At 40.9% G+C, this 576,716-nt stretch overlaps 5 protein-coding genes, 2 long non-coding RNA genes, 1 other non-coding gene and 1 pseudogene across 44 annotated transcripts; 2 read left to right on the top strand and 7 right to left on the bottom strand.

Moving 5' to 3' along the window:
- Positions 1-19,498: 19,498 nt before the first annotated feature.
- Positions 19,499-70,209, bottom strand: Slc15a1 (solute carrier family 15 member 1). Of its 3 annotated transcripts, XM_074043092.1 has the most exons (24): positions 70,001-70,209; positions 69,448-69,550; positions 52,884-52,900; positions 52,415-52,496; positions 52,175-52,316; positions 51,197-51,316; positions 48,861-48,960; positions 48,552-48,642; positions 46,526-46,609; positions 44,144-44,226; positions 41,264-41,350; positions 40,640-40,729; positions 36,749-36,793; positions 36,593-36,625; positions 36,421-36,509; positions 35,889-35,970; positions 33,870-33,989; positions 32,812-32,958; positions 31,822-31,871; positions 23,783-23,890; positions 23,563-23,671; positions 22,641-22,784; positions 21,225-21,332; positions 19,499-20,364 (listed from the first exon to the last, which is right to left on the bottom strand). In XM_074043092.1, the coding sequence occupies exons 2-24, from the start codon at positions 69,470-69,472 to the stop codon at positions 20,173-20,175; spliced, it is 2,148 nt and encodes a 715-aa protein (XP_073899193.1). In that variant the 5' UTR covers positions 69,473-69,550; positions 70,001-70,209; the 3' UTR covers positions 19,499-20,172. The 3 variants fall into 3 exon arrangements, with proteins under 3 accessions (XP_073899193.1, XP_073899196.1, XP_073899194.1); XM_074043095.1 differs by lacking the exon at positions 69,448-69,550; XM_074043093.1 differs by lacking the exon at positions 70,001-70,209 and having other exon boundaries at positions 68,981-69,697.
- On the bottom strand, positions 21,925-21,998 carry Trnaa-agc (transfer RNA alanine (anticodon AGC)). The gene has a single exon. It is a non-coding gene; the product is annotated as a tRNA-Ala (tRNA).
- LOC141411430 (uncharacterized) lies at positions 68,737-88,038 on the top strand. 3 transcript variants are annotated; one of them, XR_012436161.1, is made up of 5 exons: positions 68,737-69,589; positions 76,626-76,674; positions 77,174-77,262; positions 85,343-85,708; positions 85,816-88,038. It is a non-coding gene; the product is annotated as an uncharacterized lncRNA (long non-coding RNA). The 3 variants fall into 3 exon arrangements; XR_012436160.1 differs by lacking the exon at positions 76,626-76,674 and having other exon boundaries at positions 68,743-69,589; XR_012436159.1 differs by lacking the exons at positions 76,626-76,674; positions 77,174-77,262 and having other exon boundaries at positions 68,989-69,589.
- A 14,190-nt stretch (positions 88,039-102,228) lies between these two features.
- Positions 102,229-362,228, bottom strand: Dock9 (dedicator of cytokinesis 9). Of its 30 annotated transcripts, none has more exons than XM_074043061.1 (55): positions 362,063-362,228; positions 247,035-247,151; positions 230,620-230,709; positions 227,825-227,907; positions 225,774-225,843; positions 224,151-224,246; positions 223,146-223,280; positions 217,326-217,500; positions 216,426-216,493; positions 206,986-207,060; positions 205,610-205,750; positions 204,910-205,110; positions 204,405-204,527; positions 201,553-201,635; positions 200,974-201,096; positions 195,575-195,654; positions 195,301-195,488; positions 195,142-195,207; positions 193,943-194,035; positions 191,932-192,055; positions 191,462-191,583; positions 190,162-190,248; positions 189,685-189,774; positions 187,901-188,016; positions 187,560-187,629; positions 186,657-186,782; positions 185,227-185,298; positions 175,006-175,152; positions 174,734-174,817; positions 173,976-174,087; positions 170,211-170,389; positions 169,908-170,021; positions 167,985-168,102; positions 163,511-163,644; positions 161,276-161,390; positions 157,376-157,442; positions 156,066-156,113; positions 153,463-153,599; positions 145,938-146,053; positions 140,064-140,201; positions 139,771-139,953; positions 138,140-138,253; positions 137,805-138,020; positions 135,439-135,496; positions 134,528-134,605; positions 132,819-132,925; positions 120,240-120,362; positions 119,490-119,603; positions 118,824-118,859; positions 117,809-117,955; positions 113,862-114,072; positions 108,924-109,114; positions 105,998-106,098; positions 105,396-105,534; positions 102,229-103,496 (listed from the first exon to the last, which is right to left on the bottom strand). In XM_074043061.1, exons 1-55 carry the CDS (start codon positions 362,189-362,191, stop codon positions 103,374-103,376), a joined length of 6,393 nt encoding a protein of 2,130 aa, XP_073899162.1. In that variant the 5' UTR covers positions 362,192-362,228; the 3' UTR covers positions 102,229-103,373. The 30 variants fall into 30 exon arrangements, with proteins under 30 accessions (XP_073899162.1, XP_073899169.1, XP_073899187.1 ...); XM_074043068.1 differs by having other exon boundaries at positions 153,463-153,530; XM_074043086.1 differs by lacking the exon at positions 362,063-362,228 and adding an exon at positions 358,264-359,061.
- Positions 362,229-410,339: 48,111 nt separating this feature from the next.
- On the bottom strand, positions 410,340-413,448 carry LOC141411580 (uncharacterized). Its single transcript, XR_012436419.1, has 3 exons — positions 413,130-413,448; positions 411,311-411,375; positions 410,340-410,655 (listed from the first exon to the last, which is right to left on the bottom strand). It is a non-coding gene; the product is annotated as an uncharacterized lncRNA (long non-coding RNA).
- A 24,700-nt stretch (positions 413,449-438,148) lies between these two features.
- Ubac2 (UBA domain containing 2) lies at positions 438,149-576,479 on the top strand. Of its 2 annotated transcripts, XM_074043058.1 has the most exons (9): positions 438,149-438,304; positions 459,257-459,384; positions 463,009-463,128; positions 464,125-464,234; positions 522,046-522,169; positions 525,607-525,654; positions 540,628-540,873; positions 564,394-564,516; positions 575,310-576,479. In XM_074043058.1, exons 1-9 carry the CDS (start codon positions 438,274-438,276, stop codon positions 575,415-575,417), a joined length of 1,038 nt encoding a protein of 345 aa, XP_073899159.1. In that variant the 5' UTR covers positions 438,149-438,273; the 3' UTR covers positions 575,418-576,479. The 2 variants fall into 2 exon arrangements, with proteins under 2 accessions (XP_073899159.1, XP_073899160.1); XM_074043059.1 differs by lacking the exon at positions 463,009-463,128.
- Positions 469,710-474,126, bottom strand: Gpr18 (G protein-coupled receptor 18). Its single transcript, XM_020165395.2, has 2 exons — positions 473,872-474,126; positions 469,710-470,868 (listed from the first exon to the last, which is right to left on the bottom strand). The coding sequence occupies exon 2, from the start codon at positions 470,835-470,837 to the stop codon at positions 469,842-469,844; it is 996 nt and encodes a 331-aa protein (XP_020020984.1). The 5' UTR covers positions 470,838-470,868; positions 473,872-474,126; the 3' UTR covers positions 469,710-469,841.
- Positions 502,533-515,987, bottom strand: Gpr183 (G protein-coupled receptor 183). Of its 3 annotated transcripts, XM_074043057.1 has the most exons (3): positions 515,857-515,896; positions 512,913-514,170; positions 502,533-504,675 (listed from the first exon to the last, which is right to left on the bottom strand). In XM_074043057.1, the coding sequence occupies exon 3, from the start codon at positions 504,643-504,645 to the stop codon at positions 503,572-503,574; it is 1,074 nt and encodes a 357-aa protein (XP_073899158.1). In that variant the 5' UTR covers positions 504,646-504,675; positions 512,913-514,170; positions 515,857-515,896; the 3' UTR covers positions 502,533-503,571. The 3 variants fall into 3 exon arrangements, with proteins under 3 accessions (XP_073899158.1, XP_020020982.1, XP_020020981.1); XM_020165393.2 differs by lacking the exon at positions 512,913-514,170 and having other exon boundaries at positions 515,861-515,987; XM_020165392.2 differs by lacking the exon at positions 512,913-514,170 and having other exon boundaries at positions 515,857-515,974.
- LOC109687494 (HAUS augmin-like complex subunit 1 pseudogene) lies at positions 561,826-564,017 on the bottom strand (annotated as a pseudogene).
- Positions 576,480-576,716: the final 237 nt, after the last annotated feature.

Below are 576,716 nucleotides of genomic sequence, written 5' to 3'. Positions count from 1 at the left end.
GGGGAAGACCCACTTCCCATGTGAGTTGTAAACAACACGCAGGCCTGAGAAAGTGGGTGCAGTGTCACCTTTCCCAGTGCGCTTGGAAAGGGGAAAGCTTGTAGCAGAGGCTCAAGCACAGGAGAACTCCGAGTAAACAAAGCCTGCAGGGCCAGGTGAGGGCTAAGCTCACCCCAGAGATCTGAATAAATAAAGCCTCCAGCAACAGCAGGATGACAGCAGCAGGCAGGCGAGCCACAGCCTCAGATAGCCATTCACAGAACTGTCTCCACACTTTTTTTTTTCCTCCCTACCTTTGAAGAGAAAACAACTGAACTACACCTGCATGCTGAAAAACTTACTGAAACTGTATTGCATTTGAACTTGGGACACTTTGTGGGTTTTTTTTTTCTTGTTTTGTGCAGTTTAGTTCTATTTTATGTTGCCCCTTTGATGGGACAACTACAGAACAACATCTGAGGCACCATCTCCAGGATTGGAGGCTGAGGGATGAACACCAAAATTATTAAGACTGAAACTTCATTGCATTTGAACTTGGAGGTTTTTTGGTTTTTTAAAATTTTGTTTATTTATTTTTTATTTTATATTTTATTTTATTTTACTTTATATATATACATTTTTCTTTCAATACTTATTTTTTATTTTTATTCTTATCTTTATTCTTTTTATTTTTTATTTTCAATCCTCTGTCTCTCTAATGCCTTTTGAGCTTACGGTTGATTAGTACAGTGTCTCTCCCTGTTTATATCTTTGAAACTTTTTTTGTTTGTTTCTTTGTTTTCTTTTTTTTCTACTTGGTTATTTGTTTTTCCCTTTTCCTTTAACTTCTTTGCTTTCCATCCCCTCTCACCCTTCCATTCTAAATATCAGTAGTGCTTTTACTACAAGCCAGGTAATACTTAATTGTACACAGTACAGGGACAATAACAACACTAAGGGCAATGACAGGAAGACAGAAAAAACAAGGAAACCAGTTTCCCCACAGCAAAAAATTAGTACAGGAACCAGAGGGAAATGAAGAAAACAGATACTCAGATCCAGACTCCAACAAAATGAAGATAAACTATGCCAAAGGACCCAATGAAGCCCACAAGAATAATTTAAAAGAAGACATACTACAAGTACTCAATGAGAATTTTATAGAGATGATACTGGATAGGGTCAACTGAAATGTACAGGAGACACTCAAGAAATTCCAAGACAACAAAAATAGAGAATTTGAAAAAGCAAAAGAAGAAATAAAGGAAACCATAGAAGCACTGCATAAACACCAAAGTGAAACAGAGAACACGATTAATAAATGGATAAATGAACTCAGGACAAAAATAGACAACATTAAAGAGGAAACCACCCAGGATATGGAAAACCTCAGAAAAAAGAATGAAACAGAATTGCAAAACAAAAAGGAAGGCCAATCCAGCAGAATAGAACAAACAGAAGACAGAATCTCAGAACTCGAAGATGAAATGGTAATTAAAGGAAAAACTGAAGAACTATTAATTAAACAACTCAAGACCTGTGAAAAGAAAATGCAAGAAATCACCAACTCCATCAAAAGACCAAACTTGAGAATCATGGGCATCAAAGAAGGAGAAGAGGTGCAAGCAAAGGGAATGTGTAATATATTCAACAAAATAATAATGGAAAATTTCCCAAATCTAGAGAAAGCTATTCCCATACAGATACAAGAGGCCTCCAGGACAACAAACAGACCAGATCAAAATAGAACTATCCCACGATATATCATTAAAACAACATGTTCAGAAACTAAGGAAAGAATATTGAAGGCTGTAAGAGAGAAAAAACAAGTAACATACAAAGGTAAACCCATCAAAACCACAGCAGACTTCTCAACAGAAACATTAAAAGCAAGAAGAGCATGGTGTGAGATCTTCCAGGCACTGAATGAAAATAACTTCAACCCCAGGATACTCTACCCAGCAAAACTATCATTCAAAATAGATGGAGCAATAAAAGTCTTCCATGATAAGCAGAAACTAAAACAATATGTAACCACAAAGCCACTACTACAAAAGATTCTTCAAGGGATTCTGCACACAGAAAGTGAAACCCAACGTAACCATGAAAAGACAGGCAGCACCAAACCACAGGAAAAGAAAAAGCAAGACAGTAGAGAGTAACCTCAACTTAGGTACACATAATCAAACCTTCAAACAACTAAGACAACTAAATGACAGGAATCACCACACACCTATCAGTACTAACACTTAATGTTAATGGACTTAATTCACCAATCAAAAGGCACCGCTTGACGAAATGGATTAAAAAGGAAGATCCAACAATTTGTTGCTTACAGGAGACCCGTCTCACTGACAGAAATAAGCATAGGCTTAGAATGAAAGGCTGGAAGAAGATTTACCAAGACATATGGCCTCCGAAAACAGGCAGGAGTAGCAATACCTGTCTCTGACAAAGTAGACTTCAAACCTACATTGATCAAATGAGATAAAGAAGGACATTCCATACTAATAAAAGGGGAAATAGACCAAAAGGAACTAATAATTATCAACCTATATGCACCCAATGTCAACGCACCCAATTTCATCAAACATACCCTGAAAGACCTAAAAGCATATATAAACGCCAACACAGTGGTTGTGGGAGACTTTAACACCCCATTATCATCAATAGAGAGGTCATCCAAACAAAAACTCAATAAAGAAATCCAAGATCTAAAATATACAATAGATGAAATGGACCTACTTGATGTCTACAGAACATTTCATCCAACTTCTACACAATACACATTCTTCTCAGCAGCCCATGGAACCTTCTCCAAAATAGATCATATCCTAGGGCACAAAGCAAGTCTCAGCAAATATAAGAAAATAGAAATTATACCGTGCATACTATCTGATCACAATGCAGTAAAAGTAGAACTCAACAACAAAAGTAAGGGCAAAAAACATGCAAACAGCTGGAAACTGAATAACTCATTACTTAATGAAGAATGGATCATTGATGAAATAAAAGAGGAAATTAAAAAGTTCCTGGAAGTCAATGAAAATGAAAACACAACCTACCAGAACCTATGGGACACAGCTAAGGCAGTCTTGAGAGGAAAGTTTATAGCCATGAGTGCATATATTAAAAAGATTGAAAGATCCCAAATCAATGACCTAATGATACATCTCAAACTCCTAGAAAAACAAGAACAAGCAAATCCCAAAACAAATAGGAGAGAAATAATAAAAATAAGAGCTGAAATCAATGAAATAGAAACCAAAAAAACCATACAAAGAATTAATGTAACAAAAAGTTGGTTCTTTGAAAAAATAAACAAGATCGATAGACCCCTGGCAAACCTGACTAAAATGAGGAGAGAAAAAACCCAAATTAGTAGAATTAGGAATGCAAAAGGGGAGATAACAACAAACACCATGGAAGTCCAGGAAATCATCAGAGACTACTTTGAGAACCTATATTCAAATAAATTTGAAAATCTTAAAGAAATGGACAGATTTCTAGACACATATGATCATCCAAAACTGAACCAAGAGGAAATTAATCACCTGAATAGATCTGTAACACAAAATGAAATTGAAGCAGCAATTAAGAGTCTCCCCAAAAAGAAAAGTCCAGGACCTGATGGATTCTCTGCTGAATTCTATCAGACCTTTAAAGAAGAACTGATACCAACCCTCCTTAAACTGTTCCACGAAATAGAAAGGGAAGGAAAACTGCCAAACACATTTTATGAAGCCAGTATTACACTTATCCCAACACCAGGCAAAGACACCTCCAAAAAGGAGAACTATAGGCCAATCTCCTTAATGAACATTGATGCAAAAATCCTCAATAAAATAATGGCAAACCGAATTCAACAACACATCAAAAAGATTATTCACCATGACCAAGTAGGCTTCATCCCAGGGATGCTGGGGTGGTTCAACATACGAAAATCAATAAACGTAATAAACCACATTAACAGAAGCAAAGACAAAAACCACTTGATCATCTCAATAGATGCAGAAAAAGCCTTTGATAAGATCCAATACCATTTCATGATCAAAGCTCTAAGAAAACTAGGAATAGAAGGAAAGTACCTCAACATTATAAAAGCTATATATGACAAACCTACAGCCAGCATTATACTTAATGGAGAAAAACTGAAACCATTCCCTCTAAAATCAGGAACCAGACAAGGATGCCCACTATCTCCACTCCTATTCAACATAGTAGTGGAATTCCTAGCCAGAGCAATTAGGCAAGAAGAAGGAATAAAAGGAATACAAATAAGTAAAGAAACTGTCAAAATATCCCTATTTGCAGATGACATGATCCTATACCTTAAAGACCCAAAAAACTCTACTCAGAAGCTTCTAGACATCATCAATAGCTACAGCAAGGTAGCAGGATATAAAATCAACATAGAAAAATCATTAGCATTTCTATACACTAACAGCGAGCAAACGGAAAAAGAATGTATGAAAACAATTCCATTTACAATAGCCTCAAACAAAATCAAATACCTAGGTGTAAACCTAACAAAAGATGTGAAAGACCTCTACAAGGAAAACTATACACTTCTGAAGAAAGAGATTGAGGAAGTCTATAGAAAGTGGAGAGATCTCCCATGCTCATGGATTGGTAGAATCAACATAGTAAAAATGTCGATACTCCCAAAAGTAATCTACATGTTTAATGTAATTCCCATCAAAATTCCAATGACACTCATTAAAGAGACTGAAAAATCTACCGTGAAATTTATATGGAAACACAAGAGGCCACGAATAGCCAAGGCAATACTCAGTCAAAAGAACAATGCTGGAGGTATCACAATACCTGACTTCAAACTATATTACAAATCAATAGCAATAAAAACAGCATGGTACTGGCACAAAAACAGACATGAAGACCAGTGAAACAGAATAGAGGACCCAGATATGAAGCCACACAAGTATAACCAGCTTGTCTTTGACAAAGGAGCTAAAAATATACGATGGAGAAATAGCAGCCTCTTCAACAAAAACTGCTGGGAAAACTGGTTAGCAGTCTGCAAAAAACTGAAACTAGATCCATGTATATCACCCTATACCAACATTAACTCAAAATGGATCAATGATCTTAATATCAGACCACAAACTCTAAAGCTGGTACAGGAAAGAGTAGGAAATACTCTGGAGTTAGTAGGTATAGGTAAGAACTTTCTCAACGAAACCCCAGCAGCACAGCAACTAAGAGATAGCATAGATAAATGGGACCTCATAAAACTAAAAAGCTTCTGCTCATCAAAAGAAATGGTCTCCAAACTGAAGAGATCACCCTCAGAATGGGAGAAAATATTTGCCAGCTACACATCAAAGGACTGATAACCAGAATATATAGGGAACTTAAAAAACTAAATTCTCCCAAAACTAATGAACCAATAAAGAAATGGGCAAGTGAACTAAACAGAACTTTCTCAAAAGAAGAAATTCAAATGGCCAAAAAACACATGAAAAAATGCTCACCATCTCTAGCAATAAAGGAAATGCAAATTAAAACCACACTAAGATTCCTCCTCACCCCTGTTAGAACAGCCTTCATTAGCAACACCACCAACAACAGGTGTTGGCGAGGATGCGGGGAAAAAGGAACCCTCTTACACTGTTGGTGGGAATGTAAACTAGTACAACCACTCTGGAAAAAAATTTGGAGGCTACTTAAAAAGCTAGACATTGATCTACCATTTGATCCAGCAATACCACTCTTGGAGATATACCCAAAAGACTGTGACACAGGTTACTCCAGAGGCACCTGCACACCCATGTTTACTGCGGCACTATTCACAATAGCCAAGTTATGGAAACAGCCAAGATGCCCCACCACTGACGAATGGATTGAGAAAATGTGGTATCTAGACACAATGGAATTTTATGCAGCCATGAAGAAGAAGGAATGTTATCATTCGCTGGTAAATGGATGGATTTGGAGAACATCATTCTGAGTGAGGTTAGCCTGGCCCAAAAGACCAAAAATCGTATGTTCTCCCTCATATGTGGACATTAGATCAAGGGCAAACACAACAAGGGGATTGGACTATGAGCACATGATAAAAGCGAGAGCACACAAGGGAGGGGTGAGGATAGATAAGACACCTAAAAAATTAGCTAGCATTTGTTGCCCTTAACGCAGAGAAACTAAAGCAGATACCTTAAAAGCAACTGAGGCCAATAGGAAAAGGGGACCAGGAACTAGAGAAAAGGTTAGATTAAAAAGAATTAACCTAGAAGGTAACACACATGCACAGAAATCAATGTGAGTCAATGCCCTGTATAGCTATCCCTATCTCAACCAGCAAAACCCCTTGTTCCTTCCTATTATTGCTTATACTCTCTCTACAACAAAATTAGAGATAAGGGCAAAATAGTTTCTGCTGGGTATTGAGGGGGTTGGGGGAAGAGGGAGGAGGCAAAATGGGTGGTAAGGGAGGGGGTGGGGGCAAGGGGGAGAAATGGCCCAAGCCTTGTATGCACATATGAATAATAAAAAGATTAAAATTTAAAAAAATTAAAGAAAACACACACACAAAACAAGGGCGGAGGATGTAGATCAGTGGTAGAGCTCTTACCTAGAGTGCAAGGCCCTGGATTTGATTCCCAGAACCACCAAAAAATTTCATGTGAAAATGCCTTTGTAGCAATATTCTGATATTTCACCAACTATCTAACTATAAAAACCTTGGGATAGCTACTAAGCTGACGGCTAAAATTAGCTCTCACACCTGTGAAACTGTCACCAGTGGTCTTAGTCCTCATCCCTGTTAGCCTTATTTGCATCCAGTCATTACTCTGATAGCTCAGAGTATCACGGGACAATTTCTAACTATCATTTGTATGTCTATTAGTTCTTTCAAAAACAAGGACCTTCAGAGAAAGCTAAGCTCTCCCTTTACTGTTTCCCGTAGTCCCACACGTACAATTACGACTTCATGTATGTAATTCCATATTGCTTTCTTTTTTTTCTTTTTGTTGGGTAGGACTGGGGTTTGAACTCAGGGTTTTTCCCTTGCAAAACAGGAACTCTGATGCTTGAGCCACACCTCCAGCTCATTTTGCTCTGATTATGTTGGAGATGGGGTCTGAAGAACTATTTCCACAGACTGGCCTTAAACCACAATCCTTCTCATCTCAGCCTCCCAAATAGCTAGGATTACAGGTGTGAGTCATCAGCTCCCAGCCATATGACTTTATTTTTTAAATATTTAACTCTTCGCTTCATTGGGAACTTATTCTGAGTACAGTGTGCCATATGGCTCCACTTAAGTTTTCCCCAGATAACCCCCTTACTTTCTTATCACCATTTGTTCAACGGTCCATGTTTTCTCTCACTGGTTTGATATGACAGCTTTACCAAATTCAACATGTCCATATAACTCGATTCTATTCTTATCTTCATATTCTATTCCATTCATGTTTTCTTTTCAGGCACCCACAGTCACTGTTTTAATTGTAACTTAATGTACAATATGGTACATTGTCTGTCAGGAGACCATTGTCTTTGGGTCTCCTTTTTTGTCCCACTTGTGAACTGAAGAACCTTTACTCCCAACTGTTTTCCAAGGATATCTGTGAAGCAAACAGCCTTGGAAAGTAGAGATAGTGTCTCCCTGAAGCAAAGGGCAGGCACAAGTATGCCCATTAACAAGGATTTGGAAGCCAGGCATGGTGGTGCACGCCTATAATCCCAGCACTTGGGAAGAAGCAAGTGAACCGTGAGTTTGAGGCCAGCTTGGGCTACCTAGTGAGATCTTATCACAGAAACAACAAAAGAGATAGATTTGATTTTTGTAACCTCAGGGTTCCTCCCAGTTAATGCAAGCCACAGTAGTGTCTGCAGGTGTCTTCTACTAGTACCGTGAAACTGTGGTGAGGTAACTCAGCCTTCAAGAAGAAGGAAATCCTGGACTTTTCACAGCCCCCCAGCTTCTCTTACGAGAAGTCCTTCCTTCCTCGATGTTCACTTCTAGACTTCTCATGGTCTGCTCACATGTTCATTTGTTCACGTAAACTTAGAATTATCTAACCAAACTCTGATTAATCAACCAAACAATGAAAACTTCTACTATGTTTATCTGCAGTGTGTTGGCTTTACAAATCAATTTAGGGAGAATCCAGGTCTTCATTTTTTAAAAAATTTATTTTATTTTATTTTTTATTCATATGACAATGTTTGGGTCATTTCTCCCCCCTCCCCCCACACGTCTTCATTATTTATTGCTCCTTTTTTTCCACTCTCAGGGTCAGGTTTGTAACCCATGTCCTGATCCATTTACAGCCCTTCTTAAAAATCTCAGATTTTACTTCAGAAGAGGGGTGAGAAGAACCCTGTGAGACCTTAGGGTGAAAAGCAAAGTGCCCAAAAGTGACCTGTCACTTAACAGAGCCTGAGCTCCACCTGTATAGAGGGGTGACAGAACCAGTCGCAGGGGGTGTTGGGCAGGTGTGGAGGGACTCGGTCATGGCAGCCGTGTTTACGATAGTGAACTTTCATCTCACTGGTCTTAAAAACCACACATTCCAACCATTTCAATATGAGTAAATCTGTATGGTGAGGAAACTTGGAAAACTTCTTACAATATGGAAATATGATTTATTCAACATCTATTGAGCTTGGATTAATTAATTTGACTAATATAGTTATTATCATCTATAAATAAAGTCCTCTCCCTCAAATTTACCTTTTAATTGAAAACACTTTTCCATTTCTCTTGGAGGCCATTTCTTCCTCATTTTTACAATGGAATGACAATGAAAGCCCTGCTTGTTCAGAAAGCGATGGTAATTGATGGCTTTGTTCTGTATCAGAACGATTATGATAATTCTGGGTCCCCTGACCTTGGAAATGTTTGGTTCATAGATTAAAACCGATAGAAAGTGCTGCAGTCTTCAGAGTTTTACTGGAATTTAGCGATTTGCTTTATTCTAAGGTGTATTTTTCAATTCTCAATATTTCATTTGAATATCGAAAGTCTTACATTTTTAGGTCATAATAAAGTACCTGAATGATTTCCACCATTATATGCTAACTTTTTTTTTCTTTTAAGCCTCCATCTAAAATGCAAGAGGAGCCGGAGCTGTTAAGAACAAGTCACTTAGCACTGTCGCCTTGTCTGGAGGCAAGAACAATGGCCAGGTGAGGCCTGCACAGGCCTCATGGAGAAGCTGGTGGGGTTTGAGGCATGGTCTCCCCGGTCTAACAGGCTGAGAAGACAATTCCTACCATGGCTCCTTAAGACAGATCTGGCTGGGGAAACCAGCAGCTAGTTAACACCATGCAATGGCGTTAATGGCTAATCTGGAGAGCTGGAATGAGACCTTACTGTTCTGAGGGACTGGGGAGAGACAGAAGAAGGCCATTAACATCAGGTGGTATCCATGCAGGTATCTGTGCCTCCCCCCCTTAGTACTGCCCTCCTTCCTTCCTCTCACATCTTTTCAACACTCTCTGCCAGTTTGGAGTACCAGAAACTTCTGTATTCTGAATTCTGCAGAAGCAGACAAGGGGAAATTCCGTAGTGTCTGCATAGCCCACGTTCGTTGGCACCTTACCTTTGAGAAGGCTCATCCTCCATCTTCTTGGTTGTCTAAAAGGGTGGCAGTGACACCACATTCTCTGCCAGGTCCTTCCCTGGACTGGGTACTTCCCATGGCCCTTCAGGTCCTCTCCAGCTTGCCCTGCTCTTGGGGCACACACCTTTTGCTCTCTGGTTTTGAGGTAGGTTCAGTTAAGGGGAGGCAGGGGGTGAGGAAGGGAGGAAGGTCAGGTGCTGACTCCCTTTCAGGCTACCTTGTGGAATAGCTGCCTCCCTCTCGTGAACACCACCACCTTGACCTTGCCTACTGCTCCAGCTGTTCTCACTCTTTCTCGGTGACCACTCCCTCCCTCTGTCCCGATGACCAGCACTGGGAGGGTCTCCACAGATCCCGGCGATTAATTGCCATCATTTTTCTGCTGGGACCTGAGATCCCGGCCTAGGGCAGCTATGACACAGTGACATAAAGCAGGTGGCTTGGAGCAGCAGAAACTTATTCTCTTACAATTTTGGAGGCTTGCAGTCCAAAGTCAAAGTGTCAGCACTTGACACTGAGCATTTCTCTAAATGCTCAGAAGAGACTGTTCCAGGCATTTCTTGTAACTTCTGGTGTTCCTATAATCCTTGTCGCCTCTCATCTTGTAGCTGCACCTCTACAGTTTTTGCCTTTGTCACCACACGGCCTTCTTACTTTCTGTGTGCACATCTGTCTCTGTGTCTCTTTCCATTTTATAAGGACACCAGTCACATTGGATTAGGGCCATCCTACTCCACTGTGACCTCATCTTAACTTGATTACATCTGTGAAACCCTGTTTACAAATAAGGCACAGGGTTAGTACTGTGACACTTTTTTGGGGGGAGGGATACAATTCAACTCACAATGGAGCCAGACGATAAGTGCCTCAAGTGGGTTTTGCTCTTCCTCCAGAACCTGCTGTCCCCAGCCTCCCAGCAGTTCCTCTTTCTACCTCACCATCTCCCAGGCTCTCTCATACTTGGCTTCCCATTCCCTTATACATGGTCCCCATGGAAGTGCTTTCTGTCCCGGTGCACTGCCACCTCTCTAGTTTAGGATACAACTCTTCTCTGCCTCATCCCAATCTCCTAAGTACCCACCTGCCAGGTCCGAGCCAACTGAGCATGGCCTTCTCTGTTCACAACTCTTAGTTCGCAACAGTGGTTGGCACACGATATAAGCTCTCCCTGCCAGAATAAAGGGAAGGGATTGTGTGGATGGAAGTCTCAGTGTCTGTCTGTCTTTCATCACACAGAGCTGATTAAGGAAGAACTGCTATTCGGCGGTACTGCCGAAAGAGAGAGAGAGACAGACAGAGAGACAGAGAGAGACAGAGAGAGTTTGAAAGAAAGAGAGAATGAATGAAAGATGGAAAGAACGGTGTTACAGACGACTCTACAGAACAGATGGGCCAATCAGCCATGAGGCTGTCTTGCTTTGGGCTCCCCATGATTGAGCCAAAAAGTGTCCACATTGTCTGGGGTTTCTGATACATCCAAAGTCTAACCAAATGAGGGCCTGTTCTTGTTTCTGAATGATTGAGCAGATGGAAAAAGTTTTCAATGAAACAAATTAGAAAAATAATTTCCTGGATGGAATGTGGCCAGACTTGAACTTGAGGCACCTGGTTGTCAGTGCTGAGGAGAGTGACAGGGACAATTCCATTTTTTCCTGGGTTCCTAGGAGTTCACTCTGGCTAGGTCTCAGTGGACTCAGCAACCTGGCCCCAGGATGGCAATAGTAGGTGGTGAGCCAGAGTCCAAATGTCTCCTACGGTATGCTTCTGGTTGGGAAGAGCAGCCAACAAACTACCTGGGTTTAAAAAACCCACATCTTTCCAAGAATGCTGAACTAACTGTTGGAGAGAGTAAAAATAGAAAGTATGCTCAATAAAAAGAAAGCTACATTAGTGACACAGGAGTGAGGCAGGGGGTTAGAAAACCTGATGGCTGAGAACAATACCTTGGATGTTGGGAAAAAAAATCACACACTGCTGGGTGTGGTGGTATATGCCTGTCATCACCGCTACTCAGGAGGTAGAGATAGGGTTTGAGCCTAGCCCTAGCAAAAACATGAGACTTTACCTGAAAAACAAACTAGAAAAGCAAAAGGACTGGGGTTGTGGCTCAGTGGTAGAGTGCTGGCCTCATAAGCAGAAGCCCTGAGTTCGATTTCCAGAATTGCAAAACAAAATCACATCCGAGCCTGCTGACATTAACAGGACAGTTCATGACATACTGTCGAGTATTGCTGAAGCCTGCAAAAATGTCAGCCCCAGTGTGACCATCTAAGGCCAAGAACTCCCATGGGGGAGTTGACACATAGCTCAGTCTCTGGAAGGTAATAACATGTGGCCTGATTTTCCAGGGTTGACAACCCTCATGTCAGCAGACTCCAATAAAAGTGTGAGGTCTTGGGACGCCCAGCTCCGCAGTTCTTTCTCCAGCCTGCCCACCCTCCCTCTGCTGGAGCAGTTTTGCTTCGCTCTCATTTTGCTTTGCATTAATATACCTGCTCCAAAATCCAAAAGCGTTTCAGATAAGGGATACCCAGTGTGTACCAGAATCCGAGAGACAACCTTACAGGCTTCTGCAGAGGACATGTTCCCATATGAAAGGTCAGTACTGGGAGTGATTGGCTTAATTCCCGGGCCTCACGCTTGCCAGGCAGGTGCTCTCCTACTTGAGTTGAGCTATGCGCCCGGCCCTTTTTGCTTTCACTTTTTCAGATGTCTCTTGCTTTTCCCCAAGCCTTGGACCTAGATCCTCCCCATCTCTGCCTCCTGAGTAGCTGGGACTATAGGTGTGAGCCATCACACTCCAGCTTTTCAGTAGCAACATGAAAAGCTGAAACACAACGGAGTGATGATTTCAAAATTCCCATGGATGATGACCTCCACCTAGAATTCTGTACCCAGCCAAATCAAATGAGAGGGGAGACTTCAACGGTTTATTTCTCAGGAAGCCACTATGGCAAAGTGTGTGTGTGGTGGGGGGTGGATAAATCAAGAAAGAAGATAACACAGGATGCAGGACCCAGGAGGTGATAAAGTAGAGAAGTGAAGGAAGCCCCAAGGCAGTTTTAAAGAATTTCTCTGGAATTCTGCTGTCCAATGAACTTCCCAGATTGGTGTCCAGTAGAAGAAGGTTCCAGAGCAAACATCTTCAAAAGACTGAAGAGCACAGGTCTCTTATCATTCCTGACCAAAACATCATTCCTCATTACTCATTACTGTTTTTGCTTAATAGCTTTATCAACACCAGGCCTTATATTCTGTACTTACTAGTGTATCTGGGCCACATCAGTGCCTGGAAAATAGCCATGTATGTTGAATGCAAAAATAAACTGATAAGGATAGAAGTAAAATGCAGACCCTGGCATGGGGGGCGAGAGAGGGTCTTGCGATTGTCAATCCATTTCCTGGTTGGGTTTCAACTCAGTAAAGACAGTTGCTGCTGCCTGGCGCCCCCTGGTGCCATCCTGAGGAACAGCAACCCTTGCTGGAATCTCTTGAATCCAAACAGACTAGCCCAGTCCATCGTGACCAGTCCCAAGACGAAACTTCTAGAATTATACTCATTATCTGAGGAGGCCTTCTGATGTGTATGCACAAAAGTCTCTAATAAGATATATCTGACACTATAGTCTTTTGTTGTCACATTTCCCCACGCGTGTACTCCTCTGCCATCTTGTGGCCGATGTGGGGAACGTCTAGATAAGTGACCATGGCCTCAGTCAAAAGTTAGGGATAGCTTGGTTTGCCCAGAGACACCTGTGCTCATGTGATCAGACCCTGGGGCTGCCCAGCTCCTCAGGCCCCCATTTTTTAGAAGCAGGAAGCCACTAAGCTGGCTGCTTCATTTGGTGGCTTCTGCAGTGGGACAGCAGAGATAAACACATATGGGCCACCTTCCCAGGACCACCTTCCCAGAGCCCAACACTACCTGACCTTTGTCCTCCTGTTACACACAGCCCTTACTGTTAACCCAGTCATGTCTGGACACCAAGGATTTCATCTGGGTGCTCACTAAATGCCTGTGAAACTCATCGAGGCAGGGCTGGATTGATTTTGTGCCCACAGTATGGCAAACAGCATTTATTATGTACGAGGTGCTTACTAAGTATTTGTTACTGAGGAGATGAAATAATTGCTACCATTTCTACGTGCCAAGTTCAAACACTTTACTTATACCGCCTCAGTAAAGAAAAGTCACCAGCTCATCCCAGCTTGCCTAGGACTGTCCTTCAGTCCTGGGATGAGGACATTGGTCCCTTTGTGTTATATTTTTCAACATCTCTCTAAGGTCAACACCACCATATTCCCACAGTTCAGATGAGAAAACTGAGGCTCATACTGTAATAACATTATCACACAGCTCATGAGAGGCAAAATGGGGACTTGAGTTGGATTCGACAATCTGCACAGTGACCACGCTTTCTGCAGTCTGGAGAAAAAGTGCAGGGCTCTGTGGACCTGCCTCCTTCGTCAGGCTGCAGTAGGTGCCTCGGTCCCTATCAGGGTCTTCTCTGGTCCCATGATTGTGAAGGTGTGAAGGGGACTAGAAATGTCCTCAAGTCCCTTCCGAAGAAATATGACTAGAATGGAGGCATGGCTCAAGTGGTACCATGCTACCTAGCAAGTGCAAGTTCCTGAGTTCAAGCCCTAGTACAGCCCAAACCAAGAAGAAACATGGCAGGCAAATGCCAGAATTATGAAGGTAGAGAGAAAGAGTGTGTGCACTAGAACATTGCTCTTTAGTGATCAGTCCTTGATCCTTCATGTGTGGACTGGAAGCTTACACCTACACCAGGTAACCAAAAGGCAAGTGGAGACTAGACTTGGTCTTCTCCTTCCTAACTGTGACTCCTGTTTCTGGTACAGATTGTTCTAGTCTCTTCTCTTTTCATCGGAACAAACATTGACTCTCTGCTTCTCCCAAGTCCAAATGTGGACACTCCCAGAATTCAAGAGAACAGTCACCTTACAAGGCCACAACAAGGCTTGGCTTATCCCTGCCACTTTCAGAGCTGCTGGATCTTGCACACGTTACTTAGCCACAGTGTGCCTAAGTCTTCTTGTTCACAGCATGGAGACACAGGGGACTCTGGGGACACTTACCCTGAGGGCTCAGAGTGCTATGAGATAAAACACTCGAAGCCCTTAGGACAGGACAGGCTGAAAGTACAATGTCTTCCTCTTGTCTTTCACATTCAAGTCCATCAGAGTTGGCTCCATCTATCTCCAGTGTTCCCAGCACCCCTCCTGGGTCACCTGGGAGACTGAAGGTCACCTGGGAGAAGGTCACCTGGGAGACTGCTCCTGCAACTGGCCTCTTTCCTTTGACTTTTTTTTTTTTTTTGGCAGTATGAGGTTTGAACTCAGGGCCTTGTGCTGGCTAGGCAGGCACTCTTACCACTTGACTCAACCCTGCTCGAGTTTTTTTAATCCATAGTACCTGACACCTTTCCCCACACTACATCATTTCCCATCGTTTCCTTATTGATCAGATTACTGTTTATGGCTCATGGACCACTGCCACAGTGTTTCTGATCAGCCCAGGGCGGGTGATCAGTGACCAAGAGTTAAACAGCACCAAGAAACAGATTCAGCACCTGGGTCAAACACCACCCAGCAACCTTGGGCAGCAGGCACTGTCTGCTTTACACATGATGATCTTGGTCCCTGTGTGGCCTGCCCCAAGGTCTCAGAATTAAAATGGGAGGAGTCAGGCTCTCACCAAGGTCCAGCTTTCTAGCACTGACCCAGCTAAGAGACAAGAGAGATTATCCAGATGCCTGGCTGTCCTTCCCCCCCAGCTCTTTCACTGTCACCCCTTCTCTTCCCACCTGCAGGCAATTTGCTTCTAAGTTAATTTTTCTTGCCCAGACCTCTACTTGCTTGGGGTACCTGCAGGTCTTCCTTGCAGGAAGCCCTCACGCCTCCAATTCTTATCTGCAAGGTCCTGGCCTTGCTCTGGGGCCACTGATTCCAAACCTCCCTTAATTTCATTAGTGGCTTCATTTGCTTCTCTTGTTTCACCTTTTCTGTGAGCTCTTCAGGGAACACACACACACACACACACACACACACACACACACACACACACACACAGAGAGACGATCTCCCTCACTCTCTAGATCACTCATAGTCGCTCTCCTGAGGTGTTCACTGTAGGCCCTTAGTATATAATTATTGGACACACGTGGGTGGTGGCTTTTAGAAGTGGGACCTGACATGAATTATTTCCAGGTTTGTAAACTGAGCCAAGAACCCAAGAAAGACTGATGACTGGAGTTCTATCTTACTGAAGGTCAGTCTTTTTAGTGAAGTCAGTGTTACTTGAAGTCTTGTCTTACTGGAAATGAAACTCAGGGCTGCTGGAGACTGAGAAGTCATCTCTGCCCAGAGGCACAACTTGGGGAAGGGGCTCTTGGTTCCCCTGCTGCCCACTGTATAGCTGGGAATGTATGTGTCAGTCCAAGTTCCTAGACCCCCGACCTGTGTCCCCTTCCCTGTCTGTCCTGTGGTGATGGAGACCATGGGGGCTTGGGAGCAACCTGTGAAATGAGGAGCACACTAGACTCGGCACAGGACAGGCCAGCTCCCACGCACAGGCATGTCATACACTTATGTCCTCTGATGCCCAGCAAGCAGGCAGCTCTTAGGGCTCCACTGGCCTCAGAACACTGAGCCCTAAAACACCCATGATTCCTGTGCCAGACAGCAGAATAAGCCTACCAGATTCAGTTCCTGTTCCCCAGAATCTGTAAGCTCACTATGGAGCCAAGGAATTTCATTAGAACAAGCCAGACACGACATCGAATGAAAATCCACATGACTCCAAACGGCCAAAGGTCAGCAGGATGCTGGAAGGCTGGACCAAAGCCCAACATCTCCCCCGACAGTGGATGATGGTGGTCGTGGTCTTGCTAAAAAGCCGGGGAGCCCCAGAGGCCACGTCTCTCCCTGTTTGCAGCCTTTGACCGGGTTGACACAGGACTGTCTCTGGAACGCCTACAGTGCTGGACATTACAGAAAGGAGGCTTTGGAAGGAGAATTGCTTTTTTGTTTCTCCCATCCTCGGGTCTCTAGGAGGAGGGGAATGGGAGCGAGAGTTTAATGGGTACAATTTCAGTTCCGCAGGATGAGGAGTCCTGAAGACAGAGACGTGAATAATGTCACTGACCTATTGTACACTTAAAAATGATCCTTTTTCTCTTCTGTGTATCTGACCACCATTTAAAGAATAAATAGACGAAAGAGCCCAAACATTTCCTGTTGTCATGTGCTGGAGGCCTGCGACCTGATGGCCTCCCTTTCTTCTCCAGCACTGTCACCGGCCACTTTCCTCTTGTGGTCTTGTCCTCCTCACCCAGCTGCTGTCCCTCCGGTTGCCACACGGCCCTCTGCATGGAGAGCTCAGAGCTAGTCACCAGCCTTGTTGGAGAAGTCACCAGCTGGGACCTCCCTTGATGATGGGGATGTTTACCAGTTAGGCCCATCAGGAGTGGGGATATGGTGCCTTCAGAAGGGTACCTGTTCCACACGAGCCCCATTTTCCTGGACTGTCCTTGGAGTCAGGACTCCCAGCCTCACCTCTCTACACATGGCCCCTCTGGGAGTCCATCCTGGGACTCAGGTGGATGGTGGTCTCTGAGGCCCCCCAGCATCCTCTTTGCCTTGCCCTAGTGTTCCACTTTCATGGCCTCAGCTGTCACAGGTTTGCTTTCTGTTATGTGAAAGGAGACATGACAGCCTAATGGTAAGAGGTCTTATTCTTGGCTCAGACCTACTTGGGTTCAAGTCCTGGCTCAGCCAGTTGCTGGCTATAGGGTCTTGGGCAAACTACCCTTCAGTTTCCCTATCTCTAAAATGAAGGTCATAAAACCTTCCCCTTTGTTGTTAGAAGGATGAAGATCAAAGTATGCCATGCCATGGATTAAACACTGGAGGAGAGAGGCAGCTGGTGAGTGTCTGTGCTCTGGAGCAGACCGTGGGGTCCCTGGGAAGGCTACCTCCTTCCCTGCGCCTGCTTTCCCTTCTGTGGAATAAGAATAACCCACGTGGTGGTGCTGTGGCTGGACTGCATGCGTGGACACGTAATTCAGGAGAGTGTTGAGCATGCTATGTTCCCATACCTGATGTTCTGTACATGTCAAGAACTATTGTTTACAATTAAAAAACAAGAATACAAAAAATTCGGGCTGGGGTGTGTGACTTAAGTGGTATAGTACCTGTCTAGCAAGTGTGAGGCTCCTGAGTTCAAACCCCAGTACTGTCAAAAAAAAAAAAAAGTGTTTTCTAGAATGTACAATAAAATCGATGACTAAAAGTCATCAAAAGTCAAACTTGAACATACATTTGCTGAAGTACTTTTATACAGTCTAAAGGAGACTTTGAAGTAAAATAAATATGTTAATACCTTGAGATACATAACGTCCATAATGTAGAAAAAAAAAGTTGGATCACGTGGAAGCAGAACAAAACAAAATGACATGAAAAAGATCCATAGGTTTGCTGTAACCACTTTAGAAAATTTTGTAGATTTTGTGTATAAGCTATGGAATTTGTTCCACCGGCTTCCCTCCTCAACCCATGTACCATTCCTACCACCAGCCAGTGGACTCTGATCAGTGGGAACGCAGCTCAGCATGGAGTTTAGAGAAAGATGTAAAGTCAGGAGAAGAGGGCAGAAGAGCAGAAGTTATTGATATAGCCTCATGTGTTCCCCTTGGCCACCCCTGTCCCATGGCAATTGCCATTATCCAAGGTCCTGTGAATAGATCATCCATGCAAGCATCTGTGTCTTGGAAGGAGTAGTTAAACAAGAGCCAGAGGCAGAATGACTCTGAACAGTAACCCTCATGGCAAGGTGCCCAAGCTCCCCTCTGAGCCCCCTCATGTCCATCAAAAGCTGAAGAAGATCCTTTAGGGGTTATTCCCCCATCAAAGGTACACGAGGAAAATTGGGGATATGAACTGCCAGAGAGATAGAGTTAGTGTCTCCTTGTATCTAGTCTTTCTTGCTTGAGTTTGTTATTAGGCTCATTAAAATCATGCTCTGATTAAATTCCAATTATTTGTTCAGTTCTCTCTTTCATCTCACTTCTCATAGCCCCAAGATGTTTAAAATATTTATCTAACAAATAGAAGACTACCATGTTCTGGAGACAGGTGAACAAGATACACACAGAGCTTTCAGTCTAGGGCAAGCTAGACTGTTACTGTACACGGAGCTCTGGGAATGTTCTGGTGTGTTATGGGAGCTCAGAGCAGGACAACAAACTAATGTGGCTGGAAGGGGTGACAGCAGAACTCTGCAGAAAGTGGAAAATGAGGAGAAGAGAGTGGGGTGATAGGCAGAGAATGTGTCAGGATCTGATTTTCTTGTCCTTTGACCTGAGAATGAGAACGAAGATGTTCAATATTGGTTAGATCAGAGTATGTGGAGAGACATCAATGTGTCCCCACGGTCCCTCGTTAAGGGATGAAGACTTGATTCTCAGGCTGAGAAGGTGTTGAGTAAGATTTGACAGTCACCCTGCGTTTCTCACTCCGTGAATCAATACACCCTCTCCATGCAACAACAAGCTTGAGCATGACCCAGACTGTCCCTCTTCATCTGGGAGCCTGTGTCAATCTTCAGAGCTGTTGACAAGTTTGTCTAGATTATCACTTGTTTGCGTGGGAATGCCAAAGTTAAATCATTCTGGTTCTGATAGTTGGGATGATTATATAGGATGAACTAGGCATTGAAGGTTTACAATGTTTTGGAGAATTGTTACTTCAATTAGAAAGACGCTCATCCATATTGAGGAAAACAGTTTGACATGTTCACTCCTGTGCTCATAGAAAGATACTAGTAGAAAAGATACAGACTATTTTCCCAGGAAAAAATAGGACCAAGAAGAAACAAACCTTGATGTTTCATGTCCCTGGAATTTACCTAAAGAACATTTTTTATTGCTTTTATTAACGTCTGATGAAATTTTAATGAGCATATATTACTTGTATAACCAGATAGCATGTGAAAGATTTCTTACCCTACTGAAAGACAAACGAACACTAATTCTTAAGAACAGGATTTATTTCATACCAGTGAAACCTCAAAAATCACTACTGGTCTTCATTTGAGCAGTCTTTTTAGTTATACATAATTTACAAAGAGGTAGGGACTAGGGAAATAAAATAATCCCCCCCCCCAAAAAAGGTTAAGTTATAAGTTCATACTTGCTGGTACTTAGGAATACCATTATAAAACCTGTATTTAGTGTAAGTACACTTTGGGCACTGTGAACATTGTGTTCATAAGAGTGTTAGGACAGAAACAACACGGAACCCTTTCAAAATTAAGTTCTTCCAAACTAAGTGCATTTGTATGGAAGGAGAGGAGTTAAATGCAAGGTATGCTGTCAATGTTAAGTGTGTGTGTATATTTGTTTTAAATAAGACTTAAAAAGACTTTCTCTAGAGTTTTAGATTCATTGCTGGCCGCTGAGAAGATTGATTTCTTGGTTTGGGTCACAATTCTGAAGTGTTCCCCATTGCGGGCACATAGAGTGTCCTGCTTCCTAGGGACAGAGGTCCGGTCCCTCCTTCCCTTGCTTCTTGACCTTCACATCTTTGTCTGTGAGACAGGCTCCAAATTAGAATACAGGTTACTCTCTCCTGCCTTCTTTTTCTTTTCATCCTCATCAAACTGAGCTTCAATCTCTGCTGGGTTGACGTAAGTGTAGAATTGAGCCATGATGGCAAATATTACACAGACGACCAGAAGCAATGCTGCAAATAGTATATACTCAGCCCACTACGAAGGGATCAGCGTTGGAGCAAGAAAAAAACAAAGACAAGTCATATTAATATGTATGCATATTTTCTCACTATGACTAGGTGGAAGATGCTTTGAAATTAGGTTGTTACAGAAATCTGGCAGGCAATAAATACAGAGATAGACTGGCTAGCTTTTCTCAAATGCCTGGGTAACAGGTAACATTTTTCTAACAGCATCAGGGTACAGAAAAACAAGACTATGAGAAGATGAGAAAAAAAATTCCTGAAACATCCAAGCCTTAAAATACATGGTAGGGGCCTGAGGATGGGGACCAAGAGAACGCCAAACTGTATCCAACAGGAAAAAGAATGTGCTGAGGTTCACCAAGCTAAGACCTGTATCATCCCTTGCAGACACTCACCCACCCCCAGCATTAGCATACGCTTTGGTGGGTCTTGATGCAGAAGTAATGAAAATGTTGAGGTAAAGACAAATATCAGGTGTTCCTGATGTGCTGTAGTGCTTGGGAAAAGCCCTCATTTTGTTTTAGCTGGAAAATGATTTTAACTTCAGGTATGATGGATGTTTCTAGATATCACATCTTGATTTAGGGCTCTTAAGCTACACTCACTGAAGTTAAGAAAGATGCTTCCTTTGATAGCAGCACATCCTAGGGTGTACATACTAGAACTCAGTCTGCTCACTTAACTTGTCAGTTTCCAACTGCGTGATACACTTTGCTATGAAGCTATTGGTAACAGCCCTGTGTGGTTGCGCTGGCAACTGGATCTGGTCATTAGCCAATGACCACTTGTTTCTAGACATCGGGGAGGGTTGTGGCAATGACCATTCATGGGTAGGAGAGAGGCACCTCCAATCTCCTTTCCGCCCCGTACCTGTTTACTGATCTGGCCTGCTCCTGCCACAATAAGCACGATGATGTTACCAAAAGCCACCGTCAGCAGCCACCCTGCTTGAAGCACTGACTTCATGTTGGATGGAGCCTGAGGAAGCAAAGCAAAGTGAATGAGCGTCCAGATCTCTGCCTCGGAGCAGGGCATAGCTCTCCCCTCACTTCTCCAGACAGTCTACCCTGAGAGTGTGCAGTAAAGGCCAAGTTCATTTAAATATGAAAGAGGAGTCACTTGGGTAACAGGAACCCAAAGCAGGCATCTCTGTGCTTCACTCTTCACACTTTTGCCTACAAGTGGTTCACTTAGTCCACCCTGTTTCTCAAAAGAGTTTCCAAGCAAAGCCATCCATTGTGTATTCTTTACCATATGGAGATGGCTCTCTGGGCTGCAGGCTAGCTCTTCTGTGCCTTCCCTACCTCAAACTCTTGTCACCTGGACTATGATCAACCCTTTAGACTGTGCAGTCATCACAGAAAGAAATTATCCAGCTCATCATGACTGTCTTTACTACAATAAAAGAAGGCACTAGAGATTGTGGGGCACAATAACTGTAATTCTAGTTTTGACAAAATAGTTCAGAAATTAGGCTCTAATTTGGATGTCAACATTTGCCTCATTCATCTACTATACTTTAAAGCAATACATATTTTTTTAAGCTTGCTGGTGTCTTTTATTTGTTTTTTGGCAATACTGGGGTTTGAACTCAGGGCCTCATGCTTGCTAGGCAGGTGCTCTTACCACCTGAGCCACTCTGCCATTCCTATACTTGTTCTTAAAGCTAGGACTTATTTAATGTGGTTACTGGGAGCTACAAAGAGACCCCAATGGAACCTTAAATATGACAAGAACACAGACCCATGAATGAGCACTTTTATGAGTAGCTGGTGGCATTAGTTGCTATGAAATGCACGATCTATACTGTGACCCTGGTAGCTAGCGTGACCGTGGGCGTCCAGACACACGTGGATAGGAGCACTCACAATGCTAACACCGCAGGATTCGTACTCAGTAAAGATCTTGAACTCAGAGACCTTGTACTGTGAGAGATACCATAACACTTTCCAGAATTTTTTTTTTTTTGGTGAGATTGGGGTTTGGACTCAGGGCTTGGTGCTTGAAAGCAGATGCTCTATTGCTTGCACCACACTTCCAGTTCATTTTGCTCTGGTTATTTTGGAGATGGGGTCTTAGGAACTATTTGCCTAAGCTGGCCTCAAATTGCGATCCTCTTGATTTCAGCCTCCCAAGGAGCTAGAATTACAGATGTGAACCACTGGTGCCTGCTAGAATTTTTTAAAGCTATAAAAGTATAGCTATCCCAGATTTAGATCAAGTTCTAGCAGCATTTTCTGAAGGCAGGGGATAGCGCAGGGGTGATAAACACAATGAACAAGAAACCTGGGAATATGAGAACTCCAGTCCCGTGATAGAGAAGACCACCTCGCCACAGGTGAGAAGGAAATACTGTGGGATTTGCAGAGCCATGCTAACAGTGTTCGGTGGAATGTCTTCAAAGTGCTTCACTTCTAGGCAGCCATTTCCCTAAACCGTTAAGGCAAAAGGAGGAAGTTGAAATCGAAGTGGAGAGAACTTCTAGAATAACAATTGTTCAAACAGGCAAATTGAGTTTGACCTTTTGGGTGACTTCAGGTACTTACTTACGAAGTACACATTTAAAATCTAATGTTAAATGTAACAGTGCCTTTGTACTTGTGAGGGGATGGCCTTGGTTCAGAGTTGAAAACTTTCACTAGTAGTTTCCTTTTCTTTCTTTTTTCTTTTTTTGACAGGATCTCGGCTATGTAACCCACACGAGTCTTGACCTTGTGATCCTCCTGCCTTAGCCCTCTAAGTGCTGGGATAACAGGCATACTCCACCATACCCACCTGGTAGTTTCCTTTTAAATAAGAGTGGATTGGAAGTTCAGTTTGTTTAAAACATAGCCATGTCTTTGAACTATAAGTTTCTATTTTTTCTTTTTTTTGGTGATACTGGGGTTTGAACTCAGGGCTTCATGCTTGCTAGGCAGGTGCTCTACCACTTGAGCCACTCTGCCAGCTGAACTGTAAGTTCCTAAGTCCATGTTAATAGTCTGTAAAGAAGCAAACGCTCCTGGTCAACATGAACTTTTAGTCAGTATCAATCAGCCTGCTGAGTTTTATTCTACTCTCACTGTAAGTCAATAGTAAATTAAAGAATTAGCAGTAAGCCGTGGGATCTAATGCTTCTCTAGTTAAATCCTGAGCACGTCCCAGGTGTGTGTGAGGAGTCACGTGAACACTCTGAGGCTAAGGTCTGATTCGAGGGACCCTTACTAACCTCCCTTCGGACTACATAGGTGTAAGCACTGCCAAAGTCAAGGTTGGAAGATTGGAAGTCACGTGGACACTCTTGTGCAATCTCCGTTGAGTTTATTGTAAAGCTTTTTCTAGTAAAAGAAAGAATTACAGAGGTTAACACTTTTGGTATTAAAAGCCTCAGTGGAGTTTTTAAGTTAAAATCTTTGAATTTTGGAGCAGCATCCCGGAGAGGTACTTACGTGCCGGAAGGGAAGAACTGGTACTCGGTGGCATCACGACTGGCGATGTTTTCATACACTTTCCCACTCATTTCCACGCTCATCGTCCCCATCAAAGTGTTTACAAATCTGAAACAGAAAGCCATCTGCCTTATGACTGAACTGTGGAATGACTTAGGCCACAGTTGCGCCTGGTTGTTGGGATCTTTTCCCCTTTTCGAGGGCACTGAAGATGCTTACAGAAAATCCCTAGTCTAAAAGCAGAAAGTCAGCAACCTTAGGTGTGCCTTGCCTCCCCACTCATGAAAACCTCCCCGGAAGAAGTCATTTAGTACAGGATTTATGCATGACATGCACTGTTCTAAGTACATTGTAAGTGCAACCTGATTACTGATACTAAGAAGGCACTGAGCCAGGTATGGATCCCTTCCTCTTCGGAAGGCAGCGTGCCTTTGTGGTCCTTGCTCCAAAGTTTCAGTGTCAAAGAGGTAAAGGCCCCAAACCAGAAGTTGTGCAGCTGCTAGAAGACAGCTCCAAGCAGGGGTGAGGAGGAAGGCCTGTCATTTTTGTTACCTCCAAGAGCCGGGGCAGGGAAGGGCTTTAAGGATTGCAGAGGAAGAAGTGCTAACCCAGCGAGAAGAGACAGTGTTAAGGAACTTCCCTTAGATGGTAGAGACCTGTTTGGCTCTGGAGTGACAGGGACCAGTGCCTGTTAGAATGCAGCAAGAATTGGACACCCAATATGCCTGGGCCCTAGATCCCCAGACTTCCACTTTGGCAAGCCCTCCAGGCCTACCTAAGCCTCGCATGGAACTGGGTGAACTTCTTGCCTGCCTAGGACCCACAGGTGGCTAACAGCAAGAAGAGATGGTGAGGGGTTGCTTGTTAGTGTTTCGGGCTACACTAGTGGTACCCTTGGGATGAGAAGGGTACAGCCCAAAATAAGAATGGTTGACTTTTTGTACTAAGTAGGTGAGTGAAGGCTTATAGAGATTATCCAATTTAGAGAACAGAAGTAATAACAGTGTATACCTAAGTCCGGGAAAGAACAATTTAAACTTTAATATGTGGCCTAAAATATGTGCTCATGTTTCATCAACTTTGTGCTGTTTTTTTGATATAGAAGTTTATATGTATAATATACATATTAACTATTATATATAATTTATTAAAAATACCATATTCATACATGGTACAGGCTCAAAATATTATTAAATGTGATCAACAGTTTAAAGACCACCTCCCTAGAGGAACTTCCTACATCTGAACAAAGAAACAGGCAAGAATGGATTGTAGCTTTGTTTTGGAAAAATGGGACTAATCTAAATTTCCTTGACCAGGAAAATAATTGGTAAATAAGTTGTGGTGCACCAATGGAATGGAATAGTGGATTATGGCAAATTGAGCAAGAGAAGCATAGGCAATATGGCAAAATATTGCAATTATATGCTTTGTCATCTTGTTTACAATATTGCAGAATGACAAATACACAGGGCAATAACTTATATCAAGTTTAAAAACATACCAAACAACACATTGTTTATAGATATATGGAATAAGTAACCACATGTAATGTTCAAAACACATGAGAAAGAATAATGTCAAATTCTCAACCAATTCTTTTTGGTGGGACTGGGATTTGAACTCAGGGCTTTGCACTTGCAAAGCAGGCATTCTATCATTTGAGCCACACCTCCAGTCCATTTTTGCTATGGTTATTTTTGGAGACAGGCGTCTCAGCCTCCCAAGTAGCTAGGATTACAGATGTGAGCCACTGGCGCCTGGCCCAAACCATTTTCGACTAAACATACTGCCATTTTATTTCAAAAGTTCTATGTATGGTAATCATTTAAATCTTGTAACTAACTGATACCCTGTGATCAAAAGGAATCCACTTGCTTAAAATTTTGTATGTTAACTCACATATTACTCAGAAGTCTGACTTTCTGAAATTCTTGAAGTTTTTCTGTTTATTAATTACTTCTGCCCAGCACCGGTGGCTCACGCCTGTAATCCTAGCTACTCAGGAGGCAGAGATCAAGAGGACCGTGGTTCAAAGCCAGCCAGGGCAAATAGTTTGAGAGACCCTATTTTGAAAAAACCCTTCACAAAAAAGGGCTGGTGGAGTAGCTCAAGGTGAAAGCCCTGAGTTCAGATCCCAGCACTACAAAAAAAAAATGACTTCTGACACTTGTTTTCAAGAACTTCCTCTTTTTTAATATGTTGTTGCTAGGTATTATTGAAATGATAAACTCTTTGATCCTTCAGGATTTGCTGTTGGCAGTTAACAGGGATAATTTTGTGATTATCTTTTCACTTTTTTGTGTGTGTATGGTACTGGGGATCTAACTCAGGGCCTTGTGGTGTACGTACCCCCTGAGCCATGTCCCCAAGACCCCAAACTAGCTTTTACCACAGACACCACATGGATGGGTGGGAGTAGTGCGTTGCTAATCTCATTTGTCTCTCTTCTTCTCCAAGATTTTATCAGACTTTTTTTAATTAAGTTTTTTTAAACCCCAGAACAAGAAAGGGTAGCACAAATTGCCCAGGGTTCCTCAAGTTAGGGCACATTTCTGAAGCAATCAGAACAGTGGAAACCACTTTCCAAGGCAAAAAGGAACCTCAGAGGTGCTTCCAGCTTACACGCATACACAAAGGCCAAGAAAGGAGAGGTGAAGATCACAGCACTTTCCTTCCAGGTGAACCAGGGATGAGTATGCATGGCAGATGGGCAGGACAGAGGGACAATCCCCAAGATCTAAAGGAAGGTGTTGCAGCCTCCTCAACAAAAACTGCTGGGAAAACTGGCTAGCAGTCTGCAAAAAACTGAAACTAGATCCATGTATATCACCCTATACCAAGATTAACTCAAAATGGATCAATCATCTTAATATCAGACCCCAAACTCTAAAGTTGGTACAGGAAAGAGTAGGAAATACTCTGGAGTTAGTAGGTATAGGTAAGAACTTTCTCAACGGAACCCCAGCAGCACAGCAACTAAGAGATAGCTAGATAAATGGGACCTCATAAAGCTAAAAAGCTTCTGTTCATCAAAAGAAATGGTCTCTAAACTGAAGAGAACACCCACAGAGTGGGAGAAAATATTTGCCAGCTACACATCAGACAAAGGACTGATAACCAGAATATATAGGGAACTTAAAAAACTAAATTCTCCCAAAACTAATGAACAAATAAGGAAATGGGCAAGTGAACTAAACAGAACTTTCTCAAAAGAAGAAATTCAAATGGCCAAAAAACACATGAAAAAATGCTCACCATCCCTAGTAATAAAGGAAATGCAAATTAAAACCACACTAAGATTCCACCTCACCCCTGTTAGAATAGCCATCATTAGCAACACCACCAACAACAGGTGTTGGCGAGGATGTGGGGAAAAAGGAACCCTCTTACACTGCTGGTGGGAATGTAAACTAGTACAACCACTCTGGAAAAAAATTTGGAGGCTACTTAAAAAGCTAGACATTGATCTACCATTTGATCCAGTAATACCACTCTTGGGGATATACCCAAAAGACTGTGATACAGGTTACTCCAGAGGCACCTGCACACCCATGTTTATTGCGGCACTATTCACAATAGTCAAGTTATGGAAACAGCCAAGATGCCCCACCACTGACGAGTGGATTAAGAAAATGTGGTATCTATACACAATGGAATTTTATGCAGCCATGAAGAAGAACGAATGTTATCATTCGCTGGTAAATGGATGGATTTGGAGAACATCATTCTGAGTGAGGTTAGCCTGGCCCAAAAGACCAAAAATCGTATGTTCTCCCTCATATGTGGACATTAGATCAAGGGCAAACACAACAAGGGGATTGGACTTTGAGCACATGATAAAAGCGAGAGCACACAAGGGAGGGGTGAGGATAGGTAAGACACCTAAAAAACTAGCTAGCATTTGTTGCCCTTAATGCAGAGAAACTAAAGCAGATACCTTAAAAGCAACTGAGGCCAATAGGAGAAGGGGACCAGGAACTAGAGAAAAGGTGAGATCAAAAAGAATTAACCTAGAAGGTAACACACACGCACAGGAAATCAATGTGAGTCAATGCCCTGTACAGCTATCCTTATCTCAACCAGCAAAAACCCTTGTTCCTTCCTATTATTGCTTATACTCTCTCTTCAACAAAATTAGAGATAAAGGCAAAACAGTTTCTGCTGGGTATTGAGGGGGTGGGGGGGAGAGGGAGGGGGCGGAGTGGGTGGTAAGGGGGGAGAAATGACTCAAGCCTTGTATGCACATATGAATAATAAAAAAAATAAATAAAATGAAGGAAGGTGTTATGGGATGAAATGTATCCTTCCAAATCCACATCTTGGAACCTCAGAATGTGATTTTATGTGGAGAAACAGTCTTAAAAAGGCCAAATGAGTCCAGTAAGATGGACTTCAATCCAATATGGCTGACTTCCTCATAGGAAGAGAACAGGACACAGACACACTCATCAGGAAGACAGAATGAGGGAGGACCCAGAGAGAAGGTGGCCATCTACAAGTCAAGGAGAGAGGCCTTAGAAGAAGCCAGTCCTGTCAGCACCTTCATCTTGGGTTTCCAGCTATGGGAACTGTGAGAACAAATTTCTGTTAAATAAGCCACCCAGTCTGTGGCACTTTGTCATTGCAACCCTAGCAATCTTGTAAGAAGGGAACAAAGAAAATGAGGAGAGGTGCAAAAGACCAAATGGCCTTGTACTGGCTACATGAATAAACTCATGGTCATTCTTAGTTACTCTGCACAGAAATTTGGTGATGCCAGAGAAAGAAAATAGAAGTTTGATGAAAAGTTGAATCATTAAAAAGACTGGTCAATGAATTTTTTTGGGGGGGATGGGGCAGCACGGTACATGCCAGCAGGTCAGAAGCCAATAGAGAAAAGGCTCCAAAACTCTAGCAAACACTGGCATCTGGCCAATGAACCCTGTGTGAGAAGAGAAAAACGCATTTCAGGCTTGCACAGATTTTTAATTTACCTCAGCTTCTCTTGTTGAGGTATTTGGTGTAGGCTTTAGGAAGACAAGAACAGAGTCTGAGAAAGATGACACAGAACCCAAGGAAGAAAGACATTCGGCTGCCCGACAGTGGAAAAGTCTCTGAGGACAGTGGCTGAGAGGGACTGCAGAGCAGTTGGCCTGAGGTCATAGAGAGCACTCAATGGTTGGTTTTCAGAAAGGATCCTGGATTTCCTCCAGACAGTGTCACTAAGAGCTGCGGACTTAGGAATTGGCCAAAGGCTAGTGCTCTCATTGACACAAGGCCAACTGGGTTACAGAAAAACAAACCTGTGCATGAAAGCCTTGGTCGAATCAAAACCACCAAGACAGGGCACCCCTGACCTGCTAGGGACTATAATAGGATTCCAGTTCACCTTGACTTTCAGAAGATTTTCGTTTTCAAGGAGATAACATTTCTTCTCTTCCAAACTCATCTCACTTTGCTGATACCGTGAGTAGTATTTATATGGTCCTATTATAAATCCTGTTTATGGATCTGTGTTTTAGACTAACCTAGTGCATGGAAACAGCAAAGATAAGCAGAGCCAATATTAATGGCAGGAAGCAGAGTAGAGGTGAGGAGAGATGAAGGCAAAGGTTAATTGCTTCACCGTTCAGATCCGTAAATTAATAGCCACGTCCTAGTAATGTACTTCAGTCTCCATGACTTGTGATTTACTACTCAGCACTAGTAAAAGCTTCAGTCAGATACTGTGAAAGTCACTGGAATACAAGACCTTCCCTTATTTTCCTGCCAATTCACTCTCACGAAATTGGTGACTAGTCAGTGGGCTTCCTGGGCATTTAACACGGCCTAGGTTCCTAGGTACTGTCACAGTCAGATCCCTCCCAAACACCACGTGCCTGCGGCCACCCTTCCTCCTTTCCCAACCCCAGCAACCACTGATCTGTCCGTGTCTGTGCAGGTTTTTTTCCCAGCCTGCCATGTGAGTGGAATTTTATAACGCCATATGTAGTTTTTGATACTTGCTTCTTTCACAGCACAATGCATTTGAACTTCATTTAATGTTGGGCATTTTTGCTGAGTAGTATGCCAGTGTGTGGTTGTACTACTTTCTCACGTGGAGGGACATTTGATTGATTTCCAGTCTTTGGTGACTAAGAATAGACCTTCTATAAACATTTGTGCATAATTCTTTTTTTTTTTTTTGAGAAGGTCTTACTATGTAGCCCAGGCTGGCCTTGAACTCTCAACCCACCTGCTTTGGCCTCCCACACCAGCCATGCACCATGACAAGTAGCTCTGGCCTACCTGGCTATGTATAGATTTTTATGCGAACATAGTTAGCATTTCTCTAGGGTCAGTAGCTAGGAGAGGAAGGGCTGGCTTGTAGGGTTAAGTGTGTGTTTTCCTTTATTAGAAACTGCCAAACTACTTTTCAGGGCTGGGAGAGTGGCTCAAGTGGTAGAGCGCCTGCCTAGCAAGCGTGAGGCCCTGAGTTCAAACCCCAGAACCACCAAGAAGGGAGATACTGTTTCCATAATGGCTGTACTAATTTACACCCCGCCAGCAGTGTAGAAAGGTTTATTTCCTCCACGTTCTTGCCAGTATTGTTTTGATATTACCCATTCTGATGAGGGTGAGATGGAAGCCTGATGTAATTTTGATTGGCATTTCCCCAACGGATAAAGATATTGAGCAGTTTTTCATATATTTATTGGCCAATGATACTTTTTCTTGGTGGTGGTACTTGGGTTTGAACTCAGGACTTTGCACTTGTGAGGCAGGCGCTCTGCCACTTGAGCCACGCCTCTAGCCTGGTACTTCTTTTGAGAAGGGTTCGCTTCAATCATTTCCATTTGTTGAATGGATTACTTGCTGTTTGTTGCTGATTTTTTTGAGATCGTTATGTATTTTGGTTATTAATCCTCTGTCAGATGTATAGGTGCCAAAGAATTTCTCCTCATCTGGAGGCTGTTCCTTCACTCTGTTGATTGCTTCCTTGCTGTACAGAAGCTTTTTAATTTAATATAATTCTGACGATCAATTCTTGTTTCTGTTTCCTGAGCTGCAGGAGTCCTATTCAGGAACTGTTTGCCTGCACTAATATCCTGAAGTGTTTTGAGAGCATTTTATAATTCTGGATACAAGCTCTTTCTCAGATATGTAGTTTATGAATTGTGCTTTTGGTGTCATTATCTAAGAAACCAAAGTTCAAGGAGTTTTAAATGATTCTTTTTTTTGCTTCCTTTTTGATTTTTTTTGAGACAGGGTCTGGCTATGAAGCCCATTCTGTTCTGTAAGTTGCTGTGTATAAAACCCAGGCTGACCTTAAATACACCATCTTCTTGACTCAAAAAAATCCCCAAATGCTGGGATTACAGGTGTCTGCCACCATCCTCAGTTTAAATGTTTTTAAAATAACTTTATAGTTTTACATTTACATGTAAATCTATAATCGGGGTTGAGTTTATTTTCATATAAGATGTGTAAGAGCTGGATACAGTGGCTCATGCCTGTAGTTGTAACTACTCAGGAAGTAGATATCAGGAAGATCATGGTTTCAGGCCAGCATGAGAAGGGTGGGGAAGTTGGCAAGATCCCATCTCAACTAATAAAATCTGGCATGGTGGCACCTGCCTGTCATTCCAGTTTTGCAGGAAGCATAAATAGGATCCAGGCCAGCCTGAGTATAAGCGTGGGACCTTATCCCAGAAATAACTAAAGCAAAAAGGGCTGGTGGAGGGGCAGGGCTCAGGAGGTAGACTGTCTGCCTGGCAAGTGTGAGATGCTGAGTTCAAATCCCACTGGTGCCAAAAATATATATATTTTCCTCTTTATTTCATTAAGATGATAATTTATATTGGTTAATTATTTTTTTAATACTGAACCAGCCTTACGTTCTTAGCACAAACCCCATCTCTCATTTTATAACCTTGATACAGCTGGACTTTATTTGGGTATGCATTACTTCCATCAGAAGCTGATATAATTTAAGTTTTATGTATTTATTTATTTTCTAATTTTAAAGCATTTTTATTAGCATATATTAATAACAAGTTTTAAAGAAATATTCATACCTGATTCCATTTTCTCCTTTCTCTGGCTTCTTGTTAAGTCCATCCTTTACCTGAGAGAGAAAATAGTGATATGAAAACATTTCTAATATCTAGTTCATTACAGTAAGTTCACTTTAGCCTTTCAGCCTTTGAGGACAGGAATGTTGGCCCTTGCCCTAGAACTAAGGGCACGATTGTCACATCTGAGAAGCCTGTTTCTTCAGGAGCTTTTCCTCCAGGCAATATGAGTCTCTGTAATGTTTTTTGGTGGGACTGGGGTCTGAACTCAGGGCCTCGTGCTTGCTAGGCGCTCTACCACTTGAGCCACTCCACCAGCCCTGAGCCTGTACTGTTCTTGGTCCTAGATTGCCAGTGGTTCCAAGGGCTCCTACTCCACAGCAATTCCCCTAGCCACTCACCGGTTCCCTAATTAAGCAAATGACCACTCAGATTGCCCTGACAGAACGTCCTCAGTGAATTCATTTCGCTCAGCCACCCCTGCCTGGCTTCCTTATGTTCTGAATGGTGTATTTAAATGTCTAGGTGTCTACATTTTGTCACATGTTTTGTATGTATTTTATTGCTTGTATTTAATACTCTTGCTAAATTTTTTCAGAGACTGCTCTACTTCAGTGCAAAAATTTTAAAGTAATATAATTAAAGATATATTTAAAACCTTACCTCCAAAAGTCTCTGAGAATACACCTATGTACTCTGTGTGATTTACACCCAGTCTCATGCATACATAAGCATGCTCACACGCATGGGAGTACATGTGCTCGTGTACACACACATTATACATTGCTAGTTATTTTTAAAAAATTTTAATCAATGCTAATTCTTTCCATCCACCAAATTTTACTGGAAGTCAAATGACCTATGTTCATGAAGAAAGGAAAAATTGGGGATTATCCAATTAACACTACATAGAAGTAAAACAAGTCACACCAATAAGAAGCCATGTGTCCTGAAGGACAGTAGCAAGGTCAGCTGTAGGTGTTGTCTACTTACCACCCGGTAGCCACTGGGGGCCCACACTAGAAGGGTGTGGCGATGGCCCTGCTCGAACTCGTGACTCACTTCAGTGACAGATGACCCAGGAGAAGAGATGTTTATACTTCTCAATCTGTCTATCTCAATGGTCAAAAAGTCATCTGTCTATAGATGGGGGAAGGAATCACAGTTAATACCGGAGGCTGGTTCTACACTGTGCTTTTGGATGCTGTGACGGCAAGTTATTTGACATTCCACATTTCCAAAATCATGTGCACACATCAAAAATGCTTCGTGGGGAACTGGCACATATTCATCTCAGTCTCCCACCCACTCTCGTGAAGCTACAGGAATTCTACTTTTCATCAAGCCTTTCAATTTTATTTTGCTTTATGGAAATAGATCTTATGGAAATTATTCCTATGATTGGACAAAGAACAGCAGCAAGGGAAAAGCAGCTGCTTGGGTAAAAATCAGTGCTAAGCTGCCCCAAGCATCAGGAGTCAGACTTTTTGAACCCTCTTCAAGTTCCTTGTTTGGGAAGATCTAAAGTCAAGGTTCCAGCCACAAATGGGAATGACAGCAGTGAACCAAAATCTTTGGGTTAGAACCCAGGCATCAGAATCTTCAAAGCTCCCCAGGGGATTTCCATAGGGACTGAAGGTTAAGAAGGACTAGTCCAGAACAGTGACCATTACAGCAGGGTTTTTTGACCTTGGAGCTGTGGACAACATTTGGTCAGGTAATTCTTTGTTGTGGAGGGAAGTCTGTCGGCGCCTGTGCCTTCTGCATAGGAGACACCAATGGCACACTCCTAGATGCAACAACACAACCAGGACACTGGCCCTCCCTGCTGTTTGACATGTGATGACCTGTAGCAGTAGCAGCACATAGATATGCGACATCTCTGACCTATTGATTAAAGCTTGCGTTCCCACAGGCCGCCAGGTGACCTGGACTTAGGGTCCAGTGGGAGGCTCACATTGGAGCCAGCATGACAAGACACTCCCGGGCTGGAGCACCTCTCAATGCTATGGTATCAGGCCAGCAAGATGGGAGGTCGTACTTCTACTTACTTGAGACCACTGGTCAATTGTCACTGTCTCTTCAGGAAAATATACGGTCATGCTGCTATTTCCTATATTCAAGACTTGAATTTGGACTTGATTTCCTTGGGGGAAGACCGGGAGAGTTTTCTGAGCGAAGAAAAGAAAATTGAAAGTGAGGACTTCAGTATGACACTGAAGGTCATTGTCATCTTGGCTCTGGAGCACTTTTTCTCCAGCCATCCAAAGCTGAGTGGTTGGCGAGTGACAAACACTCCCATTAAGGCTACTGGTGATGTAACTTACCTCATGGTCACCAGAGAAAAGGTTACACAGCAATCGAGAGAGAAAGAGCCCCTCCAGGTCAACGGAGCTAGGTTATGAAGTCATGTCCTTCCCTGGAAGCCCCCTTCTCGTCTCTGAGCATGAATCTTTAACCATCTCACAAATGTTTTATGTCTTTGTGCCTCTGCACAGGTGCTACCATTCTTGTCTGTTTTCTACAATGCTCCTTCAAATTTGGGGCCACTGGAGCAATCCAAGTCTACTGTAACCCACAATTCACTTCCACCAAGCCAGCTATTCACAGGAGGGAGCCAGTGCACCATGCTCATGACAGCATTGCTCACAGGACCCAAGAAGTGGAAGCAACGCAAGAGTCCATCAACACATAACGTGGTGTCTGCATAAAATGGAATATTACTCAGCCTTGAAAAGGAAGGGAATCCTGTTACCTGTGGTAACATGTTCATCCATGTGGATGAACCTTGAGGACATTATGGTGAGTAAAACAAGCCAATCACAGGACACATTTTCCATGAATCCACTTGCATGACGTATCTGGAGTAGTCAAATTCTTAGAGACAGCAAGTAGAATGGGGTTGCCAGTGGCTGGGAGTTACTGTGTAATGGTACAGAGGTTCGGGTGGGGAAGGTAAGAAGTTCTGGAGGTCAACCGTGGTGATGGCCACACACCACTGAACTGGACGCCTTAAAATGGTTAAGATGGCCAATTTTATGTTATGTATATTTACCACAATTAAAAAATTTAGTGGCAAGGTCCTGGGTTCAAAAAAAATTAAAGAAATTGAAAGAGAAACGTGGAGGAGACATGGAGACATACATACACCAAGACAGTTGTGTGTGTGTGTGTGTGTGTGTGTGTGTGTCTGAGAGAGAGAGAGAGAGAGAGAGAGAGAGAGAGAGAAGCACTTGCCTCACTCTAGTTTTTACACCACACAATGCCTGATCTCAGGCTAATGGCATCAGCAGGCACAGCTGTGCAGGTTAGCCTAGGAACTAACCATTACTTGAATCTTAAATGTGTTTTACACTTTTTTTTTGGTGATCCTAGGGTTTGAACTCAGAGCCTCGTGCTTGATAGGCAGGCTCTGCCACACCATCAGTCTTTTTCTTTCTTTCTTTCTTTTTTTTGCTTTAGTTATTTTTCAGGTAGAGTTTCATGGTTTTTTGCCCAGCTGATCTTGGACCACAGTCTTCCTATCTATGCCTCCTTCATATCTGGGACCACAGATGTGACCACCACACCTGGCTTGTTCATGGAGATGGGGGCTCACTAACTTTTTGCCCTGAACCACAATCCTCCTTATCTCTGCCTCCCCAGAAGTTGTATCACAGGCTTGAGCCACGATCTCGAGAATTTATAAGTTTTTATAGTGCTGCTTGTTTGTGAATGGTGAACTTCTCTTAACCAGAGATCTTCAAAGATTTCAGCTTGCAAAAGAACAAGTTGCAGAAGCGTATCCCACTGCCCCTGCATCACCAGTGGGAGCTATGCATGCAACCTCCCCTTCTAATGAAGCCCACCCACTCACCCTCTTCCCTGTGGAGAGACCATCAGAGTGCACCAACACTAACTGAAGGGACGATTTTGACCATTTCCTCCACATCCGTAGCTCCAGGGCCTCATCCTGCATAGAGGGAGAGCCCCGGGCTTCCAAAAATCCTCTCAGTCCTGGAGAAAGAAGATTCTGAGCGAGCCCCTTAAACCCACAGGGAAAGGGAGCTGGAGACTCAGCGAAAACTCACATCAATTTCCACCTGCACAATTCCAGCAGCCACAAAGGCCATGGAAGCCAGGAACATTCCAACTGTCATCTTCTTCAGGGAGCTGATGGGGACAAGAAGAAAGTGACCCTTAGCCCCTTACAGGATGAGCTATGGACACACACCTCCCCCCTCATCCCCCCAAACAAACAAAACTAACTTCCCGACAGAGACCCATGAGCTGGGAAATGTCTCTCCCTGTTATTCACGACTATGAACGAGAAAAAGGAGGACCAGAGAATATAGCTTCTCATTTACATTTTTGCATTTAATTTCTAGAAACTATGGTTCAGGAAATCCTCCATAGGAGAGTGGAATTTGAGGCTTTTTCAAGCTGCTGTAATAGTATTTTTATTCTAAAGGATATTTCCAGAAACTTTGGCATACAAGCATCTCTTTAATCCATTTTCTTAAAAACTCCATCATCTAGGGGGTGGTGTGGGGGGGGGTCACAGACCGACTACAGCCCTGGACCAACAGTGCCTCAATCAACCCAAACCATCTGGCCACCTACGTGAAATTGAGGCCACATTTTGCAATCAGAGGGTATGCCACAGCGTCTACGATGGGGACCATGATTACGATCAAGATGGCGTTCACAGTCTGCAGGTAAAGCAGAGAGAAGACGTTTGTGCCATGTCAAGGTGGGCATGGGCGTCCCAAAGCCACATCAATATTTTTCCTACCTGCATCTGATCCGGCTGAATTTCAATAGCTCCCTAGAAAGAGAAGAAAAATCTCACTGAAAAGTGTCAAGAAAAGAAAGGAGAAGACAGACAAAGGGACTAAAACAGAGTAGTAGGGAGCAGGGAAGGTGAGTCAGCCAGATGTCCCAAACTTACAAATCTCCCAGTCATGGTTGTTGCTTGCAGTGTCCATCTGGAGCCCTTAAAGATAAATACACCCATGGCTTTATTAGGGAACATGCTTTTAATTTTTTACAAGCCACTGTTGATGAGTTTCTAAACCAGGAGAGAGGCCTGACATGTCATGGGATGCAAAGCTGTCTTAAACATCAACTTGGCCTCCCAAGTCCGTTACCATACGAGGGAGAAAGAAAGCAGTGCGTTTCTGTGGATCAAGGAGACCCAGTGTACAGAGCCCCAGCCTCTCGGGAGGAGGCCCAACGTCCTGCTCTGAGATGGGCTGTCCTTAGGAGAGGCAAAGGCACATTGCTGAGCTGTTAGGACGCACGACACCTGCAGGGTGAATGCAGGGAGAATGCAGCCGTGTGCACTGAGCCCAGCCCACATTTGCTGGCCTCCGGGACCAGCACACCATGATTGTGGGGAGTCATCTTTGACAGTCTAGGGGGGGTTAAATGGACCTATCAAGAGAGAGGCTTACAGGTCACATGTTTTCTCTCATATGTGGAATATAGGTCCAGTACAAATACAGGCAATATTATGAAAAACGTCACGTTAAGGGGAAGTCACTAACCAGAGAGGGAGGGTAAAAGAAGGAAGTTAAGAAGGTGAATATGGTTGGTGTACTCTCTATACAAGAATGAATATAGAATTTTTAAACCTGTTAAAACTACCATAAGAAGGGGACTAAGGTAGAAAGGAGAAAAATAGAGGGGATGAACCAATTTGGGTTATAATATATATACATGGAAATGTCACAAGGAAACTCCCTGTGTAGCTCTCTTAAACAAACAAAAATGTCTTTTTAAAACAAAACAAAACAAAAACAGAGAACAGGAAGGCAAAACAGGTCCTGTCTGGGGGTTTGGTACCAATGGGAGAGGGGAGGACATAAGGAAGGGTGTGGGAGGGTGAAGATGGTAGAAATATTGGGTACTCATGTATGAAAATGGAAAAATGAGATCTGTAGAAACTATTCCAGGAATGGGGGGAGGAGATAAAGGAGAATGACGGAGGGGGTGAATTCAACTATGATATAATGTAAGAACTTTTTTTGTTTGTTCGTTCTTGGCAGTCCTGGGGTTTGAACTCAAGGCCTTGAGTTCAAGGCCTCACACTTGCTAGGCAGGCATTCTGCCTATTGAGCCCTGCCTCCAGCCCTGTAAGAACTTCTGTAAATGTCACAATGTATTCCCAATACAACAATAATATGATAAAATTTTTTTTTAAAGAGTGGAGGCTTTACATCTGGGCAGCCTAGTTATATCAATCTATTTTATAGTGGAGGATGACTATAAATTTGCATGGAAGGCGAGGCACAATGTTCCCACATGAATCTGTCAGTTCCTCTGGGAGGACGTCATCGGAAGCCAGGGGATCTGTCCCTGTCTGAGTTTTTAGTGTACACCAGTCTCTGAGTACTGTATGTAAAATCTCCAGTTTGATCCGCAATGTGGTTATGACTTATACACAGACGTTAAGAGTTCTTAGCCACCCAGGTGATGGGTGTATTTGTAGTGCATGTCTGAGTCCAGTAAGCTCCTAGCCAACAGGCAAGGCTGCTTCCCTGGTCTTTCTGAGGTTTAAATCTCATGTTTACAAATAAAGAGATTAACGTGTATGTCAAATGCTCTTCAAGGGACGATTTACCCGAGCAACAATTCTCCCTATGCAACAATAACACATGTGCTCATAATTATTTTTAGGAAATTATTATTATTATTTTTTTTTTTGGCAGCACTGGAGTTTGAACTCAGGTTTTTACTCTTGCTAGGCAGGCATTCTTACCACTTGAGATACTCTGCCAGCCCTAGGAAATTATTATTTGTTTTTGGTGGTACTGGGCTTTGAACTTGGGGCCTCATGCTTGCTAGGCAGGTGCTCTATCACTTGAGCCACTCTGTCAGCCCTAAGGAATTGACCTTATGCCAGTTTAGTTTATTTATTTATTTATTTATTTTGGTGGGGACTGGGTTTTGAACTCAGGGCTTCATGTTTGCAAAGCAGATACTCTACTGCTTGAGCCACACCTCTAGTCCCCACACATTTTGTTTTCTTTTATTTATATGTGCATACAATGTTTGGGTCATTTCTCCCCCCTTCCCCCTGCCTCCTTACCTCCTTACTTCCTCCCTTTCCCCCAGCCCCCTCACTACCCAGCAGAAACTATTTTGCCCTTATCTCTAATTTTGTTGAAGAGAGAGTATATAAGCCATAATAGGAAGGAACAAGGGCTTTTGCTAGTTGAGATAAGGATAGCTATACAGGGAGCTGACTCACATTCATTTCCTGTGCGTGTGTGTTACCTTCTAGGTTAATTCTTTTTGATCTCACCTTTTCTCTAGTTCCTGGTCCCCTTTTCCTATTGGCCTCAGTTGCTTTTAAGGTATCTGCTTTAGTTTCTCTGCGTTAAGGGCAACAAATGCTAGCTAATTTTTTAGGTGTCTTACCTATCCTCATATCTCCCTTGTGTGTTCTCGCTTTTATCATGTGCTCAAAGTCCAATTCCCTTGTTGTGTTTGCCTTTGACCTAATGTCCACATATGAGGGAGAACATATGATTTTTGATCTTTTGGGCCAGGCTAACCTCACTCAGAATGATGTTCTCCAATTCCATCCATTTACCAGCGAATGATAACACTTCGTTCTTCTTCATGGCTGCATAAAATTCCATTGTGTATAGATACCACATTTTCTTAATCCATTCGTCAGTGGTGGGGCATCTTGGCTGTTTCCATAACTTGGCTATTGTGAATAGTGCTGCAATAAACATGGGTGTGCAGGTGCCTCTGGAATAACCTGTATCACAGTCTTTTGGGTATATCCCCAAGAGTAGTATTGCTGGATCAAATGGTAGATCAATGTCTAGCTTTTTAAGTAGCCTCCAAATTTTTTTCCAGAGTGGTTGTACTAGTCTACATTCCCACCAACAGTGTAAGAGGGTTCCTTTTTCCCCGCATCCTCGCCAACACCTGTTGTTAGTGGTGTTGCTGATGATGGCTGTTCTAACAGCGGTGAGGTGGAATCTTAGCGCCCCACACGCTTTTTAAACTTCAGTTGAGTCCTAAGCATCACACACTGAGTGTTTGACGTCAGGGTGCAAGAATTCTGTATGTGTCTTACAGCTGTGAGGGAAAGAGTGAGGTGGCAAGTCACCCGTCTTGTCTGAGAGGAATGACTTTGGTGTATTGACATTGTCTTAAATATTAATAACACAAGACAGGACTGTATAACAGTACAGTGTGGGGGGTATTAGTGGGAGGGGGAGGGGGAAAGAAGGAGATTAAGGTATGGTTAACGGACTTCATATACTTACATAACATAGAACAAAGAAAGTGCTTGCAAGTGCTTTAAGTGGGGGTGGGGAGGAAGTTGAGGGGAGTGGGGGGTGATCTAAACAATGTACAATATAAACCTGTTTGGAATTGTCACTATGAATCCCCCCTGTACAATGAATATATCCTAATAAAAATTTATATAAAAATACACATGAAAAAAGACATCAAGCTCCTCTCAGTTCAGATATCCCACGATCCCATCAAAGGCCATCTACCTTTTGACCCCGCTGGGTCAGTAAGGACAACAAACCTGCCTTCAGTTTTGATTGGCAGGAGTCCTGGGTGCTCTGATGAACTCTTCCCCAAGGTTACCCTACTTACCACACCTCTTTTTCCTCATTGGTTTGCAACAGAAATGTGCAAAGAAGCTTGTAGAATTTCTTCTTACCCAATAAACTCAGTGTGCTCTAACAAATAAGTGAAATACACAAATGCAACTTTTTTTCCTAAGGAGCTGACTGCTCATGATGGCTTGCTACATGGTAATGTCCCCAAATGTTTGCTAATCGAAGATTTGCAGAAACCTTACCTGCTGATCAAACAAGGCCCAGAACATGGGGAGTGGAATATATAGGAACATCACCCTGGTCACCATCTTGATTTGAGAGATGAGCCGCTCCTGCAGGAAGAGATGAGTCAGCCAGCCTGGAGTCACTACAGGACTCCGGCCTGCTGCCTTCCACTGTGGAAATCTTTAGATTCAGGGACAAACTGGGAGATTAACGGTCCCAAAGAACACCACCAAAGGCTCCTTTAGAAAACTGAAAATTTCTAAGCTGTTGAAAATATGAGCAAAAACATCTTTCTAGGAGGTCAATTACTCTAATTTGCAAAATGTAAATTCCACTGGATGTAAATCCCTCCACCAACACCACCACCGCTTAGCTCTTCTATATTCAAGTGGAAGTTATATAATCATAATTACATAATGGCAGATTACACCAAACAAAAACCAGTCTATTTTGCTCTGGTTATTTTGGAGATGGGGATCTCTTGAACTACTTGCCCAGGCTAGCCTTGAACCATGATCCTGCTGATCTCAGCCTCCCTACTAGCTAGGATTACAGGCATGAACCACTGTGCCCGGCTGCGTTGTTATTTTACATATCCCTTCTGGAGGAAACAGGACATGGTAGCAAGCCCGGTTACTTACATCGTATCTCTCTTTAGCCCAGTCCAGCCAGTGCTCCCTCTTGGGAAATTCCTTACTCCGATGCCTAAACCTGTTTTTGACGGCAAACTGAAGGAAGAAAGAAAAATGAAATTTCAAAACAGAACCAGCTACTTCATCAGGGAAAGGCATTTCCATTAAATACCCTTTAATGAAAATTACGTGTGAAAAACAAAATTTTCATTTGTGTATGCTCGCATAACGAGCGTGCTGACAGGCATAACCAATGCATTTGACTGCAGTCCGGTCCAATTTTGATGTCTGAACTAGGGTAAACAGAGCCACACTGTCACCACTTCACTCTTTAGGTCCTCTAGAAAACCGTGTCCAATGGAAACAAAGCAAGGCAAGTTTGCAATTCAAGTTTCGCAGTAGGCAAATTAACAAGTAAAAGTGAACAGGTGAAATTCATTTTTGTTTTGTTTTGTTGAGGCTGTGTCTCACTATGTAGCCCAGACTAGCCTTGAACTCATGATCCTCCTTGCTTCCACCTTCTGAGAACTGGGATTATAGACATACACCATCACACCCAGTCCTGGGATTCATTTTAAACATATTTTATTTCACTTACTAAATCCCCAATATAAGCTAAATATGTACTCTATTAAAATTAATGCAGATTTTTACATTCTCTTTCTCATACTGAGTCTTCAAAATCCATGGATTATATTTCATTTATGTCTTTGGTTGCTAGCTTTTTATCAGAAATATATGATTTATATTTAGATTTTGTAATGTTTCTGCTTGAAGAATTAGGCTTACACACTAGATTGTTCCAAATATATTGAAAAATTTTCCAATGACTGACTTGAGCATTGTTTTAAAAAGTTTAAGATTGAAAACCCACTACAACAGAAATAATTTATAAGGAAATAAAAGTGGAGTGGGGGTGTGGCTGCTGGGGCGATTGCCTACCATGTGGAGGACCTGAGTTCCGTCCCTGGCACCAAAAAATAAAAGCTAAGGTTGAACATATTTTAACAGAGGTGACACTGATCAGAAAAATATGTTGACTCACTCATCCTAAAACAAGAGGCCACAAGGATTCATTATTAGTGTTGTTTGGGAGAAGTGGTTTGGAAAAGCAAAGTGCACTTGGAACGACATAGCAACAAGAGGACATAATGGGGTGGCAGCTGGGGACGTGTGTGGGACCATAAGGCAATGACTCCTCAATGTCATTGGTTGACTTTAGGTACCAGTCAACACAGTTCTTATGACCAATGTAGCTTGAGGTTGATCTTACAGCTTGAACTCAGCTGTCAATTGCTTGCTAAGAAAGGATTTTGATAGATGGTTGGTAAGGTCCCGTATTTTTCTTTGGAGGAAACTTTTTGCAATTTTTTTTCCCTCTTGACCTGGGCTGGTTTACTGCTCCTCAGGCAACCTGGTGGTCCCCACTCCTGGGAGGTCACCATATTGATGCCAAACTTAGGGCAGACACCTGATCAGCATGGCAGCCTGCAGCCCAGAACTTCTGGACTCAAGTGATCCTCCTGCCTCAGCCTCCCGAGTAGTTACTACCGGTGTGCACCACCACGCCCAGACCATCATTTTGTTTCTTTGGGGTTTGAACTCAGGGCCTCACACTTGCTGGGCAGGCATTCTTGCTGCTTGAGCCACTCTGCTGATCCTTAGAGAAAACTTTTTGGTGGGACTAGATGTAGGAAAGCTGCACTGAGGGAATGTTTTGTGACCAGGAGAGGTACAAGCGACATATACCATGTGATCTAATGCCATAGGCCAGGTAAAGAGACAACTGGGGACTGAAAGTCATCTGAAGGCTGCATTTCAGCCAAGAGATTATTCATATATTAAAGATAATAAATGGTACTCTTCCCCTGGTTATGTGACTATAAAAAAGAGAAAAATTATTGGATTCCACGGTCTCAGACTCCCGTCATCCTTTACTTCCTGCCTACACGAGCCTGCACTGATGCACCTCAGGCAGATGCATACGGAAATTAAACCAAACTCTATTCCTGTTGTCAGGTGTTCTTTGAAAACAAGACTGCTGCTGGCTCCCTATGATGCCAGAGGCGGACTGTGATTCAATTATCATTTCTCTATTTTTAGTAATTGTGTGGACTTAAATTTTTGCTGATATAAATAGTATAATGATATTCTCAGTAGGTGAATCTGTTCATTGTAAAAATTATTTTTTAGCTTTATTTTCTAAGTCATTTCTGACTCTCAGTGCTTGAGAACATTTTTTTTTTTTTGGCAGACACCAGTCCTTTCGCTTCTAGTTTCTTTTTCAGATCAGGTCTCACACTTTTGCCCAGGCTGGGACCATGCTTCTCCTATCTCCACTTCCTGAGTAGCTAGGATTACAGGTATGAGCCACCATGATGTGCTTTTTCATGGTGCTGGGGTTTGAACTCAGGGCCTCACAATTGCTAGGCAGGTGCTCTACCACTTGAGCCACTCTGCCAGTTCGTGCTTGTTTTGAGATGGGGATCTCACTAACTTTTGTCTGGGCTGGCCTTGAACTGCAATCGTGAGTACCCTTGACATACAATGTCAAACTCAGTCTCCCCATTTTTGTGTCACTGCCCCCTGAAAAAGCATCAAGCCTTGCCTGCTAATTTGATAGATGAAGAGTCGCTTTGATTTTCTTGTCTTTGACCCTTGACCTTTAGCTCAAAAGTCATTTCTATTTCTTTCTTTTTACACCCTGTTCGTGTGCTTTTCCACCTGGTGAGTTTTATAAGAAGTTAATAGTTTAAATTAAAATTCATCAAAATAGTTGAGAAGATTGAAAATGTGTTGAAAGGAAAGTCAAAGTTTCACTGAAATTTAGTTGAAAGGCGATTCTGGGGTGACCCAGTGTCATTGAGAGAACGTTCCAGAAGTACTTACGCCAATGCACTTGACCACTTTTGCCATGATGTTGCCCTGTGGCTGGAACTTCTTGTACATTCCACTGCCAGCGATAAATACAACTGGACGGGGTGGAAGGAGATGCGTTACTGTGGCACTGACCGGAGCCACCTGCAGCCCGAGAGCTGGGTTTTCACTTGGGTTATAACCTCACTTGGAAATCACTTGATCATCTTCAGAATAACCGAACTACTTACCGCAGTCGAGGAAGCGCTTTGGGTCCTAACCATCACTGACGCTTGGCTATAAGATTATGTTTGTGCTCTGATATGCAACCACGAAAGCCTAGCACCACCGAGCAGCTTCTCAGAACCCGTACCCGGCTCGACACCCTGCACAGCTATCTAAGCTGGAATTCCAGCTATTCAGGACACAGAGACAGGAGGATCTCAGTTTGAGGTTGGTCCAGACAAAAAATGAGTGAGACTCTATCTTAAAAACAAGCCAGTCATACTTGTGCAAACCTGTGGTTCCAGCTGTGTGGGAGGCACAGACAGGCGGACACCAGGCTGGCCTGGGCAAAAGTGAGAGAGAGAACCTGTCTGAAAAATGAACTGAAAGCTAAAGGACTAGGGGTGGCTTAAGAGGTAAACACTTGCGTAGCAAGCATGAGGCCCTGAGTTTGGTCCCCAGTGTCTCCAAACCAAACAGAACACATACGAAACACCCAAGGGGACACAGGGTGAAAGTGTGTTCACATCTCAGATTAATACATTTTTTGGCAAAGACAATAAACATAGCTTTAATAGGGTACAGTGGCAAAAAATTTATTCTTATCATTCTTCCTTTTTTAAGTATTCAGGAAAGAAGAGTTACTCCATTAAAACTTTAATCATATGTGGCAGAATTTTTCCTGTGGTCACTGTGCAGAGGCATGCTTACAATGAATTGCATGTGTAATTAGGCAGAAGCAGATTCTCAGTGAGGCTGTTCTTCCTTGGGGTATCCTAGCAAAAGGCATATTATGAAAATAACCTAGAAAATAGTGCTTTTGCAAGAGGCTCCAAAAACATAGTCCCCATGGAACGACTCCTGATTATCCAATACCAAAATTCAGTAACTAGAAAGTACCAAGAGATTGCTTGAATTCTACTTGCTCTCCTCAATTAAGAAGGCCTGAGGTTTTGACGGGAGCTAACGCTCAAGCAACTCTGCAGGTGTGTGCCTGTCTTACCGGTGTCCTTAATGGAAGACAGGCAAGGCGTTCACCTGTGTTCCTACCCAGCGCCAACCTTCCTCCTCACAGACATGGATGGCAAAGCTGTCCAATGGATTGAGGCTTCCTTCCTTTTACCAACTATTTTAATTGTTAAGCTTTTGATAAACTGAAGCCTGATTCAAGCATAGAAGTTTCTAGAGGTGATGTTGGTGTATACATTAAGAACATGTATACGTGTTCTCAATTCTTCCATAGAAAAATTCTTCCATAGAATGAATTCCATTCATGACTCATAAGGACTAATGGAGAATTTACCTAGAGTGCTTAATACAGTGTCTGGTATAAACAAGCCCTTTCCAAATGCTGTCTCCTGCCCAGAAGCCTAAATGAGGAGAATCTGTGAGGGGAACCTGGCACTTTTTGCAAGTTATGGAAGAAAAGAGGAGACTGGGCTCTCACATGAATGTGACAATAAAGAAAAATTACTACCATAGGAGTAAAAGAGGTGAAAACTAGGCCAACTGAATCCCAGCAAGCTATGAAAACAAAAAGTGGAGAAAGCTATGCCATCGCCAAGGCCCTCTCCTTAGAGGAGAAGAGGCCCTGCAGACTTACGATGGCCATTGGCTGTGTCCCTCTTGTATTATTACCATCTTTAAGTCAGACCACACCATGGGGCTCCTCCTATTTCCTAAAAGCCAGTGCCAATAATGAGCAAATCGACGCATCTATGTACACCTATGTTCCTTCCAGAGGGAAGGGGTCTAATAGGAACATTTTGGGTGATAAATTACAGAAATATAGATGTTCACTGGAAGTGTTTCACTGGCAATTGAACCAGGTCACCATTTTTTTTCAAGCAAGCTGTAGATAAGCACACATTGACAAGAACAGATTTTTAACCATGTGTGCAACTGGTCTAGAAGATTCTATCATCTTCACTTCCATCTGCCTAAATGGAACCAAACCTTTCAATATCCCACTCAGTTGGTTCACTTTCCTGGAAGCCCTTTTCTGAACCTCTTCCCTCTGAAATGGCAGGTCAACAATTCTCCCTTGGAGCCAACATGCTGGATCTGACGGCAAACCTTCACTCTACTTTCTGTTACCTTGGTACCTGGGTTCTAAACTATTAGTCATATAACTAATATAGGGCCTGGCGTAGTCATAGGCTTGTGTTAATTTGGCTAATTTTTACTTACTTAGGGATACAGCCATGAGAGCAGCAGGAACCCCAAAGGCCAGTGGGTAACAAGCTTGTTGACTGTGAATTCCACATTGTTGAACTGGGGAGAAATGACAAGATTAAAATGCACTGTCATTGGTGATGCACACATAGTTCCCATTTCTAAAAGTCCCTCACCGATCACTAGGCATTGCTTCAACTTAATGTTCTAGATGTTTCCATTTGCCTTAACGATGTCATCACCAGCTGAGCAAGGAATCATTGTAGTAGAAAGAGAAGGATAGAGACAAGTTCCGATTTCAGACCCTAACACCTGCGACCTCGGGTAGGTCCAAATCAGTTCTGTGGATTAGCTAAGTTAGGGAGACAAATATGACCTGGATACAATGACTTGAATACATGGGACACAATAAATTAAAGCAAAAATGCCCTGGAAAGTCAGTATTGTATGATCCTGCATTTCTGCTAGCTAGGTAACAGATGACCTAGGGCAGAGGTTGACAAAATTTTATGTGAAGGACCAGATAGTAAGTATGTTATACTCTGGGGATCATTTTGTGTCTGTCATAGCTCATCAACTGTCTTTGTAAGGAGAAAGCAGTTAGACCTAAATGAACGGTTGTGTTCAGTGTTTCTGGATTTGGCCCATCAGTCACAGTGTGTTACCCTGTGACAGAGGGCTATTTTAGGTCTGAAATCCTAAGATTGGTAAGGAAAACCATTAAGGTAGGCTGGGGAGATGGTTTAAGTGGTAGAGTACCTACCTAGCAAGCATGAGGTCCTAAGTTCAAACCCTAGAACCACAAAGAAGAAGAAGGAGGAAGGAAGGAAAGAAAGAAAAAGAAGGAAGAAAAAGAAAAAAGAAAGAAAGAAAACAAACCATTAAGGCAACAGAGATTATTGGAAATCCTTTCAGTGGGGTGCAGGAGCCTCCAAGAATGATCTGACCCTACAGGAATGTTGTCTTTGACAAACTATTTCATAATTCCACACATAAAGACATTAACTAGTAGGAAAGTGATAGTCATTCAAGTGATTTCTATTCATAGCAATGCAAAAATAATTCCCACCTCCCTTAAAAGAGCAAAAACTGCCAGGTGTTTTAGATTGTTCATGCTTGTAATCCCAGCTACTTGGGAGGCAGAGATAGGAGGATCTCGGTCCAAGGCCAGTCCTAAGGCAAAAGCATAAGACACTGTCTGAAAAATAACTAAAGCAAAAAGGGCTGGGGGGATAGCTCAAGCAACAGACACCTGCCCAGCCAGTGTAAGGCCCTGAGTTCAAGCCTCAGTACAGCTAAAAGAAAAAAACAGAATAGAATCTGTTCAATTTGTATACAAAACAAGTCAAAATGGTGTTTAAGTGTCTGTCATCTTCAAACTAGTCTTCTAAGCAGAAACACACAAATTCCTACAGAATATTCCGTAATTTAATCTGGGTCAACTGTCGGCACCATGGTTTTGTTACTTTGTTCTAGATAATACCAAGTATCCCTCTCTACATGGGAAATTCACTAATTCTCAATGGCACATGAGCAGCACAAAGATGGTTGTTGAGAGAGTTATTGCTATCAGTCTCTGCTGTCAGCATCTGTCTCTGGGTATTTCTTTCAAAAAATACCCACGATGACAAGAAAGCAAAGGACAGCATCTTGCCCGCTGAAGTCTTCCAAATGTACTGAGACATCCCTGGGGAGCAAAGCTTGAAGCCTGAATTGAACAACCACGTTGTTCCCAACACCCATCTCCACTCCTGTCTTTCACCATGAATAAGGACTGTGTGATTCTAAAAACTGATGCCTGTGCAAAGGGTGTTTCAGACTCTTGAGCGTTCCCTGGAATAAGATCAGACAAGGGGGTAAAACATGAAAGGAAAGTAGCTCATCTTCTAGACCTCTATGGATGTCTCAGCACATGTGATAGCCGAACTGTTGAGGAAGAGGAGACACAAAGCAAAAACGAGACAAGGGCTTAGCCTTTTACTGACTTTGTTCTTCACAGGTTAAAGAGGGAAAATGGAAGTCCCTTTCAGACATTCCTTACCTCTGAGGATAGGAGTGATGATTGTAGATAGCAAACTTCCAGCATTTATGGCCAAATAAAAGATGGAAAAAAATCTGTTTCTTCGTTTTTCCTGTCATGGAAAGGACAGTTAGGCATCACCTGTCTGTGGGCTAGATATGGTGGGAGCAGGTGGAGCGCATGTCAGATCTCACTTGTGACTTAGTTCCAGGTGGCATCTTACTTTCAAGTGTACTTGACAAGAATAGATGAGCAGGGTTAGGGTCCATGGAGTTTGAGTCTTGGATGGCTGCATGTCATTGTGTGGATCCTGGAGAGACATGCTCTTACCTGGCCCTCTTCAAACTGATCACCACCAAATGCTGACACACAGGGCTTGATTCCTCCTGTTCCGAGAGCTATCAGGACCAGGCCGATCATGGACAGCACCCTGGGGAAAGGTGTGGGTTAGGGCCAAGGTGGTTGAGTCCCCAGAAGCAGAAGCCTGTGCCTAACTTCTCTTAGACTAGGCACAGGGTTGAACACAGGAAAGGGCTTAACCTTGCTATGAAGATGGTTCACGGGACTGCGGCCTAAGAGCTGGATGAGAACTTGGACCCCAGGGTCTTTAGAAAGCTGAAAGCAATGGCATGACATCTGGATGGGACTTATGTGTGAAGTTCCTCTGTGGTCTTATCATTTCCGGTAAAAGAAGGGGAAAGTGCAATGTTACTTAAGGTGCTGGAGTGGAGCTCGGCAGGAGAATGCGTGCAGGCCCTGGTTCAGTCCCCAGCGTGTAAGTGCACATGCAGGAGAAAATGTCCATCGAACAAATAGAGGCCTTGTGTCTAGTACAGTCAAAATGGACTCAACTAGCTACTCATGCAAAGCAGAATAACATATTATGTGGTAGGATATTAATTTGTTTATGAAGTACAGAAGACTGGAGCAAAATAGAGCCAAAGATTCATGGTTATGACCGGGGGATGGAACTAAGAGTTATTTTATCTTAACTTACTTTTGTATTTTCCAGATTATTGGGTGGAATAGCATTTACCAGCCTTCATTTTGTATCTTTATTACATTTACAGCTTGGTACTACAAACGTCAAGTTTTACAAGCCTTTATCTAATAACTTTTTGATTGCTAATGTTACTTAAAGATACTAGAAATATTATAAAACAGGTTACAGTCAAGGCAGAGATCACACAGAGAAAGAATTCTTTAAAAATCAGACTTCCTGCACCAATCTTCCTGTGCTCGCTAGCCAAAGCTCCTTTTAATATGACTTGCGTTTGAAGTCACCCACTCAAAGCATTTTAAAGGCAGCAAAAACCTGGTCAATTGAACACTGTGTACCATTCACTCTTGTTAGGATTGTAGGCATGTTCCCACACCCACTCCAGGAAATAAAAATAGGCAGTTTTGAACAGCCGTCCCTCACCAGACTGTGCCCTGGGTGCTCTTCTTGGATTAACCTGCAGTTGAGGTGGGTGCTACTATGAGTGAGGAAACTGAGGCACATACTTGCTCAAGATCACATAACTTGACCCAGCCAGTATTAAAACCTGGCCTATCCCCAAGTCCTTATGTCTATTTTTTTTTCTTTTTTGATGGTACTGGGGTCTGAATCAGGACTTTATGATTGCCAGGCAAGTGCTTACTTCTTAAGCCAGGCCTCTAGCCCTATTGCTCTGGTTTTTTAGAGAAAGGGTTTGCTTTGTTTGGGCCAACTGGACACCTATGTTACACTTCCCACTGTACCTGGAATGACAGGTGAACACCATTGCATCAGCTATTGGTTAAGATGAGGGTCTCATGAACTTTTTGCTTAGGCTGGCCTGGAACCAATATCTTCCCAATGTCAGCCTCCTAAGAAGCTAGGATTGCAGGCTACTGGCACCCGGCTCTAAGTCCACATTCATAAGAAGACAGTTTGCCCAAGGTCACCTTGCTGTTCTGTGGGAGATGCTGGCCTTCTGAGCTGCCTGATGTGCTCATAGATGCTCTGCTCACCCACGTGGCTTCATGGGTACCATGGGTAAAGCATCAACAACCCTCATCTGGACAGAAATCTGATCAACCAGGAAGCTAGACCCATGAGTAATGTGAATAGAAACTTGATTTTCAGCCACATTTACCAGCTCATGGTCTACTCCTAGATCAAGGAGCCGAATGAAGCACAAACAGAAGACGAAATCAATCCTTACAATAAGCCACCAGGCCAGAATGCAGGGAAGGGGAGTTAACCCAGTGAGGAGCACTTGTCCATACCACTGGCCATCAAGAGTCCAGAATAGGTAGCCAGGACAAAGGTTTTTGCAACTGTATTACTGAAAAATAAGCAGATGTAGGCTACAGAGGAGAAAGCAATGGTCCCAAGGCATAAAGAACCTGAAGGTGTTGAGGAGCAAGTCTACAGGAGATGTCCTTTTAGGCAAGCCCAAGATGATGCCACAGACCATCCACCCAGTGGGATGTCATGACAAGATAGCCAAGTCAAAGCGAGCAACCAGCAGGATGGTGTGAAGACCCAACTCTGAGTCCATTAAACAACCTCCTCTGTGCCACTGTTGAGGGAGAGAGAGAAGCCTCCATGCTCTCATGGGGACATTCAAGGAACAAGATAAAGTATCAGAGTACCAAATGAGCAACTGGGGCGGGGGGCAGCAGAAACATCGACTCACACGTGCACAGAAATGCTGTCGGGGGTTCCGTCATGGTTGTGGTCTGTGAGGTCATGAATGGAGCTCACTGAGATGACTGCTTGGCCGATGGTGTAGACAATGGATAGTGATATAATTGTCCTGTGTTTAAAGGGATGACCAGAATGCTAGTTAATTGCACAAGAGCTGTCTGTCCATCCTCCCTCCTGCAAAACTTGTAAGAGCCCAGTCAGGAATATATTCATTTCTCAATAGTGGTTGAAACTGGTAACCCTCAGAAGGGTGCAACATTTGAGTGCAGAGCAAAGTTCCAGCTAGAGACCAGAAGGGGGGAAGACCCTCTTTATCTGTCAGCTATTTGAAAGACTTCTTTCACTCCCCACCTACAGGAATTAGTATTTACAACTTTAAACAGAAGAGTTACTAAGCTTGTGATTGGTACCGATAGTTGGCCAAGAGTGGACCACTGGTTACATTTATAGAGTTCTTGGGAGAGAGTGAATCATCTTGCTTCTATGTTCTTCTTTTAGCCAGAAGAGCCTCTACTTCTTTCTCCATTAAGTTCTGGGATGCTCTTCCTGATAATGTCCCATTGGAGGTGCTCTGGGAGCTCTTTCTGCAGGGCCTTGCCTACCTTGAGCTGCAAATCCTTTCTATCCACTAAGCAGCCTGAGCCCCCCCAGCAGCCAGAATGTGTGTCGGGCAATATCTTTGTTTTCCCAGCTCTGAACCCTGTGCCTCAGACATCATTAATGACAGACAAGATTCCTGCCCCTATTTCACGATGGGGCAAAGATATATTTAGCTGGAGGACAAAAAAAAAAAAAACCTATTTGCATTCATGGTAATAAGTACCAGGCGCTGGGTTGGCTCTGGGGATGTGGTATCGAGCAGAAGCAAGGCCACAAATGCTCCCCGAAAAGTTTGTGCTCCTTGATTCTGCGTTCCCAGATTCTACCATCCTGCATTTACATTTTGGCTTGTTTGTTAATCACTCACTTGAATTTCCCCAGCCATGAGTCAGCGATGAGAGCTCCGAGAATTGGTGTCAGGTAGCATAGGGCAACAAACGTGTGGTAGATGGCCGTAGACAGATTGTCATCCCAGCCAATGAAGTTTCTGAAGTACAGAACCAGGATTGCTTTTTGCACAGGGCAGGTGGAGGAGAGGGGAGAAACAGAGTTAGGACTCAGTGTGGCAGCTCCCACTCTCCCAAAGGGTGAGAAGGACCTAGGTTACCTCGCATTCCATAATAGGAAAATCGTTCACAGAACTCATTCACCAAGATGAAGAAGATGCTCAAGGGGTAACCAAAGCAACTCTGGGGAAAGAGAAACAGTGTGGGGTCAAAATACACATCTCACGGGTCCATGTTCACAAACCACTACCCACGGCATGGAGAAGGCAATGCTTACTTAGCAACTTCCCACTAGGCATTTAGGGGTAGTATCTTGAATTCTGTAATTTTTATTCCCTTCCATTACACTAGTCATTGCACACAGAGATGGCAATGAAATAAAGTGTCCAGTCTTACTATTATTCTAAGAAAGACGTGCACAGCATTTCACACACAAGCTCGGGTTCTTCCCTTCGTTGATGCTAGACACACACGCACACTTAAGTGAATGAAGCATAGATTTGAACACTTAGGATGAAAACCTTGTAAAATTTACCAAAAGAAGACATGAGAAGGAAAAAGGATACTCACCAGTGACTTGGACATTCCTAAAAGAAAAACAAAATCCAATATTAAAGTCAAGTCACTCCAATACTTTTGGCTGTGTCTCAGCTCAGACCTTCTGACTTCTCGTGACAGCCACGATCCCAGCTTCTCATGGGTTGGGGGTCTTGGTCTTGCATTTTGTTTTAATTAACGCCTCAGGCAATTCTCATGTGCAGTCAGAAGTGAGAACTAGAGCTGTAAGAATCCTGTCCCAACCATTTCCTCTGAAAACACTTCAAAGGCTGCTTCAGGATAAAATTCATTTTAGTACGTTCTTCCCTACCTCACAAGGTCACTGGGGTTTTTTTTTTTTCTTTTATTATTCATATGTGCATACAAGGCTTGGTTCATCTCTCCCCCCTGCCCCCACCCCCTCCCTTACCACCCACTCCGCCCCTTCCCTCTCCCCCCCACCCCCTCAATACCCAGCAGAAACTATTTTGCCCTTATTTCTAATTTTGTTGTAGAGAGAGTATAAGCAATAACAGGAAGGGACAAGGGCTTTTGCTGGTTGAGATAAGGATAGCTATACAGGGCATTGACTCACATTGATTTCCTGAGCGTGTGTGTTACCTTCTAGGTTAATTCTTTTTGATCTAACCTTTTCTCTAGTTTCTCATTGAGATATAAAATCCTTTCGGATGCCTAAGACACAGTAAGGACTCAGCACTGTGTCATGTTCCCTGATTTTGCCTTCCTTCTGGTCCTCTCCCCATGCACAGAGAGAGGGCATCGATGACATCCAACTGTCCACTGAATATGCTATGCACTCTCCCAAAGTCCTCAACACCTAAGACAGCAACTCCCTTACCAGGTATCCCCAGCCCTTCTAACACACCCCTTCCTATTCATGCTTTAGCCTTGCCACCAAGATTTCCTTCACATAGCACACAGAACTTCATACTTTTCATTTCCTCACCTCGTGGAGTCCTTCAAGTGGACACCATGTGCGATCCATCATAACAACACCTCTGAGTTCCACCTCTTCTATAATCCCTACCCCTCCCTCGCAGTGCTAGTGTTAGAAGAAAGAAGAAGAGAAAGAAGAAAAAGCATGAGTCCAATGGACTCTACCCCCTCGATCTGAGAACTCTCAGCCCCACGACCTCAGAAGTGGCAGAAGACTCCTGTTCTTCTGTTCCCTCCCCTGAACTTGGACAAGAGCTGACCTGAACCCTTGTCTCGAGTCTTCACACCTCTTTGCCCTGTTCCCTACACCCCCACACTGCCATCACTGCCATGCTCTTTACCATGGGGGTCTCCTTCCCCTCCCCAGCTCCCACTGATTTCATCTTAGAGTTCTTGCCACCAGAGCTCCTGGGCATGTCCTGCCTGTATTAGGGACAGTGGGTCTCAAACTTGGGTGTGCCTCAGAATCACCAAGGACTGTCTGTCCAGACAGCCAGGCCCTGCCTCCAAGCTGCTGACTCCAGAGGTCTAGGGTAGACATTTGACTCTGCCTATCCAACAAGCCTCCAGTTGTGGCTGCTGGTTCAGGCCCAGGCAGCGCTCTTTGAAAACCACTGCACTGAAGAATTGCAGATAAGCCCTAAATCCGGGCACTGCCCACGTGTTGCATACTGAGCGGAGCTGCTGTTTGGAAAGCAGCTGGGTTGGAACCCACACTGGTCTCTGTGACTTGTGTTTGAGAAGACTGACTTCCACTGGTCCCCAGGATTTGCATTTCTAGAAACTTCCAAGATGAGGTCAATGGTGCAAGTCCAGGGACTCCACTTTGAGAAACACATGCAGGCTGTGATGTCCTGTTGCCTGATGGCTCTCCGTCAGTCAGTATCTTCACTTCTCTGACTCTGAGCACCAGAAAGATCAGTGTCCCGAGAAGAAACTGAATGCAGAAGCTGGCCAGTGAGCCAAGGTATCTACCATAGCTGCCCGCCTGGTCCCTGTCCCCGTTCCCCATTCGGGGCCTTCCTCTCAGATTTGCTGTCTTGCATTTTCGTTATGTATAAGCCCAGACAACAAACCAACCACAGCTCTGCCTGAGGAATCCCTTCTTGGCCCAGACCAAGTCCTGCACTCCAGTCCTGGGCCCCCAGTCCTACACCCACTCACCTCCTGGGCAGGAGCACCCTTTCCTGTTCCTGGCAGGCTGTGCTGTGACGATTGCCACTTGTCCAGCTCAGAGTGGCTCTAGGGCTTCACACCGGATGGGTTTGCATTTTGCTCACTTCAGAGCATTTTAGATGCTATTTTAGTCCTTGCTTTACCGGGGGAAGTTCCCTCTCCTGATCTCAGAGGGCCCCAGTTCCCAACTCTTCCTGCTATTGAAGTCCTGGGTGGAGATGCTTTGACACCACCAAACTGGTTCCCCCCAGTGAGACCTCCTGGAGGGAAGGAGCTGCTTGAAGGGGCAGCACATGAAAAATAGGTCATGGAGTAAGACCCAGATTGAGTCTCAGTTCTGCTACTTGCTAGCTGTGGCCTTGGCCAAGCCCGTCCTTCTGGCAGCCCAACAATCAAATGAAGAGAACCCGCCTGCCTTGTAGGGCAACTGTGAGAATGCACATGAAGCCCTCTCCACTGCTTCATGCATCAGTAAGTGGGAGACACTGCCATCGCAGAATTCTCAGCTCCTTGCATGGCACTCTCCACAAAGTGGAAGTTAAATGTTTGTTGAATAAGTCTCCAAAGAGTCAGCTGCTCAGTCATTAAGTACAGCATTCAGACTTTGGTTGTCATTCGCCAGTTCCATTTACCCTTCTAGGCCCAGTAGCCTCTGTCAGTCCCTTGGGGCTGACTGGCATGGACTACATGAATGTCCCCTCAACTTCCATTGAGTTTGGCCAATGGGGAGCCCTGGGCAGATTAAAGAGAGCGAGGAAAAGTCAGGTGTTCATTTTTCTGGTGCCCTCCCTACCAGGTTATGTCAGAGTGGCTGTGTCCTCAAGTAACAGTTACTGCTTCTCTGGGATCAGCCCCTGCACTACTCCATGACTCTCTTATCTTCTCAGTTTTGGTAACTTCCCTCCCCTCATCCTGGAGGCCTACAGGTAGTCACAGGGAGACCTGCTCTACCATTTATCGTTCCTCGTCCCCCACCCTTACCTAACAGTCTTTCTGCTCATAAGTCCTCCTATTTTGAGAAAGCCATCTGATTCCTCATGGGACTGTGGCAGTACAATGCACCAGCTGCCATCTCTTCCTGCTGTCATCTTTTACCACCTGACAGGGAGGAGTCCCATTCACCAGTGAAGAAAAAAGGACAGAGTGGGCAAAGCAGGCTGCCTGTACCCCTCAGAGAACAATCGTTGTGGTTGTGTTTTCAAAGACACGGCAGAAACCTACATTGCTTTGCCTTCCTCAACTTCAGAGAACGTGGTTCACCATTCCCCCAGAAGACACAGCGAGGTGAGACCTGCACACAGGCCCACGACGTTCTCGAGGTGGTCCTCCCATGGCATAGTGGGAAGGCAGGCTGCAAACCTAAACTCCACAGAGACCGTGGACCTTCATCACAACGAGGCCTTTCCCATGGTCTTCAGAACACTGGGCCACAGGGAAAGATTTAATGTCTTTAGAGACCTATTTTTCCTAAATATTATCTAGCACCTATTATCTTCTAAATAATATTTACATCAAACATAAATAGGGTTATGGACAATAAACCAAAACATTCCCCTCATCACATCCAAACTCCATCCTGGAAAAGACAATTTTTGAGCTCACTCGAGTATAAATCTAATTATCTAATAGCACCTGGTCATCACAGGCAGCATTTGCATTCTGGAAGGCATGCAATCCCAAGAACTGCTTTTATTATTGCTGGCCAGAGGTTGCTAAGCTTTTCTTTCATGGAATCCAGAGCTATCTGCTGGCTGGATGCCACGGTCAGCATTTCTTATCTGCATGTACCTCTATCAACAGGATTGCTATCACAGAAAAGCCAAGTGCAGACTCAGAGTTCATGGGAGACTTGGGTCTGAACTCAACTTTCAACCAGGACCAGATTCTGTTTACTTTGGTACAATTATGTTTGCAGTTGGTATCCTGGTAGTAAATCCAGTCAGCATATTCAAGTGATAAAATGTTTCTAGAGTAGTCTTTGAGCACTTGGATTTAAGTACTGACTAGGGCCACAGATAGAATTCAGACTTCAGCACATGAAATCACTGACCAACTGATGGTTCTTATTGTTATTCAAAGCCTAGTAGGAGGTTTACCTTTCTTTTGTTTGAGGAATTTAACAAAAATAAGTTTATATCATACATTACTATGATTACTGACTTAAGGGTATGTTGGGGGGAGACAGAAAAAACAGGATATAACAGACTCCACTGATCTGCACTTCTTAATAAAATGTCCCCACTGATACGAACATTTCCTACTGTTTATACAAAGCTTTTTTCATATTTTGAACCATTTAAGGATAGACTCTCTAATGTTTTATTACTTAGAAAATGAATGCAGTCTTGAGCAGCTACTTGACGGGAGTACATTCTGAGAACTGCAGTGTTGAGTGATTTCGTCATTGTGGGAACATCATGGAGTCTGCCTATACAAACGTAGATGGTAGAACCCATCACACCTAGAATGTGCTTCAATCTTACTGGAATATGTGGTCCCTTATCATAAAAACACCACTGTGTGCACATGACTGAACTCCCTCAGCCACATATGGGGCACAGAGAGTGCATTTCTAGTAAGAGTCAGAAGGAATGAGGCAATTTGCTGAGGTCTAAGAGAGGAGCTGTCACCCTTAGGCAGAGAGAAAACTGTTTCCTGTCGCTTCCAAGTGTCATACTGAGGGAATAACATACGTCTTGCATGATGTCTTAGGGATGGTATTTCTGACGTTGAATGATGTGCTGGTCAGAATAGTATCCCACAGAGATGCCCACACTGAATCTCTAGACGCTTGTGGAGTGTTCCCTTCCAGGGTAAAAGGGGCTTTACAGATGTGGTTAAGGACCTTGAGATGCAGAGTTTATGCTGAGAGGACACAATAGAATCACAAGTGTCCTGCAAAGAGTCAGAGGAGAAGGGGGATAATTGCAATGGCAAAAGTTGGAGGGGACCATGAGCTAAGGAATGTTGGCAACCCATAGAAGCCAGAAAGGGCCAGAAATAGATTCTCCCCTAGAGCCTTTAGCATGTTGTCTCATTTAACACCTAAATGAGAGTGACAAAAATCTGTCTGACTTCTAACTTCCAGAACTATAAGGTCGCATCATTTTAAGCCACTGAATTTGTGATGTTTTATCACAGCACTAATGGGGAACTACCGTAAAGAGCTTGCCTCGAGCCCTGTAACCATAGCCAGGGATTTACATAGAACCAAGACTCCATTTTTTAACCAAATTTTATTTGCTGGCAAAAATGTTCCTTGTATGACTACTTTTCTAAGTTACCTTTTTCTACCTGGGTTTAGAAGTTCATAGCTGACCCCTGCCTTCCTGGTTGGCTGTGGCAGGATCCCAGCTATGTATGGAGACCTCCCAGGTGCACAATGTCCTCTGAAGAACACAGCTTGGCCTTACCAAGGCAGAAGTGGCTTTGAGTTCAGATGAGAATGAAGTCAGTGTCGTCCTGCCACAAGCAGGTGGGAAGACATGACTCTCTGGAATCAGGAGTTAGAGATCCTTCCTAGCCACGTGGCTATGTTCAAAGTACCTCCCACTTTTTTTTTTTTTTTGGTGGTGCTGAGGTTTGAACTCAGGGCCTCACATTTGCTAGGCAGGCTCTCTACCACTTGAGCCACTCCATCAACTGTTTTATGTTGGGTATTTTTGAGATAGAGTCTCATGAACTATTTACTCAACTAGTTTCCAACTGAGATCCTCCTAATCTCTGCCTCCTAGGTAGCTAGGATTACAGGAGTGAGCCACTGGTTCCTGGCTAGTAATTTTTTTTATGGTAGTGGGGTTTGAACTCAGGGCCTCACGCTTGCTAGGCAGGCACTCTACCACTTGAGCCATTCATTCCATCAACACCTTCATCCACTTTCTTTGTAAGCTGAAGAACAAGACGAATCTACCCAAGGAAAATGAGGTTTGTTGTCTACTGGATCTCATGAAGACACTGGGTAGATTTTTCTCCAAGCACAAATGCAGAATGGATGGACTTCAGTTAACATACGGACAAGAATTTACTGTGGGAAGCCCTGGCACGAGGGAGGAGGTGGCATTCAAGAAGAGGCAGCCCTCTAGGGTTGCTCGCCTTGTCCATTGCAGTAGGGCTGCAGGAATGAGGATCTGTGGCTCCAGCATGAGCCACCATGACAAGCCTTGTGTTTTTAGCTGACCTGTGACCCAAGTGGACATTGCAGATGACAACACAGGGGTTGCTGTAGGGAGTGAAGAACCTGTTGCTCCAAGCATCTCTAGAGGGAAAATGAAGAGGTGAGCCTGGTGCAAGCAGGTGCATCTTAAGTGTCTGTTCCCGCACAGTGACCCCCATCCTTGACCTGGCACAAACACTTAGCTCCATGTCATCCTTCACTAGGACAGCTATGACAAGCCGATGCTTTGTCTCCCCTTCTCTGCTGTCCCCACATGAAACTGCTCATGTTCAAATCTTATCAGCTGCCTCTGACCCCCTGGAAGGTAAAGCCCACCTCCGCAGTCTTGGTACCTCTGAGGCCTTTTGGACCCACCTTCAAGTCCATCCTCTTCCATCCATGTTCAAGTGCAGGGCTTGTCCCCAGTCTCCCTGGGTGCTGGGCCCTTTTGTAACTCCTCATACTCATGGTGGCCGGCAGCTGTGCATCCTCCCCCCAATTCAGCTTCTGGAATCTTCTTCCTGCTCAGTCTTTTCAATGGACTGTGACACAGCAAGTTGTGCTAACTTGTGAAAACTGTCACAGAACCTCATGCATCACGTGACCTCTCTTTAAGGACATAAAGCGTTGGCCACTTCAAGAGAAGCCGTGTAGCCTGTGTGCACACAGGCTTAGCTGTGAGGAGGGGAGGCGAGGACAGTGGGGACAGATATCAGGAAAACTTGCGTCAAGCAATGAAGGTGCTCTTCTTTCTTTAAGTGGACTCTTTCACCTTTATGGCCGGGTGGGCTGTAGCAGATGTTCTGCGTCTGTCACCCAAGGGCTTATCCTTGCAGTGGCTCTTTGCTTGACGTGATGGTTTTTCCTCCTTGAATCTGAATGCGTTGCCATATTGCCCACCCTTGGGGTCACTGCTGTCCATGTGGCACCTCAGTGCGTTAGGAAAGTGGGATCTTTAGGCCAGATGCTGCCTGGACCCATGACTTGACAACTGTCTCAAAAGAGGTGTCCCTGGCGACTGTGCTACCTGGCAGATGGGGCAGCTTTGTCAGTCCCTCCTGCTGGGGTCTCCATGCAGGGGCTGCTATGTACTGTGAGGGTTTCTTCACTCGTGCTCCATGGACGCAGCCTTTTCCATGGCTGCTTTCTTTCCCATCAAGGGGAGATGTTAGTTCTCTCATTCATCAAGAAACAGCTGCGTCGTGCTGATGTTCCACCTCCAGAGTGTCACTTTCACTGAACACTTTTTTGATTATGTTGGGGTTGGAACTCAGGCCTTTGTACTTGCAAGGCAGGCTCTCTACTGCTCGAGTCACACCTCTAGCCCTTTGTGCTCAGTTAATTTGGAGATAGGGTCTTGCTTTTTGCCCAGGCCAGCCTGGACTCGGTCTCCTATTTTATGCAGCTATTGGTTGAGAAGGTGTCTTGTGAACTTTTTGCCAGGTTGGCCAGGAACCGCAGTCCTCCTGATCTCAGGCTCCCAAGTAGCTAAGATCACAGGTGTGAGCCAGAAGTATTGGCTCTCCGCTTTCCAGTACTCCGAGCAAGTGTGTTATCATTCCTTTGAGAACGAAGCAAGTCATCAAAACCCTAATGGCATGAAGCCACTATAGTAATACAGGGAAAACGTGCTAATGAGAGAGTGGGTTTTACTAAGTGACTCTGGCACGATGTCACTGAAGGGGATCAGCTCATCCCCAGGGACCTCAGATGTGTTCACACAAGCCACTAGGCAAAGGCCTGACCCTGGCTGCTCTGAGTCCTGGCAGACACCTTGTGGACCTCCTGGACTATGGAGATGAGAGCCCTGGGAGAAGCCTCATCCCCACTTGCGTGGGGCAGGCAGGGACTTTCTGCCCCATTCCTCAGGAGACAGACAGGACACAAAACTGCTTAGCTGCTGACTGACATTGGCTCCTCAGCAACAGGGCACCTCACAACTCACAGCACTGTCACCAGCCCCTGATGTTTCCGAGCCATCTCTGGGGCAGGGACCAGGGAAGTTGGCACCTGGGCTGTTCTTCTTGAACTTTCTGTGCGAGTGATAAGCTGGTTGTTTCACTGCTGTCCGTCAGTCGGATTGTGCTTTGTCTCATGTGTACTTGACAGTCATGGCCCACCTTTCATTAAAACACTCCTTCCCTCAGCTTGGGTGTCCTCAGCTCTGGCTTGGGGAGCAGCTGTTGGTCAGTGGACTTCCAGACAAAGGGCCTCACACTGACTGGCTTAAAACAGCAGAGACTTAGTGATTCACAGTTCTTGAGGTAAGAAATCTGAGATGTAGGTGTTGGTTGGAGAAGGAGAATGATCCAGGCCTTTCTCCCAGCTTCTGGTGGTTTGTTGGCCATCTTTGGTGTTCCTTGACCCATAGAAACATCCCTCTACCTCTGCCTTCTCTTCACATGGCATCCTCCCTGTGTGGGTGTCGTTTAAATTTCTTTCTCTTTTTTTAAGCAGTACTGGGATTTGAACTCAATGCCTCATGCTTTCTGGGCAGGTTCTGTACTACTTAAGCCACACCTCCAGCCCTTTTTGTTTTCATTATTTTTCACATAGAGTCTCACTTTCTTCTTTTTCCTTGGCTGGCCTGGATCTTGATTCTCCAACTTACGTTTCCTGAGTAATTGAGATGACAGCCACGAGCTAACACGTCCATATTTTTTGATGAGATAGGGTTTTGCTAACTTTTTGCCCAGGTTTGGCCTCGAACCTCAATCCTCCCTAACTCTGCCTCCCGAATGGCTGGGATTACAGGCATGAGCCATGTACCTGATCCAAATTTCCTCCTTTTATGAGGATAGTAGTCATATTGAACTAGGGACCCACCCTACTCCACTGTGACTTCATCCTAATTAATTACATTTACAACAACCCTGTTCCCCAAAGGAGTCACATTCTGAGGTACTGGGTTTCAACATATGCATTTTGGGGATACACAGTTCCAACTGTAACAGTCAAAAGTCATCTGCAGTGTAACACTTGTTGCTTTAAGTTACATCCTTCTGTCCTTTAAAAAGGTTTCTCCACACAACTGTTCAAAACCATAGGCTTCATCAACTGCTCAAAATCAAGGCCACCCACTTATGGTTTTATAAACTTAAGACCCTAAGCTCTTGTTGCCAAAACCACAGACAAGAATCTCTGAGCACCATTCCTTCCCCTTTCAGAAAGACATTACCTCTGTGTGGGCGCCAGGATCCAGGCACCTTTGGCCATACTCAGAGATCATTTAGTCGCAACCTGTCCCATGGCAGGAAAAAGTCAGCCAGGCCAGACAGTACCCCAGAGTTAATATGTAGCAAAACAGGAAGACCTTGGCAATAGTCCTAAGTCCTGTCAGGTAGGAGCATGGGGCAGATGCTCAGTGAGATGATTTTCTCGGGCCTTCTCATGGTAACCCTTGCTCTCCAAGTTAGTATCTTCATCTACACCTGGATGTTTTTATTCTAGAAGCACACCCCTCATTCAGAGCTTAGGGATAAACTTCCTTTAAATGCACATAAGCTGAGAGTGAACAGACAGAGTGAGAGGAGAGGAGGCCCCTAGAAGCAGACAGAGGGAGGAACACAATAGGAGGTGGCTATCAAGCCTCCTGAATGACATCTTCCTTCACATCAAGTTACAGACACTCAACAGGCAACAGAAACCAGCATGTCAGCAGTAATGCTGTATTTGGATCCATATTGATCCACACTCAATACAATCGTGTATATTGTCACAGGAGAAAATAGTGTCACGTAAGTGCTGTTAAATTAAAATGAACCAATCTCCAGGTCTTTTAGGGGATTTGTTCTGGAGACTGTGAAGTTGGACACTAACTTTTACACCAAACATTTCTTACCCTTACATGGTAAGGCAGGACTAGAAAAGTGCTTTTCAGTCATAGTGTGTATAAAGTTAGGCTACAAGACTGCACGGAATGTGAGTTCTTTGCTGAGTTGAATTTTAGGTTGTATATGCCTTCTTGCTGATATGAAAACAGAAGAAAGTTCTGGAAGTGAAATGTTGATAAAGTAGCACGTTTGTTTAAAATTTATTAGCTGTTATCTAACAACCCTCCATAGAGTGTTAGATGGCTTTTTTATGCTTATCCTATAATTTTGGAATGAGCAAACATTGAAGAAATACTACATCAGAAATAAAAAGATAAAAAAAGTTAAATGCTGTGCACAGATTGCCTAAAACATTACCCACAGATTCGTGGCAGCATAGCACACAATCAACAGAGGACAGCCGTAGTTTTGGGATATAATTTGAGGTAAATTAGTTTGAGTGTTTCTGAGTTCACATATGTTATATTATGGGAAGGATTTCCTCAGTATCTCTTTTGTTCTAAATGTGTTGTTTAGAATTGATTTGAACTGTGACCAGAAACGCATCTGACTTGCTTGGGGAGTCCCTCACTGGTCACGCAATGCTACATCCAAGCTAAGGCTCAGACCTTGATGGGTTCCACACCAAGACTATTTCTACCTAAACCCAGACACAGTGACGTACAAGTTTCGGAGAGAGCATTTTCTCTGTGCAATGTGTTGATTAGCACTGCCCCCAAAGCCATGTCCCTCCCAGAATCTTAGAGTATGACCTCATTTGGACACAGGGTCACTGCAGATGTAATGTGGTTAAGGTGAGGTCAGACTGGAGTAGGGCAGACCCTTTATCCAATGTGAGTGATGTCTTTCTAAGAGAGAAAAGAACATGGGAGGAAGACGGCCATGTGACCATTGATGGAAACAGATTGGAGTGACGAGTCTATGAGCCAAGAATGCCCAGGACTGCCAGTGTCAACAGAAGCTAAGAGAAAGCCCTGGGTCAGGTTCACCCTGAGAGCTCCCAGACAGGGTGTGTTCCTGGAGACACCTTGATTTCGGACTCCTAGCTTCCAGACGCGCGAGAGAATATACTTCTGTTGTTTTGAAACACCCAGTTTGTGCCACTTCTCTTACAACAGCTACAGCACGTGAGTTCATATGTCTAGGCTGAATGGAGAAAAGGTTTATTTCTCTCAGAACATCTCAATGTAAGAACTTACCTCTAATACATCTCAAGAGCGCTTATGATAACCCTTGCTACTCCAGGTGGACTGCAGAAATTTTAAACCCCTTAGTTTAAGAACCTTGAATGGGGCCTTTTGATCTAAGTACATTTTGTGAATTTTCTAGTCTGAGGTCTGATTCTGGAACCAACATTTCCTGTCTGGCCCATGCTCATTGTCACCTCTGCCCACATAACACTTTTCAACACTAAGGAGAGGTTCTTCCAGTGGCCCACTGGGGAGCTGCCCCTGGGTTCCAGTCTAGGAACTAGACTTTCCTCCTTCTGCAGTGTTGGGGGGAGATCCTGTCCCTCTTCTCAGCAGTGGCACTTTCCAGCTGCTGAGATGTCCTTTCAATCTGCCCTGCCTGCTGATGGCAGCTGGCTTGTAAACCAAGGGACAAAGTTACAACACTGATTCTCTGATTCCTCATGCTGCAACCTCAGTATCACTAAATAATCCTCACTCATCTCCTGACAATATTGCTTTTATTCCCTCCTTGTCACCATGGAGGAATGCACAGATGTTCCTCGGGCCTCACCCTTGTTTTTATTTCCCTATCAGCTCACCTGGCATTCTCACCTACTTTCTCTCCTGCAAGGGACAGAACCAGACGCAACTGTGTCCAAGAGTTTCCTTCTGCCCTGAGACATGGGGACCCTGATGAAGTCCCGGCCTCTGTGTGTGGTTCCATAATCCATGTCAGTCCTTGTCATTAGCTATTTAATCCTGGAGAACAGGATAAAACTTTCCTGGGAGGGGACTAGCCTATGAGAAAGCCCTCAGTGTTCTCTGTTCTTCATGCATTGGTTCAGTAAGTCAAAGGGCAGCAGGAATAATATTTATCAAAAAAGCCAAGTAAATGGGAAAGAACTGTACTCCGGAGAGTCTGTGGAGGTGTGAAGGAGAAGCAGAGATTTAACATGGACATGGCAAATCCTCACTCCTACTTCCCCTCAACCACAATTCAGGGGGAAAAAGTGTTATTTACGGGCATTGATTCCAGTCCCAGGACACGAGTTTCTCCCAGGCAGGATTGGTATCCACTGTCAGGAGAGAACTAAGCTCCTGCACTGATCAGTACCACAGGCCCACCCTGCGGCCCTGGCTGGGCCACACTTCCTCCTCACTACCACTCTTTTGTATTCTCCCTGCACTCTTAAGACAGCACCTACAGATTAATTCTCAAATTCTTCCACGAATTTGCCAGAGCTTCATCATCCTGGATTTGGACCCAGGGGGCAAGGCTGTCATTTTTAGGACACAGTAAAAACATTTTGACATAGGCAAGGCTCAAGAAGAGGAGAGCTCTGTCACTTAGGATGACTGAGGATCTGTCACTTTGGATGACTTAGCATCATTTCAAGCCATGGTTCCAGAACCAGCAGCACCAGTGTGGGGCATTTACCAAATGTCCATTCTGAAGCCTCTCCCATGTCCTGTGGCCCAGAGGCTGTGGGGGTGGGGACCAGCAACTGGAGAGTAAGTGCTCACCCAGGTGAGTCTGGTGCATGGCTAACATTCAAAAACCACTGGTTTAGTACCATCAACCTGGAAGAATCCAGTGTTAGAAATTCTTCTTGCTGCTGTCTGGAAGGAAGAGGTTTTCCCAAAGGCTCCCTTCCATTGGCAGCAACATTTGTACCTAGCTGCACACATCTGGCTTGTAGCAGGACTACCAGCTGCTCTGGCACTTCAGAGCTGCTCTTTGGTTGACCCAAGATCTTCTGGGAAAAGGAGAGAAGATTTTGGATGACTGAGTGTGAGGGACCTTTGAGGCTAGCTTGTCATTGTACACTCAGGTAAGAAGCTGACCTGGAAAAACTCATGAGAACCACACACAAGACCAGCCACAAGATGAGATCTGGGAACAGGCATGGGAGAAGGTGTCCTCTACCAAGGGAGTGAATTTCTTAAGCAATTCAGAGGCCTTGGCAGGAGCTTGCTTTGTAGAACTTGACCTTATACCTAACTTTCAGAGTCAAATATATAGCAAGTGACAGAGTAAGATCTATGGATTTTTTTCAGGACAAAGTCATTTCTAAGAGCATCAAATTCAGTGTAGCCTCTTGCTAAGTTTGGGATAGGGAGCTGGGGCTGAGGGAGATGATGAGACAGAGACTAAATATTCAGAGTCATCAGTGAAAGTGTCCCCAGCCCTGAGAAGGCCTCCAGGGCTGCTCCTTCCTCCCTGAGGCTTCTCTGCAGCTAGTGAGAAGTTCTCCGGCATTTGGAGACCTCATCTCACCAGACAGCCCTGGGGCAAACAGTCTCCTCTGCACCTGTGGCTCCAAAGCACATAGGTACCTTTAAGGCAAGGGTCAATAAACACAGCTCAGGATGAATCCAGCCAGTCTGTCTTCCTATGGCTAGGATTGGTTCCTATGCTTTAAAATGATTGAAAAAAATGAAGACTATTTTGTGGCACATGAAAGTTATGGAAAATTTGACCATAAACACGGCGGCATTGGGACCCCTCCCCCTATTTGTTTACGTATGGCCTGTGCCTGCTCCCCTACTCCAAGACCAGAGTTGAGAAGTCACCCCAGGGACCGGGTGGCCCTCAAAGCCGGGAGTATCTACTCCCTGGCTCTCTCCAGGTGAGGTTGTTGACTGCTGCAATAAAAAGGGGGCTGGGATTTGCGATGCCAACTGGACAGGACAGCGATCTAGCCATCTGTTACCATGCCCCAAACAGCTACTTATTCTGTTCCGGGTAGACTGTTACCTCTTGACTTACTAAGTAAAGAACACCTTAATGGTACAGTGCTAGGCCCCATGCTGCCCCTTGCTTTCCTCGTCATTCATAACCTCTGGGCCCTGAGTCCCAGGGAGAGGGAGGGGACATAGTGTGAACACTTGTCCCAAGTACTCAAGTCAGCACTTTGGGCCCAGGTCCCTCTAAGAACCACTTCCTATTCTTTTTGCCTCATTCGCTAAGTATTGCAAGTGTCACCTTCAGTCACCCAGCATCTGGAAAGGTCTTGACACAAACTAAGGCAAGTCCCCACAATTTTTTTTATCTTAAAAAACATTTCTTGGGGGCTGGTGGAGTGTCTCAAGTGGTAGAGTGACTGCCTAGCAAGTGTGAAGCCCTGAGCCCCAAATTTTTTTCATTTTGTCTCAATATAAATTGTTGCTCTTCACATGCTATGCCAGTCTCAGATGCAAAAAACAAAACAAACAAAAAATCAAAAAGCAAAAAACACTTGAGGACCAATTTGCAAAGAAAAAGCCTGGAGTCACTTGGAACTGTGTGTCAAAAGCAGACTCTGCCTTTGTTTACCAATAACCAGGTGGCTGCCTTTGACCACTGTTCTGGTCCTGATTTGAACTGATTGTTAAAAGAGCTACATAGCTCACAGAATTCTAACTCAACAGAGATGCTTCTCAGGTAATTGGCATCTGAAGTTTAACTTCAGAATATCTCCCAGAAAACTTACACGGAGTGACAAGTGAATGAGGGTGGGACCCAGCGCGCCAGCAAGGGCCCCCTGAGAATCTGAGCTGGGCACACGCTCTGACATCCTCCATCCTTGAAAGAGTCTTTCTGGAACAAGCACAGTTAGCCATAATTAAAGGTCCAAAATGTGAACCACTCATGGCTTTCTACTTCAAAACAGCTACACGGTGTGGTGCAGCAGGAAGCAAGGCCTCAAGGGCCTTACTTTACGGGGGCAAGAATGCAGGGATGGAGGACTGGAATACAACACAGCAGGCCAAGCTAAGGGCTCCTTCTCACCACATGGCCACACTGTCTAAACCACCGTAGACTGGTCCATCCACAGCAGGACTTTGGAGGACCCACTCCATTGGAGGAGTCACTCCACGGTGTCCCATCTTCCAGGACAAAAGGATTGGGGCTGGCTGTCCATTCAAGAGCAGAGCCTATTCTGAAGCAGGGCAGAAGTTGCCTCTGAGCCCATTGGCTGATTCCCTGGTAGTCCTGACTGCTCAAGAATCAGGCACTAGAGGTGCAAGCCTGTAATCTCAGCACTCAGGAGGCTGAGGCAGGAGGCTCATGGGTTGGAGGCCAACCTGGGCTACATTGGTGGACCCTATCAAGAGAGGAGAGAGGAGAGGGGAAAGGGGAGAGGGGAAAGGGGAGAGGGGAAAGGAGAGAGGAGAGAGGGGAGAGGAGAGAGGAGAGAAAGGAGGGAGGAAAGATGAGGGAGAGGGAGAGAGAGAGAGATTGATTATGAGAAGTCTCCTCTTAAAGTCTGAGGACAGTGACAGAACCTGTAGAGGGACCATTAGAGATGGCTCTACTTCCTCTTGGAACAGGGATTCCTGCAGAACTCCTGGGTCCCGTTCCAGGCAGGGGTGACCACAGGGCGCCCCCTGGACAGATGAAGGGTCTGCTGACCCTGCAGTGGCCAGCCTTACCCCTCCCTGCCATCACCTGCATAACAGTCCAGCTTCAAGGCCACAGCCAGCCGGGAGGTGGGAACACGAGGACCAGAGAGTTCCCAGCAGGCGGGCGGATCAAGGGTTCTGCGTTTATTCTCGAAGCTTCAGGGTCCCTCCGGGACCTCCCTTTGGGGCCACCAGGAGGGACATCGGGCGCCGGGCAGCCTCGGGACCCAGCAAACCTCCGAGTTGTCCCATTTCCCGCCGCGCCAGCCGTCTGGCTCCCAGCGCCTCTGCCAGCTGCCAGTGACATCGGGGTCCGGAGTCCCGGGTCCCGTATCGCCTCCTCGCAGTGCCCCGACGGCGCCCCACCAAGCGCGCCCCGGGCCTCCCTCGGGGCTGCCAGGGCAGAAGTGTCCCCTCCCCGGGCGACCCCGCCCCAGCCGGTCGCACACGTACCCATGGTGGCGGCTCCGCGGCTCCCTGCGACTGGCGAGTAGGAGTCCGGCTCCTCTGACTTTGTTTCCAGGCCCTGCCCAGCTCCCCGAGCACCTGGAGGTGCGCGAGGCGGGGCCCGCCGGGCTCCACCCTTGGAGGTGGCCAATGTCGCTGAGCTCCGCGGGGGGACACCTGTCCGTGACTGTGCCCCGCGGTGCCGCCCTGGGCCCAGGGATCCCCAGGCCAGGGTCACCTGCAGGGCTTGTTAAAATGCAAATTGCCAGGCCCCGCCCCCGGACTTGGTGGCTCAGGCTCAGGGTGGGGACAGGAGAAGTTCGTTTTTAACAAAGCTAGGTGATGTCCGTGCCGCTGGGTCGCCGACCACACGTTGGAAGCCACTGCGCAGAAACGCGCACTTGTGTGTGGGAAGCAAAACCGGTGCAACGGCCCGCAGGGGTGTAGACGGGTGTGCGTGTGTGTGGCTTTACCTGGAGTATGGACCCTTGAAACCATTTCTGGAAGATTCTGCACTTCCAGAGAAAATTCAACAATAGCGATGATTTTTCTGCTTCTGACTTGAGGACGTTCGTGCTTAGCAAACACAGAGGAACAATCAAAGGGGAAATGAAGGTGAGTTTCTGTGTTTTGTTTTGTTTTTAATGGTGGTGAAATACACCTAACATAAAATTTACCTTCTTCTGTTAAGTGTGGCTACCAGCATGAAGTACTTTTGCACTTTTGGGTAACCATCACCACCCCCATCTCAGGGCGCTTCTGTTTTCCCAAACTGAAATTCTGTCCCCACTGCATCCCCTCCCCCAGCCCCTGTCATCCACCACTCTACTTTCTATCTCATGACTCTGAGTCCTGCAGGAGCTTCATGTAAGAGGGTTGGTACGGCATCTGTCCTTTTGTGACTGGCTTCTTTGACTTAGCATGTCCTCCGGGTTCATCCATGCTGCAGCATGTGGTCAGACCTCCCTTTGTAAGGCTGAAGAATATCCCCTTGTCTGGATACACAACTCACTTTTATCCACTCACCTGTCTCTGTCCTCCTCTGAGCCTCAGGAACTCCCCAGCTGGGAGGTGGTGGTGTGTGGGCTACCTAAGCACAGGTGGCTCTTCCCCAAAAGTGGCTACACCTGCTCTTCTGGAGCTTTCTTCACTGGGCGAGGGAGGAAGAACTGTCTCCCTCCCTTGCTTAATTGATCCGCACAGGGAAGCAGCTGGTGTTGCCTAAGGGCTGGGGGCTGGGGGTGAAGGGACCACATCAGGCAGGAGGTGTGGCACTGACGCAAGGGAAGAACCACGTCCTCTGGAAGGACTGCCCTGTCCAGCCAGGCGGAACGGAGGCATGAAGCTCCTGATAGTTCCTTGGGTCAGTTTCCTCTGTGGGCAGACTTTCTGTGGTTGAGTTCATGAACTTGGTGTCCCCAGCCTCTGGAAAAGCACTCTTGGTCCAGACCAGTGGTTCTCAGTGTGGTCTACCACCTGCGACTCCGGAGAACTTGGGAGAAATGCAGGTTCTGGGCCCCAGCCCAGGTCCACAGAATCAGAAGCTCTGGGGGCTTCTGGGGGCTGCTGACATTGCAGCACTTGTGAGGTGAATTCTATTTGTCCCACACTCTTATTTAATCCTTCACTCAAGCATTGCTTACCACCTCCAAGTTCAAGCTACTGTGCTAGTGACCAGTGAACTGAAACAGCACAGAGACAGCCCAGAGGCCACAGCTCTTACATTCTTCCTTGTCCTTTAAGCATGACAAGAACGGGCATGATACTTGGGACACAGAAACGAGGAACAAAACCCAAGGGGACAGAAGAGACAAGCTCTGTGGATTCCAAACAGAGCAGCCAATCCGCTACAGTGCCAGGAAGGTGTGCACTTGGAGTCAGGTTCCCCTCCCTGGGCTGCTCTTTGGTACACAGTGGGGACATAGGAACCTCTGTATCCTCAGCCTTGGAGAGTCACTATGTGTCAGGCGCCTTTCCTCACTCAGTTTTTTAACCCTCAGTTCTCCATGGTTTTGCCTCCTGGGGCTCGTGTAACAAATTACCACAAACTTGGCAGCCAGAAGTCTGGAAGCAAGGTGCAGGTGGCTCTCTCTCTCCCGAGGCTCTAGGGGAGAATGCTTTCTTGTCTCTTCCAGCTCTGGGGGCTCCAGGTGATCCCCCGGCTTATGGCTGCCTCACTCCAATCTCTGCCTTCACACAGCCTCCTTCTCTGTGTCCTCTCTGCTTCTCTTCTAGAGCCACTTGTCACAGGATGTAGGACTCTAACACAGGACAAGTGCATCTCAAGATGCTTAGTTTTACTCCATGTACAAAGATCCTGTTTCCAAATAAGGCCACATTCACAGGTGCCAGCTGGGCATAACTCTGGGGAAGGTCACCATGGTACCCACTATACTCTCCAAAGAGCCCCAAGCCTAGAACTGGGATGTCTGGAATTGACAAGACAGACCTTTCAGTTCCATCCCAGAGGGAGATTGAATAGAACCGAATAGAAAGCAACTGACTCTGACGAGGCTGATGGTTGAGAGACGTTAGGAAAACACAGGAAAAACAAACAAACAGACAAACAAACAACCATTCATTTGAGAAGGGGGAGGTTCTGAGACCTGGAATGGGAAGGAGGGAGGAATGTGAGGTACAAGGATATGAGGGTCATTTGGAAAACAGGAGAAGGAGAGGGAGGACCTGCATCCAGCTCAAGTTCATTCAGTGCGACTTTGGAGCCTAGACTTGGCAGGAGAAATGTTCAAGCCTTGGTCTATCAAACCCAATGTGCTCAGAATATTAAGCAGCTGAAACCCAGGAACTTGGAATGGTTCTTTGAAGACCAAATTATAGCACCTGTTTATACCAAGATGACTGCTAAGAGACACATTAACTTTCCCAAACTCACTTAAATCATCACTCATTTGGCAGGTTTTGCTTTAAAATGTAGTTATCAATCTTAATTACCTCCAGGGCTGGGAGTAATAATTATTTATCGCATACACTTACGGTGTGCAGGCCTAAATGCAGCACACTCATCATCCCAAAGGTGCGTCCTGTATTCAGGGAGCATTTTTTTCTTTTTAACTTTTTGGTTATGGCAAGTTTCAAAGGTGTATGAAAACGGAGAAGACTATGATGAGCCCTGGTTGTCCCCAGCTGGCTTAGCTCAGCTGGCACCAGCATTGCGCCAGTCTTGTCTCCGTGGAAGTTACCCCCATCGGCTATGGAGGAGAAAACCATATCGAGGGTGGTCAATTACCCGAGGTCCTGCAGCAGGATTTGGCACTTCTGCTCCTTAGCTATCAAGGTTTTCAAATTCTCCCCTTCCACCAAAGTTATGAATATTGTCACTCACTCAGATTCTTGACGCTGTCTGCTCTGGCTTTAATGTCCACACCCAAAGCATGCATTGCAAACAGTCCCCCGAGCAACAGTACGGAGAGGCACACACTATCTTACCTCAAATTGAGAAAGAAACCGATGAGAAATCAAACTATTTTTCTATAAGACTATGTAGCATTTTTTGGGAAAGGGCAGACTAAAGGCCACAAAATAATATGTTGAGAGACCAAATAAGAATGAAAGAACAGATTTGCTATTCTCAAATAAAGCTGATTTACTGAAGGCCCTTGCAAAGCAACTACAAAACAAGCGTCTTTCATATGAAATAACAGGAGCAGTCCCACATTGTCCACCAGGCAACAGCAGGTGCTGATGCTCTTGACGGTGTAGAAAATCTCTGCTTCAGAAAGTGCCGGAAAAACTGAGTTTGGAAAACGTTGCTCCAGTAATGAATATAAAGTTCCTAAAAAAGGAAAAGACACCCTTATCATCTCTAAGCTGCTCACTTCGTTGCCTTTTCACAAAATAAACTCATTAGTTAATTGCTTTGAGAAGTTGTTCCAAATTGTGAGGCAAGGAATTAGCAGTCCCTCCTGGATTAGTCATTTCTGTGCCAGTGATAGTGCCATTTAGCATCTGACAGAAGAGACCCAGATCCTTACAACTGCCCTGTTCGGGGACCTCAGGTTGAATCACCCATGCTGGGACTTGTCAGGTGTGTTTCTCTGACGACCTGCTTCCGCCCAGTTCTGCAGACTTAAAATGGTGTCTTAGGGGATCACTGTGACAAATAGACATTTTGAACATCTGATTCACTACCGCAATCATTCGACCTTGTTTTCTAGAATGAAAAAGGTGATAACATCTCTCTAAATGCTGGGGCTAGCAGAGATTTAGAAAATTCAGGAATTTCTAGAATTCAAGCTTAATATATCCTTCTAATTTTATATACTACCACTCAAATCAATATTAAATAACTGGACAAAATAAAAGATCAATTTTTTTGTGTGATACTGGGGTTTGAAGTCAGGGCCTGGCACTCTACCATGTGAGCTTGAGCCATGCCCCCAGCTCTTTTGCTTTTAGGTTATTTTTCAGATAGGGTCTTGAGTTTTTGCCTAGAGCTGGCCTCTAATTCTCCTTCCTGTGCCTTCCAACTAGCTTGGGTTATAGATGTGAGCTATATATCTGACTTCGTTATTGAGATGAGGTCTCAGTAACTTTTGCCTTGGTGGGCTTCAAACCACAATCCTTACACAGTTCACCTCCTGTGAACCACCATGCCTGGCGAGGATAATTGTTTTGAGGAAAAGAATTAGTTTCCCATTGGTGCTGCTGTAATAAAAATCACACACTTAATGAGTTGATACCTAGTCACCCAAAAAACCCTTTGGGAATGTCAATGAATGTTAGAAATTGATAGCTGATTGGATGAGTAACCAAAAGACACTGCATCTGGCTCCCAAATATTTATTACAAAGAGAAATATAGTAACTATGGCTGAGAAACCCAACAGATACCACCTTGACCAAGTGACCAGGATCAGCATCAAGGACAAGACACAGGAACATCACATCCCTAACAGGATGCTCTGAGAAGGGCACAACATTGGTCTAGAGAATTCCTGCCAAAAATGTGTAATTTTATCAGAAGAAAGCACCAGGCAAACCCAAACAGCGTGACATGCCACGCAAGAACCAACTCCCCAAATGTGATGCTTTTGAGAAACGGTGACAGACCAAGGAGCCATTCCAGATATAGACACAGACCTGTAACATAAATGCCACATGGGAGCCTGGGGCAGAGAAGGGGCATCAGTGGGGAAATCACTGGCATTTCAGAAGGTCTGTAGCTTTGGCTAGTTGTATTGTCATTGTTAATTTCTTGGATGTGATCATTGTCCTATGGTGACATAAGGTGTCAACACTGGAGGAAGCTGAAGGTGTCATGGAAGATTTATATTCTGTTACTGCATCTAAAATCATTGTAAAGTGAAAATTCTAAAGATACCACATCTAAATCACATTTATTGTCATAGATGGGAATAATTAAAATATTCTTACCATAAAATAAATTCTATATACATTTTTAATAAAGTATCTGTCAGGAATATTAGTGACACAGATGAAACGTTCAGATATAAATTTATTGTAATCGTTCACAAATGTTAAAAGTTAAACTATGTTGATGATAGAAGAATTATTCCATATAAAAGTCTTCCTGGTGCTAGGCACCAGTGGCTCATGCCTGGAATCCTTACTAGTTACTCGGGAGGCTGAGATTGGGAAGATTGTGGTTGGAGATTAGCCTGGGCAAAAATTTAGTAAGACCCCATCTCAGCCCAGTAGCTAGGCATGGCAGTACACGCCTGTCATCCCAGCTACTGTGGGACACATAAATAGGAGGACTGTGGTCCAGACCGGCTTGGGCAAAAGAGAGAATTTATGCCAATAATCAAAGCAAAAAGGGCTGAAGGAGACCGGAGATGACCACATGTATCTTTCCCCACGTTCCCTTTAGGGACTCCAGGTTGGTGGCTTGCTATTAGTCAGGGGTGGTGGATTTAGACCATGGAGATCAGCAAGTGGTTCTTTTTGGCCCCCTCCCCAGGGTTGATTGTTAAATACATAGCAGGACCTCATTGGCTGGGTCCACTTCAGGGATATGTGGGCAGGGTTTTCCATTCCCATTTTCCTAATGGCTAATGATAATGGATCCCTTGTATGTGTCCTTTGGGGAAATGCCTATTGGAACCTCTTGCCCTTTTTCTGTTGTTGTCATACTGGGATTTGAACTCAGGGCCTTGTGCTTGCTAGGCAGATGCTCTACCACTTGAGCCATACTGCCAGGCCAGCTTTTGACTATTTTTAAATTGGTCAAAAGACTTTGATTAGATTATACGACTGATTAAATATAAGTCCATTATTAAGTGAATGATTTGCAAATAATTCCCTCTAGTCTGTTGCTTTGTCTTTCAACTCTCTTCATGGTGACTTTTGAAAACACAAGTTTTAAATTTTGATGTCTACTTTATCAAATTGCTTAATAGATCATGCTTTTGTTGTCATAGCTAAGGAAACTTTTGCTATTCCAAGATGCATTTACAGTGTATTCTTCTGGAAACTTTATATGATTCCTACATTTGGGCTTATGCTCCATTTGAGTTAATTTCAGGCTGTGGGGAAGGCGTAGGTGTAAGTTCATTTCTGACATGTTGGACATTCCAGTGCTATTTGTGGAAATTTCCCTGGAGCTTTTGTAATAAAATCAACTGCCCCTGAATATAAGGGGTTATTTTTGAGCTCAATATGTCTGCTGTCATGCTAACACCACCTCTATTGATTACTGTAGCTTTGCGGTAAGTTTTGATATCTATATCTGGCAGTGTAAATCCTCCAACTTTGTTCATTTCCAAGATTGTTTTGGCTATGGTTGGCCCTTTGTCTTTCCATATATGTTTTAGGGTGGAAGGAGGGAGAAAGAGGGCCAGTTGCCAAACATATCATAAGTGCCACACATCAGATTATACATCAGATTATCCTCAGATCACACGTTTTTCTATTTTCTTTACATGTTTCAAAAAGTAAAATCTATTATTCTTCCTAAATTCTACAAGTGTATATAAAGACTTGCTCTACTCAGGATTGCTCCCTAATGTCTGCTCAGAAAATAGTTGTGAACACTTATCACTTGAAAAAGAAAGTGGAATGAATGGTATGAACCTAAAAGGGGTGCAAAGCACTTACTCACAGAGCTGAATCAGCTTCCAGAAGGTGCAAGTCTGCCAACCAGACAGGGAGAAAATGGCAGACCATGAAGACCCAGGGCTGTAAATGAGTAACGCTGACAGGTAGTGTTATTTTATAACAAGGGTCACGATACATGTTTCCCTCTAATGATTACACAAACCCTGCAACTACAACAATTATTTATTAAGAATGCTTATAAAAACCGTGTTCTTTTAAAAATCTATGTTCTGCCAAAACATCCCTGAGCTTTCAGGGCTGACTGGAAGTTCTTCCATGTGACAAAAAGGGACACCCATTCTACCAACACTCAGCCTGGCAGTAGGAGGGCTGACTGGAAAAGGAACATGAGGTGGACCTATCTTTCTTTTTCCTTCTGTGTCATCACTTTCTGGATAAGTCACTGGCTGACACAGGCCATTGGCACAATTCAGAAGGGAAATGACAGGATTCCTTGGTTGACTGTGTTTCTTACAACATGGAAGAAGTTCTACTTGGGATAGAAATGTGGCCTTTCCTGCTGACCAGTCAGAGGCCTTTACTTACCTGTACTGGCTTCTCCCCCCTGTTCACAGACATGGTCCAGTGTCCCGTCAGACTTCACCTACAAAGTACAGATTCAAGGTAAAACGATTAAGAGTTCCAGGATGGTGACAACAGAGCCTTCGTGAAGGACAGAGCCCCTCTGTCCACGTGATGTGTGACTGCACAGGTTGCTATCCATACTGCCCCTCAGATTTTATTTGCTTTCTCAAAAAGTATTTAGGTTGTTCCGGGGGTAACGGTTCAGTTTAAGTTCTTTTCTGCCCTCCCAGTCCTAACTTTTGCTAACATCACTGTTGGTGACACGCTAATGTCCCCCAACCTTAGGAGGCAGACGTAACTGAGATTGAGGTCTCAGTTTTGTTGCTTATTTTGTGTGACAAAGTAATTTGGACAAGGTTAAGGATAACTGTTTTTAGCTTCAGTTTCTTCTCATGTCTCATAATACTTAACTCCTGATGTCAGCGGAGATTAAGGGAAAAGAGCTCAAGTGGCCCGCTGAGCACTGCTGAAAGTGGAGCAAATTTTCTTATGGACAGAGAGTGATCTGCACAGCCTTCCCTCTTACCTGTCCCCTCAGGAAACAGTGGAGGAGAAATGGCCTGAGAGCAGCAGGCCTGAAAATCTGCGGCTAACTCGCTCCATCACACAGTAGCTGTGTGACCTTGGGTAAGTCACTTCCTTTTTCATGCACAGGTTCCCCAGCCTTAAATGTAATAATAGAAATCACAGAAAGGTTTTAATGAGGTGGCATATATGAAAGTGCTCTGTAATAAAATACAGATGGGAAAAACACAGATGTCATAAGATACAAATGTTAGACATTACCTAAGAGACTGTCGAATGTGTTGAAGTGAAAGAAGTTTCTTCAGAGAGAAACTTTGCCCGGTCTTTTGTTTTCATTATTCTCAATTACTTTGTTTTAGGTGCATCTTTTGGTAGCAGCATAGCACTGAAATTTGTTTTGGGAATCAATCTGAAAGGTTTTTTTGTTTGTTTTTAATGGCTCATTTATAGATGTTTGATTTTAGTTCTATCTGTATTTTACCTTATATGATATATTTTCATAGTTTTAAAAGTTTCTTATTTTATGGTCATTTTCCTTGCATTTTTAACAGCTTTTTTGAGATGTCACTTATATTCTACAAGCTTTGCCTGTGCAGTTCTATGGCTTTTAATTCTTCATGTTTTGGGGCTTAGTTTTTCCTGATATTGGGGAAGATCTGAATTCTTATGCTGTTGGTCATCTTATAATTATAACCTTAGTAACACCCCTCGCCATCTATTTATATACTTTCTGTCCCCTGCTGTGTGAAAATGATAACACTGACAGGCTTCGCTTCCTTTTTTGCCCCTTTCCTCTTCCTCGTCACTCATCTTACTGGAGCCTCTTTTTTTGGTGTTTGTGTAATGCTGATCCACTTACTCAAACAGCTGGTTCCCACGTCTGCAGCTTCTGCATCTGCAGATTCAACCACATATTGAAAATGTTAGAAGAAAATGCATCCGTACAAATTGTTATTATTCCCCTAGGCAATCCAGCTTCTTACCTAGCATTTGCATTGCGTCAGGTGTTAGAAGTATCCAGAGATATTTGATGCACTTGGGAGGAAGTGTGTATGTCATGTGCAAACATTCTGTCATTGTATATAAAGGACCTTAACATCCTCAGATTTTGGTACCTGTAGGGAGTCCCGAGACCAATGCCCGCAGATACAGAAGGGTGACTGTACTTCTGTGCCCCATTATCAGCTGCAAGTGGCACTTTTGACTCCCAGCTAGCACTGATGAAGCAACCAACAAGTGTGCTCTGCTGTGCCCCCTCCCTTTCTCTAAGGAGTTTATCACTTGTGCCATTTCGAACCTCTCAAGGCATAAAACATTTACATTCTAATCTGCCACTTTTCTCACACTCATCTTAGTCTTAATTTTTCTCTTAAACACATTCTGTTCTCACTGTTAGTCCTTTTGGCATAATTTCCAGTTATCCTTTGGTGAATAACTTTCATCCACTCATTGTTTTCATGGGAAAAATGATTCCTGAGAAATATGCCACCAGCAGGATGAACAGTGTCACTTTGGTGGGGAAACAATAGAACCATAAAATAGATTTTTCCTTTCAATTTGAGAGTCTGTGAGTAGAAAGGGAAAATGGCTTCCGTTACCTTAAGGTGACACTGATCTCAGAAAGCAAGAAGGCCAATGTACTAGCCATCACCCAATAAACTTGACTCTTGGTTTTATTGAGTCAAATTGTCCTGAGTAGAGAGGAATTCTCAGTGTGGAAGTTTCTTATCTGTACAACAGGCTAATGCTCATTTCTCATGGCCGGAGATTGTGTTCTAAGATCTAAATGAGTTATGGTCAGTGGAGAGGGAGCAGAAACAGATAAGATAGGCGCTAGCCCTTCTTTCTCAGTTCTATTTAGAAAGCAATGTTTGCTTTCCGCAGGAAGCATGTTGGGAAATTCTCTTATAATCATATAAGGAGGTTCTTTAAATCCAGTGACGGAGGGAAGCTAACATCCTTTTTAAAGATAAGCGTGACCCTGTGTTATCAGCAAAATGGAGGGGACAATTTTTTAAAGTTATCTTTCCCTCCTCTGAATGTAAAAGTAATACATTTTCATTACAGACTGGGAAAAATTTTGAAAAATGTAAAGAAAAAATGTAGAGGGCTGAGGATGTAGTTCAGGGGTAGAGGTAGAGCATTTGCCTAGCATGTGCAAGGCCCTAGGTTCCATCCCCAACACCATACACACACACACACACACACACACACACTATAGATAGCTGGGGTTAATATTTCATTGTACTTTTTTGCAGTTTTTTCACACATAAAGCAATAAACTTACCAGCATTAGACATTACCGTACATGCTTTGTAACATCCTATTTTTATGCTACCTTATGTTATGAGCACATTCCCATATCACTAAGTTGTCTTAACATTATTTTTTGATGACTGCAAGTATTTCTTTGTACGTGAATCCCATACTTAACACATTTCCTTGTGTTTGGACCTTTAGGTTGGTTCCTAGTTCCAAACTACTTAACTCTGTAACATATATTCTCGTACAGAAGTAGTTGTGTCTCCAGCCATTTCCAGAGTATAACTTCCTAGAAATAGGAATGTCTTGGTCAAAGGGTATGAAAACAATTTAAAGCTCTCTTCCTGCACAGTGCTAAACTGCCTTCAAGAGATGCTTTTCTTGCATTCAGTGTAGGAAAGCAATGTGCCAAAGGTATTGAACATGAAAAAGAAATCACACACGTAAGAAGAACATGGAATGCCATCCCTATGTTAGGGGCTCTGTTTCCAAGATTGCCAGGAATGGCAGCTGACGGGAGCTACCTGTGTAGCATCATCTAAGCAGGAGGCCCTTGGCCCACCACACTCAGGTGGGACAGCCTCACACCTCAGCAAGAATCCCTGTGGTAGATGAGGCCCTGCTGCCACCTTCCTTCCTCTCCCTTTACCCCTTCTCATCCTGACATCTGATCCTGCACTGACGTGCCCCCACCTCCACAGGGGTGCAGCTGTGCAGTGTGTTACAGCTGTTTGTGCAAAGCACACAGCCACAGCACGCATGTCCTCACATCAAACCATAGGCTGCGCCCTTCGGCCCACTGGTGAACTCGACCATCATAGTTTGCTGTAGTAATGTACAACCTGGATGAGGAAGGGAAACTCAGGGTCAGAGGGCCACAGTAATCCCCTGTACCTGGTGGCCTGGGGAAGGTGTTGCTACAGAGAGGGCAAGTGGAGAAAGGCCACACACTGGACTGGAAGGAGAGCTGTAAGTACATAGTGACCCGGTGACTTCATGTCTTGAACTGTCACTGTCTTCTGTACACAAGATGATGATCTTCAGGATCCGTGAGAGGGAGAGACATGAGTTGAATGCAGGGTGGACAGCAAGCCCTCTTTTTAAGAGGTATTTTTAACAGCTGGGTGACTCCAGCCTGCCCAGAAACCCAAGTGTAGAATTTAAATGAACTTGAGCAACCACTCTTGGAAGAGTTGAGCTTCCTTGCCTGGCTTTTTGCCAACCGTGTTTCTCCAGCTCTAAGAGGCCAGCTTTGGAGGGCAGCACCACGGATACCAAGGAGACAAATGCTGTCAGCTGGGCGATGACATGAGGCTGCCCCATTGTCCATCAGAGGAGGCATCCTGACTGTGGATTTAAGGGGAGATGGCCTTAGAATCAGTGAGTGATGACTCATTGCATTGTCAGATACTCTCAGGGATCTTGGACTGTCACTGGGCAAGCACTAGGTAAAATGGGGCAAATAGAGAATTCTTCCAGTGTCCACCAAGATCAAGGGGACAGGCAGAGTCTAGCACTTCGCACAGGTGTGAATGTATGCACAGGTGAGCTGTGTAGACATTGGTCTTCTCAGTGACTTGCCTCGTAGACAGCTGTGCACTCAGAGATGGGCCAGCAGAAGGGTGCCGGATACCTTCTAGAGTCTAGAGAACAGCTTGGAACATTTGTCATCAACTCCCAACTCATAACCCACCTACAGTCCTTCCACACTTTGGAGATGCATTCTGCTCTCTTCCAGGGTGAGCTGGGATACAAGCTTGCACCATAGTGCGTGCAATGGCTACCCCCCAGGGGCATTAGCTTTTCCAATCACACACCCACTGAGTATCCAAGACGTGTGACCGACCATGCACGAGAAGCCCTTCCTTTCTCTTGTGGAATATATGGTTTTAGGGAACAGGCTGTGCATGCTACTGAATAACTTGACTGGTTCAGAGTGGCACATGAAGAGGAAGATGGGCACGGCACCCCCAACCGCCTGGGATCTTAAGGACCTGGGCCCCCACATCATCTCTACCACTTACTGGTTTTGGGATCTTGGATTCCCAGCTTTGTGTAGGGGGGATCTCTAGGTCTCAGTTTCCTCATCTGAAAAATGGATCTTACAACAGAACTTATATCTAGAATAATTGTGAGACTACAGTCATTGTCCTCAACTCTAAATCTATTCAGGTTCCCATTATGATTTCTTCCTTGATCTATGAGTTATTAGGAATGGGCCTTACAGTTTCTAACATAGGCTTTTTAACCATCTTTTAAAAAATAAACTTTGTTTATTAGGAATAGTTTTAGATTTACAGAAAAATGACAAAGGTACTACAGAGACTTCCTATAAATCCCATACTCAATTTCCCATTATTAACATCTTACACTAGTTTGGTGCTTTCGTTATAACTAATAAGCCATTATAGGTATATTAGTATTAATTAAAGCCCAGGAAAGTTGCTAATAAACACCATCCCCAGAATTCACAGTTGCTACTATGTGTTACCTAAAATGTTCAGTTAAGACAGGTGAAGAGACAGACCAGTGTGGCTTTGGGCTTGGGAGACAACGGCCAACACAAAGTGACTGAATGGATGCAGGAAATGGATTTAGCAGAAAAATACGGTACAGTTCTAATTGTGTTCAAAGAATTAAAGGGAACCAGGTTTAGCAAGTTAAAGGAAAATGTGCTGAGAGTGACTTACCAAGCAGGAACAGCAGTAAAGAAATTAAAACTGTAAACGAACCAAGTGGGAATTCCATAGTTGAGAAGAACAGTAACCAAGATGAAATTCACGAGATGGGGCCAAGAATGGATCTGAGAGGCAAAGAGTCACTGAACCTGGAGACTGGCCAGTAGAAATTCTCTGGGATAAAGAATACAGGAAATGAGGGAAGAGATATAAACAGAGCTTTGGAGGCCCATGGAACAACACTGAGTGTCCCAACATATGTTTAATGGGCATCTGAGAGAGAGAGAGAAAGAAAGTGGAGCACCTGCCTAGCAAGTGCAAAGCCCTGAATTCAAACTCCAGCACTGAAAAAAAAAGAATTACAGAGAAGGTCTCCCTGCCCACCTTACAACTAGGCAGTTTAAACAAAAAGGTTAAGTCCTATAACAATACAAACTACTGAAATTGACTCAGGAAGAAATAGAAAGTCTAAGTAGACCTATAAAAAATATGGACATTAAATTAGTCATCAAAAATTTCCCTAAAAAAAAAAAGCCTATGCTCAAAAGACCTTGTGGGTAAATCTCCCAAACACTTGAAGAAGAATTAATGCAGAAAAAAAATAAGAGGAAATCCTAACTTGTTGTATGAAGTCAGCATCTCCCTCAAAGCTAGATAAAGACATCACAAGAGAAAAAAATGGTAGGCCGATATTCCATACGAATATAGACATTTCGTCAACAAAATATTGAGGCTTGCAAAATATCAAAAGAATTACATGTCATGACCAAATGGAATTCATCCCAGAAACGTAGGGTTGAACATATGGAAATCAATTTAACATACCATATTAGTAGAATAAAGGACAAATTCACCTTGTATTTTCGGTGGACACAGAAAAGGCGTTGGACAAAATGCACATGCTTTCATGTTAAAAACACTGGACAATTAAATTAGGAATGAAAAGGAACTTCTTCACTGTGGGCCCCTTTCTCCCTGAGATCAGAGACAAGACACTCCTATTCACCCTGCATCGGCAAGTCCCGCGTGAGGTGTATCCCGAGAGACCTGGAAGGCCACAAGCTTGAATATCGACATTCACAGGACCATTGCTCACAACAGCCAAAAAGTGAGCGCCCCAGACATCCACCAACTGATCTCGGACAAGCAAGAAAACTCTGTCATCCAGTGGAATACGATTCGGCCACAAAGGGACGGAGACGGCCATGTGCTATGTGATGAACCCCAAGACCATGCTCAGTGTGTGAAGCCACACAAAGGGCCACACGCAGAGAAACACCCAGATGGGCAAATCCATAGACAGAAAATGAATTCATGGCTGCCAGAGGCTGGGGGAGGCAGTGGGAGTGATGCCTAATGGTTACAGCCTTGTTTTGGGAATGATGAAGGTGTCTTGTGATCAGATAGTGGCGAGTGATGTACAACTTGTGAAAATGCTAAAACTGACTGAACTGTACACTTTATAGGGTATTATAGGGCTGGAGGTGTGGCTCAAGTGGTAGAATACTTGCTTAGCAAGCTTGAGGCCCTGAGTTCAAACCCCCGCATTGCAAATAAACAAATAAATTTAAAAGAGGTTACTTTTGTAGCTGTATCTCAATTTTTTTTTTTTTTTTGAGACAAGGTCTTGCTGGGTAGCCCAGGCTGTCCTGGAACTCATGACCCTCTTGCTTCAGTCTTCCAAGTGCTTGGGTGACAGACATACACTACCACAGCCAGCCCATAGTTTTAAAAAATTTATGAGTTTGAAAAATTGTCCTGGAGGCTTTAACCAAATCATAAGCAAACAGCTTGAGAGATTTTCACACAAGTGAGCACCTAGCCCTTAACTAAATAAAATCGACAACACTCCAGAGCTTTAAAACATACCTGCACCCTCCCAGTCTACCCTTACCCCAAGGGTAATTCCGAAGACGAGCGTTGCCTGTATCTGAGCTTTGTATAAATGGGCTCACACAGCATGTATCACTCTCTTTCTGTGTGTCTTCGTTTATTCAAATTACGATATGAGATTCGTGCATGTGCTGCATACTTCTAGTGTGTCATTTCCATCGTGGGATCGTGTACCACAGTTCACTTGTTCGCCCAGCTATGCATGGACATTTTGGGTTGTGTCTAGCTGCAGTTGTGGGGTTGTGAACATTTTGGTACACGTCTTTTTACACATGTGCATACAGTACTTCCTCTGGATTTATTCTGCAGAATGCTAGGTTGTTAGATTATGGTGCGTGACTACTTTTATCAGACAGTGCCAAGGGTTTCCCTCTGTGTTTGTAACAATTTACACCTGGTGTAAAAGTCAGTCATAGAATCGTGATGAAGAGAATTCTCTTAGGGAAATGATGACTACTTCAGTGTGTCACCAGAGGTGTGGCCGTGGCCTTAGCTGTTGGCTGCCTAGTGGGGAAGACAAGGGAAATGGTAATTGTTTAAACTGTTTTATAAATGTAAACAACAAAAGCCCAAAAGGAAGCTGAGTTGGTTCCTCTGGTACAGGCTGGCTTTTCTGATGCCGGAATGAGAGAGGCCCCTGAAGTCATTGAGCCCTGCTGGGCACATGGTCCCTGACCACAGTCCCCAGAGAGAATGCAGCGCCAATTATGTTCTGGAAGATACAGTGAGAATAGAAAGATCCCTTTACACCCTAGGGCCGGAAGTGAGCACCTGGAGAGGGACAGCCACAGGTGTGTGAGGCCCAGCTCTGGTGCGTGGTGCCCAGGTGTTCCTGAGCGTCTGAGCCACTGCAACCCACCTGGAGCTGTGAGCCAGCATCCCAGGCTTATTCTAGAAAACCAAAGACGTAACAAACACATGGCCTCAGTTGTGTCGAGAGGGGCAGGGCCCGTGGCCATAGATTTTACCAAAGCGGACAAGCAGCAGAAGAAGTACAGACAGACAGAGCCCCTCCCGACCTCTGGGATGCACCTCTGATGATGAAGACAGGGTTCCAAAAGTTTCTGCAGGAACAGAACTCTCTTTTGCTACCTGTGTGACCCTAGAGTTCATCTCTGGCTATATCTAGTTGGGCCCCCAGGGTTTGGCGACGCTTGTCTTGGTCTCAGACCATGTCAGGAATAAGAGTGGCCAGGAGGGGTCAGATGGCAGCTGTATCTGGAGCCCTGGTGGTGAGTTAGGAATAGAAGAGCTGTTGGAAATGAAATGACCTTGGCATCCCCTGACCTTGTCATGGGAAATGTGCCAGGAAATGAGCTGTTCAACCACCTATGTCCCATGTTTTCCAGGCAAGGAGATGGAGAACAAGTTATCAGGTGTCCCACCAAACACAGGTGTGAAAAAGGTGGCCAGACTCACAGCCTGAAGGACCGCACTCACCAACGCACACTGGCGCAGTCAGCCCTAACCTCCTCATGGGGAGACATCTTTCTAAAGCCTCTGCAGCAGCAGTAGTCGAGGTTGGTTTTTAGTCCATCCGGGGTCAAGCACCACGACAGGTAGTTTCACAGACTGTCACACAATCTGCTCGCTCCATCCTACAGGAGAGCATGTAATTGTGACAATGTGGGACAGCATGGGGGTGCCTCGGAAGAGGACCCTGTCTGCACCCATGGCCTCCCAGCTGCACTGAGGTGCGTCACGCACAGTGGCAGGTGAGTGTCCAGCGTGGTACGTTTTAGAAGGTTTGGCCTAAGCTTCTGGGATAACTGGAAGAAGCACAGAGGACATTCACAGTTGTATCTTAATGTTGGAACACTAGGTACTCCAAAAGAAATCCTCTGGACGTGGAGCTTTCTTGAGGTCGCCATGTCATCCAGGTGTTTGTCTGTGGAGTTGAACTAGGACCCTTTGGATTTGAAGACAGAGCGCCTGGTCCAGGCCCGAGTGACTCCGCCATCAGCAGCCTCCAGATCCACTTTGTGGAGCTTTGAACCCTTCTGTTCTGTAACTCATAGGTTTGTCAACATTTCTCTTGTGGTAGCATTTTGGTGGCCCAATGCAGGATGTTCTGATGATATATTTAAGTAATGTAAAATATTTGGCATGTGAAAATCTCATCTCAGGCACAAAGCAGGGCTATTCACCTGATAATCAGTTTGCAGAATGAGAAATATCTAGAAGCCTAAGGGTACACAGAGGCATCCGTTACTCTAAAGCAACAAGCGCCCTAGAACAGAGAGGATGGAGTCTGAATGACCACAGTGTCTTTTTGGGTGTCCATTACAACTAGATGACTGAAATTACTCAGGTCAAATGACTTAGTGATCATGATGGATTTAACCCCCAGCCTCCCAGCAGCCCACCGCTGCTCTGCTACTGAAGCTCATGTTTAGAGCTTGGAGCTGGTCATGGCTCCCTCTCTTCCCGTCTCTCCACCATAACAAAGCCTCCTGGAGATGTTTAGTGGCTGCAGGATAAATCCCAAACTTTGAATGTGGCACATAGATCCTTCACACCCCAACATCAGCTTCAATTCCAGTACCAAGTCCTGTCATCCCAGACTCTACTCCTGAAGTTACCCCCAAATGACCATGTTGTTTAGATCTTAGAACTACACCCAGGCTGCAACCGCTGCCAGAAATACCCTCCTCTATTCGGAAATGTCTTTGTCAAGTTGACCTAAGTCTCCAGGGTGCTGGGTGTGTTAGTTTGGTCCAAATGCTGAACCAAAGTCATGGGGGCCTCCCCAAAATGCAGCACAGGACATGGTCTATGTTAGTGTAACCAGGAGAAGGACTTGGGGACTAGGTGGGTGGCTCCATTTCACTGTGACCCAGGGCAGTAAGCAGGAAGAAGTGCCCCCCAGAATGAACTGATTTTAAGAGTGGCTCCTCTGACCTTGAGCACCTTCCTAAGTGATTGCTAAATGTGAACACAGTGTCTGTCACTGTCCTGGACAACAGGATGTGTTTCAAGGTGTCCAGCACTGTGTGCTGCTCAAATAGAAGGATATAATGAGCTCAATTCAAAGTCACACACAGTCTATGATGGTCTAGAAGGTTGCCTGACTTTTTACTGGCCTGTGTGTTAGTTATTCATGAAAAGCAAACAGACAGCCACACACAGTACCCTGTGCCATTGTGGCTTGTGAGGGGGCACCCAGCATAGCCTGGAGACAGCGCTCAGGAGAAGCAAGAGGCAAGAGTCTTGAGGCAGCCAGGTGGGGGGATGGGGGACAGAGGCCTTGGGACAGAAGGGCTGGGGGTGGGGGGAGCTTCTGTATGGCATGATGGCATGGGGATGGGAGGGAGCCAAGAGCCTCGCTGACGTTTGCGCTGGGGCTTAAGGTCATTATCAGGAGGTCAGCTTTAATAAAACCCAACACTGCACAGTCTTTCTCCTGCTAAGGCCCCCGAGAGAGGCGATGGGGCGTTGCTAGACTCTCAAGAACGTGACAGCGAGCCTCCAGACCTTGGAAGAGAGGAGGCAGCGAGGTCTGGAAGGACACTGCTGCAGCTGGGACAGCCGGCCGCATCTTCAGGAGGGGGAATTGCAGAGCCCTTCTCCTCTGCCTAGAGACACAGGTGGAACAGAATGGAAGGAAGGCGACGGAGTCTTCTGTATCCCAGGTCTCCCACTCTTCATCTTATTAGTCTGGACGCTTTGGGCTGCAGGTCACTGAGCACCTGGAGTAAAACCAGCTTAGCAGTGAGCACGTCTACTATTGGAACTCAGTGTCCCTTGGCCCCCTGGCCCTGCGGTCATCTGGGATGACTTCCTCTGTGGTCTGGTATTGGGGTGACTGTGGTGACTACAGATGAAGAGCAGCTTTTCTAGAATCCCCCACTCCCCCACCCTCCTCAGAGCTGACCCTTTCCCAGAGTCCCTACTCTGGGATGCAGAAGTAGCAGCAAAGGCAGTCATGACCCTTGACCCCGGCCTGGCCAGGGCCCACCTGCGCCTGCTTCACATGGGAGGAGAGTTACCTGAAGCTCACTGAATGCCGCTGGCAGGGACTGAGGAGGGGGAGGAAGAGGGGAGGAGGAGGGGGGTGTGAGGAAGGGAAGAGGAGGGAGAATATGGGAAAAGGGGGGAGCGGGAAGAGGGGGTGGAGGGGAGGAGGAGAAGAGCAGGGGGGGGAGGAGGAGAGGGAAGAGGAGGAGGAAGGGGGGAAGGGGGGAAGAGGGGGGAGGCGGAGGCCCTGTTGCACCGCCTCTCCTGGTGGGGTGGGGGCTGGGAAGGAGAGATGCCAGACGAGAAGTTGGGAAGGTCAAGGAGGACCCATTGTCTTGAGTCTTGGGCACAGACTGCAGGTCGCTGGCAGGTGGGTGATGGTCCCCATCAGCTGTGGGCCTCCCAGGCATAGGCCAGGCCTGCAGGGACAGGCGCTGGGGTCCTGTTGCAGTGCCTGGTGGAGTTGCTCTGGTCCAGTCACCCTTCAGCAGGCAGCCCCTTGGCCATGTGGGAGCTGGCGGTTGAGGACTCCATTCCTTTTGAGCTCCTAGGGAGGAGTTTGCATCCTGCCTTAGTCTCACCACCACTTAAGCTCCTCTCTGGCGATCGTTTCACCAACTGATTAAAGACTGACTTGCTTTTCCCATTGGCAAGTGAAAAGTCAAACAACTTCCTTCCCCTGTGAGGGGGAAAGTCACACATGGAGATCTTGATTTATGTGTGTCGTCATCTGAGCCCCACCACTGCCTCTGTGTTCTGTCCCCTGCCTGGCTCTGATTTCTTCTCTCCACCTGCCTTACAATCTGCCTAAGAATTATTTATGGGACAATGTGAAAAAAATCTATTAGTTAAAAATATTAGTGAGGAAAGGTCTCTCCTGTGCTTTTCATCCCCGTGGAAGCCGCACAGAGCCTCTGGTGTTTGTCCTGACTCAGGAGATGTGGTCTTGCTATGAATTGTCCTTGACCCTCCTCCTCCTGGCCATAATTCACTGTGAAGCGGGGGAGGAACAAGACACACACAGGACACTTGGGCCAGGTGCTCTGTCAACACAGGATGGAGTGCCACCCTGGGCTTTCTGCTGCCTCTCCAAGGGAGGGCACCAACAGCAGGTGGGTGGCTCAGGGTCAAGTCCAAGCTCATGCTGGCTGGTCACAGAGGTTGTCATCCCAGAAGTGGCATGCTGCCCCTGGGCACAAGCGGGAAAGTCAAGCCTGGGCCGATGACTTTCAAACAGGGAACATCCTGAGGCAGTCCTCAGGCCCAAGAGTGTACCATGGGCGGCACACCATTGTCCTCTCACCAGCCTCCGGCCACCTTCTGACAGTGGGAATGACACTCAGGGCTCACACCGCAGGGAGCCTCATTCTTCTGGACTCCAGCTTCAGTGACCTAAATGTCTTGTGAAAGTGGCTGGCCCACCTTCTTTGAATGGTGAATGTGTGTGTTTTGTTGAAAAAAATGGAAAAATAGTCCAAAACTTTTCCAAGTGGTTTTCCATAGGAGAAGTGAAGAATGAAGGGGACACACATAGAAATGAGACCTCTTTAAATGTCCCCCTTTCCCAGGAATAATTGACTGTGGAGCCTTGGGGACATTTTCCCCGTATGATGGAAGGACTCTTACCCCTGTCCCTGTCCACTCCTGGATCTGTCTACTCTATTAGCCCGACAGGTGTCCAGAGGTGTCTGGTCTTTCCTTGTTGCCAGGCTCTGTGCTGGGCAGAGGAGGCACTGAGTGGAGGCATGCCTCCTCTTTGCTCTGTGCACCTGGGCAACTTATTTTGACCCTCAGGACATAGTCTCCACAGAGGTCCTGACCAAGAGCTGGAAGGGAGCTTCAAAACATTGGCACACACAACTGAAAGGTCTGTAGAGTCTTCTTGTCTTGAGATGAAAGGTTGTCCCATCTTTAAGCACTCTGCAGGGAATGTGTGGGATCCCATTAAGTCAGGCATTACTTGAAATAAACATCTTGAAACTGTGAAAAGAGCTGGCCATTTAGACGAAGCTTCTGTCAACCATCGAGCTAGATGGGACACTTGACTTTTGCTGTCAGCCTGTCCTGGTGTACCACACGAGTAGCTTCCAGTGCCTGCTCGAGATGTGGGACCTGGGCCTGTGCATTGCCTTTTCTTCCTCTTGGTTTCCTCATCTGGGAAGTGGGGCTAATGGTGGTGATTCCCCACACCTCTAAATTGACCAGCTCACGCTTACAAAGCAGTTAGACTGGCACCTGCTCCCCAGTAAGTGAGCAGTGTTGTGCTCTTTCCTCTGTTCTGTCACCGTTTCCCCAGCTCCTAGCCCTGGCTGGAAGAGTCGAGCCACAAAGCAGCCAGAGAGGGCTAGCTCTTCGGGGGGGAGGGTGCACCCCAGAGGATGGAGGAACAGCCCCCTGGAGAGTGCTGTGATCAGGCCCCAGGCCAGACCAGGCCCCAGGCCAATGTCACTTATGTGCAGAGGTGCAGAACCCTGAGAGTTCCAGGTAGGCTGAAGAAACAGTGACATGTTCACTGGGTCACAGTGGGAACAAAGGAACTTCATGGATTCCCAGGAGGTTTCTGAAGTCACAACCTCAGTGACAGTGGATGGCAGGATCCTGTGGCACAAAAATGGTACAAATGACACATATTATGAACAAGACAGGCAAGGCTCCTTAATTGGGACGTTAAGTGAAGCCGGCAAGTCAAACTTTGAAGGGAGCAGCACTGACCTTATGAAAGGGCTGAAGGGCTTTCAGTGCTTGAGCTGCCAAGAAAACATGAAGTCTGGGAGAAAAAACAAATCCATTCCCACGGGCAATAGTTCACTTAACCCTGGGTGATGGCCTTGGACAAAGCATTTCTCAGGTGATCAATGTGTATACACGCAGAGCAGAGCAGACTCGAAGGTTCCAGCAGCAAAGGGGAAGACAGAGATAGGAATACAGACGCCTGGTGTCTTGTTCCATTTTAGCCATCAGATATCTTTAGGCTCAAGAGAGGGCTCAGTGATTGTAGCAAAAATGGTCTTCGAGTTTCTGCAAACTGTTACCATAATCCACACATCAGTGTTCATTGCAGTTCTTTCTATTAGTGGGAAACCAATAATGTATTGCTCATTCATGTGACCCCTGAAACTAGTGATTTTTGTTAACTGAGAGCAAGCAAAGCTAGAGAGCTTATTTAGTTTTCTTTGGGAACAATTCTTCCCCTTGTTTTTGTTTGTCATTTATGTGGCTACCTCAAACCCCACTTGTTATGTTAATTGAGTTACAAGGGGTTTCTGTCTAGTGTTTTATGGCAAAGCTGTTAAGAGATTACAAGGATGAGGCAGAGGAAGACACATATCCTGCTTTTAACGGGAGACAGGTTAAACAGTTTATTTGCCTCTTGACCCCTTGTGGTGGTCCTAACCTGTTTCATCAGGACAGAACAAAAGTGACCTTTCCTAAGGGCCTACTGTATGCCAGGTCCTGCACGTACTTTAAGCAACATATCTCTGAGATTGGCTTTTCCAGAGAGCAGAAGTCATCTGTCCCAAGTCACGTCCTAATAAGTGGCCAAGCTAGGAAGTGAGTGCACAGACCTATCTGGTTCAATGCCCTTGTCAAGCTGAGAAGCTCTTACCAGATCTCCTTGGACTTGGGAAAGCAGAAATACAGCAGTTGATGAGGCCAATAGGAGAAGGGGACCAGGAACTAGAGAAAAGGTGAGATCAAGAAGAATTAACCTAGAAGGTAACACACACGCACAGGAAATGAATGTGAGTCAATGCCCTGTATAGCTATCCTTATCTCAACCAGCAAAAACCCTTGTTCCTTCCTGTTATTGCTTATACTCTCTCTACAACAAAATTAGAAATAAGGGCAAAATAGTCTCTGCCGGGTATCAAGGGGGTGGGGGAGAGGGAGGGGGTGGTGTGGGTGGTAAGGGAGGGGGTGGGGGCAGGGGGGAGAAATGACCCAAACACTGTATGCACATATGAATAAAAAAAAAATACAGCAGTTGAGTGTAAAGCCTAATTTTCTTACACATGCCTCAGTTTTACATGGCGATATCATCAATTGGGCCCAGAAAGTCTTCACGTGAAGATTCAAGTTCAAACCCATTTTCCAGTAGAGTTATCAGCAGGTAGGCAGATATCACTGTTGGGAGTCTGGAGAAGTCTGCACCTGTTTGGAGAGAGAAATTTGGGAAAATAGTCATCAAGAAAATAAGATAGCAGGTGAAAGATGTTTAAGTGGCTTGGAATGAGGTTTTCACTAGGCCAGGGTCTCCTACCATTTGCAAAATAGAGGCCATTTTGCAGTGGGAATTGGCAGTGACTGTCCATTCTCTGGACAGTTGTCCAGAGCCTGTCCCCAGGAGGCTCACTCAGGCAAGCTGGGAGAAGATGGCAGCAGGGATGGCTTGCTCAATTTTTATTTTAAGGAAAACGAGCTCGGCGTCCAGGAGAGGTTGAAGAGCTGGAAATTCTAGATGCTTCTACACAGAGTTTATCTGCAGCAAAAAATTCTTCAGTTGAGGCAAGCCAAACATGAGGGTCAAGAAACAATGAGAGAGTCAAAAGACACATGGAAAATACTGGAATGGAGTCAATGGAAATGTTGATAGCTGTTATTGGAAGGGACCAGGTTGGGTGGACTATGGATTTTTTATTCTCAAATTTTTCAGTATTCTATACACTTTCTACTAGAAGCAAATATTGCTTTTATAATTACAAAGACAAATAAAGACTTTTTATAAAGAGAAGAAAAGTTTATTGGGTTTGCCTAGCACCTGAAATTTTGCCTAGAAGGGATTATGGTAATAAATTCATGTATTCTAAGCTAAACAAGTCTAGGAAGTCAGAAATGTCTAGAAATGCAGGTGGCTTGAGTGTAGAACCTGGGTGAATTCTGTTCTACCTGTTTACAATGTGCACATTGAAATAAAATGACCATTTTAAATGTTGGATGATGTTTAAAAGAGGGCACTGGCTTAACAAGTGTACAAGTTCCCCCGCTACTTTTCAAAGTATTCTACTTTTTCTTCCTTAGCTGCCAGGATGCTAGGGACTAAATTTTGGGCTTTTTTTTTTTTTTAATTTTGGGCTTAATTCATGTTGTTTACTGTAAGTAAATCATCTTCTTACTCTTTTATTTTCTTACTTACTCCTATTATTTTATGCTTGCTTAGGTGACTTTATGTAGTGTTTTTATCACAAGCCCTCTGATCCTTTTGGGTAGTGGATGAAGACATAAACTATGGTATTTCAGAGAAAAACTGCGAGGAGGAACAGGAAGTCAATACTCAGAGATGGTGATGGGATTCTGCCTTGATGCACTTGAACTTGAACCCAGTCCTTCAGACTCTTCACCCAGGCCTTCTTTCACTATGCCAAGCTAAGCAGTGGGCATTAGGGTCGTCTGTGACCTCTCATCTGGAATGAGGAAAGGAAGGGCTGTATTATTACCTTCCACTCCTCGTCACTCCCCCATGTGGGAAGGTGGACAGTGACACAAACTGTTGTCCCTCCTCTCCTCTGAAGCATGTTGTTAAGAACCAGTCAAACAAGCCAGCCGAAGCCAATGGGACCAGTTCCTATTTCTCAATCTTGGTTTCAGAGCAAGGATTAATTCCTCCAGAGACTTGCTGTCCTCATTCTGGTCCTGTTTGGTGATGCTTCTGTTCAATCCTTTGTTCTCTTGGGAGTCTCTCCACCTGTCCCTGGGGAAGCCTTGTCCCTCTCAGCCCTCATTGCTGGCAATCTGCTCAGGCTGTCATCAAAAGGTACCACAGATGTGTGGCTTAAACAACAGAAAGTAACAGTCTCATGTTCTGGGGGCCAGAAGTCCAACTCAGAGGATTGGTGGGGCGGGAAAGACTGGCTCCAGGCCGCTTTCACTTGTTATGGCTGTGTTCTACCCATGTCTTCACAATGTCTTCCCTCTGTGTCCAAATCTCCCCTTCTGATGAGGACCTCAGTCTGATGGCATTAGGACCACCCTAATAATCTCAGGTCAATTACCACTGTAAACACTAATTCACACAGTCACATTCTGAAGGATTAGGACTTCAACCTATGAATTTTTGGGATACAATTCAGCCCAGGAGGCTGAAGACAACAGCTTGAAATACCTAGGCCGGCCAGTGAACACTCCCCTTTCTTTTTTTGGTGGTGGTACTGGGTATTCAGGGTTTGCTAGGCAGGCACTCTACCACTTGAGCCATGTCCCCATGCCCTGAACACCCCCTCTTGAGCCAGCAGGTGATCACACCCCCAGGTCAGAAAAATCCCTACTAGAATCCCAGCTCCCCCACTTACTGTGTGGCTTTTGGCAATTTCCTCCATCTCTCTGGGTTTGTCTTCAAATGAAACCACTTCCTACCCAACAGAGTAACAATGCCTGAAAAGTGCTGACTCAACAAGAAGCCCTGACTGCACAGACGATGGGCTTTGTAGAGAGAGCTGTCCCAAGGCTGTTCCGCCTCTGAGCTGACAGATCAAGTCACACAAGTTTGCCCAGGACCATCTTTGGGCCTCCTCACTGAGTGACACATTTGGAGCTCAACTCAATGTCTTGTGCCCAAAGACACCCATGGTTGGCTCCTCAACTTCTCCCAGGCCCGGCTTTGGGCATTGGTTTCAGTGCAAGGCTGCCCAATTTCTAAGGTCTAGTGATTCGGTCTCATTTCTTTGCCTGTGACGTCCTTTATAAGGTAAATCTCAGGTGCCTTTTGCAAGCACACCTGGAGGTATCGCCTCCTCTCCCTCAGCTCAACTAGTGGGACCACATTCCAGACAGATTTTATTTATTTTGTTTTTTTGTTTTTTTTTTTTGGTACTGGGATTGAACCCAGGGCCTTGCACATGCTAGGCAAGCGCTCTACCACTGAGCTACATCCCAGCCCTCCAGACGGATTTTAGATGATACAGACTTGAAGGGCCTGTTGTACTCACTGCTCTAGATTCTTCCAAACAAGAAGACGACATCCTCTTGAGGTGGTTCAAGTCACACATGGGACAAGAAAGGCACAAGCTCAAGGCTTTCACACTGACTCTTTTGCTCAGTGTTTGTGCAGCATGGCAAACTCAGACTCTACCTGGCCAGCAGACTGATCTGTGACAAGCTACCTCACGACCAGGGCGAAACCTGACCCATTAGGTGGGCGACGCTTTTTCTCTTCAGTGGCAGCATCAGGCCCAGGGTAGTGAGTAGATGGCTGCCAGGTGGAGGTGCCCACTGCTTCTGTTACCAGCTGTGGTCCTGGACCAGTTCTGCCATGGGAGATCGAGTCTGGTACGGTGCTAAGGAGCTTTTCTGTGGGACACTAGTACTGGGATATGCTGAAGAAACACGAGTGCCCCCAGCAACTCACTTGGGGAACTACTCCTTTAGCAGAGCCCTTTAATGGAAGCGTCTGGGCTCAGAAAACACAGCACTGCAAACACACTGCACACTGAGATTGAGAGCACTTGGGGAATAGCAAATGCAGAAAGGGCTTCCTCTGAGGTCCCCTTATCTGCCTAAAGCCCACCTGCCACAGGGGCACAATGGCCTTCCATCTTCCTCCTGACATATTACTCACCAAGGGGGAGACTGAAAGTCACGTCACACACCCAGGGTTCAGGGCGCTTCCTCCCAGGCACTGTCTCTCTCTGGGGACATTCTCTCCTGTAAAAATCACTGACTCTTCTTCTACCAGTGTCTCCAGCCCCACCTCCATCTCCCCAGTGGAGATGGTGCGACCCCTCGATGTCCCGTTGCTCCTTTTGGGTTCATATTTTGTTGTGGCTCCCCAGCACAGCACGCGAGCATGGTTATAAATTTGCATCCTGCTCTCTGTTCGTCTTTCCTTAGTTTTTTTTTTTTTCAGAAAAATCTACTGACCCTTCATAGCTAAACTAGCCTATGGAAGTTGGTCCTGGATCCCAGGGCCAACTGCCAAACTTTAACTGATTAGACCAAGGACACCTGCCCCGCTTAATGTTCTGTTCTGTTTCTCCCCCCCCCCCACCGCTCATGACACCTACTAAAGTCCCACGGCCTTTGGAACCAAGAATGTGCCATAAGACATGTTCAGGAATGTTCATGGCCAAAAGAATTATGTTTTAAATTTTAATCATTTATTTTTTAACATGGGACTTTGAACTCAGGGCCCCACGCTTAGTAGGCAGCTGCTGCACCCCTGGAGCCTCTGCCCCTGCGCTCTGCTTTTCGTTGTTTCTCGGAGAGGGCTTTGTGTTTTTGCAGGCAGCTGGCCTCGCATCACAATCCTACTCACGTTTGCCATGTTGCTGGGATTACAGACCTGAGCTGCTGTGCGTGACTCCAAAGGATTCTTGGGCAAGAATTAACAGAGTTTTCTCCTCATCCCTCATTTGGGCTGAATGTGGGTTAAAAACCAGTAACATCTACCTAGGGCTTCCCACGAGCCAGTCATGTTCCACCTCAGGACTACCCGGTACTGTGGTCTATCATTTGTCCCCATTTACAGAAGAGAAGGCGGAGGGAAAGGAAAGCCACCAAACAGTATCCTCAAGCTATCCCAGGCAGATTCTATACATTGTAAATGAACTGTATTTGGAATAATTGTCACAGAACTTCCAAGAATCAACTCTAACCCAATGCATAGTTTTAAAGGAGACAAAATGACTGGCTTTGCTCTTGCCATCGTGGTTTTTGAGAACGGTGTGGCAATCCTGCCATCCCCAAAGGGGGACTGTTCTGCATCTGCTCCCAGTCTTCTACATTTTAGCCCCTCCGGTGACTAAGGCCAAATTATTTCAACTTATGATCTGCTTACTGAGACACGGTCCCGTAGCATCTACCTATATATTGCTAAAAACTAGTTACCATGTTGTATGACTGACTGTGCCCTTGACACGGCCCCAGGTGTCCTCACTACCTCTCTTGATACGTGGTGTGAGAAGATGCCTTCCCTCACCTTGACCATTTTCTGCCTAGATCTGGAACCAGCCACTCTCCACGGCTGCCCTGCTTCCTTATGGTAGGAAGGGACACACTTCAGGCACTAGGGATGCATTGTTTGTAAACTGTTCCAGAGTACCAAGTTAGGAAATATGTAAGTGTATTTAAGATAAACTATATCATGAGATCAAATTGTTATTTCCTTATCAAATTGAGAAGTAAAGGATTTTCATTTAATTCCTTTATAAGTCCATCTTTTTTTTTCCTCCCATGTCAAAACCTGGTTTCCTATAGTTACCAACATAATCATTTACTTTCTTTGGCAATAAGCATGCAATACTCTCAGACCACCAATTCAACCTCACAAACACAATACTTCCTTAAATTAAACAATTACTGGAAAGTTTCTGCGTGTAGCTCATTTATTTATCTAGTTAGTAGTTCTCATGTGCTGGGAATCAAACCCAGGGCTTTGCACATGTCAGGCAAGCCCTCTACCACTGAGCTACTGAAGCAGGGACGAGGGCCAAAAAACAGAAGCAAGCAAGTCTGTGTTCTGATAATGTGGCAGGGGGAGGGGACGGCATAGCAGGGAGATAAAACTTAAAGAATCTAAACGTGAAGAAGGTCATGTAGCACTGGGGTGAAGGAGACAACAGAGTTGCATGCAACCATATTTGGGTTAAACCTTGCTCTTTGCTTCTGTAACCTGCTTGCAAGGGTATATAAGGTGAGACCCCTTTGTGGTGGGGGCTCAGCCTTTGGTATGAATCTGCTGAGCCACTGCCGGCTTCCTGAAATAAATAAAATAAATGAAATAAAATATTGCTTCCTAAAAAGCCGTGGTGTCCTGTGTCTCTGTTTGAGATTCCTGTAACATTACAGCTCTAGACCTCAATCATTTATTTATTTATTGTCACCATTTTTTGTTCTTAGGGTATACCCCTTTAAGAATGCACAGCAAAATTCCTGTATTTTAAAGTTGTTTGAAATAATTCCTTCCTGTGTTTATGCCACCAATTTGCTATATGGTTAGGTGTATTTATTTCATTTTCCTTTCAATATTTAGGAATTAAAATTTCATTTTAACAAATATGTAAATCCTTTTTTTTTTTTATAAAGAGGTTTCTTTAGCTCAGGGTCAAAGTTCAACATCAGGGGACCCCATTCAGCCTCTGATGAGGGGTCCATGGCTGCACCAAACTTGGTGGAGGCATCATGGGGTGGAGGCATCATGGGGTCGCACATCCTGGAGGATGGAGGAAGCAGAGATTGGATTGTTCTTCTCATTCTTTTTATATCCCACTCTTATGGAACTAACTCAGTCTGCAAGACTAAGGTTAATCCCTCCAGGGGTCAGTTCCTCCAAAGACTGAAGTACCTCCCACTGGGTCCCACCTCTTAAAGGTTCTACTACCTCCCAACACCACTGCGCTGGGGACCGAGTTCCAGCACATGAACCTTTGAGGAACATTCTCAACCACAGCCATCTGAAATCCAAATCTAGGACGTCTCCCCATGGACTTTTGTTTCAGAAAGCCCAGCTAAAATTACCAGACTTGTGTGCTGTTCACATACGGGGCTTAGTTTCTCTGTTAAGAAATTTCTTGTGCCAAATAATGCAGTTGGTACTGCGTGGAGAAGTCAGTCTTAGCCCACGCTCTGGCTACTGCTTAATGCTGCATTTTGCTGCAGAGGTAGCTTCGTCACTTTAAAGGAACACTTCAAGAGATGCCATTTCAAATTTTTGCTCCTGTGGATTTCTGCATTGACAGTCAATGTGCCCACTTTTAACATATTTGTTAAGATACTAGTAATGGCTTCTAAGAAAGTAGGAGAGTGTTTCCCATAGTCTTCCCTATGGACACCTGTCATGAGATGCTTCTTGGGAAAAGAAAAAGTTCTGTGGTCAAATATACTTGGACGATGCTGTTTTTTTCAAGAGTTCCGACATACATCAGTATATCAAAGGCTCTGAGTAGACATGCAGTCGAAAATGAATCTTGTTCAGCCCAACATATCCACAAACTGTTTTCCTACAAACAGTAGCCTACTGCATTCAATTAAATGCAAAATTCACTTTAGGAAATGCCAAGCTACAGTTGGTTATTTTAGTTCTGTAGGTAGTGAAGAGGGTCTGGACGGTAGAACTTCAGTGGATTTGTATTCTGTGTGTATGGTAACTCAACACTTTTTTTTTTTGACAATTAAGATTTTGTGATGACATTAAAATAACTGTCATATTCAGCAATGTTCTTTTCAAAAATGATTTTTAAGTACCCTTGCTTATAGTTACACATTAATTTTCCATATTTTTATTTGGCTGATTTTACTGTAAAGTCCCTTTCTTTTCCTTTTAATGTATTTAACTCTCACTGAACACTTTCCAGGTGCAGAGTACCATATTAGCATCAGAGCAATAGATGTCATCCCTGCCTTTGGAGGGTCCACAGTCAGAGACAACTGAGCAGTAGAGATGGAGTTCAGTGCCAGCTTCTTGAGCAACAGTCCTGGAAGTCACCTAGGAGAGACTGTCAGGATAGCTGCAGAAATCCCCCAGGATGTGGTTTTTTTGAGTTGGATCTAAAAGGATGAATAGGAGTTGATCCAGTGCAGTGGATCATGTCCGTTATTAATTTTGGAGGGGCTCAGTCCATGATCTCTTTGCCTTGTGCTTGGGAAGAACATGATGGCAGCTGAGGATGTGGTGGAAGAGAACTGTATCTTACATAAAATGACATAGTTTATTTTGTGTTTGCAGTACTGAGGCTTGAACTCAGGGCCTACACCTTGAGCCACTCCACTAGCTGTTTTTTGTGATGGCTTTTTTTTTTGTTTTTTGAATAGAGCTTCACAAACTGTTTGTCTGGGTTAACTTAGAATTGTGATCCTCCTGATCTCTGCCTCTTAAGTAGCTAGGATTACGGGCATGAGCCATCAGCACCCAGCTAAAATGACATAGTTTTTGCATATAACCTATGTACATTCTTACACATACAACAAATATTCCCTTTTCCCACTATAGGTTAACAATTTCTAAGCCTTTAAAAAAAATCTATAGTTAATGACATAATATTGTATATTTAAAAGTTTAAGAGGATAGATCTCATGATAGTCATTCCTACCATGAAAAAAAAAAGGACACAAAGAAGTTTTGGAGGTGACAGGTTTATTATGTTTAATATCTTAATTGTGTTGATGATATCATGGGTGTATGTATACATCTGAACTTGTCAAATTATATACGTTAAATAGTAAATGAGTAGTATTTTGGTATATGAATCATATCCCAATAAAGCTGTTAGAAACTTTTATATGCTGAAGACCACTGTAGTGGTATACAGAGATACTATGTTTTGAAGTTATATAGTGTTCCACTGTGGATGTGCCATAGTTACACAAATGATCTCCTCTTGATGGAAATCAATTTTCTTGTGTGTTGTTTCTCTTCCAAGGAATTCTGTCATGATTAAACAGTTCCCTATGGTTACTTTCTCTCATCCATGAGTTATCTTTCAAGCTTGCATATCCACTCTCAGCAACTTTATTCCAAGCAAAAGGCTGGCTCTACCTACATACATTACTTAATTAGTTCTCAGGTGGCTAATATCCCTGACAAAGTACTAACTACAATTTTAATTCCAAGTCACTTCAAAAACAATGACCCTGAGTGCCTGCATAGCAAGCAGGAGGCTATGAGTTCAAACCCCAGTTACCACCAAGAACAAAACCAAAAATCCCCAAAAAACAATACCTCCAAAAGGAAGTGGGGAGTTGCTATCACGTAGGCACTTTCTGTGTGGGATGATTCCATTGTGAGACAGTGACAGGAGCACAATGTTCAACGTATCCAATGCCACTGAACTGTGCACTTAAAATGGTTAAAACGGTGAATTTTATGTTCTGTGTATTTTCCTCAATTAAAAAGGAAAAGAGGGATCTATGTGAAACACCTTAAAATTTACTAATAGGGATATTTTTCCTAAGAAACTGCTATATTATGTGTAATCTTACACAGAAATTAAAATTTTATACATGAACTAAGTGAAGTTTTTGGTTGACTAAATGTTTTCTCTGCACAGTCGATCGATGTCCTCACCCTTCTCCACTGTTCCTTCCTCCACTGTTGCAGTAAGTGAAGGCTGGCCACCCTTCCAAGCACACTTACCTCCTCTGGCTTTCCTCAACTAGATCAAGGCTTCCATTTTTATCACCTTAATCCTTAAGAAATGGTTCCTTTCTCCAGAGTTGTAATGAGTGAGAGTTGGCCATCTTCCAAACTTAGTCTTATCTTTCACGGACTCTTCTTCTAGAGACTTTTACTTATCTTATTACAGGATGACCTGAATTTTATGGCTCCTAACTGAGGTGTACGTGACTAGGGAATCCAGCTCAGTGGCAGATTTTTCAACCTATCCTAATGAGGCTTGAGTCAGTGTTTATTACCCTAGGCTGAGATGTCAGAGACCTGGGCAAGCCTACACTGAGACTTTTCTGAAGCTCTAAGTCTGAATGGCCTAACATATGGGCCCTTGCCCCTGGGAAACAGTGAAGTCCTTTCACTATCTTTTCTTCAAGACCTCTTCACCTTACCATTGATAAATAGAGGTTTCAGACACCATGAGATCCTTGGCTTTTGGTGCTCAAGAGATACATGGCATCACAAGCTACCTTGCCTTAATAGGTCATGTAAAAAGTCTTTACAACTCAAGTAGAAAAAACCAGTTTTATTCCTTGTAGAAAGTACCCTCCTCCTTCCATCACTGGAACTATATGGCATGGAGTGACAATGAGTTGACTCATTTGCCTGCACCACTGGGCACATCAGAGGCAGGACCAGCACCTATGATCTGAGCCATCGCTATTTCTCAGTCCAGTGTTTGGGACAATGTGTGGCACTGTGTGTGTGTGTGTGTGTGTGTCTACACGCGTGTGCCACTCATGGCTGCCTATTCATTGCTGGGATAAGTAACCACCTTAACCTCAGATTATTCACCTCAAAAGCAAGTAAGGGAGACAATAAAGACTGAAGCCTTAATATAGTTAAGAGTGACAAGGTGACTTCAGGCACCTGGAAATAACTGGGACAATTCAGAGCCAGACAGTGGGACAAGAAAGCATTCACCCAAGTGCTCTGGAGTAAGACCCTTAGACCTGCCTGTTGAAATCTGGGTCACTGACAGTTCCACAAAAGCAGAGAAGCTGCTGTTACAATTCCCATGCACCCAACCTCAGTTCCAACAAGTACCAATATTTTGTCAATCTTGTTTTATGTTTATCTTTTTTTTCTTTTCCTCCAATATTTTAAAGAAAATTTCTGATACCATGTTTTTTCACCTCAAAGTATTTCAGTATAGGATTATCCAAAAATAAATACCCAGTGTCCATTACCAGAAAATCAGCAATGTTATTTTTAATACAGAGGTGGTACAGAATGTTTAATTACAGCAGGGCAGTGATTCCAGTTAAATAAAATTAAAAACCTTTATTTTCCCAAATATAAAATTACTAAATTAATGTCTTAAAAGAAAATATAACATGGTAAGAGCTTTAATGTATACCACCCCCAAAGTTTTTATGATTTATCAATCACATATTCTACCATTTTGGCAAAAGGATGACATTTTTGACAGTTTATAAACCTTAATATAGCAAAGACTGTATACATCTTCATATTGCACTTTTTATGTACAAGAATAAAACAGTAAAGTCAGTGTATTGCATGTACTATACGAACAGCACAAATTTGTCACAAACTTAATGACTGCATAAGCAGATGTATTAAAAATGTAGAAATGTAATACATGTATGTACACGATGCCGAGGCTGTATTAACAAACAGTGTGTACACAGTGATAGCTGTACTACGCTTTACTGTTTAGCGGAACTGTTTGTTAGTACAGGCCTTTGGTTCTAAACTGTTGACTAGCTTTAGGCTTCACATAGTTCCTTAAGCTTTCCTATGTTTTAAATGCAAGGGATAAGTATAAAAGCAGTCATCTCCTCATCCACTGGTACAAAAATTACAACAGTCAGATCCCTTAGGTCATCGAAAACTAGTCACAAAAATAGTTCTTATATTCAACCTGAATGTGCCACAGGAAAAAAATAGTATTTTCAAGATTTTCCAGCATAGCCTGGAGGCAGAAGGTCCTCCAGCCCCAGTTTCAGTGCTGCTGTCCCTGCTAGGTACATTCTGGAACACTTTTTTTTGTCTTTAGGACATTTTTTTTTTTTTAACTACTACTCTGTAATGAAGAACAAAATTTAACTTCAGCTTAACAGTGTCCACCACTTACCTCTGTTAAGATGCAAGGAAAACTCTGGATATTGCCAGTGAGACTTAAAAAAATATGTGCCCCCTCTTTCAACTCCTATAGAAAATTTGCTGTGAAATCTCACAGTCCTTCTTCTCTCCCATTCCCCATGGCTTCTCCCTGTGCTCGGTCTCCCCAGTAATTAGCTTTGGGAATCATCCTGAGTTTACAAATGACAAAGCAAGTCCCCACTTTGGTCCATGAGGCAAATTCACACAACTGAGGACGAGCTGGTCAACCCGTGAACCATTGTGCTTGTTGGAGTTCCGCTAATGGCATTGAAGATGTGAAGGGAATTCGGCAAAACACTGGTCTTCTCCTCCAGGGGGCAAATCTTGAGGTACAGAAACACAGTGTTACCAAAGCATAACGGCCCAAACATTATTCAAAAAACAGTGCCTTTCAGGTAACATACACAACTTGTTACCAATGTCACTCCATCACTGTGACTAATGCTGCACCCAGCTGGGCTTGACTTTGGCAGTTTGCAGGAAGAGACTGTTTCTGCTTATCTAGTAAATGACCATCCCAGATCCAATTGTAAGGACTTCAAGAACAACGTGGTTTGTTTCCTTTAAAAGTTAGTGAATGGACAGCCTTCCTAGCCTCACCAGATCGCAAGGCGACCTGAGGTCTCTCTTAGAATTTGATTGGGACATGTCCTCACCTCATCCCTTAAAACAGCCTTTTGAAATGAGTTTGAAGCATTTGATTCCTGTCGCCTTTTCTTAAGGTCTTACAGATTACCATCCTGAGTAAGAGAAGGATTCTCTCTCACCTGACCCTAAATAAGGATCGATTTATAGCCAGGAAGGAATCCAGGTATAGGACCTGACCTCTTCTCAGATGGAGATAAGAAAAGACCCACACAGAGGGTCTTCTGGAAACACCAAAAGCAACCACTCCAGATCACAAGTCTTTCGCTTGAGGGTTCAAAGGGGTTTAGTGTTCATAGTTGTTGACAAAATAGGAAGTTTAAAGTACAATGGAAAGCAAGTCAGTGCAGCTCATGTCGTACAATCCAATAGTTTCAGGCCAGAATTCCTTCCTACTTTCATGTAATTTAGTGCTGAATGCTGGCAACCGCTGAAGTTCTCTGTTCTATAAGAATCTGAAGGTTCCATGGAAAAGACCTTAAGTTTTCTTCATAAATTTGTTTCCATGATACCTTCCCTTTCTGTTTAATTATTCACACACTCATTTCTTTAATCATTGCAATTTTTTCTACTTTTTTTTAGTGTTCAAAAGAGACTTCTTTCCTTTGTACATGCATTGTCCAATGTTTGAAGTTGCTCAAATTCAGTAATAACTTTGAGTCAGTTTAGGTAAGTTAGTTTATCAGAAAAATAAAATTTAAATATGACATTACCATCCCATCTGAGCATGTTAGCATGGGGGAGGAAAAAAAAAAAGCAAGTAAGTTAAAGCTCAAATATTGCAGTTAGTTTCTCGAAGTGGAAATTTCCTAACTAAATCATCATGTGATAACTGATACAAAGGACCCTGGGCTTCCGTTCTGTAAGATCAAAGACAATGATGCAGGGAAAGACAAAACCAGACATGTGTGAGCAAGGTGCTCTCACTAATGGAAGACCAGGACAGCGACTGAAGGAGCATGGGTGCTACTCTTTGACATTCACTTGGTACCCTGGTCAGACATCTCCTCGATGACCACTGGGCCCACACAGAGAAGTCACATAGGAAGGAGACAAGAGCAATGGAGTTGGGAAAGATGCCCACAATGGCAAGGAACATAGAAAACCAGTCATGACCGATCTACTGAAGCACTCAGGTCAACTGTAAATAGGCAGAAATGGAATAAGTTTCTTTTTAAATGACAAAAAATACTTAATACAGCAGATACTGCCTTCAGGCAGGGTGGTAAGCCCTGTTCTATCAAAAGATTGACAGAATAAAGTTGTAAGAATAGAGTTAAGAATGATTTCTTTTGGCTAGCTTGGGGTGGGGAGAGGCCAAGCTTATGAAATGTAGCGCCTTTATCTAACAGCAATGATGAGTTGGGGCTGCTCTGCCCGGTTGCTTTAGATAGCTTCCCAAATGACCTGTGGCTACAGCAGCAGGAAAATGGAATATTATATTTTTATTCAAATATTAAAATTCTGGGAGAATACTGGCAGGCTTAGCTCAACATAGAATGCGTTTGACACCCCAAAGAATCCACATTCCCTAAATGAGAAGAACTCAAAGGTGCTACAGCCAGTGTGGTACTTACCTGCTCATGCATGATTTCAGAAAGCTCCTTTGCCATTTCCCTGTAGTTGGCCTTCATTTCTTCCTGATACTCCAACTGGTCTTCTTTAATCAGACGTTCATTGACTGCTAAGGCCTGACCACAAGCTTCCACAAATTGCCTGAAATGGGATAGAGGAGGAAGATAAAAACAGAAGACAAAGAATAAGTCTATCTCTTTCCTGAATGAGTATAGTTTGGATCTGTAATGCTCCTCCTCAAAGCTCCCGTCTTGAAGGTGACACTACTGATAGGTGGAGGCATTTCAGTGTGGGGGCATTTAGGTCATTAGGGATATGCCCTTTTAGGAGGTTGTAGGACTCTTACTCACTCTTTTGCTTCCCAGCCATGATGTGATTTTGCTTTGCTACACACTCCCATCATAACGTGCTACCTTGTCACAGGCCCAAAACAACTGGGCAAATTCATCACGCATTGAAATCTCCAATTTCCCAAACTGTGAGCCAAAATAAATCTTTTCTAAGTTAATTATCTCAGGTGTCTGTTATAGTAACAGAAAGCTTACTAACATGGAGAGAAATGATCAACCCATAAAGAGAAAAAGACATGTTCAGTGGGCTTTACCTGAAAACTTCCTTCAGCAACTTCACTTTATTGTCAGGATATCTTTTTGTGTTTGTGTCATCTAAGAAGGCTCGAGCATATGCTAGTGGACCAGCATTGACCTAAATAAAGAGCAAGGATTTTAAATTATCTTAGGAAGGAAATTACCATTATCGTTTATTTAGCTTTAGTTGGTATACACTAAAAATGCTGTTAGAGTGAGTTAGTCATGACCCCTGTCTTTCAGGAACTTACAAGCCAGAGGAAACCATAAATAAAGCTTACATTGTTGTAAGTCACTTGATTCCATCATCCTGGCCTTCTTTAGGGCACTTGTAACGATGGCTCATTTTATGTAAGAAGGGATCTTAAGGACCCATTCAAGCTTGAACATCCAATATTCGAAACACCAGAGCCCAAGTCTCCCAACTCCATGACAATGACTCTTACTGCCAGGGTTTTAGCCACTGAAATTTGTGCTACACTTCACTGAACTAACAGGTCCATCTGGTGAATTCAGTGGAAAATGGGAAAATAGTTCTAGTCAGTTTTTAAAATCAATTGTTCTTGTGCTGTGCACTGTAGACAGCCACAGGAAACTGACCTCTCATCCTCAGATGAAATAACCACTTGAGCTGTGCTGGAAACCAAAGATTATGAACATTTCGCAAGCTGGGGAGTGAACCAGAACCCTGCATCTCTCTCTCAATTAGTTAAGAAGAGTTCTCTGAAGTTGGTAAGTCAGGAAGTATAGGAATAAGGAGAGGAAAAAGGCTGGACATCCTGGGATGGAAAGGAGAATGCTCCAGGTACCTCAGAGAGCTTGGTCTATGTGACCACTGCATAATTTTTCCTGGAAGGTCTGGTGGGCTTGGAAACCACAGAGGTAGGGAGAACTATGTTGATGTCTATATGAGGCTGTGAACCATGGTGTGCAGGACCTGAGTATAGTGTCAGGAGAACTGAATCATGGGATTTTATGTCAGAAATGGGGAGACCAGAAGGTAGAAGCCACAGTGGTCAGAAATGGGACCTTTGAGACAGGACAACTAGCTAACCCACTGTGATGACTGAATATAGAAGGTAAGACTTAGCACTGGGCTATTCATGTGTGAGAACCAAGCTAACAAGCAGGCAACACAAAGACTGGTAGTCTAAAATGACACAAGGTGGTCAATTAAAAAAAGATGCTAAGAGGAAAGCTGATGAAACTATATAAGACCTAATATAACAAGATCTCGGTGCACAGTGCCAGAAGTCACGCAGACAACTCTGTCTTGGAAAGCAGCAACCCCAGTGAGTCTCTTGGTGAATGAGTTGCAGAAATACACAAATGAGATAACAGAGTTAATTTCCTCTGGCCCCAACTTTGTTGTTACCTGGGTGGGCACACACACAAGCTTTATCTATTCATTTCAACATGGAATTCTTTGGTTTGTAAAATGATTGGGTATTTTATCAAACTTGAAGGTCACTGTCAAATGGCAAGGCATGTTTTGCCTCTCTAAAGCTAACCTGTCCAGCCCCACTCTTTGCTGGTGCCCACACCCTTTTGCTGGTGCCCACACCCTTCTGCTGGTCTTTGATGGAGGCTGAATGTTCCCAGGTCGAGTTACTGAGTGATGTTTTTAGTTACAGAAAATTGTGGTCTCTGGCCTGGTTGTGTAATCACTTTGCTGGAATATTTATATTCACTTGCTCAACTATTTTGGCACATACTTTTTCAGGATATAAGGGTGGTGACTAGAAACATCTGCAAATACTTTTGTGGTCAATGACATTTAGAAAAATTGTAGGCAACAACTCGTGGTTCTTCAAGTGTGGATATGATGAAAATACTGACAATGAACAGAAAACCCTGACTCCATATAGCACAGTCTCCATGTAACTTCCATAAACATACTCCATTTGAAAGAGAAAAGAAAACAATGATATAGGGTACACAGAGAAACACATATGTGCTTGAATTACTTATATACAAAACTACCCATAAAAGCAAGAGGCTTGCTGGTCACTGGAATAACCTAGAAAAACAGCGTGAGATAAGCAAGATAATTTTCTTTTTGTGGTGCTGGGGATTGAACCCAGGGTCTTGAGCATATTAAGGCAAGTGCTCTACCACTGAGCTACATCCCCAGCCCTAGTAAGATAACTTCAAAAAACCTTTGAGCTATAATAGACAAACCCAAAAGTACATGTATCATAAGCATATCCTTGATGAATTTTCACCAACTGAGTGTATTTGTTTATCAGTATCTAGATCAAAGATGGTCTTTTCAATAAATAGTACACATCACTTGGACAGCCCTGTGGAGACAAAGTGAACTGATCCTTACCATATGCCACACACATAATCAGTTCTGCACGATTGCACAGAGCTGAGTGTGAATGCTGAACAAAGGGGGAAAACACAGAGAACATCTTTGAAGTCTTGGAATAGGCACAGAATTCCTTAAAAGGATACAAAATGCTACCAGTAAAGGAAAAATTAAGATTGGGCTATATTAAAATGAAAAGTTTCTGTTAATCAAAATACCATTAAGAGAGTAAAACTTAACCATACTTTTTTCAGATATAATTTTCATAGAAAGCAGAAACAAATAGTTTTATAGGAAAACCTACTCCTACTTACCCTCCTTATTTTAGAAGAGTCTTGATGCTTCCAATTAGGCACCCAGAATGTGTCAAATTACTGAAAAATTAGATTAGGGAACCATGGAGAGCAGTCTCTTGTCCCTAGCAGACAGTTTAGTGAGACCCACATGTCACAGGAGTGGTGGGGGTGGGACATTTAAGGTTTCTGCTCTCTCTGACAGCAAAAGAAACTACAGACACCGGGGAGGGTTATGGGGATCGCCTGGCAAGCCAGAGAACTAAACTGGACCTTGCAATTTGCAAAATCCAAGGAAGGCTTTCCCTGCCTTTAGGCAAGCTCTGCCTGGCTCACCTGGACGCTTACGCTGCCCTGGAGTTTGAGCTGCAGTTTGATCATGTCCACTTCGGCCGAGGAGCACAGCTGCCGGAGCTCAGCTACCTTCTTACTCATCTCGTCAATGGCCACTTCAATGGGATTCAGGTCGGTGTGGTGCTGGTACATAACTGGAATTCGCTTCTTCACGTAAGGGAAGCAGTGGATTGCTGCAGAGGACCAAGGCCCAAAATTATCTCACAGCCTGCAAGATCTGGAGTATGGCTGAGGTAGAAAGAATTATTGTTCCCATGTTACAGGAAAAGAACCTAAAGCTTGCCAAAGCCACATGCTAGTCCTCTGTGATCTGCAATATTGTCTTCCTTTGTAATGTGCGTGTTTACTGGCAGGCTGTATCATAATGTGACAAGTCATGGCACTACCACCTTTGAAAATACCATTTTGTTATTCCTTGCTCAATTTTCTTATCCATAGATGTCCTGACTTCCTTGTAAATTGTGAGATCTGAATGAGTTAGATATGGATAGCTTTGAAAACATAAGAAAGACTCAACCGTTTTGAGACACTACATAGCAGATTAAGTCCAGAAAACTGTTCCATTAAAAACAACTTTGAGAAAATTCCTTTTTCTCCAAAGAACTGTGACTCACATGTTAAATTTGTATAAATCTGAGAAATCAATGAAAAATAACAAGTGAGAATGCATTTTCAAGCAAAGTGTTTCATGAACCAGAAATTCACAAACTCTTAGAAGTACACTAATAAAAGGTGTTTTTGAAACAGCAATTAGAAATGTTAATAGAACATTCACTGTTCCTTAAACATTTTTCACAAAAAAGGTGATTAATTTTATTTGCACTTATCAAAATAAGAACTGAACATACTGACACCAAAGAGTTAGCTTAAAAAATGAACAAAAAGACAGCAAGTTCTAATTTGGGTATTTTCTTGTTTCTTTATATAGTATGTGAATATCTGTAAAATTATTGCTTAATGTACAACTGCTAACAGACATTTACATATGCATGTAAAAGCTTCTTTTTTTAACAAGCAAAAGTAAGATGAAAGTGGTTATGTTAGAATTCCTTATTCTCCAGTAAGTTTGTTCAGCAAAGATTTATCAGAAAATGAGAGAAAGGGCTAGCTCTTGTAAAACAGAGCTCTGATGGGCCAACAATGCCTGGACAGAGCTGGAAAAGTATGTGACACAGAGCAACCTTACTGTTCACATTCTCTCCTCAAAGTGCATTATCAGTTGAAGGTCAAGAGTTCTTGTCTTGGGTTTCTCTTGTGTCCTTGAGGATACACAGTTTTTTAAGGCAGCACTAGGATTGCTAATTCCTCTTTGAACAAGGGCTTCTGGTATATTATAACATGAACTGGACATTACTGCCTACAGCCAGGAAAGTGGTGTTCTGACTACAGGTATCCTTGCATTTGGATAGACTGATGTGCCATACAGAGGAATGCTGTAACATTTCTACAGTAAGGAAAAAGCACCTGTGGAAATGTTTCATAAGGCCAATGATCCCGTCACATCACATGCATGTCATGGTATTTTTGAGAGCCATGGTGTGGTAGTGCCATTATTTCAGAGAGAAAACCCAACCCAGGGATCATGCTTGTGAGGTGTCTGTGGATTACACTGTTCTTACTCCATGTCAAAATCCTGAGCTACTGCGTCTTGGGATGGGAACTGGAGACTTCAAGAGAGGTATAGTAATACTACTCAGAGAAAACACGACGTCTGTGCCTGAGCCTACCAGGTCCCCATGATTTGGGACTCTCCCCCGAACAAGTGTCGCCTTGCCTCTGCAAGAGCATAGGCACCCAGGCCACTTCTCACCTGCTTCAAAACTTGACTCAAATGTCACTTCTTCAATGAGGCTTACACTGGTCACCCCATTAAATTGCAACCCTCCCCCTTAGCCTCACATTCCCAACCTCCTGTGCTTTCGTTCAGAACATATGGTAGGTTCTAACACAGACGTATTTCCTCTGTGTTGCCTGTCTGTTGCCTCTTGTTGGGATGGAAACTGCACAAAACCACAGACCTTTGGTGACTATGCCAGGCTGTAGCACAGCCAGGGCTCAATAGGTGTTGTGGAGTCAATAAATGTGTCACTGCCACAAAGACCACATGGGAGAGCAAACAGGCCCTGGAAGGTGGGCAGCCAGGTGACCACTGGAGCAAGCCACTACATTACTGATAAAAGGTCCGCAGTAGTGAAGGAAGAGGAGGAAAACAAATGGATATGTGTGGTAACAGGAGGGGAGTAGGTGGAGTGGAGTCAGGGCACAATGTGGAAGACTTTGGAACTGGGAAGAAACTCCTTGGCAGAAGTCCCAGGAAAAAAGGAAAATTTCTGAGTCAGGCTCAGAAATTTCCCTGGGGGAAGCTAGATGCTGATCATAAGGTTTTTCAAATGCTGACACGATGGCAGTCACCTGACTGAGACACTAGGTGTCCTTTGTTAGGTGCAGAGGGCAGGGATGGCCAGGCCTTTCCTACAACCTATAAGGCCAAAGGTCTTGAAAGAGGTATGTAGGGGATTAATAACTTAAGGGAAAACGCTCCAGATTAAAGTCTTTTGAAGGCCCTAAGTCTGTGTATCTTTACAGGGTGATACAGAATTCACATGTTTTCCGTGGCCTTTTTGTCATCCTTTCTCTAACTCTTTTCTCTGCCCAGTAACTGTCACTGCAATATCTTGAGCTATCTCAGGGCATAACCTGTACCTTTTACTGTGTGCTTTGCTGTACACAGTACAGCATCAACCCCAAAAGGCAAGGAGCTCAATAGTGGATGAGATCTAGCAAAAGGAAGTATGTTCTTTCCTTTCTTTGTTACAATTCACAAAACCACTTAACACAAGGAGCTAAAGGTACAGACAGATTCAGCAACCTGCCCAGGTTCATACAGCAAGGTTGTGTTCCAGGTCTGCAGGAGTCCCAGGCTAGGCTCCCTGTTGTCCACCACTTTCTCAGTTCTAAAGCGTGGAAAGTGGTTCTTCTGAGAACCGACAAGGCTTGGTCTCTTCTGCCTATCTCTGCATGTCAGTTACTCTTTGTCCCCTTGGTTCTGACAGATACAGACAGCGCTTTGCTCACCTCCTTTATCTAATCTAAAGTAGTTCTCTAAAAATAACCCTGAAGGATATTTGCCAGGAAAAACATCCTATATTATGAATCAGTATGCACCTACGTTCGTCATAAGTCAGCTTTTCTCAAATCTGAGCATGCATCAGAATCCTTGTTGTGCTGTTGAGCAGAACAGCACAGCTGGGTCCCACTCCTGGGTTCTGATTCAGCAGGTTTAGGGCTGGGACATGGGAATTTGCACTTCCAACAAGTTCCTAGGGACTGTTGATGCTGCTGGTCCTGGGGAAGACCTTGATAACCAGTGATTAAAAGAACCAAAAGCGAAATAACCAGCACTGCATAGATGAACACTGTAAACTGGTAATTTCCATAAAACAGTCCATCTAGAAATACAGTTATAAGAATTTAAGATAAGAGGTGAGCATTAGAAAAACAATGGATTTACACATGGGGAAGGAGCTAATGTTTGTGAGGACAATATGGTTTGTGCTTTACCTATGCTATCCTAAAAGCAGGACTAGGGACATCAGAAGAATAGAGGATCGTTTTTAGGTTTTTGTTTTTGTTATTCTGAGACTGGGGTTTGAACTCATGGCTGCACACTTGCAAAGGTAGCAATCTTCTGCTTGAGTCACATCTTCAATCCATTTTGCTCTAGTAATTTTAGAGATGGGGACTCATGAACTATTTGCTCAGGCTGGCCTTGAACCTCGATCTTCCTGATCTCAGCCTTCCAGGTCGGTAGTATTACAGGGTGAGCTACCAGTGCCAAGCTTAGGGTTTTTTTTTTTTTTTTTTTAAATTTTTATCTCATTTATCTCATAGGGAGAAAATGAAATATGCTGTACTAAAGTTTTTTCTCACTTTAGTAATAGCTTTACCTAGATATCAATCATACAGTTCACTCGAAGTATAAATTCACAGGTGAGAGTTGAGGACCACCTGAAATGTGGTGTCTTACTGGTGCTTTCATTTACCATGATGATCACTTGCACAGTACTCCCAGATAGAAAATGCCAGCACAAACTGCTAGATAAGCCAGTGGGTGCTTTTCTGGCTCTACTTAATGAAGGCTGCCCTTCAGAACTGTGCCCAAGTGATGGGTATGGACATGCCTGGCATCCTGAACCGACCTCTCACTGAGCTGGCCTTTTGCTGAATGAATGAAGGAACAACATTTTCTGTCAAGAAACTGGTTCATTTTAGGTTATGCCAATTATGTTGCTGACCCCTAAGAACACTTGAGCCAATCTTCCCCAAAGAATGTAAAAGTCATCCCCAAAGTGACTCAACAACTTGTCAGGGACTGGGGATGATGCAGAATGAACTCTACCAGATTAACTAAAACTGCCACAGTTGAAAGGAAGCTTCTGAATGCGGCAAGCGTCCTGGGACTGGAGATGCTCAAGCCAATGCAATGCAGGTCTGCTGTCAGCAACCTGGGGTGGGGAGGCACCCAGTCCATGCTCATTTATTCACTCAGCCTAAAATTACTGAGTAGGTCCATGCAGTAGAGGCTGTGAGAGAGTCAAGGTCTGAGTGTGGGATTCCTAACTGAGGACCACAGCCTGGAGGGGGCCATGTGGGGTTCAGAAAGGGTTCCTAAACTACCAGGATACCAGGAACTGCATGCAAAAGCATCTGGTCAGATAAAAGCCTGCTGTCTTCCTCAGACTCTAACAAGGGCAGGTGACCTTACACTGGACATGAGCTTCTGGTCTGGAGGAAGAAAGTGTAAACAGATAAATGGAAAAATGTCACGCTGAACTGAAATGGGAGTGGGGGCAGCTTATGAAGGAACCAGAGGGTTGAATTCCTACAGGGAGCACTTGGTTGAGGTCAGGGAGACCATACCTGTCAGGATGGTGCGCCGTTTGCACTGCTCTTCCACCCCGCCCTGCCTTTTCCCCGTCTGGGTAAAGGGCATCTCAAACATGAAGCGCCGGATGTTGTGTGATCTTTCAAACTCTGTCTTCCTCTCTTGCAATTCTTTCTCATCAAAGAATGGGATCACATGAGTTACCTGGATGTAGGCATATTTGGAATCTAGATCCTTAGGGTTGACCTTGAAACAAATAAGCAACAGCGAAGATGGGTGCTATGTGGAGGAACTCCTCAAACCTCAGCCATTTGTATTTTCCAACCTTTTATTAGTAAATATTTTCAAAAAATTTAGAAAGGATGAAAAAGATAGTATATCCACATACCTACGACTAAGATCAACATTGTAATAGCCTGCTATATTTATTTCAACACCTACATGTACGTATACATGTATGAACACATATTTAAACACATAAATGTAGACTCTTTTATTAACTGAATTATTTCAAAGTAAGTGATAAATATCATGTCATTTCAGCCAGTTCTTCCTAAAAAATGAGGACATTCTCAATAACCCCAATGCATAATGACACTCAACAATATTAATGATAATTCCCCAATAATATTCAATGTTCAGTCCCTATTGTACTTTCCTAAAATGAGTCTAGAATGCTACTTACACTACAATTGTGTAAGTTTTTGTTTGAATTAGAATCTAATTAATGATCATACTTTACTTTCAGTTCTCTCTTTATTCTTAAAAAAATTTTTTTTAGCAGTACTATGGTTTGAACTAAGGGCCTTGCACTTGCTAGGCAAGTGCTCTACCACTCGAGCCATGCCTTCATCCCTTTTTGCTTTTTTACGTTATTTTTCAGGTAGGATCTGACATTTTGCCTAAGGTTGATCAAGGACCACAATCCTCCTACCTATGCCTCCTGCACAGCTGGGACTTCAGGTGTTGCTATGTGCTCAGCTTCTTTGTTGAGAAGGGGGTCTCATTAACTTTTTGCTTGGGCTGGCCTTCACCCACAATCCTCTGGATGTCTGCCTCTGGAGTAGCTGGGATTAGACATGAGCCACTGGACCTGTCCTGGGATATTGTTTTCTGAGCCTCCACACTTCCAACAAAGGTCTCATCTCCTTATTTCTTAATTAATCTAGTACTTGCCACTATCTCTTTTTTATAATGTTAATATGTGTGAAGAAACTCTGCTAGTTTTCTTGTTCCATGATCCCTAGTCTAGGTTTTCCTGGCTCTTTTTAAAACTCAATTTTTATATATTTGGTTTAGGCAGAAAAATGTTTATTTTAGGAATAATAATTGAAAGTTAGGTCCCTGAATTATCACAATCTGTATTCTCATCAGATTAGATGCAAAGAGCAGCAGATTAATTAATTTAACACGGGTAAAGATTAATCTGAGACCAATTTAACAGTAAGTTTAGTTCCTGATTAACTCAGCACATAAACACGTTTACCACTACACTGTGAGAGCTGCTAGCATGCCCTTATCTGTGACATGATGGAAAGTTAAGTATAGGCATTTTCCATAGAGGAAGAAAGGCTAATTTATTAGAGCGACAAATCAGTTTTACAAACTGTAATTGCATTTAACCTTCTAGAAGGTTATGGACAAGGAAGAAATGACAGTAAAGAGAACTTAGAATGAAGGTGGGTAAATGAATGAGATAAGATGATTTTGCTGTTCTAACAAACATGTTCGTGAAGAAAAATGAAAAATATTGATGTGAAAGTGCCTTAAATTCAGAAGACTAGAAAACACATAAAGCCAAAGAAAGTTATTTGTATTTTAGAAAAAGTCATTGGGCCAATCACTGTAATTGTATTTGAACCTACTAAGCTTGACTTCTTTAGCAGAAATGACTTAAAGGTAGTGGGAACGGAGACTTCTTGCTTGGTTTTTGCATTATTTCCCTGCTCTTCGTGTTCAAAGCCATATGCGATACCAAGAGCAGGAATGGAGCATTGGTGGAGGGGAGGGGGGGGGTCCCATAACTCTTTCATTTGCTGTACAAAGGGCTGCACAGTAAAAGAGGAAGAAGAATGATTGAGAACCCAGGCAAAAAGATTAAAGGCACCACTCGATCTAGTTTTTTGTTTTAGAAAAAAAGGCCAACTGGAACTAAGTAATGTGGTCTACAGAGTAATGGGTCTTAATATGGCTGTGTTGAGTTTCTGCCTAAAACTTGGGTTGATCCCTTTTTCTTTGTGCAACTCTGTTAAAATGACTTCACGAATTAACCCATAAGGACCCAGGAAGGATGACAGAAGATAGTAGTGGATGAGAGATTTTAATGACTTTTTCTTTTCTTTTTTTGGACATAACAGGGCTTTGCTTTCTAGGTAGGTGCTCCACCACTTGAGCCACGCCTCTAGCTTAATGAAGTTTTGGAAGACAGGTGTGTGGAAGTGTGAAAATGTGCCATTTGACAAGGCAGAGTGGAGAGAGTGCTAACCCTTGGTTCCACAGATGGGGAACACACAGAAGTCAAGAGCATCCCTCAGAGCCCATGGAGGGTCAATACTTGATGTCCCTAGGAGTAGGGTGACCATGTGAGGTGTGGGGAGGAAAATAATGCAAGTGGCCCAAAGTCTCTATCTGGGCTGGAAACTCTGGGTTCCCTTTACTAGTCTCCACCCTACAGACAGCAGAGGTCAGCCACTGGCAAAACTCATCTGGAAAGGTTCAAAGTAGGCAAGCTGGTGTCAGCAAAAAGCAGGGACAACGTATAGCATGGAACCAGGGTGGCTAAGCCAGAGGCTGCAGTATCTTCTCTGCTGTATCTGGAACCAGCAGTCAGATGTTTACCTGTCTTCGTTGTCCCCTAACCAACTCCCTACCCATGTGGGCAGGAAACTGGAGGACACCTCTCTGGGGAAAATGAAGGGCCAAAGAAACAGACTCTAGACTCTGAGCTCTCTGAAAGAGGGCTTAGGGAAACAAAACAAAACATAGGACTACTGACCACTCCAAAATGGTGTCCTTAGAAAGAGACAGGGCTTTATCACTGCTGGAGAGCTGAGGAGAGAGTTTTTTTTGAGCCTGTAGCTCAGGCTGGCCTTGAACTCAAGAACCTTTTGCCTCAGCCTCCTGAGTGCTGGGATTACTGGTATTTGCTACCACACCCAGCAATAGAGCATTATGAAAGCAAAGAACAGGAGCGCTAACTGTGCCTGAGGTTGGGGAAGCAGAGGGACACCTGGCTTCCTGGAGATATTCTGAACAGGGTAGCACACATAACTGTACAGGCCAACTGTATATGTTCATCAGTGGTCCTCCTGAGAGCCAAACACCAGAGGATAGCCTCTCTAAACAGGAAGTAGATCTCCTTCTCACAGTCATGCTGTCTAGTGAGTTAATTCCTTGGTCTGCCCCTGTCCATCCATCTAACCACCAGAGATGCAGAGTCAAGTCATGTACACTGTGCTAAGTGCAAGGGAAAGGAACAGTATGGAACAGAATCTTGGAGAATTCTTTCAGAGTTCCTAAATGTTGGGACTAAAAACAGAATATCCCTTCAGATTTTAATTATTTTGTAAAAGAAGATATTCTCTCTCTTTTCTGCTTTTTGTTTTTGTTGAGACAGGGTCTTTCTATGTAGCCCATGCTAGTCTGAAATTCACTGTGTAGCCCAGGCTGGCCTTGAACTCATGATCCTCCTGCCTTATTCTCCGGAGTGCTGGGATTACAGACATGTGCTACCATGCCTAGCAAAAGAAGATACTTTTAAAGTTCTGCAGTGAAGATTTAATTAATATCAAGCATGTAATGGAAAACACAAAAAAGTATTAAGAGGGAGAAATACACCTGCCACTGAAGGCCACCCATCCTTAATGTTTTCCTGGGCTTTCTTTTCTATACACATTTATGAATACATAATACATAACCAACCACATGTAACCTGTCAGAACAATATTACATTGCTATACAACTTATCTGAACATGGTCATACCTTGCCAGAATCCTGTATCATTTTGACATTTTCAGAACCAAATTTATCTGAGTAGAGTTTAAGGAGTCTCTGAGAAATTTCTGACAGAGGTGTGAGTTTGGGTTCTTTGTAAATATACTCCTTTCCATCTTCATCTTCGAAGAATCCCTGGGATGCAAAGCATAGTGAGACCTGTCCCTGACTGTAAGCCCAAGGCTTACCACCCAGGAAGGGTTCTTTGGTTACAAGGGTAAAAAACAAACCAATCAACTGAAAAAAACAAGGAATGAGTCTAAAATAAAATCCTACTTAAACATGCTGTCCAAATAGGAAGGAAAATGGTAAGAATGTGGAGTCTGGGTGCAAAGATAAAGGAACACAGAACTACAAACTTATTTGAGAATGTTGTCAGTAAGTGTTGAGTGAAATGAGAGGTTTGGGATTCGAGACTGTGCTCTCTCAGGGCAGTCTAATGATGAGAGTCAAGCCTGTTTCACATTCCCAGGGAGCAGAACTCACTAAAAAAGGGGCAGCAGCCTGCCATCGTCAGGCCTAAGAAACATACGCCCATCTCTTCCCCTGACCTCTCCCATCTACACATGATCTTATAGCATGGCTTACAGCATTTGGATCTGGAGTAGGTCGAGCCAAAATTATATAAAGTTTGAGTAAATTCTGCTTTGCTTTACTGATGGGAAAAAATATCAATGGCCTGCAGCACCATATCAGAAAATAGTCTCATTATTACCAGTCATTGTTTAGCACCAATCATATTTGACTGCAAGGCTTAGAATTACATGGGAAGTGAAAAAGGTTGAAAACTAAAAAAGTCAAGACTGGGGGTTAATATTTGAAATAAAATCTTAAAAAGTTTCTCATCTAAAATAAAAGAGAGAAAATGGTACAAAAAGACACAATGAATGTAAAAAAAAAAAAGTAGGCTAACACAAGACAAAAAACATCCACATCAAACTAGGAGTTTAGGTGCAGTAATCTCACTGCATGACTTGCTTTTTTAGGCATTTACTGTAATTACCTCCACATCTGTTTCACTGTCTGTAAACTGGTATTGCTATAAAGTTATAAAAGACAATAACAGAATAAATTGAAGGTTATATAATGCTCACAGAAAACCACATACCCTAAATAAATGGATTATAATTTACACCATTTAATAATGTTAGAGCTTAAAAGTTAAAATTGAAATTAAACTGAGACAAACCCTCTCATATAGGGTTTCTGGAGTATTATGATGATAAATACACTCACAGAGATGTTATATTACAAAAGATAGAGATGCACAGGCATAAAGGAAACCAGGTTTAGATTTTGGTTTAAAACATGCAATACAGATGTACAAGGAAACAGATGACATATTTCTGTAAATGGAGAGAATGTTAATTTTCTTTGTGGCGTTTGTAATTGGACAATATACATACAGACTTGGAAAGGAAACTTGCAAACCACAGTGAAGTACCAAAGATGCCGCTAAGAATGTCTTATGGAGGAAGAACTTACCGCTGCCTTAAGAGAGTAATAAGAAAAGACAGGAAGAAAGAAAAAAGGTGAAAGTTTACTATGGAGGAAGATAAGAAACAGACTAAATATGACAAATTTATCAAATCAGCATTTATAAGCAGAACATTTATAAGATACTACTTGAAGGACTTAGGGCAGTCTGCAGAATGGAGAGGAAGCTCACCTGTCCGAAGAAGGCTACCCGGAAGTAGGTCCCCAGAAGCCTGCGGCCTGAGTGCATGACCTCGGTCACTTTGCTGTAGGCCCGGTGCAGCGTGTCATACAAATGGGCTAGCCTCTGGAAAGCAGAAGAGAATCCATTTTTTTCCCACTTGTAAATAGTAGAATCAATTTTAAAGAAACAATTAAATGTGATAATATAGGTGAAAACTTTTTTAATTTGAGTAAAAAAAAATTCAGAATATATTTTGACTGTATAACTTGTAATGAACACTTACAAATTGCGATGTTTCCTACTAAGGGGCCAAATTGTTTATGAGGGCCCATCAAATTTCCACACTGTAGTAAGAAAGTTCGATTTTCAGGTTTACATGAGATGTCGGAGAAGTCCTCTGATGCTGTTTTTAGGCTCTGCTTTTCCCACTCCACTGGATATGTTAGCACATTGCACACAGGTGGAGCAAGGAAGAGCTCTGACAGAAACAGTACCTCTGATCACAATGCTCTGCTTCTGACTTTTCAAAAGCAGGGCGCTGGGGCTGAAACCTTGCAGTTCGAGGTGTGGGGGTGTCAGTGTAGAGGCGGGGCCCAGGTTTATGTAGTGCCTGATGACCACCTCTGGCAAAATGTGGAAGGTCAGAGAACACCTGCTCATCACTGAACCCAGGCCTGCTTGCTCCCTCTGCAGGTAAGCAGGTCTGGGACATGCCATACCATTGCTATTGCAGACAGGGAAAAACAAAAAGCCAGATACCTCAAAATCCCTTCGCTTCTCATAAATGGGAATGATGAGTTTATAGATGTCAGCGATCAGCTCGTAGCGTTCTGCCTTCCAAAGTCCATCTGCACACTGCTCAAGCAGCTCCATCAGCACATCCTGATCAAAGAGAAAGGCCACAGCCAGAGAAGAGCATCATGACGAGCACAGTGGAGTGCATGCCCAGTGGGACTGCATGAGGTAAAGTTTCAAAACAGACAATACTTTTTATGCACTAACTCCATGGTTCTAATAATCACCACCATGTTCTTTTCTAGGAAACTGTTTTCCCAATCATATTTACAAGCAAAAATGAAAGAGGAGTCACTGTGCACAAAAGTGTAATAGTAACTAGCACAGAAAAACACACTGACACAGGTTCATATAGGTTCTCAATTTTTGTTCTTCATTCTCTTTTTAGAAATACAATTTAGAAATTTCTGTTACTTTTTTGAGGAACAATGCTAATGTTGGCACAAGGAAGTTACTAAGCATGACTTTAACCCCAATTAAACGAGGTAAAGGAATATAGTGAAGGAGCATGCTGGGCCCTGTGCCTGCTTCACCAACATCCTTTCTTTGGAAATTTCTTTCTAACAAAGTTCTGTCTTCATTAGAGCTGTTGGACTTTGGAGGAAGGTAAGAATGGCTCAAGAATTGGGGCACGTGGCTCAAATTTATATTGATCAGCATGACCAATTTCCTGCCCAAGGTCATTGGTTAATCCTGGGTAGACATGTGACCTAAGCGCCAATCAGGGTGAGTTTTAGGATCCCATCTTGGAATGCTGGGACAGAAATATTCCCACCAGACAGGATCCAAGAGAGATAGCATGGAGCTTGACTGGGGCTGGCATTCTTCTCATGGCTGTGGAAGGGATGTCTGCCTTATAAACAGAGTGAAGAGACCCCTTTGCCCTTGCAGCAACTGTGCCACTGACAGCTTTCTTAAAGGTCTGTATGAAGCCAGCATGTTTGTGTCCTCTGTAATTCTACGAGGGCAAACCCTGTCTTTTCATCATTAGCCTAATGTTTCATCACAGGCCCAACGTCTTCTTACAAAGAAAATAAACATCTTAAAAGTGATCGTGATTCAATTTACCTGAAAATACTAAGCAAGGTCACTTAACTCCTGTGTCATATTTATAACACAGAAATTATAAAAGTGTTATTTGTGTGACTGAACTTTATACCAGGGCTTATAAACAGGCATGTCAGTTATCTCAAGCTTTTATTTAGGCCTCATTAAATCTAGACGTGTGTAGTAACCAGCAGTATAGCTGTAGGCAAAGAAGAAATCAGGAAACTTCCTAATACCATCCCTTTTCTTTTGCATTTGTATTATGAAGCTGTACACCTTTCTTACTTTTGTTTAAAAATTTTTCCCATGGAGAGTCACAATTTTTTTATTTTGTTCATGCCCTTTTGTTTTAAAAAGGCTAGATAAAAAAGTATGAAATGAAACTTGTATGATTTTACTGCCATATTTGTAAAATGCATCATAGGTCTAATCTTAATTGGTGCTTGTTAAGATCAATAAACATTTACTCATCAAAATGCTCCGAAAACAGTAATACTCACAGGCCACTTAAACCTCTTTCATTACTTTTTTGCATTAATTTTTAAAAACTCTTTTTTTCTACTGGGCTACATAATGCTCCGTAGTGCCAAATACATGCTAGAACACACCACACTCCAGTGGGAATTTACTAAGCGTTTCCATCTCAGTGCAGTAGAGGCTGAATTCTGAGAAAACCCAATTTCCAATGGGGATGAAAATACTGTACAACTGAGGGGTTTTTTTGTTGTGGTTCTGGGGTTTGAACTCAGGGCCTTCATGCTTGCTAGACAGGAGCTCTACCACTTAAGCCACTCCGTGAGCCCTAAGTATTCTTCTGATAATGAAACAGTCAAGGGCATGGAATTTCTCCCATTTAAAACTATTTTTAAGTTTAACTTTCAGATTAATATCTTGACCCCTTTTATTCTAACTACTGGGCCTTTTCAAAGGAAAATGTAAAATGTAGTTTTTTGTAAAAAGCTACAATTGGTTTTACCAGCATGCATCGGTCACACTGGAGACATAATGCACAATGATGATATCTATTTATTTTAATCAGATTAGAGAGACCTAGAGGTTCTTTTGTTTTGGGTCAGGCAGTGGCTCAAATCTGTAATCCTAGCTATTTGGGAGGTGGAGAGCATAGTTTGAGGCCAGCCCAGGCAAAAAAGTTTACAAGATCCCATCTCAACCAATGGCTGGGTGTGGTGGCACAGGTCTGTCACCCCAGCCATGCAAGGAAGCACAAATAAGAGGATGGTGGTTCAGGTCTACTTAGTCACAAAGTGAGACTCTATCTCAAAAATAATCAATGCAAGCTGGGCACAGTGGTTCACACCTATAATCCTAGCTACTCAGGAGGCAGACTGGGAGGATTGTGGTTCAAGGACAGCCTGGGCAAAAAGTTCTTGAGACCCCATCTCAACCAAAGAACTGGGTGTGGTGGCATGTACCACATCCCAGCTACATGGGAAGCATAAATAGGAAGATCACAGTACAGGCTGTCCCAGGCAAAAATTTAAGTGCCTATCCCAAAAATAACTAAAAGAAAATAGGGCTGGTGGATTGGCTCAAGTGGTAGAGTGCCTGCCTTGCAAATGTGAGGGCCTGAGTTCAAACCCCAGTAATGCCCAAAAGATTCTTTTTTTAAATCAATATTAATTATACAAAGGGGTTTCACTATGGCATTTCCATTTGTGCACATATTGTACTTTGATCAAATTCACCCCTCCATTACTCTTTCCTATACCCTGTCTCCCCTCCCACCCCTTTACAGTTTCCAGTGGGTCTTGTTTTGCTTTTTCAATACATAGGTATAATATACTTTGAACATATTCACCTCCATCACAATCTTCTTTTCCTCTCCTCTTCCCAACCAGGTTCCTTCCTCCAAAGACCCACTTTTAAATTCATGTCTATTTAAAAAATTCAGTGTAGATTCCACATAGGACAGAAAACATGGCCTGACTTATTTCATTTTACAGGATAATCTCTAGTTCCATCTATAGACCTATAAATAACATAATTTCATTCTTCTTTATGGCTGAATAATGCTCCACTGGGAATATATGTCATGCTTGCTTTATCCATTCATTGGTTGTTAGGTATGTAGGCTGTTTCTATAGCTTGGCTATTTGTGAATAGTACTGCAATAAAGATGGGTGGCGGATGTCTTTATTGTTTGTTGGCCTACATTCCTTTGGATACAGCCCAAGAGTGGTACAGAAGGATCATGTGCTAGCGCTATTTTTAGTTTTTGAGGAGACTCCACATGGGCTAAACTAATTTACATTCCCACCAATGGTGTGCAGGGTTCCTTCCCCCACATCCTTGCCGACATTTGCTATTGTTTGTTTTTCTTGATGACATCCATTCTGACTGGAGTGAGAGGGAATCTCAGTGTGGGGTTTTTTTTTTTTTTGAGATCTAATTATTTTTTATTAACATGTATTAACTGTATAAAGGTGGTTTATTATATTTCCAAACATGCCTGTATGTACTTTGAATAAATTCACCCCCTCTATAATCTTTATCATAATTCCCCCTTCCTCCCTATTTTAAACAATTTCAGCGGGTTTCATTACTCCATTTTCACACATGCATATGAAGTACTCACCCTCTCTTTTCACCCTCCCCGCCCCCTGCTGGTTTCCACCCCAAACAGTCCCTTTGTTTTACAGTCATGTCATTCTTTTTATTTTTTTTTTTTCAGGTCTAGACTCCTCAGTGTTACTTTCATTTGCATTTCCTTTATAGCTAAGGGTGTTGAACATTTCTTCATCGATTTATTGGTCATTTGTACTTCTTCCAAAAACTATCTGATCAATTCATTTGCTCATTTATTAATTGGACCTTTTTTTTTTTTTTGAGGTACTAGGGTTTAAACTCAGGGCCTCATGCTTGGTAGTCAGGTGCTCTACCACTTGAGCCACACTCCAGGCCTTTTTTTTTTTTTTTGCTTTAGTTATTTTTCAGATAGGGTATCATGTTTTGTCTGGGGCCCAGTTCAGACTTCGATCCCCTACCTAAGTCTCCCAACACACCTGGTATTGCAGACATAACCACCATGCCAAGTTTGTTTGTTGAGACAGAGTCTTGCTAACTTTTTGCCTGGGCTGGCCTGGAACCATGATCCTTCTGATCTCCACCTCCCAAGCAGCTGAGATTTGTAGGTATGTGCCACTGTGTCTGGCCCTGGGTGTCTGGGTTTTTTTTGAGCTTTTTATATATTCTGGTTATTGATCTCATTAGATGAATAGCTGGCAAAGATTTTCTCCTGCTGTGTAGGTTGTCGTCACTCTAGTAATTGTTTCCTTTGATGTGTGGAAGCTTTTTAATTTGATGCAATCCCATTTGTCAATTCTTGCTCTTATTTCCTTGAGCTTTTGGAGCCCTTTTCAGAAAGTTGTGAGACTGAAAGACTCTTACTCTCATGCATTAGCAATTTCATAACAAATGAAAATTGTTCTCAAGAATTGAAAAGTTAGTAAACATGCACCATCATTTCCACATTACTGCTTCTTTTCACTCATCCATTTAATCATTTGTTCAAACATTTCCACGATCTACCATGTGTACATCACCATGTTTGACATTTTGGTTATAAAACCAAATCTATATAAGTAAAATCAAGTCTCTATGACCTATAAAAACTGCTTAATAGATTTTTACTAAATGTGGCAGTTATGTTTTTGATGGTATTATGGTTTGAATAGAAAATGCTCCCCACACGCTCATGTGTCGAAATTTGGTCCCCAGCTGGTAGCTCTATTTTGGGAAGTGGTAGAAACATCAGGAGGTAGGGCCTAGCTAGAGGAAGCAGGCATGCCTTTGAAGGGTATCTTGCCACTGGCCCCGTTCTATCTCTGCATCCTGGCCACCATTAGGTCAGCGGTCCTGCCTACCATGCTCTTCCACCAGGATATTCTGCCTCACCATGGCCCAAAAACAACACACCCAACTGACCATGGATTCATACCTCAAATCCATGAGTCAAAATAAATCTTTCCTCCTTTAACATTGTTTTTCTCAGGCTTTTGTCACAGCAATGAAAAGCTAATACAGATGGTCTATTAAGCTATGTGATATAAATGAAATTTACTTTGAAGAGGGGGCCCTCAAAGACACCCACAATCACTCTCAGAGCAGGCAGAACTGATGTACTAGGCCTCATAAGCACCAACTTGTAAGGGCTGCCACCTGTATGTTGAAAAACCAAAGACAGAAGAAAACACAGTGATTTCAAGTATGTGTCCTTACTGCAAGTCATAAGGGTAGACACTCTGAACTGGTAGCAACAGGAACTGGTTTATTTAACAGTAGTCAGTGAATACCTGGGTGGGTACTGAGGCCACTATCCTGCTGTCACAGACTCAGCACTTCCTGCTCTCCTAGAGCTCAGAGTCTAGGAGACGGATCTATAAAGCGATTACACAAGACGGCAGTAAGTGCACTGATAAAGAAATTGTAGGGAGTCAGGAATGCAGAGAGGAGTATATCCATCCAAAGATGAGGGAAAGAAGAGGCATGCAAAGCTGGAGAAAGTGAGGACTCAGTGAGTCTTAAAGGATGACCTGGAGTTTACAGAAGCAAGGGAGAGGGGTGGGGGTGAGAAGGAAACCGCCCCGGCAAAGGCAAGGGAACAAAGACAGCACCATACATGAGGACTCTACAAGCAGTATGAAGGGGTGGAGAAAAAAGTCTGAATCAGAGAATGGAAAGACAGGTGGCTGGGGAAGTGGGAAGGATTAAATGTACACCAAACTGGTACACTTGCAGGTTCTATATAAAATACATGTTAATTAAACAATGATCATTTCAAGAAGATATTATTTGATGATAAAATGGCAGTCTGTCTATGTTAAGGTATGTGTGTGCAACAACCTTTCAGATACATTCTAAATAACCCTAGATCTTGTCACTTCATAGATATATATTAAGTAGACATCATGGGTACTCTCCTGAATCAAATATTCCAAACTGGTAGATTAAGATTTGAGTATTATTTTTAATCTGGCTTAGTCAAATTAGAAACAGGAGGTTTACTAACTTCAAAACCTGAATTCAAGTAGTGTTTGTGTGATGCATACGTATTTTTTATGTATGGTATGATATAGATAACTGAGTTCATTATGGAAAAATCTGTTATATTTGGTACAGAAAGATGGACTTTTACCAGGGAGATTTCCCATAATGATTGGGGAATGGAAGAGTTTGATAAAGTAAATGGAGCTCAGTAAATATTAAGAAAAAAGTATCATCAAAACAATTCTTTTTTTTTTATTATCATTGACTTACCATTTTTTTTCCTTTATTAAAAAACAATTCTTGATATTTATCAAGAATTAGGAAATAGTACATCACCAACTTTTGTTCTCTTCAAAACATTATTTTATCCTCTTTTCTGATTTAGGTGGCACTCAAGATCTGTAGCTTCCCTCAAACCAAGTATCATGAACTAGTGTAAAGAAATGGTAATATATTCTATAAAAAGCAGAGTTAGTATAGATTTTCTCAGTAACTAATTAAAATGGCTTTTATTTAAAAAAACCTAAGTCCCCCTTTCATAAAAATAGTGTGGATACTGAATATCAAAGCATAATTTAGCAAGGTAAATTATTAAATTTATATCAACTATATGCCAGATATTTACAACTGTAAATTAGGAAGAATTCTTTGAATAGATGTAATAGTACACAGAGAGACCATGTGAATACAAAGTTTATGAAATCATTAAAAACTAAGACATACAACTACACATTGGAGCAGATCCATTAATAATCTCAGTAGAAATTCTACTTATTTACTTTGAATTCTCAGTAATCACTATACCTGGAAACCAGAATCAACCCAGAAAATGGTTAGACAGTGATAACCTTTAAAGGCAGCCATGCAGAATGCCTGATGGTTTTACCACCTTGTTTAAACACCAAGATATTTTCTCTAAATTGTTGACATATGCAAAGACTTCTATTCATTCAGAAAGCATACTTAAAGATCTCAATGCAACAAATTCGTAAGCCTTTGAGGAAGCTTTTAAAAATGTAATTAGCTAGTTCCATTTTTAAGGGTGTTACACTGATGCAATTGAGGGCACTGAGCATCTGTCTGTGGAAGTAACACTAACACTGTGTGTGAGATCTGCACAAAAGTGCCCATATGAAAATGTGTTTGTGCAGGGTATTTAAAATTTTTCATTTAGATGTCATTTGTTCCATCTTAGGACTAATTCAATTTGATCAGCCTTACCTATAAAGCAAGATTCTGTCTCCACTAACTGCTATTCGGAAGTAACTAAACCTGTGAACTGGCTTAGGCTATGGTACAGGATCACACCATCACAGCTTAACCCACAGCTGTCAGGTGAGTGCAGTTTGAATCATAATAATCACCTGGGAAGTGTGCTGAAGTACTGACCCCTGGGCCGTACATCCATCCAATCTTCATAATAGGAGCCTAAGTAATTTCCAAGCACACTGATGTCCAAGGCTACTGCACTAGGACAAACTCGCAGGCAGACTCCTCAACTCGTATGTCCCTCAGCTTCCACAAGGCACAAAAGTACTTTGTGGACAAATAACATGTCAGTATAAAAATTTCTTGGTCAAAAAAAACTCAATTTCCAATTTGCATTCTTAGGGACTATGGCGTAGGCGTCCCTCCTAGGAGGAAGAAAGCACCTGAAGCTATGGTAGGGACTCCATCTTGCTCACCCTTGTTATTCTAGCCCCTGGCTCAGTGCCAAGAAGGCCCTATGTGTATTTCAAAACGAAGTAGGGCAACATGTTCTGGTACAAGGCAACAGTAGAACAATCACCCAAATGTCTATTCACTACTGCCACTGTTTGGGAGAATCACTATACTAGTGAGGAAACCCTATACAGATTTCATGGTTGTAAGAACATTCATTAGTCAAGGAAAAGGGGATGGGTAGATGACTATAAGGATACATCACCAAACTTGGGTGAGGTGCAAATAGTGATCACTGAATGTCTTGATTTCTCTAGCTCCTGGGATCGTCTATACGTACATTTTGTGTTTGTTATTCTATGGATGTACACTCAGTGTTTGCTACTGAACAGAAACAATTTTGGCTAACAGAAGCCAGACACTTGCCAGGTTAAGCTCATATAATGTTTACTATTCCCCATGGCGACTCTGCAGTGATGAAACTTTTTGCTCTGTAAAACAACATTTAGTGGGCTGCATGCAGTCAATTCTCCTTATCTGAGAAGGGCTCCATTCTATAAAGTCACATGAAGACTCAACAGTGAATGGTGGCCCACTTCCTAGAGAAAGTGCAGGGTTAGGCTCCTGCAAGCCTCTGGTTACATTTTCATCAACCAATCAACATATAACTTTGTTTTCTGTGTAAAGACACCTAATATAACATGTATTGTTGATTCAGTAACATTAAGTTCATGCCCAGTGCACTAAAACTCATGCTTGAATGAAGATTATATAACACATGTAAGGCACATCACAGTGTTCTTCCACTTAGAACCCTAGGCAGCACTTCAGCACTACACTTGGACCATTTTATACAGCAAAATCACCAACAAAAAACCATAACCATAAAAATGGCACTAAATAGACCATGAAAGTTATTTCTGTTCACAATAAAATTGTTGAAACAAGAAGGCACAGTACTATGAATACTGATTTGAGCTTACAAAAAATGTCAGTGAGCAGGTGAATAACAGCATCAAAGCTGTTCCTGTTTTCCTATTTAGAGTCCCTCCTGACCCATCGGGATGGCTGGACTGCCTATCTTCTGCTTCCTGGATGAGTAGGGCTAATGGCAGGCCCTAGTGGGAGATTTGCAAGGCAGGGGAAGGTGGTAGGTCCTCATACTCTCCCTCTATGCCGAGACACTAAAGTCCACAGGTCCTGTCAGATGGCCTCTCCATGTATTTTTCTCTTTGTTCTTCTGTTTATTTTTTTTTTTTTCCTAGTACTGGGGTTTGTACTCAGTGCTCTACCACTTCAGTCATGCCCCCAGTCCCTCTTCCACTTATTTCTCTGTCTCTCTTTTTCTCCCTCTGCTGTTACCCTCTTAGGTTAAGGGGTAAGACACAGGAGTTGCTAACCTAGGGGATACTGAAATTCTTTGTTGGTTTTCCTAAATACTCTCTTAACTTTTAAAAACAGTCCTTTTATTAGACTTTCTTCACTTTCCCAAACGTGCCACCTGTGTCCCTCCAGACCTCTGGTTTTGCATCAGTTAACATGGGAGAGGCTTCAAAACTACATGGGCACCATAGGGAATTCAAACTCCAATTTACACAGGCTCAAACATTTGAGAAAAAACTGTAATTAGGAACTGGTTGTTTCTCTTTATTTCATCAAAAGTGCCTGGGAGGGAAGGCAGAATTGGTACCAATAAAAACCTGAGGCCTGCTTCTAAGACAAATAAAAAAATCTTTCTAGGAGAGCATCTAAAACATTTAATTATATCTACCAATGCAGATTAGAGGACTGAAGGTGTGGCTCAAGTAGGAGAGCACCTGCTCTGCAGGAGTGAAGCCCTGAGTTCAAATCCCTATCCCACCAAGAAGAAACAACAACAAAAACAGATTAGAAAGGCAATGACTTTTTTTAATAGTACTGGGACTTGAACTCAGGGCCCGGTGCTTCCCAGGCAGATGCTCAATGGAGCCTCCAACCTGATTTTTATTATGTTGTTACACACTTATTTCCCATCAGGTCCTCTCCTCTCTGGCAGAGATTGTCATCTTGCTTTTTTCTTAAGACATCCAGGTAGCCAACATGGGAATGTACGTGGCAGTTTCTGTTTTTCTGACTCTTAGAACAAGGTCTTCTTCTCCTCCCTGTCAATTTCAGTCTTGATGTGCAGGACTCCTGTAGGAGTTTATAACACTGCTGTTCACATCCTATCCATTACAGATTGTCATGTACTATGGACCTTGTTAAAGATTTACCAATTTTATGCTTCAAGGACAGGGTGGTACATCCATACTCTGAAAACAGCTGACAAAGTGGTCCTTGTCACATGCTTAGTTCTTATTCAGAAGGAGCGCTACTGATACATTTCCCCAACAATGTCTGCATTTTACTTTAGGCTGATTTTTTTAGGTTCTCATAACTACTCCAGCCTGTTACTTGGACAGAGGAGTACATCACCTTTATTTTCAGGGTAAATTACTGGAAAATGTTTATTTTCAAATCTTTAATTGTTCTTGGCATTATTGCTTTCCTTATCTAATTCCAAACAAAATGCTGCACTCCAGAAGTCTGACTTGGCACAGGGCATAAAGATGATTTCTGTAAAGAAAGCCTTTCTTCAGAGAAAATCCAACTGTTAACCTTGAAGGAAAGAGTTCAAAACCAAGTCCCTTCCATGATGGGTTTCACACTTGAGAGCAAAACGTAAGAGCATTACCATTTGCCCAGGCATTTCAAGGTGGGAAGACAGAAGAACTGTTAACACCAGGTAATAACCAACTTTCTTTCTCCCTCAGGAAAATTAGAAAACTTTAATGTGTTTAATATTATTTTAATATTTAAACTTCATGAAATGCATTCAATATATTACCCTCTTTTTTCATGCTCAGTTTTTAATTTTGAGGGCCATTTGACACTAGACAATTTACAACAGAAGTTCTTAAACTGTTTGAAGCTTAACACCTTTTCTAAACTTAAAATTTATTGAAGACTCCAAAGAACTTTTGTTTATGTGGATATTGTGTCTCAATAGTTACAATATTAGAGACTAAAACATTGAAAGATTTGTTAATCAAAATAAACCTATCATATGTCAACAAAAATAACATCTTTTAATGGAAAAAGGTATTTTCTAAAAGAGAGAGAAAAAAGAGGAATAGCATTATTTTACTTTTTTTTTTTCTTGTTTTTGGGACTGGGATTTGCACTTGCAAAGCAGGTGCTCTACCATTTGAGCCACACCTCCAGTCCATTTTGCTCTGGTTATTTTGGAGATAAAGTCTTGTAAACTATTTGCCCAGGCTGGCCTTGAAATGTGATCCTCCTGATCTCAACCCTCGAAGTAGCTAGATTATAGGCATGACCTACTGGTACCCAGCTGTCACTTTACTTTTTTCACTTCTCTTTAATGTCTCACTTTACAGGCAAAACCTGCATTCTCCTACAATCTACGTTCAATTTGTCTGATGTGTTATGGGGGTTGATGTATACAAAGAAAATCCAGCATCACCAGACATCAGTAAAGACCTGGAAGACTTCATGAAAGGGTTCCAGAACCATACTTTGAGAACCAAATGATTATAAATCCAGTCCACAGACTGGCTCACATCATGGGAGATGTTTGCTCATGGTCCCTCCTTACTGGCATGAAAATGTTTAAAAGCTGCAATACTGACTTGTGTGCCACCATATCAATGTCCCCAAGTTAAGATAAAACAATTAAGATGTAAGTGAAATATATGCACCCCTTTCTCTCCAAATGAAGAATTGGTTAACCTTATTTTTCCTTAAATGATGAGCTCCCTTGCCTCTTTCATTCTGCCCTGGCTTGGGTAGGGAAGGGGAGGCAGGCATTCCCAGAAAGAATATAGAAAATGCAGGCAGAAAGCCAGCATTTATTCATATTCCTAACTTTATTTAAAAATTGTTTAGTTAACAGATAAGTGGCAGCATGGCTATCCTGTTTTGGCAAGAAACTTGCAGAAATTGCTACAGTTATCTAAAATCATGCTTTCTAGTCTCCATGGGGATGGGATAGGGTGATTCTGTTTTCTAGCAACTCAGAATCTGGACCATAGCAACCAAGCAGAAGCAGGACCTGAAACAGGCTCTGGCCATGAGCTTAGTCTAGCCTCTCCTGGCTTTGTGCATCTGGCCCTGGAGGAGAGGTCCAGAGTTGGAGACACTAATTAAAATTACAGTCAGATTAAAATAACAATAAAAGTCGTAAGTCAGAGAAAGTGTTTGAAAGACTGAGAAACTTTATGGTAGATATACCAGCCCTGTTGCTAGAAGTGCTCAAGCACTCTACTATAAACTGGCCCCTCAATCCCTCTCTGCAGAGAAAGGAGACTTTGCTGAGAAGGGAGAATGGCAGAGCTTTGGCTATTATGTTTCAGTTGCCTGAAAATCATCTTAATTGGGGCTCAGGGTGGAGACAGTGGCTGCAGGGAGAAAAGCTCTGAGTTGATGCAGACTTATCACCAGACTCCAAGATAACTGACTACAGTCACTATCATTTGTATCTTCATGGTACTGGAGTTTGAACTCCAGGGCCTTGCACTTGCTATGCAGGCTTTCTAATACTTGAGCCATGCCTCCAGCCCTCAGTCACCACCACTTAACAACAAGTAAGACCTGAGAAATGGTCCCTAGGTAAGTTGTCAATGTACGAACATCATGAGGAGTTCTTAAACTTAGATGACTATGATGTCACTAGGTGATACAATTCTATGAGGCCACCATTGTATATGTAATGTAGTCTGTAGCTGGCTAAAATGTCATATGTGGAGCACGAGTGTCCTTGAAAGCCACTTGAGCCCCAGCACTCACCTCATTGAAGTGGACATCCTGCATCCCCACGTCTTCCATCATGGAGGCCTCCTCGTCGATGTTTGGGGTAATGACCCTGAAGGCTGTGCATCCCTGTCTGAACATGCCTAGGAGATGAGAAAGCAGAGGGAAGAGAGCTGTTAATCTGAGTGTGGCAGAACCTCGAAGGTCTTTCCTGCACTGTGTTTCTGTGTTGAAAACGGAAAGTGATTTTAAAATCTCCGTGTCAGGTCAGTGTCCACATGAGGGGCTGGGGACCAATATGTGCTTTTCTCCACTCAGTTCCACATATCTCACCTTCACCTCCCTCACCTTGTTTCTCAATCCTTTTCAAATTTTTTACTCATGTTTATTAAAACATATTCAATATTTAAATAAACTATCAACCAAGAAATAGTTATTGAGTCAAGTTAATAGGAAGACAATAACAAGTAAACAAGAAATTTGATTTGGTAAGATGAACCCTGCTCAGATACCAAGAAAAATAAAGTCAATGAAAGAGAAATATGTGACTCAAAATAACTGTTTCCTTCAAGCAGCTGGTCATTTTACCCATTCAGGCTGGATACAACCCATCACTCAGATGAGAACTTTCCTTCTGAACGCATATAAAAATGAGACATAACAGCTTGTCACTGCCTTAGCTGGTTTCCACATCAGATTCCTGGAGGGAAAAGAGAAGCCTTTCTCTAGGAAGCAGACAGCACGAATACTTCTGGGACCCACACATCTGATTCTCTAAGTTGGAAGTAAAGATCAATGTCTATGATAGGAATAAATTCTTTGAGCAGTAATAGCCCATTTGGGGCTTTTCCTCATGTTGGAGTCACTGAAAAGCAGTTTTAAGCCAGCTGGACTATGATACCTATGCAAAATGCTCAAGTGAAGAGGGGCTTCAAATGTTCTGCTACTCTGTTTTACTCTTCACAATAAAACAAAAGTGAGCCAGGCACCATGGCACATGTCTACAATCCCAGCTCAGATACCAGGAAGCTGAGGCAGGAGAATTTCAAGTTCAAAGCCAGTCTGAGCTACATAGTTAAGACCCTGTCTCAAAAATCCAAGGGCTGAGGCTGTATCTAACTGGTAGAGCACATGCCAAGTACATACAAGGCCCCAAGCTCAACCTCCAGCACTGCGAAAAACAAAACAAAACAAAACAAAAAAAGGGAAGTCAAAACTTGAATCGAGACCTCTCATATTTCATGAAGAAAAAAAAAAAAAAAGAAACAGAGAATTTTGAAATCATGCTTTGAAAAAGTAGAACCTAAAGTTATACACATCTGCTGCACATTAGTCTAGGTTTTCAGCCACTCCCAGGTTACCTAGCATTTCCACCACAGTCTTAGGGCTGCCTTGCTTTGATTTGGTTATATGGAAACCAAAGACTTCCCAGTGAAAAGCATTAATCTAGGAACTTGAGGATACAACAACACACCCAAAATAAAGTAGTAAAAGCCAACCAGCAATGTTTAGGCTACAGAGTACATTTAAATATACCACTTCACTCCAATGGAACAATCAAATGGTGGCCAAAGTACTTTCTTCTCATTGCCATAGAAACAGAGTCCAGCAACCTGGAGAACCCAGGAAAAGAAGGGAAGGAAGGACAGTGCAGTTTATTCATGCAGAGTAGAAGCTGAAACAGTGCATGACATGTGAACAAAGCAGATGGGGATGCTTGGGAGCTGGGCGACCCTCAGGCTCACCTCCCCGGTTCCTCCTCTGGCAGGAACTATGGCTGTAGGGAAATAGAGGTGGCTCCCGCTGGAGTGCAAGTTCAGCTTCTAAATATGAGGAAATGTATCACCTGATAAAAAGCCTCGTTCGGCAGGAAATACTAAGCCCTTTTTCAATTTCTTTCTCCCTCTGGCTGTGATGTATGACAAACCCAGACTCCCTCAAATTGAATTCAAAATAGTCACCTGTACCAGAAGTAGACCTTTTGTGGCCTTGGCATCTGTGACTTTAAAATGATTCTCACTTTGTAAAAATACTCCTTGTTAGGCCAGATCTGGTGCTGCTATTCTCCACTATGACATGTGCAGCTGACCAGCTTTTCTAAGAATCTCAATATTCTACAAACGAATGTCACCCATGGGGCTGTACTGATTTGGAAGTGGAAATGAGCAAGTGGGGTTTAACCAGAGGAAGCATGAGAGAATTCATGCTTCCTTCCTCCCACTAGGAAGTGTGGTTGCCTCCTCACACATAAAGCAAATCGGGCTGTGTTCCAGAAAATCTGTCTACTACCTTCCTGCCACAACTGTTTTTTGATTGATAAAGAGTTACAGTGGGAATTATCTTAACGGAAAATAAAATCTTTTCAGCTCTGGATTGGCTAGTCAGGGACACACCGATCAAAGCTCATGAACTGGTTTTTGCAGAATGAGTCAGCAGTAAGAGGCTGTATGGCAACATGCCATTTACTTTTCTTCTTAATACTGACGTTTCTGCTGTACCCAAGTCAAGCAAATGTCAAGTCAGGGAATAAAATAATGAACATGCTTTGTACTCCCACACATCTCCCACCTCCAAATCTGCCTAAATGGCTCTCAGCTGTCTTTGTTGATTTGTACAGTTTTATACTCATTCAAAAAATACAGAAATCATTCTTTACCTTTCCGTGTGAGATATTCTGCCACCAAGGCTGTGACGTGGACATAGCACATTGCTGCCTGAAATAAAAGACATGCCTCAGAATCAGCATTTATAATAGCACATGTAATGAAGGTATGTGCTTTTATTAGGTCTGAAGGCACCAACCAGCAATTAGAATAGCCAACATCTCACCTTTGAAAAAAGGGGAGCCACTGATAAAAGCTGAAAATTTAAAACTGAGAAGTGAGACAAATGGCAGTAAATTTGCTATTCTGTTTCTACTTACAATCATTACATTTTAACATAAAAGATAAAGCCAGGATTTTTTTCTTACCATACCTAAGGTTTCAAAATCATTTCTCTTAAAGCAAAAAGAGGATTGTTTGAAGAAAAAGCATGCTTCTTAGATTCTGAGAGAATGACTCAAATTCCAGGTGCTAACATAACTTAAAAAAAGTGAGGCTGCAATTTTTTCCAAACACACAATTCTAATTATAAATTTTGGGCAGGTGGTGTAGCTTAGTAGTACAGCATGTGCTTAGCATGGCCTTGGCTCAACACTATAAAATCTTAAAATGAGAGGAAAAAGTAAATTCTTTTCACCAAGTTGCCAAGTTGTTATAAAATCAAAGCCAGCTGTTGGAAGTGAAGGCGTGGCAAGGTTCTAATGCATGAGGCCCACACTACATGGTGTCCTTACCTAGCCCACACATATCTTCAGAGGCTGCTTGACGTACGTGTGTGTAAATGTGTATCGGCAGCACAGCAAGCACTCTGCCTGTGCAAAGTGTGTGGAGGAAAGTCTGTCAGGGTGTTAGACTCACTACACTGTCTAATCCTAAGAGGTGGTGCTCACACTAACATAGTTTATCCCTCTCTACAGTGTACAGTAAGAAAGTAAACACACAGCACAGCCATGCAAATATGTGATGGTTTACTGCACAAGTGCACAATACCAGACCTGGTGTGAGCAACAAAAATCCTTATAAATAAGCTGCCTTATTCCCTAATCTACAGAGGGTACTGGACTGGATATTGTCTTCTCAAAATTCCTGATCTTCCTGGGACTTCAGACTGTGATGTTAGGTCTGTTGTAGATGGGAGTTAAAATGAAGTCATGCTAGTATTGGGTGAGCCTAAATTCAGGGCTATCATAAAAAAGGAAAAACACAGGAATACAGACATAAGGGAGGATGCCATGTAAGAAACGATGCGTCTACGGGTCAATGGACAACAGGGAATACCAGCAACACAAAGACCCACAAGAAAAGCAAGAAATGGATTCTCCCCTGGGATGTTCAGAAAGCAAGCACTACTGATACCCTGATTTTGAACTTCAGCCTCAAAAACTGAGAAAATAAATTTCTGTTGTTTTAAGCTACCCAGTTTGTAGTATTTTGTTATGGCAGCCCAAGAAAGCTGATGCAGAGGGACAACTGAGGCTCAGTGAATTGTTCCTTCTTTTTAAAAGATATCTGGCCCATACAAGTCATTTTACAAAGTCTTAAATTCTAAGAACTGAATTCTGAGAATAGTACAAAAAGCTATTATTACTACTATTTATTTTTCATAATGGCCAAAGCGTAGTTTTGGTTAAATTTATAGCCAAATGGAATTGTCATGATATATGTACCTTTTAGCATACTGGACTCCTTAAGTAGTAAAAATAGTTACATAAATTTTTCCGACTTGGAATATAGTTTTGATAATTGAAATAATTATGGAAGTTTCAAAGTCCAAGTGTGCTTGCTTTGGCAATACTGGTATCATACTTAAATGTCTCAGGCACAAATTCTGTGTTCTAAATACAGAACCTGTGGATAGTCTATTGTTTCCCTTAATTTCCCATGTTACAAGCAAAGTCACCAAGTCATAGAGGGGTTAAAAAAAAGCAGCTCAAAGTCAGAGTTGGGAAATGTGAGATCTTAGATTCAAAGTCTGTCTCTGGAGCTCAACATCCAACTCCCAGCCATGCTCTGTATAGATGGGAACACTTGAATCTGTACTGAATTCACAAAAGAAGAAAGTGATGCCCTATCATTACTCCAGTAACAGGAAAAATCAGTTTTATCATAAAATAGCTAACATTTAGAACTACAAAGGAATTCTGATGTGGAAACTGGTGTGTAATTTAAGAAGCAGGCAATTATCTAGGTATGTAGACATATCCCCTTACAATCTGTTTTAAATTATCAAAATGTTCAGGTAACTATGAACTCAACTTGAGTCTATTTCTCATATTAAAGCTTGGTTTAAAGTACCACACAGTTTTAATTGGCTTCTTTTGGCTAATGGCACAATTTCCCTCAAACTGGCTTCTGTAATTGAATAGGGTGTAACTGGTTTTCTCAAAAACCCAGATAAGAGGTTGACAGAGCTACTCACCTCTGAGAGATCCCCATTTTTGACGTGGATCCTGGCCATGCTGTCAAGCCATGTCTTCCTGAGCTCAGGGGTGCTAGCATAGGACTTAGCCAGGCTGTACTGGAGATCCACCAGCATCTCTGGGTCATTTTCATGCTCCTTCATCTGGGCTGTGGCCATCAGGACTGTGCGTATCCTCTTGGTCAAGTCCTTCACATCAGAGGAGAAGCTGGTGTGCTAAGCCAAGGGACAGAGAAGGAAGGACACATGACTTTCACCACTTTCTGCCTGACACATGCACAGTGCATGATGAGGCAGTCTAAGGGGTGAAAGGTAAAAGGAGGTGGGCCACTCACCTTGATGAGCCGGTCACTGTTGGCACAGTTGTTGATGATGGACAAAGACTGCTGGAATCTGGTCCCCCCAATGCCAACAACGTCTGCAATCAGCTGGCTGACGGAAATGATGACCTTAGGGACACAGAAACATGACCGAATCAGTTCACACTCAGACGACATTCCAGGCTCACTTTGTGCTCAGTTAGGATGTGCATGAGGCCAGTGCAAAGCTGGGATGCTTGGAGCTGGGACCATGCCAGTGTGGAAAAAATGTCTCAGTCTTTTTTGCCACTTCAAAAATTACTCCAGAATGTGATTTTGTTTTCCTGATGAATTTCATGTGCAAGAAAATGCTAATCAGGAGAGTATAGAAGAATATGAAACAGATAACCCCTTCACCTGAATAGCTGAGAAAAAGAAAGATTTTATTATTTACCTCCCCAGGTTTTATTTTGAGCTCATAGGTATTCACTAGGTGACTAGTCACATGCAGTTTTACCAGAACATGTTCATGTTAACTGTGTAATAGGGAGTTTGCCCTTTCTTGAGTCTGTGAATAGCACTGCCTTGACCCAGTTGCTTAAGCTCAAAATGGAGACCATCCTTCCCTCATCAGACCCAGGTAGAGTCAGTCACTAAGTTTTGTCAACTCAATGCCTCCTTGCTTTCAATCTCATCATCCTCATACAGGATACCATCCTCTCTGTCCTAGAATTGACAACAGTCTTCTCTAGCTAACGTCTAGACTCCCACAATCTTTTCTTAATACTAGAGTCCAGGAGATTCCTCCAAATATGCAATAATTTAGACATGCAACAATGTGTGCTACTGAACTTATCACCTGTATTTTAAATTCTACACTGAGGAACTTCTCCAGTTCCCCAGGTGGGTGATTGTCATCCATGGCCTGGACATATTCACTACTGCTACCCTCTCTTCATCCTTCAGGTCCTCTGAAAAGCCTCCCGTCTTCAGGATCTCTAGTCAGACACTCCTTCTGGTACACTCAAGTTCCTCTATAGGGCACTGGCTACATCACACTGTAAGGGCTTTGGGTTTTTCTGGCACCTCAATCTGACTGTACACTTTATAGGGCCAGGAGAGCATTCTCTACTGTCATGAAACCTAGCATGCAGTATGTGGATAATGAATTCTGCTTCAAAAAAGGAAAAAATGCATAGATGGAGAAGGAACCCCTACTAGGTGTTCTCAGAAAAAGCATTTAAAAAATACAAAGGACTTGTCATTACCTTGGCTGGTTCTCAGAACAGAGAATTTAGGATGTTTTAACTCTGGAGAGACATCAGGTGTGTTCGGAAATAAAAGGCAGAAAAGAACTACTTTGGGCTTTTGTTTCATACCGAGGATGTTTACCATTCAGCATCCTCACATAGGATCTGCCATTTCTTGATTCAACGAAATTTCAGTTAGTCCAAAATTGATTCAATATTTAAATCAAGTTACCAACAGAAATACATCTGGGCCAAGGTCTTATAGTATAGAGCATGAAAGAAACCACACCATTAAATGTGACTTCTCAATTTTGCAATACTTATGATGAGCTAAGTTGGTACATGTGACACTCAGTCTCTTGCTAAAATAGGATTCTACCAAGTAACTTATGTACTGGAAAGCTAAACCACACTCACTTGCAAGTGTGTCCGGACAAAGGACTTCTTCCCGGTGTAGTCGAAGTTGTTCCTCATCAGAAAGTAGAGCAGCTGGGATGCCTCGGTTCGGATGGAGCTCAGCTTGGAGTTACAGCACTTGAGAATCTCATAGCACAGAGCAGCACACATGTCTGCTCTCCCTTCATAGAATGTTGAGGGGAACTAGACAGGACACAAGGCAGACATAGCACAGCAAGGTTAGCGCTCAGTAATGTTCCTTTCAACTTTGGGTAGAAGGGAAACTTGTGACCAGCACCAATGGAGCAACTTACCTTATAAATTAATGACCTTAAGGCAGTGAAGACATTTCTTAAAGCCGTTTCAGACTGATGTTTTTGAAGAAAACACAGGTAGACATCAAAAACCTTTTTCATGAGAGGATTATGTCCATGGTCGGCCAAGAGCTGGTTCTTAAAATACACATTGAGAGCACATAAGACATACCTGGCATCTTTAGAAGGTTTCATACAATTTTCAGGCTCAAATATCATATTTTCCAAGCATTAAGACAACTTATAATTTAAACAAATTCTACTATGAGTCCTCTAGGAAAGCAGAGTGCTCCTGTAAAACAAATAAATCTGTGAACAGTACAGTTCATAGGAGTACTGCTGCTTAGTATGGACTGAGTTTCTACTTATTTACTTATTATTACTATACATCAGCAGCTGATATAGAACTAATTTTTGTAAGATCTTGATTCAACAGAGGAGTGTCATTACAGTTGTTAGACAATTAATGGGCAAGAAAGAATTCAAAAGTAAGCAACGTAAAGAAGGTCCTCTAAAAGTAAGGTCCTTCCCCAGCCAGTCTTCCCAGGCATTCTGCTAAACTATTGATAATCAGACGGCTTGGTAGAGTGAGACATGTACAGGCTTTTGTCAGGCGCCACTTAACATGTGCATGGATTTTCACAGGTAAACTGAACCTCAGCATTCTCACCTGTAAAACAGCAACTCTAAAACTGACCTTGCATAGCTACTGTGAAGAACTGAGGTCATATACTTTGGTCTAGCTCAGTAAATAGGTGGCTGGCAGGACTTACCACCCAGGGCTACATTTCATGGATTTTATCAGACAAAACAAGAGGCCGGATACAGTGGTTCATGCTTGTCATCTCAGCTACTTGGGAGGCGAAGATCAGGAGAATCATGCTCGGGGCCAGCTTGGGCAAAAACTTGATGATACCCCATACTAAGCCGGGTGTGATAGCATGTACCTGTGTCCCAGCTATGTGGGAAGCTGTAGGTAGGAGGATCTGAGGCCAGCCCAGGCAAAAATGCAAGGCTCTATCTGAAAAATAACTAAGCAAAAAATGGCTGTGGTGTGGCTCAAGTGGTAGAGGGACTACTTTAGCAAACATGATGCTGAATTCAACCCTTAGTATGACCAAAAGAAAAAAAAGAGCATCACAATTAATTGCTGCCAATCATTCTTCAAACTTCTTTCATCTCAGCAGAAAATCCACACTCATGTAGCTCCCATCAGCTGCTAAATGCACACGGCAGCTGCAGGTGCAGCCCAGCAAAAAGTCAGCATGGAGCTTAATGTCCAGATAGGGGCTGAACCAGAGAGTGCAATCTTTAAATAAGGCGAGACCGGCTGAACGAAGGTGTGTGTTTGGGAAGGATATGCGAATGCATTTTGCTCAAGGAGGCAAAAATGATTGTAATAAAAAATGTCAAGAGACTGGTATCTCTAGCCAAATGAACAGATAATTTATGTTTAAATAATTTTGATATACAGCAAATTATGGTTGGAGTCAGAGTCTCAAAGCAAAATTTACCTCATCTTATTGTTGGAGAGAAAATCTGACTCAAGGGAAAAATTATTTTTTTCGGTGCAGTGAGTGTGGATGAATCACAGCTGGTAGAACACCTGGAATTCAGTGATCTTCATATCATGAAATACTGGAGCACCAAACTGAATTACATCATGTAAAAAAGGAACAATTTAAAGAGCAGAAAATGTGACTAATTAAATGAATATAGAATTCTCAACTATGAATGACTGTGACACACACACACACACACGCACATGCACGAGAAACTGCTTACAAGTTTTCCTGGCAGCGAGCACTATGTACCTAGGAATCACAGTTTGGGCCTTGCTTTTCATGATACATTTACTGCCCTAATGATGGCTGGGTTAAGGGGTGGAGGGTCTGCAAAGGAGCTTTCACTTCGTGAGCACTCTGCTGGAGCTACCCAGGAGAGGTGGAATCACAAGAGGTGATCACAAAAATTGCTAAGACCCAGTAGTTCTGCTGTCTGACTAGGTCCTTGTCTCCAGGTTCTTACTATTTGTGGTAACTTTCTCCTCCTTCTACTGTCTGGTCAAGGCTTTTGCTTCCCATTTCAGGATTTAGTCCTCTTTAGCAAGAATGAAATAAAAGCTCATTTACATTAAGATGCAAATATTCTTTCATTTAAAGGGGTAAAGAATTTTTATCCTGGACACAACCCTACTTTACCAGTTATCTTCCTTTATTTTCCAATCAGACTTCCCTTTTTTCTGTGTTTCTCTGCTGCTTTCTCATCAACCAGAGTATGACACACACTAAATGCAAACATACCTTTGAACATTGAGAAAGGCCCACAGGGGGAAAAAAAAAACCAAATTCCCATTAACTTCTCCACTCAGAAATAACCTCAGGTAATCATGTACTAATCGTTTTCATTGTTAGAGGATGCAAAATTTTCATTTATGAAATGAAACGAGACACTCAAATAACACACAGGCATGACTTATTTCTAGCAATGAAGTGGAGATTAATGCTCCAGGGACCATCTATAACAGGTTCAAGTTTGACTGCTGTAACAGTCTCAGGGTGCTTACAGGAAAGGGCCGTCCAGGGACCAAATGCTCAGTATCAAGGATTCCTAAAGACTCAGGAACAAAGAGGAAAACAAACTTTAAATCTTGGGTCAAAAGGAGACACATGAAACAAAGTTACTTAAGACAGCAAAGTCTTCTCCAAGCACATGGTATTTATTTTTCTATAGAAATTACTTAGAGAAAAGAGTTACCTCAGTTCCAGCAGCCTGCTGGTCACTACGATGACCCAAGTCTCATGCGACTACATCAGCCTTGGGTGCTTAAACCAGAGCACAAATGGCCCCTGAGGCAGGTCTCCATGTGCACCTTGCTCTTTTAGTTCCTAGTGCTCCCTATGGTTATGTACTTGCTCTCACTGTGCAGTTCAAATTTTAAAAAAAGACACTAAGTATAATTGCTAAAAATAAGTTTTCAGATTAAATTTGTGAAAATGTTTAAAATATTAGAAAGTATTAAAAGGTCTACCTAGGTTTGAGATTAATAGATATTGTAAGACAACCACAGAAAAATCACATTTTTCTGCAGGTAACTACCTCAGTTTACTCTTTAGGTACTGAGTAAGATAAAATATTAAAGTGCCCAAGTGTAGTTGGTACCTGGTAAGTTCTTGGTAACTTTCTTTTCTCTGTATGAAAGGTAATTACAATACTTTGATATTCACTCATCTATCTCTTACACTTAAACACACACACACACACACCACTCCCTGACCTTTGGATAAGCAAAATTGTATAGTGATCATGGGCGAATTTCCTAACCTGTCCTGCCTCAGTTTCCTCATCTGTAAAGTGGGAGTAATGAGATCTACAGGCAGGGCTATTGTGAAGATTAATGCCTAAGATGCAGAAGGCACTCAATAAATAGCAGCAAGCTAATATAATAATAACCAGAATTCAGGGCTCAAATATCTTCAAACATTTAATCTTATTAAGAAATTTGGATTGTCTCTGACAACTCACTAGACATGGTCAATTAAAAGAGTCAGTATGACAGGGCTCCATCTGTGGAAGATCTGTTCCTTGCACAGAATAAGGTCAACTAACTTACTTTTTTCTTTTTGGTTGAACTGAGGTTTGAACTCAGGACTTCACATTTGTAAAATAGGTGTTCTACCACTTGAACCACACCTCTAGTCCGTTTTGCTGTGGTTATTTTGGAGATGGGGTCTTGAGGGGTCCTGAACCGTGATCCTCTCAGATCACTCTGCCTCCCAAGTACCCAGCTCTAACTCCCTCTTACAGTCCTTGAGACGCTCTGACAGGTGCTTCCACTGTGCAAATAATGGGCCAAGGAAGCTCCCAGTGGCTGCTGTGCCATTGGCCTCAGGTGCCAGTGACTCTGAGGCAGGTAAGCCTGACGTGCCATATGGCCTGACATCTGGCGATGCCAAAGACTGCACCTACAACATCTTCCACTTCAGGTGGAGTGCTGAGCTTTACACAGAGGGCATACAAAGGCTGGCAGTGCTCACCCTGTTCCAATGTCTTGGCAATCAGGACAGAGGCAGGGGGCCCTGTGAAACCAGTGCTTGATGCAAAACTAGAGGGAGCCTGAGCTCCTACTATGTTCCAGCCCCAGGGTGGATGTTTTCAGAGATTTCACATTTGCACCTCCACCTTATACAGTAGGCATAGCTGTCATGTTTTAGGTAAGGAAATCAGGACTGAAAGCAGACCCAGTCCAAGGCTGAAAAGCTGGCAAAGGATAGAGGTGGAATTTGACTTCTGCTGTCTCCAAGTGTACCAGAGCCCGATATGCACCAGCAATGTGCAAAGGCCCTTTCTAGGGACATCTCACTCAAAACTCACAATGGCCCCGTGCGCCGGACCTATTTTCCAATCTTACAGATCAGAGTACTAGGTCTGGTTACATCAAGTATTTTCCCCAAAGGCATTCATTCAGCTCATAAAGTCATGACCAGCTTTCATCAACAATCATCAGATGACACTTCTTTCTTGGGATTCAGAACCTACTTGGTGACCAGACATTTGGAGACCTGGAACCCTGACAAATATCTTTCTTGAACATTAGGCAAGCAATGGCAAGGAGGCTAGCTGAGAGCTGCAGGCTACCCAGTGAGAAACTGTCACCATTCTCAGGTGCCACCCAGGATGCACGTGTGCAGCCCATGTGCCTGCTCTGCATACTTCCTGCTGGTGTGCATGGTGGGGCCCAGGCAGGGTAGAGAGACATAGCACCACAACTACCCTGGGCTAAAGGATTTGTGCTCAGCACTGACACATGTGTGCATGGCCAAACATTCACATTCAGAACCTTAACTACTTTTGTATAACAGACTTTGACAAGAAAACTACCCAAAAGAAAACAGAGGTTCCAAAACTTTTTTGATGTTTCTAGTATAGCTATTATTCTCAAGCTATGGAATTTGGGTCTCACGCCCAAATTCTGCCACCCCAGACTCTTTCCACCAAGGTTTGTGTTTTCTCATCCCTCAATTAGGCTCCTAGTAACAATGCTTTTTGAGAGACATAGCAGTGTGGCTGCTGAGGTGAATAAAGGTATGCGAGGTATGCTATAATAAAGTGACATGATATCAGGGTCACTCTTTTTACTTTCCCTAGTAAAGAAATGTGTAAGTAAGTAGTTGGGATAAGTAAAACAGAAAATGTCTTTGGTTGTATTTCCTAAATACCCTTGGAATTAAACATACTTCCAGTATTCATAGCATTTTCATACAAACTCATACTAACCCTTTCTATGCTAGAAATTGAAGTAATCATTAAGTGACAGAAAAAGTTAGATTCCTAAGCAAGTGAATGACTTCAAGAACCCAATTCCAACTATTTGAATTGTTATTTGCTAAAACTTAAAAACAAGACAAAAAAATCTTTCATTTCTTATCCCTGATTTATTTCCTTTTGTAACAAATAAAAAATTGAAAAAGATTAATGAGTTTGCATTGATTGTTCCTCTCTGTACACATCTAATTTTAACTGCTGTAACATCTGCATATATTTAAAGACAACTGGCAGAAACGCCTGAAGAGGTTTGCATATCATTATGATATGCAGGAGATATGCTTTCCTCTAGCTGGAAGTTAACTGCCTCCACAGACCATTTCTGCCATTTCCAAATGCGTGGTCCAGTTAAGCTTTTGTGTATTACAAGGAATTCAAGCCATCTACTCTGAAAAAGTTTTATTAAATGATTTTAAGGATTTACAGCAGCAAAAACAGTTAAAGTATATATAACACCGCCCCACCCCCATATGTTTGTGCAGGCTGAGCTTAATAAACCGAATGGATTTAACAGGTAAACTCTGACCATGAACACTGTTTAATACAAACCTTGAATGCCAGTGTAAACAGGGAAAGGGTGTCCAGGGCCGTAAGACAAACCTCAGTAGCAATGTTGGCTTCCAGGAGGGACTGGTGAAGAACGTCTGCATCTGAATGGCCATAGCCTGTATGAATTACAACACAGATTATTGCCCAGCACTTCACAAAGCAACGCTGGCAGCTGGGAGAGTCACAGTCAACTTTTGATTATCTACAGGAAGTCCCCTTCTGGGGCCTTGTTTCTCTGTTTATCTTCGTTTTCTGGGGGGAAGGAGTAGTATAAGTAATGTTCCCATTAATTATGAATCTTTGTCAATTGTGGAGGGGCAATGACAACAGCAAACATTTATTGTGTGCTTGACATGTAACAGCCACGATTCTAGGAACTTCACATGTACTATCTCATTTAATCCTTCAGTAGCTATGAAGTATGCACCTTATTAAATCCTTTTTTGCAGATAAGGAAACAGAGGCACAGAAAGGCTAAATTACTCATCATATGGGTAGTAAACAGAGAAGCCAGGCCTGGCACAAGACAGGCAATGGTCAATTCAGCCACTTGACTGAGCTGTCAGAATGGTGGCAGTGCTGAGAAAGAGTGAGATTTCCCAAGCTTCCCACATAGACAGAGGCAGCAAAACAGCACAGGGGTTAAGAAAATAAACTTGACATCAGGTTTCTGGTTGCTGAATCCAACTCCACCAGTTACTAGCTGTGTGACACTGGGCAAGTTACTTTATACCTGAGTTTCCTCATCTGTAGAATGGAGTAATGGTATCTACCTCAAAGGGTGGGGTATCTACCTCAAAGGGTGGCGGTGAGGATTAAATCAGTTAATATATGTGAAGTTCTTAGGATGGTGCCTGGTACACAGTGAGCACTATAAAAGTGTCAAATCAGTTACATCAAGATCTGTATTACTAGCTAGAATCACGAATGATAACCAAGAGTTGACTGCACTGTGAATAGTTTTCTACTTTCTTTAATAAAAAGCACAAAAGCCAAAATGTTTGAAAGAAATGTTTAAGAAAAGCAAAAGACTTGAAGACTCTAGCCTAATCATACATAATTTAAATACAAACTGAAATCTTCTATAGGGGCTGCAAAATGAGTTTAGTTCTGATATAAATGCAGTTTGACATACAATTTGAGATATTAAATTATGACATGGTTTGCATTAGCAGAAATACAAACAGGGATGCAAAGATGTTACAGTATTGATCTAGATTACACAGAAAGATGGCAACATAGTAAAACATGATGTAATGTCTTTCTCTAAGGAGTGAAAAGAAGTCAACACTTACTAACTGATAATTTTCTGAATACTCCAGAGAGGAGGACATTTGCATATAGATCAGGAAAATGCAGTACAGAAAACCTAGGAACTTTTTTGAGACCACTAACGGGGAAAAAAACCAGAAGCTACACTCCAAATTTTATCCAGGTTATTGTATCAAAGTACACATTAGCCAGAAAAAAGAAACTGGCATGACATCACTCTGACTTAAATAACTGTTAGAGTTATGGAATAGTCTTTTAAAGGCCACAAAAAGATCTTTAAAGCTAAAAAAGTGCTTTTATCCAATGTGGCTTTTACAAAGGAGTTCTGAGGGCTGCACTACTTTTACTCTGTGGCAGAGCCAATGTCTCTCTGTAGTGAGGAGATACAATGCACTTAGAACTGTGCTAGTTCTATTTACGTTTCTTTTTCATTTTTGGATAAGAACTCTCCTAGAGAAAAGAAGGACATTTAAGATACTAATATTAACTGTGATGGCTTTAAATGAGCCAAGGCATTACTTAGATCAGTGAGGTTTGGTAGGATACAGAGATACTGAAAGAGGAAAATAAACAGAGTGATCACTACTATTAAAGTGATGGCAAGAGGGGACCAAAAAACCAAAAACAAACAAAAAACACAATACCTGTTATTAGTCCAACCAAAATTTTCACACAGGTCAAAGGGACATTTTATAGAGGGCTGCCATTTGCCCCAAATGAGCATTAGTCTGGGTTAGATTCTAACAAGGAACTTGGATTAGTGATTATTCACATTTCTTTCTCTGCACAAAACTATCCTTTTCTCTCTCTAGGAAAGCTATTGGTTAAGTGTATCCAGTGAACCATTACAAATGCAACGGCCAGCACTCAGGAATTCTCACAGGATTTACCTACTCCTAGCTGAAAGTCTGGAATTAGAATTTGGGTACATATTGTTTAAAAAACATATGTAACCAATGTGCTATGCTAATTAAGTTATTATGTAATTATATATACACATATGAAAATGCAGAGATGACATAATTTCTCTAAGTTCTTACATCATCCATAAGCCATAATACCATCTATGGACTCTTTAAGATTCAGACTCATGTAGAAAATCAGTCTGCTTTTCTCTGAGTCATACAGGAATCTAAAAGAAATGGTTCTTCTTGCCACAATTTGTCATATTGTGCTTTTCCTTAAACTGTTAAAAAATGAGAATTCCTGAGCTGGTGTTATTTTTAAAAATCCATTAAAAAAATAGCAGCACAGAAAGACTGTTTTCCAGAGACTGGAAACAGTTTGTCTCAAGGCAAAGCTTTGGAACAAAGCTGTGTATGAGGGAAGACTGTAACTGTGCTACAGAACATAGAAAAATAAAACTGAACTGGTAAATCCAATAACATGCTTTTAAGACAGAGAAATTTTGTTAAATAAAAGATTAGTAATTTCTTGGAAGCAGATTCTAACCCCAGCAGATAAGGAGTGTAACAATGTTGATTTCCACTACGGGGCAGCAGTGCCATAGAACACTGCAGTGATTTCCTCCACCCCTACTGGTCAGGGATGGGGGCAGCCTGGCATGCATGCTGTGGGCTGTTGGGAGTCCTTAACTTTTATGGCTAAAATTTACACAATTTTCATTTCCACTGTCACTCTGACAAAAAAGACTTATTTTTAAAAAGCAAAATATTTTGAACACTCCAGTAAAAAAATGAGATCTCCCCTGTGTCATCTGCTGTGTTTAGATTTAATTAACCTTACTCTATTTCATAAATTCATCCTACCTGAATAGCTCAACTTAACAATGCTGACCACACCTGTAAACTTTTCCTTCCTCCCCACTGACATGGCATCAGAGGTGATGCAGGGGGGCAGGGCAAAAGTCTCTATCTTTTCTGATAGTCAAAGGACCTTTGGAATAAAGAAGTCAGACCCATAGTCTCATAAGATGTGCTTCCATTCTGATAGCTGTCTTTCCTTTATAAAACAAAAAAAAAATTTTTTTTTTCAGTGCTGGAGTTTGAATCATGGTTTCATGCTTGCTAGGAATGTGCTCTACCACTTGAGCCATACCTCTAGCCTATGGACCACAATTTAAATGTAGAAAAAGTAATGTTTCATGAAAAAATGCAAATACTGAGTGACAAGAAATATTCTTGTTGAAAAAATTATCCAAATGTGGAAGACCCACTCTCTTTGACATTAACTCATGGTGTATGGCTTTATCAAGTATAAACATTTATGCACTGACAGCTACACGTTTTATTAGTCATTTCCATCCCATTTTTATTACTAAAAATTATTTTCCTCACAGCTGGGCACAGAGAAGAGTGTGATTTGCTACCTGCCCCCTTATTCACACCCAAAGAAAACAAATATGTTCAAAATGATTTGTGGCCATAGTCTTTAAGATAGGAGTTTACACTTTGGGAAGAGGTAGCATGCTATAAGCTTTCTCTTCCCCCTGGAATAACGAAGTTTAATGTGTAGCTATGTCTGAAAATGGTACCTAGTATGAGATATAGATGCAGAACCAAAAACATTTGGTCCAGGCACATGATGCACTCTAAAGTTCTCTTTAAAGACATTTAAATAACTGATGTTAAATGGGCTCGTATCTAACTTTCTCAGTTCTGAGACCCCATCAACTGCAATAAGACCAATTAATGATAAGACTACCATAGTAGACATAATATTAAGCTATATCCTGATTTCAGAAATACTAGAAAATGTACAAAAATGTCTCAGAATCAAAGAAATGGGAGTTTACAAACATTATCCTGAGTGTACTTGTTTAAAGCAGTCAAGTACACTTTACTCAATTTTAATGATATATTATGCACACTTAAAAACTTTAGAAGTTAATTTTAATTCAGAGATGCGTGTATTCTTGGTATTTTTCTTATTAATTCATATCACATGCAAATGCATACTGATATGCATTTAACCATCATTCATTCAGTCTCTTATTTGTGCTTCATAGGTACCAAAGAATTTCAGAGCTACATGGGGCCTCAAGAGCCAGGTTGTCCAATTCCTCACACAAAGTTCCAAGACCAGGACAATAACCCCCACCAGGGCCTCACCCATTCTGTTTTCTCACCCCAGCTGCAAGTGCCCACACCAACTTACGGACAGCTCAGCAGATGCCATGCCTGAGAAGTTCAGTTAGAAAATACTTTCTGACCTGAAACTGAATTCTCTTCTACTTGACCCAATGATCTTAAATTGCCTCGTACATGGGGTTACATGAGTTATAAATATTCTTCATAAATTCCTACCTCTTGGTTGGCTTTCCCTCCTATCATAATGGTGGGAAATATGAATTATCATGAAAATTAATACATTCCTAGAACAACCTATAACATCGATGCAAATACAAAGTGTTTATATATATTAATCTGTATCATATATATACAAATATATTTGTGAATGTATCACTTATTTGCAACCACTTTTCACTTAATTTCCTCCTCGTTGGTGTGTATATGTTTTATACTCTCAATCACTCTCAACTTGTCCTTTGGCACAAATCTCTTCTGATATACAATGAATTCAAATTACAGAAAATAGGTCAACGCCTAAGTGTTTTAAAGATTTACTGTTGATATACCTGGGCAATGACCCAAACAACAAACTGGTTCTTTAAATCTGTTTTCAAATAACTGAGAGTGTTTGGCCACAGGAGGATTTACCATTTTCATGATTTTTCTATCAAAATTGAAGAGTTAAAATTAAGTCCCTGCTAGGGTTACATATGGTGTCTTTTCCCACATCCCACTCTCCGCGGGTGTTGGGGACGGCATAGGATGCTGCAGATGGTCAGACCTACAGAGAACTGATTCTCACAGGCCTCTGCTGCTCCCTGCTGGCCAAGCTGAGGTCTGACAACGCATAAAGAAATAGAGGAAATAGATAAAGCAGATGTACAGGGACTTTTCTTAATTTTATTCTTTTCAGGAATAAATTCCCTTTACAGTCTTGGGTATCTCTGGCAGACCTCTCACATATTGGGTCTACATTATATTGGTTGGCCCAACAGAAGGTATTGTATTTATTGTTAAATAAGATTTTTTGAAAGAGACATATATGGACACAAATTTCCGATAGAACTAGGTACAGATGTACACAAACAAGTGTGTGTGTGTACACACACACATATAGGCATGTTCACACATATACATGTGTATACATAATCCAATATACATTTCCTTCTCATGATTTTTGGTCAAGTTCCACGTGGAGCTTGAAAGGTGGCAGAAGAAAAGGCTGAAGCCACCAAACACTAACCAGAATTAGACATGGAAAGGAAGACTGAGTTCTAGGAGAAGATACGATAATTTAGGAGACATTAGAAACAACTCAGGCTGAGGAAGAATTGTAGAAACACATGTGAAGGCTGAAGGAGTCAGCAAAACACTATTTTCTGGCACGACAGGAGAAAATGTAACCAAAGACATGTGCCACTAGAAACTGATGGAAGCAAAAACGAGATGGAAGAGGAGGGAGGCAGGAAGACAGGATACTCTGTGGGTAGCAGGAAGAGAGAATGGAAACCAACCATGCCAACAATGTGGCTTTTGGCAGCAGTGTGCAGCCAGCTGTCTCTCCCCGTGATTCAAGCCACCACCACAAGGCCTATTTGCAGGAGGAGCGTCTGCATTTTGGAGCAGATTAAGGTTGGTCCTTTTATTGTTTGTTTTCAGTTTCCTAAACAATTATCTTAGGAGGTAGGGCCTCGGTCTGCTTATGATTTTTTTAAATGCTTCAAGTTTAAGCATTTATTTCAACTGATAGTGAATTAATCTGTGTTACAGAAAAGATCTGGGCAAAGGGAGTCCAGCATATCCCTGGCAACAGAACTCCTTTTGTAGGAAATGTTAGAAATAAAACTCCTGGTTTTGTTTGATTTGACCTTTATCTGCAGAACTAGGGAAAGTCCCCAACAGAGAGGAGATTCAATTATCAAGTACTGTAGCCTTAAATGTGTCACTGAATATACATTCTATAGCTACATGGAAAACTCAGAACTAGCATTTTATGACTATCAGTTCAGTGTGTGGCAGACTGACATAATACTGATTTAAATTAAGCACAGATATTTACAGAGAGGCTGTACCTGCTATGTTTAGCTTTGTTAGGATGAAAATGTGGGAAGCTGCTGTATTTGAATTCAACAGCAGTCCTACTTTAAACTATTACCAGTCCAAGGTGCTGGGAATAGTGTCTTTACTGCAGTAAGAAAAAGGTATGAGAATCGCAGTGATGAAGTCCTATGATTAGAAATGATGGAAAGACATTAATAATCATGTATTAAAGACAGTACTTGGAATGACAATGACTATTAACTAGATAAAACAACTAGCCATGTCACGCTTGGAGAAGAGACGGATTAATTCAGAGAATGCAACTAACAGAAATGAGGCTTATTATGGATGGTCATATTAATTTTTCATGTGCTAACGGCTGATATCTTTAAGGATTTCTGCTTTGAGAAACCCTGAAGTAGAAGAAATGCACAAATTTCTACAAACAGCACATCTGCCACATGCCCCCTGGTGATAGACAAAAGTAAATTAAAAATATGCTACCACGTATTGTCAGGATTCCTATTGTGAAGTTAGGAAAGCCCCAAAGTTAGGAAGGCAAGATGAACAAAAAGGTCTCGGTTTGCAAGTACAGCAGCTTTATAAGCAGACTTCAACCTGATTAAATCTTACCATTGTCTACAGAAATTCCAAGCACACTTGATATCTTTCTCACACTGAAAACACAGAAAAAGTCACTTTGTTATTGGAGGCTTTTCCACACCCTCACAAATTGATTCACGGGCTTTGTTGTCATAGCAGTGTAAGGATTAACACACACTCAGAGCCAGAATGTCAGAATGTGGACACGCTTGATCAATTACATGCACAGGATCTAGAGGGGCAAAAGCAACCTGTCCTAGGTGTTCTCTGGAGGTACAGGAGAAGTCACTGAGAAACTGGTTACTGTCAATGGATCCAAACACTGGAGAGTGTCTGGCCATCAAGGCGGCCGAGTTTGTTTGGGGACTTTTAGGATAGGTGCCGTAGTTGACCGTATTCCACATTATGTCACTCCCTAGTGCTCGGGAGCCTCCTCCAAGAAGGGGGCTGTGCCATGAGCTCTTCATCCTATTTGCTGTGAGCTGGAAGAAAAATCAAGTTGGTGATGTGAAATGGTGTGGCTGGGGCTCTTGCCTCTGAGACGGCTGGCGGTTACGATGGTATGTCATGGGACTTACTGTGGTTAAAAGTGATAGAGTTATCCAGGCTGCCCAGCTGCTGCAATCTGGCATGCATCATTCCTGTTCTGTTACGGGAAACAGGCAATGTCTGAGATTTTCGATCATGAACTATGGGTCCCAACCCCTCCTGGTTCCTGCAACATGAGTGAAATGGGATAGAAGCAAAAGTTAGATGTGTTACTCCGCAGCAAAACGGGAGCATTAGTGAAGCCATGACAAGGCACAGGGGAACAGGGCCACACACTGACCGAGCGCAGCCAAGCAGCCAGAGACACAAACAGGCGGCAGATCTTACAGGGTTCATGGCAAAGCACCTGACGATGAAGAAGCAAAAATCAAGCCAAAGCAGAGAGCTTCTTGGTTTTAGAAAGTACTCAGGAGATGTGGCTTTTAAAACAGTGAGCATCGCTCCAGTGTGGTGCCATGGGTCAGCGTTCTAACAACTCTCAAAACATCACCAACCTTTGTGGGTTGTATATGTTATGAAAGAACAAAAACTATTACTCTAATTTTTTAAAATGCACTGGCAGAAACAGTAAACAAACATGCCATGGGAGGGTTACATGAGGCAGTTTTAACACCATGATTCTTACCCAAGCAGGAAGGAGAAGAGCCACACACTTTGTTAAACTTGTCAGCAGTCAAGTAGAGAAAACAGAAGAGTGATCTGGGTTAGCAATCAAACAGCTGACTTCCTACTGTGTACCATCACCAGAGCAGATGGAAAATGAGACCAGTGCTGGAATGACACCTGTTCCCCGTTCTGGAGCCAACTGTGCCCCTCACTGTGTTACCGTGTGTAGGAGAACAGTGACATGCATGGACTATCATTGACAGCATGCTGCTGGGTGATTTCCAAGTGAAAGGAGAAGGCACAGTATTTGTACAACTGGACCATGGGAATGGCAAACACTGACAACGTTCACATCACGGTTCATGATCTCTGTCACATGCAGCAGAAACCATGGTGATTTTTTTTTTTTTGATAAAGCAGGACATATCTTTCCATACAGCATGGAATAAAGTAACACCATCTCCACTCCCATCTTCCTCTGCCCATCTATTTTTAAAGCAGCCCATATTATATGCAAATATATACAGGGGATGATAAAGTTAGAAGATTTTTTTTAAAGTTAAATTTATATCCACTGAAAAAAATTAACCACTTCACAAAACCCAATTCTAAAATATTTTTTCAGGACAACAATCTTCAGCTTCCCACATTCACCATTTTAAGCTCTGAGGCATTTTAATTCTGTTTGGTACAACTTTCTCCAGATGTCATCTTGAGATGTAAGTGATGGTAACTGCAAAGAGGGTGTGAAGCTCACCCAGCACAGTGCTTTTCTGTTACAAAATATACTACTTGCCCATCTTCATGGGACAAAGTCATAAAGAATGAAAGTCAAGGTATGAGATATTACTTATACAAAGGCTCCTTGTATATACTTGCATTTAATATTCAAAACCAAAAATTACTGTTGTGACAAAAATAAAAGTTAAGATTAAGGAACTTTAAACTACCACATTTAAATTAAAAATAGAAAATATTAACAGGAGGAAAGGACAAAATAATCTCTCTAAATTTGCTCCTGTTTAAGAGAACACAAACTTATATTTTTTAACATAAAATACAATTCTGAAAATTTCTCTACGCGTCCCCAAAAGAGGACAATGTTAACATACAAGGCAAATCTTCACATTCAAATAGAAAGTTTGTTAATTTCCGCCCGATTTCATTACTATAAAACAGAATTATAGGTAAGAGGAATCTCAATTACAACTGAACTTGCAAGATTTTCTTAAAATTAAATTGTTGAAACCAATCAAAAAATATGACACTTAGCCCGGAAACCCCCTTATATACACTGACAGAACAGATCACAACACAGACATATTCAGTGGCTACAAGGCATGAGTAAGTATGGGTGACAGGACTTGTGTGAGAAAATGCCCCCAGAGAGGATGCTATCTGGTCACACAGCAGGAAGGAGCTCCTAGATCTCCTGGAACCTGGAAAAGTATGGTCCAGGACAGGGCAGTGGGGGTTATGACATTCAACAAAGACTTATAGCTAGACAAGAACACAGGGCACTTATTAATTAGTCAGAGTAACAGAAGAAAAACCTCCATTTTAGAAATTTGTGGAAATCCATGAATGGGCTAAAAACAAAAAATGAGAGTGGTAAGAAGAGAAATCAGTATCTTTGTAGTTTGGGAGCAGGAAAAGTGAAAGTGACCTTTGAAGATGAAACAGGAAGTGAAATCACTAAGGAAAAATACATAGATGAAAAGGAATGAGGAGAAAAGAAAGAGGAGACAGACACAGTGTTGGCGAGAATTTGGAAGGAGACACAGTCCACTAAACACAGTCTTTCCAAGAGAGGTGCACATGACAAAATGAGACAGAAGGAATGCAGTAAAGCTGACAAAAAGACATGACCAGATTCTATGGTGGCAATTCAAGGCCTGCCAACCATCTTCATGGCTGCTTACATGAATCCCACCTGCCAATCACTGCAGACCATTATTCCTACACATTGGGATCCAAGCAACACAGAAAATGATACGACATTTCAAACTAGGACACCCAACAGTACCTGGCTATATATCGCTTCCCCATGTACTGGAACTGGTGCAAGCAGACTCTGTAGACAGGATGAAAAATTATTGGAGAATGTGATGATAAAATTATTTTCCCTACAGTTTTATTTAAGCCCATTAACAATAATGAATTTGTAAACGTGTCTATTACTAGCCTCTTACTTCTGGCTTTCAGGAGTTCTCTGGAAGGTCCCTCTAGGTCCAGAGAACATGATTAACTTATAAGGAAGCCCCATACCGTGTGGCTGTCAACACTGTGGTAGCTGGCAGAGTACCGAAGAACAGAATGACGGGTCAGGGCTGGCAGATTTACTCCAAAGCAGCTTGCCTGAGAATGTGTTGGAGACCAGACACTGTTCTGATTTGTTTATTCATCCTCATTCAAGCCTACATAAGGAACTCTCTCTTGATTCAAATGTATAGATTAGTCCTTTACAGACATCAAGTGTGCAGATTTTTAATTTTAATATATCCACAATACTGATTATTTTTTTAAAACTTGTGCAATTAATAAGAGGTAGTTAAAACAATGAATTCTCTGGTGCCGAATCTCGGTTCACCACATGACAACCCCCTGTTTAAGTCAACAGAGTGTGCAGCCACGAAACCATGAACAGGGCTCCTGCTGGACACCAGGCCTCAGCCTTTCACTTAACAGCCCTGAGACGTACAAAGCTCTGAAACCAGGTTTCCTCTCAAATTTATGCAAAGATATTTCGCACCAAACCACGACCCAAGCCAATAGACATGAAGCTATTTAGAGTTATGATTTACCCAAATACTGCCAACAATAATGGAAGTGCGGAGTTTCTTTTTAATTGCAGACATAACAACGTGTTTGGTTGTGGATGTTGACTGAGATGCTGTGGGATATTGTGACATAAACTCTGTATCTGAAATTTACCTCTAACTTACAAATACTTTCTAAAAATAAAGAGCTTAAAAGAAATCAGAAACTTACACTGAAGAGATAAAATGAGATAATACAGGTACCCTACTCACTTGAGAGAAGCAGTATCTACCCAATTCAGTGAAGAAAATTTTGTATTACTTTATTACAATGGCTTATACACATAAGTATCTCACCTATAACAATTGCATCTCTGCAATAACTTAAGGGTGGTCACTGTTCACTGGCTCAAAAGCCCCCAAACTAGGTGCTGGAGTCAGGTGCAGGATAGAGAGATTAAGGAGTGACAGAGGATATGACATACACTATTTCCTGGCTCAAGTACATAGTGCTCATCACATCTCTTAATTATCTGGGAAGAACTAAGAGGTAATGATTAAAGACAGAACTACTCACTCAGATAGTGTAAAAAAATCCATAAGTTCAGATGTTGAAGCCTTGTTCCAATATGTAAACAAAGCATCTAGAAAACAAACATTTATTTGGTTAGAATCACAATACATAATCAGGTACATTATGGAGAATGACCTACTACAACAATGGGAATAGACTCCAGAATATAGTCCTCCAACACTGCCCCATTTTATAATTGATCAAAGGGCAAAGCATAGTGACCTGGATAACATGCACAGAGTTTTTCAAGAAGCTGCATTTGAGCACGTGAACTTTAATTTCATCACATATTATCTAGTGCTATATTATGGGACAAGGTTTATTTAGCTTATACATAATAAGCTCTTTTTAAAATTTCTTTTATTCATATGTACATACAATGTTTGGGTCATTTCTCCCCTCTTCCTTTCCCCCGCCCCCTCCCTCTCCTCCTCACCCCCTCGCTATCAGGCAGAAACTATTTTGCCTTTATCTCTAATTTTGTTGAAGAGAGAGTATAAGCAATAATAGGAAGGACCAAGGGTTTTTGCTAGTTGAGATAAGGATAGCTATACAGGGAGTTTACTCGCATTGCTTTCCTGTACAATATGCTCTTAAGTAGACTAGAAAATTCTAAGAATACAAGTGGGCATACAAAGTTGGGCTCTCACATTTCATACTATAGAATTCCCTTCGCAGGGAATTTGTTGATAATTTCTGTATACTACACACGCTGTTTTGTCTATGAGTTTTAATTGAACAATACAGCTTGGATCTATCTCAAAGTTTTCCAACCTGCATAATATTTTTCTCTATGGATGTATCATGATTGGGTTCACCAATCCCCTACTGAGAGAGACATTTATTGCTTTTTTCCTAACCTTTTTCAATTACAATTATTATTATTATTATTATTATTTTTTACTTTTCATGACTTTATTCATCAGTTTGGACCACCTGAGGTCATGTGGCTCAAGTCTTCTCATTGTGGAGAGTTGAATCTCTAACTTCTTGGATTATTGCAATAAGGAGGAAACACCACATAAGGCAATGCCGAAAAGCCTAAATCATTATGCTTTTTTCTTTTTTCTTGTTAAAATAGCTTTTTTTTTTTTATTATTCATATGTGCATACAAGGCTTGGTTCATTTCTCCCCCCTGCCCCCACCCCCTCCCTTACCACCCAGTCCACCCCCTCCCTCTCCCCCCACCAAATACCCAGCAGAAACTATTTTGCCCTTATTTCTAATTTTGTTGTAGAGAGAGTATAAGCAATAATAGGAAGGAACAAGGGTTTTTGCTGGTTGAGATAAGGATAGCTATACAGGGCATTGACTCACATTGATTTCCTGTGTGTGGGTGTTACCTTCTAGGTTAATTCTTCTTGAACTAACCTTTTCTCTAGTACCTGTTCCCCTTTTCCTATTGGCCTCAGTTGCTTTTAAGGTATCTGCTTTAGTTTCTCTGCGTTGAGGGCAACAAATGCTAGCTAACTTTTTTTTTTCACTTGTAGTTTCCAACTACATCTCTAGGACAAATTCTTATAAGTGAGGTAAGATCAAATTGTATGTACATTTAAATCTCTGTTATGAACCTTCATCTATTTGGTATTGCACAGAGTGCTATCATTTGATGAAAACATTTTTGTTCTTATATTTTACATTGAGTTTGAAAAAGCGGTGAAGAGATTACTCTTGAGAAAAAGTGTTGTGTTTAGAGCCTGAGATGAATAGAGAGGGTGGCTGCAGAGAGGCTTTCACTCCACACTTGTCAGGACCAGTGGCAGGGAAGACATGGGATATACAGCAGGAATCTGTTCTGTGCCAGGCACCATGGGGGGATGCTCTCTGAGTCCCCACTGCATACAGAAGAGAGTTCCCATTTACAGATGCACCCACAGAGGCTCAGAGAACTTAAGCAGTTCTCCCATTTATCTGCCTAATGAATCATAGGAAAAATAGAAATCAGGGTGTATTGGGGAGCTTCTTTGGGTTGGGGGGAGTGAGTGGTTTGAGCTCAGAATCCAGATGAATAAACTCATTTCATGAGGCTGGTCCTCCTGGTAGGGTGAGCCTTGGAGGAGCAATATGAATGCCACAGACTTACCATGCAGGCATTCATGTTACCCCCAGCACACCCTCGACACCACAGCTAGGGTGCAGCACTGTCACTGCTGATCCTTGCTCTGGACTCTGGCTACTGGCTAAGCCCTACAGCTCTATACGGATGGAGGAGGCACAAGGGAGGAGACACAGAAAGTCATGGGATCAGCATGGAAGTATTCCTTAAATACAGAATAAGTAAAAAAGAAAGAATAGCTACACAGCAACACAACTGATGCTGGTTGTCCGGTAAACTCCCTCTGGGAAATTTCCCCCCCTTTCCTATACCACACACAAAAATCAATATGAGGTAAATTTTTAGATCTAAATATGAAAATTTAAATACAGACTTCAAAGAAAGTAAGGGGATAGAAGATGTCTAAAATGGCACATGCATATACAGGTTCTAATAATAAAGGGAAAAACTGATAACTTGAAGGCAATTGGGGAATAAAAATGTATTCTAAAATTGTTTTCAAGAGGAAGTTGTGTTTGAAAATACATTTATGACCTGCTGTAGGGTTGAATTTGAAAGAAAAGTTCCACTTGGACGCAAAAACTCTGGCATATTTGCCTTCAAAAGCAGTTATATTCTAACTATATAACAAATTCAATATTTATAATTTGAAAAATTTGAAAAGTGCTTTAAGCCAAGGAATAAAGGACTATAATGTTAGCTAAAAGTCACTACCATGAAGCAAAATTTAGAACTTCTGACTCAAATGAGATGAATTTCAACTTTATAACCCAAATATCAGAATAAATACCCTGCATTTTTGTATTTGATCATTATTCAAGGAAAATCTTGCATGTCTCTCTTTTTTGCAATTTTAAGTAACATCTAACAGAAGAATAAACTTGAGGACACGAAGGTCATTCCAAGCATCTGTGTTATGAAGCTGGCAGTTAACGCTGGTGTGATGGAAGCTCCATATTTTAAAAAGCCCACTGTTGGGAGGAGAAGGAGGGGGGGGCAGGGGAGAGAAATGGCCCAAACAATATATGCACATATGAATAAATGAATAAAGAAAAAAAAAAGCCCACTGTCACAGGCAGGACGCTTAGTGACCACAATTACAGCCAGCAGATAAGGTATAAGTGGCCTCTCCGGTTCTCGAAAGATGGCATTTTGTTTTCAGAAGAGTTCGTCTTAGCTCAATGACCTTAAGGAAGCTCATTATGTACTTTTAAATTGTCACAGGAAAAGTAAGGCCACGTTTTTGATCAAGATAAGAATTATGATGTACTAAGACATAACTTCATGGCTATAAATCCTGTCACTAGAATGAAACTATCCTGTCATACATGCTTATAAACTTTATGTGGTACAGAGAAAGCATTAATAGTTCTGCTCATTTGCGTTAAAAGGTTCTTGTCACACTTAATCAGAAACAGTCTACTAGGACATCACCATTTCCATTAGAAAAATAAAATAATACCTCCCCCTGCAGGTGAGATCAGGAATACCATACACACATTAATTTCTAGATTGAAGAAACACTTCGGTTCCTGGACAACATGTTTTCTAATTCAAGAGATTAATATAGTTACACAAGTTGCCAGTAAGTTTGTTTGAACAAAAACAAAAATCTATTTCATTTATCTGTTTCTGTTAATATAGTAGGTACAGTTTCAACATATATTAAAAAAAAAGTCCCATTAACAGTTTAGAATTCATTTTCTAGAATAAAATAATTAACAAAAGTATTTTTCACAAAAAAGAAAAAAATTCTTTCAAAGTCTTATAAAATTTTTCAACTAATACAATTTAAAAAATAAAATTCTGAAACAAGGAAAGCAAAGCAAGCGTATTTTTTACTTACCGTCGGACATACTTTTCAAAATGTACAGGAAACACATTAGTAGGCTCTTTATCTCAGACTGGTCAAGTTTGTCACAGCGAACCACAGAATTTCCCAAAGCACTACTTTGTTGATGCTTAAAAGAAAATACAGATAATTTTTTTACTTGATCATAGAGAGAAAAATTCAATTTGCTTGTTTCCCTTGGAAGACAAAGGTTCATAGTTGAGTGGAATCATACAAACTGGAAAGTATGAGTGAGCTATAATACGGCACCATTAAATGGAGCACATGACCACCACAGGCCTCCCGAGAGCTGTCTCCTTTGTACACTGTCCTAGGGCACAGGCTTTTCCCACTGAACAGCCACAGTTTTAGTTATGCCAAGTGAAACTCATGCAGAAAAGCATGTGTGCTGGGATCAAACATGGAAGGGAAGACTCAGGAGATACCTCAGAGCTGCCTATCCCCTCAGGGGACCAGCAAATTGCTATGACAGCAGGAAAGCCTGAGGTGCTGCTCTACCTAACACAAAAGCTTGGAGCCAAAGTGTTATTCAGGGGACACGCATGGCATGTCACGGGCACTGCTGGAGGAAAACACCTGGCAGGTGCCCAACAGGACAAACAGGAACACCTCAGCACAGCACTGCCAAAGACCCTAAACTGATGAGGTCACCCCATCATCAGCTTAGCTCAACACTGCAAATGTCAGAAAGTTTGTGGGGGGAAGGGGGAGGGGCTGTTTTACCACTAAGCAGCAGGTTCACATGAAACAAAACAAAAACAGAATAAGACTCTCATCTTGTAATTAAAAACAGAGGAGATTAAAAAAACCTCCAAGTTATATTTCCAACTGAAATCAGGAACATTTTTTTGTCAAATGCCAAAGCAAAAATGTCAGTGAAAAAAGTTTCATTTAAAGTGTCGATGGCCAACTGAAAACTATATATAATAAGCAGGCTTAATCAATGAGCTATGTGAACATTTTTATTCAAGGAAGAAATGCAGGTACAGGTGCTTAGTGGCAAAACTGGCTGGGCTGTAGCATCTTGCCCGCCTGCTGAGTAAGAGCCCCGAGAACTCAGTACTTCTGGCAGATGGAGGGAGGGTGTAACATGCAACGTTTCCTCTGGCAAAGGTGGAATTGTTAGCAGGGAAAAATCCATCGTGACCCGGTGTTTCCTGGCTGACTGGCAGCTCTCCTCCTCCTCTCCAGAACTGCGCACGACACAAGCGGAGTGCCTTCTGAGCAGCTTTTCCCTCTACACACGAAGGCATGTTGAGTCAAGGGAAAAGTTCAACACATCATGACATGCACTCACACTGAAATGTCTGACCCTCAATGACCCTCGACACAACTGTGTCTACAGATAGTCATGTCAGTGCCAGCAAGATAACCAGCCTGAGCTGAGAAAGGATGTTTTCCTGTAATTTGAAATAACTTACGGGGACAGTGCCCAAGGCGATACCAATCTACCATGGTCAGGGTTTAACTCTGAGCCTTATCCTTTCCCACAAATTCTAAACAGTGTGAGCCTTCAGTAATTTTAAGAAGGTAAAGTATGAGGAAAGAAGTGTTGATTGGATGTGGGGCACAGTGTGAGTAGAGTGATTTCAAATCAGGTCAATGCTTGAATCACAGAAATGATCAATTAAAATTTTCTGGAGCTGGCTTTGGACCTACTAGGCATTGACATGGACAGCCAGGTTGTAAATGATATTCCCCAGCATAAACACTGTCCAACCTTCCAGAATCATTTGCTCAAAGTGCTCCATTATAAATGCTACCTTGACCAGAGATCCTAGAAAGGAATCAGAGACTTTCGAGGGGCTGGGGATATTCCTGCATAGTACAGGGCTTTTTTAGTGTGCACAAAGCCCTGGGTTCGATCCTCAGCACTGCAGGGGGAAAAGAGAGACAGACAGGGAGACAGCAAGAGGCTTTCAGGGAATGGACCCCAACCTTAGATAAAGTTCTTATTATCTACCCCAGGCTAATTGAATTGTTTTTAAAAAAACAAAAGGACAAGCTGTGAGTGGTGGTGCATGCCAGCAATCCTAGCACTTGGGGCAGAAGCAGGAGGACTGGGAGTTTGAGGCTGGGCCTATGTAGTGAGACTATCTCAAAAAACAAGACAAATCAACAAACAAGCAAAAAAAGGTTATATTTAACAGACACTAGAACATGAAGTATGTTCTTTGTACTAAATCCATTAGTTATACTAAACACATGTGTTACATGACAAGAAATTACCTTGTCCAAGGAATTGCTCTTCTCACTATTCCTTTCTGGAAGGCTATTGCCCGAATCTGTGCTTATGAGAGACCCTCTGGAGTCAGCATTTCTCACACTGTTGATGTTTGGTGTTGAAGTGGTATATGGAGAAGCTAAATGGAAATAAAGGCAAGACCAAACAGAACCAAATAAAGGTAAGTGCTAAATTTTAAAGGAAATTGCATTTTATGACACTTATCTTTTTAGTTAGGAAGTTGGCTCAAAAGTAGTATTTAATTGTCACCTTTAAAGAACCAGGTCATATAAAACAAGATAAAAATAATCTGTAACATTCAGAATAAATGTCAATTCACTTATTAGAAACCACTTTTGATTGCTCATAGTACCTGAGAATACATTATTTAACCAGGGGATAGAATGCAGACAAAAAAAACTATTCAATCAAAAAATTAAGACATATAAAAAAATCCAGAATATGAACTGTATGCTAACACATTTCAGCAAACTCTGCAGATGTAATAGGACATTTTGAGTTTTCAAGGAAAACAGTGATACTTGATGCTGGCTGGTAAAACTACAGTTTCAAAGTGGATCATGCTATATTCTTTTCGATATATCACATCTTTGTGCAGCGGGATATTTGGTGGCTGCTATGATAAAAAAGCAAGCACTGGAACAGGAAGTGAGGAATAGAGGTAGACAATTTGATTCCAAAGTATAAGACCCTGGGGTATCAGGCACGCATAACCCATCAGTGACACTTGTGTTTATTAAAAATGAAAATGGTATTTTTCTTTAAATTTATGTGTATTATTTTTTGACATGCCTACTAAGTTGTTAGGACATTAAGTATTTAGTAACTTACTTGGTTTTAAGTACTGAATAAACAGAACTGACAATAGATAAGTAAGTTTTAATGAACAGAACTCTTGGTTTTGATTTGAGGACACCATGAAAAAAATTATTGTGAAATAAGGTTCATTCTTGCTCTGTGTGAACTGAAAATATTTGGGAATCTCTGCTATGAACAATCACTAGTAGAAAGGAAATCCAACTTGGGAATAAAACTTGTGATGTCTGTGAATAAACAGCATTTGAAGGGAGAAACCAGCCTCTACATTGGCACATGGGATTTTAGGGCAGTAGTAGACTTGTTGCTTAGACAAGATTTAAACAGGTTACATAATTAAAAATGGCTCTTTGGACTTGTGTGTTCTGTGCTGAACCAACATCCAACAGCGCAAAGTCCTGCCTCGTTTTGCAAATGGTATGAGGAGACTTTTGTCACTGTGCTCGGCAGCTTTAAGCACAGCCTCCCAGATTCGAGCCAAAAATGCCATTACTGGTATCTCACAACAAGCCAGTCATTTTCAGATTCCAATATGCAAATTAGCTGGCATGCACTGAGATACTTGTACATCAAAAATAAATAAATAAATAACAATCAATATAGCCCATCCCTGAACTGCACCAAAAATATTTTTGTAAGTCACTCAGTTTTCCCACTTTTGAATTTCATGGCTAATGGCATAAATTCATCATTTCTCAGGCAGTATCAAGATGGCCTTTAATTTTAGAAAGAAGACCTGTGGTAAAGGTTGAAAATCCTTTTCCTTCCCAAACACTTACTGTAAGCCATAGACTGCATGTTGTCACAGAAACAGGTGAAAACCCTATGCAAAAACTACAACCCTTTTTCTACAGAGAGAAAAGAAACACGTACTATGACCAAATTATAATTATAATTCTCCTAACATAATTGTACTTCATGGTTAAGATGGAGCACAGAACTCAGGAGAAAGAGCTCCTCAATAAAGTAAACTTAGACCCTAAATCCTCAGATTCTTAACTGTCCAAAGGGACAGTCCTAATTTAATGGGACAGATTTTTAGATGCAAACGCAATAAGTCAAAATCAACACACCTGGGGGGAGGTGTGTGTGTGCATGCGTGTGTGCAAGTATGCATGCGGTTTGTGTGGGTGTGTGTGGTGTATGCGTGCACGTGTGTGCACGTGTGGGTGTGTACGTGTGTGTGCAGGTGTGTGTGCGTGGGTGTGTTTGTCTATTTTTAATGTTCTGGCCCAGGAATTAAAGACCTCAGACAACATATGGGTAAAATGAGAACTTTAGTTTATTCCTCTCCTCTTTGTATCAATAGCCCAATGTACTGAGTAGGTAGAAAAAGGAACCCTAGGCCTGAGAAGGCTTGCATTTTAAAATGAATGAACCTCAGAGCAGTTGTTGCCCAGGCAATGAATCAGTTTTAGAAATTTTCACGCATTATGCTCCAAAGGCATTTAAGCAATTGGTGAGGGCATATTCTCAATGTGTGTGGAAATAGGATTTCTTCTAGACAGAGACACAGGGAGAAAGCCTGCTCCTGAGGGATAAGCACCAGAAGCAAAGTCAACTGGAGACTCCCTGACAAATCGAAGAAGAGTTGCTTCAGCTGCGAGAAAAAGCACATTCAGTTCAAAGGTGGGCTTCTGTGGAAGGCACTCCGAAAAAGGAACAAGGACTGATGCATTCAAGATGGGAGGAAATAGGCTGAGCATGCCTGAGGCCCCAGGTTCAATTCCCAACACTGCCAGAAAGAAAGACTAAAAAGGGTGGCTGTCAGAGAAGCTCAAGTGGTAGAGTGCCTGCCTACCAAGTGTGAGGCCCAAAAAAACTGTACTGCCAAAAAAACAAAAACAAAACCAAAAAACAAAACAAAACAAAAAAACCTTTAAAAAGATGGGAGGAAACACAGATAAATTCTGAGTATATATAGCCTGTTGTGTCCAATTCCTACCAAGTAGATTTGGATCTTGAATCAGTCTCAAGCCCTTTTTCATAATTATACCATGAATGCAGAACAACTGAAGTCCATCTCTGCCATTTGGGTCATGCTAAGAATACCCAATGGCTCACCTCCAAGTTTCCAAGGAATCCCAAATCCTAACAAGGTAAACTCAGAACTGGAGAGAGTCGAATGAATCCAAACACCTCATTATGATTTGATCATTTCCACAAAGTTATGAATGCCTCTCTTGCGATCCTGTAAGAGTACTGGTCACAGAGGACACAGTATTAACATTTTCAACACACCACTATGCTTAAGGATTCACCTTTATTTGGCTTCTGAGAGTGTATTACGAAACATGACAGTCAAATAATAATGCTTAGTGTTGACCATGTCAAGCACTGTACTCATTGCATTAACTCTATTTCTGACGATTCTGTTTTGGAGGGTGCAGGACAGACACCTTGCCCATGGCAACTAGTCAGTGCAGAAGTCGACATGTCTGACGTAAGCTAGTGGTGTGAACTGCTACAGACAAAATGCTCTGAAGAAGGTCACCTCCCTGTTCCCAGAGCAGCGGCTTGGCGTGTGGGCCGAGCAGGACAGAGACAAAGTGAAGGCCCCGGAAAAGAAGCAAATGAAAACTTGCAACAGTAACCAACATTTGCTGAGTGTTTACTGTGTGCCAGGCTCTTCTGCCAGCAATTTGAATGAATTATTTTTTCATCTAAGTGAGGAAAGTATAAGTATGAAAATATACATAAATATAAATAAAATTAGAAATTGGGATTAGTAGGGTAGGATGAATTTAAGGTATTGGTATGGGCTTTCCATTTTTTTATTCTATCCCATTTTATTACCTAAAATGTCAATATTAATAGTGATACAGAAGGTAAGAACATATATTCAGAATGAACAAGAGTCCTGTGAATAATGTAAGAGACGTACATTTTTCTGCCCCGTGAATCTGTACCCATTTGTATTAATGATCAGTTTAACCAACAGCCACACTAAGATGCTTCATTTATTCAAAGTGTGGTAAGGAAAGGGAAAATAAAGAGAGATGATGACTGTAAATACCTATGACAATTCTTTCATATATATATATATATATATATATATATATATATATATATATAAAATCTTCATGAAGTTGTGATGCAGTCAGAATATAAATAGGTACAATTTCTCTGGCTTTTTTTTAATGGAGAAACTAAACTATTTGACTCTTGATATATGTCATCTACTTTCTTCCTCATGGAAGTTGTTCTTCTATTATTTCATATAGAAAAAGAAGATTTTGGAAAACTGATTTTTAGGATTGAATCCTAAATCCTAAACTGCTACCTCCTTCAGAACTATGAGGACTATAACATTTCTTCTAAATTGCCAACACTACAAGTACATCCTCCCTCCACCCCAACACCTGCAAAGATATTTCTTTCTAAAAGCACAAACAACCCAATTAAAATTTAAAATGGCAAATCAACTTCAATGATTAAATGTAGTATGTTCAATATTCACAAGAATTTTAGAATCTTCATTATATGACTGAAGGATTTCAGTCATGAAATACCACCCAGGAAAAGAATATTCAAGGCACAAATAGTCTTTCAAGTCCTAATTCACAAGGGTGACACATTTATGAACTATAAGATTAAAGATTAAGGACACTGGAGGGAGGCTGATAAGAGCGCTGACATTACCAATGCCAGAGATGGCTCCTAAGAGGTCTTTGTGCAGGCTGTGGTCCAGAGTGTTTCCCTTCTGTGGCGTCACAAGTTGGTTCCCAGCTGACAAGGCAAGGGGTTCATCCTTCATAATCTGTTGAAGGCAGAGAGAAGAAACAATCAAATATGATCAAACAAGGCTCATCAACTGTCTATGAAATACAAGGGAAGTACTGCAGAAATGAGACAGAACAACCTGACACATACACTGGTCCTTAGTGGGAGAAGCATGCTCACATGGAGGCATTATTGATTGTATCGGTGGGAGCACATGTACACCTATACAATAGGTGTGGGGTGCACGTAGGACAGAAAAAGTTTACACTCTTTGGAACAACAAGAAAAATCTAGCAGGACTCCAGTGGCTCATGCCTGTAATAACAGCTGCACAGAAGGCAGAGATCAGGAGGACTGAGGTTCAAAGCCAGCCAGGCAAATGAGTTTGTTGGACCCTATCTCGAAAAAGCTCATCACAAAAAAAGGGCTGGTAGAGTGGGTCAAGGTGTAGACTCTGAGTTTAAGCTCCAGTACCAGAGGAAAAAAAAAAGAAAGAAAAATATAAACATGGATGATCTTAGTATAAAATTATTTAGGAAACATATGTGGGGGTAAAGAGATACAATGAATTACTGTTAGAAAAAGAGCCTAAAATGTGCTTGGAAACTCCCCAGTGCAAGCTGGTATGACAAAGTGTCAAGATTAATGATGCAGTCAGTTCACAGGGAAAGGGAGCTGACAATCTCTTTAAATTATTAGCAGATAAGCCCTCTGTGGCCAAGAAAGAGCTTTAGGAAAAGAAAGAATACAAGTTTCAGTTTGTAAAACTTTAATAAACTTAAATAATTAGGAATTATTATGGCTTAATAATGAAAAAAATCTTTTGCAACTGAAATGTGATAAGAAATATGACAATGCTAATGCTTTGAAAAGGGTAAATTGCAAGATGATTTCAGGAATTTTTTTTTAAAATAAGATGACAAAACTAGATGTACTGAACACTGCGTAAAAACTAATCTCAACTAAAATGTTTAATTTCTGAAGTCACCCTTCAGTCAACTCTTTAAGTGACTACACAAAGATAATATAAATAAAGGTCATCAGTTCTTGGCAGAGGGGGCCTCATGTCACCTCTCCCCAGACATACAGTCTAATGAGGAACTGGAGCTCAGAAATGTCTTTTCTAAGACTGTGCATTGTGGTACTATTAGAACTGGGGCCAGTATGGGCTCTAAGGGACACAGGTTAGGACCGTGCCCTTTTTTGCTTCCGTACACCACATACATTTTTGTTGAGTACATGGAATTGGGTCACTTAGGAGAGTAAGAGTTGAAGGTTTACTAAGTAACCTGATCTTAGCCAAAAATGTAATTTACAAAGAGTACATTGGATTATTATGGTGTTATTGGCAAAATTAAGGGAGGTTATATATTGGATTGGATAGTGGTTCCTCTGCCCCTGCTCAATTCATGTCCACTTGGAACCTCAGATTTATTCTTATTTGGAAATGTCATTTTTCCAGATATAACGAAGCTGTAAGTTGAGAGGAGGTCATTTTTGGTAGGTTCTAAATCCAACCACTGGTGTCCTTATAAGGAAAAGAAGAGAGCATACAAAGAAACAGACAAACACCAGGAAGAACACCATGTCAAGAGAAAGGCAGAGGTTGGAATGATGCAGCCAGAAGCCAAAAGAGAGCATGAAGGACAGCCAGCAACCACCAGAAGCTAGGAGAAGCAAGGGACAATTCTTTCCCTAGAGCATCTGACGGCACCTTGATTTTGGACTCTTGACTGTGAGAGAGAAAACTTCTGCTGTTCTAAGACACCCAGTTTGTGATAAGCTGTTACAGCGTCCTAAAATACAGTTCAGGCTGTGTTCATGTTAACTCTGCTTACGTACACTGCCCAGGTTCACAGGGAAGGGTGACACATCTCTCACATTGATCCGCTGAACATTTTCAATAAGCAGGCCAAACAGTGGCAGGTACAGAGTGGCTATCCTTGCCTGATGACTCTGAAACAAAAACATGCATGGTGAGTTTCTCCTACAGCTCTGGAACTTGTTTTCTGGATATTTCCTATACAGACAGATATTTGATTCTATTCCCAAAACAGAGGAAAGTCTTTTCTGACTGGTTACTTTCTTTGTGCCATCAAAGAAACCTTCATCAAAACATGCTTCCTCCCCTTGGGGATCACTCACCCTTGAGGCATATCTGTCATCAAAAGAATGCTTCATCAGCAGGTTCTTGAGCACACCGATGGCAATCACACGGACCTCCCGGAACTCCTGGAGGGCAGTGCCTACCTCTCTCAGTAACAGTCCCACCAAGAAGTGATTCCTGCAGAACTCATCTGTTAACGAGTAATCAAGCTGGAGATCTGAAACGAGGACAGAACTACTTCAGTTGGAGAGGATCCAGTGCTTTCTGAATAGCAAACTTAGCCCACCTTGGCATTCAGCCCACCCTGTCTGTTAACACAGGATTAGACTTGGCTTCAAATAGAAAAGGATTGATTCTAAAATGCTGCTCTATTTAACATATCAGACTCTTATATGAAAACCAAACTTAAATACAAGTAATTGCACTGGATTTTCATTTTGAAATAGCATCCCATATAATTAAATGAGTGAATAGACTTCAGACCAATTTTTAGAATATAGACCAGCATATCTTATATTACAAATGTAATTTTGTTATTGACAAAGTTTAAAAATAAAGCTATTGTACTAATTAACCAAACTATAGAAGAATAATTTGTGCATAACATGTAATTAAAGAAAGAATAAGGGCTGGGCATAGTGGTACATGCCTGTAATCCCAGCTACTCAAGAGACAGGAGGATCACAGTTAGAGGCATGCAGGGGTAAAGCTAGCAAGATCCTTTCTCAAAAACAAGCTGGGCACCAGGTGCAGTGGCTCAAGCCTGTAACCCTAACTACTTAGGAGGGAGAGATCAGAGGGACTGCAATATGAGCCAGTAGGGGTAAAAAAGTTAGACACCCCCATCTCAACCAAGAGCTGGGTGTGGTGGCATACACCTGTGATCCCAGCTATGGCAGAAAGCATAAATAAGAGGATCACAGTCAGGACAGCCTGGGCATAAAGCAAGATCCAATGTCAAAAGTAACCAATGCAAAAGGGGCTATGAGTGTATCTGAAGTGGTAGAGCACCTGCCTAGAAAGCACAACCCCCAGATCACCAAAAAAAAAAAAAGAAAGAAAAAAATATACATGCTTTATTAAAATGCCATTTTCTTCCTGAGTTCAGTAACCCATTTCCTGGTCATCAATTCCTATATAGCCCCAATAAAACCCACTGTGTTTCAAATTAACAAATTAGAATATAACCTATTTATTCTGCTGTAACTGAATGAAGAACTTATTTACGTCAGTATTTTCTAAAATATTCTAATACTTCTGCATGTGTAAAAGCAAATAAAAATAAACATAAACTAAAACTGAAATAAACAAAGCACCAAACCAAACTCGTAATTTATCAGCAAGCTGAATGACAAAACTGAAAGCTCTTCTGGAAAAGACAGAAGCAGACATGAATGGTACCAGGGAGGGTAAATGGGAGCAGCTAACATTATCCTGAAGCTGCAAGAGGCTGAAGGTAGGATTGAATGGAGATACTGACATCTTTATTAAAAGAGATTCTACAGGCCCCTCCTTTGACTTTAATTGTATATCCAGTCACTTATAAATCTACCCAAAATACTGACCTAAGTCCTGTGAAACCCTTGAGTACAGGGGAAGAATATTCATTTTTCCAGAATAATCGCATTCAAGTGCTTATGCTTATTAAACCCAATCTATCCAAACTATAGTTCACAGTTTGAGTTCACATAAATCTTTTAGAAGAACACAACTTATGTTTTAACTATGCATTCGCTTGTAGATCTGTGCTGTGTGCACATGCATATGCATGAAAGTTTGTGGGCAGGAGAGAGAAAGTAAGGTGAAGCAAGTGAGAAGGAAGAGAAAAAGGAGAATGCTAAAAAATATTTATTCCTATTTGTGCAGCAAGGCAAATTATCTGTGTAAGACCCCCGCCCACCTGACTAGGGCAGCCCCACTTACTACCAAATACCTTGGAAGTCCACCAAGCACTTGTCTGAGTCTATTTGGCACCTATTTGCAGGATTTCCATTTCACTCAGTTTTACAGGACAAACAACTTGGCCCTGCTGGGTCACCGGGCAAGAGGAGCATTAGCATATGTTTCCTGCTCAACCACTGGACATCAGGAGCTGCCCTTAGCACCCAGACATGGGAAAGGGAAAAAGAGCCCAACACTTAGTACAGGTGCTGAGGGATGGCGGGTGTACTGAGATTTTGATGGGGGCATGGCTCAAGTGGTAGAGCACAGGCCTAGCAGGCAGGTATCACAAACAATATAAAAATATAAAAAGATATGGATGCAGAGCAGGGGAGAGCAACTAATCCCACAAGAGGAAGCAGGAAAGGGCAAGGAGCCCCTGGGAGGCCCCATAGATGTGTGGCATGACTGCTGGGGTAGGAAAAGGAAGAGTTGCGGGGAGGAAGCTATGTGAAGTTGAGAAGCATCAGAGGTAGGCATGCAATATTTAAAAAGCCTGGAGGAAGCAGGCATGCTGAAAATGTGAGGAACAGCGGGGCAAGAGACCAGAGAGATGGGGGATGGCGTTAGACTCAGTATGCTGAATGCTTGGCTGTTCTCTCAGCCCGGGAAGCTTTCTCCATACTTACCTGGCTACCCTAGCTCAACTGTCATCACTTTTCATATCCCCTTTCTGAGCTTTTTTTGTTCTCTCTTTAGTATTTATCAGTCTCTACTATTCTGTATATCTCATAAACAAGTCAAGGATTTTCTTCCAGGTTGTCCACAACTGTATCCTAAAGCTAGACATAGCTGATGCTAAGTATTTGCTGAATGTATGAATGCCAACTCTAGGGCCATGGTCCCCCTTCTTGCTCCTTACAAGGAAGTACAAATCTGTTTTGGGGGGAAGATGTGTCTTTAAATAAATGTCTCTGTGTGTTTCTCTGGATTTCAGAGGCATCATTAATGGTTTGGTGGTCTCTTTTCACTTTTTCTCTTCTAGCACAAATAAACCTGGATACATTCAAGGCACTAAACTCAATAAATATTACTTGACAGACCTAACAAACTAATTTGTTTAACTCAACATTCTCAGTAAAAAGCTCTCTTTCAACTTAAAGAGCATACAGAACTGTTATAAAGACTCAACATATAAACATAAAAAGCATGTGAAAAGCAACACTGTTTTGATTTAAGTTACTGCTATCAGTATGGACAAGGGCTATGAAAATGGCAGAAAGCATTTTGGGAATGAAGTAGAGCTTTTTTCCTTGTTCTTAAAGAAACATCCCAAAGAACCTAGAAACCCTGGGAGCAATGCCTCTTTGGGATGTTACAACAATGTCTTAGTTACAATGAAAACAAATTTGTCAGTTTATCATGAGTTTAAAAATTGATCAAAGTACAGAGAAATGCCCAAATGAAGAGCGTATGTAAGCACTTCAGCAATCACTTGCATTCTTTTCTCTTTTAGAGGAGGAAATGCAAGAAAGCAAGCATCACATCCCAACCTACCTACAGGAGTGTCATTGGACTCCACAGTTGGTGAAAGAATAGCTAATTCATAAGAAGAAAGGAAAAGTGAAACAAATAAAAGTAAACTACAGTGAATAGAATGGATTTCTACTGCTTAAGCAGAGGATTTTTTAAAGAAAAGCCACAGTGGCATGGCCTGTAGTGTGATAAATCTGCTGAAAAGTAAGTTTCTATATGACATTTTTTGACTTTTTGAAATAGAAATTTAACAAGAAAAAAGTTAACTCACCAATAAAAAAAACCCCAAGAAATTCTAGTATAATATTTGCACCAATTCTCTTACTTAATAAAAATGAATGGCTCTTGTTGTGAAAAGACTAATAATACATGCAAAGATATATTACCTTGGTATCTTTGAATCCTGCCTTTTCCAAATGGCATCGGTAAGTTCAAAGGAATATAGTGTTCATGATTGCACACCACACGGAGAAATTCAAACTTGTATTCAAAGAGGGTCTGAAGGAAAAAACATGTTTAGTAATAAATTAAAACTTCAGTGGATACTTAACACAGATTTGTAAAAAGCCTATGAGAAACAACACACCCAGTCCTGGAGGTCTATCTCTTAAACCCTCTGGAAACTGCATGCTGTATTTCAGTTTACAGATTGTAGAACGGCTACAGGGATTTGTTTGAAAACATTTCATTAAACAATGTCTCAGCTATTCTTTAGAACATGTATTGTTTATGCTCCTCCTACTTCAAGAAAAGATTTCAAGGAACTTATAATTACAGACACAGAGTTGATACAATTAAAAAAAATTAGTAAAGCTTAAAAAAAGAAAAATGACCAATAATTCCACTAGAGGAAGGTATCATGACTACTTCTCTTATCTTATTAAATAAACTGTGATTTGCAACAGACATACTTTTAGTTCTGCAGTTCAGATATTGTTTCAGGTGTTTAAGAGCAAACCAATGGGTGTATTTACTTCTTATTCTGGAGTACCATGCCCCAATAGTTCACATATGTTAACACAGTTAGTGCCACCATTTCCAAGAGGAGTGAGCTGGGTTTCTGGAACTGAAAGAACATTCTGAGAACTGAGAGCAGGTGGACTTCCAGTGAAACACAAAGAACTGCATGCAACAGCCACGCTACCTTGGGGTCTCCAGGAGCAAAGCAGCTGATGTAGTTGTTTATCTGTTTGAAGACAAAGCCCCTGTCCATGAAGGTGAAACATCTCTGTGGAGGAAAACAACCCATAAGGGTCAGTGTTTCAGGCCCAAACCTTTTGGAAACTTGGGTTCAAGGCAGTATTTGTTGTTAATAACCTTATTAACAAGTGAAGTACCCCCTCTAGTCTCTGCTACGCAGCTACTTAAAAAGCACTTTGAGCCGTAGCTGACACCCTCTCTCTTGGAGGCCCTCACCTTGATGAAGACAGCAAGGCTATGATTGGCATTCTTAGATGCCTCTGGGTTATCCCGAAACTTCTGAGTGATGTGTGGCATCAGCATATTCACCACAGTCTCCACTGCATGATGATAGGATGCAGGAAACCTCTGGTTCCGCAGTACCTAAAAGTATTCAAAGCAAACATTTATTATTTTTTAAGTTATGACCTTTTTTAGGGGAAATATATGATTTCCATTTTTTAAAACCCAGAGTTCTAATCTTATTTATGCGCCATTAGATAAAACGAGCTACTCTTCTTTTCCTCAAAGTACTACAGCAGTGTTCAAATACCTCAAATAAGAACCTCAAATAAGTACCAAGGGTTCCATTTCAACATGGTAAAGACCACCTTGGAGGTGTTTATAAAAATGGAGATTCAGTCTCCACTCCCACTGATTCTGATCTAAGAACTTGGCAGGGAAAAGGAGAAGGAACCTTCATTTTTACTAAACATCTTTGGTGATTCTGGTGCTTGCACCTCTCAGAGACCTTTTTAGAAAGCACTGGCCTAAAGTCTGCATATTTTTAGTTTGAATACTTGGAGCTTAAGTCTCTCTTTAGGCCAGTTTAAACTGCCTGGCAGCAGTCTGCTTCAAGTTAACTTTTTATAATACTCTTTCCCTATCACTAAAGCTTGTCTAAAAAAATTACTGACTACCTAGCAATTAGCACACATCTACCACTGTATATCTTCTACATGTCGGGCGCTTGCACTACATCTTTCTACGTACTTTTTCATTCGATTATTCTAAGATCACTAAGACTTTAGTCCTCATTAGAGGGCCAAGAGGTCAATGTGTCCTCAGTCATACAAACTAAAATGTTTCAGAGTCAGATCTACCCTGAGTCCAAAGGCTCCTCCTCCGACCTCCTAAACAGATCAATTTCCCTAGTCTGAAATGGAAAGAGTGCTGAACTAAATGCTCCATTACATTTATCCATGCCTGCATTAATCCTAATAGCCACAAGAGGGGAGTATTGTCATCTTCATTTTATAGATGAGGAAACTGAAGGTTAGCGTTCACAGAGTACAACCTGATCTTATTAGCCTTCTTTTCTTTCCCTTCTGGTAACTGAGTCCCTGTGTTATACAGGAGCACATGACTGCCCAGCTCTAGACTACATTTCCCAGTGTAACTTGCAGGTAGATGTGGGTCGCATGCCTAAGTTTTATGAAATGGCCTACAAGAAGAAGTGACAGGAGCCTTCTCCAGTCCATAGTCCATGGAGCTGCTGGCTTTCAATGTACTTTTCTTTCCTGTGCTGGAACTGTATAGTGGTGGTAAGCCAAATTCTCTACAATGTGGATGAGGGTGACACCCTAGGCTGGAGAATTGGGTACAAGGAGGTTAAGTCCCTGAATGACCTTGGGGAACAAGCTGTCTCTTCTCTCCAAACTGCCTACCAACTCACAGTTTTCCAAAATAGAGAACAGAACTTTCTGTCTTACATAAGCCACTATTATTCTGGCCTGTTTTAGAGCTCTCAAACCAGGAACCCATCAAATTGGTAGTCGTTTATAAAACTGGATTCAGGACCTGGATATTTCTGACATGACAGCCTGCATTATTTTGTGCACTAAACTGCAGAACCTATTATGACAATTCAAAATACTAGCTTTATAATAATTTAAATTCTCAAGTCAATAGCAAGAAAATCTTTGCAAACATGCATAGAATCAAGAATCCATTAAAGTAACATCAAGTTATAAGATACAAGTTTATCTATTTTAAAAAATGGAACAGCTAGTTTTGAAATTTTAAAGGGATTTTGTTCTCTATGTGCAACCAATAACTCTTATGTTCTGAGGTTTAGAGCATTACAGATAATCAGCTTACAGGAGCCCTGGAAAAGCCAACTAGCCCTAATGCATACTGCTAGCTACCCAAACTGGCCACTTCTGAAGAAGTGCTATCCCAAGTGATGCCTGTGGCCTTCAGAATAGGCCTGACTCAATGGCTGCTAAAACCATGAAAACTGGATGAAGAACTCCATCACGGATGGACTGAGACTAGGTAAGCCTATTAATCAATCTTATCATTAAAATTAGAACAACCACACACATATGCTCCTGATATCACGAAGGAGTACCAGCTATCAAGTATCCTTCCAGAAAGAAAAAAATGAAACCGAAATCAAACCAAGGCTCTAAATATGACTACAAGTTTACAGGGAATACAGGGGACAGAGAGCCACACCAGATCAAACTGTGAGGTTATGATCAGTCAAATTTAAAATGTGGCAATTCTGCAGGACAAATGACCCACTTTCTTCAACAAATATAGTGCATTTAAAAACAAATGGAGAGAGAACAGTTTGAGAATTTTAAAAAGCTAAGAGACGCATCAATTAAGTGCAATTTATGGACTTTATTTAGATTCTGACTCAGTCAAACCAACTGTAATATGACATTTTGGGGACACCTGGAGAAAACTGAATATAGATTGGGTGTTAGGTGATAATAAAAAAATGCTGCTAAGTTTTCTTGATATAATAGTATTATAGTTTTACCTTTAAAAAGACTTGTTAGAGATGACACAGTAAGGGTTTCAGAGATAAAATAATAAAATGTTAGGGAATTATGTTTAAAAACTTATAGGAAAAAAGTGTGAGAATGGCAGAATGCTGACAATGTTGAAGCTGAAGTGTTGATAATGTGAGATTCAGTCCACTATTCCTGCTACTTCTGTATTTGTTAGAATATCTCTACAGTAAGTTTTTATTTTAAAAAAGTGCTAAGTAATGATGGGTAATTTACATACCAACCCATCATTAATGCTGTTTGGTGATTTGGAAATTATAACTCAGGCCTTGGAAGGTCAAAAAAGCAGCTCTCCCAGCAGTGACAAATGGCTGCGGCCACCCTAATTTGACCATAAAACAAACTTCAGCCTTTTTACAAGGTGAGGCACACGTGTAATGGTAATAAAGAGGTAGGTAATTAGAAGCTTTCATGGAGACTGCTATAAACTGAAATGGAAGGAAAAGATCTGTGGTAATGGCTGGTAAGCAGAGCATGTAAGAGTAGCTTAGAGGAGAGGACACTGAGACACCAAGACTTCTTAGCTAAACACCTTCTAATTCCTGGCCATGGCCTGCTGTGGTGTCTCTTGCCAGGGCTGGCAGAGTGATCCCCCCGGCCTAGCTACCATCATCTGCTCCTCTGACAGATGCTTCCAGTCAGGGTCTGCTGCTCAGCCCCTACCCTTACAAGTCCAGCCTCGTCCAGCCTGTCTGCTGTGTGCCCTGTTCCATGCCCTGTGTGAGCTGGACACCATGTGCCACCCTGTTGCCTAAGCAACTCCCACTACCCATCTCCTCAAATGAATGGGACATTCCTGAAGAACTACACCCAGCCTAGCTACAAATGCCCCTGTAAGTGCTGCTATTAAAGCCAGAGGCTTTGCCTACAGTGATTATCTACCCCAAATTCTACAGGTCATCTGTGTACCCAAAGCAGCTGCTGCCCAAGCCATTGCTCCATGAGCAAGGACTTTGGAGTGGTCTTCCTTACTGGCTTCTTCAACTCTCTAGTAGGGTTTTGGGTAATTTTACTGCTCTCTGGGGCACAATAAATAAGACTTTTATGAATGAACTTCATTCATTTTTTTTCCTGACTTAGCAAAACAACAACAAAATAGTAAGGCTGGCCAGAAATCTGCCAATAGCATTTAATAACAATCTTGTTATTTCCCCTTATCAGAATCCCAACATTACTACCTCTCTTGTTCATTTTCTTCTGCAATATCTTTTCTTCCTCCAAGCTCATAATTTTCATTCATGAAAGTTAGTCTCCTCTCTAGACTTCACATTTACTTCGCTCTGTACCCATCTCAGATCTCCAACTACAGGGAATGTGCTGAATGATGGACCCTCCACTGTGCTCTGAAATGTATCTAGCCACCCTTGCCTTGTGTAGGCTGTTCCCAAGGAATGATCGAGGAGGCAGGGATGCTAAGGCAGGCTTGTTGCTGGGGGACATGGGACTCTGATGACTGACTTTGGCTTGGGGACCTTCCAGTAGCCTTGCTCACTTCTTTTAAAACTGTCTTGCAATCAAAATGTGGCCTTCCTTCTCTTTCTCCTTAACTTTAAAACAGATCAGCACTGCCCTGTGATGACTCTACCACTGCTTCATAGACTACCTTTCATTTTCCCTCATTGTCATTCCCCAATACATCTCTTCCAGGGCTAATCTGATCTAACACAGATCAGACTAGGATTAGACGAACACAATCCTTTTCCCTAGAGAAAAGCTTAGGCTTACAGTTTCAGTGTTCTGGTGCTCACAAACCTACTTCTCTAGTTCTGGCTGTTCTTTTCCTTGACCATATCTGAGTTTCTATGCTAGAGTTCCACACCTGGAAGTCTGTTTGACTGTGCCACTGCCCCCATGGCAACAACTGCTGGTTGCCTCCCACTGTCTGTTTTCTCTCTCATGGTAATAGAATCTCAGCTTTAACTGGATACATGAATACTCAGAATAAAGACTATCTCCGCTAGCATCCCTTGCCGGTAGGTATGGTCATATGAGTAAGGCTGGCTAATAAGGTAGCATTGGCAGTGATGTGTAGCTTCAGGGTCATATCCTTCAAGAGAAAAGATGGATTTTCTTCCTACTACTGGCTACCCTGTTGGTGCGAGTGGTGACCTAAGTTAGGTCAAGAGAAGAAGCAGCAATCCAGGGGCACTATGAATAAGATGTAAGAAGTCCAGGCCCCTGATAACTTATAGACGAATCCCCATGTGAGCTTGGACTTTCATGGGAGAAGAAATACACTTTTTTTTCGTTTAAGTCACCATTATTATCTGTCAGCAGCTAAACCTACACAGCTTAAAGCTTAAGATACTCTAAGCACTACTCATCACCTCTTATCTCCCTTCGTAAACTAAGTCCCCTGCTCTACTGCCTATCTCAAAGTTCTCTTACTGAGTATCTAGGTAGGTTTGTTTCTTCCATCCAAATCTGACATACAATGTTCTGTTGCTTGAGTTAGGTTTATTGAAGCAGAATTTACATATAATAAAATCCAGACTTTTAAAGTAGAAAATCTGGCAAATCTTCACAAGTAGATATAGTTGTGCAACCACCATAATAAAGATGGTCCATTTCTGTCATTCTCCCCAACCCCCATCCCCTATGCCTAGCCCATTACAATGACTGCTCTGTTTTCTGTCTTGTTAGTTTTTCCTTTTCTAGAATGTTATATAAGTGAACTCATCCACTATGTCGTCTTTTGTATTTGACTTCTTTCAGTTAATAATACTTTTGAGATTCATCTAAGAATGAATATTTTGTTCCTTTTTTATTACTAAATGGTATTCCATTACCTGGAGTTACCACAATTTGTCTACTCAATTGCCAGCTGAGTACATTGGTTCCAGTTTTTGATAATTATAAATAAAGCTGCTATGAACATTTGTGTACAGGTCTTTGTGTGGGTATGTACTTTCCTTTTTCTTTAGTAAACACCTACAAGGGAACTGCTCGGTTGAATTAATGGTTCTGTCTTAATCTCTCTTATTCAGTCATAACACTATTCATCCTGGTCCCCAATCCCACCTCATTTCTCCTAATGCTACAATCTTCATCAGCATCACCATAAAATGCCATTTCATACTACTAAAGGTAAAGAGCTAAAAGAAACAAATGTAAAAAATGACAGATGCATGAATCTGTTCCATTGTTCTGTTAAATCTCAGTAAGTAGGTAAACTCACTGATATAAGAATTTCTAAACCACTCTGCTAACATTTGCACCTTTTAAAAATATATATCTCGTCTCTCTTACTGAATGACCTATTCTGAATCTCTACAATCTCTTTAGAGACTACAGCTGCTGGCTTCTAAGCTCTCAATAACCTGACCCTTGTTTCTGAGCTCGTCTTGTTTTATATTCTTCCCCTCCATCTCAATTTAACCAATCTAAGCTCTGTCCTGGAGGTTTTACCTGCACCTGACCTGTTTCTTCTGTCAAAACTCATTCTCCTTTGTCTAAATGTGGCAGCCTTTGAAGTCCAGGTGAAGTTCCATCACATTAACTTCTTATCATTCTTGCCCTTTGCATATACACCTTCCTGTACTCTGCTGTTACTATCCCAAGCTAAATGTTCCCTTTTTCAATGACCCTGTCAGTTTCAGAGATGAAGACTGGCCTTCTATTTGTATTTCTTCTCTGTGCTCTGCACCTAACAAGTGTTCAAAAGACTTATTCTTGGATGGAAGCATGGATATTATACTCTGCTGTCACACAGGTACAGATGTAGTCATGTTTGGTTTAGGAGAAAGTCCAAACAGCCCACTTAGGAGATGAACTATTCTATCTTTTTTGATGGGGGTTTTCTGGGGTTTGAACTCAGGGCCTTGTGATTGCTAGGCAGGAGTTCTACCACCTATGCCATATTTCCAACTCTTTTTTGCTTTAGTTATTTATTTTTCTTTTTTTGATAACTTTTTGCCTGGACTGGCCTTGAACTGTGATCCTCCTAATTTCTGCCTCCTAAATAGCTGGGATTACAGGCACGCACCACCATGCCTAGACCAAACTATACCATCTTTCTTAAGCTTTTCAAATAAAAGCTCTTTCCTACTCAAATAAGCTAGAAAATAGTTGAGGGCTAAGCAGTAGCACTTAAGGATATATATTCATACCACTCTATGATGATGTCCCAATATTCTTTTGTGAATTACATCTGTGGAATGCCAGGAATCAGGCTTGATACAGTGATGGAAGAAAGGACACTGGAAGTAAGTCTGATGAAATTATAGTTACTAAATAAAAATGTTGGAAAGAAATATTCAAAAAATGTTGACCATGGAAGCAGAGAGCTGGAGGAGAACTTCCTGAGACCTCAATGACCTACGTTTCCTCAAAAACCACTTAGTGTAAATTCCAAACACCTGTCACCTATAATGCACTAGACTCTGGCTCAGTTATATGTAATCAATCTAAAGAGTGCAGGTCCACCTGTTAAAGTAAGGAAATTGCTCGTTTCAGATGCTATTTCAGAGAGGCTCTAATTCATATCCTTCCTCAAGTGAATGTTACCAAATGTAGTTGATTGACTGGGACTACAGGTGAACATAGGTAGCACTTCCACTTTCAGCCATAGTACAGCACTAGAAATAAGCAAAACAGTATGTGACTTTATCCCTTCATATAAATATGAATTTGACAGTCATCCAACCATCCCCAGGAACTACAATAAAGGCATCAGCTCAACATACACTATGTCTCCAAATGCCAATCAGTGCTAGACAGAGAACTTGAAGTCACAGTGAAAGCATTCTCTATCTGGCTCCTATACCAGTGCAGGGCTCAGGGACCCCATGGGATGAGCATACCTAGTCATGAATCTTCAGACTAAAATATAACAACTCGGATTTGATCTGAGCTTTGGAAATCACCAATGGCATATGAACTTGTTCCCTGAATTAAGAGCCCTGGAGTAGGGGGCCAGGACATACAATTCATAAGACGTAAATTCTTGATAAATACAAGACAAACATAAAAACAACTAATTAAAACATACAAGCTCATTACTCCTAAGACACAAGGCAAACGTCATGAGGTCTTTGAAAATGTCAAAGGAGTTCCTGGATGGGTTGTGTGACACAGTGACAGAGACCAGGAGCCGCTTGCTCTAAAGGTGAAAATTCGAGGCTTTCCAAAGGGGTAAGGAGGTACTTTGGAGTCTCTTCCAGAATAAACTATGCTGTGGCTAAGCTTCCTCCTTTTGGATGCCAGGGCTCTCTTTTAGGCCCAGCCGGATAACAATTTTAAAAATGATCTCTAAAAACCCTCTGAACACCGTTTTAGGACTAAAATACAATTCAGTTATGGAAAGGCTGTGCACGGTAGTATTTGAGTGGTTGGGATAAAGTTCCAAAGACAAATAAACCATTTCCCAGAGCACAGGTGTTGGGTGAACACGCCGTAAGGCTGGAAATGGCAGAGCACCCGGGAGCAGCTGACTGCAACGCTAATGGGAATACTTGGCTCCACTCAGTCATGACCAGAGCAGGTCACTTTGTGGGTTAGTCTTTATCTCTCTGTGCTTCTGTCTTTATCTCTGTGAGACAGGGGAGGAGGTGGACCAGAAGATACCATCAGGTCATTCCCACCCCTAAAGTGCTACAGTTTAATTTAGCATCTTGAGAACACACATTTGCCATTAAATTCCTAACACAGCTCACACAGTACTGATGTTAGATTTTGAATATAGTTCTTGTGAGTGTTCTCAGGAGCAATCATTTCCTCCTGGGCCATCTCTCATGTGGTCTTCACTGTAGTCCTAAACAGAAAGTGGTAACTGTAGTTCCCTGAATGTGTGGTCCCAGCTCCTCACATCACAGTTCTTTTCTTGGCCTAGTCCTTCAGAACTAGCAAACTCCTATTTACTCATTAGAACCCATCCTGACCCACTGCTCCTCCAGGTAGTCTCTATGTTTTCATAGTGAACTGAGCACTCTGATCCCACCTCTAATGAAGTAGCCACTGAGCTCCTTGAGACTACAACACAAAGTAGGGCCTCAATGAATATTCACTGAAATATCCCAGTAGGGGACCCTATTTGGAAATAGGGTCTTTAAAGAGATCATTAGGGTAGGCCTTAATCCAGTATAACTGGTGTCTTCGTAAGAAGTCAGGACCCAGACCTACACAGAAGGCAGACTTCTAAAAGCAGAGAAGAGGCCTGAAGAGACCAATCCCATGGACACCTTGACCTAGGAATTTTCAGCATCTCCACTATGAGAAAGTAATTTTTTATTGTTTAAGCAACCTAGTCTTTGGTACTGTATTATGGCAATTCTAGAAAACTAATATAGGCTATAATCCTATTCTGTGTACTACAACACTTTTTAACAGAAAGTAGTATATTCAAATGGTGTGCGCACACATGCACTTAGCTGCATACTACTAAGTAGACAATCTGCTCATTTTTCCTTGGCAGACTGTTCTGGCATGATTTAGATGGTACATTTCTTTGTGGAAGACAGGGCCCACTTCCATTTGGCATCTCCCCATGCATTAAAAGTCAGAATCCTTAAATGGGGGGAAAAAGCAGGGTGGGGGGAGACTGCCTGGTCAGGCACAGCACCTGCTCTACTGGAGGAAAAGTACAGCTTCAGAACCAACAGCCTTTGTCCAACAAAATCTAGCAGCCTGTCCAAGCTTCCTCTGAGTGTCCAGACCACTTATGCAGAAGGCCTAGGTCTTGATTCACTGACCCTCCTTCCCTAGGTCTTCTTTCTCCTACTCATGAGAACCTCACCACAGCACAAGCATTCCAGGTGAGAGTGTGGAGTCCTGCAATCTCCTGCCAACCTATGCTTGCCACCAGACTCGCACACAGCTACAATGCAGTCACAGTGGCGATTCCAAGGATACACACCACAGAAGTCTCAGAAGCAGCTCTTCTAATCATTGAACTGAGAAAGTGACATTGCCAGTTGTGCTTACACTGGAACTTTATTTTAAAAATCTATCTACTTTGAGTTTTGGACAACCAGAGGGCCAATTGTATCAGACCCTGACAGGCACCAGTCATAGGGAAGACCACTCATCTCAGGGACAGGCCCCCTGAGAACAAAGGAACAGCATGAGACAGAGGGAACCAGGGGGCAGGGCCACAGAGGCACACACATTTAGGCACTACAAAAAGGAAGTATTGAGGGACAGGAAATTTGAGATTGCACATTTGCTCCAAAGAGATGGATTATCTCAGAGTCCATTAACTGGTTCTAGAAGACAATCCATCTAAGCCTTAGAGAAATGCCTAAAATAATCAAGACACTTAATAAACACTAGGCAATAACACTTAACACTTTCTCCATTTCAACACAACTGAGGATTTCTAGCCAATCAAAGGAAAAGACACACTTTTCTTTGGATTCTGTACCACAGTGGTTCTGTGACAAAGGCTTTGGATCCAAAACCTGGGTCCCTCCACTGATGAGCAATGTAATCTTGGGCAGGTAACTCAATACTCTGGCCTCAGCTTCTGCATCTACAAAATGGGCAAGGCTAGTATTTCCCCCGTAGGGTTGTTATAAAGTGAAAACTTTTTATAACTTGTAAAGCACTTTGAACCATCCCATGTCTGGCACATGGAAATCATCATAAATGCTACCTATGCACACAATGGAAGAGGTAATCCCCCTAAGAACATGAGCTTCTACATGGATTAACATACCTTAACTTTGGAGTTTTCTATCAAATGCTCAGCCATGGATTTTATCAGCACATCAAAGAAAAACCAAGAATACTAAAAGAAAAAAACAAAACAAAACAGAACCCAGTAAGAAAAGCAAATTAGTAAGTAAGAGGTGAACTCTCTTAGGCTGACAATGCAGGTGTGACTTAAAGCATAGCTGAACCTTTTGGCAAACCAAAGAAGTGGGTGGTCATGTCTTCTACTTGCACATGGTCAACAATAGGGTGCTATCTGCTGGAAACTGGCTGCCTGTCCAGCAAGAGGTACTGCTGGACTATCTGTGCAGTCTTTCCTCTTTGCTCATCTCTTCCTTGGTGACATCTGCCTTTAAATCAATGTCCCCTACTGATTAGAATATATTGACATACTCAAGAGCCAATGTGACTGTGAAAATAGCTGTTCTTTATAGCTCCTATCTGAAGACAGAATAGGCAAAGCTGGAATTGGAGAACAATTCTGTTACCCTTTTTAAGAGGAGTACAAATGTACAAAAGAAGGGTGAACTGACCAGGTTATGGAGCTTGTATTTTCATTAATTTGTTTTTATAAAAATAATTAAAATATTTTTCACTTGAACTTGTGAACTCAAGAGATTCCCTGCTTCAGGATCCTGAGTAGTTGAGACTACAGGCATGTACCACCATGTCCATTCATTCATCCATTTGGTTGTAGTGGAGGTTGAACTCAGGGCCTAACACTTGGAAGGCAGGAGCTCCACCACCTGAGACACTCTGCCAGCCTTTTCCGCATTGGTTATTTTTGAGATACAGTCTTTATGTCCCAGCCAGGCCTGGACCACCATCCTATTTGTGCTTCCTCACATAGCTTGTGTGCCACCATGTCTAGTCACTGGTTGAGATGAGGTCTCATGAACTTTTTTTCTGGGCTGGCTTCGAACCATAATTCTCCCTATCACTGCCTCCCAAGTAGCTAGGATTACAGGTTGACCCACTGCATATGGCCTGAATTTATTTTTTAACATATATATAAAAACATGAAAGTTGTATATATTATTAGGGCAACATGTAATGTTTTGATACACGTACACATTGTGTAATGTTTAAATCAGGTTAAACATATCTATACCAAACATTTTTCATCTCTTTATGGTGAAACTTTCAAAGTTCTTCTAGAAAGAAAGATATTGTACATTACTGTTTTCTATAGCTGCCTTACTGTGCAACAACACACAAGAACTTCTTGCTCCTATCTAACTGCAACTTAGTACCCAGTGATCAATCCTTCCCCATCCCTCCCAGCTCATTAATATTTTGTCATTGGTGGTGGTGGTGGTGATGATTCTTGGGGGTAGAACTCAGGAACTCACACATGCTAGGCAAACATTCTGTCACTGAGCTACAACCCCCTCCCCTTGTTAATCAGTTTTAACACTGGCCATACTGACATACCTTGAGTAGTTTGTTGCTGGTAAGGAAATCAGCAGAAGGCTTGAGAATGGTGGTCATGGATTTGGTCAGTTCTTCATGTACTGTCTTGTACTCAGAAGCAATGTATGGTTCAGCCTTATAAGCATACTTTGAAGAAAAGAGAAAGAGACGTAACTGCATTGGTTCTCCAGGTTGGGTTGAAAGCTTGAGAGTCTCCAAAGAATACAGAGATCAGGGTCCAAGGTACGATTTCATGGGTGGGAGAGGAAGGGATGGAAACAAATGTGGGAAGTGTGATTGTTAACGTGACAAAAAGAGGGAGCCCAGGATGTCTTCAGGGAACCCATCAAAATAGCAAATCATCAGTGGTTATCTAGCCCACAACTCCATCTACAACATGGACTCTTTAAGGAATGTGTCACACGACACTGGCAATTGATACCCTGAAGAATCTAGTTTCTTTTTTAAATCATCACATAGCTATAATTCACAAGGGGTCTTAGAACATAAGTAATTTTTTACAACAACAACTGTCACTGTGTATTTAACACTGTACATGGAGAACCTGTTGAGATTTGTCCTAATGGCATCTCTTGCTGTTCTACATAGTATCTTATTTGATTGGGGCCAGAGCTAACCTTCCTGTCTTGGGGGAAGCCATTTTTTTCTGTGAATCTTAGATGGAAAAAAGAAAAATAAAGATTACTAATTCTACCAGGGACCTGGGCAACAGCAAATTTAAAATTCTTTAAACTTCCCTATCATTTGAGCCACAGTAGTTCAAAGGATGAAATTAAGTAAATAAAGGAGTGGCTGTCTCTTTTTGTACTTCCTTGTTCAGGCTTGTAAAAAATAAGTCCTTAGAAGGAAAATTGGAGAGCCACAGATGTAAGTGATTGGAACATTTTTTTTTTTTTTACATACCTTAACATATGACCTCAAGTGGCTCTCCAATCCTTCCTCATGGCACTGGGCAACCACATGAATAATGACCCTACACACCACAGGAATGAATAAAGCAATGAATAGTAATGTGAAAATGGAAACATTTCATTATTATCACTGCACTAGTAGAACAATGAGGATGCTACTGGCACTTAGGAAACAAGGAGACAAGGAATTACGACGGGGTTCCTATGATGGGGTCAAAGACATTTCTTCAATATACTGTTCAGCGCATGCTAGCATCCCAGACGTGCATGGCTGTGCTCCAGGTGTGGCCAGAGTGGAAGGGAAGTAGAGTATCTATCCGTCCACTCCCTTACCGAGTCACATTAACCGCAACTTCCTCCTGGGTGGCTCTGGTGAGGACTCGGAACAGCTGGTTTAGGATGGTGGGCAGGAAGGCAATCATCACGTGACCTTCCATTGCATGCAGACTCTACACAGAGAATGATGAAGCACACGTTATCTTTGTATTTTATTTATTTTGAGATGGAGTCTTGCTATATTGCTCAAGTTGGCCTGGAACTACTGGGTTCAAGTGATCCTCCTATCTCAAGCTTCCAAGTAGCTGGGACCATAGGCACATGCCACCATGCTCAGCTACATTATCTTTTTAAATGTCAACCAACTAAAGGCAACTTCCACTTAATTTCAATTTAGGATGGAAGAACTCCTAAAACAAATGGAAATGGACAGAATGGCCCCCAAAAAGGTCTGTTTCAATCCTCAGAAACAGTGAATATGGGGAGAGGGAGAAGGTGGGGGGCAGGGGGGAGGAATGGCCCAAACAATGTATGCACATGTGAATAAATGAATAAAAAAATTAAAAAAAAACAGTGAGTATGTTACATGGCACATACTCACTAATTCAACCAACTACTAATTGGTTGGCTTTAAGTTAGGGATTATCCATGAAGACCAATGCAATCACAAAGGTCCTTAAAATTGGAGGAGGGATGCAGAAGAGTTAGGGAGCTATGACCAAGGAAAAGTGGTCAGAGATGCTATGCCATTATCACTGAGATGGAGGAGGAGCCATGAGTCATTACGTTTAAAAAACTTTATGGTGTATCTCTTTAATATATCAATGTTTTTCCTTGTCAAAGAAAACGCTACCCTGTTTGTCACATTTCTTGTTTTGTACCATGCCTAGAAGGTCCTTTAGCTAGTTCCCTTTTTTGAGATGTTTGCCTACAATCACATTCTGGATGAAAGTCCCTACACAAAACCTACCCTGCTCTTACTATTCACTGACTTCAGGAAACTGCATCACTCCTGCACAAAGCTGGGACCAGGTAGGCCTATTATCTTTGATTCATCTACCTTGCTTGCAGTAACAAAGTATACATTATCTCCTACAATGAACTAGAAGTTCCTTAAGGGTAAGAACTGCTATAATTTGAGAGTGTATTCCTGAAAAAAACATGTGTTGGAAATTTAATCCGTAATGTAACGCTGTCAGGAGGTGGGTGATTAGTCCATTAGGGCTCTTGCCTTTATGAATGGATTAAAGTTGTTACTGCTAGAATGGTTCTTTATGGTGGAAGTGGGTTCCTTCTAAAAGGAAGAGTGTCTCTCTCCCTGGTCTCAACCCTTCTCTTGTCCTCTGCTTTCTGCTATGGGATGACACAGCAAGAAGGCCCTCACTAGATGCTGGCACCTTAGTCTTGGACTTCCAAGTACCCAGAACTGTGAGGAAGTAAATTTCTGTTCTTTATAAATAACCCAGCATCAGGAATTGTGGTGCAGGAGCACAAAACAGACTAAGACAAGGACTGCTTCTTCTGTGCCCATCACTGTGCTCAGCATCCAGTAACATCAACAGAGGGCTGTATCATGCGAGTGGCTTTACATGCCTGAGAATAAATGTGTTTTTGAGGTCCCGCTTTGTGAAGATCTGTGGGACTAGCACAAGGGCGGTGCTATTTCTAAGTCCATTTCTCATCACTATTGAAAACCACACAAAACCAGTGACGTGACAGCATTCAGATAAGAAAAGCCTTAGAGAAGTTCCCAAGAGGCAGAAACAATGCTCACCACCAAATGGAAAACCCAACCTACACCAAACTCATTAAGAAAGAGCTACTAAGAAAGTCATCTATACCTTAAGGTATTTTACAAGTTCATTCCCTAAGGCTTGGGCTCCAGATTCAGTTTTCTGGCAGTACTGGAAAAAATTATGTAAATGCTGATCCTAGCAGTAGGAGAGAAAGAGAAAGTCTATTAGCATATACACTATAGAAATAGGAGCATTTGCTTCTTGTAGCAAGCATGCATGTTTTTTAAGATTATGAAATTGATCACATAAAATGACATCAAAAAAACCTTCCAACAATTTGTGTATAATTAATACACACAAATAAAATATTAATGATAACAAAGATCCTCCAACAACACAGGAAAATTGTTGGAAAATGTTACTTGTACTAGTCATTTATATCAGTATACCTGCTATGCATTTTCTTTAAATAAAGACCTATAGAGTAAAATATCCATATTACATATTAGTATTCCATTTCCAAAAGAATTGCAAACTTAGTCACAGAATAATCACCGTTGATTTTAATGTACTAGCTCGTACCTGAGTATACACTGTAGAAACTAGATGAGTTGAAACTTTCAACAGTGGCTTGCCTCCATCTACCCATTTAATTTCTGGACCATAGTGCTGAAAAAAATATGGAAGGAAAAATAAACTCCAAAAGATTAGCTACCTTAGCTATCAAGTCTTTTAATAATAAGCATAATGGGGGTATTGACGAGGGAGGAACTGAAGGCTCAAAGGGCTTGAATGACTTGATAGCTGTGCCTGGCCACAGCAGGAGTGCAGCTGATACTCATTTCTGCCCATTTTCTTCCCCAAGTACAATGCTCTTCTTACTGGGTTTTCTAAGTCATCTTTTCTGTTTAGTTGCAGCTGTGTGAGCAACTGTCCATTTGATAGAGAATGAATCCCATTTTACCAGTATCTTAACCAGACTCAAGTTAAGAATTCTGAAAGAGATGGTAGAATGTACCAGATAAAGCAAACAGGGCATATGTACTCCTGGGATAGGCCAAGGGTCAATCTTCTGTGTTTATTTTAACTTCTGAAGCCTCTAATTTTTGATCAGGTTCAGACTAGAAATTATAACTGAAAATTGTATGATTTGCCCTTCTTTTTCATTTTTTTTGCTCTTCTTTTGCAGTACTTTTAATTATTTGTCCATAACATGGACCCAAAATTGGCATTATTTAAGCACTGAGAAAAATTAAAAGAGCAGACTTATCTAAACATGTCATAAAACTGAAGTCTGTAAAATTTAAGATGGTTAAAAACAGTGCAAAGCCAACAAACCATTTTGAGAAATCTGAGAAAAATTAGGCTTTCAAGAGTCAGAGGTTTCCTAATGTGGTGAGAGATTTGCTCACTAGATTTTATATTAAGCCTAACACTTTACATGACCCTAAGAACTCTTCTCTATGTGAGCATGACTAGCTTTGCAGAGACAGACTCCTACCGTATCCACTTATCTCCAAGTCTCTACGCCCTGAAGAGGCTCTGCTAGTCCAGGGCTTATAAAATGTCCGAACTACAATTCTGACACTGTGGTAATGGGGCTGGTGGAGTGGCTCAAGTGGTAAGAGTGTTTGACTGGCAAGCGTGAGGTCCTGAGTTCAAACCTCAGTGCCGCCAAAAAAAAAAAAAAAAAAGTACTGACACTGTGGTAAGCATAAACAGCAATGGTTTCTAATTGCCTATGTTTACTTGAAAATGAATAACAAAAAACCAAAATGTCGTAAATGGCAAAAAATGTTAGGTTTTTTTTTAAAATTGTTTTTTAGTTGTTCATGAATGTTTTCTATAGGAATCAAGATAAACCAATCTTAAAATCCTATACCCTGCCCATGCCAAGCTCTTGGTAGCCAAGGTAGCCAGATGGAAGATTAGCTGACACAGGGATGTGCTGCTCGTTCGTCACCACCCTTCCGTCTTTCAAGAGAGGAAGCCAGGAGTATCCAACTGTTGAAATCAAAGAATAAAAAAATCCACCATAAATATATGAAAACTTCTAAAAGAAAGCCATTGTAAAACCACCTGATTTTTAAGAACTGTTATTATCAATCAGAGTGAGAAATTTAAAAGGCTTAAATATGGTCTCTGCAGAACATTTTTTACAATGCACTTTGGTCTTTTGGGGGTCAGAATTCTAAAAACTTACATATACAACCCAGACATGCTATTTTCATGCTACCTACAAATTTCATCTAAAAACCCTTTTGCAAAAGGATGCAAATTCAGAATCAAACTACATTTTATAAGTATAATGTGCAAATTAACAAAAATCAAAGGAATGATGAAATTCCCCACCTTGTGTTTCAATAACATCCTTCTTCTTCGTGCTCCCCTTGCTTGAGTTATCACAGCTGACGTGGAAGAATGTGAACAACAAGTGGTGCTTTTCATGTAGCTGGGTGGGCAATTCCATTTTAATCTGTAAGGTGGATAAAAGCATCTTTCTAACATTCTAAAACATCAAAAATTCTTCATCGAAGCAGATATGTACAAATGTGCATTTGTTCGCCAAATTGTTACTAGTATTTGGATTTAAAGACACCTGAGCTATAAACTGTGTTGAGGGAGAAATGGATCCTGAATTCATTGGCTGGAAACAAAAGAAAGGTTGATGGGTATTCTGAATCTAAATAGATTTTAGATTCCAAATCTAAAATAACTGGAAAGCAGTAACCACTATACAAATTAACACAGCCACAGCATCTGAAAACCCTGGGTAGAATATTTCAAAGCAGGATTCGTGCTAGAAACAAAAGAAAGGTTGATGGGTATTCTGAATCTAAATAGATTTTAGATTCCAAATCTAAAATAACTGGAAAGCAGTAACCACTATACAAATTAACACAGCCACAGCATCTGAAAACCCTGGGTAGAATATTTCAAAGCAGGATTCGTGCTAGAAACAAAAGAAAGGTTGATGGGTATTCTGAATCTAAATAGATTTTAGATTCCAAATCTAAAATAACTGGAAAGCAGTAACCACTATACAAATTAACACAGCCACAGCATCTGAAAACCCTGGGTAGAATATTTCAAAGCAGGATTCGTGCTAGAAACAAAAGAAAGGTTGATGGGTATTCTGAATCTAAATAGATTTTAGATTCCAAATCTAACATAACTGGAAAGCAGTAACCACTATACAAATTAACACAGCCACAGCATCTGAAAACCTTGGGTAGAATATTTAAAGCAGGATTCGTACAGCAGTTTATTAAACCTCAGTGGACCCTTGAACACATAAGTTTGAACTACATGGGTCCGCTTACATGTAGAATTTTGGTCGTGTGTTTTGATGCTGGGGATTAATACAGTGACTTACACAAGCTAAGCACACAGTCTACCACTGAGCCACACTCAGGCCCTATGTGAAAAAAAATCACAAACCACATAGCCAAGACATATTGAAAGAAATTAATAAAAAGGTAGGTATGTCATTAATGCATATATGAAGATAACTGTCTATCTTATCATTCAGTACCACAAAATATATACAAAATCTACTGTAAAAAGTTAAAAATTATCAAAACTTCTGTATGCACTTACAAAGCAAACCTGGCCCCATTTGTAAATGAGAAATGTAAGCAAATATAAAGATATCATATTAAATCATAACTACCTAAAATTAACTGTAGAGCATACTATAGTAATTCCATAGCCAATTCACTATTGCAGTGAGCTCAAGTGTGTATCTGTCTAAAACTCTGGGAGATGGTATCAACTCTGAGTGGACTCTCTCCAGTAAATTATAAATGGCAATAAAAAGTGGTATCTCATGGTTCTCACATGTTTTTCCCCCACATATAATACATATAAAACAGGTGCTGACTATTGTGTTATTGGTAAGGAAGTCAAAAGCAGGCTATTAGTAAAGTTTTGGGGGAGTCAAAAGTTATACATGGATTTCTAACTGCTGGGGAGCACATCAGTTGTTTAAGAGTCAACTGTACATTATAATTTTATATAAGAAAATCCAATGATAAACAGGAAGACAGACTCTCAGGTCCAACAAATACAACTATACTCAAGTATGAATTGGAAAGGAAACATGTCATAATATTAATTGTGAAAGTATGACTTTTTCTTTTCTATATTACTTACATTTTCTAAGTTATTATTTTTAATAATAAAGATATTACTTAAATAATTAGGAAAGATATATAAAATAAAATTTTCAACATTTAGTTCTATTGCTATAATTTCAGTATGGTAGGCAGTTTCTTTTTAATTTTACTATACTAAGTAAATAACTTGAAGTTTCCCTGAAAAGTATCAAACTGGATTTTTCCCTCGAAAAGTTATCACTTACCTCATCATAAAATTCTGGGTTTTGGTGATGGTGTAAAACTGAAGCAAAGGCGCTTCTGGTGAACACTGGGCCGCCAGGTCTGCCATAAATGCACTAAAATAACAATTAGCAGGGGCAAACACCATGGTTTAATTAGTGGAGTAAGAAATTAAACTGAGATGTTGTAAGGGAAGTGGTGCTCCTACAGCAGACTTCTGACTCTGAAACTCTAGGCCTTACTTCAGGGTCCAGGCCACCTGCTGGTGCATCACCAGCCTGTTTGCCCACTGCCCTGACCACTCCTCCATGCCTGTATGACATCTTACTTGTCACTTTCCTACGTATGCTTACATAATTCACCTATCCGAATAACTGTGGTTTCTAGGCACACCAAGCAAACTCTCATGCATCCTTTAAGAAATTGTTGACTTCTTCCTCCATATGTCCTCTCAGCATTTTTCTATGATACCCATTCAATTTTGTCCAGAAAACAATTTGAGTACCTCTGTGTGCCAGGAGACTTTTCTCTATGATTCTGTTTCTCACTAAACTGTAAATTCCTTGAGGGTGAATATTATAATTCTCTTTTCATCTTTCTCTCCTTCCCTTTTGCATTTTCAACATAGTAAACAATTTGAGCTCTAGAGCTAAACTACCTGGATTTAAATCTCAGTTCTACTAATGCATGACCTTGAAAAATTTATTAGTTTTAGTCTATTCATCTAAAAAATATGGATCTGATCAGTACTTCACTCAAATGACTGTTCCAAGAATCAAGAGCTAAGCACACCTATGAGCTCTCCCTGGAGTATGAGCAGCATTCAGTACATGTTGCCTAGGATGCACTGCTGTCATTACTGCCACACCACAAGACCCACTTAATATAGGTCATCTGTTGTTGATCTGTCATCATTTCCATCATGAATATTACTCAAATCATATTTCTTAGCTCCCACACAATGGTTGCCTCATAGGTGCACAGTAAGTGTTTACTGAATTGAATATGTATAAGAAATTTCATCCCTAAGGAGAATAACAAAACAGTCAATTATGGGCAACAACTTAAAATTCAGCATATGTGGTACATAGTATAACATTGTATATTTTTGGTCTGTGGCAATTAAACTGTGCCACATTTCTTTAGTTGTCTAGTATCGCATAGGTACACTTTTAAAATGGAAAAATCAGAACATGCAGGTGAATATCATAAGAAAACAAACCTTCAGGGGCTGAGAATCTTCCTCATCTGAATCTTTGAATTCAATGCAAATAGCAATATTTCTGGCCTGCAGGAATATTTAAAAGAAAAAGGAATAAGAAAAACAACTCTCCCAGAGGACAGTACAATATTAAGGCTGAAACCTCGGTCTCGCACTCACCTTGGCAAAAGACTTCTGACTGTCATATTTCAAGTACTTAGGATACACGTAAAGATGATTGTTGTAGACAGTGTAAGGCTGCGTGTGTTTCGGTATGCAGGGCACAAATTCCTCTATTTCAAATGTAACTGGAGTTTTAGGACAGGTTTCAAATTGCTTCATGGGAATATATGATGAATTAACATAATCTGAAAAGATATTCAAAGCAATCCAAACTCAGGGAAAAACCAACTAAACCAAAGTTTTGTCTCTATTACACCAAACTTATACTTACTAGGGTAGTCTGAAGAAACATTATCAATTGTAATGTCTAGATTGCCTAAAATCACTGGAAGCTTAGCCATCTTCTCAGGTCTACAAACAAAAGAAGAGAAAAATCAACCAGTTAGGTCAGTTGTAAAACCTAAATTCTAGAGTGGCACTTCCAAGAGAAGAGAATGCCAATAATGCAAGCGGCAAACACAATTTTAACCTTCTAGTAGCCACGTGAAAAAAACTATAAAAAGAAACATGTAATAATTTTAATACTACATTTAATCCAACAGATCCACAATACTATTTTTGTATATAATTAGTACAACAATACACAAACTAAGTTTTCAAAACCAGATGTGGATTTTGCAAGCATATTATCAATTCAGACTTTCTATATTTCAAGCATTTAACAGCCATACATGGCTATTAGCTGTACTGTGCATAGGTCTAGATGAAGAATATCAGCAAAATAGTGATGGTCAAAGTATTCCTATATCACTCCAGACTCACCATAAATACATGACTTATTTAGAATCAACATTCAGAACCAGAAATCATCTTAAGCTCTAATAGCTAGCAAGATGGTGAAACAGGGCAGGTACTCGATGAAACTATCATCTGTAGTTGGTCTGACTCAATCCATACAGGAATCTTGTTAGATGCTCCCGACAAGTGCTGCTACTGTGCCAAGGAAACTTGCAACACGGCCATTTTGGCACAAGCTGCTCTTCCTCACAGCATGGTGAAATTTGCTTTTCTGAAGCTTCTGCTCATCGAGGGGCTTGGTTATGAGCCCCTTTCAATCACCTGCAGCTACCAATTTTCCATTCTCAGCACTCTTGCACATTCCACCAATGCCACTGCCCTCGAATGTGGCAAATAGATCAGACACAATAGGGTCTGAACATCTGGCGTGGAGTTCCTGTCTGGTTTGGGCAACAACTCATCTACTAATGCAGCCCAAATGCCATTATTTTTGGTAGCTATGCCACCCTAGGGACCCACATTAAATTTGTAATCACCTAAAATCCCTAAATCTATTTTCACCTGCTTTACCATCATGTTACATTTCTCTGCTCTGTATTTATAGGATTATGTTCTTGGATCTCACAATGGGAATTTATTTTTGTCTTGAAGAAATTTCATTTGTTTACATTTGAGCCATTTTGAGTTAACTAAAGTCCTTCTAAATCCAGGCTCTAACATCTAGTATTATTAGATATTCCTAAGAGCTTTATGTTCTGAAGACACTTAATCAGCATGGTATATTTTCGTAAACATCATCAATGAAGATATTATATTGCACGGAATATTGCCAAGAACAGGCTCCTTCTCAAATCCCCAGAGGACCATTTCCAGCTGGACATTAGCCCATTAATTGCCCTTCCTGAAATCTGGTTACTCCAACAACTGAACAAGTACACACTCGCATGTGCATCACTTTTCTGATTTGTTCACGGGCTGTCATAGCATGCACCCATGGTAAACACATTCTGCCAAGGGCTCTGCAGCCTTGCAAACCAACTTAAAAGAGAGAGGAAATGTAGCTAGGGTAGACCAGTTCAATACCACAGATCTATTCCTAAAAAACAGAATGCCACCACAAGGCTCTTCAGAAGCCACCTGTTCAATCATTTCTTTTATAGCACTGCCAAGGACCATAAAGCTCAATGGCCAAAAGACACAGCATTTGCTTTTGAACCCATTTTTAAAAAGTTCCTATATCCTGTTTGTGAGATTCCTCTTACATTACTATTGTCTACTAAGCAGTCTCACAGGTAACTTCTCAGTATATCTTAAGTCTTATTCATGTGAATTAGGGCTTCCTTAAAAATGGTAACTTCTTATTTCCTTATGACCAAAGACTAGGTTGAGTTGACTCATCTTGGCTTGGCCCATCCCCATCATTAAGTTGCAGAATCTCTTTCTCTCAGGGTCTCTCATTTCCACTTGTCTTTTGTTTCCACTTGAATTTAAATGAATGTGAGTTTAAAGGAGAGACATAATGGTCAGGAAGGCAAGTCGATGATTTTTCACACTTTCTACCTTCAGTTATAAAGATTTATGGCCAAGAAGTCTCCAGATACAGCACAGCATTACCCTGTTATTTCCTGACTGTGCCCACTGCATGAGATGTTTCACATGCACAAGACCCTTCTTTTTAGTAGGAAAAGGATCAGTAGTGTTTCCTCCACAGTCACTTCCTGAGAGATTTCCATTGCTTCCCAAGCACTGTGAACTCCCACAAAGATACTCTCCATATAAGGCTCTTTAGGGGAATCGACCCTCAGATGCATGGATTTTATGCACTGTAAGTTGTCCTGACATATAGTGCCTTGCTCCACCTCTTCATTTGAACAATTTAACCACAACTATGTTCCACAAAATCTCAGAAAAACCTATTAAACTGTATCTGCTTCTAGGAGCTACAAATACTGTTTATTATAAATAATACTTTTAAATGTAAATAACCAGGAGTGATGTCTCTCACCTCCTCCTAGGTATTTCCATCTAGGAATACAATATGTTCAACATTTTTAAAAAAAAAAATCATTTTAACATCATTCACATATAAATTTCTAAGAGAGGTGGACTTCTAAGTAAACAAATTTTAATTAAACAATCTTAACTAGAAATCTTTCTGTAATGTGTTATGTACTTCTGTTCCTACTCATTTCTTATTCTGCTTCCTCTCTACTCAGAGCTTTTACTAGCATTGTTGGTTCGAAAGAAGCATTATTTCCACACATTTCCAAGCACAGGTCTGAGCTTATTCTACACCACATTAGCCCTGTCAAAGCTCTTTTACTAGCTTTAAGTTTTTAAAAATATAATACTAAATTTATTTCAAAGACTTATGATTTTTGTTGAACCTGGTTTATTAAAAATCAAAACCTCATACACAACAAAGTTCTGCCTTTTAAATATGCTTTCCCAAAAGGGTGGGGTGTTTGTTACAGAGGTGAATTCTCTCATTATTGAGATCATATTTGGTTATCTTGTTTGGAATACTAAAAAAATTTCTACATTTTATACAAAATTTATAAAATAATACTTAAAACATGAACATCCATCTTCAAATTGCATCAAGTAAATGTGTACTTTTTTCTTAGGAAAAGAGTTCTTACATATTCCTTCTGACTCAACAACTTCATAAACCAGCAGTCATCCTGTGCTCCCAGATTGGGGTCTTTCCCTATGTATTTCTGCTCCTGGATTGCTCCATTATGATTAATTGGCAATACATGTGAACATGTATTGTACTTATATACAATTCTTTAACTATAAAAACAGTTTTTATTTAGTCTTCCAAGAATGGTAGCAAACACACAGGGATCAAGATGAATTTTCTGAGCAAGCCCCGTAAGCACTACTGTCAGACGGCATTTGCAACCAGGGTACCTTTGTAGTCCAGGAACCCAAAGAAGCTAACCCAATAGCATCCTCATCTGCCCTAATTCAATGACCCAAGTGATTGGGGCAAAGGTTCACTGAGAATTAAACCAGTGGCTATGTACTCTGCTTTGCTGAACTGGCAAATTGTATTGGCACAGGGGAGAAAAAATCAGCTTAGTGACAGCAAATCGAGGTTCTCATTAAAGTCTCAAATGTTGAGGCAGTTAAAAACTGTATAATCACATAATCAAGGGGACCTTGAGAATCCTCAGTTTCAAAGAGTAACACTGATCCATCTAAGACTTTTTTCCCTTTCTACCTTTTAAAACCTCTTGACATGATATTTCACATTACTAAAGGTTGAAGTGGACTGTTGACATGAAGATATTTAGACTCTTATTAAGAACACAGTTTTTGGAACTTTTTGAGCCTGATTCTTTGACTCTTGTCCCTTCTACCCATGAAGATAGAGAAGAAAAAGGTAAAAATGAAGCAAAAGAAAGCTACATAGCCACTTTTGATTTTTAAGGCAAACTAGTAATATTGTTATTTTGATAAGTTTTTTTTAAATAAAAAAAGAAGACTGAAAGGTAACTATATGCATTAAAAAATAGTACCTAGCTCTTGACCATTTCTTTCATTTTAGTGTTTTTCTGAGCGACCTCGCTCTTTCTCATTTAGAGAAAAACTTGAAAACTCATCTCCCCAGCAAACGAAATCAGTTTCATTGGTTCAGAAATGGACTCATTAGGATGGACCTATATCACACTTAAGGTCACACTTAAGTTCTACCTACTACCTCAGGTCACACTTAAGTTCTACCTACTACCATCTGTGTGACACTGGAACACTGCTTAATCTCTCTCTTTGACTCACTGTTACAGACTGAAATGTGTCCACCAAAAAGACATGGCCAAGTTCCTGGTGAACGTGACCTCATTTGCAACTAGACCTGTTCAGATATAAATAGCTGACTCACCCTGATCCAGTATGACTGGAGTTCTTATTGAAGGAAATGTACATAGAGACAGATGGAAAGATGATTATGTGAAGACAAAGGCAGAGACTGGAGTGATGCTTGCCACTGGAAGGGGCAAGAAGGGATCCTCCTCTAGACTTCAAGGGGTATGGCCCTGCCAACACCTGAATTTCAGGCTTCTAGCCCTCAGCACTGTAAATAAATTTCTGTTATTTTAAGCCACCTAGTTTGTAGTAACAGAAGTTCTAGGAAATATGGGAAAAGCCTTTAGAGCCATGCTTGCAAAAAGTAAGTACTTTTATACATAAAAACAACATAATGAAACCCACTAAAATGTTTTGAAAGGAGGGGGAGGATGATGGGCGGATTAAGTAAGAATAATATAGAGGAGGGTGAATTTGATCAAAGTACATTATATACGTGTATGGAAATATGACAATGAGACTCTTTTGTACAATTAATTTGTGCTAATTAAAAAATCCATAAAATTTTTTAAAAGTACTAATATAGTAATTATTATGTTTCCCCAACCCTCCCCCTGATTTGCTTAATAGTACCATGAGTCAATCCATCCTACAATTCAGGAACCTAGGAACTGTTTACCTTAGATGACTATCCACCTCTCCCTGCTTTCACTCTAAGACCCAATCAGGAAACCAAGACCCAGCAACTGTGCCTTTCTGACATGGCTTGAACTAGCCCCTTCTTTGTATTTCCTCCTGCAGGGGCTTTAATGCACCCTTTCAAAAGTCTTGATAGGGTCCCTCAACTGTCTCCTTTCTCCTTGGGCATATCTCTATCCTCAATTCACCCAAAAGCTCTACCCAAAACATCCTGTACCAAAGTCAAATTGACAAGGTGACATTGCTGCTGCTGAAGCTTCTCTTTCCTTCTTAGGACTTGAGAAAACATGCCACATCCACTCCCAATACTCCTATAGTATCTAAGTTAAATAATTTATATGACCACTCCCTGCCCTCTCCCTGCCCACCACATAACTTCTATTTTTCAGGTGTGGAAACAAGTAACATCTTAAAACTCACTTCCGAAAGTCTGCAAGTAACTTGAGCATGTCATCATTTGAGAGCTTATTGCTGTCTTGCCTGTAGACGGCAGAAAATCTGGCATTTTTGTCAAGGTTTCCAGCTGTATCCTTAAATAGCGTCCTGAAATAGCAAAACAACATTTCTAAACTGGGTTTCCAAAAGACCAAAATAAATCCATCATTTAACTCTGGTTTCTATGCATAGACTAATTATTATTCCATTGGCTGTAGCTAACAGAAATTTCATTATCTAAAAATGCAGAAAAAATTACTGAGGATGAATACAACTAACTCAATTTGCACAGAAAACCAGTTCCAGCCAACAGGCTTGCCTTAGGAAACAGCATAAACATTCAAATGAGGAAGAAGTAAAGACCATAGACAGAGGCCACTGCAGACCTCCTGTTGCTACCCACTTTTGAGCCATGCCTCCAGCATGGCTCTCAATTTTACACATTCAAATCTTACTCTCAATTTTACACATTCAAATCTTCTTTGACTCTGGATAACAAAAAGAATAGGTCTATCTGCCTATTCATCTATTCATCTCTAATAGTTACAAAAGGTGTCCCCTTACCTTGCTGCCCAAGCAAATGGCATTCTGTACTGTCCTAGCCTTTGGCATGCCTGCTTAGCATTTTTCAGTACCTTCTGAGCAACCTGAAGACAGAGAACAAAGCTATGAGATACTGCATCCTACTGACAGGAGAGTTATGAGTTGAAGAGCCACCATCACACATTCATTAAACGAGCTCTCACCACAGAATCAGATTCATGGAAAAGTACAAATTAGTGTAGTAAACACTGCTAGCTTCACACTTGGGGCAGACTTCTTTATTTATTAAAATATATCCTCTATCAGTGATACTCTAAAAATACAGAATGAGCACTATTTGCAAAATGCATATATTTCCTTTTGTTTCTGCAGGTAACAAACATGATATTTCATAGACTTTCATGTTTCTTTTTTAACTAAGGGCTACATTAATTATGAGCCCACTGAATTATGAGTAGATACTAATATTTGGTATTCATGCTGAAATATATCATGTTACCAGAATTTAAATGAGAACACCAATGAACACACTAAGCTTTTATAACTCCTAATGTGCACTAGTTTGTGTGGGTTCCCACGATTTGGGGGGGAATATTTAGTATGAAGACATTAACAGTCACTGACTTAAGTTAGGCTAGGGTTTTCAATTGCTATTTTTGCTATCTAAGTATAAATTATTGCTACTTTCACTTCCTAATGAAGTGGTTTGTTATGGGTTGACTGATTAATCTCACAGTGCACAATAAACCACACTTGTCTTTGGCTAAAGACACATGTATGTCAGGTCAATTACTAATCAACTAGACCTCCATTACTAAAGCACCTAACACTCAATTTCCTCATTTGTTTATATTAGGACAGTGCATTGTTATCATGCAAAGTCTGAATGATTCAGAGTGGTGAGTTGTAGAGTCTTTCATTACTTGAGTAACATAACCTTGAGCTGCCTGGTACATGGCAGGCAAAAAAACCCATGTTGATGTGTTTAAGTCTTGGAAGTATGCTACAAACACACTGGGGAGTAGATCTTATCTGAGGTCTTCACTGATGATTAATAAAAAACATAAAAGAGCTTCATATCCAAGGTTTTACAGACTTGGTTTAAAGAAATAAAACAGCTTCTCAGCTTTTATCAGTCAAAAAGGATAAGTGTTTGAAGCAATGCATCCAGAAAATGGGCTTTTACTTGACTGTAGCTGTAATAAATATTGTCTACATGCATGTCTTATTCATGGTTCCTCGAGCACTGTCTTCTACATTATTGGTTTGATCCTTACACTGTCCCTGTGAGGAAGGTAGGAGCATATAGTAACAACATCCTGCACCCACAGATAGGACATTTGGAACCTAAAGAAATGATATGATTTGTGACTTTTAGAACCTGTTCTTCAATAACCATCTTGCATCTTGGTGGACACACTTGTGATGTATGGGTGGCAACAGGGATGAAGAGAACAAGCTCTGAATCAACTTAGTCAATCTCAGAGCTTCTGTCTACTCCTACTGCTGACCAGTCCTTGTCAATACATCTGGTCATTTCTCATATGACCGTTTAAAACAGTTCTTTAAAAAAAAAAAGAAGAAAAAGAAATGTCAGGCGCCAGTGGCTCACACCTGTAATCCTAGCTACTTGAGAGGCTGAGACTGGGAGGACAGCAGGTTGAGGACAACCTGGGCAAAAAGTTCAAAGGACCCCATCTCAACTAATGGCTAGGTATGGTGTTTCATGCCTGTCATACCAGCTATGTGGGAGGCTGAGATCAGGAGAAGCATGGTTCTAGGCCAGCCTGGACAAAAAGTGAGACTCTAGCTCCAAAATAACCAGAGAGAAAAAGGGTTGTAGGCTTGGCTTAAGTGGTAGAGTGCCTGCCTACCAGGTGCAAGGCCCTGAGATCAAATCCTATTACCAACAAAAATAAATAAATAAATAGATAAGATAACTTTAAAATATTGCAAATGGCAGGAACAGGCACCCAATGAATAGCTTAGTGTAGCCAGGTGGCATGATACACTGCAAAGTGATAGCAAATACCCTTTGGCCACTCTAGCTGTGAGACATGTAGCAGGCAACTAAAGCTTTTTAGGCGTCAGATTTCTGAATAATCAAAAGAGGTCTTAGACTAAATGATTTCAAATATTTAATAATTCTATGCTATGTCCACACCTAGGCACTTCCCAAGTGATGTACACTACTTTGAAAATACAGCAAGCATACATCTTGTATGTTTCCCTAAGGTCACATTGCCTCTGCCACTGTGACCCTGTGCACTCTAATAAAAACCAAGTGGACCTGAACTACTGTGACTGGGGAAGACCATCTGAGCCAAAAGCATATCCAAATGCTAGCTTCATATGTAAGTGTAAATGAACCAAAATATAATTCCAGAACCCAAGAGACACACCAAGTAGTGGAATGAACGATGTTTACTATAATATATGAACTTTTTAAATGATAGAAAGTTTATTAGCAAGTTGGTAACTCCTTGCAAACTATCTTAGGATGTCAGACTAGACTAGGGAAATGAAGTAGCTTATTTAAATGTGCGCTTTCATTAAAAATGAGACACAAAGGGGCTTGGGGTGCAGGAAAGTGGCAGAGTGCATGCTTAGCATGTATGACACTCTTGGTTCAATACCCTTCATGCACGTGTGTGCACGTACACACACTCAGCACAAAACTAGACTCATAAGTTAAATGAGAGAGTAGATACATGTATGCATGATTTAGCCTATAAAGGTGGTTTAGACTATACATGTTTCTGACTCTAAATATGGTTTACCTTTCATTTCATTAAGCATTTTTAGTTTGACATAAAGGCTTTTTTTCAGGTTTTTTTTTTTTAATCATGACAAAGCATAAAAGCCATTCATACCTTAGAAGAGTCTGAACTTTTCATATACGGCTCAGCGCAATGCGTTATGCTGCCCTGGAGGACTTTTTCAATTCTGGCCACAAGAAATATATCTGGATGGGGACATGTGACTGAAAATATTCCCTAGAAGATGAACAGTTTTCTTCAGTTAATAAAATTCACAGCTGCACTGAACAATTCCCATGACCATAAATGTGGCAAACACAGTGAAGCAGTACAACTCGCAGGCAGCCTCAGTGCCAAACAGATGAGCTAGTCAACTCTGCTCAGAAAGGATCTTTGGTGGAGGAGGCAATTAGAGAAAGCTTACAAAAAGGACTGAGAAATCAAAACCAAGTTTCCCTCAGTTTGCTCTTACTGTCTAATTACATATACTGTCCATATAATCAACAGTCTAAATTACCCCAGTTGTGCATCACAAGGTTTCATTTTGGCATTTTCAATGTATTTATACAGTGCATGTGAGGTAAGTCTGGGCAGTATGCATGCTGGGCCTGCTCCCCACCTGCTTTGGATACTGCATGATGGCTGCATGAAGGACATCCTGACGGGCAGGTGGGCTCTGCTTGCCATTCATCAGAGTTGGGGATGTGGGAGCCAGCATCTGTCGTACTGAGCAATGATTCAGGTCCACATGGAAATCAGCAGAAATCTTTCGGTTGTATTTTATGTCAAACAGGGACAGAGTTACAAAAAAAGGCTCTACCTGAACAAAACAAAGAATGCAGGTCATCACTATACCTCAAAAGGTTGCAGCAAAAAAGAATGCTGCTATCAAAGCAGAAATAATAAGACCTATTTATGATTGTTACAATAAATTACCGCTAGAGATAAATAGTGCTGTCCTTAGCCACACAGAGAATTAGGTTATAAAACATTTTAGGATGTAAACTACATTATTTTACCTTCATGTGCTTTGCTATTTAATGTAGGCTCCACAAAAACAGACGGTTGCTCTCCCTCAGGCTTCTAAGATGAAATCCATTTCCTGGAACACTGAGCATAAACCTACCATCTTATCCATAGTCACAAACATCCTGGCCCTGCAGGCTGAGCAACCCTCCAAATACATCCTAATCTAAACAACTGCACTGTTTTGGTACTAGGAATTAAGATTCTACTTAATTTGCACTGGAATAGGAAACCTGTTGCTTCTAAACTCTTCAAACATTAAATGAACCTCTATTCTTAAAAAGGAAAATTACATTCGTAGTGGGTCCTTCTTCATTTTCAGCAACACAACATTGCAAATTGAAAGATAAATCATTGCACTTGACAAGAATCCTTTTTCCAAACTTCTCTTCAAATGGCTTCACTTCTGGCTCAACTGATGCGAAATCAAGTCTCTTTAAAAGAAAATGTAAATATAAATATATTATGCACACAGTTAGAAAAATAACCTCATAAATGTATCCAAATGAAACTGCCTAAAATATGAACATGCTGTATGCACTCATTACTCACAACAGTGTTACTATTTTATGATAGACCTACTTAATGGGTGACTATGCAGGGCTTAAAATTATGGTTATAGGGCTGGAGCCATGGCTCAAGCAGTCCAAGTACCCCCCAAAATTATTGTTACAAACAACTTAAGTGTTCATTAATATTTGTGTATGGATACATAAAATGTGATGTATATATATATGCATGCATATACAATGGAGTATCAATCAGCCATAAAGAAGCAAAACATAAAAGGACAAATACTGTATGATTCAATACATGAGGTTCCTAAAACAGGCAAATTCATAGAGACGAAAAGTAGGAAAGAGGTTATCAGGAGCTTGGTGGTAAAGGAAGAATGGGGAATTTTATTTGACAGAAAATTTCAGTTTGGAAAAATGGAAAAGTTCTGGAAATAGGTAGTGGTCATGTTTATACAATGAGAATGGACTTAATGCCACTGATCTGTGTATTAAAAATGGTTAGAATTTTATGTTCTATATATTTGAGTAGAAACACACACACACGCACACGTGTGCACACCTACATGTGTACATGGTTGCGGGCTCTGTGAAAGAAACATAGAAAAGCACTTATCATTAAAGTCAAATGAGAAAAGAAGTTCTACAAAAAGGAACACAGACAAAGAGAGAAAATGTTTGGGATGAGACACACCAAAACCTGCGTTCCTTTCAAGCAGCAGTGAGGTGCCTGCTGTCGTGGGAGGCCTTAAGGGCACTTGCCACATTGAGTTTGGACTTCGCTGGGCCATGGATGTGGGCTGCACGCACTGACAGGTTTGTATCTAGGACTGAGCCTGGCCTAGTTGGGCACTCTCACTGCCTCCTGGGTGTTGGCAGTGATACTTGCTATTTCTAGTGGTAATTGTAACAGGTAAATCAGATGATCCTGTGGATTTGAGAATGCTCATGGGTAAATCTCTCTCAATATTCAATAATGTACCAAAGGTTGAATATTCACAGTAGTTATGCTATGGTGGTGAGAACATAGTTTTTATTTTTCTTCTTTTCCCCAAATTTTCTGTACTGTTATACCTACTTGACAATCCAAAACAAATAAGGCAAATAAATAAACAAGAACCAAATATTTTTTCCTCCCCATCAATGCATCTTACCTGGGCATCTGGGTCCAAATAAAAAAGTTTAACTCTGCTTTCACTTTTCAGTTTGATTTCTGCTTCTCTGGCACTCTGATAACAAGATAAATATAAATTACATTTGACAAAATTCCTTTTTTTTTTTTTTAAACAGAGGTACTCAAATATGTTTGAGATATGCTCCATCCTGAAGACCCATCCTGTTAGACAATCCTGTCTCATCTTTGAGAGGCAGGTGTAGGTCAGCAAACAGGTATAGACTGTGGAATATGCAGCATACAATGTAAATGCCCTGTCCTTATAAAACTGATAACAACTTGTAAAGTCAAAAACAATCCATAGAAAGCAAAAAAGAATAATTAAGCATCAAACTGTTAAAGATGTTTTATAGAGTAATGAAATATGGGACAGGTCTTGAACAAAGGGACAGAATTTAGCCAGGAGGAAAATGGGAACATTCCAGCCTGACTAGAAAGGATGCACAGAAAGACAGACCCTGAGTATGGAAATGAGCCCTTCTCATAGCAGGAAGTTTGAGTAGGGTCCAGTTTAAAAGGGAGGATATAAAGAGGGGAAGAGGAGGGAATACATTTTGAATGGTGGGGGAGAGATAACTGCTACAGATCTTGAACAAGATGCTAATTCATTCAATAAACACTCACTGAGCACTCACCATGGGCCAGGCACTGGAGAAAGGAACATAGATGAGCAAATTCCTACCCTGGGGACACACTGGGTAAACGGAATAAGAATGACAAAAGAAAGCTTAAAGTAAGTGGAAGCTTTCCTGGCCTAGAGGATGGTAGTCAGGAAAGACCACTCAGAGGAAAGCCCATCTTGAAGGACTAGCACATTCTGGGGGGGGGGGGGGGCCACTGTGTGTGCAAAGGGACAAACTACAAATAAGCAATGATCAAGTCATTCACTACAACTGAATGGTTGGGCATGGTGGGAAAAAGTAAAGAGACTTGTATGCTAAGGACACAGAACGCAAAATATCCTGCAACAGTTAAAGAAGAAATAACATAATGACACCTGTATTATATAGGAGCATCACGTTGGAGGGTTGAAACAATGAATTAAACACAGTAAGACTAGGAGGTCGTGGTATCTTTCTTGAGTTGTGACCACATTCCCAGTCTCACAACAGGGGCCATAAAAACATCTCACATTTCCATCTTGGGTAGCCTGCTGATTGGTGACTCTATTAACTGAAATAGAGAATTTAAGAAAAAAAGAGCAAGTCTGTGGAAAAGATGCTAAACAAAGTGGAGTGTGGAGATGCCTGTGGAATTTCCAACTGGAAACATCCAGCAGACAGCAAGAGGCATGAGGAGAAGCACAAGACAGAAAGGAAGGCTGGAGAACATCAGCATGCAGGTGGGAATAGAAGTCCGGGGGGTGGTGGAGGTTCCCTGGGGGAGAATGTGGAGATAAGTCTCAGGGCTGAATCCTAGGCACTCCAACACTGAAGGGACGGACAGGAGGGAAACCACAGCAAGCAAGTGACGCAGAGTGGCTAAGTTGGAGGAGGAAGTATGGGATTTGTGGAAAAAAAGAGGCTTCTAAAATATTCACAAATACAAGTAATCTCTATTCTCATTATTTATCATGGTTGGTCCCTCTAAATCCATAGCTTATTCTTCTTGGTAGTCAGAATTCTCTGCTATACTCTCAAACCCACAGTTAAGTTTATGGAGTCAGAGTAAGATGTTCAGTCTTATTTGGTACCTCCCCCAAAGGTAAGAGTCACATCTTAGCGCCTGACAATGAGGGCATTGACAGCCGTAGTGGAGAAGGTATCTTGTTGTATCTGTAGGTTAGTTTAGCTGTTAACTACCTGTGCAAGCTACTTAGCCTCCCTAGACTTCATTTTCATTTCTGAGTGAAAATGTTGAACAAGATGATGGCAAAGTCTCTTGCTCCAACAAGGTTTTTTTTTGGGGGGGGTGGGGTGGGACTGGGGTTTGAATTCAGGGCTTGATGCTTATAAAGCAGGCATCCCACTGCTTGAACCACACCTCCAGCATTTTGCTCTGGTTATTTTGGAGATGGAGTCTCACAAACTATTTTTCCAGGCTTGCCTTGAGCTTGATCCTCCCGATCACAGCATTCCAAGTAGCTAGGACTACAGGTATGAGCCATCAGCGCACAGCAACAAAGTTCATCTTGATGCTATCTATGAGAGCAAAGGCTTCTAGTGGTGAAGGGGCATTCCCACAAATGTCATTCACGTTTTCGGGGTAAATTATGTGCCTAGTTGAGGAAGGCTCTCGCCATATGGAAGGTGAGATCACTTCAATTCACTCCATGTTGCTGATCGCTTTTCCTAATTTTTCACATCAAAAGAGATAGAATATACACAAGAGGAATGGATTTAACTAAACTCAGAGTGTGCTGTACACTGCATACTGCCTGTGATATTTCCTAACAAACTGTCAGCCCTAGGTGTGATAAGCCACCACCAACAGTAATGTATGGTACTTCTGAATCAGCTGTTGAGTACTTCAACAAAGGCAAACACTGTGATCTCAGAAACTACTGTAAAGCAATGGGCTCTTAATATAGACACAAGTCCTGGTGCCTTTTCTGAAAGACACCTGTTGTCTCATGTTGACCATGCTGGGAGATGAGAAATTAGTACAGCAAGAAAAACTGCTATGAGCGCCATTTAATTAGAGAACAAACAGGGAATTAGACATACTAAAAACAAGCAAAGCAACTGATAGCCAAAATGTGTCTACAAAACATCCTGAGATTGCTGCTAATACCAATGAATATATTCTTCACACAGAGATTCTCTAATGGGAAAGAAGGGACAAATTTGGATGCAACAGTCTAAAAACTATAATTTAGAGGTAGATAAAAGGCAAATTCAGCTTCTTAAAATTCCTCTGATCCTTCCCAAGGCTTGGGATGGTGCACCAAACAGAGAGAAAGCCCAGCAGATAGTTACTAAGGAAACTGCTAAGTAAGACACAGGAGGACAGAACACATGACTCAGCAAGGGTAGAACTTCACAGTGGCCAGATGGTAATAAGCATCTGAAGTAACAGTGATGATGGAAGCTGATACTTACTGATTATAGCTAACATCTATATGTCAGATGTCAACATTAATGCCCATTTGAAATTTATACTACCTAGGGCTGGGGTGTAGCTCAGTGGTAGAACACTTGCCCAAAATGCATGAGAATCTGACTTCAATTCCCAGCACCACAAAAACCAACCAACCAACCAAACACAAACTCAGATACAACTGATAGAGCCTACAAGGGCAGTTACTGTTATCAGCTCATTAAAAGACACTAAGGCTTGGGGGTGAAGTGCTCTGACTAAAGTCTCACAACAGTAAATCAAAGCTTGGGCTCTGACCTAGGCTGTCCAGCTTCAGAGCACACACGACCTTTCACTATCTATCACACAAGGTAAAAGAAAAAAAAAAAACTAGAAAGAAGAAAATAAATAGGAAGATTAGAGAGAAAGAAGAAACTCAAAGGGTAATAAATATATGAAAATAAGGAAAATGTCACTACTAAGCAGCAAAACATAAATTAAAGCACAATAAAATATCATTTTTCACTCTGACAGCAATGCAGAGAAACAGGAATGTGAATCGCAATAACCTTTTGGGAAATATTTAAAGCACTTGAAACAAAATAACCTTTTACCCAGAAATCCCAGTTTGGGACAATTCTCCTAGTAAAATAAGAGTGTAGGTATTTAATATCATTATGTTTACTGTGCAATTTGTGAAGTCTGAAAACAGAAAACAATCCAAATGTTGATTAACAGAGATAAGGCTGAATTAATTATTCAATATCCACAGCTGAAATATTATGCAGCTGACTTTATGACTGCAAACTTGCTATGCAAATGAGTAAACTAGATCCTCTACTGACCCACAGAGGACCTTATGAAATATTTTTAAGTGACAGAACAATTTTCAAAATAATGCATAAATCACAAACAAAATTTTAGAATATAACTAAAAACCCCTACATATGTGTGTACGAATTCTGTGAGCAATCGGTTGGGTGAAAACAGAATCACAAGTGTTCTCAGCGATGTGAGAATGGAGGATGAAGGAAAAAGATGCACTTTTCTTTATACAGTGCTAGGGAATTTCACTTATAGCAAGCATACTTTAAAAATTACTTTTGAAGGTAATTTTAATTAAAATTTTAATAAGACAATAAATTAAATAGTTGTATTTGAGAACTCTATAAAGTGACAAAAACCAGCTCAATTCTTAAAATAGCCCGTGCTCCAATCCATATTGTGGTTATAGAAAGAACTGACTAAGTTGTCCTCAAACATATTGCTGCCACCATCCTGTCCATAGCCATTTTCTATTTTGGGTTCATGGGAGAGAAAAGGAGAATGAGAGCGGAATGGACAGGAAAACAGACAATGGCAGAGCTAATCTATGTAGAAACTAGAACTTGCCTAGATGTCAAAGAAGAAAATGACTGGACTAAAACAGACTATTCCCTTGCCCCATCTTGTAAACTCTAAATGACACACCTAACCATGTTTTCTTCTTTGTCTTAAGTAGTTACGGGACAAACATTGAAGAGTTTCCAGAAAGAGCATACTCTGTCTTAAGTTTATTTGTGAGCAGATAAAACAATAAAAATCAAAGACTGGCAAAACAGCATCTTATTCTGAGGGTGAGATATCAGAAAAATATTGTTTGACTGTTGGATCATTTAAATAGAATGAATTGGAATAGGAAGACTTGCAAAATATTTTGAGGTTGGAAAACATTCTTTTAAATTTAAAGGGCTATCATAATACATTTCCACAATTTCTAAAGTATCCAACTTAATAGGACCATTACCTCTCATGTCACAAAGCTAAGATACAGCATTATAGAACAAGGAGGCCCAGAAATGGAACTTCAGTTGATCTCACAAATACAACCACTGTCAATTCCTTTGTATTATAATACAATGACATCAATTTCTGGATTGGGGCATGCAGAAGGAAGTATTTATTAAAGATTTGATTTTAAAAATCAGGAAAGATGTCTGTGAGACCGTTTTGGTTCTAAAGAGTTCTGTTGCTTGGTCTGTAACCTTTACTCAAACTCAATGACACTATAAAGATTGAGACATCATGCTTTGTCCTGTATTCAATCATGGAAGGTTTACCTAGAGAGATAAGTTCATACACTCAAAAAGTTGGTAAGGAAATAGGATATGAGCAATTTTGGAGTAACATGAAACTGTCTCTTTTTCAGAACCACATGCGGAGACTAAATTAAGAGTGAGCCACTGTTCTTTGTGTACAGAAACAAAGTTCCAAAATGGAAGAGATGGGAGGGGGACCATGAGGGTTTCTTCATACTACATTCATATATGTTCCAGTGTGACTTAATATAAGTGTAACCAGGTCTGTAACCTGATCATGTTACTCCCTGACTTGTTTTTGTTTTCAGCATTGCTTCTTTTTTAAAACTGTTTTTTTAATTTATTTTTTATTCATTTATTCATATGTGCATACATTGTTTGGGCCATTTCTCCCCCCTGCTCCTCACCCCCTCCCTCTCCCCCCAGCTTCCAGGCAGAACCTGTTCTGCCCTTTTCTCCAATTTTGTTGAAGAGAAGACATAAGCAATAATAAGAAAGACAAAGCATTTTTGGTAGTTGACATAAGGATAGCTAAACAGAGAGATTCCTAGCATTGCTTCCATGCACAAGTGTATTACAACCTGAATTGATTCATCTCTGCCCGACCTCTTGACTACTTCCCAGTCACCCTCCCATATTGACCTCTGTCAGTTTAAGATTACTATATTAGCCCCTCTGCAGTGGGCACATCAAACACTTTCAAGTTTTGGGTTTCCTACCTTTCTGTATTTCTCTTGTATGTGTTCTCCCCTTAGCGTGTGACCCATGTCTAATAATATTACTGCATTTGTTTTAGGTCTAAAGTCCGCATACGAGGGAGAACATATAATTTTTGGTCTTCTGAGCCTGGCTAACTTCACTCAGAAGTTCTCCAGTTCCATCCATTTACTTGTGAATGATAAGATTTCATTCTTCTTCATGGCTGAGTAAAATTCCATTGTGGACAAATACCACATTTTCTTAATCCATTCATTAGTAGTGGGGCATCTTGGCTATTTCCATAGCTTGGCTATTGTGAATAGCACTGTAATAAACATACTCCCTGACTTTCTAAACGAGATCAATTTAACTAACCCATGTATACAGACTGTTTATAAGACTGGTGCTATATATCTTGTTATACTCACAACAAAATTGTTTGGTTCCATACTAGACAATAGGAGGAAAAGTACAAGTTTTAGAGTAGCTACAGCATGCCTCCTGATAGGAAAACAACAATGATGTTCAGTACTAAATGTACAAAACATAAGCTCCAAGAACACACAAAATATCCTGAAAACCTAAGTTCCATTTTACTCACACCATATTGAAACATCAGTTATTTTTGCACTAAAATAACTTCCTGTCAATGATATCCTGTTTGGCTGTGTCTCAGTCACAGTGGAAAACAAAAGCAGGGGCGACAGGATGAGTGAGGCAGAAAGAGCAGAAAGAGGAGCTGATGAGAGAGGAGGGTCATTCAATTACACCTTCAATTGCCTTCTGCCAACACCCATTGTCTTCTAGGCTTTTCTCTGTAATCTTATCTGTGGCCCAGCCTCCCACTTGACCCTTTCTTGTACTTTCCTTTCCTGGTATTAACCTCTTTATCTCTTCTTCCCCTGGCTAATCTCTTCCTGGATGCGTAGCTGTGTGCTTCCCCTCTCTCTTCCCTCATGCCCCTACCCTACCCCATACACACTTCAATCTCCGAGTCTCCAACCATGGAATCCATTGATCACAAAAACAGGATGACCAGTCATCAGTCTATTCCTATGCTTTCTCAACAGGCACAAAAACCCACATTCTAGATGCACTACAGGGGGATGATAAACAGCTGGGATCCAGATAGACTGTGAAGGGACCAGCATGGGCCCACACACTGCACACCACTGATCAGGTCAGTAAGAGGCACGGGTAACAGATATCCACTTCCAACAACCTGGTGGCAGCATGCTGGGTAAATGACAACGCATCTTAATTTTCTTCATTGTTTTTCCCTTTGAAAAACTACCTTAGGCCCTTTTCTACCTTCTTAAATAAAAATATTTATGAAACATCTGAGAGCTGAGGGAAAAACACAATAAAGACCCTTATGCTGCTGCATTTGTCAGGCTTTGACCATGACCCAAAGTAAGAAATATGTTTTACATGACAATGCAACATACACACACATACTTTATGTATATATTATATATAAATGTGTATATATATGTATACATAATTTATATAAATTACAATTCAATAAAAAAAAGGACAGAAATTAAAACAAGATGAAAAGTAAAAAATGGGCACTGAAACCAATTAAATTGATTTTACCAAATAAAATGGCTTCAGCTAACTTGGTTTTAAATCCCAGTTTGAAAATAATTTTGAGTATGTTAAATTAAAAAATAAAAACATCAGTGTTTGTATACATGTGTGTGTAAAAATATATACATCTCTCTAGGTCTGAGGATCAAGCAATACTGAATGAATTATGTTGGGCAGGTAATGAGAGAAGAAAAGAGAGCACAACTCCGACAGTGTCTTCACAGGAAAAATATGGATTTCTAATTAATCAAAATTAGGCTCGAATAATATGCCATTTCTCTTAGGTATCCATTCTTTTCACACAGTTAGTGTAGAAAGTTACTTTCTGAACTCTAGGTTGTATCATATACATTATCTGCTTCAATAAACTAAAACCCAATTCGGTTTAAACATTTTGATTTGAAAAATTTGAACCCCCAAACATCCAGACAAAAAAGAAAAAAGCAAATCTCAATGCAAAGTATGATACACAGAGTTTTCCAACATGACAAGGCAGGGGATGTAGCTCAGTGGTAGAGCACTTGCCTAGTTAAACTAGGAAAGGCCTTGGGTTTGATCCCCAGCAGCACAAAAAAATAAAAATAAAAATCCTAACATAAAAACAAAAACACATAAGCCAAGATGCTTCCCAGACTAGGAGGTTATAATGGTGGCTCTAAAGTTAGCTTTAATAGGCAGGTGCTAAAAAGATCTGTGGAAACAGTCAAGTCCTAAAGAAAAACAACACTCTAAGTCCTACCCCGGGAAAAGATATTTTTGTTTGACAACAGCCATGTTGTCTCAAAATAAAGGTCAATGATGAATGCTTCTCTGTTTATAATCCTATATAGATAAACCATGTTCCTATTATAGTGTTTAAGATGTGGGTGTTTAGGGTCACTATTTCACTGTATTATAAAAAAAAATTGAAAAGCAGTAACAGAGCAAGAATATAAAGGGCTAGAGAAGACAAAGACATTTCTCTCTTTTAAAAAAGAATCATTCATAGATACACACAAGAAGAAAAGTACAAGGAATACATTGTAGTATTGTTCATAGTAGAAAAAATGGAAATAATAGAACAGCTAAAAGAAAATGTTTATATGGTGCAATAAAAGGGATGAACCAGATCTATATCCTAAGCTAGAATACGACTCTCAAGGCTGAATTAAACATTCTTCTAAAACAAGGAGAGAATAAAATGTATAGTATGTTAGCATTTATGTAACATTGTCAAACATACACCACACATATTACTATAATAAACGCATTTGTAAAGACATAAAAATGAAATGGAAGTCAAATTTATAATAGTGGCTGTCTCTGGATGGATTGTAAGGAAGAGAACAGGAATAAGTGTTTAAAAAGTACTTTAACAATCACTGATTTCTTTTTAAAAAAAAATTCAGGTGCTAAAAAGACAATGTAACAGCAGATGTAGCAATATGGTTGTTTTGCTTTCCTTGTCCTTTTCTGGTACCTTTCAGTTTCTCAAAATGGTAAAACCAGGAATAGCCTGTTTTTTTTGTTTTGTCGTTGTTGTTTTCTTTAAGAGTAACCCAGGAAAAAGCTCTAATTTCAGTATATGTGCTGTTGAAGCAAGCACTAGGAACCAGTTCTGTAAGGTAGGTAACCCGCCTTAGCCTAGTGACAAGATCACCACGTCTGCTCTCTTTGGAATCATGGCAGTAAGCTGCTAAGAGGGAGTTACTCTTTGTAAACACAGTGCCAGATTATACTGAGAACACTCACTTAGGAATTTTGGCTATTTCTTCAATACATGTAATGCAGTATTAAATATTATGAGGGGGAAAACACTTAAAGAATAACTTTTTTTTAAAAAAAGAATATTTTATAGGGTGCTTTCTGGAAAACTGACTGAAGTCCCATTCAGTCAGCAATATATTTCACACCACTTCATATTCAGATCAGAAAATAGTGGTAATCACAACATAACTTACTATTTTAAGAGATTTCATTCTAGGTAAACTCATAAAACAAGAAACATTTCAGTAGCATTCAATGAAGAGCAAAAGCTTTAACGTAAAGTTACCTTGGCAAGTTCAGGCAGGTAGCTATCGAAACTGGAGCCAGAGCCTTCCAGTTTGCTTTGTTCATCATCTAAAATGGTAAAACAAATTTCCCAAGTTATGTGTAATTGAAAGTATTTTATTTAAAGCAGCAGGAGGAAGACTGTTTCTTTTACATGTACCCTGGATGCCTTGGTTCTTAACTCTGGAAGCACATTAGAAACACCTGGGGTCTTTGAAAAATTGACAGCCAGGCCCAGTGATAAGAGGCAGAAATGTCAACATACAGTGCGTCAGATTTGAGCTAAAAGGAGCTGATGCTGGCTGTGAGCATCAGCCCCCCACTCAGTCAAACCCAATTAGAATCTTTTGCAGGACCAAGGAAACAGGAATTTTTTTTTCTTTTTCTTATAAACTCCCAACCACTTCTGGGGGTCAGCCGGGGATGAGAATCACCTGAGGGCTTGAACTATAACATGAGTTGCCAAAAACTGCAAAACTTTTCAATTTAATATGAAGCTCCTGCCCATCCTAACTTTGTCTTGAAATTTTCAAAAGATATTATGAATGGTAATAATAACAACTCTAATATCTTAAGAGTGGAGTCTATGATAGGGACTTGAGCTACATTTTAAAATTCATTCTTCCAGTTCATTATTATCTCCACTTTATAGGCAAGTAAATGAGGCTCAGAAAACCTAACTAGTTTGTCCAAGTTCACACAGCTGAAAAGTAGTACTGTTAGGACTCACATCCAAGTCTTTGTCTCTGCTTCCTCCGTGTGACTCTTTCCAGTTTGTGATTTCACAAATTCTAATGTGACACAATCCTTGCTCACAGGCTGTCTGTCCCACCTACCTGTGCAGTACTTCTCTTCCTACATCCCCACTGTGGAGTCGTTGGCCCAAGGTGTGCATGCCTACCTTCATGAGAGTCTCCGTTTCGCTTTTCTTGCATTGCAGCTTCAAAGTTGAGCTGAAGAATCTTGTTTAGAACTGTGATCCATTCTTCCATTTCTACCTCACTGTCTGCTGCCAAAAGGTAACTACTTTTGTCTTGCATCTTGAGCTCAAAAGCAAAACGCCTGACTTTGTTGTTCTGAAATGGAAAAGGGGTGAAAAGATACATTTGGAACTGCCTGACAATAATTTGCCTTATTTGCTGGCAGGTGCTATCTCATTGGTTTCCCCATCAAGCTATTTAAAACTGGAAACTCCCCCACCATCAACTCCCGTCACTGCTTTCTCGGCTTTATTTCTCTGGAGTTTTATTTTTTCATCAGACTCATTCATTTTCTTAAACATTAATCTTAGTTTTTGTGTGTCCCTTGGAATAAATTGGAAGTTCTTCAAGAGCAGAGAGTTCCCATTCTTTCTGTCCAAAGCTACAGGTTTAATCTTTAGAACACTGTCTGGTACAAATGAGCACTTGAAAAATATTTGTTGACTTACTTTTCTGAAACTTTCTAATCATTTATGAATCCCAAAAGGAATGTGAACTGCTTGCATAGCCATTTCACGTGTCCAGTATAAACACCTGTCCACATGCATTACAAGATGGAGGATGAACATGCACTGGACCAGGGTTTGTCAACCTCAGTATAGCTGACACACAGATGGAACATTTTTTGTTGTGAGAGGCTATCCTGCAGATTGTACTATGTTTAGGCAAATGTCTCTTGGAGAGTAAAATTGGCTCAGGTTGACCACACTAGATAGATTCACCTCTGAAGAACACGGAACAAGAATAGGCTGAATGATGAGAAATTACAAATTTCCTCCAGACTCAGGGAGGCAGAATGGCTCCCCTATATCCACTGAAACTCCAGCTGGTTACCCACAGCCCCCATGCAAGCTTCTCAGCATAGATGTCAGGTACAGGGTGACCCTTTCAAAGGTCTCTGTGCGTTTTTTTTGCAGCACTGTTCCTGAAATGTGAAGTTAAGTGCTGCTGTTGGCAAAGCCACACAAACTACTGTGCAGAATGTCTGCTGTGGGCTCAGTAATTGCCACTTAAATGCAAAGGCAATAATAAAAAAAGGAATCAAAGGCCAGAAATGAAATGAGTTGTCTCTCCCCAGTCCCCAGCTCCTCACCCATGACCCAGAAAATAGAATGCTTTTTTTCAAACCTGATCCTTACATAGGTCAACCAGTTATCTCAATGAGGCAATAGGACTTTTTAAGACACAAGTGACTGTGGCTAAGATTGCTTTCCTTTTCAGTTTCTTTGTGTGCTTGTGTGTGTGTTTTTACTCTTTTTTTTTTTTTTTTTTGAGATACTGGTGTTTGAACTCAGGGTCTTGGGCTTACTTTTCTTCCTTATGATGGCTTTCATTTCGTTTTTAATTTATTCATTTTTTTAAAAGGTCACTTGCTCATATATATATATATATATATATTAATTTTTTAAATATAAAGCTTTAAATTTTTTTCCTTAAAACCTTTTATTATACAAAGCATATTTTATACACACACACATACACACATATCTCAGACTGGGGTTTGAACTCAGGGCCTTGCACTTGCCAGGCAAGTGCTCTGCCACTTGAGCCATACCTGTAGCCCTTCTCCTCCTCTTGCTCCCCCCTCTCTCCTCCTTCTCCTCCTCCTCCTTCCTGTTTTGGTTTTGTTTCTTTGTATGAATGTTTATATATATATTTTTAAATTTTATATATATATAAATTTTAAAGTTTATATATATATTTTTAAATTTTCTTAGTATATGCATATACATTCTTCTTAAAAAATTTAAAAATTATTTCCTTAAGTTTTTGTTTACATATTGTGTGTGTCTGTGTGTAAATATACATATATAAAAATATATATGTGTATATATGTATACATATAAACATTTTTTGCTTTAGTTATTTTTCAGATAGGGAGAGGCTCAAGTTCTTGCCAACCCTGCATAGGAATTACAGTTCCACAGGACTGTATGTGTATATGTTTGTTTTTTGAGATAGTCTCTCTATCTCTCTCTCTTTCTCTGTGTCTGTCTGTTTGTATCTGTTTCTCTCTCTCTTTGGCAATACTGGGGTTGGAATTCAGAGCCTGGTGCTTGCTAGGCAAGCTTTCTACCTACAATACAGAAAATTAAAAAGTTAAAAGTGGAGGGAATAACATTAGCCTTCTTTGTGAGTTCCAGTTTCTTCATCAGCAATATAAGTAAAATCAACTTCAAGGGTTCTAAAAAACTTTTAGGGCTTAAGAGTCTACATTATACTTCTTTCGAGTCTATCTAAAATGTTTTAGTTTACGCATTTTTTTCAATTCACAGTACTAATCAAATAAACTTTTTACAACATCCAAAAGTAATAACTGAAAAAAAAAAAACATTTAAGTCACAACTTTTGGTTTTCAGTTAACAAAACAGATGTGGATAAAAACAAATTATTTTAATCTTTTGAAGCTTTACATACAAGTAATTAAATGAAAAAAATATCATTGGCCACATCTGAAGAAAGAATTTCAAGGAAGAGACTTTGATTGACATTAGAACCTTAGATTGTGAAATGTTCCCCTGAGAGCAGATGATCACTCAGGACTGCTGCACTTACGAACATCTGGACACTGTGCTAAAGACATGCAACAAAACTCTCTTAGAGGACAAAAATAATTACTACCTCAAAATGAGGTTGCCAAATATATTTATTTTCCTTTAAACTTTTTAAAGTGAGTGCCAGAAAATTCAGCTAAAAAGTCATAAGCTTCTACTTGTTAAATCACTGTCATTAATAAGTCACTTTCGCACTCTTACTTTGCACTATCAGTGTACATACTCTAACATAATTCAGTTATTTGCACTGGCAGCTTTCACCTGATGTTGGGCTGCTAGCTAAGAAACATCCATGTGCCTATTAGCTATCAAGTGAAAATAATTTTCAGTAAATATGATGTGGTGCTACAGTCTTGATCTAGGGTCCACATACACTTTTATGTTCTGTACCATCTAAGGGGAGAGGTTCAACACAATGGTTTTATTAGTTTTCAGTAATTAAAGATATGAAGACTTGACTAAAAAGTCTCTATTCCTATTGTTTTGAAAATCCAGATGCTCTGGCAACACTGAGAACACTGAGCTGCTTCTATCATCTTGCAACCTCAGCTGCAGCTGAAGCAGGTGCCCCCTTTAAACAAAGCACGTGCGCTACAGTTTGTCAGAGTCCCCAGTACTCCCTATTGCTTTACAACCAGGCCTCTTCTGTCACTTTCTCTAGCTGCTAGGCCCCTGCAGACATCTGATTTGGGACCCGAACTTCTATTTCTGGCCAGAATGAAGTAACAGGATCCGGACTTACTTTCCAGCCATAATTATCAGAAAAGTGGACCAAAACAGATGAAAAATCTATTCTCAGATAAGAGCCAGCAGGCAATGCTGGCCTGGGATCCCTGGTAGAGGAAGTCATTTCACCCTTTTGCCTTGAGGCAGCATCCCTACTGGGGCACAAGGAAGGGAAACTCAAACAGGGTCTTTCCCTTTTGCTGAGTTGAAGATAGTGACAAGAACTGAGGAAGGCCAAGGTCTGTTGCCTATATATTTTCTATTTGTATGTGCTACCTTAACAACAAAAAAACATCAAAATCAAGACCTAACAACCTAAATTCCAAAACCAATGAGAAAACAAGAGATAAAGAGAAGATCACGAAGAACAGGGAACAAGAAGTACAGCAGACACCCCAACAACAACAGCACCTAGAAGACAATACAATGCCCTTGAAGTTCCAAGGTAAAATTACCACCACATACAGTTTCTCAGGAAGCTACTAGAGAGTGTCTCCTCCAAATAAGAAACCAGAACAAGGAGAAAGACTCAGGAACCAGGAAGCAGGGACTCCTACACAGTGAGGAAAGCAAAGGAACTCTCGAGGATGGCTGCTGTGCAAGGCAGAGAAGCAATTCATCTAGAATGGAGCGGAAGGAGGGTGACAGGAGCCAAAATCCTATCTACCAGCAAGGAAGTTATTCAGTAACGTCCAAAACCAAGGAGTAAAGAAAGAGCAGTGAACACTCTACGTAGCTATATGAAGACAAACTCCAGAACAAACAGTGAAAAAAGGTGAAAATGATCGTTTCCAGGGAGTGAATGAAGTAGGGGTGATTTAGGAAGTGAGGCACTTTTAGCACTGTCCTTCAGCACTGTTTCAATTAGATGGATGTATTCCTTGGAGGGAAATGCAAATACAAAACTAAATATTTACCTGTGGTCCAACCAGACAGCTATGTCCCTGACTTCTTCATACTAGCCTCATTAAACAACTTCCTCATAGAATCAAGCTTCAGGCAATGTCCTCAGCCACCATGAAGTCATTTTAAGGGAGGAGTCACTGGTAAGAGTGGCCATATCTACTGTTAGGAGTTGTCAGGGAGACTGTTCATTAGTCACAAAGTCCTCTGTCTGAGGGCCCCTAAAAGAAATGCTGAATGATCATTATTCTGGGATTTCTTGGGCAGCTGCATGCTAATTAGACTGTCTGTATCTTATGTGCATTGTTTAATTGTGAAGCAGAGCGGGTCTCCATGTTTAGAAAGTGTACAGTCTAGTTGGTGGCCCACCCATAGCTGCACTACTTTATCTCACCTTTACCCCAACACCTTGTTCTTTTGCTTTCACTTTTACTTACATTTATGCTTCCCTGTGTTTTACATCTTGTAAACTGTTACCTTAAATATTCCTAGAGAATTGCAAGATAAAGGATAGATGGATGGATGGATGGCTAGATAGATGGCTAGCTGGCTGGCTGGATAGATGGATGGATGGACAGATTGGTGTGAAAACAGGCAACTGAGTTTCAGGCACAATTCAAAAATGTAAGGAAGGATGAAGACCAAACTAGTAACAGATGTATGGGAAAGGGAGAGATGGGAAAAATGGAGAAGATCTTTCATTTTATCTTCAGTGTCTGAATTTTTACAATAAGAATGCATTCTTGTACTATGTATAATTAAAGACAATTTTTAAGTATAACTGCAACAACACTAAGAAAAATATCCAGTATAGGCTAAATGATTATTATTTGTCAGTACTGTCCTAAGCTCATTACATGTATTAGTAAAAGTCCCAGTAACCACATTTGGTACTCTCAGTACCTATTTCACAAACCAGGAAGTTGAGGCACAGAGAGGTTAAATACCATCTCCCACATTACAGAGGTTAAGTGATAGAGCAGGGATCTAAACTCAGTCTACACTAAAACTGCAATCTGTTGACTGGTGTGCCACACTGTAATTGGTGCTATGATGAAGTGGTAAAAGTCATCACCAAGATGCTAAGAACCGTTCTAAGCATTTCCATGAGTTACTCATCCAGCCCTCTCATTTGCCCTTCTAGAGGAATACTATCATTACCCAAATTTTGCAGATGAGGAAACTTTAAGCTGGTAGCCTTTCCAAGGACACACAGCTAAAAAGTGGCCATGGTAGGTGTTTTTTGTTCTTTCTTTTTTTTTTTTTAGGAAATTAATTTTTTGAAATAGGGTCTCACTATGTAGCCCAGGCTGGCCTCAAACTCATGATCCTCCTACCTCAACCTCCGAATTCATACAATGAAATGGTCATACCCACCACAGTATACCTACCATCTTCCAAAATGATGAAAAAGAAGTCTTCATTTACTTTAAAGTTAGATACATTTCTACCATGAATATTGTCATTTTGGGGAGTTTTACCTTAAATCTGCTTCTTTATACATAACAAAACATTACAGATAACAAAACCTGATGATAAAACTCTTTTCACACTTACCTGAACCACACCCATGCAGGAATCCAGAAATATTGATCCTTTTGGTTCCTTGGAGATCTTTTCATCTTTATAAAAATTCAGGTTATAGGATCCATCACCAAGTTGAATCAGGTGGAAAAACCGTCTCTTAAATGACTGAGAGAAAAATACACACACGGCTAGTTTTCTAAAATGAAGAGTCACAGTTTCTCCCAATAACCCACAACTACACACATCTGCAAAACCCATTTCGGTTTTCTGCAAGCAAATCTGATTGTAGCCAAGGCTCCAGGTAACTGGACTGGTTGAGGACGCCCCATCTTTAGATCATTTCCCATCTAACATCCCATTGCATTTCTATTCTGAGAAAGTGGTTCACTCAACACCCATGGGTCATTTTTCCCACCCACAGAATTTGAGACTTTACATAACCACCTAAGAGCAGCATGGGGTGTTCCAATTTGGGATGCTGCAATGGAAGGAAAGAAACTTTCCCTCCAATCCCCAGGAGTTCTTGCTCATACAAAATAGAAACCTTTCTCTGCCTTGTGACACTGAGTGATTTTCCAGCCCTGGGATTATCACAATCGGCCTGTCCCCTAATTTGACTTTTGTTTCCCTGTTCAAGTTACCTCCCTTTTACTGTTTCTTTTCTCTTTACTGTTAATACTGGTCTTTGCTCCCAAACAGCTTCTTAATCTATTCTCACTTTTCTCTTTGCAACCCTCTTCCTGTGTAACCATTTCTTTCTAGTCCTCCACTTTTGCTTTCCATATCTCTGTCACAGTACACCTCCACCCGAGTGCTTAGGTTCAGCATGAAACGCAGCGCCCCCATGTCACTGCAACAGTGATGGTCTCTTCCAGCCAGTGGTGAAAATGGACAAGACTGCAGTAGTGGCGGTGCTAGCACCAGGGACAATGTCCCTTTTGTGGGGAAGAACAATGCCCATTCATCCTGAGCACTATTCTCAAGACAACAGCAAGGATTTCATGTGAGGGAAAGCAGGGCAATGAGCCTCCTTACCCTCATGGTCACGCTGATGGCGCTGTTCATGTTGCCTTTGTACAGCCACCCATGCTTGGTGATCCCACCCTTCTGAGAACCAAGGGAAGCTGCATCCTAGGAGAGAAGGAAAATGCCCCACAATCAGTCTCCCACTATTACCTGTGTTATGTGCTGTGTTTGGTTAATGGGAAACTCATTCCATTTGTGTCAAGCTGGCCAATTATCCCTTCACTGGGGCAATCATTGACATTAACTCCTATAAATCACATTAAAGTCTGCTTTAGCATTAACAGAGAAATCAGCCTACATTTCTGAAAACCCCATTCCATTAAAGGCAAAGCTAGCTCCAGTTCAAAATTTTATTTTTAAAGCGTTTAATAAGCCACAAGGACACAGTACACTTGACCACTTAGTTGTGAGATCTCTCCTGGTTTCATGAAAAATATTTTCAAATTACACTCCCTTATAGTTGGAGGACAAAAGCAAATTCTTGGAAAACGTCCCAGAAACTTAGTTCAGAGAAAGGTGAATAAAGAGAGGAAATATGAGACAATGCAGAAAAAGAGATAAAATAATGAGGCAAAGGAAAAGAAGAGGGAAAGAGGTGAGAATATAAGCAGAAATAGAGGAAGAAGGAGAAGAGAAACAGGTAGAGAAGTCAAGAAAAGTGTTGCTTCAGATTACACACAGTGAGATCTGGGTTTAAGGAGGTGGTATCTGTATGGATCATAAACAGACAGAATATACACACACAATCTAGCAAATCTTTTGTAACCAAAAAGTCAATTGCAGAAGGACCCATCTTAAGCTGTGTTTTGGACCATCTCAATATTAATATTGGTGATTTTGTTATTATTGGAGCTAGTAGAAATAATTTACCCGTCAAGGATCTTCTAGGTTACTGGGTGTGTCTACACCCATAACTTCAGTTGGTCCTGCTGTCCCTATTAATCAGCATCAAGTTCTTAATACCTTGCTCATTTTGGATGACCACTTACTTTTTTCAGAATTATCTTTAAAGTGATTTCTAAAACAATTTGTTATATGAATACGGTTAAAGCGCACAGGTAGGTAGTGTTATGGCTCAGTTGACAACTAAATAAAAATACTTAGTGGGAGAAAGAAAAATGCAGTGGTGCATAGCTCTGTCTTTTTATAAGGTTTCTCTGGCTCAGTGGACTACTCATTGAAATGCCTTACTCTCTTTGACCATAATCTTTTCTCCCAGAGTAAGGGGAGTGAGCGCACTAAGTCAGACTTCAATATAGGCAATCGTTGAAGAAACAGCCATTTAAAATCTACTGGCTTGCAATTTAACATATCCTGTTGAAAAAAAATACCTAAATTTAATTCTAAGTAATCTTGATATCTTTTAACAACGTAGCCAAATCTGATCCAAGTCTTTGAAAATGATCTCGGAACAAATAAACACAACCCAAAGAACATGAGATGCTAAGCAGTCAAGTTCAAACAGAGACCTTATGCCAATCAATCCAATAAGACATTAAAAAAGTTCTTCCCCTGATTCATGAAACATTCCACTTCCTGTGTTTGGCTAAAGCTTGATAATTTTTCTAATAAGCTTCAAAGCCTGCAAAGTCAACGTTTAAAGTGAAAAGAAACAGCAAGCGAGCGTCCCACCTCATCTTTGTCGACCTCCTCATCAACTTCATACACATGAGCTGGAAGTTTATCCAACTTGGCCACTTTGCTTTAAAAACAAGAAAGAAAACTTGTTGTATAACTGGCTAATCAATAGAGTCTGCATTTCTTCCTCCATCAGAGGAACCAGCCTTTAATAATCCCAACGATGGCCTACTCAGATAAGGACTAGCACACACTTTACAACTTGCTTTCAAGTGGGTGAGCCAAGAGACTTAAAAGAGTCAGAAAGCTGTATGGAGAAGACAGCCTACCCTGCTGGGGAGTTAGCAGATATATTAGAAACTGGAAAGTGGATTATCCATCCGTAAGTAGAGAACTGGTCGAATAACTTTTAGCACAAGGTTGATGAGAAAACAAAGGACTGTGTTTAAAGTGATTAATGAGGGTGCAGTGGCCGTCATTTCTCAGATGGTTCCAGGGCCGTGCTGCTACTGCACATGCGTCATCTCCTCAACCCTACAGATGGGGACTGTAGTGAAGAAAACCTAACTAATAGTCAAGGAAGCTGAGATTTAGAGGGCAGTTAACCTAGGCAGAAGACCACCTGTGTTCTCAACCAGTTAAGATCCTCCCTCACTCATCATGTATTTGGAAATCCTCATTAATGTCAAAATGTAAAATCTACCAGCAGGAAGTCTATCATATAATAGTACCCTATATGCCAATGTGTGTTATTCACACATTGAATAAGACAGTCAATGAAGACGGATTAATCCAATCAAATGGGAGCTATTTTAAAAGTCTCCAAGTGAGTGTTGGGCAAATACAGAACTAAAGAGCCTGCCCATCTGGAGAAGATAATGCTAGGAGGGACTGTTCTCTCTGGGCTAAGGTTTAAAAGAGGCAATCAGGAAGTTGGCTGGACACTCTTAAGGAGTGGCTGAGCCACACAAGAAGGAAAAACAAACAGCGAGGCTCACTGAGAACAGTATAAAAGGTTCAAACTCAGACGCAACAAACACAAGGAAACATATGCATTGGGTCTCAAGGAAGATTTTCATTGGTAATGGTTCCTTTTAAAACACAGTCTAGGGCTGGGCGGAGGGGGTGTAGCTCAGTGGTATAACACTTACTCAGCAAGCACCAGGTCCTGGGTTTAATCCCCAGCACCACAAGGTTCAAAAAAAAAAAAATCACACCACTATTTGCTTTCAATTTTCATGATCAACTATATTTCAATTTGCCAACTGCATCATTTTGAGATGCACTGTTTTATAACAGCTTCTTCAGGCAAAACCCACTTACTTTTGGTTCACTTTACCAAGAATCTATCTAAACACTCTTACTTTTGGTATACTCTAAACTGCATTAACGCTTCAAAGATGGTGAGGAATTTATCTGCAAAAGTACTTGTTCTATGATTTACTTTTTTAAAACAAAATTTATTCAATATAGAATACTCTTTAAGAGTCTCTTCTTTCAAAATACTCTTTTTAAGACAAAATTGGACCAGGTTCCGTGGCTCACGCCTGTAATCCCAGCTACTTGGTAGGCAGAGACAGGAGGACTGTAGTTCCAGGCCAGCTTAGGCAAAAATAGTCAGAGAGACCCCATCTCAAAAACAAGTCAGGCATAGTAATGCATGCCTAAAATACTAGCTACAAGGGTGGCCAAAGTAGGAAGATTGTGGTACAAGACCGGAAAAACCATGAGACTCTATCTGAAAAAAACACTAAAAGCAAAAGGACTGGGTGCATGGCTCAAGTGGTAGAGCACTGCTTAGAAAGCCCAAGGTTCTCCACACAAAAAAAGTAAAGACATATTTTTCAACACATTTATATTTTCTTTGTTTTCTATTTCCCAGTGAAAAATTTCACCTATTGATGTTCTATCAGTGGGACTCTCAATAGAACCCCAGGACATAATTAAACCATTCAAGTTTAACACCTGCCAACACCAGAAGTGCTCCTGTAGTCACGGCCCTGAAGGCTTCGCCAATCATACACCCAAACCCGGGAGAGCCCTAACTGCGGCCGGAGTCACATCCCTCCCAGCACTGCAAGCGCCAAGACTTTCCCCACACTCACTTGGGAAGCTGTCGAAACTCTCCGGAGTAATCTTCATATTTATACGTCACAAGATGCCAATCGCAGTTGTAGGTTTTGATGCACTATTGGGGGGAGGGGTTTAAAAAATAGTATGAGAGGAAAACAGAAAGGTAGGCAATGACTCCTGGAGAACATTCTGGAAGGTTCTGGAAGGCAGATCAAAAAAAAAGCTTCGCTATCAACCAGCTAATGCTGGAAACTCCACCACCAGTCTCCTGTGAAACCGAACACTTGGAGCCACTGGAGGGAGTGGTATCACTCTGAATTGTCATCACTAATAATCTTAGGAGACAAACTTCCCCATACCTGCCGAGTACATTTACACAGCAATGTACTGTTTCTGACTTAAAAGTACTGCAGAAGAAGCAGGCCTGTCTCCTCATCCAGCACATGAAAGTGAAGAGAAAGTATGGTATTTAACTAATATGAAAACCAGCTCTGCTAGTTAATATCATATAAATTTGCCCTTTTTATTTATGTCCCAGCCTTCGCCTGAAGGCCTTCTGAAGCAAACTCCACTGTAGCCACAAACTCATGAAAATCCTACTGAGGCAAGACTGTGTTAGGGAAAGCTGGATACACACAGAGAATAAATGACTTAATACTGCATTTCAAAATGACCATGCCCTGGACAGCTTGGATAGCCCTCACCTGGCCTGGGGTCCACCCATGCCACGCCCCACTCATTAATTATTGGATGGGAATCACCTGGTTCCTCCCTTCCCATAGGTTAGCATAGGTTTTTAAGGCACCTGGAGAAGAGAAGCAGGCTCTCTTGGCCTCCAGATTCCACCTGGGCCCACCATGCTTCCCTTTGTATTTCCTTCCCTAACTTTAATAAACTCCATTCACACCCACGTGTCCTGCCATGGATTCTTCCACATGGACGAAAAGAATCTGGAAGTCTTCTGATCACAGACTGCACCGCTGCTGTGAACACTATCACCAACAACAGCCAGGGCTTGCTCTGTGCCAGGTTCTAGGAAAAGCACTTAAAAGGGTGCAAAAGAAAGGTAGAGTGTTTTATATAATTTTGGGAGGTGGAGTAAGTAGCAAAGAAGGGCTAAGTACAGGAGCTGAGCGATTTTTCAATTTTTTTACTATGCAGTCACAACATTTAAAAGTCTCTTTATATTCTTATAAGTGCTGTTTAAAATTTCTCATAACATTTTCACATCTAGAACTTCAGACATTCATAATCAAAATTACATTCCAAAAACATGGAATATGACTTCAAACTCATCTTCAGTTTGGAATTTCCCCCACCGTCCCTAGGTCCACTGGCCCAGCTGAGGCAGGCCTGGCTCTGTGACAGGCCCCTGTTCGCTGCATCTGGCCACGGTGGTGGTACATCAAGCACTGCAACTAAGACATCAAGGTCCTGCAGGACCTTCACATCCTGTAGGACAGTGAAACCATCCCAAAGTACAGAATGTACCTATCCCATTTAAAGCTAAGGACATAAGCATAGACTTGTAGATCACAAATGCATCTAGGTTTTTTAACACCTTAGGCAAAAATTGGAACGATAATTATAATGTCTAAATATTTAAAATTATAAGGAATTGAAAAAAATAGTCAAACAGATTAAGCCTCCAGGTGATTCATTTAACAGGCCATTGTTGACTGCCTACATAGCAGGCACTGGCTAACCTCCAAGGCAGAGGTACTGAATAAAGCAGCAATTCCCATGCCACAGGGGCTCTAGAAAGGCTAGGAGATAACGGTTCGAGCAGAAATCCTATCCAGAGAATCGCACCGCCAAAGGCAAGGCAGGGATATGACTGAGTGACTGCATGATTAATCTTTCAAACTTAGGAAATTCAGTAACATTTGGAAGTTACACTGAAAAGTTTATGAAGGCTTTTCTTTTAGCCAGTAGATCATTCTCTTCTGACTACAGAGTGGACAGGAAGTGATGTTGCACTCCACCCAAGTGGAAGGGACCCAAAGGGTTTGGTTATATTGGCTCCAGCAGCATAGGATGAAGCAGTTATTGCTCAACCTGCAGGGATTAAAGAACTCAGTGGAGAGTTATCCCTCAAAACTATTTTTTAAGACAGTCGGGAGAACTGAGTAATAATTTTGCTGCATGCTTTAAAACATAAGTCAATAAACTTTTTGCAAAAGGCCGGATAGTAAATATTTCCAGCTTTGTAGGTCATGCTATCTCTGTGGCAGCTCAGTTGTATTATGACTGCAGCTATGGACAATATGCAAACACATGGGCATGGCTACATTACAATAAAAGTTCTTTTACAAAAATACGCTGCAGTACAGATTTTGCCTGCAGTCATAGTTTGCCTGTCTCCTGCTTTTAAATAAAGGTATTTATGACTACAGAAACCTATCTGACTGTATTTGTCTGGAATTAGAAGAAAAGGACATTAGAGGGGAGGTTACCTTTTCAGAAGGACAGGACAACACATTTAAAAATTTTAAACATGTAAGTATCAACTAGAAAAAGTGGGCAAAACTTAATTTTTAAATGAAGAGCACTTTAACAAACAAAATTAAAGAACCTAATTAGTTTGTCCTATCTAAAAAATAGCTGGGAGAAAGAACTGCCCTCAAGGGAAACAAAAAACAAGCAACTGAGTTGCAATTGTGGACATTTCTATCCATTTTAAGACTTTGAAAAGTTCAAGTATCCTATTCTAACTCACATTATAAACATATAATTATCTCTTTGAGACTTTCTTAAAAATACTGAAATTTAAAGAAAACGGGTTAATGAAAAATGTCTTTAAAACTAATGCAGAAAAAGGCCTTACCTCTGTAACAAACAAGCTCTGTGCTTCCTCCTCTGCATTCGCGGGAACCGTGGAGCACACATACCGACCTTGCCGCCTCAGGATGGCTGTCTGTGAACAGAAACAAGAGGAAAAGACTTGCTTAAGATGGAAAGCCAGGTCTCCTGTGCAGCTGGGTGCCTGCTGCAGGCAACAACACCGTCCTGGCCCTTCAATTTCTACCAGCAGGTAGGTGCAACTGCCTCCTGAGGCAGACACAACAGACTCCATTTGTCATCCTAAAGATCCAAAGCCAGGGTAACAGTAGTGGCTTCCTTCTGGATCAGGGACCCCATGATTCTCCAAAGGCAGGGTAGAGGTCCCTTTCATAGTTACCAAAACCTCACCCCCAGGTGCTAGAGCTAGTACCACTGTATAGCTTTTCCTTGCCCAAATTGGCTTTTGTGGCAAGTGTTGCAAAATATCCATCACATGCAGCATGCTCAAGTATGCAGCCCAGTGGCAGCACGAACGTTCACACAGCTGTACACCTGTGCGCCCTCCTATCTCTTAACTGTTAGCTACACCTGCTCTCGCCCCCGCCACACCACCAGGGCCTAACTGCAAGGATAACTACCACATACAAGGTCCTCAGTCAATGACTGTTAAATGAATCTACAGACAGCGAATGCTCTACCTTCTCCCATAAACATCAGAACTGTAACTGTTTCATGAGGCTTCAATGCTTATTGCAAATCATAAAATGGCTTTAGGGAACCACACATCTGCTCCAATAACTGCACTTTAGGTTCTAGGAAGGGATGTTCTAGATTTTTTTTCTCCCATGGACCATATTCCTTAGGTACTATGAACCAACATAGTCATAAAAACAGCATATGTGAAAATATTTTGCAAACAGAATCTAGCCTGTTGGCTCTTCGATTGACTAAGCTGTGATTTCATGGCATGTCTTGGCTGTTTTATGGAGGTACTGGGGGTTGAACTCAGGGCCTCACACTAGTTAAGCAGGTGCTCTACCTCTTACCACTTAAGCCACACCACCAGCCATTTTCGCATTGGTTATTTTTGCAATAGGGTCACACTTTATGACCAGGCCAGCCCAGACTATGATACTCCTAACTGTGCTTCCCAGCATAGCTGGGATGACAGGCATGCCTCATAGTACCCAGCCAATGACTGAGATGGGGGTCTCCCAAACTTTTTGCCCTGGTAGGCCTTGAACCACGATCTTCCTGATCTCTGCCTCCCAAGTAGCCAGGATTACAGGCTTGAGCTTCCACACTGGGTCTGTTCCCTTCTTTCTTTGGTTAGAGCCAGATTTGGTTAAAATCTTGATTCTCTTTTCCCCTCTAAAGTAAGTAGAGAATTTCAAATACTCAATTTTATCAATTTTATTTCCTGCCTGATTTATCTGTGTTGTAACTGTTTCACCTATTTTTACTCTTTTCTTGTACTGTGTCCATCTTTGAAAGAAATCTTAAGCCTATTTTTAGAATATGGTCCCTATTCTAAAGAAACTGAAGGAACTCTATTCTCCACCACAATCCTCTGCAGGTGAATTATTCATTCACTCAGCTTCCAGCAGGGCTTTCACGACCCTGGATCTTGGCTTCTTAGTGAAAATTACAAATAAATGGTGACCTTTATTACATGTCTGTTCTCATGAAATGCCACAGAAATGCCCACAAACATGGAAAAGAGACGCAAGTTATAAAGTAACATGTTGATTACAGAGACTATCAAATGATCATGAACCAGGTGTGACACTAGCAAAGGGGGTCTGTTTATGAAATTCTGTATACTTCAAAAAAAGGATACATGCTATGTCCTCACTTATTCTATACGTATCTTGAGTTATCTGGGTCTTTTTAGATTTTTCAAAACTAATTATACTTTTAAAACAGTCAGGAAATAAATGGCTCTTCGCAAGAAATGGAACTGTTGTCAGTGCCCATGACTTACACCTATAATCCTAGCTACCTGGAGACAGAGATCAAGAGGATCACAGTTTGAAGCCAGTTGGCAAATAGTTTGGGAGAGCCTTTCTCGAAAAAGCCCAACACAAAAAAGAGCTGGAGGAGTGACTCAAGTGATAGAATGCCTGCCTGCCTAGCAAGCATGAAGCCCTGAATTCAAATCCCAGTACTGCCACACACACACACACACACACACACACACACACAAAAAGAAAGAAAGAAAAGAAATAGAACTATAAGGGTCATTTCCAGTTTGTTTTTTATAACACTAGGAAGAAAAAAATTTTTTAAATAAATTTTTACTAAGATATATTCATGATACATGGGGAGAAAAAAATGTTTTACATTTTCCCAGTAGAAAAAAAAATTTCCTAGTAGAGTTATCAACTCAAGAAGCTTTAAAGTATGTGATTTTTTTCCCCAAACATCCCCTCTAAGGTGAGAAAATTAATAGTAAATAGATCTTTTTGATTCTCAAGCATGTAAGTGTCATGTTCTCACTTGAGAAAGAAAGCAACTTTAAACCATTAAATAGACTTGAGTTTTCACAGCATAGTGTTTCTCTTTTTAACTTAGGGTTACACACCAATCATTACTAACTTCTTTTTTTCTTTTTTGTAGTACTAGGGTTGAACTAAAGGCTTCAAGCCTGCTAGGCAGGAGCTCTACTGCTTGAACCATACCTCCAGCCCATTTTGCTGTTAGTGGGGAGCTAGTGTCTTGCTTTTCACCCAGGCCAGCATGGACCACGATCTTCCTATTTTTCATCATCACTGAGATGACAGGTATACGCCATAACACTCAGCTACATAGTGTTTCACCAATGTTTTTGCTGGGCTGGCCTGGAACCATGATTCTCCTGATCTCAGCCTCCCAAGTAGCTAGGATTACAGGCATGAGCCAACAGTACCAGGCTTCACTGATCAATTTACTAACTTTGATTCTCACAAAGCACAATTTTCTGACAACTTCATTCAAAGAAACAAAATTAGACATGCTTCTTTAATACATTTAGATCAAGTACTACTTTTTGCATGTATTTCTTTTTTGTCATGTTGGTACTGGGGTAATGTGCATTGCTTAAACGACATAAAATCAGCTCTGTTTTAGACAATCTTACAAGATGGCTGCTACCCCTTCCATACATTCATGCTGCTCCTCACATCAAAAGATACAGTCTGTTTCCCTACCCCTCGAATCTGGGCTGGCTTTGACCAATAAAGCAAGGTGGAAGAGACATTGTGTCAGTTCCAAACCAAGCCTTTACGAAAATGCAGCTTACACTTTCTCTGTCTTAAAAGCCAATCTTCATATAAAAAGTTTTGCTGTCTTGAGATCACCATGGTGAGAAATAGTACAAAGTAGTCATATGGAAAGGCCACATATACTGAGAAAGATGTTTCACTGTCCCAGGTGAGATACCACATGAGTGAAGAAGCCATCTTCGACATGCCAGACCCCACAAAACCACCCTGCTGAATTCACTAGAATTTGAAATTGTGATAATAAATTATTGCTTTGATTTACTAGGATTTGGGATGACTTGGTATTTAACATGGATAACTGAAAATAAGGTTGTAAGAGACTAGACATCTCCAAATTACAGTACTGAAGAATGCTGCCATTTTCATGGAACTAAAACTCAAATATGTAGGTTAGCTGAACAGAGCACTGAGGAGATATATTAAGGCAGCAATCTGATTTCCACAATCACCCTTCTATTCAGTCAGGCCCTGCAAGAGGTCAAGGAAGACAGAGAAACATGTCAGCTGGATCCAGAGCATAGACTGATGTATCTTTTTCTGAAAAATGTTCTACTAATTATTTAAGGGCTCAGCATAAATACTTCTTTACTCATCCATCTGAACCATTACTGGGTCCCTACCTTCCACCAGACACTGAACTAGTGGCTAAAGACACAGAGTTTAATAAAATGTCGTGCTATTCTTATCAAGCATACTGTCTGATGAAAGAGGATGATAGGAAATAATTATTAGACATGGTAAGTGCTCTAGGATACAGAGAAAAGAGCACAGAGGTACAGGATGGTGTGAGAGAAAAGAGCAGGGGAGTCCAAATTAAACTGGCCAAAAGGAGGACATGAACAGAAGGCATGCTGAGGGAAAGACGCTTAAGCTAAATTGTAAAGGATGAGTACAAGTCACATCCAAAACAAAAGGAACAGATATTTGGAGATAAGCTTACTCTGGTGAAATTAAAGGAGCAAAACCAAGACATAATGAGATTAACTCTTTGTTTTAAAAATCCTAGAACTACTGCACTTGAGGCGGAGGCAGGAGGATAATGAGTCTGAAGCTAGCTTGGGCTACACAGTGTGTTCAAGGCTAGACTGGACTATACATACAAGACCCTGACTCAACAAAAATCAAACACAAAATTCCTAGAACTCTAACTGACTTCAAATTAATCATCACTAAACCACCAACCTGGTCGATGCGGGGGGGGGGGGGGGGGGGGGTGGGGGGGGTGGAAAAAACAGACCAAAGAAAGAACAAGGCTTGAATGGCTGGAGCAATTCTCTATCACAATTTGTAAGGAAAAGGTGGCTATCAGTTACACTCCCTGGGGACTAGGGAACGTGGCACCAGTGAGGCCAATGGCTGACGAGGTCTCTCCATTCACGGCCTTTGAGCCACTTGTTCAGACTTCCCTACGGGGCAAACATGCATAGTCAATGAAGATATTCTGATCTTCTTTTTCATTTAACGTTCTTCAATGCATGTAAATAAATGGTTTGTTCTCTTGTGATGACAAGTCAGTTCTGCTGAGTATGACCAACTCTGGTCATACTGACCAAATCCAGTCTGTGGACTTGCAAAGCTAAGATCTGATCCTTTACTTTGGTGTCCTTAAAACCACAACTCTGAGATCTGTCCAGAAAGCTGACTTCATTACCTAAAACTTTCCCACAGTTAGTTACCTGCCCTTTCCTCTACCAGATTTCAAATCCCTTTGAGGGCGGTAGAAATATATATATATATTTGTATCTCTGTGCTAAGGACTTGACAAATGTTCCAAGAATGAATGAATAAAATATCAATAGAAATAGAAATAGGAACTTACCCAATAACCATCCATTACTTGCATATAAGTTCTTTCTTTTTTACTATTATTACAAAAGAGTTGTTTAGTCCATTATAGAAATTGACAAGGGAAAATTATAAGTGAATGTTGTGTTTTAATTTCTCTATGGATTTTTATGTATTTCTTGAAAGTCACATTCAGATAATATTATACTTTATGACAAACCAATTCACATTAAATTTCTATAGTTTTATTTATCTGGCTTGTAACAAAGTCAAAGTCAAAACCAGGAGATTTATACTCAACAAGCACTGAAGTCCTTCTCAGCAATGAACTAAACTTTCTTTTTCATGACTATGGGATTCTTTTCCACTTTTCTATCAATTAAAATTATATTTCTGCTAGAAGATGGGTCTGTATCTTCTTTACATAAGCCAATATCAAAGTGGGTATTCAAAGAATACCAGTCTCATTCCAATGTTTGAAATAAATTCTAGTCATCCTTCAGTAACTTTGGGGGAGTTGTTCCAGGGCCCTGCACAGATACCAAAATCCAAGTACATTCAGGTCTTTTATGTAAAAGGTACAGTATTTACACAGGACCTATCCACATCCTCCTATACTGTTTCAACATTGTAGATTATCTATAATGGCTAATACAATATACATACTATGTAAATAGTTTCTCTGCTGTTATTTAGGGAATAATGACAAAGAAGAAAAGTTTGTACATGTTCAATACAGACAATTTGTTTCCCAAATATTTTCAGCCTGCAGTTGTTTTAATTTGCAGATGTGAACCCAAAGAATGGAGAGCCAACTGTATTTCTATTCTATTAAGAAAACTTTAAATTTGAAGGAAGTGCAAAAATATTTCACTATAAAGTGTGATAGGCACCTGAAAAATTAAACCTATGCATAGCTAACATCTCAAACAACCAGAGATAGAAATCTCAAAGCACAAAACACAATTTATGAATAAAAGCCTTTCAGCTACCATAATAAATTATTTCCAGTCAGAAGTCCTAGTTACCTTGCCCAGGGATAGACAGGTGTCTAATAAGGCATGCCACAGATCCCAAGAGTCACAGAGAACAGAAAGGGGCAAAGTGCTCTCCCAAATCCACAGACACCAGGCAAATCTTCATGGGACTTTTTTTTTTTTTTTTTGAGTGTTTGATGTTTTATTACTTTTGTTATTACCACTAAGCTCACTCAGTTAATAAGACAGGCAAATTGTATATTATGCAGTTGATTTATTAAATACTACACATGAGGGTTTTAAAAACCAGAATGGAGTGAAAAAAATGCAGCACTGCCCCCCCAGACCCAAATAAGAAGAGTGAAACTTACAAGTGTGGTTTGAAATTGAGAAAAATCAAATAGATCCTTTTTACTTTAAGAACTTCTTTTTTCTCTTGAATAAAATGATTCCCTCCACACTCTAGGGTCACTTTGATGGCTCTGAGCCACATGGAATTGCTAATCCTGGAATGCAGAGCACGGACCACCTGGGGGAGGAGGGGAGACACACACAAAGGGGCCAGGTTCCCCACCTGGGCCAACCAAGGAACTTCCTGGCAGTTCTCTGCCCTCCCTCCACTCTCACTTCTCTGTTCTGAGACCTGCTCAACATTGTTTCTTCAGCTTAACCTTAGAGTACCTCTCTACCAACTCAATTCAGAACCCCAAACAGGGTTGGGGCTCTATCTCCCACCCATGACCTTGACCCTGTGGAAGCTCATGTCCAACCACAAGAAATATGAAGCAAATCATTTCATTGACCTTGCTGAGGAAGAATTTGAGAAGCAGCATTGGAAAGAGTTTTCAATGGAGAGCCAAGAAACTTGAGGCCCCATCCCAGCTCGGCAATCTCAGGGTTGGGGGGTGGGGAAGGCTGGACTTCCCACAGCCGTAAAACAGTCTTCTAGGATCTCTCGGTTTCCTTTGTGCATTAAAAAAAAGCTCACAGTGCTGTGAACACAGGATCCTCTCAAATGGCTTATCTGTGTGTTAGGAGTTGCTTTGTGAGAAATCAAAACATAAAAGGCATCCACAAAAAAGAAGAGGAATACTATATTTGCTTTGACTTATATTACCCAATTAATGTTTTTTATGCAAGGAATTGCTGGAACAAAAGAAGGTAAGAATCACTATATAGATTTAAATAAACACAAGAACATGAACAAAGGCATGCTTTTGTATCATCTCCTTATTTTTCTAACCCCCTCTATTCACACACCAGTGGATTTTTAGTAATCACTTTACTATGGGCGTTAAAACTATAAAAAAAAAAATTCCTATTCCTGGTGGGAAGTATGTATATCCACTGAGTACTTAAAATGTTCTATTTCATAGGATTTTAATTAGAAGCCTGAAACAAAAGACCCACCCTTCCCCTGGGACCCTAGAACAATGACCTTACAAAGAGAAGTGGGTGGGCTGTAACCTGAGCCTGCTGCAAGAATGGTGACAAAGTCTCCCTCTTTCTTCTGTTCCAGAAGCTGGGAGTATCCTCCCTGAGTCAGAAAAGGACAGCCATATAGGGAACCCAGAAGGGAAATGTGGTTTTGGAGCAGGAAGAGATGGGGAGTGCTAAGCAGACAACCCACAGGACAGGACAGGACAGGACAGGACAGGATGGGCCTTAGCTCAGCACCCTGCTGAGACACTGAGTCAGAGAAGGGAAGGCCCTTCTCTAGAGGAGTGAGAAAGGACCTGCAACAGTGGAGAGGGTCTTACCTCTAAGATGGCTGTCCCTGAGGACTGAGACCTGCAGTCAGAAGGAAGAGGGCCTGGGGCCCACAATGACCAGAGAAGCTCACCCAGGCCTCAGAGTATCAAGTCCAATCTATCCTTCAGCTAAACCGTGGATGGTCTTTGCTAAGCAGTCAATACCTCCCCTCTTAGGTGAAGCGTTCCATATTTGTGTTTATTTTTGTGTTTGTTTTCATTTACTGAGCAGAACCATCCTGGCAACTCTTTTTGGGGTGGGGGGGGTAACGGGAGACACAGCCAAAAAAGGGCTGCCGAGGAGGTTCAGGTAACAGTGGGCTCTTCAGGCTGGTGTCCCTTCACGAAATGATAAACTCTACTGTGAATTTTTACTGTGTTCAGCTAGGCCAAAGGGATACACCATCCATGTCAATGTTTTAAAGTCATCTCCAATTTCAAACCACTCCCTATTAGATGGATGAGTCTAGGCCTGAGCCAAATTGGATGGTGCCTCATGTGTCTGTAGAGTTCTGTCCCTTTGATGTCTGCTGGAAAGTCCACTTGGCTGCATTGGTCTGTACATTACATGTTTTAGATTCAGTGCAGTATTAAACTGAACCATTAGACAACTCTGGGAAATTTGCTGCAAAACTTATTGAGCACAGAAGTGATGGAGCCTTTCCAAATATCTGGCAGAGACATTTGTTTCATAGCGCATGACTTTCTGTGCAGGAGGATTCCGCACCACGCTAGCCTGGCAACTAAAATTTACACAGGGCGTTCCCATGTTTTACCTCACAGCTCATGTCTTGGCAGTTAACTCACGGTGTCTATTGACATCAGACAATTCCATTTTCAGGGAAGAAGTTGCCTGAAGATTCTTAATGTTTTATTCAATCACAATTAAGTAACAAAGCATGGAACACGACAAGACTATGGAGAAGGAATTCCATTTATGTTTCTAGAGGAATTTAACAAAACACCCAAGGAACAACTTAACACATCACAAGGGACGAGTTTTGACATGGGCAGGGGAAAGAACATTTCTCGTGGACTATCTAAACCTACTGTCACCTGACAAAGATGCTACCTGACAAAGATGCTATCAATCTACTTTCTTGGGAATGGGAGATGTTTCTTCTAACTGCTCTGTTTCATCAGCTCCTGCATGGCCCCCACGTTTCCACCTTTAAGTCTTTGTTCACTCAGCAGTACCACCCCTTCACCCTGTGTGATATCAAGGACTTTCCCTATGGTATACACTACCAGTTTAGGGCACTTTCTTATAAACTACGGTGTGGCAACCCAGGTGTTATGGCCACCTTCCTCATCCCTCTTACAATTCTCTGCACAGTTGCCAGTCAGCTTCTTAAAACTCTTACCTGAGCATCAGGCCTCAGCTTCAATTCTTTCAATGAATGCTCACTGCTGCCTCAGCATTACTGAAGACCTTTCATGGACAATCATGTAGACTTTTCTGGACTCTTGTTTAGCCTTTCTCTAACCCTCAGCAACATGAATTGTTTCTGATTCTCTAACATGCTGACTGTGGAGTTGAGCACACTGACTTCAGTGCTCTCACAGCACTGCCCTCAATGAGCACACAGGCTTGTGTTGCTGAAATTACTAGGAGACATTTCTGCATCTCCTTTCAGACTTGAGAATATGGCTAGCTATTCATCTTGCCTCTCTTAACACTCAGCATGACACCTAACACAAGATAAATGACTGTTGAGTAAATGGGCAGTCAGGGTTAGAAATGGGGATTGAACTATTTAGTTGTGAGATCATGAAGGGTTCCAAAAGAGATGGTGCTATGGTTTGGACAGGGTTTGAGTGTATCCCTCAAAGGTTCGTGTGCTGGAAGTTTGGTCCTTGGTGTGGCAATGCTGGGAGGAAGTGAAACTTTTTATCCCTCACTGGTGATATTTATTCAATTCTGTCAATTATAAAACTTTACTTACATGCTTTCTGATCTATTTTGACTGTGAACTAAATTTTATTTTTTAAAAAAAGAAGAAAAGGGGAAAGGGGGGAAAGAACTGACATGAAGAATTAGATAAACAGTGACGAACCACTGGATTCATCTAATACCTTCATTCTATGTAAGAGAATAAAATCTTAGATTTACTTCATTTATATAACTAATAGTTTATATGTGTGTTCTAGTCCATCTAGTTATTTATGTACTTAACCTCAACATCTCCTCTTGGTCCTGTTTCCTAAGCACTGTATAAAGTAGAATCATGTCACAGTATCCACTACATTTAAAAAAAAAAAAGCTACTTTCCTTAGCAAGGTAAGGAAAAAAATAAAGAAAATAATGAAATGCTTTGTAAACATACAAATCAAGATGATGGCCTTTTACTGTAATTGTTTTAGCAGGAGGCATCACAGTTTATCTGAGATATTCCACTCCTAAGAGCAATGCCATGTGGCATTCTGTAGGACTGTCCCAGTCCCCCAACACAACATGATCAGTCACAACACAGCTGTCCATGGTTAATGGGCCTCCCTGGTCTGTAACAGAGTGTGGGGCTCCAGAGGGACACCCTTGGATCAGTGAGCAAGATGGAGCCCCTCAGCTGGGGTACCATATTGGCTGAATCTCACTAGGGAACAACAGGACTCATGGCCAGAGTCCCCTCCTGTCTTATATGGCAGGATTGCACATATACCAAGTTAACCAGGGCTCCTCATTGTATTTTTACAGTTGCTGATCTGAACTCTGGCATAGAGGTTGTTTTTAGAAGCAATTTTAATCCTCACCAAACACTTATCCCTTCAATTTAGAAAAATTACCCTGGATTGTCACCGACCATGCTGATATTCCTTAAATTTGGTGAGCTAAAGCAAGAGGGCTTTATACAAATTATAGAACAAATAAAATGGTCAAGGTAATAATGATTACAAATGTCCCCAAATCACTCTTTTCCTGGTGTTTTGTATTTGTTTTGCAGTGCTGGGATCAAACGCAGGGCCTGAGGCATGCTAGGCTAGCAATTCTATCACTGAGCTACTGGGTTTCTGGTTCTTGTCCTATCTTTCTGTCTCTGCTCCCCTCCCTTCTTCCTGAGTGTGGGTGCTCCTCCATGTTTCCATTCCCATGGATGACTGTCTCAGATTTCAGTGGGTGGGTCCAGATCTTCTTTAACCCTCTTCTCTTTTAAGCTGGACTTTCCCATTTCCAGGCTAGCATCTGGACACCCCACTGAGCTCTCAAACTTATATTCCCAGAACAGATTCCCACAGGATTGATTTGCTTCATGACACTGGAAGTTGATTTAAACCTCCTGCTTATTATTAATGTATGCTTTTATCTCCTCCTCTACATTTTGAGTATTAATGTAAGTTAAATAAATATATTCTTCAACTCAGTTGATCAGTGCTATCTGAAAAGTAAACTTTTCTTTTGAAGGAATATTTGATAATAAAAAAATTATTGGTCACTTTTCTTAAAGGCCATTACTCAAACTCAAATTAAAATTCTCATCTTCTGAAGGTCTGGCCAATGTTATTTAGGTCCAATCATAGACATGAAACTAACATCCCAGAAACCCCAATGTTCGCAGAAAGTTACATCACTGGCCACTGAACTCCGACTAACAAAAATTTCGAGGAATTATAAAAAGAATACTTTTCAACAAAAAGCCAAAAACAAAGTACCAAGCATTTTTTGGCAGCATATACTAAAAAAGCAAGGACAAAACACGGTAAAAAAAAAAAAATTTCCTTTCAAAGGGACAGATGGGAAATGAGATCAGGAACTTCCAGGCCTTTGTAAGTGTTGGGCTTGGCTTCCTCTCCAGGTCAGTGGTTTGTAGATCATTATCGTCCTCATGTAAGTAGAAGAGGAAAAGGACCAGAGGAAAACTAAAATCAGGATGTTATTGAAAGGGAAATGGAGTAACCACATTTTCCTCCACGATGCTGAGAACCCTCTAGGATTCTCCTGTATCTAAACATTTCCAAAGGGAAAATTTCAAGGACAGTCCATTATGAGTAATCTTTGGTCTGTATTTCCATCTTTCACAATAATGTCTCTTGCTAAAATGTGGATACTGACAATACACCATGAATATCAGCAGGAAATGTGCCTGCAATATCACTCCTCACTCAGAATTTGCAGTTGTAAGGGTGACAACAGTTTCACATCTATATATGGCACAGAAATCCTGTAACTGCATACTCTTCGTTTAAAAGAAAACTGCAGTATAACTGGGCATGTTGGTGCATGCCTGTAATCCCAGCACTCGGGAGGCTAAGGCAGGAGGATTGTGAGTTCAAGGCCAGGTGGGGCTACATACCAAGACCCTGTCTCCAAAGACAAAAACCAAAAGCAAACAATTCTCTGGTAAAATATACAAACATAAATTTTACCACCTTAACCATTTTTAAGTGTATAGTTCAGTGACATTAACTGCACTCTGATTGTTTTCCAACCACCAACACCACCCATCCATAAAACTCCTCCTACCTCCCAAAGTGAATCAACAATTCCCCATGTCTCCTGCCCCACCTGCTGGCAATCACCATTCTGTTTCTTGTTTCTATGAATTTGGTTCTTCTAAGTACCTCATGCACGTGCAATCTTACAATATTTGTCTTTTTGTGACTGGATTATTACACTCAGCATAATATCCTAAAGACTCACTCACTGTGTTGTAACATGATAGGAGTTCCTTCCTTTTTTAAGGCTGGGAAAGGCCATGCATGTAAACAGCACATTTCGTCTATTCATTCATCCAGGGTTGGACATTTGGGTGGCTTTCACCTTTTGGTTACTGTGACTAAGGCTGCCATGAACATTTTGTACCAGTATCTCTTCAGATCTTTGCTTTCAAGTCTTTCAGGTATATACCCAGAAGTGGAATACAACATATTTCACACTAACACTATCGCTTTATACACCAGATACCAAAGTTTAACTTTTATTAAATGTGAATGGCATCCATAAATTGCTTCCCAATATTCTTTTTTTTTTTTACCATTTATCACCTTTTTCATGATTTATCACCTTACAAAATTGTACCAACATTAATAAGCTACAAAACAAATCAGAATGTAGGAGTTTCAAAGCCAGAGGCAGATTTGGTGTATTGATCATGATGGCTAAGTATGTCATCATCAATAACAGCATCTGGTAAAGTACTTCAAGAGAACCACAACTGGAAATCAGTGGTCAGCTCCCACCTGAGTTCTGTCTCTGACACAGAATTAATTTGTCATCTTCAATGTGACAAGTCAGCTTATATTTCAAGATACAAAATATTCTGATCTAAAAGTTATCCTCTCTGTCTATACTGACTGTCAAAAGTTTTCCTATAATTTTGCTCATGAAAAAGTAAGTTCTCAAACTTATGCCTAATAAATTTTGGCAAGGCGACAAAAGGTTCATTAGCCATCAGAAAGTACACTTCTTTAAGACAGTACTTCACCTCCATGTTTTAATTTAAGCAACTACCTAATATTCACCCAAATCAAATCAATGATCCAGTAAGTATTTGAAAAATCTAGTTACCACCACTTCCACATGTGTCAAATGGTATTCACTTTTATGTCATTAATCAAAACCTCCTAATATCCACAACAATTTTACTAATTTGAAATGCAGTAACATACATCCACCCCTAATATCCACTGTGCCAGAGATTTTGAGGAGGTGGAGGTGGAGGAGTAGGAGGGTAGGACAGAGACACATAAACCTGATGCCTGAGCCCTCCTCAGGACCACAGCAGAGGGGTGACACTTGAACACAAAAAGTGTAAACAGCAGCTGGTGAAAGACCAAGACAACGCACTTCAGCATTTGTGTACCCGATGTAGACAGTATGTGCTAGAAGAATTAAGAGAATGGATGGAGGGTGGGTCTCTGTAGACTTAAATAAGTCTCTAGGACATGGGATTTCAAATGGCCCATAAGGATGACAAGATACTACTGGCAAAGAGAACCATGAAGCCAAGATAGAGATAGTTAGATCCCAAAGTCCAGGATTTGACTCTGAAGAAGAATACTGTGTAATGTAGTCTGTCCCTGGCAATGGCAGACAATGCTAAGTATAGCTTGAGAACCATTCTTCTGATTGTTTTTCTCTTTTTTGGTGATACTGGGATTTGAATTCAGAGCCTGTGCTTTCCAGGTAGGTTCTCTACCACTTGAGACATGTCCCCCACCCATTTTTGCTTTTGTTATTTTTCTAGCAGGGTCTTGCTTTTACTCCTGGGCCAGCCTGGACCTGGTCCTCCTATTTATACTTCCCGCATAGCTGGGGTGACAGGTGTGCACCACCATGCCCAGCTTTTGTTGGTTAAGAGGGGGTCTCATGGACTTTTTGTGCCACCTGGCCTGGATCCAAAATCCTCCTGATCACCACTTCCCAAGTAACTAGGATTATAGGGGTGAGTCATTGCACCCAGGTGAGTTTTTCAAATACACATCTATTTTATGTCTCTCAAAATGTATTTTTTTTTTTTGGTGGGGGAGGTTGTTTACTTTTTTTTCGTTTCCCTTAAGATGAGTCTCAGTCTGGCCTTGAACTCATGATCCCACTTAAGCAAGTACACCTGACCAAGAAATCATTACTCCATACAACTTATTTTCCAGAGAGCTTTCAGATATCCTCAGGGCTCCACATGAATATATGCCTACTTGTGAAAGGTACAAAAGCATCATCAAAATTAGCATTTTAAATACGTGTTTCAGAAATATATGCCAACTTCTATTATTTTAATAGCTAATTGCTATTGCCTAAGAGTATTATTGCACTCAGCATGCACTTTGCTCATGACCTAACCTACTTGTCATCCTTTTTCTGTACGAAATAGGATATATTCCCCTGATCCAATTTGTTCACTCTGCCTCTAGCAATACAATGGAAATGCTGCCTAAGAAGGAATCTGTGTTAACATTTTACTCATATAAATATCGTCACCAAGACAACTTAGCACATGTAACCAGCCTCACCTGATGACAAAGTGGAGTTCATAAGAAAACAAAAAATAGTGCCCAAACTAGGGCGGGTCACAGTTCCTGTGATGGGAACCAAAGCTGAAATCCAAGCTCCTTAATCTTTGAAAAAATTTCCCTCAAACAGAAAATAACACTTGCTCATTCATCCTTAGCCAGCAAAAATGTCAAAGTTCTTTGCCTTTCCTAGAATATCCAGTATCATAGAAGTAGTTACAGGCAAGAGGGACAAAAGAATTTTTCAAAGTTTCAATCATCAGATCCTATAACTATTTAAATATCCAGGCTTTGAGTATTTTTCTTAAGTAATTTTACCTTGGCCCTGCAAATACAACATTGCATCTTTAGTTGCAAAACTAAAAATAAATAAAAAAGGAAAGAAAACAGAAAAAAAGGAAACTTTGTTACTTAATTGATACCAAGAAGAACACACACTTCATGCTCAGAGAAACTTGAGATAACCTTTTGCTTCCTCAGAATACTACAGGAAAAATTCAAGGATTATAATTTCACAAATACTAATAACATAGGAGTGCATAAAACCATACAGAGTGGGTCATGTTCTGGAAATGGGATTAGAAAAAAAGTGAGGGCCCTTCACTATCAATTATTTCAACAGTTTCCTATTTTATTTATTTTTTAAGTTTGTAATTTTTTAAAGTTAAGTAAAAAGAATCAATGAAACTTTAAATACCCCCCACACGCACACTCATGCACCCATGCACACATACACACACAAACAACAAGGCAGCTCAAACTTGGATGGTAACAGCATCAGATAGAGAAGTGTCCAGGTCACGGCACAGAGGTAGAGAAGAAGGAAGTGCCACGATTAGATCCCAGGAGAACAAGGGCAGTAACCAGAACTTCCAAGCATATCAAAGTAGCCCAGGGTTGCTGGACACCTATTACCACTGAAATTCCTGGACGAAGACGGTTATTCTGCTCCTCAGTAGCCTCAAAGCTTCCTGTTGGTTGCTTAGCCACAGGCTGTGAGCTGAAGGACTTCAAGCATCAACCCAGATAGTAGTGCATAGCAGAGCAGCACTTGTGTTACTCTAGACAGACAGACTTCATGACATTACTACTGGCCCCTAAGCCTGTCTCTGGAAGCCCAGAGTTCAGGGCTTCTCATGGCAGGCTCTCAAAGTGCCATCCTAAAAGGACGGATGCATGACAAAGCTCTACTGCCCCACAGCAAAGCCCATTCTTCAAACTCCAATACACTGGTCAAAAAATCTGAATCCAGGCTGGGGTGTACAGCTCAGTGGTAGAGCACTTGCCCAGTGTGAACAAAGCCGGGTTCCATTCCTAGCACCACATACACACAAAAAAAGTTAAACCTAAATTCAAAGCAATCTCACAGGATGCAGGGGACACCTGTGCCCACTAATCAACCCAGACATCAGCAGTTTCATTCACACACACCTAGTTACTTTTGCAAATTATTAATATATAAATATTAAAATAGATTATATATAATTACATGTTACCTAATTATAATTACAAATTATATAACATATCAATATATTATAGTGTTTTATTTATGAACCAAATAAAGGAAGTATATGAATTCATAAAGGAAGTATATGATGACATAACTTTTCTCTTAAATGACTTCTTCTATCCATCTTTTAAAAACCATAGAACAACTAACCAAACAATAAATCACTAGCTAGGAGAATTTATAAAGATCAAATGCATGGTTCTGTCAATAGAGACACGGTCACCTACCTGAAAGTCATCATAAGGGAAGAGTAGCATTTCCCTCAAACAATCGTTCAGGATCTGGGTCTTCTTCTGAACGATGACATTTTCATAGTCTAGTGGCTCAATTAGCTTTGGCTTTGCCTGCAAGACCAAAAGAAAATCACTGAACTACCCTTATAAATAAATGTACTTTCTTAATATTAAAGAGCTTCATACATTCTATGCCACGTGTTTTCCAGCTTTTCTACAGTAACGTTTCTTTTGTTACTGGAAAGAAACAGAAGAGAAAAAAGTTGTTTTCAAAAGGAAAAGACCCTTCCCACTGTACCTTGTCTACATAGAATGATGTTTGTTCAGTTTTTACAAATGAAAATTCTTAAGCCTCTCCCCAGAGCTGAATCATAAACTCCAAGAAGGGGACCGGTTACTTGTGTTTGAACAAAGTCTCCTTGGATGCTGCAGAACACCCCAGGTCAAATGATGCCCCAGAACTGTGTTAGGATTTTTACAACCAGAGAGGAACAAGGAGGAAACCAGTGTTGGGCTTCTTAACCTCCACAACATTACAGACATGGTGGAGATCTGGGTCTGCTCCCCCTAGAATGCATGCATACTGTTTTCTAAAATTGTATGTGCAGTTCTGGAAGAATGGCTGTAGTTCTCTGAAGAATGGCAATGTGGAACTGAGGTTAAAAAGATCTGTACTAATAGGAGAGGCAGGCTTGCAAACATTTAAATAAAGGTAGGGAGAGGAGCCAGGGAAGTTAAAGATGGAGTGAGGGCAGGAGGCTGAACCAATTGCCATTTGTGAGCTGTGACATCTCCTCACTTCACTAAGGAAGGGATGCTTCAAGAGTGTGAAGAAGAATGAGAAGCAACAGGTGGGCAAAGGACTGAGCTCCCTAACCTGACATGGGCTTAGGCCCATGTCTCTAAGCCCTGGGCCTGGTAAGCAGACAATGCTGTTTCTGATATGAGCCTGCTTCTGTCATTCCCACTGCTGGGACAACACATTCCTCCCACTTCTACACCTGTTACAATCCTTCAGCCCTCAAACCAGAGGTCTACAAACATTATTGTAGAAGCAGAATCCCCTCTGAAAGCAAATCTTACACACATAGTAAACATGGCCAAAAAGTAGAAGCAGCATTGCTCTAACTCCAGGGTCCACAGTACTCCACTGCCTCAACCCAGCAAGCCCTTCACCTGCTCAGTTTGAGCAGTCCTAGGGATGCAGCTCAATGGGCCTTGGTGTGCAGTAACCTGTGAACAGCTCATCTGCTCCACTCTCAATGCCTTGGGGCAGGGCTGGGTCTTGTTATCTCCATGCCCCTCAGCATCCAGCCCAGGACCCCAGGACATCTTTACCATGAGGTTAATACAGCTTAAGGGCCCTTGCTTGGGGACAGCTTTCTCTCCAGGGACGCTGTATAGTTCAATACTGCAGAGCCCCTTGGCTTCCAGGACACACTCACTTGTCCACCCAATTTCATGGAATAGAGTTGCAAGTCAAGAGATTACAGACACATCCTGTTGTACTTAGCCACAGCACTACTTGAGAGCATAAAAGATTAGCTAAGTGCCAATATTTTTTAAAATGTGAAGCTGGGTGCTGTAATCTCACGCCTGCAATCCCAGCTACTCAGGAGGCAGAGATCAAGAGGATCAGAGTTCGAAGCCAGCCTGTGCAAATAGTTCATGAGACCCTATCTCGAAAATACCCATCACAAAAATGGCGAAGTGGCTCAAGGTGAAGGCCCTGGGTTCAAGCCCCAGTACTGCAAAAAAAAAAAAAAGTGGGAAGGTCCCATTGCTAGTATCATGTAATTTAACGATAATGCAACTACATTCTCTTTTTAAAAAGCAATTAATAGCTGAGCACAGGCATCTTATGCCTGTAATCCTAACTACTTGAAAGGCTGAGCTCAGAAGAATCACAGTTCAAGGCTAGGCCAAGCAAAAAAGAGCTAGCCAGACCGCCAACCCATGCTGAGCTACTGAGCTGGGTGTAGTATCTATCATGCACCCATCATCCCAGCAATGGCCGGAAGCATAAAGTAAGAAGTTGGTGGTCCAGGCTGCCCTGGGCAAAAAGCAAGAACTTATCTCCAAAATAACCAGAGCAAAAAAGGGCTGGAGGTGTGACTCAAGAGGTGGGGTACCTGTCTAGTAAGTACAAAGCCCCAAACCCCTATACCGCCAAAAAAAAAAAGATATTGATATATTTTATAAATTACCTTTTCACATATGCAAAAAAAAGAAAGGTTAACTGCAAATGCCCCAAATCATATAGCTCACGTAAGACACTTAATAGAGGTTTTCCTTATCCTAAAAGTTCCTATGCCATCACCAAATGTTATGAAGGTAGAAGAAACTATTTGCAACTTCAATGGTGCCATATGAATCTTGACTAATCATGCCAAGGGAAAGACTGATCTGTCTTTGCAATGAAGAATGATTCTATGAAATCACGATCAATGATGAAAAATATGAAGCCAAAAAATATAAGGAAGAAGGCATCTTAGAGGTATGACCAGAAGTTCATTGATAAAATGTGTTGCTTTCATGGATTGCTGGTTTTTTGACTTGGGTTAAAATGTGTAAATTCTAAATAAATATTCCTTTCATTACTGTTTTTATTTCCAAACTTTGCATGAGTTTTCTTAGAGAAGGCCTCTAGAACTGTATACACTTTGTCTCTCACAAAACCTAGGTCTGCCCTGATAGGTAGGGCCATATGTGCCACAAGGACTCTGATCACACTGAAGACAGGACAGGACGGTGACTGGGGGCTGACCCACTCAGTCACTAGGGACTGTTGTTGAATCAGCTGAGTTAATGCGCATCAAAGGCAGAACTCAGCAACCTGTGGGCATGGACTTATTATTATGAAATATATTGCTTGCATGACATTTCTTTCTTTGAAAACTGTTGAGTTAATGCTTCACATACATTCAGTTACACTAATCTGTTTACAAAAACTTTCCTCTACTGTTTAGGAACATATGAAATGAAACAGACGACAATGGCAGGGGCATTCACAAAGAAAAAAAAACAAAAGCCCTAACATACAGAAAACCATAATCGAAATGACACTGGTATTCAGGGGCTGAGCCCACAGAAAATATTAATAGATGCTTACATTATAATCTCAACTGAGCACTGATGCAGTTTGTGTCAGGAAGGATTGAGAAGAGAGCAAGAGTTGGGGGTAGGGCCGAGGTGCACAGAGCAGCACTTTGGGCCCACTCCTATTAGGGCAGCCCACAATAGCAGCAGGGTCTAGAATTCAGGAGCAGAGCCCTGCTCCAGGGGATGATGTAGCACTAGGCCACAAGACAGAAGGAGGCAAGCTCTGCTACAGAATGGGGGAGTCCAGGGCCCTCAAAGGGTTCCTCACAAAGAATCAAACCTCAGCTTCCAGGAAAGTGACGGGAGAAATGGCCTGGAGCAAGGGTCCTATGAATGGCAGGGAGACTAAGCTCCTCCTTCTCAAGGACAACATGGGCCTGGGTTAGCCACTGACACCAACCAGGCCATCCCCCAGCTACTCCGTGTGGCAGCTGGCAGTGCAGAAACCTCCAGTGATCACACCTGCCTTCTGCTCTCAAGAATGCCAACAAAAGCAATGGCATCACGCCCTGCCACTAACTGATCTTCTGAACATTCTGAATGCTCCCTCCCACACCCTGTGCTGCTTTGGGTCAGCAAATTCAGGAATTTTATGCAGACTAAAACTCCAGATGGAAAGGCAATCAGAAGCAGAGAATCCTCTCAGCACAGGAAAATGAGATTCCTCTAGAATCCAGCAGACCTGGAGAGTATTTGCCCACAAAAATCAGTTCAATTTTGGTCAGCCGTGTGTAAGACTTTGAAAACCACAGGAAGAAATAAGCTCAAAGGGATAGAGAGCAATCCCACTACACTTACCTCAGCCACAAGAACATCCGGTGAACTTTCTAGACATTTCTTGCCTCTGTGTCTTGGTTATTGAATGCTAGCACAAGCTGAAATCCTAAACACCACTTCTCGAAATAGCAAACTAAGGAAATGGCAACTCCTGAAACATTCTATTTTAGGAAATGAGAAATTAACCATTCTTGCTTATAAAGAATTTAGGACTTCCTTGATTTTTCTGCATGACAGTAAGAGCTATTTAATGGGCCCGGACAAAAATTCTTCAAGGAACTTGGTTCATTTTCAGAGTGCTTTTCAATTTTGCCAACAGGACATCAGTACTGCCACAGAGATGGGATATCACAGATCATAATATGAAGGAGCAGGATTTTGAAGCCAGGTGCTAACAAGCGTGGGCCTCACAAGCCTTCCTACACTGTCCTCTTATATGACTTTCTCTATAAGCTCCCACTAAGAACTTCTGGGAATTGTTGGATTTGGAGGAAGAATCTTTGTTTCCTATAATTAGGGTGGCCACAGGAAATCAACAGCTGCCCCTCTTCCTCCTACACAAATGGTACTAGCAGTTATGTGCTCCTTTTCTTCACAGGAGTCTGTCCGTATGCACTGTGTCAGGTCTTTGGGACACAGATAAAAAAGATGCAGCCTCCGCCACAAAGACCTCACAGTCAGAGGACATAGATGTGAAAAAGAACAGAACAAGTGACAGCAGTAGGGACTCTGACTCACTAGAACAAACCTGACCTCTCCCCAGCTAGATTATAAATTCCATGAGGGCAAACACTTGTGTTTGATATGCTGCTTTCTCCAGCACCTAGAACTATATCTGGCAATAGTGTGCTCCTCAGTCACTAACTGTGCAGGCTGAGTGAGGAGCCCAACAAGGTGAGTGCTTCCTAAAGGAGGCTTCTGGAGGTGGACAAGTGAGTCAGGTTCAGGATGGACTGAGGATTCTCTGCAGAGGAAAAGGAGATTCCAGACAGCACGCACATGGATGCAGCTAGATTTTGTGGGGCCTGAACTCATAAAATCAGAGTGGAGAGAGGTTAAAAATACAAAATAATGGACATAAAGCTGCTGGATGGGATCCAGACACTTCAGCTCCATCAGTTACCCTTGAGCATGGAGTTAGGAAAGCAGCAAGTCATTTAGAACAGCTAGGCCAGAGCTGCAAATGGGGGCAGAGGTCTCAACAGGCCAGGATATGGGGCTCCAGTCTCTGTGGGTGCTTCAGGACCCCTGGAAACCCAATGTGATGGAGAACACTTGGTTTATGAGGATGCCTTTCTGAAAGGATACGGTAGCCTATAGGCTGCTGCCTGAGGTGAGCAGCAGGACTTCAAATGGACATATTTGAGAAACAACTGGTGGTCAACAAGGTCCCTCTGAATGGGTGGACAATGGGGTCCCTGCTCTACCTTTGTCCATGCAGGTCTCAGTCCCTCCTCAAAAATGTACATAAATATTTGAAGGGTATTCACTTGAGGGGATTCTAATGATTAGCTCACTTAGGGGACCCACCCCTAAACTATAGCCTATCCTCCAGAGTGATGGAGCCAGAATGGGAGGTAGGCCACAGTGAGAAAGGCACTTAGGAAGCCAGCAAACAGAAGGAGCACAGAGAGGAGAGATATGCAACTAAGTTTGAACCATCCTCCAGCCAAAGGAAAGCAACCTCCCATCACCTAATAATAGACCTGTTCCTCTGCTCTCAACCCAGGACATTAAAACTGGGAGACTATCAGGTGTGGTGGTGGACACCTGTAATCTCAGCACTCACAAAGTTGAGGCAGGAGGATCATAAGTTTGAGACCAACCTAGGTTACACAGTAAGGTCCTATCTCAAAACCAAAACTCTGGGAGACCACTACAGTCAGGATATAATCCCATTCTCATACAGTACAGGTTCTTCTCTGTATTGCTCACTAGTGTCGGAGGGAGAGACAGTCTAGAAGCAGTTTGGAAGCACACTTTTTTAAAAGGTACAAGAGTCTGGCAACATTAGCACCTCAAGCTAAGCAATCTGAACCTGAGATCACAAGGCTCAGCCCTCTCATTTTACAGACAGGAACTAGAACTAAGGAGCATGGGAGGGAAGGGATGATCCTGGCACCCAAAGCCTGGGCCCAGGCTCTTCCCTCTACCCCTATTAAAAACAGTGCCTAAAACTACTTTGCACTTTCACTGACAATCTGCATAGATGGACGATATAAACACAAGAGGAAAGTGAGAACTTATCTGGGCTTAGGTTTAGAAGTGCGCTCTCCTGTGAGCCTTACAGTACCACGTGAATGACGTAGAGACATTGAGAAGCACGCAAGGCATGCCCAACTCAAACGTGTAAATACGATTCTCATGCTGCAATGCGCTATTGTCCTCAGCACAGACTAACGCCAACAATGACACACTTGTGAAGCCAGTTTTTCATATTCTAAGCACTAATAAGATGCTGAATTACCCTTTTATACAGCACTTTTTAAAAAAAGCACTCAAATTAGAAAGCTTGTCACTGAATGAAGATTTTATTAATAAGGCATGTCCCTATTAGGAAAACTTGGACACTTCAAAATCAATCAGTTTGATAGAAGGAAGAGTCTGGGTTTTATGTATGTCATTTTTATAAGCAACCATTGCTTTCCAAAATTATTATTCTGCCATTACAATGCATAGAACTAAGGACTCCATGAGAAACCATCTAATCAACAGCATGTGGAAACTGTGTGAGAGAAGCATTGCCATGGAAAATGGGTAATAATGAAGATAGTAACAATATTAATACCAGTTACCTAAAACCCACACAACTGCTCCCATTCAGCCAGTACGTCAACAGGGATGCTGCTGAGAATATTAATAAGGACAGGGATCTGGGAGGCTAAGTCCACGCCCAAGCCCTTGGAGTCACAGGAGGACAGTGCTGAAGGAATGGGCACAGCTTTCCTGTAAACACAGTGTACAAAGCATCTCCCTTCTCTTCTGACCCAGGGCTGTGGCCAAAGTTTGGCCAAGACAAGGGTAAGGAGAACAGAGAGCCCTAGGGAAGCCCGGCGTGTCTCTCATACTCATTCTCCTGGCCTCTAATTCCACCTGCATTTTTTCACAAGTGGGAAGCAATAATGAAAGCAAAAAAGGAAAAGATGTACCATGCGGCAGTATAAATAATTCTATCTGAAATCTATACTACAGACTCTTTTCTAGACTTTTCCCCCCTTTTTAGTATTATGACCTGAAATTTTTAATTCTTCTAGATTGATGGAGGCTATTTTTGAAACTGTGAAATGAAGAGGTCAAGTAATTAAACTAAAAGGCTTTAAACGCCAGATTTAGTCAGATATCAAAAGAACTTACTAAAAGCTACTTATTTTAAGATACTGGAGCAAGAGATAGGATGATTCACAAAAAGAGTTTGGTTTGGGGTAGGTACTAGGAGTCAGAATTTAAATCCCTGTCCTCAACACGTTGGGTACTGTTGGAGATGGTACATGGAGGCTCATTTTATCAGTCCAGTGGGTCTTAAAGCTCGGTCCCAGAACGATGGCATAAGTGGTACTTGGAACCCAGGGCCCCTGCATAGGTTGCTCTGGGGTGGCCACCCTCCAGATGATTCTGACACCTACTCAGTTTGACAACCACTCTACTAGTTCATCTACTTTTGAGTACATTTGAGACTTTCCTATGAAAAAGTACTTTTAAAAAAATTCTTGCTCCATTGCTTATTGGCAATGTGGCTTGGGGCAAGTTGCTTCGAGAATCTCTAATTATCCCTATCTGCATCTGGAAATGGGAAACTAGAAACTTCTATTCTCATCATCATGAGTTACCGAAGGGTTTCAATACATCAAGAGCAGTATAGTATAGGAACACACCATGTGGAGGTTACAAGGACCATATATAGCTGTGTACTGTGCTGTACCGTGCAGATGTAGTCAAACTTTAGCCCCTGTGAAACGCATTCCTTTGCCAGACTGCACTCATCTTATCTCATTAAACCTCCCCAAAACTCTGTAAGTGGCATCATCACCATTTCTCAGATGAGGAAACCAAAGCTTAGCGGAGTTAGATGATTCAATGAAGGTCACACCAATAGTGACCCTTGGGGTCACACCCCAAGCCCAGGACCTTCTCCATCACACAAGAGCAGTAAGCCTGACAGAATTCAGGGTTTCTAGAACCAGAAGCACCTGCTCCATTCCTAGTTCCTCCTACTCTACAATGAGATGCTTGTACTCCACACTGCCAGAGATGACAGAAGTGTATGGCTTTCTGTCCAGCTCTCAGCTGCCGGGCTGCAGGATCTCAACACAGCAGAAATAAAGGGCAGTCTCTGCTGAGTGACACTTCATCTTCCACCTCAAGAACTAGGTCTGAATGTCTGGACATACACTGAAGCCATGAGGTCGCATGCAGTCTACATTACCATCAAGTATTTCAGAGCACAATCTCTGCAAGGAAAACTTAGCCTTATACTAACCTCACATTCTTGACTCCTACAGATTCACAGGTACCTTACCTCATCCAATGACTCACTCCCCATGAGGATGACCTATCTTGAAGCTCTTAAGTTAGAAAACATGTACATTTATAGATTTGCAATGTTCAGTGGGGTGGCTCCTGGCTGCATGTGATACTGGGCACTTAAAGTGTGGCTATTCTGAATTAAGATGTGCTTGCTGGCATAAGCTAGAGGCTCGGTGTCAATGACTTAGTATGATTAAATGAATATAAAATACCCTGATGCTTTTGTAAGGATTAATGGTATTTTGGAAATATTTGGATAAAATTACATCATTAAAATGAATTACATCTATTCCTTTAACATGACTACTAGAAAAATTTTCAGTTTTAAAATTCTGTAGCTCATGTAATATTTGTATTATCACTATCATAGATAGACTTATGAAACTTTATATACAGGTAATTTTTCTAAACTTCATGCAGAGACACAGGACAGTCTACATTTTACTTGGAGAGATGAGATTTTTTGAAAAACTGCCACAGTAGAGCTGACCCACCCAGGTCTGGTCTTATCTAGTAAAGTAGGCACACTTGAGGCGCAGTGTTTCTGAAAGGCCCCACCTTTTTGAACTCTTCCTCTCCTAGGAAGACTGTTCTCTCTCCTATATCTTGTAGATCTCCACTGCCTGTTCCAGATATGATCAATTACTGGGAGGCATAGTGTCACACAGTAATCACACCAGGTGGATGCTAACCCCCAGACATGGCATTATGTTTCAGGTATGGCTTTCAGGAAGAAGTGGTACTGATAACAGAGAAGCAGAGAAAGGGATCTCACTTGGGGCACATAAGTTTATTCAACTGTACTCAGGTCCTTTCACAAAATGTTAGCCAGCACTTTGACAGAAGCAGAGTTAAGGGGCACAGCATTCACATCATACACAAATCCAGCAGGTCCCTCCAGTCATGTTGCTTTTTACTTTTTAGCTACTCAACACATCTGGATATTGGTAGCTACACTTCCAAAGGTGGCAGAGGAAAATGATCCTGGAGGAGGGAGGTGAGTTAAGAAAGAGTACTGGAGGGGGTAAAGTTGATCAAAGTACATTATGGGCATGTATGGGAATACCACAACAAAACCCCTTTGAGCAATTAATTAATGCTAGTAAAAAATTTTAGATTAAAAAAATTATACTCAGATCTGGCTTCCTCTAGAAGCCATTTGTCAAAACATACCCCAAAGAGTGACTAGAATGATGCTGAGAAGCAAAAAAGGACAGGGGCACTTTGACATAAGGTGCTTCCTGACTTATTTCAGAAGCTGCAGCAGAGATGGCTGGCAGGCAAGTTCAGGCCAACCTTTCTCTGCAAGGCAAGTAAGCCATGCCTCACCTTCTCTGCAAAGGCAAGCCAGGGAAAGGCATCAAGCAGGGAATGAACGTTAACCACTTCAACTTTTTACAGAATGGAGTAAGAAAAGCTGACCAAGCCATCCCAAGACATGGAGATGAGAGGTGGGGAGGGAGCTACCACTCCTACCTTCATCTGAACAGTTCGCTTAGTGAGTGTTAGATTCCTGGCACCACTGGCTGCTGCCTTTCCCTTGGGAGGAAACTCTCTACACATTGCAAGGAGGTCCAGAAACAGAACTACAGGGCCAGATGCTGCCAGGAAGCTGCAGGACTCTCAGAGCCTTCCCCTGGAAAGTGGCACATATGCTTGTCAGGAAAGGGAGTGCTGAAAACGTGCAGTCTCAAAACATCATTCTCAGAAAGGCTTCGAACTAGCTATAGCACATTACAGGGCATTCAAAACTTCTAGAAAGCTGAGGAAAACAGTAATTTTGGCTCTAAAATTATCCTCATAGTCAGTCCTATGCTATATGTGTTTCTCCTGTGCAGCGTTACAGGTTCTCTGCCCTATCATTCATCTCCAAGTGACCAAGCCAGTCACTGTTCATAAGGAGATATCCCATGATGCATTTTGTGAAAGGACCCAAATGATTTTAAATAAACTAAGCTTAAAACTTGAAGCTAAAACTCCAGGGTTAGGCTGGTGGAGTGGCTCAAGTGGTAGAGCACCTGTCTGGGAAGCGTGAGGCTCTGAGTTCAAGCCCCAATGCCACCAAAAACAAAACAAAAAAGTAATGAACTTAATAAAACTCCAGTGTCTTAAGCCTCCACCATAGGCTATTCTGGGATCACAGATACTAACACTGAAGCACAGAGACTGAGCCCCAGAGATACCCGAGAGACCATCTTCCACCTGCTGCAGTGAGGGGTGGGGGAGGCGGGTGGTGAACCACAGAGATGGAGAGGAACACTTCTGTTGAGCAAGTAGCAGCCTCTACAGGGACCACAGTGCCCATTTTACTATCAGGGAACAAACATTCAGGATTTTCCTGGCTCATGCTGTAAATTAATAATAAAGAAAACTAGGAAGGAAAACATGCTCCTGATTCTCAGATGTTCCATCCATTTATGCTCCTGTGTAATGCACCATGGAACACTGACTCCTCAGGCCAACTCCACTTTGTTCATGTTTTCAGCCTTGTTAGGCCTGGCTGTCATTCCCCTTATGTAACGCAACCTCTGTCATTCTGTCACTTGTAAATCGGCCTTTCTCTAACATTTAAGTTTTTTTAAGAGCAGTGTGTGTGTTTTACTATTTATATTCATCTTTCCATTCTAATGCCAAGTGAATATATACTGGGGGTGGGAGAGGGGTACTGGGGTTTGAACTCAAGGCTTTTCACTTGCTAGGCAGGCACTCTACCACTTGAGCAATGCCACCAACCTTTATTTTTCAGTTAGGATCTCCCATTTTTGCCTGGGCCCAGCCTCAGTCAGTGATCTTCCCATCTATGCCTCCTGCATACCCGAGATTATAGACACACGCCACCATGCCCAGCTTGCTTACTGAAACTGGGGGAGGGCGGGGAGCATGTCTTGCTAACTTTTTTGCCCAGGCTGACCTCAAACCTTGATCTACCCAATCTCCACCTCCTGAGTAGCTGGGATTACGGGCATGTACCACCACACGCACCCCTAATATATTCACTTTTGTTAATAAGGTTATATAGCTATCCAGGTATGGATCTTAAAAACCTGACCAGAAGTCTACAAACCTGGCTCTGCCATTTACTAAATGTGAAACTTTGAGCAAGTTACCCAACCTCCCTGTGTTCAGTTTCCTCATCTGTAAAAAGAGGAAAAATGATAGCACCTAACCCCACAGTGGGAGCTCCTTTGCAAGCCAGGTACATTAGGCTCACACACTCCTCAAAGCCCCTTCCACTAACCACTCCACAAAACAGGTGTGCAGAAGCGGGTGCCTCACTCATGCCAGCTGTTAATGGTCAGGAGTCCCTATGCCTACTGCAAAGCCTGCTGCACCTGCTTCCGGTGCTAAAACAATCTCAGAGCTTGTCCTTCCTGGTGCTGGTGCTGTGGGGAATGCTGTCTCCCTAAGGGTGTGGAAAAGAGTAACACTCACCATGCCTAAGAACGACCCCTTCTTCCTCGGCCTGGCTACCTGCGGGAGAGGGGAGCCTGAGACCTACAACAGGCTATCTACGAAGCCTGGCAAGTCTTGGGGCTCATACATGTGGCTGAATGAACTCACGAATAAACAAACCAGGGGGAAACACAAGTGTAGGAGGGAAGGCAGCTCTGTCACGTGGGGAGATCTCACCACACAAAGCTTGCAGGAACATTTTCCTATGCCTTCCAGTATTTTAAAAACAAAGAAACTGGGGATGGCAATGTAGCTCAATGGTAGAGCACTTGCCTAGCATGCATGAGGCCCTAGGTTCAATCCCCAGAACAGCAAAAACAAAGAAACTACTTTTCAAATAACATCAGCACAATATCACTACTTTTTTCTAAAGCAGTTTATACAGATTCAGAAAAGTGCAGAAGCGCTTTCTAGGCGTAACTTAATTAACTCGATCACATGACCTAAAAAGTCTTACAGGGCGCTGATGTCATCATCGCCCCTATTATTATACTCTGAACTTGTGTCTCCCTTCCCTTCATCTGCTGTCTCTGGGGAAGCAGAACTCTAGGGACAGAAGAGCACTCTGGTCTCCTTCCATCTCTCTGGGAGAGGAGTTCTCAGCTAACGCACTGAGTTGCAGCCAGAAGCCAAGTTCTTGCTGGTCTTCTCCAGCCCGGCACACGGGCCACTGCCTCATGTAGCTGCTACAGTGATCATATGTTCATTCAAACGTTAAGGTAAGGGCCCAGGTTCAGCTTCTAATGCTCAAACATCCCATAAAAATATGAAAATCCAAAAGATGTCTCTGAAAAAATACTTCTAAAAACAAAAAGTGTCATGAGTACCCTCCCAACTATACCTTACATGTGAAAAGTCTACTCATTCCTATCTTCCCATCTTCCAGCCCTCAAAATCCACAAAATAAGACCTATGCAGTCCTTACCTGCCTCACAAAAGCAACCCAACAAAGGAGCTGCACAAAATGACCTAGAATTCCACCAGTTTGACTCTGAGGGCACGCCCTTTTCCTCTAAACAGCTGGACAATAGCAGTTAGAACAAATTATTTCCAGGAACCCCTTTGAGTTTGAGGTCAGAAATAGGTATTCAAATGTAATCAGGGTAACTAACATGTAGACATCAAGATATCCTGATTGTTCCCATTAGTCATCCACAGCACACAAAGTCATTGTTCAATGTGTTTAGCAGTGAGCAGAGGTGGGAACAGGGAAGTTTCACCATGCATCTCCTCCTCCACTTACTGTCACAACACAGGGGACAATACTCACCTATGTTGTTACCTGTAAGCTGAACCCCACAGCGCCTGAAACTTTGTAATGTTCAAATGCACACTTGCTTAAAAACACTGACTTTCACCAGGTGCCAAAGGCTTGAACCTGTAATTCTAGCTACTTGGGAGCAGAAGGTTGAGAGGATCGAGGCCAACCCAGGCAATCAGTTAGTGAGACCCCCATCTCCAAAATAATCATAGCAAAATGGGCTGGAGGTATGGCTCAGGTGGTAGAGCGCCTGCTTTGCAAGTGCAAAATCCTGCGTTCAAACCTAAGTGCCTTTAAAAAAAAAAAGAAAGAAAAAAAAAACCCTGTCTTTCAAAAAACTGAACAAGCAGCAACTGCTCAGGGAAACCTTAAATGTTGCCTGGGCAGAGGAAAAAGCAACAATATTGCCAAACTTAAGAACAAGAGGGAACTTCTAATTGAAAATTTATAGGACAAGTACTGTTTCTGGCTTACATAAATGCTTTAAGGTATATTTACTAGTATATTCACTATGATTTATAACTAATTCAATCAGTAACAAATTGAATAACTACTAAGTTACAGTACAGACACAAAAAGGAGTACTATATAACCATTAAAAATGATGACATAAATCCACATATGGTTTCTGATGTATTCTGGGACAAAACTATATGGTTTCTAATGTGTTCTGGGAACCTATTTTACTCATTTATTTCCCAAAAATAGAGACATAGTTATGTTTTTACTTTCACAGGAGAAAGTCTAGAATTATGCAGAATAAATTATGAGTCAGATCACCTTTGGAGGTAAGAATACAGGCACTTTGTTCCATGTCTAAATGACTTACATTTTTCATCATGAGCATTAATCATCTTTATCCTTTGCAAATTATGTAATAGTTTCTCCCAGAGACTCCTTATGTGCCTAAAAATCAGCAAAACTCAACCTCAAAATGCTACTTCCTGAATAAAGTACATTTCAGTATCTCTGCAGAGTCCACTCAAATCATAGACCTGGGGATCCTCACCAGGCCAGGGGCACTGACATTACCCTAGTAAACAGCACCTCAACCAGCAGATCTCAAGGCAGTGTTTGTCTGCACACTTTAGAAAATCGTCCCGAGAAACAAACTGTACTCCAAGCAGCCAGGGAGTTCTCGTTTCTGTGAGCAGCACAGTCACAGGTAAGGAGATCCGCCCTGGGCAGGCCCTGCTTAAATAGCCTGGCTTCTCCTACCCATATTAGCTCTTATCTTGCTTGCACTGCTGGAAGAAGAGAAACACCGCTGATAAGAAAAGCTTCCTGCTGTATCACTGTTCCCTTCTCGCTACTCACACCCCACAGGTGCAGAGAGCTGAAGCCTCCAAGCCCTGTGAGCGACCCTCCAGATCTCTCTCCACAGTGCATTCAATCCTCTAAGCAAATATTTCGACACATCTGGGGAATCACTGAAGAAGATTCTCAAGAATATTCACAAGGGAACCAAAACCACACAACTTCCTCCAGGAAGGTGTAAGCTCCATCAGCTGGGAACACTGAGTGGTTCAATCTATGTAGCATGTCAGCAGCCGAGCCACTCGGTGCATGAGTGAGCTGTCAGATGAGCAGAAAGGTGCCCAAGATAAGGAACGACATTTCCAAATAATACACACAAAGTAAAGAAAAAGAAACCTAAATCTCTAAGTTGAAAATCTTATTTTACTGACTTTCTCAGTCCGTAATTTTGAGGGCAACACAATCAAAAGAAGGCAGTCTCACTTGTCACATAGGAAAGAAATCAAATCGAATCAATCAAATCAGATCACATTTGTTATGGGAAAATTTAAATTCAGATTCTTACAGATAGTAATTGAAATTTAAGTAAATTACTAACCAAACACTTGATAGTAATAGCAGCTGAAACCCCACATTAAAATCTCCCTGTCTAAAGCACTGCGTATTGGTTTACAATCCCTCTCACAGGTCATGTGAGAGGCTCGACTGTCTCCTCTGAAGTACATGTCGGTGGTTTTTGCAGCTTGCTTAAAAAATTATGTCTTTTTATTGTACTAAAGAAATTCCAAGAGAGCAGCACAGCCTACTCATTGATAACAACACGACCATTTTTCACATTCCTCCCTTACAAAGCCTACCCAGGCACTTGACTTTGCCCAAACTGCTAAGAGTTCAGCTAATGTTAAGAAGATAAACTTTTCTGTCAGTTGGCTCACAGTTTAGACTCTTTCATACTTTGTTCAAGGCAAACATGATAAAATGAGTGAAAGAGAACACATGTAATTTCAAGTTACATCTCTTAAAATCCCCATTGGCACCTGCTTCCTTTTCTCAGTAATATATAGAGGTAATGTAGAAAAGGGTTTAATTTTGCAAAGTACATTTTTTTTCAACCCTATTATAGCTGCAGCTAAAATGTGCCTCCAGGGTTTATGTTTGGAAACACCGCAGCTAGGTGGAACTTAAGTTTGAGCAAAACAATTATTCTATACAAAGAAACCTCCTGGAAACCAAGCTCACCCACAAAATGTCAAAATTTCCCTTCTCACAAGAAGAATCAAAGTGGAAACCTAAGCCCATCTACGGGGTGGGGTGGCAGGAGGGGGAAATCACAAGACACGGGCAGAGCACGATTTAAAGCCAAACAGAGGCAAGAGGCACCAAGCTCCTACACACACAATAACAGGCCTACATGGGGATAAACCCTCTTACCAGCACAGGGCCTGGGCTTTCTGCTTCCACTTCTCCCTGAGCTGCATCCTTGTACTGCAGGGGGGACTCGATCACCAGCTCCTTTTTGACACTTCTACTGCTTGTCCTGTATTTCTCAGCCTGCATTCTCAGCCCAAAGCACAAGTCAGAACGTCTTCAACAAGAGCAGCTGCAATTCCCTGGCCACGCAAGGCGCACACATGCCAGTGGCCCAAGGAAGGAAAAGAGACTGGCTTCCCAGGCACAAGGGGTCAGCTGCACTGGCTGGCTCGGCAAAGCCTGTGGGGTGGGACAGTGTGACAGCGAAGGCCAGCCTCCAGGGGTGTTACTACTGCGGGGAAAGTGGGAGGCTCCTGCTTGCTGGCCAAGGGAAAACAAACCCCAAACTGAACAATGCACAGTGTACGGCCTCTCCGATAAAGACCAGCCTCATTGTGTCTGTTTCACACAGCATGCGTCAAGTCAATCCTAATCCAAATAGTGCAGTGTTTAGAAGAAAGCCAGCCACAGTTAGACTCCTTCAAAACCACTTCCAAGCTGATGCTCATGGAATGTAAGCCTCACCTGGGTCGCCTGGCCGCTATAAAAGTCTTACAATTGCTGAATGCTTTCATTTATATTGTTATGGCTAAACACCAAATGCGTGGCTGATGATCAAAGCAGAAGAAGCGACCAGCAAGGGGGTTCCCATGGGGTGCCAGAGGAGAAAAAGAGTTTCTCCCTGCATGGCAGACTGCTCAGGCAAAACTTAATGAACCTACTATTTTATGGCAGAAAAATGACACTATGCTTAGTAAATTAACATTCCATTTAATAAAAGCATTTGCTGTAAGCATTTCCTTAACTACACCAACACGTGCGTGTCACTATCCCACGATTCAATGGTGACAGCATTCAAAATGTGTTCTCCTAAAATCTGCCATTTTTATTATTTCCTCATATTAATGGTGGAGTGATTTTTTTAAAACTCAGCTCCTTGGTAGGGAAGAACCTAACCATGGTACATTGTAAGTATACAGAGAAATGTCACAATGAAACCCCTGTACAACTAATACATGCTAATAAAAATGCTTTTAAAAATAATCTCCTAGGAAAATCAAAACAGAGGTATTAAGGGATTTATTGAAAAGCTACATGAAAAATGAGTATTAAGGATAGGCTCAGACATTGCTCTGCACTTCCCGGGGTGCTTCAGAGCTCTCCTGTTAAGTCCCTCTGCTTATCCCCTTGAAGCTGGGAAAAATTTAGTAACAGGAATGAGGAGAGGAATCTAGTTGTCACACAGCAACAATAGGTGCCATGGGCACAGAACACCCAAGGAAGTATGTAAACTAGCCTATGAAGTCCAGGTACAAGTCTGCACTTCCCAAAGTAACTGAGGTTGGCGGGGCTCTGGGGAGGCTGAGAGGCCACCCCATGCCCAGTGACCTCATCCTCCCAGCAGCACCTGCTACAGCCACTTCATTTCAACAGCTAAGCCAGAGTCTCTGCCATTTAACACTGGGACTCCTTCTCAGTGTGGTATTAATGATGTAATGAATCATGAGAGATCAACGAGCCCATCAAAAATGCTGGCTAATAATTTTTTGAATACCAAATTTCTAGACCTTGAGTGAACTTTCAAAATAAATAAAGGCTCTCTAACCAAAGTTACGTTCCAAAATAATAAGATCTATGAATTTAAAAATCTTTGTAAAGTTACAAGAGAATAAAAAAAAACACAGTCTGAATTACATATATGTAGAAGTGACATGACAGCCAAAGCAAAATTTAGAAATACCCTAGACGTCAAAGAGGTGAAAAAGGATGACGCCACAAGCACGAAACGGAAACGGGGCCTGACTGATGTACGGCCTGACCAACAACTGCAAGCCTTTCTGAGATGGCTCACAGACTTCTAAGTCACCCAGCTCTTCCTACATTCCCCTCTTCATCAAGCTACTAGAGTTTCTGGACTTTAAGAAGAGAAACTCCACCCTATTTGGGGGTATTCTGTAAGGAACTTATAAGGTTATTTATTTGAAAAACACTGCATCCCAAACCCTGCAAAGATACTAACTTATTTAGTCTTTATAACTTTATGCAACATAGTCAGTCCCGTTTTACAGGTGGGGAAACTGATGCACAGAGTTTAAATATGTGCAGAAGGCTACATGGCAGAGAGTGGGAACTCAGATCCAGCGTACATTTGTAATCACAATACTGTGCTGAACCAGTTTATTCTAACTGCTGAAACTGCTAAAAAGCACAATATGGATCCCCAGCCAGCAACTACTGATAATGCTGGCTAATAACAGCATCTGGGTTTAATCCCATCTAGGAACTCCAGTGAAGTAGTAAGAGGGTCTTTAAATGGTTTTTAAGTGCTGGTACATAGTAGATGTTCATTTAGTGGTAACTGCTGTTGTTGATGTTGCCATTGATATTCTGACCTAAAGAAATAACCCTTAAGTTCACGACCATGACTATAAAAGCCTAAAAATGACAATGCTACTAATTGTGTTGCTGCAACACATCACAAAGCATTCCAGCAATGAAAATAACCATTCTTCCCTTTGGGCTGCTTGATTCTGACAGGTGCCTTCAAACATTCATCTGGAACACACATGTTCACATGCCATGAGCCAGACTTATTCTTCTGGAAGGTTTTCTGTATTTTTTTTAATTTAGCAATGACTTTATTTTGTAATCAAGGAAAAAACTTTTAATTACCTTCTAGGCAGCCAGGACAAAAAGGCAAACATGATCAGTTCCATAATTTACTTGTATAAAGCAAGTAAATCTGTAAAAAGTTTCTCACAGGTATTTATGTAAAGGGTCCTGATTAGTGTAGTAGATAAAGGTTCTCCACTTGCTTATAGGAACTGCACCAGCAAAATTCACACAGCTGTTCTTACCCACCTGAGATAATTGCAGTTAATCCTTGGGTGAAGTAAGGCAATTCCAAGAGCAAGACAGTCCTCGCTGTCTATCACCCTCAGGTGGGCCCAACTTATGAAAGAAGGTAGTTCTGAGGCTTAGAAGGAATGGAGATACTACAGTCAGTCATCTCATTAGAGACCTTCTGAAGCCATTCAAAGTGCTGCTGTTCTGTATTGCTCATTTAGGACACATCAACTGCTTTAGAAATCTGTCAAGGACAGCTGCATGATACAACTCCTCAGACTCTAAACCTCTGATTAGGATGTGGTTTCTCTAAAATGCTAATGAGAATGATGTCTGAGAACATGACAATGACATCTGGTTAGCACAGCCACTAGAGGAAATGCCATTTCAGGACAGGAAATAAGGTGGCTAAATTTTCCTTTATAACATTTCTAAGAGCAAAGTAAATATTGAGCCTCTGGATCCAACCTCCACAAACATCACTGAGCGCTTGCTAGCTACTAATCTCAGGTGCTCTCACACTGTAATCAATTTAACCCTTATAATACCAACACATCTATGGCTGGGGGCATGGCTCAAGTGTTAGAGAACCTGCCTAGTAAGCATGAGGCCTTGAGTTCAAACCCCCAGTACAGGAGGGAAAAAAAACACCATCTAGTAACATGTACTAAGGGTGTTGAGGTGTTGAGTTGTACTGCAGAAACAGACCAGAGTAAGCCCGGGGCGGGGGGGGGGGGGGGGGGGGGAGGATGTAGGAACACTTCCAAAACAGGATGGACTGATGCTTCTGTGTATGGGTTTCAGTTCTCAAGTTTTAACATACATACACATTATTATGCAGGTTGAGTACTCAAAACCATGAAAACTGTAAAGGAAATTTAAGGAATTTCTGAAGGCAAATTTTGATTCTAAGGTATGCTACCTTTAGACCCTATGACCCCATTTCCTCTTCCAACTATAAGTGTTTCCATCACACTCTAAGATGCTGAAGACCCCTGCTGGTGCCCCTCATTCAGGTTCAACACCACCTTCCCCAGAAAACCACCCTGATCCTCCCAGACCAGATAAATTCACTCCTTTTCTGGGCACCACTTTCACCTCTATAAGGAGCTTTGCATAGTCTACCTTATTTACATTTGTTCCCATCAAACTTCAGTGAAACTGAATATTCACTGAGGGCAGGGGCAGCATCTCAACCACCCTGGAGTATCCAGTCTCTGCAGACTGAACACACTCACTCACTGCTGAACTGAATGGCCACGCTGGCATTGGGTCACTGGTCATCAGTAACCCTAAAGTGAAAAGAAGTGTTTGTAAAAATATGCACATATTTTCATTTGTTAATGGCCTGAAATAAGGCAGCAGCTTTTTACTGATAAATCAAAACTCAATGGATAATTGACTAAAAATTAATATGTTCCTGTCTCCCAGATAAGCAAATGTCATCCTGCAAAACTTACTAGATATTTTTTAAACAAAGGTGCACTTCAAAACAGCACAATTAAATCTTTAAGAAGAACAAATAAAATTGTTTTTAGCACTGAATCTATATAAAATTTGAAATTGTATCTACTGTAGCTAATAACCACTAAGGAATAAATGTACAAGGAATAAATAATCAATTATCTTACCTAAAGGAATTTTTTTATGCTCTTCATTAGGGGCTATTGAAAGGATATCTAAAATATAAATAGCTCTGAAGGCAAAGGAAAACTAACACTAGCTTGCATTTGTTTCCATCTCTACTCCCAAGTGATCATTAGTTTTTCTTGTTCTGAGTAATCAGAAGTAGAAACACAAATAAGAAAAACTGCAAAAGGGAGATGACTAAAGATTTTCCACAGTATTGTCACTGGTCAGCTTGCTGGCCAGAGGAAAGGAAAGGTGTCAGAAAAATGATCTGCCCTTTTGTGGAAAACAAAAACACAGTGGCACGAGAAGCAGCCAAATAGAAAGCAGAACAGCATGGGGGCAGCAGGTTCGGGGAGCAAAACAGTAAATGGTAAACCACAGCAGGGGACAGAACTCAACAAGAGGATGGAATAGATGGGTGGGACGGGCAAAGGTGCAGGTGGATTTCAAAGTCAGACCTCGTGAGGGCTCTTGGGAGAGCCCTCAATGCAATGAATAATACATTCTGATATAAACTCTGGGGCTCACTTCAGTTATTTCTTATCATTAGAGATTTAATCAGATTATCACAAAGATGTAATCCACATTACCTTCTCAACTAATATTTCTTAGCCTGGAATCCAAGACTGAATTTGGGGGAAGGTACTTGGTAAACCCTCTAAAATTACCCACAGAACTATTCTGTGCCTGAAATTTCCTGAGGAGAGGCTCACAGAGCTCACAGAATTCTCACAGATGGAGGAATTCTCACAGATGGAGGAAACATAAGCCTCATCAAGTGACAGGTTCAAATTCTCCTTAAGCAGGGATAACAACCACGAGACTGCAATTCAGAGTCTCACAGGTTGCCTGAAGGCTAGGTCAGCAAAGGGGTCACATGGAGCTTGAGGGCCAGTGGGCACCTCAAGGCCATATTCACAGCTGCAAAACAGGGCAAACAACACAACCAGCAACCATCGTTTTCTAAGATCTTTAATGATACTGAGACGAAAATACAGACTGTGACTACATGCCTCTGGTATGTGGGACTATTCACTTTTTCTAAGTTGTCTACATTTTACAAGTCTTCTTCAAAAGCACTTACACGCCTTTAGTCAGAAATAAATGACCAAGATTAGGAGATAATGGTATAGAGAAAGCTCACACTGGGGTTCTAGCCCCCAATATATCACTCAAGAGCTGTGTAACAGAAAGTCACTTCACCTCTCTGAGCTCCATAAGCTTCACTGTGCAATGTAAAATGAAGGGCTTATACCAAAGGATCTTTCTAGCTCTGCATATCGCCAACAGTCACTATTGGAACTTCCCTTCTTGATGACATTTGGATGAAAATACACTACCCAAAGGAATGTTGAGTATTAAAAAAAATCACCCAAAAGAAAGACAAAGAGTAAAATATGGCTATTTTTTAAATGCATCTGATTCTCATCTCCAACAGAGCAGGGAAGAGCCTACAGAAGAATTACCTGTGAAGACAGTCATGGAGGAGGCCACAAGTTCTCAGTAAGCACACAGATAGGACGGGGGCAGACCCTGAAGAAGTCCTTGTTTCCAGATGAGGGGGGATAGTGGATATGTGTCCCAGGAGTGTAGAGAAAGCTTTGCCTGCAGACACAGAAAACTAATGACAGCCCCACCCCCACCCCCACCCATATAACAGCCTCCTTCCCTTTCCCTTGCTTTTATTTTTCTATGACCGTCACCAGCTTAAACTTTTCTTATTTGTTTAATGCCTGTCTCACCTTCTCCCCCAAAAGCTGCTCTGTAGGGGCAGTAATTTTGCCTGTTGTGTTCACTGTTCTATCCCAGGTCCTACAGCAGGGTAGGTGCTAAAAATGCAATTATCAATGAATTTACTGAAGACGGGCTTCCCCTTGGACTGGAAATAGAGCTCTTAAGCTCTGGACACCAAGAGTTTTTCTGTAAATTATAGTGATAATGATAATTTGTCCAGCAGTATCAATAATTTATTTTAGAGATGGAAACTTACAGAGCCAAGAAAAACATAATGTGCCTGGGATCTTTCTCAGGAAACTGCACTCCCAGTGTGGTGTGCAGCCTTGACCATGCTTGGAGTCATGTCCAGTGTTTTGCTTTTTTGTGGGTTTGTTTGTTTTTTTAATCTCCCCCTTGCCTTTGTCCCCAGTGCCTGGCACAGTGCTACGTATACAGTAGGCAATGCCTAAATGTTTGCTTATAGAATAAATGATGAATCTGCTTTACCTTTGTAGGATTTATCACAGACCCAAAACTCACAGGAGTTCATGAAAGCTAGAATTTTCCAGCTTTCCTCACTACACCCCACGTCATAAACATTGAGGTAAAGGGCTAGGAAATGTATTCTTGGTGTGAAAACTAATGAAAAACTTTTTTTAAATACTCAAGATTTTCTTACTAAATAAAATGTATCATTCAAGTATCACTGGAAGACAAATGTTCATTCTTATACTTTTCCCCACATCCTCCTTCCTAAGCACGCTAATGAAAAACACAAATTACCACCTTCCAAGTTTATTGGTTTTATAAACTCTTTATTTGTATGTGTTAAGTTCACCTAAGTCAAGGGTTTACAACACAGAAAGCTTGCAGACCTGGTGACTTATACATGATAAAGATGGGAGGAGCTGGCAGGAATCACGACTCTGGTCACTCCCAGGAGCTGCATATGACAGCAGTCAGTTATCACACAGGGGAAGCAGAAGCTCTAGGCAAACCCTGAACACCTACTTCTGCAAAATGAAAGGGGAAAGTCCACCAGGAGGAAACTTTGCTAAGGGGATTAAGTACCTCAGTACTTCTGGCTCCATTGAGCTTGCACTTAGGAGACAATGGTCACATGCAATAACACCAGTTTCCTGACAATAACTGGGAAGTCCCCTCATTAAACAGCAGCAGGCTACATCCCTTCCATGAGCTATCACCAGCAGCAAAGATGATGTATCCCTTTTCATCCTGCTGCCTACACGAGGGCCTGCCATTTCCTCTACACTCACGGCAACTGTATGTGAACCACCAAGGAATAGAAAACACAGCCAATCCAGGTACCAGTGGCTCACACCTGTAAATCTTAGCTAGTAACGAGGCAGAGATCAGGAGTTGCCATTTGAAGCCAGTCTGGACAAATAGTTCCTGAGACTCTATCTTGAAAAAACCCATCACAAAAAAGGGCTGGGGGAGTGGCACAGGTGTAGGCAGAGTTCAAACCCCAGTACAGCAAAAAGGAAAAGCCAGTGTTAAGGGGGCTCATGAGTTCTTAGTCCTGGACAACACTCCTACCTCTGTGGTTGTAAATACATGTAAGAAAATTAAATGACTTTCATCACAGGTAGGCTGCAAATAAATGTAACTAGAGTTGAAAATACATACACCCTAGATAGTGAGGGTGAAGGTCAAAGAAGGCCATCAAAGCTTCTCTTCTCTTTGCTGCCAAATCAAAACACACATCACATCACACAGAAATGGTGATGGGCGGGTGGGTGGAGGATGGATCTGCAACCATCTTTAGTCCTTTATTTAAAGCTGCTGAACAGCTAATTTAACTGATTAAATGTGACAATGAATATGCAATTAGCTTGATTTAATCATTCCACAATGTAAACGTGTATCAACACATCATATAGTAATACACAACTATTATTTGTCAATTAAAATAGATTTAAAAATAAATATAAATGCAACACAATGGGCTTCATTTTTTCCTTCTCACACAAGGGGGAAAAAAACTTTTTTCTTCTTCTTCCCCCGCCCCGTAGAGCTGGGGATGGAACCCAGGTCCCCATGTATGTTGGGCAAGTTCTCTACCACTAAGCTCCACCCCCAGCCTAGAAAAAACTTTTCCAGGAAAATGTGGTTTAAAAAAGACAGTAAGATGATTAATCAAACTCTGAAAACTGGAAAGTCAGTGTGTAAATATTCCACTGGCCCTTTTACAAAGAAGGGACAGGTCTTAAAGCCCTTCTGCCATTTCAAAAGTAGCTAAATGCGGAATAAATGAGGCTTCCGATGTTATACAAAGCCTTTAGGGTCTCTCCAGGCACATTTTTCCACTCACGCTTTGCCAAGACCTAAAGTGGGAAGTCGATACTTACCATTTTATTGTAACTGGCAGGGGTGAGCAAAGAAAGTATTTACTAAGCCCCTAGGCACTCCACATACATTCTTATTTAATTTAGTCCAATTTATCCTTTGCAATACAACACTATGACTGTTTACAGACACCCATACTCTTATAAATTAAATAACTTATACGTTCACATAGTTCTATGTTTTGGAGTTATGTTCCCAAATTAATCTTATACCTGGTAATTAAGTACACAGAATGCTTTTTACTTCAAATATAATTTTTATCTTCTTTCTAGGCATATATTGCCTGAAGAGAGCCACAAAGAATGCTAGAGAATTTTCTAAGGCCTGAAAACATTAGAAGATAACAGGATATCAAAACCAAAAGGAAATTTAAGGTTAATTATTATATCTTAAATATGGAATAAACGGCTTTTATTTTCCTTTCTGTTTATTTATATTTTCTGACTTTCCTTTATAAGCATGAATTATTTTAAACACTTTTTAAAAATTATTTCAAAGCCATTTAAGCCAGGTATAGTGGTGCATATCTGTAATTCCAGCACTTGGGAAGTAGAAGGAAGGATTACGAGTTTGAGGCCAGCCTTGGGCTACGTAGTGAGCTCCAGGGCAACCTGGGCTATACAGAGACCCTGTCTCAAGAAATAAAAGGGGCTGGCGGAGTGGATCAATGGGTAGAGCACCTGCATAGGGAGCTCGAGGCCCTAAGTTCAAACCTCAGTACCACAAAAGAAAAAACTGCACAAATCAGTTTAGATATATTGTAAGCACTTTTGTAAATATCACAACATACCCCCAGTACAACAATAATATGCTAATAAAAATTTAAAAATTTTTTTAAACTAACAACAAAAAGCCATTTATAGCATTTGGGAAGTACTTTAAAATAACATCCACGAACATGGCTGGTGCTTACATGGCATTTCCTCTAGGGCCTGGACTAGAGTCTGGCAAGGAAAGCACTCACTTTAGGAACAAAATTTACAAGAGTACTAAAAAAACTCAGTAATCAAAATAATAATACTATATGAAACACCTAAGTAAAAAATCAAAATTAGTACCCAAAGAAGCCACAACAAACAAATCAAACTTGAAATAAAGACAGGATCAAAGTAACTGGCTTGTTTCTTTTGCCAGGGATCCCAGCTGCCTCACTCTAGATCAGCTGCTGGCTCTACCTACTCCTCTGATGATCCTGACACCCCTTTTTAATTTTACAAATGAGAACACTGAGGCCCAGAAGGTAAAGAACAAGTTGAATCAGTCAAGAGCGCCTATGTGACAAAACCACTTTAATTATTAGGAAGCAATTTTTACTTTCCTTGACCATAAAGATAAAATCAACCTACTTTTTGTAAAACGTTTTTATTAGTATATGATTGTTATATAGGTGGTTTCACTGTAATATTTCCATATATACATATATTGCACCCCGGTTTGGTTCATCCCCTCCATTATTCTCCCTCTTCCGTGCTCCCCTTCTTAAAATGACTTTGATAGGTTTCAATGTTCCGTATTCATACATGTACAAAACGTACCTCAACCATGTTCACCTCCTTTCCCCTCTACATTTCCCCTCCCTTCCATTCGTGCCCTCCTCTCAACATAACCTATTCTACATTCCTGTCCTTCAATGTTTTAAGTGTCTGCTCATTGTTCAGAGGGATTTTGTCCTGGATTTTACTTGTAAATACACTGTACTTGACTCATCCAATCCCCTCTATTACTCCTACTTTTAAAGCTCCAACAAATGAGTAGATCTTCAGACAGCATCTACAACTGGAAAGGCTTAAATCTTGAGCTCAACATACATGCTTCTCCCTTAGGAGGTACATAATACTTCTGACAATGTGGCAAAGGACCAAAACCCCACTTGATGGAAACCATTTTATGTTCTTGTCTACAAGAACAGGCAGAAAGTAGGGAACAGAGTAAGGCAAAAAGGCCATGCAGAAACAAGGGAAGAGACTTTCCAATTAACTCCACAAAGGAAAGAAAGTCAGGAAGGAACAGAATAAACTGAGATTTTGCTCCCAGGGCAAGGCATATCCATCAACCCTCAGGACAGACCTGGCCATGGACCCTCGTTTCCCTTCCTCATCCACTCCCTACCATGAACCTTTGCACAGATGACTCTGGTTGTTATCTCCTAGTGCCTCACCTTCCTGTTTCCAGAAATGCCAGCTGTCAATGTGGAATGTATCCCCACCTCCTCCTGAACTCAACCTGTCAAATACCTGCTCACTTTGAAAGGTTTTGCTTGAAAGTCCCTAAATACTCAGACATAAAGAATGTTTTCCTGCTCTGCACTCCAGCTAAAATGAGGTGAAGCAAGAGCCCTGTCTTACAGGGTTTGCCAAAGCTGGCTGTGCATCAAGCTGTTTGGTTAATTATTATTAATTATATTGATTCCAGGAACCCACTCAAACCTTCTGAACTTGGATCTTGAGTTGATGCCCAAGGATCTTCATTTTCCACAGCATCTCAGGTAATACTATGCTGCAGGTTTTTGCTCTCTGTGTTTCAGAATCATTGTTCTTAATATAATAGCTTAAGGTTATAAAGGAATAAACAACAGCCACAATGCAGATCTGATACAAGAAAACATGGATGGTTCCCAGAAATACGTGGGCCCAGGTGTGACACAGATGATGGTATTTGGCTAAAAGCAGAAGATGGAGATTGAAGCAGAAGTTTACTGTTACCACTGCCTTCCCTGGGTGGAATACCCGTAGCTTTATTCAAATGTCATGGGAGATTTTCATTCATGATTGACGGATCATTTTCTATGTAGCCAGCCTTACTGAAAAAAGAAAACTCTGGGGAAGGGTCTTCTACCAGAATCACCAGTCCTCCTCCTCTTCCTCTTCCATTCTTTCCCCCACCTCCAAGATGAAACACCTTTCATTCTGAAACCTGTAAGAAAGGACCTACAGAACGGTACAAGCTTCATACACTTCTCAAATGTTGCTAATGGCGTGATCACACGAAACATTGTTTAGCAGCATACTTTCCTAAAGACCATCTAACAGAACCAACTCTAGCGTTTTGTTCCCCACAATCCCAGTAAAAACACCTTTCTTGCTTATAGGCAGAGTTACAAACTTTAACTCAAGTTCAAGGTTGTCACTGGTGCTAAGAGGAATGAAACAATCTGTTTAGAGAAAAGTAAAGTTCACTTCTAAGGATTTCCTCTCGCCCCCACCATATGAGGAATAAAATGCCAAATTCACTGCACTAAGACCAGCAATGAAAAAATGTGCCAATATTACAGGTTTAATGTACTATCAGTTTCCTTTCAAATACAATCTGCTCCTCAGACTACCCATTGTACAGATATAACTTTCATGAACTTATCTATTCCCAGATGCAAGACTTGAAGAAAAGGCAGTAACGTAAAAATTTTAAAAGCACAGATTTTGGGGGTAACATTTTTTTCTTTTTGGGTTTGGGTTTTTGTTGTTGTTGTTTTTGAGACAGCGTCTCAATATGTAGCTCAAACTGGTATTGAACTTTTTTTCTTCCTGCCTCTGCCTCTGAGTACTGGGCTCACATACATGTGCCGCCTTGTCCAGATAGCATTTTTAAAATTAAGATCAACACTCATTTTGAAGTAAGTGCAGCACATACCACCATATGAAGTCACTGATTTGGGGTAAAACACAGAATTTCTGGATTTACTAGAATAGAGCTAAAGTAATCAAAGCTGTTAGCAGATTTGGCTCCCCCAGAGTCATATGCCACCTCCTAGTCACCACTTATCTCAGGAACAGACATTCACAAAATGAAGACCCCAGACCATTAGCTCATCAAGTTCTTTTCTCCTCAAACTCTATGCAATTCGGTGACACATTAGTGCCACAGTTATTTGGCTCACTTTTTCCTTTTAGCATGACACTAATTTAGCCACCCTCTGTGATTTATTTAGTACTTTTCACAAAAGAGAGCTCCTTAGAAATGTTTACCAAAGTAGTGAAAAGAACCAAAAGGAATGCTCTTCTGGATTTACCAGTAATGCATTCGTGTGCTAAATCCCTTACTACTCAACCACTCAGTGAGCAATTCTTTCCCAGGGAGCATTGTGCAAGAAGGAGACAAAAGCATGCAACCTAGTAGGGAGGAGGTGTCTTAAAGAAATGCAAACAAGCAATTTCAGAACCAGCTGTGGCCAGAACTGGCTAGACCTGCACTGTCCAGCATGGTAGCCACCAGCCACATGGGGCTGCTCAATATTATGGTCAATCCTAGAGGTTCTATACTCCCTGAATTTGAAAGACCATGTATGACAAAAATGATGTAAAATATCTTATTAATAGTTTTTATTAAAGTTGAAAACATTTTGAATTTACATTTAACCAAATATATTACTAAGGTTAACACCTTTCTTTTCATGTATTTCTTTTTCTTTTCTCCTTCCTTCTTTCCCTTCCTTCCCTTCCTTCCTTCCTTCCTTTCTTTCTTGTGGTACTGAGCATTGAACTCAAAAGGACTGGGCTACACCTCCAGTCCTTTCTGCTTTTAGATTTTTTTTTTTTTTTTAACAGTATGTCGTGCTTTTGGTAGGAGCCTGTCTTGGACCTCAACTCTCCTACCTGAGTAGCTGGAATTACAGATATGCACCAGCACACCTGGCTCTTCTTTTTATGTTTTAAAATGCATCTACTAGGAAATATAAAATTACACATATAAATACATGTACAATTACATATGTAAAGTTACATATATAAACATATTGTGTTTGGACAATTCTAGTCTAGCTTGTACCCAAATATATTACTTTTTCCTAGGCAGAGATTAAAAAAAAAAAAAAGCACATTTTCCAGTTTCCTTGGCAGTTAGGTTGAAATTATATAATTAGGCTCCAGCCCAAGAAAATGTGGAAAGTAGGTCTAGGTATGGTCCTAAAACATGCTGCTCAATTACCCTTGAACTCTCTCCACCTGAAGGTCCACTGACACAGAGAACGTAAAGGCCTCCAAGGAGGGCCTGGCAACAAAGCAGCCACAAGTTAAGGAACTTAGGCTCCAGAATCATCACAAGCAGGACCACCAGACGGGATCGTCACAGGTGGGAAATAAACATTCCCGGTGTGAAGCTACTGCAATTTGGTTTCAGCAGTCAGCCCACCTTGCCTAATGACTACACTATGAAAAAATGCCACAACAGGAGGGATGACTGGACTTACCTGTTCAAAAGTTGTCAGGAGAAGGCTTCAGAGACAAGGTGTCATTTGAATGGTATCTAAAAGTGGTGGTTTCCAAACTCCATAGTGTCAGGATCACTGAGAGAGCTTGTTAAAACACAGACTGCTGGGCCCCTTTCTAATCCTCTCAGGTGATCCAGCCAAGGAGGTCTGTGTGGGGTGTTGGCTCCCCAAGGGCACCCAGGCCTCCCCGGGGCTCTCTTCTGAGCTCCCATCAGCCTCCCTCTCAGACCCCCCAATTTGATAGGTCTGCTTCATAGGCGTGGAATGCAGGTGGGCAGCTGAGTTCCAACAAGCTCCTAGGGCTGCTGATGCTGCTGGTCCTTTCAAGACTTCAATGTGTTAGAGCACCTGAAAAGCAAAGTCGTAAAGCATAGGCAAGAGTGTGAGTAATGAAGAGAATAAAAGGCACTCAAGGGAAAGGAAACTACCTGTCCAGAACAGTGTGGAGGGTTGGAAGAGCATGGTGTGCCTGGGGCACAGAAAGACCTGAGTGCTGCAGCACCCAAGGCAAGGTGAGGAAAGGACTGCAGAGAGGAAAAAGAAAGAGACTTGTATGCTGCAGTCAAAGCAGAGCCTTCCTTTCCACAGCATATGTAGTGATAAAAAAGTAATTATTTGAAAGTAAATCCTTCCATTTATCTACAAAATTTCTGGGAAAATGATAGGGATTCAGTATGGCAACCGGACCATTATACACCAAGAATGAAACTACAAAATCCTAATTCCTAAATGAACCACCCCTTTATTATCATATTGTTATGTGACCTTATAAACAACTTCTCTGCTGTGTAACTGCTGCACCTGCATCCTAAATAGAGTAATACTTGCCTCCCATTGCAAGAAGCCTTTGGGAGATTAGATGCAAATTTAAATTAAAAAGTGTTCCTAGGAAAAGGTATATAATTTACATGCAAAGAGTGTCTATTAACTAAACCTGATAAGATACAAATGGCCAATTGTCTTGGGAAGAAGCAACCAAAACTGACAAAGCATGATGAGGAAAGGCTCCACTGAGGAAACAGTGACTGTGAGGAGGAACATGCTATAGTAGGAACACCTACCGTTCAATACCTACCTACCTTTAGTGCTGGGCACCCTCCTTTCTACCACTCAGGACACAACAAAACAATAATAAGAAACTAAACAAAAACATTTCCCAATCCACCAAACTGGATTAAAAGCCAGAAGTTTGTGCCCTCTGAGTAGGTGAAAAATGCAGCAGTGTGAGGTAACCTCTAAGACTACTGTGACCAACATTCTATAAAATCTTATGACTATTCCAGAGTTCTACCCCTACCACAAACGTCTGTACCTACAGGCAACATAACAACTCCATGGCAAAAAGAGACCAGTAAGTACAAGATTCTGAAAAAGGCCTGCATCCAAAGGCACTCTGGGGATGAGATTTTAGTACTTGTTTTGTATTGAAAAATGCTAAGAAGAAGAGTTTTGTTTGAGTTAAATGTATCCCTTTCTCTGTATAGAAAACCAATAGTTCCTTCATGATTAGAAGGAAAAAGGTAATTAAAAGTTGTTTTTAAAAGTTTAAGTTTTCTCTAACTACAGTTAGAATTCTATAACTAGTACATAGAATTTGCTTATGTTGGAAAATCAAGGGAATGAGTAGGCTTTATCACAAAAAGCAAAAAGAGGGAGCATGGGGGAGAAATGGCCCAACAATGTATGCACATATGAATAAATGAATTAAAAAAAATAAAGCAAAAGATTCTGACACTACTTTCAAAACTATAACTCCATATCATCAAGTTGCAATATGAGATTTATTCATACAAAACCTTTTTTGAAAAGTTTTGAAGAAGTTTTCTGTGTATTACCAATTTAATGTCATCAGGACTTTGTCATAGGTTTCTAACATTTATTTTGCTGAGCAATAATACTAAAACACAAAACCCAATTAAACAAAACCAAGTAACACTAACCATTACCACTGTTTCGTGACAGAAAGGTATTCACACACACACACACACACACACACACACAACTAGGACTGGCAATCTTAGAATTTTTTTAAGTTTTCAAGTTAAACTAAAATTTTAAGAATTCTTCATTATATTTTTCTCATAAATATGTTTATGTTATTTACATATAGTCATATGTATGAATGCATATAACATTGTATATACATCTATACATTTATAATTACATCCTTGATCAAAATCAATTAATTCATTGTTTTCATTCCTTCCACTTAATTGTGCTCCTGATATGTCTTGTTTTCTGCATATAGTGGTGATTCCTCTTCCCTTTTCTTTCTACCTTTTCTTTTTCAGTCCTTCCTTCCTTCTTGTCTTTCTTTCTTTTGCATGACTGGAAAAAACAAATAGGAATATGCATAGCAAAAATGTGGGCCCCCTGTATATGGCAACTATTTTTTTGTGTCAAAAATACATAATTATTACATTTTAGAGGACCACATTCTAGAACCTCAACAATATTATACACTGAGATTTACATTTCTGCTCACTCTAAATTGTAAACCAGTAAAAAACTATACTAATGAGGTAGAGCTATTACCATTACACAAATAAGGAGGTTGTGTAAAAGACCTAAGTGGTCTGAAGAAATGCTCAGCATCAAAATAAGCAATAAGCAGCTCACAACACAATAAGCAGCTCACAACACAATGACTAGTTTATTTACAACTGTGATAAGTGCAATGGAAAAAGGTAGAAGATGCTTAACTACTCTGAAATCAAATAAGCTCTGAGGAAGACAGAAGTATAGCTAAAAGAGTAAGAATGAAATAATAAGTTAGTGTAAGTTGCAGGGTTGAGAGACAGCATGTGCAAAGATCCTGAAGCACAGAAAAGTCTGCAAAGATCTCAGTGCAAAGGTCCAGGGGGGAACAGCACACAATGAGTACTGTGGTATAAGAAGAATGCAGCTCATATGGGGTCTTGTTGGCTGTACTAGCTATATTAAGGATTGTATGTTTCAACCTGAGCTACATGGAACGCTGTTAACTAGCTTTAAGTAGACAAAGCATATGGCCACACGTGTGTATGGATAAGATACAGGGCACACACACACACACACAACCACCATGCAAGTGTGGGCAGGTGGTGGCTAAAATAATGAAGTGAATGACATCACCTAGAAGGAAGATTCTAGATGGTGGCCAAGGTCAGAGTCCTCAGTAACCCAGGTGCTACTGGCAATTACTGCTAACCTTCCTTCTCACACCAGGCCCATGGTGCAAACCAGAGAGGACAATGACAAGGGGTCACACATCTTTTTTCCAGATTCTGGGTACTTACAAGATGAACTGTTAACAGCAATTCACCAATAGCTGACTTGTGATGCGCCTTTTAAAACTATCTTGAGCTAAGAGTAATACTAATATTACATAGCTACTTAACTCTTCACACATTCATTTCATATTCAACCTGGACTATGCCTTCTAGCTCCTTGTATTACCATACAGTCCAATAATAATTTCAAAATCAAAGAATTTCTGACCTGGAGGAGGAGATAATTTAATCCTTCATCTTCCTTTGCCTTGTTTACATGTTGCTATAGTAATGACTTGGAATTAAATTGCTCTGTCACTGGTATAGCAAACAGCATAGCTTTCCACAAAAAAAAAGAAAGAAAGAAAGAAAAGGTTCACATATGCAAAGCCCAATCTGCACTAATTTCTCAGTCATCTCAATGGAGGGAAAACAAGAAAAGGATGCATGCTCCCCTTACTCAATCACTGCACAAGAAAAAACAAAAAGTCCCCTGGATGTATGGTCAGTGTATACCACAGACCAGCATGGGGCACTTATTCTAGAACATACTGCCTCATAGAGGTGCCTGCCTGTGCCACTCAAGGGTCCATACAGCAAAGGAACTTCAGGAAATGTAGAGAGATCGCCTAGCATTAGGCCCTTTGTAGATCGTTTCACAACCTACACTTGTTACTAGGCATGAATTCCCACCCCTAGGTCCAAATATTACCATCTGAAGACGCAGGGTGTAAAAGAACTCACTAATTTGGCTCAAAAATTTCTAAATGAAGCCTTCTAGTCCTACTGAGACCCTCACCTCAGAGGAGCTTTTCCTTAAAATCTCTGTAAAGACGACCTCTTTCAAGGGCTCCGATAACATGTCTGGAGTTGACCACTAAATTCCTACTGACCACACCTGAAATCAAAGCAGATCAGTAATGATGTGAAATAACATCTGTCTTTAAAACCATCCACTTGTCAGACATCCTTCCATCATTTTCTGAAGACTTTTCTCCCTGACTGTGCGCATTAGACTATTTTCCAGGGATCTGCCATGTACAGCCTTCACCCATTTCTTCATGGGACTCTTTTCTCATCTCTGTACATGACTGAGTCACAGCTCATCAGGACAAGACATCCAAGTCCTGGGTGGTCAAAAATAACTCCAGTTGCCTCCTGATTTTGTGCATATTTGTTGTATAATAGAAAACATTTCCATGCTTTCATGGGAGAAGCAGGCTGCTTTCAAATCTCAGTTAGGGAGAGGTCTGCCCTGCCTAAGTGTGGTATTGGTCCAGCTCCACCTTTTACCAGCACCACAAATCCCTGCTGACCCCAAGACCTAAGGCAGAAGCCATTCAGCCTTTTTTTTTTTTTTTTTGCTTAAAAGTTTCCTTCTTTTTTTTTTTTTTATTCATATGTGCATACAATGTTTGGGTGCCGTTCAGCTTTTCCAAGATGTGCTGCAAACCCTGAAAACATCACCAGGGTGGTGGTAAAAGTGACACTATAGTACACAACCAAACATTCTCTCTGCTTTCCTTCTGTACTTGGTGGACCTCTATGAGTGAGTCACTGATGAGAACAGCTGATATGGGACTTTGGAAGCCTTTAGGGTAAGGATGTAGGAACCTGGTAGGTATCATAAGAGAAAAACCAAACAGGATGCAACAAGGCCTGGACACCACACACCTCTATATACATATCTCATCTCACAAAATTAAATGGAAGCCCCCTGAAGGTAGGAGTCACGTCACTCTTCATTGGTTCAGACTGTGCTTAACCTCTGGGTACCAACTAAGGCTCATCATTTATCTAGGCAGAAGACCAACAGAAAACGCCTGTCACCAATTACATGATGAGCACTTGAAAGCCCTCTTTAACCTCAAATGCACTTACAACATTCCTGGCCATGGTTTCCATCTGAATCATGCTAGCAGAGACATAAGACATGCTGCCAAAACTCTTAAAAATTTACCACCCAAAAGACTTGGTAAAATCCATTAAGACCTATGGTAACAGAAACAATGGTCATAGTCAGTACCTCCTCCTTCTAGATCAATCTCCTAACTCCCCCACCCAAACAAGTTCTCCCATCTATCTCCAACTGCTTAAACTCGAGGCATCCAAATTCTTCTTGATCGTTCAGCTTGCTGTCCACTATCATTCTCCATATGGTATAGACTATCCATTAAGGTAGACAATCCATTGTCATCTAGATTGGCCTATAGATCTGAGCAACTGATTCATCTTAATGATGCTTCACTTTGGGCTGTTATCAAAATTAGTAACAATCCCAAACACACAGTGAGTAGGTAGTAGAGTAACGTGACCATCATGTCCCTGGGGTAGAAGAAAGGGAAACAAGTTTAGAATCATAATTTTGCTATGTAAATCACCTAACCACAGATACAAGGGTAAACAGAAAGTCAAAGGTATGTATGAACTCCATGATAAAAAGACGAAACCCAAACTCAAAGAGCAGGCTAATGAACTTCAGGCATGCATATTTTGGAAATGAAAACCCAGTGTGGCCATTCCCTGAGTTGGTTCAACAGTCTGTCTAACTAGCCTTGTTCTTCACATGCTTAAAGGGTAGATGTGCGGCCCAGAACATGGGTCATGGGAGCAGCTCATGAATATGAATGCGCGCGCACACACACACACACACACACACACACACAGAGAGAAAATGATCAAAGAGAGGATATCAAAACAACTATTTACAGGGGAAAAATAATTTTAAGTTGATTTTTTTAAATGCATTTCCTAGTAGAAGTAACTATTAAATAACGAATTCTGTTTGCTTCAAGATCATCTGGCCTTCACTGAATTCTTGAATTGCCTGTTTTGAGCCAGATCCTACATGTCTGGGGTGCAGGACAGACAACACAACAGCCTTAAAACTTGTCCTGGGGGTTCTTTTCTAATGTTTATTTTTTAACAGAAAGACGATGATTAGAATTTATAAAAATGAGTAAGGTTTCACATTTTGGTTGTACTGGAGGTTCTTTTTTACAATTAAGACCACTCCTGCATACTTTGCCTTTGGACGGTATCCAGAATTTTTCAGATAAACATGTATCTGTACAAAGTATCAGAGTTTCCACTTGTTTTACAACACTGGTCACAAGAGAGTCTGATTTGGACAGCAGCCTATATCCTCTGTAATACACACCCCAGATGAAGAGAGGACTGGATACTAAGAGTGAAAACGAAAGTGAACGAAAACTCAGCATGCCTCTCTCAAACCAAAGGTCCCAGACCATCAACACACCCCTGTTTGTTATTTGGCAAAGAACTGATGAAATCCCACTCAAGACAAAAGAACCCAAAACAAGACAATGCCCATTTTAGGGGAGTGGCTAAAACACTTTTGGCCCTGCCTGCTTTCACACCCAATCCCCAAATCAGATCTATAAATGCAGGACAGTCCAGTGTATCCAAGCTCTCTGGAAGAGAACATTTAGTTATAAACAGTGGTACTGGGGTTTGAACTCAAGGCTTTGTACTTGCTATGCCGGTGCTCTACCACTTGAGTGCCTCTACAGCACTTTTTGCTCTGGTTATTTTGGAAATAGGGTCTTACCTTTTGCCCAACCTGGCCTGGACTACTATGCAACTAGTTACAGTTCCTAGCATCATTGCTGGGGTGACAAGCGTACACCACCCCATATCCAGATTTTTCCACTGAGATGGGGTCTCACATCAGATGGGGGCTGATCTCAGCCTCCTTTATAGCTTAGGATGACAGACAACTCCACCATGCCCAGCTATAGTTTGAAATGGCATCTATCTCATGAACTTTGGCCCAAGCTGGCCCTGAACCACAAGACTCCTGATCTCAGTCTCCCAAGAAGCTAGGATTACAGGTATGAGCCACTAATGGCCAGCTTGAATAGATCTTTTAATAGCCCTTCTCTGGATTTTCTCTTGCTGCTGTTATGTCCTTCAGAAGATGGCATACTCAGTTCTGAACACAGAACCCAGAATACCAGCAAGTTGTGGCTTTGACTTAAAAGGTCTCAGGACATTAGGTCCAGCAATGCCATCTGCAGGTACGTCTGGGTCACAAGAACAGCAGTCCACCTCACCAACGTAAGATGCCAGATTCCCAGACTCATCTTCCTGGGACTGTGGTAGAATAGTGGCTTGCAGGTGTAAGACACAGCAAGGAAGGTCAATCACTAAAAATCCCATGCCTTCCCCAACTAAACTTCTGGAATTTGCTCCAGAAAACCCAACACAGAAAACCATCACCTACTTGGAAAAAAAGAAAAATGAGATACAGGCATCATTCTGTCCTTTAATCAAAATAAAACCCTAAAGTCATACAAGGAGAATTTCTGGCACACAGACTCCATTCATTCTGCAGTTTGGAACTGAATGACAAACTGCTCCAAAGCCTCCCAGAACCATCTCCAGTGCCACCCTTAGTTAACAAACTCCCTTCTAAAATGCAAATCCCTTTGGCAGATATCAGTCTGTTCGCTATTTATACCACAGTGTGACTTTTAAAATCAGATAAGAACCTAACATCTAGCTGAGATCATTCACACATACAAACTGTTAAGTTCTGACAGTGAAAAGAGAGGAGTGGGAAAGAGCACCCAGGGTGGGTGGTGGCCACCCAGAGGATGAAGCACATAAAGGGGTTTCTGAATGCCAGGGTACAGCAGGAGAGTACAAAGGAGGAGGTAAGTGGGCCTCCAAAGTTCCTTTTCCCAAATGTCTTCTTACCCTGTTGGATGTTGGCAGTGCCCTCCCTGCAAGGAAGGGCTTTCCGATGTTCAAACTCCAGGATTCTCTTCTTCACTCCCACCTTACTGCTACAGAACTCACTTAAGTGTTACTGGCACATTACCACATGTACTGCCTTTCATTTACTGGCTAGGATGAAAACAAAGTGGATTTCAAAAGTTTTGTTCTAGGTGAGAGGCTTTAGGTAAAGGAAAAGCTGGAAATGCTACATTCCCTGCATGCAGGGCTCCCGATTCCTGCTGGTATTCTAAATGAAGAGTGTGTTCTATCCTCTTTCCAGCATGGCAGTGAGAACAGATTAGAAGCCTCAGCCCATACAAGCCTTTCATGGCTTTCCCTTTCAATTCTCTTGTGTGTTAGGAAGAGAAAGCAGGATGCCCTTTCCAGGAGAAAGATCAGAAGGTGCCATGGCACCAAGGGCCTTTGGAGATGTCAACTAAGGAGCCCTTGGATTGACCAGAGCTGATTCTCACAGTCTAAACAAGACGACGACCAGCCAATGGTTGAGGAAGGAGAACCTGGGCCTTTCTGACATTAAGCAAGACACCGCATCTCAGCATCAGAGGGAGTGAGACCTGGGAGCCTCAGATGTGTGCCAGGAGGCAGGGGCAGGCTGCGGAGAAGCTACAGAACCCTCCTTGCAGATGCTCTTCCCAAGGTCCTGTTCCTCACTTGGTATCCATCATTTTCTATAGTTTTCTTAGGGCAGGACTCCAACTTGGAAAACTGTCAGGGCCCTACAAAAGGTGGATCTGTCGCTAGCCTACAGGTTCCTCGGGCCTTCAAACTCACCAAGACCAAAAGCAACTCATAAGCTCTCTCTACTAATACTGACCACACTCAAATCTGCCTTTCTTCTGTGCCTACATCTGATGACCTCCTAGGTCAGAGGATTGGGCACTGCCACGCCTTGCTTCTTCATCCACTTCCAGCGTGCCACAGTCAAGTAAATTTTAGTTCCAGAAAGCGTCCTGACCTTCTCTTTGACCCTTTTCTTCAACCCTCAGTGGTAGGGCATAGGCAGATAGTTCAGAGCTTTCACCCTGCCTCCGTGAGCCCAGTCACTCCCTTTCTGATTGTGATCCCATTCTGAGGTGAAAGAAGGGACTAAACTTCCCTGGGTGGCCCTTCAGGCTTTTTAAAACAGGAATCTGACCATGTCTTTCCTTGTTTAAAACTTTCACTGTCAGGGCTGTAATTCTAGCATTGGGAAGGTTGAGACAGGATATTCCTGGGCTATAGAGCCAGATCCTGTCGCAAAAAATAAATTAATTAAAAAAAAACCCTCAGTATATGGCTCTACCAAAATACTGGAACAAAGTCCCAAGAAGACTTACTATGACCTGGTACTTGCTTAGCTCTTCAGCCTCATTGGTCTCCTTTATACGCCCAAAGTTGTCTTCCAGCCTGATAAGGACCCTCCAATATTGTAGAATTACTAGCAGCTTCAAGACCTCAGATCTCCTTCCCTGGCACTCATCTAAAAATGGCCCTCTCCTGTCCCTTTACTCAGCTAAATTCTTCTATCTGAAGTCTCTTACAGGTTCTCCTGGCACCTAGCAAACGTCTATCCCAGCCAAGACCCTACTTGGAGCGCTACAACAACTACTTTGTGACAAGTCCTTGTGGTTTATTCAATCATACCATTCTGTATGGTAAGTATCCAAAGGGTATTTGAGAACTGAAGAAATGACGGGGACATGGAACCAAGGACAAAGTTTGAGGGTTCTCTTCCAATTGCCCTTCAAAAACCAAACACAAAGAAACAAGCATCTGTAAAACTGACCCACTGATAATGTTGTTACGTATTTCATAAACCTAGATGACACAAAGAGAATATCAAACAAGTGTAAAGGTAAAACTAGACTACAGGACTGCCACCATGCTCACATCTAAGAATCCTTTGCAAAGGCAGGACCTCCTCAAGAAGAGAAGAGAAAGCATCAGTCAGCAAGCAGCTCAAATCATCTCTCTGCACAGGTTCACAAGTCACATCTACCTAAGTCTTCTAGGATGTGTTTTTCCTTGGTTGGGAAACAAATGTTGCTTGGAGTGCATCCTCAGGAAAGGTCTTTGATTGCCAATTGACATTTGAAAAATGGTAAAGTACCGCTTTAGCCAATATTCTAGTACTAAACTGACAACACAACTACACAGACTCAGACATACAGCACACATATATGTACACACTCATGCACATACAATCATGTGAACTTTCTCACACACACAACCAAACCTTCACATACATGGATAAAATCTAGGTTAAAGGGGACATTAATTGCCTTTAGAATTTACTCTTCATTTTTATAAAGATATAGATTGACTCTCTGGTAGCACCTTTGATCCTATCTTGCTGAGCTCCTTTTGTTAGAAAAGACCGGATATGCAAAAAAATGGAAAACCAAATCAAGGTTTACTGGAGGATGCAGCTGCCAGAATGGAATTTTTCTTTCATCAAAATGCAGCACAGAATCCATATAAAGACAAGTCTGACCTGCTTCAGGAAAGGATCTTTCTCAAGGAAAGAAATTCGCAAAATACCCTTAACTCTACACTCAAACTTTAACCCTTAGTTCTAATCTCAGACAAGATATGCTTCATAAGACTACGTGATTCAGCTATTGATGCAGTATAGCCTGTTTACTCAATTTTTAAGATGTAGATTTTGACTTTTTTGTTCAAATTTACTTCCATTTTTGTCCTGAATTGCAACTAAACTGGCAGATGGATAAGAACTTTGCTTCTGTAATATCCATGGAGTTGTACTAAAGCCAAGCCTGGTACATAAAAGGATATAAAACATAATAATCACAGTCCAATGAGTAAGGATTAAGACTTGAAAAAAATGAGTACTAGAGGTGAACAGGAAATCAAATTAGGACCTCGACTAAACTTTATAACCAAGCAAATTCAGTCCATCAAATCAGGGCTCAGCAAACTTTCCGTAAGGACCAACCAGCCAGTAAATATTTTAAATCAATGAGTAAATATTATAGGTCTCTGTCATAATGACTCAACTCTGCCACTGTTAAAGCATGCACAGACAATACCTGAATAAACAAGCATGGCTATGTTCCAATAAAACTTTATTTACAAACTAGTGGCAAACCAGATATGCACCATAAGCTATAAATTGCTGACTCCTGAGCAAAAAAGTCAAGTAGTAAATAAACAAAACAAATTCCAAAATAAAATGCTGGTCAATATCTGATCTCAGATAGGCAAGAATTTCTATGTATAAAAGTCACAGAAAAACCTCAGAGGAAAAGATGGGCTATTTGTACATATACATATACATTTGAACTTCTGTTAGTAAAACAGGTACTGCAGAGAAGTTTCAAAGTAACTGACAACATAGAGAAAAGTTTGAAATGACTCTACCGAAGGATTTAGAGTTTAAGAAGCCCTCTCTTGTACCTCTCACTCTGGCAGAAATGATGCTCGCGGTGACATACATAAAGGGAGCACGAAGACTAATGCTGCCGCAAAGGCAATGCAGATCCATCACCAAGCAATACAACAGTATGCTTCCAAGGGCTTCAGAACATCCCTTCCTGCCTCAATACACTCACTCTTATACGTCCAGCCTGTAAGAATACAGAACTACACAAATATTCTGGGGTAAAGATGTCCTCTTAACTTGTAACAACCGAAATGCTTAACAATAGAGAAACATTTGAATAAATTCTAGTACATATGTTATAATGGACATGTTACGCACATATTAAATCGGTTTTAGCAGAACATCCAGGGTATAAGAAAATGCTCATAATAATTTGGGAATGGTGGTACACAGCTGTGGTTCAGCTATGTGAGAAGCCATAGGTAGAAGGATCATAGTCTGAGGCTGGACCAGGACAAAAAAGCAAGACCCTACCTAAAAAATAAATAAAGGAAAACAAAGGGTTGAAGGCATGGCTCAAGTGGTAGAGCTCCTGCCTAGCAAACACAAGGCCCAGAGCAAACTCTAGAACAGCCAAAAAAAAAAAGAAAATGCTCATAATAAAATGGTAAGTGAAAACGGCATCAAAAGCTATGAAATGTTATCTCATTTTTAATATTTGCACATGCAGAGAAAAATACTAGAAAACATAGTACACGCTAAGCAGTACTGATTTCTGGGCCATGGGGCCAGAAACATAAATTACTACTCTATTGTAAAGTAAGACTTGATCAAAGCTGTAATAGCTTTACTTGTATGTTTCTACTCAGTATTTCTGCTGCTCTTTTCCTCTAAATGTCCATGAAATAGCCATTCCAACTCTAAAAGGGCAAAGACCTCCCAGAATTAAACACATTCCAGCCCTACAATGAAACACTTCAGAATTCTCCAAGGATATTTAAGAATGCTAGTGGTCTTACTTCCAGGAACAGAGGCAAAATTGGTGCTAACTTCAGCCCCAGTAAGACTGTGTTACTTGTCTAAATGTACAGCAATCTCAGTCACTGTACTCTGTTTAACAGATAAGCCCCCCATCAGCATCTTAATAAATTGCAAAAATTAAACCTAACTGCTCAGTATCACAAAGGAAGAACACCAACTTTCTTGTCTTGACTTTGAGAATTTCAAATCTTACTAGAGGACAATCTATAATATATACCAAAATTCTTTTTAAAAAGTAAGTAAATATGCTTTAGCTGGACATGGTGGTTCACACCTGTAATCCCAGATACTTGGGAGGGAGAGTAAGGACAACAAGTTAAAACACAAGTTAAAAGACATGGTGGTTCACACCTGTAATCCCAGATACTTGGGAGGGAGAGTAAGGACAACAAGTTAAAAAACAAGTTAAAAAACATATAAAAACCCACTGAAGTGCTGGGGACATAGTTCAAGTGGAGAACACTTGCCTAGCATTCTCAAGGTCCTACGTTTAATCTCCAGTATCAGGAGGAAAAAAATAAAAGGAAATATACTTCAACTTAACCATTCCGGGTCTAGAAATATGCTAAGACAGCAATCTGACAGGTATTTAAAGTGCATGTGCAAAGGTATTTATTATGGCATTTACAATCAGAAAAAAAATGGAATACAGGTGCATAGGTTAAATAAAATATGCTAGATCCACAAAATGAGCTCATTTATTGTAGTGAAGTACTTATCGACATGGAAAGATATTTGTGATGCATTGTGGAGTCTCTTCAAGGCAAAATATAAGACAATATACCATAATGGCATTCTTGTTACACTTATAGATTAGTCAGCTTGAGTTGCCATAAAAAAAAAAAAAATACCACAAGAGTATGTGGTTTAAACAACAGAAAATTACTTTCTCACAGTTCTGAGAATTCGAAGTCTGAGATCAGGGTGCCAGCAAGATCAGGTTCTGGTGAGGGTCCTCTCTGCTCCTCACATAGAGGGATGGAAAGAGAACACAAGCACCACACACACGCAAGAGCACTCTTCCTCTGCTTTTTATCTGGTTGGTTGGTTTTGGGTTTTTTGGTTTTTTTTTTGGTGGTACTCAGGGCTTCACATTTGCTAGGCAAGTACTCTACCACTTGAGCCACTCCACCAGACCTTTTTCGTGATGGGTTTTTTCAAGATAGGGTCTCATGAACAATTTGCTCAGACTGGCTCGGAACTGAAATCCTCCTGAGTAGCTAGGATTACAGGCATGAACCAATAGTGCCTGGCTGTCTTCTTTTTTTTTTGGAGACAGAGTCTCTCCATATAGCACAGGCTGGCCTGGAACACACGATCCTCCTACCTCAGCCTCCCAAATGCTGGAATTATGGGTATGCTATTCTTCCTCTTTTTATAAGGCCACAGTCCAATCAGATTGAGCCCTATTCTTATGACCTATTTAACTTTAATTACCTCCTAAAGATCCTATCTCCAAATACAGTCACCTTGGAGGTTAGAGCTTCAACATATGAATCTGGCAAGGGAAAGGGACGTAATTCAACCCATAGCAACTTCTTACATATTTTTATGAACAGATTTATACATGGCGAAACTCTGAAAGGTTTTGCCTCAACATGTTTAAATTGGTGGTTTATCTCTCTGTAGCAGACATAAGACTGCTTAGCTTCTACAATAAATGTCTTTTGTTTATTTAATAAATATAAAATAAGTGAAACCCACTGACAAATAAGATAGTAGATTTTAACAAAGCCTTGGGGAAAGGGCCTATCCCTTCCTGTGCTAGTTCATGTACGCGACACTCACAAAAAGCAGTAATATCAGAGCAGGGTGGCCGCAGTTACGACACAGGAAATGCATCGAGGAATCAGAGCAGACTGTTCATTGAAAATATCAGCCTAATTTATTGTTGTGATCTCAACAGACAACAAACCCACTGGGCATCATTAGGGAGGATATTAAAAGTAAAGTGGAAAACATAACCTACCCAAAGCCATGGGTCCTGAAGCCAGAGCTGGAACCAAAGAGAGCCGCAGGCTCTAGTGCCTGGCACCAAAGGCAGCCAAACAGGCTCCTACCTTCCTTACTCCTCAAGACAAATGGAACAGAGCAGGAAGACATGAAAGAACACCCTAAATAATCAAAATCCAGCCTTTACTTTCCCAAAACTGCCTCAAGCTGACAGGCATTATAACATTTTTCATTTACCACTTATCACTGATTATACCAGTACATCCTACCCCCATCCCACCCATCCCTACCCTAAACACACACAGAGATACATGCAAGCAAGACTGGGGTCCTTACGGGCCAGAGCACAAATTGCTTTCAACCCTGTTCCCTGCACAGCGCACATATTCAATAAATGGTTGTTAAATTAGTGAACGATAAATCAAAGCATTTTCTTAGCCAATAGGTTTTCTTAATTAGGAAGGATCACTTAGCCTGGGAAGACTATTCTATATGCTAACAAAGGCTGAGGACATGATGAAGACATTTCGCAAATTTGTAAGACTACAGCCATGAAAATCTTCAAAGCTTTAATGTGGTAAGATGAAAAAAAAGAGTTTTAATTAATTTACAATAAGCAAAAATTAGAATTGCACATTTCAACAAGTCATAAAAGAAACTGAAGACAAGGAAGTCTGTTTTCTCCCCTGTGACTTCAAGTAGTTTGCTTTCATTATTGCTCTTTGGTAAGCAGGTGACAGGGCCCTAGCTATTATCAAGGTTATAACTGAACAACTTCTGGTTTAATTATAGTCAACGAAAACAGAACATGCCACAAATAATCCAATAGGTCTTCAATTCCTCCACAGTCACATTTAGTGAGTAGAATATGACACTGCCAGCTCTGAGGAAAACAGGTCAAGTTCTACTTGATCAGGCTAAGCTTATCACAAACCTTCCCTGACAAGGGAAAATGGAATTTATAATGCTTTGTTTCAGCTCAAGTGTCCCATCCTTATGGAATATCCAGGACTGAGTCATCTTACCCTCAGATAACATCTGTGCATCCTACATATCAGCCTCCCCGCACATGGGATGTGAGTATTCCCATCATTTCTGTATGCTTAGAACAAAGAAGAATCAAGATTATTTCCTGAACAAGCTGAACTAATATATTCAATTACTGAGAAAAGAAAAAAAAATCCTTAGGAAAAATCTATACTGAGTCTTACCCCTCAAGTGTGGCAGAATTCTAGTTAAAATTGAAGTGTGATATATTTGAAATTCAATTATTCCACAACTGCCAGATAAGTCCATTTCCTGGTGTGCCACCCACCACAGAGCTGATTCATCTGTTTAAAATAAATGGAATCTTCCAGAAGAAAACTACACAGCCCCCCCAGCCTCACAAAACTAATGTCTATACTCAAGACTAAGTGTTTTGCATATATACATACATACATAATAAGATTAAAAGGTATTTTAATAAGCAGATAAGAAAAAGCATGCTGTGGTAAAATAATGATTCAGGAAAATAACTTTAGTGGCAATATAAAAAATACTTTTGGTATTCTCAACTACTTGGGAAACTGAGGCAGGAATATCACGTGAGCCTAGTGTACAAGCCCAGCCTGGGCAGCACAGCAAGACCCCATCTCAAAAAGAAAATAATTTCAAAAGAGCCTATGTAACTGTTGGAATTGAATCCTATGTGTGGAGCTAAGCTTTCTTTTAATAGTTAATTGAACACTTGTGTATATTCAGTTACAACAACCCACATATAGATAGATAGACAGACAGACAGACAGATAGATAGATAAGATAGAATAGATATTTTAAAGCAGTTGCTCAGGAAAAGTACCAGTCAGAATATGGAGAGAAGAAATTTCTTCCAGAGCTCCCCATAAAGAGAATACTATGAAATGGGAATACTGGCAATCATACAATAGGTTACAATCAGTATTTATGTCCCAGACAATGTCCTAAGATACTCATTCATTTAGGAACCCTATGAAGTAAGTGCTACCATTATATGTATTCAGCAGATAAGGAAACTGGTTAAGTAAATTGGCCAAAGTCAAATAGCTAGTAAGTTGTGAGCTTCAAACAACAAAGGCTGGCTGCAGAGTCCACACTCTTAAGCACTCTACTACAGTATAGTGCTCTGAAAGCAAGTGAACAATGTCCTCAACATCCTCATAGTGAGTTTCACTTTCACGGAATTTTCTTATTATGTGCTTAACACAGGCCAAGAGAAGAACAGAAAGTTTAGTTCAGGGGGAAGAAATTCCACAGAGACCAAAACAACGGAGTCCAGGCACGTGGCTCTCTGATGGGTAGGTAGATGTTTGGAGTGCTGAAGCTCATTAGGCTGCCCTTCATGAATAGCATATTCCTTCCACCAAGGTTGGGTGTGCACTGAGTGGCTATAGCGAGGCTGTGTCCTCTGAGGGCAGCTGAAGCACAGATCTTGTCTGCTGACACTTCAGAGAACGCCACAAGCTGGAGTGACCACTGACATCTCCCAACCAAGGACTTACATCTGCCTGAAGAGTACATCAGACTTTCTTTGCACTGAGGTGGCCCAAGGGAGTGAAAATGGGCAGGGCTCCCTTATGAGTGGGTTTGGGTGGCTCAAACCAAAGGACAACAGGGTTCCCAGATGCCTATGCCATGGAATAGAATACAGAGGTAGTCCAAATAATACCCAAAGACAGTATAATTGAATGTAAATCATAACCATAGCAAGCCATGAAGCATTCAGCTTTGAACCACTCCTTCCCCCAAAGAAAAGGGAACAGTAAGGCATCCTCAGTGACCAGAGCAAGGTGAAGAATGTGGAAGAAAAGAAAAGAATCAACTGGTGGAGAGGAGGAAGCTTGGATTGTTGGGCAGTGCAGGAAACCAATCTGGAAGCCACCGTAAGGACTCTGCATTTGACTCTGAGCTACTAAACGGCCCTGCGACTTTCCTTTTCAAAGACTGTCTCTGCCTGTTGTATGGAGAGGAAGCCATTGGGGGCAAGGATCGAAGCAAATAAACAGTTGGGACCTTTCCTTCCAGCAGCATCTTGGCATAGGCACACACAGCCTGTTGGTGTCAACAAGGGTGATGGGCATCTCAGTCAATGTAGTATACAGGAGCAGTGTGTCAGAAAACCAGGCCCGGGGCTCTGACAAAGCCCCTGGCAGGTTATTATTCTCTTGTGCAATAAAAGGAAAGGAAAACCAGGTGCAGTCTCTTACTCAGGTTAATTAAAGACAAGTCTATGGCCTACAGGAGTACAAGCCTGTAGCATGGGAGGAGTATTGCCATTACAGACCCAAGTAGATTCTAGAGCACCAGAGCACCACAATGAGCCAAGCCTTCTAATCTGAAGCCATTATTCTCCAAAGCATATTCCAAAATATATCAGAGCTTAAAATATTTAGCAGTTAATGTAGCACCACTTAAATTCCATACCAAATATAACACTGACTTCCAAATTGCATCTGATGCCTCAAATATTGCTCTGCTTTCTTCCTCCCAAGTATCTTGAGTGCTAATATCACATAAGCCTCTTGATAAAATGCATCCTCTGTCTGGGCTCCTAAAGTCTGAAACAACCAGATCTGACTGGAGGTGCATATGGTACGCCAACACCCCCCCCCCGTCAGGCTCAGATGGCAGCTTCACAACCAGGAAGGGCTTCTGCCTTTCTGCATGCCTCACCCTACCGAGTAGCTGCCAGCAAGACTCACACAGAGAGACACTCACACATATTTGTCCCCACTCATTTTGACAAAAACTGTAAGAACAGAAGGAAAAAATGACAAGGCATCCTGAGGAGGAGGAGACCAATATGTGCAGTCCTCACAAGCCTGGTATTGATGAGAAGGTCATCAAGAGACACACCCATCTGTGGCCTGACACCTCTTGGAATCTCGTAAAAGGACAAAAACACAGAAGTGTCAGGTCAAACTCAGTTTCCTTTTACTCTCATGAGCCTTCACCAAAAAACATTACAGTTGGTTTTTAAGAAAACAAATATATTAATATTTGTTTCACATCTATCACAGTTTTCTTTCATGCTCCCTTTAAAATTATCCCCCCATATCAAAGGACTGACCACAAGCCATTAGTAAGAAAAATCTAGCCAAGTAAAAGACTAAGATATAAAGAGACTAAATAATTCACTATTGCTGGGAGAGGGTCCACATACAAGACATCCTGAATACACACTTTGCCAAGCATTATTTCTGGGACTATACCAACAGCATGAAAGCTTGTAAAGCTACCTTAGAAAACTAGTCTGCAATAAAGTACCTCACTCCAGCTCTTCTCTCTGTATTTAGCTTTGATTAATACATGGCATTCTCACAGATACAAATAAGCACCTCAAAATTTAAATATAAGGCCGCTAATTATTCATTTATACCTACAGACTACATATAACATACAAGCATATCAAAATATCTAGCATATCTAGCACTATCAAACTACTTGTTAATGAAGAGAGGTAGCATTTACCAGACAGGAGGAGATCAATAGTTCTGAATCTTCTTTCGTCCAGTTGTATGCTGTATATTCAAGGGCATTATTCTCTCCTTGCTGTTTGCACATGTAAGCACAGTTTCTTTCAAAAACGGTGCGGATGCCTTTGAACAGAATCACACTAGTAGTGCAACCCATCCCCAAGGTGTAGCTGTTCGGATTTCTAGCAATCACTACTCTGTTTCCACATCATCTTCCTTGGCTCTTCAGACACAGGATCCCACTGTACCATCTTCATGACAAGCAGTTACCGGCACCGGAACAGAAGGGAAGCTCCGAGCTGTCACACTAGAATCTGCTCCTGCCCAGCAGCCTGACAAAAAATCCAGGCTCCCAGTATAGAATAGGAGAGGTGGGTGGTACAAAAACAAGATGACACACCTCAGATGCACCAAGACCTTGAAAGTATTGCTTTTCTAGCAATTGCTTCACTGTTAATACAAAGAATAAAATGCAGAAGACCTACATGGGGTTATGAGAAAACTGCCGGCTCCTGTGATTTGCTTGGGTTGTTCTGAATCCCAAAACCTGCCCAAAATGAAAAAGACAGTGCCAGACAGCTACACTGCTGCAGATGCTGCTGGAAGGCACAAAGAATGCTCATCAGCTGCAAGAAATCACTCCCAGAATGCTTAGCCTAGCATCTATACTAGCAAACATCTCTTTCCTTGACCTAAATATGCTGTTTGTTTAATTCTGCACCAACAAGGAACAGAGATACAAAGGGAAAAAAGTCTAAAAACGAGTGAAAATGAAGATGACTGCTGCTATGGAAACACATGTAAGCGCACTTCAAACAACCTTTCTGCATGTAGGGTAGCAGCCTGCTGACAGCAATCCACAAGGGAACACAGCACTGCTTTGTGGATCTTGACTTCTGCATACCTCCACTCGCAGCTAGGAAGAGTCACCAAGTTTGCACTGCTTAAAGGGATTCCCCAATCTCTGATACCCACAGATGCAAATGAGAACATGGATGGAGATTTACCATCTAGCTGGACATGTGCCTTTGAAGCAGCACTCCACTATGCCTGGAAAATACGTGTTGAAGTCTCATGGTTACTATTTTTGGTGCATAACTAATTCACTACAGACTAAAGTAAGTGACAATCTATAGTCTCACGTGAATCTTTGGGTAGGACTAATGAGGAAGTTTGTTACTGATATCACACTAAGTTGACTCTTGCCATTTTCCTTCCTAAAAAGTGAAAGGCTAACACATATGTGTGTGTGTCTATACATACATGAACATGTACACACACAGGAAATCTCTCTCACTCATCTCACAACACGCATCAGAAAATAGTTGTCATTCTTTTAAGAGCTGATCTAACATTATTCCTTACCTCACAAGGCAACAGATAGTTTGTTCCCATCTATAGATTTCCAAGTTAGATTGAGTTAGAACCATTGAGTAACTGGGGGAAGTAAGAGAAACCAATGTAATTGTAGTAAAAGCAGACTTGTAGTGAACACTATCCAGTGTTCTGAAAATGCCTGTTACATATATGGCTAGTTTAGCTACTGAGTCCCACCAAAAAGCAAAAATCTAGGCTTACTCTCTCTCCTGTGTTCTTATGCAGAGTGTATAACAGCCACACAACATCAGTTACTGGCCACATGCACACAATAACGACTCTGCAGCACGTAGACCACTCCAATCCCAAATGGTGACTCTGTTAAGAGAAAGCTGTAAGATTTGAGATTATGCCCACTGTCTGACATCAGAAGGTCCAAGCCGTCACGAGATATTGCAGTACCGGCAAATAAACAACACAGAAACTCCTCTATACAGGCACTTATTACTGGAGGCTATAAAACATTAAACATGTGGGTTAAATTGTCTGTCTTGAGAATTCAGAAAAGTCATCAATTAACCTAACTTCTCTACTGGGCATTTAGTATAAATGATGCCAGAAATTTCAAAGTAATTTGTTGTTACTACCTATTTTAGTCCTCCTCACTGCAGAAGTCAGAGAATATTATTTGTCATACAAAAGATTATGTTTAAACTTTGCAAAGGATAATTATATGCAAGCAAATTTGAAGCTACTAGCATATTCTATGGGACTTACTAAAACAAACAAACAAAAAACTAAATTATAGCCTGGCATGATGGTACATGCCTGTAATTTTAGGATTTGGGAAGGCAGGGGGATCTTGAGTTTGAACTCAACCCTTAGGCTACAATGAGTCCCTATCTCAAAAGAAAAATAAAACAAAATAGTATGTAATGGCTTTAAATATTCTTACCACCAAAAATAAAAATTACTGAGGTGATAGATGTATTAACTAACTTGACTGTGGTAATTATTTCACCATACAAAATTGTCACATTATATACTTCATACATTTTTTATTTATCAATCATATCTCAGCAAAACTTAACAAAGAATGGGAGAGAATGGAACAATTTTGTATCGTTCAGAGGGAAAAGAAGTGTTTCTCAGAGGTGCATTAATAAGCATTTAAGCCACTTGAATCAATTTTAATTATTTTCCAACTAACAAATCAGTGGGCAAGAAAGATAACAGAAAATATGTAGAGCAAAGGATTTAATATGGTCAAAAAAATGGATTTCATGCTAACAGAAGCATGACATGACGACCAATTCAATATGTATATTCAGTGATTTGGTTTTACTAATTTTTCTGCATCACAGTGATCCTGGGTTGATATTACCACAAATTTCATCAAAGAATGTGAAGAGATGGACGGTATCTATTGAAACTAGCGCAGCAACCTATGGATCCAATTTCAATTTGGAGATCACATTTACTGTCACATCTTTGAACATCACTTCTAATTTACACAGCTCCTAAGACTGGATGTCTATTTTGACTCCCTTTTGAAATCTAGGTCCCTATCCTCCCCTCCTGCTAATACTGCAACCTGACTCTCCCACTCACCCACAGATGGTCCAAATCAATTACTATTTAAGATGACAAAATTGTATGGCATTTCCACACAATGGAATATCATTCAGCCATACACAAAATACCAATGCAAGATACAACATGAATGGATCTGAAAAGGATTATGCTAAGTCAAGAATGCCAGTCACAAAAGAACTCACATAGAATGATTCCATTTAAATGAAATGTCCAAACAGTCAAACTCATAGAGATAGAAAATAAAATCAATACTTACCTAGAGCTAGGGAGACAGAATGGCGGTGACTGCTAATGGGACCAAAGTTGTTCTAGGGGGTAATGACAATATTTCTAACACATTATACCATCTATGCAAGACCTATAATCTATAATCATACTAATAAAACTAGTAAACCAAACACACTAAAAGAGTGACTTTCAAGATATGTGAATGTAATTAACAGTTTAATTCCATTTTTGGTGTTTGATGTGGACACCTTTTAAGCCTCACCACTCTTCCCCACATCTGGTCACACTGATAAATTCACAGTGGCTCCTTCTTTTGACATGAGCAGGAAATTCAAACGCTTCATAGGAATCCTCACCTCCAAACCTCTCCCAAAACCCAATGCCAGTCTCCTTTCCCTGCCCTCTCAAGCCCTCCTCAGACCTACTTGGACATTGCCTTGCTCTCCCCAGAAAGTCTCATTTTACTAGTAAAACATAAAAACCTTTTCATGTATTCTAGGGATATGTGATGTCATTAGCCTGGACACAGGAAACATTTCAGTGAGTATGGTTGGAGGTATCCACCCTGTTTCTGCAAAGTGGCCAAGAAAATAGATTATGTCTTAATAAAGCTGCTATTAAAATGGGGGAGGGGAGAAGAATGACACCAATGATACCCTCCCTGCTCACTCTTAAGTCTCAGATCCAAATCAGATTATAGGACAGAATACAACCAAGCAATTGCTATAAACATAGCAAGTACCTATTATTTTATACTTCCCAAAAGATCTGTTTAATGCAAAACCATCACCTTGCTTGAAGGACTTAACAATTCCTGAATGATGCCTTGGTCCCACTGCTCAGGAATACACTAGCCACATGACGCAAGAGATCCAGGGCTCCCCTCAGGGTGTGCATTTTAGGTCTGGGAAAGCCTGTATAAGCAGTAAGTCCAGATCGAGATCTGCTGGCCTACTCAGTGGTCACAAGAAATGCAGCCATGCAGCCTGAGACCAAACCAACAGGTCCCCAGCTCAAGACCTGGAACTGACCCATCTGGAGCTATTCCTCCTATCTCTGGCTTCCTCCTTGCCAACTGTCTTTCTGTTTTAAATGTCTGCTAAAAGTCAAATCAGTTTGTCCTTAGTGGATTTACTTATTACTCTCCCAGAGAAAATGTGGATAAAGAAAAATCTGAAGTGACACTGAGAAAGTTTCAAACTGAAATGAATCTGGCATTTCAAACAGAGGTAAGTGTTCTACCTAGGTAAGACCTTGGGTCTACCTCAGAGTCCAAGAAGAAAATGGAATTCTCTCCATTCTACAGAGGATAAAATGAAGATCTCACAGGATGATAATATGCCGTACATGATAAAGCCACATTGCACAAACCTAACTAGGAATCTGGGTAGAATTCAACCTAATATAGTGATACAGTGAATTCTGCTGAGCAAAGAAACATGTAGGCTGGCCTTCCACTGCCTTATTTATTTAATATTCAATCAATAACACCAAATATGAGTATATGACACAGGACTTAGTTATACCCTTTTTTGTACAAAATTAAAATTTTTTCCTAAGTGCTGGAAATCAAATTCAAGGCCTGGTGCAGGTAGGCAAGTGCTCTAGCTCTGAGCTACTCATCAGCTCCCTCCAAAAATTTTTCTTCCCTGAAATTAAGGCTAAAATTGGGGCAATTCCTCTAAAATGACAAGCCCTGAGAATCCAGCACACTCACAGAGTGACCATGTGAAAACAAGTGGACACAACCAACCTGGCTCCGAGGACAAAGGACAAAGGGGAGAGGTCTTCTAAAGATGGCCAGGGTCACTCAAAACAAATGAGACAATCTTTCTTTTTTTGGCAGGAGACCAAGTTAAACAACTTTTAAAATAAAACAGATCTCCAAAAGGAAGAAAAGTTTGGGTTAAGAAGACCATCTTATTTGTCACTAGGAATGTAAAATGGTGCAGCCTCCTGTGGAAAACAGTGTGGTAACTCTTAAAAAAATTAAACAGAATTACCACATGATCCAGAAATTCCATCTCCTGGGATATACACAAAATAAACAAAGTAAGAACTTAAAGAGATGTGTACACCATGTTCACTGCAGCATTATTCACAATAGTCAAAGACAGAAACAACCCAAGTGTTCAGTGGAGGATGAATGCATAAACAAAACATGGGCTACACATACATACAGTATTCAGCCTTAACCCTGAAAGAATTCTGATATATGTTGTAACATGGATGAAACTTGAAGACACTGTGTGTGACACAGAAGACAAATATTGCATACTTCTATTTACGTGAGATACCTAGAATAGTCAAATTCATAGAGACAGAAAATAGAAAGGCAGCAGTCAGGGCTGGAAGAGAGGAAATGGGAGTTATTATTTAATGTGTACAGTTGCACATGGGGAAAATGGAAAATGTCTTTGGAGATGGATGGTCACACAACAATGTGAATGTCCTCAACGTCACTAAGCTGTACAATTAGAAATGTCTAAGAAGTGGACTTTTACTTTTATATACCTTACCACAATCAAAGAAAACAGAAAAAAAGGAAGGAAGGAAGGAAGGAAGGAGGGGAGGGAAGAAAGAGGGGAGGGAGGAAGGAGGGGAGGGAGGAAGGAGGGGAGGGAGGAAGGAGGGGAGGGAGGAAGGAGGGGAGGGAGGAAGGAGGGGAGGGAAGAAGAAGGGGAGGGAAGAAGAAGGGGAGGGAGGAAGGAAAGAAGGACTTTTACTGGGCACTGCTTTCCTATCACTTCTGGAAACAGGTGAGGTGCAAGAACAACCCAGGAGAGTCACTAGTCTTTTCCCCCTCAATCCCTCAGCCCCTCACAAAGAGCAGATAAGCAGGAGGAACAGACTTTACACTGTTTATTTTCTGTTTCCTCATTCCACTTCATACTGACCTCCTAGGAAAAGCCCTTTGAACTACCTACCGTACTATCATAGAAGAAAGATAGCTGGGGATTTAAATGTCTGCTTCATAGACAATTTCCACTATGCTTATTGAGAGCTATAAATACAGAAGAAATCAACAGTTATATGGGTCGATTGACCCCTCAGCTCTGAACTGCAAGCAGTGGCCAAACTTCAATTATTGTTATAGGAGATCATGAAGCAAAATCACATCTTCTGAGGGAGCTCAATTCTTTGACGAGAAACCAATAAACACATAAATGCTGATCCTGTCAAAGTAACTCACTGATTGGCCTTCTTACCTGCCTCCCTGAACACATCTGGAGGGGAAGCTCCAAATGAAGGGAGGCTGAGCTCAAGAAGGACCACGGTGAGTGTAGGACACACCAAGGGTCCAGCCGTAAGTGAGACTAAATGAAGAACAGGAAGCAAAGCAAATGCACACGAGTGTAATGAAATCACAACTGTGACCTCATCTTGGCCCCTACCAGCCTCTTCAAAGGAAATTCTATTTTAGGCATGCATCTGAAAAAATCACTGAACAGCAAAGGATACTGAACGTAAACAATGAAAGAGGTGCACAGAATCAAGCACGTACGAATGTGCGCCTAAAACAGCTCATGTTTTTCAAAGACAGAGTTATAGCTATGGAAAAGTTGTACTCACATGGGAAGAGACAGACGAAAAGTCAAATCTACATACTTCAATTATTTCTATATTACATCTTACTAGCTGTCTTTCCCTGTCATTGTGGTAGTATAGAAATATTGCCTCAACATGAATAAAAATTCTTTGATGGAAAAAAGAAAAACAAAAAGCACTCATAAGATTTTTTTGAGTTTGACATTTTTTAAATTACTACAATTTAGTCACTTTTTCTGTTAGATTAATCAAAAGACAGTAAGAATTACCTCTGTAAAGTATGGGAGAATTTTTTTAAACTTTTCAAACTAGTCCTATGTTTTTGAAAAAGTAGGTGAAAAGCACAAAATAAAATATGTACCCCTCTGTCCAGGAGCCTAGTCATGTCACATGGAAAGAGATGTGTTTATATCTCTGCTTAGAGATACTCATAAAACCTCATTCTTGAGGGGCATAGTGATACACACTATAATCCCAGCACTCAGGAGACTGAAGCAGAAAGATGATGAGTTTGAGGCCAGCCTGGGCTACATAGCAAGACTGTCTCAAAAAACACAAAGAAACAAAAAAACAAAACAACAGCAACAAAAAAACCCTCATTCTTTATCTGACTCTGTTTTAATTTCTTTTACAAAGACCACATAATTCAGAACCTTCATAAGATTCTCTTTTATATACTTCCAGTTGAGTTATTGCTTAATGATGGCTATGTTTTAGAAGACTACTACTTCAATCAAACATTCCTTGGTATGTAAGTAGATTCAATTATGTCAGAAAAGTAGGGTAATTGTAGGAGAAAACACCCTCTGTAAGAACTGGACAGATTACAGATACTGCCATCCCTCCTTGACAATTAACAACAGACAGGAATATTACTTAGCCATAAACAAAAATTGATTTATGACGTTTCCTGGAAAATGGACAGAACTGGAGATCATCATATTGAGTGAGATAAAACAAGCTCAAAAAGCCAAACACCAGATGCTCTCACTCATTTGTGGAACCTAGATCTAAACAATGACAATGATGATACTAATGGGACATGAATGAGAAAGGAGGACAGTCTGAGTGGGATCAACGGGAAAGAGGAAAGGGTACTGAGGGGCAAGGACTGAAGTACACTACATGTACGTGTTCAAAGACAGCACAATGAAATCCACCAACACTGTATAAAAAAGGGAAGGGGGAGAAATACAAATATAATGGAGGGATGAACTTGTTCAAAGTACACTGTACACATGTGTGGATTTACTACAATGAAACCCCCATGCATTACTAACATATACTAATTCAAAACATAATTTTTAAAAGCAGAACCAAAAAAGATGGCTAATAAACAAGTGAAAAGTCACTGAGGAAATGCAAATCAAAGCCACAAGGAAATGCCACTTCAGAACCAACAGATGGCTACAACAGAAGACAGATATTAAGTACTGGTGATCATGTGGAGGAACTGGACCCCTCACACACTGCTGGTGGAAATGCAACACAATTTCCCACACTGGGAGACAGTCTGACAGCTCTTTAAATGGTTAACACAGAGTTACCTACCACCTGGCCCAGCAATTCCACTCCTAGCTAGAGATCTAAGATACGTCCACACAATGTTCTTTTCAGTACAATTCACAGCAGACAAAAGCAGGAAACCCAAATGCCCATCAACGCTGACTAGGTAAATAAAATGTGGTATAAAAATAGAATATAATCCAGCAACAAAAAGAAATGAAGTACGGGTAGATGCGAACACAGATGACTCTCAAAAACATGATGCTAGTGGAAGAAGTCAGCCATGAAGGACCACATATCGTGTCAGTTCAAATAGACAAATCTATGGAGGCAAAAAGTAGATTAGTGGTTAATCTAGAGCTAGGAGCCTGGGCAGGGTGGAGTTGGGGGGGTGACAGGTAACAGCTCCAGCATTTAGTTTTGAGTAATAAAAACCAAATTGTCCTAACACAATGATGGGCATATAACCCTGGATACACTGAAAAATCACTGAATTGTATACTTCATTTTCAATAGGGAGGGACAGTACCAAGATTTGAACTGAGGACCTCTGGGCAAGCCCTCTCCCATTTAAGCCATGTCTCCAGCCCTTTATGCAGTTTGTTTTTGACAGGATCTCTCCCACTTTTACCCAAGTTTGCCTCAGACTGTGATCTTCCTACCTATGACTCCCAAGTAGCTAGGACTATAGGCACGTACCACTATGCCCAGCCCTGAACTACACACAATAAATGGGTGAATTAAATGGTATGTGGACCCTATTCTGATAAAATGGTTTTTTTTTTGTTTTATACTAAGGATATATCTGGGGTACACCCTCACAAAGCTGTATTTCTCTTCAAGGTTCACTATGCTTGATACAGTTATCTTTCCAAAACATATCACTACCTCTAACACAGAAAATTCCCAAAAGCATTCCTGGGACTGTATATGCAGAAGAGAGTACAGAATAGAATGGTAATATGATTTCCTTACCAGGGCCAGTTAAAGCTATTGTGCTTAAATTTTACAGAACACTTTTTTTTTTCATTTTTCTTTTATTATTCATATGTGCATACAAGGCTTGGGTCATTTCTCCCCCCTGCCCCCACCCCCTCCCTTACCACCCACTCCACCCCCTCCCGTTCCCCCTCAATACCCAGCAGAAACTATTTTGCCCTTATCTCTAATTTTGTTGTAGAGAGAGTATAAGCAATAATAGGAAGGAACAAGGGGTTTTGCTGGTTGAGATAAGGATAGCTATACAGGGCATTGACTCACATTGATTTCCTGTGCGTGGGTGTTACCTTCTAGGTTAATTCTTTTTGATCTAACCTTTTCTCTAGTTCCTGGTCCCCTTTTCCTATTGGCCTCAGTTGCTTTAAGGTATCTGCTTTAGTTTCTCTGCATTAAGGGCAACAAATGCTAGCTAGTTTTTTAGGTGTCTTACCTATCCTCACCCCTCCCTTGTGTGCTCTCGCTTTTATCATGTGCTCATAGTCCAATTCCCTTGTTGTGTTTGCCCTTGATCTAATGTCCACATATGAGGGAGAACATACGATTTTTGGTCTTTTGGGCCAGGCTAACCTCACTCAGAATGATGTTCTCCAATTCCATCCATTTACCAGCGAATGATAACATTTCGTTCTTCTTCATGGCTGCATAAAATTCCATTGTGTATAGATACCACATTTTCTTAATCCATTCGTCAGTGCTGGGACATCTTGGCTGTTTCCATAACTTGGCTATTGTGAATAGTGCCGCAATAAACATGGATGTGCAGGTGCCTCTGGAGTAACAGTCTTTTGGGTACAGAACACTTAACAGAAACCTTTTGTCTGGTCAATAACTTTGGCTCATTTATTATGTAAGACAAGGTCTGAGCCTGATGGCCAAGCCATCCATCCCAATTCATTCAAAGAAATTTATTTTGCAAATAGTTTCTGCTGGGTATTGAGGGGGTGGGGGGACAGGGAGGGGGCGGAGTGGGTGGTAAGGGAGGGGGTGGGGGCAGGGGGGAGAAATGACCCAAGCCTTGTATGCACATATGAATAATAAAAGAAAAAAAAGAAATTTATTTTGCAGATATTTTCCCACAAAATTTTCACCTCTGCTTTAACCACAGGCTCTCAAGATCTAAGGAAAAATTGCCATTTGGAGAAAAAGTAAGAGGAGGGATGGAAAGCGATTAATAGTCAGAAAATTGACTGCATTGGGGCCGGTCTGGATCAGTGTGAGAAAGGTACATTTTAAATGTTGAATTTAAACATAAACACTATATAAAGAACACGGTGCTGGATACACCTTTGTTTATGAATATGCCACAGGGGAACCAATTCCTGCTACATGCCAGATACTGAGCACCAAATTTAGTCACATGGTCTCCCTGCATCTCCTGAACACTTAGAGAAGAAAGTTTATAGGTCATCCCTTCACAATGACCATCCTTTGACCTTGTTCCAAAGAAGTAAGAATTTTGCAGAAACCCATCCTCATGGTTCGGGCCCACTGAAGGACTTTAGACAACACTGACACCATGTGGAGTAGGAATGAGAAATCAACCCTAATTAAATCACTGAGTCAGGAATAAAGAAGCCCAAGTTGAAATCATCTCTTTATGCCAGTAGCTTTCTAAGTATTGTCACAATGGATCACATTAAGAAATGCATTTTAAATTCTAAGACAGTAAATGTGGGCAAGATTATATATACCTTTACAACATGTGCTACACAGCGTCTGTATTCTGCAACAGTTTACCAGAGGGAAAAGAAGGCGAGAGAGAATAAATGGTCAGCCTACTAACATGTTTTCAAGACCACTAATTCAACCCAGTGTGTGTACCAGTTAAGAAGCATCTGTTAGCACTTGGATACATCACCTGTGACAGCTGGCCCACTGAATACAGCAGTTGTGAGAAAACATTCTGAAAGAGTCTTGTCTCACGTGATGCAGGATTTGTTTGGAATCAGCTGTCTTCCCCAAGCCAAAGACATTGGTGTAAGTGGCCCTTGTCACTACCACCCTAATAACCTGTCAAAGAATTTTTGCTTCCCATCTCTGCTGGTATAGAGGTTCTGGTTTTAAAAGAAAGAATGCTTCCATTAAAGGGAGACAACAATGTTTTCAGTGACTTGGAAAATGAAACTGTCACTTGGTCATCTGGGACTCCTAAGTGACTAAATCAAGAGGCAAAAGAAGTTACTCGGCCACCTGAGATAAGAGGAAACTGGCTGTTGCTTCCAAAGGATCACGAAGGATGATGGCTTCCTTCCTCAGGGTATCTCTTAGTACTTCCATCTCTAATAATAAAAGTTATGTGGAAACTACAGCAATCCAAACAAGACAAGAATGCTGACAATTCAGACCTTCAAAAGACCTTCAGGTAAAAACCATAGTCAGCTGAGGGAATGGCTATGGGCAAAGAAAGCATGGAATGAACATGAGGAGAAGAAGACAGAAGTGTGAATGACTGCCAGGCAGACAGCATGTGCATGTACTTCTTCCTTGGCAGATTCTCCTCTCCTTCCTCTGTAGCATTTTATACAAGCCCTGTTGACTCTGAACTCTACAACTTAGGCTTTGTGTAACAAACACAATGTTGAAGCAGAACTAAGACTAAATTTAAAGACTAATTTACAAAGACCAGAAATGGATAATATGACAAGTTCCCAGAGAGTTAGGATGACCAATGAGACTTAGTGACACCACATTTTGGGGAGTTGGTGAGAATGTCTTCATTCCCATGTGAAGGGCACTTATGTTCCATTAGGCGAAAGCAGAGTAGGTTTTGTGATGTGGAAGATCAAATGTGTTTAGAGGGTGGGTCTGTATGCTGAGAATTCAAAGGGGTGGGCTGTGCCAGTTAAGAAGCTATTGTCTCTCAGCTCCCAGCCCCACCCTTCCAAACTCAGTCTTGTGATGCTGGCTGGGACTCTAAAACTCACATTTCTGTTTGACCAGTTGGGCCCCTATCGGGCTCAGCCACCAGGAGACACCAGGATAGGCTTGCTCCTTCCCTGATGCTTTCTGCTGGCTTTCAGCACCCAGCATCACCCCAGCAACCATTCTCCCACAAGCAGTAGTTCCTTCTTATATAATTGTTCAATCAGGTTTGTAGGTTTTCAGCACTTACAGAACCAGCCTCATTTCACTCCCTCAGAAACACCAACACCAGGTATCCTGCACCCGCACTTAAGTCTGGGTTTCAGATTTGTGGGGCCTCACCTCCAAACAAAGATTTAATAATATAATCTCATCCCTGTGTCTCCCAGGCCTCAGTGGTTGCTTCCTCCAGCCACTACCTATATGATATCCTAATGTTTGCTTTTTTATCTTTATACTTAATAACGTCTCTCTAGAGTTAACTCTGTTTAGATAATTGGATTGATCTGTGTTTTCTAGGTGGACCAAGACTACCATACTACACTAGGTTATAAACATAGTTTTAGAAAACTAAGATCGCCAAAGAAGAAATGAGGATAAGCAATAAGCACATGGAAAGGTGTCCCACATTAGTCATGAGGCAAATGCAAATTAAAACTGTAATGACATCCTACTACACAGCTATAAAGATGGCTACAGCTTCAAAAGACTGGCCATACTGAGTGTTGGCAAGGATGTAGAACCCTCACATCCTGGTCCAGTTACTGTGGGAAACAGTTTGACAGTGCCTCAAAATGTGAAACAGAGTTACCATATGATCTAGCAATTCCATTCTTTGGCTATCTACCCAAGAAAAAAATGAAAACACATGTCCACACAAAGACTTGTATACAAATGTTTACAGCAGCACTACTCGTGATAGCTAAGGTAGAAAAAACTCAAGCATCTAAGTGGTAAATGAATAAATAAAATGTCTTTTATGGAACCAAAAGAATGGAATACTATTCAGCAATAAAAAGAATGATAGTAATAATACATGTTATAGCATGGAAGAATCTCAAAAATTCTACAGTAAGTGAAAGAAGCCAGATGCAAAAACTACATGTTGAATGTTTGGAAAAGGCAAACCTATAGAGACAGAAAGTAGATGAGTGGCTAACTAGATCTGGGGGTAGGGACTGAGACTAACTGCTAATGGGCAAGAGATTTCTTTTGAGAGTAGCAGAAAGGTTTTAAAATTAGATCATGGCAATGATTGCAGAAGTCTGCAAATTTACTAAAATTCATTAAACTATATATTTAAAAATTAGAATAAATTTTAGGGTTTATAAATATGTCTCAATAAAACTATTTTTGGGTTTTGTTATTTGGAGGGTTTTTGGTGGTATAAGATTTGAACTCAGGGCCTCACACTTGCTAGACAGGTGCTCTACCACTTGAGCCACACCCCAGCCCTTTTCTGCGTTAGCTGTTTTTCAGGTAGGGTCTTATGTTTTGGCCAAGGGCAGGCCTCAGACAGAGATCGATCCTCCCACCTGCACCTCCCAAGTAGCTGGAATCGCAGGTACATGGCACTCACGCCAGCTTCTTCACTAAAATAGGGTCTTGGTAAGTTTTTTGTTCTGGCTGACCTTGAATAACAAGCCTTCTAATCTCTGCCTTCCCAAGTACATAGGATTATAGGTGTGAGCCTCTGTGCCCAGCTAATAAGGTTGTAAAGTAAAAGATACTAGTCTATGTTGAAGGCAAATAAAATAAATCATAATATAAAACCACAGTCCTGGCTGGGCGCTGGTGGCTCACGCCTGCAATCCTAGCTATCTTGGGAGGCTGAGATCAGGACTGTGGTTCAAGGCCAGCCCAGGCAAATAGTTAACAAGACCCAAGACCCCATCTTAAAAATAACCAGAAAAAATGGACTGGAGTTGTGGCACAAGTGGTAGAGCAACTGCTTTGTAAGCATGAAGAATGAGTTCAAACCCCAGTCTCACCACATACACACACACAAAAAAAAAAAAACCCCATAATGCACTGATCTATAAAATGGAACGTGTCTGCACATACATATAACTGCATGTGATGAACACAGCATGCCTAAGATCTAAATGTTTAAAAATAAGTTTGATGTGAGGCATAAAAGAAAAGCCTAGACTGAATGAAAGATGGCTTACTACTTCCAAACAGAACAGATGGGGTACACTAGCATTCAGATCTAGCTGACATCATTAAAGAGAAAGACATCTGGAACTTGAGAGAATTCTCTCTCATATAGAGACTTTTTTTTTCCTTTAGGAATGCCTTTTAACAGAGACTTTGTCAGGGAAGACAAACTGATGATGCCTCACTGCAAAACAGCAAAAGCCTGACTAATCACTGGTATCAAATACATCATGTACATCACTGGAATTGTGCTTGATCCTGAAAACAAACTTGAACTCAAGTAGCATGACAATGTAAAAGGACCTCTGAAGATAGAACCACTCCCTCCACTAGACTGAAAAGTCAAAGACAGGCAAACACTTCTTTTTAAATGGCTAACCCAATTTTTTAATTCATTTGTTGATTCCTTGATGATGAAAAAATGTCTATGCTTGATACAAAGAGTACTAACAAGAAAAATTTATTTTGAAAAGGCTCTTCCCAAAATATCCATGTAAAAATCTCCTAGAGGATTATTAAAAGCATACATTATATAATAATAAATATCTTCTTTCCATAATTGATATTTATTGTTACTTTAAAATTAATTTCTGGTGTTTTTAATGATATAAAATTATTTTCTGCAATAAAATCCCAATTTGTAACTTCGTGCCTGAAGAAAATGTGAATTTAACAGCTATCACTTCAAATGTTATCCAGGAGTTAATTAGGCCATGAGAGACTCTCCCATTACAGATGACATGAGCAAGGCTCAGAGAAGAAAACTGAACTTGGCCAAAGTCACACCACAGGCATGTGGGGTATGAACTACGGTTCTCTGCTTCCAAAGTTCCTGTGCTTTCTGCATGCTTTCTGCATGGCACATTAAATCCTGATAACAATGATGATGATTAAGAGCAGGAATTCAAAAGCATAAAGTATTTGTACATGTAAGTTCTGAAGGAAAATATGACCTTGTAGCTCTTTATTTACTCATATTAGTTCCTTCAAACAGATACAACTCTCCAAAAAATACTTATGACTGCAATGAAGATAAACTGAAGGCGTGACTCAAGTGGTAGAGCTTGTCTAGCAATCACAAGGCCCTTAAGTTCAAACCCACATATCACTCTCTCACACACACACACACACACACACACACACACACACACACACACACAAATACAAATTGATCTGGCTCTCTATTTTGAGACCAAATGCTAGGATCAAGTCTTTTTCACCAACTGAAAGTAGAGGTATAAACCACAGAGCCAAAAGTGTATCAATGAAAATGTTCAGTAAGTGTCAAGTGTTGCTTTTATCATCTCGGGCTCCCTATGGAAATGTCTGAAATAACAAAGATGGTTCATACATGACCAATGTAAAGCTTTGCCTTAAGGGCCTGCTTCATGTTCTACTCAGAACATAAACCTCTCACTTCCATGGAAGGTGAGGAACTACTCCTCCTGTTCCTCATGAGAACCACAGTAAATCAGGGGCTGATGTCACAGCTACCTGCTTAGGACCCTATAAAACACACCTCTGCTGGGAGGGAAGATTGGATTCCTAACTTCCACAAATAAACTCAGGCCATTTCTGGGAAGACAAGCTTCTTAATTTCATAATAACTAAGCGACTAATTAAACCTATTATGAACCAAAGAAATATCTTGATGATTCAGTATTTCCTGGAAAAAACTAATGATGCATTTCCTTCTTTTAAGTAAGCACTCACCAATGTGGGTCACTGGCTGGAAGGCACCAGGAAATCATGGTTTACCTTACCACTTTGCTAAGTGGCTTCAGTCCAAGAAGTGCCAATGAAATGATATACTGTTAAAAAAGATTCTAAAAATCCACCCAAGAGTAAAACAGGAGGAAATTTGATCAGAGTATAATACATGCACGTATGGAAATACCACAAAGAAATCCCTTTAGAATCCACTCAAATATGTGAACCCCTAAAGCTCTTCTAGTTGGAAAAGATACAACTGGGGCTAGCAACTTTTCATCAACCAAAAGAGGAAATACTATAGATTTATTAGTTTATAATAATAGTCATTAGTTTATATGCTGTAAGTTAAATGAACTTGGTATTCTGTTGTCTTTTTCCACTGAAAATACCAAATATGTATAACTTAAAAGGAATTCTGAAAAGTCTGTTTCCAAATATCACAAACTCTTTTGTACTTAGCAACCAGCAAGACTGTCAACCTAAGTAAGTCTTTAATTCAGCAGATGTTTATTTAATTAAAAAATAACAGAAATTAGGAATGGTGAAAATACACATTTCCACAGAAAGCTCACAGCTACCTAAAAATGAAACTTTACATTTCACTTCATTAAACATTTCATAGCATATTTCAGTAACGTAAGCGATCACTGGTTTCTGAAAACAAATGTGCCAGCCACCGTTAACGACTAATTCTTTGCTATGAAAGCTGAAAATCTGAAGACAAAGGCTGCTTTAGCGTATCTGAGCGTATGCAACAGATGTAAGTACATACGGCCATCTTCCTATCCACTGAGAACTAAAGGCTGAAAAACGTTTTGTATTTTCAGTTCCCTAGAGATCATTTCATTCAGCAAGGCCCAGGAGTAGAGAAAACAAAGACGAATGTTCCACCTTGGTTCTAAAACAGAAAATCTACATATGGAAGACAGACTTAGACTGTCCCTGGAAGGGACAACCAAGACCAACATGTTAAAATTCACTAATAACCAGAGCTGTCCTAAAGGAGCATAGGCTGTTTGGGAGGTGTTCATGCACGAGTAAGAACACCAGTGGGTGACAGACATATCACAGTGGCAACTGAACTAATGCTACCAAGGCCCCTCTGGTCCCGCAGTGTAATGGATTCTCCACTTTATGGGCACTGGCTGTGCATGCAATTTCCTTCAGATGAAATGGGAGCTACAGAGTCTTTTGTCATGCCGGTGACCTGAAGGAATGGCACGGATAAGCCATAGCTAATGTGTACAGGGAACAAGTACACATTGCCAAGTACAGCAGGTTACAAGTGAGAACGGTGAGACTGTTAAGAATGACAGGAGCAAAGTCAGAGTACTACTGAGTGCCTGCAGTAGGATCTAGTCCCACATCCACAGACCTCCAGATTAGCACGCTTGCTACTCTACATGCTTCCCCGTCAGGCCCCCAAGAACCTCCTGTATTTTTTGCACACTGATGTGCTGAATAAATAAAAGTTTTATAGTCATAGAAGAAAAAAACAGAACAAAATGCCTAGCCAACCTCAGGGGTCTGCAATATGCCTCTGATGTGAAGACCCAACTTTTTTCTTTAAACCTCTAGTCATGATAGATATTCAAACCAGGTGCTCCATCTAGTGGATGAATGGAAGATCCTCAGAATGAGGGAAATTTAAAGACAACACTATTCAACTCATACAACCCTGAAGTATTCATATGTCATGCCATACCTCACAGCCAAAACAGCAGCAATAAAAAAGGGATTCTAAAGACTGCAAGTTCTGAATTCCACACCTCAAATCCCATAGCCAAAAGAATGGGGGAGGAAGGGAGAAGACAGGAAGAGAAAGAGAGAATAAAGATTACAAGCCTCCAAGAGTCAGGGATGAATTTATTTCAACTGGTTAAATAAACTCATATTCCAACTTTGTTTCCTCCCACGTAATAGTCAGCAAAGCAGTCATTTCACAACAAAGCAAAAGCTCTCCAGGGGCACACACCCTGCAGGTGTGACTCACACCTGACTCTGAAGCTTATGGAGATGTCACAGCACTTGATATGCTGCCTTTACTAATCTTCATCTTGAAGCTGAAGCAGATCTTCCTCTCAAAGAGAAGAATGTGTGAAAGGAAACACTGAAGCTAAGAAGTCAGCCAATGTCCCTGGCTCTGCCACTTTCCGACTGTTCTAATCTTGTGTGAGTCCTTAAACTTCTGCCTTGGTTCCTCATTTGTAGAACATGGACAGTGATACATTCCTCACAAGATGCTCTGAGGAAGAAGCAGTAACAGATGGAATACACCTAACATAACTCTGGAAAGTATGGAATGACTAAGAGGCAACAAGTGGACCTAACTAGCCTCACCCCTCCAACTTATGGACCCTTTCTCTGTCTTCATCTCTAAATCTCTATTTTTAAAAGGTGATTAAGATGACAAGGCAAGTTGCCAGAAGACATGGAGGTGCATAATAATAAGGAACAATAGAGCAACTGTCATTCGTTCAGCACAACCAAACAGGCAATATAAAGATGGATGCAGGAGCTGAAGTGAAGCAATGGGGAGGCCTTGTAAGCCATCCATCAGTCAGTGGAGAGCCACCAGGTTACCCACACCGATCTGTCAAATTCCCACAGTGCTCCAAAACTTTTTAGTCAACCCATTTCCTAATGAATGAAGTAAAATACTCTTAACAAGATGGGCTTCTGCATCTGTGCTCCTGTCTACTGCCTCAGTTTCCTGCTCAGCATGTCAACTTTCACGTATGGATTCACCCAAGACCTATGCTTTACAGCTGAAGAAAGATCAAATTCAGTAACATCATTTATGAACCTGATGCTGTGTCATGACTCTCAAACTTGAGAGAGCAGACTTAATTTAGCAGTAAATGTCCTTCACTCCAATTAAACTCTAAGTACAATGCAATAACAAAATATAAACAAACATGTCAGGAATCACAGCCTGTCTCCCTTACCCTAAAATCTATCTTCCCCGTCTGACGTAGTAATAGAAGTGCTCGTGCTGCTGACTCCCCACCTGAAGACACATTCTCAGCCTCTTTTATGCTAAGGGGTGCATGCACAGCTAAGTTCCAGCTACGTGATGTGGGCAGAAGTGATGGTGTGGACCCAGTCATTCTACTAGATGTTTACCCCAAGACAAACTTAAGCCTACTTCCACACAAAAACCTGTCCACAAATATTCACATAACTGTATGATAACCAAAAGCCAGACACATGACTGATAAACTGTGGTATAAGTGGACACATCAACAAAAGAGAATGAACTTCAGTAGACCCTTGGTATCTGCAGGTGCGTGGTTCCAAGGAGACACCATTGGGGAAAACCCACAAATGCTCAGATGCTTAGAGTTCAGTCCTGTACCATGGATGCTTGATTCACTTTCCCATACCACCACCCAACATCTGCTAAAGACATGTTGCCTTTCAACAAACCTAAAATTTTTGCTTTATCAATTAAATGAAGCACATTTGCCTCTACTTAGCTTTTCAGGAGGCAGAGTTTCACAGAATGAAGGGAAGGAAACGCTCCGTCTATCACACAAAGATTTAAACACATCTGACAATAACTCGGGACTGACTGAGAGCTTCTCCACATCCGCTGGACTGTGTAATATATACACAGCAATTTAAAATTTGTTTTTGGAATTTCTGTTAATTTTTTATTTATTCATTTTCTGATAACACTTGATCAAAACTGTGAAATAAATCTGCAGATAATGCAGGTTTACTTTACTGGCATCTAAAACAACATGGACAGATTTCAAAATTATGCTGAATAAAAAGGTGCAAGATCAAAAAGGCAGGGTTCATACTGTATAGCTCCACTTTTATAAAAACTAATTACAGTAGCGAAAGGTGGATCTCCGGTTACCTCAGGCTGAGTGAAAGGAGTAGGAGGGAAGGATTTACAAGGGCACAGATATGCTCATCACCTTGAACATGGTTTCAAGTATGTGCTGTGTCAGAACAGACTGTGCATTTTACATACATCCAGCCTCATGCATGTCAATTATCCACGACAAAGCTTTTAGGGGGAAAGGGTCTTTATGGAAGCATTTTCACACAACAGACTTTCAGATGAACACTGGCTTGTTTTAGCTTACATCTGTTCAGACTCTAGTTGTCAAACTATCTTAGTCTTCACAGTGAACTGGTAATAATTATTAAGCTGAAAAACTGGATTTATGCCTTTTTTGACTCAAAATAAAACTGGCTTCTGAAAAGAAGAAAGAAGAACTTGCATTCATACTCTGTCCCTTGAAAAACTAGAGGATTTCAGTTTTCCCACGTGCCATTTTTGGCATCTCCCAAGGGAAGCACATTTACACTCAGCACATTCACATGTTTATTCTTTAAAGGGAGATTAAGCAGGGCCAGGGTTCAGCTCGGCAGTGGAGCAATTGCCTAGCATATGGGAGGCCCTAGGTCCATCCCCAGAGCCACAAAACACTTTTTTTTAAAGTAAATTAAGAAAGGAAAGGATAAGTACTCCCTAGAAGTCACTGAGCATTAGTCGATGAAAAAAGATTCTTCTAATTCCTCCTTTATGAGACCTTTTCAAAAACCCAATGAGAAACTTACAATAATAGCTGATGGATGTCTTAGAAACTAAGCGTATTTGCAGCATGGCATTAATAATTATTCTACATCATCCTCTGAATGAATGTAAAACATAAAAAATTAACTTTCTAATCTGTTCTATGTATATTCACATGCTTTGTAGGGAATTTATAAACAAAAATCTGTGCTGTTGCATTTTACTATGTCCAGCATGAAGTACAAAAGCTTTTAGGAAACATTTCATACATTAATTTTAATGCACTTTTTTCTTAAAGGAACATCTGCTTGGAAAATAGATCCAGTAAATAAAATACTTTACTTTTCAAAGTTAAAAAATTATTTCATACATAACAATTACGTTAAGAAATTCTCCAATACATAAGAAAGGAGTCTTAAAAGTCATAACAATCTAGCCCACAAAATAAATCCCATAATTTATGGGTGTTAAAATGGCTCTACAATCTAACTTTTAAATGACATTACTGCCAATCATGACTCATGAGAATAACAAAATGTTCTTCATTTCTTAACACGTAAAAGTTATTTTTAACTACTCTCAAATGAAACTGTGGGAAAATGTCACCAAGACCAAAAACATGGTAGGAAGTTATATTTGCCATACTGACTATCAATACTATAGTAAAGCAGAGTTCACTCTCTGCCAAATGATGCTCTGGGGTTGTCACTCCTTCAACAAGCACCATGCTTACCGTCAACAGAGTGGAGAAGGAACTCATTCCCAGGAGGCTCTCCAGTTAGCGAAGTCTTCTACACAAGTGGTCAGGATGAGCCCATTCTTGATAACAGACTCTGAGTGCTTCTCTTTACTCAAACTTCAGTCCTGCAACCTTTCAGGAGCTGAGCACCACCATCCTTGATCACCAATGTTGTCAGGACCATCTCTGGGAGTTACACCTTTCTGAGTACTGAGAGATCGGAGTCAGACAGCTAAACTCAAGGAGTTCCATTCTACTCCTTACTGGCATGAAATCCTACACAAGTTACTCTTAAATGGGAATAATAATGGCATCCACCTTTAGCACATTAACTACTACATAAATATGAGGAATAACTATACGGTACTGCTATGGACTGAATGCTGTGTCCTCTCAAAATTCATATATTAAAATCTAACCCCCAACATGATGGTATTTGGAGAGGGGAAATTGGAAAGTAACTAGATGAAGAGGGTGGAGTCCTTATGACCACATTAGTGCCCTTAAAGAGGGGACAGGAGAGTGCTTGTTTTATCCATCTCCCTCTCCCTTCCTCCGTGCCTCCCTCCCTCTCCCTTCTGTCCCATGGGAGGGTACAATGAGAAGGGGCCATCTGTAAGCCAGGAAGTGGGCCCTAAAAAGACACTTGATCTGCAGGTGCTTGATCTTGATTTCCAGCCACAGTAATGATGATATGCATATGTGGAGAAACACCACAAATGTCTGTTTAAGCCTCCCAGCCTAAGGAATTTTTATTACAGCAGTCCAAACTAAGTCACTTATTTTAATATTCCACTCTGAAGGAACAACAGTCAGCATGGAAGTACATACTTGTAAGCCCAACACTCAGGAAGGTGGATTCGAGGCCAGCCTGGGCTACATAGTGAGACCTATCTCAAAAAAAAAGGAACAATAATCTATGAGTATTATTTGGATCTGAGTGAAAAGTGAAAAACCCAAAGATATCATACTCAGAAATGTGTAAGTTTCAGGAATATGTGCACATGGAGATTGTGTAAATAAAACATTCTACAGAGATTTAGCAGCAGCATAAATCTTTCATTGATCCTGCAGAATTCAAGCAATCACTCAACAAACATTTACAGAGAGCTCCTACTCTGCTTCAGAAGAAAAAGAAGATCCACAGAGGCAAGGTCTGCCCAGTTCCAAAGGAACCCATGACAAACAGGGTCAGGGGAGATAAGGGTGTGGGAGGCAGGGAGGACACAAATCCTAACAGTGTGGCTGATCAACCCCTTCCTGACTCCTGCTCCACCCAGGATGCCTAAAAAATGCCTAAGCGAGACTGTCTCCCCTGAATGAACAATGTAACCAAAGATGCCTTTATCCCTCTAACACAAACAAGATGGAAACCAGTTTAGTAGCCCATACAGGTGTTCAGAGAATTGGTTTGCTGCCTGCTAGTCATTCTATGAACACCCAGGGTGGCCCCTGTAGAATCCTTTGTCCAGACAGAGGTGTCTAAGAGTCACCGATCAACAGTGTAAGGTTATGGAGAGGAGGGGCAGCACTCCCCCCATGTGTGGGCAGAAAGGAGTACAAGAAGCATTAAGACAGACAGCAGGCAGAACAGGCCATGTTCTGCTCCCACTCTGATAGAGAGAGAGCACACAAACAGGCAAGGAAATGTATTTTCCCCAATTCCTTTTTTTTTTTTTTGTACTGGAGTATGAACTCAGGGCCTCAAGCTTGCTAGGCAGGTGCTCCACCACTTGAGCTATGTCCCCATCACTTTTTACTTCAATTATTTTTCAGATAGGGTCTTGAGTTTTTGCCTGGGCTATCTTAGACTGTGATCCTTCTATTTATGCTTCCTATGTAGCTAGGATGACAGGCATGTGCCACCAAGCCCAACTATTGGTTGAGATGGGGTCTTGTGAACTTTTTGCCCTGACTGGCCTTAAACCATGATCCTCCCAATCTCTGCCTCCCAAACAGCTGGGATTAGAAGCATGAGCACCTGGTACCTCAATTCTTGACACACCTCTGAACTTTTTTCTTTGAGACAAGGTCTCACTCTATAACCCAGGATGGTTTGAAACTCACAATCTTCCTGCCTCAGCCTCCCAGGTATTAGGATTACAGGTGTTCACCCCATACTATCCTCTGTACTTTACAAATGTCCTATAACAAACTAAGAATGACTATATTTCTAAAATGATCATTTCCCAAAAGCGAACACCTAGTACAGGCCACTGTATACCTGTGGTATACTTTCTATGCACCAGGATATAGATGGTGTGTAATGGGTTGGATGGTGTCCCCCAAAAAGATATACCCAAATCCTAACCCCCGATTTTTTTTATGTGACCTTATTTGAAAACAGGGTTTTTGTAGTTATAATGAAAGATGAAGAGAGAAGACCATACCCAGGTGGGTCCTGAATCCAACAAGTTGTCCTTACAAGAGACAAAAGGTAAGATCTAGACACAGAGGAGATGACCACGTGAAAACAGATGGAGAAATCGGAGCGATGCAGCCACAAGCCAAGGACAGCCAGCAGAAGCTGGAAGAAGAAGGATTCTCCCCTTGAGTCCAGAGGGAGCATGGCTCTGACAGATTTTTGGACTTCTGGCCTCTGGAACTCTGAGAAAATAATTTTTATTATTTTGCATACAGGGACTGATTTGATTAATACAGGAAACTGTGTGGTTATAAGAATTTTCTGGAGGCTTTTTATAGGCAGCCATGGTGAATCAGGCACCTTTTTTTCTGTTATAGCCAATAATTTTTACAAGATGCAAAGTAAGCACTACCTCCTTTCTACAAATAGTCACCAATGCATCAAAAGTTAGCAACAAGATGTGATGCGGCTACATTTCCTGCAACTCCTCCACATGTGGTCTTCTCCTACACCTCAGTGCCTCCCACCCAACAAATGTGTAGGCTGAGGACACTGTGCCACCTTCCCCTTCCTGCTTGACAAAATGGTCCTTCCCAGACTCCGAAATAGAAACCATGTGCCCCAATGGACTCGGGTGTCTGGGAAGATGGAGTTGCTATCGGCTGACACAGGGGAGATGTAGGGGACAGTGACTGAGCTTGGGACATGTACTGGAGGTGACTAAGGGACATCTGGGATAGGGAGCCAGTAATCCTGTTGAAAGAGAAAGGAACTTGAAAATACTTTTAAATCTGATTGAAACACATTGTCACAAATGAGTTACTATTCCCTAGGCATTTGCATAGTTAGGTACTTTACATTCAACTGTAGAACAAAAGAGTTGTCATATAAATGGACCAAAGACAGCTTGTGGGCCTAGACTCTACTGCAGACTGTGACCAGTTAGTTCAAAAGCCCCCTGGCATCAAATTCAAACCTTTACACATCCAGTCACATCAAATATAGTCAAACCAGCACATTTACAGCCATTTAGTGTCCTTTACATACCCTGTGAATCCTTCATCTGACAGCATCACCCACTGACTAGATGGAACCGTAAAAGGCCCCGAGCTACTATGGCCTTTCTGTACTCTAACCCAGAGACTCATCAACTAGCCATGGTGGGCCCTCGCCCACCGCCCCCTCTTATTGTCAGCCCCTTCCTTCGCTGTAAGCCTCTGCAGCCTCAGCTCATGAGGGACACCCCTCATGCAGCCCTGTCCCAGTGCTGTCCAATGATCGTATCTTTTTCCTTAGTCAGCTGCAAATCTCATGAACCCCCTAGAGTCACCTCAACAATCCTTTAGGTAAAAGGAAGAAACTGGGGAAGATACTTTGGGTCTTTTTTTGTTTTGGAAATAAAAATTCCCTTGAGCTAACCCTGAGACAGCTGTCCCTGAGTAGGCAGCTTCAGGCTGACCTAGGTGGGCTGTCTCTCTGCCCATGTCTTGGAGGGCTCCTTCTTGCCATCCCTGCCCCAGACCAACAGTTCTACACAGGCTCTCTCCCCCACCTACAGAAGGGACAGCCTGTCCTGTTCCTCCATAGTTCCTCCATAGTCTCGCATCCTAGAACATCAGCCCTCTGGCTTTCCATCACATACCATGTAGGGCCCAGAAGCAAGGGACTTAAGGGCCTTCAGGTATCGGGGAGAAGGGAAGACAGAACACCAGGTATACCAGCTGGACCCAAGAAAAAAGATGAGGCGTAAGAGCAGAGCTGCCAAGATGTCTATATTCCTTATCTATTAAGAGTAAGGGAAAGGAGCAAGGACAGCCCAGAAGGATTATGGGATTGAAAGTAGTTCATGGTAATAATGGAGGAAACCAATTCCTTCACCCTGGATCATCGTATCAATTGCCCTTCCACCCTTGGCCTATCCTCTCTTCGAAACCCTCCGTTACTGCATTTAGGTGACTTCTGTGTTTGTTCATCCCTGCCCCACTGCCTTCTACATGCACCATTACTGTAGCTGGAACAATATTGGTGTGACCATCCCTCCGTGGGCCTCAGAAGAGCACCGCATGTACTGCCTGGCGCCAGAAGCCTCCAATAAATGTTTGCTGAATGAATGACTGTGAGCCACTCACTTACCATTTATATTTAATTACCGTGTAACCCAATTGTGATCCTTATTTATATGACAGATTAACTCTGCTATAAAGTTATCTGCTAACAATAGCTCAGGGAGGTTCGGGCATGGCTTGCTGTCACAAAGCATGTTCAACCGCTCATGCAACATTGCTGAATTTTCACAACTGGAAAGCCAGGCCGACCTTGATTATTCACTGCCCTGATTTTATTAAGCAAATTGATCTTAAGCACAGACACTGAGAGAAGCCACCAGTCAGCCTCCTGTAATTGATTTTGTTGGAATCACTGAACAAGAACCTGCAGGCAATTCAGCAGCAGACAGTGGGTCTTATTTATGTTTGTTCCCTCAGCAGCCAGCAGGATGCCTGGTATACAGCAGGGCATCAATAAGTGCTTATTGTGAAGTTTCCTGCAGCACCAGATGCTTCCTATAGCTGAGGTATCTGAATCTCTATAGAGATGGTAAACCTCCCCCAACCCAGCTAAAAGTCCCAGCGGGACTCACACCATTTAAAAGCACCATACACAGCAAGTAAAAAGGAACAATAGACTATTATTTATGAAAACCAAGATTGCTTCCTAGCTCTGACTTTAAAGTGATACAGACTAACACTATCATAAACGTACAAATTTCCATTTGGAATGCAAAAGCTTAGACCAAAAAGCAACTGAGTTAACTTAAAGGACATACTTTGGGCCCCCATAGAAAATCATTTCCATATTGACAATGGGTTGACGGTAATGGCAATCATTCTCCCCAAACTATAATACAGTGTTTAAACTAGGAATAAAAGTAAAACCAAAAGGACTATCATCTGAGCACAGACACAACTGCTTACCTCCATTCCTCCCTAACTACGTTCTCAGGAGCAGGACCAGATTTTACCATCATGAAAGCAAAAGGCAAGGAACTCCATCATGATTCCAGCTCATAAAAATGTCCCACAAACCACGCAGTAGTATCCAGGCAGAGAGATCTCCCTCCAGAGACTCTGAGCTCACTATGAGCACATGAACAAAAGGGAACCCTGTACACTCTTGGTAGGAATGTACATTACTAGAGCCATTATGGAAAACTGTATGGAGGTTCTTCAAGAAAACTAAAAATAAGCCGGGTATGGTGGTACACACCTACATTCCCTGCACTTGGAAGACTGAGGCAAGAAGATTGTGAGTTTGAGGCCAGCCTGGGATATATAGCAAGAGCCTGTCTCAAAAAAAATTAAAAATATAACTACAGTATGATCCATTGCTACATACCCCTATTAGGTAGGTAGGTAGGTCGGTCTACATATCCACCCACAGAAGAGGAACTCAGCATTATTCACAATAGCCAAGATGTGGTACCAACCTAAGCATCCATGGATGGATAAAGAAAGATAAAGCAGTGCATGTACATAATTGAACACTATTAAGAGTCAAAAAAGAAAGAACTCTCATCATATGCAATAGCACAGATAAAACTGGAGGACATTATTCAGTGAAATAAACCAGGCACAGGACAAATACCACATGATCTCACTTATATACAGAATCTAAAAAATTAGAACTTGCAGAAGTACAGAGTAGAAGGTGGTTACCAGGGGCTGGGGAGATACTGGTCAAAGAAAAAATTTCAGTTAGATAGAAGTCAGTTCAAGACATATATATTATACATGGTAACTCGAGTAAATAACAACATCTATCTTGAAAATAGTTAAGAGAGGAGATTTTAAGCCCTCTCCACAGTGTGAAATATATGAAGTAATCACTAATTATTAGCTGAACTGAACCATTCCACAATGTATATGCATTTCAAAGCACGCACATCATAAATGTATATACTTTCGTCAATTAAAAATACATTACCTCAAAGAGATGCCTGTGTTAATGGTGTGTTAAGCACCATTTTTTTAAACACTGTAATGTCTGTCACTAACTGAACAACCAGGAAATATTAAAGCAAAGACAGGAAAGGCAGGAGCTCTAGTCCCAACTCGGAACCACCACAGACTCAGCAACAGCATGGGGCAAAACCAGCTGAGTGACTTCTGTCACCTGGTATTTCTTCACTGCCAAGGGGGTGGGCACCAACAGGTTTTGCTGTTGGACAAATGCCCGTCCTGGCCTCCATGGCCATAGCACATTACATAACTAAGGCCTCAGCCTTGGTCTTGTCACTTCCCTAACTGAGATTGACAGAGGAAGTAGTTTGTTGGTTTTGAGGTTTTCCAAAAGAGGAAGGACTCTACACCCACTGTGCTAACCGCTGACCCCAGAAAACAACAATTAAAGGGTTGCCCAACTTTTGGGACTTGTCTTGGCAGCAAACACCCCATTGAACTTGGCTGCTTATTAGTAGGTGTACCTGACAGGAAAGTCAAGTGCTCACAGATGGGGAGTCTGAAAGAGCTACTGTGAATCACTACTGTGTTATCAAGTACACACACACACACACACACACACACACACACATACCCCTTCAAAACCTGTTTTATTTCAAGTATTTTCTCAGATACAGATAATTTAATCTACCATTTATTTATTTACTCATTTATTTATTTTTAATTTATTTGTGGTACTAGGGTTTGAACTCGAGGCTTCATGTTTATCAGGCAGGCGTTCCACCACTTGAGTCACATCTCTAGCCCTCTACCACTTATTTTCAAAATTTCACTATTGTATCCAGTTCCTGACCCCTTAACTCTCGTGAAGATATCATCAGAAATATCTCATGCTTAACTTTACTGATGCATTAAAGATACAGAGTATACTTACTGCTGGGTATGTTTCTGAAAGGTCCCTCTTTAGGTTATACTCCAAGACAAAACTCCACCATGAAATGTTCTCTCATAAGGATAATTATGAAGAGACAGCAAAAGTTGGTTGAGATAAGCTTAATCTCTTATATCCCTAATAATTAGTGGACAAAATACTTATTTAAAACAATGCCAATTAGCCTCTAAAATCTCTGCCTTTCTTGCTGGCTCCAATGGATATACATACAGGGAGTAAGAAAAGAAAATGAGCCAAGCCTATTACTAAACTCTTCCCAAGATGACATGTTAATTAAAATACATTCCAACTGATCCTAGAAGTAAAATAGGACCTATTTCCCACTCCATGCCATCCCCCAAAAAAGATACACTCTTGATTCTATAGAAAATACAAACTTTCCAGCCAGGTGTGGTGGCGCAAGTCTATAATCCCAGCTATTTAGGAGGTAGAGGAAGGGGGATTGGGAGTTGAAGTACAGCCCACACAAAGTTAATGAGATCCTATCTCAAAACCAAAATAAAAATGAAAAGGGCTGGGGGTGTAGCTCAAGTAATAGAGTGAAAAAATAAAGAGGACAGGGAGAAGGAGAAAGGAAAGGAACTACAACCTTTCCTATGGGACCAGTGACAAATGGTTATGCAAATTCAGGCTTTCCCAGATGGGTAAGAGAAAACCAGGCTGAGAAATAAGGGGCTGGATAATGACCCCACCACCACCCAAGCCCACGGGTTTCAAAGGAGCATTTTTATTATGGTACGTTCCCTGAATTAAACAACAGGAACTAGAATTAGGAAATTATTTTTCTACTTTTAAGCCTTTTTTGGGTCTAAGGATACCTTCATTGTTTTTCACTCTTGGGCTGTTGACTAAAAGTAATCAAACAAAAAATTAAACATGAACTCCACAGACTTTTTCTTAGAATTAGTGGTTCTAAGAAGCACCTGATGCAAGCAACCACCTTTCCTGAAAAGCATCCCTGGATACAAACTCAACATTCTGCTATCTTCCTTATTTTTTTTCTCCTTTTAGACAGTACTGGGGTTTGAACTTAGGGCCTCATCCTTGCTAGGCAAGTGCTCTGCCATTGGAGCCACTCTCCCAGCCCTCTTTGCTTTTAGTATATTTTTAGGTAGAGTCACCTGCTTTTGCAGGAGTCAGCCTGGGATGGTGGTGCTCCTACCTCCACCTCCCAAAAAGCTGGGACCACAGCCATACCCCATTATGCCTGGCTTTTGTTTCCTTTGTTTGTCTTTGTTTTTGAGACAGGGTCTCACTAACTTTTTGCTAGCATGGTCTCAAACCATGATCCTCCTATTCTGCCTCCTGACTATACAGGCCTATATTACCAGGCCCGGCCCTCTCTCTTTTGTAACTCAGTTCTTGCTTTCCTGTACTATACACAACAGCGAGCTCCTACTAGACAAATAATCAATGAGCTCCCACAGAGTGTCAACCTCAGTCAGGGAGAAGCAGCGGGGCCACAACAGCAGTGAAACCATTAATCAATGATGGTCAATGACAGTCCTTGCTAGTAACATATTCCATTGTGCTTCAAGGTTCTGGAAAATCTTCACAGTGTTAAAACATAGTTGTTTTCCATTTCTTGGAGGGAAAGTTGTTTTCCATTTCTTTTAGGGTTTTTGTTTTATTTGTCTGTTTTCTCCTGGCTCAGGGCCCCAAATTTCAAGTTTGACAGAAAGAAGCAAACCTGGAGACAGCCTGTGAGTGAGGATACACTAGGCTTCCCCAGTTAAAAATTCCTCACTCCTCACTGCTATCTGATCTGTGCTCTAGAAAAAAAAAAAAAAGAGTAACAGAGACTGTAATAATGCATGTTTCCTATTTTTCAAAGTAAAATATGCACACAACTAAAAGCACACAAGTAAGCAAGGACTTTGCAGGAAAGCACATGTGGCCCAGCTCACTACTCTCTCCCAGCCCCTGCTCCCACAGCCAAGGCCTTTTGAGGATTTGGGTGCTGTTTCTGGTAGACGCCCCTCCCCATTTCCTAGATTTATCATTTCCAATCAACTTTCTGCTGTGACAGATGAGAAAAGCTTCACACAACCTTCCCATCCTCACTATGCCACCTATTTTTTGCTCCCTGCAGTCTTTTTGTAAGCTTAAGAAGTAATGTAACTGTAACTTTATGACTCCGTCATTAACAGCTTTGTTTTTATTTTTTTTAATTGTTCATACATTTATTCATATGTGTAAACATTGGGGTACCTCTCCCCCTGCCTCCGACCTCCCCCTCCCCCAACCTCCTTGCTTCCAGGAAGAACCTGTTCTGCCCTCTTCTCCAATTTCGTTTAAGGGAAAACATAAGAGATAATAAGAAAGACATACAGTTTTTGCTAGCTTGAGCTAAAGACAGCTACAGAGAGATCCCTAGTATTGCTTCCATGCACTTCTGTATTACAACCCAAATTGGTTCATCTCTACCAGATCTCTTCATTACTTCCCAGTAACCGTCCCATAGTGGCCTCTGCCTGTTTAAGATTACTTTATTAGCTCCTCTACAGTGAGCACATCAACCACATTCAAGTTTTAGGTTTCCTTCCCTTTCCTATTCCTTCCATGCGTGTTCTCCCCTTAGCGTGTGACCCATGTCCAATAATATTACTGCATTTGTTTTAGGTCTATAGTTGGCATGTGAGGGAGAACATACAATTTTTGACCTGAGCCTAGCTAACTTCACTTAAGATGATGTTCTCCAGTTCTATGCATTTACTTGCTAATAACAAAATTTCATTCTTCTTTGTGGCTGAGTAAAATTCCATTGTGTATAAATACCACATTTTCTTAATCAATTCATCGCTAGTGGGGCACCTTGGCTGTTTCCATAGCTTGGCTATTGTGAATAGAGCTGCAATAAACATGGGTGTGCAGGTGCCTTTGTAATAACCTGTGTCACATTCCTTTGGGTATATCCCTGCAGTGGTATTGCTGGATCATATGCAGATCTATGTTTAGTTTTTTAAGAAGCCTCCATATTGTTTTCCAAAGTGGTTGTTCTAGCTTACATTCCCACCAGCAGTGTATGAGGGCTCACTTTTTCCCCCACATCCTCATAAACATTTGTTGTTGGTGGTGTTTTTGATGATAGCTATTCCAACAGGAGTGAGGTAGAACCTCAGTGTGGTTTTGATTTGCATTTCCTTTTTGGCCAGGGATGGTGAACATTTTTTCATGTGTTTTCTGGCCATTTGGATTTCTTTCTTTAAAAAAGTTCTGTTTAGTTCAGTTGCCTATTTCTTTATCAGTTCATTGATTTTGGGGGAGTTTAGTTTTTCGAGCTCCTGACAGCTTCTTTTGACTTCCTACCTGATAATGTAAATGTTTTAGTGAATTAGAAGCCCTAAAACTTAGCTTTGCCACTGACAGCAGCTGATAAATGGTATGGCTCAGAATGGAAAAAAAATGAATAGTGAAAAGTACATGTTAGCACTGTATAGACTCAAGATCAATCACTATGTTCCCCACAAACACCAGCAATATCACCACCGGCTACCTGTACTCAATCCTCCTTTTACTTAAGAATTTTCCAGGTAAAACACTGCTGTGAAGCACAAACTCATTAAACGGGACCATGAGTTCATCTAAATATGCGCACAGTGCCTCTGAACTCATGGACCCCCTCCACCACCAACAACCTCATCCTTGCCTCCCAACCTCAGAACATGGGCTGAGGGGAGGTGGCAGGTTATCCTGAAGACTGGCCACAGGCTGGGTTCATCAGCCTGGCGTGGCTATGGAGTAGTAAGGACACACTAGAAAAAGATTAATCTGTACGGCAGGAGCCTAAATTTTTCAAAGTGTGACACGTAACTGTTCTGTTGATAATGAACCCTAACACATAAAATTCAATTTCATTAGGAAATGACTGATCTTTCCTGATAACCAATGAAATGAACTCTCTAGGTCAACATCTTTAGCACACCTGAAAATACAGGAAACAATAATGCTATGGGGGGGAGAGTCAATTTAATATGTGAATATATTTTAAATAACCTATGAAGTTTACAGAGGACGCATAGGTTTAAAATGTAAGATGGCATCTGCTGCGTGTTGGATTCTCTAAAATTTCAAACAGTAGACAGCAAGTAGTAACACATCAAAAATTGAAAGACACTTGTGATGTGTGCTTTATATATATGCCATAGTGCAAAAAAGGCACTTCACTTCATAGGTAATCAAGGACCTATGGTTCATTCCTTTATTTTAGGCCTGAAGGAGAAAAGCAAACAAAACCATGCTCCTCGCAGTGATACACTGGCAGAAGTATCAGAGAGACAAGAAACCCAAATCAGCTACTAGCAGTATGTCCATGAGTCATGCATTCTCCCACTCATTCAATGAAGGTAACTGCAGCATGCAGCAGCCACCTCAAGTGCCTCAGCCCTTGCACCCAGCACCTGGAACACAGCAGTCCAACCACTCGAAGGCACCTTTTGCTCTAATGTCATATATGTGACCTCCCCAAATGCTGGTAACCCTTTGACCCAAGGTACTGGACGTTCAAATCCAAAGGTCAAAACTTTTCAGATGCCAGTGCATAAGGCTGAACACAATCAGCTTATCTCCCAGAAGGGAACAAGAATGCTGGAGGGCCAAATCAGAGACTTCTTTCTCCATCACAGCCAGGTCCCCTGCACACCTGTGCACACCTGTGTAAGGTGCCCTCCATCTTGAAATATAGTCCCTCCACTGTCACCACTGTGTCCACTGAAGCAACAGGATGGCTGTGGAAGGCTGAAGGAAAACCTCACTGGCATTCCCAGCTGCCATGTCCCAAAGCTCAATACTTCCCTTGCCAGCAACGAGCGCCACTTAACTGTGGGCTCTCCTGGCTCCTTCTCCAAGTCCCCAAGTCTGAAACTCAGCTACTGCTCTTTAGTTTGCTGGTGGCCACACAAGGTCACAACCACACACAACCTACTTCCATGTCCTGAAGCAGACAGAAACTAAGGACACACATGTTCACCCAGGACTTGGGGCCAAGTTCCTTAAGACTCTTCATCTCCCCATTCTCCTCAACCTCCTAACAGAACCCTGAGGTCTACACCCTTCATACCAAAGAAAATATCACTCACACAAGAAAAGTATTTATTTCAACACTCAGAACTTCAAGCTAGCAGAATGCTTTGCAGGTTATTTGCTGTCCCCAAGGAAATGAAGGAAAGCAGAAATGTGAATGATGAGTTCAGTCCACAGAGGACTCTGCTGGGGGACCTGGTCCTTCACACCTCCAACCACACTCTCCCTTTTCACCTGCCACCACCTCAACCCTCACACACAACTGGTCCCAGATGCTCAGGTTAACCCCCTCAGAACTCACAAATATAAACTGTTTCCAATTCAGAGATAAATAACATGTTTTACTCTACCAGTGACTAAAAAAAAATAGGAACTCACAACCTGCTGAGTTTCCTCACAATAAATTTGCCCACAATAAAACCAAGAATCACAGAAAGTACCTCATAGGAAAAAGAAAACAAGCTGGCTTTTTGAAAATAGAGAAGAAATTCAAGAAGCTACAAAGGCCACAATGATATTCAGCCAAGTACCATTACTGCTTAGAGAGTCAAAACATCGTAAGTCATTAGCTCTCAACATGACCATTTTTCTCCATGGAAATGCTTGACTCCCAACAGACTTGGAGCTTCTAGTGGGGATGACAAACCCACAAACCCACAGCTCCACAGCCTGTGCAGAAACAAACCCAGGGACCCACAAGGGGTGGCAGAAGAGCAACAGACATGGGAATATGTGCCATTTAGCAACACCGTCCTCCTCCTGCACAGGACCCCCAGCCCTGGGCCACCACCCACAGCCTGGCCATGGAGAAGGACAGAAGCCTCTGGTGGTGAGCAGATGCCAACACACAGCTTGCTCGGCTCCTTCTCTCCCGATTCCTTGAAGAATCTGTAGTCAGCGTTCAAAACATTCTGCTGTCCTAAACAATTTCAGAGCATCTGTTTCTCCACTCTTGCCACTGTTTGAGGAAGAAAAACTACAGATTTTATTGTAATATTTTTACTCAAGAGGGCTTTCATTAAGAACAATACTAAAGGGAATGAAACCACTTGTCATCTGTAAGAAGCTTCACAAGCTCAGTGCCTACCACACACCAAACTTGGCCGGACATTCCATACACTCTCCTTTCTTCACCCTGGGTTAGAGCACAAAGCTAGAGATAGGTGGAAAGCTGTCCTCATCCTTGAGTACCCATTATTGCCAGCCATCAACCAAGGTTCATCAACCTTATTAAGTCACACTTCACTTCTATTTCTACTTCTCATTTCTAGTCTCCATCCTATCTCAAATGAGAGTATTCCAATGGACAATTTAATTAGAAAATCTCATGGAAAAATTAATTCACACTAAGGCATCAGTGAGTTAAGACATTATTGCTCCCAGAGGTATGTAGTCAATAAAAGGAGACCATAAGAAGACAGCTGTGCTTATCACAAATGAATTTCTTTAAAAAAGAAAAAGAAAGAAAGAAAAACTTCTCCTGTTAAATTGAAAATTTGTGTCCTTTGACCAACATTCCAATGTCCCCACATTCCAGTATCTGGCAAGCACAATTTTACTCTTTCTGAGTTTGTCTTTTGCACATTCCACATATAAGCGAGATCATGTGCATTTTTTTGTTCTGTCTGTGCCTGGCTTACTTCACATACCCCACTGTCCTCCAGGTTTATCCATGCTGCTGCAAACCTGGAACCTAGACTTTCCTTCTTTTTTGAGTCTGAATGGAAATACATACACACATCATATTTTCTTATTCATTCATCTGTCAATGGACATCTAGGTTGATTCCTTGTTTGGTTATTGTCCATAGTGTGCTATAAACATGGGAGTACAGTTATCTCTTTGACAAACCGATTCCACAGCCTATATATCTGTATCAGTACTGGCATTTGGACCATGTGGTAGTTCCATTGTTAATTTTGTGAGCACCTCCATACTCTTTCAATAAGGATGTACTAACAGATGTTCCCACCAATGTGGGCAAAGTCTCTCTGCTCTCCCCATCCTCACCAACACGATTCTTCCTATTTTTGATAACAGCCATTCATTCCAACAGGTGTGAGGTGATATTTCACTGAAGTTTTAGTTTGTATTTTCTTTTTTATTTTATTTTATTATTCATATGTGCATACAAGGCTTGGGTCATTTCTCCCCCCTACTCCCACCCCCTCCCTTACCACCCACTCCGCCCACTCCCTCTCCCCCCAACCCCCTCAATACCCAGCAGAAACTATTTTGCTCTTATTTCTAATTTTGTTGTAGACAGAGTATAAGCAATAATAGAAAGGTACAAGGGTTTTTGCTGGTTGAGATAAGGATAGCTATACAGGGCATTGACTCACATTGATTTCCTGTGCGTGGGTGTTACCTTCTAGGTTAATTCTTTTTGATCTCACCTTTTCTCTAGTTCCTGGTCCCCTTTTCCTATTGGCCTCTGTTGCTTTTAAGGTATCTGCTTTAGTTTCTCTGCATTAAGGGCAACAAATGCTAGCTAATTTTTTAGGTGTCTTACCTATTCTCACCTCTCCCTTGTGTGCTCTCGCTTTTATCATGTGCTCAAAGTCCAATCCCATTGTTGTGTTTGCCCTTGATCTAATGTCCACATATGAGGGAGAACATACGATTTTTGGTCTTTTGGGCCAGGCTAACCTCACTCAGAATGATGTTCTCCAATTCCATCCACTTACCAGCGAATGATAACATTTCGTTCTTCTTCATGGCTGCATAAAATTCCATTGTGTATAGATACCACATTTTCTTAATCCATTTGTCAGTGGTGGGGCATCTTGGCTGTTTCCATAACTTGGCTATTGTGAATAGTGCCGCAATAAACATGAGTGTGCAGGTGCCTCTGGAGTAACCTGTGTCACAGTCTTTTGGGTATATCCCCAGGAGTGGTATTGCTGGATCAAATGGTAGATCAATGTTTAGCTTTTTGAGTAGCCTCCAAATTTTTTTCCAGAGTGGTTGTACTAGTTTACATTCCCACCAACAGTGTAAGATGTATTTTCCTCTGGTTGCTGATGTTGGGCATTTTTTCATATATCTGTTGGCCATTTGTACGTCTTCTTTTGAGAAATGTCTACTTAGATCCTTTGCGCATTTTTAACTGGGTTGTTTGCTTTCTTACCATTGAATTGTTTGTGTTCTTTAAATAGTTTGGGTATTAATCTCTTATAAGATTTACGATTACAAATATATCATTCCATTCTATGGTTTTCTTTTCACTCTATTGATACAAATTAATCTCTAACAGTAGATATTTTAGGCCTCTCTAAGGATTCTACAGAGGTTCTTCCCATTACTCCTTCAATCTGCTTCCAGTATCCTTCGTCTTGAACATCTCCTGGAGCCCTGTTCTTAAACAATCCTAAAACTTCCACCTCTGAGCAATTCCCTGTCTACTATGGCATCAATCCTAGCCCCCTCCCCCAGTTGCTATGTCACATTCCTACTGTCCTTTTCTATTGCAATTAGGTAAGAATGTGCATAGTAACTTAAACCACACAGATTTCAAAGACTTTGTTAAAGGAGAAAGATAAAAAACTTCACAAGCCTATAAAAACCTGCAGGAGAGCTAGGAAGATAAATTTTGTCATTCCTATGTTGCTCAGAACTGATACAAATTTCCAAAATATCACACGATGCTTTAAGAAAAAACTCAAAATATAAATGTAATTATTCAAATGTTACATAACTTAATTAAATGTAAATGCATTAAATTATTTAAATTGTTTTCAAAACTATTCTTTCCGTAAGTCACTGGAACCAAGAAAATCACCTGGTTTTGTTCAAGGCCCACAGCAAGAACTTTCTGAGACAAAGAAAAGCTCTGCAACTCAAATACTACACAAGGAATAAAGAAACCAAAACAGGGCCCCATGTTTAAGTGAGCACTAGAGGGTTCTGCTTCCTGTCACGCCTGGAGTGAGGATCAGTGACTGTAACTAAGAGACCTCAGCCTGATACCTGGTCCCAAGTGATAGCAGAAGTGTGGCCTGGGCCCATAAGATAGCACAAACTCAGAGGGTTATTACACCAGTAGTGAAGAACCTCTACTCCTCTCACCCTCCTGCTCCCAAAAAAACACCAGGCAACTTTGGGAACATAGTTAATTCTGCACTAAAAAACCACAAAACAGATGAGGGTGAGAAAGCAGGGATACCGCATCTCAAAGATTACATGTCAAACACAATAAGCAAGAAAGGGGGATAAGGGATAAGCCAAAGCCAAAATTTAGAGTCAATTTCCATACAGCTCATCTGTAACCTTCTTCCTTTTCCACAGAAGAAGACAGTGTGATGCCTTGCCACGTCCCCAAGGACACGGCTCTTCTGGTGGCTTGCTCTCAAGTCTAGTTCATGAGGATTGTCCAAGACTATTTATAAATTACCAACATTAGTGCTCTCATCTGGAGAGAGAAGCTCCTGTTCTAGAGTAATTATAACCAGAAACATTCCCTCTCACTCACTGAGACCCTTAGAGTGGGTTCATTCTTGGTCTAGCTGAAAATTTGAGAAGTGAGCACAAAAAGCCCAATACAACCTAAACCTCTAGCCCAAGACAGCTCCACTTTAAATCTTAATTCATCCTTAAAACCCGGTCCAGACACTGAGTTCACAATAACACCAATACTACAAAGGTGATAAAGCAGGTTTACAGAATAGCTGAGGAAAGCACACAAGGACACATGAATCAGTAGAGTTCCTATGATAAACCTGACTGGGTTTTGTTTGTAAATTGTCTTGTTTGACAGGGTCGGAGGGCAGGCAACAGGGAAGGCACAGGCACAGAACAGCTCATTTCTTTTATTGCTATTGCTTTACCCTAGGCAGAAAGCACAGTGGTTTAATGAGACACCCGTCTCTTTTTACACTTGCTATTTATGTTCTCTCTCCTCTGCTGGGAGACTCTTAACTACACCAGCATCACCCGCGAAGCAAGTGCTATCACAGATACCCCATCTTGAAATGAAGGGATGAGGCTGAAGGACAGAGGAGGGAAAGATCAAATCACCATTCACCTGAACTTGCCTTCACTATGCATCATTTTAAAACCATGTCCCACAGAGAAGAAAAAAGATACCTCAGCAAGATACAACATTGTTTACTTTTCTCACCCAGGATACAAAGCAGGGAAAGGTTCTCATCTGTTTTCATACAAAGGTTCTGCTATGAAAATTACTTGAATGGACATATGAATAAATGAGTGATGGAGTAAATGAAAGAATGACCCTAATTTGGAGTTCAGTGACTTAACTGATTTTCAACATACACAAACACATGTCCAGGCTGGAGGAGGAATGACTCCCTCCCAGGTATATATTCAAAGAAACTGAAAGCAGGAACCTGACACTTACAGGATACCTGATGCATCGTTATTCCCAATAGCCAAAAGTTAGAAACAACCAGAAGGGTCTGTGGACAAATGAGTAGACACACAAAACATGGTATCTACATAATATGGATTATTATTCAGTTTTAAAAAGGAAGAAATTCTGACACATAAACCTTGAAGATATGACAGTGAATGAAATAAGCCAGTCAGAAAAGCACAAATACCATGATTCCATTTATACGAGGTTCTTAGAGTAGTCAAATTCACAGAGACAGACAGTAGAATAGTGGCTGCCACAGGCTAGGAAAACATGCAATGGCAGTTTGTGTTTAATGCATGTAGAGTTCAGTTATCCAAGAGAAAGAATCCTGTGGATGACAGTAGTGATGGTTGTACAACAGTACAAATGTACTTATTGCCACTGAACTGTACACTTAAGATGCTTAAGTTGGTAAATCTTGTTTTACATATTTTACCACAATTTTAAAAATAAAAATGGCTAAAATAGGGATTGGGCACAGTGGTTTATGCTTATAATCCCAAATACATGGGAGGCAGAGATTAAGAGGATTGCAGTTTGATGCCAACCTGGACAAAAAGATTAGCAAGACCCTATCTTAAAATAAACTGGGCATGGTGCCTCACCCTGTTATTTGAGCTATATAAGAGGCATAAGAGGGTAACAGTTCAAAGCCAGCCTGAACAAAAACACAAGGTCTTATCTGAAAAATAACACAAAGCAAAAAGGGCTGGAGGCATGGCTCAAGCAGTAGAGTATTTGCCTAACAAGCACAAGACTCTGAGTTCAAAACCCTAGTACTATCAAAAAAATATAGAGATTAAAATAGTGAAGCTTATATATATTTTGTCACAATAAAAATGACATAGCAAAAAATACTGAGTTGTACACTTTAAAGGGGTGAATTATAGATATATGAACTGTATCTAAAGAAAACTGGTTTAAGAAACAGAAGGAGGAGGTGAGGCACTGCTCACTGTGTACCTGGAAGGATCACCCCCGCACAGAGGGGTCTGTCTCAGTCACTCACTTCTGAGACCCTCCCATCCTCCCTCTTCCTGATCCCAAGCCACACAGAGCCAGGCTAGAAGAGAAGCATGAACCCCTCCTTCTCCCCACAGTCTCTTCAACTATTTTGCAGCCTAGCAGACAGAGGCTACACAAGAACTGGAGTGTTGGATGTATGGATGGAAGAAAATGAACTTCCCAAGAAAATCATAATTATATTAAACTACTTTCAAAGGTTCTTACTAGTGCTACAGTGGAAGTTTGAAAGGATAAAGCATTAAATACTGCTTCACATAAGATAAGTACACAAATAAACACAAGACTGGATAAAAAACAAGCCCTAAAAGTACCAAGAAGAGTTGGAATTTTATAAGGGAGAAGAAAACATATCTGGGTGACACCTTTTTTTGTGTGTGCAGTACTGGGATTTGAACTCAGAGCCTCACACTTGCTAGACAGGTGCTCTACCACTTGCCCCACTCCGCCAGCCCTGTTTTGTATAGAGTTTTTTGAGAAGGGGACTCAAGAACTATTTGCTTCGGGCTGTCTTGAAACCGTTATCCTCTTCCTTTCTGCCTCCTGAGTGGCTAGGATTAAAGGCATGAGCCATGGGCACCCAGCTCACGCCTTTTCAGTGTGTTTTTAAGATGGTGACAATAATTTGCCCAGTATAAACAACTGGGGGAGCTGGGTAAAGGCTACAGTGGGACTCCTCGTACTATTCTTGCCTTTTTGTGTAAATCTGAAATTAAAGTTCTAGTAAACAGAATGGGAAAAAATGACAATGTGCCCTCTGTGAGCAGGAGGAGTCCATTGGAAACCAACACTGAAGGAATTTTCTAGCAACTTACAGAAACAAAATCTGTGTCCCCATGCAGAAGCAAGAAAGCGGGAGTGAGCGAGGAACAGGAAGGAAGGAGGGAGCCAGGCAGCAGGAATGTCTGTGTTGGCTGGGGATGCTCAGGCCCTGCACCTAGTGAGAAGCTGGCTGGCTTACCTGTGGAGGGAGAGGTGGATGGGAGGCACCAGCAGAGAAGAGCAGCATGCCAAGCACTGCATCATCAGCTGCCATCAGTCAAAAACACAAGGCAGAGCAGCACAGGAGGCACAAGGGACTCAGACGGGGGTGTGAATGGAAAATCACATGCAATTATATGTGACATGTATCTGACGGATTATATTAATTATGATGATGCACAAGTCTTAACTTTTCTCTAGGCTCCTAACGGTGCTGCCTCGTCAGTCTGGAGTGAAGACAGACACCAAATTCAGTCCAGGCAGCTCCTAATGCATACTGAGAGCCTGCAGCGACAGACCAGGATCCAAGGTCTGTTATAAATTCCTAGCTTAAAGCATCTGGGCTTTTTCTGAAATCAGCCACTCTCTCCAAAAGCATGGACCGAACCAAATCTCACTCAGCTGCTCCAGCATCACGGAACACAGCGTCTTAATAACAAAGAGCCTCTGAGGCTGAGTGAAAGAGAACCTGGTCTGGTTACTGTATGCTATACAAAATATTCTGAAGAGGACAAATTTAAATTCTAGGTCTTCTTTCAGTGCACTGAACACCCATTGCTTCCTTGGAGTTTTTATTCTTGTAAAGAGAACACCAATATATTTTTGGGCCATTTTTAGAATTTGTTAAAATTCTAAAATTTTGAAAATTTTAAAATTCTAAATTTTGAAAATTTAACTGAGATGTTTTTACCACACAAACTAATAATGACAGGCAATTCAGTCACCCTAGGTGCCCAATTATTTTCTTGTTTGACGCTGTGTGGCAAGTTGTTTTAGCACTAATCTTCTAAAACAAAAAAATCTTCACAGAAAATATCCTCAAAGTAAGATTTTAATATTAAATATTCAAAGTTACAAAGATGCATTATAATATCTTTATAAAAACAATCAATATAATTTTATATATTTTAACTGGGGGGAGATGCTATGTCTGTAATGATTCAACTAGGTGTGGCCCAGGCTTTGCTGAGAAGAAAGAAGCCAGCTCCCAATCATCCAGGACACAGAAATGTGCGATCCAAAAGTCACTTCTGAGTATATTTATGATTGTGGGCAACAACCTCCCCCGAATTCCATTGTTCTAAGCAAAAATAAGTTTCGGGGGCAAACATCTATTGAGGTGGCTGCCTGGCATCTCCCTTTCTCAAAACATACCCTTTTTCTGAGACGCCCTTCATCCTTGGCCTCCTGCCTGGTGGTGGGGATCACTCATGCAGAACAGACTGGAAGGCTGTTCAGGGCAGGACAGGACAGGTCAGGGGCCAAGGAACAGCCCCTGCTATAAGGAAAGGGCGGGACCCTGCAGGGTCCTGTACAGCAGTGGGGCTCCCAGAAGCCATATGTCGCAAACAACCCCACAACCTGGGTCACAAGGAAGGGTTCAAAGGGTGAACATTAGTACCAGTGTGGATTTCCTCAGTGAGCGGCAAGAGCTGGGCCACTTCCCCCATATAGGCTGGAAGCCGAGAATGAATCTCTGGTAGCAATAAGACCCCAAAGCTTAAGGAGAGCAGGAAAGATAAGAGAGGCAGGGTTTTTTTGTTGTTGTTGTTTTGTTTTCCTTGTGTCCCAGGGCCTCACAAGCACTCTACCACTTGAACACACCTAATCCTTTTGTTTTTATTTTGTTTTTTGGGGGACAGAGTCTTGCTATGTACTACAGGCAGACCTTAAACTCATGACCCTCCTGCCTCCGCCTCCCAAGTAGCTGGGACTATAGGGGTACAGTACTACATGTAGCTAAGGGAGGAAAGTCTCTGGGCAAGGAAAACCCTTGATACATACACTCAAGCTGGACTCCTGCCCAAGTTCTGAGAGACACTCTGGGTCTTTGTAACACACAGTTCTTTCCTTGCTTAAATTACTTGGCTTGAGTTTCTGTCTCTTGTAACTAAGAGTCTAAATTAAAACATATAAATCTTAACATACACACCAGAAAAAATAAGAAATGTTCTTAAAATATTAAGAAACAACACATTCGGCCTGAAATCTTACAGCACAAAATAGATAACCGTAACATAAGGGGAAAAAATGATATTTTAAATCCTAATTTTTAAAAAGTTACCCTGTGGCTCAGGTAAGAAAAATCCTGGCTGAGCTAATGACCGGGCTCTCCTTTTACCCACTTCCTCTGCTAAGCTGCTTCTTACACTGGGGTGACTCTGAGTATGGAGGGCTTCCACATCTTGCTGTTGCACAATATTCCCCAAATAATATTTACATGAGCACTTAAAAGTTCCCATAACACTAATGTGTTATCTTAAATAAAGAAAAAGTAACTGCAACTTGAAAAATAAAGGGAAAGGGCTGGAGATGTGGCTCAAGTGGTAAGAGCGCTTGCCTAGGAAACATGAAGCCCTAAGTGCAAACCCCAGTGCCGCCAAAAAAAAAAAAAAAGACTCTCCAGGGGGTCTTCATGGAAGACCCTTCCCCCACTCTTTCTTGGCATGCAACCGTAACCTACAACTTCTGTCTCTCCACCCTGGGCACTTTCTCCTAGAAAAATAAAAGTTAAAAGTGCAAAATATACATTTGTAAGTGGAATGGCTTCAAAGCTCTTTGAAACGCTGTCTATCCACTCCTTACAAAACAGCGATTTTGAAACCATATATAAGCAGTTCCGGAGTTCCACACTGTACAACACACTAAAAGATCAGCAGCCACTCTAAGAGAGAAAACTAATTACCAGACATGTAACTGAGTTTGAAGATACTGTCATTCACACTGATTTTTCTTATACTGATAATACACTACAATTTTGTTATGCTGAAAACTGATAAGACCGAGAATCCTGAGACAATTATACAACTTTTATTAGACAACATTTTAAAAGACAAAAGACTGTGCCAAAACAGGAAGGGAGGGGGGAATTACTAACAAGTATTTATACAATTTCTCTCTCAAAGTTGAATATGACCAGCAAACCAAGAAAACTATGAAATGCCTCAACTTCAAAATCCTGGGCTTTGGTAATTCAGGCCCACAGCATAACAGTACTTGACATCTTGACAAAATGATGCCAGGGCCATGGAATACTGCATAGCGCTCCACCAGGTCCAGTGAAGAACCAGAAGGTCCTATGCTTGTTAGTGAGGCCTAGGATCCTCCTCCCTGGCCAGCAATCTGTGCCCCATAAACCTGAGCCACTCGCCAAGGGTCAGCTCCCACACTCCCCATCACAAAATGAAGGCCCTGGAAACACCTGCTGTGTTCAAATGAAGTCACCTACAGAGTGGGGCAGAGCCCAGAAAAGCAGGCTAGAAGGCTCTGCCAGTCAGCACTACAAGGACTCTACCACTTGGAGGACGCATGGGCCTTATGTGGCAGCCACACACCAGCCATATTCTGTGAACCTCTCTGCACCACTGGTGGCTCATACCAGTCACCACTTTGTTAGTAAATACAACACACACTTTGCATCTCTTACTCAACCTCTCAGAAGCTGATGATACCCCAGACCTACTCCTTGCTTTAGAAACACTTAGTCCTTAGCCTCCCTAACACCCTACCCTCCAAAAAGACTCCTCGCTGACCTAGACCCAGACTCCTATGAGGGCTACTCTTCCCTTACTGGGCCTATAAATGAAAATAAAAGCACTTCTAATCTCTTCTAATTTCCTCTACACAATGGAAATCTCATACACTACTATGCTTTCAAGGTATGTGCACAATAGGCCTCAAATTTTAGGTATATCCACCATAATCAGATTCTTGGCTCATTATGTCTGGGAGGAACCTAAGAGTTTTGCATTTTTAACAAGCCTGATGAGATTTCAGTTGCTGAACAATCAGCTACCTACTCAACACCTCTATATGCCTGGTACAGGAACATTTTGGTGGTCCTGATGTGGATATGCTGAGGTCGCTTTTCTTTTTCTTTCCTACCCTGCTTGTTCCTCCACCCATGGCTTAAGATGGACACTTTGTCCTCAATTCCTCGCTACCACGTCCAATCGACCACCACTGAGTTTTTGGGATTTTTGTTGTTTTCTTTTGCTTCTCGAGCTTGTCTACTTCCTATCATTCCCACACCCATTTCCCTAGATGAAACTAGAGTCTCCCACCTATATTACTCAAACCATAGCAGAATGGAAGTGCTGGGTCATAGAACAGCTATAGATTTAACTCTCTGAAAACTGCCAAACTCTTTTCCAAAGAGGCCACACCATTTTACACTCTCACTAGCAACAGATGGTTCACATCTCTCCACATCCTTACCAGCACGACAATGACAGATGAGGGTTACTGCCTGTCTTTATACTGCAGCCATCCTGGTGGACGTGGAGTGGTATCTTCTGGGATTTGATTTTCACTTCCCTAAATGACTAATGATGGTGAGCTTCTTTCACATGCTTGTTGGTTATTTGTGTATTTTCTTTAGAAAAATGTTTGTTTAGATTCTTTTAATTTGGGTGTCTTTTTATTAATGAGTTATAAGAGGTCTTTATACCTTCTAGATGCAAGTCCCTTATCAGATATGTGACTTACAAATATGTTCTCCCATCCTGTGGGGTGTCTTTTTACTTTCTTGATAGAGTTCTTAGAAGCATAAAAGTTTTTCATTTTGATGACAGCCAACGTATTTATTTTTCTTTTGTTACTTGTACTTTTAGTGACTAAGAAACTGCTGTCTAATCTGAAGTCATGAAGATTTACACTTACGTAACTTTTAAGAGATTTGGGGCTCACAGTTGTATATGATTAATTTTTAGTTACCTTTCATATATGGAATAATAAAAGGATCCAACCTCATTCCTTTGTATCTAGTTGTTCTAGAACCATTAAATGAGAGATTATTCTACCTCCAAGGAAGGTCTTGACATTCTTGTCAAAAAAATCACCTAACCATTTTATTTATTTCTGGACTCTCAGTTCTATTCCACTGATCTATAAATGTATCCTTACACAAATACCACATTATTTTATTATTGTAGTTTTGTACTAAGTTTTAAAATCAGAAGTGTAAGTCCTTCAACTTGGTTAGTTTTTTTTTTTTTTCCCCAAGATCATCATTGCTATTCTGGCTTCCTTGCATTTCCATATGAATTTCAGAATTAGCTTATCAATATTTGAAAAAAAAAAGAGTGAGAATTTTGATAGAAATTGTGTTAAACCTGCAGATAAATTTGGAGAACACTGCCACATTAGCAATATTTAGTCTGCTAATCAATGAACACAGACTGTCTATAGCTTTCCATTCATTTACTGTTCTCCAATGTCTTTCCGTCCATCCTTCTTTCCTTCCTTCTCTCTCCCTCCCTCCTTTCCTTCCTTTCAGTGCTGGGGATTGAACCCAGGGCCCCGAACATGCTAGGCAGGTGTTCTGCCACTGAGCTACATCCCCAACCCCAATTCTTTAATTTCTTACAATAAATTTTGGTATACAAATCTTACCTTTTTTTTTTTGGTGGTACTGGGGTATGAACTTAGGGCCTACACCTTGACCCACTCCATGAGATCTTTTTTGTGAAGGGATTTTTTTTCAAGATAGGGTCTTGTGAACTATTTGCCAGGACTGGCTTCAAATGGTGATCCTCCTGATCTCTGCCTCCTGAGTAGTTTGGATTACAGGCAAGAGTCACTGGTGCCCAGATTCTCTTACATTTCTTTTGTTAAATTTATTCCTATTTTATTTTTTGATGCCATTACAAATGTCACTGTTTTCTTAATTTCATTTCCAGTTTGTGATTGTATATTGATTTTATGTCCTGCATCTCTGCTGAACTCCTAAATTCACACTTCTTAAGATGTCCTACACAGCTCTTCATGTTGGGCTGCCATTACCTGTTTGGAGCCCTCTCTCATATGGGACTACAGGTTTGGGCCATACTGACCAGTTCTGAGCTCCCATTTGATTCCATGCATCTTTTTCTTCCCTCAGGCCTTTGAGCATCTGCTCCCTATGGCCAGAATAAAATAACCCCTTTAATAAGCTCATTTCTCCTTATCTTTCGGATCTCAGCCTGTTACTCCCTCTAGTCCTGAACAAGTGCCCCTCCCAGGTCATCAAAAGACACCCCTCATGTCTCTTTTTAAACTCTTATTCCACTATGCTGGAACTGTCTGATTGCCTACTTATGTCCTGACCAAACTATTAGGTCTCTGAGGTCAGAGACTCTGTCTATCCTATTTACAGATCTATCCCCAGGGTCTGGTTCAGTGGCTATTAGGTAACAGTACGCAACAGTTATTTTGTTAAATAAACAGGCTACCAAAATCAACAGTTTCTAGTCCCTGCCTCAACTTCTCATTCTGTATGTTAATCCTACATAAATAATAAGTACATTTGTTAGTAAATATGCTTTCCACAGATTAAGAAAAAAAGAAGCCCAAGGCCACTTAAGGATTCCTTACAAGGCTCTTTCTTGCTGTCTTATAAGCTAAAACTGACTGGAAGTATGTTCTGACAGCTGCTCTATAAATATTTACTAAGATAAAACAGAAGAGCCCGCACTTGTACACTCCGTATAACACCTAAGCATTTGTCAATATGGCAAGACACTAGAAGAATGAGAAGGTCAGGAACACAACGAAAGGGACACAAAGGCTGTTGTACATTTCCTCCTTGCCCCAAAGCATATTTTATTTTATTTTGCATCTTCTCTTCTATATTCTATCTCCCTCACACCCAAAGTTCTCAAAGATTCATATACATATGTGCGTGCCCACAAACACCCCCCCACTCACTGACACAAATCTGTCTCTCTTCACGTGCTCCATGCCTACCGCTCCCCCTTGACTGACAAGATGTGAGATGCAGTGGGTTAACAGGCCTTTCAACTTGTCACTACACAGTTTTCTAGTACCAAATTTGGAATGATCAGATCTAAGCCAATAGTGGACCAGGAGAGAGGCCAGTTCCAAAGGGTATCAAGCCACAGCAGAGGTATGGCATCCAGACCACACAGTTTCTCAGGGGGAGGGGAGGGTCTCAGGGAATCTCCCCTCAACATCACCTTCCCACCACTGCTCCCAAAAGACTCTGCTTTCTCTCTTGCCATCCTGTTCTAATTTTCCACTTCAATGTCTTTCTAGCCCATGCCTATCTGTTTAATTGTCAGTATGCACTTCCTAATTTTCCTACAATAAAGATGTACTATTCTTGTGATGAGAGGAAAAAACTCTTTTTTAGAAATACCAAATGATGGTCCTCTAAGAACATATAACAAGCCATCTTCTTATAAACCTAATTCAGCAAGAATTTTTCCATCTTTAGGAGATTTTCAACTTAAAAAAATAAATAGAATTTATAATAAGATTTACATTACTTTTACAGTTCATTGCCCCCTCCCAGCAAAACTTAGAATGACCTGGTGGGGACAGGAGATAGAAAATTTGTTTCACTTTTCTAATTTGTCATGTTATTACAGATCTCTGGTCTGACAAGTTTCTTAAATCACAAAGCATACACTTAGAACTTCCTTATTAAGCACCATAAATAAAAGGAAAAGCATTTGGCCTGCAAAGTGACTGATTTCCTTCCCATCTCCTCATTTTCCTTAAAGACACAGAAAGAATGAGGTGCACTGGTCTGCATTCTCCCGGCAAGCCTCCTCCAACAGGATATCTCCATCCGCTGCCTGCTTTTCTGCTTTTTTGTTCACTGCTCAGAACAGGAAAACTTGCTTTCCTGCTTTCTCAATACCAAATGGATTAGTCCTGCGAGGGAAAACATCCCTTCAGAATCCACCCAAGGCAGAATGCAAGAGGAACAAAAGCTGTCCATTCTCTCCCTGTGTACTCCCTTGGCAAGAAGCCGAGGCCCATACCAGTCTAGTGGCTTACAATTCTGCTGCCCTGGCAGAAGACACGAGGAGTTCTGAAGCTGCAGACCCAGGCCCCAAGCCTGCTCTGCTGGAGGGAATACCTGCTGGGCACCCCTCACAACTCTATCCCTCTCAGAAAGACCAACCCGCCACTGTCAGGCAAGGGACAGACTCAGGAAAAGGCCTACGTGAAGGCACATGGCCAAAACGCATGAGGGCTACAGAAGGCCTCACTCTCCCTGAGGCAGTTTTAAAGAAGGGGGCACCAATATCAAGGCGTGTACACTAGGAAAGAACAGGGACAAATCAGGGAAGAAAAGCAAAGCTCAGGTACACCACAAGATGTGATTACTTTTCAGGTCAGGTAAGCCAAACAAGACTGGTGAGGACCCAGATGCCCTACTCACACGGTGGGAAGAAAGACCTCCTGACTAAACGCTGGGGTTGGGCCGCTCATGGCTGAGGTGCGAGTGCATACACACGCCTTCCTGCACCTTGTGACTCCCTCAAGTCACCACACTCCGTGATTTAGGACTCCCTCTGCATCAGGTGCCAGGACGAGCACTTGCCTGCCTCCCAACCTGTACACCCTTGTTCCTGTTGCCTGAACCGACCACTCCACATAAAACAACTTCCAACTGCCTTCTGTAACAGGGTTTCACAGAATACATCTGTTAACGGTCCACTTTCTCCTTTAATTCACAATGGACTGATACTTTTATAAAATACAAGCAATTATTAATAAATGAAATAGACAAAGGCATGTGAAATGAAGCCCCTATTCTTATTCTAATGAACAGATTTAGATTTAACCCTATCATTTTGGTTAAAAGTTTCTAAACACATTCTTAATTTCTGCACCCATCTCGTCACAGGTCAGTTATACACACTGCACAGCCTGATTCCTATCTGCAGATCTCATGTTGAGCAGCACTGCCTTAAACATAAGACAGAAGTTCATGTTCCCTGCCTCACTTCCCACTATGCTTCTCTGTTCTCAAGCCTTCTACTAAGCACTCAGGATCTTCTTCCATTTACAGTAAACTCCCATTTATCCGCCTCCTTCTTCACTCAACATCTCCCTTTGCCAATTAGCTTTCTCCTGACTCTCACAAATGTCTTGGTGGAAATGAACACTTGGTAATAAATCACTGGAATGGAGGTGCTAGCCAAATGTGAGGAGGACAGCAAGCACCCCATTCTAGGGGATGGTTACAAAAGGAAGCTGGAAGAACAGAGAAAGGCATAAAAAGACAAGTTATCTTTAGGTTCACTGTTGCCATATTAATAGCCAAGTAGTAATAACAGTATTTGGATATCAAAGGAAGATAGAATTTCAAAGAGGAGAGATATATGGTCATACAAGGCAAAAGAACCCAAGAGGAAGAAAACTGAGAACATTTTTCCATCTATAATTTATCAAATCACATGGTAACTTAGCTTGCATTTGGAAATGTTATAGAAGTTCACACTCAAAAATTAAGTGGTGCCCTGTGGCATGAAATAATCACAGTTATTTTCTCTTACCTACAATAAATAAACTATAGGAACCTGTAAGAACAAATGACAAATTACCTGATTATGTATCCTATCTCTAAACACTTATTTATGAGCCTACCATCTTTAAAGTCTTCTTTTTCTCCCCTTTTTAAGGGAAAAATGAAGAGTGGTCAAGTGGTAAGAACACCTGCCTAGCAAGCGTGAGGCCCTGAGGCAAACCAAAGTGCTGCCAAAAAAAAAAAAAAGGTGGGGGGGAGTAGAAAGAAAACTGATATGAATTCAGAATGTCATCTCTTAAGACAGAAGGGTGAGAAGGCAGCTGGTCAGGAGCCTCATGGTTAAGTACACACTCATTATGACTGGGTATTTTTAAAAGGACTAGATAGATGGTTTTTAAAGCCCTCTCTAAAAATTGAAGGCCCCCTAATACCTCATGCTAATCCCTTTCTCTGGTGGAAATTTATAATGGGTGATGAGATTCTCATCTGTCTGCTGGTTTATCTGGAAGCAAGGGACCAGATAAATTCTATACCCTCCTCAGGGCCTGGGTAACAGGGGTGGGTGTTCTCAGATTTCTGCCTCAGGGCCCTCCTGGTGACAGTCAAGCTCCACTGAAATCTAAGACTATATTTAATACCTCCTGCTTCCCACTCTCACCTCGCCAGGGAACTCCAAGCTCACCATGGAGGGGGTGGAGAGAGAGAACTTATTCAATAAGTACCTATTGAATAATATAATCTAATCAGGTTCAAATATTCATTGACTTCATCCTAAAATACTTCTTAAAGTAATTTACACGATACTTCATGCCCTCCTCATTACTTCTTACATAAATTTTAGCAGAAGTCTTCTAAATAACATCGAAAACTCAGCTCTCCGCTGCCATCCATACCCCAATCACTAAGCTCCAACAACAAAGTCAGTGTCCACAGCAAAACACTGATCTTGGGGACCTTCCAGCTCCAAAACCCACAACAAAGAATAAAGTCCACCTTCTCCAAACCTTGGGTGGACTGAATCTGTGCACCTCTAACTCTCCCGATATTTCATCAGACTCAACTACCCACAGTTTCCCAAATGTATCCCATGATTTCCTTCCTCAAGGCCTTCACTCCTACAAGATCCTCGATCTAGAATAACTGTCATCTCTCAGATCCACTTTCAGCTTCAATGCCAATTCCTGCATTAAGCTCTTCTGGATCCTCTCGACTCTCCAGTTAGGAGACCTCTTCGATGCCTTATTTATAACTATGATGAGACAGTCCTCTATTTAGAAATGCATAACACTTATTTTACAAACTTTTCTCCCTTTTGAGTCTGTCAACAAGGTGAGACAGGCTCTGTCTTACCCACCTGGTTTCCCAAAACACTTAGTAGATAGCAGGACTCTGCTGGGCACACAGTAGGGACTCGAATGTGTTCACTTACTTGATGCACATGTGAAGTCAAAAATCCATCCATTCAGATGTGTGAGACACAGTTTTGAAGCATCTATATAACACATATTCATGCTTATTTATTCGCCAAACAAATATATGAGGTATTGGGATTTTTTTGGGTTTTTTTTTTTTTGTAGTCTTAGGGTTTGAACTCAAGGCCTCATGCTTGCTAGGTAGGCACTTGACCACTTGAGCCACTCCTCCAGCCCTTTGCTCATTTCTTTACCCAGGGGATTAGCATGGTCCACACATCCTGCATGGCAGAAGGATAACAAAAGTTAAACAAAAATAAGGTCTAACTCAAGTGCATGCATCTTTATATAAAAATCTATTTTAGTATTCTCTGACTAAAGACGCTTCTGGGCCCTTATCTAGATAGAAGCAATGATCAGTGGTGCTCTCACCAGTTATGCTGTTAGCCCAACTGCAGGCAGCAGGGCGTTACCCTGCTTCTGAAAGCTCCTGAGCTAAGGATTCAGTCTCTTTTATAATCACCAACCCCAGGTAACAGAACCATGCCAATCTGTGTTCTCTGGAGCTTAGTCACTGATGACTTTATATACACAACAGAATTTTCTTTGCATGCCCCATTCTCACAACCAATTCAGATTATTTTTAATCTGAAGTTCCACAAAAACCGGTTTCAGTTTCAAATCTAAAATAAACAGAGACCTTACAGTTCTTACAGCACTCTCAATTATGGTATACAACAAACTACAATAATATATTACTCACAATTCGTATAACAAATTTAATGTTAATATAACATATATTATTTAACTAGACTAATGTAGCTTCTGGAGTTAAAGACTTAAATCAATCCGTGCATATCTGGAGGACCCTTGGACATAGAGAATATATTCTCAATCCGAGAGAAATAGAGCTCTTAAATGTCCTGTTTTCTCTAGCTAGCTTACTTAAATCTAGTTCAAAAATCTTAATGTTAGGAAGGACTTCCTTAGGATGTTAAGTTACATTACCATAAAACTTAAAAGCCTCCAGTCCCACCTCTCTAGCCTGCTCCTCAGAGTCCTGACCATCAATTCCCAATGCCCTCTTAACATTCACAGCAGTTACCTCAGTCACTACCCAGTGTCTCCATGAGAGAGATTCCATCACACTCCAAGAAACTTCATGTTTTCTGGACCTCATGAAAGCAGGTAACGTGTTGACTATAACAAATTTATACTTCCTACGAACTGGTCTATGCTGGTCACACCTTCCCCTGCTTCTTCCAGTGTGCAGAATGGACAAGAGGTTGAGGGCTCTCAAAGGGAACATCAACACAAAAGCTCCCTGACCCCTTCTCTGCTCCTTTTCCCCTCTAGATTCTGTAGTCCTTGAGGATCTTAATCAAATGTTTACCCTTTAGTGTCTGTTAAGTGAATGAATGATTGATGACAACCAGAGACCTACAGTATACTGAAGCACAAGAGCTAAAAAAAAAAAACTGTTAATAACATTAACAGTTTTCTCTGCTAATATAATCTTTAAGAACTTAAAAATAATCAAAATCTGCTAAGATCTTCACAAGGCTCAAAGGCAAGATTCCCTAGCCTGATAATGTGGAAAATAATCACAAGGGAAGCCTGGAGCAGAGAAGACTGGATTCCATCTGGCCTCTGTCCCCTCTCCTCCCAAAGGTCACTGAAGATGGAAATGAGCTCCAGGCCTGCACCAAGTTGGCTCCAAACCCAATGATTTGGTCAGAAATGAATCAGTTCTGCAGCATGAATCAACCGCGGACTGGTCAGTGCTTTCCCACTGTACAGGTACCATGTGCAGGCATCAGGCCAGGACTATAAAGAGGTATCACAGGCAGCACTCAGTTTACCTGAAAGGAAATGCAATGCTCACTGGAATATCCAACTCTCCCAAGGAGGTGCTGGGGAAACTGTGGGGTAGGGCTAGTTTGGGGCTCTGTCCTAGGGTAGAGGATATCCAAAATGCCAAGATTCCATATTGTAAAGACAGAAGTCAGCCCTTTTTTTTTTTTTTTTTTTTACAATGCCTAATTAAAGCCATGGAAAATAATACCTGTGATTCTCTCAAACATAGTTCCTCAGGCCTATGAAAGGAGCCCAAATCCACATTACAGGGTTGTTAGAGTCAAAAATCTTCAACTTTCTTCCTCTCCAGGATTAAAACTCTAGCCCATGATATGGAATGTATCAAATGTGACTGTTCCCAATTCAAGAAACCATCTACTACTGGTGATTCCTCCTCTTTCAGGCCACCTCTTACTTATCATGGAAGCCCCAACACCAAGTGTTTACTCAGATAGCCCAATACATTAACTCTTACAGGAGACACCAACACTGGTCAGGAATCTTTGGTCCTCTGAGTTTTCAGCAGTAAACTAATAAGGTTCCTCTTAAAAAAAAAAAAAAAAACACGGTATCTTCATTGGTTTTCCACAAAACTACCTACAAAGATGTCAGTAGAACATATACATTCTTCAGTTTCAAAAAAAAAAAAAAATCATGAGTGCTTGCCTGGTGTGCATAAGCTCCTGGGTTAAATCGCCAGCAGTGCAAAGAAACAAAATGCTTCTTCCCTGACACACTACTTAGGGCTCAAGTGGTAGAGCACCTGCCTCAAAAGCATGAGGCCCTGAGTCCAAATCCTATTACCACAAAAAAATCACGTAATAGCAAGGTTTCTGGAAAAAAATAAACATTGTCTCGTCACACATAACAGAATTTTCTTAAAAGAATAAAGAAAATTTAACTGGCAAAATGAACACAGTAAAAACCTGGGAGGAAAAAGGCTGAAGTAAAAGGCTATTCTGTAAATTCTAGCTAATAGTTTATAAACGAATCTAATAAACTGTAAATATTATGGCACCTCTGCTACCACCGTAGGAACACTGCTTTTGACTTAACAAAATAGCAATGTTAAAATGACAGATTAAATAAGTCCTCTAAGCAAAGCTTAGAAATACAATTCTTTCTACAGTGAGACAATTTAAATGGAAATTGCCATTTATAGCTGAAGGGTTTTTTTTTTGTTTTTTTGGTTTTTTTTTTGCCAAGGCAAAGCAGTCTGAAAGATACAGTTTACTCTACACTGTCACATTTTAGGTTAATAGGCCCAGGAAGATTTTTTTCCTCAGGCCACTTAATTATTTTAACCAAAGTACACATAAAACTATTATCTTCCAGCCCTCAAATAACATTATTTGACTATTAAATTAATTATTCCTTCTTGAATAAGTTGCTGTTGTGATCTTTTTCTAGAATAATTTGGTAACTGTGACTTTTATTTGTCTCCCTTTCATACTAATACCCCTTAAGCAAAAATGCAGAACTCCGTTCTTGGCATGTGGAAATCCAAATGTCAATTTCACCTACAAACTGGCTTGGGACTAATGAAACACACAAGCAGAGAGGAGACCAATGGTGCAAACAGATGCTTCATATTCCGCCACCGTCTGACTACTATGGTCTGTGAAGATACATGATGAAAAGCAAAGTACATTCAATTTTTCCCTATAGTCATGGGAAAATCCATTAGGCCAGGAGTTAGGAAATTAGATTTTGTTCTTGCCTCTAACCCTGTCTTATGACCAAAGACAAATCTCTTGCCCTTGAGGGGGCCTCAAGGAAGTAGACCAGAAAAACCCTAAAGAAACCTTTCATCTCTAAAACAAATGATCTCATTTCCACGTCACACATTTGTATCAACCCAGAGAATTCACGGTACTTTCCAAAAAGATGAAATTTAACTACTTAAAAGTTTTCAAGAAACTCCAATTTAAAATGTTTTTAGTGCTTTTAGGCAACCCCTGATTTTACCAGAGTGTATAAAGAGGTTAAGTTTAGCTGGGTAGCTTAATTACTTCGTTTCTCTGGTTTTCAGTATCCCCACTAAAAATTAGAAGTAATAAACTATTCCTGTCTTAACCTGATTTTCCAGCAACTCAGGCAAGATGGTTTTCCTAAATAACTTTATAAAACTGTCAAATGCAAAATTTCATCATTTCACGAGTCTTTCCCGTGAGCGTGGTTGACAATGTTTTTGCTACCAAGATCATGTGTTCCTTGCTCCAGAAACACACTTTGCATTACCATGCACACCCATACAGGCATTAAAATACACATCCTTTCTTGACCGATTATTATCTATTCATTTATGATGGCAAAACAACTGGGAAACTCGACTACATGGAGAACAAATCACATTCCCACCTTTTTGTGTACATACTTCCAACATTTTTCTTACACACAAGCTGTATTTTATACAATTGTGTCCACCCCATTTCTCTGTACTGTTTCTTTTTCATTCAACCTTGTAATTTTGCCTTCTTTTTAAGGGCTCTGTGATCCTCCTTTAGCTTGCCCTCGTAACACCAGCATGCACTTGCTCAGTATTTGCGGTGCATGGAGCCCTGTATACCAGCACTTACATTCTGAGCACTTCACATGCACCACAAACATCTCTGCAGTAAATGCCTGCAGTAGGATATCCAGCCTCTGGTGAGGAGCTAGAAAGCACAACGAGGTTACTGAAAAGCTGGGATCGGAGCCCCTGAGCCAAGTGTTATCCACTACTTCCTGCTGCCATCCCTAGCAAAAATACTCCCCTAGAAGCAGAAACTGTGCTATCTCATCACATTTTATGTTCTAGAATTCAGGGAAGAAACATCTGATATTTAACTTATTCCTGAAGCAAGTAAGAATGGTTTACTATCAAAGGCATCTATAAGATCATAAAACTTTTTCATGAACAAAATACTGGTCATTGTTTTAAAGTAAATCGTTCTGTATGTAGGCCACTTATAACTTGTTTTTTAACTTAATATGGAAAGAATCTTTCATAAGAGCATTTCTAAAACCCATGACAACATGTACTTTCTGTCAGGACAAACTGTATGAAATAAGAGTCTATGAATCTCAGACTAAGTGCGTAAAAGTTTTTTAAAAAGCTCAAGAGGTCAGTGAAGAACCTGGGTAGCTCATGGTCAAGTTCAGCTTTTCCTTCAGATTCATACCAGTAAGTGAGGGAAGCCTCTAACTCATGCACTGACTCAGTCTGCCCTCCAATGTCACCATACCATGCATGATCTTAATCATATTATCTCCCTGCCAACTCAAAGAAAGGGAGCTGGGAGAGTCAAAGTTCTGATCAGTTGCCATCAATCCACATATGGGTCAAAAAGGAAACAGAAAACAAGGGCAAAATAACACGAATCCACTGACAGAAAATAAAATGTAAACCAGAAATAACTTTACCATTCAAGTGCTTCTGGACAGTTTGCAAAACTCATTGCTTAATGAATCAACAGCATCTCTATTGGTTTTTATTAGTTGTATTTTGCTTTATTTTGTTTGTTTTCAAATAAATGAGTTACTAACCATCTAACTCAAGAGGAACATCGGTGTGTTCCTTTATACTTTGGGGCTCTACAGAGTTAGCAAAACAAATGATCCCAAAAAAGGAAATTCATCTTACTTTGTATCAAAATATGAGTGACTTTTAAAATTCTATGCAAAGATCATACAGATATACTGATAATCTGATCAATTCTTATGTGCAGGGAGTATGACTCAATTTATCACAGGTGGCAATGAGAAAGTAATGATAGGATGGAACTGACATTAGGAAAATTAACCTGCAGCAGGAGGTAGATGGAACAAAGTGAATAGAAATGTGTACAAGAGAAAGAAATTGAGGAATCAAAGCAAGATGAAAAAATTAGATTTGCCAGATACACAATCTTTACGATTTGTTTATTCATCAAAAAGTATTTATTGAGGTCCTGCTGCATGCCAGGCACTGGAGAAACCATGGTCAATCAACAGTTACTTCATGAGGGACGCAGATTTTAAACAAGCAAATGCACAAATAAACATGAACTGTGCTGAGCGGTACAGAGGAAAAGAACAGAGCAGGCAAGGTGTGTTTTACTTTGAGTGGACAGGCTGAGTACAGTTCCAGAGACCAAGGGGAATTACCTGGTAGCTGAGGAGGGATGGAGGGGATAATTACTATCCCAGGCAGAGGCTGGAAAAAATGACCATCTAAAAGCCCAGCCGGTGAGCAACAGAAGGGCGCTGCCTCAAACTGAAAACAACTTAGATCTGAAGAGCAATGACAAGAACTAGTGTCTTCAGGGTTCAGATCCAAACTCCTAAGAATGGAGTAAAAATGGCAGCAGAGACAACAGGAGGGACCAGGGACCAGAACAGAGAGGGAGAGAAAGAAAAGGGAACGCCAGGGTGCAGCAGTCATTAGTGTAGCTCGCCAAAGATTCCGCTCTCCTTTCAAGCTTACACAAAGGATTGTCCTTCCCTGCCCTTTGGAGTTAGGTGTGGCCATGGGACTTGCTTTGGCCAATGAAATGTGAGAAGTGACTCCCAGAGTCACTACACTTTCCTTCTCCTATGAGGACCTGCACATTCAAGATGGTGACTATCCCATCAACCCAGGTCACAGGACGACATGGAACTGGGGCCCCAGCCCTCTCCTGACACAGAGGTACAGTGGAGAAGAAAGATCTGGAAGTCCTCAGCCCCTAATGACTGACTCATGACATACCAAAACATAATGGACACAAGGATGCTTGAATGAGGAAGGCAAAATATGAACCGAAGAAACAAAGGAGAAGGTAGAGATGTCAAAGTTGGTGATGATGAAGTGATGCTCCTCATTGAAGAAAATAAGAAACCAGGTGTGGTGGCTCACATCTGTAATCCCAGCTACTTAGGAGGCAGAGAACAGAGAACAGGAGGACTGTGATTCAAGGCAATCCCAGACAAAAAATTAGCAAAACCCATCTCAATCAATAAGCCAGGTGTGGTAGTACAGTTATGTGGGAGTCATAGATAGGATGATCGTGGTCTGAGACACTATCTGAAAAACAAACTAAAAGCAAAGGGCTCGGTTGTGTGTGTGTGGGGGGGGGGGGGGGTGTTATGCCTGCATAGGAAGTGCAAGGGCCTCAGTTCCAATCCCAGGACTGCCGAAAAACAGTAACAAGAACGCAGGAAGGACCACCTGGTATGGGTTGATAATTTCTGTTTCATAGATGCTGCACTTAACAGACTTGGAGCCAAGTGCAGGTGCCAGGCAGGATGACAGAAATGTAGGTCTGTGCTGGGGGAACAAATCAGAACTGAGGTGAAGCTGTGGAAACACAGCAAGGTGCTGGCAGCAATCCCTTCAGAGTGCAGGGAAGATACTCAATTCTGCAACCGATGGTGGAGAAGAATTTGTTAGGAATGCCCCATGTGTCCGAGTGTAGCAAGGGACTGGGTATAAATGACATTAGGGAGTAAGGAAGAGAAGCAAGACAACCCTGTTCCACAGAAGGGGAAGGAGGGAGGCTGAGTGGATTAGGGGAGGACTGAGGCCACCTTCACTAAGGACAGAAGTAGGTCATGAGGGACAGAAAGCTGAGAGAGGTGAGGATGCAGAGGCAGACCCAACAAGCAGTTTAGAAGTCAGCAAAACAGCCACAGCCGAAGGGCTGAGAGCAGCAGGAGCTATGAGAGTCTGGGAGCTTAAGTATCTCAGTCAACTCCTGTTTTTATTTCTTCCCTACGTGCTAAAATCTTAGTGACTTTTTTCAAGTGACATAAAATTGCAGGTACTCCAATATACAGCAGGAATGAAATGAACTGTCTTGTAATAATAACTGGTCTTCCTCTAAGGACTAAATGAAATGCCATCTGTGACCGAACCCCCTGCCTTGGCACATTTTCAGAATCATTGCTCCTGTCAAGCTTCTTTAAAATAGCAACAATAGTACACATCAACTGTAGAAGTCTGAAAAGTACAGAAAATCAAAAAGTCAAAATTTGAACTTCCCATAACCCCAAATCAGAGATAAGCAGTGTTAACACTTTGCATTCTGGTTCATATCAAAGGCTACCCACACACATGCATCAAGCAGCCAGCCACACAGCTGACACACAGGATAGATTTATGGTGAAGAAAAACAATGTTATGACAGGTACACTCTTAAAACTTCATTCTTACCAGCCCTATATTACATGCCATATAGAAGGCTTATGTCCCAAATCACACACTTTTTTCAATTTCTGAGCACCTGTGGAACAAGCCTACCTGATCACACATGGCAATCAATAGTCTTTTTCTTTATCTCTGTCCCAGTACTTTTTTCAACACATAAACTTTCTAAAAATACAGCTTGGTTTATGCTGTGTTTATAATTTTGTAGCCTGGTTTTTATTCCCTTTAATAGTAATCTTAACTATAACCATCATGTCTACTGAATGCTCACCATGTGTCAGGCAGTATTCTGGGAACTTTGCAAGAATTCATTAGTTGAATCTTCACAACAACTCTGTGACGAGGTGTATTAGCATCCCTAATTCTCAGACAGGAAAAATAAGGCCCCAAGTCACACAGTGGTTAATATTAAGTGGTTAGTACTTATGGAAGTTAAGTAAACTAGTCAAAGACCCCTGAGCCTAACCACAGCCCTCCACTGCCTCCCACACTATTATGTAAGAGTATTCTCAAGTCATTATCCTTCTGATATAAAAATTTGACAGCTTTCTAAATGGTCCATGTCCCACAGCTTATTTAGGCCACCGTTATAAGCTTTAGATGGTTTGTAGTTGGTCAGTATTTCACATTCTCTGCTCTCAAAAACCAACACTGTGACTTCAGGCACAGAGCTTTATACATACTTCAGGTCAGAAATGGCTATAATCCTAAATACTGGGCCATGGAATGGGAAATGTTAAGGTTCTCCGTGTATATATAGCCCAAGTGCAAAAAAGGCTATGCCATCCACCATGTTATAAAACTCTAGGAGACATCATTCTCCTAAAATGCCATGTGAATGGGGGCCCCTGGAATAGTGCAATGGGTTGGCGCTGCAAACAGAAGCGCATGGTTCACCCCATCCTGCAAATAACCACCTCCACCTCTTCTATCTTTGGCAGCACTGGGGTTTGAACTCAGGGCCTAACACTTACTAGGCAGGCACTCTTACTGCTTGAGCCATTCCACCAGTCCTTTTTTGTGGTGTTTTGTTGTTGTTGTTGTTTTTGTGTGTGTGAGATAGGGGCTCAAGAACTATTTGCCTGGGGCTGCCTTCAAACCATGATCCTCCTGATCTCTGCCTCCTAAGTAGCTAGGATTACAGGCGTGAGCCACGGGCACCCGGCTACCTCTGCGAATTTGTCAGGCAAAAATGGCATCTTGTTTCACGTAACGCTTCTTTAATTATTAGCACTGGACTTTTTTTCTGCTCTTTATTGGCTGACTGTATTCCTTTCTTTGAGGAACTGCCTATTAATGTCCTTTCCTATTTTTCTACTGGAGTGTCTTTCATTTTTAAATTAAGTTTTAAGTTTTTTAAAAACTTAACACTGTGACAAAAATTGAGCTATAGATAAATAACCTCATGGCAAGTACTGCTTCTAAGCTTACTGACTGACTCTTAACTGTGCAGCACTCATGAAACACAGAACAAAGTTTAGTGCTAACATGGGGAGACAGTAGGCAGAGTGGTTAAGACACAGGGCATGAAGTCACAGTGCCTGGGTTTAAGGCCCTGCCCTTCCACCTACAGCTGTGCCTTTGAGATGACTTAACCTCCCATATAGGAAACTCACACACATCCTAGGACATCTTATGTGCTCAATAATTGCTGTCTCCAGATATATTTAGTCAAGATAACCAATCTTTTCCTTTATTGACATAAAAGCTTATATTTGTTATGTGCTTACAAGTAAGTCCTTTATATGCATTATCTTATTTAATCTTTATTTTTAAATACTATCTAATAATGCCTAATAGTTCCAATTCTCAGATGGGCAAGCTGAGGCTTAAGTAAGTTTCTCAAAGTCCTCAGCTTATCAGCAGCAAAGCCAAGACTCAGCTCAAAGCCCAGGCCAAACTGGTTTTCCCCTGTACCTTCATGTTTTACAAATCCCTCTACCAGCTGGGGATGTAACACAGGGTGCATCGCTTGCCTAACATGTGCAAGTCCTTGGATTCAATTCCCAGCAATGCATCAAAAAATAGAGAGCGATCCTAAATTTATTAAAGCTAGGCATGGTGGCTCTCGCCTGTAGTCTGAGGCAGAAGAATCAAGAGTTCAAGGCCAGCATGGGCCTATCTCAAAAAAAAAAAAAAAAAAAAAATCCCTCCACCCTTACTTCACTACTGATTCTTTATTTTGCACAGAACTTTTAATTTAGCTACAATTTATCTCACATGTGACATAAGGTGGAGGTTATTTTTTTCAACACCATTTACTACAGCTACCATGGCACCATAAATGCTTACACACACACACAGGCCAGTCTCTGGGTTTTCTTCCCATTCTTGGGGTTGCATGACACAAAATAGTCACTTATTTTCTCCCAGGATTACACATAAGGGAAGATCTCTCTAGGAAGCATATGTTCATGGGCTGGTTTAAACCTCTCTCCTAAAATAGTTTTCAAAAAGAAAAGGAAAAGGAAAAAATTTCTTTTATGATGTGTCCTCAGCCAACCATTGAATCTCTCCTCAGATTTAGCAACTGTATTTCTAAAGGCTTCTCTCCTTTCTTCTTAAAACTTAGCCCTCTTCCCAAACTACTCTGTCCCTTCTGGGCTTACCTGGTCATTCTAACCATTTGCTCAATTTCTTTTTTTTTTTTTCTAAAAAAAGAAAAAAAAAATGTTAAGTCCCCTTTGTCTGTGTACCTTCCGTGTCTAGACCAATTCTTGCTAAACCCAAGAACACCACATCCCTAGGTTTCATCTCCTATGATGTTCTGAACCCAATTTGGCTCTTTCAGTGGGGCTCCTTTGCACTGTTAAGTCATCTTTTTTGTAGACAACTGACCTGTCCACCTGTATAGATCATAAATCCTTCACAGGCAAAGACCTGCTGACACATCATCTTCTCAGCACCCAGCAGAGTCCTAACCCACAGCAGACATCCAGAAATGTAGATAAATACTTAACAATTCCTTCCCTCTCTGTTCAAATTCAAGCGTCCTCCTATCTCCTAATTTTCAAAAAGACTAGAAACCAAAGAAATGGAACCTGTTGTTGATTATCTAGTTGGAGATGGGCCTCCACCCTGCTTCCTGTGTTCGGGGACATTTCTGTTTGTTAGGACTCCACCAGAGGGTGGAGAAAGACAGTAGGCTGAAACTCAGGCCGGTTCAGTTGTCAGTGTACTAACATATCTGATTTTAAAATATAGCCAAAATGAGGTTTTACCTTACCTGAGAATTTCAAAGGACACCCCTGCTCAGGTCTCACGATACCTCAGCTAACACTGGAATCTTGAGCTGACGGAACAGAACCGATGAGGGAGGCCTCAAGCCCAGAGTCCAGGATATTATCATCCGAGGCCTCTGTTCACCTCCCCTAGTAACACAAAGGAAACTTCAGCAATCATACTGCTGGATCTCAAAAGAGCGAGGAAGGGTATCCGTGGCAAAGGCTTGACATGGAAGGAGTTTGAAGCTGAGCACACTGAGATAAGATCTGTAAGGAAGCCAGGCAACCACGTGATTTGTGTATTAATACCCAACCAGCAAACCCATGCAAAGGAAAGTGTCACAATGTTTACCCAAATCTTTCAGGGAAAGGATATTTTTAGGACCTGAGTGTATATTCTCTTAGAATGAAGCCATTATGATGCTGTCTTTAATAAATCTGAAAGGCCTGAAGTAAAATTCCTTGAGGAACTCCAAAAGCAATCACAACTCAACCCTGCTCAGGGACTAGTTTCTACTTTTCCTACATTTTTCTACACATACATTCTGAACCTACAACCCCTGTTAGACTATTCTCAGTCATAGAAAGGTAATTCTGAATTAGTGAGGATTCTTAGTCATCATCGAAAATCATGAACTGCTTTTCCTACAGCTAGGAATATTACTAGTAGTGCTTAAGTACTCTGATAAAGCAGCTTAGAATCACAGCCTGTTGTAAGGTAAGGGACGCTACAAATAATCTAGAGTTATTTAATAGAGCGGGAACCCTAAAGTTCAGAGAAATTAAGCAACAGTCCAAGCAAAGTTAAGTAGCTGGCAGAATGTGTGCCAGGCACTGAGAGCTTTGTCTATGCTGTTCATGTAATCTTCAGAACAACTCTACAAGGCAAATGCTAATATTTTATTAACAAGGGCCAGCAAGGTTGTTATCCACCTAGGACCACACAGCTGGTAAAGGGGTAGAGTTGAGATTACAACTCATGCTCTGAACTATCAAACCTGATGAAGTCCCGACCTCAGGAGGACTCTCTCTATTATACATGATTTTAAGCCTCATCAGTGAACTAACGACATTTGAAAAGGCCACAAAAACAGTTTGGGATCTTTATTACAACAAAATGACAATCAAAGGAGGGGTTTTTTTCTTAATCTGGGAAGTCTGAAAAACATATCAATGAATTTTTATTACTTGCTTATAGTAGTGGTATTATAGTCACATAAGAAAATATTCCCATTTTGTAATAATAGATACTAAGTATAAATACTATGTCATAAGGCTGAAGACTTATGAACACACCAAAAAAATTGAAAAAAAAAAGGTACAGATTAAGCAAGTTTGGCAAAAATTACTGCATCTGGATGATGAAACATGAACGTTCAGTATATTATTCTCGCTGTTTTTGTATGGTTATTTTCAAGCTTGTCAAATTAATACAAAATTACTTGTAAGGTCCCACAAAGCTCAGTCCATGAAAAATTTATAAACAAATGTCACTTTTACATTTTAAAATTTATTTTAAATGGCAACCATTCAACCATTTAATTTCATTGTTTCTGATCTCATGATGATCCACTCATCAATATTTGAAACATGGGAAGAGCTAGTTAAACCCATGTACTGCTAATCTGTCTTAGGACACTAGCAGAACTGCTTTATCAGTCAGCCAGTTAGGAATATTTACTGAGCATTTATTATGCTGTGGGTACTGCATTAGCACTGACCCAAGTCATGAACAGCAGAGCGCAGTAATACTTCAATCCAAGTATGTCTGGATAAAGCAAGGCTCAGTTGCTGCTCTGCCTCCTAAGAGGATCAGGGGTACCTTTTTAGATCCTCATACAACAGTCAGGGCGGAATTTATGTGACAGGTGCACCTGCTGTGACTTCCTGGCAGACCCTTGAAAAGCAAGAGGAAGCAAGTGGTGGTGGACCAGGCAGGTGAGAGGGGTGAGGTTTGTGGGTATTTTTGGTCTGTAAGCTCCCAGATTCCTCCTCCTCCCATGCAGAGCCACTGTAATGCCTTTTCCACCAAGTCTGGGGGTCTTTCTCACACCCAAGGGGGCCCACCCGCTCCCGTGCATTTTGTAATCATTTCATCACAGGTTTCATCAGATACATGACCACAAACCACCAAGACTAAGAGCTGAGACACCGGCCAGGCATCTGGCTAGTCATGCTGTAGGGTGTCAGGGGAAAACAGATATACTACTAAAGTGTCAGAGGTTAACACAGTAGAGATGTCACACATGGGCATGGACACTGAGGTCATTATCATTAGGCCATCCTTGACAGGAAGGGCAGATATTCAAGGACTGCTGCACAGCAGTAATTAGAGGTGTGGCCCCTGTGCTGTCGCACCTTCTCTTCAGTTGGGGTCGTCAGCCCCATGGAAATTGTGGCACAGTAACAGGATTTCTCAACTCATGCCTCAAATTCCTGACGAGTACAGCAGGCCCCAGTTAAGAGAAAAAAGTTCCAGAACAGAACATCTTTTCTGTTCTCATGGAAAAGATGCCACGGAGATTGTTGGCTTTAACCTTGACAAACTCTTAACTGGCAAAAGTCAAGAAGATGCAGGCCATAGGACTTAGGCCAAAACAACAGAAGTTAGCTAAGGTAATTAAAGAGATGACTGGGCTATCCCCAACTGCTGTGCTACTCAACGGATCAACTCTGTAAAACAGGAAAATAAAATCCCTGTTTATCACAGATCAAACTGAAGTTTGAGAAATCGGGAGTGAAGTGGCAGGGCTGGCAAACGGGAGAAAAATAAAACTGAGCAAACTGGATATGGAAATCAGCAACAATCTCCACGAACATCATTTATGCAATCCCGTCCAACCAGGAAAGGAATCGATCCGCCACTAAAATGAAGCATTTGCCCACTGAGACCCAATAGACTTGTCAGTCAGGCCCCCATCCCCAAACACAGCACCACAAGACTAGAGAATCACTTTCAAGGCCCATTTTCTGTCCCTGTTCCAACAAACAGCACAAGTCACCCACCCACAAACAAGCCCCTTTTAAGAAAATTAACGCCTGTGACAATGCAAGGAGCTGCTAAAAGTTTCCAGCTGCCCTGCAGAGCTCGCTCCTGCCATTCCAGCGATCTGAGTATGCGTTGTTTCCAAACATAGCAGGGCCAGCCAGGCTGCAGAAAAGTTGATTTAAAACTTCATCTTCCTCACACCGAGAGGCCTATTTTCTACGGACTTTCAGTCACCACCAGATTCATCTTCCATTCTCTTGTTCTGCTTTCCTCAAATCCCCAAACTTCAAAGTCATTTGTATGAATGCTGAAATAGCCATAGGTTCCCATCTGGGCCCCTTAAACCTTCATAAGAGACGGCCAAACCTCAGGATGCTAGCTTGTGGCACTGGGCAGGAGGCCAGGATGCTGAACCCTTCCCTGAAGTTCAGTACCCGCAAAGGATGCGCAAAGGGTCAGTCCCCACCTGCGATGCATGAGGAAGCCCCCAGGCCTCAGGGGCCAAGCCCCTCCAGAACACAGAGGATGAGGGGCCTGGGCTGGCAGAAGGCAGGTACAGTGAGGGGCGGAGGGCGGGGAGACGAGGGACAGGGCGAGCTCACTCCAAGGAAATTTCCCAGGAGGGCAGAAGCAGCCACGGGGACAGAAGCCCTGGCCTCGGGGAGGGGTCTGGGAGTTGCTGCCCCCCGCCCCCAGGACCTTCCTTCTCCACCGTCCACCTTCCTCCCTCCCCTCCATTGGCTTCCCCCCACCCAGAGGACCAGCCGGGCGACCCGCGTCCGCTCCCCGCCGTGCGTCCGTCCCGCACTCACCAGGAGCACCGAACCGCGCACCACCTCCGACACGCTCTGCCGCAGCTCAGCCGCCGTTCCCGGCTTACTCAGCGCCCGGGTGAACTTCCGAGTCTCCGCCGAGGCGGGGAGCAGCGGCAGCTGCGACATCCTCCCGCCGCCGCCGCCGCCGCCGCCGCCGCCTGTCCCTGCTCCGCCCGCGGTCCGGCCAGGCCCCGCCGCCAGGTGCGCGCTGGGCGCCCGGCCCGCTCCGCTCCGCCCGCGGCTCCCGGCGCCGCCGCCCGGCCGCGCGCTGCCCCCGCCGCCGCCGCTCGCCGCGCGTCCCGCCGCCGCGCCCTCCGTGCCGTGTCACGCCCCGAGGCAGCCCCCTCGGCGTCCGCGGCCCCCCGCGCTCGGAGCCCCGCCGGGGCTCGCTCGGGACGGCAGTGCGTGTGGCGGCGGCGGCTCCCCCATGCCACCAGCCTCGGTCCGCGGCCGCTCGCCGGGCCGCCTCCTCGGGGCGGGGTGTCCGGCGCGGCGCGGCGCGGCGCGGGGCGGGGCGGGGCGGCCGGCGGGCGGGCGGAGGAGGGGCGGGCGCGGTGGAACGGCGGGCTCGGCAGGTCGGCGCGGCCACAGGGCAGTGCATCGTGCGGCGCCTCGCCAGGCCTCGGCTCGGGGCCGCACGTCCGAAGACCCCAGGCCAGGGAGGCGCACAGCCCCGAGATTCTAAGTCCCCTACCTATGGAGCCCGTAGAGACCCCCCAGGTCCCGGTGGGGCCAAGGTTCGGTGGCACCACGCCCCCCGGGACTTCTGGCTGGGACGGGGTCTCTGAAAGTGACCTATGTGCGGCACTTGGGAGACCGCGGCCGGCGGAACTGGACGGAGCGCCCCTGCCCGGGACCCGAAGTCTCCTTTTCGCCCCCAGCGGCAGCGCGCTAGCGGCAGGAACAGGACAGCGGAGGTCGCGACCAGCATGGGACACACGGGGACCCCAGCCCGCCTGCTGCGTCACCTTGGACGTGGGCAAAACCTTGGGCCTCAGTTATCTGGTCTGTAGCCCGAGAACCACAGCCTGCGGGGGTTGAAGCGACTCGGCGGCGTCGCACCCGGGCTGATGATGTGGCCCGACTGACGCCCTGGAGACCCAGGATGCGCCGCTCTCCTGAGCAACTTCTCCTCACACAGCCTTGCTCGCTTTTTATCCCCAAGGGACCCCACAGCTCCGCTCCTCCTGCCTCTTTTCTGAGGCCAGCCTGCGCAACCTAGCCCCGTACCCAAAGCAGAGCGGGCGCCCAGGCACTGGAGCTTTGCGCTCGGCCCGCGGCGCATGCTCTGTGGGCTCGGCTTGGGCGGGTTCCCGGGGCGGGGTGCTGTCTTGAGAGGCTCCGCTGATTGGCCAGATTTCTCAGGTCCTGCCCATCGCCTCCTGATGGACAGCTTCTTACCTGGCCGGTTGGCTTCTGCAGCGCACACGCGTTTTGAGAACCCGGTCTCTGGGTATTACACGCCGCACAGGCTCTGGCCTGAGTACCCTGAGGCTTCGTAGTTGGCGTCCGTGGAGGATTCCGCTCCATTGCGACCCACCCCACCAGAAAGCCAAACACTGGCCTACAGCATAGTCTTAAACTGATAGAGAAAAATACCATCTAGAGCAGAGAGCAAAACACCACCGTTCTGGACTTAATGGGCAGGTCTGGCACATAATAAGACTGGAGGTTAGGCATGCAGTGGGCACTCAATAAATGCTTGCTAGATTGGATTGTTTTCCTAGACGGTTGGGATCACTGGATGTAGGGCTGAGTGAGCCTGACAGGTTGGAAGATAAACAAAATATGGAATTTATGATAAAAACAATACACGCCAACCATTTCCTCCTCTGTGAAATGAGCAAGTGACCTAGATATTTCCCGGACCTCATAAAAGTAAGCCCAGTGACCCCAATAGAGCCAGCGACAGGTAGAGAGTGTGGCAAGCCAGCCTTTTGCGGGAAACTGGTCCTGTTTTTGGATGACCACGTACAGTTTGGATTTATACCTCTGAGCTGCACTGCAGGATGTCAGCCCTGTTCTTATCTGGATGGTTAGATACTAGTCTGAATCATAAATTAAGATTTCTCTTTGAACTTCTAACTCTCTAAGAAGTCCTAGACAACACAAACTTTCTCCCAGCTGTTCTCTTAGCCATATCTACTTCTATACAAGGCAAACATTATATATTTTAATTAAAAACGATCCTAGTCTGGTTTATTGGACTTTGAGGAACTCAGTCTGCAACTTTAAGTGGTGGGTTCTCTCCAGTGTCAGGATTTTGATGATGACTTTGTTTTGCCAAATATCACTGAGAAAAAGAAAAGCATTCTAGGGTGTTGTATGGGTTTTGTTTTCCTGTTTGTTTAAGAGCTATCCGATAAAAAAAAGAATATCATTTTCTCCATGTCTCTGCCACTCCTGAATTCTGTACTTGCTTGGTAGTTTTTCATTTAGAAAGCAGGAGATGGCGTCTAATTGCTAACAGCACTCATTAGCAATGTGTAACCAACAGCCAGTTCTGACAAAAGGAGATGCAGAAGTGTGACTCAGTAGGTAGAGATCAGAGGATTGCAGTTCAAAGCCAGCCAATGGAAATAGTTCATGAGACCCTACCTCAGAAAAATAAATAAATAAATTAAAAACCATCACAAAAAAGGGCTGGTGGAGTGGCTCAAGGTGTAGGCCCTGAGTTCAAATCCCGTACTGCAAAAAAGGTGGGTATATACCTTTCTGACAGATTTACCCAGCAACCTAGAGTTGAAGAGTGAAGTGTGTTAACAAATGGGGCATTCCTATTTTTTAAGTTTGAACAGAAACTTGGTTTTCACTGTTATGGGTTGAATTATACCCTCCCTCCCCGCCCCCCCAAAAAAATATTGAAGTACTAACCCTCATACCTATGATTGTGGCCTTTTTTGAAAATAGATCTTTACAGATATTATCAGGTTAAATTAGGTCATACTGAATTAAATGGGCCCTAATCCAGTATGAATGGGTCCATTTAAGAAGAGAAGAGACACTGACACCAACACACAGGAAGAACACCATGTAACTACAAAGGTAGAGATTGGAGTGGTACATCTATAAGCCAAGAAATGCTAAGGATTGTTGGGAACCATCAGAAGCTGGAAGAGGCAAGGAAAGTTTCTTCCTCAGAGCCTTTAAGGGGAAACATAGCTAAAGCCTTGGTATGAGACTTCTCCCATCCAGAACTGTGAGGGAATAAATTCTGTTGTTCTCAACCATCCATATTGTGGTACTTTGTGACAGCAGCCCCAGAAAGCCAATGCATTTACCAAATACTATTTTAAAGTCCCTACCAGAATGGGCCCAGAATCGTCTGAGTTCTTCTGTCACCAGCTCTCCTGGAGAGGCAGGAGAAGGCGCATGCCTGCAATGAGGATGATCTCTAGGAAGGCTGCTTGGACAGTGATTAAGGTGGAGCAGGTGATCCATCTGTTTCAGCTGGAGCGAGGAACCCAGTCTGTTTTTCCAAAACTATAGGAAGAAAGCATTCCTTTTTGTTGACAGTAACTCTAGGAAGTAGCTGAGACAAAATATAATTGTAGCTGGGTTTGCAAATCTGCATATAAAAGACTGTACTGCACCCAAATGTTGATATTCAAGCATTACCCATGTTTTGATGATAACCTCTTACTACATTTCCTTGTTAATTTTGTTTTAAGTTTTGTACATGCCTTTTTTTCCCCCTTTTGGTGCTACTGGGGTTTTGAACTCAGCACTTGCTAAGCAGGCAGTCTACCACTTGAGCCACTCTCCAGACCAAGATCTGCACGTCTTAATGACACATAATTAGTTTAAAATCTTTTGAAAGAGCGTATCTGTTTTTAGGAAAAACAAAAGGTAGCCTGGAAAGAATAGGTACTCCTGAGGATTACAGTGTCCAGGCAAGGAGACTTTCACTATTTTGTGTTTGCATTGACCGTGTTATTTTAAATAAACATCCATTACCATGTCTGCTACAGCTGCAGTAAGGATCTCATACTTGCCACAGAACTCACATTAGGTGAGCGAATAAAGTAGGGGCAGAAAGGCTTGGCCATTTCAGGCTTATATGGGAACACCCTGATACAAGATATTTTTCCACAGCTTTCCAGTTGAATTGGCAAAAGTTTTGCAAGGCCTGTATTACTGTTCAATTTCTCCCTCTACCCACACCCAGATTTCCTCCTTCCCTTCACAGGCCCTGATCCCTAGTAAGTATCTCCCCAAACTTGCACCCCCAAACCTCATGTCAGCATAGAGAACTCAGTCTGTAACAATCAAGAATACAGTGCAAGAATCAGAAAATACAAGAAAAGGATTAAAAGAAGTGGAATAAGAGTGAAAAAAAATCTAACATGAAATTGTAAGAGAGAGAAATAAAAAGAAATCCACATTGCATAATGAAACTGCAGAATAATACAAAAAGAATCAGCCAGAATGGAAGGACAGACTAGTCACAAGGGTAAATGACAATTCAACAATAAGGTGGAAAACAGTGGAATAACAACACCAAAATGCTGCCAGGAAATACCTGCCAACTGAGAATATTATGCTGAACATGATTACTTTTCAAGAATGAAGACAAAATGCAAACCACCCAAATGGTATCAAGGAGAAATAGAAAATCTGAGTAGGCCTGTAACAAGTAGTGAATGACTTCATATTATAAATGACACAAAGTCACTCACTATTAGAGCTAATAAACCAGTTCAACAATGTTTTAAAATGCAAAACTAACATGCAAACATCCATTATTTGTATTTTTATACTTTAGTAAAGAACAATCCAAAAATGAAATTAGGAAAACAGTTCTATTTACAATAGCAACAAAAAAAACCCTTAGGACTAAACAAAACAAATTCAAGACTTGTACATTAAAAACTTGAAAACATAACTGAAAGGAATTATGGATTGTTAAAATGTATGTCGGGCATGAGGCTAAGGCAGGAGAATCATGGGTTTGAGGACAGCCTGGGCCGCACAGTAAGTTCCTGGGCTATACAGCAAGATCCTGTCTCAAAAATCACTATCAAAATTTCAGTTGGATTGTTTTACAGCTGACAGCCTGATCCTAAGTTTTATATGGAAATGCAAGGAACTTAGAATGGCCAACAAAGTTGGCCATATTTCAAACTCACTAGAAAGCAACAGAATAGTTGCTGTATAGTATTGGCATAAAGACAGAAATGTGCATCAATACAATATAATTCATAGTCCAGAAATAAAACAATACAGTATAGGTAAGAGTTCCAAGAACGTTCTATAAGCAAAGAATAGTCTTTTCAATATGTAGTGCTGAGACAACATGTAAAAAGAATAAAGTCAGACCTCTACGTCATACCATGAATTAAAATTAAAATGCATCAAAGACCTAAACCTAAGTGCTAAAACTATAAAATATTTAGGCAAAAATGGAGGCATATATCTTTGTGAGTTTATATTAAGCAATGACTTCAAGCGCAGAAAGCCAAAGAAAATAATTTGTACTTTTTCAAAATTAAAAACTTTTGTACTTTCTTGACACTATCAAGAAAGTGAATTGATGGCTGGATGCCAGTGGCTCACACCTATAATCCCAACTACTCAGGAGGCGGTCAGGAGTATCAAGGGTCGAAGCCAGCCTGGGCAAATAGTTTAAGACACCCTCTCTCGAAAAAAACCCAACACAAAAAAAAGACTGTTGGAGTGGCCCAAGGTGTAAGCCCTGTGTTCAAATGCCAGTACTGCAAAAAAAAAAAAAAATTGAGGCCCAGGTGTGGTGGTACACACCTGTAATCTAAGAATCTAAGCTAGTGTGAGGCAGAGATAGGAGGATTGTGATTTGAGGCCAGCCTGAACCAAAATTAGTGAGACCCTAATCCAAAAACAAGCTAGGCAGGAGGCAGAGGTAGGAGGATCTTCACCTCAGGCTGTCCCCAGATAGAAAGCACAATATCTTATCTGAAAAACTGAAGCAAAAAGGGCTGGAGGTGTGGTTCAAGTGGTAGAGCACTTGCCTAGCAAATGGGAGGCTGTAGTTTAATCCCCAGTATCAGAAAAAGAAAAAAAAAAAAAAGACCAAGACTGCCAATGTGAAAAAAAAAAAAACATTATAACTGGTACACCTAAATCATAAAGACAAAAAGAACAATAGACTATAAAAAGATGGAAACATTAGGTAAATACTAGCTAAAATAAAGCTTCGCCCAGCTATTATTATTATATTATCAGAGTAAAGAGATTTAGGGCAAAAAGCATTACAGAGTTAAAGAGATTTACTAAAGAGTAACAAAAAGAGGTTCAAAGTTTGGATTCCCTAGGAGAATATAACAATTCTAAATTTATATGCGTCTAATAACACCTGTCTCAAAATATATACAGAGATGGGCCACCCAGAACATTTCAGAAAGAATAGTATTTCCCCAAAATGATCAAATATGATTGGATTTGCATTCAGACTATACTTTAAAAATCCCTCAACAAGATTCAGGCATTAATAAAGGAGTTGAAATATTGTAAAGTGAATTTTTAAAGAGGATTATGAAATGTTTCAGTATACCCTGGAAGCAGGATTCAACAAAGCAACATTTTTTAAACAATAAAAGGATATCATTATCATTATGATCATATCTAACTGTCTCTTTTGTTCCTTGTAATCATTAATATTTATAATTTATCTGTTTTAAACTTGTACAGTATCAGTTCAGGTTATAATAAATAGTTGATTTGCTCTCATTTTTTGCTAAATCCCTTGCAGTTGAAGATCGAAATTTCAGCAGTCCATATCTTTTTTTCAGCAGTTCATATTGAACTATCAAATGGAGAATGGTATTAGCCTTAAGCATCTTCAAAATGCCATAGGAGATTGGAGGTGTGGTTCAAGTGGTAGAGTACCTGCTTTGCAAACTTGAAGCCCTGAGTTCAAACCCCAGTTCCACCCAAAAAGAAAAAAAGGCATAAGTGAGTGATCTTAACAAAATGCCATAGGTTTGTAGGCAGTACTTTTGCCTAAACTTGTCCAAACACACTCATCCTGAATCATAATAGTTTCCTTTTCCCTAATTAAGATGAAATGACTATTTCTGGGAAGGTGGAATATGTGACATTACTCAAATTTAATTTAAAATATTTTTTTAAAAAAATAAGCCAAGGTGCAGGTGGCTCATACCTGTAATCCTTGGAATTACACTTGGAAGAGATCAGGAGGATCACAGTTTGAGGCCAGCCCAGGCAAATAGTTCGTGAGACACCATCTTCAAAATAACCAGACCAAGCTGGACTGAAGGTGTGGCTCAAGTGGTAGAGAGCCTGCTTTGCAAGTGAAAAGCCCTAAGTTCAAGCCTGTCTCATAGATAGGTAGGTAGATAGATAGATAGATAAACAGATAGATAAATTTTAAAAAACAAATCAATCATATATTATCAGATGAAGAATAAAAATCATATGATCATCTCAATAGATGCAGAAAAGGCATTGATAAGATGCAGAATCTTTTCATGATAAAAACTCCCTGCAAATTACATATATAGGAACATACCTCAACACAATGAAGGCAATATATGACAAGCCCAGAGCTAACCTCATATTCAATGGTGCAAGGCTGAAAGCTTTCCCTCAAAGATCAGAGTCAAGACAAGGATACTCACTCTTGCTAATTCTGTTCAACATAATACTGGAGCAATTGCCAGAGCAATTGCAAACCCAAAAGAGGAAAGAAGGAAGGGAAGGAGGGAGGAAATTTTCTCTATTTGCTGATGATATAATCTTATATACTTAAAAAACCCTGAACCAGCCAAATTCATTCTATTCTTCTTTCTTGAAAAGGTGTTTGCCTATTTTCTAGGGCAGAGAATAAAAATTGCATTTTTAAAAAAGAAAGCTTATGGAGAATCTCTCAAGAGATGGATATTGTTTGACTTTCATCTAAGTCCTTAAAATACTCAGCAATATTTTTCAAAGAATAGTATATAAAAATAAAGACCTTCCAAATTTAATCATTTATTGCCTTGGGATTGTTCGTGATGAAAGTTGCAGCTCTTACCCTCAACCTCCATAAGAAACCAACAGACATTAATCCAGGCTAGGCGCAGGGCTCTTCTAACCAAATCTAGATGTTGGGGGAGGAGGGGAGCAATCCCGATGCTTCTAGCGAGAATTAGAGATTTTGTTCTTAAGTACATTGAATGTCCTTTCTCTCTACATATAAGAGAGTTCCAACTCTGGACATGCAAATTAATTCAGAAGAAGAGAAATCAATTATCAGTGCTTCCAAATTTACTGTAACCCAAGTTCCAGGAATGGTGGATGGTTAAGAATTCCACTAGACTGGAGTCAGCGCATTTCTGAACTTCTGGGGCTAGACAGACAGGGGTCCCTGAACTCATTCCCTAGCCTCTGGCTTAATTCCAGTTTGGGAGCCCTGTACAGACTGAAAACAGCAGTAAGTATCAAATCTATGGGTTACCCCTTCTGTCACAACTTCTTGGAAACCTGACATTCAATGAAATGCAGGAACATAACACTCTGAAGACAATTAGAGTCATGTGTTTGGGGTGATTTTGTCCAATAATTCAGAAGAGAAAACATTAAGCAAGATGGGAAAGAGAAAGAGAAGACATTGTCATTTAGAATGACAAAGAAACAATACAGATATTCCTATTTTTCCTGTCGTAGTTTTAAAGTTTTGGGTCTTACATTAAGATGTGTGACCCATTCAGAAGTGATTTTTATACAGGATAAAAGATAAGGGTCTAGTTTCAGTCTTCTTCATGTAGCTAGTCACTTTTTCCAGTACCATTTGTTCAAGAGGTCTTCTTTTCTCCAGTGTGTTTTTGGCTCTCTGTCAAAGATCAGATGGCTATAAATGTGTGGTTCTATTTCAGGTCTTCTATTCTGCTCCATTGTGACCAAATATTTTTATCTTATGGCCTGTACTTTTTAATGTTTCAAAGCACTTTTTTTTTTTGGCTGTACTGGGGTTTGAACTCCTCCATGTGCTTGCTAGGCAATTGCTCTGCCTCTTGAGTCACACCTCCACCCCTAAATCATATTTTTTTTAATGAAATATTTTCACCCAACAAAGTAGTTCACCCAATAGCAAATGGGAATCCAATGCCAGCTCCCACACCAACTGCAGTTTCTTTCTTAATAAAATTCTAAGTCCAAGGATTCCTCCTTATTATGCCCCATCCTGAGGAGATGGAGAAGGAAAGCAGTGACAGAGCTCCCAGCATCACAGCCGGACTTCCCGTCTCAACCTGTTCTTTTCTGCCTGCCTGCAGGCAGATGGAAGTTGTTAAACAGCACCTTTTCCTCACTTGGCTTGACACCCCAATCTTATTACTTCTATCATCCAACAAGCAGAGAAAAAAATCCAACCACATCAATAACCCACTCTGAATAAATGAAAAGTCATTGCTAAGCTAAATTAATAGGTAAGCTGCAACATACAAACAAAATGCAAAAAGCTGGTGGTAAAATTACTTAAAGTGAGCAATCTGGAGTTAAAGGAAGAGGCAACTATATGGGATTTCTTGGTTCCAAGTGTATCCTCTTATTCTTTTGTTGTAATTCTTTCTTTTTTTATGAAACAAGATCTTACAATGTATCCCAGGCTGGCCTCAAACTCACAGTCCTCCTGCCTCAGCCTTCCAAATGTTGGTATTAACACATGTGCCACCACACCAGGCTCCTTTTATTCTATTTTAACTCTTTTCTCATTGAAATACTGCTAGATAACCGGAATGATGATCTGTAATTTTCTAACATGAATCAAAATGTAAATCTATTATTTCTCTATTGTTTTATATAAGAAATGTTTTTTAAATGATAATTAGAAATAGCATTGGAAGATGCCTATCTCTGTTGGACATCAATTTGTCTTCATCTTTTATTAGCTGACATAAATTATTCATTTGCCAAATATATTGAGCATCGTCTCTGTGCTAGGAAAAATTCTAAGTATTTAAGATACAGTCTTTTTTTAAAGGATGCTAAGAATCTCTGGCCTTGTGGACCTTACATTCCAGTATAGTAGACAGTTAATACATGAGTCAAATAAACAAAGGTGGAATATTCTAATGAAGGTAAACGCTAAGGTAACAAATAAAGCAAGAGAGGGGACCATGAATGTTGGGGTGAGCTGATTGAAATACAAATCATGTGGCCAGGGAAGATCTCAATGAGAAAAGAACTATTGAATAAAGACCTAAAGTTAGTGAAGAAATGAGCCATGTAGGTAACTGGGGGAAGAAGATCACAGGCAAGGAACAAGGAAGACAGAAGTGCAAAGGCATGAGGCAGGAGCAGATCTTGTATAGCAAAAAAAAAAAAAAAGCCAGTATGGCTGGAGTGAAGTAGAGTGAGGAAGAATGTGGATAGAAGAAGTGAATGTACAGCCATAAGGATAGAAGGTGAGCAAATTAGTTGGCATCTAATGGGCCACTTTGTTGACTTTGAACTTGACTCTAAATAAGCTGGGAAGTCACTAGGATTTTAAGTACTAGATGTGTACCATTCCTCTCTTAGACACAAGACTGCACTTCCCCACCATGGCAGTAAGCTGGGTTTGTGCAACTAGGATCTGGTCAGTGAAAGTGGATCAAAGTGCTGCACACCACATCCATACCCAGCCATAAAGCTTCCAGTGTGATCCTTCACACCCTCTCCTCCCTCACTGCAGTAACCAGGGAACCACAGCTAAAGGTGAGGAGATGCACTGTGGGAGGAGCCTGGACCTCTGAGTCATCACTTAGAGGGCTTTCTGGCCAGAAGCATCCATGTTGGATTTGTGTTAAGCACTTGGGCTTTAGGACTGTTTGTTATATCTGTGTTCAGAATAGATAGGGTTCACGGAAGAGATTACGTGCAGGAGAACCAGGTAGGAGACAGCAGTTCAGCCAAGAGATAACAAAGACTGTATTTATTAATTGTATTCATAAAAGAGTAACATCCTAAGCAATGTATGGTGGCACACATCTGTAATCCCAGCACTAGGAAGGTAGAGGTAGGGAGATGATGAGTTCAAGGCCAATAAGACCCTGTCTCAAAAACAACTACAACAAAAAGAAAGTTGTGACAGAGCTGTTTACCATACATATGGAGAGGGTCCAGACTGAGAAATGAGCTTCTCAATCTTCACCACCAACTTCTGTTTACCTTAGATTTCCCCTCTCTTCCCACTGTTTGTCCTGAGCAGTTTCGTTCTTTGTGAGCAATGTTCACATTACCTACAGATTGGGTGACAGCACAAATCAAATGGTATTTCTTTGGTTCACTGTTTTGATCTATAAGTGTCATCCAGAGCATCATTAATACTCTTCGTAGCAGTGTGTATTACAAAGCATAAGCCTGCCATGTCATCATTTAATGAACGGGTTGGCAACTGACATTGAATGAAAATTGTCTTTAATGCCATTAAATGTCAACAGCCTGTTATCATTGCTATACTATATATAATCACATAAGGATCATGCATAATAACAGTGAATGTGTAATCACAATAATAATAGCTTGGTTTGTAATATGCTGTTATGTAAACCATTTTTACCTTGTCAAATGAATTCTCATACCATTCTTGTAAGATAAGTCAGTTAAAGTTCACGTCACACTTGAAGTGTACAAGCCCATATAGACATGTTCCAATACTTCCAGGACAGGCTAAAATGGGGTTTAAATATTGTATTAGGGTTTCCCCAAGACACATGAGTATATGTGTAAATACACATATACATACATATATAATGGAAATTATTATGAGGAATAATTTTAAGGAATCAACACAACCTGCCATCTGCAATCTGGAGACCCCAAAAAGTTGGTGGTGTAGTTCTGAGGACTGATTGCTGGAGACCCAAGGGTGTAGCTTCCAATCCAACTCTGCAGGTCTAAGACTCAGAAGCACTGAGGGCAAAAAAAGATAAATGTCCTAGCTCCAGTAGGCAGAGAACCTCCGATCTTCCTTTACCTTTTTCGTCCTATTCACATCTGCAACAGAGTAATGACCCCACCACACTGGGGAAGACCAACTCAAACACTAATCTTCCACAAACATCCTCACAGGCTCACCCAGAAATAATGTTTAACTATGGGCAAGCCATGGCCCAGTCAAGTTGACACGGAAAACTTCACGGATATGAAAGCATATCTGAGGAAGTAACTAAAGTTTTCTCTTCAAGTATTTCCGTCGTGGATAAGGCTCTTTGATGAGCCAGTTCAGCAGAAATTAGGCAGCAATTCTGCATGATTTTAAAATAAATGTCTTCCTATAGTGTCTGGTTGAAACAGGACTCAAAGCCAGTTTCCTTCATAAGGATTTACTTGGCAAAACTTGTACAATTTTTCTAGAAAATACAGTAAAAAGAAAAAATACTGAGTTTAAAGAATGAAAATCAGAAAAAAGTTGAACTTAGAAAAAGGTTTTACCTCCTAAAAGCATACCAGTCTCATAGCAGAAAAATGTTGATCTCTAAATGGCTTTTTCCAGGCTTGGGCTTTGGAAAAATGTTGGCAAAGGTAAGCACAGAGGAGCAGGGCCAAAGGGAATCCGTGGTTACCCAGAGCAGCTGATGAGGCATCCTCTGCATAGCTCCCTAGAGACAATTTTGAGGCTGATCCCTTTCCTACTTGGGAAAACGTTCCAGTTTCTGTCAGGGCAATGATTCTGTTCAGGACCGGATACATAATTTGCAGCGCTTACTGGGTAAGGAAAACATGGAGCCTCTCATTTAAGAAGTATCAAGCATTTCAAGAGAGTAACTCTTTATCAGCCAGTAAGGACACAGCCTAGTGTCTTAATAACAGGTGCGATGGTACCACATTGGCTCGACATAGAGTGTAATAGGAATGATCCTAAACATTCTCAGACATAAGTATCGACAAAGATACAGTCTAGGAAATGTTGTTAGACAATTCCATTGTTGTGTGAACATCATAGAGTATACTTACACAAGCTAAATAGCTTTGATGTCACTACGTGACATGATCTTATGGGGCCATCATTGAATAGTACTCCACCATGACCAAAATATCATTATATGGTGTGTGATTATAATTATATAATTAGATGTTTTATGGATCTCCAGGAAGGGAGCAGTAATCAAACAGAACAGTTGGGAGAGTGAAGCCATTATCCAGAGAATGTATAGAGGAGCTATTGATAAGGCAAAAGATAAAATTTAGGACAAGGGACAAATCCCCTTGTCTGGCCTGAAGCTTATGCAGTTTCCAAGGGTCCTCTTGAAGAAAAAGAATAGATGATTTTAAATATCAAATTGAGTACTGAAGTGGATATTTATTTTTTTAAAAATCACACAAATTATAATTTTTAAAGCAAGATCAAAACAATCACAAAATCCAGCAAAACAAATTTTTATTAGCTAATCTTATCTTCTTTAAAATGCTTTTCTCCTATAATTATTACCATATATACTCATAACCTCTTCAACAGTCAGTGACTTCATAATTTTTTTCCTTTTAAAATTTTAATTATTCATCTTTTTGAAAATTTGTAAAAAATTATTCATTTTTTAAATTATTCATTTTTTTGCTGTGTAGCCTAAATTGTCCTCAAACTATTAACTTTCCTGCCTGAGCCTCCTGAGTGCTGTGATTACAGGTGTGCACCACCATAATTTTGTAATAGTTTCTATAGAGAAAATAGAAAATTCAGTATTTCCTTATGTATAATTAATTAAAATTTTTATGATTTATACCAAGTTATTGCTAGCTTAGAAAAGCTTCTTTCAAAGCAGTTGTTGCTTTGAAACAATACCTTTCAACACAAAGTGTAAACTACTAACTCAACTTTCTCTTAGTAAATCCCAAAACTGCCCATGGGTGTAATGGCGATGGAAAGACACAGTGGGCTTAGCTAACCGCAGTCAAAACATTTTACAAATCTAGTAAAAACTGAAGACCATCTGATCACATTTTGAGGGCTCCACCCGAATTGTTCTAACAGAGGCTTAGACCAACCCACTTCTGCCACCAGTCGCTGCAGAAGGGCTCCTGACACAATGCTCACAGAGCAGTCAGCAGTTTGCCAATTGTACCACACTGTAATTGTTTTCTCATTTCATGACCATCTCTTGCCAAACCCCTCCTACTCCTGCTGTAATTGCATACAATTAAGAATTCTTTGCTTCTTCCTACTCCCCTCCTCTCTCCTTGTTTGCTGGCTGCTTCTCCACATCCTAGGAGAATGTGCTCTGGGTCCCTGCTGTTGCTGACAGGTTTCACTATGATAGTGGAAATGCCTCTTCTTGTAGCCCCTCCTTCAGCTGTTGCCAAATTTCTCTCATCCTCTCAAAGTGACGTCTACCCCACCTGATTGCAATAGTGGGTATTGTCAATGTGACACAGATTAGTGGGGTGGTCAGTGGAAATCCAACCATGGGCCTCCCTTTAATTCATATGAAAAAAGGACATATTTTGACCAATAAAAATAAAAATACAGCTTCTAATGGCCCAAATTCAATCTCTGTTCTTTGACCTCTCTGCCTTTTCATATGTCTATGATATTGCATGAGTGAACAGAAGATGCAGGACACTGCAGTCTTTAAAATAAGCCACATCCAACATTCAGGTGCCTTAGCAACACCTCAGAACCACAGTTTTTAGCATATGCAAAAGAATTTCACTCTCAGTGCCAGGAAGTAGTGGTTTCAAAAGGAGGTCTGGGACTGGGAGAGTAGCAGCTCAGTCAGTGATAGAATACTTGAAGCTCTGGTTTCAATCTCCAGCTCCAGAAATAAAAAGGATCAAGGAAAAAAGAGAGGGAAGGAAGGAGATGGAGGAGGAAGGGAGGGAGGGAGGGAGGGAGGGAAGGAAGGAAAGAAGGAAAGGAAGGAAGGAAGGAAGGAAGGAAGGAAGGAAGGAAGGAAGGAAGGAAGGAAGGAAGGAAGGAAGGAAGGAAGGAAAGGAAGGAAGGAAGGAACTTGGCTCATAGAAAAACTCTTATTTTCCTTTTTTTTTTTGTGGTAGTGGGGTGTGAACTCAGTGCCTACACCTTGAGCCACTCCACAACTTCAGAGTCCTAAGTAGAGCATGTGAACAGTTTCTGGACAGAGATGAACACACTGCTAATGGGAAGGAACTCCAGAAAGTAATAAAACAGTGTCAGCTGTAAAAACAAAGGGATCGCTAAGGTCTCTCCATCCGTATTTGAATTCTATTGTGCCCTATTAAGACCCATAGTTTTCATATTTTGCCTCTTAATCCTTTAATCTTTTGTCGCATATGTTTCCAGCTGCTTTCTTTCTGCATTTACAGATCACACTAGGAAAAAAATTTAAAACATCAGACCTAGGCATAGCTCAAAAGAACTACATAAATGGGTAGACATACAGACAGGGATAGGAATAAAAAAATTCCAGTCCATGGTTAATAGTCCTAGGCTTGGTTTTGCTAGAATCTCCAAGCAATTGTTTTAGAGCAAGAACTGGTAAATTTTTTGTATGAAAGACTAGGCTGTAAAAATTTTAGGCTTTGGGGGCAATATAGTCTCTGTTGCCATCACTCAACTCTGCCATCATAGCACTAAAGCAGTTGTGGATAATATGTTAATTATGAGTATAGCTGTGTTCCAATAAAACTTATGCACATGGAAATTTGAATTTTATATAATTTTTTCACTGGACTTGAAATATTCTTCATTTGATATTTTTTGAACAATTTCAAATTTAAAAGCCATTCTGAGTTTATGGACATGCAAAAATAGGGACAATACAGGTTCAATGCAAGATGCAGCTACCAGCTGGTCCTAAAATTCATATGGAAAGTCAAGGGCCCCACAATAGCCAGAAAAACCTTGGAAACAACAAAGTCAAGAGGATTCATATTTCCCGTTGGGGGTCTGCTATGCTTTTGGAATTCTTGGGATTATGCCTTTTGGCCAGTGAAGTTTTCAGCCATTCTACTTTCATATATGTTTCTATACCACAGTCTTTTTCCTCTCCTGGTGCTCAAGGCTCTGTCCATGTGGTTCTGGGTTTTTTGTTTTTGTTTTTGTTTTTTAGTACTGGGATTTGAACTCAGGCCCTCTACCACTTGAGCCATACCCCAGTCCTTTATGCTTTAGTTAGTTATTTTTCACATAGGGTTTCATGCTTTTGCCTGTGCTGGCCCTGGACCATGATCCCCCTACCTTTGCCTCCCTAAGATTACAAGAGAGAAACTACAAAAGTGTACCACCATGCCCAGACCTGTTTTTTTTTTTTTAATCTTTACTTGGTTCAGATTGAATACATGTTTATCTATCATTGAGTTTCCTGAACTTTCCTGTTGATATCCACTTTGATATTGAGCCCATCCAGTGACATTATTTTCTTCGGTTTGTTTTTTGTTGTATTTCTCAGAATTTATCTCTACTGGGTTCTCTAAATATTCTATATTCTTTGCCAAAGTTTCTTTTTCTATTTGTTTCAAGAATCCTCACTACTAGCTACCCTGGGACATTTTTAGTAATAGCTACTTCAAAGGCTTTCCTGATAATCCTGACATCTGTGACATCTTAGCACTACATCTTTTACCCATGCTGGTTGAGATTTTCCAGGTTCTCTGTATGCTGAGTTATTTTAGGTTGTATCCTGGACTTTTCACTTATGTTATAAGATATTGGGTCTTATTTAAAACCTGTGGAGACTTTCTATATCTGTGTTTCAGCATGCAACCACCTCAGTTGGGTTCACACTACAAGTTTTGGCCAGTTTTCTTTGTGTGGTTCTGATGTCAGCTCCATTTTTAAAGTCTTTACAGTGCTACTCAGATCTGTTCTGTGTGTAACCACCCAGTGGCTAGTCTAGGACATGGGAGTGTCTATCCCATAGTGCAGTTCTTGGAGGTTTTTGTACGCTGTTTAGGGTCAGATCCATGTTTGTGCATCTTGGAGATGTGCCCAGGAGTTCATGAACTTTCCAAGGTGTTTCCTTTCTGCCATGTCCTGGTACTTTCTAGTTCCCTGAGTGTGTGTGTGTGCGTGTGTGTGTTTGGGTTTTTTGGTGTTTGTGAATTTTGGATTTTTGTTGTTGTTATTTGTGGTCTCCCATCCTGAAAGCATGGGTGCGTACTTCTCACAATAGCACCCATGAACTGGGAGGACAAAGAGAGAAAAGGCAATGGGAGTTTGTTCCCTTTTGGGATCCTAACTCCTCTGATTACAGAGGAAGGAAGCTCTCTTGCCTCTGAGGCTCTCACTGCAGCAGCTATGGCTGGGATTGCCTGAGGGCCAGGGCTTAAGAGAATAGAGAGAAGGGGGAAAAAGAAAGATAACTGTCTGTTAAGATTTCCCTTTCTAGTTACTACAGCCAGAACTAGAGATTTTCCTAGAGCATTTCTCTCCATGAGTGGGGCTGTCATCTGGGTTTAGGACTACTCTGAATCCAGGTTTGACGGATACTGGAGAGACAAGGCCAGGAAATTCACTTCTAGTTTGGTGGTAGTTCAAATTCTGGCCCTTTCTCCTAATCTACCTGCTACCATTTTCTTTTTAGAATGCCCAAATAGCTTCTTCATGCAGATTTTATAGCTGCATTCCGTGAAAGAGACAGGGAATAATATGCTCTCGCCATCTTACCTAGGTCTAGAACTCCTAAATGCAGGACAACTTTTACACTATTTGAGTATATACTAATGTTTCCAGGAATACACGTAACAGGTAAATCAGGAGATAACATTTGATTTTGTTTGGAATTATACAAAAGTGTCTTTAGCATCTTCTAAAATTGCAAAAGACAATACTATCCATGGTATTTGGGTTGCTAGCACAGCACACACATTTGAGTCTACATCTGTAGTTTTGTAATGTCCAGTGAGCTTAAATACACATGCATTCTTCTTTATGCCTATGCTCTGTCATTTGCCTAAAGCATTACAATACTAAAGTATTATATATTACTTATTATAAGTTATTTAACTTTTATTTGCTATTATATTATAGATTGGGCATCATCTTGATGTTTTTGAAATGATGTGTTTTGGCAGATTTAAAGATGGCTTTCAATCTTTTGACACTTCCTGCTAAGAGGCACTTTGGAGTCTGGCCAGGCATTTTGTTCTTGTAATACAATTTCAGGGACTCTCTTTGTGTGCTCTGAGCATGATAGTCTTGGAAAAGCTGGACTTCTTACATAGCAATTCAGGGATCTATGAGCCCTGTTCTTAGAGCTCCAGACGATGGCTGCAAGAATTCATATGGCCTACCATTGGAAGTCCCCAACTACCCTCTATTGATCAAGCAGCCTAGACTCAGGGGAAGATAAGGAAGACAACTACCAGAAAGGACTGCTTCCAGGAATATTTTGTGGATAAGATAATGACTTGAAGGGCCAAGGGTTCCTGGACTACAATCAACGAACAAACTGTCTAGCTGTACAGATATGTATAAACCAAGTACTATACAAACATTTCCATAAGTGGGGGTCAAAAGACTTGATGAACTCAGAGAGAAATATCTATGTTCTATTTCTAACCATTTACCTGTGATTCCAACCTTATTGAATCACCTGGGGAACTTTAAAATGTAATAACCCCCTAGACACACATTCGGATTCTGATTTAATTGAATTGATCCAAGCCATCCGCATTTATAAAGAACTTTCCAACTGATTCCAATGGGAAGCCAACACTGTGACCAGTGCCAGGATTTTCCCTCTTTGCTGGTGGATTCCACTGTGACTATTAAGGCTTTTCCTGGAGATGGGGATTTAGCAGGTCTTGGAGGGGCCAGGAATTTGTAGTTGTAACAATTGCCCATGTGATTCTTGTCCGTGTGCTTGGTTAACACTACCTTGTTCTAATTTCTTCCCAGTGCTTAATGCAAACTCTGAATCTAAACTCCATCCTAATCTCAGATACAGAGGCAATCTCTACCTCATTGAAATCCTCACTCTAATACCAGCCCTAGATGGAAACCTAACTCAAGATTTACTTTGATTCCCACTCTAACAACCATTTCAAGGTGTAATTCCCAAATCCATTCATTCACATCTCTAGGAAAAGGTCCCATTTTTACCCCATTTCCTCCATCCTTTTCCCCATAATTAGCTTGCTTAGCCTGACATGGGAGCTACTTGGTTCTTCAGTTTTGGAGACAAACAGATCACTGCTTGAATCCTAGTTCCAGTTCAACACACGGTTTAATCACTGCTTAATCTCTGTAAAGCTTCCCTTTCCTTATCTGTAAAGTGGGGACAATACTACCTGCCTTACAGGATTGTTTGGAAGAGTAAGAGTGTAGTGTTTAGGGTTAATGGGCACAATGAACATCCTGATAACTTTCATGATGATTCTACGGCAGACTTCAACCCCGGAAGTATCAGTCTAAACTCCTGCTTTAGAAAATATAAATAAAATCTATTTGGCAGTGTTGTGAAAGTGAAAGAAAAAAATCTTACTCAAAAAGAACAAAAATAATCATGAGTCGAGGATGGTTTGCTGAGATTTCTGGTCTCTTTCCTTTTTATCAACAAAAATTCAGTAAGTAAGTTTTAAAACTTTAGGCCTACTTAATTTGGAAATTCTTAAGACTGTATGGGGGTGGGAGAGTTGTTTTTTTGTTTTTTTCATTTTGGGCAATACTGGGGCCTCATATTTGCTAGGCAGGCAGTCTACCACTTGAATCATATTCTCAGTCTTTTTTTTTTCCCCCTCAGTCTTTTTTGCTTTAGTTATTTTTTTAGACAAGGTGGTGCACTTTTTACCCAGGTCTTGGACCACAGTCCTCCAACCTATGCTTCTCTTGTAGCTGGGAAAGGCACCACCATGTCCAGCTTGTCTGTTGACATTAACTCTTTTGCCTGGTCTGGCCTCATACTTTGGTCCCTCTGATCTCTGCCTTCCCAATAGCTGGGATCACAGGTGTGAGCCACTGTGCCCAGGCCTGTGTATATATAAAAGGACAATTATCAATGGATGTTTCATATTTTTTTCTCTTTTGATCTTGCTCATAAATCTACCATAGCTTATTGTTTGTCATTTTTTTTAAAGAATCTGTCTTTCTTTTTAACTTATTATTGCCTTTTTTTGTAGGCTTTAGGTTTCATAACCTACATTTCCCTACTGTAGAGGAAACAGAAAATCATGGATGGTTTTGGCATTACTATTTCCAATATTTTAGAAAGTAGAGAAATTTTTTACAACCCTTTTCAGGTATTCCTTGGCTCACATAGGCCCTCTTCTAGAAGTAGGACATAACCTACTTTTATATCAGTTATTAGGAAGGATTTAGAGAAAGGGGAAAAATACTTCTAACCTAATTTTTCAAATGGCTCCTTTTTAGTAGAATGTAAATTAATGGAAATAGAGCGCTCAGTGAAAATGGAAAAAAGGAATAATCACATATAAAAGAAATATATTTCCATTAAATGCACATTTAGCCAGATTCAAGGGTAATAATCTTTTTTTTTCCTTTTATTATTCATATGTGCATACAAGGCTTGGGTCATTTCTCCCCCCTGCCCCCACTCCCTCCCTTACCACCCACTCCGCCCCCTCCCTCTCCCCCCCACCCCCTCAATACCCACAGAAACTATTTTGCCCTTATTTCTAATTTTGTTGTAGAGAGAGTATAAGCAATAATAGGAAGGAACAAGGGTTTTTGCTGGTTGAGATAAGGATAGCTATACAGGGAGTTGACTCACATTGATTTCCTGTGCGTGGGTGTTACCTTCTAGGTTAATTCTTTTTGATCTCACCTTTTCTCTAGTTCCTGGTCCCCTTTTCCTATTGGCCTCTGTTGCTTTTAAGGTATCTGCTTTAGTTTCTCTGCGTTAAGGGCAACAAATGCTAGCTAATTTTTTAGGTGTCTTACCTATCCTCACCCCTCCCTTGTGTGCTCTCGCTTTTATCATGTGCTCAAAGTCCAATCCCATTGTTGTGTTTGCCCTTGATCTAATGTCCACATATGAGGGAGAACATACGATTTTTGGTCTTTTGGGCCAGGCTAACCTCACTCAGAATGATGTTCTCCAATTCCATCCATTTACCAGCGAATGATAGCATTTTGTTCTTCTTCATGGCATAAAATTCCATTGTGTATAGATACCACATTTTCTTAATCCATTCGTCAGTGGTGGGGCATCTTGGCTGTTTCCATAACTTGGCTATTGTGACTAGTGCTGCAATAAACATGGGTGTGCAGGTGCCTCTGGAGTAACTCAAGGGTAATAATCTTAAGGAAAAGAAAGTGTTTTCCTCAAAATTGATATATTTTTGGAAAATGTGTGTGTGTGTGTGTGTGTGTGTGTGTGTGTGTATATGTGTGAATCCCCCAGATTTAAGTTTTTAAAGCATATTGTTAATGGAAACTTTCATTTAAAATTCACTACTAAGATAAATAACATTATTCAAACTCTAGGAACATGAATGAAAGTTGGGGACTGGCACACATGAATAAGAAAAAGCTATTTCCCTCCATGCTGGGAAATGCATTTCTTCTAACTTCTTTTTGGTTGGGAAGAAAAATAATCCTATCCTTCCCTTTGAGTCCTTTTTTTTGTGGAATTTCCTTTCTTTCTCTTTTTCTCTCTTTGGTGTGGCAATTCTTTCTCTCCCTTTCCTGTTGGTGCCTGCAATAACAAGAATACATCATTTTGAGTTTCTCATTAACTATAGGCATGCAATTAAATGAAATAGAAAATGTTCAAAGGACATACTCTCTCAGCCACACTTTTCAATTTCTTCCTATATCGTCTAGGATAATCAAATTGTCTCCTGTCTGTTTCTGTGTCTGAACATTAGGGTGCTACTACAGAGCAGAGTGAACAGTGAAAGGCTCACTTCAGCTCTTAAAGAAGCAGCACTGTTCCAAATCTTAATTAGAATGTAAGAGTATCATTTATACAAATTTGCCAAAGCGCCACAGGGCCAACATGCCAGTGTGTGTATGTCATGTCATTCACTCCTAAGGATCTTGTTTTGGCTAAAACAATGGTAGCAGGCTTGTTTTCCTTTTGGTTTGGATAGAATGAAGTGGCAACATTGTACTTTGTTGTTGTACTCTGTCACTTAACATGCAGAGCATTTAAGTCTAAAATTCCTAATGCCTTAAGTTTCAGATGATATAAAATGAATTAAAGCCCTTCTTTATCAATATTTCAGGTTCACCGTGTGGCAGAGTATCTTTCTTTCAATCCGGGGAAGTCTCAGCAGTAGCTGTGCAGTGGCAGACCAAAGGAAAGGAGCCAACATTTCTGTCATAGCCAGCACCCAGCAGTGTGAGCCTGAGATGGGAAGTAGAAGGTCAGGAGCTCGGGGCTCAGCAGGATAGCTCTGCAGACACTACCTATGTTTACAGCAGAGTTGCTTTCCTGGAAATATGTGGAAGAGAAAAGTCTAACTGAAACCAGGGAGGGGACATTAGTCACAATGTTTTTGTGATGACCTTCCTAATTTCTCACAATGTACAAAATACCCAAACAGAGTTTTTATTGGCAGTTATAGATCAGGTGCTGTGTTGATGAGAACTTTCTTGGGACAGAGGAAGAATTCCAAAGGGCAGCAGTAGGAACAAGGAAAAGTTCAAGGGAGATAGATTTCAGGGCAGCCCAGAAAAGATCACCTTAACAACAGGACACTGGGCTTTACTGTGGAGGGTCACTCCCATGACCCAGCACCAGCGGCTCCCCTAATGATTTCTGACTTTTTACGGCTCAGCCTGCATGCTCTCACAACCAATCCACAGCTGGCTGCATGTTAGTTGCCCTTTGTTGCAAGCAAGTTGGCTTTGACCAGGCGTAGTGTCCCTTGCACTGGCTTGAATCACTGGCATTGCTGAGTCTGAGTAAAACACTACAGGGGAGCCTTCAAGGCTCTCTCAGGCCTAGCCTACTTTCTAGCCATCCTGCCAGCTCATTTCCCGCTGGTTCTCCTCAGGGGAAGAGGAGTAGCTGGAGGCTCTGCCCAATCCAAGATCTGACCTTGTACCAGGGTTTCCCCCAGGGGGAATAGCCATATACCTCAGGCAGCCAGCATAGAAGGCAGGCATCTCCATGTCACTTCTGACAATTGCATTATATGACAACTGACAACTAGTCATGGCCTGATACCATCTACAGCAGCTGTCCTTCCACTGCTCATTTGTACCCCTAAGTGTCTTGGTGGGCACACGTGCCCTCAGAATTATTATCTGTTGCTCCAGGAGTTTTCCCTCCTCGCTTATACTCTCCTGGACACTTCTGAGGTCCGTGTCCTTTAGGTTAAAAGTAGAAAGGGAAGCTTAATTCTTTGTTTTCCTGCACATAACTAGTGTTCTCTGTACCTCCCTCCTAAATCTTTTGGCATTTGTTTCAACTTATAGCTGACCCCTAAAAATCTCTGCCTGCAGGCTTTGCTCTGGCCTTGAGAACACTCTTGCTATTCATGAGGAAACCAGAAATACGGGACAGGTCATTCCCCTGAAAGCATCCTGAACCCATGCTGGATGGAGAATTGGTGGATAAATACCCAGCCCCCTGGTGCCCTGGTAGGGTTATGGTTTTCAGAATTCCGTAGTAGAACCGAATCCTGCTTGCTTATAGTGCTAACATGCTTGATATATAGCTTCCTTGGCTTCCTTCCCTTCCCTTTCCTGTCCACCACTTCCTGTTTCTTGGTGCCCTCTCTCAAACTCCTCTCTTGAATCCTTACCTCAGGGTCTTCCATTGTGTGAGACTTGGCACAATGTCTAACACATAGATTAAGTAAATTAATTAATTAATCCTCAGCAGGTCATCTACTAATATTGCAGGTGGAATTTCTGCTTTGGGAGGGAGGCTACACTGTATATAAGTCCATGAAGGATTCTATGGGGCAATAACCTTACTATGTAGAAATAAATGGCTTCCCAACTAGGAAATCTGGAAGAGGAACTGTAAGATGAAAATGTGAAATAAGAGGATTCCAAGATGGTGGCTAGAGGGAGAAAGCAGAAAGCGAGCCTCCTATAGTGAAATCTTGGAGAGACGCTGAAGACACACTTTGCAGGCATAATCACTGAGAAGAGGCAAAACTTTGACCCCTCCACACCTCCAGCCAGCGCAGAGCATCTCCACTTCACGTTAAACAGAGAAACCAGGAGGGCCCCCGGGCCGCCAGTCTCCAACACCCAGGCGGCTTGGGAAGACATGGACCAGGTGAGCTTCACGATACCGTGGTACTCCCACAGACAAGCCTGGGCCAGAGCAGCATAGCCCCCTGGACAGACTGACCTCCACTCGGGGAAAAAAGAGAAACTGAGTAATAAGCAATAAGAACAATAAAGACACGTGGGAAAGAGGGTGGGGCACCCTAAGCACTGAAGATTGGGGGAAGGGAATCCTTCCCAGAACTGTAAATAAACAAGCTGGCCTGGCCGAAGAGCCTCTGGCAGGAGTGGGGGTGTGCGCCCAGCAACTAGGAGAGGGAAAGCTTGTGAGAGTGGCGGAGGGAGGAAAACGCCACAGGAGAGGAGGGAAGACCCACTTCCCATGTGAACTGTAAACAAACACGCAGGCCTGACAACGCGGGTGCAGTGTCACCTTTCCCAGTGTGCTTGGAAAGGGGAAAGCTTGTAGCAGAGGCTCACGCACAGGAGAACTCTGAGCAAACAAAGCCTTCGGGGCCAGGTGAGTGCTAAGCTCACCCCAGAGATCTGCATAAATAAAGCCTCCAGCAACAGCAGGCTGACAGCAGCAGGCAGGCGAGCCACAGCCTCAGATACCATTCTCAGAACTGTCTCCAGTCTCTTTTTTTTTTTCTCCCTACCTTTGATGAGAGAACAACTGAATTACACCTGCATGCTGAAAAACTTACTGAAACTGTATTGCATTTGAACTTGGGACAATTGGTGGGGTTTTTGTGTGTGTGTGTGTGTAGTTTTGTTCTACTTTATGCATCCCCTTTGGTGAGACAACTGCAGAACAACATCTGAGGCACCATCTCCAGGATTGGAGACTGAGACAGACACCCAAATTATTAAGACTGAAACTTCATTGCATTTGAACTTGGAGGTTTTTTGGTTTTTTTTTTTAATTTTCTATTTTCCATTTTATTTTAATTCATTTTTATATATAGGTATTTCTTTCATTTACTTATTTTTTATTTTTATTCTTATCTTTTTTATTTTTGATTTTCAGTCCTCTCTCTGTCTCTCTAATGTCTGTTCAGCTTACTGTCAATTAGTACACTAACGCTCCCTGTTTATACCTTTGAAACTTTCTTGTCTGAAACCTTGTTCTGCTTTCTCCTTCTTGTCTGTGTATTTGTTTTCCCCTTTTCTTTAACTTCTTGCTTTCCATCTCAGCTCACCCTTCCATTCTAAATATTACCATTGTTATTATTACAAGCTAGAAAATACTTAATTGCACACAGTACGGGGACAGTAACAACACCAAGGACAATGACGGGAAGATAGAAAAAACAGGGAAACCAGTTTCCCCACAGCAAAAAATTAGTACAGGAACCAGAGGGGAATGAAGAGAACAGAAACTCAGATCCAGACTCCAACAAAATGAAGATAAACTATGCCAAAGGACCCAATGAAGCCCACAAGAATAATTTAAAAGAAGACATACTACAGGTACTCAATGAGAATTTTATAGAGATGATACTGGATAGGGTCAACCAAAATGTACAGGAGACACTCAAGAAATTCCAAGACAACAAAAATAGACAATTTGAAAAAGCAAAAGAAAAATTAAGGAAACCATAGAAGCACTGTATAAACACCAAAGTGAAACAGAGAACACGATGAATAAATGGATAAATGAACTCAGGACAAAAATAGACAACATTAAAGAGGAAACCACCCAGGATATGGAAAACCTCAGAAAAAAGAACGAAACAGAACTGCAAAACAAAACGGAAGGCCAATCCAGCAGAATAGAACAAACAGAAGACAGAATCTCAGAACTCGAAGATGAAATGGTAATTAAAGGAAAAACCGAAGAACTACTAATTAAACAACTCAAGACCTGTGAAAAGAAAATGCAAGAACTCACCGACTCCATCAAAAGACCAAACTTGAGAATCATGGGCATCAAAGAAGGAGAAGAGGTGCAAGTGAAAGGAATGCATAATATATTCAACAAAATAATAATGAAAAATTTCCCAAATCTAGAGAAAGTTCTTCCCATACAGATGCAAGAGGCCTCCAGGACACCAAACAGACCAGATCAAAATAGAACTACCCCATGACATATCATCATTAAAACAACAAGTTCAGAAACTAGGGAAAGAATATTGAAGCTGTAAGAGAGAAAAAACAAATAACATACAAAGGTAAACCCATCAAAATCACAGCAGACTTCTCAACAGAAACATTAAAAGCAAGAAGAGCTTGGGATGAGATCTTCCAGGAATTTAATGAAAATAATTTCAACCCCAGGATACTCTACCCAGTAAAACTATCATTCAAAATAGATGGAGCAATAAAAGTCTTCCATGATAAGCAGAAACTAAAACAATATGTGACCACAAAGCCACCACTACAAAAGTTTCTTCAAGGGATTCTGCACACAGAAAGTGAAACCCAACTTAACCATGAAAAGACAGGCAGCACCAAACCACAGGAAAAGAAAAAGCAAGACAGTAGAGAGTAACCTCAACTTAGGTACACACAATCGAACCTTCAAACAACTAAGACAACTAAATGACAGGAATCACCAGATATCTATCAGTACTAATGCTTAATGTTAACGGACTTAATTCACCCATAAAAAGGCACCACTTGATGAAATGGATTAAAAAGAAAGATCCAACAATTTGTTGCTTACAGGAGATCCATCTCACCAACAGAAATAAGCATAGGCTTAGGATGAAAGGCTGGAAGAAGATTTACCAAGCCAATGGCCCCCGAAAACAGGCAGGAGTAGCAATACTTATCTCTGACAAAGTAGACTTCAAACCTACAGTGATCAAACGAGATAAAGAAGGACATTCCATAGTAATAAAAGGGGAAATAGACCAAAAGGAAATAATAATTATCGACCTGTATGTGCCCAATGTCAACGCACCCAATTTCATCAAACATACCCTGAAAGACCTAAAAGCATATATTAACTCCAACACAGTGGTTGTGGGAGACTTTAACACCCCATTATCATCAATAGATAGGTTATCCAAACAAAAACTCAATAAAGAAATCTAAGATCTAAAATATGCAATAGATCAAATGGACCTAGTTGATGTCTACAGAACATTTCATCCAACCTCTGCACAATACACATTCTTCTCAGCAGCCCATGGAACCTTCTCCAAAATAGATCATATCCTAGGGCACAAAGCAAGCCTCAGCAAATATAAGAAAATAGAAATTATACCGTGCATACTATCTGATCACAATGCAGTAAAAGTAGAACTCAACAACAAAAGTAAAGACAAAAAACATGCAAACAGCTGGAAACTAAATAACTCATTACTTAATGAAGAATGGATCATCGATGAAATAAAAGAGGAAATTAAAAAGTTCCCAGAAGTCAATGAAAATGAAAACACAACCTACCGGAACCTATGGGGCACAGCTAAGGCAGTCCTGAGAGGAAAGTTTATAGCCATGAGTGCATATATTAAAAAGACTGAAAGATTCCAAATCAATGACCTAATGATACATCTCAAACTCCTAGAAAAACAAGAACAAGCAAATCCCAAAACAAATAGAAGGAGAGAAATAATAAAAATAAGAGCTGAAATCAATGAAATAGAAACCAAAAAAACCATACAAAGAATTAATGAAACAAAAAGTTGGTTCTTTGAGAAAATAAAGAAGATTGATAGACCCCTGGCAAACCTGACTAAAATGAGGAGAGAAAAAACCCAAATTAGTAGAATCAGGAATGTGAAAGGGGAGATAACAACAAACACCATGGAAGTCCAGGAAATCATCAGAGACTACTTTGAGAACCTATATTCATATAAATTTGAAAATCTTAAAGAAATGGACAGATTTCTAGACACATATGATCATCCAAAACTGAACCAAGAGGAAATTAATCACCTGAATAGATCTATAACACAAAATGAAATTGAAGCAGCAATCAAGAGTCTCCCCAAAAAGAAAACTCCAGGACCTGATGGATTCTCTGCTGAATTCTATCAGACCTTTAAAGAAGAACTGATACCAACCCTTCTTAAACTGTTCCACGAAATAGAAAGGGAAGGAAAACTGCCAAACACATTTTAGGAAGCCAGTATTACACTTATCCCAAAACCAGGCAAAGACACCTCCAAAAAGGAGAACTATAGGCCAATCTCCTTAATGAACATTGATGCAAAAATCCTCAACAAAATAATGGCAAACCGAATTCAACAACACATCAAAAAGATTATTCACCATGACCAAGTAGGCTTCATCCCAGGAATGCAGGGGTGGTTCAACATACGAAAATCAATAAATGTAATAAACCACATTAACAGAAGCAAAGACAAAAACCACTTGATCATCTCAATAGATGCAGAAAAAGCCTTTGATAAGATCCACCACCATTTCATGATCAAAGCTCTAAGAAAACTAGGAATAGAAGGAAAATACCTCAACATTATAAAAGTTGTATATGACAAACCTACAGCCAGCATTATACTTAACGGAGAAAAACTGAAACCATTCCCTCTAAAATCAGGAACCAGACAAGGATGCCCACTATCTCCACTCCTATTCAACATAGTAGTGGAATTCCTAGCCAGAGCAATTAGGCAAGAAGAAGGAATAAAAGGAATACAAATAGGTAAAGAAACTGTCAAAATATCCCTATTTGCAGACGACATGATCCTATACCTTAAAGACCCAAAAAATTCTACTCAGAAGCTTCTAGACACCATCAATAGCTATAGCAAGGTAGCAGGATATAAAATCAACATAGAAAAATCATTAGCATTTCTATACACTAACAGTGAGCAAACTGAAAAAGAATGTATGAAAACAATTCCATTTACAATAGCCTCAAAAAAAATCAAATACCTAGATGTAAACCTAACAAAAGATGTGAAAGACCTCTACAAGGAAAACTATACACTTCTGAAGAAAGAGATTGAGGAAGACTATAGAAAGTGGAGAGATCTCCCATGCTCATGGATTGGTAGAATCAACATAGTAAAAATGTCGATACTCCCAAAAGTAATCTACATGTTTAATGCAATTCCCATCAAAATTCCAATGACATTCATTAAAGAGATTGAAAAATCTACCGTGAAATTTATATGGAAACACAAGAGGCCACGAATAGCCAAGGCAATACTCAGTCAAAAGAACAATGCTGGAGATATCACAATACCTGACTTCAAACTATATTACAAAGCAAGAACAATAAAAACAGCATGGTACTGGCACAAAAACAGACATGAAGACCAGTGGAACAGAACAGAGGTCCCAGATATGAAGCCACACAGCTATAACCAACTTGTCTTTGACAAAGGAGCTAAAAATATACAATGGAGAAAAAGCAGCCTCTTCAACAAAAACTGCTGGGAAAACTGGTTAGCAGTCTGCAAAAAACTGAAAACCAGATCATTGTATATCACCCTATAACAACATTAACTCAAAATGGATCAAGGATCTTAATATCAGACCCCAAACTCTAAAGTTGATACAGGAAAGAGTAGGAAATACTCTGGAGTTAGTAGGTATAGGTAAGAACTTTCTTAACGAAACCCCAGCAGCACAGCAACTAAGAGATAGCATAGCTAAATGGGACCTCATAAAGCTAAAACCTGCTGTTCATCAAAAGAAATGGTCTTTAAACTGAAGAGAACACCCACAGAGTGGGAGAAAATATTTGCCAGCTATACATCAGACAAAGGACTGATAACCAGAATATATAGGGAACTTAAAAAACTAAATTCTCCCAAAACTAATGAACCAATAAAGAAATGGGCATGTGAACTAAACAGAACTTTCTCAAAAGAAGAAATTCAAATGGCCAAAAAACACATGAAAAAATGCTCACCACCTCTAGCAATAAAGGAAATGCAAATTAAAACCATGCTAAGATTCCACCTCACCCCTGTTAGAATAGCCATCATCAGCAACACCACCAACAACAGGGGTTGGTGAGGATGCGGGGAAAAAGGAACCCTTTTACACTGTTGGTGGGAATGTAGACTAGTACAACCACTCTGGAAAAAAATTTGGAGGCTACTTAAAAAGCTAGACATTGATCTACCATATGATCCAGCAATACCACTCTTGGGGATATACCCAAAAGCCTGTGACACAGGTTACTCCAGAGGCACCTGCACACCCATGTTTATTGCAGCACTAGTCACAATAGCCAAGTTATGGAAACAGCCAAGATGCCCCACCACTGACGAATGGATTAAGAAAATGTGGTATCTATACACAATGGAATTTTATGCAGCCATGAAGAAGAACGAAATGTTATCATTCGCTGGTAAATGGATGGAATTGGAGAACATCATTCTGAGTGAGGTTAGCCTGGCCCAAAAGACCAAAAATCGTATGTTCTCCCTCATATGTGGACATTAGATCAAGGGCAAACACAACAATGGGATTGGACTATGAGCACATGATAAAAGCGAGAGCACACAAGGGAGGGGTGAGGATAGGTAAGACACCTAAAAAACTAGCTAGCATTTGTTGCCCTTAATGCAGAGAAACTAAAGCAGATACCTTAAAAGCAACTGAGGCCAATAGGAAAAGGGGACCAGGAACTAGAGAAAAGGTGAGATCAAAAAGAATTAACCTAGAAGGTAACACCCACGCACAGGAAATGAATGTGAGTCAACTCCCTGTATAGCTATCCTTATCTCAACCAGCAAAAACCCTTGTTCCTTCCTATTATTGCTATACTCTCTCTACAACAAAATTAGAGATAAGGGCAAAATAGTTTCTGCTGGGTATTGAGGGGGTGGGGGGGAGAGGGAGGTGTCGGAGTGGGTGGTAAGGGAGGGGGTGGGGCAGGGGGGAGAAATGACCCAAGCCTTGTATGCACATATGAATAATAAAAGAAAAAAAAATGAAAACTTGAAATAAGAGGGAATTGTCTCAAAATGACCCCAACATTGTATGCACATATGAATAAAAAAAAAAGAGGGAATTGTCTCTGTTCAGTGCCAATTCACTTTCAGGTTGGTTATGAAATCATTCCAGTTGTCACGCCAGCATATTGCCTTTTATGGATGCTGCAGTCCAGACTGCTGGGCAGGGAATGATTTTCCATCACTTTCTATACAGTTCACAGAAGAGCCAAAAATAAAATAAGATATTCAACCCCCAGAGTGTTATATTATAAATACATATGATTAAAACCATACACTAAATAGAATTGTAATTACCCTATGACTAGCATTCTCATCCCCCTCTTTTATGGTTGGTTGGCACTGCATTAGTGTTTCTGTTACAAGTGAGGAAATGAGTCACAAAAGGGATGTGCTGAAGACTCTAAGGCTGCTGTCTGAGGAGAGCTGGAAGAGAATGTTCCTGATCACACTCCTCATGTGCTCAGGGTTCCCAACAGTTTCAGACTCTCAAATCTTCCTGACATATTTTTATATGAGAACAAAATCTTGTGATTAATGAGCTTCTTAAGGGCCATCTGTGAAGGGGAAGTTGATGGAATTATATATTTTCCAGGTCAAATGAGAATGTGAAACCAGATTTTGTTTGTAACAACTGGGTGTTTAATAGGGTTGAGCAGAACCAGATTTTTTTGCATAACAAAGATTTTTAATATAGTTGAGCCTGTGCAAAATGAGGTTCCACCTCCAAAGAGCTGCCCTGCTGGGTAGCCTCTGAATTTCACATCTTTTTTATCCAAACAGGAAAGTATGGATGGAGTTAAAACAGGACAGCCAAGGACGGGTCTGGACCGGGGGTCCACATATGCTCATGAGGCAAAATACAGATAGAGGCTGGTGTCCACAAGCAGACAGCCCCTCACCTGTTGAGAGAACTGTGACTGCCAATGCCAGGCGATGTTTAGCCGTCCAGAAGTTCAGAAAAGAGGAGGTATGTAGCTGTTGGGCAGACTGAGGCATGGTGGCAGGGAGTGAGTAATACACGATGATCCAAACAGACAAGCAATAATGTCTGGCAGCCCTGGGTCTGTCTAAAGGGTCAGTCACTTGTCAGAGTTTAGAAGTAAGGAAACACTGAAATTGAGTACTAAGAGAGGGGAAGATGCTCAGTCACTAGAACCAGGACAAAGGTTCAAGAAAAACCAGCAGCCTAGCAGACTTTATGAGGACTCACTCTAGCAACTGAGTCAAGCTTTTGAAACTCCTTGCAGCTAAGGACAGGACTGGCACCAAAGATGAGGTGGGAAGTTGGAGTTGCTTACTGAGCTTGTAGCGGGGCATATTAATCAATTAAGGAATGGAAAGACAGGAATAGACACAAGAAACCTGGCTGGTTGCCTAAAAGAAATCCCTCCAAGCCGGTGCCAGTGGCTCACGCCTATAATCCTAGCTACTCAGGAGGCAGAGATCAGGAGGATCATGGTTCAAGTCCATCTCAGGCAAATAGTTCATGAGACCCTATCTTGAAAAAAAACCCATCACAAAAAAGGGCTGGTGGAGTGGCTCAAGGAGTAGGCCCTGAGTTAAGACCCCAGTACCACCAAAAAGAAAAAGAAAAGAAAGTCCTCAAAAAAGAAAAAATCCATTTCTAAGAAATAAAGGAAGAGAGGCAGCCTCCTCTTTAAAACTGAGACCCATGATAAAAGACTCACCAAGTTTCCTAAAGCAGAATGAGAATAAAAGTAACCTTAACTTCCTATTTCAAAAAACAGTTCTCAGGAAAATAAATAAATTAAATAAAGGAATTAATTGGATCCTTAAGAGATAACATCTGAGATGAATCCTTGGGATTTTATGTTTTTATCAGTGTTTGAGTAAAGACATAAGATACATAGTTATCAAAATAGAGAATGATAAAATTATGAGAAAATATAAAACTCTAATTTGATAAAACCAGCCTCAAAATAATTCCAAGTAACTTGAAATTAAAAACACAGTTATCATTTACATCAGCACCAAAGAAGTTAAATACTTAAGTATAGATCTAACAAAGTATGCACAAATTCTGTATGAGAAAAGCTACAAAACTGGTTAAAGATGTCAAAGAAGAAGCTAAATAAGTGGAGAAATAGTCCATGTTCGTGGACAGGAGAGCTTGATGGTGTCAAGAGGTCAGTTCTTCCCAACTTGATCTATAGATTCAGTGCAACCTCAATTGAAATTTTAGCAAACTGTCTTGCGGATACTGACAAATTTGTCCCAGTGTTTATATGGAAAGGCAGCAGACCCAGAATAGTGAACACGATATTGAACAACAAAGTTGGGGACTACTCTACCCAACTTCAAGACTTACCATAAAGCTACAGCAATCGAGACAATGTGGTAGTAATGAAAGAATAGTCAGGTCAGTAGAGAAAAGCAGAGAATAGCGAAACAGACTCACATAATATAATGAGTCTTCTTTGAAGAAGGAATAAAGCAATACAATGGAGGAAAGACAGTCTTTTTAACAAATAGTGCTGGGATAACTGGACATCCACATGCCAAAAAAACGAATGTAGATGAGACCTGACATGCTTCACAAAAAATGATCAGACTAGATCATAGAGCTTAACGTAAAAAAAAAAAAAACTATAAAACACCTAGCAGATAATGTAGGAGAAAATTCATATGACCTTGAGTTCGGTGATGACTCTTATTTTATTTTTAATTTTGTAGTACTGAGGATCGAATTCAAGGTCTTGCACATGCTAGGCAAGTGTTCTATCACTTGAGCTAGCCCCCAGCCCCTGGTGATGACTTTTTAGATACAACTCCAAGGCAGAATTTGTAAAAGAAAGAATTGATAAACTGGACTTTGTTAAAAAAAAATTTCTGGACTGGAGGCGAGGCTCAAGGAGTAGAGCACCTGCTCTGTAAGAGACAATGTCAAGCACATGAAAAGACAAGAAGAGACTGAGACTGGGAGAATATATTTGCAAATGACACATCTAATAAAGAACTGTTTTTCCAAAATAATCAAACAACTCTTAAAACTCAACAATTAAAAAAAAAAAAGAACCGGACTTAAAAATGGGCCAAAGCCTTAAAAGAAGATGTGAAGGTGCCAAGTAAGCATGTGAAAAGACGCTCCACATCAGATGTCATCAGGAAAATCTCCAGAAACAAGTATGAGATGTCACTACACAATGATTAGAATACCCCAAATCCAAACACTGACAACGCCGAATGCTGGCAAGAGGAAGTTGCGTTCATTGTTGGTGTTAAAGCAAAATGGCACAGCCACTTTGGGAGACAGTTTGGCAGTGTCTTACAGAACCAAACATGCCCTTACCATACAATCCAGCAATTGTATGACGTGGTATTTACCCCAAAGAGTTGAAACTGTGTCCACACAAAAACCTGCACATGGATCTTTATAGCAACTTTATTCATCATGCCAAAACTTGGAAGCAACCAAGAGGGTCCTTCAGCAGGCAAATGGCTAAATGAACTGTGGTACATCTACATAAGGGACTGTCTCTCAGAGCTTCAAAGAAACAAGCTATCAAGTCTTGGAAATACAGAGTAAACTAAATGCATGTTATCAAGTTAAAAAAGCAAACCTGAGAAGGTTATATACTGTGTGATCCCAATTATACAAAAAGGGTAAAATATGGAATCAATAATAAAAAGTTGCCAGGTTGCCAGAGGTTGAAAGGAGGACAGGATGAGTAGGTGATGCACAAAGGATTTTTTAAGGACAGTAAAACTACTTTGTGTGATGCTATCGAGTTGGATACATGTCTTTATACAACACTAATAGTGATCCCTAATGTCCATTATGGATTCTGGGTGATAATTGTTGTATCAGTGTAGATCCATCAATCATAACAAACATACCACTGTAGGCTGGGTGCAGTGACTTGTGCTTGTAATCCTAGCTACTTGGAAGGTGGAAATCAGGAGGACTGCAATTCAAAGCCAGCCCAAGTAAAAACTTTGCAAGGCTCCATCTCAACAAGTAACTGGGCATGATAGTGTGTGCCTGTCATCCTAGCTACTCCGGGAAGCACAAACAGGAAGATCACAATCCAGACTGGCCTGGACATAAAGCAAGATGCTATCTCAAAAATAACCAACAAAAAGGGCTGATGGAGTGGCTCAAATGGTAGAGCACATGCCTAGCAAGCGTGAGGCCCTGAGTTTAATCGCCAGTATTACCAAAAAAAAAAAAAGTCTACACTGTGGTGAGAACTGATGATAACAGAGGAATCTATGTGTATGTGTGTGGCGGGGGGTAAGAGGGAACATATGGGAAACCTTTGTACTATTACATTTGTTATATACCTAAAAGTGCTCTAAAAAAAATAAAGCTGATACTTAAAAAAAATCTTGGCAACATTTTTTGGGAAATGTATCTTAAATGTCACCTTCTTTGCTTCCCTCCCAACTCCAGACAACTTCAGGCGAACCTGGAAGATAGAAGGAAGGTCTTTACTTGACAGAGAAAGCCAGATAGGATCCTTCCTTCTGGACCAAAGAGTTGCTGTAGGACCAGCAGCAAAGCTCTGGGATAAGAGCAATCACAAGCCTTCTTGGTGGGGACAGGCACCGGGATGTGTGGGGTAGGTTGGAGGTGGATGGGGAGGTTGAGGTTAGTTCAAGTCTGAAGACAGGCTGGAGACAGAATTCTCTCAATCTTTTTCTCTGAAGGCTTTTCTCACTGATTAGATGAAGCCCACCAATGTTATGGAGGCTAACCTGCTTCACTCAACTTATGATTTCATCTAAATCACGCCTTCATGACATATCTAGACTGATGTTTAACTAAGTATTTGGGTATTATGGCCAATGCACATTGGTATAATATGAACACTCACAGACCCCCAAAAGCAAGGATAATGGGTGTCTCAGAGAGAGGTCCCTGGTCACCCTAAACTCCAAGAAGCTAAAGAAGAAAGGAGGAAGGAAGGCAAATGCCTCTTCACTGCTGAGACAAAGAACATGAGTCCATGTAGCTCATGAACAGGAAGGGTCAGGGAGCTGGCCACCCAGTGGCCCAACAGAGCACTGGTACCAAACAAGATGCCTATAGCATTGCAGGCCAACAGGACAGACACAGTCTCACTTCGTCATTCAGACTAGTAATAACCCCAAAGGGGATAGACAAATCCCCAGAGACCCTACAGGTGTTACCCTTCATAGCAAAAGGGACTTGGTAGATATGATGGAGATAACCAACTTGAGTGAAAGAGTCTCCTGAATTTTCCACTAGGCCCTAAATGTAATCATAGGGTTCTTGTAAGAGGAAAGCAGGTGCTGGATGAGGCTGAAGCAGGAGGATGGAGAGTTCAAGGCCAGCCTAGGCTATGTAGCATGACCCTGTCTCAAACATACACACACACACACACACACACACACACACACACACACACACAGGGGCTAACAGGATTTGATTAAGCTGCACACACCTGTACATTCACACAAACTTTCTGGGACTAAAAAAAATTTTAGCTAAAATATTAAAAGACAAAGTAGTCACTGTTAATACCCAACCTACTGGTTTGGAATGCAAATAGGAAGTTTAAAAGACAATGCAAATACACCAATAAATGGAAATCATTAGCTAGAGAAAAAAATAACTAGGAGAAATAGGATCCAGAAAGATAAAAAGACATGGGTTTGCTAGAAAATACGATGCCTCATGTGCTAACACATCATTAGCAGGAGTTCACTCTTCAGGAAGCATGGGTGAAGCAGAAGGAGACTGGAGCAGGGAAGGAGAAGCAGCAACCCCAGGGGGTGCCAAGCGAGCTGGCTACAGCTCGTATGATGGCTGCTGAACGCAGTCTTGTGGGATGTGTTTAGACAAGTGGTATCAAGTAAGCATCTCAGAAAGTCCTGCACAGGGAGAACCCCTCTCTAACTACCATTTGTCCACTGTCTCTCACTGGTCAAGGTTGGGGACTCCATAAAACATGAATATTAGTTCATTTGTGACAGACACACAGGACCCGCAGCTCTGTTCCTTTTTCCCCCATTTTATTTTTTCTCTTTCTTGCTCTCTGATCTTTGAATCTATTTCACAACTGACACCCATTGTTTTTGGTGGCACTGGGGTTCAAACTCAGAGCCTCATACTTGCTAGGTAGACTCTCCACCATCTCATCCTGATGCCCTGTGTGCCTATTATTAAATCTTCATTTGGTTACATGTAACTATCCTTATTTGTATGTCATCATTTGAAAAGAGTGATGAACCTTAGAGAAATAAGTTACAAACAAAATATACAATGGCCCAAATAGCTGATAGCTAAATAAATAAACCATTAGATTGAAAACTAAAGCTGATCCCTCCCTAAGAGGCAGGTGATAAATATTCATCTTTAAAAACTAGATCTTTATGCCAGATGTGGTGACATACACCTGCCATCCCAGCACTTGGGAGGCTGAGACAGGAGGATTGCAAGTTCAAGGCCAACCTGAGGTATCCTGTGATACTGTCTCAAAAAATAATTACTTTGCTGATTTGATCAATGTACCTCATTAATATTTTAACAAGAGGGATAATGAGTGAACTTAAAATTCACAGATGCGTATAACTAGTTTGGAAAAAATCAATTTGTTGTCATTTTACTTTCTATAACATTTTCAATGGAAGCTGGAACAAGTTTGGTTAAACAGTAAAGTATAAAACATACCCCCAAAACCATGTATATACTTTTTGCTGTGGCTCAATGTGATTATATGAAGTTCGAGAACATTAGGTTCCCTGGATCTCAAGACAGAGGAGGCTTGGGGTGGGATCTGTGTGTGACACACTGGCTGGAGAAGAGCCCTGCTACCACCACTCCCCTTCCCCTAACACCTCTTAGAAGATAGGTCTAGTGCTGGGAAACTCAGAATGAAGTAACAGCCCCAGGAGAAGTAAAAGCTTTAGCAGCCAAAACGCAGGGAACTCTTCTAGCCAAATCAAACGGGCAGCTGGGGGAAAGGGAGAAATGAAGGGGTGCTAGACTATTTAAGAGAAAAAAGTCATTAAATGTATTGACTCTCTTCTCTATTGCAATTTGTCCGGTTAGCCTTAAAACTAAAGTGTTAAAGAGGAAGTTGGAGTAAGGAAGTGGAAAATCAGTGCTGGGGAGAATAAACAGATTTTTAACCAATTTGGAAATCTATTGGGAAGTTTCCACGTGGAGAAGATACAAAGGACCAGGTGAGAAGGAACAAATTTTCCAGAAAACTGTCAGCTCTAATTCTCATCAGGGGTCAAGATCAGCACATAATTGTTATGTTAGAACATTCTGGGCGCCAAGGGCTTCTGCGTGTAGAGTGTGGGAGAGCTGTGATGAGCCAAATGGCACTGGGCAAGGAGCAGGGAGCCAACAACTACACCACGTCAGTGAGTTGGAGGGGATTCCAGGTAGTTTCAACCAGACCCCCTGGTGGAAAACCAAGAGAAGTAAGATGATGCACTGAGGAACACAGAGAATGTGTGTGTAAAATGGCTTATGTGTTTATGTGTGCATGTGTGTGTGAGTGTGCATGTGTGTGTGTATGTGGGAGGTTTTTTTGTGAATGTCAAAAGCAGGTTTGGCCATAGGTAATTGGAGATCACCAAACTATAAGAATCATTCAGAGGCATTAGTGTAAGTGATAATGGAAAAGAAGCCAATCAATGGGAAATAGCCTCCAAAAGAAGGTAGAAAGAAGGTTCCATCCCTCTGAGACACAGGGAAGGGCTCCCCTCAGGGTACTTCGTGCTGGAGATCACACTATCTAAGCCCCAATGTGAGGCATATGCTCCAATAAGATTGTTTGGAATGGGTCATCCCAGAAAACACAAGAGCTATGGTTGCTGTATCAACCTTGGCACTATTGGCACTTTGGACCAGGTAATTCTTTGTTGTGGAAAGTGCTGTCCTGTGCATTGATTCTCCTCCCCTTTCCCCCTCACTATCTGTTCTTTCTGTCCTTGCAGTCTTTTTTTTTTTTTTTGCCAGTACTGAGGTTTGAACTCAGGGCTTCATGTTTGCTAGGTAGGGATTCTACCACTTGAGCCACACCTCCAGCCTTTTTTGCTCTGGTTATTTTGCTATCAGCAAAGTCTTGCTTTTTGCTGGGACCAGCCTGGACTGTGAGCCTCCTATTTATACTTCTTGCAGTAGCTGGGATGACAAGTATATGCTACAACACCCAGATTTTTCTGTTGAGATGGGGGACTCTTGAACTTTTTTGCCAGGGTTGGCCTTGAACCTTCATCCTCCCAATCGCTACCACCCAAGTAGCTAGGATTACAGGCATGAGCAACTACATCTGGCTTCTCCATGTTTTTTGATGATTTAATCTTGTCTCATGGCTGCTCCCTGAAAATATCTAACTCCTCATGTATCCCAAGGTGATATTTAAAAGAGTTGGCTCCTGGAATAGCAGTCATTGACTGAGTCATTGGAGCCATGGAATCAGCCAAATATCCATCCTACAAATCACCTGCTTTGACCCTGAACTCACCTGTGATCTTCAAACCCACACTTCTGAACTTTTGCCCTGCAGCTACACATGAATTTTCCTCTGGTGTCTTAAGATGCAAATGCCCAGAAATGACTTTTCTCTAGAATGTGCTCCCTCTCTTTGTTTATGGGGTCAGCATTTTTACCATCACTGGCATTAGGAATTCTTGGACACTTTTGTCTTCTTCCCCAAATAGGCACTTGGTGCTCAAGTCTGCATCATTCTCTCTGTGGTGAGTACATTTGATTCTTTTTCAGTGGCTCCATGTCTGTGCCTTCTTTCCCACCAACCAACATTGGTCAGATTCTCTCCATCTCCTAATGGAATGCCTTTTTTCCCATCCATGCCCATTTTCTCCCAATACCCAGTTTTCTTCCACATGGGTATCACTCCATCTTCCACTGCTCACAAATAGCTGCACTTATTATAGGAAAAAATCCAAATTCTTTGTTTGGGTGTTCAAGGCTCCCTACACTTGCACTTTGTGGATTTGGGTGGTGCTCACGTTTATGCTCTGTATGTCCTCTACATGAGAGTGAGTAGGGCTTGTGTGACTTCCTGCCATCTGACAGAAAATGGCAATGGCAATGGGATAGCACTTCTGTGATGTTTATATGCACGTATGTTTTTCCAAATTATATCTATTTAAATTTATTTATATTTATACTTATTTTCTATAAATATTTACACTTACAGAAAATTATATATGATTATGTAATGCTATCACAACTCTCTATTGACAGTTTAGAAAAAACAAGCAACCATATTGTGAAAGAGCATATGGAGAAGATCAGTGATAGGCGCTGCTGGTGTTTTGTAGGAACTAGGAGCAATGCTTGACCAACAGTCAGCAAGAAAGCTAGAACCTTAGACCTGTGGGAGTAGGACTCCACAAGGAGATGAAGTCTTTAACCACCAGAGGGGGCATGAAAGTGTATCTTTCCCAGCCAAGTCATGATAGCCCTGCCACACTGTCCAACATCTGAATTTCAGATCCATTGAAACCTTCAGATAATGAATCTGTGTTGTTTCAAGCACCTCAGTTTGTAGTGATGTGTTCTATAGCAATATAAAACTAATATAGGCCTCTATTGCTGAGTTCCTAAATTTGTATTAGGTGGAATAAAATTAATGGATGAATCAAAATGGCCTGGGGTCAGTGCTATGATTCCAAAGTTGCAGAACAAGCAGCAGTTATTGGAGGGCACTTGAGAACTGAAAAGTTTCAGGAGTTCAGGAACTAGAGCAAAGGCAGCTGACTGGGGCAGCCCATCTCAATGGGCTGTATAACATATTCTGTTGCCAGGAATGAGTGTCAACCTGGCAAGGGAGGCTTTGCAAGATTGTTCAAGACACCTTGTCAGCAAACCTGCATGAGCCAGATACATAATGAAGGTACAAAGCCATGAGGAATACAATGCAAAGCCTAGAAATAACCCCACAGCAGACACAGAAGAAAGGCACAAATTGAGGTCAGAAGGGTGGGCTCAAAGTCATGGCAGCATTAGCATCAAAGGCCAAGAGGAAGTGAGGAGGGCTGCAATATCTCCAGGAAGTCCACACTTACAAAACTGCTCCAGCACCAGCAAAGCAAAATCTGCATTCACTCATTCAGTTGTTCACTTGTTTATTCAGGCAGACCCCCAGAGTGATTGAGCCCTCTCTGTATGCAGGGCAGAACCTGGTGGTACAGGTGAAGGCCATGCTGGAAACTACCATGTTTTGAAAGCAGCTCTGGGCACTCAACTGCTTGCGATTTTTAGGGATATATCATCATGTGATTATGGAAGAAACAATTTAGAAGGGACAAGGCTATACAGCAAAACTGCTTCCTTTCCCATCTTCTTAATGAGAACATATTTTCTCATGATTACATTTCTAAAAAAGAAGAAATATAGGGGAAGGGTCTAGCCTCACCTTTCCATGACAGAAATGGTAGAGTTGTAACCTCTACAGTCGCTGTAGGAAAAACAGCATATTTCATGCACTTACTACATTACTACCAATGGATAGCTCATAATAAAAATATAGATGAAAACAAATCTTTGTTTTGTACATAAAACGGTTCTAAAGACCATTCAAAATACCAGAGGGATAAATACAAGTCTTTTTTTCCCCCCGATGCCTTTTACTTATCCCACATTGAGTTCTGGGCTCTAATTAGTCAGTCCTGAGCTGTGTCCATCTGTGGACCTCAATGATTAAGCAGGCAATCATCTTTGGTAGGTTTGGGTCCTATTTTGTGACTCAGAAAACTGAAACTGAAGTAAGCACTTGGGCCAACTACAGGCCAGATGGCCAATTAATGCGGTTTCATTAAAATGCCGTTGTCATCTTGGTCTGTGGTCTAGCCCTGAGCTCAAAGTGAAACTGAATTCACATTTTAAAGCCTTCCACGGGGAAGACTGCTGGCCTTCCATCATCTCCTTTTCCCCTTTTCCTACCAGTATGGCTTGGAACATACCTAAAAAAAATCAGAAGTATCTTTGCATTGGTTATTGCTTTTCCCCAGGAAGAAAGCTTTTTTTTTTTTTTTTTACTGGAAACTAACATACCACAGTTGTTGGTATGGAAAATGGAGAATTTTACAGGTTCCTAGTGTCTTAGGACAAGAGCTCATTCATTGGCAAATAATAATAATAATAATACAGAAAAAGTGGTGAGAATTGATTAACAAAGCTACTGACTCATGAAGTTTTAATCTGAACATCCCCAAACCTTACTGAAACCTATGGCCATGGTAAGCCCCAGGAAAATTGAAAATTCATTCCCTTGTTTAATCATTTTACAATTGTTCTTTCAGAAAATGTTCATGTTTACATATCGGGATTGCACAGGTTAACACATAATTATTTGTAATAACTGAGTCAGTATTTGTTCTCTCCTCAATTAAGGTATAGGTTTATTGAAGGCAGGGAGTGTCTATTTTTTTTTCTGTTGTTCACAGTAACAATCACTGGATTAGGTAGGTACATAACAAGAGGCTTAATTTAGGACTCATGGTCAAAATCTTTAACAACTGGCCAGTTTGGAAGAAGATGGTCACAGCATTGGGATGCCCTCAGCTGTGTCAGGCACTTGAGTTGCTGGAAGTTGGGGAAGTCCAGAGAGGGTCCAGGGAAGGGGCCAAAGTAGAGGAAAGTATCAGGGGGTCTAGGCTAGTGGCTATTTAACACTCATAAGTATTCATGTATTTAATAATCAATGTGTAACTGTAGCAGCAAATATTGGCTTAACACTAGCCCAGAAAAATGAACACTTTGTGAAAAAAAAAGTAAAAACATTGTCACCACATCCCCTTAACCAAAAAGCCAACAAGGCCCAAGAGGCAAAGTTATATTTCCATTAAAGTGAATAGCATGAAGCCAGGTGCCAGTGGTTCATGTCTGTATTCCTAGTTACCTGGGATGCTGAAATCAGAAGGATCATGGTTGGTTCCAGGCCAGCAAGAGCAAAAAAGTTTGTGTGACCTCATCTCAACTGAAAAAAGTTGGGTATGGTAGCATGTGCCTGTCATCCTTCCAACAATGGGAAACTTGAAACAGGAAGACTGTGGTCCAGGCCAGCCTAGGCCAAAAAGTCCAAAACAACCAGAGCAAAAAGGGCTGGAGGTGTGGCTAAAGCAGTAGAACACCTGCCTCGCAAGTGCAAAGCCCTGAGTTCAAAACCTAGTACCACCAAAAGAAAGGAAGGAAGGAAAGGAGGGGGGAAGGAAGAGTTAATAGCATGATCAGAAACTGGCAGCCAGTTATCTTGACTCTAAGTTTCACAGACCAGATAATTTGAAGTATTGAACAGTGTTGCTCTGCCTTTATCCCCTCCTATCTCAGGTCCCTTTCTGTCATTTTCTTCCCGATCTCCCTTTAGAGTGCTTTTGACTTCAGGTAGTAACTGTTGCTCTTCAATGTTAGTCAGCTTTCTGTCACTATAACAAATACCTGAGATAATCACCTTATAAAGAGAAAAGGTTTTCTTTGGCTCACAGTTTTGGAGGTGTCAGTCCATGATGGGTTGGCCCTATAGCTTTTGGACCTGTGGTAAGGCAGCATACCATAGTGGGGATCCCATGACAGGACAAAGCCATTCATCCCATGGCCAGGACATAAAACAGAGAAAGAGAAAGGGACCAGGCTCCACAATCCTCTTCAAAGGCATGGCCTAATAACCTAAAGACCACCCATTAGGTTTTGTCTCTTAAAGGTTTCATCCCCAAGAGCACCATGCCGGGGACCAAGCCTTTACCACGTGAACCTTTGCTTAAGATCAAAACTACAGCAATCACTTTAGCACAGCTAAAGCGCGTGAGGGTGGTCTACAGCCTGAAAGGAACAGAAGTTTATTTCTTCACAGTTCTGGGAGCTTCAAGTCCTAAATGGAGGTGTTAGGAAGGCTGTGCTGATTTGCAGGCTCTAGGGGAGTATCTGTTCTATGTCTTTCTCTGAGCTTCAGGTGTTGCTGCAGTCCTAGTGCTCTTGGCTTGTAGACACATGGCTCCCATCTCTGCCTTTGCCGTCACATGGTGTTCTTCTCATCCTAACTGCCTCTATTTATAAGGACGCCTGTCAATCCTACTGAGTTATGACCTCACTTTAACTCGGTACTTCTGGAAAGGCCCTATTTCCAAATCAGGTCACATTCCCAGGCGTGGGAAAGCATGATGTTTGTTTGCTAGTGCTGCGAGAAAGAATGTGTTCAGGCCTCTCTCCTTTGGCTGCTAGATGGCCGTCTTCTCCCTGTCACTCTTTGCACTGGCTTTCTTCTATACACACCTGTGTCTGTGTCCTTATCTTGCCTTCATAAAGACACCAGTTATACTGGATTGGAGCCCACCTGAGGACTTCACTTTAATTAGCGCCCATGTGTAAATAGTCTATTTCCAAATAAGGTCACAGTCTGATGACCTTATCAAGTATGAAGTACGGAGGGGATAGGATTTCTACAAATAAACTTGGGGAGATGGACAATTCAACCCGTAACTGGGGGTCAGAACTTCAGCACATGTTTTGGGGTAAACCTGCAATACAGAGCTAAGACATTTTATTTGTGACTTTAATGCTTCATGTAGGTTAGGAATTTAAATACCAAAAAATAGCAGGTACTATAAATATAAAACAGTACCTCTATTTATCAATTGTTATTCAAACATTTAAAAACACTGATTTTTTAATTTTCTGGCATGAAACCAGGATCAATATTATGACTTTATTTATGGGACCTATGACTTTATAACATCTGTGGGTTTTGTTGCCTGTAGTGAAGGTTGGATTATTTTTCTAAGTGCTGTATTGAAATGGAAATTATGTGCCCTTAAGTATTGTGTTGTAAGAAGCAAATGAGTAATGAGCAACACTGAAAATAAACCAAGCAGTGGTTAAAATGTGGCTCAGATGTTGGCACACTTCGATGCATCCTGGCTCTATAACTCACTTGCTGTGTGACCTTAGCAAGTAAATTAAACTCTCTGAGCTTTCATTCCTTCATAAGGGGAGATGAAGACAGTACTGCCATTTTGAAGCACAGTGCTTGTTTAAAGTAAAGAGAACAGAATACTAGCTATTGTGATGCCTGAAGTATTAGTTTACCATAGTTCTGAAAATAAAAATATGCAATAAAGTAATTTTTATTATCTCTTTAAGTAAAAACTCACACTTTTCCAGAAAAGTATTTCTCATATTTTCCCTTAAAATTACATCTAGGGCTGGTGGGTGTGGCTCAGTGGTGACAATGCCTGCCTCGCACCTATGAAGTCCTGAGTTCGATCCCCAGCATGACAAGAAAAACAACAGGACAGAACATAACTAGTTCTTTTCTCTTTGTCTTAATAGTTTTATAAAAATAGGTAATTTTTGGATATCATATGAATTCAAACATCATAACAGGAAATATATTAAAAAGTCTTTTCTTCTTTACCCCAAATTCCCAGATTGCCTTCCAGAAGCCACACTGTTGCTGTTCTTGTATATCCTTCCAGAAACAGCCCATGCATATGTAAGCACTACATGTTCAATTTCCCACCCACATTTTTTATACTTGATAACATATTATGTTATAAAAAGCAAAAATATGCTTTTTATAATTAAGTAATACATCTAGGGAATTTTCTTTTATTGATACCGAGTAATTTTTATTCTCTTCATTGCTACATAGTATTTTCCCCTTTGAATATACCAGAATTTACTTGCCCAGCCCCTACAATGGGCACTTGGTTAGTTTCTTCCATTACCACAATGCATATTTGTGTCTTCATGTTCATGTGCAAATTTCTAAGTGTCGAACAGTCAAGTCGAAATTTATCTACCCTCCAAAGAAAATGGGCCAATTGCCCCTCCACCAACAGTGGTGCCAGACCCCCTTGTCACCATGGGAGCAGAATTACACTTCATGAATGTTTTTATCGTGTAGGTTTCAACTGCATTCTATTACCCCTTATATTACACTTCTTTTATTAGAGTGAGATCAAGCATCTTTTTAAAAAATAAATATTACATATTCCCTTATAAATTGTTCAAATAATTTGCCCATTCTATTTAAATATTTATTTTTCATAATAATTCGTACTAGCTATTTATATAGTAAGGAGCCAAACCTTGCTCATGGGTTATGATATCTTTCCTATTTAGTCATTTGTCATTGACTTGGGGATACTTTTCTGTCTTGCAGTCATGCTTAATTCTTTTTTTTTCTGATTAAGTTGATTAGTAAGGTAGGAGACTACTGAAGTTCTCCAGGGAGGCTCAATGGACTTGGGCTAGCACAACTCTATGAGACATGGCGAGAAGCGGAGGTTTAAGGATAGAGACATTAGGAAGCAAGAGCCAACAAGCTTGGTTGATGTATTAAATATGGTGGCATGAGGGGAAAGTAGGGGGCCAGGTGAGATGAAGCAGAGGGTGACTCTGCAGCTCCTGGCCTGAGTAGCCAGGTGGGCAAAGATGCCAAGAGTTCAGGAGAATGCAGTCTCTCACCTGCCTTGCAAACGTGCTTCCACATGCCCGGTTGGTTTCATGAACTGATGCACATTTAGGCCTCGTTCATTCATTGTCTGCTGTGGTTCTTTTCATCAAAGTGAAATGTTGAGTCAGACAGAGTGCCTGGCATGTTCCAAACAGTCATTACCACGTTGACGTATTCCTAAGTGATGACTTAGATACTAACAGAGCTTGCATGATACCTGCCCTGGGTAGTCTCACCTGCATCTGCTTTTGATCCCTCCTGGGAACTTCAGCACATTCTGTGCAATAAATGGAGACACCCTGACCCACCTCTGGTCTGGGTCTGATTTAAGTTAGTTGCTAGTTTTCCTTGAATTCACAGGTATTTAACTGACAGTCAAATTAGTTTAACAACTTGGCTGGTGAACCAGTAACTACAAGAAAAAAGATCAACCTGTTTGTACACGTCCACAGGTCTTGGAGCATGGTTGGCAGAGAGAGGGATGAAGGCTGATTTTTAAGAGACTGAAAATACAAAATTCCACACAGATGATTAATAATGGGGGCTGGCGCACAATGTAAGGAAAATTTATTGAAAGAGAAAAAACAATATTATGGAATGATCTCCTCTGAGCATTTAAGCCAATCTCGTGGAAATACTGAAAGTCTATTTTAATTCCTATCTTTTTCATGTAGCCCTTTGACAGTAAATTTAGTTCTAGAATTATTGGACATGCCTAAGGCCAACTGCCAAAGAACAACTTGGATCAACGACTGAAGCGGATTATCAGCTATTTTTGCTGACCATGTGCCTGGTCCCTGGCTCTCCTCATGAGCTCTATTTTATTTCCTACAGGTTTGAAGTACAGCTAGCCCTCTGTGTCTACACAGTCAACTAGAGTCAAAATATTTTTTTAAATGCATCTGTAATGAACACGTTCAGATATTTCTCTTGTCATTATTCCCTAAACAATATGGTATAACGATAACTTACAAAGCATTTACATTGCATGAGATATTGTAAGTAATCTGGAGATGATTTAAAGTATATGGGAGGATGTGAGTAGATTATATGCAAGATGTCTGCTGTTGAAATGTTTTCTTTTAAACTGGAGGTTAAGAATTCCTGTTATGTCACATGTGCACATAAATGCATTGACTAGGATTGACTTTCACCTTGCCAAGCAGGTGTATAGGACACCAAGGGTCCAAGGAGACATATAGGAGCAGTTCCAGGTGAGAACACTTGGACAGCCACCTGGGAAGAGTCAAGGCTTCTGCTAAACTCTACGTGCTCAGGAGAGGTCCTCAAGTGCTTTGTTAACTGCAGTGGCTTTGACAGCTACAGCCGCACAGGAATGTACCAGAGGCCAGCCATTCTCTAGCATTGGCCGGGTGGAGAACTGGGTGGAGCAGGGAAGTAGTGTCCATAAGGAGGTAGGGAGTGCATGGGGGGGGGCGGTATATTCAACACCATCTCTCCCTATTCCAGACTTCTGGAAGCAATCTATTTGGATTGGGGAAAGAGGGAGCGTGGTGACAGCTTCTGGGAAAATGAGAAGAAACAAAATGATATCTGTGAAGGAAGAAAAAAATCATCTGCAGGAAAAATTTGTAATGATCCTTTAAAATTTTTACTTTTAGAGTGAGATAAAATGTACATGCAGTGAAGGGTACTAACCTTAAGTGAGCAGCTCTTTGGAAACTGTTTAAAATGACTTTCCATGCTTGCGTTCTTGCTTGCTGGATTTTCTTGCAGAAAATTTGAAGTAAAACACTCAGTTTTACAGTCTAGCAAGATGTACTGTGGTTTTGTTTTTTTTTCATGTGTCTGTAAGTACAGCAGCATATGCCATACTTCTTTCTTTCTCCTTTCAACAGTACTTACTTGTTTTCTTGATTATTTTTAGGGGAGATTTGGTTTGGTTAGTTTTTTTTTCACATTTTTGTTGGCGCATAGTAATTGTACAGCATATGAGGGTTCATTATTGTATTTTCATACATACATATAATATTACATATTTTTTATTTTTTATGCAAAGGTCTTGCTCCATTGCCCAGGCTGATTTTGAGTTCCTGGGTTCAAGTGATCCTCCTGCCTCAGCCTCCTGAGTAGCTGGAACTGCAAGTGCGTCGCTGTACCTGGCTCAACAGCTGCTTGCAAAGCACCTCTTATTTGCTGAGCACTATGCTTGATGCTGGAGACAGAACAGTGCTGACAGAGACAAACCCTGACCTCAGGGAACCTGTACCAGGATCTTGCTAAAGAGAGAAACTGCAAAATAGGAGTCATGTGAGAAATAGGTTATGAAGAGCCCGGGAAAGTGAAGCTCTGGAAGAGGCAACCTGTTGCAGAGGACAAGCATTGTCCAAAGGCCATCTCAGATCTTCTCCAAACCTGCTTCCTTTCTGTTATTTCCCACCCTGTCCATTCATAGTGTCATCCTGACCCTCTACTCCACACATCCAATCCCAGCCTCTAAATCTCTTCCTAAAGAGCTCTATCCCCTCCTTTCCACAGTCTTATAGGCAAACCTATGCCACCACCAATCAGAACAAGATAGTGAACATTTCCAGAGCTCTTGTCATGTTCTTTAAATTAGGGAAAAGAAGAATTTCATAATTCAGACAGCAGATAATTTAGTTTTGACACTTGTTTTGCTATTGTGTTGGTTCTGAGCCACCAAATGTTCTCAGTTCTGATCACTCAGCTGGCTTTCCTGTCAATGTCTCAGATGCCAGGAGGGCAGAGCAGAGATATACAAACTTCAAGGAAGCCTAAATCCCTCACCAGGTAAGCCACAGATCAGTGTGGGACAGGAATGGGAATGTACACATTACTTGCCTTCACCAATTGTGTTTTGCCCAAGATAGCGGCAATACTAGGTTCCATCCCCTGTGCTCCTCTGCAATTTGATCTTGTCACTCACCCATCAAGAGTTGGAGTCCAGTTCTCCTCTTCCCAAATCTGGATCAGGCTTCGAGACTTGCTTGTCTAACAGAATGTAGTAAAAGTCACACTCTGGGACTTCCAAAGGCACATCATTGTAAGTCTTACAGCTTCTCCTGGGGAATCTAGGAGCCCTCTCTCTGAGAATATTCCCTCACTGAACCCAGCCATCAGGCTATGAGAAGCCACCTGGTGAAGATACATTTGGGTGCTGTCTGTGACAGACTCAGCTGTCATCCATATGACATTACGAGTGAGAGACTTTGGGTATTCAGTCTACTCGAGTCATCAGAGGATCAAATCTCCAGCTGACATCTTAGAGACCCCAAGTGAGTACTGCCCAGGTAAGATCAATTAATCCACAGGACTGTTAATGGCTTGTGATAGGAACCAAAAACACCCACCATTCTGGATGAAACCTCATTCAGGGAAAATAAACCAATAAGTACATATTAAGCATAAGATTTTCTGGAAGATGCAAGCAGTATGTATATAATTGAGATGGGGAGAATGGACATATACATAAAAAAGCAATGAATGGTTAGCATATACCACTTAAATAGAAATGGGTAGAGGACAAAAACATCAGTGAAAGCCAGGAAGTCTTAATGGGGGAGGAGGAACTTGAAGTGGAAATTAGTAGAAAGGGGATGATGCACTCAGGCTGGGAAGCAAGGGCCATGGGCCCAACATGGTTATACATGTAGTTTTAGAAATAGGTCTAAGCTCAAATATCAAATGGATCATCTTGGTTGGACAGAATTTATGAACTTATGTAGCAGGTGATAAAGTTGGATAGACTTTGAATAACATGCAAAACTAATTATTAAGAGGAAGTTAGGGCAAGAGTTTTAGATTGAAGAGCCATCTCTGTGGAAGTGAAAGGGAAAGCCATGGAGTAAAGATCTCCAAAGAACCCCAAGATAACTGTTTATGGGAGTATACATCCTTTAAGATCATCACTTTTTTTTTTTTTATAAAATCCAATGTCCTTAAAAGCAACTTCACATTAAATAGAAGGAGGAAAGAAGTTCATTCAAGAAAAAAGAACTAAATTATCGTTTGGGTTAAAGAGCAGGATGGTAATTGAAAGTGGTTTTATCCTCACGAAGAAGAAATTTGGGGTCAAAAGTAATCTATTTGAATCTAAGGCCACTGATGTCAGATGGTGTGGGCAGGGCCAATCTATTTCAGACACTGGATAATTAATAAAGGAAAGTTGATTTTGGCCCATGGTTCTGAAGGCTGAGAAGTCCAAGGGCATGGGGGTGGCAGCTACTTGACTTCTGGGGGCCTTTGTGCTGCATCCTAACACGGCAGATGGCAGAACTGTGAGTGATCACCCGCAAAGGAGAAAAAGCACGAGAAGCAGACATGCATGCTTTCTAACCACCAGCCCTTGCCATAATTAACCCACTCTAATAACACTAATCCACTCACGCGGGCTCTGCCCTCTTGACCCAATTACCTATCATTTTGGCCCACCTCCCAAAACTGTGGAATTACTCCCAACACATGAACTTTTGGGAGACGTACTCAAACCATAGCAAATATATATTAAATTCACTTCACTTACAAGTCCATGAAAATGTAATAAATTGTGCATTTTTACTAGGTAAAAGTCATCTTGGTAGGCTGTATAGGGAACAGAAAGTTGAATGCAATATTGTATCAGAGTTCTTCAGAAAAACAAAATCCATAGTATGTGTGTGTCTATGCGTATTGATATAAATGAGAACTAACCATTACATTTCTATACATCAATATAATGTGTTTATTTATTTTAGGAATCGACTTACATGGTTGTGGAGGCTGAGCCATTTGCAAGCTGGATCAGCAGAAAGGCTGATACTTTTGTTCATTCTGAGTCCAAAGCCCTGAGAACCAGGAGTTCTGATGTCTGAAGGAGAAAATGATGTCCCAGTCAAACAGGGAGAAAGTAAACTCACCCTTCCACTGTCCTTTTGTACTAGTCAGGCATTCAACAAACGAAATGATGACCTCCCACTTTGGGAAGAGCCATCTACTTTACTCCATCCAAATGATAATCTCTTCTGGACACACACTCACAGCCACACCCAGAAGTAATCTTTTGTCAGCTATCTGGGAAGCCCTTAGACCACTCATGTTGCCACATGACGTTCGTTATCCATCCCAGATACCCACAATGAAAGATCTGCTTGTTCTTCTAGGGATGGGGAGAAGACAGATAAACAGCAAATTCTGAACACAGGAGGGTGGACCAAGGATTATGGAGATTCAGGTAGATGAGGGGAGGATTTCATAAAGGAAGAGGCCTTTATCCTGGACTTGAGGAATGGCTGGAATTTCACCTGGGAAATATGACAGAGGGAAGTGAGCTCCATTCCAGGCAGAGGGAGTGGGGGATCAGGGCAAGGGCAGAGCATCGGAGCAGTCACTAGGTCTGTCTGCTGCACAGACGGCGGCAGGAGAGTTCTGGAGGTCAGCCTGCACAGGTTGGTTGAGGGCCAGAGCATGGAGACCTCAGACACTGAGCAAAACCTGGAAGGAAACCTTGAACATGTTTGTACGTGAAAGAACGTGATGATGAGAAGAAGTTTCAGGAAGATCGACTTGGCAGCATTCTGCTTCTGTTGTAGTGAAATAAAGATGCTGTTTCCTTTCATGTAGGAAATGGCTTATTTTCACTTTACAGATATGGTCACTACTTGCTTTATGCCAGAACCAATCCTTGGTCTTCAGACCACAAGTCAGTGCCTTTTCCATTTCAGTATTATTTTGAAAGATCTTCCTCATAGTAGAACTATTATCTGGGTGGTGTAGGAATCTTCAAAAACAAAGTCAGCTGTGGTGCTCATCTTCCAAAAATACTGTATGTTTGAGTTCCTTTAACTTTGGGTAGCAATTTTATTTTACAGATTCCTATTATAAGGCTTACTATTGTGCCAGACACTGCTCTTAGCACTTGGGAATATTGGCTCACATAATTATCATAGAAAGCCCTTCAAGGAGGTACTGCTACTGTCACCATTGTACAGCTCTGGCAGTCAGACCTAGAGAGGCCAAGTCACCTGCTCAAGGTCTTACAGTCAGTAAGTAGTGAGAGCAGGCTTTGGACTCCACTCTGGCATTTGTCTCCAGAGCTCCTTGGGACCCACTGGGAACTTGGAGAGGTGAGTGGTAGCCCCACAGTTGGGAAGGTACCAGTGAAGAAGACATTAGCTAGAAAGAGCTGCTTTCCTTTCCTTGCAGAAGGAGGCTTATAGGCAGGGCCACACGACCCGCTGTGATTTCCAGAACCTAGAGGGTCAGAACCTTGTCCCTGGAATCATCCATACATCCTACAGCCTTTCCCTCCACACCCTTCCCCAGCCCACCTCAAATCTCTATTAAACACTTGTCTGGCTAAGAAAGTTCCCTTTCAAACAATGATAATATCCCTGGGAAGTTTAATTGTCCTGGAGTTTAATTATTATTAACACCTTGAAGAATCTTCTTTTCTTTTCTTTTTTTTTTTTGAGACAGGGTCTTCCTATGCAGCCCAGGCTGGCCTCAAACTCATGATCCTCCTGCCTCAGCCTCCTAAATGTTGAGATTACAAGGCTGCATCACAACTCCACTTTCTGGCTATGTAAAATTAAGGAATTCCAGGGCAACTGTAGATAAATTCATCCCTTGAGGATTGGATTAACCCAGGCTGATTATAAAGAAATCAGTTCTATGTTGCGTCTGGGAGAAAGTCCAAGGATAAAGAACATTTTGAAAACAGACCACCCTAGTTGCCCTCCCTGCTTTAATATATTTGCTTAAAGATGTGTTTTCATTCTTTTATGAAGTGTGTATAAGAGAATACTAGTGTTCAGTATCAAGAGCTCATCTTCTGCTTGCCTACACAGCCAAGCTGTACTTCCAGGGCCTCTGCTGTCTAGGTGAGGTCATGAAGTTTATCTTTTTGCCTGTGGAGTATGGAGAGAAGTGATGTGTGATATTTCCAGACCTGGCCTCTAATCCCTCATTTGGTTTCTCTATGTGTTGCTTTTTTCTTGTCTATTGGTTGGACACAGAGAATCGTCCAAAGATGTCAGGGTCTCCATCTAGAGGATGGAGAAGCCTGGGTCCCTGAATGACAATGTGGGGCAGAGCCCCAGCCCTCTACAAGCTTATGCTGTATTGTGATTCTTTTCATTAAGGCCATGAGATGTGAATATTGTACGTTAGGTAATGAGCTTCTCCTAATGAAACCAAGCCATTCCTCTTAGATTGTGATCATATTGCTAATGCCCCAATGGTGATATCTACCCTGTGTCTGAATCCCGCCTCTAGCACACTAGACACAAATTGTGCTCTTGGATTCATCTAACACTTCCTATCTCTTTCATCCCCAGACAGCCCCTCCCAATTCAGTCTTGATTTCACTGGTGATCAGGAGGTTTCTCTGAGGGCAGTGAGCTCTGTGTCTGATAAGAGTCTTTACCATCTAGGGTTCCCTCTTTTACCAGTTTGCTAAGTTTTGTCTCTTCACATGGCAGTCACACATCTAGTAATGTATAGAACAGGGGAAAAGATTAAGGGATCTGAGTCAAACATTTTAAGAGATGTCCAAAGGAAATGTTATTGCTCTGATATTCTCAAACATAGGTAAGTTCATGCCTCTGCAGCAGTGTTAACAGGACTTTGAGCTTCACCGTTTCCTGAAAAGCACCCTGAATATTCTCCATCATTTCTTCAGTACGTGCTTTGTGATTACGAGTTATCTAAGCCACAGTGCCAGAACTTTCCATAACGTAACCAGCCCACAGACTTCCTAGAGAATTAGAAATCCCTTCTCATATCACTCTTAAATTCTCATGTCATATCCTCAGGGAGGGATAAGCACAGATTCAGTCTACTTGGGGTGGGTGATAAGTCAGAATATAAACCAGTCATTTGAACAAAAGTGACTAAATTTTCATGTATCAAACTCAGACACCCTTAGGAGACTTAGAGAATGAATGAATCGCTCTAGCAGCTCAAACTTGCCAAGTGTATATTTTTTATCAACCTCATGATGCAGATTTTACTGGCTTAGCAAAAAAGTAAGGTTGGATAGAGGTCTAGGTATTGTTGCTGCATGTCTTCTGAAGGCTCTGAAGCAAAGACCATGTTTTCCAGATAATCTTGTGTGTCAATATGGGCTGTGGTTCTGCAAGTGAGCTGCTCACACTTGTGAGGAAGAGGAATGTTTTGTAGTATTTTGCCTTAAGCAAAAATGTTTATGGTGGTGTCAAAATCAGAATGGGCCCATGCTGTATTGCCTTTGAAAAGAAACAGTTGGAAACTGCTCATCATACAGCCCTGGATTTCTTGAACCTTTTTTAATTTCAACAACCTTTGTGCATATATTGATTTGAACTGCTTGTCACTTTATCAGAACTACATTCCTTTGATATGAAACACTGAGTGATGGATGGCAGAGCCTAAAGTTATCTTGGAGATGTTATAGTCAACGCTTCAAATGATAGTCATACACCTCAGAATGCATAGAACTGGGAATAAATTCAGGGATTTTTTTAGTAAAAAATTTTAAGAGGCCTCCAAAGGAGATGTTATTGCTCTGACATTCAAATATGTATGCAAATTCATGTCTGTGAGAATTAAATGGGTGCAAGGAGGAAGGTGATTGTATATAAAAGAGCTCCATAAGCTGTGAAGCATCATATGAAATGGTTGTCATTGCTTTTTTTATTACAAACACTAATGGAGAATCTCTAGTATGCCAGGCACTGCTCTTAGTCATTTAGATTCATCAGCAGACAATTCAAAGTCCACGAAGCATATTTTATTAGTACTTGACAGATAGCATGTAATAGATTTCTAATATAAGGTCAGGCAGTAACTTAAGCTGCTTTGATAAAAAGTGAAGCAAAGTAAGTGGTGGGGAGGAATGAGTGCTGCTGTCTTACCCAGTGTGGTTAAGGAAGACCCTGCTGAGAAGGAACATTTTCTCAGAAGCCTGAGAGACGGGAAGGACTGAGCCATGAGGCAATATGAAGGAATAAAGTAAAGCTATAAATCTGGAGCATTCACTGTGCAGGAGTTATTTGTAACCATGGACTTGAATGAGGCTGTCTAGAGAGATGACGTTGTGAGACTCTAGACAAGAGAAGAGGGGTGCTCTTAGGACGCTCTTATTTTTGAGTGAAAACAGCAAGTACCAAGAATGCAGAAAGACAGGGTAAAGAAGGAATGGAATACAGTATAGTATATATGTTTCCACACAGGGTATTTTAAAGGACCTAACTTGTCAGAAGACAAGTGAGAATCACATCTATTCTTGAATATTTGCAAGATGATGACATGTCGGTCAAAAGTGAGAGATGGAGCTAGCCTTGGGTAAGAGTACACATATTGTACACTGATATTATTAAGAGACATCATGGTAGTGGTAAAGCTGAGCAGCAGTCTTCATGCCAGAGAACAGAGAACACAAAAGCACACAAGGCCAGAACTAGGAAAAGCTGATGAGAAAAGAAGGGTCCAAGAAAATGTACTTAAAGATGAACCATGAGAACTGCTGTGTCCCCCCAGGGTTCATGTGTTGGAAACTGGGTCCTCAAAGCAGTGATGTTGGGAGGTGGAGCCTAATGGGAGGTGTTAGGGTCAAGAGGGCTGCACCTTTATAATGGATTAATGCTGTCATCTTGGGTGTGGGCTTTTAATGAACTCACTCTATCTTGCCCTCTCTTTTGCCCCTCCTACATGGGATGGCCCAGTAAGAGGTTCTTCAGTGGATGCCAGCCCCTTGATCTTAGACTTCCCAGCCTCCATATTTCTGCTCATTACAAAGCTGTACCATTCTGTTGCAGCTCCACAATATGGACAGGCTGCTACAAACAATAGTTACAAAGAATAAAGGCAGTATACTCAAGAAAAGAGTGTGTTATATTTATGTTTTAAAACATATTATCTTCTTAACCACACTAGGGGGCTGAAGTTAAATATTGGTAAACTAAATCTTATGTTTCTCATGTCTAATCCCAAATATCTAAATCAAATTTGGAAATAAGCAACCTCTTGTACTCTGTTAAGGACCACTACTTCATATAAAACGTTCTACATTCTCCATACTAGTTTGGGGGCACTCAGAAGATTTTGCTGGTTCTGTGATGTTTTTAAAGGATTTTATTATTATAGCATTTGTACTTTAATCTTTTATCTCTTTGCTTCAAATTCATTTGACTGGCATCTCTTCCAGTGTCCTAAAGTGAAACAAGGTCAGTCCATGTGAAGTTTTTGTTCTAAAAATTTCAGTTTCTATTCTTACTCCATCAGTGGGGGTTCCAGTATGGGGGTTGGTGAGCTTTTTCTTCTTCTTTTTTTTTTTTTTGGTCTTTTTAAAACATTTTCATGTCACAGGTCAGAAACTATAGCATTTTTTTCTGCGTCTGAGCCAGTGAGAAGAAAGAAAAATGTGACATGGGTCTGTCAGAGCTGCCTCCGGTGAGGGAAGGGGTCATTTCGTGGCCCCTAAGAAATGTTCATGTTCCTTCACAGTGCCCTCTGTCACTACTTTTTTTGAAACAGACAAGAGATAGCCATGGATGGGGGTGAGGGTGCTAGTGATATTTCACAGCAAAGCAGAGGGGGTGGGAGCAGAATTCCAAGCAGAAACCCTGGGCCGACCACCCTTGTTGGCAGCCTGCATATAGCTGAATTCTTGGTGAATTCAGGTTAATTGCTGCTAAAATTATACTGGACTTTTTTCGCTCTTTATTGTCATAAGAAAAAAAGGTCTAAGAAATTTTACAATTAATTGCTTTATGAAAAAAAAAAACAACCAGGAAAGTTTTAGCACATGTCCTTAGCAAGCCCTAGAAAAGTCAGTTTTCTTCACTGGTAGACTCAGGTCTGCCATTAGGAGCCAGTATTTAATAAGGGCAGAAATACATATCTCTCCTCACTCCCAATACCATCACTACCAGCTTGGGTTAAGAATTTGTTGTTTCTGAAGGTCTGGTATGTCCTGTGTGGAGTATGGGTTTTTTTGGAGATAGGGTTGCTAAGGGGAGAATTAAGGTTAAACAAGGTCATTAGAGTGGGCCCGCATCCAACGTGACTAGTCTCTCTAAAAGAAGAGATTAGGGCTGGGCATGGTGGTACATGCCTTTAATACCAGCACTTTGTAAGCTGAGGCAGAAAGATTGAGAGTTTGAGGTCAGTCTGAGGGCATAGTGAGTTCAAAGAGAAAGAGGAGGAGGAAAGAGGAGGAGATCAGGACACAGACACACAGAGAGGGAAGAATGTGTGAAGACACAATGAGAAAGTGACTGCATACACGTCAAGGAGAGAGGCCTCCTGGGAACCAACCCACTGACAGCTTCATCTCAAACGTCAGGACTGGAAGGCAACAATTTCTGTTGTTCAAACCACCCAGTCTCTGACACTTGTTGTGCAGCCTTAATAAACTAATAGAGGCTCCAATCATCACTCCCACCAAGTAACTGCAATTCCCACTGTCTCTCTCATTGAACAAGCCCATAGGGGCTTCAGTTAGGCTCAGTCTCTGACCTGAGCCTATGCCTTAAACCAATGGTCAACAAGCTTTGTCTGAAAAGAGCTGCTTGGTAAATATTTTACTTGAGTATTAAGAAGCAAAATAAAGAATGTTAAGGTTTTATGTAACTACTTAAAATGGTATATACTTACATGCCATGTTTGTTATAGTACTATTCATAATAGCTAAGAGAAGAACAACATCCAAGTGTCCACCAACAGACGAACAGATAAAGAAAATATGGTATATATGCACAATGGGATATTATTCAGCTTAGAAAAGGAGATTCCAACATTATGCTACAACATGGATGAGCCACAAAAACAATATGCTAAGAGAAAGAAACCAAACACAAAAGGACAGATATTGGTTGACTCCACTTACCTAAGTTTCCTAGGATAGTTAAATATTTATAGACAGAAAGTCAAATGCAGTGGTAAGTAGGGCTGGGTAGAGGAGGGGAATGGCGAGGCAGTGCCAATCTGGAAATAGTGGCAGGTGTTGCACAAGCCTGTGAATGTACTTGATGTCAGTGGGTTGTACACTTAAAATTGTGAGCTTTCTATTGTGCATCATTCACAACAATTCTCTAGAAGTTATTAAGATACAGACCACCAGGCACAATGGCACATGCTTGTAATCCTAGCATTTGGGAGGTGGAGGCAGGAGGATTTGTGAGTTCAAGTTCTCAAGGTCAGACTGAGCTTTCATAGTCTCACAATGAGACTGTGAAAGTAGTCTAAGAACCCGGGAGGGGTGAATTTCATTCAGATATATTGCAAGCACTTTTGTAAATGTCACAATGTATACCTAGTACAACAATAATATAAGAAAAATAAAAATTAAATTAAAAGAAAGGAAGAGAGGAAAGAGAGAGAGAGAGAGAGAGAGAGAAAGGAAGGAAGGAAGAAAGAAAGAAAAGAAAGGAGATATAAAAACCAAGGCAGGGGGCAGGTAAGTGGGAAGAGAGACAAGTTTAACTGATTGACAGATTGATAGTAGCTTGCCAACCCTTGCCCTAAACTGTCAGGCCCCTCCTCCATTCCCTATTCCCTTATAATAAGCAAGGGACCTGTTCTGAAAGAGACAGATGGATCATCTGTGACTGCCAGCACCTGTCATCAAGTGCTGGAACCACTCTCTAGAATTCTTACTTTGACCCCTCTGGAATGCACCTTTAGATATCCAACAAGACTAAATTCCTCGTGTTCCTCGGTCACTCGCCTCTAGGGATAACCATGTACCATGGTGCTTCAACTCCAGGCCTTTGGGTAGGAACCTGTTTTGTGTCTGTCTTCAGCACCCTGCATTGCTGAGGTCTCTGTATGGTTTGGGGTCAAGTCCACTGAACCTATGGATGGAGATGTCTGAGGACTTTGCTTGGGGAATGACTTATCCAAGGTCGATACAAGCAAGTTAAATTTTGGTTTGGTTGCAACAAGACAGCCATTTAATACCTGAAATAAGCAAACGAAACTGAATTTACTGCTTACCATAGCTGAGGCGAGCTCTGGCTTCCGTAGGGTTTGTAGAGCGTGGAAGTCACGGACTGGAGGACTTTCAGAGGCATAAGGAGGCTGGCATTCTCAGTGGAAGTGTGGGTACCGCTTGAGCTGTGACTTCTCATTGGTTGCCATGTGAAGTTTATTGAAGTGAACCGACCTCTGAGTGACTGACCTGCAGATGCAATTGGGTTAGCTTGTGAAAGTGTGGTCATTGAGGCAAGTTGTTGTTGATTAACTGACTTGCTATAAAACTGGTTCTTGTGGCTACTTGCTACCATGGCTGTGGAACAATCAATCTTTCAGTGGCTTGTAGGACTCTGATTCTCAGATATAACCTGTGCAGCTGTCCCTCTAGGTATTAAAAATCTACCATCTTTTTGGGGTGCTTTGGAGGTGACCAAGATGAACCTACACATTTCCTTCCCAGACACTGATCGGAAACCCTTTAATGTGGACAATGAGTACAAACTTCGAACTGTATGGGAAGTTATGGTGACAGTCTGGGGGAACAATGGAAGAGTTATGTGGCCCATCTTCGTGACTAGAATAGCAAACAAGCTTTCCCCAAAAAGCACAGTGTTTTGACCCATGGTCACGTACACCTGCTACTGAGTAAAGGACATTCTTGTTAGAGAACAAGGAGAAGTAGAGAAAGAAAGTCTGGAGTCGTATTGTGGAGGACAACCTGAGTGTTCTCAATTTGTTTATTGTAAAAAAAAAAAGAGAAGGATGGGGGAGGGGATATTCTTAGGCTAACTGATACTGGGTCTCACTGAAGAATCTGCACATTTTCACTTTATCTCAGACAATAATGTCTGCCGATATGACATCAGAAAGCCTCTAAAACAGAAGATAAGAAACCAGGACTAATGTGTTCAAGACTTGGCAAATTGTTAGTCCACATGGCTTGAAACACAAATGTGTTTGTATTGCTCATAAGACACAGTAGACTAAGAAAATAAAGAAGCTGCTGAACAGGCTGTATTTTGTTTCTTTCTTTCTTTTTTTTTTTTTGGTTTTAGGGATTGAACTCAGGGCCTCATGTTTGCTAGACGGGTGCTGTAACAATTTTGCTTTTAGTTTGTTTTTCAGATAGGATCTTGTGTTATCTTTGTCTGGTCTGGCCTCAAACCTTGAGTAGCTGACATTACCAGCATGCATCACACAACCCCTACCCACCTTTGCTGAACTTTTGATCAAGAGAATGAAGGAGACCAAAGAAAAAAATCAGAAACAGATTGTCAGGAGATACTCTCTCTGAGAGTATCTACCTATGAATCTCACTCCAGGCAAAAAGGGTTTAACTAAGAGTAAAAATTGAGATCAGACATCAAAACCCAAAACCAAACAAATCAGAAAACCAAATCTGCTCATCCTCTGTGGCAAAGAATGAGATCAAGAGAGAAATGTGGACAGCTATTAACTCTAAAGCATTTCATGTAGCCAGGATATAGAAGCCCAGGAGTTTCATTACTATCCCAAGGGCCTCTACAATGAGAGACTAAGACAATGCTCAAATCTATCGGAATGTAGCCAACACACGAGAATTCTGCCACAGTCTCTGAAGCCACCAGAGATGCTCCTGGAAGGGAGAGTCCTGCATGCCTCATTAGGTGTGCAACAAAATTCAGCCACTTATACTACAGCCATGCGGCACCAGGGTGAGACAAGGAAACATGACGTGGGACAGAAAATGACTGAAGTTACTTCTTATTGTGGGGAGAAAGTTTGGGGATCCTACCTATCTGAGGTGAGACCATGCAAGACCAGGTGGCCCACTAGGGGGAGGTAGAGTCCCATGGCTAAGGGCATTGGCCCTGGGACAGAGCCTATTTCAACCTCAGCTCCTTTACTTAGGAGGATAACCTGAGATTAGACACAACTTTCCCAGGTCTTAGGTTCCTCGTCTGCAAAATGGAAATGACAACAGTGTCACCACAGGTTTCCAGTGGAGAGTACAAATTGTGGATAATACACGAGCCTGGTGAATTTGCAAACACTCCGTGTCAGCTATTATCTGCTGAAATAATTTATTATTCACAGGACTAATGGAGGGAAGTCTGCCCTTGCACACACCCTGGGGTGTGGATGTGTAGCAGGACTGAGGAGGATACAGTACACAGGAAGTCACTGAGCAAAGTCTGGGAGACATTGCTCACAAAGGTGAGTGGAGGAATGAATCACTATGGGAAGATGGGGACATGTGACACATCAGGGTGGGGGCCACCCACATATCTTCTAGCTTTAACTTTTGTCTCTTCTCATTTGTAAAAAATTATATTTAATTGTGGTAAATACATATAACAAAATTTACCATCTCAGAGGCAGGTGCGGTGGCTTAGCCACTTAGCTACTTGGGAGGGTGAGATTGGGAGTACTGCAGTTCAAGGTCAGCTGGGGGGGGGGGACTGTGAGACCCCATCTCAATGGGAAATAAGCTGGGCATGGTTGAACAAACCTCTCAACCCAACAACAGTGAGAAGCATAAAATAGGAGGATCACAATCTGGGATGGCCTGGGGAAAAAAGTGAGACCCTGTCTCCAAAATAACCAGAGCAACAAGGGCTGAAGGTGTGGTTACCATGGTAAAGCACCTGCCCAGCAAGCATGAAGCCCTGAGTTTAAAGCCCAGTACACCAAAATAAAAATAAAAAATAAAAAAACCAACTTAGCCATCGTTAAGAATACAGAAGTGAAGCATTAAGTACATTCACATTAGTGTGCAGACACCACCACCATCCATTTTCACATTGCAAAACTGAAACTCTGCACTCATTAAACAACTGCCCATTCTTCTCCCCCAAGCAAGCCCTTAGCAATCATTGGTGTATTTCCTGAGTCTGTGACTTTGTCTATTCTAGAAACTTCACATAAGTGGGATCACACAATATTTGTCCTTTTGTGTCTGGCTTAGTTCACTTAGCATAATGTCTTCACGAATGTGGGAGCATGTGTCAGTTTTGCCTTCCTTTTTAAGGCTGAATAATATTGTATTGTCCATATACACCTGATGCTATGTATCCATTCATTCATTGACAGACATTTGCAACCTTTGTTGTGTTCCTTTTAAACCGAGTGGCTCATCAGTAATTGTCTGAAGGAAGGTAACAAACTAAGGGAACCAGAGGCCAACCCCAGGAATGAGAGAAACCTCTACTACAAGAGGTCCTAGGAGAACAAGCTATGATTTGCAGACTGCAGAGAAAGAAATTCAGCCATTGTACAGATTTGTGTACAATCTGTACACAAATATATTGCTGATATCAGGTCAGCAATACAAATATTGTAATTGAATACTTTTCCCTTACCATCACCTCCCCATATTTAATCAACCATATTTAATCAAATCTCCCCCAGTTCCTTCTTAACAAATCCCAGGTTCTTTTACTTGTTTTCTGGCACAACTAAAATTCAAGTAATTACTGTCTTCCTCTTGAGTCAGTAACAGCATCCTAAAGTCCATATATGTCACCCCTCCCATAAGAGGTGACTTTGTACTTTCTCCATGACAGCTCTTAAGCTATTGCCACCAAGCTCCAAAGCCAGTGATGGGTTAAGACACTGCAAGCCACAAGTTGGGCTCCACAAGTTAGAGGTGCTCCAGAGAAAGGGAGGATCCATGATCTTGCTGCTTGTGGCTCCTCTGAGAGAGCGACACCCCAACCACACTTTAGGAGGGGCAGTGCCTGCCTGTAGCAGCAGCTGGTAGACATTCCACCACTTGCAGAGTCAGTTTCATCACCCCACCCATCACTAGCCAGCTGGCGTCCCTTCCTCAGAGGTCTGGGTCCCTGTCCCACAAGACCACCACTCCAAATTTCAAGGCTTTAATAACTAGAACTGCTTCACCTTATTCACTCAGCCCACCTTGAGAAATGGTAATTGTTTTCTCTGTGATATCTCGGGAGTTTTTTGCCCTTCCAGTTATGAAGTTAAATTTATATGTAGTTAGCAATTTTTCATACAGTCATCATTGCATAAGGCTGCAGATACAGCAGTGGTCCCCTAAGATTACAAGGGAGCTGGAAAATCCCATTACCTAGTAACATCAGAGCTATTGCACAGTCATGTTTTTTGGGTGATGCTGGCGTAAACTAAGCTACGGCGTTGCCATTTGTACACAAATATAGCATATGCAATTATGTACAGTACATCATGGTACCAATAATAACAAGTGACTGTGTTACTGGTTTGTGTATTTGCTGTACTATACTTTGTTCAGATATTTTTGTGGTGCTAGGTGTGGACCCTACGGTCTTGCATACACTAGGCAAGTGTTCTGCCACTGAGCTGCACCTCTAGCCCCATTATACTAGACTTTTATTATTATTATTTTACTTATTTTTTATAAGTTCACTGCAAAACAGTCTGCCATGTGATACCTCCAGCAGCCTCATACATCTTGTGTTTACTGTGGCTCAACTGATCACGAGTGATAGACTTTTACCCATCGCGAGTGACTGACCTGCGCCATCTAGTTTGTGTAAGTACTCTGTGATGACTTCATGAGGACGAAAGTGCTTAATGACACCATTCTCCCCATCCTTACACTTAACAACATGATTTTTTTCTTTTCATATAATTGCCATACTTCTGGTCCCATTACAACCCTGCTGTGGTCTGAATTGCCCTCCGATCCATGTGTTAGAAACTTAATCCCTAATGCAACAGTGTTGGGGGTGGAGCCTTTGGGAAGTGTGTAAGGTTCCTCTCTTATGAGTAGACTACTGTCACTTTAAAAAGGGCTTGCAGGAGTGAGTTTGCTCGCTTCCATTCTTCCACCATGAAATGACATATCAAGAAGCCCTTCACCTTCTTGCTCCCAGATTAAGGTACTAGTGCCATAATCTTGGATTTCCAGCCTCCATAACTGTGAAATACAAATTTCTGTTTTTAGTAAATCATTCAGTTTCAAGTGTCTGTTATGGCAGCACAAAATGCTTCACACAATGGACCAGAACAACCCCTCAACCACTATCTCAAACATTCAGTGCCCTCCTCAGGCCATGTTTGACCCCAGACTTATTATCTAGGAAGGGTGACCTGGCCACCTGTTTCATCCAGAAAAATCAAAGCCATTGTAAGTGACCTCAAACACCTCACCCCACACACTGCTCACCACCATCCACGAACATTTCTATAGTAGATTTCCTTTTTATCAGTCTCACAGAATAAAGGACTATTTTTTGGGGTGCAGCTTTTTGAGACAGGGTCTCAATATGTAGCCCAGGCTGGACTTGAACTCATTATCCTCTTGTCTCAGCCTCCCAAGTGCTGGTATTACAGGCAGGCACCACCATTTCTCACTAAGATAAATAATTTTCTTCCTGTTCAATGTCAAATCTTCCACAGGTGTTTTTGAGTCCAGTCCCTTCCTACATTCTCTGGGACCCTGCCCTGATCTCAGATGCTCTCTTAACTCTTAACAGGCCGCGTTATATCAGCCCTAGGCAGACTGACTATGTTCCTCTCTCCTGTCAACTGCATCCACATTTTCTCCTACTGCATACCCTCATGTGAGCTCTGTAATCCTAGCATCCAGCGTAGTCTCCAGCAGGAAGGAGGCAGGGAGATCATACTAGGTGTCTGCTGAATCAATAAGCTATGTAGAGGAGTGACTCCCTTACCTGCTTCCTGAAGGATTGCTGACTGGGTGGCCTTCTGTATTTAACTAGAGCCATATTTTCCAGGTGATCCTGGGACCACCTGCATCAGTATCACCTAGAGAGCTTATTACAAATGTGGACTGTGAACCCACATTGAAGGGATGCAGGACACCACAGAAAAACTCCAATGCCCAAAGCTGGGACAATTTGAGCAAAACCAAAAATGAAACAAGAAAACAAACAAACAAAAAAACAAAGCGGTATTGTGTTACAATCTAAACCATAAGATAAATATCCACTCTATGCTTGAATAAATAAATGGTGAAGAGACAAATCCATGCAGAATTCATAAATAATTTATGTAGACATCCTGACCACAAGTAGGGGAGAACTCTCCACTCTGTAAGTTTTACAACTTTTTCCAAGGACTACAGTATGGACAGTGCAGAGGTTTTTACAATAGAGAAATCTGATAAACACTACCTTGACCAGGTGGTCAAAGTCAGTGTCAACAGTGATGTCAGGTTGATGGTGTATATGGTCGGTAGGTCAAGAGGAGCTTCAGGAGACACAATGTACATAATGTGGAAACCTGGCCCCAATGACCTTAAGCAAAAACTGAAGAAATCTGAATAAAGTGTGGAGTGGTTCATTAATTGTCACAAATACACCATTCTAACTAGGGTATTAATAAAAGAGAAACTGCGTATTGAGTTTATAGGAATTCTTTGTACTATCTGTTCAATTTTTCTATAAGTCTGAAACTGCTTTTAAAAATTCTATTAAAAATTTTTTAATGTTGTATGCTTACCCCCCCACCCCCTGCCCTGACTCTCAGGTAATGAGCCTCAGGACTCTGCATTTGATGCAAGCACCTCATATGGTTCTCGTGCACAATGAAGCCCCAACACTGTCCTGGAGACTCTCTGCTCAGAATCATTGCTTACTGTGGCTTGTGGATCCAGCAGCACCCTTCACAAGCTGGGATGACCATGGATATTGTGTTCAACTTCAATGTCAATGCCACTTCCCCTTAGGCTATGGAGTGGACAGCGTGCACGTTATTTTGAGTTGCTTGGTCTGTGTGTGTGTGTGTGTGTGTGTGTGTGTGTGTGTGTATGAGCCAATATTTAACAATTGTGAGATTCTTCATTAAAGTTGAAACTCTGGGCTACATTTCTAGATTCCTCCATTCCCTGACAGTATTCTCATACAGAGTTTCTGAAGAGCTCAGCTCTTCAGACTGGCTGTGTGTTGATCAGTTCAATACGATCTCTATCAAACATCACTGTTTCTAATGCTTTTAGGAGTGGTTGTCAACTTGTCTGTGTTAATGACTTTTTATCTGGGAAAAACCCCAAATACCAGTCCTCTGTATCTGTGTCACTGTCAAAAGTGGGAAAATGAAAGATAAATCACCTGGAGTGAGCATCTTTGGCTATTTAAATGGAGACAATTAGTATGTGATGAAGTGTGTGTGTTCATTGCTCACATATACCTACTTCCCTCGTTGGGTGACATTTGAGTGTACCCATCAGGCCATGAGGGATGCTGCACTCACAAACAGACCAAAGTCGAAGTTGAGGTGGAGAAAGGAGTACAATGAATCTCTGTCCCATTCTGTCAGCCTGGGAACACCAGGGAGAGGGCCTCATGTCCCCAGAGACTCTGTTCCCAGGGAGCTGTGTTCTCAGGCCTTTCACCAAATGGCAGGCTCACACTGTTCTGGTTCTTCATTTTTAATTGCTATGTTAGGAACAAACTGTCTCACTAGTGTTCCAGCAGAAATGGAGTTGAGTTTCAGAACTGCTTCAGCTTTCTTGCCGGGGTATCATTACTAAAATGATGATGTAACAATAACAGCAAGCTTTTGCTGTGTGAAGGGCCTGTTCTGAGTTTTAAAATGTTTTGCTAATGTATTTAATGCTCAGAACACCCTAGAGGCAGGTATAATTATTGCCATCATTCTGTTTACAGATGGGGAAACTGAGGGCAGAGGGCTTGAGCAGCCTTACCTGAATGCTTAGCTAGTGAGTGTGGAGCTGGGACTTGAAGCCAGGCTCCAGACATGGTGATCTCCACCCCTATACAACTGCCCTAGGTTTCCAAGGGGCTGAACAGGATCAGAGACTGTTCACGCTGACAGTGTATCATGCATGGCGTGTGAACAGTGAAGAAGGCATCCTTAACAAAGACCACACCATTATCTATTTACATTTTATGTGCATAGCATACATTTGTGTCTACATCTTAAGATGATACTTAGTATACAACATGTGTCATCAGTATACAAATCATTAAAAAAACCAGAACTGTTGATAAAGGTACTGACCATTTTGGATTTGGTGCAATGGACTCTTAGCTGGAATTTCTATAAATGACTAGGAAAAAAAAGTTCTGCTTGGAACAATTTTTCAAGGGTCTCACTATGTAGCCCAGCCTGTCCTTGAACTCTTGATCCCCCTGCCTCAGCCTCCCAGTACTAGGATTATAAGCCTGCACCATTATACCCATGTCTGAATAATACTTTTTAAAAAATAATACCTTTTGTCTTAAAAACTTGGGCATTTACCTTATCAATTCAATATTTGGGTTTCTTACTAGACTGAGGTAGAGTCCCTTTTTCTTTTCTTCAGGAAGTCTGGAGTCGGGGATTAGACCTTGCCAGTCCCATCACAAATGCACCCTGTGGTTAAGGGTAGAGTCTCAAACACCACTAAACTCCCTGATGTAAGAATAATAAGGAAAGTTGGAGAGTATTCAAAATAAAAATGAATACGATCAAAGGATATTTAGTCTGGAGAAGAGAAGGTGTTTAAAAACTCACTTTAAATAGATGAACAGATGAGTTAAAAGGAAATATTTAGTCTGGAGAAGAGAAGAGAAGGTGTTGAAAAACTCACTTCAAATAGATGAACAGATGAGTTAAAAGGATGCCAAACAGATGTTTGAGTCATTGTATGGCTGGTAGAGCAGGTTTGGTGAAGGCCATTACCCTGAGCAATGGCAAGGGAACAAAATCAGGGAGACCAAGCAGCAGGGGTAGGGTGATCACCAACAATGGGTGAGCTTTACCACAAAAGCAGTGGTTTACTAGTGGACACTCAGCCAGCCACACATGGATGTCAGGACCAGGTAAGATTAATGTCAGATCCTACATCCCTGTGCTCATTCCTCTCTCCTTGGAGTCAGGCTTCCTCACACAGCGTCCCCTAGACTCCTTCTTTGTCCACCTTGCATGTTGCACAGGGCAAAATCTCTTTAACCTGAATGTGAGGGCTGGGATGTAGCTTAGTGATAGGTGTAGTGCTTGCCTAGCATAGGTGAGGCACTGGTTCTATCCCTAGCACTGAAAAAAAAACAACAACAAAACCACTGCAGTGAGGACAGACAGACTGTTCGCAGCTGGTTCAGGTTATTCTTTTGTATCTTCTTGGGCATTTGTGGGGTACTCATTATTCAATAGTTCACTTATAAATACTCTGATCCTAGCAGAAATAAGAAACACTTGGCAAATCAGAGTGATCATCTTGATTTTAACCAACTGCAGCTTTCACACACATATGACATCATAGTCACAATAGAAAGCAGACTCTAGCAGTAGACTTTCTGACACTCTTGGAACACAACATATCTTACAACAGTTTTGCAAATCACTTGGCCCTACTGTGGGGAAGGCTAGATGGTGCTGGGTCCCAGAATCCACATTTGAATAAGTTCTGTAAAAAGCTGAGGGCAAGACCTGCTGGCTGCACACACAATCTGGAAGAAGGGAGTGTGATTGACCACAGCTGGTACTTGTCAGACACAGTAATCAGGTGTTGGACTATCACAGAGTGTGGCAGAGGGCAGCCAGGAGCACACTCTACTTGGAAAGCCAGGCAGACAGGGATCATCTGTCAGCAACGGCACAGACACAACTGACATTCCCATGAAGGTCACTGGTCCTTGAGAGGAGGAGGGACGGTGTATTAGTTAGGCTTTCCAGACAAGCAGAACCAATGGTGAGTGTGTGTGTGTGTGTGTGTGTGTGTGTGTGTAGACACACACACATTTATTTTAAAGAACTGACTTATATAATTGTTGGACTCTGGAAAGTCCATATCTGTAGGTATGAAGATATAGAGAAAAAATCCTCTATTTCTTCTATTATATGTTCAACATAGATTATTTATACTATCCCCAAATGTGTGGAGATTTCTCCCCACCAACAACCAAGCAACCAACTCTGCAGCAGATTCTAGCAGGGCATCCTCTAGTCCAATTCAACTTGGATACTTTCTACCTCAAACCTGGGTAGAACTGTGATTGGACCAAAGAGCACAGTCTAATGCTCAGAGACCAAGTGGGGAAACCCAGCCAGGCCTGTCTGCTCAGATTCTTCTTGGGCTCTCTGTGCAGCATTCCTTCCTCGCAGGAATGGGCAGCACCCCTTCTGAAATGAGGGTTTTAGGATCTACTATTGGAGAATTTCTTTATGGCAAGCTCCAAGACATAAAGGCAGAGGAAGAAATAAAATTTTAGTCCCTTATAACTACCTCAAGGAAGAGAAAGTCTCGTTTCTCTGGCCTGGCTGCCTTATGGAGAAAAAAGAGCAGGAAAAAGGAGGCCAGGCAAAGGTCAGAGACCGAAAGTGCACCAACATCACAACAAAGGACGGACAGTCTTTCGCCTTCATCACTCTAAAGCTGTTCTGACTCTGTTTCAGGGATGAAGACAAACTATTTTAGCCTTATTGTTCTAGTCATTTAGGACATAATAATGGTTGTGGGAGTTAAAAGCCAGGAATTGATGGAAACTAAAATATATTATTATATTATATAATATATATATTAAAAATTAATACCTCAGCAGAGTAGACTAGAAGGTTGGAGAATCAGAAAAGCACATCTGATGCAGGACTCTTCCAAAAGCAGTCTAGAGGCAGAATTCCTTCTTCCTTCAGGGATTTCATTTTGTTCTCTTAAGGCTTTCAACTGATTGGGTGAGGCTTACCCACATTACCGTTATCTACTCTGTTGAAGTCTACTGATTTATATGCTAATCTCATCTAAAAATTCCTTTACAGAAATATCCAGATGTGTTTGATCAGATGTCTGAGTACTGTGGTCTATGTGAGTCAACATATGAAATGTCATCACAGTTGGGATTAGTGGAGAATAACTAAGAGTTAGAAGTCTGGGAGAGAGAAGCAAGATGGCAGATTAGAGGCATCTGGCTCCCCAGTAGGGAGTGAGAGAAAGCTGAAGACACAATCACAAGGTAAGCCAGATGACCCTGGAGACAGAGTGGCAATTCTAGCTGCGGAATAACCCCACACTTCTCATAAGCCTTAAACCCAATGTGGGATTTGGTGAGACAGTGATATCTCCAGCGTGGAAGGCTCACCTCAGAGAAGAAAGGCATGTTGGTATTTCCTTTATCACAGGGAACTATAGCAAGCTGCCACCTTCTGAGAGAGCCTATCAAGACTGAGCTACTCTGGGACCTTGAAAATAAGTAACAAATCAAAGCTCAGGAAGTCTTGAGATATTCTGTCACAGAGTCTGGGTGGAAGATAACAATGAGGGGAGATCATGGAGAGGGAGAGTCTGACATGGTCCTGCTGAGATGTCTATGTCACAGGGAGCTCAGGTAGTGAATAGCATCGTGGTCAGAGGCTGCATCTTCCCTAGTGAGGAGCAAGGTCCATTACCCAAGGACCACAATGGAAACAAAGCACAGAGGCAGTGGCTGGGGTTACTACTTGGCCTCCTCCTGGCTACATGTGTTGACTGCCAGGTAGGTCTGAAAGCCCCAAGCCTAGGTCTTCTGAATCAGGTGATATTCACAACCTCCTCCCCCACCCCCTAGAGAGGAGTAGGGTCTGAAAGCACTGAGACCTACTTCTAGGAACTGTATCTTGGTGAGTGCTTGTTGCCAGGCAAGACTGAGGACCCCGAGCTCAGGCCCTCTGGACCACATGATTTCCACAGCCTCCTCTATCCTGTAGTGAGGTGAACTGCTGGACGGGGACTCTAAGAACTGAGACCAGCAGGCAGAGTACTTGAATTCTTCAGTTCTCCCCCTGCCAGTGCAGAATTCTGTTCTCTGTTTCCTCTCCCCCCTCCACACATTAGGGGAACACCCCTAGGTTTGGATGCTTACTACCCCTGGGGACTCAAACTGGGGAACTTGTGAAGAAAGTGGGACTATGCCTGGTACACAGGCTATAAGGCTCTCTGTGGCCAACAGTGGCTTCTAGTACACAATGAAGGGAAACTTTTATAGAGAAAGCATCCTAGAAACAGATAACCGACATGTTTTATAAAAGACTCCAGCTAGTTTTCCTTGGTTTGAGCAGTGCCAGGAATCAAGCTGAGGGCCCTGGGCACATGGGTAAATGCTTGGCTACTGAGTCATACTCCCAATCCAGTGGTGAGAAATAGTACTTCAATCCTGTACCTGCACAGTCCTGCCTGAACATTGAGAATACTTCAAATGAAAGACTGCAGGTGATTATAACTTCCAACCAATTACTTGGCTTCCGATACACAAATCCCAACACAGAAACACAAGAAATAAAAAAAGTAAGGCAATATGTCTCCTACAAAGCCAACAACTTCACACCTAGGAACACTAATGATAGCAAAGTAGATGAAGTCCCAAAGAACTCAGAACAATGATTATAAGAATGATCAATGAAATTAAAGGGAACAAGAATAATTGTCTGAATGAATTCCAAGAGAATACTAATAAACAGCAGAATGAATTAGTGCGAGACTCTATCTGAAAAAATAACTAAAACTTAAGAAGGACTGGGGTATGGTTCAAGTGGTAGAGCTTTTGCCTGGTAAGTTTGAGGCCCTGAGTACAAACCCTGCTACTGAAAAATAAGTAAGAGAAGAATAGGAGATCAGTTCCTAATTATGTAGAAACATCCTGAGTGGAGGTTTATCTTGGAGTGTGTTATTGTTTTGATGGACAGGTAGTGGGCAGTTCTGTAAGAGGATACATCCTCACATACAAGGTGTGAGATTGTTATGTTTGGCACGTATTTTCTGCTTTGATGATTTCCTGAAGCCCAACTTGTATGTTGCCAAGGATCTAAGGCAGACACATCATAATCCAAGCGGAGTCACTTACTTAGCATCAACCAATAGTCATATCCATCAAGAAGAGGAAAATGCTGGCTCCACAAAAATATCCTGCCTGGGACAAGAGGTAAGAGGATAGGGGAATATGTAGTTTGGCTTTACTTCTTTCTTTTCACTTGTCAGAGGTATTACTGGAGTCACAATCATGTCCTCTTTGTCTGCCCTGGAGGTCACTTGGAACTTCAGTGGACAATTTTCACACAAAAACCTGTGTCTTTCTACCTAAGGGATTTCTCTGGCCACAAGGGTGTGCTCAGCCCATACATGAAGCAGACTGAAAATGTGTGTGTGTGTTGGGGGAGTTATAATGCCCAGAAGAACCTTTCAACCAATAAGGAGAAGGAGTTGGCAGGCAAACTTTCTTTTCCTTGGATGGTACAGAGTTTTTTTTGTTTGAGACAGGGTCTTATTATATAGTCCAAACTAGCCTTAAACTCATCACCTTCCTGCCTCAGCCTCTAGAATTCTGGAACAATTTTGAGGTATGTCTCTCAGAGTGTCTCTAGTAGAATTTAATTCGGGTGCCCACAGCTGACAGTTTCTTTGTCCACTTCCCTAGTTCTTCACCAGGCTTCCTGGGATAGCCCCTTAGAGAGGAAGAATGAACCCATATCCTTGTCTCAAGATCAACTTTTAGGAGAACATAAACCAATAGCATTATATCTAATCCTCCTTTTATGAACATTTTTCAATTTGTTCAAACAATAAGTGTAGATTAGGACATGTGCTGAATGCTGCATTGAGAGGCAGGAATTCATTCTACTTTTTGAACCACAGTGGGACTATGGACAAGATTTCCTCCACTGGATCAAAATTACCCTCAGGAAAGAAACAAATGGAAGAGAAACAGAATAATCCTATTTGTATAAATGCTCTTAACAATGTTGAGCATTATGGAATATGGCAAAATTGACATACTAAGATAATTAAAAGCTCCTGTGTCCCCTATTTATAAATCATATACTTATGATTTATAAAGAACAAGGTATAAGAAAATGCCCTATGTACCTGATTTATAATTTTGAAGATTACCTACAGTTGTGCTATCTTTGTATCATAGTAACCTGTTCAGAACCCAATTACACTTTGTCATATGTAGGCATGCCATAAATGGCAACCTACATATATCCAAACTAATGGTTTTCAATCCTATAAAACCCAGATCTGCCTTTTATAACAAGTATTCTGTAGTTTTGCTTTTACTATCTTAAATGAAAGCCAATGAAAATATTCTATAATGTTAATAATCAATGTAAAACCTTTATTTCGGTATAAAGGAGAAACAAAGGAAGGATATTTATAACAAAATGTTGTACCTTTTGATCTGTAGGTGTTTGGGTGTGACCACAGTAGGAGACAATGCCAGATCCACTTATAAATAGATTACTTTATATTTGAGATGTAAGAAGATCAGCAATCTTGGTAACCACAATGAATAGAAAAATGAAACAGCCAAGATATGATGCATTGTAGGATAAAAACTGTGTAGGATAAGTGAAGAAATATCTGGTGGCAACAGGTCAGACATGCCTGCCTGAGATGTAAGAAAGGGAAATAACTTTAACTTAGCCTCTAATGAAGAAGAGCAGACAAAGTGGAGAAGATGAGGAAGTATGGTAGCCTCTAATGTGTTGAGTGTCTTTGAAATGTTTCCTGGTGTTTTTAAGGGGTGGTATTGAAGTTTCACAGAAAACTTAACCTCCTATTCTGAAACCATATGGCGTGTGAGGTACCTGTTCTATTTCTAGAACTTGAAAAGACTCAGGAGACCACATCCTTTTCAATGTGTCAGAAACAAATGAAATGGAAAGAGAAAAAGCTCCAGAAAAGTGTGTGGTGGACTTCTAAGGTGTAAGCTGCAGGGAGACAGGAGAAAAAAGTCAACACCACTCCTGACACCCCCTTAAAAACACCCACATCACAGATTCCACATGTAATTTTCACAGCATAAAAAAATCATGTACTACAAAAACATGAAAGACATAGACAGGATGGTGTAGGAGATGCTGTTGGTGCCTTGCCCTATCTCTGGTTCTTCACCATATCTTCCCAACTGTGCTCTTTGCGCTTGGGCCACCAGAGCCTCTACTAACTGAGGTGATAGGGCAGACTTGATAGGGAAATGCCACTGTTTGGGAGTAGCCTCAGTGACTGATGGGAGTCAGAGAAGTATTCCAGCTCTCTTGCTTTTTGGGGAGCTTGTTCCAAGATCCTGGTTCCCAGGATTTCTCAGTGGCAATAGGCTCCAGTTGCTTGCAATGCAAATTTTTATTGTTGTTGTTGTTTTTGTTTTTCTTTTGAGACAAGGTCTCACTATGTACCCAGGTTGGCCTTGAATTCTCAATCCTCCTGCCTCAACTTTTCCAGTGTTGGTATTACAGATGTGTACCACTATACCCAGCATTATTTTGTATAATTCATCTCCATGAGCTTCCATCCTTCCCTTCTCCATCCTCCCATTGGTCAACCCTCCTAGGACTACTTCCCAGACAAATTTGCTTGTACCTGAAACTTTGTCTCAGAGTCTGTGGAGACCCAAACTGAAAATGATGGTAATAGTATGAGATATTTTACTTTTATTGATGAAATTTAATAGGGTCTACTTCTGTTCAAAGGAATGCCAAGTGTCCTGTTACATTTTGTTGCTTTTGCAGTAATTGTTCTGCTGCACTGAAACTCCGTCACCTAAATGTGCAGCTGCAATACCATGATAAATGATATTCCCATTTTAAAGAAGGTCGAATGAAAGTTTTAGCTGAATCCAAACTTTTTACAATTAGGTTAAATAATTCAGGTTATACGAGTATCTTTTTTTTGAAATTACACCATAACTCAAGTGGTATTTTCTTCAAGTTAGTTGCAATGAAGAATCTGAAAGTACAACAAGGAACTTTTTGTACACTGACATTTTTATTGGTTTGTCTTGGTTATAATTGCTCTTTTATGATTTCATGAGGTACTAGTCAACTGGAAAATATTGCTTCATAAAGTTATGCAGCTTTTCCAACTACACAGTGGAAAACTCCACAACATACTCATGAGTAAGAGTGGAAAAGAAAAATGTTTAGTATTATGACGAAAATAGTTCTGTTTTTTGGATCCCCTGAAGGGCCACAGGTGGCCCAACACACATTGAGACCACTGTCATATGTAGACCACTGGTTTTGTAGACAACCAACAACTTCTGAAAACTCAGAGACCATTAGATTTTTGTTTTCCTGCACAATAGCTCAACTGAATTAACCTAAAGTTAAATGTAAAATGTCTTTCAAGATTGTGAACAAGCTAAAAATAAAGACTAAATACGCTCTATACTTTTTACTTTCTAGAAAAAGTCACTGGAATCTCTCTTTTAAGCGGTCCAACGCCTGCCTAAGCAAGCATGAGGCCGAATTCAAACCCCAGTGCCGCCAAAAATAAATAAATAAATAAAAAAAATAAAAATAAAAATAAAGGTTCAGGTTCAAACTGATTTGAAAGAATCAGGATTTTAAAAAGGAGCAATGTAATTATGCAAGGGAAAAAAAAAAACCCCTAAACCAAAATGGTAACGTGAGCAAAAAGAGGGCAGCTGGAAGTCTCCGCTTCTGGCGACGGAAGGCCACTTAACCCCGGCTCCCTTTACACGGGCTTCCCAGCGACCTCCGGGACTTGGCCGGACACGAAGATCAGAGACGGTTCTCACGCGGTAGCGCGCAAGCAGAAGAGCGAGCGTCGACGCCGGACCGAAAATACTGAGCATGCGGGGATACGTCGGGACTCCTGTCTGGGGAAAGGTTAGAGGTCGCGAGGAAGGCCTAGCGTCTGTATTTCTGAGGAATCTACGGCCATCGCACTCCGCCGGACTTGAGGGCAGCGGTAGGCACTCGAATATGGAGCTGCACTTTGCCCTTTCCGCACCATCCCATTCCTTTTCCGAACAGAGTCCGCAGCCTTCGGAAGGACACGGAAGGCGGACCCTCTCGAGGCCGACACACTTCCGGTCCCGGCAGGAAGGGGAGGGCCCTGAACGAGCAGCCACATCCCACCTGCTGCGCCTGCGCCTTTCGCCGGCGGCGCTGAAGTGCACCGCAGCACCGGATTCGCCGCCCCGCCGGGAGTGCGCCTGCGCGGTCGACGGGGCTCTCCACCTCCACTTCCCCTCCCCCTGACCCCGCGGGGGCTCTGGGCCCGGCGGGACCATGTTTACCAGCACCGGCTCCAGTGGGCTTTGTGAGTACTGGCCACCGCCATCCTGGCTGCCCTCTACAAGCCACCCTGGGCACTTCCGTGACGAGGCTGGGGGCAGTGGGGACCCTTGGGTTTGCTGGAGGTTGGGGGGCCCAGCCCTCCATTCCTGCTCCCGAGCCTTGATATTTCCTGCCCTTTGGGGGCTAGTGGGCACCGTCCCCTCGTCAACCTGGAGGTCCCGTCACCAAGTCCTGTGAGTCCCAGGTACACTGTGCAGCAGAGCCTGCGGGTGCTGCAAGTGGGCTGGGCAATTAGGGTCGGTCAGGTGCCTCTCGTGGCCCGGCCCCATGCCCTTTGACGGCGCGGGTGCCAGGCTGGAAAGAGAGTCCGTCCTGGAGGAGGCGACGCTGGCAACCCGCCCCCTTCTCCATTCATTCAAGCTGCTGTGGGACCGAACCCACTTGCCCCCCACCACATGCAAATCTCACTGTGCATTAGCAGCTGTCCCCTCAGTTCCACTTAGATGTATTTCTTCCCCAGTCCCTCTAAAGAGTTTTTCCGCAAGTAAAAACTGACTCTCAAGTGCTTTAACGAGGAGGGAAGTTAGGAAGTCTTTGCTCGGCCGCTGGAAGTTGCTGCTGGAGTGCCAGCTGTGGTCAGCACGGAGAGGGCGGAAAAGCGTGCACAACCTTTGAAGCCACTTTTTCCTTACTGCTTTGTGTTTAATCGACTCTGCAAGATGTGTCAGCCAAACAGGTCTGAGATTAGCTGTTGATACCCCAGCAGCGAACTGTTTGAACAGCTGTAATTTTGCAGTCACTTACCACTGTTCGTTCTTCCCGTCTCTGCACATGTGACGTTAATGTTGTCCGGGCACAGAAACGCCTGGCATTCCCAAGTACTAAAGTTCTGTGAATGGCATGAATCTTTTTCTGAGAATACTCATCTTAACGTGAGAGTGAGTTACTGTCAGCTACAGGCATTCCTTTGAATCTTCCTCACTTCTCATCTTCTCAGGTTTTGAAGCAGGCGTAATATTTATGAGTTCCCTTGTTTCTTAATTAATTTGATTTATGGAATCTTTCGTGCATTGGCCCCAGAGTCCATTACAACTACTACTGGATTAATCTTCCCTGGACCACCCTTTGGATGAACATTATGATTGTTGGTGAAGCTGAAGTTCAAGAATGTAGAGTGGTTTTCCTGTGATCACAGTACTTAGGTGGACTATGAAACAGCAGGATTCTTCAATTTCAGTTGTCCTCTCAGTAGTTTGAGCCATCCTAGCTGACCAAAATACATTTCAAAGTTAAGAAGGCAAGAGAAATGTGTTACTTATTGCTGTACCATATTAGATTTTATGGGCAAAGTGTTGAAATAGGATGACTAGAAAAGGTAGAACTTGGGGCTGGTGGAGTGGCTCAAGTGGTAGAGCCATGAGGCCCTGAGTTCAAACCCCAGTACCACCAAAAAAAAAAAAAAAGTACTATAAGAAAAGGTAGAACTTTATTGCCTATGGCAGAAGGATGTGAGTATTGAATTCTAGGAGCCAAACTGCTGCCTAGAGGCCTAGGCCAGGAGCCTCTCCTCAGCTGACCTGTCTCTAAAATAAATGTGTTCACAGTGTATGTTGATGGGGTGGCAATTCTTTTATTAATTTTTTTAATTTTTAAAATTTTTGGCAGCACTGGGGTTTGAACTCAGGGCTTTGCACTTGCTAGTTAACTGCTATAATGTTTGAGCCACACCTCCAGCCCATGGCTCTTCTTGAGGCCATATTTTATGTTCTCATTGAACAAACATTGGGTTCTTTAGGGCTGTGAACTGTGCTAGGTGCTGTGATGCACAAGTCTTGGTCCCAGTGTTTCTGATGCTTATGGTGGAGTTTAGGCATGGTTTTTCCAGGACTGGTCATTTGGCAAGTCTTCATGTTAGCTTTAAAATTTTTCTCTGGCAAAGCTACCCACTGAGAGGGAAGTGGTTTCCACTAGGTAAGACATACTCCCTTTGGTAAGTCAAAGTTCTGCTTGTGAGTAAACATCCTGAATAAGGATAATGTGTGTACCTACCCCTGCTCCCAGGGGTGGAGAAGAAGTCTTTCTTTTCAGGGAGAAATAAATCCTTGCCATTTCCTACATCTGCATATTTCTCACATTTTATGGCTAGTAGATAATAGTGTTTTAGTGTTAAACGTTTCTCTCCCATTCATTCAACAGGTGACTGTTAAATAGTCATATAAGCTATGCATGATTCATGTACAGAGGATAGTGTGGTAAACAGGGTAAAGGAAACTAACATCAAATATGTTAACAAGTCATTAAAGTGCTTTCATGTAGTGACACATGTTATGAGTAATGGCAGAGACTGAGGTTATGGTGGAGTGCTTTAGTATGCATGTCAGGGAAGGTGTCTGGGAAGGTAACATTTGAGTTGAGACCCAACTAATGTAAAGGAGCCAGCTATGGCTGTTTGTTGAAAAGTCTTCATTTTCAAGAAAAGAAACACTAAGCACAAAGACTCTGAAGCAGGGGCAGCAGGCTGTTTTCAAGGTTCTGAAGAAGACTCCTGTGGCCAGGGCAGTAAATCAAGGCAAGGGTATTTGTGACCATTTCTTTAAAACTGTATTGCTGTCTCTTCATCATGTAGTTATAACTGGGTAAAAGTGCATATAAATAGTGTTCATGATGTATTTTAGATCCCTGTTTATAACCAGTCCTGTCATTCAGTTCTCTGTCCAGTAATATATGGATCATTTTATTACATTACATTTATTGAGAAGTATTCTCATTACTTCATATATATCTCCCATGTAATGATGCACTTAGCCAACATTAATTGCATGTTTAATGTTTTCCGGATATAGTTCCTAAGGAATTCAGTGTTTAAAGGAGTTAAAAAAAAAAAAGATCTGTGCTTGTTGCAGTGGGTTCATTGCAGAAGGTAGACTGCTAGGGGTCAGGCACAGTTGCTAAAGAAGGCTTCCCAGTGCGGGCGGTATTTGAAGGATAGTTAAGAGTTTGTCAGTTAAAACAGTGGAAACAATGCTTCTGTGATGGATGGAGCGCCTGGCAAAGGGGCAAGAGGTAAAGAATTAGGAGATCGTTGATTATGGCTGGAGAGGGCAGTTATTAAGGTGTGCAGTGAAATCCTCAGAGGACAGTGGAAAGTGTGACAAGAACTGGAGACAGAATCTATAGACATTTTAACATTTAAAGAGGGAGAAGAGGCAGAGTAAGGGAAGCAGGCTGAGTGACCAAGGAGGAGAGCATTCCAGAAAAGGAGTGGCTGATAGCCTTAAAGGCTGCAGAGATTTAAAAAAAAAAAAAAAAAGTCTAGAAAGTTAACTTTTTAGAAAAGCAAGGGAACACCCAGAACCTTTCCAGAATAGCTCGTCCAGTTACCCGGGAGAGAAGTGATGAAAAGCAGAGAGCAGTGAGCTTTGGAACAACTTTCCAGAATGTGTGTCATGAAAGGCAGGAGAGTGAGTTATACTTGGAGGTGGCCACAGACGTAGGGAGAGTTTAAGTTGAGAGAAACCTCCACTCATTGGAACAGTGTTGGGAAAGACCCAGTGGAGAGGATAAGGTTGAAGATCCAGGAATAAGTGACAGAGTAAAGACCTGAGAAGCAGGGACAGGTGGCTGCCATCCAGGGGCCTGCTCATTGCTGGGGGAGGGAACACTTTACTCTTGGTGATGGAGCAGTGGTTTCTAGATGCTGCCTGTCCCATCTGCAAAACAAAACAAAAAAACCCAACCAGAATTATACCTTTCTGAGTCCCATCCAGGGTCCCATTCAGAAGGGCTTATGGGCATCAGAAATCTGGATTTTTTTTCAAAGGGTTTTTTTTTGTGGTACTGGGGATTGAACCCAGCACCTCTTGCTTAAGCACTCTACTACTTGAGCCATGTCTTTTGTTTGTATTTTGTTTTTGAGTTATCATCTCACTAACTTTGCCCATGCTGACATCAAGATCATGATCCTTTGGGATTATAGGTATGTGCCACCATGCCTGGCCTTGAAATCTGTATTTTTGAAGACTTTCTAGGGGAGTTGAATGAACAAACAGATTTAGATCAAGGCAAGAGGGTGGCCAGCAGGAAGGGCAGAAGGGATAGAGTCTTGGCGGGGGTTGAGGGTGCAACACACTGATTAAGATGGTAACAGTGAGAATGGACAGGATAGAGAAGATTCAAAAGGTGTTTAGGAAGGTAGGTTGTATCAGGCAGGTAAGTTGTATCCATCAAGCTTATTGGATTGGGTAGAGGAGAAACTGAAGGTAGCTGTTTCATGGTGTGGGCACCTGGGTAGGTCACAGGGTTGCCATTAGCTAAGATAGGGAATGCAGAGAAGGAGGAGCTCATTTGGGAGCTCAAAGAGCCTGTAAAAATCAGTTGATGACATTCAGGGGACACTTAGGAATAGGGTCCCAGAGCTGGGCTGGACATAATGAGGGGGAAGCTAGCATGGATGTGAGTGAGGATTGCAGAGGTAGTGAGTAGATCTAGAAAGCTGCAGACAGAACTTCAGCCTATTCTGTTGTGTAAGGGACATGAAGCGGAGAGAAGATGGCAAAGTAGGCACAGGTGGGGGTTTCTATTGGCGAAGGAGCATCTTCTCCCCCAGCCAAATGGGATGCGCCCTCTTCACTGTGAAGGCACTGCCCTCTACTTCTTCACTCTTGCTCCACAGTGACTGCTTGATTGCCAAACAAGGATCCTTTCTGGTCTCCACTTTATTAGCCTGTGTCTGGCATCCTTTGCCATCCAGTCTGGAGCCTGTAATTAACTTTCTCAGTTGCAGATTCATCCAGACACAATCAGACTCCTGTCTTGCTGTAAATGGTGAGAAAACTCCCAACCCTTTGCTGAGTTTTTTGTCTAATGTGGACTGAGCCCTAGATCCAGTTTCTCTGGTAAATTTCTTGGGTTTAGCCATTCCTGGTGCTAGGGTTTCATGGAAATAGCCTCAAGATTATTCCAAGTTTGTCCCCAACTCACTCTCAACCCAGCCAGAAAATCAGGGCTGTTACCTGGGTGCTCCCTCAACTTCCTGCTTCTTCCCCTACTTTTTTTTTTTTTAATTCATATTTTTTTTCTTTTATTATTCATATGTGCATACAAGGCTTGGGTCATTTCTCCCCCCTGCCCCCACCCCCTCCCTTACCACCCACTCCGCCCCCTCCCTGTCCCCCCCCACCCCCTCAATACCCAGCAGAAACTATTTTGCCCTTATTTCTAATTTTGTTGTAGAGAGAGTATAAGCAATAATAGGAAGGAACAAGGGTTTTTGCTGGTTGAGATAAGGATAACTATACAGGGCATTGACTCACATTGATTTCCTGTGTGTGTGTGTTACCTTCTAGGTTAATTCTTTTTGATCTAACCTTTTCTCTAGTTCCTGGTCCCCTTTCCTATTGGCCTCAGTTGCTTTTAAGGTATCTGCTTTAGTTTCTCTGCATTAAGGGCAACAAATGCTAGCTAATTTTTTAGGTGTCTTACCTATCCTCACCCCTCCCTTGTGTGCTCTCGCTTTTATCATGTGATCAAAGTCCAATCCCATTGTTGTGTTTGCCCTTGATCTAATGTCCACATATGAGGGAGAGCATGCGATTTTTGGTCTTTTGGGCCAGGCTAACCTCACTCAGAATGATGTTCTCCAATTCCATCCATTTACCAGCTTCCCCTACCTTGTTTCTCCTGCACTCAACTTTGATCCTTTCTTCAGTCTAAAGGCATGAAGGCCTCTTCTAACTGTTGCTCACCCTGCACTTACTCTTAACTTTCTTTCCTGTCTTTTTCTGTTAACACACTTTTCTTCTTTACCCTCCTCTCTTTTGACCGAATGAGCCTGGCATGTGGTTAGAGCCGATACTTTCTCTTTGGAACCTCATTGGCTTTTTGGAGACTCCCAGAACTGGGAGCCTCTTGCCTGCTGCTTCCTTGACCTGGGGGTACATCTTTGTTGTGGTGGTAGACTTCCAGTCCTTCTGATCCCTGATGATAGAAAGAAGGATGAAACGGGTTAATATAGTAAAGCTCCTAGAATTTTGTCCTAGTAAATGCTCAGTTAGATTTAAGTATGTTAACTGGACCTTTCTGAGCTTTTTCTTGCAAATACAGAAGCATAACCCCTCCATTGACTGTAGCCTTTATCTGCCCAACTGCTGACCACTTTCTTCTCATCAATACAGTGAAAGACAGTCTTCACATATTTCTCTGCCTTTCTTGCCTCCCTTTACTCTTAAGCCCTCTGTATTTGTCCGCTATTCTTTGATGCTATGCACTGTGGTGGGATTGTGTTCTTGCTTTTGCCCCATCACAGAGCTAAAGCTGCTCTGGACGAGGTGACCAGTGACATCCACACCAGTAATTAAATGGGTGGTTCTTAGTCCTTATATTAGTAAAATGTTCTTTTGCATTTTGTCTTGATGAAGCCTTTCTAAATTCTTTACTCCCTGACACCCCTGCCCCTACACTTCCTTGCTTCTCTTCATATCTCCTGACTACATCTGCTTAGTTTGTTTAATGCTTTCAGAGTATACCAGATTCCAGATTTGGCATTAATAGGTTTTTGGTTACTTTAGGAGAGCAGTGTAGTGGATCATTAAGGGCAAAACCTGCCTTTTTGTGGTAAGTAGCACATTAGGGGTGGAGTAGAAATAGGCTAAAGGGATCCCTGTGCTACAACTGGATTCAGCCTTTTGAAGCTCAGATGCTTGTCAGTATCCAAGGTGTCATGCTAAAATTCTCACAGCACTGTGATGGCACCAATGCAAATGAGTCGATTTAAAGTGGAAAATAAAGTGTTCAACTAAAGTGGAATTTTCCCTGTGTGAAATTCTTACCTGATCCAAAACATTTGTTAGGGAGCTTCGGGGTGAGATGCAGTTAGAGAGGTTTGACAAACTCAGGGTTCACTGGTGTCAGCCTGTGGTGTGGACATATTTTTTGGAGAGATTGGCCTTTGAGGTTTGCAGCCCCCACCTTCATCTCAGCCAGGATCCTGCCTCAGGAACCTGACGACTCGTCCTCATGATGCTGAAGTGGGCACCTCTGATAGTTATGACTGCTGCTGCTTTTTCCATGCTCTTGGTAAGGATCAAACCATGTTCTTAACTGACATGTCCTTTCTAAAATGTGTGTGCAGTGTGTTAAATACATAACATGGGCGATGGTCAGAATAAACTCTTTCTGTTGATCTCTTACATCTTTTAAAAATGTACTCATTTGGCAAAGCATTATCCCTATATGACTGTCTCTTTACTTGTCAATCCATTTATTCAACAAATTTTATGAGCCTTTCTATGGTCCAGCCACTCTTCTGGGTTCTTAAGTGTAGTAGTAATTAAAAGACCAAATGTATCTGCAAGTGGTGGTAACCTTAGGCAACAGAAGCTGTGAATCAAAGGCATAGTTTAAAAATTAAAAATATCCAGTTCAGGGCTGATGAAATGGCTCAAGTGGTAGAATACCTGCCTAGCAAGTATGAGTCCCTGAGTTCAAACCCCTGTTCCACCAAAAAAAAAGAAAGAAAAAATCCAGTTCAATATATTAACGCTTCAGTCATCATTCAAAGGTGAGACTTTTTCTCCCTCTTTCTCCCAGTTGAGCTTGTTGGTGACCTTTGTAAATTCTGCATCTTGTTTTAGAGGCTCCATCTGGTATGCAGCAGCCTTTATAGAAATCCCCATTTTATCATCTTGTTTTAGTTGGGTTTCTCTTTAGTGGACCAAGAATAATTTGCTGGACTTTTAAAAGATGACTTTAGAATTTATACATTTCTGCTGTTCTCCACATTTCTTAAGCTGTTCTCCACATTTAAGCTGTTCTCCACATTTCTTAAGTTTTTTGAGACTGTACTTCTGAAACTCCCAAGAAGCGTACTGTTTATTCCTAAATTTTAGCTAAGAATGAAAGACATTAACCAAAGTGGGACAAGCTTAAGGGAAGAATGTTTCTTTTCATCGTAAAGTGATATTACCACTTTATAGAAAGTTTGGAAAATAGAGCCAGCCACTGTTAGCGTTTCAGTTAATTTTCTTCATCTTTTCCATTACATTTATGTTCTTGTTTTAAAGTAGTTGATTTTGTTATTATAAAATTAGTGCATGTTTATCAAAGAAACTTCTGAAATGTAGAAAAGCACTAGGAAGAAATAAAATGGCATTTATTGACATTTGGGTATTTATTCTGTTTTTTTCCAGTGCAAAAATGAATAGCCAAATAAGTAAGTAAAAATAAACTTATTACACTCAAATATTGCTTTGTAACTTGGTTTTATTTCACAAACAAAATCTTTTTATTTTTATTTTTATTTTTATTTTTTTTTTCACTTTTCTTTTATTATTCATATGTGCATACAAGGACTGGTTCATTTCTCCCCACTGCCCCCACCCCCTCCCTTACCACCCACTCCGCCCCCTCCCGCTCCCCCCCCCCCAATACCCAGCAGAAACTATTTTGCCCTTATTTCTAATTTTGTTGTAGAGAGAGTATAAGCAATAATAGGAAGGAACAAGGGTTTTTGCTGGTTGAGATAAGGATAGCTATACAGGGAGTTGACTCACATTGATTTCCTGTGCGTGGGTGTTACCTTCTAGGTTAATTCTTTTTGATCTAACCTTTTCTCTAGTACCTGTTCCCCTTTTCCTATTGGCCTCAGTTGCTTTAAGGTATCTGCTTTAGTTTCTCTGCGTTAAGGGCAACAAATGCTAGCTAGTTTTTTAGGTGTCTTAGCTATCCTCATCCCTCCCTTGTGTGCTCTCGCTTTTATCATGTGCTCATAGTCCAATCCCCTTGTTGTGTTTGCCCTTGATCTAATGTCCACATATGAGGGAGAACATAACGATTTTTGGTTTTTTGAGCCAGGCTAACCTCACTCAGAATGATGTTCTCCAATTCCATCCATTTACCAGCGAATGATAACATTTCGTTCTTCTTCATGGCTGCATAAAATTCCATTGTGTATAGATACCACATTTTCTTAATCCATTCGTCAGTGGTGGGGCATCTTGGCTGTTTCCATAACTTGGCTATTGTGAATAGTGCCGCAATAAACATGGATGTAAACAAAATCTTTTTAAATGTAACCATAATGACTGTGGGGTTTCTTTTTTTAATATTCTGCTTTTCTCCTTTATAAGTATTTCCCTAGTAGTGCCTATATTGCAGAATTAGCCTTATTTCCTCCCCTGATTTTTTTTTCTATTATAGTAACTCTAAAAACATCTTGATTTTCAGATATTTCTGGAAGTGAAAGAAGGTTAAATAAAGTACACTTATAACTTTTGGAACGTGGTGACAAATTCCAACCCCAAAGGGTGGCACTAATTTAAAACTTCACTAGCAGCGTGAGGAAGAAAAGATTAATTTACTTAAGTTACTACATTTAATTTTTACAGCTACCCATGAGATTAGGTATTATTCTTTGCCCCCTGACAAACAAGTATATCAAGACTCAGAAAATAATTTGAGATCATGTAGCCAGTATGTGGGAGAGTTGAGATTGACCCAGAATTGCTGGCTTCCAGGGCCTGTACTCTTGCCACATTATGGTGTCGTCCCTTAAATGGAAAAATGGCCTAAATAAAGGGATATAAATTTAGTTCCTTTAATAGAAAATGACAATGGCAATATAACTTGTAAGCCTTACGACAAATATCTGTGAAGAGTATCATGATCTAGGTAGGCGCTCTACCCCTTGAGCCACTCTGCCAACCAAGTATCATAATCTAAATGAGAGTTCTATACAACTGTATATTATTTCTTATTTTTCATTCAGTAACTAGTAAGTGTGAACTGCTAATAGTTTTGCTTACAGAACACTTATGCTAGGCTCTGTTCTAAGCAGTTTGCGTCTATTAACTCTAATTCTCAGAACAACCCTGTGAGTTGGCTACAGTTATTCTCTGAATTTTGGCTGCAATTATTTTCTGCATTTTGCAAATGAGGAAGCTAAGGCACAGACATTTAATTGTCTTTCCCAATGTCACATAGCTAATGAGGAACAAGACTAGAAGTTGAGCCCATATAGTCCAGCACCATATTCTGTGTTGCCTACAACTACTTTTCTCAACCTTAAAAATGTTTGTCACTTCTCTTGACCGCCAGGCTCTTCATAGGCTGATGATAGAAATATTAGCTTGGATTAGCATTAGAGCTTGTGTCCCAGTCACTTGATCTCCTTTATTGTGTCCTTGGCAAGTGACTTTCATTCTTGCCCTTGGAGCTGCAGCTGTGTTCCTGGTTTTCAATCCACCAGTCTCTCTTCCCACATTAAAACCAAGATCCAGTTTGCTTTTAGTAGAGATGTTTATGTTCTGATTAGGATCTTTTTGTAGTAATTAATGCACTATATTTTTGATTGTGTCTGTGCTCCTTTTCCCCTTGTCTTCTTGTATTAAGTTATATCTTGCTTCTCCAACTTTTTCCACTCAACCTGTCAGTTTTAGTAGTGAAAGTAGAACCTAACTTACATCAAATGCATTAAAAATACATTTCTTTAGAATTTTAATGAGGACAACTTGATAAATAATTCACTCCAGCATTTTTGAAATATATCTTGTGAAACACTGGTACTCTGAGAGGTTCTGAGGTTTTAACTCCTTATTTAAATTAGGATCATAAATGAGAGTTTACATATTTAATCCTCATATAAATTATGATTGTTTTTCCCACATGTTTTTCTTAAGTTCATAAGACTTCTTAAGTTATATGGCCCTTGTTCTTTGCTGTTTCCTAGTGGTTTGTCATTTAGATCTTTAATGTAGCATGGCACAGTGGAAAGAGTAGACACTAATATTTAGAAAGGTTCTATAGCCAAGTAGGTCAGGAATGGCTGTGGCTATATTGTTTTTTAATGATTGATTTAATGCAAATTAACACTTGAAAGGCCCTTAGCAACCCTGCAACACCAACAAGAAGAAAGTTTTTCTAACTTTATTCTATTTCTAAAAGTTACTGGGAATGGAAAATAAAATACAAGGAAGAAGCATAAAGTTCCATTTCATTATACTATCCAGACTTGATCTTTATTGAGATAATGCTGTTGTGTAAATTTTTTCAACTATATGTGATATACATACATATGTATATAAGCATATGTAAACATTTTTATAAACAAAATTTGGGCTAATTTTATAATCTGCTTTTTTCATTTAGCCTTCTTAAATTAATTTACTCATGTTATTAACAGTCTTCAAAACTGACTTTTCTGTTTTGTCTTATAAAACTTAATCACGCTTGCTGAAAAATTATGCAAATATATAGTGTAGAAAGGACTAGTCTCATATAATCACTCTCCCACCCAAATAGCCAGCTTTGACAGTTTAGTGCTTATTCTTCTAGACTTTTCCACTTACATGTTTACCTATGAATTCCCTTTGTTCTCTTAGGCACAAACAGAATGTATATACATACCTGTATATACATTTAATTTTATATAGAAGTGGCGTTTGAAATGTATATTTTACATTTAATATTATCTTAGACTTTCAAAATCGTGAGTTTGAATGATTATAATATTTTATCATACTAAAAAATGTTTTTCGCCAGTATTTTTCCATTATGAAACCATGTTAAGTTGAACATCTATAAGTTATGATCACTTTTTTTTTTTGCAGTACTTGGAATCAAACCTAGGGCCTCATGTGCTAGGCAAGCACTCTACCACTGAGCTGCATCCTTGGCCCATGATCACATCTTTGATTTCATCCTAAAGAAATGATCACAAATGTGGAATTACAGGGTCAAGAATCGCAGGTGTGAAGTTTTTGATCTGTATTGGCAAATCCTTCCAGAAGGGATTTGTCATTTTATGCCTCTCAGCACTTTAGGAGCATGTCTTCCTCACCAAACTTGTAACAATTGAGCAAGATAATTTAAAGTAATTTCTGTCAATTGAGAGATTAAGAAAAGTCATGTCATTGTTATCTTCATTTGCATTTCATTGACTGCCTGGGAAAGTAAATCTTTTTCCTCTTTTGTGTTTGTTAACCATTCATCTTTTGTTTTAGTTTTGGTTTGGTTGCCACTTGGAGTAGTTAACTTTACAATTTTAAATAGTGGACAAAATCCTTTTTTTTTTTTGATTTATCGATTTTTGGCACAATCGATAGAGTCCACCATGAAAATGAGAAATTGGCACAGGAAGAAGTGCACTTCTGTACTCTGTACTTGCTCATTTATGTGTTATTATATACTGTGTGCATTTATACTCTATTCTGTAATGGTGAGCCTTCCATGCTTTCTCAATAGGTTGATTTTATGTAGAAAGTCAAAACCAGTAGCTATACTAACATTATTATTATTGTGGAATCAAAGCATATGATTGGACTTATAGAAGGAAATAGAGCCCTAATCAGAAAATCTGTGCTGCTGCAGTGTCTCTAAATTTCTTTTGATATTTCTTTACTACTTTTAAGTTCACTCTCAGCTACTGCTAGTTCTTGAATCTTGCATCATTTTATTTTGTTTTGCTTTGACATCTTTCTTTTGTTTTATTTCCCTGGCATCCTTCTAGAGTAAACTTTTTCATGTGAGAACATGGGTGGTGAACTTTTTGGGTCCCTGTTTGGCCATTCTTGAGAGCTTATTTGGAGGTTCTAGCAGGGGAGCGCAGCTACTCGTATACCCTTGACCGAAGAACGGTCCTCCTCTATCGGAGATGGTCGTCCTCTTCAACTGAGCATGCAGCTTTGGGAGGGACACACATGGAGCGGTAAGGGAGGAAGGGGACACCCACTTAACCAGCCAGATCAGCCGAATCAACCCTGGTGATCAATGGGGTGACAGATGTCATAGCAAGATCGTCCTCACATCCTGGCCATTCTTGTATAGAACTGAATGACTGGATTCTCACTTATTTCTTGTGGATCTTGTTTGTGGGTAGATCTTTTCCCCCAAGAGGCTCATATCTCAAATGGCAGGCTGACTGTAAGCTCTGTTCCAGTGTTCAGAGTGCATGAATAGACCAGTTTCCATATGGGTGGAGAGCCAATAGCTGGCAAACAACTGTGAGAACCCCCTGCAGTTGTCAAAGTTAGTTGGGCCTGGCTCTTGTGAATTTTACTCCTGAGTGAAGCCACCTTTCTTGCCTTCATCCTGTTCTATTCCCTGCCACCCATGCCATGACCTCTTCTGGGAAGTGAAATTACCCCAAGCTTTCTTCTACTTTTTCTCAGACTTTCAGCCACTTCAATGCCCTCCTTAGGCAGATGACCCCTTTCTTTTGTAGAGTGTTTGTAGGATTTTATTTAGGAAGTAAAGCCTTCTTTCTAACTAGGGTGGTGGAATGAATGGCTGTTTGTGAGAAAGAATGTGAGAGACTGGTTTTGGGAGGGATTTTGTATAAAGTCCAGCTGATTTGTGTTTGGTGGCATTAATACCATTGGAGATGACTTTAAACAGTGTTGGCCCTGACAGTAAATATTATTCAGGGTTTTTTTTTTTTTTTGAAGTCCTAATTATATTAAAGAAAAAAAATCTGGTTTGGTGCTACTTGTAAATACCTCTCTAACCACATATAGTTTCTCATTATAGCAAAGAGAACAGGAGGCAGGCTGGTATCTTTCTGTCAGGAACACTATTATTTAGAATTTAATAACTTTATTTTGTTATTAGCATATTTATTTTTGTAGTTACTACCAACTGATTGCAAAGTGACATTGTTTTCCATTTATGGTAGTGATACAGAGTTCCCTTTCAAATACATATATACCAGTCATAGTACTGTGACTTAAAGAAAAATAATAGGATAGATAATACAAGGACATGGCAGAATTGCAGTGCTACCATGGGAATGACTGCAGTCTGAGAGATGCTGCAAGTTGCCTCTGTTGCTCATGTTCTTCCCCAGATCTTGGTATTTATTGACTAGTTCCCTGGATTCATTTGAAAGGATATATTTTCTGATGGCTTTTGTTTCAATAAAACTTTGGAAGGCAGGCAAAGTAATCATGGAATCCTGAGTCTACTGTCTTAAACTGGAGTTCTGTCTAGCTTTCTTCCTGGTTTCATTGCTTTTATTTGACTCTAATCTTTTTTGACCTGATTTTAGTGTTTGAGTGTAAATGGGACTTTTCCTCTTCTCCAACTGGCCAGTTTTCTCCACATTAGTGATTGGAGGCCTTAGCAGCTTCTAGTCCACCTTCTACTCACACAGGTATGAGGTGCAGAAAGGCCCAAACTTAGAAGGTTTTCAGTATAATTCTTTTATGCTTTTTCACAGATAGGAGTGGGACAGGTCCCCTTGGATCATCAAAGCTTTAAGATCAGGCTCTGGTTTCTCCACCCTGTGGCTATGTGTTTTGTTTGCTGCCTTTTCCCTAAATCAATCTTGTTACTGGCAGCACTTTCACAGAACTTGGCCTGACAGCTCTTAGTCCCCTCATAAATTGGCCATATTGACAGGTGTCCAACTCAGTGTTGCTTCTCTAGGTCATACCTGGGGACACAAAGGTCTTTGTAGTGTAGAGTCGGGAAGAAGCCAGGGAGAAGAGTTATTTGTCAACACTTTCTAACTGGGGTATTCAGACAGAAGTGTGGCAACCTCGGCTGAATGGTTAGGTGGTGACATCTGGCTGAGCAGGTGCTGTGTCTTACATGGACCTCCTCTTTCACTGATGCCTGCTTGGTCCCCTCAGGCACTTACATTGACAACTTATTTTCTAGCCACTAACCACACACTTCCACATTTTAAAATTGTTTTCTTCTCTTACAGTTTATTGCATAGGTTCAGAACTTTCCACAGGTATCATGATCACTTTTTCAGAGTTGTTCCTGCTGTTGAATGATTTATCTCAGATTTTTTAGTACAGTATTCATAACTTTCTTACCCCTTTTGACTTTTACAGTTGTTGCATTTTAATTGTATTTCTTTTTTTAAAATGAATTGTATTTCTTATCTTACTAGCACTTTTAACAATTACTTCCTTTTTCCTTGAACGAAAGGGTTAATGTTTATATAAAGTCCCCCTAAGAAGTATAAACCCAATTGGACCAGAATGAAAACAAAGGTGCTTAATGCCAGTGTGGTGCCATGCAGATTTGATGTGCTCTTCTCTGGTATGCAATCAAGTCTCAGTGTTCAGTACTTCCATACTGTTTCAGAGCTTCCTTTTTAGGTTTTACTGCTCCTCCTTTCACACTGTCTAAATGTATTAGATGTTGGACATATCTTTTATCTAGAGGGCACATTCTCCTTCCTGCCTTTTTTTTTTTTTTCTGGAAACATCTTAGCACTTTCTTCTGTTTATTTTTCTAATAAACTTTATAACCATTGGTACTGTAGCAAGTGTTTGTTGGCTGCCCTCCTGAGCCAGGTATTCTGCCCAGTTGTTTGGGGACCTGTATGAGGAATGGTCAGTGTGGTAGGCACCCAGTGTCATTCAGTTCTCCTCAATGCATTACAGACAGGAGGCAATTCATGCATTGCTTTCAGCATTTTGCTTCTAAACATTGTTAGGAAATGGGTGTAACAGAAATAAGCTGCGACCTTCTGATCCCTGGGAAGTCTTACTGAGGTCTCTGTGAGATGGTCACCTGGAAGCACACATTCCTCTCTAACTTGGTTACTGAAGACAAGTTCCATTAAAATTTCTAAGAAGCTGGGAACTCTGAGGAGTATATTGTGGTGGAGGCTGAAGGAGTCCTTTTCAGTGCATGGCTTACTATATTTCTGTGGACTTATACCCTTATTTTTGGCTTAGTATTTTCTTGATGAAACTCTTTTATTATAATTACATCATGAGATACCAAGTCAACCCATTCTCCATTCTTGGGGGAACCCTGTGAAGATCACCAAATAAAGTAGTCAGAGATGGGAAAACCAATATTTCAGTAGGGTATGGTGGCCCCTCATCTCAAGGGTGTGAACCACACTGGGGTTTTTGACGTGTGTATTTTTATAAGCCAGACCTGTGGGGGAGGCAGAGGTGCTGGGTTGCTGCTCCTCCAATATGTTTTTAGCCAGAATGCTCCTGTAACAGCCCACATGGCTGAGCTTTGCAAACCCTGTGGTTAGAGCCTTCAGTACCTAAGAGATGTGCACATTTTTCTTCAGGTGAAATTCATAAAACATAAAATTCACTGTTTTAGCCATTTTAAAGTGTACACTTAATTGACGTCTATTTATATTGTGCAATTAACACCAAACTATAATCCCAGAACATTTTATCGCCTCACAAAAAACCTCAGTATTCATTAAGCAATCATTCTCCATTTCCTCATCCACTCTGCCTCTGACAATCACTAATCTGCTTTCTGTATCTGTGGACTTTTAAATATTGAACATTTCATATAAATGGAACCATGCTGCATGTGATTTTTATGTCATTTACTTAGCATAATATTTTTAAGTTCTGTCCCTATTGTAATGTATGGCTTTATATCCCTTTATGACTCAATAATATTCCATTTTGTGGATATACCACATTTTGTTTATCCATTCATTTGTTAGTAGGCACTGGGGTTTTTTTTGCCCATGATAATAATGATGCTATAAATATTTATGTGTAGTTTTTTTGTTTAATATCTATTCTCAGCTCATGGATATATATACCTAGGAGTGGAATTGATGGGTCCATTGGTAATTTTATTTTACTTTATTTTTTTGAGGTAGGGTCTTGTCGTGTAGCCAAGGCTAGCCTAGAGCTTGCTATGCGGTCCAGGCCTTGAATTCTCTATCCTCTTGTCTTACCGGCGCATTACCATACCCAGCTTTTTTTCACAATTTTATATTTGAGTTTTATTTAAATTCTTAATAATTTAATATTGTACTTAATGCATTTAAGTATTAGACTAGTAAGCATACTATTATGTATAATTGCGTACTGTTACATATTAGAAAAAATTTATTTCTTTATATTTAGGCAGAACTGGGTTCAAATACCAGCGCCTCTACTAACTAGGTCACAACCTTGGGCAATTTGTTAATCTTTCTTAGTCTTTCTTCACTTAAGAGTATGTGGATAATTAATTTCTGCCTAAGGGTCACATCAGGATTCATTGAGATGGCATTATACAGAAAATCCTTTTATCTGCACAGAGTCTGGCATGAAGTCATCCATGTATAATATATCAATTATTTTAGGATAATTACACAGTTACCTGAGCCTGGTTGGTATTTTTTACTACAAAGAAATGACTGTGTACATTGGTCATACCAAAGAGTAATAAGAGATGAATGACCCAAAAGGAACTCTTAATCTTTAGTGTTTTATATTATCTTTGCCATAGATGTTTTACATTCTTACTTTTATATCAATACATTGTCCATTCTCAAAATTCATAGCATACCTGCTTTCAAAGAGGGAAGGACCTCTTGCAGAGAAGTGACCTTCTATTTGATCGCTGCCTAGGTTCTTTGTATATGAACCACTTCCTGACTCTGTTCACACACAGGAAGAAAAATTGCTAGTGACTTGCCCCATCTCAAAGCATAAGGATTTAATGAACCTTTTTTCTGGATAAAATTATTTTTCTAACTGTTAAAACAGATTTGTGTAAAAATTAAAATCTCCCATGAATATGTCAGAGATTACTGTTACTAATATTCTGATAGATGCTTTTAAAAAAGTGTATTTTATATACTATTTTAAATAGTATTACACAATAACCACCAGAAATATTTTTAGGAACATCTTTCCTTGGCATGAAATATTTTTCTACAACCTGTTTCTTAGTATTGAAAATTATTTTATAGATAGAACATAATTTATCCACTTTCTTGTTGAATATTTATGTTATCTTGAGTCTTTTCACTACCATAAAGCTGTGATGAGCATGTTTATAATAAAATCTTTGTGTGCATGTATGGTAATTACTTTGGGCTAAATTCCTAGTTGTAGTGTATTAGTTACTTTTCTCATCACTGTGACAAAGTACCTAACAGAAACAAGTTAAGGAAAAGTTTATTTTGGCCCATGGTGTCAGAAGTGTCAGTCTCTTATGGTGGGGAGGGCATGGTGGAGCAAAGCATTTCATATCCTGGTGGCCAGGAAGCAGAGCAAAGGGGGTATAGAAAGGGGCTAGGGCAAGATATAGTCTTGCCCAAGGATATGCCCTTGGTGACCTATTTCTTCAGACTTCTACCTCCTATGTTTCACCACCCAGTAATGCCATCATACTATGAGTTTATCAAGGGATAATCCATTCATCTGGTAAGCACCCCATGAGCAAAATGACTCTGGAAATGCCATCTTAGATAACCCCAGAGGTGTGCGTTACTACTCTAGGAGTTTCTCAATCCAGTCAAGTTGACAAAGTTGACTATCACAGTAGATTTTCTTGGATCAGTGTGTGAGTGTTTTATGTGAATGTATGTGTGTGACAAAATATCCAAGACAAAAGACGTTAAAGGTTTACCTTGCTTACGGTTTCAGAGATTTTAGTCCATGGTTGGCTTGCTCCATTGCTTTTAAGACTGTGGTGAGGCAGAATATTAAGTTGTCAAGAGTATGAGGCAGAGGATGTTGCTTATCTCATGTCAACAAGGAAGTGGGGGAGGAAGAAGGGAGAGAGTAAAGAGAGAGAGACCAGGAACAAGATATCCTTTCAAGAGCATGACCTAGTGACCTGCTTCCTCCAACTAGGTTATACCTCCTACAGTTTTCACTATTTCCCAGTAATAGTACATTCAGTTTGAATCAATGGATCAACCCATTGATGAAGTTAGAGGGTTTGTGATCCAGTCACCTTTGAACATTGCTTTCATTGGGGACCAAACCTTCAACACACGAGTCTTTGAGGGGGATATAGGTGTGCACCATCACTCCCAGCCTTAAATGAATCTTGAGTAATTAGTAAATCCTGCTGTCCATAGTAATTCTGTCTATTTATCCTGTGCTGTGAGACTTCTTGGACATCCATATGTTACTACTTTCCACATGGGTTTTAAAGGATCTGATTTTTTGCTATTCTTGAGAGGAGTGCTAATAGTACTTAAGTTACCAGTTTTGTATTTTGGGGGTTTGTTTAGTTCTGGGCAGAATTAAAATGATTGTATAAATAGGATCAATTACAACTCAGTATTTTTAGTTTTAATTTGTAACTTGATAAAGTATATATAACAAAATTGACAGTCTTAGCTGTTTTTAAGTGTTCAGCTCAGTAGTATTAAGTACATCCATATGATTGTGAGGAAACAGGCTTCCATTGCTCAAGATAGAATTTAGGATGGTTACACTCACAGCCATGATGCCCTACTGTACTCTGACCACATTAGGCAATAGAGAACTCTGTTAGGTTAGATCTGGAGAGCCTTGATGAAGAGGGTGCAAACACTTTTTGTGGTGGTTCCAGTTCAGATGTTTGCAGAACTTACCAGGGAGGAAATAGCTGGGCTATTTTTGTATACTCACACAAGCACAGTAACCACAGTAGCAACTATAGCTGGGAAATCCACCCCCAGGGAATTTCTTACAAATAAGATACAGAACCTGAGAGTGTCTGCTCAGTGATCTCTGTGGTCTCGCCTCTGTAAGGAGCTAGGCTCCACTCATGGCAGCTGCAGTGGAGCCTAAGGTGTATGGTCTCCCTTCAGGAGTCTTTCCTGTCACCGATGAGTGGAGCCCTGACTGTTAAAACAGAGTGTGGAACCAGGGCACAAAGTGGGGCTTTGTGGCCAACATGGTTCACTCATGCTGGTAGAGGAAAGTGGAAATCCAGCTCTAATTGGAAGGCTGCATAAGATTTAGATAAGGGAGTATCTGTGCTGGAAAGATGTGGATGGTATTTGGGATGTTGTCTGAAAACGTTTTTCCAAAAGCACCGAAATAAAAAACACTGTGCTCAGGAGGTACTGAGCCAAGCAGTTTGGTCTCAATAAAGGATCCATGGAACAGAGCAGTGGGAGGTCAAGCTGGGGAGGCAGGTGGGTCCAGATTGTGGGGCAGATCCTGCCTCGGAGGTAATGGAAAAGTGACAAGTTGAAATGTTGTTTTAGGAAAGAAGAAGATCCATGTAATACGCACAGTCTTGCTTTGCAAGGTAATATGGAACCATAATGATATCTGTATAGGCTGAAACCAGGCAAAGCTATTTTAATAATAAGTGAAAAACATTTGATTGTTCTATGATATGTAAAATTTTTTGTTAAAATAATGTTTTCAAGCTTTAAGAAATCTCTTATAGTGCAGTTATAAAGGCATAAGAAAATGAAAAAATAATATTTAGTGCATTGCCATTTATTAAAAAAAAACACCTTGAGACCTTTTATTTCTCTGTAAAAAACACATCAAGAGTACAAGAGTAATATTAACAGTATTTACTTTCTGTTACTGTGTAACTTATGATATGGATACTCTTTTTTTTTTTTTTTTTTATACCTTGTGAGTTGTCATACACATTCCTGGGTTTAGCTGAGTTTCCAATATTTTCTCACGAATTATCTCTGTGAGTCCTTAATGTGTAGATTTTTGCCAGCATCACTTCTTCTATGATGTCTCAGTTCTTTCCATCACAATGACTATATTAGTCTCCTATTGCTGCTATAACAAGTGATCACAAACTCAATGACTGCTTTTAGGATAAAGGCAGAGGTCACATGGGCTCTCATAGAAAACCAGAGTGGGGCTTCTCTTGTATTCATGGCAGAAAACCTCAAGAGGCCATTACAGCCAGCAGTGTTAACACTTAAATCTCTTTTTAATTCTAAATATGTTTATGTGTATGAATCTCATACATGCTCAATGTCTTCTGAAAGACACCATCTATTTCTTCACACTTTAGTAACCATTTTCTGAGAGGTCTTCTGCTTCTGTGGCTGTTTATTTGGTTTGGTCTCCTCTAAGAGCCAACTGACAGTGAAGACCCTCCAGAAAATTCCACTTGTTTTCCAGGGTCTTTTTATCACTAACTTCTACAGATATTTTAATAAGAACTAAATGTCGATTTCTGGAGTTTGTCTTTAAAAAGTTGACTTTCCTGCTTTTCACCATTTGTTTATTAAAAAATCTTAGAAGCAATCATTCTGAATGTGGTTTCTTTCTCTTAGACAAGGCACCTCTGTCAAAGAGTCTTTTGCTGGTCCCCAGTACCCTGTCCCTTCTTCTGGCCCTCCTATTGCCTCACTGTCAGAAGTTCTTCGTATATGACCTCCACGCCATCAAGAATGAATTCCAGGTGAGCACTGCTCAGATGGCCTCTGGGAAGACTGTGGATGTTTTTTAGATTTACCTTTTCTTCCTGCAGTTTATTAGTCCCTCAGACAACCAAATTTACAAGAAATATTTATTATTACTACTCCATAACACACTTTCTACTTTATTTATTTATATATTCAGTAGAAAGCAGATTCTAATGAAGAAATTGCAATATTTCTTTTTATTGAACACATCTCTTTCAGTTTTATTTTTTACATATGGAAATGCAATGTATAATTTCAAGGAAAATTTCAAGCAATATTATTTTAGGATTATTCTGCATATTTGACATTTCAAAATACTTTTCTCAGTTTGAATAATAAGCCAAGTAGGACATTTTTCTGGAGTTTTTGCTACTGTGAAGAGCATAACTCTATGGATTTCCAGATTTATAAACTGAATTCATTGAAAATGCTGGCATTTGGGTTTTGTCTGAGAGTTGGAATGTTAGTACAAATTATGTTCTATGATTGCCATCCTTTCTTTGCTAGTTTTTTGATTAGCCATTCTAAAACTAAGAACCCATCTCTTTGGACTATGGAATATGGCTCAAGTTGTAGAGTGCCTGCCTAGCAAGCATAAGGCCCCGAGTTCAAATTTCAATACCACCACAAAAAAGGAAGAAGAACCCATTTCTTACTTCTTGAATATTGATACCTTCTTAGAGATATAATTAGTGTCATTGCTCAGATTGGCTTCACCTAATCCCTCTGAAGCTCTTTCAGTTATTTATCCATTTTACTGCTTTCTGTTAGAATAAAGTATAGCTTCAGTGTTTTGTCAGTTACTGTGATGCAGTGGCACTCAACTCTGGTTACACAATAGAATCACCTGGAAAAACTTTTAAAAAATACATATATATGTTATTTAAGATATACCTGCATACGCAGTTATGTGTGAATAAACCTAAAATCTCACCCTAGACTAGCTGAGTCAATGAGGCTGGTGGTGGGGCTTGGGTACTGGGGTTCTTTAAAAAATTACCCCCAGGGGCTGGGAATGTAGCTCTGTGGTAGAGTCCTTGCCTTAGCATGTGCCAGGCCCTGGGTTTGCTTGCCAGCATTGAGCCTTGAGACCCTCTGCTGTAAGGGAATGTAAGGACCCTTTGATTTCTGGGGTTAATTTGATTAACACTACTCCATGGGCATTTGTATTTTAAAAGTGTCTGTGCATTCATCAGAACTGCTACAGAGATGTGAGGGGTTTCAGTTCTGCCTTGGGAATTCTAAACACACACACACAAAAGAATGTAATATTGTAAGGCACAAGTGTATATTAGTGATCCTTGGATGATGATGAATGAAGTTGGGACCAATACAGGGTGGAGTAGTTTTGGAGAGCTTGGGGATGTCAGTTTTTAGTTTGGTCTGGAAGAATCGGTGACTGAATTAGCAGTAAAGAGAGAGGGGTACATTTGGCTTCAGGAAGCTTATACACTTGAGACTCTCCAGAGTACAGTGTAGGAAGCATGGCTAGAGGTTGCTGCAGGCTTGGGTTGGATGAATCTGGAGGGAAAGTCAATAAAGAGCTTTATTTTGAAGGTTCTGAATCCCCCAGAGTTTGGAAGTTGAGGCAGAGATGCTGTCTTCAGTTTTCTTTAGGTCTTGATCAGTCTTGAGGGGGCTGTCATCTCCATAATAGCACACTATAGTTTATTCCTACACCAGATCTCAAGCTTTCATGTCCTCAAGTATGATTACAAAACACAAATTATTTAAAACTGTAGCTGTCAGTTTTATTTGTCATTAACCACTGGAAAATAAAACAGAACAAAACCAGTGGGGTTCTAGAAACACAACTTGTTTTCTTTTAGTAATTGTAATGTCTTACTTTCTTTAATCCCCAGGTTTTCCTGGAGGCTGTCAGGGTACTTTCATTATGGTTTGTAGTGTGGGTAGAGAAGATAGTTGGAGCTGTCATAGCTTTTGAATTTGCAGTTCTACAGAGATGACAGCATTATTTGCAAAGTACTTGACAGGGTCCTAAGCCCTCTTGTGTGCTCTGTCTCATTTGATCATATTGTTGGTAGTTTATGCTGGCCTAAGGGCTCAGTGTCAGTCTGTCACGGAATTGCTAAAGGAGAAAAAAAGATGTATTTTGGAAGTGCCTTCTCTGTGACATGTGTATGTCTGTGATGGTCCCCTCCTGCCTGATCACAATGTCTTTTTCCCTCAAACCCAGCTGTGGTCTCAGCACAGACTAGTGGGTAATGTTCTTTTTGTTTTGTTTTATTGGTGTTACTGGGGTTTGAACTCAGGCCTTCAAGCTTGCAAAGTGGTGCTCTACTGCTTGAGCCACACCTCCAGTGCTGTGAATGTTCTTAATACTACTGCATCATGTTGTTAAAAATAGTTAAAATGATAGATTGTATCTTCTACTTTACCATAATAAAAACTCTAAGTAAGGACAGAGTAATTTGTTTTACTTACCTCAGAAGGTAATTGTGAAGGGGAAATAAGATCAGAATGTTTTGCAAATATCATTGCGATAATCTTTAAAAATCTGGAAAGTGTTTAAGATTCAAAATAAGCCTTTGATTAGCTTTTTCTTTGTGTATTTCTTTTCTTTTTTAGATTTTAAATGGGTTTCATCATGACATTTTCATACATGTATATAATGTACTTTGATCATATTCATCCCCTTTACCTGTTTTTGTCCCCCTTCCCTCTCCTGTTGGTCCCCTTCCTCTTCCCAAATAGTGCCTCTTCTACTTTCATGTGTGTGTTTTTTTTTTTTTTTAAATCCAGAGTCCTCATATAAGAAAAAGCATGTGACACTTGTCTTCTGAGTCTGGCTTATTTCACTTAACATGATGATCTCTAGTCCCATCTATTTTCCTGCAAATGACATAATTATGTTCTTCTTTATGGCTGAATAATATACCACATTTTCTTTGTATATTTCTTTATATGTCTTTTACATATCCAGAAGTTGACTAAAACAAAAAAAAAAAACAAGAACAAACTGATAATAGGGCTGGAGGTGTGGCTGAAGCAGTAGAGTACCTGCTTTGCAAAGCACAAAGCCTTGAGTTCAAACCCCAGTCACATCCAAAAAAAAAAAAAAAAAACCCTGATAATATTTTCAAACTTAGTAATATTTAAGACCAGTTCCCATAAGTAGTCTTGCATGTAGTTGCTCTAAAGTAGTTTGGTCATTAAAAGTAAGCTCAGAAATGTATATTTTTGAGTTTATGCCTAAATTATTTTTCATCTACAGCTGTGCTTTTCAATTTAGTAGCATAAAAGTGAACACTTTTTGACCTTTCATTTCAGTTCATGTATATAACTTTGTATCTTACTAAACACAGCCCTAAAATTTCTTACAGGATGTTTTCTGTTGCCTTAATGAGAGTACATTTTCTTATTATAATAAGCAAAGAAACTTTAAGTACCTTTTGTGCTGTGCTTGGAAGGAATCTTTGGTATGAGAGAACTGAGCGCATTTCTTAAAGTCATATGTTTAGTTTTCCTTTTGTGTATACCTCACAATTTTGCTTACAGTATATAAAGAAGCAGTATGAAAGTAAATCATAAATTTGCTAAGGCAAAGACCTGAACAAATTTACTCTTATTCATTGTTCTGTTTTTAAATCCCTGTCTAGATTTGGAGGTTGATATGTGGAAGGATAATTTGCCTTGATCTGAAAGATACTTTCTGCAGTAGTCTACTTATTTATAATTTTAGGATATTTGAAAGAAGATATGGAAGCAGAAAATTTGCAGTAAGTTTCTATGTGTTTTGCCTTTGCTAATTAGGTTCTAGAAAAACAGTTTTCTATTTTGTTTGTTTGTGTGTTTGTTTGTTTATTCTGACCATTTAATACAGGGCCTTGTGCATGCTAGCATGCAGATGCTCTACCACTGAGCTACATCCCCAGTCCTTTTTAAAATTAATTACTATTATTTTTTTTTTGAGATAGGGTCTTGATAAATTGCCCAGACTGGCCTTGAATTTGTAATTTGCCAGCCTCAGCTTCCCCAGTAGCTGGCCTTATGGATGTGTACCACCACACCCTTATTTTAATATATAATGAGGTTTTGTTGTTGTTGTTGTTATGATGCTAAGTTAAACCCAGGATCTTGTACATGCTAGGTGAGTCCTCTACCACTAAGCTACACTGCCAGGCTTGGTTTTTATGTCATGGTTTTTTTGTTTTTGTTTTTTTTTTTTTTTTGGTGGTACTGGGTTTGAACTCATGGCCTCACACTTGCTAGGCAGGTGTTCTACCACCTGAGACACTCCACTAGCCACACCCTTATTTTTAAAGTAGACTTTATTTTGTTAAACTTTCGTTGTTATTTATAATTATGTCTTAAATTTCATTATCCTGTATCTGATTGGGAGTATGAACGTTAAGCAAAGAACAATTTAAAGTTTAAACCAGTAGTGTAAGTATTAGGAGTGAGTAGTTAATAAAAATTTTAACTAGGACTTTGGCTAATAAATTCCAGTCACTTATCTGACTTAATAGTTTGTGTGTTACTTGTAAAATACGTATTTTGGTATAATATTTCTTCAACATATTTAGAAATTATGGAAGCTAATACATTTGAACAATATGGGTTTGCTACCCAATTAAAAAATATCTGTCCTACTAAAAACAAATAATACATGTATACATATATACATATACATACCTGAGCTGGTTTTAACTAAATAAATGCTAGTTTATTTTGGGGTGACTCCCTTCTTATGATTTTCCTGTTTTATTTTTTAGTCCTTCTTGTTGGGGTCCTGGGTTTTGTCAGCCTTGTTTGACCTTGTCCTCGTTGAAGCCATGCAGTACTCATTTGGTATCACTGCGGCCAGTAATTTGCCTTCAGGATTGTAAGTAGCTCTTAAAGAGTGGCTTAATTTTGAACTCTTCCTTCTAACTGAAAGCATTATTGTTCATGAAAGTCAGTGAAAGAATATTTTAAACTTTTATATATAGGAAGTTTACATATTCATTATGTTCTTGAGACAATCAATGTTATTAACTCTTTTGTGTTGTCACTGTACTGGGGATTGAACCCAGAACTCCAGCTTGTGCTTTACCACTTGAACTACTCTCCCCCGCTCAAGCTCTTTTGTTTTTATTTTGCTTTTTGAGATAGGATCTTGCTAATTTTTCCCTGGCTAACCTTAAACACTCAATCCTCCTGCCTATTCCTGCTGAGTATCTAGGATTATAGGAATGTATCACCATGCCTGGCTTAACTGTCTCCCCTCCCTCCGAAATTCTGTATTTTAGAATTTTTTGTTTCTGTTTTTGAGACAGTGTCTCCATATAGCCCAGTCTGGCCTAGAACTAGTGATCTTCCTGCTTTAATCTTTGAACTGCTGGTTTTACAGGCATGTGCCACCACACCTGATTTAATGAATTTCCATCTTCAAGATGGAAATTATTTTGTGCGTTTTTATGGTGACATTTTGTCTTTATAATTTTATTAATTTATTAAACACAAAAATACAAATTTAATTGGATTAGGAAACAAAATAAATTTGTTTGAAGTTAAGTTTCTAAAGAATTTTTTAAAATTGATAACGTTCATATATTTCTACCAAAGGTAAAACAGTCAGGATGCAGGTTACAACTTTATACTTACCCTGCAAAGACCAATCTAGCTCAGTGTGTATATACTTCCACATTGTGTTGATTTTTTTTTTTTTTTAAAGAAACAAAAATTATGTATTAATGTGGATGAAATAACTGGTAGCTAGGAGCAGAGTTGTTAGCACATTTATTTAAACGACCGTAAAACATCTCTGAATAAGTATATGTTACTGTATTTGGAAGATGAGATAGTATGAAATTTATATTTAAAATTCTGTGTGTGCTAACCTTACCCTTGTTTTAATTTTAAATATGTTTTTGAGAACTATTAGAAGTGTTAGATATCTTGATTTGAATTTACTTTAGATACCTGTTTTAAATATATACTTAGTGTTTTAATAGCTTTCACATTCACATTATTAATAGTTACATTGTAGCTGCCCTTCATTGGATTTACTGAGTTATAGTTGGCATGAATATCCACTAATACTGATTGACCTTTAGCTGTTTTAATAATGTATTGTTTTGAATAATAATATTTGATAATATTTGAGTGAAGTTTTGTACCATAGTTACTCAGTTTTTGTTGAGTCCCACAGGTTGTAAGTGTAATTAGATTTAGAAGTATAGGTTGACAATGCTCCAGTGAGCATAATAGAGTCAGCAGGAAGGATTCTGTGTTAATTCAGGAAAGAAGCAGCATTACTAAATCATCCATTTTTTCCTGAAGCACTTCTCATTCAGGCCAGTACTCTGTAAAACCAACTGTGTTTGGAAGGGTGTATTTGTGCCATGTGTGTCTGTGTTAGGATTAATTTTGGGGATGGATAGTAACATAATTCTTAATTTATATTGTCCTTTTATCTGATGGTACTTTTTTTTTTTCACTGTATGTAGAGTTGAATAACAATCTTCATATTTATTTTGTCAGGGAGTTCTATTAACTGGTACATGAAAAGAGGTCTGATTCAGTTTTGAAGTTGATAATTTTTTACTTATTGAGAGAGAAGTATTTAAATCTCAGTTTGCAGCAAAAGTTGCAATTTTAAATAAATTTAAAAGTGATAATATCCCCTTTGAAAAACAGCATAAATGTTAATTCATGCATCTTCTGAATGAGGATGTATTTCTCTTTCAAGTCACAGAACATTGCAGTAGACTTTTTAGAATCTTAAAGCTTTCTTAAACAGATTTCTTGGAACATTAATCATTATTTTAACAAATAAACCTTGAATTTTGTAAATAAACCTATCAATAGCAAAGCTTCAAAAACTCTAGAAAGAGTGTGAAGGACTAATTTTTAAATCAGTGTGCTTTACGATTTTCTTTGCGTTTCACATAACATCTTCTTTCCCATCAAGGCCAAATTCGTCTGTATGCTCTACAGTTTTTCACTTTCTACTCTTTTTTTTTTTTTTAACCTCAATCCTACCGAAACTTCTCTTGTAAAGGGATGCAGTAACCACCTAATTCTAAGGCCACCATCATCTTTTTGACTTTCAGAAGTACATCAAATGTTTTTAACCTCTTATTTTCATGAAGGCTCTTGCTTTCTTGAATCCCAGCACATTCTTTCCTGGTCCTCTCTGACCTTACTGTCTACAGTTCTCTCTTTTTAAAATTTTTTATTACTCATTTATTCACATGTGTGTAAATTGTTGCAGTTCTCTTCTACAGCTCACTTCCCATGGTTTCTTTGGGCTATTTTGCCCACTGTCATGACTTTAGTGACAGTTCACATCTGTTGTTTCCTAGCCCATACTATGCTCTTGATCTTTCTAGAGTCTTATTTACTAGTGACTAACTGATCTTTTCTTGCCTAAATTTTTACAGTAATCCTTTAGTACTTGATATTAATCAGTATCAATTTCAACATTCCTTGCAATGCTCTTAGGAATTTTCTTTCTAAAATAGTCTTGACCATGTCAGTCCTCATCTCTGAAACCTTTAAACCCCCGTTTCCTTCACAATTAAGGTCAGACCCTCCAAAATGACATCAAGGCAGGCTGGAATAGTGAGAATGGCATCTGGAATGTGGGAATGACATGAACTTTGCCATCACAGATTTGAAATTCCAGCGGTGCCAGCTCTAGCTATGTAAATCTTGAGCAAATAGCTTAGCAAATTCTACTTCTAAGTCTGTTTATAGATGACTATCCACGTCAGCTGGAGGTGGTGAGTACTAAAGGGCAATGGAGAGAAGTAAGTTCACTTACAGTAACATCATTGCAGTAGCACCCTCCATATTTGCTTTTCTTCTGTTTCTTAAGGCTCTTGTAATCTGCCTAAAATTCCATCTGCCAAGTCTTTTTCCCATCAGTCATTCAGCTTTCTTAATGTGGTATGTACAGTACTTATATTCTGATGCCTACTTGGCTGCATTTGGCCTCTACTTGCCCTTTGGCAAGGTTAGTTGCCCTTTTATGTGTGTTACTATGAATGTATAGCTATTTATTTAGTACTTATGACTGCGTTTTTTATATCATTAATATATTTATTGTTTTCACCCGTGCCTTCAATGCTACCTACTTGATCTTTGAAAGAGAACTAAGCTTTACATTATGTACTAACTTCCTTATACTCAGTACATTGAAGGATAACCTTGATTGCATGAGCCCCAGTCAGACTCTCAGGTAAAGTCATCTCTTTTCTAGTGCTTTGCCTAGAAATTATCCCTGACATATGATGGATGCTAATGACTTATTTCAATAGAAAATGTAAACATTGTTTTCAAAGTAAACAGGCTCCATTATTGAAAGCTATACATATTAACCACATGTATGACACACATGCTGTCATACATTTGTCCTTTCATTCCTATTAATTTTTGATTGTTAATATTTGCATGTGGATATTTCATTGTTTTCCAGAATCAAACCCCTCCAGACTAGTGGAATTTTAATTTTTATATATCATGTAAAACCATACCTGATCATAATGCTAAATAAGTTATTTTTTCATGAACTATTTTAGATTATCTATAATTGTGAGAATCATGATACACATTTTCACTTTGTTATGTCAGCAAAATCTTTTGTTGTGCTTTGTACTCCCAGACTACACTCTTCTTACCAAGAAAATCTTTTGCAGAGAACTTGCCGCTTAATAAATTACTTGAGTAAATTCATTTATGTAGTTGAAAGTAGGCTATGACTATGTATGTTTTTGTTCTCAGTGCTAGGGATTGAATTTAGGCCCTCACTCTAGCTAGACAATTGCTGTACCACTGAGCTATATCCCAGTCAACTATGTATATTTGTACCATAAACCACACATTAAATGTGGGAGTTATTTTATTTTTCTAGAAATAATTATTCATTTAAAGGCATTTATTAAATGATCTAACTTGGTATTTCAAACTAAGTTTTTAAATTATTTTTCTGATTAAGAAACTGCATCTCAGTACCACCTTGACACCTATCTTATGTAGTTATGACATTGTTTGCATTTTGTCTGCATTTTTACTTTTTATTATTGAAAAACTGGTGTTGTACCTAAAAGGAGAACTGTAGTTGGTTTGCTTTGCACAGGCTAGGCAACTGCTCTACCACATCCCCAGCCTTGGTTTTTTGAGATAGGGTCTTTCTGTGTAGCTCCAGCTGTTCTTAAACTTGTGATCCTTCTGTCTCTGCCTCCCAAGGACTAGGATTACAGTTGTGTACCACTATACTCAGTGGACCTCAGTTTCTTTATATTTCAAACAGAAGATTTGGACCAGATCAATGGATCATCTACTGCTAACATGTGTTTTTTTTATGATTAAAATCCCTTGCATTTTTCTTTTTTTTTTTTTTAAAAAAGAACTTGAACTTTCCCATGTAAATTCTAGGAATCCATTTATAACCAAAGCATATATCTGGGTTTTAGTCCTGTTAAGAGGTGATCATATCAAGTGGAATAAACGTGATTTAGTAGAGAGGAAGTTATAGTTGAGTCATTTATTTTATGTTCATAGTATTTAGAATAATAGTTTTATAGATTACAGTTCAGCTTCTTTTCTTTAAGATAGAGAAGTTATTTTGTAGAGAAACTTAATGTCCAGACTACAATGAGAATCTAAGTTCCCTGACCAGTGCTATTTATATTGTGACATATATCCTGGAAGAAGCAATCTTTTGTAATATGTTTTTTAATCACATAAGAATAGAATATTAGAGATATTTCACCCAGAGTAAATAAGCATTTCATGTCATAAGAATGAATTGGACTACTAGGTAGAAACAGGATCAAAGGTGAAGTTTTCATCATTAGTCTTATGTGGGGTTTGGTGCATAGTTGGTTCTAAAGAAGTGTTTGTTGAATGACAGTAGTCTGTTTTTATAAGAAAATGAATTTAGAGAGGGCCAATGGGAATGGCCTTTCTAGGCTCCTCTGCTGCTTGCCATCATTAGTTTTGGTCTGCAGAAAGTAACAGAGATGAGTTGAATGTAGTTGTTTATGTTAAAATCCTGAAAGTTTGGTGTTTAGAACATAAAATACTGAGTTTAAACCTCCTGATTATAAATTAGACATATGGGAGGTAGAAAGTAGCATAATCAAAGTATTTGAATAGTAACTGGATCTTTTTCTCATATAAGTCAGTTATACATGGAATTAAATTCAAAATGTCAATTATCTGTGTAGATAAGGCCTGACTGTTGAACACAATTTGTGTTTTTCTTCTAATAATTCATGAAAATGTTTTCTATACGTTTTAAAATAAAAATGAGTTTAAAATACTCAGAATATTTAATCATGTTGCTGCAATGATAAGATTCCACAAAAGATTTAAAAAGGTTTCTTTTTTTTTTGTTTTTACCAGAGAAGGGACTTGATACTATCATATAGACTATCCACTTACCCTAGAGTAGTTGGAAAATGAATTTTAAAGAGATCAGAGAAAAACAGCTTCCTCCTGTTCATAACAGTTCACTGTTTATGTTGCTTAGTGACCGTACACTCCCAGATCGGAAACTTTTTCTGCGAACACTCCTCAGGTAATTGCGGTACAGCATGACGCTAATGACGCGAGCCTGAAATTGTTTGGAAACAATGTAGTAGAGAATCACATCCAGACAGGTGCTGAGGTTCATGAGGAAGGTGGTGAAAGCTCCCCAGGGTTTGTAACTGTTTTCTTCCCCGTCCAGCATCAGGAAAGCAAAACAGATGTGGAAGGGCATGAAGCAAATGAGCACCTGCAGCAGGAGTGTGATGATGATCCGTATGGACTTCTCCTTGACCTTGGGTTTCAGCTTAGATGTCCTACCATGGAGGAGACTGTGAATAATAACCATATAGCACCCAATCATGATGAACAAAGGGATCAAAAAGAAAAATATCAGTCGAGTGAAGTTCAGCACATTGACTGCTTTTAAATGGATGATGTCAGAAATCTTTAGGCAGCTGGCAGGGGAGGAGGCTTTATCTGGGTCTTCATAGAGCAGTAGCAGAGGAACCATGGTCATCAGAGTCATTATCCAGACCCCCACACAGGCAGTCACAGCTTTGCATGTGTTCTTAAGTTCTTTGGCATATTTTGGCTGTACAATGGCCATGTATCTGTCAGCACTAATTAAAGCAAGAAGCCATAGAGCAATACTTGGATAAAACACTACAAGAGCCCCAAGAATGTGGCAAAAGTACTCTCCAAATGGCCATTCACCTTTTGCATAGTAAACCATTTGAAAGGGTAGACTCATTATAAATATTAAGTCCAGTAGTGCCACATTCATCATATAAATAGTTACAGTGGTTCTTTTCTTGGTGGTACAACTGAAAACCCATAATGCAGTGACATTAACAACTAATCCAATCAGGAAGATGCAGCTGTAGAAGATAAGGGCCGCAATTGTGTATTCGTCTGAATGTGAGCTATTAGAAGGGACAGTTTGATCTTGATTGCTTGGAGTAGTCATCGTATAGCTTGGTAGGCATGATACTTACAAACTGCAAAAACAGTTAAGAAAAATAGGAATAAAACCTTTGGTTGGAAATAGATGCTTAATATTCTCATGCTGAGCTACTGAGCTTGGCTGTCAGTAAATTTTAACTTTGAAAGTATTTTATGTTGAAAACTAAATGTATGTGTCTTAGTGTTTATTGAGGCGTATACTCCCTAGAGATGATTGCTGTTGTAACATAATCCTTTTTTCTTTTTTTTTAAATATTGGGGATTGAACCCAGCTTCTCGTACACGCTCTGTCCCTGAGCTATTGAACTATATCCCATCCCTTATTATACAGTAATCAGTTTAAATGACTTAGGTATCAAAATACTCTGGCAGATTCATTCATTATCCTTGCTCGCCTTCTTTCTTCTCAAAACAATACCATTAGTTTATGATTTTTTATTAGTTTATGGAATTAGATAGCAACTGTTCCTATAGTAAGTATCCTTTGATTTTGACTAATGGGAGAAAGGCCAATCTGGATTTTAAATCTTTGAAATAGTTTGCCAATTTTTATCATCTTCATTCTATTTAAATGTTTTGTAACCTAAACTAGTAATCTCAAGGAACAAATTTTTTTCTTATTAAATACAACTTTAATATATGAAATACATATTAGAAAACTTACAGAACTGCCAGGTACCAGTAGCCCATGTCTGTAATCCTAGCTAGTTGGGAGGCTGAAATCAGGAAGATCGTGATTTAAGGTCAGCCTGGGCAAAATGTTTATGTGTCCCCATCTCAACTAGTAGCTGGGTATGGTGGCACATACCTGTCAACCCAAGCTAAGGGAGGCTGAAATCTGGAGGGTCTCTGTTCTAGGCCAGTCCCGGCCAGAAAAAAAAAAAAAAGTTTGCAAGACCCATCTCAACAGAAAAAAACTGAGATTGATGGTCTGTGCCTGTCATCCTAGTGGTGGTTGTGGAGTATGCATAAAATAGGAGGAGCATTGTCCAGGTCAGCCCAGGCAGAAAGCAAGACCAGAGCAAAAAAAGGTTGGAGACATGGTCACATAGTAGAGCACTTCCCTCATAAGCATGAAGCCCTGAGTTCAAACCCCAATACTGCCAAAAAAGCAACAACAAGAAAAACCCAAAACAAAACAAAAATATAACAGAAGATCCATGCAATTGGTTAATTATTGAACAATCACAAAAATTCTCATATGAGAACAGAAGCTTCTTTTGTCATTGCTGTGTTCCTGCTGCCTCTTGAATATATAGTAAGTACTCAATAAATAAATGCCAACTGAAGATGAAAGACTGTTTGGTGAGGTCACCCACAGCAGCTGTTCTCTGGTTTGTCAATGATGACTTGCATTGTTGCCCAGTTAAACCTTTCTTTTCTTTAAGTAGCAAACACTTCTTCATAGTTCTCTTTAAATTATCATAGGTCTAGAAACAGCACTGTTGTGTCATGGTCTACAGATCATGGACTCTTAGAACAATAGATGGGTTATTTTCAGCACAGTTGGCAGTGCCTGAGACTGAGGCTGGCGAATTATGTTTACCAGTATCCTAGAAGCTGTGATCAGCTGCCTCAATGGTACATAGAAAGCAACACTTGGAAAGCAAGTCACTGCCAGTATAGTCACTATCATACCCCTGCTCTCCCTAGGTATAGAAGCATAAATGCTGTTTGCCAAATTAAATTTTTTAAAGGACCGTCTAAGAAAAGTCGATAGGAAAAAGAAATCACTAGATGTATGCATCGAAACCAATAAATTCCTATCGCCAAAAAAATGCATCTATTTAAAAAAGGAAAGTTTAGTTGTGTTTGTAAATATCATTACCCCTCATTGTGACATTCCCTCACCCAGGATGCTACACCAGTAGACTTAAAAAATAGACACACCACAAACAGATAGAACCTTGAGGCATCTCTTTGCAATTTTGAGGCGTATGAGAAGTTTCCTTCAAATGTCATTTTTGTAGAGTGCCTTGTCTAATTCAGCCCTGACTCTCTTCGGTGAAAATTACAGGGAAGATTAACAGCAATGACCCAAGCCTTGTATGCACATATGAATAATAAAAGAAAAAAATAAATAAATAAAGTAAAGCACTGACTTCAAAAAAAAAAAGATTAACAGCAGCCTGTGCTTCGTGGCATCATTGGTAAGAATTAATTTGAGCAGTTGATATGGACAAACGAGGAGAGTTTGTTTCCTTCCCTCCCCCACTTCCTGATTTCCTGACTGACTTAACTAGTTTGTCATGTATCTGTGTTAATTATGATTTTGTAATATTTGAAAACCTATATTAACATTTCTGAATATTGACGTAATATTAATTTACGTCAGAGAATATTAATTTCTATCACAGGAGAAAATTATTACATAGAAAGTTTAGATCTCCACTGCATAATCTTATATTTAATTCTCAATGAATTTTTAAGTAATAGCAGTTGTAAATGATTTATTTTAGTCTCCATTCATCCTTACCCTCTAATTTTGTCTGTGCAATCCCTATACTTATAAACTCTCTTGAGTAAATTTTTCCCCCTATTGGGCTCAAGTTCCCTTTATGTAGTCCATTGGTCACCAACACTTGTATTCATTTGCTTCAGTTTGAAAAAAATATGAATGATACATGTGTCTTAAAGGCAGTGTAGTACAGGTTGTGTTTTGCAAACAGAAATTTTTGGATTGGCCTTTAAGTTTTGAAAAAGTTTAAGATACCATGATTATCTTTTTTTAAAAACAAGTAATTTCATGAAACAATGTAAATGAAACCATGTTACAAAGACCCCTAAATATATTTATGATTATCATATCAACATTTTCCTTAACGAGAATTACACTTACTATTAATGGAAATCAACGTTGAAAATAAGTACAAAATCATACTAATAAAGTGGAAAGGTATTAACACGCCCTATTTCAAGGTCCTTCATCCACATAGTTTCACTAATGTTTATTAAAATACAGCAGTCATTTTGAGCTTCATAAGTAAAGCATTGTTTCTGATAATGATCTGTGATGAAGTTAATTGGATGCTGCTTACCTCCTGTCCATCAAAGGGTTGCCTTAGAGGTTAACATTCTCCCGTTTGCCCAGTTCTGTAAAATTGGTGTCTCCGGAGCTGCTTGGGCTAAAGTAGCGCTGTCTGGAAATGGTGCTTTTCAGAAATGCTGATTTCTTTTGTCTCTCTTGTTTCTTTAAAAGATTTTTTCAGATACAGTGCTAGTTGTAGGAATTGGCACCTTTGAGCTGTTAATTGCTGCTCTAACTCTTTCAGGAAGTGCTCTCTGAAATAAAGCATTTCAACTTTCGACTTCACCCTGAATGTGGTTTTTCTCTTTCCCAAGTGATTTGTTTATAAAGTCATGCTTAGCATAGGCTCCTCTTAAAATGGTGGCATATAGTTAAGAGTTACATGAAAAGGGGGAATTTCTTCAATTAACTGTTTACTTTGATGTTTTAAGCCAGCACCATTTATAGGAAGAGGAGATTTGATGTTGAGCAGTACAGGGTTCAAAGTCTAGTCTCTTTAATTTTCTAAGCTAGGTGACTTTGTCTAGTTACTTTTTCTTTCTACTTAGTTTCTATACAATTAAAATATATAATACCCTTCTGTGAGGACTCTAATCCAGAATCCTAAGTGCTTAACAAAGCACCTGACACTTGGTTGATACTCCTAAGATGTGTCTTTATTACCAAGTTCCTAAAATCATAGGATATCTACTTTTTACTACTTAAACCTAATGTAAGTAAAAATTGGAGTCCTCAATTATTTGCTTCTGTTTTGCCATGTACATTTATCCACTTTGGTTTGCTTTATTTTGTAACTCCCCAGTGCTTCATAAAAGCATTGTATCATATGGAGGTCTAGATATAATTTCTTTTGCATAAATAACCCTGCAGTCTCACAAAAGGACTCTGGAAGTCTTCAGTGGAATAATTTACATATTAGAAGTGTTTTAACCTAAGAAGCGAAATGAAACCAACAGAAAGGGAAGTTGAGTAACCAAATCATTGCCTGCATGGTTATATTTATTTTCTTAACTTTCTCTTTTCTTTAAAAAAGATATCTCATTTGCTTATTTCTCCATATTCGGTTATGCATAATTTGTCAACTTTTAAAAGTACCTGAATTTAAGTACATTTGCTTTTTTGAATATGAGTTTGAGAGCCTGTGCTCTTAAAAAGGTGCTAAAGTCTTTTTCTTTGGTGATAAAATACTTGTGACTACAGTACTCTACAACCTACCAGAATAATGGGTTCTAGAAGCATTGTAGACAACCACAGTAACTATTTCTTACGTAGATGAGGAAATTGGGAGCCAGAGAGGGTCCTAGACAACCCAGAGAACTCATCGACAGCCAAGCCTAGCTTCTTTAGGAGTTTACTATCTTCCTTTGTGTCCCCTAGCTACTGCAGTAACTTCTTATGAGGTGACTACCTTGATTTAGTCACTAAATACAACTTCTTCATTGATGAATTACAACCCATCAGTTTTTAAATTTGTGTAGTTGTGTTTCATATGCCAGTGTGATATTTCAGCCGGATAGAACCTCTTATCCACAGACCCAGTCTGTCCTTTGCCTTATTTCATATAGCCTGTGACAAGTTTTCCCATGCTGTTAAAATCAAGGTTGCATCTAGAGGAGCCTTCTCATTAAGACTTGAGTCTGTTCCCATATACGACATCCTTATTTCTGAATTGTCAGCTTCTTAGAGAGGCATCCAGGGGCAAATTAGTATAAAGCTGGGGTCTGCAGTCACTTTTTCCATCTTACTTTCCATTGCAGCCACGTGGGACTTTCTGTCCTGCCTTTTGTGTGCTGTTCCACCCACCTGTAGCCGTTCTACTTCTTGGTTTTACCAGCTACCATTTATCCTTGAAGCTGCCTTTTCCAGGAAGTTTTCTTTGCCCTCTAAAGCTGCGCTGCTATTCAGCCCCATAAGGTTGGTTCCTTAGTGCTAGTAATGTTGCCCTGTGGCAGCAAGTTTGTATTGTGGTTGTGTTATTTACTTGCCTTTATGCTCCGTGACATCAAGTTCCATGAGAGTTGGCGTGAATTGTATTTTCATGTATGGAAGGGCATTTAATGTTGCTTGAATGTTTGACTGTACAAGTAAGTGCATGTAGATCCTGGGGAGTATGAACACATTCCTGAGCCCAGAGGGACATCATGATCAACCTGTGAGATACCAGAGACATAGGCAGAGACCTGGTTTGTGGCAGGGACAAACGTGCAGCATTGAACTCCACTCTGTGCTCCTGGCTTTTCATTATGATTTTATGTTGGCAAGGCTGTACAGTGAAAAAAAGAAACTCCCCCAAACCATTTGACAAATAAATATTGAATCAAGGATTAAACTTTCATAATGTCTTAGTTTGCTTCTTTAATATTTGAACCTAATGAGTTTTTTATTTACGCAGAGGAACTTGTCACATTTCAGGGACTATTCATTTCATATTGCTTCAGTTTCCTCACTTATTTTGGAATGTAAGTGAACGAGAAATTTTACTTCTTGCCAAATAGGAGTTTCACATATTCCCAGAGACTGCAGGATTCCTTTCACTTTATGAAATAATCTTCTTTAGCCTCAGTTTTGAGCTCTGGTTTAAATGTTAAGGACTGTAAGTGAATTTTGATTTTAGCACAAGAGCTCAATTTTTTTTTCTTCCTCCACTTCCCCCCCCCCGCCCCTTTTTTTTAATTCATATATTCACATGCGCATACATTGTTTGGGCCATTTCTTCCCCCTGCCCACTGCCCCCCTCCTCTCCCTCCCACCCCCTTGCTTCCAGGCAGAACCTGTTCTGCCCTTTTCTCCAATTTTTGTTGGAAAGAAGACATAAGCAAGAATAAGAAAGACAAAGTGTTTTTGCTAGTTGAGATAAGGATATCTATACAGAGAGATTCCTAGCATTGCTTCCATGCACACGTGTATTACAACCTGAATTGATTCATCTCTGCCTGACCTCTTTACTACTTCCCAGTCACCTTCCCATATTGACCTCTGTCATTTTAAGGTTACTGTATTAGCTCCTCTGCAGTGGGCACATCAAACACTTTCAAGTTTTGGATTTCCTACCTATCCCTATTCCTCCCATATGTGCTCTCCTCTTAGCGTGTGACCCAAGTCCAACCACATTGCTGCATTTGCCCTAGATCTAAAGTCCACATATGAGGGAGAACATGTGATTTTTGGTCTTCTGAGCCCAGCTAACCACGCTCAGGATGATGTTCTCTAGTTCTGTCCATTTACTTGCAAATGATAAGATTTCATTCTTCTTCATGGCTGAGTAAAACTCAATGTGTATAAATACCACATTTCCTTAATCCATTTGTCAGTACTGGGGCATCTTGGCTGTTTCCATAACTTGGCTATTGTGAATAGCGCTGCAATAAACATGGATGTGCAGGTGCCTCTGGAGTAACCTGAGTTGCATTCCTTTGTGTATATCCCTAGCAGTGGGATTGCTGGATCATATGGCAGATCTATGTTTAGACAAGAGTTCAATTTTGAGTGAATATAATGTGATTGATTTAAGCTAATTTTATAATTACTGAAGGTGTTAGTAGATTTGTACAACAAATCTGCATTATAAAACATGCCTTTATATTAGAGATTTGTCTGCATCACATATTTCTTTTCTTTTTTTTTTTTTTTTGCGGTACTGTGTTTAAATTTAGGGCAGGCGGTCTACCTTTAGCAACTCTGCCAACCCTCTTTTTGTGTTGGATATTTTTGAGATAGGGTCTTGGGAACTGTTTGCCCTGGCTGGCTTCGAACTGTGGTCCTCCTGATCTCTGTCTCCTGAGTTAGCAGTGATTACAGGCATGAGCCACTGGTGCTTGGCGTATTTCCTATTCTTAACATAGTTCTCTTAACCATAGCAAATTTGAAAGACAACTTAATCCTAAGGTCTCCCACCAGTGTTGTTGCTAGGGGACCACTGCAGTATTGTTTACCTTTCCCAGCATGAGGACAATCAGCAATTCCTCAATGGTTGGTAGACAGCCAGTCCCCAGAAAGGAATGAGAGTAACAGAGAGTGTTTTGAACTAGAAGAGAATGTTTTGGTGTGACCCTAGCATTCTATAATTATCATTTGGAACCTTTGTCCCTTGTATCTCTCTTCCTGAAACTGTGTCTAAACTGACAACTGTTTGTTGCTAGGGGGAGCTGGGCTGGAGTGGGGGGGGCCTTTGTTGAATAGCAGGAATTTCTGAGTAAAGACTAAGAAACTATTGATCTAAATGTGGTTTTTTTTTTTTAAATCTCAGCAATATATAGCTCTGTTCTTAGAGCCATATTTGTATGAACTTCTTTCTGTTTAACTTCCTAAATTAATTATGCATTTCCAAATTTCTTTTTTTTAGCAGTTTTGGTGCAGTTTAAAATTTTTACAGACATATAAATAATCACTTACCTTAGTGCAAATAACTTGAACCCAGGTCTAAAAAATATATATGATAGATAATTCTAGCTAAAATAAATCTAAATAAGCCATAAAAGTATTAAAGATTCTATCACTAAGGAGAGGCACATAGGAGAAGTCATAGCAGTTTAAAAAGCACTCAAAAACTAGGAATCCAAATCATTAGTAATTTGTAATCATGAAAACTAAACCTGCAGAAATTACCCACCCACCAAAATGCTTTACAATGAAAAAACTGAAAATGTGGATGCTGATGAGGATATCAAGTGATCAGAAACTCTTGTATGTTGCTGGCATGAGTTTGAATATAGAAAAAAGTTTGATATTAAGTACTAAAATGAAGTTACACATATGCTGTCTCCTAGATACATAGCCAGTAAAAATACATGTTCGTATGCATCAGTCGACACTGCTTACACTAACTCCAAATTAGGAACAAGCCAAATGTTCAATAGTTATAAAATGGGTAAGTTAGATGGGTGTACATACAGTAGAATACTACTTATAGTCAAAATGAATGACATCCAAGGCAGATAACAATGATAAGGATGAATCTCATTAACATATTATTAAGTTTAAAAAACTAGACAGGAAGGTAGGAATTCATAGTGAGTGATTGCATTTGTATGAATTTGAAGAAAAAGACCAAATCAAAATACATGTTTAGGAGTCTATGCTTAGGAACTTTGCAGTGCCCTGGAGAGCACCACCTGTGGAAGAGTGAGAGGCAGTGAGCCCCTCAGGAAGGAGCCAGAAGAGTAAGATCCAGACCTTAGGCAACTCATGCCTAACTCCTCTCCAGGCTCCCATTAAGCAGTACTCAGCTGGAAGCCAAGGACAGAGAGCTGGGTAGAGAGGGAAAAGAAGCAAATGGAGTTTTTCAGGCTACCACACTTTTCTGTATGTGTAATATATTTCATACTCAAAAGGTTTTTAAAGAAAGCCTGGGCTTCAGACTTGGCATCTCTGTCACTTTAAGCTGTTTCTGTGAGTAACTGTTTTGCCACCTGAAATCTCAATCTGTGAACTGCCTTGTACCTTATAGCTTGTCTCAACTGTGTACTGCAGTTCCCTCTATCTCTGTCCCATCTGATATCTCCCTGCCGCATACCTAAACTTTTCCTGCCCTAACAAAAAATGGAAGGAAAATGATAGGTAGTGCCACCTTCAGAGACAGGGGCAGACTGCTAGAATGTTTCTTTGTGTGGAAAAGCACTGCCCCTGCCCCCTGGTCTAGGGTTTATTTTTCTAACATTAATATCACACTTTATTTTGGATCAATAATCACAGATTTTAGAAGGAGGAGCTTGAGTCATCTGTGATTTCTCTCTCTTGCAGTTATAGGGTTACTGGTCCCTGATTCTACTCTCATCTCTTATATTCTTCTCATCTTATGTGTGTCTTTTTAACAGGGATCCAACATATCCTCGTATGTTTCAATGTACCCAACATAGTGCTTCACACAGTAGGCCCTCAGTAAATAGGCTTAGTGATTCAATTAGTGCTTATGTTTTCTCAAAGTTATGCCATGTCTCAAAAACTAAATGGCTGATGTTTTCAGGTAGATGTGATCACAAAGACCTATCAAAAGCATGAGACAAAAGAGAAATAGGTACATTAGGATTGGCTTCATGGACCTTAAGGTAAAAGTGGGGAAGATAAAAAGAATTTGTATCAGAGAACTTAATTGCAGGTTATTCTTATGTAGTTAATTAGATACAAAATAGTTTTAGGTTCCGTATGTATTTACCTAGTTTCACATACTGACTTACTCTAAGCTGCTTTGACATAAATACTGTGTTTTTACTGCCACCTACAGATGATTGGTGGCCCTTGAAACTCGAACTTTTTCTGATTTGAAGTCTTGTTAAAATTGAAATAATTTTTTAAAAGCTATTAAATGATAATAGATAAAAGTTTTAATTTATGGATATTTCTGACTTTCATATTATGGAATAAACACATTCTTAGTCTTCTAACACATTTTGGCTTATAGAGTATTTCTGCCCTCATTGAAAGCATCCTATCTTTTTTAGGAAACAGTTTTCCTCAAGGCTAGAACCTTGAGAAGATTCCACTTGTAAAGCATAATGGCAGCCTTGAAACAAATTTGGCATGGAAAACATATGTGTATATAAACATAAACTTTATCATCTTAACCACTTCTAAGTATACAGTTCAGTCTTTGAGTTCATTCCCAAACTGAAACTCTGCACCCATTGAGCAATTCCCTGTTCTTCCCCTTCCCTCACCCCTGGCATCACCGGTCTAGTTTCTGTCTTCATAAATTTGACTACTATATCTCATATAAGTGGACTCATACAGTTTTTGTCTTTTTGAGACTGGTTTATTTCATTTAGCATAAAGTCCTTAGATTCATCCATGTCACAGCATATGTCAGAATTTTCTTTCGTGTTAAGGATGAATAATATTTCACTGTAACTATACACCACATTTTGTGTATCCTTCTGTCATTGAATACCTTGGTTGTTTGTACCTTTTGCTTTTATGAATAATGCTGTAAACATGGGTGTACAAGTACTTCTTTGGGACTCTGTTTTCAATTCTCTTTGATATAAACTCAGAAGTGAAATAACTGGATAATGTGGTAATTCTATTTTTAATTTTTTGAAGACTCACAGTATTGTTTTCCATAGCAGTTGCACCATTGTATATTCCCACCAGCATGCATGAGGGCTCTAGTTTGTATATCCTTGCCAACACTTGTTATGTTTCTTTTTTTTTCTTTGCGATAGTGGTAATCCTAACGGGTGTGAGGTGGTATTTCATGGTGGTTTTGAGTTCCATTTCCCTAATGATTTGTGATGATGAGCACATTTTCACATGCCTGTTGACACCTGGAGAAATGTCTATTCAAGTCTTTGATCTTTTTTTTTTTTGCTGTATGGGGGTTTAAACTCAGCACCTACACCTTGAGTCATTCCACCAACCCTTTGTTGCGATGTTTTTCTTCAAGACATGCTGGCTTCAAACCCACAGTCCTCCTGATCTTTGCCTACTGAATAGCTTGGATTACAGGCATGAACCACCAATTCCTGGCTCTTTGATCATTTTTTAATTGGGTTGTTTGTTTCTTTGTTGTTTGGTTGTAGGGATTCTTTTTTCTTTTTTTTTTTTTTTTTTTGTGGTATTGGGGCCTGAGCCACTATACAAGCCCTGTTTTTGTGAAGGGTTTTCTTTTCAAGATAGGGTCTCATGGAACTATTTTCCCAGGCTGGCTTTGAACCACAATGCCTCCTGAGTAGCTAGGATTACAGGTGTGAGCTTTTGGCACCTGGCTATAGGGATTCTTCATATATTCTAGATATTAAACTCTTATCAGATATGTGATTTGTAAATATTTTCTCATTCAACAGGGTGACATTTTACTTGGTTGAGTGTGTCCTTTGATCCACAGTTTTTTGGGTATAGTTTTAGGTCTTCCCATTTGTCATATTTTTGATGATAAGATGAATTTAAACCTTAAATATCTTACATAGTGAGGATAGGATAAGGATGGATTTTCCTGAGTAGTATCAGTGGGTCATTTCAGGATCTTTCCCACTGATTTCATCTGAAGCAGTATTTCCATGTGATGTACACACTTTTGACTTCCTCCAGGAGGGTGAGACAGGACAGGAAGAGCCTGGCTATATTCCAGAATCAGCTTGCTTCAGAACCTTCTACTTGGTAGTGCTATCTTCTTACGCTCTGAAAACCACCTGCCTTTATTATTGCAATAGTAATAAAATGAAAGAACATTTACTATATATAGCATTCATTTTCATGCACTACTCTGATTAATATTTTTATCAGTGATTAATGCAGAAATAGAATGTTCTTCTTCATCATATTGGAGAATTACAAAAGCTAGGAAGATAGTTTAGTAATGGTAGAGAGCAAACTTCTGTAACACAGTGTCTTGAAGAGCATGTTGTATATGTGCTTGCTTCTCAGTTATACCCACCGTGATGGGTAGACAGGTTCTGTTACAGGAAGTAAGTCATCAAGAGCTGGGTCATGGGGCAACTTTGTCCTTCTCAGCATGTACCCTCTAAGGCAGGTCCCACTTTTCTCTTTTCAACCAGTAGGGAAGAAGGATGGGCACACAGGATAAGGGTTGCCTTTTCCCAGGTACCTTGAGTTTGCAGATGTCATACCCCCAAAACATTGGCAAGAAGTTGGTCACTCATTTATAGGAGAGACTGGAAGTATAACCATACCAGATAGCCATGTCTCTGGAGGTTGGCAGTAGGTTTCGGGAAGCTGCTAGGAGTCTCCTCAGAAGAGCACATTAGCTTGTTCTACAAGCTGGAGTTATGGGCTCCCATCAACATATGTAACACTGAAAAGACCTGAAAATCAGCTACATAGACACTTGGTGGGCAGACTTGTTTTGGTTTATGACATGGCATCATAGTGTGGATGCCAGTTAACTCTGGTGTGCTGTCCATTTAGGATTACATGGCAGTACGTTTGGCCCTGGTCATTAAGGATGAGACATGAATACATACCTGTCAGGGGAGAAGTAGAGGAGAAGGACAGTCATGGTCATCCTGGAGCAGAGAAACTGGGACTGGAGAATTGTCCTCAGCTCTTTAAATGGATGCTGTACAAAAGAGGAGTTAAAAATGAGGGTAGGAAACTATGGCCCATAGTTATCTCCACAGGGAGATAACACAGGATATAGCTTTGCAGCACTCACTATCTCCACATGAAGGGATTTTCCTTGGGAGATGCTGAATTTGACACTGAAGAAAAGCACTGGGCAGTGATGTTATCAGGAAATCCACACATTGGTCGAAACATGAGCGAAGAGCTCGGGAAATCCCTTTAAGCCCCAGCATCACTGATTCTGTGTTTTTCTTCTTTAGCAGTTGTGGTATTCACATGTGGGCCTAGAGAACGAGAGAGACTGAGCAGGGTCCAGAAAAGGAGAGTGTCTCACTGAAAGTTTTTTGCAGCTGCTGTCGTACTACAGAACTTGGCTCGAGGACATAATGCACCGGCAATGTATAAACTTATCTGTTAAAAAAAAAAAAAAAGACAGGCTTGATTTAAAAATCAATGACTTCTTTTGCCTATAAGCAAAACATTTTTAAAGTTTGAAGTATGTACTTCTATATCTTTATAAATAATGAGCAATAGAATGAGAAAACCCTGATACCATTAAAAAATAGCTAAGTAAGTTGAGTTGATAGGGTGACATCTTTGAGCCATTTATAAAACCATATGTATAAAAGAAAATATTTTTTCATGTCACTGAGTATTCTTACAGAATTTTAGTTTTAACTCTGTAATCTTCCTAATTTGAGTCATTTTTTCACCTTTCTGAAATGAGCACAAATCAGGATTTTAATAGGCTTTGCCTGTAGTCACACTTGAAATCACTAGGTGGCAGTGTTAGGCAGAATGTGATAAAAGCTATAACCCTACTCTATAATGTTATTAAATGGAGTTCAAATATTAAATGTTACTAAGTGGAGCTAAAATGTTATTAAGTGGTTAAATATTTTTGTGATAAAATTAATAAGAGAGTGGCATTATAGTTTATATAAGTAGCATTAACAGTTTGGGCACCCTGTGACTGTTTCTAAAACAAATATGCTATAGTTAGAATTAAAAACTAGTATTGTGTACATGTTTTATTTTTTCCTAAACTACATGGTGAAGCATTTCAAATATCGTTGATATAATAGTTGTGCAACTCATATAATGTAAACCTAAGGATAATTTTAAGGTCTGATTATTTGTGGGTCCATACTGTGTAAGGTGAGATGACATGCTGCTTACCCCTACTAGTAACCTTAAGGAAAAGTACTTATTGTTACCTGATTTTTGTCAAAGGAACGTAGTTAACATTGTTTCATGTTTTGTGCCTTTTGAAATGTTTTGTGAGCCACAAGCTATGTTTTTATCAGAATGCTCATGTGTGTAAATGTTAATAAGAAAACAGTTGGAATTTAGTGGACACGAATATTATAAACTCGTATTATAGACATCAGTTTTTGTCTTCCCACATAATGTGTGGTACAGATGAAGTGGTAGGTATTAATATCTGTCTTTTGCATATGTTTATCAGTAACTGCAAGTATAAGTATCAACGATAAGTTGATATTCTCAAAACCCAGAAAGTAAGTAAGTCAGGGACAAGAGTTTGTATTGAGAAATATAGTTATACAGAAGTTGATGTATGATGGTGGGGACATGCACCTGAGTTCTAAGGAAGGACAAAAATAAGGAACAGGAAGCTGAACTGTAAAAGTGATTTTTAACAATGTTTTAGGTTATCTGTGTGTTAGTACAATTATGTGCTAAGGTATTATGGTAAATTGTTACTTGAAAAGCCAATTCTAGTCACTTTGTAGGTGAAGGAAGAGTTTGCAAAGTAAGGAAAGGAATAACCTGACATGCCCTTGCACGTTTGAGCATGTATGCATGCGTTGGTGAGAGAATTCTACCCACTTTATAAGAGTGATGGCTCTCTTCTGATCTCCTTATCTCTGTTTGTATTCTCTTTCATTAAAAAACTATTTACTGAGCACTTACTGAGGTACTAGGCACTAGGATCTTGCACCTACCTTACCCTCCTTCCTTCCTTTCTTTCTTCTTCTTCTTATTTTATTTTATTTTATTTTTCTAGTACTGAGGTTTGAGCTCAAGTCCTCATGCTTGCTAGGCATATGCTCACTTGAGCCACACTCCCAAGCCCTTTTATACTTTAGTGATTTTTGAAAAGGCTTCATTTTTTGCCCAGCCACCTGGAGGCCTCCTACCTATGCCTCCCATGTAGATGGGATTAGAGGTGTGTGCTGCCATGTCAGCTTGTTTTTTTGAGATGGAGGCTTGCCAACTTTTTACCTGGACTTGCCTTGAACTGCATTCCTTATTATCTTCACCACCTCCTGAGTAGAGGTACCATGTCCGGCTGGTTTCTTTCTCTCTCTCTCTCTCTCTCTCTCTCTCTCGGTTTTGTTTTTTTTTAAAGTGTTTAATCACTTCACACATCTTTATAGTTTTCAAATTGCTTTTTAATTCCAGTTCTCAGGTTACCAAATTCTCTCCCATGATGGTATGTAATTTTTGTTGATGGTTTTGTAATTTTTTGTGAACCATCTTCAGTGGATTTGTTTGCTATATAAACCCTCATGTGGAGGGTTTATATAGAGGCACTTTTCATTTAACTAAAGATGTACTTAAGTTTTCATTGTCCTGACTACTGTCATATTATTTTCTTACTTTAGGGCTTCCATACCATTCAAAGGAGGTAAATCTAGACTATACATCCAGGTGTAGTGTAGGCCTTAGATTTTAATTTGGTGTTGGAACTATTACTTTTTATTTTCCAAGGCTATTAATATAAACAAAGTTTTTTTGCTGCTTCAGCCAGACTATGAATGGAATATGTTGAGCTATCTCTAGGAAAAAAAAAAAACCACACACACAACACAAAAACAGGTCTTTGATGTTTGAGTTACAGCTCTCCTTCTTTGAGCGGCTTAAGCCATATCTTAGTAGGCCTAAAAATTCCATCCTACAATTCTAGAGACTTGTAGGCAGGTTGAGTCCCTTGTGAGTCACTGAAGTAGCTCATGTTTTGATTTCTGTCTTTGTTTCTATCTGATTTTGTTACTGAAATTCCTAAGTATAATCAGAATGGTGATAGCACTGTAACTAAGCTCATGTTTCAATGTCATCCATCTTCAGCAGTGATCAACTCACAGCCATTGTGTTTTATCCTTATTCACTATCTGTGATTCTAATAGACCTGTGCTAGATTCTCTTTGGCATGTAAACCCAGGAACAGAAATGCAGCTTCATAGGATCTGTGTGCATCTTTGCTAGCTCAGGTGGCTTACACAATAGAACTTTATTTCCTCACAGTTCTGGAGGCTGTAAGTCCCAAGATTCTTGTGCCAGCATAGTCAAGGCTCTGGTGAGGGCCCTTCTCCTGGCTTGCAGATAGCCACCTTCTCACTGAGTCCTCATGTGGCTGAGAGCTCTGGTCTCTGTTCTTCATCTAAAGGCACTAATCCCATCATGGTGGCCCCACCTTAATGATCTCCTCTAAACCTAATTACCTCCCAAAGGTTTCACCTCCAAATATTATCACATTGTCAGTGTTAGGGCTTCTATATATGGATGCAATTGATTTCATGGCAGCGTGTGTGTGTGTTTATATCTTGTGTGCCTGTCTCCTATGCTCTGTGTTTTCTTCCATTGGTCCATTTATCTGTTTATGCTGTAATATTTTAACAACTATTTTAAAGTAGATATTTTAATACCTGGTAGAATGTCACTCCTTTTTTGTTCATTGATTTCAAGATTAACTTAACCTTTAGGCTAAATTAATCTTAAAAAATTAGCTGAGAAAAGAAGAAATTCAAATAGCCAAAAAACACATGAAAAAATGCTCACCATCCCTAGCAATAAAGGAAATGCAAATTAAAACCACGCTAAGATTCCACCTCACCCCTGTTAGAATAGCCATCGTTAGCAACACCACTAACAACAAGTGTTGGCGAGGATGCGAGGGGAAAAAGGAACCCTCTTACACTGTTGGTGAGAATGTAAACTAGTATAACCACTCTGGAAAAAAATTTGGAGACTTCTTAAAAATCTAAACATTGATCTACCATATGATCCAGCAATACCACTCTTGGGGATATACCCAAAAGAATGTGACACAGGTTACTCCAGAGGCACCTGCACACCCATGTTTATTGCAGCACTATTCACAATAGCCAAGTTATGGAAACAGCCAAGATGCCCACTACTGACGAATGGATTAAGAAAATGTGGTATTTATACACAATGGAATTTTATGCAGCCATGAGGAAGAACGAAATGTTATCATCCGCAGGTAAATGGATGGAATTGGAGAACATCATTCTAAGTGAGGTTAGCCTGGCCCAAAAGACCAAAAATTGTATGTTCTCCCTCATATTCGGACATTAGATAAAGGGCAAACACAACAAAGGGATTGACCTTTGATCACATGATAAAGTGAGAACACACAAAGAAGGTATGAGGATAGGTAAGACACCCAAAAAACTAGATAGCATTTGTTGCCCTCAATGCAGAGAAACTAAAGCAGATATTTTAAAGCAACTGAGGCCAATAGGAGAAGGGGACCAGGAACTAGAGAAAAGGTTGATTATAGAAGAATTAACTTAGAAGGTAACACACATGTACAGGAAAGCAATGTGAGTCAGCTCCCTATATAGCTATCCTTATCTCAACTAGCAAAAACCCTTGTTCCTTCCTATTATTGCTTATACTCTGTCTTCAACAAAACTAGAGATAAGGGCAAAATAGTTTCTGCCGGGTAGCGAGGGGTTGCGGGGGGTAAGGGAGGGGGATAAGAGAAGGGGCAGGGGGAAGGGGGGAGAAATGACCCAAACATTGTATGCACATATGAATATAATAAAAAAACAAAAACCCTTAAAATCTTAACCATTAAAAAAAAATTAGCTGAAATTTGAGAGAGCACTGAATTTATATATTGATTTGGGGAGAGCTGATACCTTTTTCCCATCCAAAGCATGGAATGTCTCTCCATTTATTTATTTATTTACTCATTCCTGTTGCTCATTAGATTCAACATGTTTCTTTAAGGGTCTGTTGTATTCATAGATTTCATGTAGTTTTTGTTACGGTGAATGACATTGTATTTATTTATGTTTCCTAAATGTATTTTATTGCTGGAGTAAGAGAAGTGCTATTGATTTTTGTAATTTAATGCTGCACTGGCAATCGTATTGAACACTTGGTTCTTAATTCTTTTGTTTTCCCTACATAACATGATGAGTGCATGTTTAAGTTTTTAAGAAACTGCCAAATTATTTTCCAAAGTTCCTATAACATTTTACATTCTGATCACCAGCGTGTAAGAGTTCCATTTAGTGCACATCCTCAGGATCACATTTGTTGTCAATTTGAAAAGTGTTTTTTCGCATTCTACTGGTGTATGGTGGTATCCATTGTTTTAATTTGCTTTTCCCCAATGACCAGTTACATGTTGAACATCTTTTCATGTGTTTATTTACTATTTTGTGCAACTTTCAAATCTCTTAGCCACTCCTGTATTTAGGTTGCTTATTTTCTTATTACTAAGTTTTAAGAGTTCTTTCTATTCTTTTTATCAGATGTATATTTCACAAATATTTTTCCCAGGGTAGGCTTATCTTTTCATGACAGTGACTTTTGAAGAACATAGTTACAAATTTTAATGTAATCAAATTTATTCATTTTAAATAGCTTATATTTATTGTGTACTGCTTAAGAAATCTTTGGTGTAAGGTTTCAAAATTTTTGTGCTTTTAGAAATTTTATAAGTTTTGGTTTTCAATCTAGGTATGTGATCCATTTTGAATTCTTGTATATGGTCCAAAGTATACATTGAAAGTCATTTGAATGATGATGTCCAATTGTTTTAGCATCTTTTATTAAGAATAGCCTTTTAAAATAGAATTCCCTTGGAAATGGTCAAAAATTGCTGTACCGTGTATGTGTGGGTCTATTTCTGCACTCTCTGTTCAGTCTCACTGATATATATGTTTATTCTTTTCAAAGTAGCATACTTATTTGATTATTTGTTTATTGTAAATCTTGAAATAAAGTATTATGGAATGTACATGTCATGAGCGAAGGGCTTACTTGAATTTTTACAAAATGACACCCTTCTAAACTCCATCCACACAAAGAATAGAACATTACTTGCACCATGGAAGTCCCACTTTTGCTGCTTCCCAGATACCACTTCCTTTCAAAAGTCTATCCTGATTTATTTTTAATACCTCAGTTTAGTTTTGTCCATTTTTTAAGCCTTATATAAATGGGAATGTAGGCGCTTCTGTGCCTGCCTTCTTTCTTTTAATATTACTTCCCATTTCATTTGGTTTGCCATACATAGTTCTGTAGTTCATTCATTGTTACTGGCTCAGTATTGTGTGTGTGACTGTGCCACCTCTTGTCTGTTCTACTGCTAATGGACATAGCATTGTTTTTAATTTGGGTGTTACAAATGCTATTGCTATGAATATCTTTGTTTTGTACCCGTACACATTTCTATTGGGTATATATCTAGAGCTGAAAGCTAAATTGTATGCTTATGCTTAACTTTAAAAGATTTTTGCCATTTTTCCTGTGGGTCAGGAATTTCAGGATAGCTTTCCTGGATGATTCTGGCCCAGAGTCTCTCATGATGTTGTAGTGAGAAAGTCATCAGGGACCACAGTTACCTTCAGTCTTCATTGGATGAAGTCCGTCTTCCAAAATGGCTCACCCCCAGGGCTGGAGCTGCTTGAGTATCTTCATGACAAGATGGCTAACCTTCCCCAGCCTGAGGGTACCAAGAGTGTTACAGTCTTTTTTATTGTGATCATTCTGGTGGATTGCTAGTGACACATTAGTGTAGTTTTAGTTTGTATTTCCTTGACAACTAATGAGATTGAGTACCTTTTCATGTATTGTTTATTAAGAATATTTTGGCTATCCTTAATTTTTACTAGCTTGTCTTAAATTTCCCGAATATTCATTCCCCCCCTCATGTTTTTGTTTCATTAATGCATAGCTTTTAATCTCATGATATTAAAGGATAGTTTCCCAGCTCTGCTCAAGAGTTTCATTTCTCTGCAGTTTGTTTTTTTCTCCTTGTTTTCTGCATTTGATGTTAGGGGTTTTGCTTAAATACATCTGAGTCTTGGCTATCTGTTTATATCTAAGATCTGGCTCCTTACAGAGCAGATTGAATTCTCTACAAGGACTGGATGACTTTGGGCTTCATTGTGGGGCCCTCAAGTTGGGATGTTTTACAGTGTTAGGCTCTGTAAACTTGTAAGTATCTCACGAGTTGGTCAGACTCCCCTGAACATACTCTTCAATCTAATACCTGTGGGGCATAAGCCTGGAGTCCCAAGAGTTAGTACAGAAGCTTACACTTGAGTGTGTAAATTTTATTTTTTTGTATTTGGACTCTTTAACTGTGCATGCAAGTCCCTCAGATCCCAGCCTTGGTGTTTATCATTTCTAGGTAGTAAACCACCAGGCTTCTGCCAGAATGAGGTGGAGCAGTGAGGGGTATTTTTTAAGAACAGCCAGCTCTCCAGACACCAACTGGGTGTCCAACAATTTAGTTTAGTTCTGACACCATCTACCTAGAGTTGGTATCAGTCCCACAAAGCAAAGAGCTCAGTCTCGTGAGACTGCCTTCACTTTACATGCTACTTGCAAGCCCCAGACCACCTGTACTTCTGACTGACTGGCTACAAATCAGGGTTACACACACACACACACACACACACACACACTCTTTCACCCTCTCACCCCATGTTTGGTAATTTGCTACAACAGTTCACAGAATTCAGGAGGTGCTTTATTTACATTTGTTGGTCTGTTACCAAGGATATAACTCACAACAGCCAAATGGAAGAGATGCATAGGCAAGGTAGTATGGTGCTAGAGTGTATGAGTCAGGCCCTCTCTAGCACCTCAGGTGTTCAGCAACCCAGACACCCTCTGAATCTCATCCTTCAAAAGTCTTTGTAGAGAAGCTCAATCTCCAGCTCTCTCACCTCACTTGCTATAGGTTAGTGAGTGGGACTGGAAGGTCCAGCCCTCTAATCACTTGGGTTTTTGGGGTTTTTTTTTTCCAGTACCAGGGCTTGAACTCAGGGCCTACACCTTGAGCCACTCCACCAGCCCTTTTTTTTGTGTGTGTGTGTGTGTGTGTGTGTGTGTGTGTGTTAGGTATTTTTGAGATAGGGGCTCACAAACTATTTGCCCAGACTGGCTTCAAACTGTGATCCTCTTTATCTCTACCTCTTGAGTAGCTAGGATTACAGGCGTGAGCCACCGGTCTTTCTGATGGCCAACTCCATCTGAGGCTGTCTGTAACTCTACCCTAAGTATCCTCTTCAACATAATTCAGATGTGTTTAAAAGTTGCTTGTTATGAGTTAGAAAGGACACTTCTTTTGCTCAGGAAGTTCAAAAGGTGTTAGGAGCTCTGTGGTAGGAATAGAGGCCAAAGACCAAATACATTTTTATTTTATACCTCAGACAGCAAGTAGGCAGAATGATGGGAGAGTTTCAGTGTTTGGATTGCCTTTTATTGGTTCCAGAAAACCCTGGTACTGCAGCCCTTGAGTAGTTTGAATGTTCCTTCAGTTGTTTGCCACATTAGATACCCCTGTTCTTCTGTTTTCTGGCTTAGAAAAAGTTTTATGATTATCAGCCCTTCTTTATCTTTGTGGGTATATGCCTTTAGAAAAAATTCATTCAGTGTTATTCCTAAAAGGTTTGGGGGGAAGAATAGAGGAGATAAATACACATGCGCAGACCACTAGTAGTATTGTTTTCTTAAAAAGTGTGTGTTTTAAAAATACTGAGAATTGTGGTCAGGCATGATGATGGTGGACATCTGTAATCCCAGCTACTCACTATGCTGTGTTGTGTTACTCCATGTGCCTATTTCCTTTTGTGTATTAGTTAATTTGTTCTCATTCTCAATCACCAGCCATGAGCATATCTTCGAGGTTCATTCGATATTTGTTTGCAATTGTGCTTTAAGTATCTACATACTGTTCTCTGCAGTGTGGGGGTGGGGTTTGAAGGTGGTAAAGAGGACAGGAAGATGCTTGCTGAGTTTCAGCATCTGCATATAGGCACTTGATGTGCTTAATTCTGCACATACCAGTTTCTAGGAGGATAAACTGTAATAATCTCACCATAGAGGGACCTTTCCTGTTGTTCTTAATGAACAGATTGTAAGTTGTCACAGTTCCTACTTTATGCAAACTTTCCAGTTCTTCCTCTTTGCTTTGCATAGGACAAAACAGGTGTTCTAGGACTGGAAACAGGCAATTCAGGAGGTTAAGAAATTAGTATGTGTCATCAAAATTATTTGTGGTTATTAGACCACAAAAAACGTTAAAATTATTAACGTGGTTATTTAGACCTCTTTAAAGAATCAGGCATAGCTATTTTATGTAATCCTTTTTACTGTTGTGTGTAGTAGCAGAGTTGGTACCAAACAGTGATGTTAACTATCTTGAAAGTGCTAAGAGACTGGACTGTCTAGATGAAAACCAATTGGAGAACAGCAGCTCACCTATAGTCATCTGTGGTCACTTCAAATTTCAACCGTTGGAATACGTTTAAGGGAAGTGGGTGTTGTGGGCAGTTAGCAATAAGTGACAGTTAACTTTCTAAATTATTTGTCTCTCTCTTTGAACTTGGGCTAAATATTCAATATATAAATAATTGCCATAGGTTGAAAGATGATACATGTCTTTAAAAGTGAAGTAATATTTATCTAAATAAAGATAGAGCCACAAAGCCTTCAAAGTTGAAATGATTACCTTAATGTATTTAGAATAGTAGATTAGGCAAATCGAACTAATAGGCATTTTAGATACCTACTCTCCTTTATTTTCTACTTAAAAAAAAAACCTTGTTAAATTGGTGTAGTTACATCTGTTTTAGTGGTAAGAAAACTGATTATTAGAGAAATTAAGAAATATGCCCAGGAACAACAGAGTTGGAATTTTAACCCAAATCACTGGACTTTGAAACCCTAGAGCCTTCAATTCAAGATAAAGCAATAGAAGTGGACAGTTTACAGTTTATCCTGTAAATCAGTTTGCAAGTTTCTGAGTATTGATATAACAAATGTTTAGATTTTCTATACTAATGAGTTGTTCAGTATAAACTTAGGCCTGTGGATTTTGAGCTCTCTTCTGTTTCCACCTTTTTCCACCTCCTCCCACCCACCCTTCTTCTCATTCCCTTCCTCTTGCCACTTTATCCACTCTCCATCTGCTTCCCTACCCTCATCCCACCAATTCTTGTCCCTTCCTAATAGTACTTGCTGATTTAGCTAGAATGTGATTGCACAGAGCAAATTTGACTAATGAAAAATGCATGTCTTAGGAGTTTTATTTAGAATAAGGGACATAAGTAAATAGTAGCCACTCAGCAGTTTTAGGAAAAGCTTGAAGTTTACTTCTACAGAAGCTTTCTATGGTCGCTTTCACCTTCACACCGGGTCACAGTCTCTTGTGATGTGCTCTCTTAGAACATTTTGCTTTCTCATAACACTTATCACCATAGAAATTAAATAATATGTGACGAATGGTTTGAGATCTGCCTCTTCCACTAGCATACACACTTTATGTAAGCAGGAGACCATGTCATTGTTTCTTACTAATGATGCCTTAATGTCTTAGTCTTATTATAAACTGAGTTTATAAACAACATAAGCTTATTTCTTATCATTTGGAGGCTCATAAGTTCAAAATCAAGGCACCAACACATTGAGTAGTTCATGAATGCCCAGTTTTTGGTTCAAAGATGACCTTTTCTCTGTGTCCTCACATTGCAGAAGGGATCAGAGAGCCCATTTTATAAGGGCACTAATCCCATTCACAAGGACTCTATCATTATGACCCAATTACCTCCCAAAGTCCTCACCTCTTACTACCATTACAATGGATTTCAATATGTGAAATTGGGGGTGACACAAAAATTCAATTGATAGCACTTTGTTAGCACAGTGGCTCCCTCATAGTCATCACATGTATTAGATGGATAGGTGCATGCATAGTACCCATCCATGATTTGATAGATCCATGATCTATTGATGGAGCTCAATATCAAGTAAATAAATGAAAGAAGTCATTGGTCTTTTGATTCTACTTCATCGCCTTTGTACTAGTGCAGTCGCCTCCTAACTGTTTTCCTGGACATCGTAATGCCATTATCTGCGCTTTCTGACCAAAAATTTTATTGCTAAAGGAGAGCTATCTTATTCCTTCACACTTTGAGAATCTTTCTCTGGCTTCCTCCTGCTGTTTTATAAAGTTTAACTTGTTAGTGAGGTGCCTCAAAATTGAGCTCTGATCAACCTTTCTAGCCTTGTTTTCCATCATTTCTTATATTCTATTCACCAGCAAAATTGCATTATTCACGACTACTTGTCACTCCTGTGTCATTTCAAACCTCTCTGAATTCATTTATGCAGAAAATTCTGGTTACAACATCCTTTCTCTGGGAGGTATCTCTGTTCTGTGAAACTCAGCTCCATTTAGAACAAAGTACTCCTTCCTCTGTGCTTGTAAGACATGAAGAACATTTATTACTTGATTGCAGTTATTTGCCTAATTCACCACTGTCTCAGCTCAATGCTTTTGAAAGAGCAAGATCTTATTCTCTCTTGCAGCTCCATCTGCATGGAGTAATGAAAGCAGTGTTCTTCAATACCAAAGATACCTATGATCTGCCACATGTTAGTTGTTTAAGTTACTCCTTTAAGCTTTTTTTTTCCATTCTCTTACCTTTTCCTCTCTTTTTCCTATTTTCAAATGTGTTGCTTATGAAAAAATACAAAAATTGAATTTCAAATTTGGGCTCAGGCCTGGAGGTGTAGTTCAGTGGTAGAGTGCATGCAACCACCAGCAACACACACACATGGGTTCAGTAACATTTTTAAAGGATTGAACTGTTGTGGATCCTACCTAAAACATATAAACCAATCATTTTTATTTTTATTTTCTCAGAAAAATCTCCTTTCTCAACCAAAAAGTTGTCAACTTTTGATTCAGTTCAGTGTTTGGGTGTCTAATCATATGGGTCCAACTTTGTGCTTGGTGCTGAGTCAAACTTTAGCCATCACTGAGCACACACACAACACCTGTGCTGGCACTTGGTGTGTGTGCCCAGTGACGTGCCACTTCCAGTTCTCAGAGTAACCCTGGGAGGTGAGAACTCTCATCACCTTTGAGGAAGCAGGCTCAGACACCTTCAGCACCGTTTTCTGTAAACTGGTGAAAGAAAAATCACGCTGGTAGCTATTAGTAGTGTTTAAAGTCTTGTGTCTTGGGTATCCAAGTGGTGTGCATTTACTTGCCTTTGGAGACTGTCGGCTTATGTGAAAGGAGACTCTGGTTTTTAACACTGCAAGGATGTTAGTGGCCAGAGCATCTTTCCAGGGAACAGATCTAATATAACTCACTTAAAATTGTCTGTAAGCTATCACCAGAAGGTTGCATGAGGCCACCTGATCTGTGATTTTTATATTTGCATGTGAAGGGCCATGGCATAGTAGCATATTTGAGTTGTCTCAGCTGTGATATTTTTGACATTTTGGCTACAGAATTTTGACTGTGGGGAACTGTCCTGTGCATTCCAGGATGTTTAGCAGCACCCTTAACTTCTTACCAGTAGATACTGATAGCCCTTTCCACAGGCATGACCACTAAAAATGTTTATTGCCAAATGACACCTGTGGGGGCAGAATTGGTCCATGTAGCAGTTCATAGCATGAATGGTTTGGAGTGGTAAGTGGAACCTTGGAAAGAATTAACCCACACACTTGAGCTCATGACCTATAAAGCTTATTGAGACCTAATCAGGTAGAATATTTCTAGTAGTTGACTGAAATAGTTTTGGTTGAGGCTATTAGTAAAAAGTTTGTTTCAAAGAAGTTTAACATCTGTTTTCATTTCTGCTTTTTAAGTTGCATTTCTGCTCAATTCCTTTATTTCAGCTGTCTTCCTGTTGAGACTTAAAATATTTGAGTATGTCAAAATTTCCAGTCTAATAGGAAATGGGCTTTGTTCAAACAGTAATAAAATATTAGTACCTATAAGGATAGGGTGATTGGACATTTAATGCTGATTAAGTCAGACTCAGGTGACAGCAAAGTAGAACATTTAACAATAAAGGGAACTAGAAGTCTGGTTATATTTAAGATTCACTTCCTGTCCTTGTTTATCATTGCAAAGTTGCACCTTATGAAAGATTTTAGATTCAAATCATGGTGTTCTAAGAAAAAAATTTTAAATGCTAACCGCGTCTTGGTAACCATAGCAAAATATACAACACACAAAAATAGTTCATATGTATCTTAGGATTGAATTTTTTGTATAAGTTCTGTGTATGTTGAGTTCTGAAATATCTGTGCACTTCTGTTACATAAGGTCGAAGGAAAAAAAGACATGCTTACTTGGACTGGATTGTTAGTTGAAGTGTATTACTTCAGCTAATGAATGCTGGATGATTCAGCAGAAAGGAAATTTATTGTTAAAGCAGCTTAAAATATTTGGAAAGAACCAGTCCTACACATCACAAAGCTAGAATCAACAATCCAAAATTCTCCTCTCGCTTAAAATTACATTATTGATGTATTTAATACTTAATAATGACTTACAGTAAGTACATAAGCTGAGGTTCTGAGATCACCTTGGTCCATGTTATTTTTAGTTGTCATCCAGTGCCTAGAACAATGTCTGGCTCATATAGTAGGCACTTAATATTTATTGTTTAAAGAAATAACCAGACCAAGGATATATTCCTAGAAGCACACTGGATCTGTCCTTGGAGTCCTTTGATAATTTTATAAATGCCTAATTCTGTGCACTAAATTTTTTCTGCCTAAAATAGCTTGAGAAGATTCTAGTTGTAATCCATGTTTTAGGTGGAGCCTGGAAAGATTGTTGAGTTTAGAAATAAGGACTGACACTTAGTGTCAGATGTATGGGTTTAACACCTTCCTCTTCATACTTACCCTTTAAGCAAAATCAATAACATTCAACTTCATGACCCTTGCCCTTGCTCCACTGATAAGGGAAAATACAGGCAATCATGCATGAAATGGCACTGGTGAATACTTTGTCTTGAATTGTAATACATGATAGGCCAATATATATAATATAGTTTGCATTTGCATTTATCTTTTTAAATCCTAACATAAGCACTAACCCTAGTGTTTTCACTATGTACACACAACCAAAAAACAAAAAAATAAGGAAAGGAAAGAAAGAGGAAACCAAGGCAGATGTTTGAGTATAGGACATAAGGAGTAGATTGTGGAAGTGCTGCCCTCACACAGTAAGAACAAGCAGAATGTTACTGTTTTTAGAAAAAGATTCAAAGCTTTTATAGCATCTGTGCAGTTTTGTTCTCATACAGTCTTTTCTTCTCAAAACTTACATGGGAAAAGTCATTCTTAAATGATACAGAAACCAAAAATAAATGTTCTCATGCTCTGAGAAAATGGACAAAAGCCGATCAAAAAATACTTGAGTTCTTATTTTGTATGAATTTCAGGAGGTCCCATGTGGGACAGAAAATGGTGTGACTGCTGCCTGTGATTGGCTTACAGATTGGTTGAGTGGCTAGTCCATTGAAAAAGTATTATTAGCCAGGAGAAGCAACACAGTAAGTGTGCCAGTAAGAGAAAGAGAAGGCCTTTAAAATTATTGAGGAAGATAAGCTACTGAAACAACTAAATCATGTTTTGTATTTTCTGTGTGTGATGCTCTTACATAGTTTCTTCTTCCTAACATTTGTTGTATTGCAGAGATTTCTCCAGGTTTGAATATGCATATCAGAGATAAATAAATATAAGCCATCATATGTTGCTTTTTCATCTGTAGAAGGAAGCAGAAAAGCTAGTAGTGTTCCTCAATAACTGTCAGAAAAATGTAAAGAAACCCTGACTGATTTAAATGTCATTCTAGTTCCCAATTTAATATATTTTATGTTGTTAGTTTTTACTTACAAAGTATGTGAAAGTTATCTATTGCTGCCTAACAAAATGCAATAATACAGACCTCATATTCCAGGCTTTACTAATGCAAAGCATATAGCTAATATATGATGACTTCTTATCTACATGTCTTTTGAGCATTGTCTGTAGTCAAGGGGCTGTACTCAGAACTATCCAGAATAGAAAGCAGTAGAAGTCAATGTCTACCTCAGTGAAGTTTATGTTTTAGTTGAGGGATATGAGAATAAAATAATAGATCATAGGCTACAGGGCTTACATGTAGGCTTCAATACTATCTATCACTTTTTCACTGATAAGAACACTGAGATCTAGAAAGGTTCAAAGCCTGGGTTGGAGATAATTAGCATCCAGCTAGATCTAGGCCTCAGATCCAGGCTAGAGTAGTACTTTCTTCCTTTGTTGTAAGGTAATACATGTCCAAGTTCAAACTATGTGGCATAGACTGTAAAAGCCAAATAAGTTCAAGAAAGGGAAATAAGTGGTTTTGTGTCATCCAAGAATAATTAAAGGAGGAGGTACAATTTTGGATGTAAGTACAAATGATTTGGATATAAGTATAAACAGTAAGTGGAAGCAGTAGAATAATCCAATCAGTGGACAGAGACAAAAGTAACCAGACTGACTCAGAAGTTTTGCAGTGGACAATGGAGGGACATTAGGTTGGAGAGACTGGAAAAAGTGGGAGAGGAATTTGGACTTGATGTGGTAAGCCTTGGGAACTGTTCTCAGTCCTTGAACATGAAATGACCCAGTGGAAGTGGGATTGAGGGAAGATTATGTTTGTTCTCCAAAAGAACTGAGTAGCATCTGCATTTTTCTTTTTTATATTTCTGAATTTTTTTTTTCAGTTCAAGTAGGTTAAATTGTATTAATCAGAATAGGCTAGGTTATGTTGCAGCCACAAATGTGCCCTGGATATTTGTGGCTCAGGATGGCCCGGAGCCACAGGGCCTGAGCCATTAGGTTAATGCTTAAGTGTGTTTCTTGTTTGTGTTATGTGGATATACAATACAGACAGGTGGAGCCTGGAGGTGGGCGCTCATTCAGGGACCCAGGCTGACAAAACTCTCACCATCTGTAGAGTATCACTGCCTGCTGCGGCGATAGAGAAGAGCTGAAAGGATTATCCCTCATTGCTCTCTTATGCTTCACCACTTTTCTCCCCAGCTCATTGGCCAGACTAGTTACATGTCCCCCAGAGAATGCAAGACTGTGTGGTGAGCAATGAATGTCTCTCAAATGCTGCGAGGGACATGAAATTCTACTTATTTAAGACAGAAAATGTGGTGATTAAGAGTGTGGACTGGGGCAGGACCACTAGAGTCCAGAGCCTGTCTCCCCAGCTACTGTTACTGTGGACAAGTTACTCATTCACCCTTCCTTGGGTAGGTTTTGTAGTAGATAAAACTGCGATAGTAAATAAGGTAGTCTCAGGGCTACGGATATAGCTCAGTGGTAGAGTACTTGCCTACCATTCATGAGGATCTGGGTCCCAGCCCCAGCAATACACACACACACACACACACATACAAAGTCTCACAGAACTTTATGAAGCTTAAATGAGCTTACATATGTAAAGTGCTTAGAGTGCTATGCTATGTAATTGTTAGCAAGTATTACGATTGTTCTTATTAGTGTGATCTTGTGACTTCCTGGATGGCATCCTAAAAAAAGGCTGCTCTAGTTGAGGGGTCCAGAGAGAGGTGGTAGTAATTTAGGTGTGCAATGGCCAGTGTCTAGGCTAGAACAATAGTATGGAACAAACAGAAGATGAGCAAGAGAGAATTCAAGATTTGAAAATCCAAGCAAGGATTTCTTCACCGTCTGACCCCCATGGATGAGAGGAGGATAATAAGGTATGGGTGGCAGAGTGAATGAAGGTGGTGTTTGCGAGAAATTAGGGAGCCATGTGGGGAAGTAGATTGAAGTTCACATGTGGCAGTGAATACAGTGTCAAGGCACAGGAGGCCACAGGAAGTGGTCCTGGGCCCAGGCACGCTGAGGGAACTGTAGCCACTTTTTGGTGAGCACGTTTTCTAGGTGGAGGCATGAACTGCCTGTCTGCCTCACTAAGTCAAAAAGTTGGGTTTAGTCCCTGCTCCACCCTACCATGTGGCCTTGGTGTCTGATTTCCTCATGAGCACATTGGGGATAGGAAGCTTATCAACTGCTTAGGTACTAATTAAGGTAATGTCTGCACAGTGCTTGGAAAGTAGCATGTAGCAAGTGATCAATAATGTTCTTTCTTAGCTTCTTAAGGTTTTAAATTAATAGAAATGTGGGGCTTCTTGTAAGCCAGTGGCTTTTCTAAGTGTAGGAAAAACTTCCATCGGCTGCAGTTCTGATGTGTTTCTAAAGAACAGGCCTTGTTGTCCCATGTCAATTCTAATTCATGTGTTTTTCATTTCTCATTTTTCACCTGAATAGTCAATGAACAAATGTTTTTAGCTTTGCAGAGAATAACATGATCTACTGGGCTAAAAATGACTAAAATATGACATTTTAAGGGCTAATCAGCACTTTCCCTTTTAAAAATTGTTTGCTACCTTTTATTGTTTGTTAGGAGCCACTGCCCTTGTCTCTTGAAATATGAAGTTATTTCCAAGCAGAACATATTTCTGTATCTAGTTTGTGACTGACTTGCTGCTTAATTAGCTCCGTTTTTTTGTATGTCTAGTTTAAGTTGCAGGGTCTTCTATGGCACACATTTATATAATTATCTTCAGTTATACAGGCTCTTTGGTATTTGTGGCATTTCTTTTCATTTTATTGAGAAAATAAGAACTATAGACATTTCAGTAAGAAATATTATCAATAGCATAAAATTGCTATTTAGTTAAATGCGTATTTGACAACTTTCTATGGGCCAGGCACTGTGACAGGTTCTGTGTACATACAAAGTCTTCTTTGTCATGGGGCTCACAGCCTAGCCAAATTTATGATCTACCTATTATTGAGTTATTTTTCCTATTTAAGGATTATATAGTCTGCTGCCATAAAATGACACAGTTAAGCCATGTTGTGCCTTTTCCAGGTCCACACAGTTCAGTTCTGTCTTCTTTGTGACAGGATACTGAGTAAGGACTACATCTCTGCTGCTGCCTTTTCTGGACTTAGTGCGGATAATATCCTGTCTGCTCATCCTGTTCACAGAATTGTGGAAATGTAGGCATTACATAACATGTGGACCATTTTGTAAAGTTTTCAGTTCTTTGAACATACCTGATGCCATTTCTAACTCTACCATTTATTATTCGTTTTCACTGAATAATCAATGCATTTAATGAATTTAAGATGCATAGCTTAATTTAAAATAATAGGTTAATTTAAAAATTAACCATATGATCCTTTTAGAGATAAAAATGAGATCATAAAAGAAAAAAAAAATGGCTCGCTGCCATAATAACTATCTGCTTTCCCAGGTGCATTTTTCTAGCTCCCGGTTGTTATTTAACTTGCTAATATATGACCTGATTCACATAGAAAATACTTATACAACTGTGATTTTCAGATAATGAAATATCACCTTCTTTGTTTATAGCAGAATGCAAAAACTACCCAGCACTGCCCTTGTGTGCCAGGTTAACTTGCAGGTGAGGGGAATATGGCAGAAGTTAAAATAAAACTAACTAACAATCCAAGACAATGGGAAAGTGCCTAAGGTCACATGTGGCCTGATGAATGGAATGGCAGCATGAGCCTCTACAAGAAGAACTGATAACTTGAGTTTGACAGGACTGCACACTTAAAAACATTACTTGGAGTTAGGTTTAGAGTTTACCTTTTTTTTTTTTGAGGTACTGGAGTATGCTACCATGCCCCACTTTTTTATTGGTTGAGAAAGGATCTCACTAACTTTTTGCCAGGCTAGCCTCAAACCATGATCTTACCAATCTCTGCCTCCCAAGTAGTTAGGATTATGTGCTTGTCTAGAGTTTACTTTTTATTAGGCTACTGATGACTAGATACAATCATTTTTATACATTTGGGATAAGGTAGAGGGAGAAGATGGAAAATTTAACAGATAACAGAATATGATATTCCTTTGTAAACTACCATAGGTATCTACTTTCTTGTTTGAAGAATCCTGGCCTAATACTCTTAGCACCTGTCACCTGCTGTGTGTCAGCCTGTTAGCTCCTGTGTGTGTTGGTATGCACTCCAGTGTGGTCATAGAACTAATTTGCCTTTAAGATGCTTGAAATTAAAAAAAAAAAAAAAAAAAGGCTTGAAATTAAGAAAACTTTGTTTCTGGTTTTCCTTTAGTAGTAGATTCTTTTTAAAGATCTGACTCAAATGACTACCTGTGTCATCTCTTGCACAAAATTTAGTGTTTGCTTTTTCTTCCCTTTCACTTAGGAAGGTTTATAGATGGAGTGAAGGAAAGAAACTAAGATCCAGACTTCCACCCACAGTCTACGGCCAGGTAGCTCTTTGTGAGATTTAATGTCATGCAGATCTGAACTGTACTCAGTAAAATTGTTGCATCAACCACTACGATTAATTTTTTAATCTGGGCATGGTGGTACACACATGTAATCTCAGCATTCAGGAGGAGAAGGCAGGAGGATCTCAAGTTTGAAGCCAGCCTGGGCTACCTAGTGAGTCCCAGACTGGCCTCAACTGTACAGTGAGACCCTGTCAAAAAAAAAAAAAAAGAATTAATTTTCTTACAGGATAAGAATATAAAGCCCAATAAAAATTTTAAAATATGACTCATGGTCCAGTGCTTTATTTTCCGTTATCTCAATTAATATCATTGTCAATTGAGATACTGGATTGGAGAAATTTGTAGGGCTGGGTAAAACAAATTTGATCCAGCAGACAGATTGACTGTACTTAGAAAGGTCATGTGACTCATATTAAGGTATTCATTTGAGCAAGAATCCTGAGAGCTCTTAACTTACAGTTTTGCAATTTACTTTCTTTCTTATTTAGGCAAGTAGCAACTGCATCCCCTACTGCTCACACCCCCACCCACCCTTCTGGTAACCCAAACTATGACGAAACAATACAGTACTACCAACCTAGGGGTAAAATAGAAACAATCTGCTAAAGAACCAAGGAATACCAAACAGTTCTGCATGTTTTTTTGTTCTCAAGAAAAATTTAGCAAGTGGACCCTCCTCCCAGTAGGTGCCTCATGTAAGATCCTTGTCACATTCTTGAGTGGTATCCCTTAGATACTGTGCAGATGGTTTGGGGAAAAGCTTGATGCTTTCGTTGCCTCAGGCATCATCAACATTTATATCGATGCTATTCAAATCTATCTATTGCTAATTCTACTCCCCTGTAACTTCTGCTGATAGTTGACCTGGGCATTGAGGGACAAACTCAAAATTTTGTAGCATCCTGCTTTTTATTCTAAAAGTGTCCTTTGAGACAGTTACGACTCAGAATAAAACAAAAAAAAGTGTTACTGAGGAGATAAAACATAAAATTGAAAGAAACACAGATTACCAAAATATATTACAACATTAACATTTTTACACCAGCAATATACAGTCTAATCAGTCTTTTCTCTTTTGTCACACTCATGGCTGGAAGGAAGTAGAGCTTGTTTTATGTTCTCTTGCACTAATATCTTTAAATCCATTTACTTCCAAGTTGATGGTGGGAAATAGTGCCCAATGAAAGAAATCCTAATTGGAAATTGAACATTTTGCTTTGTAAGAGAGTCCTGAAGAGTTCACCATACAGTATATACTTGGCTATATAGTCCAAGATGTGGTCCTTTTTATCTTCCATTTGAAGTTTTAGAATGTATCATCATCTGCGACTCTGTCATTTCCCGTGAATTTTCTTCTGGGGCTGACCTTACAGCACTGGAAATTGATACACTGACTTGACGTTTCAACAACTTCATGACCTTTCTCTTGTACCCTTTACATGCAAAGAAATATATAAAAGGGTCCATGCAGCAGTTGAAGTTCATCAGGCATACTGTAAAGTGCAGAGAAATCTGGAAGGAATGTCTTTGGCTACATTCTAGGAGATCAGGAAAAACAAGCTTCTTAATCATGTGTTGAATAATTGCCAAGTGGTAAGGTGTGAAGCAGAGAACAAATACAACAATGATAAAGATAATCGTGTTGAGAGCCTTTTTGTTTACGCCAGATTTCTCAGTTAATGGGTTTTGTTTGGCAGTTCTAAAGAGTTTGCAACAGATTTGAGAATAGCAGATGAGAATGATTATGAGTGGAAGCACATAGCCTATGAAACAGGCACCAAGCAGAATCCAGGGAAGAGATGCTGTTTCTTCAAAGTTTGGATATTCCATGCAAGTAGTCCTTTCAGCCTCCTGCTTTGACATAGGGTTGATGAGCAGTGGAAGTGTTTGAGCAAATACTAGTATCCAGACAAATATGCAAATGCCTTTTGCGTATTCAATTCTTTTAATCTTGTTGTATCGCAGAGGGTGCACCACAGCAAAGAAACGGTCAATACTTAGGCAGGTCATAAAGTTCACACCTGCGTATGTGTTGATGTAGAACACAAGAGCAGTTATCCTGCACAGTGCATCACCTATTTTCCAGTCAAAGCCCAGTGAATAGTAGGCTATCCGTGTTGGCAGAGCAGTAGTAAACAGGATGTCAGAAATCACCAAATTTGTTGAATAGAGGGTGGTAGAGTTGATTTTTTTCCTGTTTTGAATAATGACAACCAAGGCCAACAAGTTTCCCACCAAGCCAATGATGAAGACAAGGCTGTAATGCATAGGCATTAATATCCTGGCCGTGTGGTGGTGTGCATAAAGATCACAGTTGTTTCCCTGAAGAGTTATCAAAGGTAGAGTAAAATTGTTAGCCATTTCTGTATCCAGCAGTGGTAGACAAGGTTACTAGAAAAAAAAACAAGAAGGGTCTATTTAATTAAATGCATATTTAACTCAAAGCAATATAACCTGCCATTTACCTACTTTAAAATTTTTCAATATTTGTGTAATTTTTTAAAAATCTACAACATGCAATACAGTTACATATAGGATAGCATTTGGGAAGAACAGAGAAAAAAACTTTTGGTTTTGTTCTCACAATTAATGGCTTTATCAGCACTCTGGCAAAGGAAATAAAACCATCTAAGTAAGGCAAATACATTTTTGTAACAAAAGGGAACGCACTAACTTTTTAGGTAGAAATTCCCCTTTTTCTGAAACATTGTCTGGGTAAGATTAAAATCATGTAAAGTACCCTACATTTAAATGAGCCTTAAACTTTGTTTTAAAATTGAATTTCAGTTGAACCTTTTTTTTTTTCTTTCAAAATGCATATCACTGCCAGGAAATGAAATCAGTCACACGATTATACAGTGAAATATGAACTTACCACAGTGATCTGATTTGTGTTAACCTACAAAGTATGAGAAATAGCTTAGGCCTTGTTAGGAACTGAAAGTTAGATTTTCTTCAAAAAAAAAAGGCAACCATGACAACCACGACTAAAATGAGCAAAAAGAAAGAAAAGGAAAGAGAAAAATGATTTATGTTACTTCAAGGGGAAACTTAAAGTTTAATTTTAGATTACATCACTCCACAACTACTCTGTGGATGGGTGCAGTATTCATTGCACATAGTAGCAAGCATCAACACGATCCTACTTTACTTGCTGAACATCTTCATGTCAGTATAATCTATATATGTTTATATCTAGATTTTGTGTAGATATTTTAGAGAGGATCCTTCAGTGTTCCGGTGACTTAATGTACAGTTTTGGTAACTATTCCCTAAACCCAAATTTGGATCATTTCCGATTCTTTTCTGGCTATAAATAATTTAAAGACAGAAATTTTAAGTCCTCAGTGGAAAAACCTAAAACTCCTATAATAAAACTATAAAAAGAGGGTGAACTTTGATAAAAGTGGAAGAGCAGGACCATAAATCCTGTGTGGTTATTTTTAGAAGGAAAATTATTTCTCTGTAGGACTATCTGCATGTAAAAATTACTGAAATTAAGGGGAAATTTCAGTGTATCTAGTGATGCTGATGCTACATTTGAAAGGAAAAGAATATCCCTACTCTGATCAAAAGCACTGACTGCAAATCTACGCCTCTGTCTGCTGAATTAAATGAACAGCTCTCTGCTCACTTCATTGAAAGTCAACCTTAACACAGGGATTTTCACAGGCACTGAGGGCCCTCCTGTTGTAGATGTGCATTACATACAGTGTTAGATGAATCCTTAGAGTTTGCAAATATAACCTAAAGCAAAAGAGAACAAAAATGGAAATAAATAGAACATTTTATTAGTCTAAGAAAAGACTAGAAAGGAGATTATGGGGGGAAAAGGAAAGAATGAGGAGGGTAGGTAGGAAACACAGAATAAGATGGTAGAAATGTGTCCCAACAAACTTAAATGGATTGAACTTTAAGGAAAGAGACTACCAGCTTAGATTTATGAAAAATCCAGCTGTGTGCTGCTTAGAAGGGAATATAACTCAAAGCTGATTAGAAGGATTGAAAATAAAGGCAGGGTCAACAGATACCAGGCAAGTCCCAGCTGATGAAAAGATAAAGTAGCAATCTTAACATCAGAAAAAATAGAATTCAAAGCAAATTCAATATTAACAGTAATAAAGAAGGTCACTATAAAAGAACAATCCACAAAGAATGTAAGAATAACCTTGAAATGTGCATGTACCAGCAAAATTTGATATTTTTTGACAATTTAAAGGAGAACTTGACAAATCCACAATCATAAGGGGAGATCTTATCATTTCTATTAAAATATGCTAGATATAAAAGAGATTAACCCAACATGTGTAAAAGCTAACAGAATTTCTGTTGAAGGCTCATGTCTGCAGATTGGACCATGTAGTAGGTCATGAAAAGAGTTTCAGAACATTCAGAAAATCATTATGGAGCAAATCACATTGCCCAGGCACAATACAGCTAAGTTAGAAACCAATGATTAAAAGATAAATTTAGAAACTAAAATACACATTTCTAAGGAACTTTTCATTTAAAGAAGAAATCTCAGTGGGATTTTGAAATACTTAGAACTAAATAAGAAAAGGAAAGATTTTAATAAATAAACTAAATGCACTGCTTAAGGAGCTTAAAAAGAACTGGATTTGTCAAAAATTAGAGGAAAACAATAAAGACAACTATGGAAATTAGTGAAATAGAAACCAAAGTAAACAAAAGACAGTAAATATGGGCTTTATACTTTGTGCAGAAAAAATGGAGTGGTTCTTAAGTAAGAAGTCACGGGAATCACATTGTGGAATTAAAAGTGGAGGAAAACCCACTGTCCATTTATTGGGAAAGGCTTCCTGTAAGAAGCAACTTTTTAGGAACTGAGACTAGACACAAGGGAGCAGCAAAAATTGTAGACAAGTGTTACAGCTGAGGAATAAGCATCAAGACCTTCTTTTACTAATTCTGTTTTTTTCCTAAAATCTAAGAATTTCAACTAATTTTGTGGATCATTTCAAATTCATGGGAAACAACTTTAAATGACAGGGGAAAAATCTCATTGTGGAGTAGGAGAATAACTATTGTTTTCATGATTAAGAAAATCACAAGAGATAAAGGTGCCATTGCTTGTCAGCTTGTGAGTAACATCTGGCTGTGTCCCTCCATGCGCTGTAGCATCTAGTAGAGCTATAAATGGCAGAGGTTTTAGAATAGCTCAAGTGTGGGAACGTTTAACACAATGTTAATTACAAGGATGAAGATTTGTCAGTAATTCAATGTCCTTCATTAGGGACTTGGTTAAATAGTTTACGGTATAGTCGTACATGGGGTACAGTGCAGCCACTGAGAGTGGCAACATAGAAGCCTATTTCTTGACAAGGAATTATGTTAAGGAACATATAACAAGACATGCTACTTTGAGGACAGAAAGCAAATACATACACACACACACACACACACACACACACAAAGATGTCTGTATGAATATTAAATATGCCAGAACATAATTTGTATAAGCAGTATGGGACTTTATCCATATAATCTGAATTTTTAACACTGAACATGAATTGACTGAAATGGGTAAGTAGGTAAATGATTTTTTTTAATCTGAAGAAGAAATATTTTTATTTAGTTCTTTTTGCAAAAACCTTGTCATCTGATACACTTTTCAAAGCTTGCACTTTAATGTTTTTTATTTACATTCTTACACTACCTTCTAGATGCCTATCTTTAAATCATGTCATGTGGGAACCTCACAACAAACCTGCAAGCTAAGTGTTTCTTTTCCCACCCTTCCAGGGAGGAGCTGAGGGTCTAAACAGTTAAAGGATCCTGTTCTGTGATGCTCTGTTTAGTCCTTTGCAAGGGCAACTGTTTCATATGGCCCTGAAATCAGAGTTTATGGTTTCAAAACGCAGGCAGTATGAGTGCTAATGGTGCAGCCTCTCCAGAATGGAAGGATGACTTCCTAAGGGCAAGGGGAGTCTCACCTCCAGGAGAGGTGTCTTCCCAGATGGCAATCCAGCCCTGAGGGGAAGACTATGGAGGGCTCTCTAACTGACCACTGTCGTGATGGAACCAGCCAAAGAAAGCACTTGCAGAATGTAAATATGTAAGTGGGATGTATCAGAAATAGTCTTAGGTAAAGAGACTTGAGGTGGTTTTGTAAATATGTTCAGTTGGATATTTAGTAACCTCTCAAGGGTTGGGTCTACAAAGTAACTCTAGTTACCTTGCTTATGTCTAGTTCTTGCTTGTATCTTTCCTATATTATTAATGCTATAGTTTTAGCAAATTTTATGATCTCCAAATTGAGAGGAAAACCCTTTTGTGTCCTTGACTTATTGTGACATTCTCTGTTTCTCTCTTTTTACAGTACTGGAGTTTGAACTCAGGGCCTACATCTTGAATCACTCCACCAGCCCTTTTTTTGAATGGTTTTTTTAAGCGATAGGGTCTTGGGAATTATTTGCCTGGGCTGGCTTTGAACTGCTATCCTCCTGATCTCTGTCTGCCTCCTGAGTAGCTAAGATTACTGGCTTGACGGTGGACACCTGGCTTGTTAAGATATTCTTATATCAGCCAATCCTAATTGTAATCTTCCCTCAGAGATACTACTTTATTCCTTCCTTTAATCATCTTATAGATTATTTCCCTGAAAATTGAATTAACTCCATTCTTTCTTTAGCAATCATTGCTTTTATTGCTTCTGTATGCTAGATCCTGGGTATACAGAGTGATACCTTTTTATAGCAGAGGGCTTGGATGTGAAGGATGATTTTACATATATACGTATATGTATGTATATATGTGTGTATACATACACAGAGAGATGTGTGTAATATATTATGCATATATACATGTATGCATGTAAATATAATGTTGGGAATGTGCTGTTAGTCTAGTGTGCTATCTCAGTATTCTTTGTTGAGGTATTCCTTCTTGTACATGCCAGTATCCTGCTCACTGTTTGCATTACTTGTGTCAGTATCAACTTTTGGAATCATCATTTTCAGGTATAACTTTATATTCTAAGTATTTCATGTAATAACTGTTATAAAGCAGCAGCTTCTGACATGTTATATGTATATAGAGAGAGATAAACACACACATATACACATACACACACACTTACATAATTAAACTGGTAAGTACTATAACTTGTCATTGTATCACCTAGGGAAAAGTCCACAGAAATGTTTATCCTAGATCTTTTTTTTCCCTTAAAACACTAATATCTATAAGAATTACAGTTTCCTCATAATGTGTTTGGTGAAAAGATATACTTGGTCCCTAAGTTGTCCTTCATGCTCTACACACAATGGGACAAGAATCTGGACTGTGTTTTTCCCTGAGGGCACAGATAGTAACTGAGCTGCATGAAATATGAATCCTATTCAAGTCGACTTAAGGAATGGTGTGACCTCCAAAGCACTGCTCCTCCTGAAGATGAACTACCCAGAAGCCACCTGTGCCATGTTCTTATTTGATCCACAAGCAGAGGAAACAATTCCTGTTCTGTCTCTGTAATGCAGTATTTGAACTTTTTAACTTTTCTGCTATCCTAACATATGTAAAACAATAGATTTCTTCCCCAGCCAATTATCTTCCAAAATATTTTTCCTTATATTCTTGGAAGTGGGACTGTGTGTGTGTTTCTGTAAAGTTTATTCATTGCTAATTGGGTTGCCAACAGGCTTAAGATATCATCTCATTTTTGCATCACCGGACATGTTGACATGAACGGACAGGTTTTTTTCTAGCCACAAAAAGGAAAAAAAATAAAAGCCCTCAAAAGCCATTTATCAGTATTTAAGAAAATTGTCCAAGCCCTAATATAATTTGTACTTGGGAAATATTTGCTCTGGGAACCAACTTGAAGGTATTTGTAAATTTTCAAAGGAAACATCCTAATATACTTGCTTAGATAATTAAAGTGTTTTCGTAGCTTTTACTCATGGCAGAAATATAACAAAATCTTCACGCTATTCAAAGATTTAGTTCATACTACAAACACAACTTTTGATTTTTGCATTAAGATTCTGATTCTGCCTGTTTAGAAAGTATGAGGCCCTAAGTTCAAACCTCTGTACCACACACACACACACACACACGCACACACACACACACAAGATTCCTAAAATGTCACCATTATACTGTAATATTTATTTGAATAATCAGTAATACCTTAAGCGAAAAAGGGGCTTCCAGGAATTGTTTTTAATTCAGGCTTTGGCAATGATTTGAAAGAGTCAAGGGAGGTGACTAATCAGAGGTGACTTCTTTGTAAGGTCAGGTGTGGTTGAGACCCGTCTTACACAGAGAGGCTCACAATGCCCACTCTTTGGCATGCACCAAAGAGGAAGTTCCAGTAGCATACGTTCAGAAACAACCAGGGGCGCCATCAAAATATAGAGGTACAGTTATTAATTATTGCCATTATAAATGTTATTGATCCAATTTTTTCCCCTGGTTTCTGTTGATATACTGTCCTTTAGCTATTTTCTTGCCAGAAGGTAAGACTGAGGAAAAATGCTTGGAGTGGGGAGAACTCAAACCATTGGGAAGAAGGGAGATGAAGGCTTAAAGTTAAGTGGAGTGACAAGGATATTGTCTTAACTGAGGAAGTTCAGACCAGCAAGGATGTATCAAGACAGTAGCCTGGGCTGTTTCAGTTCCCTTGACAACAAACACACTTTGTGGAAGGAAGAAATCATGCATTACTTTTCCTCTGATTACCTAGGTTTATAAGCATTTGTCAAGCACTTGAAAAAAAGCTTCCTTGTTCTTACTCAAACGGGGCCATCTGAATTTGGTTAGTGTCACACTTGTAGGGTTCCAGCACTCAATCAGTGATTGCTTAGATGTCTATTTTGAGTTGTCTAAACAACCATTCCCTGAGCTGTGGTGTGTTCTGTTGGCCCATAAATGGGCAAGCAGGGAACATGAGTTCCTGATTGTGGAGGAGGAACCTGTGGCACATTGCATCCTCTTGTCACTGCATTGCCCATTCCAGAGTGCTGCTAATTGACCAATGGTGTTTGTCCCAGCAACCTAGTTAAATAAATCTGTGTGCACTGTGACGTGATTATTTTTTTCTTGCAGGACCATATTTGAATCCTAAATCAATAGCTAAGTCTCAATGTTCTCTATGTCCTTCTTTTAAAAAAGCCACATACACCAGGGTGATTATATTCAGAGTGGAATTGACCTTGGTCAGTCTCTCTAAGGAGAGCTTACTTCCCTAGGCTTTTGGAAGTGTGACAAACTGAGGGGCTGAAGTGGGCAGCCTTCCCAAGCTGTCATTAGCTCTGTGATACTACTGCTGATCCTGTGAGATAGTCTGGTTCAGACCATCCTGCAGTAGGTCTTCAGAAGATCTTTGACAGGACAAAGCAGAGAGAACTTTTCAAGACAATAAAGCAGTGTTCACTAGTCTGCAGTTTGCTCTGTGTGCTCTTACGGTGTCCTGAGCCCAGTGGGCACCTAGTGAAGACTTCAGCTGCACAGACCTGTCTATCAGAATTGATGGGAAGTGAAAGGTGCCTAAGAGTGGGATTAACTAAACACCCCTCAGCACAGTTAGGGTTGTACATATTCATTAATTTTCCTTTCACCTTCCACTGATTATTTATGAATTGTGTGGATTTTGGCAGCTTTATTTCTGACTAATTGCCAGAAATGAAGATCCTGTAATTATAGGGAACTGTAAGAAACTAAAGGAAACCCACTATAACACTCATTTCTGTATGAGGAAGACAGGTATTGTTTGTCCCCAAGTGGCAGGATTTGTAGTATCCTGTGTGGGATAGCTAACTATAAAACAGAAGAGGCTCTTTATAATGAGCCTTTATAATGAGTGTCTGTTCAGTATTTCTCCTGAGTTCAAAATATTTCTAGAAATAACATGTACCTTTTCTCCTTAAAGTTCAAAGGAGTTTCAAGCTTTATCTCATGGAAAGTAAGCAGGAAACATTAAATCTCCTTGTTTTATGGAAAAACTGAATTCCAGGTGAATTCAGTCACTTGCTCTGGATTTTGCAAGTCAGGGGTCCTCCTTGAATTAGCAGGCCCTGTGCCTGCCTCTGTATCACCCCACCTTTTTCTTTTTTCTTTTCTTTTTTTTTTTAGCACTAGGGCTTGAACTCAGGGCCTTCACCTTGAGCCACTCCACCAACCCTTTTTGTGATGGGTACTTTTGAGATAGGGTCTCGAGAACAGTTTGCCTAGGCTGACTTCGAACCATGATCCTCTCGACCTCTGCCTCCCAGAGTAGCTAGGATTACAGGCATGAGCTGGCTGACCCCACTCATTTGCATCTGTCTGCCTGTCTTTGTCCTTCTCACAGGATCTTGCCTGTCTGCAGTCTTCCCTGCCTTCTCTCTGCACCAACCACAGGAGTCGTTTTGAGAGCCCTTAGTTGGTGCCCACTGGCCCGGATAAACTGAAAGCTCTTGATCAGGGCTTCCTTGGTGATGGGACTCTGGCCCTCTTCCCTCGTGCCCTGGCTCCAGCCATACTGTCTCCTTGCAATCTTGGAAGGTCTTTGAAGGTTGCACCCACAATGTGCCGCTGACACTTCCCTTCTTGCACTGTCCTTCGTCCTTAGCCCCAGCTGCTCTGGAAGCTTTTCTGGTTGCCCCTCTGCCTCCTCCCCATCTTACCCCAGGAGGTCAGGACAGACTCTTGGCTGGTTCCTGTGTTTTTCAGATCGCTTTGGTTTTCTCTCCCAGGTGCCTATAAGGTACTGAGAGTGGAGATGTGTGATGTTAATTTCTTGTATCTCCAACTGACTGAGAATTGATATGCGATACTCATTATTTAGACAGTAGCCAAATTTTAGCCCACCTGATCCACACCTAACGGTTCTCTATTAGACACAGAAAGCCCTTGATGAATAGTAATGACCCTACATACTCAAAGTGTGTTCCAGCCACTGCCCCGAGCACCGCACCTGAAGTCACTCACTGACTCCTCCCACAATTTCCACCAGCTCATTTACAGATGGTAAAACTGAGACACAGAACACTTACGTGACTGGCCTAGAGATACAGCTGTTAGGTATCAGGATAAACCTAGGCCTTTTGGCTCCAGAAATCACATTCAGTGTAGTGAGTCACATTTATCCCTGGTTCCTATTTCTAGCTTGATCTGATATAATGGGTAGAAAGCAATACAGGAAGGCATCTCAAAACTTAACATATACCAACTCATTCCTGTCTGAACAAGAGAAATGGGAGTGGGGGTTGGGAGGGCAATAGGTGGGTTTAAGTGAGGAATTCAGATGACCACAGTGGCTCATATCTGTAATCCTAGCAACTTGGGAGGCAGAGATTTGGAGGATCACATTTCAAGGCCAGCTGGGCAAAAAGGGAGACAACAAACAAGCTAAGCATGATAGGGCACGCAGTAATCCCAGCGATGCAGGAGGCATAGGTAAGAGGATTGCAGTTTCAGGCTGACCCAGGCAAAAAGTGTGTGAGATCTTATCTGAACTCAAACTCCAGTAGCACCCCCACCCCCGAATTTAATTAATTAAAGCAAATAAAGGTTTCATAAATGAATTTAGATTTTACTATTTTTAACAGTATTTTAATAATAAAATTTCAATTGAAAGATGATAGTGAATGCCTACTATAGTTTTTATGCTGTTAATTTACTTTTATACTGCTTTTTAGGTATTTGCAGATATTTAACAAGATATTTTTTATTCTTGTTGGGCTTCCAAAGCATCACAGAATCTGTCTTCCTCTACAGCATGTAGAAAGCTTTCACATCTATTATCTTATCTTGCTGGAGGTCAGCAATTGTACAGACTTGTTGGCAATCGGATGGACTACAGATGGAGGACACTGCACGTCCTCGGTCCATGTCTCAGCCCATGTCTCAGTCCCTCTAGGGTCTTTTTCCACCTGAGCAGGCCTGCATGGCAGAGAGCAAGGTGTCCTTTATAAACTACTTTATTTATTAGGAAGTACGCTCCCTTTGAGACATCATCGTGGTAAGGATGATGACTTTGTCTCATTCAGTTTTACCCCACAGAATGCTGCAAAACTGACCTGCAGTAGATGTCTAGGAAATGCCCAGCATATGTGCATGAAAGTGCTGGAGTGACCTGAGTTGTATTTATTCCATTAAATGACTGGTCATGGTACTAATAATGCTGAAAGTAATGTAAAAAAGGAATTATCACCACAGCCACCCACATACCATATGAGCATATAATCGAGAATGCTTTGTGGAGCTGTGCTTTCTTGCAGTTTTAGGTTCAAAAAGTGCAATTAATCCCCAGAGAGAAAGCATGTGCTGAAATACTAGAAAGCATAGTTAGATGTACCATCACCCATAGGCCCAGAATCTTTATGTAAACTATTCTGTAAAATAAATATCTTCAAATAAGTTAAGGAAAAACAATTTTCACAGAAATGGTAGGGCAGGAGATTTTGCCTATTGGATTCATCCTTCAGTAGTTTAACGGGGAAGAGGGCACAGGATATGGGAGACAGCATTTTAGCACTTTCTGTGAGCGGCAGTCAGAAGGACTTGGGAGAAATATTACTCCTAAATTTAAAATGAAGCAACCAAAGCAATTTTCAGGAGGCCATGTCTTGTTAATAGTGGAGCCCTGGCTCTTAACCATTCTACTTTATTGTACTGAGAATGACACCAAACAATTGAAACCCATACCAGTAAACAACAAAAAAATTCCACACCCTTATTTAGAGGAAGTCTTGTCATGACTTACATTTTACTAAGAGTATCTATTACCTCCATTCTCAATCTGGACATACATTTTGACAAATCACTGCATATAATTCTTTGTTTTGTGATTTTTTTAAGAGACATTCTAGCCTTACTGATTACCAAATATATATAAACCAAATAACTGAGATACTATTTTTTCACCTAATTAACAGTTGACTTTTAGAATTATCTTCTCTTCTGAGAGGTAGTGAAGCCCAGGCTGATACTCTTTGTTGGGGGAAAAGTAAAATGATAAAAGGTTTTTGTAAACCAAAAAATACCATTTATATCTAAATTATATTCTAAAGGGTACTTTAGAAAAAGTACCCTTTGACCCAGGAATTCTATTACTGGTATTTTGTCCTTGGAAATAATCATAAATATAGAAAAGACACTTATGTACATAGGTTACATAGTAAAATGTGCTGACTTTTATTTTAAATTGTGCTGAAGAACTAGTTATGTATAAAATATATTCAAATGCAAAAATACTCCATTTTAAGTAACCTTGTTTCCCTTCATATTAAAGAATCCTAAAATTGGCATTACTTGCTGATTTATACATGATACTGGTTTTGCCATTATGAGTACACACAAAAGTGTACAAAGTGAGCCCTATTTTTTGACAATGACATTTCTGGCATGACCTGTTCATTGCTTTTCTCTCACTAAATAACAGCTAATTGGAACTGCTAGTAGCCAGATAATCTAAGCTTTATCAATAATATAATTTTTGTTAGGGATATTTACAGCTAATTATTTAATAGATTCTTTTGCTTTACCTTTTCTCTTAAAACTTAGACTTTCAAAGTTTTTCTTAACTTAAAAATATTTCTTGAAAAAAATCAGGTGTCTAGTACTTACATACCAGTGCCTTCTAGGGCCTCCGTAGCAGCAGTCAGTATTTGTTCAAACTGAAGCAAGTTAAGTGTGGCATGTTGCTTTAACAGAAACTGTGCAGACATCCTTTTATGGTTGGTGCTTTTTTTTTTTTTTCCTGTTCCCTGTGACTGAGCATACTAGTAAGCAGTTAACCTCATATATACGTGCATACTTTAAAAAAAAAATGGGAAGTGAGATTTCTGATACGATTTTTGAAAAAAGCAAAACCAGGCAACTGTTCAAAAGCCCCTTGGAATTTATGAATTGTTGGTATCTATGGAACTTTATAAATTTTTCATAAAGATTTAAGTATTTAAAAAGTTCTTTGGAGCAGTAAACCTTAAGCAAGAAAAGAGAAAAGAATAGTTGCTGGTGATTTTATATTGATGTTCTGGGAAAAAATTGGGGTTTTAAAATGCTTTAAGGAAAAAAAGTCAGTTTTGTTAGTGGTATCTCTCTTTCTGGAAAGTTAATAGCTGGAGTAGTTATGCAGTCTAAATCTGGTCATCAGTTCATGACAAAGAAAGGTTTCTGTGGTGTGTGGAAGGACAGGTTAGGTGATGTTTTCAGGCAAGAGACCAATGGAATCAGTGACTGTGGACTCAGGGTGGCAAGGAGAGCTGAAGGAATTACATTGCAGGTGTAGTCCAGCTTCTCGCATACAGAATGAAGACACTTCCACTGCTTACCTCATGGTTTTAGTTGACTCAGTTTAAGCCAACAATGTAATGTGGCTGTCAAACGCAATTTATTTGCAGGCTAAATTACTAGAAGTATAGTGCTCACAAGAGGTAATATCTACCCTCATCCAGGACTGATCTGTCCATTCCAATCACTTCTGGGTGCTCCATTTTAGAAAGGAATGCATAGATCACATGGGGTGGTAAGGGACCTGGAGAGTGGGTCTTAGGAGAAGTAATTGTATGAGCTAAGAATGCTTAGGCATTGCAGGGATGTGATAATGATCTTCATGCATTTGAAATCTATCTCAAAGGGTTTAAGATTGCTTTTGTCAGCTTCCGAATTCCAGAGAATAGGAGAGCCAGTAAGAGGAAGTTAGTGAAGAAGACTTTCAGATCAAAAGATGAAAGTCATTCCTAAAAGTTGAGATTAATGAGCCAGTTGTACTGGCCCACATCTGTAATCCCAGCACTCTGAAACAGGTTGATCATCAGTTCAAGGTCAGCCTGAGCTACATACCAAAACCTTGTCTTAAAAAAACAAAAAGTAAGTTGGGATTATTTTTAAGGAATGTGCTATTTAGATACTTGTATGAACTGGTTGATGATTTTGAGAGATGATACAGAGAACTGAATCGTTTGGTAGGAATTTGCACCTCTATAACCCAGCAGCTTTTTGCTCCAGGATTCTATATAATGGCCATGTGGGTTTATCCTGGTATCATTAAGCTCTAAAGTGCTAAGAATCTGCAAAAGGGAGGCTACTGTCAAACTGAGGATTGAGCAAGTCAGCTGAATTCTTTGGGCCTCTATCTTACTGTCTTAAAAATAAAAGTATTGAACTAAGTGATCGCCAAGGTAATTCTAAATACAATAATTCTATGAGGAGGAAATACAAAGATTTTATGACTTGATAGATAAACATGGCATAATCTAGAACCAATTCATTTAAAACATAGATTGGGTGCTGGGGGTTTATAGCTCAATGTAGAGAGCACTTGTCTGTCTACCATGTGCAAGGCTCTTGAGTTTGATTTCCAGCATCACAAACAAACAAAACCATGAGTTGACACTGTTGAGAAATTTTCAATTTGTTGAAAGCTATCCTGGTGGGATATTTTTTGGCTTTTGATTTTGAAAATAGTTATTACTAAGTAAAACACTGTTATATAATGTAAGACTCAACTACTTAAAGCAGCTGTTCAGGTGAACCGGATCCGTCCTTTTTCTGGCATCAGAGTAGTCAATCATATAAAGAAGAGGCAATAGCCTGCAGGTGCTGTTGAAGTTTCACGTGAGGTAATTTTATGGGCTTAAACCTTATTTTCACTGTTTTTGAAATTTTTTCAGGGCTTCTTTAGCTGTGATTGTACTATAAAAGTAGAGGTGATGTGCTTTCCTGTAGAAGAAGTGAGATGAATTTTTTGTGATCTTAACAGAGTATTTTCATTATTTGCTCTACCAAGTATAGTCATGAGCACATAGTAGGTACTTAATTATTGTTAGTGATATTAGTTAAAGGAATGAATTCTTTATAACCTTATTTTGTTTTTTCTGCTTAAGATAAGGTTTTCAGAAGTTAGCTGTGCACAGTGTAAAAAAAGGTCAAACTGATTGTTGTTGGCAGTATAAAGAACAGATGTCATAAAATAAGGAAAAGAGAAAAACTGGTCAGTGACTAATAACATTATGGTATTTGGTGAAGTCTGTGTGTGTAGAAATAGCAACAGAAAATTTCTACAAAACAACCCAGATAGTCCTGGTTTAAGACGTGTACTTTTGTACTATGCGTGTATGTGGTCTAGTATTTAGTCATCATTTAAAATTATATAGTGATTAGTAACTTTTAAGGAATTTTTAAACTTCTTCTGTTGGTGTATAAGATGTAAACTGTGGTCATTAAAATTCCTACCAGCATTTTAAAAATTTATGTTGAAATGTAACCTCAAACAAGATCTTTGCTTCAGGTTATTTAAGTATAACATCACTTTTTTGTGCATTATTGTTAAATGTAAACAGAGGAACCTCTGTGAACTGAGAACCTCAGAGGACATGTTCTGTGGGGAGAGAACTCAACTGCAGTTGGCTCAGACAATTAGGTTTTATTATTACTAAAAATCTGTAAGGCCATATTTTGAGTATATTCATGAAACTATATGCTTTAATACCATTAAAAATGATAAAAACAAGAAAAGGGACCATTTAAAACAAAAGGTAAATTCTGCTATATGATTCCACCAATTTTAAAGGAAAATTCATTTGTTCTGTAATATTTAGTGAGTACCTACTCTGTGCTCAGTTCTAGACAGTAAAACAGCAAATAAAACAGACCAAACTCCACATCCTTGTGCAGCTTCCATTCTAGGTGGGGAGAGATGACAAATAAATGAATCACACAGTAGATTAGAAAGTGATAGATGCTATGGGGAAAGATAGTAAGGAAAACAGAGTGCAGAGTGGGCTGGGGCTATGAGGTATGGGTGTGGGTGTGTGTGTGTGTGTGTGCGCACGCGTGCGCACACACACACACACAGGCAATGGCAGGAGTGGTCAGGGTGGGCTGCTCTGACAAGGTGCTGTTCTCATAGTAGAAGACCAAATTCTGATGGTAGGGGACACAGGGCCTATAGTCTTTGTAAGGACTTTGGTCTTTAAGGTAGAAAGTTATTGGAGGATTTTAAGCTAACTTGTACTTTCCAATGAAAAGCACAGCTGTTTAATCAACTGTGGGTTTAGAATTGAACAAAACCAATTCTCTTGTGTAGTACTTAGAAATCTCTGTTAATTTTTTTAATCCAGCAAATACTGAGTATGTGTTAAGTCTAAGGAACTTTGCTAGGCATCAAGGCAGTACAAAACTAAGTACATTATAGTGCTTTCTCTTGGTATTAATCTAATCGGAGATTTTGGAAACTCATAGACTTAATTAAAATGTAAGTCAGACCCACCTGAGCATGGGTCTCCATGCCTATAATCCTAACTCAGGAAGCTGAGGCAAGAGGATCATGAGTTCCAGGTATGGGCTAAATAGCAAGACCCTCTCTCAAAACAAAAAGAAATGGGTCATACAATTGTTTAAGTATAAGGATTATTTAATTTTCCCAAACTAAATGAGCTTCTAAGCTGTACCAATTGTGCTGATGCTGGGGGAACCCGCAGGACTCCATTTCTTTCCTGCTCTGTGTTCTGTGTGTGCTTAGTCCAGGAAGAGGGCAGATGGGCAAAGAATCCACCACTGATCAGCATGGTAGTCACTCTGCTCACTGTACACGAACCTCTGCTACTCAGTCCCTGCCATGCTCATATTCTGCGAGCTAAGTGTTGCTTACACACCTCTGTATCCTGACCTCAACGTGGTACCTGTACTTAGGTATTCATTGGCTGGGGTTTTCCCTATTCCAGCACTTGCACCATTCTTGTCCATTCCTGTTGATATTGCAGCCAGTTGTCACCTTTGCTGTGTATGGGAGTGGGAGGTTGTTAACAGTAGAATTGAGAAGACAGAGAATGATTTTCAGAATGTGGTCTCTATCAGAGATAAGAAAATGTACAAGAGGCCAAGAGGGTACTGTGTTTCCACAAAAGTGTAGTGAGAACTTCTTTGTAGAAGTGAAAAATAGTTCTTGTGCTATTTTATGGTAATGAAATAACTCTTTGTACTGATGCCATAAAAGATAGACCAGTTAACCCAAGTATGTAATGAAAATGGGTGCAAGAGTATGCCAAAACCACCCTGCTCGTTCCTGTCACCAGACTGTCCCTGGTAGGAATGTTAGCTTACAGTCCTGGAAGGAGTTCCATGAGGTTACTGAATGCTGCTTGCTCATGGGTGCAGGTGTAGCTCCTCTGCTTGGCATCCACCTTTACAGGTGTTGCTTACACACCTCTGTATCCTGATCTCCACGTGGTACCTGTGCTTAGGTATTCATTGGCTGGGCTTGATCCATCCATTTACTGAAACAGCAAAACTGACATACCTTTAGGGGCAAAGAAGAAAGCTGCTAACCACCAAGAGGAGTCAAAGAAATCTTGCAGTGCCATGCAAGATGGGTTTCTTTTTCTTTTTTCTTTTTTTTTTTTGCGGTACTGGGGCTTGAATTCAGGGCCTACACCTTGAGCCACTCCACCAGCCCTTTTTTGTGTTAGGTATTTTTGAGATAGGGTCTCAAACAACTAATTGCCCGGGGCTGGCTTCAAACTGCAATCCTCCTGATCTCTGCCTCCTGAGTAGCTAGGATTATAGGCGTGAGCCACCGGCACCTGGTGCAAGATGGGTTTCTTAAGCAGAAGAGTGGAAAGGATTTTTTAGATTGAAAAATAATTCATGTCAGTGTCTAATTAAAGGACCATAAAGTGCCCAAGAACCAGCCCACATGAGTGAGGTGGGAGAGGGAGAGAGAAGGAGCCAGTGAGAGAACACTTTGTGTGTTTTGGGCCAGATGTGGGATAGAAGAAGACAGTTGTGGGAAACTACAGTCATAAAATTTTGCAGGTTTTTGCTACTTTGCAGTAATATTTAAATTTCATCTTTGGGAGACTGTGGAAGTGAAGGACAGAGTGCAGGATGTCCCACATGTCATTTGTGTATCAGAAGGAAGGGTCTTAGACAGTCCAGTGATATGATCAGATACCTATCTTCTAGCACAGGGCTAAAAACTTAAAGGGAAGACCTCTTATTTGGGGAAGAGAGTGCTGTTAACCATGTTAAGAGGCAGATTAAAAAGAAGCAAGAGTGGTAGAAGGACTTCTGAAGGTATCAAATTGAATTTCAGAGTCAGGGTGAAAGGCAAGCAGGCAGTGTTAGGACTCACTTTATTTTCTTAGTCAAAGCCATAGAAGGAGTTGAAATTATTCAGAGATAAGAAAAAGAAGAAAAGACTTCTTCGAGGGCTAAGGGAGCCCTCCAAAATAGTAGGAGAGTGGTGTGAGAAGTCATTGGGAACCAACAAGAAAGAAAAAGTTTAAAAGGAGGAAGGAATTTAAGAAAAGGAGGGCAGGAGTAGCACACAGTGGTGATAGAGTACTGGTCAAAGTCTGAGATGAAGCTTTGGATTTGACCTTGAAGAATTCTTTTCTTTCTTTCTTTCTTTCTTTTTTTTTATCCGTATGGATCATGAAGAATTCTGATGTTTGTTGCTTGCTTTTGGTTTGTGTAGTCTCTTCATTATATTTCAAGTCATTTATGGGGATTAAACATAGCATTCGTTTTAAATTTTCCCACAAGACCTCACAATTAGTTAGTAGATGATGAACCACTCTTTTGCAGTGGTTTGGAAGGGTCATCAAGAATAGGATAATTAGAGTTTTCATATAGTATTATATGCAAGTATAAATTATTTTGCACATGACGAATGTTTGAAACCAACTCATGTAAGACCATGCTTTTAGAATGAAATAAGTTATAAGCAGTGTTACTTCAAATACCCATCTGCCATTAGTACTGTAAGTTCAGCCTTACACTATAGTGATTTTTCTTTATTTGTTTGCATAGCTTGGCACCTGTGTTTGCTCTGTTTGTACCATTTTACTGCTCCATACCAAGAGTCCAAGTGGCACAAATTCTGGGCCCATTGTCCATCACAAACAAGACACTGATTTATATATTGGGACTACAGGTACAGTATGCATTTTATGTTCACATTTCTTTAACCAAATCTCTCTCTCTCTCTCTCTTTTTCTCTTTTGATCTCCTTGAAAACAATGTTTTTTTTCCCATAAATTTGCCTCATGATCTATATCAAATGTTCAGAGGAAGTGTTACAGAGCAAGAACATCAAGGTGGAAGGTACTAGAATACTTTCATAGCCTTTACAAATCTGATAAGAGCTTTCACTGTAATTTGTGTAAATGGAAAATATTTTCATTCAGTGGTACAATTGTAAGTATGTTTTAAGAATCATAGTTTGAAGTAGAAACAAATCAGAATGGTGGAAAGTGGAAATTCAATGTCAGAATTAATTTATTAAATACGGTGTCGTAAATAAAGATCTGAAGAAGAAACGCAGCATGTTTTACTCATCTTGAGTCTTGGCATTTTTGAGAAGCATTGCTAACTTTGTTACTTCTGTGTTTGTGTAGATATGATGGTAGTGTCACCATTTGCCAACTGCCTTGCTGTGCCCAACATTAGAGTACTTAACTGACTTTAAACTTAAAAGGGCGATCTTCACCAATATTCACTGGGCACCAGTTCCAGGTCCTATGGTAGAAGACACACAGTTTTCAGTTTTCTATCTGTACTGCCACTTTTTATTTGGCTCTCACAACTTTTTATGTCAGGTTTTATCCTATAGCTTCCTATGGCACAATGCATAGCTTGGCCTTTTGATCCACTAATTAATACTCATAACATTCCCTGTTCTACACATACCAAACCAGATACTAGTATCACTGTAAAATGCCCTTCTCTCTCCCCTTTTCACCTTTAGCATTTCCTTTCACTTCTCTAGTCTGCTGCCATGCCTTATCAATGGCTCATCTGGGGCGGTGTTTCCTTACCACTTTTACAACCGTTTCTCATGAAGTGTGTTTATTCCTCATCTCTCAACCCCCATACCGTGAGACTTGGGTCAGGTTCCAGTTCTAGCCTAGCTCTCACTGTGTTGAACACCTCTAAGCCTGATGTTGACTGTATAATTCCAACTCTAAATTTATGTAGAATGGAGGACAAGAAACATTGTTTTATTAATTATGGGGTAGGAATTCAGTGTGCCATATGAAAAGTCTTTGGACCAAGTACACTTTGGCTTGTTAACTTGGTCTAATAATTATTTGTTTGTTCTCATACTTTTCCTGAGCCCCCATTTCCCCACCTGTAAAGTAGAGATAATATCTACATTACAGGGTTTTTAAGGACCAGAGATCATAGTATGGGTGTTTTTAGTGTACTCTGAACAGATAAGAAGAACTGAGTCAGCTGGTTCATGCCATTAATTAATACCTTATAGCTACCCCCATTAGTTTTTCATTGTGGATGTATTATTATTTTTTGGCAAAACACAAAGTAAGTATTATGTTCCATCTTTTGGGCAAACAGAATTCTAATTAGGGGAGGAGACACTGCCTAGCCTCTGTCACAAGAGCCGCTACATTTGGTGCCATTTCTGCAGTATTTTACAACCCACAGTGAGAGTATCCTTTTGGCTCTGCCCAAAGGCAGAGATGTAGATGCAAGTACCACAGGTGGTATCTCAAAGTAATATAAATTCCTAATATTGTCATAAGAATCCCATCTTGGGAGATAGAAGTCAGTATCAGAAAGTGGAAGTAGAGGTTTCTCATTTGCTTTGTGATAAAACCTCGTCCTTGGCATGAATGGTACCCAGAATTCTTCTTGCCTATCTAGCACCAATTCCCACCCTTCCCCACCTTAAAGTGAGTATGACTGATGTCCATCCTCTCCTTGCCTTTGTCTCCTCTGAGGTTTTGCACGTGTTTCTGTGCCTTCCTTTCTTCCTACCATAGTCACTTGTAAGCAGGGACATTTGTTGAATGAATGAGTGAACGAACAAATGAATGAATGGCTTTCATTGTTATGAGAAGAACCACAATACTTGTTAGGAGACATGTACATATTAGATGGTTGAGAGCCGTCCCTGAGTGCCCTGTGCTAGGGGCTGTGGAGGACGGAAGAAAGTGTGAGATGTGGCCCCTGTCCTTGGAGAAAATTCACTCTTTCATAATGCAAGCAGGCACACTTTGCATCAAGTGTGCAGTGAGATAAGGAGCTTCAGAATCCAAATGACATTGTTTTTTTTATTGACAACGTGACATGTTCTTTTTTACTTGTGGATGAGATGTAACAAGGTGGTGAGCACAGGGCTGGGGGGCAGGACACATACCTAGCTCCCCTTCCTCCTATAATTATCTGACCTTGGGGCAAATTATATAGCAACTCAGTTTTTTCACAAGTGAAATGGAGTTCATAGAACCCCCTTATCCAGGGATAAGGGGGATTGCATGAATTCAGTGTATAAAAAGCCTTGACAGCAATGCCTAGCTTACAGAACATGATAACTGGTTTATTCTTCCTAATGTTAAATGAGAACAAAATACAAAATGAAAGCAAAGTATTTGTCTACATAATTCTTATCCTTGTTACTATGAGAGTCATTTACACTGAACACACCTCATGCCAATCAAAGGTTAAATGGACAGTGACAGCCATCGCCCCTTTCTAGTGAGCCAGCCTCCTTTCTCTCATCCTTAGCCTCTCTTACGCTCTGTGTTGTCTGTCTGCTTTCTGTGTGTTCATGTTAAGGGTGCACAACTTGGGTTTCCATCTAGCACCATGGCAACAATTAATCTGGGCTATCATGTTTGAGTATCCTGTTCCTTCCTCTGTGATCAGAAACTCCCAATCTAAACTCCTAAAAATGAAGAAGCACCAGACCACAAGTCATTTTGTTCTTCTAAGGACACTTTAAGATGCCTTGTGATCTTTTTTTTTTTTTTAAACCCTGAGCACAACTGTTAGATATAAATAATTTGAAAAATAAAAGGAGAAATTTCATGAAATCTAATTCTAATTACTTTTATCATTAATTAGCTCTGATTTTTCTAGTTTATTCCTTCTTGGGTGAATTAGAATGAGGATATCAGCTCTTTAGACGGGTTCGTTGCACATGGAACTGTATGCTGGAAGATCTCTTCTCATCTAAATTTGGAGTAGCAATGATTAAAAAAAATTAAAATGAGAAACTTATTAAACAAATATTATAAGTCATTACCTAATGCTGTTAATTCCTAGTAATTTTTTTACTTGTAGGTTTTTTACTTTAAGTCAATACCTGTTTGCAAACAAGAATATGTTTGAATTTCACTTACTTTCTTTGCACAGGAGTGAGCTAGGTTCAATCAATGTGTTTTCAGTTATAGAAAAACTAACATCTTGATTTTAAAAAATTAATACTTTCAGTTGGATAATATTTGTTTATCTATATTAAGGCATATGTAATTAATACTTAAAGTAAATAATTGTGACTATATTATAAAAATAAGTATGCTTGACAGTTGAATTTTATTTTTTAACTACTTTTTTTTTCTTTTATAGCTTTTCACCTCTGGTTCCTATATCTGGATTGTAGCCATAAGTGGACTTGTAAGTATGATTTTCCCCCCTTCCCTCTCTGTTCTAAAAAATAAAAACTAGGAAAAAAAAATGTCATGCTTAGATTGTGAGGCCTACTCACCTGTCCCTGACACTTGCCAGGGCTGCCTCAATGCCACTTCCTTAGTGACTACAAAGGGCCGCTTATATGGAAAATCAAGACAAAGGAGCCAGTTTGTCTCAGGGGGTTTTTTTGTTGTTGTTGTTGTTTTGCTTATTTATTTATTTTGGTGATACTAGAGTTTGAACTCAGGGCTTCATGTTTGCTAGGCAGGTACTTCACCAACCCTTTTTTGTAGTGGGTATTTTTGAGATAGGATCTCGGCAACTATTTGCCTAGGCTGGCTTCAAACTCCAATCTTCCTGAGTAGCTAGGATTATAGGTATGAACCACTGGTGCCCAGCTGTCTCAGTTTTCAAAGTAAATTTGATAAAAGTTTTATCTGAGTTTTTTTTGCTAGTGTTGTTTTTAAATTACATTAGTAGTCTCATTTGTAGTATGAAAAAAATGACAGAAAATGGGGAAGTTAGATCTACTAAAAATAAGGAGAGTTATTATGCTTGTTTTATAAAGAGACACTGTCGTGTGAGGGAAAAAAATAAGGCGAACTGGAAAGTCAGGTGGGTTGGAGCAGACAGAAGACTCATCAGGCCTGTGGCCAGAGAGGGAGGAAGCCAAAGGATGCGGTGTCCTTATCTGTATACTGGAATTTCCTCCCCTCTCCCATGTCTACGCTGTTCATTATATTTTATCAATAAGCACTTGCCTTAAACTCTTTTAGGACCTAATTTAAAAGAAAATTAGATCATGAGCCTGAGTCTAATTCTTCATGGCGAATATAAACTCCTAGATTTAGGAAAATAAATTTGTAACTTAGTATATTTAGATTGTCATTTTCATTTTTTCCTTGGAAAATACTAAGGAAATTACAAAATGGATTTGTAGGAATTTGTATAACATCAAAGGGAAAAGACTCATAAAAAACTGTGCATCATCCCACCAGTAATAAAGTAAGTTATTACTATTTATCCTTATTTCCAGAGTGATAAAATAGAACTGTGTGCCTGAAACTCATTGTGAAGCCATTACAGCACCTGAGCCATCTGGTATTCTTAAGACTCTGGTGGCTTCAGGACTCTGGGACCCAGTTGCCAAGCCCTCCCTAGTCTAAGCTTCTCATCACTGACCTGCCAGCTCTATTGACAGTGACTTACTCAGCCTTTGGACTGATCGAGAACACATGGCTTTGATAGTGAGAGCTACATGTACTGTTTCTTTCATGGTGTATTTTGTCTTAGCAGTAATGGTCTTGAATCCTCTTTGTAGGGTTTTCCTAAACCATTCAAGAATTTGACAACTACTTTATTATATGCCATTTGATTGTGTTGATTTCCTATGGTTCACTTATTTTCACCATCCATTCCTTTCTTAATGGCTCAATATGGGGCTCGCTTATTTTAAGTAGTCCATTTTCTTTTCTTACTGTTTTTAAACTTGATTTTTTAAGTTAAGTGCTTGCTGTCACCTTAGAATTTTCATTTTCTTAGGTGAAATATTGGTTTCAATGCTAAAAGGTAAAATTTTACCAAAAGGTTTTGAACATTCCCCCACAACACTGAATACTATCTGTGCATTTCTTTTTGGTATTATGGTTTTCATTTTTTAGCATTTTATTTAGCTTTATGCCAAAAAGAAAGGCTGAAGGCATGGCCTAAGTAGTAGAGTGCTTGCCTAGTAAGCAAAGGCCCTAACTTCAATCCCCAACACTGCAGCCAAAAACAAAAAAAGGAAGTTCGTTGATCTATGGGAAGAGAAGCAATATTGAGCAAGAGACATCTGGATTAAGCATACTGTGGCTTTTTCAGACCTGGGTCCTGTAGTCAGTGAGTGTAAAGCAGACACTTTGCCATACTTAGGCCATGCCTAAGTATGTTCAAAACCTTTTGGTAAAATTTTACCTTTTAGCATTGAAACCAATATTTCACCTAACATACTCTGTGTTAAGGAAATAATTTTCTTTTACTTTGGCAGTTAATTTGTTAGGAGAAGGAGCTTTTTAAAAGGTTTTCTTGTTTGTTCTTGGTGGTACTGGGGTTTGAACTCAGGCTCTTATGCTTGCTGCACAGGTGCTCTACCACTGGAGCTACTCTGCCAGCCCCTAAAAGAAGGTATTTTTGTAAAACAAGTCATTTTGTTATCTGCTGTTATAGAAACAGCAACAAAAAATTCTCATACTTTTCTCGAAAGCTGCCAATTTCAGTGAGCTTATTTTATTTAGTTAGTTATTGGTTGATTTCTTTCAGGTAGGGTAGTTTTTATCTCCTTGTGTCACTCATTTTTGCATTATTATGGATGTCTCTAAATATACAGCTGTAAAATATTCCAGTGGTTAAAAGAGGAGGTTTATAAATGACATCGGTATGGTATTTTACCAGGTAGGAGCCCACTTTCTGTCATCAGTGATGTCACAGAGAAGAATGAAAACTAAATTCTTTTCCTTTGTTGAGGTAAAACATAGTTTTTAATTTAGCAGGAGTAACAGAATTAGTTTGCCTAGAATGACTGTTCCTCTTCAGTTCCATGTTGTGATCCATCAGAGATTTCACTTCCTGCCCAGGAAGGACAGGGCATTCAGTTGTGCTAAGTGATTACTTTGACTCACATGTGTCATATTAGCACCATTGTGTTCAGTTATTCTCAGAATGTCTTTGGTGGAAGACTTTGAAAAATTAAGGCCACTCTTTATATTCATAATTCTGTTAGTCTTACTACACATTAATACTTTCTTAAAGAAAGCATCGCTCACTTATTGAACTTTATTTAAATTCTTTCTGTGGTTCTGCTGAGATCTTTTGCGCCATCTATGTCTCATTACTTCTTCATTTTCTGCAGTTTTATGAATCATAGTAATGAGTCATTACTACTAGAATGTACCCTGTTTCTCCAAAGCTGATTCTGGCATGATTAAAACAGAAAGAGCTTTTGTCAATTTTCTCATTTTACAATTCACTTATTTATCATTGTTTAGGCCTCTTTCAAGCTGTTTAAGAGCACATTGCCAGAGGGACTTACTTTCTCAATCTCTAGGCTTTTCTGTTTCATATGTCCTTTTTTTTTTTTTCCCCCTTTTATTACTCATATGTGCATACAAGGTTTGGGTCATTTCTCCCCCCTGCCCCCACCCCCTCCCTTACCACCCACTCCGCCCCCTCCCTCTCCCCCCCACCCCCTCAATACCCAGCAGAAACTATTTTGCCCTTATTTCTAATTTTGTTGTAGAGAGACTATAAGCAATAATAGGAAGGAACAAGGGTTTTTGCTGGTTGAGATAAGGATAGCTATACAGGGCATTGACTCACATTGATTTCCTGCGTGTGTGTGTTACCTTCTAGGTTAATTCTTTTTGATCTCACCTTTTCTCTAGTTCCTGGTCCCCTTTTCCTATTGGCCTCAGTTGTCATATGTCCTTGACTACATTCATTTTCTGCCTTTGTTACCTGTTCTATACAATACAGCCGACTTTTATTATCTTGTGATCAAGCAACCTTAGTGTAGGGGAAAAAAAATCTGTTCTACGCAATAACAAGATTAGAAGTATAGCTCAACAGCAGATTAGTTAGAGGCCACTTTCCATGTGGCCTGAGTTTAGATTGCTTTCTGAAGGCAGTGAGGATCTTTTAAGTTTTCCAAACACACACACTTCAGATGGTGCAAGATTGTAGAAGTCTTACTGGCTTGTAAATGATAGAAGTGAGAAGAGAAGATGAGCCATCGAGGCATTCAGGATGGCTCATTTCTGGACTGTGATTTGCCTTTATCTCATCTCTCCTCAGTAGTTTTAAAGACAAAAAAATTAAATATTGTCTTATAACTGTGAAAAATGGAAATATCTAAATCTACTGTGGGGCTGTCAACTTCCTTTGGAGTAAGATTTGGGGTTCTGACATGCTTCCTGGGTGTCTGGGTCCTCTGACTTCCCTGGCTTGTGTGTGCCTTTCTCTTTATACTTCCTTTTTAAAAAAATCCCTAGATTTTTTTTCTCCAGATTGACCAAATAGCAGTTAGGGTGGTAGGTCAGATAAATCATCTGATGTTGAAAATCATCAGTTAAACTTTGGGAATTTAGATTATTCTTTATTAGTTCATTGAAAATTAAAACAAAGGGGTTGAACTGACCAAAGTGAAGTATACCAACAATGGAAATACATCGAGAAATCCCTCTGAACATCAACTTAGAAATTAATAATGAAAGACAGGATTGTAAAATAGGTTTTGTGTGTGTGTGTGTGTGTGTGTGTGTGTGTGTGTATGCAGGGGGAAGGGTGAACAAAGGAGATCAAGGTGAAGGAATATGGTTGGAGGTGATCTAACCAATGTACAAATGTAGGCTTATTTGAAATTGTCACAATGAATCCTCCTTGTATAACAAATATATCCTAATAAAAATTAAAATAAAAACAATAAAAAATTAAAATAAAAAACAACTAAAATAAATACTAGGTATTTAATGTAGGTAATTAATGTATTTACTGAATACAAATAAATTTGTATTTAATACAAAAAAAAAGAAAATTAAGACAGGCTACAAGAAAAATCAAGACTGACTAAAGCTACGAAGTCGGTTGGGCTTATGAAGGACCACATGTAGAAGGAGAAGATGGCCAGTGGCTCCTTAAGAAACATCCATGCTTAGAGGGCACTTTCACCCTTTTATAATTGAAATAGCAATTATGATCCCAGCACTGAATTGAGTGCATCATTCACACACTCAATTTTATGTTGACCCATTCCTACCCTCTCCATTCTTCCCTTGTCCCCCCTCCTTCTCCATTCCCCTTTTCTCTATTGTGACCTTAGGTATGCTGGACCAACTGGAAGAAACCATACTCTGCCTTACAGTAATTGCTGCTGAGTCAGGGCTGATTATATCTTATTTGACAGGTATCACACAAAGAGGCAAGTTCTAGTGGACATGTGATTTTTAAGAAATGAAATGATGCATATGTCTTAATAAAGCTGGAAAATAGAAGTTCCTTATAAAATCTAGCTAGCTGGGCTCATACCTGTAATCCTAGCTACTTAGGGAGATGGAGATCAGGAGTATTGCAATTTGAGACCAGCTCAGGCAGAGTTAGCAAGACCCCATCTTAACAAACGAACTGGGTGTGAGCCATAGGTAGGAGGATTGAGGTCCCAGGCCAGCCTGGGTGAAAATGGGTGACCCTGTTGGAAAAATAATTACAGCAAAAAGGGCTGAAGGTGTGGCTCAAGTGATAGAGCACCTGCCTGCCTAGCAAGTGTGATGCTCTGAGTTCAAACCCCAGTACTACCAATAAATAAATAAATAAACTGTTTTCATCCTCTTTCTACTGGGTTCAACCCTCTTGGACCTCTGTGTGCCTTGTTGACACCAGACTTTGTTCTGTGACTACCATTAGCCACCAGAAAGAAGTGATGAATGCTTCATCCAAGCAGAAGCTTTCAGAGTCATTGCGTAGGTCCACCATTCCTCTGTTCCCTTTACCAGGAGAAAAGAGAAGCTGCTCCTGGAGACCCCAGAATCAAGAAGACACCTGGCTGTAGCCAACATATGACATAGACAAGGAATAAGACTTTGTGACAACACATCCAGAATGGTTTGTTACCACAGCATAACCTAGAGGAAGCTGAATCTTTTTCTAAACATGTTACCAATATTATCATAATTAGTCTTTATAAAAGCCTGACTATACAAACTGTTACTCTATAGAGGAAGAAACTGAGGCACAGAGAAATTAAGTGATTCGCCAGTTACATAAGCTGGTAAGTAGTGGAGATAAGATTCAAGTGTAGGTAATGTAACTTTAGTATCTGTGCACTTAAAAGATAGTTTTATATAACCACATGCAGTTTCTTGTTACTTTATCCATTCTTTCACTCACATATGCTCTCTTCTAGCAAAATGTTATTCAAATACACACACACACACATTATTGTGGTACAAATATTTAACATGAGATCTACCCTCTTAACAAAATTTGAAGTTTAAAATGCCTTTCTCTTGATAAAGGTACTGTATGATACCTTAGCTCTCTAGGGTTTGTTTATGTTGTTAACTGAAACTTTATGCCTATTGATTAGTAATTTCCTTTTCCGTCTTCCCCCTAGTCCCTAGCAACCACAATTCTGCTCTCTGATCCTATGAATTTGACTTTCTTAGATACCTATATAAATCACACAGTATTTGTCTTTCTGTGAATGGCTTGTTTCACTCAGCATAAGGTCCTCCAAGTTCATTTATGTTGTTACATAGTGCAGAATTTCTTTTTAAGACGGAATAGTATCCAGGCACTGATGACTCACATCTATAGTCCTAGCTGCTCAGGAGGCAGAGATCAGAAGGTTCGCAGTTTGAAGCAGCCCTGGGCAAATAATTCCTGAGACCTTATGTCAAAAAAACCTCATCACAAAAAAAAGGGCTGACAGAGTGCCTGCCTAGCAAGCATGAGGCCCTGAATTCAAACCCCAGTGTTGCCAAAAAAAAAAAAAAAGACTTAACTAGTATTCCATAGTGTACATATACCATGTTTACTCACTCATTTCTCAGTGGGCACTTAGATTCCATATCTTGACTATCGTGCATAATACTGCAGTGAACCCCTAATAACTCTTCAAGAACCTGATGTCTTTTGAGTACATACCCAGAAGTGAGAATGCTGGGTCTGCAGTAGTTCTATTTTTATGTTATTATTTTAATTTTTATTAGCATATTATTGTACTGGGGGTACATTATGATATTTACAAAAGTGTTTGCAGTATGTCTCAGTTTGATTCACTGCTCTGTCATTCTCCTTTTCCCCCCTGCTCCCTTCTCAGAGTAGTTTCAGTAGGTCTCATTGTTCCATTTTCTTTCCTCAGTACATAGTATTTCCGCCATGTTAGCCCTTCCCACCGGTACCAACCCCCAGACAGGACCTGTTTTACCTACCTGTCCTTCATTTTTGAAAAAAGACATTTTCGTTTGTTTAAGACAGCTGTACAGGGAATTTCAGTATGCTATTTCCATGTATATTATCCCTAATTGATTCATCCCCTCCAGTTTTCTCCTTTCTACCTTAGTCTACCTTATGGTGACTTCAACAGGTTTAAATATTCTATATTCACTCTTGTATAGAAAGTACATCAACCATATTCACCTTTCTTACTTCCTTATTTTACCTTCCCCCTCTCATTAATGCCTTCCCCTTAGCGTGACCCGTTTTGCATTCTTACCCTTCATTGTTTAGGTTCATTGTTCAGTGGGATTTCTGTCTTAATATTATACCTGTGCATTCTTTGTGCTTAAGTCAATATAACTCCCCTCCACTGTACTTCCTTGCCTTTTCCCCATCCTGTGTTTTTTAACAGTTTTCAGTGTGTTTCCTTGTGTCTGGTTCCTACACAGATGTGATGCATTTCATTATCATTCACTATCTTTCCTTTTTTTCCTCCTCCCTTAGTCTCCTCAACAGTCCCACTTTTGGGTACACGTTCTGTATGTATTGGTATGTATGTATATATAATGTTGCTTATATTTGTACTGGGCCTATATATGAAAGAAAGCATGCGGCCTTTGGCTTTCTGAACTTAAGATGATGTTCTTCAGTTCATTCACCTGCAAATGACAGTTTCATTCTTCTTTATGACTAAATAAAATTCCATTGTATATAAATACCATATTTTCTTAATCCATTCATCAGTTGTGGGACATTTTGGCTATTTCCATAGCATGGCTATTGTGAATAATGCTGCAGTAAACATGGGTGTGCAGGTATCTTTATTGTAACCTGAGTTACATTTCTTTGTGTATATCCCTAGGCACGGTATTGCTGGATCATGTGGTCGTTCTATTTTTAGTTTTTTGAGGAGTCTCCATACTGTTTTCCATCAATTGCATTCCCACAAATACTGCATAAGGGTTCCAGTTTTTCCATATCCTCACCAACTATGTTAGTCAGCTTTCTACCACTATGACAAAATACCTGAAAGAATCAACTTAAAAGAGGAAAGGTTAATTTTTGGCTCATGGTTGCAGAGTTTTCAGTTCATGATCCCTTGGTCCCGACTGGGTCTATGGTGAAGCAGAATAGCATGGCAAGGAGCACATGGTGGAGGAAAACCGCTCAGCTCTCGGCAGTCAAGAAGCAAAGAGGAGCATGGGAAAGGGCAGGACAAAAGAATACTTTTAAGGGCAGTGACCTGCTTCCTCCAACAAGACACCACCTCGTAAAGTTTCTACCACTTTCCAGTAGCCCATTTAGCTACCAATCCATCAGTGTATTAGTCCATTGATGAAATCAGAGCCCTCATGGTCCAGTCATCTTCCAGTGGTCCCACCCCTGAACACTGCTGCACTGGGGTCCAAGCTTTCAGCATATGAACTTTTGGGGGATAGTTCAGTTCCAAACCATAACACCACATTTTCTCTATATTGTGGTAAAATACCTAGACTTCTCAGACTGAGGTTCAGGTTGCACAGCTGAAGGGTAATAGAACTGGGTCAGGGGCCAGGAGTTCTATTCCTGATCCAGTGAGTCCAGTGCCTTCCACTGCACATCTCAAGGCTGTCATCCACATCCACAGCTGTTGTGAGATCCTCCCTTAGCCACACTCTAAGATAAGTCTCTGTTCATCATCAGGCATGCAGTTCTGGGGGGCAGTCTTGCATGTTAAATTTTAAAGTATCCAGAAACACTAAAAGACATAACCCACAAAACTTTCTGAAGCCTTCTCTTAAACAGTTCGAACCTCACCTTCAACAAACTCATTGTCTTGAATTTCTCACACTATCAAGTATGAGAAGTAAAGAATGGCTTAGAGAAGATTTAAAGGATAACTTAAAATTTTTAAGCTGGTACTGCTAGTTACAGAAAAAAAGAAATAGAGATAAAGAAGAGGTTACCAAGACGCACCCAGTAGAGATTACTGGTAGATTAGCATGTCCGTTGTGGCACAGAACATTTGTCCCAGGGTCTTCACATTCTCTTCCTATCAAGAGATTGAAAGTCTTGAATCAATTTTGATTATCTCTTAAAACGTTAGGTTTTGTTTTTTTTTTAAATAGAAGAGTCCAGTGTTTCTTCCTCTTTGGGTTGTGTTAATATTTCTCTTCTGTCTTGCTGGTAACCTCTGGGAAAGGACTGTGGTAAAATCATGATATGTTATTTTGAATTTATTCATTTTTAAAAAAATAGCTTATTAACAAAAGTCTTCTCGTATTAGCTTTTCTCTGAATTCCTTAGGGTTTTCTACATCAATGATTATGTCATCAGGAAATGTTCTATACTTTGCTTCTTCCTTTCTGCCCTGTGCATTATTATTTTTCTATGCTAGCTAAAACCCCTAGTATAATGTTAAATAAAAGTGGTGAATGGGACATTGCCTTGTTCCTGGCCCTAGAAAGTATTGAGTTTTTCACCATTGAGTTTCTGTCTGTAAATCCACAAATCTTTCTAGTTCTTCACATTCACAATTAGTTTATTTTTAGTACAGTGTAAGAAACAAGAAGCCCATTTCCACCCTAAAGTTTGACTTAGTCCAGTAACCTTTGCTTCTTAGTGTTGAACGAAGTCCTGGAGTGTGACCAGTAGGTTGTCCACATCCACATTGGCATCACTTCAGAGAGAACTCAAAGTAGCCTTTGCCCTTTCACTTTCCTTAGTTTTTCTCCCTTCTGCCAGGAATGTAGCAGATGGTTGAGGTTTTTACATGAGGGAGAAACAAAATTCTGTTGTACTTAACAACACTTTTATTTGAGATTTTCTACTTGTGAAGTTGACCTAATCTTTCTGATACATGATATTCCAAAAAGGGAAACATAGAGCAGTTTTCTAAGACAATTTGCTAGAGAAAAATAATCTGTGATCAGTCTAATTCTGTGTATATTCCAATTCAAAATCCTAAGAATCAGAAGAATATCTCGTGTTTTAACTGGATACCTCAATATCTTACAGGTTAATGTCATTCCTCTTCCCCTCCTGTGAAAGAGGTACAAAAGCTACTGAGAATCTGTCTGAATCACTTTTACGCTTAAGGAACAAGACAAGATTCTTACAGTAACTTCCGAAGCCACGTAGTTCTGTATGTCATGAAAAGAATGATCTTTCCAAAATTAATTACATGGCAGAAATAACTTAAGGCATTCCTAATTTGCATACACATTCTTTGGGTGATAAATCAAGGACTTTTTCCAAAGCCCCTTTGTTCTTTAGGACTAGGAAAATGCAGGGCCTATTAGGGCAGGGATTTTCCATTTTCCTCTTTACTGTGTCTAGAACATAGTCTGGCACATAATAGTGTTCAGTAAATATTCGTTAAATGAATAAATGAGTCCTCAGTGGGTCATCTTTCCTGGGGCCTTGAGAGCACACTAGGTCTGTATGCTAGGTGCACATCTGTTCCCCCGTCTTGTTTCTGTCATGCAGAAGAAATGTCATTGTCCCAGGAAAGTAGTCCCTTGTGTGTGTCTGCTTATCCCCTTATAATGTAAGTTTCTTGAATGTAGGGATTGTGGTCCCCAGAGACTCCAGCAGTGCAGCTTGCCTCGTGAGTTTTTGTTCATCCATGGTTGACTGGACAAAGAGATTAGCACCTGGGTATTATTGCCAGGTCATGGTTCCTCACCTTTGCCTGTGGTGGTTTCAGACTTACACTAAATAGAACCAGAGGGCAGTTGAGGTTGACTCTTTGTAAATCAAGAGTGTTTGCATGCTTTTTACCAAGCAAATTAATTTTCTCTATCTACCTAATGAGCATCATTCCATGATTCCCTTTCTAAAAGGATTAGTCCAAAAAAACCTGAATTAGTGTGCAGTTGATGACTTAGAAGAAAACAGCTTGCTATTGTTTTACATTCTTAGACTTATGAAGGAATAGCTTCCATGTTTCCATGTGAGGCCTTCCTGCCTCCAACCCAGAGCCACAGCCTGGGTCTTTGACTTCAGTGGGGATGTGGGCCAAATTTTCTCTGGTTCCTTGAACACTGTCTGTTTTCCTCACCAGGGTCCCTGACTCCTGTACCTGAGGAGGGTTCCAGTTCACCTCAGGCTGGCCTTCTTGCTTTATCTGGTCATCTATTGCCTCTTTCCTTATCAGTAGCCTCTCAGTTTGTTCTTTGACTTTCCTGCCTCTGAGGGCCTTACAGATTCCCCTGTGAGTTCTCCCTGGCCTGTTGAAATGCAAATCCCAGCATATAATCTATTTTCTTGGGGTTTTTTTGTGGTGCTAGGGATGGAACCCAGGGCCTCCTGCATGCTAGGCAAGTGCTGTACCACTGAGCTACACTCCCAGCTCGTGGTCTAGTTTTTAAATTTTTATTTTAATTTTGAATTAGTATACATTAATAATACAAGGGAGTTTCATTATGGTAATTCCATATCTGTGTATAGTATACTTTGAACAAAGTCTCAATATGAGAGGGGTTTATTAGATAATGAAAATTAAAGATAAAATATGTAAATCTAAGTAACAATAATGATATTCTCCAAACTTTTGGTAGGAATTTGGTAACATTTTAATGCAATTATTACTGTCCCATCTTGTCATGAAATACAGTGATGCGATTATTAAATATTTAAGGGAAACCAAACATTTAGTCTTTATGTATATGTGTAGATATATTTTTGGGAGGTGAGGAACTGGGGTTTGGACTCAGAATTTGCACTTTATAGCTTGAGCTACACACCAGCCTCAAGCATTGTATATTTTAATCCTTTGTGAATATCGAAAACATTTTACATTAGTATTTTGAGAACTCGAGGTCATATTTGTGTGCCAGAGTCAAGTGAACTCTTCCTTTCTAAGACTGCTCCTGGCACATGTGGGCATCATCTTTGGGCTTTTTTTCTTTTTTCTTAATCTTTTTTTTTTTTTTTTTTTTTTTACCAATTGGTGTACAATTTAGGTTGATCCACTTACAGAAATGGAGTCATAATGCATGCAGTCTTTTATATTTGGCTTCTTTCTCCCAGCATGTTTTTAAAACTTAAACCTTAAATATTTCATGTGAACTTAAAGATTGGCATTTACATTCCCACAAATACCTTGTTAAGATTTTATTTTGAAATACATTAGATTTGTATATTAATTTGGTGAAAACTGGTATCTTAACAATTTTGTATCTTCATATTCATGGATGGTAGTATCTACTTATTACGAGAATTTTTTTAAACTATCCCTTATACTTTTTAAGTTTTCTTTATCAAGGCCTCACATAATTTTATTGGATTTATTTCTAGTACCTTAAGTTTCTGTTGCTACTGTGTGCTGGAGTTAAGTAATTTTTTTTCTTTTTAAGTCTATATTTTATCTCTATGTTTTGTTTTGTTTATTTTGGAGTAGTTAAGGGATGGTACTTGGGTTTGAGCTGAGGGCCTCATGCTTGCTAGGCAGGCATTCTTATCAGTGGAGCCACACTTCCAGCCCTTTTTTTGTCTTATTTTTCAGATAGAATCTCACACCTTTACCCTCCTCCATATGTGTCCTGCATAGCACAGGTGTGCTCCACCATACCCAGCTTAGTTTTGAAATAGGATCCAGCTCATTTTTTGCCCAGGCTGGCCTCAAACCATCACTTCTCCAGTAGCTGGGATTTCAGGTATAAACCACTGTGCCTAGCCCTTCTCTGGTTGCTTTTAAGAATTTCTTTTTTGTCTTACTACAGTGGACCTATAAGTAAATTTCATTTTTTTATCCTTTAGGGACTTCTGCATTTTTAATCCAAAGCTTTATTAATTATGGAAAACTCACCCATCTCTTTAAATATGTCCCACTGTCCCCCACATTCTCTCTGTTGTCTTCTGGCTCCGCATGCAGCATATGATCTTTGTAGGTTCCCTGTGTGCCTGCTCTTCCTGATCAGTCTCTTTTGAGTTCCTGCCCCACAGGACTTTGAGCTTTAACTGTCTTGCTATAGAGGAGAGAGAGAGTAGGTACTGGCTGTGGGGAGGAGGTGAGGAGCTTCTTATGCAGACTCAAGTCATCCTCTCATCTTACTCCTGCCTTCCACAGCACCTGGCTCTCATTCCTGAGCCTGAGTTCCATGGGAGCCTCTGTAGGCATTCGCATTCACCCTCCCTCTGGGCAGAGTGATTTGTGATTACACAGTACATTTTTCATTTTGTTAATGTCGTTCGGGATTATGGATGCTCTCTAGTTTCATTGAACGTAGAGTTTGTTTCTGTTTTCATTCTCTTTGTCGTTTTGTACTATTTTTGAGAGAAGGGAGCGTGGAAATTATTTAAAACCAAAAGTCCTCCGCTCTTCAACCTACTACAGTCTGTCCTTTCCTCCTGCTGTGGCAGCTCCAATCTGTCCTAATACAGTCAGCAACTTCCATGGGCCAGCCACATCTAATGGTCGTTTCTCTCCATCCTATTTAACTGTCAGCTGTATTAGACATAGCTGACTGTTCCCCTCTTCAGACATCTCTTAACTTCATTGATACTAACTTTACTAGTTTCCCTTCTGCTTACTGGCAATCCCTTCTCAGATCTCTTTACTAGTATCTCCTACTCCATCCTTCCACAAAATTTTAGTGTACCCCTGGGTTCATTCCTTAGTCCTATCCTCTTATCCCCATCCCCATTTTATCTCATCCAGTCCCATTGGTTGAAATGCCATGTAATGTTCAGCAACTCCCAAATCCTTATCTCTGGCTAACTTTTCCCTTGAGCTCCAGATTTGTATATCCAGCCACCCACTTGAGAGTTCTACTGAGCTATCTAAAAGATGCTTCACACTCATTATCACATAGCATTGCTATTTCTTGTGCCTAGAATGTTCTTCCCCCATACCCATCATCTTTAAGATCTTCATTCAAGTATCACTTCCTCCAAGGGCTTCCTTCACCATCCTACCTAAAGTAGGACCCCAGTCCAAGTCACTCTATTTCCTTCATAGAACATGCCTGAGGCTATTTTATGCATTCACTTGTTTAGTGTCTTTTCTCAGTATTGAGCACTGTTACTTCTATGAGAGTGGGACCTTGTTTATCTTGTCCTCTGCACAATTCTAAGTACAGAAGCTCAACAAATGCTTGCCTAATTAATTTAAAGTGCATTAACAAAACATTAGCTGTCCATGGTGGTATGCACCAGTAGGGAGGCTGAAGCAGGAGGATCTCAAGTTTGAGGCCAGCCTGAGCTACACAGTGAGACTCTGTCTCAAAAAATTAAAGTATACTCTTCTCATATTAAGCAGAAAATTGTTAAATGGTTTTATTTGGTATGAATAACTTCTTATCTAATCATCAGATTCACAAAATTAAAGATTTTTCTTACAAAGGAATACCCATAGTCATTTTTACCTAGAAAACTATAGGGGACCTTGAGACTTTTCTTTCCATATGAATGATCTTAAAGTGAAAAATAGGTTTGTTTGTTTGTTTGTTTAAAAAACTATTAAATGCTATCTAATATTGATAAGGAATTAAACATCTAGAAAAAATAAACACTTGAAAAATTGACTAAAACACTACATAAGTAATGGCTAAGATTTTAGACTGTCTTTATTTTCTGATAAATGTATTCAATGCCTGCATCAGGTGACTGAACATTAGTCGCTTTCTGCTGGCCTTCTGCCAATAAGGGTAAGTAATCACTGAGTTAGTACAGTGTGAAATTGTCTTGATAATCAGATTTTCTGTGACTTTCTTTTAAAATGTAGACATTGTTCTTTCAATATTTTACTTTGATGTTAAATGGATAGGAGTTTGCTTTCTCCTAACTTCATAAACCCAAATTTGTTCTAGTGAGTAAATTAAATTTTTGTTCGTTTGTACTGTGTAGTATTCTGCAGTTTGGTTGGAGTTTTTGCTTATCACTCAACACTGTTCAAATTCAGAAAAATACCATCTGAAATATTTTGTGGTTGTTGATTTATATGTTAGGTACATTCTTCAAATTTTTATTATATTTTAAAAATCCAGTTGGGTTTTTTTCTTACAGATTTCTGGTATGTGCTATGACCGCAATATGTTCCAAGTTCACCAGGTGCTCTGCATCCCCAGCTGGATGGCACAATTCTTTTCTTGGACCCTTGAGCCCATCTTCTCATCTTCAGAGCCTACCAGTGAGGCCAGAGTTGGGATGGGAGCCACAGTGGACATCCAGAGGCAACAAAGAATGGAGCAGCTTGATCGGCAGCTAATGCTTTCTCAGTTTGCACAAGTGAGGCGACAAAGGCAGCAGCAGGTAATGTCCAGATAATTTACAATGTGAAACTACTCAGTGGGCTTCTCTGTGATTGTATGTGTAATAGAAACTGCATTATATTCCTGTGCTTTGCGATGTGTATTTGATGTGTTTTCAGATAGAAGGTAGGTTTCTGACAGTGGCTATTTTTAGTTTTTTTTTTTTAAAGGTAAAAACATGAATTATAGCCAAACAATTGGACACTCAGATTCTAAGTATTGTTTCTTAGAGAAAGACCAACCTAGTTAACAAGATAGGATATTTATCTGTGTTTACAATCTTGTAAAAGCCACAGTGTCTTCCTGTTAAAAATGCTAATCATGAAAAACTTCATGATTTTCCTTGGTTAATGTAAAGAGAATATGAAGTAAAATAATTATAAGGGAACAACCAATAAGTAAATCAAATAAATATTATGTTTTCTTAACTTTGTCATAAATAATCAGGAACAAGTGCACATTTATCTACAAATTCTGAAGTATTCAAATGATTTGATACTATACTTGTCTTTCAAAGGAACCAATCTTCCTTGGACACTTCTATGACCCAGAACACTGGGCTCTTCTTGTCTCCACCTTCTTTACTCTCTGGGGTAGTAAGAGACATAGAATTCTCTCCCACCATCTCCCTGATTCTTTCCTGCCCCAGGTGTGAGAAGTAAGTCTTCTGGTCTCAAACAGCCTGGAGAAGTGAAGTCAGGTCTGAAGTCCTTGGGCTCCTGTTGTGGGTTTATATGTAGGATGGAGGAAGCAGCAGGATAGAGGAAGCAAAAGTTGTTCTTACAGACTTACTTGATTTTGAAGTGACTCTGGAATATGCCGTAAAGATACATATGATATATCTAAGGATAAGACTGGACACTACTCTTTCTTGGAGAGATCAGAGGCAGAGGTAGATGGAGACTACTCTGCAGAGATGAGAGCTTAGAGCAAGAAATTAGTTGAGAAGAACTACATCCAGAGTGAACACAGGCTCCCTTTGACGTGATATGAAGTAGGATGAAGATGATGCCTTACATTTGGCAAGAGGTGGGAGATCCTATAAAGAACCTAGATAAGAATGAACAGACAGCATACCATCTAATGGTAGCAGATGAGGGACCCAGCAAGGCCTGTCTGTGCAGATTCTTCTTGGCCTCTCTGTGTAGCTTTCCTTCATTCTAGGTACGGGGCAGGGTCCCTCTGGAATGAGGGTCTCCAAGGGAGAAGGGAGAGAGTGACCTTTCTAGGTTTTATGGCTTGCTTTGGAGGAAAGTGAGCAGTTCTAGTTTCTGTGATCTTCCTAGGGAAAAGAAATTCTAGTTACCATAACTTGCTTCAGAGGGCAGGGAATTAAGAGATAGGATGACAGGAGAAGGTTAGAAAGACCTTGCTTCTAAGGCCTTTCAGTGTTCTTCAGTTCAAAGTACTCAGCAAGCCAAGTTGCCATGCTTTGGGGTATTATGTTCTGAGCCCCAAACCTCTTTCTGTTATGACACCAGTGCTATAGGATTAGGATCCACCCTATGACCTCATTTAACCTTAATTACCTCCATGAAGACCCTAGCTTTAAATACAGTCTTGTTGTGAGAGTGGGGATTCAACATGAATGTTGGAGATAATGATTCAGTCCAGGGTGAAAGGTGTCCAATGTAGCTGACTTGGCACTAAGTAGCCATTTGTTCTCCTTGAGGGTGGTAGTGTATCATGCACTGTGTGGTCTCTGCAATAGCAGATTAGATATTGCACAGTGGTCTAGAGATTAGCCTATGTGAGTACAGCCCAAGCAAAACTTCCATCCTTGCCACTATGGCTACTCTGCACCAACACTGCAGTGGCCAGTGATAGTCACTGACTGGGTTGTCCTGATTGCCTCCTATTTAGAGCCTTTTCTATGATGGATGTCTATAGTAGTCATTAATCTGTAAAAGCCATCACTCTTCCTGTTTTCCTTTAGCTGTGTCTACTTGCCTTCTCCTCAGCTTTCTTTGTCTCCTATAGTCCAGTCACCTGACAACCAGCCAAGTCATTTGCCACCTCTATTGAATCCATGTAGTACATATTATTACTTAAGGCCACTTCTCTTTCCACTGAAAATGGATGACCAAATGCACAACCCAGCTCTCCCAACAGGAGTATTTCCTCTGGTCTCCGTCTTCCAGGGGACCCTCTGAGTGGTTACATAGTACAGCTATGATCCCTTTCCACCAACTAATGAACCAAAATTGACCATAGTCCTCCTCTGTGACTTGGTCATGAGGGACCCAACATACGGCGGTAGATACGAACTGGAAAAGAGATTTTGGTGCAACAGAGGAGAGTGATGTGGTGTCTAGCATACCTAGTTCTGCAGCTCGCCTGTCCTTCTGGCCCCATCCGTGCTGATTCCATTTGACGATGGCCTGCTAACCTGGTGGGTCTGCACCTCACACCATGTTCTCTCTGGTCCTTTGGCAGGCACTTCATGGTGCAGTAGCACTAAGAGAGTGATTCTGTGCTATTCAGAACCCTAGGGCTACATGTGGCGCCTCCCTTGTGACTGGCTACAAACTCCATATACTTTGAATGCCACAGAACCTGCCTGCTTGCCCAGGCCAAGCCTCAGTGAATGAGACACTCAAGCCCCTGCCATCCTGGAGCTACATTCTCCTAGCCTCCTGGGAAGTTACTGCCTCTGTGCATAGCTCTGCTCACTGCTTGTCAGATTCCATTCTGCTAGGTTGGTCTTCTCATTGGAGGCCTGAAGTTCGAGCAACATACACCAGCTGTTGAGCTCTTCTTAGGGTCTTGGCATTGAATGGTCTGCTGGAAAGCAAAGAGCATACTATTTATTTATACTTAAACTTAGTAAATTCTCTAGTTCATATACCTAAACCTCATTATATATCTAAACTTCATTAGCTTAGCCTCATCTCGAACTACCTCACTGGGCTGGATTTAATCTTTTGTCTTTACGTTTGGTAAATCACCACACAGAGAACTCTTCTCATAAACCATCACTGAAGATACTATCTTTATGTGCATGCATGAGAACTGAGTATGGCATAGTTACATTGGAATGTAATACCAGGGGAAAAGCTTATTTTCACTGACTTGCAACAAATCAGTACTTAGTACTTCTTATATGCTGGCCCTAGAGCTAAACATTGATTCAGCTGCAAAAAAAAAAAAAGCTACCAGTTTGGTGGCTACAGAACTTGGGACTCAGCTCCTGCAGAATTGCCATGTTTCACTCATTATCAGGAAGAAGAGCACCTCTACTTGTTGTGCCAATCACGTAATAAGCATTTTGCATATACTGTCTCATTTATTCCTGGCATCAGCCTTGAGAGAGACAGGTTTTCCTTCAGAGGGGTGCTTGTTTGCCAGGAACATGTACTGTTGGTGGGGGGGTTGGAAGTCCCCCACATCATGCTATCTCCCAATATTGAGAGCTCCATGGAGATGTTTTTCACCTTTTTTGTTTTGGCTGGTAGGAAGCTCAGTGCCAGGGTTAAGGTTCAGTCAAATCAACTCTTTAACCCAAACTTATCACTTTTACTTGTATTTTCTTCTGAATGTTTGACAAATATCTTTTTGTTTATTCTAATGCCCCTAAATCTTACTGCAGCCAACCTGAAATTATGTTTACTCCATTTAAAATAAGTCTAAAATTTGTTTAAAAGATGTTGGTTTGGGGATGTTTTTCATAGAATCCAGAGTTTATTTGGTAAGAAAGTCAGTTACTAATTATTATACAATAAAAATGTATAATAATGTGCATTCTTTAATTTCAAGGACTCCAAAGGAACAGGAAAGTCTTTGTTTTGGTGTGTCCTTCCTCTGCCTGACCTGAGTCTGTTGCCTTTCATCCTAACCCAGTATCTGCAGTGCTGTTCTGTTGCCCACTGCATCACCTGCTAGTGCTCCTCATTTGGTTTGGGAGATGCAGACTGTGTGAGATACGCTGCCCAAGACTGGGGGCTTGTGCCCAAAGATGCAAAGGATGTGCCCTTCCCTGAGTCTGTGGTTACCTCCAGGGATCTCAGGCACTTGTGCTTGGAAAACAGTGGATGCTCACTGCAGTGCTCCTGGGAGAAGAGCATCACTGGTCCAGACTGATACTGTCTGAGAAGGGTTCAGGGTCTGAGCATGGGCAGGATGTGAATGAGTGGGGAAAGTGAGGTGCATCATTTCAGGGAAGATAAGCCATAAAGCCCATGTGGGAGTGACAGCGTCACCCTGAACAGAAAAGACCTCCAGGAGCCTTGTCTGAGGGAAAGTGGCAGAATGAGAAATGATAAATAAAAGGGCAGCTAATGATGGAGGAGATGTTGCTAAAACTGACAGCAGATTTTGATTTTGACACTGGAGGCTATGAAGAGCAGTTTGCTCAGTAACAAAGGCAAGACTGTTACCTCAGAAAGCCTGGTTTTATTGCTGTAAGGACACTGGGAGAAGGGAGAGCACAGAGGAGCCACCAGCTGGGGGTTATTTGAAGCTGGCTCTCAGCTGGAAGGTTATGCCAGTCCTTACGGGCTTTCCGCTGCTCATGCCCTCCACAGGCTGCTGCCCATTTGTGAGGTGCCCCAGCCTCTAGATGACCACAAAGGCATGGCTCTCATGCTGTGCTAATTAAGCTTATGGCTATCAGCTCTTCATGTACGGATTGAACCTCTCTCTTTCTAGACTCTGGACCTACGTGCCCTACTGCATCCTGAGTGTCTCCACTGGAATGTTCCATAGGTACTTGGAATTCACTCTGTCTTTGTTACATTGCTTCTCCTCCTCTTTCCATACCTTGATTGAAAAGCACCATCATCCACCTGAGGGCCAAGAGCCCAGGCTCCAGCAGAGACAGTTTACCCCTTACTCTGTCCCCGCTAAATGCCAGTGTCTCTCCCCTTCTATGTGAATCGGGTCCAAACTCCTGTCACCATCCTAAAGCAATCTCTGTCCTTGACTGTGTCACTGCCTACCCTATAGCCCAGGCTGCCAGCAGTGGTCTCTCTGAATCACAAGTCTTTCACTCCTTTGAACTCCTTTCACTGACTCTCCCTAGCTTCAAGTTGTTTAAAACACGTGGCCTCTGGTTGTTTTTAGCCGCATCTCCTTTCTGCAGCCCATGTGCAGCTCCTAACAAACCACACTGAGCTGCTTGCAGTTCATCAGAACTGCATGTTGTTGTGTCACATCTGCCCTTTCCTCATCCCAAAGCAAACTTCCCCTGTGCCAGCCTCACCCCCACCCGCAGCACACAGACATTTTTGCCTGCCTGGATACCATCCACTCTGCAGTATCCCTAGCAAGTAGCACCTCCTCTGTGGAGCCTTCTGCAGTCTCCCACTGGGATCTGAGGCTCTGCGCCGATCCCCTGGTCTGACTCTCATACAAAATAACTTCCTAACCGGTGTGGCCTGGCAGGAGAAACCATCTGTTTTTGCATCTCCAGTATGTGGATAGTGCTGGGAACATAATAGGAGGTCAATAAATATTTGGAGACTTAAAGAGTAAATACGTGTATAGAAAACATTGACAGAATTACTTCACATATTGAGGCCAGATGAATGCAAGGAATGGTCAGGGCTGGGAAGACACAGGTGTCCTCTGTGGGCACCAGCAAAAAACAAGCCATGAAGGCCAGAATAACCTATGTGTAGGCAGTGCAGAGAGAACAGGAGAGGCAATCCAAGCTTCAGGGGTACATAAACTCCAAAAGAGACCTTACTTTTCAGACTGCCTAATCTTCCCCACTAGCTGCAAGTTTCTGGAAGACTCAAGAAAATCCCAGGAAGCCTGGGCAGAGGAGCCCGGTGAGGAGATGTTTCAAGAAAGATGGTGTTCAGTAGGCACAGACCACATCCCCAAAAAGCCAGCAGAAGCAGGGAGTGGGAAAAGATTCCACGCTCACTTGTGAAAGGAGTTTCAGTGAAAGAGAAGGCCCCTTTGTGGCAGTATGTGGGGAAGTACTGCAGGAGCTGGCAGTGGAGGAAGACCAAGTGTCTTTTGGTGTAGTCAGTGCCTTGTTCCAAGACAGCCCTGTGGAGGTCACACCTACATTTGTTGGGGTTGCTTTTACCACAGTAAAGTAATTATGACCTTGTGCTACTGAGTGCATTTCCAATCAGTTGTGTAGCATCTGTACATTTCACAGCTCTGAGAAACAGTGACCAGTATGACAACTCTGTAGACCTTGCCTTATCTGGAGCTGAGGACCAGAGGTGGTAAGGGTCAGTGTATAGGGGACCTTAGGTTCATCAGGCTCAGCATTGTGGTAATGTTCCAGATGTGCTATGACCTCTGAAAGGTCTTTCTGACTGTCAAAAAGCCCTTGGATGATTATCTCAGGGGTTTGTGGCAATGAAAATTGAGTTTGCTACCTAATATTACTGTCTTCTACGATGCCCGTCTTTCCTTTCTCCACATGCATGATTTCCCTATTCTGTAAACCCATGCAGAGCAGTGTCAGGCATATTAACTGTGCACTCATAGCTCCTTGCCCTCTGGCTCCTGCCCCTCCCCTGGCATGAGTCACTTTACTATTTGCAGCTGCGGATCCTTTTTCTGCTGCTAGGGCATTGCATAACTTTTCATAGGTTTATCTTTTACTGATTCCCAGCAACACATGAGCTCTTGAAGAACAGGAACCATGTTTCATTTGTTCATGTCTCATTCGACTTTTAACACAGCATGCTGCCCTGAGAATACATGAGATATTGCCCAGTCTTCCAGAAATTTGCAGCTACTGGGAAAGATGAGGCAATCTGAAGAGTAAGGTCTCTTCAGGAGTTTATGTGAAGCCCTGAGGTACAGAAGGTGGGTGTGGCTAGTTCTCCCCAATGAGCTCTGCACAGCTGAGTGTGGTTCAGGGAATCTTGAAGAGGTTCTCAGTTCATGCATTGTGGCCTAGAACTGCTAGGGGGACAGGAAAGAATTGCATTTGCCTGTAGTCGGGATTGCTGTGAAGATGAGACTGGAAAGAAACCAAGCAGAGGGGGCTTGTCCACACTCAGAATTTTGTGTGTGTGTGTGTGTGTGTGTAGGGGATGGGGTTATTGTGTGTGTGTGTGTGTGTGTGTGTGTGTGTGTGTGTGTAGGGGATGGGGTTATTGTGTGTGTGTGTGTGTGTGTGTGTGTGTGTGTGTGTGTAGGGGATGGGGTTATTGTGTGTGTGTGTGTGTGTGTGTGTAGGGGATGGGGTTATTGTGTGTGTGTGTGTGTGTGTGTGTGTGTGTGTGTGTGTGTGTGTGTGTAGGGGATGGGGTTATCCTGCAAGAAGTAGTGGGTCATTCAGATCTTTGGGGCAGGAGAGTGAGATTTGTCTCTGAAAGACTGTCTAGTCATACCACCCTACATGCACCTAGTCTTACCTGATTTCGGAAGCTAAGCATGGTCAGGCCTGGTTAGTACTTGGATACGAGAAAGATTGTTTTGGCCCATACTGTGACTGTCAATTGAAAGGCTGAAGCTAGAGGAAGAACAGTTGAGAGAGGATGAAGGCTTTCTGTATACTCAGGACATTGGTGGTGGTAAGATAGAGCTTGCTTAGTCAACTACTGAATGACCAAGTTCAAAGACTTGGGATTACCTATATACCATCTGTTGGGTAACTGTGTTACAGCAACCTCCACAGCTGCCAGTGTGCATTGCCCTTGCTGTGCTAGTCATGATGGAAGAACCTTGGGAATCTGATACAGTAAGATCTCTGTCCCTGATTCCTAACACACAGCACCTAAAACCCTTGGGATTTCCACAGAGATCAGAGAACTCTGTGTACGTACCAATGAGATGACTGGAGCTCTTGGATAGCCTCAAGAGCTGGTTGTCAGTGGAACCAGCTTTGTGATGAGAAGGGTGGAGCCTCCAGCCTACCCCCCCCACCCCCTTTTTGTCATGGGAGAGAGGCTGAAGGTTGAACTTATTACCAGTTGCCATTGATTTAATCAGTCGTGCCTTCATAGTGAAGCCTCCATAAAAAACCAGAAGAGTGTGGATTAGAGAGCTTCCAGGTAGCTGTACCCAGAGAGGCATTGAAGCTCTACATCCCTTCCCATATCCTTTGCCTTGTAGGATATCTTCCATCTGGCTGTTAATCCTTTATTACATATGGGTACAATGTAAGTAAGATGTTTCCCCAAGTTTTCTGAACAATCTGAACAAATTAATCAAACACGAAGGAAGGATTGTAGAGCTCCAATTTATACCCAGTCAGACAGAAGCACAGGTAAAATAGCCTGAAAACTGAGTTTACTACCTGGCTATTTGAAGTGGCTCTGACTTGAGGGCAGCCTTGCGGAACAAAGCCCTTAACATATGTCATCTGACACTAACCCCAAGAAGAAAGTGTCAGAAGACAGTTTTAAGACATCCGGGGGTGTCTACTAAAGAAGTGCTTGGTGTGTGGAGAAACACCCCCCCCCCCAAAATACCTGGCACATCTGGTATCAGAAGTGTTGTGTTGGCTGATGTGTGAAAACGTTAAGGACAAAACAGTTTGTTTTTCACAGAAAGCCATATGTTCATAGTTTAAAGCAACATCATATAATGAAAAGAATAAGGATGGGGCTGGCAGGGTGGCTCAGGCAGTAAGAGCACCTGCCTAGCAAGTGTGAGGCCCTGAGTTCAAACCCCAGTGCCTCCAAAAAAAAAAAGAACAAGGAATTTGCACTTAGGGAGTCAAACCTGGATTGACAGTGTGATCTGTATACAATCTAATATGGTCGTTGTGAAGATAAAAGGATTATGTAGAATTACTTTGTGTATCAGAGGGTCCATCATGTATTATTTATTGTCATGGTTTTGGGCATCTGTTTTGTGGATCCCAGGAAGTTTGAAAGGTAGTCCTGATTGGGAGCTAGTACTTTTTAAGAATTAATACTCTTAAAAACTTTTCTAGAGCAAGAATAGACCTGCTATGCCAGACTACCTGTTTTTGGACAGTCCAAAGCTAAGAAAGTTTTTACATTTTAAATTAACTATGGGGCCCTACATAATAGCCTCAGTTTTGCCCACTGGTCTTGAGACCCTAACACACTTATTGTGTAGCCCTTCACAGGAAAAATAACTTGCTAACACCTCCTTTAGAAGCTTCATAGCCAGCAGCTTTCAAAGCAGCTTTTTACTGGGAAACCTGAATTTTCTGTTTCTTGTGTAAACTGCCATTTTCTCTGTTGGCCAGTGATGTTATATGCAACCTAAACTTGAGGATAAACACATTTACCATAGCATATTTCTCGCTATCATTGCCATTTATTTTAGAAGCAGAATTAAGGTAAAGTCCACCATGAATGAGCCTTGCTTGATATAACATGGGAAAGTCGCCAGCAAAGCAGTGGGTTACCTTGATTGCCACCTCTGTTTTCAGTTAATCATCAGTCTTTACACCTGCAGGGACAGATGTTGATACCTCAGACATCCTACCATTGTTCATACATGCAGTTCAGTTATAGTTGAAGTAAGTTAACTACATTCTTTCACCACTCTTAGTAACATTTTGTGGCTGTGAAAATGGTTTCTCTCTTTATTCACCCCAAAATATAGTTGTTAGAGACCATCTGACATGCACCATTATGAGTCATATCTGCCTTGTAAACCCTTAGAACTCCAGTCATTAATCAAGTCCTCGTAGGTTAATAAAATAATTCTACTGTTTAAAAAGGGTTCTCAGGTCCTCAGTATATTTTAACAACTTTATTGAGGCAATTCACATACCATATAATTCACTCACAATTCAGTAATTTTTAATATATTCACAGAGTTGTGCTGTGCAGCTGTTATCACAATCAATTTCAAAACATTTTTACTGCCTCAAATAGGAATTGTGTCCCCATAACTCTCCAGTTCCCCCATTGGCCCAGCCATAGGCAACCAACAGTCTACTTTCTGTCTCTGCAGATTTGCCTATTTAGGAAATTTCATATAAATGGAGGCATGCACTAGCTGGTCTTTATGACTGACTTCTTTCACTTTGCATCACATTTTCAAGGTTCACATGTATTTCAGTGTGCATGATTTTCCTATATTCCCACATTTTAGAGAGCAAGATCCACCTAGTAGAGCTTTATGCTAGCAAATGCCATCTCACTGTGCAGTTTACGTCATTGCCCTTTGGCTAGCTTGATTGAGAGGAAATTTCCTGTCACCTATTGGCCTCACCAACACCGCCATTTCCATCAGCATCTATTCCACAAAACATACTCAGTGCCTACCGTGTGGTGGGCCAAGGTCTAGAGAGGACTACCTCTTTCTGAGTTGAGAAGAGAAAGAGACCATCACAGAAAAATGTGAGAGCTCTTCTGAGAGAAGTGCTTAACCCACCCAGGGAGAGCTGAGAATAGTGTATGGAGGAAGTACCCATCTGAAAACTGTCCCTCTGCCTGCACATGCAGGGGGTGTGGTTGGTGTGGTGTGTGTGTGTGTGTGTGTGTGTGTGTGTGTGTGTGCAGGTGTGCATTGCATCTCAAAGTAATCCCTTGGACTCCAAAGGGAACAGAATCTCATCGTCCTGAGCCTAGATTAACCCAAGCAGGGGGTGTGGTTGGTGTGGTGTGTGTGTGTGTGTGTGTGTGTGTGTGTGTGTGTGCGCGCGCGCAGGTGTGCATTGCATCTCAAAGTAGTCCCTTGGACTCCAAAGGGAACAGAATCTCATCGTCCTGAGCCTAGATTAACCCAAGTAAGCTGGTGTGTGGCACACTTAGCACTTTTCCTTTTTTGCTGTGATCTTTCACTTTTTCGCGAAATTTGATCTGAAAACCATTCTCAAGTTATGGTGCTTCTTTGTCAACTAAGCAGTCTAATCAGTTAGAGCTAGTTCTTTTATGACTCTCCTCTTTCATGAGTATATACGTGTGTAGTATCAGATGTGGAATAAGTTACTAGTGCTTAGTTGATAAAAATCTGCAATTAAATGATAGTTAGATGCAAGAACTCTGTTTTCAAGTGGAGTTAGAACTAAGCTGTTTATCTCAATTTGCACCTCCAGCAGAAACTACTATTGTGTCTTTAGTGCTTTTGCACTTGCTCACATTGACCTTTTTGGTGAAATTCAGCACAGAAAGATAGGATCAATCAGAACTCTAATCCTTTTCCAAGCCTGACTCATTAGGTGACCTCAAGAAAATCATTTCTATTTTCCATTCTGCCCTGGCGTCTTCATGAGAAAGACTAGTGTGGTACACTCTCATGATATTTAAGAAAACAAGTAAAACAATGTACTCTTCATTTTGAAGATATAAAAGTTATAAGCAATTCTAATTCTTTCCCTTAATTCCTTAATCAGTTTCCTAATTCTTAATCACTTATTAATTACCTTTTAATCTATGAGTTTAGAGATGTATTTTGAAGCAACATAATGTTAAACATGGATATATTACAATAATCATCTCAGAATCATTTTGTGAAATGTTTTCTTCCACCCAAAATGATCTCTGTTAGTTTTCAAAACCAGAAAATGCTTGTAATACAGAATATACCACTGGACTATCCATGAGTGTCTCAGGCAAAATCCTGATCACCTGGAGAGGCCTGAATTTTTATTTAAACCCCATCACCTTCCCAACAGTTCACAGCCCTCAACCTGGAGCTGTGGATAACAGATGTGGTTTGTGAATAAAGTAGTCAGAGGTCACGAATTTCCAGAATTGTGAGTCATAATCTCCTGATAGACCAGCCAACCGAGATTTGTTGAAGTTCTCCTGAAGTGATTGAGATATACACACATGTGCTGTGCCTGTTCCCAGGAGATGTGGGTATGGTTTGTGGCTCAGAGCATTGCTTAGGATGGGAGAGAGACACCTCACACCGCTCATTTCTCCACTTCTACCTTCCTCGGTATACAGTGCCCACTGCTGTGGTTCTGGTAGGAATGGTCACCCCAGGAGCTCATGTCTCATTGCAGATCTATCACAGGCATGGAGCACTGGTGAGTGGCTCAGGAGATTGTAACATGAAGAGGTCAAGTTCAGTGTCTGCCTAGGAGCCCTACCTATAGCAGCTCTGCCAGAGCTCCTTTTGAAACAGTGATTTCCAGCTTCTCTTAGTATATTGGTAAGGAGGAGAAAGCTCATAACCAGTTTAAGGACTATCTATTCCAGCTTTTCATTTTCCACACTCACTGTTTTATTGTTTTGAACTGGCACCTTGACCGTTACATAGAAACTGGCCAGAGGACAGCAGGAAGGATTTAGATGGGTGAAGCCAGTTACAGATATGAACAAACAGCTGGGCCTTCACCCACATGTGGGGGGATAGTACCAGGGAATGGGGGAGACCATTTCAGGGGACTGCTCCATTGAGCAGACATAGTCTACGTTAAGTGGGGGATACAGTGAGTAGAAAGAACATGCTGGGGAAAGATGAGAAATAATTTAAGATGGACTGATTTGAGCAGACCATCAAAATAAGGCAATGTTTTAGACATGCTGCTGTAAGATTTTCTGCTAAGGCAGTGGTGCTGTGAGAGGCTTGGGTACAGATATGCCTGCAGTGATGTACAGATTGGGTTGTGCAAGTATGAGTGGCAGTCATGTCATCCAAGAAGCAGTGGAACAACAAAAGAGACATAAACAATGGCAGATGCCCCTTCAAGGGAGAAATAAGCAGGTCGAGAGGTGGTGAGTTTGATGGAGTCCAGAGGAGTCAACAAGGTTGTGGGTAACATGAGACTGATGTTAACCTGGAAAGCTGGGGTCTGCACCATCATGGTGCTTGCTGAAGGATGAGGGTAGGAATGAGAGCTGATCACTGAAGACACGAAAATGGACAAACCCACTGGGAGTACAAAAAGAGAGAGGAAATCTTGAGTAATCCTTGGTCTCACTTTTAATAAAGAGTTTCACCTCTTTTTCTGTCAAAACACTTACTGGTAGCAAGTACCAGAACTCATTTTAATTTTGACTTGCATTTAATATTTTGTGTGTAGAACTGAAGATGGGAAGGAAAAAAATGGCCAAAAGTTTGACAAATGAAGGAAGGGGAAACAAGATTCTAGGCAGAAACCAGTAATGCACATGTGGAGAGATGCGCTTTCCTTCACAGTGCTAGAGAGGAGCTGTATCAAAGTCCTTCCCTTATGTAGTCCTTGCTGTGATTTGTGCTCAGTGTTGGTGAGTGGGTTGATCAAATCAAGATAGTAAAGAAGCCTTGAAACAAGAAATTGCCAGATATCTTCAACCCAATGCTGGACTGAAGTTCCTTGTCCCCTTACTGCCCCACACCACCACTACCTCCTTGGTGAAAAGACAGCATTCCCTTTCTCTACCAGAATCAAATGAACAAATAAAGAACAGCATCAATGTAAAGATCAGGACATCTATGATCCCAGCTGTCCCTGGAGGAGAGGTCACTATTAAAGAAAAGGGTCAGAGGGCCAGCCTCTGAAAAACAAATGTGCATTGGCCACAGCCTACATTGAGCCCCACCGAGACAGGCTCAGCCTATTTCACAGGAGGAACTCAAAGGGAAAGAAGTCACAGATATGTGCCAAAACCTGTGGCTAAGGTGAATAGACAAGGCTGAATGTGAGCTCTACAACTCTTCTTCCAGAGTCCCTTCCTCTCACTGCTGTGGCTCCCCACATAGGAATTTACCACATCCCCTGCTTGTTGAATCAAAGGATAAAATACATATGTCTATAGGTTCAGGGTTGATGTTGAAACTAATTTAACCTGGTGTTAAAATGGTACCCATGTCTCAGGAGAGAAAGACAGCCATGCTAGGTGTCTCAGGCCTCCCAAGAGAAGTGTCATCATTCTGCCAGTGTGCATACCCATGGAAGTGTCCCTTGCAAGGACTATTGAGTTATGTTCTGAGCTACAGCATAGCTTCCTGATAAACTGTCCAGATACCTCTAAACCCCTTCTTCCCTGCCACCCCCAGTTCAGTCCCCAGGATACTGCTTGTGCCCTGGCCCTGCCAACCCAAAAGCTGAATAGATAGGCAAGACCCATGACCTCCAGAACTCCAGCTAACTAGAGCAAAAGAGAAGAAGAGACTTGGCCGCAAGCAACAGAAACTCCTGTCTCCCAAGTCTATAAACCTGAACAGAAGAGTGCAGTATTTCTTGCTGTCGCCGTATGGGAACTGCCTTCTGTTTTGCCCAGAAGACCAGTATGATTTGAAGACTCTCAGCCCTAAAACCGGTCAACAGGATGAACCACACAAAAAGTAAAACAGCTGTCACACTAGCCTGGTATTCTGGTCAAGTGGTATCCAGTTTCCTTCTCAGTGACTGTTACCTCTAGCTCCTGCAGCCTGCTGCTGAGCAGCACAGGAAAGTAGCATACTTTCCAGTTAAAGCACTGGTGCACAGGCAAGGCGTGCTATTCTGTGACACAGTGAAATTCAGTCTTTTTCTTTAAAGGTTCATATTTTAAGGCATTACCAGTGAATTAAGTTTTTCAGCTACAGGGTAGGATTTATTCTTCACCTCATATCATCCCTCTCATCTTTATTAAGTGCTGAATGTTTGTGTGTGTGACGATAGTGGTGGGCTTTTTTTTTTTCTTTTTTTTTTTTTTTCAGTTTTGCCAAGAAGCTCTTGCTGACCAACCACCCACGGCTGCATTTCTGTCCTCTGTACTGTTGGCTCTCACTGTTAGTTCTAACAAGATACCTCTCACCTAGACCTTAGTGCCTCCTGTTAAGTATCTAACATATATTTGTTTTGTTTACTCAGGTAAATTCTTTCAGGTCTTAGGAAAGTAGTCACTTCTCTGGGTCACAGCCCTGTTTACCTGGCCCCAGGTCAGCACACTGCATGTAGAAGGTAAACAAATGAAACTAAAAGTATTCATACTTACACCACAAGCTGTAGCTTTCCCTCAAAGCAGCAGAAGCCCAGGGAGTTACATGTCATCCTCTTATATGAGGAGTTGCTCCCTGTGACCTCACTGTCACCACCACAGTCTCCCACTTTGGTTCTTTGCAATGACTGGTGTTGTGTAAAGGGAAGAGTGCCTGTGTCCTCCTTGCTTTAGCCTTTCTACCCTTTCTGTCCCACCTTCTTTATGAATCTACCACCTAAGTCTTTGTTAAGAAAGCCCCAAAGAATGTAGCTATATACTCTTTGTATAGATTCACAATATATTTTGCTGTGTTTTGGTTTATTCATTTATCCATTCAGGATGTTTTCTGAGTACTTAACTATGCCAGGTCATATGCTAGGCTGGATCTACATACAGGGCAGCCTCGTGGCACTTATAGTCTACCTTAGAGTCAGACCAGTCAGCATACAGTTGAAATAGGACGTACTGAGCATTGTGTCCTCAGAAAGGTACAGTAACTATGAGAGCAATAAGATAATAACCCCTGTCATAGTCAGGGGTGGGAGGATTAGAGCAGACATAGAGGGTGAGAAAGACAGTCTAAAGCAGCAGGCTGTTATGCCAGGGGAAGAAACTTGAAGTGTGCCCTAAAAGCAATAGGGACAAAACGATACAGAAACAGGTATGAAAATCCAGGTACAAGGCCAGAACTGGTGGTATATATCTGCAATCCTAGCTACTCGGGAAGTGGATATCAGGAGGATTGAGGTTTGAAACCAGCCCAAGCAAAAAGTTAGCATGACCCCCATGTCACCCAACAAGCGGGATATGGCTATATGTGCCTGTGGTCCCAGCTACTGGGAAGGCTGTAGGTAGGATTGAGAGCTGAGGCCAGCCCCAGGCAAAAATGCAATATCCTATCCAAAAAATAAATTCAGGTGCAGCCTTGTTTACAGTTTTGGCCAAGCACAGCCAAAAAAATAATTTTAAAAACCAAAAGAAATTTCAAAAGCAAATTTTAAATTCCCATATGTGCATTCCACAGTTCAGTTGATGCAGAGAAGCACTCAGTCAGTTCCACATTATCATCAGTTGTTTTTAAATCATTGCATGATCTGCTGAGGGTTTCCTTGCCCTTAATTTTGTCAAAATCTGCCTCCCAAAAAGTGAGTGGTGTCCAAAAAGCAAAGCAAAGTTTATGTGCTTAATTGAAGTGATAAAGTGAAAATTTTAGATTTTTTTGAAAGGCAGCATTATGGGAAATACGAGTAGAGCACCTGCAGCACAACACTGAGCTCTGCATCCTGAGATGCTGGTGTTTCCTCAGCAGTCTTCTTGGAACCATAGACCCACAGATTCAAGGTGTCTACTGTATCTCCATTCTACTCAGTCAGATAGTAAAGAGACTTGCAAAAACAGAACACAATGCCCCTCCTCTTTAATTATTTTTCTGGTTTGGAAAACATGGCTATTTTTTATTTTAAAATGTAAAATAAGATGTTTGTGATTGTTAGTCAATTAATAAGTATTTTAAAATTAATTAAAAGGCAAGGGGGAGCCATTGAAGAATTTTTAAGTAGGGACACAGTGAGATTTATAACTTAGGAAATGACTCTGGAGACACCCCTACCCTTGACAGTGGTGTCAAGGTACCCTGCCTTGTCAGGGCAGTGAGAACATGGAGAGAGATGGATTTGGAAGATATGTGAGTGCCTGCCAGTCTGGCAGGCATCAGTCCCTAACACTAAGAAATAGAAGTGGGAGTGACAGTGAGTTTGGTTTGGGACATGTTCATTGTAAGACATCTGGATGGTGGAAGCATGTCGAGAGACTGTTGGTTCTGAGACCCTGAGACACAGCGTCTGAGTGTGATGATGAAGCCCTGGGACTGGGTGAACACCTGCAAAAAGCATGAAGCAAGAGAACACTAGAGTTTGGAGGACATGTAGCGTATTCTGAGGATACTGAGAAGCATGGTCACAGGACTCAAGGAAGTACTCTCACCAAGGCCCAGAGAAGAGAGTGTTTCTGGGCCCAGTGCTGCCATAGGTCAGAGAGAGCTGAGGAGGGTGCGGTGGTCTATCAAAGGGCTTTTTTGGGAACCTGGAAGGAAAAGGAAAAACCACTTGAGGATTAGAAGGCAAGAACATTTTAATACTCTAGCTCCACTGCATTAGTAGACACTTGGTGATTCTGATGATTTTACTTCAGTGGATGCAAATAAAACAGTCTGATCTGGTCTTCTTGTGTTCTTGAACACCATGCCCACTATAAGATGTTCTCTCTAGGTACGAACATTTCCTTATGGCTTAGGATAGAGCTTCCCTAACACTATGTCATGGTCACAGACTGATATATTGATCTGTCAACTCTCAGGGCAGCTGGGAAGGGCCTGAAGCTGTCAGGCTAGTTAAAAGCAGCTTTGGGTGTTCCTGTGTGTCATGCAAATCTATTTTTTCTCTGTGCACCATGAGGTGAAACTTACTGGAAAGCCTTGATCTATAGCAGGGTTAGGAAGTCCTTATAGAGTTCTGCCTCATCTCCTCTGCCCAAGCACAACATCACTTAGCAGTCAGGTCACTCTTTGCTGCTGCCTCCACAGGGAATCTTCCAGCACAGTGGCCTGCAGATGATCACAGACAGCAGTGCAAGTGACCTTGCTTTCAAACTCTACACTTCAGCAGTCTGACAAAGGCTTTCTGAGCACAAAAGATTGGTAATAAAAGGTGCATTTCCCCCTCTAAGATGAGGATGCTTTGGGAAGTCATTATCATTTTTCATATCATAATGTCTTCTGTGATTGTTCTCCACTTTACTTTCTTTATGGAGCACCTATTTGAGTGAGTCAGAGCTATGCTGGCCACCTGGAAAGTGTTACAGATCTTCCTTAAGTCACAGCCCTCTAGAGTCCTGTATTTTGGCTTGGAAGATGAAAAACAGCACTGTAAAGTATAAGGGCAATATTAAAAATGAGAATAATAGTAGCTAGTCTGTAGCAAGCTTTGCGCTGTTTTCAGCTCTGTTTCAAATGTTTTACATGTATTAACTCATTTACTTCTCATATCCTCCATGAAGTGGGTGCAGTTATTATTTGCATTTTGCAGATAAGAAAACTGATGGTAAGATAAAGTTTTTTAAAATACCTCTGCTGGGCGCCTGTGGCTCACATCTGTAATCCTAGCTATTCTGGAGGCAGAAATCAGGAAGATTGGGGTTCAAAGCCAGCCCTGGGCAAATAGTATATGAGACCCTATCTCAAAAATACCCAACACAAAACAGGGCTGGTGTAATGGCCCAGGTGGTAGAGGCATGAGGCCCTGAGTTCAAATCCCAGTACTGCCAAAAAAAATGCCTCAGATTTTACAGCCAGAGACAGAGTAGAAATTTGAACCCAGGAGTTCTGACTGTAGAGACTGCCCTTTGCCATTCAGCTTCCTGTATCTTTTTGTCCTCTGTCATTACTCCTTAGGATTGCTCTGTTCCTTGAGGTAGACGTAGGTATAAACCCACTCAATCTTTGAACACCTTGGCAGAAATACCTGAGCCCTTCTCCATTGCTGAAATTGTTCTCTTCAGCTCAAGCCCACCTGCTTTTTGGAATTTTACCCCATGCTTTGGCTGCAGTTGGTTGAGGCCTTCAGAACTTTTCTAGCTTTTTGAATATATACCTCATAGCTTCCCTCTTAATTCTGTGCCATCTTCCATTGTTCTGATTTTTCTGTGATAATGAGATCATGTGCCCTGCCCTGTGAAGCAGTAAGTGCCAGGAGAGGCCACAGTGAGCTCTTCGGACCTGGCCTTCCCAATCAGCAACCTCCCAAAGCCTAGAGAGTGTTGATGTCTATTCCATGTAGTTTCTGCTTGATGAAATGTTGTTCACTGTTCCACGGCTAGAAAAATTCATTGCCATGTTTTCAGAAGAATTTCTATTTCATTTGAAAATCTCACCAACTAATAACAAATATTTTATAAAATGTCTGCTCAAAATGCAAGCTGTTTCCTTCCTCATTTTTAAAAGCTGTGGTTATTGCTTTTGAAGAAGACAGGTAAAGGAAATGTTTCCTGTTTGTAGAGACTCATATTTAACCCTTTGTAAAGAGCAGATTGGTGTCAAAATACCCTAGAGCCTAGAGCTCCTGAACCCTTCTGTCTTTGTCCTCACCCAGGAGGAAAGAAATTGAGTTTGGTTTGGCTTACCTACTCCTTTACACTCTTTTAAGGAATAAAACAAAGGGCTCAACTAGCAGAACACCTGCGTAGCAACTTTGAGGTCCTGAGTTCAAACCTCAGTATTACAAAAAAAAAAAAAAAAAAAGAAGTGATACAAGTATAACTAAAGCCACTCTCCTGTAGCTGGTGTACTTTGAATGCTACCTTCTTGTGTTTTGTAGCTTTACTGCATTCATATATGTCACATATATATTTCAGTGGCTTCATCTGGGCCATTCTTCTTTGTCGGGAACTGTCCTGTGTGTTATAGGTCATTTAACCGCATCCCTGGCCTCTACCCACCAGATGTCAACAGCATCACCATCTTGTGCCCACTATCCTCTCCCACATGACAACCAAAAATGTCTCCAGACATTGCCAAATATCCTCTGGGGACAAAGTTGTCACAATTACAGGTCCATGAAAAAGGTATAGTATACTATTGTTCTCAGTGTTTTAAGAATTTATGTAAATTATATTATATATACATAGATACATATTCTTATACAACTTTCTTTGTTCATTGAACATTGTATTTTTGAGTTTTCTCCATGTGGATATAGTTCATTTATTCTAGCTGCTCTTTTCTGTAATAAAAGCACTTATTATTTCCCTACTGAGGAACAACTGAGGTTTAAATTACCAGTGCGTCACAGAACATTCTTGTGAATGGCTCCTTTGGCACTCATAGCTATCTGGAAATTAAGTTGCTTGCTCATAGCAAGGAAAAGTTTTCCTAGATTTGAGACATTACTCTCCAATTATTTTTAATTAACTTTTTTTGGAGGTCCTGCAGTTTGTATTCTGGGCTTTGCTAGGCAAGTATTCTATCACTTGGGCAATGCCCTCAGCCCTTATTACTTTAGTTTGTTGTTCAGATAGGGTCTTGTGCATTTGCCTGGGCCAGCCTCAGACTGTGATCCTCCTACCTCCACCTCTTGAGTTGCTGGGATTATAGGCCTGAACCACCATACCTGGACCTTATTTTTTTTGAGACAAGTCTCAGTATGTACCCCAGATTGGCCTTGAACTGGAGATCCTCCTACCTCAGCCTCCAAAATGCTGGTATTTCAGGCATAGCTCAAGTGGCAGAGGGCCTGCCAAGCAAGTGCTGCCAAAAAAATATTTTTTAATTTTCAACAGAAAACAACCTCCAGAGTTCCCCTTTCCTTCACATCATCCCCATAAGTAGCACTGCTTATCTATGGGTATGTGATACCTTATTGTTTCATTTGCATTTCCCTAGTGCTGACAAGGCTAAACATCTTTTCAAATATATATTGACTCAATTTCCTCTCCAATAAATTGTCTATTTATATACATTATCTACTTTTCCCTTGAGTCATTTATCTTTTCTCAGTAGTGGTATGTGTGTGTATATAAGAACAGTAGTGAATACTGTTCTTTGCTAGTCATATATTATAAACATTTTCTCTTTTTTTTATGATTTATTTTGGTACCTTTATTTTAAATTTTTATATTTAAGTCTTTGATCCTTTGGGTAATCCTGACATAAGGCATGTAGCAGTACAGGTCTAGCACCATGTGTTGAATTAACCGTCTTTCTACTACTGACTTAAAAGGTCATATTTTTTCATAAACTAAATTCCTGCATATATTGACATTTGGAGGTAGGCAAGTGAGCTGATCAGAAAGAACAGCAAACCCCTGAGAAGGAAGAGAAGGGATGGGTCAAACAGAACTGGAATTGCAGAACCTTCCAGGTGACCTAATGAGCTAATGCATAACAGATGTCATAATGTTCACCTAATAGAGCCTGTGAAGGATCCTTAACTGCCAACCACATAGAGAACCAACAGATAACAAAAAATGCTTTTTCTTAGAAAAACTGTATTTGGGCACAAAAATGTAATGCATAACCAGAAACCATTATTTTACCAATAAAAACATTATTATCTCTTCTAAGAGCATAGAAATTATGTTATTAAAGAATGCCAAGAGGAAAAAAAATTAAAGTCCTGTTCAATTTACTTTGTTAGGAAAGGATGTTTATTTGGTTCTAGTCAGAGTTCCATCATGTCTGCTTTCCTTGTAAGTTCAGGTTCAATAATATCCAGTTCCTCTTTGCTTCTTCAATTTTCACTTGAGCAAGAGATGGGTTTGGCATTAAATCTAGATAGGCCTCCAATTTTTTCTTCAAAGGTACAGTCTGTCGTTTTAGTTCTGCCAGTTTCTCTGATAGTGCTACTAGGGACTGATGAGATAGAGAACCGTCCATGCCTCTAGCTGGAAGTTGTTCCTCTGCAGCTTTGATTCCAAGTCTGAACTCCTCTGACTTTGCTTTTAGGAAGTCCATGTTCTAAAGATGACTATTGACTTTGGCCCTTTCAGTAGACAGATGCAGCTCTGCCTTCTTGAGATCATCTTGTAGACATTTTTCTAATACTAAAGTTGCAGTTAGATTTTTTTCAAGTTTTCCCAATTCAAGCTTGATTTCTTCATTTTTTGATTTGGTAAGAGAAAGATCAGAGGTCAAATCATTTACTACAGGGATAAAACTTGCTAGTGAGGTATCCTTTGTTTCAAGGGCCACTGCACTGTCAACCAAAGCATTCAGATACCTAGAACCAGTGCTAGACAAATTGGCAGGAGAAAAATTCACACTCTCCATAAGAAGGTCTTGAAGATGCTTGGCTTCTGATTCATATTCACTTGCTTTCTGTTTCAAGTCCTCTATTACGAAGTGGACATCTCTGTCCCAGACCTTGTTGTGTTCTGAAAGGTGATATAAAATCTCTGTGGTTCTTGGGTTCACTTCATACTGTAGAATAGGATGATCCCCAAACATTTTTTTCAACCAGGCAGCAACCTGCGATTCCTTCTCCTTCTGCGCTTCAATCTTGGTGGCTCCTACCACTCAACATTTTCTCTTAATATTTAGTTTGTCTTCTTTTTTTTTTTTTTTAGTCAACAACAATTGAACTTTTAATATAAAAGTTCTTACTGGAATGTAGTAATTTTTAGCTGTCTTTTTCATTGTGATTTATGCTTTCTATTTTTGTTTTAGAAATCTTTTCCTATTCTGACACAAAAATATTCTATTTCTTCTAAAAGTTTTAATACTTTAGCTTTCCACATTTAAATCATCTGTAGAACTTATTTTTGTTTAGAGTATAAGGTAAAGGTCTGATTTTATCTTTTCTCATGTCTATGGCTAGCCATTAGTCCTGCTTATTAAATGATCAGTCCTTTCCTAATGACTTGTAATGCCTCCTCTATCACACACCAGGTACACCATGTTTTCTTCTGATTTCTAGATTCTCTCTTCTGTTGCCTTGGACTGTTTGCCTATCTTGTGCTATACCACACTACTTTAATGACTATAGTCCAACACTAAGAGCTCCCTTATCATACATCTTCAAAATCCTTCTGCTCTTTTAGTTTATGTGGTTTGCCCGTGTGCATGCTGGGCAGGCACTCTACCAGTGAGCTCATCCCCTGCTGTGGAGGGGGTTGATTTTTCTTATTCTTTCACTGAGAACACTGCCAGTTGTACCTTTGAGCAGATAACTGAGCTCAGGGTCACTGCCTCTTTTAAGCCCAGTGGCTCCTGGTAAGCAGGATCCTTACACTCCCATCCTTGGCAGCTTGCTTGCTTCTGTTCTGGTTTCCAGTCTACTTGTTTCTGGTACCTTATGGCTTCCATTTATTCCTTTTGTGTTCAGCTATATGCATAAAATGTTCTTAAATATATTCTTTAAAGTATTCTCAGATATTTTATCATTTTTAGGTCTATTTTATAGTATGAAGATTTTCAGGTTATCTTAGTCTACAATTTTGCTAGAACTAGAAGACATCTAGAAATAGAATTTAAATTAATAAACTCAAAGATTTACACATAGCTTAAAACATGGATTTAAAAATCCCATCACACAATACATTTTTCTCCACATTTTAAGCAAGAAGTAGCATTACCATCAATCTTAGGTATTCCAGGGGCAGTTACTGATCCTAACTTCTGAACCTTTTGCCCTGTTCATAAGGTAATCTTTTACTCTCTCAAACCTGTTGCTAAATGTAAGTTTTATTATAATTTGCCATCTCCTTCTACCTTCTAAGCATACTCAGAATTAAATAAATAGAAGAGGAAAAGTGGGGGGTTGAGAAAGGAGAAGCATCTTAAAGAGCTACTGAAGGAAACTCCAACTTTCTGGAAACCTGCAATGAAGTAGTCTCCTTTCCATGGCTTCCCCATCATCACCCTACAGAGCTCTGAGCTCCTAAAAGGTGACCATTGTTGGGGCAAGGTCAGTGGGGACACAGTGGGGCAGAGGGTAGGAATGTCCAGTGTGTCTTTCACAGTCTTTTGGGCCCAGTTGCAAAAAAAGCACTTTTTCATTGCCCATTACCTTTTTTTTCTTTCTTGTGCCCTATAGCAGGCTGCCCATTTTTTCCTGTTGATCGAAGGGTATTGGGAAATTTAAGATTTGAATTGCTTGCCTAGAGCAGATCAGCACAACTTCATCTCCCAATCCATATGTGTGAGTGCCACGAGAGGAAGCTCCTCTGGGCATCATGCTGGTTCCATTCCTTCTGTGTCTCATGAGCATTCCCTGTTGCTCTCTTTTTAGGGAGGAATGATCAATTGGAATCGTCTTTTCCCTCCTTTACGTCAGAGACGAAACATAAACTACCAGGATGGTCAGCAGTCTGAACAACAAGTATCCCCTCCTCCGGAGGTTTCTGAGGAACAGGTAACCAATACACCTGGTACCCGGCCTAAATCCATGCTGCAGACTTAAAGCAGTTTTGGCAGTAAGAAATCAAAGCTTGATTTTTTAAGGAAAACAAGCATGTCAATACAAAGATTTTGACAGCAGTTGTTGTCACCAGTGATAATGACCCTGGGCATTTATTAGCAGCTGTGGGTCTTAAGGGTTTGAAGAAGGCATGATGGGAAGAGGGGTGCATTGTGATGGTTTATTTTAAAATCTATTCTTTATATATACAATGACGTGAGTTTCCTACAAAGGGAGGCAAGAAGGCGTGGGAAGGCTGGGAAGAGAGCAGTACCTTTGGTACGGTTTTGACTTTTATGATTTTTATGTAATGTTAATGTTTTATAAATTCAAAAAGCTAATCAGGAAGGACAGGAACCATCATAAGACCGAAAATAAACAAATGACTCTATTGTATTTCAAGTGACTAACGTCACATTGAGGAGGAGAGATTAAGTTTAGTAACTTTTGAACATAAAATACCCTCAGTCTAAATTTTTTAAAAATACAAACAAATCTTAGGCTTTTTTATAATAGTATGAGAACAGCACTTCTAAAATTCTGCCATATATATTACAGGCTTGACAAATGAGAAAGTAGGTTGATCTTACACTGGAAAAAGGAAAATACAAGTACAAAACAGAGAAAGACAAGGAAGAATCCTTTGGGTTTGGATTTTAATTAGCAGTATTAGCATAAACTGGTGATTTTGTATGTGGGGTGTGTGTGTGGGTACACATGTGATCTTGCTCTGACTGCAGTGACATCCAATGGGAGTGAACATACTTGCTGCCCAGACGTGGTTTTTAAATATTTTTCCCTACTAAAAGGAACCAGACCTTTTTAGAGAAATGGTGAATCCCAGGCCCAGGGTAGGGAAGGTACAGATAACTCTGGAATATCTTGTACCAGGTAGTAAGGAAGTGTTCACTGATTTATGGAATACTCCATACCCAGCTAAGAGGATCCCTTTGGTCACATGTGGGATATTGGCTTTGAACACCTAAATAAGGACAGTAGTGTAATATAATTCATTGGCGGGGGGGTGCTCATGAATTCGTACTGATATTTATAATAAATGTTTACGTAAATAGATACACAGAAGAGAGGAAATGCTTTTCCTTTTAGTAGAATGTCACATTCCATGGGAAAGAATGACAATATTGGAAAAATCACAGTTTTGCAACCATCATAGTAAAGATCAGTTCAGGGAAGAATCATCAATATATGAAGAGTAGACTGTTTATATACTCTCAAAGTATCTCCCTATGGACAAATTATTTATTAATTACAAAAGGAAAATAGTAACTGTACAGCAAAGAAACATTGTGTTCATACCCTGAAAAGAACATGTCAGTTACATATTGCACTCAAAATGCAGGACTTCATCTAGTTTGAGGGACATTCTATAAAATCCTTAGCCTGTATTCTTCAAGAATACCAGTGCCACAAACTGCTCCACATTAAAGGAGACTAGGGAGCCATGCCACCCAAGTGGAATCCATAATCCTGGACTGAATTCTGTATGGGAAAACAATTTTCTGGCAAAAGGCCATTTTAGGGTCAGTTGGTGAAATTGAACTATGAATTGGATGACAGCATTATGTTAATGTTAAATTCCAGGGTTTGTTATCTTTTCTGACAGTGGTTAGGAATGAGAACACTCTTGCTCTTAGAAAGCGCACCGTGAAGTATTGAGGGATAAAGGACCATGCTGTGTGCAGCCCACTCTCAGATGCCTAAGGATCAGTCTGAAGTGACAGTGAGAGTATGTATGTGCTCACAAGTGTGTGGGGACAAAAAGACAGAAAAAGCAACGTGGCAGAGAAACAGTTGCTGAATCTGGATGAAGAGGAAGCAGAGGTTCTTGGTACTATCTGGAAACTTTTCAGTTTGAAATTATTTCAAGCTGGAAGAACTTTAAAAATCCGTAATAGTAAGTTCAGAATATTGCAATGATGACACTTGGAAATTTCCTCCTGCCTATGTTGTTTTCTTCTCAAAAACAACATATCAAGGTCAGCATTTCACAGCTGGCCACACTATCCAGGTCACTTCCTTGCCCCCAGAGTAAACAAGTGCCAATCAGACACCCAGCCTCTGACAAAACAGTGCCCCGGTATTTTCTGGAACTCAAAGTGCCCATGAGCAAGGCTCCCCCCACCTTCCTGGGTTAGGCCACAGTTAGCGCTTTTGAGGGAAACCAAGTGAATATGCCCTATATCATCAGTTGGTCTAGCCCTTCTGCCTGTCAGCTTCTTGGCTCACCTGGATTCCAGCAACTCTTGGACTGGCAGGAGACTGTACAACCAAAGTTCCCTCTCTTCCTTCCTTCAGGGAATTCCTAGACAAACATCATCCCCAGGGATAAGGCAGAAAAGTCCCAGAACTTGGCTTTTGTAAGTTCTTTTTAGTAAGATGTTAAGGAGTGAGATAATAGGCTCAAACCCACATGGAAGAAATAGCAGACTTTGGTGATATTACTGTTTACTTGATACAGCAGTGAGTCACATTCTTCACGGTGCAGCCATTAACGATGTGAGGTATTTACAGGTGAGATCTTTCTTGGTTTTGGCACTTTGGAGAAAAAAGTGTCAGAAAGGGACAATAAGAAGAATGTGTGTAATTGAAGTCTGGAGGGGATTTTTTTGTAATGAATCATTTTTCCTTGGTCTTCTCTGAATGACAACAGTGATGTTAGCATGTTGTCAGTATCTGTTTAAAGTAGCATTTAATTCGTCATTGCTCTGTGTTGTGAGAAGATACAGAATTCATGAGAAAAAAAAATTCATGGGTTTTCTTTTCCTGTCTTAATAATTTTTGTGGTCCTTAACTTTCCTGAAAATGACAGATACAGACCATCATGGTTTTAAAGGCACAGGCCCTTGGTGAGCATTATTTGTTATACACACTGTTGACATTTCTTCTGGTAGGTGCCACACGATTATAAAAGGTTAAAAAGGTGTTCTTTCTCTCAAGATGTTTACAATAAAGTTTAGAAAGTTCCAGTTAGCTGGAGGTGTGGTTCAAGTGGTAGAGCACCTCCATAGCAAGTGTGAATGTCTGAGTTCAAACTCCAGTACTGCCAAAAAAAAAAAAAAAAGTTAAAGTTAATATATAATCACTTGGTTAGTTTGCTAATGCTAACCCCTATCTAAAAGATTATTAATAACATGTTAAAATAACTAACTTTATCTTTAATTTTTCAGTTAAACACACGTATATTCCTGGGTTGGGGTTTATTTTTGTTTTTGTTGTTACTGTTTTTCCTCAGTGCAGGGAATTACATACTAAGCAAATCTATACTGAGCTACATGCCCAGCCCAGGGTCATGTAATTTTAATGCATTAAAGAAACTTAGTCATTTTCTAACTTCCCCCCAAAATAGCAATGCTTATTTGAGTTTTTTTCTCCTATAAATAATATACTTCAGGAATTTCAGTGAAAGTTCTAAAAAAAAACCTAATAAGTGGGAAATGTATGCCGTGAATTTTGCAAACAGAATATTTAAGAAAGAGTGTGCATCCTTTAATAAATACTGTCATAGTTTAACATACAACCATAGACATTTGCCACCTTTCATACTTTCTCTGTTTTTGCTTTTTTTAAGATTCTGAACTTTTTCTTCAAACTGCACACCTATTTTTCAATAAGTATATGCATAGCACCTCTGCTGATTCATCACCCCTTAGAGATTCCATCCAGCCCCTTCTAATATGCTCAAAAGGTGACTTTAATGAAGGCAGCCAGGACAAGGCTGGATAGTGCTGAACTACACCTTCTGCCCTGCATTGCCCAGACTGGCAAACAGCACAGGGTGGTTAAAGGCAACCCCAAGAAACCAAAGGACAAGACACCTGCTCATACCTTCTTTATGTAGATGTGTAGAAAGGAACATAAGAAAAACCCAACTGGGTGTGGTGGCTTACCCCTGTAATCCCAGCACTTTGGAAGCTGGACTCTTGCTAAGAGTTTGAGATCTCCTGGACTACATAGTGAGATTCTGTCTAAAGGAAAAAAGGGAAGCAAAAGAAGACAACCCTGTTCATTTTGCAAAAGTGTCTAAGAAACACCCTGAGGGGTGACAGTGTTGGAGAGAGAAGGTTAAATCTGATGAAATGGCAAAGGCAGGTACACTTTGATCAGGAAGTGAAAGACTGGACCAGCCAGGGAGGCAAAAAGGATTCTAAGGCCCCCAGGAGGTTTGGCTTCTTCTATTCTGTTCACAACTGCACCCCACAGTCAAACCCACAGACTCTAGCATGTCCATTGGAGATTTGCAGACAAGCTATGGAGTAACAAGTAATAATGGGAAGCAGCCATGCAACAACAAGGCAGCAAAGCTGTCGGGCGGGGATGGAAGGATGTCACCAACTCCAAGTCTGAAGGAAAGTTGGGCAGTGCAAAGGGTCCCACCAAAGTCACCTGGAGAATGGTGGAAAGGAAAATAAAAGGGAGGAAGAAGTGGAGGAGGATGAATAAGAAATTTACGTATGTGTGCCATCATGCTCAGCTGAGAATCTGAATCTTAATGAGGGTCTCCTCTCTTCTCACCTCAGGCCTTCTCTCCACTGTCTCAAAAAGTAACCCACCTAAACTCAATAACACTCACCTCCTGGAAGCAGAGCCTTTGCTAATATTTATTTGTCTTGAGGTACACCTTGTATTTCTACTCTGAATATTTATGATTGCCATGAGCCAGGTTTTGGTTCAGCACCATTTGGCACCTTACATGGTGTCTGGTTTCCCTGGTGGGTGGTGAGCTCCTGAGGGCTGGGGCCCAGTCTGCCTCATTTCCCACCCACCCTGACTGACACACACAGTGCCTTGGCTTCCGTTGAGGAACTGCTACATGGGCTTCACTTTCAGAACATGTGTTTCCACCTAAAGATGTACAACTGAGAGAACTGTGTCAGCTCTTCCCATCTAACTCTGGTGGTTTTCCAAAATGACACTAAAGGAGGATTTGTTACAATGAAATACTGAGTAGCAATCAGAAAATTAACCAAGCTTTCATGGAGTGCCCAATCCTGCTGGGTACTCTAAAAGATATATGAAGGGATCTCACCCAGCCTTCCCTGAGGACCTGCCACATGCCAGCTTGAACCAGGCAGCAGGGAGCCAAAGATGAGGGGCTGCTGCACAGCTCCAAGCCCAGCAAGGATGTAAAATAACCAAGAACTGTGAGAAAGAGGTCAGACAGGGAAGGAAGAGCTACACTCCCCACAGGATCTTACAAGGACCTTGCGTCAGCATTCCAGGGGGGCAGGGGGAACTGACACAGACAAATAACATGCTAGTTATAATGAAGGGAAGGGCGAGGCTAGCCCTTCCCTGCTTATCCTGGTAGGGCATGTGCAGAAGGGCAGCCCAGGTAGGAATCAGATTGGAGTCACCACCAGGTGGGTCTTGCTTTCTACAAGTGTCAGAATTTGGGAAGTAAGAACCCAAAACACCATTTGTTTTTGACGCCCTTAGCTAGAGGGAAGTTAAAGAAAACCACAGTCTTATTTGAACAAACCGAGCAGAGGAGTGGTCACTGAGGGAGGTAGTGTAAATCTTAATGGAATAAATGTCTCATTTTACTGTGTCAAAGAGGAGTTGAAGTGAGGTTTCACTAGTTTTCATGAGTAAGAATCATCTTGAGATAGTAGAGACACATCCCAGTCATGGAAGATGTTTAAAAAAATTTTTTTAAGGAAAAGAAAACTGGTATAGCTTTGTCTCTATTTCTGTTTAGGGTTTTTTCCTCATTCAATGGGGTTTCTTTGAAAAACATGTTATGGAAAGAGTTATTCCACGTTGTTCTCCACTGGAGCATTGTCAGCTGATGGTGACAGGGCTCTTTGGCAATGCCTGTTCCCATCTTTGTTCCCTGCCTGGGGTCAGCTGGCCACAGGGATGCATCACGGGATGGCCACTGATGCCTGTGGTGGAGCCTGTGATGAAAGGCAACTGATTGAGGTATAGTCTGCTCCCAGGCACCCTGGACACTTCACAAACCATACTCAACCCAGAGAGGAGGGGAAGGCAGGCTCTGCCATTGGTGCAGTACCAGCCCCTCTCTGGTGTCCTTTTCAGGCAGATTATCTCTGTCCTCATCCCTGGAAGGCTTTCAGAGGAGAAAAGAGGCATTGGATGTTACATTTGGGGAATTTTAGTGTCTGTGTGAATTTTAGTGTAGAAAACAGAAAAAGTAGAGTACCCCGCTTGGACATTAACCAACAAAAGCTGATTTCTAAATAGTTACACAAAAGCATGAGTTAGAAGTTTGGACTAGAAACCAGTCTGCACTCTAATCTGATGTTTTGTGGTGAGGATTTCAGACAGGAACTTCTGTGGTCCCTGAGCAGGAAGAAGGTACTCACTGTCCTCTGAGACAGAGAGGGAAGGTTTGAAGGAAAGGCTTTTCAGAAAACTTCCTTGGGGCATTTTGTGTTTTCCAAACAGAATGCTGTCAACCAGGTCAGCCCAGTACTGATTGAGACCGCAAAGTCCTCGTGACCTTGCTGTAGGCTCTGCTTACCAGGAAATGTGTCTTTCATAGCATGCCCTTGATAAGTTCTGACCATCTTAAACATTTATTATTTTGTCCCCTCAATGACTGTTGATCATTTTCACCCAGAGGACCCTCACTTCCTTAAAGAACTCACACCTCTTTCATGTTTAGTCCTTGTCTAACTAATAGCAGGGCTCTGTGTGTGTGTGTATATGGGTGTGTGTGTGTCAGGCTGTCCACTGGGTGGGAAACAGGGCCGATCTGACTTGAGCACTTAGGAAGGTGACTGTCTACCAGGGAAACCAGACGGTACTGAAGGCGCCAAACCGATATCCTGCTCACTGCAGCTCCATAGTACAGGTCTGGCTAACAGGGCTTGGTGGCCAACCACAGAGCCTAAAGTGTCAGCCTACTGCCCAGTCATAGCATCAGGCACTCCTCAGCACAGACCTGTGAAAAACTGGGCTTAGCTATCCAGCCAGCACTGGTGCATGTGGTTGCTCACATCTGAGAAGGAACGATCTCAGGAGGAAGCTCTCATACTGCCAAAGTTCTCTATTCCAGTACTACAGTGCAGCCAGGCCATTCCAGACCTGCGCTGCAAGCAGCCTGGGGGCCTGGCCTGTGCATTGCCAGTCAGTCAGCAGCATCTTCTGGATTTCTACCCACATTCATTATCAGTGGAGGGAAACTCAAGAACCAGGTGGGAGCTGTGACCTAACCCTCTGACTGACCTGGGCTTACTCTCCATCTGCTCTAGAGTATAGATCTTAACTTGACAGTGCCCAGAACTGCTGCATGTGGACAGCAAAGGGTCTTGCTCCTGCTGGCCAGATGTGAGGAAGCAGGTAGTTCTCAGCTGTGCTTGAAGAACTAAAGGTTAAAAAGAGATAGAAAGAAAGGGGATTTTTTTCAAGCTGGTAAAAGTCGTTAAGAACAGCCTAAGTGAGGGGCTGTTGGCTCACTCCTGTAATCCTAGCTAATCAGGAGGCAGAGATCAAAAGGATCAAGGTTTGAAGCCAGCCTGGGCAAATGGTTTGCAAAACCCTATCTTGAAAAAAGTCCATCACAAGAAAGGGCTGGCAGAGTGGCTTCAAGCAGTAAGAGCACCTGCCTTGCAAATGTGAGGCCCTGAATTCAAACCCCAGTGCCACCAAAGGAAAAAAAAAAAAAGAACCTAGTGGTTCGGGATCTTGGAATCACATCCACAGATAACAGACTGAAAGGAAATGGAGCCATCCAACTCCTGATCGGCCCAGTGATAGACCCCCTGAGCTCAAAACGATTGCAACAGCAGCATAAGAGCTTATTTCAACCACAGTGGAAGTAACCACATAAAACTGCCTTTTGCCTCCTCGTGATGCATATCCAGCACAAGTCCCCTGGCCCCTTGTCCTGCTTAGACAGATAGGGGCTTGGGAAAGGCAGGGAGTAACATTTAGTGCGAAAAGCTCCTACAGAGAGGGGAAAGTGAACTCTGAGAACTGAGTAGCAAAGATGGTGTTTGGTGTCTGGCAGAGCATATACCGGATTAGCACCAGGTAAATTGTGAAGGTCAAAAAAGATTGCTGTGGTCTGAGGGCACCCAACTGACCTTGGTGATACAGAACATCACTGAGACATTTGACAACATCTCATCACTTTGAGAGAGATGCTGGTGACTTGTGGAATGGATAATAATCAGCTGAAGTAGGTTTGAACCTGGTTAAAATACTGATGAACCACATGAACAGACAGGTCTCTGGTGAGCTCAGAGCCTTGTCTTTGATCTGGCCTGTTTGACATTGTCGTCAGTGATGACTCGAATGATGTTTAGAGGTTTGCTAAGCAAATTGTGGGAAGATACCAGGTTGAAGGAGATGATGAGCCTAGTAGACAACAGAATGAAAATGGAAAGTGATTCGTTTTGGTTGGCTAGAATACAGGCAGAGATGTGCATGGTCCTGTACCTAGAAGGTTAAGGTAGGATTTGAGAAATCCTGGCCTGAGAATGTTTCAAGGGAGATTCCAGAAGGTTTTTAGCAGGATCCAGCAGGATGGGCCATACTAGTATGATGTGACTCCCTGGCCAAGAGCATACACACAATCCTACACACACGCCCTGTTCATCCCACACCTGTGATGTTGTACCCTGTTCTGGGGACCATATTTTGAAATGATCCATAAAGGAGAATATGTAAAAGAATGGTCTGAGCAGGACAATGCTACATCCTAAATAGGAATAAGCAAAGGCAGCTGTGAACTTTATTCTCACAGAGCTAACAATAACAGTCTAGGGGTAGGGAGAAACAATTCACCTCACAAATAACAGCCTCAATGAGTCCAAGTCAGAGATCAGCAGGACCCAGAGGACTTCTAGTGAAAAGTCCTCCTGACCTAGGAGATATGGAAAGGGCAGGTTCCCTGAGATCAAGTAGGTGAAGAAGAGTCAGCAGGCTAAGGGAAGAGCTCAGGCAGAAGCACACAACAAAAGGGACCATGGAGCTGGCAGGGTCCGAAGCTGGGTGTGGGTAGAGAGAAACAAAAGGGTTGAGGGAGAAAGAAGAGTGGCTGTCACACCCTCCAAGTGTCTCACATAAGAAGGGGGAATACAGTTACCCTCTGCTATTTCAAAGGTTAAAAATTAGGACTTGGAAGTCCCACATATGGTAGGTTCTCTCCATGTGAGGAAGAACTTTCCATCTGGATATGCAGAACAGCTCTCATTCATGTCCTGCAGCCACCTGGGCAGCAAGCAAAGAGCTTGCAAAAGGTCAATTTTTCCTTGAAGAAAAAGATTCCATTATTTTCTCCATGTCATCCATCAAATGAGGAGTTAGGCTAGAATCACCTGTGGCACTGCCTCTCACATGCCTGTGCCACCCTCTGGCTCCTCTGAGCTGGCCCTGTACAACACAGGTGGGTCCCCTGGGGAGTACATTCCTGTAACTCCTTTAGACAAAGGCCTCAGTAAGAAGCACAGCCTACACATAGTCTGTGCACATGGAGCTGGAATGGAAGTTGTAGAGAGGAACTGCTACAGTTTTAAATCCTTGTCTTAATCTGCTAAGTGTTCATGACCCACTAATGAGATGACACATTCAGCTTGAAAAATTATCAGCTAGAATTCCAGCTTCTGACAAGTGTTCCCTGCATGTCTCTGTTTCCTCTCCACTTCTGCTCAAAGCTTCTTTGCAGGACAAGGGTTCTGGGCCTGAGGGTCATTTGAGGTCCCTTTCCTTGCCTGTGATCAGCCCCTCCTCCAGCCACTCCCACACTTCACTCCTACTCACTCACACCCTTGGATTCCCCTTAGTAGGGGCAAGAGAGGCAGTGTCAGGCCTGCTGTCATTCCATGCACAATACCAAAGCACATTCTTTGCAAAGAGAGAGAAAAGTGTAAACAGTAACTAAGTCCACAAAGCCTCTTTAATGCACATATCACCCAAAATCTCAGCATTATATGTATTGCAAATTAGCATATTTTAGTAAAAATACAAAAAGTGGATTCCTGAAACTAGTCTGGGGCCATAAATATTTTAGAATCTATTCTAAATTGGGAAAGTAAACTTTAGTAATATTGCCTGTTTCAACATTGGAGACTGCCAATGTACAAAAGTACAGGAAACCTCTTTATTGACTGAGCCAGGAGTGTGGTCAGCACAGGTGACCACAGGACATCTCCCTGCTCTGGTTGTTTTGGGCCACCTCCATCCCTTGGTTGCTGCCCCAAGCTCAACCCTCCTTGTGCATGGCTGCTGCTGCCTACACAAACCGAGGCTATGAGCAGGACTTAGTTGCAGGTGGGACTCAGCAAAGGCTGCCACTGCAGAAGAAGCTGGAGCATTCAAGGGCACAGCACTGGCTGTGAGATGCCAGGACTGTCATCAAAGTAGCAGCATCAGGAGTAAAGTTCCAGTAATGCAGTTGCTTGTGTGCATGTGGACATCCATCCACTGTACTGAGAAGTGTGCCAGGCAGTGAGCTCAGGCTGTTTGTGCCACCCTGTCAAGGCCTGGGTCAGTGGGTCACTTAGCCCTCAGAAGCCCTGTTTCCTCTATATAAAATGAGGAATACGTGATATGCATATTTATTGGCTACATACAGCAAGCACTAAAAAGTTTGCCTTTAATAATTTTTTAACAGGTTTCACCCTGAAATGGAAATTAGTTGGTTTGTGGGTTTTTAGCAGATTTGAACTTTCCCACAAAACTCACATAAAGAACATTTTGAGGCCAGAGGATAAGTGGCCATATCACCAGCTCCTCAGATTTCTGCACTCTGTTGCCAGGTTGCCCGACTTATGGAGATGGGATTTTCCAGAGGAGATGCCTTGGAAGCCCTACGAGCTTCAAACAACGACCTTAATGTGGCCACCAACTTCTTGCTGCAGCACTGAAGGTCCAGCCCGCAGCTGAAAGACAGTGGCGAGGTCCCAAGGACCAGGCAGGCTCTAGCGCCAGTGCGCTCATGGGGAGAGGTGGACCCCACATCCTTCCTTAACTCCCAAGATGGTTACCATTGTAGTATCAAAATAAGTTTGCCATTAAATTAGCATGTATTTTCTATCTTTATTTTTTTATCAGCCATTTTCCTTAGTTTGGAGAGTCATCACTCATTCCTGATGTGTTCAGATGCATCGAAACTGTCGATCTCTGCAGTCAGGCAATTGCGTAGCACTACAGATGGATGCTGCTGTTGTGATAGTCTCATACCACAGCAGACTATCCAAACACCATCTGATTCTTGTCATGGTGAAGGGGAAAGGGATAATGTGACTTCAGAAAGAACATGTCACATTATTCATTATGAACTTTTTTAATCACTGGTTTTTTTTTTTTTTCGAGTTTGTGTTCAGCTCCCACTGACTGTTCAGTCCACACTTTCCAGGGGATGAGCGGTATCTGCCTGGCTCAGTGATGAGAGAAGAACTAGAGCTCAGCCCCACTCCACACTGGGCCAGCCCACTCCAACTCCTCCTACTTCCACTATTATTAAAAATAATAATAGTCAGTTGCTGACTTGAGGTTCTGGAATGCTTCATGACACTTACTTGGAGTTAATTTTGCTCAGAATATCCAGAGTTAGCCACTTAGGCAGAAGTGAAGTAGAACAAAGAAAAGAGTTGCTTCCTGGAGGCTTGCAGGGCCTGACCAGAGAGCGCCGCAGCAGGCTCAGTGCAGGCCTAGCCTCAGAAGAGAAGAAACCTTGCCAGAGTCATCCCTACTGCAAGACTGACCTGCCAAGCCCACTGCCAGCCCCTCCACAGCTGGTTCTCCCTGGCCCTGCCCCATCCATGGTGTCTTAAGGCAGGGGCCCAACTGCTGTGAGCAAGAATGGCTCTAGAGTGAGTTGAGCGGTGAGCAAACTGCAACTGGTAATGTTCTGCAAAACGGGAGTGTATCAAATTGATGCAAATTTACCTGTGTGATACTTACAATAAAGTTTTTAATGTGTTTTACTTTTCAGTATTTTTTTATTAGACTTCTATAAATAAAACTTTGTTCCAGACAGTTCCAACAAAAAGAAAAAGAAAAAACCCAGATTGTTCTCTTTCTTCAGATGGCTCAGTGCTCTCTAAACACAGCCCTTCTGCTCCTGTGAGGAGCAGCCAGTGACATCACCAAACCAAAACCTGGAACCTGGAGTCCTGGTGAGACCCATCCTTAAGCTGGGCCTGGGCTGCCAGGGCCATCAG

The sequence above is a fragment of the Castor canadensis genome, chromosome 10 (assembly GCF_047511655.1).
Source record: "Castor canadensis chromosome 10, mCasCan1.hap1v2, whole genome shotgun sequence".
Lineage (NCBI taxonomy): Eukaryota > Metazoa > Chordata > Mammalia > Rodentia > Castoridae > Castor > Castor canadensis.
Note: the sequence above shows the minus strand (reverse complement) of the source record. Positions and strands in the feature narration are given on the sequence as shown.

Coding starts and splice junctions, on each gene's coding strand:
- Slc15a1 (XM_074043092.1), bottom strand. CDS start 69,472: ATGGTTTCAAGGGTCCATACTCCAG. Junction 41,351..44,143: donor AAGTGGTCAAGTGCATTGGC/GTAAGTACTTCT, acceptor TTCTTCCTTCAG/TTTGCCGTCAAAAACAGGTT. Junction 21,333..22,640: donor TGGAGTTCTCATATTCCCAG/GTTTCTTGTTCA, acceptor TTGCTTCCTCAG/GCTCCATCCAACATGAAGTC.
- Dock9 (XM_074043060.1), bottom strand. CDS start 295,633: ATGGGTTGCACTACTAGTGTGATTCTGTTCAAAGGCATCCGCACCGTT. Junction 174,088..174,733: donor TTGCTCCTGGAGACCCCAAG/GTAGCGTGGCTG, acceptor TTTTTCCTTCAG/ACCCTCTTTGAATACAAGTT. Junction 105,535..105,997: donor TTGCTGAAGGAAGTTTTCAG/GTAAAGCCCACT, acceptor ATCCCATTTCAG/GCAATTTGTGGAAGCTTGTG.
- Ubac2 (XM_074043058.1), top strand. CDS start 438,274: ATGTTTACCAGCACCGGCTCCAGTGGGCTTT. Junction 525,655..540,627: donor TTGTAGCCATAAGTGGACTT/GTAAGTATGATT, acceptor TTTTTCTTACAG/ATTTCTGGTATGTGCTATGA. Junction 540,874..564,393: donor GGCGACAAAGGCAGCAGCAG/GTAATGTCCAGA, acceptor CTCTCTTTTTAG/GGAGGAATGATCAATTGGAA.
- Gpr18 (XM_020165395.2), bottom strand. CDS start 470,837: ATGACTACTCCAAGCAATCAAGATCAAACTGTCCCTTCTAATAGCTCA.
- Gpr183 (XM_020165393.2), bottom strand. CDS start 504,645: ATGGCTAACAATTTTACTCTACCTTTGATAACTCTTCAGGGAAACAAC.